Source organism: Lepisma saccharinum, chromosome 11, assembly GCF_977018435.1.
Source record: "Lepisma saccharinum chromosome 11, izLepSacc3.1, whole genome shotgun sequence".
NCBI lineage: Eukaryota > Metazoa > Arthropoda > Insecta > Zygentoma > Lepismatidae > Lepisma > Lepisma saccharinum.
In genome coordinates this window covers 16,616,545-17,104,131 of record NC_139239.1, presented here as the reverse complement: position 1 = coordinate 17,104,131, position 487,587 = coordinate 16,616,545, and the positions used below count along the sequence as shown (strand labels likewise).

Sequence of the window (487,587 nt, the reverse complement as noted above, 5' to 3'; positions counted from 1 at the left end):
AAAATATCTTCTATCGCACGATTACACACACTGTTCAGATAGGATGAATCCGCCACCTCGGAACTCGAAGCAAGCTCCATTAATTAATTGACAATGCCCGAAAACAACATAAAGACGAAAGACACCACTCACAAAACTCGCACTGCACAGTCCCTCCCGCAAACCGTTGTTTACTTTTGTAACACGTGAAGCACCCTTCTTGCCCCTTCCCCTTTTAGCATCGGCGCTTCCCCAATATTTCCTTCGGAACCTGCAAGAAGTGCAGTTCTACTACTGGTGCCATCTTAGTTCATTTGAAACCAGATTTGCCCAAATCGCGAAACTTTTCGTTTCAAATAAGACGTATGTAGAGTGATGTAGTCTTCATCTGTTTCCTAACTACTCCCACTCCCATGTTTCGCTAAATCCACTGAAATCTCATTTCTGACACCACTACTATTTCGTATATTTTACGTCCTTTGCTAACTTTAAGGCTTTCGCTTTATAGGATAATCGTGACGATGAGGATGCATGGTGAATTATTGAAATAAAATTATTATTTATTTGTGTATGTAATTATTATTTTTTATAATTATGTAAGTAAAATAATAACAACGAACATTGAATAACCATTTCTTGCTGAGGATTCGAACCTGGGACACCTGACACTTCAGAGCGTGCTAAGATAACAATCGGGAAATTATGCTTGTAAGTAATGTTTTCACCAAAAAACAGTTCTACCATCTCAAGAACATTGCTTCAATCCGAAATTATTTAATTCCTGCGACAACGTAAGTCAATCTCAATTGGACCTTTCAACAATTATCAGAAATTTCTGTAACCGAAATAATATTATATGTATGAAATATAGAATTTTAGGTTGACATTTTTAGAAGGACAGCGGACCCCTTGATCATACCCATCCCTCTCCTCTCCTTCTCGCCCATGATGTCGAAGAAGGACAAAGAGGACTTTCGTAATTGCTGATATTTAGAGTAAATACAAAATATCACTTGGTAGTTTGCTTTTCCCCCAGTGTGATTTGATTTTTTAAAATTTTGATTTGGCAATTTAAGTCCACTTCATGCACAGTAATGCTAATCGGGACAGTTTAAAATTTGGATCCGAACCACTTGTGCCTCCACCGGGTATCGAACCCGGAATCCCTTGATTATAAGGCTGCAACGCTACCACTGCGCCATCGTTCCCCAGTGTGACTGGACACCTTCAGAGTAAGATAGACCCGATTAGGCGACTTAGCTCTTTTCTGTCAATTGAATATGGCAACACTGATCTGTATCCGGTAAGGATCACCGGCAACTGCGGCGGCTAAACAGTCATGGCAATAACCCGCCTCCTCCTCCCGCCGTAACAGTCTTTGCCGCGACGGAAAGTCTTCCTTGGGTGGGCTCAGGGCCCTTTCCTCATGTTGCCTGTGGAGGGTACCGGATCAGTCCTCCTCTTCGCTTTTGCCGGTGTCAGAACAAATGTCAGTCTGCAATGTTTACTTTACGACAATATTAGCAGTTTATGTACGTAATAATATTTTAAGACAGGTTCTTCAATTCTTTATATTTTGGTGTTACCTGCGGTAACAGCGGCTACATGCACGCCACGCCTCTGCCCCCCGTCTTGTTTTGAAACATCAAATTTCTAGTTATGAGTGACACATCTCAACCTGGGATCATTATTTTCAACCCACTTGTAAACTATATCGTAGTTATGGTTTTCCATTTGGATTCATTTAAGTTTACCACACCATAGCTACATACAAAAAAATCTCGTTTTGCAATTTATGGTGACTGTGTACAGTGACACCAATTTATACGGGTCTGTGGGACCCGAGTCCACCCAATAATTTATGTGATTTGTGAATTCAAATTTTTGAGCCCACCCAGTGTTTTTTTTTTAAAATTGGCACCCCTGACTGTCTCTTTTAAATGCCATGTATTCGGTATTTTTTCAGACTTCTGGTGATTCACAAGTATTCTTGTATCGAACACTAAAACTGGGCGGTGTATCTGACGTATGTTGAGTTGCTTGGTCATTTAATCTTCTTCGAGAGCTTGTTGAGATCTGTAGTATTTTGTTGTGTTTTATAAAAATAAGTCGAGGTGGTCCCCGATCTAGGAAAACCATACGTTTGAAAGCATTGTTTTCAATCTTCGTTGCACAGTATGAATGGCCGCTTTGAAGACAGGTTTATTTTTTAATATAGTCCTATTAAATGCACACACATGGCATTTAGATGATTAAGAACGTGTGTTTTATGGAAACATGTCAGGAAACATGTCATGTCAGCCAAAACACATTTTCACCTCACTCAAGTATTATGTGAATTCAATTGAAATTGTACCAATATCTACAACTGAATGTGAATGCGGGTTCCGTGCCATGAATCTAACCTTTACTGAACAGAGGGAGATTAAATATTTGGTTAAATGATAGAATACATTGCCGTAAATCAATTTCAGTGTTGGTGTTTTATTTTCATTTGGTATGAGCTCAAAATTTTAAACCTTCGTTTTAAAAGTAATTCAAACACAAAAATTGTTATTGGGGGCCATTTTGAGTTTTTTCGACTTTATTACTACCTTCATTTGAATATTTTATTTTCTAAAAATTTCGGGGGGGGGGCTGTAGATCCTTCAGCACCCCCTCTGCGTATGCATGCCAGTGCCCTCTGGATCTCCCTCCCCTAAATAGTCCTCGCCTCAAAAGTGACAGAAAAGCCAAGGTGAATTCCTTTTTCTAATCTCTAATTCTCCGAAACTATTCTTTTTCGAATGAGAAAATAGAGATTAAAGTTGATTTGAAAAAAAGAAAGTATTGAAGGACAATAACAGGGAAGTTTTCCCTTTGTAAAGTCGGCTGGGCGTCTCACTGGCCTGCAGGAGACTAAGATTAGATTCCTGGGCGTGTTTTGTAAGGTCGGATTTTTGCGGCCTTCTCTCTGCATAAAACGGCTCTGGGGTTCACTCATTCTCAAATAAATAGGTACCAGTGGAGGACGACACTTCTAGGGGCGGGGGAAGGCTAAAGCAGGCTGGAGCGTGATGCTTAAAAACCAAAGGATAGAGAATGAAAGTGAAAATAAAGATTGATTGATTGATTTGTGGTTTTATGTCAACTTTATGCACAGAAAGGCTAATCGGGAGTGGACCTACAGTTTAAAGTGGGATCCGAACCACTGTGCCATGTGCCTCCAGTGGAAATAAAGAGGCAAAACAGACTGAAAGAGAAGAAAAGGAAGTGGAAAACCAACCAAAACATACTATAATAACAGAGGGAGGGGTGGATTGAGAGAAATGAAGATAAACATTTCTCACGATGGAGTGAGAATAGGAACAAAGAAAAGAAACAGTACAGAACGATAAAGAGATAAAGGAAGGAAGAGAAACAAAAAGAGAGGCATACAGAGAAATCTATAGAAAGAGAGAATGAGAAACAGAAACAAAAGGTAGAAAACGAAATAGAGAACGAGCAAGTGGAGGGAGAGAGAGAAAGAGAAGGTCAAGAAATGAAGGATGCTCTATATCTGAAGAGCCAGGGAGAGAGAGCAAAGAACGCAGGAGGGAAAATGGAACAAGACCTAATCGTGAAAAAGATACTATGGTTTTACACACAGAGAGAGATAAAAGAGTTATAAATAAAATTGAATTTTCTGTATTACAAGTTCTAGACTCTCCCAAGTCTCATTCCAGCTCAAATGAGGCGAAAAAAAAAGTCGCCCTAGTTTCGAGTGTAAACGAAATTTTAAAATTTTACTCGCTAAACTGCTGGAAAAGGAATACAATTCAATTGTATTCAAATATTATGCACCATTACCAAGGAGGGCCTACTTGTAATCAGAGGGCCCCGGGTTCAATAGCCGTTGAAGGAACGCCGCTCCCGAAGGAGTGGTTTGGATCCCACTTGAAACTAAATATTAAGATTTCACCAGATTTCTGACTGTGATGCACCGCAAAGTCATAAGTCCAATAGGCTCGAATGTCAGTTAATGAATGAATGCTTCCTTAGTTAATGTTACCAATGTCAAGTCACTGTTCAAATTGAAGGGGATTCCAGGAAAGTGTCTCCTGTCTCATTTTCCCCAGCCTCTACATCTTCAAACCAGTAACTTTAATTTTCCCCTTCGTAAATTTTCTGTTATTTTTGTATAATTTGTATTTTAATTTTTAGGTTCATTTAACGCCGACACGTCAGTCAAAATTGTCAATTTTTACATAATATTACATTAATTTTTGTATTAAGTCCTATGTTGTTATGCACAGATAGGCTAATTGGGATTGGACCTACAGTTTAAAGTGGGACCCTAACCTGGGAACTCTTGATTACAAGGTGATGACGTTACCACTATGCGATCGGGGAGCATTAATTTCAGATGAAATTCATGGTTTGGAAATAAATTTATTAAAATGTTGTTACTTCACACCAAACTCAGACAGAGCATTGTCGTCCTATTAAATTTTGCGCTTTATACGTTTCATAATAATAATAATAATAATACGCATGATGATCATAAAAATAATAATATGATGAATGTTAATTTAAATTTTTATTCTATTATTTACTTTGAGCTTCAATAAATTAAAATAAATCAGTTCTTGGGTCTCACCGCGCCGCAAAAGATTTAGTATAAGTAATATAATTGTATTAGGTAAAAAAAAGTCAAAATGCGAAAATGGGAATCTCTGAACCACTCTCTTCCATCCTACATTTTCTTCAATTCCCATTATGATGCATAACCTAGATATGTAAAAAAAATCGGAGAGCATCACAGAGTAAGTCAACGAAGTAACTGGCTTTCTTGTTTTGGATCAGACTTGTAAACCGACGTAATTTGTGTAAACTAAGTGATGGCGATTCACTTCCTCGACTTGCAAGACTGTCTGTCTTGTATTTTGAACGTAGCCACCCACTGAAGGAATGAATGCACTTCCCTGAGTTTCCAAGGTCTTTGCGCGGACAAAACATAAACCAGATGTCAAAGCAAGATAAGTTTGCAAATTGCGGTGTTTAACCCCCCCCCCCCTCCTCCGCTCCGAGCGGCACATGACCGGTGCCGCAGATGGGAGAATACACATTCAGAGGGTTGCTTGCCCATAAGCGACAGCAGCGCCATAAGCGGAAAATCCTCGAACTTCTAGAAGGCGTGGGAACTAAATACTTGTATTTTTTGTAATAAAATTATGTAATTTCTGTTGAAGATATTGTGCAAACGCTTGGAATTATCTATCTAAATTCACGACACTAAGATGCACAATGTTGAACCTAAACCGTAAGATGGTTTAAAATTCTTCAAACGCCCCATTTAAAGCTGCTTTCACATCCAATTAATGCTGCATTTCCAATTTTTTGTACGCTAAACTAGAATCCCAATTCGATTTTTTATTCAATACATCCCTTCGTGTATCCTTCTAGAAGAGCCTTGCAGAGTATCACCGAAATTGGAGGCATATGTTAGGAGATTTTGTCAACAGAACGAGAAGCAGTTTTCAGCTGTTGAGAGAAACATCCAGCCGAGGCTTAACAAACAAGTCGGTCCTCGGGAAAATAATATTTAGGGGCCGATATGTGAAGGGGCTCTGCGATTTATCAAGGAAAAAATAATTTATTTACTACGTGATTACTGATTACTATAGTAATGGAATATGACATTGTTTTGTGGAGAGGGAGAGACTAAGAGATAGAGAGAGAGAGAGAGCTGGTCATCTCAAATGAATCGAAATTCCTAATTTTTGTTTACCACTGATATTATTTTCATTATTTTAATGGTAGTTCAACATATTTTCTTTATTTTTTAGAAGACATTTGGGGTAGCCAGGTATCTTTGGCACCTCCGTGTGCACACCTATGCCTGTAAGAAGTATCTACAGCATTTACAAACTGGCCAAGACATAGAATTGCCAACAGATACGGACTGAAATTCAAGACACTTCATTCTAAAATTTCCCCATCTTGTTTCGAGTGTCATGCAGTACTAATAATCGTGAATAGCGAGATTCACTTACAACATGTTGATGAAATTGACGAACTGAAAAATGCAAACATAGTGTGTTCGCCACCTTGTTTTGTTTCACACGCAGACTGTTATTTATTTATTTCTAAATGGCTGATCGAGTCCCTCACATAATACGGGGGCAAACCCCTTACTAAAAATAATGAATAGTAAAATCTCTTGCAATAAAATGAAAAATATCGTTTAAACATTAATTAATTCGAATATTAAAACTAATACAAAATAACTAAAATCAATCCGATCTGGAGAAGGGTGTCACTACATCACGTGTGCATTCCGAGCGCCCAATACAGCTCAGCGTTTGACATAAGTATGAATGTCTTATTAGCAAAATTTTAAAAAAAAGCAAGAACCTGGGTATAAATCAAATTCTTAGTTCATTCTGCAGAATATTTACCTAAGCTAGAGAAGGACATTTTGGCAAAATATCACCGAAATGTAATAAATAAATAAATAAATAAAATTGTATGTATTACGTTATGAAGCACAAAGTTCTAAAATTTTGTCCCTATTCCATGTTAGTTAACCATAAGAAAAATCTCATGATTACGTAACTGATAGGGAAAATGTATCTGTAAGAAGATTTTTTGCCTCCCTGATGGCATAGTGGTAAAGTCGTCGCCTTGTGATCAAGGAGCCTCGGGTTCAATAACCGGTGGAGGCACATAGTGGTTCGGACCCCACTTTAAACTGTAGGTCCAGTCCCGATTAGCCTATCTGTGCATAAAGTGGGCTTAAAACAACAACTCATGTAAGAATATTTCTAAATACGCTTGCTAACTCATCAAGTCAATAATTCTGCAGCTATTTTTCAAACCTACAGAGCTGTTTTATCAAAATCCATTTTTGTGCTTGCTTCTTATTAGTAGAATCAATATAAAATTATTATTATCTATTTTGGATACGATATCGAAATTAGAAGATTACAGGTATATAAAATCGTGATGATGAAAGGGACATATCAAATTACCTCTGTCTTAGTATTTCAATATACCTAGACAACTTTGTGTGTTGCTGGAGGAAGCAACGAGAAGAAGAGGTTTTTGTTTGTTTAACAGATCACCTTAATCATACCCAGGCCGGAAGCCCGGAGTTGACAACATCAAGCAACTCCACTCCACCCCTTCTACACTCAGTTTCAGTTACAACTTTTTGGCCAAGTTATGGCAGACAGTTAATTATATTTCTATATTTTATGCCACATTTCAAGTGTCTATTTATTTTCATTATGTGGCACATTTTCAAAGCAATTTGATGCATCATCCCTGTGAAACCCAGAAGCTGCAGCCCTCAGGCCCATAATCCTGTTCTAATCTTGATCATATTCTGTACAATTTTGCGCCTCTCATAAAGCCTCCTAAGCCTACTGGCTGCTTAAGCATACAAGTGGGCATTACATCACATTTTTTGTTTCAAAAGATTTGGAAATTCCTTTCGCTTTCCAATGATAAAGTTAAGGAAGTTGAAAGAAAAGCTTAAATTAATCCCATTCAACTTATTATTTACTCTGACTTTTGTAAACCTATTCACGAAATCAGTGTTCCGGCAAAGGACAACAAAGTTTTTTATTGAATGATAATATGTGAACTTGTCTGTAATATAGATAATATTCACAAGTAAAATATACATGAAGTGAACACCATAATAAACATATTTATTGGACCATTCGCATTTTCCCAAGTGTATATATTTATTGAATTTGATTGGGTTGGCAATCGGGTGGGCACAGCAATTTGTGGGTAGGCAATTGCCCACCCGTGCCCGTCCCTGTCGGGGAGGCACAAAAGTTGTAAGAGAGAGAATGCATTGGCGTCCCGTGAAATTGTTTGAGCCCTATTAAATCAATATTGATTTCAGCCTGTTATTAACGAAGCCAAAAGAAGATGCTCAGGTGTCATTGAGAAAGAGAAGAGAGGAGGAAAACTTCAGAGCCTACTGGAAAGGGACAAAATAATAGAGAAAAAGTTAATAGAACTCATAAAGAGATTCCCAAGAGTCGATTGATTGATTGATTGATTTAGTTTATTTTACTTCGCGTTTTGTGCCTCTTAGCTAATTTGCGAAGATAGAGATGAGTGATGAAATGGATAAAATTGATGAATGAACATTCACAAACAACCAAGCCCGAGCGGGATTCGAACCCAGGACCCTTGCCGTCGCAGCGCGATGTGATAACCACTACAGGGAGGTATCCCCCACCATTTACACTTTTTCTCACCTTTACACTTTTCAATTGTTACAGTTTCTCAGTTTCGTATCATCTGGAGAAACAGAATTATCGAGTTCCACGCACATTTTGTCCCCAAAGAAATTATTTTCGGTATTTTGATGCCATTTCTAGAAGATTTCCCTTCCGATAATTAAGTATATCCAGAATTCTTATTTCGCGATCAGTTTAAATTCCTGACCTATCGGAAATCCCGAAAGTAAGGAAAGCATTTCCTGAAGTTTCCCGGGACAGGACTTCTGGATCCCGCAAACTGAAGTCTGCTTTCCGATGCGACTGGTAGTATGTCAGAGGTCCCAGGTTCGAATCCTCGTCATTGTGTTTGTTCAATCACCATGTTCCTGACGTGAAATAACCAGAATACGTAAACTTTAATAAACAAATATCGTATCCGATGCAGAGGCGGGCTGATTAACATCTGTGCATGAATTGGACTTGAATCTAGGGATGTACAATATCGCAATTTTGATATCAAGATATATATATATCGTCAAGAAAATATCGTCGCAGACGATAAGATATTATTTCCGTATCGTTATATGGGTGATATATCGCAAAAATATCTTAACGATATATTGTCTAGTTAATATAGCTTGGACGATAGTTTATCAATATCGCGGTATATCGTCTGGACGATATATCGCCGAACAGTATTTGAATCAATTGAAATGTCGGTTCTGCCAACCGAAGGCTTCGTGTTTTGATGACGTTACTTTGGTCTCAATACGTGTTTCTTGCACCCCTAACACGCGTGGTTTTACCACAGAGCGCAATGTAATAAAAACGGACTCTTTTGAACGTTCGTACCGCCGAAAGGACCCACCGAAGAGAAAAATGACACCTGCAATTAAAAAAAAAATCATTATGACCTGCCTGCTTTACCCACTGGATCATTCACTGTGCCTGCACTTCCTTCTTCTTCTTCCATGATATGTGACGCCGTTCTTTCCCTTCAACATGTTTACAGTTAATCGGATATCATGAGTAAGCAGTTGCAGTGGAAGGAATTTTCCAAAGCAAAAAAAAAAAAAAAACATATTTGTTTCCCCGCCATAATGAATTCACAGTTGCCTCCTCCTTAGATATAACACTGACATAGTGGAATTTTGAAGCCAGAATATATGTGAAAAATTGATTGATTGGTTGATTGAGTTGGTGTTTTAAGTCCACTTTATGCATAGTAAAGCAGATTTGGACTGGACCTACAGTTTAAAGTAGGATCCGAACCACTATGTGCCTCCACCGGGTATCGAACCCAGCACCCCTTGAATACAAGGCGACGACGCTACCACTGCGCCATCGGGGAGGCCTGAGGCATAAGGAAAAGAAACGAAACATTGCTTTCTTCCAGTAAGCATAATTTAGTTTTATCTAACTTGTAGCTTCCTTGACTGAAATATTGATTTTACCTATGCGTTACGTCTCCCCTCCTTCCTTCGAAAATTTTTAAGCCCCCCTATACTTTTTGAGGACATCATACACTTCCTCAACATAAGATAACAACATTGTGAGGACGCTAATCACTTGTGCACCAGACGTAATAAGCCTTGAGAGGACATCATACACTTCTTCAACATAATACAGTAACCTTGTGGGGACACTAATAACTTTGCATCAGAAGTAATAAACCTTGTGAGGACATCATACACTTCTTCAACATAATATAGTAACCTTGTGGGGACACTACTCACTTTGCATCAGAAGTAATAAACCTTATGAGGACATCATACACTTCATCAACAGAATATAGTAACCTTGTGGAGACACTACTCACTTTGCATCAGAAGTAATAAACCTTGTGGGGACATCAAACACTTCTTCAACAGAATATGGTAACATTGTGGGGACACTACTCACTTTGCATCAGAAGTAATAAACCTTGTGGGGACATCATAGACTTCTTCAACAGAAGATAGTAACCTTGTGGGGACACTACTCACTTTGCATCAGAAGTAATAAGCCTTGTGAGGACATCATACACTTCTTCAACAGAAGATAGTAACCTTGTGGGGACACTACTCACTTTTCATCAGAAGTAATAAACCTTGTGAGGACATCATACACTTCTTCAACAGAAGATAGTAACCTTGTGGGGACACTACTCATTTTGCATCAGAAGTAATAAACCTTGTGAGGACATCAAACACTTCTTCAACAGAAGATATCATCCTTGTGGGGACACTACTCGCTTTGGATCGGCAGTAATATACCTTGTGAGCACATAATACACTTCAACAACAAAAAGGTAAGCTTGTTGAGCGAAACGTTTCTTAAACGTATATCGAATTTCTATCGCGAATTGAAGCCATTACTTCCTTATTTCAAAGCATCCGAGCACATAAAGTAAATTGATTAAATTTGTGAGATGTAAATAATGCATAAAAGAATAATATATTATCATAAATTAGAAATGTACATAAATCAATAATAATAGTAACAGTTACTGTTAGTATTTTCATGGCGTGTAAAGTTACATTTTGGCTTCCTTGAAAAATATATTGACTTTGCCCATTATACACTCCTCCCGCTTCTCCTTGAAAAATTTCTAAGCGCTTGCATACCCTTGAGCGCACTATATATTTCTTCAATGGAAGATAACAACGTTGTAGGGACACTACTCGATTTTCCATCAGAAGTTATATCCCTTGTAAAAACACTTTTTAAATTATTGACTAATTTAATTTAGTAACACTGTTGAGTCTTGTTTCATGCCTTGGTCAGCATTGTAATGTTTAATTGAATTTAGATACAAATTAACATTTAACTTAAAGCAAAGCATGATTCGAAATGTATATAAATTAAACACAAATAGTTTGTGAGAAAATGAAAGATACTTTGCATATATCACATTTTGCATCGTTTCTTTCTGGCTTTTTTGGCTAATCGTGACGATTAGATAAAATTGATGAAGGTACACTGGAAGAAAATAATCGAACTCAGAACTTTATTGAATCAATTTCAAGTCCTATATCCCTCTGCAAGATTTCCACATCATATCACATGGTGGAGGTATTATTATTATTATTATTATTATTATTATTATTATTATTATTATCATCATCATTATTTGTAATCCGCGTGCTATGTTGCTTTTTACTTTTTGTCTTGATGTTAAAACACAGAAGTTTGCATTTCTACCCAAAATAGCACAACACTCGTTAGTATAATTATTTTGCTAACTTTATTTGTCAGTCATTTAATTACATCCACCGTCAGATCTCTCCTATTTCATGTAACATCTGTTTCTCTTTTTCAGTGATTTATTCTCTGCAGGACAAGTATTTACGATTTTGTTTATGAAAAATATCATAAACGACAAAAACTGCAAAAATCGACAGAGACTAAAAGTATTTCCTCTCATTTACACATCGGTCCCCACAGCGTCTGTACAGAATCAATCGTGTGTATGGAGTGTATGTGCAAATTTTCATGAATCTAATGGACCTTGTGGGGACCCGAGGCCACCTGATTTCACAGGCCTTGTGGGTACTGGTGTCCCCACAAGGATAGGAAACGTTTTTCTTGTATAATTTGCTCACAATGTAGGTTACTTTTAATTTTCGGGAGTTTATAGTTTTATTGTGTTATTTGTCACATAATTTCAACAAACACATCAGACTACGACTGTGATTTCCCCCGGTCCCCACAGTGTATGTGCACTAACAGAGTCCCCACAAGGTAGCATATGCACGTATGTGTGTGTATAGGTGTGTATGTGGGTGGGTGTGGGTGGGTGTAGGTGTGTATGTGGGTGGGTGTGGGTGGGTGTAGGTGTGTATGTGGGTGGGTGTGGGTGTGTATAGGTGTGTATGTGGGTGGGTGTGGGTGGGTGTAGGTGTGTATGTGGGTGGGTGTGGTCAACGTCAACGTCAACGTCAACGTCAGCGTCAGCGTCAGCGTCAACGTCAACGTCAGCGTCAACGTCAACGTCAACGTCAAGGTCGGGGTCAAGGTCAAGGTCAATAAGGGTATGTGTGTGTGTGTGTGTGTGTGTGTGTGTGTGTGTGTGTGTGTGTGTATGTGTGTATGGGTGTATGTGTGTGTGTGTGTGTGTGTGTGTGTGTGTGTGTGTGTGTGTGTGTGTGTGGGTGGGTGTGGGTGGGTGTGTCGTGGCCTAGTTTTAAGTGTGGCCAAAAAAAATATCAAGAGGGGCATATTTTTGACAAGTTTATGGACAACAATCTCACAGAAGTGCCTTTTATAAGTGTGGGCAAATCAATCTGAGGGGGCTCATCATTTCACAGGAAATTCCCGAGGGCATTTTTACAAAAATCTTGGATTAAACGGGGTTCCACACTTGAGCAAAAAGCTCATATGGGCATGTTGAGCTTGTTTTAAGTGTAGCCAAATCTGCTTGAGGGGGGTTCATCATTTCTCGTGCTGGTTATATAGCCAATCCCACTACTGTATTAGTAGTATTATTAGTATTAATTTAGCTAATTAATTAATTATAAGTATTATTAATTAATTGTGATTATTATTATGTAATTAAAGTATAAAAAAACAACGGTAATGTGAATTTGGAAAAAAGTGTTAGAAATAACACCCCCCTTGATGAAATCCTGCGTACGCTACTGGTCCATTCATCATATTATATCATTTCCCCATCTTCGGAAATTAGCCAAAAGTGGCACAAAGAGCGATGTAAAATAAAGCAAATCAATCAATCTTTCGAAAATGCTGGACACGCCACAGCCTGGGAGAAATTCGTTTTAAGTTCACTTTTAAGATAAGTTAATGGGGATTGGATTATAAAACTCTCATACTTCTCTTAATAGGCACCCTTCCAGGTGCTTCACCGTGGCACGTAATAAACTAAAACTTATATACTGATTTACCATACCGTTATAATCCATCAATGGAATATAATTTAAAACTATTCAGAAATGAAATATGACATTATTACACTATATATATATTTTTTTAATTCAAGATTTAGTGTCACCATACTTATTTGAAATTTTGTACAAATCAGACTAGTTTCCACGTTCTCTCATGCTTTGCTTCCTCTTCTATTCCACTTCCGTGTATTGTGCAGGGTTGTATCTGCCTTTGCTGTAAAGATATTTCATCAACTTCCGTGACTTGGGGACTTGCCGGCGCATCGAACTATCCTGAAAAAAATAATAAAAAAAACACGATAAATATAATGTTGCACAGCAGCGTAACTTGGGGACTAACTTTGGGGAGGGCAGAATGAACTTCATGTTCCAGAAGGGTTAAAAGTACCCCTAACATGCAAATTTTAATAAACCTGGAAGTGAGGGAGAGCTTCCATTGCTCCGCCAAGTTACGCCCACGAGAAAGAGAAAGTCTATGTAGTCACTGGCGTACGCAGGGGAAAGCTGATGAAGCTACAGCCCCTTCCATTTTTTTTAGAAAATAAAATCAATGATAGCAGTAAAGAACTCAGGAAAGAAACAAGTGGTAACTGCTCCCCATTACCATTTCTGTCTTTGAACAACTTTTGAAAAGAAGGTTTGAAATGGTAATCATGTATCCCCCTAGAACGCGGCTATGCAATATTCACCTTTACAATTAGAGCCCTCCCCGAAAAAAAATCCTGTGTACGCCAGTGTACGTAGTTACTATGAAGTCGCGAGTTCAATGACCCATTATCATGAGGAGTGGGAACTACTAGGAGTTATTTTGCAGAAACGTAGGAAAATAGGCATTTTGCTATTTTTGTGAATGATTCGAAAAGAGTGAGGTGTTAATTATTCCCTTCCATAACATATTTAGAAAAACTTGGAAAGCTTACAATTTTTTGTTAATATTTTTGAGGCTGGTTGTGATAAAATAGTATACGTATTTAGGAGCCTCTTTATCAAAAATCTTATGCAGAACTTGTGTTAATATTCGTATTTTTTTTTTTTTTTTTTTAAATTTCGATTTAAAGTAAACATCCAAAATGATATCACAAAACTTTCATCCTGCCGTCTGAAGGGAGGGCCAATACTTTGGAGTGATGCATCATAGAGGATCCAACTAAAACTTTGGGATGTTAAAGAGTTATTGCTTCGTGGAATAGCCTTTTGTTGGAAAACAAATAAGGCATTAACTGTATAAAGTTCAATATAAAAATTGAGTTTATTTGCCGACCTCCGTTTTCGAGTGCTTAGCGCGCTGGACTGGCTACCAATTTGCTAGTTTTCGCCTCACACGATACTTATCAGCGTACTTGTCGATAGACTTTTGTTCCCATACGAGGGAAGTTGTAATGGCGGCCGCGTGAGATGTAAACAATGTATCACTTCACATTTTTAAAAGCCGATAACTATTCAACCGAGAGGAATAACGTTTCGTATAAAACGTTATTAGGTACAAAACAATGGCGCTGCTTAAATACATACTTTACAACGTTTACTGTACACGTATGGAATAATATTTTAGTTGTTTCAAATCTAAACACCGTACACTCAGCATAGATGGTGTAACTCAACGCGCCTTTCATGCAGTATACGTTATACCACAGAGTAAGTAATTTTATAACCAGAGCAATCCCGCTTATGGCCGTCACCCTTCACCACGCTTGACTGAGCACCGGTAGTTTTCTGAGCACTCTTGGTAGTTCTGATACTCCTCGTTAGGGAGAGCGCACAGCGCCTTACCTTCAGTTTCTCTCCAGGAGGTCCGCAAGTCCCCACCAGAAGATGGCGTTGAAAAATTTTAAGTGTTTTCTTCAAATTAACGCGAGCTAAGATCACGGCAGATGGCTAATGTAAAGAAAATTAAAATACAATAACAAAAAATACAAGACAAATGGAGACTCGAGTTTAACTAGAATGTCTAACTTATTTTATGGTTTAATAGGGTTTCGCCGATGGTGCAGTTGTTGCATCGTAACCTTGTAATCAAGGGGTCCCGGATTCGATACCCGGTGGACGCACATAGTGGTTCGGATCCAACTTTAAACTCTAGGTCCAGTCCCGATTAGCCTTACTCTTCATAAAGTGGACTTGAAACACCAAATAAATCAAGCATGATTTATATATAGGCTAGTTGTTGGTTCCATTCACAGGCATCGTTTGCTGTCTAACTCAAAGGAAATAATATCTCAGATAATTTTAGTTAATAATTTTCCTCGACAGATGAGAATAATTTAGCCATCTCGTCAGACTCGAATCAGGATTAGAAGAAAATTCCCGTATCGCTACCGTTATCAATCGGATGAATTATGATGCAGTGACATATAGTAGTAATTGTCTGTGTCCACCCCATTCCGCGCAAGTAAAATATTGTGAAACCCTTAGAGAAATAAAGAAATATATCGAGAATCCCATATTGTACATGTTACTTTTACTGAAGTACACAAATGATATTCATTCATTCTTGAGAAGAGTGTATTTGGAAACACAAATGCATTAAGATCCCGGTAGACTGACTGCCCCTATGGTGAAAAGACGACCAGTTGGGTGTAGTTCGGCATAAGGTGAAAGTCGTTCGGGTCTTATTTTAAACTGTAGGTCCAGTCCCGATTAGCCTTCATTTGCAGAAAGTGGACTTCAAATGTAACTAAACTAAAGCAAGTACTCATTAAGCAAGCAGACTTGAATTGTTATTAATATTGTTGTAATCAGGACGAAGATTGTAAAGATGAAATAAATTAATGGACAAATTATTTGAAATGCACAAAGTGAAAAGTAATATTGCCATACAAACAAGACCAATTGTTGTTTTTTTTTCGAAAAAATTGTGGGTGATATATTGGATACTACTTTGAAACTAATTACATTCGTATTTTGTGATAAATCAAATTAGGAATATTAATTTCTATAGAATAAAAACTGATATAGTTCTGAGGAAACTGCAAACGCGAAGGAGAAACTCTTTGAGAGACTCTCAAAAAGAGTATATATACACCCAGGCAGGGATTCAAACACGGGACCTTTGACGTTGTAGAGCGCTGTGGTAACCACTTAACCACCTGCCACGGAGGCAGGCACGGAGCGCTGTGACTATGTAGGGATGGATAATTAAAAATTGGGGCTAGGATCTGCTCTTACCATTCCTCTTTTCAAAAGAATATAAAGAAGACAGGAAGAAAACTTACGGCAATGTGAAAGCCGAAAATTTATAAATTTACTAGGAGCTAATTCAGGCACGTATTCATAAATTAATTTCGGGGGTCAGAACCAAGTGTCTCAGAAATAATAATAATAATAATGATGATAATAATAATAATATAAACTTATATTAATTGTACCTATGTATTATAATTATATTAAATTAAAATATTATTAATAAATATTTAATTACTATTGTATTGCTATTGATACATTAACAGATAAAAACAGTATAAGAATAAATATAATAAAAGCATGTATTCATTATCTGGCGTATAGTTAAGATCGCTAACATTTGTATGAAAAAATCTGTCCTGGCAAGGAAATCAACACAATCTTTGGCACTTTCACGTCTATTTTTTACCTTACAAAAAAAGTTACAACAGTTGGAACCAATATGTGACGTCATTGCTGTTAATTTATTTTCTATTCCCTTATGATTCGATTACATTGACAGAGTCCTGTCCTTAACTTGACCGGCCACTTTCCAGCCACACACAGTTTAGAGATTCTGAAGATTAGGTCCTTCACGCATCAGCGGGCAGGAAGCATTTGAAAAGCTACCTCTCTCCCTTTCGGTGGTGATCCTGCTTCCACGTTCCAGGGAGTCCATAATTGTCACTGCCGGAGGACGACTACTGTATTCCAAAATTAGCCCCAGCTGCTGTATAGAGGAAGGACCTCTTCTACCAGAGAAACGATTGTTGTGGAAGTACAAGAAACTGAAATGGACTTGTCAAAAACTCAGAACTCCATGTATTGTCTCAGCCAAAGGGGCCCACGCAACTCTCCGAAATGCAGAATTAACTTACTTGCTCGCAGATGACCATCGATTGGAAAATATGCTACCCAGTGTGTCGTAAACGTAGTGTAGTGTGTCAATTGTCTACAGGACTTTAGGTAAAAATGGCAAAGGAAAAAATTGCAACGGTAAAAATGGCAAGAGTAGAAATGGCGAGAATAAAAATGGCAAATACAATATGTTATGATTTTACATGAGAAATTATATGTCTTGCATTTCACAGTTTGAAATTAAAAGTTAATATAATTTTTGTGTCTTTATCACTAATATGTCTTTGAATTGATACATTTTGTTTGATGTTTCCAAAAATAATTATAATTCCGTTCATTCTTTATTCTTGCAAAAGTTACTGACGCTATAGAATCACATGTTAATATAAAGGTAACCTTTGTAAATAATTTAAAGCATGATGCAGCATAGCATCTTGACTGAAAACACGTTTACGCCTTGGGCGCACCTGATGACCAATCACATGTGTTTCTTACGCAGGACTTGAAGCCAACTCTTATCTACCCCCTCGCACTAATTTGTGTCAATGATTCCTCTCAGAGAGACGAACTTGTTACGCGGTGGAGGCACATAGTGGTTCGGATTCCACTTTAAACTGTAGGTTCAGACCCCGATTAGCCTTACTGTGCATAAAGTGGACTTAAAACACCAAATCAATCAATCAACCAATTTGTTACGATTCTGTGATCTACAGTGTTCGATGTGAAAATTCGTAGCTGCGAATTTGCCTGTTCGAGTTTGGGATCAACTTGAAGACATTGCAGTAAGTGGAGGATGATGCTTATGCAAATTATCCTACCTGTGGGGATACTTTATGATTTTTTTCTGATCTTGGGGATAGCATCTCCCTTCGTCCCCCCCTCCTACATGCACACTTCGAGCATTGATGATCTACGTATTAAAAAAAAGGTTCTTGTTCTATGAGAAAGTATTTAAGAAATATATGTTCAGTGGTATATCGAAAAGAAATGGCATCGTTTAAATTATGAATAATGATATTGAGATCCACCATTGCCATTGTCGGTGTGGAAACACCTTTTTGGAGCCACAGTACTTCCAATCGAAATTTCATTGAGTGAAAAAATTTCCGTGAATAGATTCCCATCGCCACTTTATTATCTATCTCTCAAAATTGGAGTCCGCTGCTATTTCTTCGCAGCAGAATGCAATTGACCTTATGATGTTAGGTCACCACTGACAATCTAGAGGTCCAGTTCAACACCCAAAAGTGAAATGATAACTTTGATTGAATATATTACTCAGTATTAGTATTTGGAGGCTAATGTGAGCAACTCTTACGTCGAATCTTGGCCTGGCGCAGCGAGGGGAATGGCTTTGGAGTTGAAGCTGTATCCACTTCCAAATCCCAAAGAGGAGTGTTTACTATCATTTAAACAATTCCCCCAAAACGATTTTTTAATTGAATTGTTGTTTAAGTTTTTAAGTCCACTCTATGTACAGATAGGAACTGGACCTACAGTTTAAAGAGGAATCCGAACCACTATGTGCCTCCACCGGCTTTTGAACCTGAGACGCCTTAGTTACAAGACAACGACTTTACCATTACTCCATCGGGGAAACCCAGCATTTTTTAATAATATCTGTGCAATTACATCTAACCTGATTTCTTTAAATTAAAAAGGATCACGAACAAATTATTTGACTGCGATTCCTCTTCTCCAAACAAGAATCCTGGCGTCAAGTAAGAGAAAAAAAAATCCAATTTCTTCTTCCGTTATTCTCAGAGATTTAGACCATGCTGAATTAGTTTCAAGAAGCTACTAATCTGATATATTCGTATAAGTCGATAATACAAATTGGGAAAGGAGAATATTTGGGTAAAAGTGAATTTCTTGTACAGCTGTGGGCCGGGGAGGAGTGGTGATTAGCTGACTGTCTCAGTCTGGCATCATCTCAATATATTTATATATACATTTGCTAAGAGGGTCCCAGAGAACTGCACTACGCCACTGTGTTCAGCCAACTTCACGCGGCAAAACATGGCTCGCGTGCTCTCAAAACACAGAGCTGCTTGGTTCGGTATTTTTGTAGCTAGTGTCCTTTTGAAAAAAGAAATAAAAACATAGAATCTGGTCCCGGAAATGGTTTTTGCAACGTGGATTAGACAGCTATACGAGGTTGCTTAATGAATTAAGGCTGACTGATACAGAAAATTACAGGAACTATCTCCGCATGGACGAGGCTTGTTACGTCGAATTGTTGGAACAAGTGAGACCTCTACTTCAGAAAAAAAAACACACATTCAGAAAATGTATTAGCGTGCACGAGAAACTCAGTGTCACTTTACGTTTACTTGCGACGGGGAGAAGTTTCGATGATTTAAAATACTTCTGAAATATATATTTTTGTTATTAGCTACTATTATTATTACAATTGTATTAATAGGGTTCCAATAAAGCCATACAATATCTCGTTAATACAAATAATGGGCCTCCCCGATGGCGCATTGGTAGAGCGTTGTCGCCTTAATCAATGGGTCCCAGGTTCGATTCCCGGGGGAGGCGGATAGTGGTTCGGATCCCACTTTAAAACTGTAGGTCCAATCCCGATTAGCCTTACTGTGCATACACTGGACTTAAAACGCCAAATCAATCAATCAATACAAATAATAGGTTGATGCGATATTATAAAGCATTCGAAAGTAATGGAACTAAAAATCAGAAGTCTTGTCATGTGGAAGTAGCGAATAAACGTGTATCTATTTATTTTAATGCAGGGTAGGATTTGAAGGGATGGGGGATGGGAGGGATATCTATTACCCCCTCTGCACTTGCCACTTTGTCATTTGATATTTTATTCTTCTGAAAATTTTCGGGGGGCTGTAGCTCCTAAAGCCCCCTTCTCCGTACGCCAGTATATAACATAATAAGTATATTGCAAAATAATGTAGTAATTTAAGATATTATTGTTAATTTTCATGTCATTATGTAGGTACTGTGTACAGTGCCCCCCCCCCCCCACTTTTCTCCAATGTTGCCCCTGCACTATGCTAAATCTTATCTACAAAGGGAAATATACTGTCTTTGCCCCCGTAGTTTTGACAACTTACCCCCCCCCCCCCCCCGGTTTTAGGACCGAATCGTCGCCTTTGACTCTGTATGTTTTGGCTGAAAAGCAGTTGCTTTTGGCGGTTGACAATTCTGCAAGTCGTCTATCCGCAATATCCGCCGACCGCTATTTTCCCCCGAGGGCGGCAAGCTGGTCAAGGGACTTCAGTCCACCACAGGGCAGCAGATTGTTTTGTATCTTGGGAGTCTAGCCAGTCGGAAGAGGGGAGGGGGGTTTCTCACGACTTTCACGAAGGAGGAAATCCTTCTTTGTTTTGTTTTGGGAGGGTTGATTCATCCAAGAAAACCAGTTTTCTTCACACGCGGGCAGGATTTTCACTATATGTACAGTATGTTAAAGCCTGGGGCGCACAATATCTTGTAGCTACCTTCAAGTACTGAATTTATAAGTTTGTCATTTAGTGTCAATTTCTGCTCATTTTGGCTAATTGTGACGGTGAGGATGTGTGGAGATGAGTTCAGCTAGATGAACCAAAGAAAAACAATTCCCAGATCGGAACTCGAACCCGGGAACATTGGTGAGGAGATCGAAAGTCAACAACTGAATAGCTTGGCCAGCAATCTTGTTCCCTAATTTACAATCTCCGTTGCAACTTTTAAGTTATGTTTGACGATTAGTTACATTTTTTGTATTATCAATAGGGCTCGGGACTTTATGTTATAACATATTTTTCAATTATTCACATATCTGATGAAAATCAGCCGAAATAGACAAACTTGACAAAGCATATTTTGACATATTTCACCAATTTCGTGTTTTTACAACATATTTCTTCAATTTTGTTGTAATTATTTTTTTTCGTAGCTTTAGCACAACGAAGAATACTCTATCGGGTATTGGAGAGTACTGTTGTGTATATTTTTGGCTTTACTGGGAATATATCTACATTTTTCTGACATATTTTCCAATTTATATGACATAATTACATACATATTTTACAGTTTTATAGGACATAAAGTCCCGGGCCCTAATTATCACCATATATTTTATATCATTAATATGTGACTTACTTCTTTTCGTCTGAGGACTAATCATCACATCAGTGGCGTACACAGTGGCATACACAGGATTTTCAAAAGGGAGGTGTTACGTACATTTTCTCTGGTAGTCAGCTCTCATTTTGACATCTTTTCACATTTGACGTTCTTTATTTTAGGAATAATGGGCCAAAGGGGGGTTATAAGTTTATAACCCCCACCAACTCTCCCCCTTGGGAACGCCACTGGGATACAGGATGTCTCCTCAATGCAAGAAGGAAAGGGAGGTAAGGGCTCAACAATGTTCTCTCCGATATCATGAAATTTTGTGTGAAATCAGTATTCATAAATAGCGTTTCTTATACGGATTAAAATTCAACAGATGTGTATCAACATCGACAAAATTCGAACTGGGAATTCTCTGACACGAGCCATGAATTAAGAAAACACTATTGATTTTTTTTTTTTTTTTTTTTTTTTTTTTTACTGTCACTGTCGATGAGCTTTGAATGAATGAATAAACGAGTTTAAATTTTTGGGTGCGTCAGCAACCGTCACACTATTCGGGGTCCAGCGACTTACCATAACTAAAGACATAATTGTAATGTCGACTGGTTGAACAACAAAATCTTTCTACTGGATTCATAACTGTAGACAATTGACGCACTACACTGCGTTTACGACGAACTGGGTAGCGTATTTTCCTATCGATGGTCATATGCACCAGATATAATTTTGGCCTGGATAAACGCGATCATATCCTTTCCATCTTAAACAAACATAATATTTTAACAATGGTCAACAGGAGGCTACTGCACTGTCTAACATTTATTCATATTCTGCAAACTAAATGTAAACCTGCATACTTATTTATAAAATTATGTAATCACAACACAATTCACAGACACGAGACACGTCGTCACAACGAACTTGACATTCCTCACCATTCGATACGCTATATACCTCATCTTTTTCTATATGTGCCCCGAAAGCATGGAATGCACTACTAAGAATATTAAATCCATAAAACTCAATAAGAGATTCAAAATTAAATTTAGAGAAATTCTTCTACAGGAACGGCAGCAGAACAGTAGCACATACTAGAAGTGAACTGGCACTCAACAAACGACAAAACACTCATATTCTATAACTGTAACTATTGGAATTTTAAATACAGGAAAAGCTAAGCATTGTGCAGCAATGAATTTCTTGCGACTATCTTCAAATTATTATTATTATTATTATTATTATTATTATTATTATTATTATTATTATTATTATCATCATCATCATCATTATTTACTTAAAGGCAACCTTATGTTAACATTCACATTTATATTTTTATTTTATTTTATTTTGTTATTTCACATTTATGTTATCTTATGTATGACTAATATTACTGTAATGAGTAGAGCCTGGATTTGTAAGCGAAATGCATATTATTTTCCAGACTTCTAATGGTAAGGAGAAAGGTTATACTTCGTATTACATACCTTGATGAGCTATTTAACTACAGTTGAAAGTGCTTATAAATGGTTATTTCTTCAAGAAACGGTTATGCTTGCTTATTTTATGATTTTGGTTTAAAATAGCATATTTTACCCAAATCTGTCATATTTGAATCCTATTTCAATCACACGACGGCATTAGGATTAGGGATGGCCAAACGGATCCGGATCCGAAAATTCCGGATCTGGATCCGGATCCGAAAGTTCCGGATCTGGATCCGGATCCAAAAGTTACGGATCCGGGTCCGAAAGTTACGGATCCGGATCCGGGTCCGAAAGATTCGGATCTGAATCCGGATCCGAGAGTATCGTATCTCAATCCCATTATAATATTACCACACCTTAAATCTTCGATTACAAAGAAATTTTTCATTAGTTAGTCCCACAATAATTTTTTTCAAGTGTTGTTCCAAAAATACTTTGCTACGCATCGGCTAACACACTCGTGCACACATGTCAGAGGTGATTTTGTAATTGCTATTGAAACGAATATGTATTCATTCGAATGTATTGGAAATGAAAACACACATAAATGTGAGACATTCCATTCCAGGATGAAACCTTTAACACATATAACAAGATAGAAATGTTATACAAAAATTATACAATTGTTCTACAGTTACAGTTTTACAAATTAAAATAAAACATTATAATATATGCAGTGTTAAATAATTACAAAGTGCAAGACTAACAAGGGAGGTTATCTAAGTGTCCCCCTCCGATTTCCATGAAACTTGGCAGTATAGTGAGGCCCAATGGAAGAAATATGTGTTTTTTTGTTTCAGCTAAAAATCGGTTTTAGGGGCAAAACCCCCTCAAATGTCAAGATGAGGACAAATTGAAGTGGGGATCTGATCCCTGTGTTCCCCTCCGATTCTCATGAAATTTGACAGGTGTATAGAGAGGCCCTATGCCCCCTGTTTCTTCCTATGCCATATTTACGTGGTTTCGGGGTCAGATCCCCACTTCAGTTTCTCCTCATCTTGACTTTTGAGGGGGGGGGCCTCTATACACCTGCCAAGTTTCATGGAAATCGGAGGGGGAGACTTAGACCTCCCTTGTAAGTGTATTAATTAATTACAAATCGCGCACGCGCGCACACACACTGTATATATATATATATATATATATATATATATATATATATATATATATATATATATATATATATATGTATGTATGTATATTATATATATATATATATATATGTACAACCTTGGTGACAATGAAGTTCGACCAGAAAGGAATACTTGATTAAATGCACAGAGGCATAGGCGGTGGAATGGGTGACCCGCAGAAGTGACGCATGTGTGTAAGAGGAGGCGTGTGAGGAGGCAAGAATCGTGATCCCAGCATGTTGCACCCAAGGTCACGTAAAGAACGAAAACGGGGAACTATACGCGTGACATTGAACTTCGACCAGGCACCAGACCCATACGGTAAATTCCAGATAGTGGCGCATTCGACGGAAGCATGACGTCACGGACACGATAAGGGAGTCCGCCGTATATAAGCGCGTGCTGTGCACCGAGGAACCGCAGTGCATCATCACCATGGCCAGGGGCAAACCTATTGACAACACCGTGAGGAGAAGAGTGGTGGAGTTGCAACGGGATGGACTGAGTGAACGGAAAATAGGGCGCCAACTGAACTTATCCAAGTCAACCGTTCCCTGCATCATCAAACACCACCAAAATACGGGTACTACAGAGCCAGGTAAGGCCTCCGGTCGAAAACGCCTGCTGAGCGTGCGTGACCTACGGATATTTAGGCACTATATCCAGACCAACAATCATGTTTCTGTGGCCGAATTACGACTGTGGACTCGAGAACGCTTTCACATTGAAGTGTCAACCAGCGATGCGGTTACCGAGTGTACAAGGCGAAACGTAAACCCTTCCTTTCCATGTTGAACAAAGGCAATAGACTACGGTGGGCACGAATGTACCGGGGATGGACATTTCGGCAGTGGAGAAACAGTGCATCCATAATCATTTTTCCAAATTACCTGATATTATAACACAGTTGAAAGCTCGGAATAATCAATTGCAACATTCGCTTTCTGTCATTGATGAAATTTCAGTAACGTTATCTTCACGGTGTTGCTAAAATTGTGTCCGACAAGCTCAGTCAGGTATTACTGAAAAATACCGGTTACAAAACACTTGTGTCAAATTTATAAAAAATATTTCTGGTGAAGAAACAGACATTGAAGAGGAATTCACCGAAGAAGAACTGTGGTGTTTTTCACATGCGCCTGTGATGTCATGCTATGTGGAAAGAACATTTTCACTGTACAAATCATTCTTCACCGACAGACGCAGGAGCTTCACACAAGAAAATCTCAGGATGACCTTCCTCACATACTGTAACAGCTATGAATAAGTTTGAGTTGAGTTGCTGTTTTAAGTCCACTTTATGCACAGTAAGGCTAATCGGGACTGGACCTACAGTTTAAAGTGGAATCCGAACCACTTGTGCCTCCACCGGGTATCGAACCCGGGACCCCTTGATTATAAGGCAAGCTTTGAATAAGGTAGATCTAATAAACAAATATTCTTTCAAGATTTTCCTGTATTTGTTTATGCTTATTTTGGTGCATATTTTTTTCATTTTTTGTGCTTATTAACTTGCTTACTTTACTGTTTGAGTGTGCTTATAAATCCGGGCTCTAGTAATGAGTATATTCGTAATTGTAGGTAATGTGAAATTCTTTATTTCTCTTTAGCTCAAGCTCTCTCAAAAGCTTTTCATCTGTATTCATATATTATCATATTATACTATATACTTATATTTTATTATGTAGCTCATGACAAGAGTTAGGTGGTAGAGCAGCTTACGGCTGAACCTCGCCCGCTAAATAAAGAAATAATAATAATTATTATTATTATTATAATTCGAGCAAGTAAGTTAATTCTGCATTTCGGAGAGTTGCGTGGGCCCCTTTGGCTGAGACAATACATGGAGTTCTGAGTTTTTGACAAGTCCATTTCAGTTTCTTGTACTTCCACAACAATCGTTTCTCTGGTAGAAGAGGTCCTTCCTCTATACAGCAGCTGGGGCTAATTTTGGAATACAGTAGTCGTCCTCCGGCAGTGACAATTATGGACTCCCTGGAACGTGGAAGCAGGATCACCACCGAAAGGGAGAGAGGTAGCTTTTCAAATGCTTCCTGCCCGCTGATGCGTGAAGGACCTAATCTTCAGAATCTCTAAACTGTGTGTGGCTGGAAAGTGGCCGGTCAAGTTAAGGACAGGACTCTGTCAATGTAATCGAATCATAAGGGAATAGAAAATAAATTAACAGCAATGACGTCACATATTGGTTCCAACTGTTGTAACTTTTTTTGTAAGGTAAAAAATAGACGTGAAAGTGCCAAAGATTGTGTTGATTTCCTTGCCAGGACAGATTTTTTCATACAAATGTTAGCGATCTTAACTATACGCCAGATAATGAATACATGCTTTTATTATATTTATTCTTATACTGTTTTTATCTGTTAATGTATCAATAGCAATACAATAGTAATTAAATATTTATTAATAATATTTTAATTTAATATAATTATAATACATAGGTACAATTAATATAAGTTTATATTATTATTATTATCATCATTATTATTATTATTATTTCTGAGACACTTGGTTCTGACCCCCGAAATTAATTTATGAATACGTGCCTGAATTAGCTCCTAGTAAATTTATAAATTTTCGGCTTTCACATTGCCGTAAGTTTTCTTCCTGTCTTCTTTATATTCTTTTGAAAAGAGGAATGGTAAGAGCAGATCCTAGCCCCAATTTTTAATTATCCATCCCTACATAGTCACAGCGCTCCGTGCCTGCCTCCGTGGCAGGTGGTTAAGTGGTTACCACAGCGCTCTACAACGTCAAAGGTCCCGTGTTTGAATCCCTGCCTGGGTGTATATATACTCTTTTTGAGAGTCTCTCAAAGAGTTTCTCCTTCGCGTTTGCAGTTTCCTCAGAACTATATCAGTTTTTATTCTATAGAAATTAATATTCCTAATTTGATTTATCACAAAATACGAATGTAATTAGTTTCAAAGTAGTATCCAATATATCACCCACAATTTTTTCGAAAAAAAAACAACAATTGGTCTTGTTTGTATGGCAATATTACTTTTCACTTTGTGCATTTCAAATAATTTGTCCATTAATTTATTTCATCTTTACAATCTTCGTCCTGATTACAACAATATTAATAACAATTCAAGTCTGCTTGCTTAATGAGTACTTGCTTTAGTTTAGTTACATTTGAAGTCCACTTTCTGCAAATGAAGGCTAATCGGGACTGGACCTACAGTTTAAAATAAGACCCGAACGACTTTCACCTTATGCCGAACTACACCCAACTGGTCGTCTTTTCACCATAGGGGCAGTCAGTCTACCGGGATCTTAATGCATTTGTGTTTCCAAATACACTCTTCTCAAGAATGAATGAATATCATTTGTGTACATCAGTAAAAATGAAGATGCAAACCACTTTTCTGGGACACGTTTTCAAAGGTGACCTCACACCAGGCCGGATCCCAGATTTTTTGAGGGGGTAAGCCCTCATTGTCCTCCTCCGTAGTCGAGCGGGTTAAGGCGTTCACTCGTCTTGAGATCGTTCGCTGCGGGACGGTGTAGGTTCGAATCCGGCTCTGGTCGGAATTTATTCGGCCTACGTATAGGGCCGGTGGCAACCCACCATCGTGAGGAAATTGGGGAGCTCCGAGTGAGTGAGCGTAATCCGGTCGAGACGACCTACTATAACGGCTGGGGATACGTCGGGCTGACCCCCCGACTATTCCAATACTGGTTGAAGATCTCCACGCATAGAGGTGACGAGAGAAAGTGTGGGAGGGAGACCGGCAGTCGGTAGGTATGCCCAGGCCCTTCATGGGCTGTTGCGCAAAGGATTATTATTATTAAGCCCTCATTAATTAATTAATTAATTTTTATATATTTATATTTATAAACAAATTAATTTGATACATTTATATAAAGTAGCAAATTAATTTTTTTAACGAATGGTTCAAAATGTCCAGAAATTAGAAGATAGGTGAAATGTTTTTAATAAGTGTTAGATATATTTAGTTATTGCTTTTTATTAAAAATGATAATTAAATGTTGATACTTTTATTGTGTTATGTTTTTATAATGGTGTAAATCTATTAATGGTCTCCCGAAAGGAAATTTTGCCTTATGAGAGTTGTAGTTAGAAATTTCAGGGCCCAGGTCGAGAATGATTTTCGAACACCCCTATACCTAGATGTAGCTGGCATACTTAGACATTGTAGAAATTTTATGTACTTACTCTTCTCCGCTGAATCCGATGAAAAGAAAACTTAGCATTCAAGAAATGTGGCTAATAAAAGGTGCATTCCACGCCATCTTAATTGAAGCAGTGTGTGTTAGGGTTCACATCTGCAAAATCGATTACAAATTATAGTTAACTAGGTGGAGGGACAAGTTATGAGAAATTTTAAGAAGCCATTTGTTTCCTATTAAATTAACATGTGAGTGTTATGTTTTATTCCAGACTAAAGGAGGTGAGAAATGGAGGGGAAATGACAGATCGGTCTAATTTCTATGTTCCAGAGGCCTAGGGTGATAATGGCAACCACCTTCGCAGCTACGGCTCCATTTGTTACTAGTCCAATTTGATATAATTTTAAAATCTTGTCTATGACTCTAGAAGTACGTTTTTACCCCATGCTAAAGAGAGAGAGAGAGAGAGAGAGAGAGAGAGAGAGAGAGAGAGAGAGAGAGAGAGAGAGAGAAAACAAAAGATGTGTGCAACATTCACACACAGGCAGACATCATTCTTTGTTTTTCCTTCTCTGTATGTGTTTATGATGTTATTCTTTCTTAGTAAAGTATGTTTTAAGTCCAAACTAATTGATTATCTTTGTTGTTATAACACAAACTCGTACCCTCGGAAAATTTTAATGGGGGAAAAATTTTAATAGAACAAGATCGTTGGTGGGAAGGTGAGAGATTCCCCTTTCGCCGTGGGAATTCGTACCCTGAATATAACCACCAACGCTATGGAATTATCCTTATAATGAAGAACATGTCTGAAAGTGAATTAACCACAAAAAGAGGGCATTTTCTCATAAAGACTGCAGTTCGAAAAAAGTCAAAACAGGGAGTAAATATGGTGAACTGTCCTGACCAAATTCGTATTCGAATATTTAGTAGCTTCGCATAAATGGTTATAAAACTAAAATTACTAAATATAGTAGACTGCAGTCTTCTGAAGTCTGTTTCTCTCTACAGACAACCCATTCATTTATACAAGAAGAAAATCTAAATTCTTGCAAAATCTTAAAAATTATCCATGTTATTTTTGTAGGTTTGCATCAAAATAATTCATGGCTCTAGGCGGGGGCATGGCCCCCTTGCCTCCCCCCTGGGTACGGGCATGCCACAAACCGTTGTCCTTGGCGGAATTCCTAAAGTACTTGGCAATTGGGTCCACACAGGCACGGGCAACCTTTCTTTGTAAGCCCTTCACCCTTCAGTCGAAGGTCACACCAGGGGAGATATTTCTGACAACTTTCACTTTTCCCTTCATCAAGGAGCAGGAAATCCTTCTTGTATTCTGTTTTGCAAAGGTCAATGGGCTTCCTTCCCCTACAAAACAGATTTATATTATACGTACATGAAGGGCTAGGGATAACCACAATATCTTGTAACCCCCTTCATATACGTGCATTTATATTTTTGTCACTTACCGTCACTTTTCTGATGCTTTTGGCTAATTGTAACGGTATGGATGAGTGAAGATGGGTTCAAATTGATGAACGAAAGAAGAACAATTCCAGGTCGGGTCTCGAACAGAGGAACGTTAGCAAGGAAATTAAATGTCAACCACTGAATGGCTCAGCCATCGATCGAGTCACCCCTATTTAAAATTTCCTTTGCAACTTTCAGGCTAAGTTAAGTCTGGCGTTATCTCATACATTTGTGACCTACCCACAGCACAAATAATCGGACTGATGAAAGGTAGCCGAAGTGGCACTAGCAACTTGCCAATTGAAAGGAAAGAAAACTCTTGTACAGTCATGGATACTTCTACGTTGTAACAATTCCATGAAAAGTTAATGGGATTGTCACAATCCAGAAGTGTCCCCGTGACTGTACCTTTATACACCGTTTGTTGTAAACTTGTTGAGTGTAAGTTGTCTACAGTTAGGAGTATTTAGTTGTTGAGCCAGTCTGTCTCGTATTGCCACACGATAAACAAACCATATTCAAATAAGAGCCGAGATAAATGGCCAACATTGTGTACATCTGTTATGCGTTTCACGTGATTCTCAACTTTTACCTGTACTGTTTTAAGGTAGCTGATTATTCTTTTAAGTGTTAAATACTTGAAAGGGGCCCCAAAACTCAAGTAGGAGATGAAACCCAATATTAAGTTGCACGCCACCCTTCTGTCTTACAGGTTGGTTGATTTGGTGTTTTAAGTTCAGTTTATGCACAACAAGGCTAATCGGGACTGGACCTACAGTTTAAAGTAGGATCCGAATCACTATGTACCTCCACCAGCTATCGAACGGGGGACCTCTTGATTACAAGGCGATGACGCTACCACTGCGCCATCCGGGAGGACCCTTCTGTCTTACAGGGTGCCATATATGAGTTAAATGTTGCTATTTTATGGATGTTTTTGAAGTTCATTTTTCTTCCGTATTGAAGCTTTCTCAGTGAGTTTTGAGTGTTATGCTAATCTTTTAAAAATAATCTTTGCTTCATGCAAAATTCTTAGAAATGTATGTTCAGTGATATATCTGAAAAAAATATCATAGTTAAAATTATTAAGAGTATCGAGGTGCACCAACATAATTTCGCGCTGGTGGGATAACTTTCGAGGGTCAAGTCTTTCCAATGGTGTCCGGTAAAAATGGCAAGGAAAAAATGGCAACGGAAAAAATGGCCAAGTAAAAATGGCAAACGGAAAAAATGGCAAAGGTAAAAATGGCAAAAGTAAAAATGGCAAACGGAAAAAATGGCCAAAGTGAAAATGGCAATTTTTCTTCTTTGGCAGTTGTCCTCTCTCACGAAATGCAATCTACACGTTCAATCACACTGAATATAGTCTTAATTTCTTCTTCTTCCTTTATTTTTCTCCTTCTTTGTTTAATTTTAGCCTGAAATACAACAAATGTCAAACAAGGATGCATTGTGGCCTGTTGTATTGAAAATCAACCAAATAATGTCATCATAAATAATCACAGAGCACTAGGTTTATTACTACAATGTTACGGCCAGACCCTGTGGCCGAGTGGTTAGCACATCGCGCTGCGAAGCCAAGGGTCCCGGGTTCGAATCCCGGTCGGGCTTGGTTGTTTGTGAATTTCCATTCATCAATTTCATCATTTCATCACTCATCCCCATCTTCGCAAATTAGCCAAGAGGCACAAAACGCGAAGTAAAATAAACTAAATTAAATCAAATCAAAATCAAATCAACTACAATGTTACGGCCATTTGTACGCCATTGTTGTAATCGCCTGTTGCTATCTAGGGCCAGGCTACGAGTATAGTGTAACATTCTGGAGCCAAAACAATATCTTTGATCATGTTAGCAAATGACAAGTGAAACCCATATAGGGGTATCGCGGCCTGAAGCAATTGCTAAGGTGAGACACACAAGTGGGTATCACGGCTTCATGAATGACGATACTTGAGACCCACTTTTGGGTCTCATGGCAGTCAACGTGTTGTGAAGTATGGCCTTAGAAGCTCATTATTTCGGGTGTTATATGTATATTCAATTGAACTTCGTAGCGCAATATTTTTTCTCGCATATAATGACATTTCATATGAAGGGAGGGTTAATATTTTGAATTTCTTAAACCTTCACAGCATCATATTCAGGCGAATGATTATGGTCATAGGAACACACAGGATTTTGTTTCAATAATTTTGTTTTTAGAATTCCTCGACACTTGAAATTGTTCCTCCACCTTATAACATTCTTCAGATCAGACTCTTGTAGAAAGAAGAGCTTATCTCCAGCTTTCCAAGATTTAACAATTTTCTTTTGAAAAAAGTAAACAAGTTCGTCCCTCTTAGTGCGAGGGGGTTAGATAAGGGCTGACTTGAAGTCCTACTACTAACAAACATGTGTGACTGGTCAGCAGGTGCGCGCAAAGCATAAACTTGTTTTCAGTCAAAATGAAAACCCATTAAATGCTGCACTCCCCTTAAGTTACATCAATCACACATGTTTCAAATTATTTACAAAAGTTAACTTTTATTAGTATGTGATTCTATAGCTGCAGTAACTCCTACCAAAAGAAATAAAGAAATAAACGGCATTATTTTTGGAAACATCAAGTAAAATGTTTCCATTCAAAGACAAATTAGTGTTAAAAGACATTAAATTATATTAAATTTTAATTTCAAACTGTGAAATGCAAGGCACAAAATTTCTCTATTTTCACGTAAAATCGTAATAGGTATATTTTTATTGTTGTCATTTTTTTCCTTTGCCATTTTTACCTAAATTCCTTTCCAATAGACTTCCTTGTTGGGTGACATGTGAGCAGCGAATCGAGTCCCGTCGCCGCTCTATTTCCTTCTGTAGATTTTAATTGACGTTGTGATGCCGAGTAAAAGAAAATATTCCGAATGTCCTCATACAGTTATTTCGATAAGTATTTTAATTTTTGTGCAAGTGTCTGCGTGTGTGTTGGGGTGGAGGTCTAACTATTGTGCGTCCGTTTGTTCTCTCTACTATCAACAATGATATGTACAATATGGGATTCTCGATATATTTCTTTATTTCTCTAAGGGTTTCACAATATTTTACTTGCGCGGAATGGGGTGGACACAGACAATTACTATATGTCACTGCATCATAATTCATCCGATTGATAACGGTAGCGATACGGGAATTTTCTTCTAATCCTGATTCGAGTCTGACGAGATGGCTAAATTATTCTCATCTGTCGAGGAAAATTATTAACTAAAATTATCTGAGATATTATTTCCTTTGAGTTAGACAGCAAACGATGCCTGTGAATGGAACCAACAACTAGCCTATATATAAATCATGCTTGATTTATTTGGTGTTTCAAGTCCACTTTATGAAGAGTAAGGCTAATCGGGACTGGACCTAGAGTTTAAAGTTGGATCCGAACCACTATGTGCGTCCACCGGGTATCGAATCCGGGACCCCTTGATTACAAGGTTACGATGCAACAACTGCACCATCGGCGAAACCCTATTAAACCATAAAATAAGTTAGACATTCTAGTTAAACTCGAGTCTCCATTTGTCTTGTATTTTTTGTTATTGTATTTTAATTTTCTTTACATTAGCCATCTGCCGTGATCTTAGCTCGCGTTAATTTGAAGAAAACACTTAAAATTTTTCAACGCCATCTTCTGGTGGGGACTTGCGGACCTCCTGGAGAGAAACTGAAGGTAAGGCGCTGTGCGCTCTCCCTAACGAGGAGTATCAGAACTACCAAGAGTGCTCAGAAAACTACCGGTGCTCAGTCAAGCGTGGTGAAGGGTGACGGCCATAAGCGGGATTGCTCTGGTTATAAAATTACTTACTCTGTGGTTATACATTGCTTGAGTCACACTCGGAAACCACAGACAAAAGCGCTCCTTTGCACACTCACAGATTATCTTCACATGGCGAAACTTTGCTCAGATTGGCTGTTCTACAGAATTACAGCGCCTTGAATAACGTAGTGTGGAAAACGCGCACGGTTCTGCGCTCTCTGGCTGGTTCCACTCGAAAATGATCCGCTTTAGGCGCTGGTGTTGAACCCGGTGCTTGGCATTCGACTGCTTATAATGGAAGTAAATGGAGTTTTCGCTGCAACGTCTGATTCTTTTACATGAAGCATTTCTATGAATGTGATAATTGCTATGATATTTGGTATAGTGGTCGCGAAGATATTAACGAACATTCTAGACAGTCGACCACGTCCTGTTATCGTCATACTTTCGTTAATAATACGGGAGAAAAAATACGCGTGGAATGCTCTTGGCAACTAAATTTTTGGGTATGAATTAGGTTCATTATTATTATTATTATCATCATCATCATTTCTTTTAAAGATATACACACTGAACCATTTGTATTTTTGATATTTACTGTCTCTTTTCTTCCGCTTTAAACTAATCGCGGCGATGATGATAATGATGATTGCATGAAACGACAAGGGGAACCCCACAAAACTTTCTTAGTGCCATCGACATGAGTGTAAGGCAACTTTCAAACCAATGGGACAAGCGACACGGGATGTTCACACGGTCACACTAGTGACACACACTTCCAGACTGTAAAATAGCATTCATTGCACATGAGGGTCCAAACAGCAAACGACACGTTCATATGGCTTATTCGCGTGCTACTTGTTACTTCGGTCGGAAAGCTCCTTAAAGGAAGGGTGTTCAGACCGAAGCGACGCGCTACAGGATGAGTTCCTAACTAAGTGACAAGCGACATGGTGCCTTCAGTCTATTAGCAAGCGTTGCTTGCGAACAACAGATAGGCGACACGATAAACCGCACATTACAACAACAGATCTAGGCGACACGATAAACCGCACATTACAACATCAGATCTAGGCGACACGATAAGCCACACGTGTCGCTTTGTCGCTTCTGCGTCGCTCAAACTGTACAATTTCCTCAATAGTTTGCAACATGTTGCCGTGGTTTGTTGTTCGCGATGCAATGAGTGTCTTGCTTTAGTGAGATTGCGCACCAAAGCGACAAGCGGCACGCGACACTTACCGCTTGAGAATTTCACCAACAGAACGCTGGCCTGTGCTTCCCGTCATGCCGCTACGATGTGAAATGTTGCTCTTGATTGGCTCCTTTCCAAGCAACATGTGTCGCTTCGGTATGAAAGTTGCCTTGGACCGAAGAACCCGTGTCGCTTTGGTGTGAAATCCTCGTATTGTTTGTCGCGTGTCGCTTTGGTCTAAAACTCCTTGAGGAAACGGTGCAGTCAGAGCTTGTGTCCCTACGGTTCGAAAGGCTGCATTGATTTCCGACTGCTCGCTTTCAAGCGACATTTGTGGTTTGTCGCCTCGGTATGAAATATCTCTCAGTATACTATTTATATTCTAATAACATAGAAAAATAAACTCTAATACACAGTCCAAGACCGGACGTCCGGAATCACATTGCGATGTTTCTTCTTGTGTTAAGCATGCTATTTTTTTATTAATTTTATTATACTTTTCTTTCCAAATTAATGCCATTTCGTGACTGCAAATCACTCCACAAATATAACTGTTTCCATCAATTCACGTACCGCCTTTCAAGACAAACAAATCTACATAATATATTCCAAAAACTAACAAAGCCGCATTACTTTCATAAGAAAATTAGCACCGACATTGATCGCACTGCCATCTATGTTTCTCATCCGTCTGGGGAACCAGTTTCTTGGGTCGTTTTCCACACTACGTTATTCAAGGCGCTGTAACAGAATCCAGTCGATAATAAATTACCACCTGAGCGCTAGTGTCGCTTCCAATATGGCCGCTCTAAGTAGGATAAATCTTTGTTCAGTGAATTACAAACGTGAAGCTGTACTGAGAACGAAGCATTTAATTATGATAGGCAAAAATAACATGGAAAATGCGGACGAAACTATGTATTCGCACTGGTTGTCCAAAGCAGTGCTGTATCATCTGCACGTCATGTTGTAACTGGGGTTCTCGGAAATTATTTGAAAATAAAGGAATTGAAATTGACCTATACTTCAAAAGCTGGGACAGTTCTTTCTCGAAAGAGAAAGGTTGGTTTAATAATAATTTTGACGATTTCATGAGCAGGCTATACTCACTGAAAAAGGACATCGTACTGTATGAAACAGTAACATTAGCATGTCCATTTTTTTCTGATTAATTTGATTTTGATTTGCTTTATTTTACTTCCCTTTATGTGCGGCTTTTGGCTAATTTGCAAAGATGGGGATGAGTGATGATATGATGAAATTGATGAATGGACACTCACAAATACCCATGCCCAGGCCAGGATTCGAACCCGGGACCCCTGGTGTCGTAGCGCGATGTGATAACCACTCTTTTTTTTCTTTCTTTTAAAAAGGAAATACCCCCTACACGGAGGTATCCCCCACCATTCACTCTTTTTATCACTTTAACACTTTTCAATTCTAACATTTTTCTTTGTTTCTTATCAACTGGACGAACACAAATACCCATGTCTTACCCGGGATTCGAACCCAGAACCCCTGGCGTTGTAGCGCGCTCTGCTAACCACTTCGCCACGGGGGTCGACCCCACTCCGCCACAGGGGCCGGCTTTTTTTCTTACATTTGACATTAATTCATTCTCAAACTATTTTCATCTTATGTCTTAATCGACTTGCACCTGTTCCAAATTTCACACATACGTAATACCGGTAATGCATGGACGCATTGGGTAAGACGCTTCATGATTTTTCGAAAAAAAAAGCTTTATTTATAAAGTACAATTTAAAACTTTACTTTCATGGTAATATATATTTATCTCTCGAAAAATAAAGTAAGCAGACTCGTGCATTCTTCGTAATTTCCTTGCCGAATTACAGTGTTATATCTTCCATACGCCATACCAATCTTCTGTCAATTACGTTTTCCCTGATTTATTAACAAATTTCATTTTGTTGATTACACGGGGTGGAAACACATGAAAACTTTTAATTTGATCTGACCCATAAAACGATTTAGAGCAAAAAACAAAAAAAAAACCTGAACAGTAGGCCTTACTCTCTCGCATATTCCCCATGCTTTAAACGACTTCAACATAACGTATCGTACTTAGAGTAGCCTACTTCCTGAAAATCCCACCAGATGGCATATCGGTTAATTTTAATCGCGAATTCCTCCAAACCAGTCAAGCAGTCAGCCAGGCGGCCATGATAGCTACCTAGAAAGTTAGTTTAGCGCCAACTAGGGCATTCCTACTAGAAATCCAGTTCCGTGTGATAGGGGCTTTAATTAGTTGTATGAATAGTCGGCCAAAAAGAAAGCAGTTGTGAAAGTTATTGTGAAACAGAGAATTTCCTTAAACGGTCGGCAGCCCATTCAAACCTTTTGTACATTCAGGTTACGTACATTTAAGGGGCAGGAGCTGCAATGAGTGTAATGTATTTTTTTTTTCAAGTCATTGCTATAATTGTATCCAGTTCGTCAAACATAAGTAAAGTTATATTACGAATAATAAATATTCTCTGCTTGCTATGGGTACTTAGCTGGGGGTACTTCCATTGATGGTATCCTGCAAATAATTAATTGTCAAGAATGATGGGACCATCATTGCGTATGACAGAAATATTTGATGATTGCTTGTGAAGCTAACATCATACCTCATAATAGGGTCTCTGGTATGAACAGAGCTGGACCTGTTCAGCCCTGGGACAAACAATATCAATAGGGCCTGAAAGATCTAAGATATGTGTTCCGGACGTCGTTAGGAGGGGCACGGGGGGGGGGGGGCACTGGCCCCGGGAAACTGTTCTGTATTTGCTGGAAATTTTACTTTGTTTGATGACAAATATTGCAAAATAATTCTTCAGTAAATTTTGCTTGCAATTTGAAACATTTCTTCAATTTTCAGTAGCACGAACCCAAGCAAGGCATTTCTTTCTTATTTCCCTGTTTCTTGCTTGTTGAACACACACATATGTATTGGCAGAGGATGCAGTTAATGATTGTATGGTCCGCCCCGGTCAGGCACGTATCCAGAAATTCTTTTCGGGGGGGGGGGCTAAACATCATTTTTTTACAGGGGTATAGATAGAACTTCGCAAGGTTTAAGGTTGATGGTGGCGATTTAGTTCCAAAACGGTGGGGAGGGTGGAGGCGGGGGAGGGGGCAAGAAAAGTTTACTTTCTCCTGGTAGACAAAGGTTAGCATTAAAAAGCCATAGTGCGGGGCCAAAAATGGAGAGCAACTGTCTCCTAAATCTGCCACTGTTTCAGCTGCTGTTTTTTTTCTTTCAGAACGTTATATCGGGACATTTTTTTTATCACTCGACTCCTCTGTTGCAATGTACGAACGTTGTGTTTGTGCCGAAACGATCTCAGTATGTGTATGTGTCCGTTTCACGAAGCTGTTATGCAATGGACAATCCATTCGAATGTTTTGATTTGATTTGATTTATTTTATTTTACTTCGCGTTTTGTGCCTCTTGGCTAATTTGCGAAGATGGGGATGAGTGATGAAATGATGAAATTGATGAATGGACATTCACAAACAACCATGCCCGAGTGGGATTCGAATTCGGGACCCTTGGCGTCGCAGCGCCATGTGCTAACCACTCAGCCACAGGGTCCGGCCCATTTGAATGTGTTCTCCCAGGTTTGGATATGATCCTTTATGGTGTTGTCGCCTGCCTTAGAAACGTAACCGTAACAACAATCCTAAATTTCCATCCTTGTGACTTGGATCTTCAAGATTTAGGAAGAATTCAAACCTAAGGCACACACACGTCGTTTGCAATGAGTGACCCAATCAACAGAAACTTTTCACACCGTAGCGGCACTACAGGCTGCACAAGCCTGTGTTCGATTTGTGAAATCCTCAAGCGACACTTATAGCTGGTAGCTTCGGTGTGAAACCTGGTGGGTCAATCTCATTGTCACCTTGAAACGGCAGCTCGTGTTGACCACAGAAGAAAAATATCTTGTCAACCGGTGGGAATATCCCTTAGTTTTATTCTATCCCCTTTTTATGTGCTTGTTAATTAAACAGGCAACATCTTACGGTTGGGCATATACAAGAGATGTGCCATGCAGAAATTTTAGCGGAAAATGAAGGCTCTACCAGGCATACTGTGCCATTGCTCTACAGCGACAGCAAAAGATCAAGCGAAGCCAAGGGTGACTCGGTAGCTCAATTCGTAGAACAAAGAATGGCACGGTATATGCCAGAGTCAGGCACGTATCCAGAGGGGGGCGTAGGTGGCTCGAGCCCCCCGAAATTTTTAGGTTTACACTAGTTAAAATGAGGTTTTTGGTTTCTTGTGGTGTGAAATAAAATAATGTGACAATATATTAAGGAGAGGCAAGACGGAGAATGTTCCGTAACCCTGTTATTGATAATAGATCCAAGATGGGGGCACAGGGGGCTCGACCCTCTCCCCAGGAAATTTTTCAGTTTACGTTAGATAAAATTAGGTTTTTGGCTTCTTGAATAATGTGAAAATAATGTAAGGAGAGAAATAATTATCGAGACAAGTCGAAGCATGTTTTATACCCCTGTTATTGTTAATAGCATATATCCAAGGTGGGGATGAGGTGACTCGAGCCCCCCCCCCCAGGAAATTTTTCATTTTACACTAGATAAAATTAGATTTTGGCGTCTTGAATAATGTGAAGATAATAAATTCATAAATCTGAGAGATAGAGATATATTTATCGAGACAAGACGGAGAGTGTTCTATAACCTTATTATTGTCAATAGCACGTATCCAAGGTGGTAATCAGGAGGCTCGAGCCCCCTTCAGGAATTTTTTCTGATTACACTAGATAAAATTAGGATTTTGGCTTCTTGAAAAATGTGATTATAATTTGGGAGAAATAATTATCGAGACAAGACTGAGAATGTTCTATAACCCTGTTTTTGGTAATAGCACGTATCCAAGGTGGGGTTGAGGTGGCTCGAGCCCCCCAGGATTTTTTTTATTTTACACTAGATAAAATTAGGTTTTTGGCTTTTTGAATAATGTGACGATGATTTAAGGAGATAGACAATTATCGAGGCAAGACGGAGAAGCATTTGGAAGCTGCACACGTAGGGCGATTCGTTGTAATTTCTAATCTCTGGAGGGGTGTAAGGGGCGGCCTTCTTCTAAGGCGCCCAAAAGTCAACCTCACTTCCACGTAGTGCACCCTGGACTAAAGACTAACGAGGCTCTGGCGACTGGCATTATGACCAGTATAATTTTGTTTGTGTTGTCCTGTTTTTTGTCCTTGTGTGTGCTGAGTGCCCGTTTACAGCCTCAGCTTTTAACAGAAGTCAGAACATTTTAAGATTTTTAGTTATGCAACGTTAGAGTTGTTATTTGTAATGGTAAGGGGCTGGCCCCCGTATAATGTGACGGGAGCAAAATAGCCTAAGTGCTGACGCTCCCAAAATTTTAAATTCAAATTCAAAAAATTCAAATTCTAATCTCTGGACAGTGGGAGAGGGTACGTTCTTGAATGAGAGAAGGAGTCAACTACTGGCAATATTAACAAATTGTTTTATCTGCGGAACGTTCTAGAATATAATGAGGATATAAATACGCGGATTCAATTTTTCGGTTGATCTGTACAAAGAATCGGTTAATGATATTTCAGAGGTAAGTGTGACAATTCATACAGTCGATTGGTGATCAGATCAGTCAGCGTCCTCTGGTTGCTTTATAAGATATAGTGATTCGAAAATTAAGACATTGACGACAGCAGAACTTCCGGGGCCTCAGTGTAGTTCTACTTCTGTTTGAGGGCCGAAGAGATCAAGGTCTCTCTCTCTCTCTCTCTCTCTCTCTCTCTGTCTGTCTCTAAAGTGAATATTTCAGCAGTACCGAACATTGGAGTGGTTTTTTAAAACAGAAATAAGCTGCATAGATCAACTGAATATCAAAGTTTAGAGTGATGATTTAGTTTTGCCAGAACTAAATTTCGTATATGCAGTCCGAGAATTTCATGGTATAAAAAATACTTTTGTTTAAGCCTACTGGGTTCGAAACACATTCAAACACTTAACTACCATAAAGAGACAGCCGAAAATTTTATGAATGTCGAGAAGAGAAAGCAAGATGTTGCATATGTAGACATTTTAGGCGGAAATTGCAGGCGGATTCAAAATCCGGGACCAAAATCAAGGCTCTACCAACTGAGCCACCTAGCCATCCTTGACTTCAACCGATTTTTCGTTAAAATGTCTACATAGTACATGTCCTGTGTATATCAAATCGTAAGGTGTTGCCTGTATAGTGAACAAGCACAGAAAATATAGGAGAGAGAAGAAAACTGAGGCGCATTCCCACCGATTGAGAAGATTTTTTTTTTCTGTGGTCAACAAGAGCTACTACTTCTAGGTGACAATGACAGTGACCTATTAAGGGAGATTTCACACCGTGTCGCCTGAATATTAGGTTTGTGCGGCCTTTTGTGAAACGTTGCTGTTGATTGGCCCGTTCCAATTGACATGTATCGCGTGTCCCTTCGGTCTGAAACCTTGAAAATCCAAGTCACAAGGATGGAAAATTAGGGCCTTGTTAAGGTTAGGTGTGAAGGCAGGCAGACGACAGCACCCTAAAGGATCATATCCAAACCTGCAGGAAGAACGCATGTTACTTCAGTCTCCAATACGGAATGATAAAAACTTCTGGTGAGTTGATTTTAAAAAATGTGTCCGAGATAAAGAGAGGCGTGCCCAGGATTTTCGGAAGGGAGAGGGGTTACGCATACTATTTTTGGTGGTCAGTCCTGATGTTGCCATTTTTCCCTGTCTTTGATGTTCCTCTTTTTTTATATATATATATATATATATATATATATATAAAGGAATACTGAGTCAAATGGGATTATAACCTCACCAACCCTCCCCTGGACACGTCACTGGAGATAAATGAGTAAGCTTTTGATCATACTGGGAGACGAAACATTAGATGTGTTGGGAACGGAAGAGTTTTCACTGTGCATTAATTGTTTCGTGATCCAGCTGTATTCGAGAAGACTTCCTTTGTTTCATGCCGATATATTACAAGACAGCGGAAGCTGTGACTGGCATTTTTGAACACTTGTGAGTGCTAAGGCCTGAATCTGAACAATTTGGTGGGTTTCGGCTTTGATAAGAGCTGCAAACATGGGAGGATAAGACACGTTAGTGGTGTTCAGGCTCGAATCAGAGATAAACATTCGATAGCTGTCTGCTTCCAGTTCGCAGCCCACAATTTGAATCTCGCGTTGTCGAGTGGATTGTCCATCCCGTGCATGTGTTACAGCTAAAAACACTCAAAGACACCATAGATGTTTTTATACCTGATGAGAAGAAATGGACAAACACACATACTGAGATGGTTCCGGCACACAATGTTAATGCATGGAAACAGAGGAGTCGAGTGGAAAAAAATGTTCCGATTTCACGTTCTGATTAAAATGACTGCCTTACAGTGGCGACGATTTAAGGGATAGTTGCTCCCCATTTTTTTGGCTCAACATTATGGCCTCTTAATGTTAAGCCTTGTTACCAAGAGAAAGTAAACTTTCCTTGCAACGCCCCCCCCCCCCTTTTGGAACCCAATTGCCAAATCTGGTCTTGAACATACAGTTGTGAGGTTCTTACTATACCCCTTTAGAAAAATTATGTTGAGCCCCCCCCCCCGAAAGGAATTCCTGGATACGCGCCTGGCCAGAGTCATGGTCGAACTTGCTTTTTCCTCTAAAATTTCCACATATGCAACATCTTCTTGCTTTCTCTTCTCGACATTCATACAATTTTCGGCCTTCATGGCTGCCCCTTTGTGATAGTTAGTGTTTTTCCAAAACAGTTGACTTAAAAGTCCTTTTTTAACCCACGAAACTCTCGGACTGCATACAGGAAACTTGGTCCGGTCACAAATAAACCGTCACTCAAAACTTAGATTTTCAGTCGATCTGTGCAGTTTATTTCCTTTTTTAAAATAATGATGCTCCAATGCCCATTACTGCTGAAATATTTACTTTAGAGACCTTCGATCTCTTCGGCTCATGACCCGAAACTAGCACTACACTGTTGGCAATGTCTTCAGCGTAGGACACGAACTTATAATAGTGGTAGACTTCAGCACTTTCCAGCAAAATGTGTCACTAGTTCTCCCCCACTAATCTCTACATCTTATAAAACAGTCAATGGGCACTGACTGATCACTAATCGACTGTCACACTTACTCCTGAAGTCTTATTGAATGATTCTGTTGTACAGACCAACCGTGAAATTGAATCCGCGTATTTATATCCATATTATATTCTGGAATGTTCCGCACATAAAATGTTTTGTAGTTCGACTCCACCTCCTATTCACTTTTCAGAGAATTATTAATCCAACGAATCGCCCGACTCATGGCGCTGCCTTCAACAGTGCTTTGTTGTGCAACTTCCAAATGCTGACAAATCTTTAAATAATGCTCAAGTTCGTTGCGACAACACCGAAAGAGCAAGAAAAGTTTACATACAATATTATCAACAACAGGGTTATCCCTCAGGTTTCTAGAACTTTCTTCACTTTTCCTCGATAATTATATTTCTCTGTAAATTATAATCACAATATTTTATTTCACACACACAAGCCAAAAACCTCATTTTATCTAGTGTAAATCGAAAAATTTCGGAGGGGGCTCGAGCCCCTTGAGCCCCCCTCTGGATACGTGCCTGGCCCCGGTCAGGGAAGTCGGAGACCTATTGAAAATGCACTTTTCCTTCCTGCTACACAAAAGATCCAGAATCCCCCCAAAACCCGGAATTTCTCTTCATCTGGCCGTGCACTGGCACCATGGGCGCCGAAAGGACGACACAAACAGGAAGATTTAGCTGCGGATGGCTAGAACTTTTTGGGTTAATTATTTTATGGCTCAGAAAAGATATCCCCATGCGTTTCAAAATCCAAGAATAAAATTCTATTGCTTGTTCCTTTTTCGGCGCGGGAATGAATGACATAGCGGTTCTTCTCACATGCACTCAACCCAAACCTCCTTTTAATGATTTGCCCTGCAAAGGAGGGAAAGGCCACTTTTTGAAAATTCGGAGAAACAAGGAAGCGGTCGGTTCATCTGTTGATTTGGTGGTCACTTGATGTCTGTCAGATAGTTTGAAGTAGGGTTTGCGGTCCGAACGGTGGTTAACTTCTGTAAACGCGAGAAGATAGAATCACGAAGTGTTTGTGATCTCGTTTTCCTACATCGCGAGTGAAATGTCGAATGAGAAGCTGTCAGATTTTCTTCCTCTGGAAACAATGGATTGGGATCGACTGATCGAACAAATGTTCAACATATTGACGTTCTAAAAGAGAGTCTGACTACCATACAAGATCCTGAGTTCGGCTCCCAGTGTGGTTAATCTCATGTAAATAAGAATAAACCACGTTTCAATTAAGGAAGAAAACTAGGCATGTAGCATTTTTTTACATCCGTCTGCATGCTCTATAAGTATTATGTTTCAAAACGTGTATATCTTTCTGACTTTCTGTGATTTTTCTTCATTTAGCCTCCACCTGCAAATATAGAAGCTGATGCTGCTTAGGTGGCAAGGTTGACTAGACATACAAATATAATTAATACCTAGCAGCGGCGTATACTCTGGGTCATCTAGGTAATCGGAGATGACCCGGCTATACTTGTAAACCTGGTTCCAGCACTTTATATCTAAAACCACGGAAAAGGGTTTTATCAACTTCTCAATTTTCTTCGAGCAAATTTACAAATGTAAAGACTAATGACATTGTTTTTGGTGTATCAACCATTAAGTTAATGAGTTCATTCTGCATTTAGTTTCCCGAATAATGGCTGTGGATTTCGCGAGTCTATATCCGCAGACTGTTGGGGGCTACAGAAGAAAATCCTGTTCCTTTCCAATTTATTGATTGATTGAGTTGGTGTTTTAAGTCCACTTTATACACAGTAAGACTAATCGGGACTGCTACCATGTGCCACCGAGGAGGTCCTTGCTCCTTTCCAATACTATATATTGTAGAGATATTGTGATTAACAATACGAGAAAACCTCGTCAAGAGAATATTTACGCTTGTTTATTCACTGGAATTGTCCGACCAGCGAGCGATCCCAAGAATGCCCAAACTTGGTAACTTCCGTGAAGCATTGACTGAGAGGCAATGCGTGGATCTAACATGATCCAGCGTGTTCGAAAGGTGTAATAACCTTTCGAAGCCAACGATTATAAAAGCAAGCTCGCTCTCAATTACGCTCATTACTCCTTACATTACTAGTACACTCTACAACTGACTAAACAACGACGACGACGGTGTACGAAGTTTACGGCTGCATAAGCATGCAGCCATTCGCGCGGGATTGCTCGGAACAGTGAGTCAAGGGTCACAGTATCGAACCTTGACGTCAGTCACAATACGGTCTGGAAGAAGCATCTGGACAAGAACATCATTCGCCTACCAGGTATGAACAAGCGTAAATAACCTTTAAATTCAACCTTCCATATCTCATTCCTCTTAGTCGGAGCAGGTTCAACTGACAAGTATATTTAAGCTCTACCTAAATGTATTATTGAAGCATCCCTGTGACCTCAGATCCCAGGTAAGACGGGATTACAACAATATAGATAATGTATGTATACAGTATAGGCCTATATGATGTCATACATTAGTTTGTTAATTTATAATAGTTTGATAGAAAAAAATCTTACGTTTGCCCCCCCCCTCCACTGATCAACCTAGCTGCGTGCCTATCCTCAGCCTAGTCATAATAAACAGAATAATGTTATTAAACCATTATCTTACAGCCTATGTTAGTATTGCTGTGTAACGATACTCAGAAAGTGCTACAGTTACCAGAAACATAAAACTAGAAGAGCCCGACGCTTTGAACATTTTCTAATTACTTAGTTTCTTTCCAACTTTATTACATCAAATAAAATGATTTAATTATAAATATCACACTTAATAATTTACTTATCACCATGGCAATTTTTAATTATATCGTAATTTTCATATGTAGCATACGTGCATTTCTTTTTATCCAAGATGCTGCACTGAATTTTACATGTGAACGAACATTTCCAAATTGTCATGTTATTCTTGGCATTGAAGAATATTGAATCATTTTTAGTGTATTATTTGCTACTAAGGTGGTATTTGAAATGGGGTGAATTAGAGGGGATTCTCTTCTTTGTTTTCTGCTTCTCCCGCCGATGATTCAAGAGTATTTTTTTGCAATTTCCAATCACTGGAAATTTTTGAAATGCCACACGTCTTGCTACGGGATGGCTTCAGCAAACTTTTATAGTTTAAATAACCAGTATGCAACAATAGAATAACGGTATTCTCTAATTTTTCAATTGGCGCTGAACGCTTTCCTCTCTAGTAGGAGCGGTTCTATGTGCTAAGTAATGTCTTTGTATTTACCTCTTGTTGTAGACTTGGGATGACCGAGTTTAGGCTTTTTGGATTTATAGTCGAAAGACATCCTTCGTGTTCTACTCAAATTCTGTTCAAAGAAAAAGAATAGAGCTGTTGGTGTGAATGTGAAATAAAAGCACATTGCATGTTGACGAAGGGGCAGGTCCTACAAGCAAGCCTCGCAGAATGTTCCTCGGTGGAGGATAAAACACCAGGTAGGGTAGGGTGCTATGTACTCTTTTTGCTGATTGACGATTTATCTATTTGGCTTTAGGTGCTTCGAGGAGTAATCGCTGAACTTAGGAGGTGATCTTTTTAGACGTCGAAAGCATCCTTTTTCTTAATTGACGATTTATTGTTAATATTACATGTGGTCTCTTAATTTTATATTTCAAGAAGTATAGCAGCAATCACTATTTACTCATTCGTTTACAAATAATTCAGTGCGAGTTTTAGACGTTCTGGGTGACCTCTCACCCCCCCCCCTTTCAGTGTGTGATTTTATCAGAGATGGGAGGGTGTTTACTATCGTTATAATATTATAGAGCCAATAGCTCTCCATAAAATAGGTTCCCATTCATTTAAATCTTCGTTACATTATGTATGCTTATAGTAGGACGCTAATTGCTCAAAATCTAATTTTGATAGCGAATGGAACACATTTCTACGTTAAATTCTGAAGTCAAACTAAATTAGTTTATTTATTTCTGATTTTTCCGCACGCACCACAATGTTCTATCAACACCCCCTAAATTTTTCACAAAAGCAAAATTTATGATTGGCAGCCTCTGTGGCGGAGTGGTTATCACAGCGCGCTACGACGCCATTGATTCCGGGTTCGAATCTCGAATTGGGCATGGGTGTTCTTTCTGAGTGTCCCTTTATCAATTTCATCATATCATCACTCATCCTTATCTTCGCGATTAGTCAAAATGTGGCAGAAATGCGAAAGTAAAATAAACAAAAAAAAAAAATCAGTCAACCTAATTCATGATCAAGTTTCTGGAGGATGGGCAGAACATGAACTCGGTCCCAGGAGGTTTAGCTAAAATTAATGTAAATTTTAATATACCTACAAATTTTAAGGATAGCAAGGATTCTCAAGTTACGCCTATGACCCCAAATGGCTTCCCCATTGGCGCAGTGGTAGTGTCGTCACCTTGTAATCAAGGGGTCCCAGGTTCGATACCTGGTGGAGGCACATAGTGGTTCGGATCCCACTTTAAACTGTAGGTCCAGTCCCGATTAGCTTTACTGTGCATAAAGTGGACTTATAACATCAAATCAAAAAAAGAAAACACTCGCAAATGGAAATTTCTGGATAAATTCATCACGGGGCAATGATGTTCCCAGCAGGAATTTTCTCAGAAAAGGGGAATTTATGGAGCCGAAGGGACAAATGGAGAAACATCAAAAAATGTGCAGGAAACAAGAAAATTAGAAGTTTAATTAAGATTGAAGACTCAAGGTCAAGGATTTTTGGAAATGTAGTGTCTTAAAAAAGGAAATAAATTAAGTACATAGTAAAAGTACAAAATTGATCCACCTCAATTAACATAGCATTAATTTTTTATGACACGCCCCCATAAAAGTGTTCACAAATGCCTAATTCGAAGCAAATTTGCCTCCACGTCGCATAAAATCGTTTGTACACACTTTTTGATCGGGATAGACCGTAGATAAGGAGGCTTATGTAACGTATGAAAGAGGGAATTTTAAAATCGAAAGGGGAAATTTTTGGAATAAGGCAGGGAAATTTCCCTCTGTGCTAGGAACATCACTGGGCGGGGGAGTAACGCACCACCTTCCGGATGCCCGTTGAAAGATTGAACAATGACGAAGTCTTACCCTCATACTTGCTGTAATTGTTAGCTGGCCTTCCGTGGACATTTCATAAGTCAGCGACTCCGGATCGATCTTATTCGGAAGCACAAACTGGCGCCGGAAGTGCAGAGTGGCGGAGGACTCGGGCCTGAACTCTTCCTTGTGAGCTTCCACGTGGATGATGTTCGCAGAGCTTTGGACGGTGACCTCGCTCGGGTCGAAATCGCTCATATCAAGAGTGACCGAGAACTTGCCAATATCCTGAGTTTCCGGAGGACCATCTTCGATTTTCTGCATGAAGTACCGCCTGGGGATGACCGGCCGCTGCGGAGAGAAGCATCCCTTTTCTACGAGATTGGAACGCACCAACCACCTGCCACTGAGGAGAGTTCGTTTCCATATGCCGTTTGATGCGAGCCTTGCAACTTCACGTATAGGCCTCGATCCTCTCAAAATGAGGGGCAAAGCTGACATCTGAAATTATACCACCACCGAAAAGTAAAGATCTCCCTTGTGAAGATTGAAATACCATATTTAATTCGTTGAACTGGCTTAGATCACGTATTCATGACGCTCTAGTCTAGGCTAAATGCAAACTAAGGGATGGTATCAATAATTAGAATACATTCTGACGTCTCGGTAGGGTCTTGACACCGCATAAAGCGGGTCTGGGGTTCATCCAGCATCAACTAAATGGGTAAATGGGCTAAATGTGATCGGACCGTTGTGCTGATCACATCAACTCCAACATGACCGATATCAATAGAATGTGTGGGGCCCTACTCTCACACACCCCTAGAACTATACTTCATAGAATGGTGCAAAGTACACGGGGAACATTATTTTTATTCTAATTATCTCAGTGCTAGTCAGTCCTGGACGTTTCTCTCTCTCTCCCTCTCACACACATCGACGCCAGGGGTCCCGGGTTCGAATCCTGGCCTGGGCATGGATGTTTGTGAGTGTCCATTCATCAATTTCGTCATGTCATCACTCATCCCCATCTTCGCAAATTAGCCAAAAATGGCACAAAAAGCGAAGTAAAATAAAGCAAATCAATTTATCAATCAACACACACACACACACACATACTCACTCTCTCTCTCTCTCTGCCTTTTTTATCTGGAGCTACGCAACGCACTTTCTTTTGGTATGTGGGAATAAAAGTATGAATTACATTAATGCACCATCATTTACGAACATCAGAGGTAGGGGTGTGCGGGATCCCGAAAAGTCGGGACCGGGATCAGGGAAAAGAATTCCCGTCCCGATCCCGATTTCGGGAAATGACTTCCCAACTTTTTGGGATCCCGAGCAGTCGGGAAATACCGAATGGTCATTTTAAAAAGTCGTTAATTCTCGACGTTTTCTGCATTGTAAGTTTCTGTAACTTATCGGAAATTGTTAGTTTTTATTCCAGAAATGCAAAAACAGTCACTTAAAGTGAAAATGATGTGTAGAATTCGAGATTTGCAGAGCTTCGGGAAATTTCGAAAATTTCACGTCTCGAAAATTTCCCGACTTAGTCGGGAAGTTGCGATTTTTTCCTGTCCCAAATGTCGGGATTTAAAATATTTCCCGTCCCGACCCAAAAATTTTTGTCCCGCACACCCCTAATCAGAGGTGCCAACTTAAGATAAATTTTTTGGGGGGCAAGATCGGCATAAAACAATACGTTATATATGTAAATATACATAAAATGTGTCCAACGTGAATTGGGGAGGGAGAAAGTGCCTTGCCTCCCCCGAAAGTCTATGATGAACATACCACATTTTGAGTAATTCTTACATGGGTGCCAGCAGAAAATTTTCCAGAAAGGGGAAGTGTTATACGTAGAAAAAATAGCGAAGCAAGAAAGGAAGAGAACTGAAGCTACAAAGAGATAAAAGGAAAGGGAAGGAAAACAAGTAACGGACAGAGAAAGAAAGAAAGAGAAATACCGAAGTTAAAGAGAGATGGAAAGATAGAAAAACGAGTGTGAATGAAATCGAGCAGCTAGAGAGAAGAGAGTAAGAAATACGCCAGAGAGAGGGGGAGAGAAAGAAAATGGAAAAGTGAGAGAATAAAAAAAATTTAAAAGAAAACACAGAGAGAAAGAGAGAGAAGGGATAGAAATAGCAGAACATCGATAGAGATAAAATAATAATAAAAAAAACGACAGAAAATGGAATGGAAAACAGAGAAAGAAATGGCCAAGAAGAGAGGAAATAAACACGAACGAAGAGATCTGAACTGAGAAAAAGTAGACAATATTTCCTTATCTCAAATAGAAGAGTACCGGAACCTTTCTTCTCAGAAAAAAAAAACTGTATGTGTATGAATATATGCGCCCGCACACACACACATACATACAGTCAGTAGGGTATGCAGGATTTTAATTCGGAGAGGGGGCTGACATTTTAAGATTGGATGGTGCATAGCTGGGTTCAGTGGCGCAGGAACGTTTTTCATTTGGGGGGTACAAAAATCAATCTCCATACACACACATGTATGCATATGTTGTTGTTGAGTTGGTGCTTTAAGTCCACTTTATGCACAGTAAGGCTAATCGGAACTGGACCTACAGTTTAAAGTGGGATCCGAAGCACTTGTGCCTCGAACCCGGGACCCCTTTATTACAAGGCGACGACGATACCACTGCGCTATCGGGGAGGCCCCCCCATGTACGTATATATATTATAGTGGGAGCATGGGTTCTTTTATTTTAGAACAGCACACACGGATTTTCATGTTTTCTTTAATGGAAAGTTTACGTCAATGAATTTTATAAATTTAATTTCTTTATTTTTTAGAATTTATGGTTACTTTAAATCAAGTAATTTCGAAACATATAAAGCTCTAGACATCTTTCTGGAATCATTTCAAATGAACGAAAAATCAGACGTTTGTTACATAAAATTAGCGAACAAATTTGTATCTATTCATTTTAATGGAGGGTGCTATTTGAAGGGGGGGTATGAGGCATTCCCCCTCCCGCCTCGAACCATCAGACCTTTGGTCGCTTACAAATAACACATCCCAACAAGGGATAATTATTTCGCACTCACTGTATATGTAAACTTTATTATTAAATAGATGGCACTTACTACTTGTAGTATTACAGTTCAAATAAGTTTACAGTTATATGTACAAAAATGCAAGCAGGAGTGGTTAGCACAGCACATTACGATACCAGGGGTCCCGGGTTCGAATCCCAGCTTCGGCACCATCGTCGCGATTAGGCAAATGTCGAATAAAAGCGGAGTAAAATAACTTCTTTCAACATATACTCTGTCAGTGGAATGTCTGGAGCGAACGAACAAAAACAAGTGTCTGCACAAGGCTCGAGAGGGATCGACCAATTGACGCATGAGATGAGAGTGAACGGGATTGAGTGGAGGAGGGGGAAAGGGACTGCAGCTAACATCGGTTTGTTCTGCTTCGCTCCGTCCATCAGATTTCTGCATTCTTACCGTTATGTGCGGCCTTGCTCCAGAGATTCCTGGGATAGAGTATCGGAGTGCGCAGATCCTCTGATTGGGGGGGGGGGGGGGCAAAAGCCATGATGCAAGTTGAGTCCGGGAAAGATAAACCTCATTCCACCTCACGGTTATTGTATTGATGGGTATGAAACCGATTAGTGTACAGAGTTTATTCGGGTCCACCGAAAAATTCCATTACTCATACACCACACAAATATCCAGGAGACATCTTCTGGATATTCATTCATTTGATATCACCTAGATACACATATTTCCGTCCAGGGGACTTGTTTTGGACATTCTGAGGATCATTTATTTATCCACACACCCCGAGAATTTCCTCAACAACCCTCTAACATTTTTCACAAAGGCCTGCCTGATTTATGGTCATTTTGGCTCAAATATATTACCCTTAGACACCCTGCATTTCGACTTACAGCTCTCCCCCTCCAAATGTAAATTCTGCATAAACTCCTGTTGTGGATCATTTTTGGATATGTTCTGGACATTCTGTATATGATTTTTGGACTTTCAAGTGCAACTCGGTCACGCGATAAGGACATTATCTGGTTGTTTTTATTTCATTGTGGATAAGATATATTCTGGACTATATTTTTTCAGATACTAGTTTACATATAAACATGATTTCTTACAGCAGATTCAAAACTGCTACACATAGATTATTCATTTCCAATGTAAAAACAATTTATTCTGCAGCCACATAGGCAACGAAGCTAATGAATAAAGTATTTGATTGAGTTTATAACAAGAAATTTGCTACAGAATGAAGTGGGATAGTCTAATTACATAGCAAAATGTTATTTTCTTTAAGGGTATAATATTATTGAATAACAGCGATAAAATTCCTCTACACTACATTTCTAAGTAGCCTACTAGATTTAGAGGGGAAAACTGCTCATTCCCATACCTATGTCAATCAATCAATGAATATGCTTGTGATTCAAGTGGGATGGCATTTGAAGGAGGGGATGTGTGGGTGCATTCCACACCCACGGTCCCACCCTCTGGTTCCTAATTCTTCACTATTGGGATGAAACAACTATATAAATAATTCATATAATGTCCAGATATGATTCAAGAGTAGATACTAGAAATTTTTGAAACACCACATTAAACACAATAGGCAAGTTTGACAAGAATAGAAAATACACGCTTATAGATGTGTTATTGATTGATATGCTTTATTTTTCTTAGCTTTTTGTGCCACTTTTGGCTAAGTTGCAAAGATGGGGATGAGTGATGAAATTGAAGAATGGACACTTACAAACAAACATGCACGATGTGATAATCACTCCCCGATGGGAAGCCGCTTTATCTGCGTTATCAAAATTAGAGACGATATACCATCTTTCGTGAAAATTTTACTGAGCAAACATAAAATCCACAGTTGATATCCATTTCATATTTTAGCTTTCAAATAAATACTAAAATTTTATTTTAAAAAATGCAATAACATTTAGAAAGGAAAAACAACACACTACGTACATTTGGGTTACAAATTAACATGAGAAGTAAGTTCCAATTTTAATGTTTCAAAGATAATATAGAACTGTCGTGGACCACATGTTATAAAATCACAATAGGGAAATCCCAAGCTTTATTAGTTCTGGTAGGCTCTTTTTTCATAAGGCTCCCCCCACCAAATAAAAACTTCATGCCCTTAAGTTTCCCCACGTTATTCACTTTACAACATGAAAATGGTGACCAAAAGCAGGGGGGGGGTGCTTTATGTTATTTATCAAAATAGGTAAAAAAAAAATTATAAATTCAAACCAGCAAGTAGTTTACCTTTTGGATGCTTCGTTAATCTTCTACACCACTTCCTCCACCACCATTGTAAACAGACTGGAAGCAAAATGTCCTGAAATGAACGAAGAGAATTGAAAGAGTAAATCGTTTAGATAAATCGGACTTGGAGCTAAAACCATTGAGAGGTCATCCTACAAGTAGTTTCATTTTACTTTTAGGGCCAGTAAGATCAAATCGTTAGTATACAACCTTAGTGACAATGAAGTTCGACCAGTCACAAATATAGGAGTGCGTTGTGAAAGAAGGAGAACACATGCATATGCTGAACATATTTTATTCAGCAGGCTACATGGAACAAAGGAAACATAAATTTCCGCTGCAACGCAGCAATGTATGGTGTCCACACAAAATAAAACATTTTCGTCCATCTACACGTGACATTGAAGTTCGACCACTGTTAGAGGGGATCCTGTTTACCATGGTGTGACGCCGCCCCGTCGGCGAATAACGGTGGCAATGCGTCGGGGCATGGTGCGGACGAGTCGTTCAAGGTATTCCACATCGATGCGGTGCCATTCCTCCTGCAGGCAGGCGATAAGAGCAGCCACTGTCGTGGGTCCCCTCTGTTGCACACGTCGCTTAAGAACACGCCACACATTCTCAATGGGTGAGAGGTCGGGACTCGATGGTGGCCATGGCAGAGTTCGCACGTGATGGCGAGTAAACCATTCTCTTGTCAGCCACGCTGTATGAGGCCTGGCATTGTTGTGTTGAAAGATGAGACGCCGCCTGTGGAACTGGTGCCTTCGCACCGTGGGAAGATGCCGCTCCAGTATGCGTGTGCATTCACAATGCCCTCACAGACGTGTAGTGGGCCAACCCCAGATGCCGTCATGCATCCCCATACCATCACTGACGCAGGTTTCTGTACCCGACATGCCATGGCCGTATTTAGAGGGGGGGTTTCTAGGGTTCAAACCCCCCCCGAAACATCTGACATGTTTGATTAATGGAAGTTCAGAAACCAAAATCTGTAACTCTCTTCAAATTTTTTTTTTTTTCGAAGCATCACAAAAATACAAGGAGACAATGTTGAAACGATCGAATTTTCATACATTTGGAATTCTGGAAGTTGAGTGAAACAGGGTTTATTCTCGGAATCGTAGCCCACCCGCGACCCCTCCATTATCACTTCTGGTGTCCTCTTTCCAGTGTTGTTCCTGCGTCACAAGGAATATCGTAGACTGAAAATTCCGTTATGATTGTCCCAAAATTCCCTTTCCAACTTTTAAATTCCCTGTCCGATAAAGTTGAAAATCTCCCTTGATAGGAGTTCAAACCTAGGATCTCCAGTTTCGTAGCGCATTACGTTCGCGATTGAGGTTACAATCCATGCACCAGGATAAGTTTTTAAAGAGAATAACTGGTTCCACACTTTTCAAAATTCCAAATATTAAGTTTTAAGATCAAACAACAAAAACTTTATGACTAAAATTTCCATCTAAATTATAGAGCTTTTTCTTGAAGGTATCTTAAAATTTAATAACAAAGTATAATAATTGTGCATTTCAGTACACACTGTACGAAACGGAAAAACACAACAAAAGAACAACCTTGTGCTGGATATTCACTCATCTGCTGGATTGAGTAAGCCCCCTTAAGGATATAATAATATTAATAATAATTATTATTATTTTGGAATAAAATTGTTTTATTATTATGAAATTTCGATTATTATTGTATAATTATTGTTATTATTTCTATTATTCAAATTTCTGGCGACACCCATGGGAACAATTATGAATGAACCCCCCCCGAAAATTTTTCCTGCCTACGGCCATGCGACATGCATAACATTTTGCTTCATTCTGTTCCTCCTTCCGACAAATGACTGTTTTCCGTATTTTCCCATACACAACATTGAAAATGGATTCGTCCGTCCACAAAACCCTGTTCCACTGCCGAAATGTCCATCCCCGGTACATTCGTGCCCACCGAAGTCGATTGCCTTTGTTCAACATGGAAAGGAAGGGTTTACGTTTCGCCTTGTACAGTCGGTAACCGCATCGCTGTAGGTAACGGCGAATGGTTCTGGTTGACACTTCAATGTGAAAGCGTTCTCGAGTCCACAGAAACATGATTGTTGGTCTGGATATAGCGCCTAAATATCCGTAGGTCACGCACGCTCAGCAGGAGTTTTCGACCGGGGGCTTACCTGGCTCTGTAGTACCTGTATTTTGGTGGTGTTTGATGATGCAGTGGACGGTTGACTTGGGTAAGTTCAGTTGGCGCCCTATTTCCCGTTCACTGAGTCCATCCCGTTGCAACTCCACCACTCTTCTCCTCACGGTGTTGTCAATAGGTTTGCCCCTGGCCATGGTGATGATGCACTGCGGTTCCTCGGTGCACAGCACGCGCTTATATACGGCGGACTCCCTTATCGTGTCCGTGACGTCATGCTTCCGTCGAATGCGCCACTATCTGGAATTTACCGTATGGGTCTGGTGCCTGGTCGAAGTTCAATGTCACGCGTATGTTCCCCATTTTCGTTCTTTACGTGACCTTGGGTGCAACATGCTGGGATCACGATTCTTGCCTGCTCACACGCCTCCTCTTACACACATGCATCACTTCTGCGGGTCACCCATTCCACCGCCTATGCCTCTGTGCATTTAATCACATATTCCTTTCTGGTCGAACTTCATTGTCACCAGGGTTGTAGTTTTACCACATTTCAAATACCCTTTTCAAAGCACTTTCCCCCTAGTGGAGGCATCGGGAAGCATGTAAAACATTGACCACATGTTGAAATATTTAAATGTCTTTAAGATGCCGAGTCACCACAGAAAAAAAATTCTCAGGCCTCCCTGATAAGTCCCCTTGCAATAAAGGGTGCTGGGTTTGATTCTGGGATAAACTATACACATAAGATTCCTAGCATGAAATCCATTAAGCAAAATTTCAAATTTGCACCATTACCATACACCTGATCCATGCAATCCTTTGTACATAAACTCAGTCCATCCAAATCTGAGAGACCAGGCCCGTAGCCGGAGGGGGGCTATGCTCACATTGACATTAGGTAAAACTATTTTGTATGATTTGTTTGCAGTGAAAAGTGAAAATGTAGACAGTTCACAACTTTAAGGATAAATCCACAGAACATGAACAGCAGCTATTACATTTGCTCATTTTGTTTATGAGCTGAAGTCTAAGTAGCTGCAAGTATTTAGGAGATTATCTGAACTTTGTAAGTTCTTTCATAGGAGAGCTTCTTTATCTGCACATTCCATTTAGACAGAAACCTGCGACTTTGACATCATCATCCACATGTACATCAAAGGTCAACAGCTCCCAAGTTTTGGGAACGAAGGGAAGTTTCATTGCTTCGGAATGTACTGTAGGCACTTGAGATTGAATATTGTGCATTTTTTTTTTTGTGTGATATACACAGTGCGGCAATTTGAAATTGAGACTGGTGCTGTAAAAAATGAACAAGTCTTCACAGAAAGTTACTTACCTTGGATCATTCAAAGTAGGACCCTCCTGCATTCACACATCATAGCGCAATGCCTACCAGAGCATGGAAGGATTGCTGGAATTAGTTTTGTGTAACGCTGTTTAAAATCCATGTCGTAGCCTTCTTGATTGTTGGTTCATCATAAAAGTAGGAACCTTTCAGTGCAGATTTTGGTTTAGAAAATAAAAAATAATCACACAGAGCCAGATCCAGTAAGTAGGCAGGGTGTGACAACACACAGTCGATTTAGGGCCAAAACGTTCTTTGCAATCACAGTCTTGTGACTTGGGGCACTGTCATGAAGCAGATGCCAGCTGCCATCATCCCAATACTCAAGCCTCACACGTGTTATTCATTGCATCAAACGTTTCAGTACCTCAAAATAAAATGCAACAGTAACAGTCTGTCTGAAATTTCAGTCTTCAGTAATGATTGTCCTCACTTTCTCAACCAATTTTGTGTTCTCACCGTCCCTGCTACACCAGGATGCTCGTCGTGTTCAATTGGTTCGTCCTTCACTGAAACACGTAAGCCATTCAAATACACGCATACAGGATAAACAATTGTCCCTATAGACTTGCTACAACATGTGAAACGTTTCCGCAGCGGTTTTACCTAAGAGCACACTAAAAGCTGATGTTTGCTCTTTGTTCCATGTTGAAATCACGACACGTGCCCACATTCAACGCCACAAGCGGCAATGAACTCTGCGACGATTGTTCGTGAGATACCAGTTACTTGTTCGCACCACAGAATTCTTGCACAGTGGTGCCACCTATAGAGGAGAAAATCAGTCTCAATTTCAAATTGCCCCAGTGCGTAAATTTCTGCATCATCAAAAGTAGTATGGAGTGTGTAAGGGAAGATTTCAGTATCAGTCAATTAACACTTACAAGAGATGTTTTAAAAGATGTAGAAAAGTGCAGTATTTGTATGATATTTATAAATTTCATATAACGTACTTAGATTCAAGCCAGTAAAACAACTGCATCTTTAATCTCATGACGAAGAATGCCTAATCTGTACAAGATAGAATTTAGCTTGCAAGAATCCCTACAACTGGAATAATCTTATGAAATCACCCCTTTTACCATCATTCTTACTTTTACTGTACAGCATCATACTAGAGAAAAAAAAGAAGTGATCTACACAAAGTGTGTCTATTTTTTAAAAACAAAGAATAAGCAAACCTAACTCACCCAAACATCTTGTAGTCGCTTCTATGATACTTCAGAGGCGCTTTATTGTTGCTTTTTCTTTGTTGGCAATCTTTTGTGATATTTTTTGCATCATTTATTTGAGATATTTAACAGTTAAGAAATACAATTCTCGATTGCTGGTTTTCGCATCTCTTGCTCACATGGAAAACCAACTTTGTTGCCTACATACAAGCCTTCATAGGCTTGAACTTCGATCAATAACAATAAAACATTTTTTATAACTTAAAATTCCATCCATTTGGCTTATATCTCAGAAAAGTTATCTGTAACTTCTTTAAGTCTAACTTCCTAGCCAGAGACTATTTGATGGATAGAAATGTCAAACTTTTCAGTCTTTCTTGTTAATATTTTAACATGGTGGTTAGACCTCTCTGGAGCCCGTTTGAAGAAATGGATTGCGGTGAAACTTGGTATAGAAGCAATACAGACCATGAGAGAGTGAATGTCAATAATAATAAAAAAAAAATAGTTCAAATTTTCACCACCAGGTGGAAATGTGGTGCTGAAATAATGACAACCAGTAGTTGGACAAGCAAAATTTTATTTTCAGTTGATGTCAGTACAGCATTGTTCAACATGCCAGCTGTCAGAATTTCCCGGTGAAAGGTAATCTGGAAAACCTCTGGAGATGACTCAATCATTGCCAAAGTTGGCATGAAGCAGGTCAATCAATTGTCGAACAACATGCGAGGATTCCCCATTTTGCATAAAGATAGAGGCATCTAAAATTCATAATTCTTACAGGCAAGAAAGACATGCTGTGCAAGGAGTTGAGCACAACGTGCAACACCACCTTATGGTGTCAGCTTCTGCAAGCAAATGGGACCCAGAATGAAATCATACAGTTATGAAATTTGAATGCAACGGTTGTTCGAGTAACTAATTTCCATATGGTGGCAATTTTTTAAATTTTTATTATTCACTCCCCCCCCCCCCCTCCACCCATGATCTGCCTGACCTCTATACCAAGTTTTACTGCAAACTGTTGTTTCGAATGGGCCCCAGATGTATCTGATTAAGGGAACTATAATTCTTAACCACCAGGTATTTTCCTTTTATGTCAGCAAATGTAATTAATAATAATAAAACCTGAAATAAGCAGCAACGAAAAAGTAGTAAATAATAGCCATTTTGAAATTAATAAAATAAAAGTAAACAAATTCATTCTGCCTTGAACTTAGATGTAGGATAATTCTATACAATGTGGTGGGTGGCATTCTACCGTTTGCTATTCACAATCAAAATACATTCCTGTTTGGATTGTTCTGGGATATGAGGCTCCTCTGCTATGTTCGTGGAATTTCCTTTTCAAATACATTTTGAATTATGAATATAAAATTATATGTTGCACATTGGAGTATTGCATGGGAACACTTATGCTCCCTTGTACTCCTTCAAGACTCCCACCCTCGATAGTGTAAGTTCGAGCATGCACAATGGAATATCATTTTAATGTGACAATAATCATAGACATGCTTATGTAAATATCGGCCTTGGAAGTTTCAGTTCACAATCATCTATTTTATTTTCAATATCACTGAATTGGTAACTAATCTACATTTTTTTTTTATTTTCAATATCACTGTGTATTGATAACTAATCTACGTTTTTCAAAGGAGATTATGACTATATTAATTTAAGTTTCAATTTCACTGCATCTTTCACTTTAAGATCCATATTTGTGGTCCCACTACCAAAGCCAAATTACGGTGATACATGTACTACCGGGTATGAAGTAAGTTCCAGATGTTTTGAACTTTCCAGCATTATTCGCTTGAGAAGCATCTCACAATTCCGTATGCTATTTAGCATCGATTGTGCTAAAACGATGCTCGAGCGAAATTCTCTCTTTACAGCACTAAGATAAAACTTTATGTTCTTTTACCTCATACACTATGGAATAAGTCGTTTATATAAAAATATTCCTCAAAGAAATAAAATGCCAATTATTCCACATGAAATATTTCCTATTGTTAATAAAGTGCAAGCAAAATAAGCAGATGTGTTCAATTTTAGCAATATTTCAGTAAAATTCCATAGTGCTTGTTTGAAACAGAATATCTTGCAATAGGCTAAATCACAGAGCTCATAAAAATGAATGTGCCTTCTTTTGTGCACATCTATTTATGGTAAAATAAACAATTCTCAAGCACAGTCACACTGCTTGTAGTACTTTCCTTCTGTATTAGAGTCCTACTATTTTGATTTCAAGATCAAATTAATATGTATTGTGTGTGTGTGCACGTGCATGCATGTATGTATGTATGTATGTATGTATGTATATATTTGCCAGAGTTCCTTTGAAGTTGTCCATTGAGATTTTGTTGTTTAGAAGGGAGTGAAATGTAACTAGTGGAAGGATATGCACACAATGAACAAAAACATAGATCATAATTATTTTGATGACAATCGTTTATGTTAAATCTTAGTACTGCATATGCATGGCAATTGACATGCAAAAATAAAATCCGTATCAATCTCTTCATTTTTATACAAGATTTGATCCATATTTATATATATATCTAGTACTTACCTTACAAGTAAATATATACATTTTCAGGAACTTTATATGCAATGTCAAAAAATGTAACTTCTTTTATTTGCAAAATTTTCTCCCACAACAAATTGTATCAAACACAATAATATTCATACAGTACAGTTCACAGTTGTATGATATATTTTGGACTTTGTAATCACTGTTCGTTCATATTTCAATACATTGGCCACATAAAAAAAATGGCACCAGTTGGGTTCACTGTAGGTCAAATAAAACTTTGCAGATAACTCACCATAGAATTCGTTGAATCTGTGGACATGCATCCCTTGAACAACAGTACGATCAAATATAACTTTCATGATTCCAACAATTACGAAATAAGCTTTCAAGTGACAATTAGGTCAACCTGTTCAGCTTATTTCCAATACCATGCTTGCGAATGAACACCGTGATAACAATTATAATGAATCACTCAAATGAGCCATCCAGAATGTAAAAAAAAAAATATATATAAATTGACTTCCATACAGGATTTACAGAAAGACAACTTCAAAGTACAAGGCTACAGTCTGCCAGGTTTTCAAAACACTGAATACAACATTAAAAACACTTTACAGACTTTGTGTAATTAATCATTATTGCCCCCATAAAAAAGATATATGTAGATATATTTATACACAGCACACTTTATATACAAATGCAAACATATACATTTGATTCGCTGTTACAATTATAATATTACAAAAAAAGCACACTTGTTTCATTTTTTATACACTTATTAAACAATTCCATAAAATAGTTAAGTAAATACAAATCCTGTTGGAAGCAATCAACTCACCATCACCACTTGCTCCAACCACAAGGTGTCTTCAATATAGATACTTGTGCACAATTGACAATTCTGCATACAGAAAAATTATAGAAAAGAAAAAAAAATGCTTTCTCATCTTTATCTAAGACCTGGGAATGCTAACTGTGGAATCCATCTTTAGTCTCTCACCTAAACCTTAAAATGTTTTTGTCCCAAACAACGGCAGGAAAAAAAAAAAAGTATTTGACGACCGAGATCCACACATGAAGATGCAATCTCTACGTAGAGTGTGGCTTTTCAAAATAATGTCATCTTCATCCAAGTTCAACTTTTTGATACATTAGAAAAGTATAGGTTTATCTTTACACTGATCAATAACATACTGTGTAAATCGCTTAAGGAACTTTGGATATTCTCGTTTATAAACTGCCCGTAGGACTGAGGCTGGTGCCCATCCACCAGGATTAACTGAAATAAAAGAAAAAAACCAATAAATATATATTCCCAATAAAGCATTTTGCATATAACTTAAGGGCATACTGAAAGTAATTAGCAACAATTATTAAAAAATCAGAATCCATCAAACCATGCAAATGAAGTAAATCATCACAAAATACACTTTACTAAATGCACCGAAGTAGTGTGATATCATTATCTTCGATCACGTGAACGCAGGCAGTTGTTTCAAAATGGCAGACAGTGATGTTTTTTGACTATGTGCTGTGATTTAATTCCTTGTTAAAAAGGGAATTCCTACTGCTGAAATTCAGAATAGGCTTCAGCGTGCACATGGAGATGTATGCATCGGTGCTGGCAGTGTTAGAAGATGGGTAAAACATTTTAAAGACTAAACACAAGTATCAAAGATCAACCTCGGACCAGTCGCCCACGGAATGCAACATGGAAAGAGTTGACAACATCTTAAAGAAGACAGACAGCTCACTGTGGATACAATTGCAGCAATACGTGAGATAGAACACAGTGCAGTGCAGGGAATGATTGCAAGGTTAGGCTATCAAAAAAAATTGTTGTCGCTGGGTCTCACGTTTATGGACGGCAGACCACAAAGTGCAGCGAAAAAAACACCATTCAAGAACTTCTTCCGAGATATTGCAATGAAGGCGATGATTTTCTATTGAGAATTGTAACCGGTGATGAAAGCTAGTTTCATCATTACGAAACAGAAACAAAGTGGCAGAGCATGGAATGGCACCATTCCAAGCAAAGAGAGTGCCGTCTGTTAGCAAAGTTATGGGCATTGTCTTCTGGGATGCAGAGCAGTGCATTCTGGTTGAATTTCTTGAACCTGGGATAACCATAAATGCTCGCCGTTATATCGAAACACTTCACAAGCTTTGTTGTGCATTGCGGGATAAATGTTCTGGAAAGAAAATCATTCATCAACACAATACTGCATGCCCACACTTTGCTCAGTTCACCAGGGATGAAATTTGAAAAATAGGGTGGAAACTTCTGCCTCACCCTCCCTACAGTCCCCTCTGACCATAATCTGTTCGGTTCTGTGAAGGAATAGTTACGAGGCCAACGCTACCTGACAACGCAGTACATACAGAAAACAGTGCATCAGTTTCTGTGAGCAGCTGGAGGGTATTTTTACTGTACGAGTATTTTCAAGCTTCCAGAAAGGTGGGGAAAATGCATGCAAAGAAATGGAGACCTTGTAGAAAAGTCTGTAGATTATGATGTATGTTTTTCTTTAATAAAACCAGAACTCTGTTCATGAAAAATTGGTGCTCATTAGTCATTACTAGAGGCACATATTTTTGGTAAATATAAAAGCAAAATTTCGGTACAAAAACAGAGTCGATTTCAGGTACAAAAGCGGTAAATGAAATAAAATTTCGGTGTTATAGCGGTGAATAATCACATCAAAAGTGTTATATAAAATTACATTTTGGTTTTAAAATTGTGAATGTAATACTAAATTTGATTTAAAAACTGCACTATTACACAAAATAAACATATCCCTTGTAACAGCACATTAAATCATTACCAGAATATTAAGTCTATTCCTGTATAAAGGAATCCATTTTTGCTTCTCAAATATTTACAGGAGAACTAATCAATTTTCCATGAATTGCATAACTCACAGGATACTTCAGACTTCAGAAAGTGTCGTGTCAGTATATAAACGGTAAATTTCGTGTTTAAGAGTATATTTCGCATTTTGCAGTTCATTTCGCATCATTTCGTGACAAAACAAGGTAGGAAAATGCACCTCACACCTTTCAGAAACATGAAAAATTAACATTACAATGTGTTATTTCACATTTCGTGTTTTCGTCAAAAACGAAATATGCATGCCTCTAGTCATTACTTTCATTATGCCCCTCGTATAAAATTACAAACTTTCCTAAATTTCCAGAACTTTGACTTGCATATACACAATGTTACTTCTGTGGTACAACCACTAGCTGGCCCATGAAAAAGTGAAGATATCCAAACAGCTTTGTACAAATTAATTTATGATTAATTTTCAAAGTCACTCCGAGTTACACTGTGAACACTACCATGTACAGTGGGATCCATTAGTATTATCGTGCAAATTGTCCATCACCATGTTCGTGCATTTTATTTGACTCGATAAGAGCTTCAAGAATTAAAAGAAAACTCAAAACAAGCTGTTGACAACTTCTGCACCAGCATACATAAAAATCCATCGCTTAAAAACACATGGGATGTAACAAAAAAGTTAATGAAATAGTCGTGGACAATTTGCATGGTAATACTCATGGATCCCACTGTACATGAACATCCTGGAGCAATTGTCTGAGCAGTTAACAGATCATGAGCAAGAATACACATTCTTTCAGCAGGGTAGACAACTTGTCATACATCACAATTGTCCTTCGCAGAGTTCACGAGGTATTCACAGAAGAACGTACAATGAGCAAGAGATAACCAGACTTAAAGAGTGTATGACTTTTACCTGTGGAGTTATTTCAAGAGCAGGGTATATGAACTAATTCCCGGACTGTGGCCAAACTGAGAACAGCAGATTGAAATTTATTTTCAGAGTACCGACCATGTGGTGTTGCAAAATGTGTTTCACACAATGATTCTACAGGCTTAATGTTGCATAGGGACTGGCAGAAACCACTTCCAGCACCTACTGTAATAGGTAAGTGCTTGCTTTTCCATTCCTATGTTTCAAAACACATGGGAAAGTATACCAGGAGCTGGTTCGGGATTTCATGTTGTCTCCATGACAAATGCTTGTAGTCTATAGCTATTGTTTAAATGTATTGATGTTCCATCTACAACGCAACCCAGAGTTGGGGATAGTAGTTTTTGAACCGGAAGTGGTACACATATAATCCTTATACCAAATTGAAGCCTTGTTCATGCATATATTTTTAAACCGGGGAACAATGTTTGGACTTCATTAGTGTCCACGCAGTGTTGCCAGATGTAACGGGAAGTGTAAATGAATTTTTTTACAAAGCATGAAAAATGGCACATAACACACATGTACGGACATGCCGTCGGTAATTTACAGTTTGGTTAGGTGGATTAGCTCGGCATCTATGGCAATGAAAAAAAAATGTTCATTTCTATCGTTAGCCAATTGGATGAGGCATCTAAGGGGGAACTAGGAAAATCGTTGTTTTTACAAATTAAGACTGTGCATTGGCAACACTGCTGGTGTTTCAGTGCCACAAAGGTGTGTTTCAAAACTGTATACATCATGCAATTACTAAAAACAATAAAAAAGAAACAGAAATTTTCAAGAAAATAGTGTTACTTACATGCACCTGGCAACCATGCGATAAGTTCCTTACTTCATCTGAATATGTAATTGCTGTCAATGTTAATGACAATAGCTCATTGTGATAAATTCCTGATGCATCGCATGGTTGCCAATTGCATGAAAGTAACACTATTTTCATGAAAATTTCCAAGTTTTATTTTTATTGTTTCCGGTAATTGCATGATGTATACAGTTTCAAAACACACCTTTTGTGGCACTGAAACATCAGCAGTGTAGCCAATGCACAGTCTTAATTTCTAAAAACAACGATTTTCCTAGTTCCCCCTTAAAGACGCCTCATCCGATTGGCTATCGGTAGAAATGAACATTTCTTTTTCACTGCCATAGATGGCGAGCTAATCCACCTAACCAAACTGCAAATTACCGACGGCATGTCCGTACGTGTGTGTTATGTGCCATTTTTCATGCTTTGTAAAAAAATTCATTTACACTTCCCATTACATCTGGCAACAATGCGTGGACACTAATGAAATCCAATCATTGTTCCCCGGTTTAAAAATATATGCATGAAAAAGGCTTCAATTTGGTATAAGGATTGTATGTGTACCACTTCCAGTTCAAAAGTTGTACTATCCCCAACTCCGGATTGCGTTGTAAATGGAACACCCAATACAAAAAATGTATATCTTGAAAAAAGGGACATATTTGTGGTGTTGAAATGTTTAGAAAGTATGAACCAAAGGAGAAATACTATTCATGTATATGAATTAAAATTCACAATGTGACCACTCTAGTAACATGAGAAATTGCAAAGAACCATGTTTCCACATTATTACTGTTATTATAAAATATGTCTCGTATGGTGTGGTTTCAATATTTTTATTGATCACTCATGTTATGTGATTTTAATTATTTTATTGATCAACAGTTTCAATAAATATAAAGTCCACTTTTATCAGAAATATTAACGTAAGAAAGTAGAAAATGAAAAAGACCACAAAAATACATGAAGGAAAACAAAATGGAAGGAACAATGGGGTGAATAATGGTTAAATGCAATTACAGAGAGAAACAAGAACTATCATGTTTTCAAACAATAGGAAGACTGACTTTCATGGTAATGACACAAACATAATTTACCACTAATTATTACACAGAATTACTTCTAAACACAAAAAACACGGTGAAAATTAAATAGTGAAGACCCTGTTACATCCCTATGAAGTGCTAATCAGATACTTACCAACAGAACAATATGTTATTTTACAGGTAATATTATCCCTGGTGATAGGTGCACAGTCTTTGGGTGGATCAATAAATGTCTGGCAGACTAGGCAAATTGTCAGGAACACCCGAACACACTTTCCGTTATTGGCCTATAAGAAAGAAATTAATATAATGTCACAATAGCTAATGTAATGAGGTATAATTTTTAAAGTACGCATGAGACATACTTGAAAAAAAAAAATTTCCGTTACAAATTAATATCTGACATTTTGTATAAAATAATATTGCATTTTTCTGCAAAAACATTTTTTTAATTGCCCATAGATTTCATTAATAACTCATTGCCACAATTCACAAAAGGCTATATATTTTAGGCTTAATGTAGGGATCATGATATACAGGGTGTCCAAATTGAAACACCCTAATTTGAATTGTCTGTAACTCCATCTGTATTTGATGCATCCAAATGAATTATACATTACTGAATATACGTAGTCCTAAAGTTTGTCAGCAAGGCAGTAATCAGTACAGTTAATATATTTCTACATGCGCCCCATGCGTCGCACAGAGGATATCCAGCCAACACTAGATTTCCTGCCAGGTTGCCTGTAGCATGTGTGGTGTGGTAGTAATGACAAATGTAATCCTTTCACGAAGCGGTTCCAGAGTTGTCCCTTTAGTTGAATACATCATATCCTTGACATACCCCCACAAGAAAAATATCGAGAGGGGTAATGTCAGGCGCATACAGAAATGTACTAAATGTACTAATTACTACTTTCCTCACAGAAACTTTAGGACTATGTATATTCATTAATGTATAATTCATTTGGGTGCATCAAATACGTGGAGTTACAGACAGTTGAAATTAGGGCATTTCAATTTGGACACCCTGTATCTCAAGTGTATTACATATAAATGTATTGTGAATTAAATCCTAGTTAGTGCAGATCGAGAACAAATACACAAACTTTTTAAATGGTGGCAATGCATCGCCAAAATTAAAAAAAATATTTTCATACAAATACAAGTAACACAGGATCATTATCATTTCATACAGAATTGAATTTTAACTGTGATTTTCGACATGTGCATTTGTGTCTGATGTTTCAATTAGACCAGGCTAGTTGTCTGGAATAATTACATGCAATACCTATGGAAATAATAAATAATGAAATATTTTGTGAAAAAAAAATAAACACAATTGAATTTTTCAATGCCAACCTGGCTGGAAGTGTCTATTGGTTCCAATTGGATAACCAATAAAGGTATTGGAATGAATTGGTTTCTATCGGGATCTCTACTGAAACCAATTGGAAACGCAGGACAATTTCCAATTGGTGAATTGTATCACATTGTAAGTTTGTATATTTTGCAGAATCAATTGGAATTTCATTACAATTGTGTGTACTAGCCCTGCTGGAAATTGTTACTGCTTACATGTACAAATTCTACTCTTTTCAACTATCTTCTACTGTGAACTCAAATGTACTGACACCCAATTGCAGTTCTAGTCTACAGCTACTGTACTTCAAGAGTAGGGATATTACACTGAAAAAAACAATGTGACTAATGGCCAATATGAATTTTTAGATGCTCTATTGGAACAAATAGGTGAATTGCATTCAATTGGAATATCCCTCGAAGTTACTTTTTTACAATATGTTACAAATTAATTTATTGACTCAAAGCATAGGTACTTTAATTCTTGACACCACATTGCCTGTGATTTGGACGTTCATTTGAACTTCATTCATGTTTGAACTTAATTTCTTCTGAATTTTTATGCATACTGCTGAAGTCAGATTTATCTTAATGAATATAAATAAAAATAACTCTTTCTTAACAACTAACTCAACCTTAAAGCAGCTAGTAGTTTAAATAAATGTTCATATTAGTTTGTTTTTCAATACGGAATTTCCATAGTCATTCTTATGTATGTGTAACGCAATTGTAAAAATGAGCAATCTTTTGATCATAATTAGTCGACCTCGGCAGTGTTTTGTTTGTTTATCACGTTTTCAAGTGTAGAGGATCAGCTCTTTCATTAACTTATTTCTATTCTTCTGTTTTTGCATCCAGAAAGTAAGTTTCCCTATTTTTTCCCGTGAAAGTAAACATAATGAGCCGTGTAAATTGCGAATGCGCAGCAGAGCTAAGACGTATCAATCATATGCCAGGCGGACAGATCCCGCCCGGCGCCAGTAGCGAGGCAGCAGTGGTCCGAAGTGGAAGCTCGTATTCCTTCTCCCACCGCATGCCAGTAGCGAGGCAGCAGTGGTCCGAAATGGAAGCTCATATTCCTTCTCCCGCCACATGCGAGGTTCGGTCGGTGATAAAGTTCCTGAATGCACAAAGCATTGCGCCAATTGACATTCATCGTCAGCTCTGTGAGGTCTATGGGCCGAACATTATGAGTAAGCAGATGGTGCGTTGCTGGTGTCGGCAGATTTCGGAAGGTCGTCAAAGTGTCCATGATGAAGAGCACAGTGGGCGTCCGTCCCTCATCACTGATGATCTGGTTGAGCTGGTGCGGCAGCTCATCGTAGAGAACCGTCGCGTCACGATTACGGAGTTGAGAAGCCTTTTTCCGCAGATATCGCGATCCGTGTTGCATGAAATTGTCACGCAGCGCCTGCTGTTCAATAAATTGTGTGCCAGGTGGGTGCCGAAAAACCTGACACCTGAACACAAAATGAAACTTTCAGGATCAGCACTGACATTCCTGCAATGGTACCATGATGACGGCGATGATTTCCTCGACAGGATCGTCACGGGCGATGAGACGTGGATTTCGCACTTCACCCCAGAAACCAAGCAGCAGTCAATGCATTGGCGGCATAGTGGATCTCCGGTCAAGAAGAAATTCAAACGGACGCTGTTGGTACAGAAAGTGATGTGCACCGTGTTTTGGGACAGGAAGGGCATTTTGCTCATTGACTTCCTCCCCAGAGGTGAAACGATGAACGCTGACCATTACTGTGAAACAGTAACGAAATTGCGACGTGCCATTCAAAACAAGAGGCGTGGCATGCTTACTGCAGGTGTTGTGCTCCTCCATGACAATGCTCGTCCACATACGGCTCGGCACACAGCAGCTGTTTTGACGGAATTTGGCTGGGAGTTGTTTGATCATCCACCTTACAGTCCTGATCTGTCTCCCAGCGATTTTCACGTTTTCTTGCACCTCAAGAAATTCCTGTCCTCCGGTGAGCGTTTTGGCAACGACGAAGAGCTGAAGTCGTCTGTCACACGCTGGTTCCATTCACAGGCGGCAGAGTTCTACGACAGTGGGATCCAAAAGTTAATACCACGATACGACAAGTGTGTCAATTCTGGTGGTTGCTATGTTGAAAAATAGCTGAACCTTTGCCAATAAATGGTTTCCTGAAACTGTGTTGTTGTTTTTTTTTAAAAAATAGGGAAACTTACTTTCTGGATGCGCCTCGTATATAGGAAGAATAACATGTCAATTTATGACTGAAATAGTATGTTTTTCGATTTTCAGTAAGAGTGCTCCACACAATGAAGCTACAGACTTAAAAACGTGTTCATATGTCTGAAATCTTTCTTGTGTGTGAAAGTATTACCGACTAGCAAATTTACCAGATATTTCATTTAGTTGCTTTATATAATTTTTCCATTGCATTTACAGTTCTACAGAAGAATTATACATTACTAATAAAAGTAGTGTTCTTATTTAGCAATATACAGAAAACAATAAAATAATTTCCAATAGAACACAGTTCATTCCAATTGACCAATTGGTTCCAATAGAACACAATTCATTCCACTTGACCAATCGGTTCCAATTGAACACAATTCATTACAATAGACCAATCGGTTCCAATTGAACACAATTCATTACAATAGACTAATCGGTTCCGATAATGTATCTAAATACTCATGTTGGCTATCGGAACCAATTGGAAAAATTTCCAGCTGGGAACATATTTATACACATGAAAAAGAACAAAAAGTATCAAAATTTTTATATATTCATGAAATAAAACCAGACTTTTGGCTCATTAAACAGCATTATCAGTATCGGTTAAAATTTCACATTGAAATGCATTAATAACTTACAGGGAACTCTGGATGATCTGTAGAGTGATTGCATACAATCCAGATATCATGTCCGTCGCGGTCTTTATCATCAGGTACCCGACGAAGGTGTGACCAGAAAAGAGCGTCTCTTTGGGAGGCTGGCCAAATTCGTTTGTGTATTTGGAGGAAGACTAACGTGTCCTCTGAGATTGATTCTAACACAGTCATCTGCTCAAGAGTTGCTGAAACAAATATATAGAGAATGTTTACAAATTCCTAAACATACAAAATTAAGACAATGAAAGAAAATAATTCTCTACCAAATTCTATTAGGAATAAAATAAAATGATGTTTTAATAGAATATGACCACGAATTTAGTGTACACATGCATGTAAATTATCTAATCTAAACACTTCATGCATTTTTATGACAAATATGCACTAATGTAACTTCTGCAACTACAGTGGAACTCCCCAGCTTTATACATTCAATCTTCATGGTACCACTAGAGCAAAAAATGGCAATTGGTTTCTCTAGCTTTGAGTTTGGTGCTATTAAGTCCACTTTGTGCACAGTAAGGCTAATTGGGACTGGACCTACAGTTTAAAGTAGAAACCGAACAACTTTGTGCTTCCACCAGCTTTCGGACACGGGGCCCCTTGATTACAAGGTGGCGATGCTACCACTCTAGCTTTGAGAATGAATTCTTTACCACTTGTCAGCAGAACCATTTGTTTCATCTACTATGAATGTCGCAACCAAGTGTTGCTGAATTTCATTCTGTTAGGCTGAGAACAAAGCAAGTAATGTCTCCGAACTCCAATGGATGTGTGCAGGGTGTGGCAGTAGAAGGAATATTCAGTGTGGCAGCAAGTGTTTCAACCTAACTCTCACAGATATTAATTAACAAAATTATATGTGTAAGCAAATCCCAGTTGAGAAGTAATATGGATGGAGGTTAAGTTAGGAAATTAGTTGGCTGTATAATTGTATGATAATTTCTTAGGTTGACACTGTAACTTTCCTTGACTAACACACCAAGATTGGAGTTACTGGAACTTAAGTCAGGAAACACAGGAGAGCAACTACAAATTAAACGTTAAGACAATTTCAACACAACTACACACAGGGTGGCTACAAACAAGCAGAAATAAAATTCCCTGATTTTTCCAGGTTTTCCAGGACAAAATTTACATTTTTCCATGACAATTACAAACTAAACTAAATCGATGTTTTTGCAAATGGAAATAATAAACTCATACATATCCAGGTATGGATTTGTTAAGTACCAATATTTTCTTCTATGAAATTGACTCAATTTCTCTATTCTCTATGATTTGAATTCAAACTTCAAAATAGTGAATTTGGAAAAGTATTACAATTCACAACTAGGGAAGGATTACGGAATTTTGTCATACGCAGTAAGTTGAAAATAAAATATTTGATTATTTTTAAAGTTAAGACTAAATGACATAAGAGTGAAGAGTGATTGATTAAGAAATACAATTTGTAATTTATCAGTCTCCTTATACATTCTCGGTAGGCTATTATATGTTGATATTTCCACTGAGGTTTGGAACCCTCTGCTTGCAAGAACCATGAGTGCGGACTCATTTTTCAATGCATAAAGCTACTTCTCTCTTTTCTGTAAAGCAAACAACTTATCTCTTGAATATAAGTGAAACAATTGAATCGAACAAAATAAAGTGTCATATTTCCTTACATTATCAATGGGATTTCTGTTTCAATACAGTATATCCAAGTGAAGTACTGTAAAACTGACAACATGCAGTTATACCATTATTGCTGACGAAAAGGATATGTAGGTATTAGAAATTTAACGCAAGGAATTTATAGAATTGCATTGTATAGGTACCTGATTTAGCTAACCACACATTAAAACAGGAACACTCTAATAATAAAAGCTTCTGAAAGTTCATATACGAGGGGAATCCTGAAAAAAGCTCCAATGGTGCCTATACGCAGCACTAGTGGTCGGAGAGCGACACACACACATGCAGGCAGGAAGAAGTGACATGTAACTGTAATCTGGTACAGTTGCAATGCAGCCGTTTTAGGAGAGTTCTAGGATTGCAGTTCTCATACAGTCTCCCACCAACTGCGATGTAGCCTACGCTCAGAATTTGGCACAGAGCCACCAGCAATCATGTGAGGTGTGCAGACCGGACGTCGTTAGTGACAGTATGGTCAGACGATGGTGCAGACAATTCACGGAAGGCCAATCGAATGTGCACAACTCCATACAGCTGAGTACACTCGGGCCCTTTGCAGCACTTCAGGTGAGAGATCTTGGACCACTCCCTGTACAGCCCTGGCCTTGAATGTACCGACTTTCATCTCTTTGTTTAACTGAAGAGGTTTCTGGCAGGGCAAGGATTTGACAGCTACACTGCGGTAGAGATAGTTCCAGTCTTTGCTGTCAGACACATATACCATGGGCATAAAAAATTTAGTGCCATGCTACGACACATGCCAGAACAACGGTGGTGATTATGCCGAAAATTAGGTTAGGACTCACTGTTACTAATGTAATAAATTACAACTGATATTCTTGTTTTATTTATGTCTAATCGGTAGGGACCTTGATTTTTTGTTATTTTCTCTTAAATTGGTGTATTTTCTAATTTTTTATTTTTTACTATATAGTGTTATTTTTCCCAAAATTCACATTTTCATTTTAGCGCATTTTCTGGCAAATATCTGAAATTATACCTTCATGGTGTTTTTAAACTACTGTTTCAAATTGTAAGTCACATGGCTTACGCCTCTTCGTGAGAGTTTGATATCTTGAAAGTTATTTTGGGAAAGTTATTTTCCATACCCCTTTTTTAATTTTAAGGTAAGGATTTTAGATAATGGAATTTTCCCCGTATATTCTGAGGGGTGCATAATAACCATAAATGGCGACGCACCCAAAATATTAAAATCAATCAATCTCACGTGACAGATACCGATATATTATGGCACCAAAAATTGGCATTATCTTTTTTGACTTGTTAGTGTTACGTTTTCCAAAATTCGCGTTTTTGTTTTAGAACATTTATCTGCCAAATATATCAAAACTTAATACTCCATTGTGCTTCTAAATATTATTTTAAATTGTAAGTCACATGGTCTACGTATTTTCGTGACAGTTTGATATGTTGGAAAAGATTTTTGAGGAAGTAAAAGTAAAGTGTTCCCCTGCACTTTGCCATGAAGGTGTATAGGGGTGTGGAGTTAGGGTACCACACTTTCTTGATCACGGCTGAAGGTAGGGGTGATGTGATCAGCCCCACGCTCCTGGCTACCTTTATCCCTCAAAGTTTCCTCAAGGTACCAGCTTCATATGATGCTGGGTGGGCGCCGGAGCAGTTTGAATAGGTGGAAAACATCCCAGTAATCCCCGCAGGGGATCGAACCCGGGTCTCTCGCATCGTAGTCAGACGCACTAATGACTGAGTTCCATTATTACTCAATCGACAAATGCCGATGGTGCGCACTTAGATTTGTAATTCAAAACATATCTCGTGCGACAAATTCGAAGATGTGGCTCCCGTGTGACGGTAGATACGCACTCGATCTCCTGTTAGAACCCCGCCACTTTGCTCTGTGATGCAAATGGTTTTGATAGAAGTTGAAAAAATCGTGGGAAATACATGATTTAATGTGGCTGTCGGAATTATTCCATGTACGTATAACTCTACAGTTTACTCTTGAGTCAAATGTTGCACAACTTGCATGTTCTATGTACACAAACATGGCTTAGAAAAGACAAGAATGTTGGATTTCATGGAATTTTTCGTTATTTTAGGGCATTTCTTTTTAAATATCGCTAAAAACGCCAACAATTCGCATTTTATGCCAAAATTCGCATTATTACGATATTTCCAACGGGCGAAAAATGTCTCCAGACATCACTGCACATTCCTAAACATAACTTCGGTTTTTCACGGTTTTCGGGTTTGCGAAAAATCAATGTCCCCACTAATTGGAAATTACTTTCTGGCCACCCCTCGTATAAATCAGTAGATGGAAAGTGAAAATTTAGCAGGGCTGGCAGAGAAAAGTCAATTCTTGAAGAAAGTGATTTGCTTTTATGATTGAATGATTTGAGTAAATATGATATTAAAATATTTACATATTTATTATTAGTATTTTATTTCATAATATTGGACATTAACCTTACTCAGTGAGAGATTAATGACCATCTCTCATGAGTTTAAACAGACAGGACAGAGAGTGGCGTTAATTTCATTGCATACTAGTGTTGCAGTAAATTTGAGGTTGGGAGCATGCACTTGCCAATTTTTATAACGTTCACCAATGCAGATTTATGTTTCACTTTTTCGTGATAGTATTCAATATATATCCCATTTGGTTGGATTCTTCTTGATATCTAAGAATAGTGCAATGTCATTGTAAACGTATGTTAACTTGTTCGAAACCAGTAATACGTCAGGATGATGAAATAAAACCTTCATAAGCACTGCTATATTAAATAAGGTGAAGTGAGCCAGAAGAGTAATAAAATTCCAGCAGCATATTTGCAGTCTGAAGCTCTTCTTGTTTATGCATTCGATATTTGTTGGATGTTGCAGTCCATGCAATTTCTGTGGCACGTTGTAATGAGATACTTTGTCGGGCGGCGATATTCGACAAAAATCGTATGTATCGATGGAACCTATTTGTTTCCATGTTCCTTCAGTTTGCCCAACAAAATGCCTCACTACGACGTCCGACAACTATTAGACGGCGCCACCCGCTCTTATCCCCTCCATCTGTTGACGGTTCTGTCCCCTTACTACTCCCATACGGACAAGAAAAAATGATAATTCAATGCATTTTCCACGTAATATTTAGAGGCTTAACCTTTACTCCCCCGATGATACCGTTATCATCAGAGTAAGGTCGTACTGGCCCCATGATATCATAATGGTATCATGATGCTGATTACGAAATGAATGTGATTTTCGGAACTTCATACTCTTATGTTTGGGTGGAAACTCTGACACAGGTCTGGAGCACGCCTGGGAAATTCATACTGATGACCAACCTCCCCCTCTCCCAGCAACATATCCATGCCACATGTCCGAACAGAGTTTCACATTTTGGCTCATTATTCAACTTGTATGGCACCCAGGAACATGAAACATGTTTCAATCTCTCGAAACGTCCATTCTTTGAAAAGGATACTAAGGTTTGCGCCTTCTCCCCCAAAATAGCGGGAAAAGAGGGGGCAAACTCCAGATTTTTTTTCTTTCATTGAAATTCGGTGGTCGCGCCCCAAACCCCCCTTCCTCGGTTCGGCATTCTGAATTTTACACGGTTGCATGCTATGATGTTTTAGCTGAAAAACAAAACTTATCCGAATTTCTCCCATAGTGCCCGAGTTATAAAAATTTTCCTCCAAAAATGCAAATTACCTATTTTTCGTAAAAAAAAAAATAATAATCACATTTTGGCTTATTGTTCAACTTGTATGGCACCCAAGAACATGAAACATGTTACGTTCTCTTGAGAAATATCCATTCTTTGAAAAGAATACTAAGATTTGCGCCTTCTCTCCAAAATAGCGGGAGAAGCGGGGGCAAACTAGATATTTTAATGTTTTTCCATTGAAATTTGGAGGGTTGTGGCCCCAAATTCCTTTTCCGCGGTTCGGCGTTCTGAATTGTACACGTTTGCATGCTCTGATGTTTTAGCTGCAAAACAAAACTTATCCGAAGTATATTTCTCCCATAGTGCCAGAGTTATAACAATTTTCCTCCAAAAATGCAAATTACCTATTTTTGTAAAAAAAAAAATCACATTTTGGCTTATTATTCAACTTGTATGGCACCCAAGAACATGAAACATGTTTCGTTCTCTTAAGAAATATCCATTGTTTGAAAAGATTACTAAAGTTTGCGGCTTCTCTCCAAAATAGTGGGACAAGATGGGGCAAACTCCAAATGTTTGTTTTTTCCATTGAAATTCGTGGGTCGCGCCCTCCAAACCCCCTTCCCCGGTTCGGCGTTCTGAATTGTACATGGCTGCATGCGCTGATGTTTTAGCTGAAAACTAAAAGTTATCCGAAGTAGATTGCTCCCATAGTGACCGAGTTATAACAATTTTTCGTCCAAAGAGTGTTCGAATTTAAAATTCCCTCCGAGAAGCCCTGGCGAGAGAAATCTCTCAATATATATATATATATATCTATCTATCTATATATCTATCTCTATCTCTATCTCTCTCTCTCTCTCTCTCTCTCTCTCTCTCTCTCTCTCTCTCTCTCTCTCTCTCTCTCTCTCTCTCTCTCTCTCTCCCTCCCTCCCCCCCCTCCTGCCATCACTGGTTTTTGGCACCGTGGTTGTGTTGCGCACAAAAGGGGCCTAAAAGTTGAGGCCGAAACTTGCGAAAGAGATTTCCTGTTCACGTGCAGAGTTCCATAACGAAATCTTTAAATAAATAAATTAAAAAGTCAATGGAGACAAAATTCCCTGACATTTCCCTGACTTTTTTTGACACCTCAAATTCCCTGACTTTTCCCGGTTTTCCAGGTTTTCCAGGTCTGTCGCCACCCTGTACACATTATTTCATTGAAGCACTGCTTCATACGCCATGTCATTGATGCACCAAGAAGTAGTTAAAAAATTATCTTCACTTAATGGTTTGTAACATTTCAAAAACCACATATTTCATTTTTCAAGGTTCACTGAATGTAGTGATCATGTATTAAACAGCTTTAGATGTAGATCTTAGATATTGATAGGGGTATCCTATGGTAAAAACAATTACAATTGCAAACATAGATGTTGCTCGGCTGGAGGTGGGCATTCAACTTACGTGATGCTCCAGTTAAACGTTGACAGTTTTAAGCTTTTCATTATGAACCTCCCATTTTCCCTATTAGCAACATTCAATGTGCACTGAAAATGAAAACCTGTAATTTTCAAAACATTGACAACAATTGAGTGACTAAGTACATTCTTAATTCTTCATATTTATATTCAATTTTACTAGTTTTGTGAAAAAAGAAAAACTTACTTTCCCATTCTAACCGAACATCTGGACTGAAAAAGTAATGGCACATCTCATGACCTGTGACCCCTTTGACAGTATGAACTGCCTTCAGTGGATCTATGACCATTCCATTTACTTCTTCCTCCCGGCGATACATCCTCATTTCCCCTTCCTCAGCAAACAATTGCCAACCTCCTTCACCCACACCAAGTCGCGCATAGTGCAATTGTTCCATCGTAATTCGATCAATCTGAAAAGAATAAGGGAAAAAATAAGTGGCTACATAAGTGTTATTTCATAGGATTTAGTCTTGTATAAAATAAAACTTAATGCACTATTCCATCAACATTTTAAAGGAAAATCTAAGTACATCAATATGTACCCATTTCATGTAGATTCAGTAACTTCTAACCAATTTCTTGGTATCTCTAGTATTTTTGATTATCAGGTACACAGAATAAACAATACCACTGATATTATAGGCCTCCCTGATAGCTTAGTACCCTCTATAAAAGAAGATCCAAAGTTGACTCCTGGTGGAAGCACTTTACGCAATGGTTTGGATCCCATTTTAAACTGTAGGTCCAATCCTGATCTGCCAAACACAGATAATATAATGAGCAATGAAATAAATATACATAAATTAATATTCATTCTGTGAATATTAATTGTTCTTGACATTCCAATGCTACACCATTTTTATGATCTTTGCAAGAGTTGAAAAATTATACATGTTTGTGGACCAGAATGATGAGAAGGCTGATCATATGACAGAACAACAATTACTTGACACATATTTAATTGAAACAATTCTTGAAGTTTTCCTGGCAGCAAATAATGATGAGATTCTCTTGGGATATCAATCAGGTCAGTTCCAGATAGGATTCTGAGGGCTAACATCACTATCTTCTTCAGGGACCTGGTTGATATCCCAAACAAATCTCTGCATATTTCATCCTTTGTAAATTAACTGCTTTTGTAAATAAGGCAACTGAAGAGCATTTTGTCGCAACATATGCAATTCTTTTTTTAGAATTTGATTATTAATAAATTCATTTCTCACCTCAGGCCATAGTCTATGTGCGGTAGACTTTGAGGAGACTTTTCCAAACTGTTGCCTACTTTTAAGTCTTTCCCTGAATTCAACTTCCTCATCAATTTTGTCCAATCCTGTCTCAACAGCATCATAAAACTCTTCCTCATTTATGGCACTGTGTGGTCCTTCCTATAATAAAACACACAAAAAAATGGTCATTAATTTTAGAATTACCTGCCACTGTACGTGCATTTTGCCATGCATGTCACACACATCCAAATAAATAAAGTAACCAACAATTCACTTTGTGAATACACTGCACCACAAACTTTTTGAATCGTGATTCAATTTTCATTTTTGAAATCGATCATTTTAACAGGCGTTTTAAAATTCATAATGAATGGATCAACGGTAAAAAAAGCTGCTAAACTGGCTGGTCTACAATTCCCTCCCACATAAAAAATAAGTCTCAGTCGATACCTGTCTGTAATCATTATTTTTATCAGTATAAATACATATATATGTTACTGATATTCAGATACACAATATCTATCATGAATATTCTTTTAAATATCCCAACTGCTTCCCTAAGTAAGAAGAACTATCCTATGCCCACAATACTATTTTCTTTACAATCTCATCAAGTCGAGTAACTACTTTTCATCTTGTCTGTAATAGATCCAGTGCCTCATTTATCAACTCATTGATGTGACAGTTCAATGAACCAAATGATAACCCACTACTATGGCTGCCACTAATAGGAAAGATTTAAGTCAAAGGCCACTCACATATTGTCATATGTGGGCTGATTTGAGATAGTATGGCAGAAGAAATGTCTGTGTGCAAGTCCTTCAGTCACATGTCTACTGGAACAACAGAATAACAAAAAGAGACAACTCATTGAAATTGCAACCCACAGTGCACGGCTAGATTTGTGCATTTATCAAAACTGTGACAAGCTCATGTATAGGATGTGACACAGGCCCATACCCAGGGGGGGGGGACAAGGGGGCCATGCACCCCCCTCGAGCCATGAAATATTTTTATGCAAACCTACAAAAATAGCAGGGATAATGTTTAAGATTTTACAAGAATTTAGATATTCTTCTTGTATAAATGAATGGGTTGTCTCTGGAGAGAGGCAGACTCCAGAAGTCTGCAGTCTACCATATTTAGTAATTTTAGTTTTATAACCATTTATGCAAAGCTACTAAATGTTCCAATTTTGTCAGGACAGTTCCCCATATTTAGTCCTCGTTTTGACTTTTTTCGAACTGCAGTCTTGATGAGAAAATGTCCTCTTTTTGTGGTTAATTCACATTCAGACATGTTCTTCATTATAAGGATAATTCCATAGCTTTGTTGGTCATATTCAGGGTATGAATTCCCATGGTGGAAGGGGGATCTCCCACCTTCGATCTTGTTCTATTAAAAAACTTTCCCCATTAAAATTTTCCAAGGGTAAGAGTTTGTGTTATAACAACAAAGATAAGCAATTAATTTGGACTTCAAACATACTTTACTAAGAATAACATCATAAACACATACAAAGAAGGAATAACAAAGAATGATGTCAGCCTGTGTGTGAATGTTGCATACATCTCTTGCTCTCTCTCTCTCTCTCAGTCTCATTAGGGCTGGTAACATGATGGGGTAAAAACGTACTTCTACAGTCATAGATAAGATTTTAAAATTATATTAAATTGGACTAGTAAGAAATGGAGCCGTAGCTGCAAAGGTGGTTGTTATTGTCACCCTAGGCCCTTGGAATATAGAAATTAGACCGACCTCTTACTTCTCCTTCATTTCTCACCTCCTTTTGTCGGGAATAAAACATAGCATTTACATGTTAATTTAATAGGAAACTAATGTCTTCTTCAAGTTTCTCATCTTTTTGTCCCTCCATCTAGTTATCTTTAACTTGCAATCGATTTTGCAGATGTGAACAATAACACACACTGCTTCAATGAAGATGGTGTGGGATGCACAACAGACTGTCCTTTTATTAGCCACATTTCTTGAATGCTAAGTTTTCTTTTCATCGGATTCATTGGAAAATAGTAGGTACATAAAATTTCTACAATGTCTAAGTATGGGTAGATGGTAGTATGGTACATCTAGGTAGGGGGGTGCAAAAATCATTCTCGTCCTGGGCGCTGAAATATCTAGCTACAACTCTGATAAGGAAATATTTCCTTTCGAGAGACCATTAATAGATTTACAGCATTATCAAAACATAACACAATAAAAGTATGAAAATTTAATTACCATTTTTAATAAAAAGCAAATTAATATCTAACACTTATTAGAAACATCTCACCTATCTTCTAATTTCCTGACATTTTGAACCAGTCGTTAAAGGAATTAATTTGCTAGTTTATAAATGTAGCAAGTTAATTTGTTTATAAATATAAATATATATAAATTAATTATTTAATAATCGACATATATTTCATGACAATTATATATATATGAGGCGTATTTTTAAAGTAAGTACAGTTTTGAAATTCCGCCGATGCAGCGCTGCGGTCGGTGTCCCATGCATGCGCACTGTGTACCTACATCTGTTGGCAAGCCACAGATGGCATTGAGGCAACAATCGATCGTGTATACATTTGCTTTTACTTACTTACTTACTTAGTCGCGTCCTCTTCTACCTGCCGGTGTCGAGGGGTTACAGAGAGTTCTCCAGACGTTTCTGTCCATCGCCTTTTCCTGTGCCTCTTTCCATCTTATGCTTCGTTTCTTCAAAATCTCTTTGACACTCATATTCCATGTCTTTCTTGGTCTTCCTTTTGGTCTTGTTCCTTGTGGACGTGCTTCCCATATCTGTTTTGGCAGTCTCGTCTCACTCATTCTGCTCAAATGGCCGAACCATCTGAGTTGATTACGTTCAACTGTTTCTTGTAGTGGCTGAGCATTTAAAGATTGCCGGATGGTTTGATTCCTTATCCGATCTTTCCTGGTTCTCCCACTTATTCTTCGAAGGTACCTCATTTCCATTGTTTGTACATTTTGCAGGTGTTTTCCAGTCATTGTCCAATTTTCACTGCTATATGTAAGTGTTGGTATATAAATTGTTTTATATACAGTGAATTTTGTTTTTGCCTATAAATACTCGGTTTATCATTTGATATAGCTTTCCTGTCTTCATGATTCTATCTCTTATTTCTTCCTCTTCTTTTCCTTGACTGTTTATAATTACTCCAAGATACTTGAAATTTGTCACTTGTTCTAAAGGTTTGTTATTCAGTTTTAACTTATGGTTTGTCTTTTCTCTGCTAATTATCATTGTTTTAGTTTTCTTTTGCTTTTGCGTATTTAAAATGCCTCCGCCGATTGAGAATCCCGCCGACTGTGAAATACGCGCTGTTATTCATTTTCTTAGTGCTAAAGGCATGAAAGCAGTTGAAATTCACCGTCAGATTTGTGAAGTGTATGGACAAAACATTATGAGTGTTGGAATGGTACGCAAATGGGTAATAGCTTTCAAAGATGGCCGAAAGGATGTTCATGACGAGGAACAGAGTGGGCGACCCTCAGTGATCACTGTCGATTTGTGCAGAAAGTCGACGAAAGTGAAAGAGAACAGACACTTCACGACTTCTTCGTTATCAGAGGAGTTCCCTGAAGTTTCAGGAAGTGTTATCTACGAAATTGTTACTGAACGCTTAAACTATCGAAAATTGTGCTCACGATGGGTACCAAAAATGTTCACTGAGGTGCACAAAAGCAAACGTTTAGGTAGCACCTTGACTTTTCTTGTGCGTTATGGAGCTGAAGGTGACACGTACTTAAGCCAAATTGTCACAGGTGATGAAACATGGGTGTCCTACGTTACACCCGAAACAAAACAACAATCCATGGAATGGCGGCATTCAACATCGCCCAAGAAAGTGAAGTTTAAGCAGACAATTACAGTCCGGAATATCATGTGTACCGCGTTTTGGGACAGGAAGGGGGTGTTGCTTGTTGATTTTTTGCCTCGTGGTGGCACAATAAATTCCGAAACATATTGTGAGACTTTAAAAAAACTGCGCCGTGCCATTTGAAACAAAAGGCGCGGCATGCTGAGTAAAGGGATCGTTTTGCTGCATGACAATGCCCATCCACATATGGCCAATCGAACTCAAGATCTCATCGTATCAATTTGGCAGGAACAATTTGATTATCCTCCATACAGCCCCGATCTAGCACCCAGTGACTACCAAGTGTTTCTGCAACTGAAGAAGAATCTAGGATGTCAGTGCCACGATGACGACGATAGCCTCAAAACGGCAGTGTTGCAGTGGCTGTCAACTCAGGCGGCAAACTTCTATGACAACGGAATACAAAAGCTTGTTGTTTGATATGATAAGTGCCTTAATATTGGTGGCAATTATGTGGAAAAGTAGATAAAAGTGTGGTCTTTCATGTGACAATAAAATTGTTACAAAAAGTTTACTTGTTTTTTGTACATATCAAAACGGTACTTACTTAAAAAATACGCTTCGTACATATACACACACACACACATATATATAACCAAGATTTCGGGCTTGGCCCTCCCCTCAAAGAAATCCTGGGTACAGGCAGGTGTGACAAAAAGATCTGCCCCAAAAGCCAGAGAGAAACACTGAAGTAGCTATTTGTCAGTATTAGTCCATAAGTACATCATAGGACAGTTTATCCAACAAGAGAAAAATCATGAAATGGCAAGAGGAAAGGATGACATGTGAAGATGTCAATGTAAAGAAAGTTGTGGAAAATACTTTTGGACATTTTGAGAAAACTTTCAATCTGGCTCCACCAGGAAACATTTGTTTGCATTCAAGAATGCTTACATGATGTTCTTCAAGCGGGAACAAGTAAGGTATCATTTTTCCCAGTGGTTGTGATAAGGGTCCTGCAGACAACGTGCTATGCCCTCATGTGCAAACATTAGGTCTTGTAACACAGTCATTAAGAAACCTTCGTTTTCAAAATTATACATTTTGTAAATTTAAAAGATAAGAATTTTTTACACGATGGAGTCGAAGGGCTATGAAACTAAATTTATACCGGGACTCCTTATTCAGTCCTGCTAGGAGAAGGGGGTGGGAAATTGGTGTTCCTCTAAACACTGCTCTGTTTTCACATCACTTTCAATGAATTTTTGAAGTTGAGAAAATCAAAATTTTCAAATGAAAGCAGTAAAGAACTTTGGAAAAACCAAAGTGGTAAATGTAACCCCTCCCGATTACCAACTTTGCTTTTTAAAATGAAGGCCAAATTGATAATTATGAAATATTTTACAGCTTATCCCACCTAACTAGAACACAATGATATAATATCCATATTTGCAATTTCAGCTTCAATTTCAGCCTATGTGTGTACACAGGATTTTTTTTTTCAGAGGCAACTAAAATTGTAAAGGTGGATATTACATAGCTGCGTTCTAGGGGGAGTTGAGATAATAAAATAATTCGCAATTACAATTTTCCTTTTAAAAACTGTTCAAAGATAAAAAAAAAAAAAAAAATAGTAATCGGGAGCCATTTGAACGGCCTAGCCATTACCACTTCGGTTTTTCCCAAGTTCCCGAGTGCTTTCATTTGAAATTTTTAATTTTATCAAAATTTCCTGGGGAGACTGTAGCCCCATCAGCTCCCCCTTGAGTGGCGGAGTGCTTAGCACGACGCCGCCAGGAATCCAGGGTTCGAATCCTGATCTGAGCATGGGAGTTCTTTGTGAACGTCTCTTCATCAATTTCATCACATCATCATCATCGTCGTAATTAACCAAAAGTGGCGGAAAAGTGACAAAAAATCAAAGCAAAGGCTCCCCGTGCGCACGCCAGTGTTCTAGCTCTTCCCCCCAAAATGTTTATTTTAAGGCAATGTGTCTTGGCCTCCCCGCCATACAGGCAACCTGGCTCTGTGATAGAAAAAATAAACATACGGCGCCGCAAAACTATTATAAACATTTGTAGACAACAGCAAGAGCAAACCTCGAAGTTTCACTAGACGGAAATCTAAACAGATACAATTTTTCAGAAGTTGGAATATCACTGGCACAGGCCGAAGATCCAGCAACATCATTACGAAATAATAATTGGATTTACGATCTGAGCACAGAAAACTCCGGGTTCGAGTCCCGGTTTTGAAAAAGGCATTCCTTTGTGACCCTTTCTTTATCAATTCCAACTAATCATGATTAAACTTAATTCTCGCGATTAGCCAAAGTGAAAAAAAGCTGCGCGAAATAGATTAATACAAATAATTACAATGTTGGACAGGAATGTGAGACACGAGCCCCATCTATTCTGCAGAAAAGCATTCACTACGCATGCGCTACCGACAGACGGAGGCGACACGATGCACGCTATTTAAGGAAGAATTCACACGTGTTGCTTGGGAACAGCAGCAACGTTTCACACCATACAGGCATGACAGGCCGCACAAGCCAGCGTTCGATTGGTAAAATCCTGAAGCGACACGTGTCGCCTGTCGCTTGCGTCTCGCTCGGACTGTTAGTGTATGCGCGATGAATGCTTTCTTATAGAATGAAAGGGTCCATGCGCTTCGGTTTAAAAGCTACCTAAGATAACGGCCCAGCCGGAGCGCCACACAAGCAGCTTGTTGTGTTACTCCGGTAAAAGGCTGCATTTATTCCTGAAGGCTCTCCGGCCGGGGCATGGGTGTTGTTAGTGACTGTCCCTTCATCAATTTCAACATATCACCACTCATCCTCGTCGTCGTGATTAGCCAAAAGTGGCAGAAAAGAGACGCTAAATAATAAAAACATCTATCAATTCCTGGATGCTCGTTTCCAAGTCGCGTTTTGACAAACGTGGCAGAAAAGGGGAGTAAAATAAAACAAATCAAGAATCAAAACGAAGAGACACTGGAGTTTCACACCGAAGTGACCAGCCTCCAGTCCGATAAACAAAATTACTGCGCGTGCACGATCACAAGACCACGCTATCGAGAAAACAGCAGCGTGAGTGACATGCAAACAACAATTGCGCCATATAACTTAGAATACGAAAGGCTGCATTTATTTCCGAAGTTTCGTTTCCAAGTGACATGTCGCTTGTCACTTCGATCTGAAAGCTTCCTTAAACTTCCGTGACGAGTGTCAATTGTCGCATGCCTCTTGCATACATAGTAAACACTGAAGTACGATAACAATGTAGACCACCGCAACAGAAACTGGTTCGAAACAAATTCAACAAACCTTAATGATAACAGGCATCTTTCCCGAGTTTTCCGCACACGAAACACAATCTATTCAGTGTTCCAGTTTACAAACAAGTTTGCGAGGCACTTTCTGCTTGCCCTACGACTTCCTATTATTTGCCACTCCCGACGTGCTAACACCGAACTCGAAACGAGTAAACGTCTCTTCACTACATCCACAACACATTGCTTTCTGGTCAAGATTACTTTATTATTCACACAGCACTGACGATGTTGCATTATGTCCCCGATTCTCATGGTTCCTACAAAGGTCTCTTTCATGTGTTGGATCCAAGGGTCGACATCGAACTGTCGGTGCTCCCTTCCTGAATGTAAACAAGCAGATAACTCAATGACCTAGGCTTATATTGTAGAATTTGATAACGCAAATATTCAAACACACTTTCACTAATTCTTGGTCATTCCCACCACTGATTCGCTGAGCGACGGAAGAACTCTTTGAAAGGTTTCAAGGCGTCAGATGAAGAAAATACCTCCTTCGTTTCCCTGGGCCAGTTATTCTCAAAGTGTGTTCCGCAATGTCTCGTGACGTTTTCGAGAAAAATCCAAGACGCATTCATGTTCGACAACGAAAATACTGTAAAAATCCACAAATTTTATCGATTTCCTTATGAAACGAAGAGACAAGCTTGTGAGCACACACACGCAAACACGTTCGCGAGCTTGTACAGCCGTCGACTCGGGGTTTTTCGTTCCCGAAATCTCCCTGGCACTATTCTTTGATGCTCGATTGTTGAAATTTGCGACAAACGACTGCATCATGACATTTACTCCATTTTCTGTTCTCCTTTTCACTTCATTTGGTTACGTTATTCTCTCCAGTCCAGCTAACACGCCTACGAACTATGTAAAGCGTTAGCGATAGGCGCTGGGTCGAGATGACGTCACCGGCGCGATTGCTGATTGGAAGCTTCGGGTGTTATAGCTCGCTCCCAAGTTGCCAATTCATACCAGCGAGAGAAGACCAAAATAATTTCCGGCTCGTGTAAAGTATCGCATGGCAAGTGATATCTGACCCTCCTGAAAGGACAGCGTTTGTGAATGTTGGTGCGGCGTCAAGAAACAGAATCCATGCTAATCACAGGAAGCTGTTAGCACACTTCTTTCTTTTCTCAGTACATATCTGGCTTCTCGACTTACATTCTCGCACAATGGAAGTATCGCAAATGGCTGGATGCAGAGCCGGAAGTGAAAGAACTTTGTAAGAAGAAACAAATGCACTAGTCTCACTGATATCAGTAATTGTTCTTACGAATACTTGGCATGCAGCGGCGGCGATTGGGTTCCAAAACTGAGGTGACAAGGTGCCCTTTTCCACGCACCCTCCCCAAATCGCCGCCACTATTGTCCTCTAATTGTAATATAATTTTTCTTCTTTGATTTCTATTGATTATATTACGAAATAACTTATTAGTTTGTTTACTAGAATATCAGAAACCCAATAGTGTGACGGCACAGAAAAAATGAAGCACCGATGCCTCGTTTTTGGAGGTTTGAGAACGGCTGCTCTAGAAAATACATCGCACTACCAGTTTCCTGATCTCGACTCGAACCAAGAACCTCTGACCTGCCTTTTGCATTTTATTTGACAAATAGTACCGGAATGACAGGATGGTGCATTTAGAGGCACGACGAAAAGAGGGGCGAACGTGTTTTCAGGTGGGAATTTTTCCAGCCATGTCCCTGCATGAACCGCCTCCGATGGATAAAAGCGGACTAAGTGTGATGATGATCACACAACCTCCACATCCTCCGCATATGCCTTCACGCCCGGTTGCAGTGTGTAGGGGAAATATATGGGACGTGATGAACATGCATTATGTGCTTAATGGACTTATCTCTGACCCTAGCTAGATTTACAACACACTGGAAATTCCCGCAAATTGCGATCAAAGTGTACTTCACGTAATTATACAAAAAGGTACAAACACAACATATTAAATGGCTATTATACACCACAGCTATGTTGTATGTTATGTTAATCACCTTCATCTTGTAACGCAGCGCGCTGGCTGACCAACAAAATAAATTGCCCAGCTCCGAGAATAAGAAAGGAAATATCCTACATTGGTCCCAAACATAATATCAGTGTTTATTTCGAATTTGGCTTTGAGGTTTCTCCAGTTCGTAGGCAACAGCAACCTATTGTTGGCAGAATGACCTATAGAAAAAGAGTCTACATGCTCTTCACATTGGAGCTATTCTCCATCCACCACAATAATGAAGTTAATGCAAACAAAACCACGTGACTTCTGAGAAATTGTTCTTTTCGTATGCATTAGTTTTGCCCTTGAATATATTGGTCGTAGTTGTATGGTTCATAATGTAAGGTTCCCCAACTTCAACAGCAATACGTTGAGTGGTACGACATGAACTATTTCTGCGTGCAAGATTCCAGCACATCTTCTGGAACAACCAATAGGATTGTAAAGTTCCCTGTGCATATAGTAGCACCAGTAGCGAAGCGTAGTCTTACGAAGGAGGCAAGCAATGTTTCAGTACAACAAAACATGTAGTACAATGGCACGCCAAGAGGAGGATTAAAGGTTTATAGCCTCATTGGCCCGGTCGCTGGATTTGTCAAAATATCATAATAAAGTGACGGTTCTAAAAATAAACCATATGATCCTCAAACGTCACATTTACTTTCGAAATTCCAGGTAACGTTATTCGTATGGTAGTAAACGTCTTACATATGCGAACTTTCCGCATACGACTAAAGGGGTAAGTATTTTCTTATTTATTTATTAGTACTTTTATTTGTTCATAATTTTTTTAATGTGGACAAACGGTGACCAAACGGATTTAGGTAAAATAACTCATTCATTTAATTTACACGGCGTGATTGTAATTTAGGATTTGTGGGCACCCTAAAAATCGCATTCGGAGTCAAACATTAAAATAAAAAGTTAAACACAAACTTTAAAAATTTCATTTCAAACCAAAGAAACACATGAATAGACGATGTACTCACCACAATAAATTCCAAACTCCTTTGCATATATAGGAAATTTCCCGCTATCGAACAATTCAACAAATCTTAGGGCCTCAAGGTTCTCAAAACGTGAAGACACTCCCATGCTCTTTCCACAACTGGAAAACATCCACGCAAGATCACTTTGGAAATCTCTGAAACGACCGAAAGTGATACCAACCTATTTCCTTAATTTTATCCCTCATCGGAAGGAAAGATATATCAGTATGGAGATAGAAATTAAGCGGTGGAATCAGAATCATGACAGCAGAAAGAGTATATACATAATATTTAAGTAATAAAGTGTCATACAGAGGCAGGGCCGGGGCCGGGGGAGGGTTGCCCCCCCTTTGGCCCAGTATTCCTAAGAAAAGGAAAGTCAAAGGCAGGAAAATATGACAAAATGAGGAGACTACTACAAAAAATCCTGGGAGCACCAATTGTGTCATAATAATAAAACTTAAAACATGTTCTTGTGTTCATAATGTGTACAATGTATACGATTTAATTGTGCTGTGTAAATATCAGTAGAGAGTTCTTTTTAGATAGCTTTATTTTCACCCCAAGTTTTATTCAAAAGCAGTCAATTTATTGAATGTGGTTGTAAAATTTGTGAAACAGCTCACTTGAATTACTGTGTAAATAATTTGGCAGTTGCAAACACTGGTGCGGTCAACACTTTTGACGTAATTTGAGCTGGACCGAGCTGGACACAGGGTGCAGACCAAGGTCCGTCGAATCTTCCCTCTCTCCCTGGGGAAACTCTTCACGGGGGTGCAGACATTTCACTTCCTGGAAACACAAACCCCCGCCCTTTACCATCTCGCCCGAACTCCCAATATCCATTTTTTTACGCGTTTTACATTTCGCGAAATCTAAAATAAATTGTAATATAAAATGATATATACCTAGGTATATGGAATTTTGAACAATGATAATAACTTATTTTAGTTATTTTATGACTAAGAATTATTTTTATATTCGCGATCTTGTTTACGTGTTCATGAAGACAAATATTCTTTACTCGTAGTTTTTTGTGGCAATATATCCTTCTGCTTTCGGTTGAGCTCGGCTATTTTCGGGAATAACGCAAGCTCAGCAAGCAGAGCTTTTGGTATAAGCGTTGTGGACGGGTTCCACTCGAATTTCACGCTTCGCCATGTGACTCCTTCGGGTGCGTTATTTTCCCGCAGAGCAGCCGCAAGCATTGAGGCTGGTGCTTGCGACAGAGCTGCTGAGGGAGTTTACGGCCGTAATTTTTCGCCAAATCGAGTGCGATGGAAACGAAATAAGGCTAAAACATTAAGTACATTAAATGATATTCGAATAATGCAAGCAGTGCTTGCATTGCTTGTACTATATCTTCGCCTCTGAGTTGCACCGTGCCATGAAGGCATATTTAGAGGATATGGGGGTAAGGCTCCACTTTCTCGATCTCGCTAATTTATTTTGGAGCTGATGTGATCAGCACCACGCTCCGGCCGCCTTTACTCCCCCAGGTTTGCCCCAAGGTACCTATCGATTTGAGGCCTGCTCAGCCCCAAAGCCGCTTTATGCGGGGACAAGGCCGGAATCGAACCCGGGTCTCCCGCGTGGTAGACAGACGCTATACCGACTAGGTAGAGAGCAATATTTAAATTGTGCTGCGCGTGCAAATTGTTAAATTACGTGGACTATGGTCAGAAGTAAATAGTGATATACTGTTGGGCGGGAGAAGACGGACTAGCTCGGGTGGACCAATCTAAACGTCGAAGGGAAAGTACCTAGAATCGTGTTCGAAACCACGCTGTGTGAGTCTTTCGCTTGTCTGCATTCGGTTGCTTATTGTATGTATCTGGTGTTATTTTCCCCCAAAATTCGCGCTTTTATTTCAGGACAATTTTCTTACAACACGTATACCTAGAATTAAACCTTTAAAACTAGTAGTTTCATTTGTAGCTCACATGGCTTATGCCTCGTGACAGTTTCACGGGTTGGAAATTGTTTTTGAGGAAGTTACTTTCCATTATTTCTCGCGCGACAAATACCAACGTTGCGGCTCACGTGAGATCTTCGACAAAACCACGTCACATCGCTCAGTAACGCCATAACAGAAAACAGTTTCTCGCACAACAAATAACGATGATCACAGTTCCCGTGTGACGGTAGACGCGCACTGAGATGAGAACTCTGCCAAAACAGCGCCACTTTACTAGGTAATGAAAAACGTTTCACGCGCGACAAATACCGATGACGGTAGGCGTGCACTCGAACTCCGCATAAACCAAGCCACTTAGCTAGGTAATTCAACACATATTATGCCAAATTCGCGTTATTTTGTGATTTGTAATGCGTGTAAAAAGAGTTTAGAACATATCACTGCATGGATACATAAAAAACATTTTATTTGCAACAATTAACATCTTTCAGTATTACTAAGAAAAGTTGTTTCACAAAATTGATAAGAGCCTTTTTTGACCGCTTTAAAAAAATCTAAAAATGAAGAATTGGGTTTAAAACCTTTCTATCTGCACTGTATTTTAAATTTCATCACGATCGGACGACATACACACACACAAAACGACACTTTTGTGTTCTCACGACGATGAAAAATTGAAGGCACACTCGAATAAAAAATGGTTACCATATATTCACGCAGAACTGAATAAGCTAAATTTTGATGTAACTCGATTTTATGTAGGTCTACTGATTAATTTTTAATTGGAGTTCAAACTCGAGGATCCATAATTTTCAATCTGACAGTAGAAAAGCAACAGTATCATGAGATCGAGAGAAGTTTGGGTGGGGAGGTGGTACCTTAACCGGACGTAGGGATGCCTACACGATTTCCGTGACAAAATGGGGACGGCTTGATTGCGTTAGATCCTTTGTAACATTATAAAAAAAGATAACTTCTCAAGTTGATAACCGTTCATCTAATTTCGTCCATTATGAAAGGCGTAGCAGAGAATTTGAGAATGCGAAAAATTGCCACAACTCGACTGTAAATAGTGTCTTATTCTGAAATATACAGATGGTGAGAAGGCCAACTGCGTGCGGTTCTGACATAACATGACAATATATGCAAATGTATCGTACAGGATATTTTGGAGCACCTCGACGGCCGAGTGCGTAAAAACTGTTAAGACTTATGATTTCACCACTGAAAATTTCGGGTTCGGGTCCTGCCGTGAGTATGCGTATTTCTTTCTAATGGTTCCTTCAATGACGTCGTCGCCTTGTAATCAATAGGTCCAGGATGGTTCGGAACCTATTTTTAACTGTAGACCCAGTCCCGATTAACCTATCCGTGCATAAACTCAAAAACATACTTAAATTTCATCTAATTATTCGCCTATTCTTATTGTCGCATTTAGCCCAATGATACAAAAGGTGACTGAAATGAAGAACATTGACTTTTGTGTACTTGGAGAAACTAGTATCGTGCATGTTTAAGCAGTCGCAACAGGGGATCCAGCATGGGTCGCCCAGATGGCAAGTCAACAAGCGTTGCCGCTTTGGTCACCGTGTAATGAAGGCAAAAGGATAAGCCAGGCTTCGATCACTTTTACCTCACCCCTACCAATTTCACTAGGAAAATAACAAGTTGGAAAGAACCAACTTCACTAGGAAAACAACAAGTTGGAAGATACAAGTGAAAGCTTTACGAGAAATATCGTGTCTTAGGTACGGGAAGTTAAACAGGGCCATGCCAATGACCTTCAACCCAGCAATGCAAGTTATCATTCGGAAAGCTTCAAGGAACACCACTGCCGATAGTACAGCAATTAAAGAAAAGCGGATATCTTGCTGAACCAAGGTTTCGCAAGAATTGAAGAAAGCAAGCAACTTCCATTCTCAATGCGGAAGGCCTTTGGAAGAAGGTCTGTAGATACAGTGCCCATTACTTCTTAAGTAAAAATGCCATGTTGAGTACAAAGAATTAGGGTTATTCAACGCCAACTTATAATAACATGTTTAATTCTTCCAAAGTTCCATTTCCAAACACACACACACACACGAGGATTTATTGCGGGGTAAAAACAGTGACGGTGAAAATAATAATGATGGGAAGGACAAAAATGCGTATTTGAACAAACGGAGCATTTACTTGTCTCCAGATTTTCTTGTTTACCAGGGGAGGTGGACTGGTTGACCGGGGGTGTCTGCTGCACCCTTAGTGGCGATGCACTAGATGAACGCACAAATTATTGCAGCTGTTATTTTTCGCTTTTTTACCACTCCAGCCCATTTTGCGGCTCTCAAGCACGCATTAAAAATAATCCCTCTCTCGATTCCTAGGAAACGATCCCCCTCGATTAATTAAATAATTATACGCCTCTGGCGTAGCCGAATGCTTAACGTTTTGGCCTTTGGTGCGCGAGGTCCCGGGTTCGACCAGAAGAAATACGTGTTAACTCATGAGGAGAATTGGGAAGCTACTGAACGAAATGGTAGCAAACTCGAAAGCCAGAAACAGAGGCGACGGGACTCGATGCGCTTGACCACGTGTCACTTAATGAAAAGTCGCTTGGTATGCCCTGGCCCCCAAAGAGCTGTTTCATCACGGAGCTTTTATTTGTAAATAATTTTGTATAGGTGTGTTTCACCTACGTCACAAACTGTTGCATTGTGATCGAGCAGCCATGATCGAGGCCAGTTCTTGTAAACATACGGAATTTAAGCGCGCGGGTGATTGATTTGAACCTTGCTTACGATGGTACATTGTGCAGTATTCGGTTCTTTAAACAGAAACTCAGGTTTATCCTCGAATTATCCGAGAAAGAAGGTGAACTTCACGGCACAGGATGTGCAAGGCCTCGATAATTGTTGATCAGAAGAGACTGTCTCTGGTTGGCGAGAATAAATCGTGACATTATTAATGAACAAAGCAAATATTACAGTGTGTAGAGTGAACATTTCCTCTCGGGTAAGTTCGCATATCACCTTTCTCGGAGAATTTTAGTACAGGACTTTTAGGACCGATGTATTTAATCATACTTGCAAGTAGTGTTTCCTTGTTTTTTTTTGATAGAAAGGTGCTGATACTTCCGATAAGTTTGGCGATAAAAATGTACATGTAAGGTTAAATTCACCTTGATAATTGTACGTTTGTACTTGATTATTTATATTTCGCCCGTTAACAAACTTATTAATTTGTGACGTTCCCTTTGGTGCACGACACTGGATTACCACGTCACGGTAGATACCCAATCTCCCTATGAGGCAGAGTTATGTAACTCCTTTACCTTATTGCTACACTGAGCATTCTCAGGACGTGCAATTAGAAAAATAATTAGCTTCTTGCCATTGTACAATGTTTAATAAAATCATATTACTTTAAACAGTCATTGCAATACAATGGCACTATACTCAATAACACTACACTAAGCTGCAGATTTTATTTTATAACAACGTTTTTAACAAAATTCACATCTCGCGAAACTCAATTTACTTTTCGTCTTTTCACGCACTGTTGTCCTGGCAACGGATTCAATAAAATATTGGACAGTTCTACAAATGTTTATAAACCGGAAATGACTTCCGCTTCCGATGTCACTTTTAATTACACATAAATAAAATAAAACTATACATTTGATAATATTAACACAAACAAATAAAACATATTCATGTTGAAAATAAACAAGTAAAGCATTACATATGGTAAAAATAAACAAGGTGTATCAAATTCTTATCCGATCCATGAGTAAAGGTGCCGGTAGTAGGCTATGCTGTACCGTTGCGTGCTGTCAGAGAAAAGCACTGCTTGGTTATAGAACATATTAATGATATATCCAAGTCTCCCAAATTGATCGACTGACTTGGTTTATTTTACTTCGCTTTTCTGCTACTTTTGGATAATCGCGAAGATGAGGACGACTGATGATATGATGAAATTGATGAAGGAACACTCACAAAGAACATCCATGCCCTTCCCGGGATTCGAACCCGGGACCCTGCTATTCTAACCACTCCACCACGGAGGCAGGCATATCCCAAATTGTTAAAGCAGAGTGAAATTACTGCTTGCGAGCAAATCAACATTCTAATTTACAGAGCTTCAACAAACGTAAAATGGAAACAATGACAATAAGATAATGGCAGAGCCTTGGAATTGACAGTTCATCTGGAAATAAATAATTCAAGCAGAATCCGAACCACTAATAAATACCAACAATTGATTCAAAGTAGCTGGGTCAAGTAAGTAAACGCACGTGAACTACGCCCCTTTTCATTTCGTTATCATCCAGTTCATATGGATGTACACCGGAAAAGAACTTCCTTTTTCTTCATATCTTTTACTGTCGACTGCGCAGAGTTTCAATGAAAAATTACAGATATTTTCAGATGGCACAACATTGTCATTAATTGTATGCAATGTTACAGACATTTTACACAGTACTAATAAACGTACAGTTGGCGCAGATGTAACGAACGCTACGTGGAGAGTATTTCCTTGCAGACGACAAACAAAATTGTCCGTGAAACATGGCGGCGGTGCGAATCCTGACGTCACATAAAATCCACCTATTGAAATTTTGAAAAATTCCAAATTATACACAAGCACAACTGCTTCCACATCGTATATCTCTGCACGTGACGCAAAACTCTCTGATAGGCTACGCTACAGTTAATGCTACGAAAACAGAAGTTTGAGTCGCAAAAATTAAATTAAATGCATTACTGTGGGAACAAACCAGAGCTCAAAGTGGAAATTAATACTGTCGTCAAAAACGGGTCCACTATTCTTTCTCGTCTTCGGATAATTATGTTCATAGAATTTCTTTATGCTGCTCCCTTCTCAAACTTAGAACTTTCTGTAAATAAAAGACGGGGAAGTGTTCAACGTGTTCCCACACCATGTATATAGATCAAAGCTGCTCCACAGATCAACTCTGCGTCAAGAGCTCACGTCAGACAGAATGTCACAACAATGGAAGTATGAACTAAGTCAACATAAGCCAAAATTAGCACACGGAATTTTCCTTTGCTGTTTCATAACAAAGGTCAATTTATTTCTTGACATGATCCTCGTAAGATGAAAATAGGCTCCCTTCCGTCAACTTGAACAGATGAGGTTTGACCGAAACACCAACGCGATTCGTATCACCATGCATTAGACTTTATCGACAACGACACATCAAAGAAGTAAAATTTAAGAACATACGGGGCGGAAAAGTTGTACAATAGTACCGAAACATCTCACAAAAAATTAGCCAATTCTTCTTATACATCAGTTACATGTCTAGCTACGAAGAACATATTCACTGTAAAATTGCGTATTAATATTCTGTCTTACACAAGATCTGTGAAGGCAACAGCGATGGTAGACCTGTGACACCACCGTGGAAGCAAGAGTTGACGAATTCATTTGATTGGTTGATTTAGTTTATTTTATTTCGAGTTTTGTGCCTCTTGGCTAATTTGCGAAGATGGGGATGAGTGATGAAATTGAGGAATGGACATTCACAAACAACCACGCCCGAGCGCGATTCGAATCCGAGACCCTTGACGTCGCAGCGCGATGTGCTAACCACTCGGCCACAGGGTTCGGCACGAATTCATTTGCAAACTGTTTAGAAAGATGGAAGGTTTGTTTTCGGCGACAATAATTTGGAGTTGCTCATTTAATACATTGGAGTTCTGTTCAAATTCTATTCTCTAGCGCTGAATATGCCTAGTTGTATGGAGGAGTAGAGTGCATGTGGAACTATAAAAGATAAGCATATGTCGTTGTTGATATTGTTTATCACAAGAAACTGGATTTTTATGTACTTATTCTAGTGCATTTAGTCACATAAAAACCATCAACTACGAAATACAGCAATAGGGCACTCATATTTATTTTGCAAACTTTTACATATTTCAATCGATTCTACATATTTGTAGTGGTATTATAATCCTCCCAATACATCAGATTTCACAGTTTTCTAATTGGAGTTAAAAAATGCTGCATTAACTGTGACTATGAGATGTAGAAGCTAATACAGTTCCAGCAGACTTTGTTTCAAAAAATTAAAATGCATTACTGTGGGAACAAACCAGTGCTCAAAGTGGAAATTAATAGTTGTGGGATGCTTGAAGAAAATTTTCTAAACTGTGCAATACCACTTGAATAAACAGAATGAAACATTCATGATCCACTCATGATTCAAACCTAGGGCCTCTTGCAGCTAGGTAATCACTTCCTCTCCAATTTATAAGGAACTGCTGACATTGCAATGAGGATTTATCATCTCAGTTCCTGGCCCGGTGGCACTGTAGGATTATCTATAAGAATACAGAAACAGCCTCACCCCCAAAACTGCAATGATGCCCTGAAGAATATGTTTTCTCAGCTTCGTGGGATGGGCAACTTGCAAGTGGATGTAAGTCTATCTGTCTGAAAAGTTTCTTTAAAGTCCACTCTATACACAGATAATAGGGGCTGGACCTACAGATTGTAGTGGGATCTGAATTGCTATGCACCTCCACCGAAAACCAAACCAGCAACCTCTAAATGAGTCCATATGAAGGAATACTTGGTCAAAAATAAGATAATGCCCACTGCAGCAAAACTAATGAAGTTAGTTGTATCAGTAAAGTCAATTCCACTGTTGGTAATTTAGCATTTCCTGCATAGTAGAACCGTGTCGGAACAATGGATTGGCGTAATGACGGGCCACTGTTAGTGATATAATTAAACAAAATGCACAGCAGCCGCCTCCACAGCCAACATCACCAACGAAGTCGCATCCAAAGAGGGTGCTCGCGAAACTAACAAGACAGGTGCTAAAGAAGATCCGGGATATGGCAGCCTGTGTGAATCCACCACCACACCGTGTTACGGCCAAATGGGTCAAAGTAGGCCAAGCAACTGCTTATTACCAAGAACATATCCTATCACCAGTGTACACAAAAGAAATACCGCTCTTGTATGGAGCAGACACCTATCGTGTGGAACTGCACCAGAATAAAGCTTCAAGTCACACGGCCAAAAAATTGCTGGTCTTCTGACGACGCATGGCAGCTATTCCGTTCGAGGACATTTCAGTGAAGAGTCCAGATGCTAGTCCGATAGATTTTTGTGCTTTTGGACTTCTCAAACAGCACCTTTCAACACATCAGTGTCGCACTGTACATGGCCTATGGAAAGCCTGCAAGCAGGAGTGGAACGATTTACCCCTGGTACAGCTGCAACGAAATCTGCTGCAGTGCAAACTGCGATGTCGTGCAATAGTACACACAGGTGGCCATCACATAGAGCATGATTGATGGTGACAGGCTGGAATCTCTTAGGTAAGCAACACTTCCATTTTGTTCGGATGGAGACGGATCAGCCTCTGTATTCTCATATTTATGCAAAATAAGCCAAGCAACACCACGAGACGACTAGAAATACGCAAAGAATTTGCTAAGTTTAGCGCATCGGAATGAGAGCCCCAGTACTATTCCCCGTGGCCAACACTCACGCTACGTTTCCTATTGAAGGCAATGGTGTTCGCTGGCCCAGGTCATCGCAGAAAATGTGTTAATCTCTCTACCTGTTTGGAAGACACCCGATGATCGCTTGAAGGTCTGGTCCTAAAAGGCCTTCTTTCTTCAGCTCCCATGATTACGGCAGGGTTTCTGTGACATCATCAGGATTAACATTTTTCCGAGTGCTATTGCCATCATTGTAAAGCATGCAATGCAATGATCTAATACACACAATTAGTGGTGTCGTGAGTGAATTTTTCTTTAAATAAACTGAAAAATCAGACTTTCTTACAATTATGTTAGACGAACCCTCTAATGTTAACAGTAGGTCTTAATTGTCAACTGTCTTGATATCTGTGCATAAGGAAGAGGGTTTAATCGTTTTATTGATGTGAGTACCAATTGTATATCTGACAGGTTATTTGTTCATGTAAAAATTGTCAATAAGTAGAAACTGGAGGATAAATGTATTATTGCTCAAACTTATGATGGGTCGGCAGTTATGTCAGGGCATTTAGTGGATTTGCAAAAGAAGGTCCAGCACGAGTTAGTTGCGCATTGCTACGCTAAAGTATAGATTTAGTGCTGTCCCAGGGAATGAATATCATGTATTATCCACATTGCGACATAAGAACGTTAAAAGAAAACCATCCCATCCTTTTCACAACCCAGGTGGTGTCATAAATCACGTTTAGTTAACACAGTTGAACTTTTTTTTTCTAATATTTGATGACAAATGAAATGGACGGGGCAGGTGAGCACAGCATATCGATTTGTGCACTTTTTTGCAATATTTTTACTGAAGATATTTTCTCATTTGATGAAAAGTTTCTCGACCAGGTGAGTTGTGGAGAAGATTCCAAGCTTTCGAGAGCTAACGTCACTTTCATCTTCAGAGCTAACGTCACTTTCATCTTCAGGGTAGAAGTGAGAGTGACGTTAGCTATCAAAAGCTTGGAATATTTTTGGCGTTTACTGAGGAGAAATATTGTGCCCTCCACCCCCACCCCCCTCATGAGGTTGGAAAGATCGATGACTACTTAAAAATGTCATGCATCGCCACTGCTAATTGGCTAAGGTTAAAAAACTTAATATAATCTTCTGGCCTGTGGTTGCCTTCAAGGCTCATATAGGAGTCTAGCTACTTTTCATCACTTTCTGTGATGGAGAAACATATGTACGCTATTCAAACTGTGAAGCGTTATGCACAATGTACATCAATCCAAGTTGCATCTGAATAGCCATTCAAGTGCATCATGCAAACTGCTTGGATCAGAAGAACTTTCCCTACAGGCAGGCCCCTACACAAGGAGGTGCCAGGGGAGCCATGGCCCTCCTTGAGCCATGAAAATTTTTAATTTGAACATATAAAAACCTACAAAAATTATGTTGATGGTTTTTGAAATTTTGCAAGAATTTCGATTTTGTCGTTGCACAAATGAATAGGTTGTTTCTGGACACAGACAGGCTCTAGAAGTCTGCAATATTGGGCTATTTTACTTCTATAACCATTGATGCAAGGCTATCAGACGTTCTGATTTAGTTGGGACTCCATTCCTTTTAATCTATGTCCCGACTTTTTTGTCTTGGCTTGGACACTACTTGCTATAAAGGAAGAAAGACTCTTGCGCCACTACAGACATTGTCCTGGTTGTTTGACACTCGACAAATAGGAACCCCTTGATTGTTGAGTGGTTTCTCTCTATTATTATGTCATTAATGTTTCACATAATTAGAATAGAGGGGAATTTTCTATAGGCCTACTCTTTATATTATGGAGGAAAGGTTCCTCAATGACTGCAAAAGAAAACCAACCATATAAGGCACATTTAGTTCTCCACCCAGACCACAAGGTCTGTGATCCCTTTTCAGCCACCACTGAGCAGAAAGATAAAAAAAAATGTTTTCTTTCTCCAACATCAGAGATTTTCTGCAACTGATGTCCATTCTGCCACTCAATAGTTTAGGGTTAATTAATATTATGTAAATAGGAAAATCCACTTCTTGCAGAATTGTTGCTAGATTTTTGGGGCAAAAAATTGCCTGAAATAATTTTAACATGTATTGTTATTTGTGTAAAATACTCAAGAATTAAATACATTACTATTTACAAAATTCTGTCAATCGGAATTTGATTTACTGCAACTTTTCTTCTTTTCTACTTGTAATTGTCTTGAACATAAATACACAGTAACCCTACAACAGACAACTTTCACAGTGTGTAGAGGACATCAAGGCCAAAAAATTCGATCCTACGAACCGTTGAAAATGGCATTTTCTATCCCACATGTATGCAACCCCATTTAATAGCTTCTTGGTTGCCACTGCATTTATTTTTACTGTCGAATAAGATTCTAAAAGCGAAAATACACCATAGAAACAATATTATGCCAGCAGACACACTGCCAGCGTGAAGTCACTTAGCCATTCCCTTCAGATAACTTATTTACAGGGTTTGCAATGACTCCAAAGTTCTGGACAAGTGGAGGAATCAGGAAAACAAGGCTAGGACTAAGGTCATTGGAAACAAATGATTTTTTTTAAAAAATGCTTTCAAAACGTGGAAAAGTCAGGAAAATTAAATGATTTTTGCTTGGCAGAATTTGTATCTGAAAACAAGTTTCGTAATATCTTCCCAACAATCTTCCTTTTTGGGTAATATTGCTTATAAAAAGGTTCTTTATTTGTTTTCAAAAATGTTCAACAAACATGATTCATTTTATTAACTTACAAAGTTGAAGTGTAACTCTTATTTTTTAGCATGTTAAATCATTACACAGTTACGTATGTAAAATACCTGGAAAAGTCAGGGACTTTGAAAAATGGGTGTGAACCGTCATCTATCAACCCCACGCACATATGTTGCTTTTCGTAGGTTATTTGAATTGTTTACATTATGCATACATGTAGTCTACTCGTATCATACAATTTTTCTTTTCGCTCTCTGACAGAAACAAATGTCAGGGTCAACTGCAAATATTTGTCACGTGGTTGCATGCATATAGGTTAGAAAATGCTGTTCTCCAACATTTCGTAGCAAATGAGCAAATTTCTCTAACCACCCTCTCCCATACACTCCCCCCCCCACACACACACACACACACACACATATATATATATATATATATATATATATATATATATATATATATATATATATATATATATATATATATATATATATATATATATATATATATATATATATATATATATATATATCATGGGCTTCACCAGAAATTTTGCAGGGGGGGGGCGGTCAAATGATAAATGTTGAATAGTGGAAAAATAATAACTATTATAAACTAATAAAAAAAATATTTGAAATAATAATATTAATTATTAATTATCATTATTATTATGTAAAAGGGGAAACTCGATCCAACCAACAAGTGAATACCAGCACAACTATTTTCAATAATTTCTTTTGCATTTTATGCAGTTAGTATCTGAAAAGCATTTTGATATTAACTTTTGCACGTTTCGTTCAAGAAAAGGCTTTAAATATTAGGGGGATTTTTTTTTTCATAAAGTTTGTTGTGTGACCTTTCACCTATAACTGTAATTATTAGAATTTTGAAAACTGTGGAACCATTTGTTCTTTGTTTGAAATGGTAAAATATAACTTTGTTCCTGTACTTTTCAGTCAATGTTTTTGATCCAATGCATTTTTACTTTGATTGTTCTGTTCGAACACTAACTAAATGAACTTTATTTCTGTTCATAACAATAAGAATAACAAGCTTTTGGCTTTCTAGTATCTTTAAATGAACGATGTCAATTCCCAGGGGGGTCGACCGACCCGTTCGACCCCCCTCCCGATGCCCATGATATATATACATACATACATACAGTGTACAATATGAGAGAACATTTATGAAAAATCCTGGGTATGGACCTGCCTACAGTAATTCTACAATTCAAATAACTCCTGCTACCTGCTATGAAGGTGGAAGGCAATGGTTCCCCAACAAAATGTTCATTAAGAATGCTGTGGTACCTATGTAGCACAAACATACATACCTTTCACCTGTGCAGTATCAGAGCGGAACTAAGTGAAGAAATAGAATCATGACACGCGATTTCAACATTGATGGTACATACTGATTTTGAAAACTGGTAATACAGTCAAACCTCGATTTTACGTTTTTCAGGGGACCTAGATGAAAAAAACTTTATAGCCAATATAACTGAAGCTATAAAAGATTTAGAATTTGTTCTGAATTTTAGAAAACCTGCAGAAGGAGGTATTATCATAATAGGCATCCAAAAATTTCCTCCTAGCCATCCTAGTTCCAATATTCCTATTTCATATATAGACAAAATCATTTCTAGAATAGCTATAATAAAAGTAAAATGTAAAATTGAGGAAAATTTTATAACATATTGCTATGTTGGGACCATCAAAACTTAATGTATAATGTAGGGAAAAAGTAAAATCCGGGAACGTAAAATCGATGTTCCACTGTATATACTACAAAAAATGCAACACCTACCTCAAAATCTGGTCCCCCATGAACAACAACACTTGGCTTTCGTGTCTCCTCCCTAACTTGCCGATACAAGTCTTCAACTTTTCTTCTACGATCAGTCTCCTTTTCTAAGCGACGCCTCCAGCTATCTTCTCTCTGGGACATAAGTTCCAGGCAATGAGACAATGTTGCCAGAATCCCTGCTGTGGTTGCTTTGAAAGTGATTGCCTCACCTTTGAAATCGACTGCATGCATGCCATGTTGAAGCAGCAGTTCCTTTGTGATGGACGAATGTGGTTCTCCTGTGAAAGACAAAGAAACAATTTAAAGTTGAGATGTTCCACTCTGTACCCAGCTATTATTATAAGACAAATGAAGGAATATAGCTTGCTCAGAAGGCATGTTAAGATTATGGTTGAATCAGTTATCGAGCCTGAGACTTTAGTAGTATGTGTCAATGTTATGTAGCTCCAGTCACCGTTGTTGACCAACAGTTTTCTTAATAATTTTATACTTCGGGTCTTTGCACTTTACCAAAGCCACGAATGAAGTGCAATGAAACAAAATCATGTGAACCAATAAAAAAGGTTCCACTTTTCTACTACTCAATACAAAAATCACTCTTCAAACCACCTTCCAGGTTGATGCTTACTATACCACTGAACTAGTAAATATTTACTGATCGAGGGATTTACTGGTTGGATTGTTGGAGGGATGTACTGCAAAACTGAGTACGAAAAATTATTATAAACAGTCGTTTCTGAAAAATTTAAAGATGTGTGGATAAATTATTGTTACCAAGCCAAACTTTGGTCTTCCTGTTATTTCCACAATTTAGATTCAACATACAATTATGAAGCATTGGCAGAGAATACTATATGTTAATTACAATGATACTAGGTTTGGTTAGTGTGAAATGTTCAGAGTGGGAGATGCAATAATGAGAAAAGCAACTTACTTTTAGAGGCAGGGGAAGATGCGTCAACCTGGTTCAATGTATGGTCCCCTTCTACGATTTCCATTTCATCGTCACCTAGAAAAAGAAACAAAGTACTTAATGATGTACAAATTATGATATCAGAAGTCCACATTATGCACAGAAAGGTTAATCGGGACTTGACCTACAGCTTAAAGTGGGATCCGAACCACTATGAGACTCCACCGGGTATCGAACCCAGGACCCCTTGATTACAAGGCGACCTCTGTTCAGTGGAGTGCACAAGGAGAGACACTTGTGAGAATTATACTCCAAAGCCTACTATATTTTCAGTTTCAAATTTGGATATAACAATGAATTTAAGGTAGATAAGATAGCAAAATGGCCTCTGTTGCAATGTATTCATTATTTCTTTGTCCTTCACTATTGAAAAACTGTTCCAATGAAATATGAAACCTTGACGATTTCAACTGACACTTCACATCCCACTATACTTCACCACTGAAAACTTTCAAATGTTATGAATATTTCATTTAAATTAAAGTTTCTCACATATTTCTAAGCAGAATTGTTTTTTAACAGACACAAGTCCTAAAATAAATACAGTAGAATCTCGATAATTCGAGACAAAAAAAAGTGCTCAGATAAGTAGGTTTGTGAACGGTGCAACGTCCTGAAGTTCTTTAGCACTTATCCAAAATATTTCCTGTTATTCCCTAGAATTCACTTTCTTTGAAGGGGGGGGGGGGGTAATTTGAGGTACATCTCAACTAAGCTGAGAACACCCCTGTGGCGCTGTCGTCGAATTTTCAACTGCAAGTGACTGGAGGGAGCGTGGGCGATGTAACCAGCTGTTTATCAGGTAATCCTGTTCTTGCGTTGCCAAAATGTGCGGCATTTTACGACAGATCGTCGTCATCTTTAGTCAGTGCCAAGTGTTCGTTCATCGAGGGAAAAACCGCACATAGCGAAAATAGAGACGCAATATTTGACGTTGTTGAAGATTTTGGACAACGAAACAAGGGTCGGAAGCTATGTACCGTGCGTCCATTTCGATCTGCAGCCGAGAGATCGGGAGAAGCGTGGCGGGCGGCGCTGGCGGAGATGCCGACATTTGCGGCCTGTAATGCTCGCTTATTTTTACGGACATATCCAGACATTTATATAAATATTGCAAAACGAGCACTAACCTGGGTTATAATTCATCATCTGTAATTCATCCAAGTTCTGCAATTATATACACAAAAAAATACGCTTTAGAAACGATGTTAAGAGCCACAGATAATAAAACATTTTAATCATAGTTTTGACCAGCAACGTCCTGCTTAAGTTTATATCCTTGGAAGAGTTTTGTGTCGATGGGGATCGTTTGGAGGTTTCGAATGTGCAACACTGTATCAAGATTACGCTGCCGACGAAACCATTAAAAGTCGATGGTTTTCGTGAGCTTCCTCGATGAACTCGATGAAATTGAGGCAGCGTTAGAAAGTTATCCAAACAAACCTCTACGCCGTGTTTCACAGGAGATGGGAGTGTCAAAATCATCAGCACATACAGCCACTAAGCTACTAAAATTAAAACCATACTCTTATAACACAGGTTAGTGCTCGTTTTGCAATATTTATATAAATGTCTGCATATGTCCATAAAAATAAGCGGGCATTTCAGGCCGCAAATGTCGGCATCTCATCAGCACATACAGCCACTAAGCTACTAAAATTAAAACCATACTCTTATAACACAGGTTAGTGCTCGTTTTGCAATATTTATATAAATGTCTGCATATGTCCATAAAAATAAGCGGGCATTTCAGGCCGCAAATGTCGGCATCTCCGCCAGCGCCGCCCGCCACGCTTCTCCCGATCTCTCAGCTGCAGATCGAAATGGACGCACTATATATGGCAACACGGAGACAGTCGAAACAGAAGCGAGGGGAGAAAACAAACGAATATCCACTTTAGTTTGCCGCGGTTTTCCCGTCCTGTCCATCTCGAATTACCGGGAATTTACTGTAACTAAAATCTGATGTAACGTAAAGGATGGATTTTGAAAACAATGGAAAATTATTAATCATGAATTATATGAAGTCTTTCCAGTTATCTCATTGGGGGGGGGGGGGGGGGCTATGCAGGTGCCTTCTCTACAGTTCTAAATAGTTTCGAACGGAGGGAAGGCAACTTCTTTCCCTCTGACAATATACATGCTTATCACGGTTATTTTTATCAGTCAATAAAATGCAGTGTTAAAACCTATGTTAGTAAAGGAAAACAGCAACCGTATGAATGGCATGCTAAAAATATTGTGAATAAATGGAAATCATGAAACTGCAAGTCAAACAAAATTTCATCTTTAAAATAAAAATTAACAGCACTTTTATCCTCCACCCCGTTACATTGAATTCATTTTGAACACAGTAACATTACAAGGCATAATCCCTTCCCATTACGAAATTCCGCTGTCGGCGCGCGTACCGAAGTATAAGTTTCCATTTACTCTCTACACGGTCAAACTATTGACATTCAACTTACGACTCAAAACTAATACGATGTCGACTGTTGGCACTAACAATTAGATGTGAGGTTAAGAGATGTCATACACTCCGTACAAGAACTTTCCGCTCATCAGCTAAAATATTTTCTCACGTAGGTTCAGTCACCGCTGATTCATATTTAAGGAACTCAGCATCCTTGTGTGAACTGGCTACAGTGAGTTTCAAAACACGACGAGCACAACTCATAGCAACGCGATACTAACAAATTATAATTAAGCTTTCCGTTGCCAAAGTTTAGGTCCGCTTTATGCTGAGAGACTGGACCTACAGTTTCAAGTGCGAACCGAACTATTGCGCAATGTACTCCCACCGGGGAATAAACCCAGAACCCTTTGCTTATAAAACGACAGCGGAACTATTACGCAATCGGGGAAGCAGGTATTTTCATGAGAAATGTCGAAATGTCGCTGTAAAAAAAATGGTATAGGTATGCAAACTCCTTCGACACTTCCGTGACAAAAACCACAACCACATGCACACACTAATAAACAACACAAGCGATATTTCACCACCATGTCACGTACAAGATCACCCAAGGAAAGAAAGTACTCGCTGGCCGAAGAGCGCTGCTATCGTTACCGACACAATTCTGTCGCAGCGCTCCTACCGTAGTGCGGTGGAATCATCGTCACATGTCGTATGAGCCGATCACAAACGCGTGGGTCGCCTGACAAGATGTTTCACATGCCCTATTGCCTCACAGATGGACAAATAGTGTATTTTTAATTAACAGATCATTTTTAACTATTAGATGCTTTTGCCTCCATAGTATTTTGGTTACTTTACGTCGCTTTTCTCTCTCTCTTGGGTTAATCGCGACGATGCACGAATAATGAAATGGGTGATGGGATCTTTAGCTTCGTATAACGCTAACAACTCCGCCATGGGTAATCCTTGAAATCAAAGGGTACCGGGATCGATTCCAGGTGGATCCCACTTTTAGCCCTTCCAGATGTTCGCAATAGTTTTGTAGATTCTTGAGCCTATATTCCATAACAGATATTAGACAACATTGAAAGCAAGCCACGCGAACATTTACGTGAATGCTCCAAATGGAATGCTAAGCAGATGTAATTTTTCAGAATGTGGAATCGATTTTTCGAAAAGAGAGGAATTGTCGAAAGAGACTTGGTTGGCGCCTACCGAATTCAGTGGAGCTACTAGGACAGTACTTTCGTTGTATACATATAAGTAAAAAGTTACAAGGATGAAAATGGCAAATTGTTCTTTGTTCCACTATTAAATTTAACCGGGGGGGGGATACAAGAGTATTCTCGGAACGAAACAAACGAAAAAACGCAACAAACTAATACCTAATGCAAAGGACAGTGTTTAACCAAGAAAATATACAACCCTGTTCGAATATGAGATCTTAGATTCGAAAAAGAGCTACTTACTTAAGCACCGAGAGAATATTGTGTGTGGACGGCATGTGTGAAGAGAACTTCGTCGACCTTGTTGTAGAACCTCCACTTTCTCTGTGGGCCTCCGTGACGGCTACGTCGTCGCCTCGTAGTCGAGGGCTCCCGGTTTCGACACCCGGTGGAGGCACATTGCACAGTGGTTCAGATCACGCTTTTAAACTGTAGGTCCAGTCCCGATTAGCCTATCTATACATAGAGGGAACTCACAAATTCAAACAATCCAATTCCGGTTTCTCTGTGTCAGGACAAGAGCTCTGATCGCCCCTCGTATTTATGATTTGATCTCGACCTTTTAAAAACTTTCACCACGTCATTCTCACGGCAAATCAATTTACATTGCAGAGGAAGTCTAAGCAAGATAATGACTCTTTGGAAGTAGTTACATATCTTATTCTCCAAACTAGCTGGCTGAGTTCAACTTTTGCCGATGGCTATTTTCCTTCCCCCGACCCAAACAACGGTCTCTATGGATCAGATTACAAGGAACAAACAACTATCCATATAATAGTGTGTCTGCATTTCTTCCTGTCTTGTCTGGACGGGAACAAAAGATCTGACCCATTGCATCAACAAGGTATGACCACAGATAAAGATATATAACTTATATTTACCTGTGGTATGACCACTCTGGTATGACCATGGACGACGTCCGCAGGAATTTTGCTAGGGAGGGGCAAGCAAGGTATTTTTCAGGGGGGAGCAAACTCGACACATTTTCCCCCATAATAGTATTGTCCCTTCAAAAAACATTGCTTCAGTTTAAAGTTATGTTCCTGCAACGCCCTAGCAATAATTAACATCTATTACTGTCAGAGTGGGGTTATAAAATTTGGGCCTCTAGGATACCCTTTGTTTCGGAACCTGCCGACGTTATAATAATAATAATTATCATTGTAAACAGTTCTATCATGGTACTGCACTTCCACAAATGCATCCTCTGTATTAATAGCACCTGTAAACTTTAAAATATACACATATCTAAATAAAAATTATTAATTAAACTTCGTTTTCGTTTGTAAGCTTCATTTCACCACACAACACTAATACCGCACATGCACCAACGGAAAAGAAACCGACGCTACATTACGGTAGCCATTGGGTGTGAACTGAGAAATAAGAATGTTGATTTCAACCGTCAATATACCTCCACTTGACTTTAAATTGTTTGCATTTAAAATGTTAACATTCGTTTTTTCGAGGAATAATTGTTTATATTTGAGCACTGTTACGTGATCTCTGAAAATAGGGTTATGATGTAAAAAGTTATTGAAAACGCTAGGCTTTCTATCTTCTTTCATGAAATAAGCAAGTAAAAGGACTTGACACATTGTTTTATTTTCCATTGAAAAAAAAAAATTAAGGAATTTTAATGGTCCCTCGGTGGTCTTTGTCACTTCTGCCGCTTCAGAATCTCATTTTTGCGCGGTCCCTAGGCTAGACAAGTGCCAAATCCCCCCATGATTACTGTGACTGAAAATAAATTATATAAATATACGAGGCGCATCCAGAAAGTAAGTTTCCCTATTTATTTTTTTAAAAAAATAACAACACAGTTTCAGGAAACCATTTATTGGCAACAGGTACAGCAAAGGTTCAGCTGTTTTTCAACATAGCAACCACCAGAATTGACACACTTGTCGTATCGTGGTATTAACTTTTGGATCCCACTGTCGTAGAACTCTGCCGCCTGTGAATGGAACCAGCGTGTGACAGATGTCTTCAGCTCTTCGTTGTTGCCAAAACGCTCACCGGAGGACAGGAATTTCTTGAGGTGCAAGAAAACGTGAAAATCGCTGGGAGCCAGATCAGGACTGTAAGGTGGATGATCAAACAACTCCCAGCCAAATTCCGTCAAAACAGCTGCTGTGCGCCGAGCCGTATGTGGACGAGTATTGTCATGGAGGAGCACAACACCTGCAGTAAGCATGCCACGCCTCTTGTTTTGAATGGCACGTCGCAATTTCCTAAGTGTTTTTACAGTAATGGTCAGCGTTCACCGTTTCACCTCTGGGGAGGAGGTCAATGAGCAAAATGCCCTTCCTGTCCCAAAACACGGTGCACATCACTTTCTGTACCGACAGCGTCTGTTTGAATTTCTTCTTGACCGGAGATCCACTATGCCGCCAATGCATTGACTGCTGCTTGGTTTCCGAGGTGAAGTGCGAAATCCACGTCTCATCGCCCGTGACGATCCTGTCGAGGAAATCATCGCCGTCATCATGGTACCGTTGCAGGAATGTCAGTGCTGCTCCTGAACGTTTCATTTTGTGTTCGGGTGTCAGGTTTTTCGGCACCCACCTGGCACACAATTTTTTGAACAGCAGGCGCTGCGTGACAATCTCATGCAACACGGATCGCGATATCTGCGGAAAAAGGCTACTCAACTCCATAATCGTGAAGCGACGGTTCTCTACGATGCGCTGCCGCACCAGCTCAACCAGATCATCAGTGATGAGGGACGAACGCCCACTGCGCTCTTCATCATGGACACTTTGACGACCTTCCGAAACCTGCCGACACCAGCGACGCACCATCTGCTTACTCATAATGTTCGGCCCATAGACCTCACAGAGCTGACGATGAATGTCAATTGGCGCAATGCTTTGTGCATTCAGGAACTTTATCACCGACCGAACCTCGCATGCGGCGGGAGAAGGAATACGAGCTTCCATTTCGGACCACTGCTGCCTCGCTACTGGCATGCGGCGGGAGAAGGAATACGAGCTTCCACTTCGGACCACTGCTGCCTCGCTACTGGCGCCGGGCGGGATCTGTCCGCCTGGCATATGATTGATACGTCTTAGCTCTGCTGCGCATGCGCAATTTACACGGCTCATTATGTTTACTTTCACGGGAAAAATAGGGAAACTTACTTTCTGGATGCGCCTCGTACAATTTTTGGATAACTTTCATTTCCCAGCCCCCCCCCCCCCTTTTCAGGACGACATGAGTATGGCACTTTCTGATCCATGAAGACTAGTGTGTCGATATGAGGATATAGAAAGAACGCAGTTTTTCTAGGGGAAGGTAATTTGCATCCTTTTACTGTCACTTTTTGTCCAGACCAGGGTTCAAAACAGGAACCTTTGGTGGAGACCCTCAGTCACAATCCACTAATATGAAAACCGTCGGCACATGTATTTGCAATAAAAATATATTTATATCAACTTGCTTAAAACCAGCGGCGGCGCCCGGATTTATCATCTAGGGGTGCCGGGGGGGGGGGGTGCGGAATAAAATGCAGGGGGCGCGAGTTTGAAAATATGTAAAACATCAAACGTGCATACAAGGGCGCCGGCAGGATTGGAGGGGGGGGGGCAGAGTAAGATATTTTCATATCTTTCCAGGGACTTTTATTTTAACTTTACTATTGTTGCTGTTATATAAATCATAAAATTGAAATTCATTGGTGTTGGTGCCAAGTTCACACATGAGGCCCTATTTAAATAGTGTTTGTATTTTTTCACGATGCATATACAGGGTGTTGCAAAATACCTGTTACAACGCTTGGGAGGTGATTCTACAAGTAAAAACAAGGAAAAAATGTCATGTGAAAAAATGTCGAAATCGGCACCGTTTTCGAGTGACAGGCGTGCGAAAATCGCCTCACACCATGTGTAAAGTACAATAACTCAAGAAGGAAGAAATATAGCAATGTCGGAATAAAATAATACAAACAAAATCGTACCTGGTGAATACAATGGTGCATCAATTGAGGCCCAGTGTAAATTGCGCAAGGGGACTCTCAAAGAAAGTGGGGAATCCCCTGATGGAAAATACAAGAAATTTACTACTATCTTCTACATAATGTTGAGATCGGAATGTAGCCAGTAAAAAATGGCGACGTATGTCCACATGTCCCACTACTGCTGGGACACCGTCCCACACCCGGGAAATAGGAAAATAACTGCAAATCTCCTGTTGTACACGGTTCACATTGCGGTTCGAAGAAAAGAAACCAATTTGTCGCATGTCTCACTACTGCTGGGACACCATCCCAAATGGAAAAAAATACTGGAAAATCATAAAAAAAAGTTTTCAATCCCTTAATGTTGACACACTACTTTGCAGTACGAAAAACAAAAGTTAAACAATGGCCACATGTCGTTAGGCTGTACATATACTACAAGAGAGCTCCCCAAAGAAAGTGGGTAATCCTCGAAGGAATGAAGACGGAGAATGGCGAGAAAACGCACACAATGGCATGTAACATTTCCAGGCACAGCACATCTGGAAGGGATTCCACTGAGAAGCGCACAACCTCCGCACATGCAGATCGACGGTATGAAGTACAGCGATATCCAGCATCTTCACTCGTACCTTTCACTAAAGGACACTATGTGGTGCTGATAGGGGCTCACACAAACACCGGTATACTCAGAGACGTTGTTGAAAATGTCCGCCATTGACTTCAAGACAAAGATGGCATCGGCGAAGCACTGATTGTCTGGTACGTGCAAATACCTCTGGCATGTCACCAATTGTCCCAGCAGCGGCACTAACACGAGCAACGAGATCCTCAGCACTTTCCACAGGGGTTTCATACACGAGCCTTTTCATTTCTCCCCACACAAAGAAATCCAGTGGTGTGAGGTCGGGGGAACGAGGTGGCCACGGTAAAGGTCCACCCCTGCCAATCCAACGATCGCCGAAAATATCGTTGAGTAAGGCTCTGGCTCCCCGGTCGAAATGTGCGGGGGCGCCGTCGTGTTGAAACCAGATACGTTGTCTACCTGCCAGTGGCACGTTTTCCAAAAGTTCAGGTAATACGTCATGTAGAAACACCCGATAATTCCCACCACACAAAGTAGATGGCAAAATGTACGGGCCTATCAAGTGGTCACCTACTACGCCACACCACACATTCACTGCGAACCTATGTTGATGATGGCGCACAATGATTGCATGCGGATTGTCCATATCCCAGACGTGGCTGTTGTGGCTATTGAACATGCCGTCCCTGGTGAACATTGCCTCATCGGTCCACAAAACTATTGTTGGGAACTCTGGAATGGAAAGAGTTTGTTGCACGTACCATTGGCAGAAATCCATGCGTAGGGGAAAGTCCGTGGGCAGTATGTGGTGCACCTTATGCAATTTGTATGGGTGCAATCCCTCCTCTCGAAGAACGCGGAACACATTGCTATGGTGGGTTTGTTGAGTACGAGCAATGACACGTGTGCTGGTGTCAGGACGGTCTCGTATCGCGTCCAACACGTCCTCTTCAAATTGCACAGTGCGCACAGTGCGGGGTCTTCCACAATCCCACCTACGGGGTAGTAGAGATCCAGTTTCACGCAGTCGAGCATCAAGTCTTTGAAAGAGTGCATGTGCTGGTAATCGCCTATTGGGAAAACGTTCGTGATACAAACGACGTGCTTCACGGCTGTTTCGGTTTGCCTCTCCATAAACGAGATGCATATCAGCAAGCTCGTGGGTAGAGTACTCCACCATTGTCTTGTTCGAGAACTGCCCAGAAACAGGGGCACTTTCCCTCCGAGTGACGGATCACAACTACCGTGATTAGCACCCACGTAATGTCACACAGGTGTCCACGCAGTTGTTGCAAACCGAGAAAGAACACGGGAATACGTACTCTACGTACAATATTCCTTAGCGCAATTCAACCATACACACACGCCAGACTAAACTCCACGCTGCGAGACGCAGAACAAGACAGGAAAAACAACGGTCGACTACAGTCTCTACGTAGTATCCACCAACACTAATACGTAACAGGTGACCTACACTCACAGCGCCTCTAGTGGAGCTTTCTGTACCAATTAGCTGAAATCAATCTGAGCGTAATTTGACGGCATAGCGTCATTTTCGAGTGAATTTCCTATTTCCCGAGTGTGGGACGGTGTCCCAGCAGTAGTGGGACATGTGGACATACGTCGTCATTTTTTACTGCCTACATTCCGATCTCAACATTATGTAGAAAATAGTAGTAAATTTCCTATATTTTCCATCGGGATTCCCCACTTTCTTTGAGAGTCACCTTGCGCAATTTACACTGGGCCTCAATTGCTGCACCATTGTATTCGTCAGGCACGATTTTGTTTGTATTCTTTTATTCCGACATTGATATCTTTCTTCCTTCTTGAGTTATTGTACTTTACGCATGGTGTGAGGCGATTTTCGCACGCCTGTCACTCGCAAACGGTGCCGATTTCGACATTTTTTCACATGACATTTTTTCCTCGTTTTTACTTGTCGAACCACCTCCCAAGCGTTGTAACAGGTATTTTGCAACACCCTGTATATCAGAGACCATTGATGAGTGTTCAATTTGTATGCTTTGGGTAAAAAAGGAAATCGCCATGCAACTTGAAGTTCTGCTATTTGTAAATAAAATAACGCGTACAAAATAACGAAATCATGTAGTCAGTTTCATGTAATTATACAGACTGCTTTCCTAACATAGAAGTGTGGATAAACAACAACAACGAAAAATAAAACAACCATCTCGATACAACTCGCATTCAACTATTTCCCGGGCACAACTCGATGATCTACTGAAAGCAACTAAAATTTCTGTTGTAGTGTGATTTTGAGAATACAGGGAAACAAGTAGGCGGAAAATAAGTGCTCTTATCAACAACACCAAAAAATATATATGAAACAGCTCACACTGAGCTGTAGGCAATTATTGAAAACGCCACCGGAAGAAACACAAATACAAACAATTCTTAACCACAGTCATGATGAAAGAAAGACAACAGCCGCTGATATTTGTGTAGAATGCCGCCACTACGAAAGTAAATGCGACTTCTCTCTCAGGACCAATGGATTTCCTGTTGAATACATTAACAGCGGTATCACTTTAACACGTAACATTCTACGCTCAAAGCGAAGATATTGCTTAAATAGCATAACGTAAAATAACATTTAATTAGGTTGAAGATCAGTTTTGAGAAGGGGGTGCAGAAGAAAATTAAGGGTTGCGCAACACTCCTTCGGGGCCCCCTGGCGCCGCCCCTGCTTGAAACTGAGAAATTGGAAACGCTAATACAGTGATTCAGCGTTCCGAGTATAGTCAGTCTTCACGTTGCCATCTTTTCCTGCCTTTGAGTTCTCTTTTTTCTTTACTAGGCCTCCCCTTGGACACGCCACTGAATTCCACTTCCTTCTCTTCATTCTGTCACGGGCGTATCCAGAAATAAAATTTTTGACGGTGGTCCAGCCAGGGCTGCCCATCCTCCAAGGCCAATGGTGTGTCCTCCTGTATAATAATAAGATGATAGTTATCTCGTTTATTATTATTATTGTGTTTTGTTATTCTTCGAATCGACTTTTTAGAAGCAGTAAGAAATATTTCACTGAACTCTTTATCTGAAATCTTCCGAAGTCTCTGAAGCAGTTCTGTGACGTCTCTTGGCTAAGAAAGAGCAGAGGGTAAATTGTGATGATTGCTCTAAATACTTTGGCAACTGTTCAGTAAATCTGAAAAACTGTTCTCAGATAAGGAATACAATTAAGAAAGTTCTCTTTTCAACTGCGGCTAGAAGATCACTTGCTTGCTTTTTCTAGAAATCGAGTTTCACACATTGACAATAGTTTTGGTACATAATGCAATTAGTATTTCAGCTCCGCATGTATTATTAAAAAAATACATCAACTTCAATTACTGTATCAAACAGTTAAAAAAAAACTTAGTGGTTATTTTCAGAATCCACAAAAAATAAAGGAATTCGGGGGGGGGAGGTCCGGATCCCCTGCACTTACCCCCTGGATACGCCCTTGCCTGTGATCTCATCCCTGGCCTGCTCTACACATCCAAAGAATTTGTATCCCAGAGATTTCATTAGAAACGACAACCCAGACCGAGAAAGAAGACATGTCCGTAGTGCTAACGCAGTCGCCCTTCAATCAAGGGGTCCCGGGTTCGCTGGCCGAAGATTGCACAATAGTGGTTCGGGTCCTACTTTAAACTGTAGTCCCAATACCGATTTGCCTATCAGTGTATTTTACGTGAGAAGCTTGGACTCGTCCGCAGTTCCTTGGTGTTATTTACGTCGCTCTTTTTTCTATCTCTTTGGTTATTCGAGTCGGATTAATAACGAATTGATGAAATGGTGATGAGACTAACACAGTGTTGCATCCATGTCATGTGGTATGAACATCGGACCTTTTGCTTCGTATGGCGTTACGTTCTGACCACTCGGCCTCTGATGCCGGTCACTATGACGGCGTACGCACGTGTAGTTTTCCTTATGTTCACGCGTGCAAACATTACATTACAGTTCGAGATTTCAGTTCATTAGAATGTAAGATGTACAAAGTCTCGCGTAAATCAAAACTTCCTTACTATGCGATTTAATCAAACACCAAAGTGTCGTTAATGTGTATAATCTCTTGTCATTTGCTTCGATATTTCGAAGCTTAATAATCATTTCTCCCCATCGCCGCGATTAGCCTACATATGTAGAAAAACGGCGTGAAAGTCGAAACTCAGACAAGACAGCGTGGCAAGGATTTACAACTTCAGACAAGATTTATTCGTCTCGACCAAAGTTTAAATCCAGTTTGTGCTCAGATTGGGTAATCGGGACTGGGTCTAAGCTTTAAACGGGGATCAGAACTGACGACGCTATGCTTACAAGGCGACAATTTAGAAGTTTGTTTTACGAGGGGCGATCAGGTTGCTCTGACCCTAACATAGAAAGCGCGGCAATAGGGTTTCAATTTTGTTTTTATTTTTCAACATACTCCCCTGCAACTCCAATGCACTTTTCCCATCGGTGCTCCAACGCCTGGATACCTTGCAAAAAAAATTCTTCCGACTGGTCCTCCAACCATGAGTCCACAGCCCTTATCACCTCAGAATCATCAGACAATTTTTGCCCACGAATGTCATTCTTCAAATGTTTGAACAAATGGAAATCACTGGGGGCCAAATCTGGGGAATAGGGTGGGTGGGGCAACAATTCGAACGATGCATCTGCAATAGCGGCCCTCGCAATGCGTGAGGTGTGGACAGATGCATTGTCCTGGTGAAGGAGCACACCGCGAGTCAACATCCCACGCCTTTTTTCTTGATGGAATCGCGTAATTTCTTGATTAGGTCACTGTAGTATGTGTCAGTGATGGTTTGGCCTCTTTGTAGATAGTCCACAAGAAGGACACCCTTGCAGTCCCAGAAAATTAAGGCCATCACCTTCTTGGCTGACGTTTGCACCTTGAACTTCTTCGTTGGTGGAGAATGTGGGTGTTTCCACTCCATGCTTTGTGATTTTGTTTCTGGGTTGAAGTGATGGACCCATGTTTCAACAATAGTTACAAATCGGGCAAGGAAATCGTCTATATCAGCACGAATCTTGTCGAGAAGTTCTTGACTGATGAGCACTCGGGTACGCTTCTGATCTGGGGTGAGGTTTCTAGGGACCCATCTTGCAGCATTTTTTTTTATTTGCAATTCCTGGGTAATTATGTTTTTGACAGTGCCATATGACAGGCCACACATCTCAGCAACATGACGACGGACTCGACTTTCCTTCAGCACCATATCGTGGACTTGGTTAATGTTTTCGGTCGCCATGACAGTTTTTGGTGCTCCACCTGCATGTTCATCCTCACACGACTCTCTCCCACAATTAAACTCACGACACCATCTCTTCACCATACTGTATGAAGGAGCAGTGTCCCCTAGTGTATCCACCAAGTCCTCATGAATTTTGGATACCGTCCACTTCTTCTTCTCAAAATATTTGATCACCGCTCTCACCTCAGTTTTCTCCATTCTGGCACATTGACACAACTTCACTCAGTTATATCCCTGTGAAAAGGAAACTGTACGCTGCTCAGACTTGCAATTCAGAATGGAAGCATACTAAGGATCACTAAACAATAACAAAATAAAAAATCAATCATAACGTCATTCCTTCTATGTTAGGGTCGGAGCAACCTGATCGCCCCTCGTACGTCCATTTTATGCACAGACAGGCTAACCAAGACTAGATCTACAGTTTAAAGTGGGACCTGACCGAATCACTATGTATCTCCACTGGGTATCGAACTTGGGACCCCATCATTACAAGCCGACGACGTTAGCAATACGCAAGGCGACAATTTAGGCACAATACTAACGAAGAGGTTCTTTACTCGTCTACGGAATTTTCGCCACAGGTGGACGGAGGGGAGCCTAGCTTCATTTATTACAGAAAATTAAAAAAATAATAATAATAGAAGACTCACCAGCGCGGCCATAGATATATGCAAAACGGATGGGACAGTTTATTGAAGGCTTCTTACACTCGCACATCACTATCCCGACTTGTAATCACTTTGTCGAACTTCACACCACTAACCCTTTATGATAAGGAAAGTAATTATTAAACACTGCATCACCCCGGGAAGTTCTCGCTGAATGCAAATGCTACCTTAGAAAGTTCAAACGGCAGGTGCTATTTTAAGAATGATACGTGAGTGTTTTTGCTGTCTTACCGAGCACACACAATGACAATGCAACATAAATAAATACGTACTTACATGGTTTCGATTTCGGCGCAGCTAAAGAGTTCATTTCCACACACGATTTTAAAGATATTCTTCACTCCAGTGGTACGAAATATACATTTCTGTATCTCGTTCCATAGTGTAACTGTTCACTGCCCATGTATAATATGAAAACGTGCCACATTCATTTTATTTTTAAGAGGGATAACACTAGGGAACAAATTTCACCTTTTTTCCGTATCCTGGATGAAACAGCGGCGTATACTCTGGGTCACCTAAGTAATCTGAGATGACCCGGCTATAATTTTATAAAAAGTTTTTTTTTAATTCTTCGCAATATTCTTCCGAACCAATCTTTGATTCACATATTTCTTTGCTTCCAGCGCGCGAATGTTTTCAACCGTTTGCTGCGGAATGTCCGTCAGGCTTTTTCTCCAGCTGGTGGAATCTGGTGACGTCAGGGTGAGATTCCACCGGCTCCCCTTAAGCCTCGGCTGGATGTTGAAAGAAATCCAAATTTCGCGAGTGTCGTTAGTTCCGTTCTAACAACAGTATCAAGGGAACACGAGGGAGGCGCTGACGTCGCTTTCAAGAAATTCTTCTTTTTCCCAGTCACAAATTTCCCATATTCTTACCATCGTTACCCAGTTTCAGCAACCCGACCTCGCTGCTTTTACGATCTGGCAGGGAGAGGGGGAGAATGAATGGTCGTTCCCACTGGCCATTGACAGATGTGCCGAAACCCTGAAGAATAACTGTTTTCCTTTCCTTAGTTGAAAAAAACCTTACACATCGTCCTTTGAGATTACCAGCCTATGCACTGTGAAGCTGCATGTTTCTTCTTGTTTCCGTCGGTACATTCCTTTTGTTACAGTAAAATGGCCAACTAACATAGATTATGTAGTAAAATACCTAAAATATAAATTCTCAGCTTTGGAATCAGGATTCTGTTGTTACTGTTCTCGTACAAGAAGCTACACACTTTGTGTTATCAGGGCCTCTCCGATGGCGTAGTGGTGACGTCGTCGCCTTGTAATCAAGGGACCCAGGATTCAATACTCGGTGGAGACGTAGTGGCTCCAGTGGCGTAGCAGCCACCCCCGCAATCCCCGCAACGCGCGGGGGGGGGGGGGCGAGGTGTAGGAGCCCCACAATGCGTTCTTGAATTTTTTATATAATCGCAGAAATTCCACATATAGTGTCGCTTATAAAAAAATCGATTTACGAAACAGAAATCTGGTTCCCAGTAACATCATATACGACGTCTGCGATAACAAGCAGTGACGTATTATCTCAGCCAGAGGGGCCCCAGTAACTTGTCATATGGGTCCCCCTCCGAAATGCAGAATTAACTTACTTGCTCGCAGATGTCCATCGATAGGAAAATATCCCTCATCTCATTCCTTTGTATCTACGCAGTTTGTCGTAAACGTAGTGTAGCGTGTCAATTGTCTACAGTTATGAATCCAGTAGAAATATTCAGTTGCTCAACCAGTCTATCCTTATTTTACAATAAACATCAAAATTGTTAATTCGTAACCTTTTAGTTTTACACGTGATATTTAAAATGTAACTTCCCACCTAATATTTTCAAGGGGGGTCCCAATTCTTTTCATATTGAAATAAGAGCTGAAATGAATTTTCCATATTGTCTACACTTGTTACGTTTTACTTCAAAGGGACCGAAAACCTCAGTAAACCCATAGTAAATTATCCCTTTGCTGTAAAGACCATTATCCCATCCTCTGCCACGCAGGGTATACAACGTATGAGTTAAATGTGACCATTATTTTGTGTAATTTTGTAAGTTCATTTTTCTTACAATTTGGCATTTTGTGGACATTTCTGTCGAACTAGTTCTTCTTTTCCAACGTGTTACGATTTTTTGATCTGCAGTGTTCGAAGGGAAAATTCCTCGCTGCAAATTTCCTTGTTCGCGTTGGGGATAGAAAAAAGGAAAATTCGAGCACTGATGGTCTATTAATAAAAAGGTTCTTGTTTCATGAAAAAGTATTTAAGAAAGTATGATCACTGGTCTATCGAAAAAAGAATGGCAGCATTAAAATTATGAATAATGATGTTGAGGTCTACTAACCTGTGGCAACCTTCTTTTATTTTGTTGGGGGGGGGGAGGTTTCAGTCCTTCCAAGCTGCATTTCATGGAGTGACAAATTTTCAGTGAATAGAGTTCCTTCGCAGCTTTATTATCTATCACTCAAGACTAGAGTCTGCAGTTATTTCTTCGTAGCAGATTGAAATTTACCTTGTGATAGGTTACTACCGACAATCTAGATATCCGGTTCAACCCCCTTTACTGAAGGATAAGTTTGTTGCTTGAGTATATTACTCACTCAGTATTAGAAGGCTAATATGAGCGACTCTTACGTTGAATCTTGGCCTGGAGGAACCAGGAGATGGTTTAGGGGCTGAAGGCACGTCCACCTCAAAGTCCAAAAGAGGAGTGTTTACTATCTTTTTACAATTCCACCAAAACAGTATTTTTTAATATCTGTGTAATATATGTAACTTCATTAAAAAAAAATATTTCAAGCAAAAATACAAAGCATCAGGAACAAAATATATGGCAGCGGGAAGCTTCCCCCTCCTCCAAAAGTGATTCCTGGCTGTGTCCCTGCGTTGAATTAGAGAAAATATTTCCAGATTCTTCTTCCAGTTATTTTTCAGAGCTTCAGACCATCCTGATTTAGTTTCAAGAAGGTACTACAGTGATATAAGTCGATAACAAAAAAATGGGAAGGCATAATATTTGAGGCAAAAGTTGATTTCTTGTACAACGAAGGGGGGAGAACAGATAACTATCTAACTATTGTACCTCCGTCCCACTCTGGCATCATATTTTTTTTGTGACACTAAGGGGGCCCCTCAATATTTTACTTGCGGGGGGGGGCAAAGATCTGCGCTACCCCACTGAGTGGATGGGATCCCACTTTAAACTATACGTCCAGTCCCGATTTGCCTTTCTGTGCATAAATTGGTCTTAAAACAAGTTTAACAAACAAACGTTTTGCTATCAGTTCACAATCATAATTGGCTCTGCTCTAATAGTTGGAGATATTGATAGATGCACGTAAAGAGTGAGGTATTTGCAAAATTTCCGGCAACTACTCTTGAAGCATCGATATATTATAAATTGTACATATATAGTCTCCCCACAATAACCAAACATTAGCAAGCAGATGGAGCACTTCCCCTTCACTTTCAAATACCATTCTGTACATAACCGCCGAACTCGGGACCTTTATTACTCAAGATTAGTCTGTCCGATACCCGGTGGAGGCAAATGGCACAGTGGTTCGGATCCCACTTTCAACTGTAGGTCCAGTCCCGATTAGACTTCCTGTGCATAAAGTGGACTTCAAACAACAAATCAATCAATCAATCAAGATTAGTCAAAAGCAGGCACGTATCAAGAAATATATTTCGGGGGGGAGAGTCCGAACCAAGTCTCAGAAATAATAATAATATAAATGATGAAATTAAAGTATTCACATTAGATTAATGACATTAATTAAATATGTAAATTAATTAATAATGTATTATTATTATTACTTGAATAGGCAAAAAGACGGTGTAAGTACAGGGATATAACAACACATATTCTTTATCTAGCTTAGGTGTAGTTAATATCGCAAAAAAATGAAATGAGAAATGAATGTCAAATAGATCAAGGATCGAATATTTATTGAATATGAATATGGTCCTATTAAATACACACACATGGCATTTAGACGATTAAGAACGTGTTATTTATGGAATCATGTCAGCCAAGACACATTTTCACCTCACTCAAGGTCAAGGATTATATGAATTCAATTGAAATTGTACCAATATCTACAATTGAATGTGAATGCGGGTTCCGTGTCATGAATCTAACCTTTACTGAACAGAGGCAGATTAAATATTTGGTTGAATCATAGAATACATTGCCGTAAATCCATTTCAGTGTTGGTGTTTTATTTTCATTTCGTATGAGCTCAAATTACCATTTTAATCCTTCGTTTTAAAAGTAATTCAAACACAAAAATGGTTATTGGGGTTCATTTTGAGTTTTTTCGACTTTATTACTACCTTCATTTGAATTTTTTTATTTTCTAAAAATTTCGGGGGGGGCTGTAGCTCCTTTAGCACCCCCTCTGCGTATGGCAATGCCCTCTGGATCTCCCTCCCCTAAATAGTCCTCGGCTCAAAAGTGACAGAAAAGCCAAGGTGAACTCCATTTTATAATCTCTAATTCTCCGAAATTATTCATTTTGGAATGAAAAAATAGAGATTAAAGTTGATTTCCAAAAAAAAAAAAAGAAGAAGAAGAAGAAGTATTGAAGGACAATAACAGGGAAGTTTTCCCTTTGTAAAGTCGGCTGGGCGTCTCACTGGCCTGCTGGAAACTAAGATTAGGTTCCTGGGCGTGTTTTGTGAGGTCGGATTTTTGCGGCCTTCTCTCTTCATAAAGCGGCTCTGGGGTTCACCCATTCTCAAATAAACAGGTACCATTGAAGGACGACACCCCAAGGGGCGGGGTAGGCTAAAGGAGGCTGGAGCGTGATGCTTAAAAACCAAAGGATAGAGAATGAAAGTGAAAATAAAGATTGATTGATTGATTGATTTGTGGTTTTAAGTCCACTTTATGCACAGAAAGGCTAATCGGGAGTGGACCTACAGTTTAAAGTGGGATCCGAACCACTGTGCCATGTGCCTCCAGTGGGAATAAAGAGGCAAAACAGACTAAAAGAGAGGAAAAGGAAGAGGAAAACCAACCAAAACAGACTATAATAACAGAGGAAGGGGTCGATTGAGAGAAATGAAGATAAACATTTCTCACGGTGGAGTGAGAAAAGGAACAAAGAAAAGAAACAGTACAGAACGACAAAGAGATAAAGGAAGGAAGAGAAACAAAAAGATAGGCATACAGAAAAAACTATAGAATGAGAGAATGAGAAACAGAAGCAAAAGGTAGAAAGCGAAATAGAGAACGAGCAAGTGGACAGAGAAAGAGAAGGGCAAGAAATGAAGGAAGCTCTATATCTGAAGAGACCAAATCGTGAAAAAGATACTATGGTTTTACACACACAGAGATAAAAGAGTTATAAATAAAAGTTAGTTTTCTGTATTACAAGTTCTAGACTCTCCCAAGTATCATTCCAGCTCAAATGAGGCGAAAAAAAAGTCGCCCTAGTTTCGAGTGTAAGTGAAATTTTAAAATTTTACTCGCTAAACTGCTGGAAAAGGAACACAATTCAATTGTATTCAAATATTATGCATTACTAAGGAGGGCTTCCCAGGTAGCTTAAAGGTAACACCTTGTAATCAGAGGGCCCCGGGTTTAATAGCCGGTGAAGACACGTCTCTTCCGAAGGAGTGGTTTGGATCCCACTTGTAACTAAATATTAAGATTTCTCCAGATTTCTGACTGTGATGCACCGTAATGTCATAAGTCCTATAGGCTCGAATGTCAGTTAATGAATGAATGCTTCCTTAGTTAATGTTACCAATGTCAAGTCACTGTTCAAATTAAAGGGGATTCCAGGTAAGTGTCTCCTGTCTCATTTTCCCCAGCCTCTACATCTTCCAACCAGTAACATAAATTTTCCCCTTCGTAATTTTTCTGTTATTTTTGTGTAATTTGTCATTTAATTTTTAGGTTCATTTAACGCCGACACGTCAGTCAAAATTGTCAATTTTTACATAATCTTACATTAATTTTTGTATTAAGTCCTATTTTATGCACAGATAGGCTAATTGGGATTGGACCTACAGTTTAAAGTGGGACCCTAACCCGGGAACCCTTGATTACAAGGTGATAACGTTACCACTATGCGATCAGGGAGATAATTAATTTCAAATGAAATTCATGATTTGGAAATAAATTTATTAAAATTTTGTTACTCCACACCAAACTCACACAGAGCATTGTCGTCCTATTAAATTTTGCGCTTTACGTTTTATAATAATAATAATATGATGATGAACGTTAATTTAAATGTTTATTTTGTTATTTATTTTGAGCCTCAATAAATTAAAATGTCAGTTCTTGGGTCTCAGCGCGGCGCAAATGATTTAGTATAAGTATAATTATTGTATTAGGTAAAAACAAAAGTCAAAATGCGAAAATGGGAATCTCTGAACCACCCTCTTCCATCCTACATTTTCTTCAATTCCCATAATGATGCATATAACCTAGATATGTAAAAAAAATCGGATAGAATCACAGAGTAAGTCAACGAAGTAACTGGCTTTCTTGTTTCGGATCAGACTTGTACGAACCGACGTAATTTGTGTAAACTAAGTGAAGGCGATTCACTTCCTCGACTTCCAAGACTGTCTGTCTTGTATTTTGAAAGTAGCCACCCACTGAAGGAATGAATGCACTTCCCTGAGTTTCCAAGGTCTTTGCGCGGACAAAACATAAACCAGATGTCAAAGCAAGATAAGTTTACAAATTGCGGTGTGAAACCATCCCCCTCCCCCTCCTCCGCTCCGAGCGGCACATGACCGGTGCCGCAGATGGGAGAATACACATTCAGAGGGTTGCTTGCCCAGAAGCGACAGCAGCGACATAAGCGGAAAATCCTCGAACTTGCAGAAGGCGTGGGAACTAAATACTTGTCTTTTTTTTAATAAAATTATGTAATTTCTGTTGAAGATATTGTGCAAACGCTTAGAATTATCTATATAAATTCACGACACTAAGATGCACAATATTGAACTTAAATGCTAAAATGGTTTTAAACTCTTCAAACGCCCCATTTAAAGCTGGTTTCAGATCCAATTAATGCTGAATTTCCAATTTTTTGTACGCTAAACTAGAATCCCAAATTGATTTTTGTATCATTACATCCCTCCGTGTATCCTTCTAGAAAAGCCTTGCAGAGTATCATCGAAATTGGAAGCATATGTTAGAAGATTTTGTCAATAGAAGGAGAAGCAGTTTTCAGCTGTTGAGAGAAACATCCAGCCGAGGCTTAAATCCCTTGACGGGAGGGAGGGGAAGGAAATAGTGTTGCCCACGGGACGAGACGGGACAGGCTTTTAAAAATTCGAGACGAGACGAGATTGATCATGTGTCCCGAGAACAAACGAATATTTTCGAGACGAGACAGCATTTCACAGCATTTCCACGAGACGAGACAGGCCAAAGTCTCGTCTCGTGGGCAACACTAGAAGGAAACACTGCTTCTCAGGCGCGGTGATTCCGTGACAAGGGTAACCTCCTTCTGGAGAGAGTCCATCAGTCGCACTCTCCACCCCAGAGCCTTTGCCGTTCCCTTGGCTGGCACCCTCTTCTGCCATTCTTCCCCGATGGCCTTTGTATCATAGAAGCTGTGTTGTTTACGACAGGGAAATTTCTCAGGAAACAGAATTCTGTGTTCACGAATTACGCACTGAAAGGGGAAGTAGAGAAAATACATCTGAAAATGCGCGAGAAACAGGGAAATCTGCACAACTTTTGGGAACCAATTCTATGCTAAGTCTCATTTTACATTTGCTTCTGTCTTCCTGATCTCTGCTATTTCAACAGATATTGTCAAAGGAAAAAAAAACAACTTTAATATTGAAGATGAAGGTAATTAAATAAATTAAAATTTGAACTAGAAATTCAAGAAATTACACCGACGTCCGTTGCGGAGTGTCCCTTCGACGCCAGAGCTCCAGGGTTCGAATACCAGCCCAGGCATGGTAGTTCTTTGTAAATGTCCCTTCATCAATTTCATATCATCACTCGTAGTGATTAGCCAAAAGTGGCAGAAAAGCGACGTCAAATAACAATTTAATCAATCGATTAATGAAGTAATTAAACTATTTATATGCTTACTTTTTTTTTCATTTTTGTATTTTAAAATGCGTGATTACTTTCTTTGTAGCCTTCAAAACCAGTGAGAGTACTTCTTTCACAGAAATTAATAACTTTTAAAAGCGAAAGCTATCAGAATTAAATTATATATATGCGTACACATATATTAGGTAATATAAGTTGCTTTTCCCCCTCTTTAGATTAATAATGATCATAATGATAAAAGATGTTTATATGTAAAATATATAAACAAAAAATGCAATGATTCCAACTTATAGAACCTTGCGCATCGCAGGGAATATAAAGCTGGGAAAGGGAATTTTTCAGCATCCATAGTGAATTTAATTCTGTGTCAAGCAGGAAGGAACCACAATAGAAGATTGGTGCAGGGAATTGAATGCATGTTGTAGCGATTTGAGAATTTAATATTTGTTTAGCTGTTAGTGGTTTAGTATTCGTACTAGTGCTGTGTTTACTGAAGTTAAAGGCAATGGATATAATACAATATTTGCATGTGAAAATATTTGGAACGGGATCTATTCTGAAGAAATTGGAAATAGTTAATGTAGGTAGGCCAGTAGCATCTCTTGTAGTAAACTTCCGTGTATAAAAACAAAAATCGGGAATGCACGAGTAACTGGGTAGTGGGTACACATCAATTAATATTGAGGGTTTTTATTTCACTACCGCATTCCTTTCATATTCTTTGTTACAGGCTTTTTCTTATAGATTTATTATCTTTTCTTGTTTTATTATTTGAAATTCTAAACGTAGATTAACTGCAAATGCAATCACAACTATTATTAGACAGTGGTCGCAATGATAAGGTAAAATTTTTCACACATATATTCATAAATCCTGTATGGATGTTGAGGTAAATTTGCAGGGAGATTCAGTAGTGGGTGGATGAATCAAGTGTCGGAGATTACCCACTAGTCAAAACCAGAATATGCCACTGGGATGAAATAACGTGTTCTTTACTAATTTCAGTGCGAGGAATTCAGAGAAAGTCTCAAAATTTGTGTATCACGTTACATTTCCGAGATATACAGGGTGTCCCAAAAGTCATGCAATCGAGACTTTGAACGTTCTTAACTTTTGTACAAAAAACAACAGACATGAACCTTGTATTAATTATTTAATGGATATTCTTAAAACATTAAACACAAAAATAATTCTCTACATGAACGTTCAGTACGGAATAAAACTTGTAAGGCGTCAAAAAAGATATTGTACGAAGGAAAGAAAAACCTGGATGAAAGACAGATATGGAGTCGCTTGCAATATTTTTTTTTCTGTGCGCCAATGGTCTCAATGGGTATTTATCGAACAGATACAAGAACGATACATTTTTATGAATTCTATGTATAAAAAGTTAAAGTTCCCCTTGAATATAGCTCTGTCATGAAGGCACATTAGGGGATGTGGGGTAATTGTGTGCATTACAGACTATTTATGCGGTTAATCATGCCATATTCACACAGAAAGTTTTTTCTTTTTTAAATTACGAAGTGTACTGGCAGCATTGGTCGTGTCAGAGTGCAGTACCAGGTGCGCCGACATCTGGCGACGTTAATCCATTAATTTCCAGATGAAATAAAAGATTTGAAATTTATCGCGCAAAAATGTAATGTACCTATCATTTTCTATCTAACACAATCTTTTATACCTATTTGAAACAATGTTCCTGGTCACGAGAAATGTTCAATTCCACTGTGGTGGATAATGATTTAAGGAATTGGAAATCCCTCACTATGTGGTACAGACTTCAATGCGGAGGGTATATCAGCAAATACATATGCTTTTATTCGTCGAGAAATAGCCACGTATTATGGTGCGACAAAAATAACAGTCTGTCACGTGGTCCCTTGGTTCAAGCCATGTCATAGATACATCAAAAGGCATTTAATGAATACCATTCAACTACTCTCTTAGAGTTACAGCACAACTACGACATGTACCATGTGAGGCTCATTCGCAGTCTTCGATCTCCAAGTGACAACCAAAGTACAGTCGGTACACTATCTGTGATGTTTTACATTGCTATTTTGGAGTGCATTGGTCAGAAATGTAATATAATGTGTTAGGCTTGATTCACATCTACGCTCAAGTAATGCTCATGTCACGCTCCGGTCAAGGTTCGCTCTGATCACACTCCGGTCTCGATCAACTTGAAAGAATATTCGGCCTGACCGGGCCGAATCTTGATCGCTGATGTGAACGTGTCCAACGCTCAACCTACGGTCCCGGTTCAGTAGCAGTCTTCAGCCTGTTGCAAAGGACACGTAGCCCAGTTTGGTGCATAGAAAATGAATGGCCAAAAGTCGAAGACCTATTGAAACAGAGAAAAGCGAGTATGGATAAAATTAATTGATGGGGCAATGAGCAAAAAATCCAAAATTATTTTCTTCTCAATAATGTTTGCAGAATAGCGGTCAAAATATGCACTTGCATGAACTCGAGTAAGATCGATTTAAGAAGGGAAAAACTGACGAACAACCACATTACAATTACAGCCAATGAAAAACTCTCAATGAAGTACTAACCACAAAAATGATCCATGAGCAGTGGCATCTCGTGGCCTCAAATTTGGCCGGGGCTTATTTTTTAAAGAATTTAAAATATATAGGCATTTTCTTCTTCTAGACTAGAAAACTGGACTTATTTCTTTGAAAGAATTCAAAATGTAATGACAATTCACATGAATTACAAAAAAAACAGGTATTTATCTTCTTCTAAACTACAAAACTGGACTTATTTTTTTAAAGAATTTAAAATATAATGACAATTCAAATGAGTTACAAAAGAAACAGGTATTGCTGTAAAACTTCGTAGAAGCGCTCTATGTTTGCAATGTATTCTTTCTCTATTGTAAGCACTGCCAAGACATTGAGTCTATCTTGTCCCATTGCATTCCTTAAGCAGGTTTTAATATGCTTCAATGTGCTGAAATATCGTTCAGATTCAGCTGTTGCCACTGGAGGTGTTAAAACTATGTTTGTCATTTTTACTGTTTCTGAAAAGGTATCCTCTAAATTATTTTCAATGAAAGATGAATGCAATTTACTGATAGAGTTTATGTTTCTAAACTCTTCACAACAATAAAGAACATGGAGTTCACTCTTTAGTTTTCCCTCTTCTATGAAGGGATAATATTTGGCACAATTCTTACATGAATCATCGAGAAAACATGACTTCCTCCAGTCATTGAATTTTGCAGGGTCAACTAAATTGAAACACTCCAAATGTTCAGATGCACCAAATCTCTCTTCAGCTTGATGAATAAGTATATTGCAGCACTCAATAGCGCATGCTGTTTTGTTAACACTGCTTTTTCTTTTCTTTGAGATGTTACACAGAACAGAACTATCATCTGAAGAGTTGGCTAGTTCATTCCAAATATCACTGATGTCAGCAACAAATTTACGAAGATGTTCCTTTACGTGTACCATTGTTGTAATTTTTTTCTGCAAAATATTGTAGCATATTTCGTCGAAGGGCATTAACCTGTTAAAGATATCCAAGAAAAAAATGAATTCATCATCTTCAAGGAAATGTATTAATCCAGTTGCTTCCCTAATTGGCACAGAATCCCACAAGCCACCCTGCTGAATAATTTCCCAACACACTATCAGGGCTTCCTTGCACTGGAAAACAGACGACACTACCCTACTCTGGAAATTCCATCTTGTTTGGCATGTTCGTGGTGGCATACCTCCTGCAGTAAATCTGTTCACTTACTAGATGAAGAGAAGAACGGAGAAAAGGCAGATAAATTGGGAAAGAAAATTCTGATAGCTGTGATGGTAGAGCATATTTGTTGCATTATGAGATTGAGTTGGTGTGCATATAATGCACAAAATAAGCACACGGATAAACATCTCTTACAAGTTTCTGGACTCCAAGCTGCACCCCTCAGAATACAGATCCAACATCATAAGTTTGAGACATACTTGTACAGGCAAAAACATCACTTTGTTTACATCCTCCTGGAGGGCCTCGCTATAAACCTGGTACAAACAGTCTAACAACTCATTTTGTATCACTGCTGATGTGTATTTATTTACTTTGGATTCCTCTAAATGTTCATGCAAACTGTTATCTAGCTTAGCAATTTCACATACTAAATCTAGGAAGATGCCTCTGTTTAAAGATTCTTCTCTTTCATTATGTCCTCGTAGAGCAAGTTCATGTCGACCACAGAATTTTAATCTATAAATCTACTTAATATATGCATATTTTTCCAGACTAATTCATTGTGTCTTGTAATTGACAGCCTATATCCTTCATCAATTTGTGTTCGAACATCAACCTTTCCAAACAGACTCAATTTTAACAAGTTTCCAACGTGCCACAAACTAGTTTCATGTGATTTAATTCTTTCAGAAAGATGTATGAGATCACTTATACAACCAAACAAAAGGTAATTAAAACAAGACATTTTTCTTGATTTCGCTAGCTGTCAACCACAGTTTCCTGTTGTACCAGTCTGGATTGAAAGAATGTGATTGTGATTTGTGTTTTTGTATTATTGTAATACTTGGATGTTCACGACCTAATTGTTTAACAACAAGTTTTTCTTGGTCACTCACTGAAATGGCATTGCCAACAAGAAATCGACTTTGTTCATAGCAAATAAAAGCCACCACAACACTACAGTACAACACGCGAGATCGAACGCAACGCTAAGGAACTAGGCCCGAATCAGCACTCAAACCCATTGCACTCTCCCCTTCCCTCTCTACTAGCACGTGACTTTCACTGTAGCGTACGCCATGCCTTCGCATGCCTTTCATCAATACATCCATTTTTCATTAGGGGCTAAGCTCCAAAGGGACGAGATGCCACTGTCCATGACTACTAGTTGTTACGACCTTTTCTTTGGCTTCACTTAAAATCCATAAACCTATTGAGGGTTATAGTTTCCTGGACAACCACTTTGTCATTTTTTGTGTGCGAAGGGGTAGATGTTGGTCAAAATTCTGCCATTCATTCTTGACATCTAGCTCCGAATCAAGATTAACAACCAACTTGTTCTTATTTTATGGAAAACAATGTGTGTAACAATTTGGTCCTTGAAACTAGGCTTACAACCTAATGTATATTTATCATGTGCTGTGTCGTAAACTTTAAAATAAAATAAATGGTGAACAATGTCGATATGAAACGATGAGCCCGAAAATGTTCAAGCCAAACCTAGGCCGACAAAGTAGTGTTTTTCACTGTTCACATTTACAGTTTTGTACATTATAGCTGCAAATAAACATTGGCCGATTTCAAACCGAAAGTATATCAATAAACGGTATTATATTTTAATAGCCGACCTCTATGGCCGAGTGGTCCCGGGTCTGAGTCTAGGCCTGGACATGGGTGTTTGTGAGTATCCATTCATCAATTTTATGATATCATCACTCATCCTCATCTTTGCAAAGTTAGCCAAAAGTGGCACAAAAAGCGAAGTAAAATGAACTAAATCAATCAATCCGTGGCAGAGTGGTTAGCACAACATGCTACGATGCCACGTGCTCAGAATTCGAATAACGGTCTGGGCATGGATGTTTTTGTGATGTCCCTTCGTCATATCCAACACATCCTCATCCTTGTAATTAGACAAAACTGGCAGAAAAGCGACGTAAATCAACCATATCAATCATTTCCCTTTGTCACAATTATCTTTCTTCTTTATTTTATTTCCTTTATTCTAATTAATGCCAGTGCTGCAACAGACAATTTCGTCGTTTAAAATCTCTTGAACATTGTAGTTAGCATAATCGGTAGGCTCTTTATACCGAAAAATCTGTGTACTCTGTAAAGAAACCAACACCAGACTGATGTTGATCGTACCTTGTCTGGAGCGAAGCTTGACCGCTAGTGTGAACGTGAGCGGGCCGTGACCTGAGCGTTGCTTGAGCGTAGATGTGAATCAAGCCTTAGGATGATATACACAGCTAAGGGGTTCTTTCAGCCGACGTAGTTTATCACAGCACAGCCCACTGTGTCACTGCACAAATCAAATGCTGTAAAGTGCATGTTTATATATTGTGATATTCATATTAATATCCTTTATTGAGGCAAACAATGTTTCAATGAACCTCTCATATCAACATATAAGAGACAACTGAAGGTATACATGATGATTTGGCATGCAAACAGTTTGCAGTGTTGCCAGATTACAAGAAAAGTGCAATTGAGTGGTGTATACATTATTCATATTACTATACCATATATGGCGTTGCATATCTCGAAAATGATAAGTGATTGAGAAGAGTGAGTAGCAAATCCAAAATCAGCATGCCGAAATTAGTTAAGAACACATATTCGGTAAGAGGATACAAAATGGCTGTTCCCTAGATAATCTACGAGTACAGAGTTAGCCAAAAATCGTATTTATGACATCATAAATTACTAACTGCACGATAATATTTAACAAGTCAAAGCAGAAAAAATAGGAGAAAATTCTTACTGAAATAGCATACTGAAAACAGCAAAATAGTCAGAACAGATATTTTCGCAAAGGTGCGGAGACTAGTGGTAAAGTAGTCAAAATTACGGATTTAACTGACCAAATTATAAATTAAAAAAATGGCCATATACTGACCTATTTCTTTACAATAAATTGTCATCCTAAAAATAAAGATGGGATTTCATTTGTTAAAAAATATTTTCTGGCTGCCATCAACACAGCCAGACATTTCTTATTTACGATAAGACAGTGTTTTCACTATTGTACAAAATTATGTAAGGCACCTTTCTTAAAAAGAATAGTGTGTAGCAGATATTGAAAAGCAATGTATACGTTTTCATTACTTAAGTTTTGTCTGTTTTTTTCAGAAAAAGTATTATTAATAAACTCTTGTGTCTATAGTTTTCTGCACTTTTCTTCTTCTATTGCTTTTTCCACTTCTTCTAGCATTGACAGTTCCATGCTGATCCCAACCATGTCTTTTCCTCATCAGCCTTCTTCAATTAGCAATATTTGATCATCCTCTTCTCATTCCGTTCTTGTCTCAGCTTCTCCAGTTTTGATTCATTTTCTTGCAAAGTATTATTTTCATTGTGTACCTTCATCGACCTTTTCTAATTTCTCAGCCTTTTCTATTTCATTCAATTCTCTAGCTTTACTCCTAGTTTTCAATAGTCCACTGTAATGAACATTATCTGCTCTTGCCATCTCTGAGAGCTCCTTTGTCATATAAAAAAGGTATGCATTGATCTCACATATACCAGTGTTTCACAACTGCCAGGCTGCAGCTCAGTAGCAGGTGCTGGCGTCAGTTACACAGGAGAGCGAGAGGTTCTCCTGAAGTTCGCAACTTGCAGCACAGGCCAACCAGCTGGAAAAATGGTCTTTCGTTCAGATTTCTACTGTGATAAAACAGAAAATGCTTTTGTGATAGTGGTGGTGATGGGTCAAACGATCTAGACGGACTGACACCACAGTCAATTTACCTTGCGCAGCAATTTTCAAAAACATATATATTGAAGAGGAATATTCTGGTGTCCGAAATGGAACATGCCAATGAAAATCTGAATTTACCAAATTAATTTAATAATATTGGCCAGAGGAAACTAAAAGATTCCATTCCATCTAATCAATAAGCTTAAACATAATCGAACTAATGCTTTCTATTGTTATGCCATAATTTATTTATTAATATTAAACTTCAAGGGTACATATTAATTAATGTACAAAGTTAAAAGAAATCGAAAGCTATTTAAGAGTAAAATTAATGGGATTGGTGCATCAACTTTGAAAATACAAATTTACCGGGCCAAAGGATCACGAAGGTTGAGAACCACCAACATACACGATATACAAGGGTCGTTCAAAGTTGACCAAGACTTTCGTGCATAAAATATTAATGAATCAATGTAGCGCTGCATTACTTCGGCAGGATAGAGACCATGGTTCCTTGCGAGTAACCATGATCCTTTGCGACGCATTTTGCGCATGCGCAGTAATGTAAACAAAGATCGCGGCAAGTAATGTATCTGTTGCTGTTGAACACCGGTGTATAATGAAATTTCTCGTGAAGGAGAAGGTGAAACCTGCTGAAATTTGGCGTAGACTGCAAGCACAATATGTTGAACAAACACTGTCACAGGAAAGAGTGTACGAATGGTGTCACAAGGGTTCCGCTCCACCCAAAATAAGCAAAACACTGACGTCTGCCGGTAAGATTTTGGGAACTGTCTTCTGGGACATGAAAGATGTTATCCATGTGGATTTTTTGGAGAAGGTCGCCACAATTAAAGCCTAGTATTACTCAACACTGCTTCACGATGCTGTACGTGGGGCCCTTCGGAAGAAAAGACCTGGAATGTTGTAGAAACATGTCATTCTTCTCCATGACAATGCCAGGCCACACACAGCCCATTTGACTCAAACAGCACTGGCCAGCTTGCACTGGGAGGTTTTACCACACAGTCCTTACAGTGCAGATTTAGCTCCCAGTGATTTCCACTTGTTTGGGGCTCTTAAAGAGCATTTGGGCAGGACGCACTTCCAGTCAGATAAGGAACTCAAGAACGCTGTCCTGCAGTGGTTACGACAGGAACCTACTTCTTTCTACGCCAAAGGCATCAAGGAACTTCCACAACGATGACAACGGTGTCTGAATGTTCAGGGGGAATACTTTGAAAAACTGACATAGTTTGGTGCTTCTATGTATGGATATTTCCTGTCTAGAAATAAAAGTCTTGGTCAACCTTGAACGACCCTTGTATAATAACATAGCAGGAAATGTGGCCCTCAAGACACAAATAGCACAACTTTCCAGTAATTAAAGAAAGCTAATTCTCAAGAAATGCCCTCATCACTTGTAGGAGAAATGGTAAAAAAAAAAAAAATGCCTTACTTTAGCTGAATTAAAAATATATATGTATATAACCTCACTGTAAAGTTGTAAAGGAGTAACAGCACTTTTAAAAAAAAAATACAAATTGCAGTCATGCAAACAAAAAATCCTGAATTTATTGACCATTTTCCTTAAAATACAGACTTTACTGACCATTAAAAAAAAATATTGACAAATTACAGACTATGATGAAAAAACTGACTTTTACTCATGTTACTGAACATTTTCCACCCCTGGTCGCATGATTTGAGAATGAGTCTCTTACACAGTTGAGAACATGTCAGAGTAATTCAGAGAAATTTGCACACTTTTTTTAAAAAAAAATATTAGATACATTTGCTCAAAAACAAAAGAACAAGGATGTACCATAGATACAACAAATCTTAGTGATAAGTTTAACCAACCAACCACAAAAAAAGTAAATTCCACAGATTGGCCTGAAAGGTAACGGCATCCCAGGAGAGTAATCAGAATTAATTCATTATCCAACCTAGAAAAATATTCTGCAGAAAGAAAACACTAGAATTTAAGGCCAGAAAACCCCCACCCAACACAGTAAAAACTACATGTGCATTATCCAACATGACGAACTGATTGATTTGACTTATTTTACTTCACTTTTCTGCCACTCTTGTCTAATCCTGAAGATGTGGACGAGAGATGATCTGATGAAATTGAACACAAAGAACACACATGCCCAGGCTGGGATTTGAACCTGGGACCCCTGGTATTGTAGAAAACACTGCCACGGAGGTCAGCTTGCGGAGCAGGACCAGAAGATAGCTATCCTGCCATACAATGGAAACCTCTCCAGAATTATAAGCCGTTTTCTCAGAAAACATAAAATAAAATCCATCCACAAACCACTGCTGAAAAGCAGGAGAATTTTACGCAACCCCAAGGACAATTTAGGACTCTAAACACCTGGAGTTTACCGGAGTGTTTGCAATTGTGGTAAATGTGGTAAAGCATATATTGGGCAAACGGGCAGGACATCAGAGTTACATCAAGAATTTCCATCCAGAGAAGTCAGGACTAGGGATGGACGATATCGGAAATTTGATATTGGAATATAGTCAAGAAAATATCATCACAGACAATACCATACAACATTTTTTCCACATCGTGATATCGGTGATATATCGTCTCCACGACATATATCGCCAACTATCTTGATGATATATTGCTGGCACGATACATGTTTCTAAAAATGTCGTGACGATATATCATCTGGATGATATATCACCCAACATTAGTCAGGACTAGCAGAAGATTCAATCAACGAGGGCCATAGAATAGATTTCAGCAACACAGAAATTATTGCTAAATCATCAAAATATTGAGACAGAATTATCCAGAAAGTAATAACCATCCACACGGAAAATTAAAATCTGAATCTCAAAACAGGGTTCGAACTGGATCCAGCCTGGCCAGTGATAGTCAGCCAGCAGAGGGGACACAGCTGACACTGCTCCTGATTGGTCTGCCATCTACAGCAGGAACATCCAGATACACATAAACCGGGTTGACCCCAGCAGTGGACTTCTACCCTGACAGTCCAGCCGATATGTGCTATTTGCTGAATTGTGCATTTTTATGATAAAAGCCTGAAAATTGGTCAATAAATTAGTCACATCAAACGTTTTGAAGATTGAAGGCACTGAAAATACCCCATAATATGGAGAATGAGGGAGTATTTTCGAAATGGCCATCATAGGGATCATCAATAGATCTTATAGGCTATATAGGCATATTTTGATACTATTGTCACGTTTTTATATTGTCATCATGGAAAATAGTGCAGGAGACTCCATAAAAGTAACTATTGTGTTATACCTAGGGCTCGGATAATTATGAATTTTGCATATGCAAATGCATATTTAATGATTTTTTAACTAAAAAAGCATATTTCATATGCAGGTGCATATTTCTATGAAATAGAAGTTGATGTCGTGCATATTTTTGTGCCCACAACCAACACCGAGCATGTCCACCCAGCATCGAATGACATGGGTACCTGGGGGAAACCCAGGGGGGTAAAGGCAGTGAGGGGCATGATGCTGATCACATCAGCCCCACTCACGATTGGATCAAGAAAATGTGGGGCATTACCCCCACACCCCCTATACACCTTCATGGCGTGGTGCTAAGCACAGGGGAGCACTTTACCTTTTATGTTGTTATCAAATGCAATCATGATCTTGATCTGTAATGTATTGTATTTCATCTAACACAGAACCATATTTATAGAAAAAAAAAATCTGTGTAGCGAATGAGCATTCAGAATAATGCATATTCATTGCCTGGCATGTAATCTGTCATAGTTTGTAATATACAGCATTTTTTTAGTGCATAACTATCCGAGCCCTAGTTACAACAGATACACCTGATAACGGGTAAATACTGACTGACTAAATTACAGGGGCAATTCTTGAACATTGATGCCCTATGATTTGTCTGCGTCGTACGGCAGTTACATCTGCATAGTTGAAATTTTAACAATAAATAAAAGGTTTTTCTACGCTACTTCCATTGAGGTTACTTCAGCGATATATAAAAATTATAATGTTGTAATCAAGCAGTTGTATGAAACCTGAAGATTCTTGTCTTGATGCCACCGATAAATAATAACACCTATATAGTATCACGATGAGAATAATAATGGCATCACCTAATCTAACAACTGATGAGCTCTATAGTAAGATAATTAATTACATCTGCTATGAATCAGGTTGAAATCGAAGTCATTATGTTTGTTTGTTTTATTATTGTAACTATCTGGGGGGGGGGGGGGAGGAAATGACTATAAACATAGACAGAACCCACACTTTGTGTACAACTTACACTTTACACAGTTCTAATATGTATATTTTCCATTTTCATGGTTTTTTGTTTAAGGACGAGCCTAATCCATCCACAGACTTGGTAGTCCAACAAACAAACAAACAAATGCAGCATAAGAGGCTGCACCTTGCAGAAAAGCTGTGCAACACTCTTGAAAGCAGAAAGTATTAAAAGTGATGCAGAGTGCAAAAAGCCATCTCTAGCCATCCCCCAAACAAAAAGCTAACGTGTGGTTGAACTTTTATCGAAGAGCCTTCTCCTACTGTTGTAGAAGAGGATCAACGAGAGGAGATAGCCACCATCACTGAAATAGCCCTGAAACATGGCTACACAGAAGCACAACTTTCCACTTGGTGCAGTAAAGTGGAAAATAGGCCAGGCACCCTAACCAGCCAAAATCAACCTCCCAACGGGCAATATAAATGGTTTGCCATCCCATCACATCCACCCGCATATCCAAAGCCCTTCTCCCATATGGCATCAAAGTAGCGCACAAACCCAATGTCAGAATAGCTGATAACAAACAAACACAAACAGTATACATTGGCAAGTCCATCACATCTGTCAATGAAAAAATCCAACAGCACCTAACAGATGCGAAAAATGCCCAACCCACTACTGGTCTTGCTAAACACATCAAATACAATAGCCATAAAATTCAAAAGGTAAAAGTCAAACACACTGCCCACACTCTCGTAGAAACCAAAATCAAGGAAACACATGCCATAATGCACTTCCCACACGAGCTAAACATTGACAGCAGACAGGCACACCACACTTGGATTCCCCTACTACAACAGTCAATGCCGGGAAATAGCAGACGACACGGACACAGACGTACAGTTAACAACAGCGCACCTAGCAGCAACCGGAGAACTACAAACAAAAGACGCATGCCAAGCAACAGAACAGCAAGTTCCAATGAGGATGATGGCAGCGGCCACACACGGAGTGAGTACTAGTTTCTCCGTATTTAAAGTTCATAAGCTGAAAAAAAAAGTAAGGAGGACTCATATCATCTCTTAGATAAAAGCTCCGATAAAAAAAAATTAAAAACTTTGAATCAAAAGCACAGATAAAAAATAATCTTCAAATGGAAAATTATTTAAAATGTGGCATACTGACCACCAACCACAAATTTTGAACACTAGGAAATTTGCGATTCCAAATTGTGGTTGTTTTGCATCACACTATGCTGCATTTCACAGGATGCACTTATAAAACAATGAGTTGCAACAATGATAAAGTTGTAAAAGTGGCTCATTATTCATTGTGTTGTCTTAAAGCACACAGTTTTGCTTTTTTAAGAACACATGAATCTAGCAATTTTTTCACTAGTGATTATTTAAGTGTAAAAACATGACAATCCTTGGAACAGAGTTTGCCATGCGTAACTGAATGGTGATGATCTTCCTGAAAGAACAGCAACATCTCTGCCCCGTTTCCCAAAGTTAAATTGATGCATGCTCAACAAAACCATACCATACATGTGGCATTTTAAATATTTTCAAACTCCATCTAATTTAAGTTTGCATTTCGTGATAATAACTTTGCACAGATGAAGAACCAAGGAACATCCTGACGAATGCTTGAATCTGGAAACTTTGATGTTGCTAGCATGTTCTTGCAACATTGTTCAATTATCTTCTCATTTTGTGCCGCAGGTGCACGTGATATTTTATTCATGAGTATCCTACCTAGCTGCATCTTGTGTCCAAGTCTTGTTTTCAGACTAAATAAATATGCGACATTTGAAAACCAACCTTCAGAAATAAATGTAACCTCTCACACTGGAAGTGACACAACAAGCTGCACATGTCATTTGGACTGGTCCATTTTCTCAATATCGTGCAAAAGGCAGGCAAAACGAACAGTGTAGCCCCAAAACCCAGTTGTACATGTATAACCGTAATTTGTCTGTGGCAGTGCCCTCAAAAATGGATCGTGAGGAGAAAGACATAATGAAATTGAAACTTAAGTAAACATAGTCATTATCTCCATGTTAAAATGTAGTTTGGTCTATCTTACCAACGCAGTGCTATATGAAAATGAAATAGATGACTGGGGGCTGCACAATATTTTACAAATATGTGTCTACGATTATTGCCACATTAAAATGATATTCCACTGTAAACGCGTGAGAGTAGCACGCTCAAACATGGGAGACTTGAACGAGTACGAGCGAGTGAAAATAATTTTCAAACTCTAATTTTCTACAGACTAGAAAGGGTCACTTTGGTCTAAAAGCTCCCTCAGACATCCTAAGATGAGCAGACCCAATGTAGTTCACATGATGTCATACACACCTAAAACGAAGTCTTACCAATGGCCTTGTACGACAGGGTACTTCTAAGTTTGAAGTCAACTTTTAACATTTCTATTTTACCTGCTATTAACCAATGTTGTGAGTCTTTTTAATGTTACAGATTCATTGGAAAGACTGAAGAAGGCCTAGGAAATGCATCCAAAACATTGTGCATTTATTTATTTACATTTTGAAGCCATCTCATATATTTAAAGAGGGCTTTTTAAAGTGGCAATCAACAACAACTTGAAATGCACACATGGGATGGTACATTAGAAATACTCTTATTCAGACCACAGGTACTTACAATCAACAATGAACAACGAACATTTTGTAGGGGTGAAGACATTAAAGAGGGGTATTTAGAACTGACAAGTCTTTCCCTTAAAATATATTTTTCTTTTTTTACAGTATGGGGAGCTATGAAAGAGTAGCATAAACCTGTCATGGAAACCTATACAACAACCGAGGGGTGACGTTGCGCAACGAGTTATTGTCATTGTTACAGTATTACTACTGTAATAACAAGCACAATTGTCAAGACTCCTTTGTTTCTATGAATTTCTGCAACTCTCATATAACAAAATGTGGTCTGTGTGCATGGGAACAAAAAAAAAAAAAATAATTCTGATCACAATACCTTGGCTTTCCTTTGCTGGTTCCTTTATTGATGCTGCAATTTCTGCACATGCATCAAAGTAACTCTGCAGTGTTTCTATCTGGTGACATAAGATATCACGAAATGTTTCCATCTCTGCCATCTTCTCTTTCAAGCCTATTTAAATAAAACAAAAAGCAAACATTAGAAATAAATTTAATTTTTACTGTAACTACAATGAAATATAAGAATGCTGCCTATTAAATAACAAAGAACATAATACTTATTTGTGTATGTTTGGAAAAATTGGCAGTTATACATAAAATGCTTTTAAAAATGAAACTATATTAAAATAATGTTGTTAAAAAAACTGCTTAGTTATCTTTTAAATGCAATTAGGTAAAAGCACACTTGAACACACATCCATATTTATCTATTTCCACATTAAGTCCTTGAGAAAGACTTACACACATGGTATCAAAAATACAGAAAAGACAAAGAACAATTCCCAACTGTCTATTTTATGTAATCGTTGTAAGAAATTGCAACAGCAAATCACAACTTTTGTATTATTCTTGCAAGTATAATATTTTGTAGTTAAGGCTGCAACTGTCCACCCGGTAGGAGTCGGACTGGAATTTGGGATGGCTGGTTTTGATTCCAGGGTTAGGTGATTTCACGTGAGAATTGAATTGTTGTTTTAAGTCCACTTTATGCAAAGATAGGCTAATGGGGACTGGACTTACAGTTTGAAGTGGGATCCAAAAGACTGTGCAATGTGCCTCCACCTGGTATTGTCTCCTTGATTACAAGGCAATTTCAGGTAAGAATTTGTTAGACCATGTCCCTGCATAAGGCAGTTCTAGGATTCACCGAGCCTCTCATAAAATGTGTAACTGCGGGAGGTGTGGCCAGAGCATGGTACTGACCACATCATATTCACAATCAGAGTTTGATGTCTATTCAAGATGGGGTATATTGCACTATGGTTCACATTCTGCTTTATTCTGTACAGCTCTCATTTGCCTATCACAAAGTAGGCTGCATAAATACAACAACATTATTATATTAAATATAACCCCTAAAAAACACACTTCAGAGGAAAAGTAAAGTATATTTTCAGAATAATCCTGGAAAGTAAAAATGTTCCAAGTTTTGGAATGTTTTACAATTTCCTGACTTTTTCAGGGTCTCCAGATGAGTGGAAACCTTGAAGATCAAATAAAATCTGAATCAAACATGTGTCCCTTTGATTACACGGTGTATGTAAATATATCATCAGTAATGGTTGGTTGGTTGATTTGGTGTTTTAAGTCCACTTTATGCACAGTAAGGCTAATCGGGACTGGACCTACAGTTTAAAGTGGAATCCGAACCACTTGTGCCTCCACCAGGTATCGAACCCGGGACCCCTTGATTACAAGGCGACGACGCTACCACTGTGCCATCAGGGAGGCTCTATATCATCAGAATGATCCAAGAATGCATTCTAAGAATTTCCTTTTCCTCTTCTTTAAACAAGAAAAGACAATACTTTCTTAAATATATTTTGTACACAACTATGAAGAGATAATAAAAAAATAAATTTGTATAATTACCTCTGCCTTTCTTGAAACTAGAAGATGAGGCTGCAGAGAGTGTTGCTGATGTCAGAGATATGGCGCTTCCATGCCTTTTAAGGCTGTTTTCACTTCCATAGCCTGATTCAGCCTGTATAGATAAAGGAATAAGTTATTTACCAAACAAGAAATTTTATATTAAATAAAACTTAAAGCATTTTTTTTTTCTGTAATATCAGAAAATCCTTTGCATCACTCTATCTCACAGATTCTCAAAGTGTGCTCAGCAAGGGTTACACGGCACTTTCTGTGAAAAATCCCTCGCCACACCATACATGTAAAGTCACCCACAACTTAGCAGGCACAAGAAAGCATGACCTAAACCCTGTACCACCTAACTGTAGACCAGGCGAACAAGAACTGTGGAAGTAGTGATGCGACGTGACTCCACCAATGAACAGTGAAGAGAAATGGGATTGCGTAATGGACAACTGCAGTTACCCGTTTTTTTCTGCTTCGATCTGTCAGTGTTGCAAACTTTTGAAAATGATAATACTGTACACACGTGGCAATCCGTATGATTGATTTAAGAATTTCTTAGGGAAACAGCTACTGCAATAAGATCGGTTAGCTTTGAAAAACTGATGACTTTGACTGTTCCTAGTACCTAGGAGCTGTTACCTTATAATTTGGTACATACAGGTGACGTACTACTTACAAATTTAAGCAGAAAATGCAACTCGACCAGGTCTCAAACCTGGGTCTCTGGCATACCATGCCATTGCTCAGCCAACCATGGTTTTGTGTGATTTTACACTGCTCCATCTAGATTTGCCAACTTTCAAGAACAAAATTCTGGGAGATTTCTTTTTCAGCCTTCAAACCATTTAGATTAAAATGTTCTGGAACACTAATGTCCTGAATATTACCGGTTTGTAGTCTTGCTACTGTGAATATATACTACGAATTTAAGTCTAAAGAAAAAAAGAAAAATTAGGCTCCCGCGTAGCCAAATGGTTAGTGCTCTCTCCTTTGGTGTAAGCAGTTCCAGGTTAAATTCCCAGTGGATACCCCCAAAATTATGGCATTAACCCAGCATCGTGAGAACAATCGGGGACCTACTTGAAAAGAAGTAGCGAGCTCCGGTCTCAAATGCTAGAAAACAGTGGCAATGGGACTCAATGTGCTGACCACACATCACGTAACGATAAAAGTTGCTCAGGCAGGTCATGGTCCTTAGAGGGCTGTTGAATATTGAGTTTAGCTTTTTAATGAAGAAAACTTGGGTGGAGAGAAATAAAAGTCTCGAGACTTTGATGCAACATTTTCTGCAGCTCTTCAGTAGGCACTTTCACCTTTATATTTCTCTCTCTCTTCCCATTAACTTAAACAATGACTTATTTATTCACAAGTCTTTTCAAGTCTTGAAAATAATATTGTGGAATTTAATTGTTCGGTTTGCAAATACATACCAAAACAAAAGGAAAAGATAATACTAAATCATGTTATGTTCTGTATTTTGGCCGTGGGGTCTTATGCTTCAGGGTTTCAGCTACGGGATGCATGTTGGTTCGAGTTTCCTGAGAGGGATGAGGGGGGCGTGTAACAACTTTTCTCGTGAGATTTTGGCTAGTGAATGAGGAAATTGGGAAGCCAAGAAGCAGTACCGTCACACAGTCATGGAAACCTACAATAATGACTGAGGTTGGGATTCATCGTGTGGACCACATGTTATCCCATAACGTGTTGGATGATCAACCACCCTTACAGAGGCATATGGAAGTGAGGCTGGCAGTCAATAGGTTGTCAAGACCTTTTACCATCCAGCACAGTGACCAACAGTATTATTTAAATTTTTCCTTGGGCAATCCCCATCACTAGCACAGAGCAACTTCAAGTCAGTCACCTGCACACAGCTTATAGGTGGAATGGATACTCAAGGCACAATAAACAAATCACCAGAGAGAGAGATGCATGACAGAACAAACAAATTAAGAAACCTGGACTTCTCACGAAACCAAGACAAGTGGCAGGGGAAAAAGCAATAATCAGACATCTTCTTTCAAAAACACGCCACGTCTATTCACACACCAATATAGAAAATCATAAAACTGATCAACCTGTCACCAAGCACCTCGCCAGGGAGAGGGCTAAGGGGGCTGAATCCCTCCCACCGAAATCCTACAGATATCTAACTTAAATAGTATATAGTGGTAATTAATTTTACTTCCTCAGGGGTTCTAGGGTTTCACCTTTAGATGGTGGCTGCTGATTAAGGGACGAGCACATTCCGAAAAAAAATCATTAGAAATTTTAGTATCCGCAAAACGTCTGAAATTCCTTTATTTTCTTCTTTTTCACATTGGTACTTACGTATTCTGCATTGCTAAGGATTCTTGAAGGTGGCATTTCGATTTCTTCATGAAAATAATTTCAATTTTCCACATATTGAGTAATTATTGTTAGTTCGTTTTTTGATTGAGTTACACACAATTTGGTGGGCAAATCTTGAGTAGTGTTGTCTATGATTAGTGGGTGTGCAGTGTTTCCAACCTTCTTCACCGAAAAATACCTACTTTCGTGTTACTGATTTTGTATTTCTTTCCATGTTCGAAAACCCCACCAACCATGCACAGATAGCCCCACAAACCATTCATAAATAGCCCCACGAACAATTCATGGATAGCCCCACGAACCATGCATGGCAAGGTTAGGTTAGGTTCGGTTAGGCAAACATAGTTAAAATTGTCATGTTCTTGGAAAACAATGGTGTGATTGGAAACACTGACCAGGGGTTACCTCATCGAACGCACGCAACATTTGGTTCACGTAGTAGAAGGACATAGAGGCAACAGCTTTCGTGCATTGGAGAGACATTAATCACCAAAAATGCATGATTTACCAGCGAAATAAATTAAGAGATGGGAAAAAAAACATTTCCACGACCTTTCAAAAGTGTACGGAAAGTCAGTTCGGTATGTACTTTCTCCTGAAAAATTGAAGAAATATGTTTTGCGGATACTAAAATTTTACAAAATTTTACCCTTCCTAACAAATTAGATTAGTTGACCCTTTTCCCCAATGGATGCACTAAATCAACACACTGGTTTTAATTGATGGTCAAAAAAATATAAATGGCACTGTTTTGTTTCAAACCTCCACTTACAAAATGTTTACTGGTATGACTTAAGATGACCGGACCCCTCTCCGATTTTCTTCATATTTGACATACTTACTAATTGAGACCTGCTAATGACGAATCTGAAGTTAAAATTTGTCTGAAACATCTAGAAATTGCAAAATAATTGAGAACCATTGACGCTAGCCCCACAAACCATTGACGTGTGGTTAGGTCAGTTTCGGTTAGGTTAGGCAAACATAGTTAAAATTTGGTGTCGTGGTAGTATATATATATATATTTCCTTGTGAAACAAAAAAAATTGCGAAAATAGATGGTTCCCATTCCGAAAACTAACGCCCTATTTTCGCTTATTTTGTAATTTCTAGACGTTTCCGACAACTTTTAACTTCAGATTCGTGATTAGGAGGCCTCAATTAGTGAGTATGCCAAATATGAAGAAAATCGGAGAGGGGTCCGGTCATCTTAAGTCATTCCTGTTATGAAAAACTAAATATGCTGACCAAGGCAGTAATTTATTTTATAAAAAACAAACTAAAAGTAACGTTTCAACCTTCTAGCAAGGTCTTCTTCAGACTCTGTATCAAGTACAAAAGTAAGAAGATACAAAAACAGGGCATTATATATATACACAAACATTACTCCCTCCAAACTATTAGAAAGTTGTTCTGGAACTTTGTAGCAGGTGGCTTTCCCTTGTCTACTGTACTTTCACCTAAAAGGCTAAACATATTTACTTCCATGTAGAATGTGGTTGGGCTTTATATCTCACGCTCTTTTTCCTTCATTTTTCTTCCTTCTTTCTCTCTTGTCCTTTCCACTCTTTCTAACACCTTCTTCCATTCTTTGTTTAACTTCAGTCCCCCATTCCAGTTCATTGTGTCTTCTTCACCTTTCTTCTCTATTTCCTTGGCTTCCTTCCATTTTCTCACTAGCATTCTCTTCTCCCTTCCTATCTGCTTAGCCTCATCCCACTCCATGTCATGTCCTATTTCTCTCGTGTGTTTAAATATCGCATTTCTCTCTCTCTTAAGTCGTACATCATCCCTATGTTGTTTCAACCTGTCCTTCAGCCTCTTTTTCATTCCTCCTATGTACACACACTGACATTCTTTACATTTTACTTCCTAGATAATCCCTTCCTCTTCTCTGTTTTCCTTTTTCTTGTTTGCTTGTCTTCATAGGGAGTAATGTTTGTGTGTATATATAATGCCCTGTTTTTGTATCTTGTTACTTTTATTTTCCTGTAGTTTACGGTTATTACAAGCATAAGAAAACAGTTTTTTCTTTGTGACGTTTCAGGAGAACACACGCTCCTTTCATCAGACATTTATTTTCATTTTGACTAAAGATACAGTTATAACAATGGTTAGTAATTTTTAAACAAAAAGAATCTGTTATATAATGGATGTTGTCAATGTTACATTGTTGTAATATAGCAACTTAACTGTGAAAAAAGCAGTCTATTTTATTTTTATTTTAGAATTTTTTAAATTATGAATTCCGAATATCATCAGGTAATTCAAATTCATCATTGTTTTCACAAAGTCTCTTGATGTTTTCTGTTACATTAAATTTTAAAGATGGTGGCTTACTCCATTTGTGAAAAAGAAAACTCCACACTGGATCTATGTTACCATTTTCATTATTTAATTTATTCCAGTGTTCTTCTGCAATGAACGAGGCTTCCCAGACATTCAACTCTGTGTTTCCCGTTAATCTTTTTAAAACCCTTCTCTTTTTAATCAAATGCTTCTCTTCGATGATATGAGTTGACAAACCTGTTCTTGGGTTTAGATTTATAATGTCCAAATCATGTTCGTGCCATCTTATTGCCATTTTCCTTGCTGTTTGTCCCACATAATCTTTTGAACATGAACAACTTATATTATATATTCCTGTGGTTTCCACATCTGGTAGCGAGTTTCTCATTTTGAATTCATTAAATGTACATTCCAAACTTCTTGGTGCTTTAAAAACAATTTTGAAATTAAAACTTTTAAAAATTTTTGCAATTTTATGTGAGAATCCCTTGTGGAATGGAATGCACACAAATTTCTTTTCAACAGATTTTTCAAATCAAAAAACAAGTTGCAAGAAAACTAAAGGAAAAGAGAAATACAGACAAAGATGAAAAATCTGTTGAAAAGAAATTTGTGTGCATTCCATTCCACAAGGGATTCTCACATAAAATTGCAAAAATTTTTAAAAGTTTTAATTTCAAAATTGTTTTTAAAGCACCAAGAAGTTTGGAATGTACATTTAATGAATTCAAAATGAGAAACTCGCTACCAGATGTGGAAACCACAGGAATATATAATATAAGTTGTTCATGTTCAAAAGATTATGTGGGACAAACAGCAAGGAAAATGGCAATAAGATGGCACGAACATGATTTGGACATTATAAATCTAAACCCAAGAACAGGTTTGTCAACTCATATCATCGAAGAGAAGCATTTGATTAAAAAGAGAAGGGTTTTAAAAAGATTAACGGGAAACACAGAGTTGAATGTCTGGGAAGCCTCGTTCATTGCAGAAGAACACTGGAATAAATTAAATAATGAAAATGGTAACATAGATCCAGTGTGGAGTTTTCTTTTTCACAAATGGAGTAAGCCACCATCTTTAAAATTTAATGTAACAGAAAACATCAAGAGACTTTGTGAAAACAATGATGAATTTGAATTACCTGATGATATTCGGAATTCATAATTTAAAAAATTCTAAAATAAAAATAAAATAGACTGCTTTTTTCACAGTTAAGTTGCTATATTACAACAATGTAACATTGACAACATCCATTATATAACAGATTCTTTTTGTTTAAAAATTACTAACCATTGTTATAACTGTATCTTTAGTCAAAATGAAAATAAATGTCTGATGAAAGGAGCGTGTGTTCTCCTGAAACGTCACAAAGAAAAAACTGTTTTCTTATGCTTGTAATAACCGTAAACTACAGGAAAATAATTCTATCATGCAAGCAATGCGTACATACAAGAAAAACTATTGTTACTTTTGTACTTCATACAGAGTCTGAAGAAGACCTTGCTAGAAGGTTGAAACATTATGTTTAGTTTATGTTTTTAATAAAATAAATTACTGCCTTGGTCACATATTTAGTTTTTCATAATCATGGAAACAAGGCTTAATCGTTCCTGTTTACTAATATAATGAAAACAAATACAATAACAACTTGCGTATTAAATAAATATGGTAGGTATGTAACATTTTTTGGCTCTTACCTTATACGTTTCCAAAACATCAACCCATCTCTGTTTTTCCTCAGGAGTTTCAGCTCTTAAATACCACACACAATCATTGACAGAAACATCAAAGCGACATTCGTCAAACTCATGAGGCTGTGAAAGAAAAAAATTATCTATCAATTTGAAAGAATAAAAATATCACAAATAAACTAACATTAATAATATAAGTTTCAAGTCTTTTTCACCGCTGTAACAACAAACTATGCCTTCACAATTGACTTATTTCTTAGGTGAAATTAGCTATAATTTACTTCTAATAATAAATTATTTTATAAACAAGCAATATCACACAGGAAAACATAATTTTTGAGTTCTTACTGCAAATGGATTATAGCAAGGACATTCAGTATGTAACATCGTTATTCGTACACAAAGAATTTCAGAGGAAAAAATGTCATATCTACTAGTAAATATAATCATTTGCATATGTACCTGGAAATTAATGTTAATGAAGGTTTCACCAACAAATGTCAATAAAAATGTATGTTCAAAGTGTATAAACAGAGCATATCATTTGTGTGAAAAGAAAAAACACGCTGTTTCATGCAACATTGTTATTCGTACAGGCAAGAGTTTCAATCTTCCTCGCATACAGCGCCACCGCTATTCGGGCGATTTCGTGCAGTTTGCAACTTCGTAACAAGTTTCAACATGCAGGCGCGCTCCCAGTCAAGCGGAATGCTGGCGTAGGTATTGTTGTAGGCCTATCGTCTATCTATCAGCATGTTCGAAATGGGCAAGGTGAAGGAACTTAGTTCCGATCTGAAGGATGTTATTATAAATTTGGCCTTTTGAGGTTATTTGTTAGAAAAATTGGACAAACAGTCAATAAATCACACTCCACAGTTCAATACATAGTAAATAAATTTAGAGAGGAAGGTTCAACACAGAATGTGCCGAGAAAACCAAAAGAGAGACTGTTGAATAAACGTGATGAACGCTTTATTTAAAAAGAGTGAGAGAAAACCCCCCGACTAAGTGTTCCTCATTTACGACCGTTAGTAGAAAATGTATGATTTAACAATATGGGGAGTTCATTCGATTACTTTCAAATTCGAGATTCACTAACTTTGGCCTCCTAATGATAAATCTCAAGTTGAAATTTGGCGCTGGCATATAGAAATTGTGAAATTATGTGCAATTATTAACGGTATGATTGTCGATACACTATTATGGTAGCCATTTTTGATGATGTGAACAATTGAAGATTGGTATTCATTACGCTGTCTACAGCATTGCAACATTGTTAATTTGCCACTTGGAGATCATCGATTGTGGAAGAATGGAGGAGGGAAGGAGTGAAAAGATCATTAATGTGGTGCAATTATTTAGTGACGATGAGGATATGGAGGGAGAAGAGGTTGTGGAATGCGGCTTTGAATAGAGGTAAGTTTGGCAATGGTGCGGTTCCCAGAGTGTTGTGCCGAAAGTTATACCAGTTGCAATGGTGCGGTTCCCAGAGTGTTGTGCCGAAAGTTATACCAGTTGCATGGAGTGTTCATTTGTATGTGAGAAAATGGTGTGTTGCTTAGTGTCGATTGTATGTTTGTTGAACGAATCATTGACGGTAAGGATAGGTTACGTTAATTTTAATAACGGAAATATCTCCAATTTGTTTCAAATTTGGTATACTTACTAATTTTGGTCTTGTAATCATGAATGTGCAGTTGCAATTTGGCGCTTATTTGGGGGCAGGTGACTCTTGGCAATTTCTAACATGCCCTTAAAAAGGGACTCTAATAGTGAAAGCCGGAGCGTAGCGTAGCGGAGGCGGGGCCGCAGTAGGTCAAACATGAATTGGCTAATATGGAATGTGCCCAAACTACTACAAACATCAGCTCAAAATCCAGACTTAAATACCATTGAGCATCTATGGGCAATTTTGAAAAGGAGAGTCTATAAAGCAGGCATCAAGTCCAAACAAGAGTTGAAAACTGTTGTGCAAGCAGAGTGGAATAAAATAAGCTCTGAAACATGTTGGAAACTGGTTAATTCTATGAAGAACAGGTGTCAAGCAGTAATTAAAGCCAAAGGATTGGCATCAAAGTATTAGAACTGTCAGTCAATTTGTTCTGAATATACTTTTTCTCATATATTATTAAGTGTACGAATAGAAAAGTTGTACAAAAAATGGCATGTTTCTCTTTCAGTTTCATTTCATTTATTATTGTCATTGGTTATACATAATTTGGGCAAGATTTTACGTTCCTAATGATATTAGTTATTGAATTGTAAAGAAACAATTTCAAAAGAGTGTATTTCCTTTCAGATATTAAAGCATTTTCTTTGAAAATCCGTGTGTACGAATAAGAATGTTACATACTGTATGACACTGAGTAATGATAATTTAAACTTACCTTTATCGTTGCTTTGAACAAACTAATTGCGCCTCTACATCCAAAGCTGGTATCTTGTTCGGATTTATAATACGATAATGTTCCATCCTTCAAAACGATGAAACGACTTTGCCAACCATGTATATAATTGGTCCACTTACTGAGAACGCCCTGAATCTCGGAACGATAGCCGTTTTCATAGTCTTCATCTTCGTCACTAAAATTTGGGCTATGATCGTTTGACATTTTTTCGCTGCTACAGTCTTGTAAACTTTGTAACCATGTCACCAAATATAAAGGATATATTTACACGACCTTTCAGTAACAAGAAAAATATTGCACAAGTACATTCACAATTGCAATTTCAGCTAGTACCAAAGGGTGCCATATTGACTGTTGATCACGTCCCTGAACATTTGAAGAACGAAAATAATTACTGCCAGAGGCCGCCTTATGCTACGTAGCTGGTACGCCTCCAACAACACCCAATGTTCGGACAGGTTGACCACTACAATAAGCTAGCTAGATGCTGCTGCGCAGTTGCTTTCCCACTGATGCAAAAGAAAATAACACATGACAATCAATCTACTTTCGCACCAGGGACAATGAGTCAGCGGATAAATATAAATAAAGATCAGTGGCGGCGATTAGGAAGTGCAGTTGCCTCTACTTTTGCCCCCGCCCGCACTATGCTAAATTTATCTACCAGGGAAAGTAAGCTGTTCGCAATCATGTTGTCTAATGACTAATAAACTATTCTATTCTATTATATTCTTACCCTCCTGGTTTTGGAACCTAAAAAACGCTACTGAAGAGGATAAAGATTGTATGATTTCGTCGCCAGAACGTTCGTCAGGCGAACTCGGCAGTGTGTACATGCATGGTACATGTTAGGCAGAAACCGGTTGCGCAATCTTAGGTGATAGGAATACGTCCTCCATCAGTCCATCTCCTTTCTTTCTATTTCGAGTAGGGAGTAAGAGAGAATGAACAGAGCATTGCGACTTTCAATTGTTAATATGCTCGTGCTACTTATCAACTCAGCATTCAACACATGCTATGGGCATCTAACGAGTACCTCAAAAATGCCCTAACATTGAGTGCTACTGACTGGAGACAGTAAATTTTACGATTACTAATGAAATTACTGTCGAACCAAGGATAATTCTTGGTCGAACATCGTTATTTTTTTTATTTTTCTGGATCCTGTACATACGTAGACACCAACTCTTTGTAAAAAAAATATTTGCGTTTGAATTTTGATTCTCGCTCATTGCCTCTTATCCATTATTTGATTTTTTAATGGGTTTGGTGGTATTTATTCAGAAATTAATCAATTTGAATAGTAATGTAACCTCTTCGGTGAAGTGAACGGAGATATATGTGGTACTTGTCGAATTAGTTGTTATACACTATTTCACCCCATGTGTTATCTGATAAGAGATAAAGTATCGTTTGGCAGTTGTTTTTTTGAACTCTAAATTCAGAACTGATACGTAATAGCTCAAATAGTTTAAATTTTAAAGGTTTTATCATAGATATGAAGGAAATATATAACGTTTTCTGCCCATATCAAATTACACTTTTCGTTACGTAACCTGCACAAACATATTCCTTTTGCATACCGTTCTTCTCTTGTTAGTAGTCTGACATTAACTACATCCAAAATGTCGGACGTCGAGAATGATTTTATGTGTGATGATGAAGAAGATTATGATTTGGTGAGTGTTTGATATAAAGAAGTGTATTCATTGGTAGTTAATCCAGAGTGTTTGTTAAACATGTACAGTCTTTGTGACAAATTCTAAATTTGGGAAATACATCAAAAAATATTATTGTTTGTGGTTTCATGTTTAGTGCGAATGTAGTTTTCTAACCGTAGTTCGTTATTGAATTTACTAGTTTATATACAACTCGCTGTATATGTATCGTACATGTATAATGTATTTTGAATTACTGAACTGAACATCCAAGGGATACGATAGAACTGCTCTATAATGAGACTTTACACTGTTACTTCTGGATTTCCAGAACCGGCGTTTTATCACGCCTCTGGCGTGTTAATTCCGTTGAGATGAAATGTTTATTTTTTCTATGAATTGTACAATGGGACGGATGATTTCTAATTAGTTTAATGCAGTTTAAACAGTGAATTATCTTCAGGTATTTAATTATAAGTATCGAGTAGCAATGAAAATTGTAAACCGAAATATTCAAGGTCTTACGAGAAGGTATTAGACCTTAGGCTCTCGATCTCTTCCGTTTTGGTATGGGAATGAATCGTGTGCCTGATTTTAGTTTTCATGAAAGAATTAGGTTTGTGTTAACATCTGTCAACTGGCTTCTTTGTATAGAAATAACTTTAATTTACGAAAATCGGTTGAGGAGAACGAGTGAGTTTAAGTACCGGTAAAAGTAACAACTGTTCTTGTGCATGGAATAAATTATATAAGGTAAGCAATATATATACATATACAACTAAAATTATGTACCAAACAGTGTTCAGCTATTTTGAAGGCACTTCCAGGAAGAAAGAGGGATAATAGTTAAGTTCATTAGATAGATGATGAAAATTTAGAGATTCACGAAAAAAGCAGAGAGGATATTTCACTTCAGTAATGCGAGGAGAAAAACAAATGATGACGATAAATCTCTAAGACTTGTCGACACCAATGAATAGCCCCGTCTAGTTGGCTGCACTTTTTGACACTGCAGTGCAGGTGTATATAGTGTCAGGGTGGTGCAAGGAAATGACATTCAACCAACTAGACGAAAAGCGGGAATGACTTGAGATGACCGAACCCCTCTCCGATTTTCTTCATATTTGACATACTCACTAATTGAGGCCTCCTAATCACGAATCTGAAGTTAAAATTTGTTCGTCACGTCTAGAAATGGCGAACCATTGGCGCTAGCCCCACGAACCATTGCCATGTGGTTAGGTTAGTTTCGATTAGGTTAGGCAAACATAGTTAAAATTTAGTGTCGTGGTAGTATCAGGATCTAGAAATTGGAAATAATTGCGAACCATTGACGCTAGCCCCACGAACCATTGGCACGTGGTGAGGTTAGTTCGGTTAGGCAAACATAGTAAAAATTGTGTGTCGTGGTAATATCAGAAATATATATATACCTATATATATTTGGTTGTGAATAAAAAAAAATCGCGAAAATCGACAGTTTCCATTCCGAAAACTAATGCCTCATTTTCGATTATTTTGCAATTTCTAGACGTTTCCAACAAATTTTAACTTCAGATTCGTGATTAGGAGGCCCCAATTAGTGAGTATGCCAAATATGAAGAAAATCGGAGAGGGGTCCGGTCATCTCAAGTCGTTCCGAAAAGCGTTGTTCAAGTTCAGAATATTCAACAAATGCCTCTCTGCTGCTTTAAACGATCACTTGATTAGTTAGCATGCACCACGTGACCATACACCGGTCCGGAAGATAGTGCAGACACCAAATACACTACATGAGTCCAAATCAAGCTTCGGTGCAAAGAGAGTCAAAGAGTGCAGCCAACTAGACGGGGCTAATATGTACACCGTTGGAGTCTAGCATTAAATTTGATTCGGTAACAGTTTGTTATATTGGAGATACATTAAAATTGGATATTTTGTGTTTCTCATGGTTCGTACTTACGAATTGTGTATTGCAGAACATACTTCAAGGTGCCATTATGCTTTTTACATGAAAACAAACACAATTTTTCACATAGAGAGTATTTTTTGTTATTCCTTTTTTCGCTTCCCTAACACACAATATGGTGGGCACACGTTGACTACCGTGTCACCACCTATGCAGTGTTTCCAACCTTATTCACCGAAAAATACCTACAATCGTGTTCGTCACGTGTGCAAATTGCACCTTATTCACGTCTAGTTGGCGGATAGCCCCACAAACCATTTCTGATAATGTTAGGTTTGGTTAGGTTAGGCAAGCATAGTTAAAAAAGGGGGGGGGTTGGAAACACTGACAGGGGGTTACATCATCAAACGTATGGAGCATCCGGTTCACGTAGGAAAGCAATGGCAATTGTGCGTCGGTGAGATATTTCTCTTGCAAAATACATGATTTCCCGGTCAAATAGATTCCACGATGAAAGAAAATAGCTCTACGAATGTTAGAAACCTTAGTCAAACTCATTTCCGTAAGTAGTTTCTTGTGTAAAAATGAAGAAATTAGTCTCCGATATAACGAACTGTTACCGTTGATTCACCACCATGGTGGCAAAATACAAGTTACACCAGGACAGTAACCAAAAGTGGCAAGTAAATCACTCTTGTAATTTTCAATGTTGAGTTTGTTTGGTTGTAATACAGAATCACTCTGACATAAAAAGAAATGCAAAGTTAAAAAGTGAATGAACATCCATTAATTGTCATTTCAGTGGAAGCTCTGTAGGGTACTTTGACTTTCAATCACATGCAAGATATTTGTCGATGGTGTTTTGTTTCCTGCATCATGTTGGACATTGCTAAAATTACGTTTCCAAATAAGGATCCAACAAACTCACTTTTGCATTCCCTCAAATGTAAACCACATTTAGTCAACCCTGTTACCTTTCCCATGCTGGTGATCACATGACAATTCCTCTGCGAATTGTGTTGCTTGCTTGCATTCTCATGTAGCTTATCCATGGCATGACTTCTGCGAAACATGGCGGTGACAGTAGCTAGTGACAGTGCAAGTTTGTTTCTGCTAGAAGGGTCAATGTTTGATAAGTGTGGTAACAGTAACAACTTATGCCAAACATGGCTTATCCACCAAAGTGTCTTACTTTCATTATTGTAAATTATTTGGAGATGGTGTAGTTCACTTCATATAATCTTCTACATCCATTGTATAAGTATTTTAATTCCTCTTTTAGTGTGGGGAAGCACATTTTACATCCTTGTATATTGTCAAAAAAGCAAATAAGAAAGACTCATCAGTACCTTTGAAAAGAGAAAGATTATTCGCATAGCATTTGGAAATTGAGAATTTTAATATTATAATAACAATGGTATAAATAGTTACAGGTTATGGTTATTATTGAACAAAGGAAATCCAAAGTGAAGCAAAAGTCAGGTTTCATAGGAAATTAAATATGTGCCTTGGTGGTGATCCTGTCTTTGAGATGGTAACATAAAACCCATGGCGTAACAGCCCGTGAGGGCCAGGAACGACCTACCGACTTCCGGTCTCACTCCCACCTGCCAAGGCTCAGTTATGGGGTGACGTGTGGTCAACTAAAATAACCCCAAGTCATCGTTTTAGGTTTCAATGACTGGGTTATGCTTCTCAATCATAGCTCCCTAATTTCCTGACGATGGTGGGTGGCCACTAGTCCCATACACAGGCTGAAATCTCAGAGAAAAGTTGTTATGCTTCCCCCAGGAGACTTGAACCTGTGCTCATCGCTCATCTTGTAGCCGGAGCCCAAAGAGTGATGCCTTAGTCTGCAGGGTGCGGGACTTCTTTGAGGTGGTCCAGGCTCTTAATTGTCTTAGTGTATGCAATGACTTTTATGTGTTCTTACAAGTAAAAATGAGGACCATTTACCTAGATAACCTGACTTTTCCCTCACCCTGCATTTAATATATTTTTTCGAGTAATAGTTCTGCCAGGACTGTGTGGCTACTACGTAAACAATCTGCAAACATTTTTAATGTTGATAATGGTGTAACAATCTGGTACAGAAATAAGCTTGTTGGAATGTCATATGCATTAAATTATCACTAGAGGTATGTTGTTACTGTGAATATTATCCATATTATATTTTCAATTTTGAATTTCTCTTTTATAGGAATATTCGGAAGATAGTAACTCGGAACCAGATGTAGATTTAGAGAACCAGTACTACAATTCTAAATCATTAAAGGAGGAAGACCCAAAGGCTGCTTTAACTTCATTCCAAAAAGTCCTAGATTTGGAAGGAGGGGAGAAGGGAGAATGGGGTTTCAAAGCTCTAAAACAAATGATAAAAATCAACTTCAAATTGGTAAATATTCCTTTTATTTTAAATAATTATTAACCAAATTAAGGAAACCCATTTTTCTTTGATGCATATCATCAGCATTTTTGTATCGTCATTATTATTATTATATAATGGGGATGAGATATTAATTGGTCAGATTATAGCATAGTGACCAACCGTACCCCCTTGAAAATTCCAACTTTTTTTTTCTTTCAAAGTGCAGGTTTCGATGTTTTAAAATACTGGAAAGTGATTTTAACATGCAGAAACCACAAATAAGCAAGATTTTTAATCTTCGCAAATTAGCCAAAAGTGGCACAAGAAGCGATGTAAAATAAAGCATTCAATCAATCAATAGCAAAGAGGAAGGAGATCAAAAAGAAAAGGAAAAAGAGAATGAAAAAATCGAAAATGCAAAGGTAAAGTACGTTGGCATCCCTTACTATCAAATCGTATCCGAAAAATTCGGAAAAATAACGAGAGATTTCGGGATCGTGTGCGGGATGAAAGCCCCAAAGAATGTGGAAAAATACTTTACCGATTATAAGAAAGGAAAGACGACAAGGGAAATACCGGAAAAACAGAAGGGAGTTTATCGAATAGAATGTCAATGTGGGAAGGAGTACATAGGACAGACTGGTCGAAATATGGGTAAAAGATGGAGCGAACATGAAAAAGATATGAGAGAAAAAGGTTCTAAAACAGGTCTCTCAGAACACATTTTGGAAAGCGGACATAGAATCACAAAAAAGGAGATAATTAGAAAAGAAAAGAGGTAGTTAGGAAGAAATCTGTATGAAACAGCGAATATTTGTAGAGGGTGGAAGAATAATCTTAATGGGAATGAAGGAAATTTAGAAGAAGGGTGGATCAATTTCCTCAAAAAATGGGACGAAGCCTGGAAGATTGCACCCAATATCGGTTTCCACGTCACTCCGGAAGTTATCCAAGCTGCCCGGGAAGAACGTGAATTTACGTTGGATTTGTGACGTGATAAGGGGAAATGAGAAAATAAAGGGGGGAGGAAAACATTCGTGGAGAACTGACCTTCATGTAGATTAGGAAGCACAGTTGGGCAGGAATGGCCGAACCTGCAAGTTGTATATAGTGATACATGCAGGTTTTTTTAGTATTTTAACATGAGAATACGTTTATTGTGCAAGTTTTTTAGTGAACAACGAGCTTTTTATATACATCTAGGGCAAAGATATAATATTTTAAATGTATCCACACCAACCCTTGTCCACAATCCTTATATTACATTTCGACGTGTTACTATGCTAAGTACCTAGTTTTTTCATATGAACCTGAAGAAGGAGATAGTTAATCTCCGAAACGTAGTTCTACAGAAAGAAAAATAGGAACAACATACTCGCATATGTAAGTACAGTTTTTAACGTATTTTTTATATTCAATCAATCAATCAACAACTCACCATGTAGGTAACGTGGGCTGCGGGTCCCACTCGTCGCACGAAGGTTAAACACCTTCATGTTATGATGTCATCTAGGTTTATTACATTACCATGAAAAATAAATATGCAATGTATTTGTGCTAATGGAACCAAACCTAACTAGCCTAACCTGACAACATAGGCAATCCTCGTCTGACGTCTGAACGAGAGGTTGCCGTAGTGTTGTGTGATGAGAGACCCCTGTTGGAAGACGAAGGTGTTTATCTTTCATGGGATGAGTGGGACCCCCAGCCCACATTATCTACAGGTCACGTGCTCTGTACCCGGTCTCTGATGTCAATCACGCTGTACATGACTTCATATATCATACACATAAAATCGCTAATTAAAGTTAGAAAGAGAAAGGGTATTTTACATATCGTGAATTTATTTGAAATTTCTATTGTGTCCTACCCGTGACACCAAAAACCAATGAATTTCTTCTTTAACTGTTGCATTTCCCCTTCAACTCCACTAGAATATTCCAAGGTCAGTGACCTTCACTTTTTGTCTTAAATGCTTTATTTTTCATCACTTGAAAATTCACAGAAATAAAAATATGTTTTTATCAAGCAAATAGCTAGTGTTTCTTCTGTCCCACCCGTGACACAAAATTATTCACTTATAACTATAAATCTTGAATAGTATTTTAAGGGCAGTTATGTTTAATCAACAGTGTTAGGTTTCACATTTCATTGCACAGAAACTGTAAGAAAAATGTTGCTTAACTATCAGTACAATAGTTACTTTAATATAAAAAATGTAATCCATCTGTCCCACCCGTGACAATGAAATGTCCCTATAAATAACCTGAAATTTAGAGCAAAATTCTGCCATTTTGTTATTTCTAAAGATGCAGATATGTAATTGATATCTTCTGATTTTATAAAGTAATAACCAAATATAAAGAGTTCCTTTTTCAAAGGAAAAAACATTGCAGTATCTACCTATAATAATTAAGGATGTTATAACTATTTATGTTCTTCAAGAGACATTTGCAAATTTATATTTGATCGGTAGAATATTGGTATCACTAAATATTAATTTGGTATATAATCAGTATCGGCAAAAAATTCATGTCTCTTCATATTTTTCCATCTAGTCTCCTCAATGGTGTAGTGATAATGTCATCACCTTGTAATCGAGTAGTCCCAGGTTCGATACTTGGTGGAGATGCATGGTGGTTCGGATTCTACTTTAAACTGTGGATCGAATCCTGATTAGCCTATTGGTGCATAAATTAGTTTATGCTTTTAAATAAGCTTGCGAGTTTATTCAGAACTCTCTTGGGTCATTCTATGTGAAATCAACAAATGAAGAGACACTTTTCAACCTTACATTTTGTTTATTTGTTTGTAATTTGGGATACTGAAAGGGCCACCTGAGGAGGTAGGAGAATATGCAAGATGTCTTGAAGGGCTCTTTCACATGAGATATTATATTCCTGTGTGGGAAGCATATAGTGTAGTGCATGTTTAGCTTTTTCTAGTCTAGTTATTGAGGGGAGGTGTTCATCACATGTGCACTTGTTTACTTTGTCTTTAATCATCATCATCTCATCAATTTTTAATTTACCCAGTACTATATGGTATTGCGATGGCAAACAAGTTTTCCAGGCCAAACATGTGGCATTTTCAGCTACACATGACACTCGCACCATTGTACAGCCTGAACAGTGCAAGCTGAATTGAAAATTCAAGCACTCTAGATTGAAACTTACCTATTCCCAACAACTTTTCCCTATTTTCATTTTTCGCTAGGTGCACTAATAAAGAGTTGCCTATGGGATCAGACTTTTGAATCACCCAGTATTTCTAATATAACTGGGAATGCAAACATTAGCTTTATGTGTGTTAATTCAAACAATATTGTTTTATGTTGTATTTAATTTCTGTTAAACCTTTACTTTTGAATTGGTATCATACGTTGACCTAAATATGTCATAACTCCAGATCCCACTGGTATCCCATTTTAAAATCTTGTACAATCGTTTTTGACAAAATTGCTACCCAAATTTTCATTACACCACCTTCAAATGTGTTTTACCCTTACATAAACATGTAATATCTCGTGTGAAAGAGCTCCTCAAGACCTTTCCAATGCTATCTGAATCTCTTCTATAGATTGACCACAAGGAAAAAAACCTTGGGCGAAAAGTCCCTGCGCAACTTTCCCTTCTTCCCTTCAGATCGGGCCAAAAGGAAGCATGGTCAACTCTCCCCCTCCCCTCCTTGCGAGAGTACGGTGCACAGGAGTCGCGGGTCTGCACAGGTTGTTTTGCTTGTGGTTCCACTATACAAGTGCCCTGATTGTCAGAATATTTCAAGTTAACAAGATTGTTGAAAAAGATTGTCAAAATTGCACATGTTGTACCTTTGTAATTTCGGAAATACAAAAGATGTGGATCTGCAACTTTGCATATTTTCCTACCTCAGGTGGCTCCTTTCAGTATGGCAGGTTTCAAATGAATCAAAAAATGTATTGTTTAAGACTTTGTTGATTTGACCTAGAATGAAGCATTGATAATTCATACTATAATCATGTTAATGTGCCAGTTTATCAGTAAAATTGCCAATAATTATACTGATTTGATTTCTATGAATAGTTTTATTAAGTGTAAAATTCTGCCATTCTGGAATTTATGTACTCTGATATTATAAGTGTCTAAATGTGCAATTTATTTTTGTAAGATAATCTTGATTGCAATCATGCATTTACATACATTAATTAAGGAGGCAAACTACTTAGGTGCTTTGTACAAGAGTTGTAATTATTTATCATGTTGGTATTGGTTGTTGGCGTTAGTAAATTTTATTTTGAAACTTGATGAGCACAGGCAAAAATTTCATATAGATTCATTCTTTGTAGTATATCACACAATAACTTGAGTGTGCACTTATATTTTGAGTGCATTCTTATTTATAGAGACAGATTGTTAAAAGGACGGAAATGCAGTTTTAGAGTTTTCTATCATTTCCTCCATATGTTTTTGGTAGCTAAGTGATGCTCACTCCTATTTTTTCAGGGTAATTACAAGGAGATGATGGAGAGGTATAAGCAGCTTTTAACCTACATCAAAAGTGCAGTGACGAGAAATCATAGTGAAAAATCTATTAATTCAATTCTCGATTACATATCCACATCGAAAAATGTAAGTTTCCGCATTGGTTCATTTGGTTCTTTTCTTCATTGTGAAATACAAAATTGTCTGCCGATATGTAGTAGATGTTTCATCATATGATACTTGGTAGCATCATCTCCTTATTGCTATTTGCGATTTGATATCCATTTCTTTGATTGAGGATTGAAGGGAAATGTTAATTTATTAAATAGCGTATGCAAATAGAAAAATAAAATGTTCAAGTAGTAAAGTTGTGAATGATACCTTTTGACTGTATTCCCTCTTTTTTTTTTTTTAAAGAATACTGCTTCATTGTGATTGTAAAAGCTGCAGCTGAATCATTGGACAATTTTAATGCATGACATCAGCAAAACTGCTGTTTCAAAGAAAGTAATAATGTAGCGTTGATAGTGAATGTAATACATTTTGTAATATTTAAAATTCGTTGTATTCAATAAATTTGAGTATGTATTGCACATAATGGACATGTTCTACACATCCGTTATTACTTTTCTGAATTTGCATGTTTTGTATAATTAAAGTTGGATTTTACTTGTAGGTATAATGGAATTGATATTGACCTGACGTTTAGATTTGCCATCATCTTGCATTACATACTGTTAAACTTTATTGGAATTGACTTTATAGATGTTGTGTGATGTAATATTTACATATGTTTGTTATTTTTCTTTTGAATTTTCTTGGTTTGGCACAAACTCATTGTGCTCATGAGGCAAAACTCTCGTTATACTGTACTAGGCTATTGGATATTATAGAAAAATCTTGCAGAGAGAAAGCAAACACCGTATTTTCTATAGTAGTGTGAATTAGAAAGCAAAAACTGTATTTTCAATTGTAATGTGACTTCTGTTAAGCCTTGGTTGGACTTTTGGCTATAGTCAGATCAGCTGTTTCTGAATTTTTCTTTCCTTTCGAAAAGCGACTTAATATTCCAAACACTGTTTCACATGATATGATGTCCGGTGTCTAGATTTCTAGTTAGACCTGAAGAAGGAGGAAGTATTTCCCTCCAAAACGTCGTCCGAATTAACATATATTCACTCACGTAAGTTTGCGTATTTATTTTGCAAAATTTAATGGCGTATCGTTGCTCAAGTGAATGCTGCATTTTGAGCTTCCAAAAATCTCGACGTTTTTAAACAATGTTCGCGCGATAAGTGACCCTTACTCTACCCGAGCTCGGAAGTGACTGATCGGGGTGGTGTTGGTTAACTAAGACCCCCCACCACCAATCCCGCTCGTGGTGGACACGCTGTTGACAAATGGAGTGCCGTGCGGTGGCCAATCTCATTACTTTCCGGACAAACCCTGTATTTCTTCAATTTTCTCGTAATAAGACATATTTCAGCATAATTTCATAATTGTCTTGCATATAATCAGTTATTTTAAAATTTATTCTTCATACCTTTATTGCAACTGATAGTTTATATTATCAATGGATAAGGAAATTACGGACATAGAAATTAAAAGCGGATGGTGTCTTTTCTTACCAACTAGTACAGAACAATAATATCCCCCCTTTTTATTTATCCCACCAACAATTGATATCCATGCGAACATTATTGATATAAAATGTTCTCAGTTATTGCTGTGCAGACATGAGAATCACCGTAAACAAGTTTAAACTGTTCTCATATCTTTTTATATAATTTTTTACTTCTCTCAACAATCAGTCAATAGTAAATATAACATTCGGTATATTACAAGCCCTACTTTATTGGCAATCGAGTATGGGAGTTTCAAGATGACATGCTGTTTGAGCCATGCACGTATCAGTGTGTTTATGCTTTGTCCGGGTATCTCTAGAGCAGGCAAACGGAATCGAGTGTCTGCGTACATAGTGATGCAAGATGGCTCCACCACAAAGATGTTAATCTGATATAATAGTAAATAAAATTTAGTATAATTGCAGTGAACCTTAAGATATTTTCTGTATTTTTCCACTACATTCTTCAGTTAAAGGGATTCTGACTTCCTGCATAATGAGAAATTCATAGTACTGTTGTGCATATTTTTGGCTTTACTGAAAATATTTTTGCATTTTTCTGACCCTTTTTTTAAATTTTTATTACATGAATACATAGATATTTTACAGTTTTATAGGACATAAAGTCCCAGGTGGGGCCTCCCTGTGCAGTCGTAATCAAGTCGTTGCCTTGTAATCAAGGGGTCCCAGGTTAGATACCAGGTGGACGCACATAGTGGTTCGGATCCCACTTTAAACTGTAGGTCCAGTCCCGATTAGCCTTACTGTGCACAAAGTGGACTTAAAACACCAAATCAATAAAGTCCCGGGCCATAGTCATCACTAATGCTGTTTTTCTTCCATATGTACTTGACTGTTTTTAATGTGAGCATAAATTGCCTAATGTTGTAGTATGTCAATGTATGTTATGTTGTAGATGGAATTACTTCAGGATTTCTACGAGACAACTCTGGAGGCTCTTAAGGATGCAAAAAATGACAGGCTGTGGTTTAAAACAAATACTAAATTAGGGAAACTCTACTTCGATCGTGGAGATTTCAACAAGTTAGCAAAGATTCTTAAGCAGTTGCACCAATCATGTCAGGTAAGATAAGAAGTTGCATGCTTTTCAAAACACTTTGTTTTCCGTGGGCATATAATTTGTATTGGTGGTTGAAGTTCATCTTATTTTATTGTCTTTCTTATCTGTAATGATCTGGTACGCTAGTACAGTACACTATACTGTCTATCAATGAATGAATTAATTAAAATTTTTGAGTTCTTTGCATATATGGCCATTTTACACCCTTTAATATACATGGGGAAATATCCCCTTGTTTAAAATCTTTACCTGAGAGTTAAAAAGTGAGTGTGAAAAACTCCTTGAAAGGTTAAAAGTGCAAGGTTTTAAAGGGGGACAGGATATACCCAAAACATTAAATAGGTAAGGTTACACACAAAACTTCCTCACACACAGTGGAAGAGACCTACTCTTCTCAAAAAGCTGAAAACATTACTTCAAAAACTGTTGTCATCACCCAACAGAGACAGTGATATCAGATTCATGTTTCCCAGTGCCTAAAAATTCCATTTTTCTGCCTTAAATTTCCCTTTTTCTGCCTTAAATTTCTCAATGCTTTTATTTAAGGTGTTCTCCCTTTTTTTTAAATTCTTTACTTCTGAAGTTTATAGGCAATGATATAAAAACATTGACTTTGAAAGAAATGCGCATCTCCCCGATGGCATAGTGGTAAGGTCCCAGGTTTGATACCCAGTGGAGGCACATTGCACAGTGGTTTGGATTCCACTTTAAACTGTAAGATCAGTCCCGATTAGAATATCTGTGCATAAAGTGGACTAAAAGCAACAATTCAAGCAAACACAAGAAATAAAAATTGCTAGTATTTTTACAAATATGTAAATCATTTCATTAAAACTTTGAATGGCCTCCCTGATTGCATAGTGGTAATCCAGTCATCTCCTTGTAATCAAGGGGTCCCCTGGTGACACATTGCACAGTGGTTTAGACTCCAATTTAAACTGCTTTGCGTATCTGCTTGATCTCCAATTTTTAAACTTGAAAACTCTCTATACTTTTGATTGCTGATACATTCATCTAGCATAAATATGGTCTCAAATGATGCTACTACAAAGGACAGAAAATCTTAATATATCATGTATGTAAATACAGAATGCATTTAAAATGCAAGAGTGAAGTAAATGAGAAATAATAATTACAAATAGGCACGTCTGGGTGGTTTTGTACGAAACTAGCTGTTTTGTAAATATGAAAAAAAATGCTCTGCTTTTGAAACGTAGTAATTGTTGAAAGTCTCATTGAGAATTCTGACATGCACTGATTGCATATGTGTTTTTATTACTTTTTTCTATTACTTTTGGCTGATTGTGATGATGAGGATGAGTGGTGATTAAATGAAATCTATGAGACACTCGCAAAGAACACCTACACACTGGGCCAAGTCTTGAACCTGGGAACTTTGATGGTAAGATCAAAAGTCAATCTCCTAACCTAACCACTTGACTAGCTGACTTTGCACCAAGTATTCTGTTGTTTCTGCTAGTGACTACTATTGAACCTTTAACACCTAGTTCAGCATCTTTTACCTGTAGCCTTCAAGTGAATGAAATGATAGGAAAATTCAGTGCAGGAAGAGTTACATGTAACAGTGTTCATTAAAATGTTATGGTGGAAAAACTTGAGCTGACTAACTTATGTGTTTTTCCATTTCTTTTGTGCAGACAGATGATGGAGAAGATGACTTGAAAAAGGGCACTCAGTTGTTAGAAATCTATGCATTAGAAATTCAGATGTACACGGCACAGAAGAACAATAAAAAGCTAAAGACGCTGTATGAACAGTCCCTCCACATAAAGTCTGCTATACCACATCCCTTAATTATGGGAGTTATAAGAGGTAAGTTTCTAGGTATTTTCAACTTACAATGAGAGTGTAACCAAATCATTTATGACAGTAGCCTTTTATTAAGCAGCATTTTTTTTTGTTATAACTTCCTGTGTATTTGCTGACAGTGTTGTTAATTCAGTCCTTTGTTATAGCTCACATGTCTCTTCTGGTTTTGTGTGTCTCATTTAATTAATGTATTTTCTGTTATGCTCAAGTTTTTTTTTACATATAACAATCTTCTTCATTAGGGATGCACTGATATAATAACTTGCATAAAGTAATTAATACACATTTAGAAAAAAATGGGTAAAAAAGTTGTCATGTAATGTCATTGTTTTTTGAGCAGAAGTTTATTAAAAATGAGTGTTTTGTGTTGTAGTAGTAGTAACAGTATATGTAAAGTAGCTTATTTTGTGATTTTTGCTTTTTGGCCACCAGCAGAGAATCTAAATGATGCAATTTTTTTGTCAGGTTTTCTGGAAGAATATCACATCTTGTTAAACCAGCTTCTGTCCCATGAAAATTCAAGCACAGATGACAGATGAAAGAGCAGACTTGTGCTGCTGTTTCATAACATACTTGCTTATTGCTTGGCATTAGTTTCATCCTCGGTGTTCAATAGGGTGTGTCAGAAAAACACTCTCAATAAGAGTTTTGCAATGCCTCTAAGAAGTTGCCTTTGACAGCCCAGATGAAGGATCAAGAAATGCTATTAGTAAAATTGTTTATCTTCATGCTCCTACCCCAGATTAAAGTTTTGAAATTTTGCTAAAATTGCACTCAATTGAGGAATTGTTTACCTGGTCCTCGGTGGCCCATAATAGTATAACTGGTAGTTTCATGTGTAAGTAGACATGTTTTCATCTTGTTTAGACCCATCGTTGTGTTTCATCCCTTGGCAAAATCGGGTATAACTGCTAAAACATGGGAAAATTGACAGAAAAAGAGGAGAAATTTCAGTCTCAGTGAGGCTTGTGAGAGCCCATCTGTGAATCCCATGTCGGGAAGCAGGTGTGGGGGGGTGCTCCAACTCCCATCACACCATGCTGCCTTCGCACATCGGTTGATTCTTGCTTCCTTTAGCTGTTTCTATTCATGCAGATCTCTGTTTAGCATTTTCCTGCTAACCCAACAATGAAGAAATGTGTGCACATGGAACCCCACCCAAGCACTCCACTCTGAGCACTTCATTTTCAAAAGTTTCTGCCAATTCTGATTTTGTTCTAAATTTCAGCATTGTTGGCGTGATGGCTGGTGTGACTTTTAATTTGCCATCTCTGGCTTCTTACCACCAGGGTTGTTACCCTTAGACACTGAGGCCGATTTTCCAGGTATTTGCACCAACGCCGAGGGTGTTTTCAGCGGGATATTTGGAAATTCTGCACGCTTCTAAATTAAATTCTATATTTCCGGTACGAAAAACGTTAGAGGTACAAATGATAACTCGTTTTGTTCAGTATACTTTGGGCTATAATCCTGACGGGGAAAAAAATCTATATTTTTTTACACAAAATTTGAAATTCATCGGGCCCCATGCAGGCTACGCCAGGATGTGAGTTTCAAAAGGTACCCACATAATGCCTCATATGTTATACACCCTTTACTCTTGTTGGAGTAGAGGAAAAGCATCAATGCCACAGTTTGCCGCTGGTCACATGCCACAATTTGGGAAACGCACACTCAACGAAAGTTCAAACTCGAATAATTTCAATTTGTCCAACTCACTTTGTTACTCTGTCATACCATCTGCGGCAACTTACCTAAGTAAACAAGTGACACAAGGGGCTAAAAATAGCTTGACCGACAGAAACTAGGCAAATCGTTTAACAATACTTCCTTTGTATTCTTTCCCTGCTGCCTCCCCCTCCCATCAACTCCACCCCTGCTTTTGGCACCAGGAATGTCGGATGGTTGTACTTCTATTGTCAAAAGTGTGTTTTGAAACACCAAAATTGAGAAAGAAGCGATGTTTTTGAAACCAATGAAAATAAATTGCAAAGAAAAAACACAATTTTTTGGACATCGCCCCCAAATAGTAACAATGAAATTAAACTTTACTAATTGTCAATGACATACCTCTAGACTCATGCAGAGCTCAAAACTTGCATCTCCAATCATTATCCAAGTTACAGTATGTTAAAGAAGTAACATACTACTAGAAGCCGTCCTTAAGGGAAATACCTGCTGTAACTCCCATGTCACGGCCGTCCTTTAAGAGGGAGGTGGAGTTTGGCGAAGGTCGCCGTGGAAAGCGCCAAAATTTAACATGGGCTTTTTTGCATTTTGTTGAATATAACGTTTTAGGACAAAAATTTGCCGGAAAACACTCAGTGGATGTGAACTTAGTTTATGAAACTTTGAGTACATGACACATTCATACAATTTCAGTTCGTTAAATGTGCACAAATTCCATTATTTTTTTTCAATTTCCCATAAGGAAATACGTAAATAAGCACAGAATGGTTATAGGATTTGTGGGTAGCACCAATGAAAATGGCCATTATGATGCATACTAACGTAATGGTCAATCCTTTTATGACTAAGCTAGGGAGGGCTTTTCTTTCAAAAGTCACTTGCACAGCCCAAAATGATTGTTTAAAAATGTCATGTATTATCGACAGCGAAAGATACGGCCGCTTCAGCCGAATTTCATTCGTAATAGTTCGCCACTTGGCCACTAGATGTCTCTGTTTGAAAATTGCCCCAGGGTGACGGGGAGGGCTAGACGCGCGGGTGTTTGAATCCTCTGCACAGCTGGGTTCCGTCCCCTCGTCAGAAGGCCCCGTAGCTGTCACAGCTTGATTTATTGCCTCTTTCCCAGGCAAGAAACCAAGAAAGCAGGAAGGTCACGAGTTTGTGTATGTTTGAGTGTAGAGAAGCAGAGCATATTTACCGTGAATTGGAACCAGTGACACAGTAACTTTATCTCGATCCCTACCGCGAAGGACGTATTCAGGGGGGTCCAGGAGTCCCAACCTCCCCCCGAAAGACTTACCAAGTACAAAAATTATATAATGAGATCATAAAATAACTTCAATTAAGTAATGAAAATAAGGTTGTTGTCTAATCGCAATTTGTTTATTTCCGCAAAAATATTGGAAAGCAATACGACTTTGAATGACAGTACCAAAGAAGATTTATGCAAGAATTATTACTACTTATAATAACATGCAAAATATTACCAGGAATTTTACTTTCGTCAACTGGATCTAACATCATTTTTTCATACTCAATAAATATTATATTCTTTATCTATTTGGCATTAATTTCCTTGCCAGGGCAGTTTCTATTTATTTACAAATTTTGCCGACCTTAACTACACGTAAGCTAGATAATGAATACGTGATGTTATACTGTATCACTGTTGTTATATCGCCTTCTTATCTATTAATGTAATAAACATACGTATATTAATTAATTTAATATAATTATACTTATTTTAATTTAACATTATTATTATTATTATTTTGAGACATTACGTTAAGACGCCCCTCCGAAATATATATCTCGATACCTGCCTGGTGTTCGATTTGAATAAAATGTAGAAAAGGCAGGGAGGGTGGTAGCGCTTCCTCTTTTTACATTTCGATAGTTTTACCTCACATGTAGTACTTTGTGAGTCAACGGTGCAGATAGGAAATGCGTGTACACACACACACATAATTGATGATTAATTCGCAAAGGAACTTCGTTAAATTCCCATGCTTGTTCCGCTCACAAATCATATCCTCTCCAAATTACAATAGCCTACTATCGTTGTTGCTTACATATATGTGTGTGTGGTTCCTAGAACTTCACTATTTCCAAGCATAAACTTGATGTGACTCTTACAAAACATTTGTTTTTGGAGTGGAAGGATCATGAAAAGGTCTACTGTTTCTTTGCAAATCTTCAATTAATCTAAAATTTAGTATAAAAACATAATTTTGGCTGACTTGCTAACTTGAGATTTAAAGACAAATTATTAATTTGAATTCTCCATAACAATAACAAAAGTGACATAAAATGTAGAAGGACAAGACTAGTGTCGGGACAGGCTTTTAAAAATTCGAGACGAGACGAGATTGATCATGTGTCCCGAGACAAACGAATATTTTCGAGACGAGACAGCATTTCACAGCATTTCCACGAGACGAGACAGGCCAAAGTCTCGTCTCGTGGGCAACACTAGACAAGACTCTTGGCTTGGTTGAGAATTACGTTAGACATGTACAGGTTAGGAAAGGGGAGGGAGAATTCCGTCTTCTTCCTCTTCAGCGCGAACCCTGCCTCCTACATTCTACATGTCCATTCAAAATGTCTTCTTAGTTTCAGATATTTTTGCCTCCCCTATAGCGTAATGGTAAAGATGACCCTCGTAATGTCAAAAGGTCCCGAGTTTGGTACCTGGTGGATGCCCAATAGTTCAATCCCACTACAAATGTAGGTCCAGTCCCGATTAGCCTATCTATACATAAAGAAGACTTACAGAAACTCAAACTCAAGATACTCAAACGACCGGCATAGGGTTGACGGCGCTTGGTGCAGTGAGAGAGCTCCCCTTTGCCAAATGAAAATTAGGAAACAAAAACTCATCTTCAGGGGTTCCCTCACTTTTTCGCCCTTAGATGGCAGCTGCTGATAAGGGATGAGCATCCCCCCTCAAAAAAAAATTCTGCCTACGAGCCTGCTGTCCTGCATCGTGACCGTCCGGTCTAAGGCGTTATGCTTTGGGCTCTCCAGCTACGGGACGCGCGCAGGTTCGAGTCTCCTGGAAGAAGCGTAACAACTTTTCTCCTGATATTTCGGCCAGTCAAACTCGCGGCCCGCGGGCCGCATGTAGGCCCCAGCATCCGTTAATGCCTTGGCCCCACTTAACACTTCATGCTTGAAATTATCTATACATTTGTAGTTATCCCGTTTTCTCTTTTCTCGTGATACAAGACCAGACTCATCCAAACTTCAACACATTGACCAATTTTCCCTACACAGGTATACATTCCATTATAGAGTAGGTGTTGTGTCAACTAAGCAAGCTGATGGACATGTTACTTCTGAAGTACGAAAATATCTTGCCAGCTGGGGGAGGGCAGCATGCATACTTTCTGTCGCCTATGAGTTTGTTTCTTGATTTTCAAGGATTTACCTGGAAGAAAATTCAGTTTCTGTAAAAGTTTCAAAGAACCATATGGCTGCCCAAACTTCGTGGGAGTAAGAAAAGGACTATAGAAGAGGAATGCAGATTTTTCAAGTGAAATGCTTACTTTTGTTGTGAAGTGAATACTGAAAAGCGTAGAAATTTTGTACCCTGATAAAGTAAATTCATTCAGAAATATTTCTTTATCACGAAATAAATTTGCCATAATCTGTGGCGGAGTGGTTAGCACAACCCGTCGCGACACCAGAGGTTGCGGGTTCGAATCCTGGCCTGAGCATGGGTTTTCTTTGTATGTGTCCCTTCATCAATTTCATCATATCATTACTCATCCTCATCGTCGCCATTAGCCAAACGTTGCAGAAAAGGAACGCTAATAAAAAAATCAGAGGAGAGGATTTATTACTTAGTCAACGAACAATTGAAAGCGAAAATTGTTCGTGTTGTTGCCTTTTCGCTCACAATATGCGAAATTACGGACGTCTGTGAGCTAGCTCGGTTTGCTCCCTTCACTCGTGGATGCGATTCTTATCTCGATATGACAGTAAAACTACTTGAATGATTCCTCCCCGTGACACAAGAGCTGATATTTTGAAGGAAGTGGAGGCCATTTTGCAAAGTTACAGTCTTCCGTTATATTAAAACTTTTTAATAAAGTTATAATTTGTCCAAAGTAAAAATACTACGTGGTGAAGTTGGAAACAGGTTTCAAGACTTCATAGGGTGCGAAAGGCAATAATCTTGTTCTGCTCTGCTCCCTTTTCTTTAAGATGGTGCGTGTGAAAGTCCTGACTTCGAATGGAACTTATTTAATTGCAGTGCAACTCGTATTGAAAAATAAATATCGCGAGGTGGGCTATCCTTGATTTTTCTTATATCTCCAATAGCAATATCCTCGAATAAGCTATTTTGCTGTAGAAATTTTATTAATTTTGGTTGCACTTGCCTTGGTGAAAAGTTGTTTTCCATAATGAAGATTAATGAAACAGCCGAATGATCAAGAATGACTGACAAAACATTTGTTGTCTGCATTAAGAGTTTCATGCTAACAAAAAACTTATTGCAGACTTATGAGAAGCTTGTTAAAAAAAAAAAAAAACAGTGAAATCTGTGCGAAACGAAACTATAATTGCACACAAACAGTTACAATTGTAACCAATTTATACTCGAAAGTAACATGTAAAATACTATAACCATGAAAAAATATGGGGGGAGGTCTATATAATTTACATATCGATGCTGCAATAATAATCACTGGAATCCCCCCCTCCCTTCGGCCCCATTGGGTCGAACCACTTAGTTCTGGATTTTAAGGTGTTGGGGTTCTAGATATGTGGCCCGGATAGTTTTGACATTATCGTTATGCGGCCATACTCACTAATTGAGTTTGACATTGCTGGTCTATAGGACCTGTTGAGGAGATATATGCGTGTGTGTGTGTGTGTCATAGAACATCACTACTTCCAAACAAACTTGATGTGGCTCTTACAGAAACATCTGTTTTGGAGTGGAACGATGACGAAAAGTTTACACTGGCCTCCCCGATGGTGCAGTGGTAGCGTCGTAGCCTTGTTATCAAGGGGTTCCAGGTTCGATACCCGGTGGAGGCACGTAGTGGTTCGGATTCAACTTTAAACTGTAGGTCCAGTCCCGCTTAGCCTTACTGTGCATAAAGTGGGCTTAAAACACTAAATCAATCAACCAACAAAACGGTTTACCGTTTCTTTGCAAATCTTCAATTAATGTAAAATTTAGTATAAAAACATAATTTTTGCTGACTTTCTAACTTGAGATTTAAAGACAAATTATTACTTCGAATTCTTCATTAAAAATAACAAAAGTGATATAAAATATTGGATAAAATTCTTGCCTTCGCTGAGAATCAAATTAGAGATGTACAGGTTAGGAAAGTGGAGGGAGGATTTCCTGGCGTCTTCCCCTTCAATGTGAACGGTGCCTCCTTCGTTCTACATTGCATTCAAAATTTCTTCTTAGTTTCAGATATATTTTGCATCCCCTATAGCATAATGGTAAAGGTGACCCTTGTAATTTAAAATATCCTGAGTTTGGTATCCGGTGGACGCCTAATAGTTAGTTCAATCCCACTATAAATATAGATCCAGTCCCGATTAGTCTATCTGTATATAAAGTAGACTTAAAACAGAAACTCAAGATACTCAAACGATTATCATAGGGTTGGCGGCGATTGGTGCAGTTAGAGAGCCCCCTCTGCTCAATCAAAATTATGAAACATAAACTTTTCAGTCAGTAAAACCATCGTGGTACGAACATTAAAATTTTTGTTTCAATTACATATTCGACGTTGATCTTGTCCAGCAGATTACCAATTGTGATAACTTTTCTCTTCTTTAAAAACTACACAAGGAAACAAGTTGAAAACGTAAATTGGACAAGGTTTCTTCTCTAGAACTGATTTTTAAAAGACCATGTCTTAGAGAAGCTCTGAAGGATATTCTATTCTTAAAACGCCAATCAGAATAAGGGATCAGCACTTATGTATATTTTCTCCCGCAGGCACGTGACCGGGGGGGGAGGGTGAAGCTGAAGACCGTTCCGAAATCCTACAAATATGTAATTAAAATAGGGTATAGCGGTGATTAATTTTACTTACATTAAACATCCTGTACAATAACTTGTAATATACTGATAAATTCATTTTCAGGGGTTCTATTCCCCACTTTTTCGCCCTTAGATGGCAGCTGCTGATAAGGGATGAGCCTTCCCCCCGAAATAAAATTCTGGCTACGGCCCTGCTGTTCTGCATCGTGACTGTATGGTCCGATGCATCATGGTTTGAGCTCCGTCTACGGGACGCGCGCAGGTTCGAGTCTCTTAGGGGAAACGTATCAACTTTTCTCCTGAGATTTCGGCCTGTGTATAGGGCCGGTTGCCACCCACCATCGTGAGGAGATTGGGAAGCTATGAATGAGTCACGGAAACCTACAACAAAGATTAGGGGTTCGTCGTGCTGACCGCACATAACTGGTTGGACTGGAAGTGACGCCTACAGTCGGTAGGTGGGCTCTGGCCCTCAGGGGCTGTAGCACCACGGGTTTACTTACGTATATTGGCGTAACCAAGTGTGGGTCCACAGAGGCTCGGCCTCTCCTCGAAATTCTGTCACTTTATTTTGGCCAATTCACTGGGATTTTTTTAAGAGTACTTTGTAACACGTATAGTGCTGATCTTGAAGATCATACTATAATTAGTTGGACTAAATTTCACTTGGCAAGCAATCAATTAACATTGGAAAAAATCACAATAGGAGAGAGCAACTAATGTGATGCAGGAACTGGTCATATGTTTCCACAGGGGATTCCCATCACCACTGAGAGTTTGTCCCCACCCTTGGCCGATTAGCCGGCCCCGTGGCGGAGTATTTATCTCATTTCGCTACGACGCCAGTGGTCCCGGGTTCGAATCCGGTCTGGGCATACGTGTCCTTCGTGAGCGTCTCTTCATCGATTACATCATATCATCATTAGCCAAGAGTGGCAGAAAGGCGAAGTAAAATAAACAAAATCAATCAATCTTGGCCGATTAAAGCTGCTGTGAACTCCAACGATGAGAACTGTGCAAAGGGACTTAATTCAGATCATAACAAAGAAAACTACTTCATCAAAGTGTATGTTCAATATTATACTATTGTTTCCTGACATCTTTGTTACTACTGTACATTTTGTTACATTGTTTTGTCCGTCTTTCTCCTTTTCAGTTTTTCCATATGTTATTACGCATGTCCACGTTTCCCATTTTTAAATTCCAGGTAGTTTCGCTCCTGCCCATCTCTAATAGGGACTCGATTCGTTAATAGTTGAAATAATAATTGTTACTAATTCTTGCCTTATTATTATTATTATTATTATATTGATTTTGTATAAAAAAACACCCCCTTCAAAGGAAAATACTTTCTTTCAACAGATATTCTCTACCGCCTTCTTTACTCTCAATTGATAAAATTCCAACCTCAACAAGAAAATTCAACATAATTATAGTAGCCACTGTAATCAACCAAATTTATTCAATCAAAACTTTAGTCATGAATGTTCTGTCTCTGGAGCCTGCCACTCGTCTCGCTCCATGCAAGAATCAGCCAGCAAGCAGAGAAATGCGAATTGCTTTGCCAGTGGAGAAATTTTAGCCTCCGAAACCAGAATGAAAAGAAACAGGTGGGTATCCTTTTCCTGGAAACCTCCCTGCGGGAGTCACGCGGAGGGGAGGGGGTGGTGAAGGAAGGAAGGTTCTCTGGCCTCAGGCTTAGGACAGCCGAAAAGAATTCCTAGTCCTCTGATATGTCGCTAGGTGTCTCTGTATCGCATCGGGGCAGGAAACTACTTTCATGCCAACCTCCAGCCCACTCTTAAGGGTTAAAGGTCCAGGAACCCAGAAATTCTAATGGGTTCCGTAACAGGACCAGAACCTTTTTCTCACACAATTTATATTCGATCCAAGTTGCGTATTCTTTCATTTTAATACGAAACTTTGACCCGATAATAAAATATATAACCAAAAAATATAAAATTCCTTGAATTGCACGACTAACTATTCTATGTAAATGAATATTCTGTCTAATAGAAATATTTCGATATTTAATCAAACCATATTTAAATTGATCTGGAAAAAAATGTCCTTGGACCGTATTTAAATTGATCTGGGAAAAAGGTTCCTGGACTGTGTTTAATTTGATCCAGAAAAAAAGGTTCCTGGACTGTATTTAAATTTATCTAGTTCCTGATTTTCCATCCTGGACCCGAATTGAATTTACTTAAAATTCCTGGACCTCTAGCAACCCTGCTCACCACTACACCTGTATCTACTGCTTGCATATGGCATGGTACTTGTGTGACTTCCATACATTTGCTGGAGCTATAAAATGTTGCAACCTCATCACACAAGCTGGTAAGAAGAAGTGGCAGTGTTGGTTTGCAAATGAGTGTAATCATTTGCTCTGAAATTCGAGGGTAAAATTTTGAACTATCTCAATTCTTGTGATTTTCTTGTCTTCAGTGTATGGCTCAGACCAAGCCCACTGTGCCTGCTCTAACCAACCATCATCACCAGTGTTTATTAGGATCTTAGATACTCTTAACATTTTCAAAGAAAAAGCATGGGAACAAAATGTATGTAATGATGGGGTGAAGCTCATTCGGAAGGAAAATGTAACATGTAAACATACTAAATTTATGCTGCTTTAAAACTAAGTAATTTTTATAGGCAAAAATAGCAAATATTTTGTGTTGAATAATATGCAAAATACTAATCATGTTAAACTGTATATAGTGTCATTATATTTAAGCTCTAAATAAACATGGCAGCTGATAATATTTTGGTATCATTTAAAAAATTGCCAAAATTGAGCTACAAAGACTGCAAAATATATTTGAAGTTACAATTATGTAGTACATCCAAAATATTGTATTTATTATTTTCCTGTAGTTTACGGTTATTACAAGCATAAGAAAACAGTTTTTTCTATTATTCATCTATTACGGGGAGAGAGGTACGTACATTCCAGAAATATCAAATCAAGATTCAAACGACACTTCAGAGAATCAGATTTTTGAGAAGATGCAAGTTAAACAATATAGTGCCAAATTTTTTGAAGTGGAAAGTTCGAACTCGTAATACCTACACCAGTGATTTTAAAGGAAAGCTACAAATGTTAATGATAGGACGCCTAATCAGGGACTCGTACTCAGAATTGGACAGCCTTTCTCGAAAGACATATGATCTCCACATAACATTGTCAAATTCTTTGCACCCACTCATATGGGATAAAGTAAACAGAGCTACAGAACAAGTTGTAGAACACTACAGCAAGCTTTCAGAAAGGAGACTTGATAGGAAATTCTACCAGCTAATTCAAGAAGAACAAGTTATATACAACAACAATGAAAGAAGGGAAGCAGTTAATGTCACTGGTAAAATAGAAACTAAGAACATTGACAACAGATTATTTATAAATCTTACGGATATTGAGGTACCTGATGAGTATATAGAAATTTTTCAATTCGGAATGAAATTTTCAGTTGGTAGTGCTTATATACACAAGGAAGATTTCGTGATTTCAATAGAGAAAGCACTGAATTTCTTAGATGATGAGGAGGAAAAAAGAAAATTACGAAGTCTCACACATGATGCTCTTGATGAACGTTTAAGTTTTGAATACAACAGAAGAACTAACAGAGGTCCAAAATACACAGAACGGGAGAAAGAGCATATAAGGTTGGGAAAAAAAGTTCATGGTTTCAAGATCTGGTTGAAAGAAAACGACATTTTCTTAATAAAATCGGACAAGGAAAATAAACCTGTCCTTATCCGAATTAAGGACTATAAAGAAAAAATGGAAGAATGTTTCAAATTAAACAATTTCACAGAAACCTCTCGAAACCCTATAACTAAAATAATAAATGAGGTAAAGAAAGTAATTGAAAGCAGTATCACGATACCAAGAGAAATGAAGAAAAAACTCATTGTCAAAAATTCAACCCTGCCGATTGCCTTTGGACTACCAAAAACTCACAAACCTGGAACTCCAATACGACCCATCATTGCAACTTTCACACATCCTGCATACAAACTATCCAAATATTTAGTTGAAAGACTTGCTATAATTAAACAACAAACACCATTCAGTGTTAAAAATGCATATGAAGTGAAACAGAAACTAAAAAATATTGTTTGGAATAGCGAGTATCGTATTGCAAGTTTTGATGTAGAAAATTTATATCCTAGTGTCCCAATAGAAGGTGCCACAGATGCATTACACAGATGGCTTATTGAGATGAAGGTTAACCCAGTAGAATCATGGGAAATGGTTCGATGGTTTACTGTATGTGCAAATTACAATTACTTTATATTTGATGGCAAAATCTATCAGCAAAATAATGGTCTATCAATGGGAAACCCAGTATCCGGAATCATCTCCAGCATTTTTCTTCATTACATAGAATCTCCAATTGTTAATGCGATAGGTGCGGATATCAAACTCTACATCAGATATGTAGATGATGTGCTAATTATTGCTAAAAATGAGAACACCATCATGGACGTATTTAAATCATTAAATGAATCACATCGTCGCATAAAATTCACTTGCGAACCCATGAATAACAATGTAATTTCTTTCCTTGATCTGCAAATTAAGACAACTGACTCAATAATTCAAACATCAGTCCATAGAAAAAAATTAGCGGGGGAAAAATACATCCATGCCAAATCAGAACATTCGCGTATAACAATGGATAACATATTTTTAAATTTTTTCCTGAGAGCACAAAGACTATGTTCTAATAATGAGGATATCAAAAATGAAGAAGAAAGGCTCTTTAATATAGCAAAAGAAAATGGCTTTCACACTACCAGAATAAACCAAATCAAAAAACAAGTTGCAAGAAAACTAAAGGAAAAGAGAAATACAGACAAAGATGAAAAATCTGTTGAAAAGAAATTTGTGTGCATTCCATTCCACAAGGGATTCTCACATAAAATTGCAAAAATTTTTAGAAGTTTTAATTTCAAAATTGTTTTTAAATCACCAAGAAGTTTGGAATGTACATTTAATGAATTCAAAATGAGAAACTCGCTACCAGATGTGGAAACCACAGGAATATATAATATAAGTTGTTCATGTTCAAAAGATTATGTGGGACAAACAGCAAGGAAAATGGCAATAAGATGGCATGAACATGATTTGGACATTATAAATCTAAACCCAAGAACAGGTTTGTCAACTCATATCATCGAAGAGAAGCATTTGATTAAAAAGAGAAGGGTTTTAAAAAGATTAACGGGAAACATAGAGTTGAATGTCTGGGAAGCCTCGTTCATTGCAGAAGAACACTGGAATAAATTAAATAATGAAAATGGTAACATAGATCCAGTGTGGAGTTTTCTTTTTCAGAAATGGAGTAAGCCACCATCTTTAAAATTTAATGTAACAGAAAACATCAAGAGACTTTGTGAAAACAATGATGAATTTGAATTACCTGATGATATTTGGGATTCATAATTTAAAAAAATAGACTGCTTTTTTCACAGTTAAGTTGCTATATTACAACAATGTAACATTGACAACATCCATTATATAACAGATTCTTTTTGTTTAAAAATTACTAACCATTGTTATAACTGTATCTTTAGTCAAAAAGGAGCGTGTGTTCTCCTGAAACGTCACAAAGAAAAAACTGTTTTCTTATGCTTGTAATAACCGTAAACTACAGGAAAATAATTCTATCATGCAAGCAATGTGTACATACAAGAAAAACTATTATTGTATTTATTACTGGAAGAAAAGTTACTGAAATTATTATCTAGTTTCATTAATACACATGCCCTAAATCAAGGAAGGAACAAGACTTAACCTTTTGACACAGCCTTAGATCGAGAAAGCCCCTAATTTCTTTGAAACTAAGGCAGTCTTTTTGCCTATCTCCAGTTCCTTTGATATGCAGCATAGCATTCTATCTATAGACTATAGAAAGGAAATCCTGATCAGAAAACATCTTTCACATTAGAAAAATACATGTATGTGTATGTACTGTGCCGAAAATGATACAATCAATTTTATTCATGTTTTTTTTTAAATCACAAACTGTGATTTAAATTTAAAAATCTTAAAATATAATTTTTTAAATGAAAATTATGATTTTTATCCATCCTTGATATATATATATCAAAAGTGTTCCTCTACCATGCTAGTGACACTAGCAGAATACATGATAAGAGTTTATGCTTTCATTTGGTTGAAGATCAGACGTTAACCCTTATCAACAACTGGACCACAGCATGTATTAGAGACAATTTGGCAATCAAGATTTCTACCTAAGAAAGCTGACATCGTGCACCACAGTCTTAACATCAATGTATTCTGAACACATCCTGTTGGCAATAGTGGTGGGTGAGAGGCGACACATCTTTAAGCTTGGTCTGAGGCACATACTGAAGGCCCAAGAGGAGGTAAGAAAATCACAAGAATTGAGGCACTTCACCATCAAGCATTCCAACACATTCGTTGCAGCTTTCCTATCATACGAGCTATTTCCATCTTCTACACTGACTGCATTGTCATAGTACTTAATTTGCAATATTTTCTCGATTCAAAGAATTATTCAATTGGTGAACTTGCATGCCTTTCTTGTTAATAAAAATAAATTTGAACTTTTTCATTTTTATTCTGCAGAATGTGGTGGTAAAATGCATCTACGTGAAGGGGAATTTGAGAAAGCTCACACAGACTTCTTTGAAGCTTTCAAGAACTATGATGAATCTGGTAGTCCTAGAAGAACAACATGCTTAAAGTACCTAGTGTTAGCAAATATGTAAGTGAAATGCATATGTAGAGAATTATCTTTATTTGAAGTGCATGTGATTTGGTGTCCCAGTTATGCATATTGTGGAAACAGAACAGGACATATTCATACAAGGTAACCAAAAAGTTCTTGCCGTTTTTAACGTCCCATTAATCATGCGCTCACAGAGAGGAAACTAAATGACGCAAGTGCCTGCTAAGCGATCGGGAGTTATCGACTGTCAGTAATACAGGCACGTTGCACACACACAGCAGTCATAGCTCGTCCAGTGTCGAAGAGAAATGGAGGTATCGAAGCAGCTTGTTCGTGTGTGTTTGTTGTATGACTTTAAAGTGGGCCTGTCAGGTGCTGCATTTGCCAGGTATTTGGAGAGAATGCCGTGAACGAACGGACTGCTAGGCATTGGTTCCAGAAATTCCGTTCGGGAGATGTGAGCCTTTCAGATGAACCTCGCAGTGGACGACCACATGTGTTGGATGACGAGGCCCTGAAAGCGGCCATCGAGGAGGACAGTGGTCTAATGTGTGATGAACTTTACAGAAAGGTTCCATGTTTCTGCTGAAACAGTCAGACTGCACCGAGATCGGATAGGGAAGTCATACAAGTTAAGCAAGTGGGTACCCCACACATTGTCGGCAGCCAACAAGGAACAACGACTGACAGCCTGTTTGTCCTTGCTCACTCGGCACCTGAACATACCCATATTTGATCGCTTGCTCACTGGTGATGAAAAGTGGGTCCTCTATGACACTCCCAAGCGTACCAGACATTGGTTGTCGCCACGTGACCCTGTTCCTCACACCTCAAGACCACCTCTGCACCCACGAAAGGTGCATTACGAGCTCCTTCCACCTGGTCAGACCATCACTGCTGACCTCTACTCTCAGCAGTTGCAGTTGCAAAGGGTGCACCGTGCATTGTGGCAGAAGGAGCCGGCATTGGTGAATCACAAGGGTGTGCTGTTCCTGCCAAGCCACATGTGGCAAAGAGGACCCGGGAGATCCTTCAGCAACTTGGTTGGGAGACACTGTGCCATCCACCATATTCACCGAACCTTGCACCAACAGATTACCACCTGTTTCATTCCCTCGACAATCACATGTGTGGGAGATCCTTCATAAATGAGGGAGACCTGCGGAACGCATTCACGGTTTTTATGTATCCAAGCCCGCCGAGTTTTATCACCAGGGTATTGTGCAGCTGCAGGAACGTTGGCAAAAGGTGTTTGATGCTGATGGAGATTACTTCGAAGCCTAAAGGTTCGTACCGTCCACTGTATTGCTCTTTGTTTATCACTGCTCTAGAACGGCAAGAACTTTTTTGGTTACCTTGTACTTTCCTGTCACACTTCTCTTCCAACAGAAAACAAAGAGCACATCACGCAAATTAGTCAAAAGTGGCACGAAAAGGAAAGTAAAATAAAGCAAATCAATAAATCTATCAAGCAAAGAGCATTTTTGCTGCATGATTGCCATTTTGAATTATTCATTGAAGTTTGCATTATGTAGTGAGGTGCAGGCTGATGCTGGTAGATCAGGCGTAAGTTCTAGGCTGATCTGTGGTAGTTTAGTTTGATAATGAAATGTTTTTGGGCTCCTACATAGCCAAACTGTGTGATGCGAGCAGTCCTGGTTTGATTCCTGGTGGAAACCCCTAAAATTTCGGTGTTGACCCAGCATTGTGAGAATAATTGGAAAATACTTGAAGAGAAGTAGCAGCTCTAGTCTCTAAAGACCAGAAAACAGTGGCAAGGGAACTCAATGTGCTGACCTCATGTCACCCCACGAGGAGCCCCTGGCCCTTGGAGGACTATTGCACCACGGAGTTTTAATTAAATAAACTCTTGTTTTGTATCTCCAAACACATGAAATATTAGAATAACTTCTTAACCTGTTACTCTATTACAATAATGTGAATAGAGGATAGTAGTTTTGGGGCAGCTATTCAAATGTGACGACACATACTAAATAATATGAGGATAAGTCATTAAATAGCAGGAGTTTTATTCTATAGAGCATGGATAAGTATGCACAATGAAGAATCTTATTTTGAAACACAAAATGGCTCCTTAGGAAAGACCCTGTATGGGGGCTCCTTCTGATCGAGCAGTGTACACATACACAATACCTCATACATCACTGCTCCAGTGTCAGCTTGCACCTTAGAAGAGCAGCGAAGCATTATTATTATTTTTTGTTGTTGTCAGAGGGTGTGGAACCCTCTGAGATACACAGAAGAATGAAGGTTTAGTAGGGAGAGGAGAGAGTGCGAATGGATGGGAAGATTTAAAAACCGAATACAAAATGTCAGTGAACAAAGTGAAGTGGAGACGACAGCATGGCAACTGAGACAGTGAAAGAGCAGATCATGCACTGAATCCATGACTTCAGGTGAGTCACCTTTGATGAATTACTGTAGAATTAAAATGAGTCATGGCTCTATCTACAATATTGTCTATTATGACCTCAGATATAGGAAAGTGTATAGCAGATGGATTCGAAGACAGCTGTCTGATGATAAAGCATGCATGGAAGAAAAGTTGTCAGGAGCATTTGGACCATAATGCTTGTGAAGGAGACTCTTTGCTCGATCGAATTATCACTGGAGGCAAGTCCTGGGTGCACCATTATAAACCAGAGTGCAAGAGACAGTCGATGTGTGGAAGCACCAGTCATTTCTGGCCACAAAAAAAAATCCTCTGGGAAAGTCATGCTGACTTTTGGAATGCCAATGGCCCTACATTTGTACACTTCCAAGGAAAGGGTCAAACTATGTTGAAGCCTTTGTCTAGAGTGCATCCACAACCTTGTAATGCAGGGTGACTATGTCAAAAAAAATTAAAATCCTGGTATTTAATTACTTTTCCTTGTATTTTCTGTAAAAAAAATTACTTGAAATTAAGAGATCTGTCCAAGTCATCACTCAACTCATTTTACAATTTAAAATTTTTGAGATACCTCGTATCAGCATCACATACCTTTTTGAAACTATTAGCATGTTATGATGTAATAATCGTAATAATCAAATTCTGCATATAAATCATAGTTTTTAATTTAATATTCTTTAGGTTGATGAAGTCTGGTATCAATCCATTCGATTCTCAGGAAGCGAAGCCTTACAAAAACGACCCAGAAATATTAGCAATGACAAATTTGGTATCAGCCTACCAAAATAATGACATCAATGAATTTGAGAAGATACTGAAGCAGAACAGGAAAAACATCATGGATGATCTGTTTATTAGGGAACATATAGAAGGTGCGTGTTTCAGAATGTAAATTTTAATTGACATTCAATTAGTTATCATGAATAATGTTTTTCATAGAAGTGTGATGGAATTTTTAGCCAGTACTTGTATCATACACTGGAAAGTAGTAATCACGACTTAGACCAGAATAAAGAATAGAGTGCATATTTTAAATTTGTTGTGTGTTTAAACTCCTTCTCTCCAAGGCTGGTTAGAGATTTTGTAGCTTTTTTTAATGTTGTACAGTGAAATCTCAGTTATACGTTTTATGGGGGGCAGAAGGATAAAAACATATAACTGAGAAAAAAGTATTATTGAAATATAATGAAAATGGTAAAATTAAGTACACAAAGAAAGAAAAAGAGTACTACATATACAACAAAGTTTGCTGTATTGCACTAATCTGTTCTAAATCGTTATTCAAATTTCACAAATACACGAGAAATAGACATTGAAGATGTGGGGGGATGGGGGTGAAAGGAGCACAAGCAATCCATTCAGTCAATTCCCTGCAAAAAAAAACATGTTGAACATTGGGACGTTTATCTCGATGTTATGTTTACTGTAACTTGTTTCCCCGCTTTATTTTCCAAACCCCGCCGATGACAAAATTTGCCAGAAGCCTGTCCCGTATGCCAGTCGACCTCTCCCTCCCCTCTTCCTTGCTTTTGTAGCAGCCTATTCATTCACCATGCAACCTTGAACTCCTACCTTATGATCGGGGAACAAGCAAACTATTGCCAAAACGATAGTCATTAAATGCTGCTTTCTCTAGCATTTTAACACATTCTAAAAGTGTGACTCGGGTGTCTGTTGGGCCTCCCCCAACAAAAACGTATGTGGACAATTGAGAACATGGCTCAGTCACTATTCCCATTTCTTTATCTACGAAATTGTTCCTACTAGAAAGAGGAAGGAGAGAGGGAGTGGGGGACGAACTTGCTTGGAAAACTTTCCTTTCTTGTTTGCCAGGAGAAAAGTTAAAATAATTTGCCAATCCCGGTTATCCAATGTTAATTTAGGAACTAGTGAAAAAGTCACTAATCTCATCTCACAAGAGAAAATTAATCTTCAACTGCTGTGCATTGCCAGTGGTGTGCCCAGGATTTTTGAAAGGGAGGGGTTTAAGTATACTTTTCTTTAGTAGTCAGCCCTAATGTTGCCATTTTTTCCGGCCTACAACATTCTTTTTTTTTTTTTAGGAATATTGGGCCAAGGGGGGGGGAAGGATCCCCACCAACCTCCCCTTGGGCACGTCACTATGCAGGGCTGTTCACGAAAGCAGTCTTCTTTTTAATGCAGCTCTGCATACAAAATATTGCTCCTGTGTCCCTGACAATACAATAATCCTTCCCCCTTTCTTTCTGTAAGGAACAAGCAAGCTTCTTACTAAATAAAAAACATGAACGCGGTAGTCCAGCTTTTCTTGTCTTCAACATGTGCTTTATCTTTAAAATGACCAGAACATACTATTCCGCCACCTGTGCGTTGGTGACAGTCTGTCTGGAGGGAGGCTGCTACCAGGGCCAGTGTTATGTCTAGCTCTTCTTAAGCAGTCCCTTTCTTATATCGTTTCTGACAGCAATGACAAAACCTTAACTCTTATTTTGCGGATAACACAAGATTAATCCCTTTGAACACCTAGTCAGGATTTTTGAGGGAGGGGGGTATGTGGTAACGTCGTTGTTTTTTTATCAAGGGGTTCCGGGTTCGATACCTGGTGTAGGTACATGGTGGTTTGGATCCTGCTTTAAACTGTAGGTGCAGTCCCAATTAGCCTTCTGTGCATTAAGTGGACTTAAAATCTTTAGCAGACGGAGCCTCGCGTGCCTGTATTCCCGTTGAAGCCGGCACCTTTACAAGCGTGCGCTTTTCAAACTTGCTGCCAGTATAATAAAATCATAGAGAGAAGGAAATTGGTTTAGTTTTCTTCTTAAAAACATGGCTTTTAATGGAGGTAAAATTTATACATTGTGCCTCCCAATAATTTGGGTTAACCAAATTTTGAGGGAAGCACGATGAAAGACCACACTCTATGAGGATATGTAATGCTCAAAAAAAAAAAAAAAAAAAAAATATTAGGGCGTTTGGAAATCTTGCATGATTATGCAATTTCGGTTCTAGCGTCGGCCCTATGGACGCTGGATGGACTAAATTTTGACACACACAATAAAATACCACTCTATAAGGATATGAAATGGTCGCAACTTTGAAAAAAAGATGAAAATTACTGCCTTCAGAAATTTTGCGAGATTACGAAAAAATTCGAACTTCGGGATTTTGCCCCCGCTTTCCCCCCTGGACTCTTAATTGTCGGATGTTACTTAAAATGTTGCTTTTTGTTCATTCTTACATTTAGAATTTATTTTTTAAAAGAAGATGCAGTGGTTAAGCAGTTATATATGCCATAGTAACGAAAGGGCAAAAGTGCTTATTTCAAATGGCACTTGCAGAAAGAAAAAGGCACACAGTGTATGATCGTTGCTTTACTTCAAAGACATCCACAAGTTAAAATAAGTCACAGTGTTCAATAATTCATTTATCTGCGGTTTCGTTTTGCATAATAAAAAGTACTGCAACTTCTGTCTTCAACAACTGTATTATCTTTTAATATGACAGTAATAAGACCCAACGGAACTCCCCCTTCCCGCAGGCTGCTGTTGACTCCCCTCCCTTTCTTCAGCTTGTTTGTAATGTTTACGACAGGCTGGGAAGTGTGGCACCAGTGACTTGTCTGACAGCTTGAAAGATATCAATCTCCGAATCTGCTTCAAGCAGATACGACTTGCCGAAGGTAATGCAAAGAACAAAAGCAGGATTATTTAGCACAGGCCAATCTTGTTGAACGGAGCATAGCCCCTCCCCTTCTCTCCGATGCAACCGACAAAAATAGAATTCCAAGTCGAGAGTCTGGTCCCATGGTTGCAGCTGATAAGAAAACCTGTATGAGAACGGATGGCAGATGTTATCATCACAGAAATCTTGAACTCCAAGAGAAGCATTCTATCGAGGAAGTCTAGTTAAAATCATATAACTGAAGTTTTTTCCTTGTTGGGACTTAACTCGTCGAGCGTATAAGTGGAAAAATTGTATATCTGAAAATCGTGTAACTGAAATATAATAGTACGCAGCCTTATGGGAATTGGCAGGGACTGCCAGAAAAAAACATACTAACAAGAAAAACGCACTCGTGAAACGTATAATTGCAATTTCACTGTATGAGTTAAAGTAGGATTGGGAACCAGAAGCACTCACAAGGCAACCATCATTTACATAATGTGTACCAATCTGCAGGGATAATCTATTTTTTTCTTTTTTCAGAAAGTATTTTAATGCTAGTTATGTCTTATTTCATGGTGGTGGTGGGGCACTGGAATGAAAGTGTGATGCAGAATGCTAATAACTCAGGACCTTCTTAAATGGGTATACAAAACTCCAATTAAAAGATTTTCACTTGGTGTATTTTATTTTATTATGAATTGTACATTTTACATATCGTTACAAGTTTGAAAACAAATTTACAGCTGTGGAACCCCTATTTTATGTTCACATTTTCCTTCATTATACATTCAGTCCTCATGGTCCCGATAGAGCATAAATGTAATATTTTCCCACAATTAGAGTTTTACGTCTTTGTTCCCTGAAAAAATGCCAAATTCATTTTGTACTATATATTCACTCTCAATACTGGTACAGTATTCAATATTAACAATTCATCTCTGAAAGTACTGGTTATTGAAACTTTGGGTAAAGATGAGTTTTACATCATTGTTATTCTCCCTAAATTACCTTACTCCTGTAAATGCAGGATAGTCATGTTTTTTTTTAGAAGTAGATCGCCAGTAACAAGAGAACACTGTACAATAAAAAAAATGCTAAAGTGCAACATTTTTGCAAGTTTTGTACAGGTATCGTCAACGAATACAGAAAGATTTAAATAGCTGTAATTTGCTACAAGACCTCATCTTGCTTATGATGATGTGGGCTTGTAGTCATGATAAGAACCAGTAAGAACTTTGATATTGTCAACTGTTAAATGGTGTACTTTGCAAGGATCTATGTAATTATAAGGGCTGAACTGAGACAAATATCAATACAGTTGGCATTGGTATCAGAAAGCATTGGTTCAGATTTAATGACTGATAACTCTCAGAAAATTTTCTGAATAGTTTTTCTTGTATGTACGCATTGCTTGCATTGTAGAATTATTTTCCTGTAGTTTACGGTTATTACAAGCTTAAGAAAACAGTTTTTCTTTGTGACGTTTCAGGAGAACACATGCTCCCTTCATCAGACATTTATTTTCATTTTGACTAAAGATACAGTTATAACAATGGTTAGCAATTTTTTAATATAATGGATTCTTTTTGTTTAAAAAATTGCTAACCATTGTTATAACTGTATCTTTAGTCAAAATGAAAATAAATGTCTGATGAAAGGAGCATGTGTTCTCCTGAAATGTCACAAAGAAAAACTGTTTTCTTATGCTTGTAATAACCGTAAACTACAGGAAAATAAATTTTCTGAAGTTTGGGAATCTCGCGTGTGTGCAAAAAATGCCACACAGCACTTTTTCGATGTCTAAAGATCCTGGAAATTATGGAAATACATAATTTTTCATTATTCTAGAACCAGCATTGCAGGGACAAATGCATTTCACAAATTATTATCTTATGTGAAAGTATGGATAGTTGAAATTGAAGGTAGTAGATTAATATGATATAGTTCCAATAAGAAATTATATTTCAAAATTTTGAACTCTGTATCTGCAAGACTATCGGCCTTATAACCGGTATCAGGCCAAAGTGATATTGGCTCAACCATAATAGCTACGTAACCTCAGTATATCATTCAGTGTACCACTCAGGCTAAAGAAATTTTGCAAAAAGGCCCAATTTTGTTTTAACTATACCCATGTACTAAATCCAAACACACACACAAGACTTGAAGATTACTAATAATTCTCTATAAACAAATAATGCTGACTTGCAATCCATGTCATCTGTCGAATAGTGGTAGCAACGCATGTACTCTATTTGTATCTTTGGACACAGGCCAATCTGTACATAAACTAAAGAACTTGACAACGTACAAATTGATTTTGTTTTAGATATATTCCCTCATAGTTCAATATCACGACTATCATGTATAATCTGGAAGGTTTATCGTAGTACAATACTTTCAACTAGGTGGTCTGTAATCTACTGGAAGACCTTGCCATCTATCACATGCCATCATTCACAGTGGAGAGGGGGATGGGAAGGTAACTGACGCATAAGAAGTAGGTATTTAAGATAGCGAAAGGAAAGGAATTAGCCCTCTAAGGGCTTGGCTGTGCAGCCTAAGTTGTCAGATTTTGGATTTGGGCTGTGGGGTTTGAGTCTCCTGCGGGCAGGGAGGGGGAGCCCAAGAACTTTTCTCCTCAGATTTTGTCCAGTGTATAGAGCCCGTGGCCACCCACCATTTTCAGGTAATTGGGGAGCTACAAGTGAGTAGCATGTAACCCAGTCATGGAAGCCCTACGACAACTGGTGGTTCATCGTGCTGACCAAGTGGTTGGATGATTGCCCACCTCTGCTCAGGCAGTAGGTAGGCCCTGGCCCTTAAGGACTGTTGCACCATGGTTTATTAAGGGCTTGAACAATCGGCCCTTTCGAAGGACTCTTGCAACAACACACTGAGTCACCATGACAGATGTATGTTGGACAACACCAGCCTGCATATGAGACACTTCCCAATGGCCGGATTCATATGAGGATAAAAATTCTGGGTATATCTGTCCATGATCAATCACTTTGTAAGTCCAGTTTATACTTCGTGTAAACCTACCAGCAATTCAAGTGTGTATTCTCCACTCCATATTGTTATCATTAAGATGCAGTGTCCTGGCATTTGACAGCTGTTAACCTTCTTCCACTTATTACTTCATAATATTAGTGCAAAACCAGTGAAATGTTGAAGAGATGTTATGTACTCGATAAGTCCTCTCTTGATCTTGCATGTTTTATTTCTGTATTTTCAGATTTGTTAAGGAATATTAGAACTCAAGTACTTATCAAGCTCATCAAACCATACACTCGGATTCACATCCCATTTATCTCCAAAGAACTGAATATTGATGCAACTGAAGTGGAGAGCCTTTTAGTATCGTGCATATTAGATAAGTGAGTACATGTTTACTTATTCTTATTTTCCCTTTAAACTTGAGATCACTCTTAAGTGTAAGGTTTTTGTGAATACCTTACAGCAGGTGATTTACATTAATTAGGTTAAGTAAGTTTGATAGAATTCAGATAAAAGTAGAGATAAAAGGAATGTCATTATGTTCAGGTTAGTTTTGTTGGAAGATTAGTTTGAAGAAACCTCGAGAAAAGCTTGGTTTTTGAGGTTTAATTTTACAAAACGTAGTTGAATTATTTGAAAATATGTGTTATTCAATACCATTTGTAGCTTTACGATATGAATACATAATATAAGTGGTATACGAGGTGTGGCTAAAAAAAAACTGACTGTTGCTACAAAATCTTTTATTGGTTATTTTGTACAATACGAACATTATTCCCTTCAAAGTACTCCCCTGCACTATTGATGCACCGCTCCATACGAATCTTCCATTACTGGAAGCAGTGCTGGAAATCATTTTCTGAAACCATGTTCATGATCTCTTTTGCTTTTGTTTTCACAGATTCTACGGTCGTAAATCTGGTTCCTTTCAGTGCTGATTTGACCTTTGGGAATAAAAAAAGTCGCACAGAGAAAGATTTGGTGAATAGGGTCGATGTTAGGATAGACTGGGATCCCATGCTTGGCCAAAAAAGCCTTGACTGACAATATCGTGTGGGCAGGAGCATTGTCCTGATGAAGAATCCATGACTTACTTTTCCACAAATCGCTCACGAAGGGTCGTCAGCACCTTAATGTAATAATGTTGGTTGACAGTTTTACCTTCAGGTACCCAATTCGAATCAATTCACAGACATTTGCAATATTTGAATCAGTTTTTGATGTGCTAGGCCATCCACGATGCGAGTCATCCACGATCACTTCTCGTCCCTCTTTAAACCTTTGAAACCACTCAAACACTTGCGTGCATGATAAACACTCATCTCCATACACTTCCTCCAACAAATCATAAGTTTTTGTGGTGGATTTTCCAAGTTTCATAAGAAACTTCACATTGATATGCTGTTCCACTTTCACATTAACAGATGTACGGTTCACTTCGTCCACAAGCTACAGCGGAACTGGGTGCGCAGCACAATCACACAGTCAATAGGCAGGATATCACAATATACACTCGTGCACCTCTTGACCTTTGTCGACAGCAACATCAATCCAGTTTTTTTCTAGCTACACCTCGTATGTAGCACAAATATGGTTTTACCGTACAGGTATGATCGATTTTAAACATACATTTAGAAGTAATGTGTAATATAAAATCTTATTTATTCCGATATGAAATTACACACTGCAACCATATTGACATGAAATGAAACTTCAATTATCCAAGTTTCTTATCTAATCGTTACAAGTGCTCAATGTGGGTGCCATTGGTGACACTGCAGACATCAAGACTGTACTCAAGTTCTCTCCAGACATGTCCCAGCATATCCTTGGAAATCTACTCCAGCGCTTTAGAGATACGCTGCTTTAGTTTGCCAAGGTTTTGTGGCATGCGGTTTCTATGCTGTGCACACTTACTGAATTTCATTCGAGAGTATCACTGTACTGTCATGATAGACCCTGCACGAGCAAATTCTAACATGCAAAATGCTTTCTCTTGCTTCGGTGTTGCCATCTTGAAACACTGCACCACTAGCTCTCCTAACGGCGTTACCTCACACAAACAAAAATTGATGACCTTCTACCTTCATTTTCTTTTGTGATTAGCTACTTACCTTTTTTTTTTTTTAGTACTCTCACCAGAGGGCTTTATTTTGCACCATCACTTCTGAAGCATGGTTTATATTGTGTTTAATGGAATCCAGGTGCAAAAGATTGATATGAATGGAAAGATAAGCTCAAAAAGTTTCTGTTGGTCAAACGTATTATGAACTGTTTGCTACCAGGTACGACATTAGAGAAAATGGCTCCCATCAAAGACAGGATATCTTTTCCCACATTCACAAAACTTATTTGTGTGCAACAACATTTCCATATGAAGTTTGCTGAATATCCATCCAGTGGACATGCAATTCACAAGTGGTAATCCAAAATTAAGTGGCTTCATCTAAGGAAAAGTCGACAGGAACCCCTAGTACGGGCACCGAGATCTCCTCTGTCTTCAGTGGCAGCCATTTTCTCTAGTATCACTCCTGGTGGCAAACAGTGTATACTATGTTGCTGCAAGGTTGACCGACAGAAACTTTTTAAGTTTTTCTTATTCATACGAATTTTGTGCACCTGAATTCCATTAAACACAAGTAATATACAATGTTTCAAATTTATCACATCATTTATGCTAGCCATGTTATCTCTTCAAGTCATAAGGCAGAGATGGCCAAGAGCTAGGGTGGATTTATTTCATATAATTTTGTGGTTCATATAAACTTGAAGATATAATGAAATTATTCTTTTTGATAAATAGACTGATATGGAAAAAAAAATTAATTATGTTGAGTTAAACTTCTATTTGCAAGATCTTCAACTAAAGAAAATATTACATCTTCACATTTACCACTGTCCGAGATATCATCAAATCGCTTTAGATAAATTTTCTTGTCTCTCATCACCAGAGGAGTCAATTAATTTGTTATTTTGATCTATTATGAGGCATGTTCAGAACCTTTTTACTCTGAAAGTGCATGCCTTGAGCTATTTTTATATGGAGTGTTGGAGAAGTCCCTGTATTCCTACTTGCATGTATCATGTTGCAGCTGTGTTGAAAATTGGCCAGTATTCTTTAATTTTCAACTTTACATTCACTTTATACTTGCACGACAACTAGTAGTCAGCTAACAACCTGTTGATTACAGGTCCTAGGACGTTCATGACTTTATGTGTTTAATATTATTGGAAAATTTACGTACATACATACATGGGCTGAATCAGCAACCTAGATTCATAGTTTGTTGTTTTGAAGTACAGGGCTTTTCAGAAAATAATTGAGGGGTTACAAAAATTTATTATGAAACCAGTCCAGAATGAACGGGGAACACACACAGTTTTTTTTTTTACACCTACAAATGTTCAATGTGTGCACTATGGGTGACATCACACACATCAACACGACAGTCTGCAATATCACGTGGCATCGGTGTGACAAATACCCTGTCTTTGATGAAACCTCACAAACAGAAGTCACATGGTGTAAGGTCCGGTGATCTTGGGGACCAAAACATTGCACAAAACACTGTGAGTGATGGTGATTCGAGTGTCGCCTAGCGACAGTGTTGAACTCTCAGCTTAGCAAAACATACATGCATAAACTGTTTGCATTTCTCGATCAGTTTGGACTGGTTTCATTAACGTAAGTACAATTGTTTACTTGCAATAAATTTTTGTAACCCCTAAATTATTTCTGAAACATCTGGTATGTACGGTATTATGATGTAAAGTTTGCAAGTATGTTATAATGTAACTAGATAAATAAATGTGAATATATCTAGAAAGACTCTCAGTGATAAATCATAAGCAACAAAATCTAAAAGTTATAAAATTTGATACAGGAAAGTTTGCTGATGAAAGAATTAAGAAAGATTACCAAATTAAACTGTCAAATAGATTTGAGGTTTTGCAGGATTTAAATGATGATGAAAATATAAATGAAACAGACGTAAATAAGAATTGGGAGCACATACGTAATTCAATAGAATCAGCAGCTAAAGAAACTATAGGTTACCATAAACCGAGAAAAAGTAAGCCATGGTTTGATAATGAATGTCATAATCTAATAGAAATAAGAAATCAGGCTAGACTTAGGTGGTTAAATAACTCGGATGATACAAATCTAAGCAATTATAATACAATAAAGCGAGAAGTTAACCGCACGTTTAGAAGTAAAAAAAGAGATTACTTGAAAAGCAAAATTAACGAAATTGAAACAAACAGCAAAAATAAAAATATCAGAGATTTATATAAAGGTGTAAATGAATTTAGAAAGGGGTGGCAACCTAAAGTAAACTTGATAAAAGATAAAGACGGTGATTTTCTAGCTGACCCAAGCGATATTCTAAATAGATGGAAGAACTACTTTAATGACCTTTTAAATGTCCATGTAGGAGATAAATCAGAAGTAAATGAAGTACACACAGCAGAACCTTTAGTTCCAGAACCTAACTTGACTGAAGTTAAAGATGCTATTAAAAGGCTTAAGAATAACAAAGCACCTGGCATTGATTTAATACCAGCTGAGTTAATTAAATATGGTGGAAATTCATTAATATGTCAAATTCATAAATTAATTTGTTTAATATGGAATAAAGAAGAAATCCCTCAACAGTGGAAAGAATCCATAATTGTTCCTGTGTTTAAAAAAGGTGATAAAATGAAATGCAATAATTACCGTGGAATTTCTCTACTCTCAACAACATACAAAATATTGTCTAACATTCTTTTAACAAGACTAACCCCATATGCTAATGAAATTATAGGTGATTATCAATATGGATTTTAACGTAACAGATCAACTACAGATCAAATTTTTCACATCAGACAGACACTTGAAAAAAAGTGGGAATATAATCAAAATGTCCATCAGGTATTCATTGATTTCAAAAAAGCATATGATTCGGTCAAAAGAGATAAATTATATAATATATTAGTAGAGTTTGGAATACCTAAGAAGCTTGTTAGTATGATAAAAATATGCACCAGTGAAACAGAAAGTAAAATTCGTGTGGGTAATAATATGTCTGACAAATTTATAATTCACGATGGGTTAAAACAAGGAGATGCATTATCTCCATTGCTCTTTAATTTTGCCTTAGAATATGCTGTAAGGAAGGTAATAGAAACTAAAGAAGGACTAAAATTAAATGGTGTGACTCAGTTGTTAGCATATGCAGATGATGTAGACTTACTGGGGGATGATATAAATACGATTAAGAATAATGCTAAAATATTTTTCAAAACTGCTAAAGAGATAGGTTTGGAAGTTAACAAAGAGAAAACTAAATATATGCTTACAGGCCGAAACCAAGTGTTAGGTAATAATCAAAATCTAATTATTGATAACAACTCGTTTGAACCAGTTTCCAAATTCAAATACTTAGGAGTAATATTAACAAATGAAAATTATATTAAAGAGGAAATAAAAAGTAGGCTTAATTCAGGAAATGCATGTTACTTCTCTCTTCATAAACTTTTGTCTTCTCGTTTAATATCTAAGAAACTAAAAGTTAAAATATACAAAACCGTAATTTTGCCTGTAGTATTATATGGATGTGAAACTTGGTCGCTTACATTGAAAGAGGAACATAAATTAAGAGTATTTGAAAATAAGATCCTTAGGAAAATATTTGGACCTAAAAGGGATGAGGAGACAGGTGAGTGGAGAAGGTTACATAATTTAGAACTACATAATTTGTATTCATGTCCAGATATTATTAGAATAATTAAATCAAGAGGACTTAGATGGGCAGGCCATGTGGCACGAATGGGAGAGGAAAGAGGAGTTTACAGGATTCTTGTTGGGAAACCTGATGGTAAGAGACCTGTAGGAAGGCCAAGACGAAGATGGAGGGACAACGTTGAGATGGACCTAAAGGAAATCGGTAGGGATGGAAAAGAGTATATAGATCTTGCTCAAGATAGGGACAGATGGAAGGCCTGTGTTGCTGCAGCCATGAACCTTCGGGTTTAAGAAGGCTAGAGAGTTAGTTAGTTAGTTATATCTAGAGGTAATATGTACTATGTAATGTAATCTAGGGGTACAGGAACTTCGAGAACACTCTGTACACATAGGCACTTACCATACTGAGTGACAAGTTCTGCTGTCAGTCCATTCAAAATGAACAAAATTCAAGGAAAAAACTTATAAAAAAGTGGTAACAACATAAAAACCATTAAGGAGGCATTTTGTCTAACTTCTGGGCTCTAATTATGTTCTAGTCAACCACTACACTTCAGCGCCCATTAAGTCCAATTTTGCATTCATTTCTTCTGTTTCGTTTCAGTACAATACGTGGCCGAATAGATCAAGTCAACCAGGTGTTGGAGTTAGACAAGCAAACCCTTGGAGCAGCTAGGTATAATGCTTTAGATAAGTGGACAAATCAGCTGGCCAGCTTGCATCAGGCTGTTGTCAATAAAATGGCCTAAAGTGTGATATAAACTTGTGAACTTCAGCATTTTTTTTCTTTTTTTTATTTGGAAATGTCATTGTTAAGTGCTCCACCAAAAAGTGCATGGAGAATTTTTCTACTGAAGAAACCAATAAAAAATGAACTTCTAAATGAAAGCTCAAAAAGAACATGGTGTACACTGTGTCTGCCAACAATAAGTGGGTGTGAAGTGTTGAAGAAGAAAGTGACTTTCACAGATTTTCATTTTTTTCTTTCTTACAATCATTGCTACATTCATTTGGCATGTGATTGTAGTGCAAAATCAACATAAATTATTTAATTCTGAATGCTTAATGCATTCGTTTGTAACTAAAGAGAAATCGTGGACAGTTATATAAATAAAAATGCAAAATACTACTAATAATAATATGCTTATGTAGCATTATTTTGTAGAAAGTGACTTTTTATTATTTTAAGAAAATAAGAAAGTCCTTACGTGTCCTGTCTGCAAATTTTTACATCCCTATTTTTCATGGCCTTCCTCAGGAGTTTTCCCAGGCATTTAAAATGTTATACATGGTTCAGCAGGGAATTGAAAATTATGTAAAATGTTTAAAAAGTTAAAATAGGATTGTGAGGGATTGATGGTACATGGAAGAATGCTCCTTAAATAGTCGTTTAATATTTTAAACTCTGGAAGGTCGTGGAAATATGGTTGAAATGTCAAAATTTTGTGGATAAGAACCACACGTAAGTGTCATTTCTTTATTATCTTACTTTGGAATGGTGATTTTGCGAACATTCAAGAAAAGTTGTATTATTTTACTTTGAAGAGAATATCTCAATTAGACTTCAACCCAGATCCCTGGCAATCTATGCCAGCATTCTCCTGACCAAAGCTGTGATGCCAATGTGTGGCTTTGCTGCAATTTCCACTACTTATATCTCTGTGTATGTTTTTGTCTATTCCAGGTGTTTTGCTATTGCTGCCCGTAGCTATGTGAAGACCACAGAGTCAACTTATTTGAATGGAAACATTAACATAATTCTTGATGGATCCAGCAAATGCAGTTTTAGTATTTTATACGAAAAGTTTGGTGTTTCAGTTTGCAAATTGGAACGTTTTCTGATTAATTTTGAAGGTCCACTGCCTTCATCACCTGAGGATGCAGCCTCTCCATCCTAGATGCCACATCCTCAGTTAATGAAGGCAGTGGGCCTTCAAAATTAATCTGAAAACATCCAAATTTGCAACACTGAAACAGCAAACTTTTTGTGTGAAATTGACAGAATTGCCTGAAAAGAAAATAATGAAATTTACCTTTAGAGGTGTCAAATTTCATCTGTACTTTAACGATTTACATTAAGAGGAGAAAGGTAAAATGAAATGAGAATATTGATAAGTAGGAGATTTAGATTAGCATTGGCATGTCGTCAGATAATTTTTCTTATATTTCACAAAAAATGTATCTTCAGGAAAGAGCCGGTAAGTTAGTTACATTTAAAGGATTCAAACAAGTGTAAAATCCACACACACACTAAGAATAGTATCCGTGAATATGTTTGTAAAAAGAACCGGAATATAATGAACTATAGTTGTGATTGGAGAAAGTAATAAAATAACATGTTGCATGTTTTCAATCAACTATCCTATAATACAGTTTTCTTTTCAGTCTTCATTTTTGAACTACTAACTGAAATTTTTCTTTAGGCCCAAGATTAAACACATTGGAGGTGCGTTTACTGTATAATTGTAGTGTGTTCAGGAAAATGCACAATGGCAAAAACTGCAATTTTCTGTTGCTTACATTTCAGTCCCACTGAATCAATTAAAGAATATATTATAAATATAATTTTATATTGTAAAGATTGTAAACAGTTACGATCCAACATGCATAAATAACGGTTTGCTGTAAAATTGCATTTTTTGACGTGTTTTTTCAGAACAGCGTAGAATTTGAATTATGCCATTCATTTCTCAAATATGTGAATACCTTCTTTGAATTGTCCTTAGAAAGCACTAGTTGCAAAAAGGTTCGTGTTCATTTGTGAGGCCTACAGGCAACATTGTATGAAAATTCTCACAGACACAAATCATGGTGTGCTCCAAAGTAGCAGTCCCAAGTTTATGACCATCTTGCCAATGAGCCATCTCTGTCTTCTTTTTATGCTCTGTGTCTAGCCTGTGATGGTTAGGATTTTGGATTTGAGACTCTGCCTTAGTACACGTGTGTAGTTGATGTTCTGTGTATCCATTCTTAATTCCCAATTCTGTGATGATGGCTGTTTCTTCTTGGAGATTTTCTTCCATGGAGCAGTAACAAAAGGCTCTTCTAAAGGAATCAAGAATGGATACACGGAACATCAACTGTAAGAGCCAAGGCTCAAATCAAAAATCTTAATCACCACAGGCTAGACACAGAGGATAAAACGATCGATGTCAGTTACCTTTCCTTACCATCCCTCCACCTCCAAAAACAATTCCAAAATAGCCGGCAGACTCAGCAAGTGCGAATGCTTCCTTGATCCACTGGATAACCCAAGGGTGTACGATGCAGTGTGTCAGTGCAAGGTGCATTATATTGGCAGATCAATCTGATCGATGGATGGAAATGATTCAGCAGCACTTAGCCGATGCCAATAAAACCCATCCACTAGCTTGGCAAAACACATGAAGTATAGCAACCACCAAATGAAGAAACTACCAACAGGAACGTAACATGTACCCTAATATTGACAAGAAAATCAAGGAAACACGTGCCATTATGCATTGATAATGGACAATCTCGCCACATTTGGCTTCTGCTACGTGAGCAAGTTAAACCAAGCAGCAGCAGATGACACAACAGACAATCCAACAACAACAGTGCACCTAGCAGCAATCGGCATAACAGCACAGACCAGAAGCCCACAAAGTGGATTACCAAAAGTTGCAATGTGGATGTTGACAGTGGTCATTGAAATTAATCGAATAAAATAAACAGGTGTGCCATAAGTGTATACAGTGGATTCCCGATTTTACTTTCCCATGTTTTACATTCAATCTTGATGGTCCCAACATAGCAAAATGTTACAAAATTTCCCTCAATTTTACATTTTCCGGTATCTGAAGTTTGTTCATCTTGGTTCTCTGAAAAATTTAAAATAGAGGTTCCACTGTATTACTATGTCTAAAGTCCAGTAACATGAATGAACTTAATTTTAAATATCAAAATAGGAGATTACTATTAGCTCTTTTGTTAATTCATGATCTGTTGTGAAGTTTTAGTAAATAAATTTTCCACTCCTATTTTTCAGTGCTGTGTGTTGTAAAATGGTATTAAATTATGAGGTATAGTCGGGAGAAAAGTTTCCCTACTCTGCTATCTGCAGAGAGTTTTACTCTGTAGAAAGAACTTGACATGAGCAGAAAGAGGCATCATTACACTATTTTTCCACATAGTCCCAAGTGACATTCAGGCACATGTACCGCATCATAAGTTTCAAGAAACCATGTTTGTAAGACTACGTGTCCTGTTTATGGATGAAGTTGCATATGACAGTTTCCACTTCTGCTGTTGTGGTGAAAAGCTTCCATCTCGGTGCCTTCTTCAGAAGAGAGAAAAAGTGGAAGTCATGTCTAGTGACTGTGGGCAGCTGCCCAGGTCTTGCATCATCCATCACACTTTCCCAGTTGTCTCGAAATTGCTGACACTACCATTTGCTTTGGCATTAATGTGAGGCCCATACACTTCCACCAGCTGATTATGAATTTCCGCACTGGAAGTCCCACGTGCCCATTTGTAACGAACAACAGATTGCACTTAATCCTTTGTCTACTATTGCAATACACCTCTGTTCTCCATGCCAGCCAGTTGCACACTTGTCAACTTATCCTGTTTTCAACACAGCAGTATGCTGGCGCCCTCTCCAGGGAAAAGGTCTTGCATCAGACAACAAAACAAGAATGATGCCTGCATAACTACAACATATTACGAACTCAAAATCTGAAAATACACATATAGGAAACCTTTTTTTCCGACTATCCTTCGTAAATTAGTGGTATGTAATAAGGCAGGACAAAGGAAATGAAATAAAACATTAAATACTCACATTAAAAAATAATTTTATTTTTGTCGAAAATAAAGACATGATAAAAATGATTGTTCCTCACAGATGTACAGTACTTATCATTACCACGTAAGTGCAACTGCCTAATTTTCATATATTAAAATTTAAGTTTTTTAAATTCTCCATACTGCCATTATGTACAGGTAAAAACAAATATAAAAATATGTAGGATATGCTGGAATTAATACAATACTACAAGAAAGTGGAAGAATTATAAGTAATTTTTCTTGTTAAAATGAAGTCTTGCACTACATACATCTAGTTCAATTGAAACAGCAAATGTAGTTTCATTTAACAGAATACAAATTATCTATACAAAATAATTAATTGCACAATTTGTCATGAGAAATACCGAACTTGAAATACAATTTGTCACATTTTGTAGAAACGTACAAAGTATTCAACAATTTTAATCATGTTTCTTCCCCCTTCTCAAAGAATGACAAAAATAATTTTATTGTATGAATGTGTAGCACTGAAGCAAAATTTTGATCTTCTCTTCTTACTAAGTGACAAAAGAAGTGTTTACCTGCAACACACACATCTATGAAATACTTTGTGAAAAAAAAAATCCTTTCTTAAAATTAGGTTTCACTTTGTAAATATATAAAATTCAATCCAATAATTGGATTAACAGTTTCTTAATTAGAAAAGTAAAAATCTTTTACACCCTAAGAAAGATCTGTAATGGCACCAATAAAAGAATTTTTTAACCATCTTCCATTCAACATTAATTATTCTTTACTTCTACTTGCATGTATCATCTCAACATTCTTATATCCAGATAATTAATTTCAAAATACACAATGAATGCTCTATTTTTACAAAAAAATCTATTGTGTGTTAAAAAAAAATATTTAGGAGTTGTACTGCAAGATTTATTCCGCCAACGTTCTTGTTAAAACTATCACACAAAATAGCATGGAATATTATAACATTTTTTCTTCTACAGTGGTAAATACATGCCCTCAAATTTGACATCTGGATTTTGGAATGTTCAGATTGCAGCTTGGAAGCTCTCGCTAATTTTGGAATAAATCTATGGTGTTGAAGAGGGTGTGCATTTTCTATGAGGTTACAATTATTTGATTTGTGGTGAAACAGTCTTGTTATTTACAACAGCCATAGATTATAATACACTAACTACAATACAGTGGAATGTATTCTGGTGTAGACATGAATTGTGTGTGCAACATTTTTTCATAGTTATTTTTGTTTAAGTTTGTGTGTGAATAAATATTTTTAGCAGCTGAAAAACGTAAAGTGCAGGACAGTGTAAACTACATGGGAAAATCTCATTATTTTTATTGTATTGGAGCCAAAAGTGTTGTGTATAATGGAAGAATATGCCAAGTTTATGAACATAAAAATGAGATTCCAACTTTTTTTTTTTATACAAGGAGAGTATAAATTTTGTAGCTACAAGAAAATAAAATGTGCCAAGAGAATTTCTGATTTTTCAGATTACACTTTTACACTGAACGTTGCAATTTTGATATTAGTTTTGTCGTTCTCATCAGTTTCTGCCATCAGCAGTGTAACTTCAACAATATCAAACAGATAAATATAGTGGTATGGATATATATATATTGTTGGTACTTTGTTAGTTAATAAGGAACTTTAGTTAGTATGCTTTGAACACTACATAAAAATATTCTTTCTCTGCAACAAATTTTGCATTTTAAAATATCTCTGGGATCTATATTGTAAATGTTGGTGTAATTTAGTAAATTGATTATTCCAATTACCTATGTAAAACCCACATTGATGCCAGGACTACTTTTAGGTTCCGTAAGTTAAGTAACAAGTATTATTTTGTAGAATGGACATCTTCTTTGCACAGTGTAACTGCTAAGACTGCAGGAAGAATATGGTAGAAAGAAAATATTTCTTATTTCTGTGCCAAAATTGAAGAAGTTTGTTTTATGCTAATTTTTCTATTTGCAACATGGACTTTATATATATATATATATATTCATATATGTACATTATTGAAGAAAAATTGACATGTATATCAAATGCTTATGTATTGATATATTGTTAAGATCAATGTAAAACTCCCAGGATGCAAAAGTCCCCATATGTATATAGCTGCCATTTTTTAGCACCGATTCCTGTTTTCATTACCTTCAACCCGTAACATTATGGACAAGGGAAATGAGTTATTGTTTGCAAGACAGTATGTAAAAACAGCACAAAGATATAAGCTTTTAAAATAGGTAATCTAATTGCTTTGGTACATTACATATTTTACATAAATATTTCTGAAACTTCAACATTATTACAACTAATATTGAAACAGCAGCATGTCTTTTTATAGTTTTTCCCCATTGTTTGAGCTTATTCGTCTAGAATAAAGCACCACACCAGTTTAAATTGACGTAACTCTTTAACATTTATAAGTCAATGAAAACGTTATCAGAAGGCTGTGCAATTAAAAATAAAAAAATAGTCTAAGTGCCTGCACTTAAAAGAAATAAATACAAAGGATACACATTTTTTTTACATCTACAAAAATATATTCAAGAAGCTTAAAATTTGTTTCCGTTCTTGCCAGAGATCCATTCACTCCACATAAGAAAACAGATCTAATGATAAATGCTTTAATAACACCGAGATCTTTATACCTTTGTCATAGCACAAAACTTACTTGATTCTCAGCTCTTTTCAGTGATGTAACATTTTAATAAAATATAAAAAGAGATGCAGAAGTATAAAATCCTGCTTAGATAGAGATTCTTATTATTGTACTTCAGGGATTTATCTAGAATGTTCCATTTGAGGAGATGTATGGTTAAATTCAGTGTAAAATGCCTCCGCAATGAAAAATTTTGGGGTGTTATTGTGGAAAATGTGGGGGATAGTGTGTGGGTAAATTATAGTTGTTACTTAAATATCGTATGTTAATAATCATGTTGTGGCTGTGATGAATGAATTATGTAATAAATGAATATGTGTGTGAGAGAGAGAGAGAGGGAGAGAGTGTGTGTGCACATGGAAGCACTTTACACTTGTGTAACTTCACAAAGGGGATTTTCCAATGGTGGATAATGTACAGGAAATACTGGTCATAAGAAGATTAGATTTAGGTAAGTGAAATATATATTATTATACAGGTAAGCTAAGAAAAGGTAAAGTTACACGGTGCCACACAGCACATGAAGGTAGGCCCCATGATCTCTGCCATTTCGAGGTGATGTGATTAGCACCATGCTCCCTGTTACTCATTTATTAGAGTCTGGGTGAACCCCAGTCACTTTATTGAGGGATGATGTCAGAAAAATTCCCATCTAACGAATCAAACCTGGGTCCCCCATGTGGCAGTCAGGCACCCATCTTTATTTTCCTATTTTTTAAATATAGTTTCATCTTAATTGTTGAGTACTTTCATTTGTAGCATGACAAGTACTGTTATGATTTTGTGGGGAAAGTTTTGCCACCTGAAATCTATGCTTAGTTCAAATTCAAGGATAGTACACCTTACAGTTGTTTTTCTTTGGGGGAGAGGGGAGAAGAGAGAACGGAAACTTTAAATTGCAAGATTATTTTAGTTCTGCATCTCATGTGCTATGGTAGCTCATGTGTTACAATTAGAAAAGGTTTGTAAACGATACAGCCGATTTATATACCAGTGTGGAGAGAGCTTTCTAAGATTCCTGATTTGTTCACAGATTAGATGCATCGCTGTCTGGAATGTGATTGAGCTGGGCATCGGTCCAATGGTAAAATGGAGGGCCTGACGAAAAGCAATACTTCTTGTCCAATGGGTCAGTTCCTTCCACCCAGTACATAAGGTAGAAATTGCACATTTCGTCATTGTTGGTTGGTCTGAAATTAAATAGTTGAATTAGGAATGGTTCAATAAATGTCCACATAGTACTGGTTCATAATTTTTCCTCCACAATTGGGACATTTGATCTAAGAGTTAGCTGCTGATAAACATTTTTCGCAAAACCACTGGTAATTTTACCAAAGTGATATTTATATGACCAACCTATAATTTACTTTCACAATTTTGTCATTTAGCCATTGATCTTAGGATTAAAGAAGAAAAGATTGTTTTTTTTTAATACATTACTTATTACTTTTCTACCCCTTTATAACAATGTTCCAGTAATTATTTATTAAAAACATGTTTCTATACTTACCCAATTGAAGTATACGATTTTCTGTGACTGTTCATAGTACATCGAGCAGCCTGAAATTGAAAGAAAGTTGTATTTAATCTTCAAATTTTGATTTATTTTTTTAATTGTCACAGTTGGAAGTAAAGATGTGCACAGAAAATGTATGCCAGATGGAACTTGCACCAAATCTGCAATTCATCAATTTTGAATTCTAAAACATTTCTATTCATGCCTCAATTTTACAAATTCATGCAACCCAAACTTCAACTGCAAGATATATTTACACTAGGTTTTCTGCATCCAGCCAGCCAGCCTCATCCACCGAGATGTTTTTCAATGCTTAAGGCGAAGAGGGACAATTATGCACCAGGCATGCATTTATTCCAATATCGTCGGAATGAGCCATGCTACTAAAAAGATCTCCGCCAGAAATGAAGAGTATGAATTTCTCCCCATGTGGCAAGTGGAAGCGGTTTCCTAAGTTTATTATTAAGCCTTATACGATTTTTGAAAAATATGAGATGAATTAGTATTTACCGAATCCCATGTATTCCTTATGGGACATCAACTTCAAGTTACGGCTCATCAAATGGGAGTTTCGACTTTTCCTACTACTATGACATAGTTCAACGTATCCTTTTTCCGTCCATGTACTTTTCTACGTCATTGGATGTTTGATATTCCCGAGAGAACGAATAAAATAATGGTCCCATAAGCCTAGTGCATTTCTCCTTGCCTCCTACGGCCATCCTGGCAGTGTTGCCAAACCTGATGAGCTCAATTTCACCATTAATATAGCTAAAAAGGACTTTCAAGGAGCTAGATTAACGAAGGCTGCATAAAGTGCCTACTAGGGTAATTTTAGTTGTCAGAGGGATGGGGGTGCTGCTATTACTGTGAGCTTTAAAGTGATGGCAATTTACTCTGTTTTCACCGCCTAGATTTGGCGGCATCACCCATCTCAATAATCCAATGATGTTAATATAAAATCGAAAATAAAGGGTTCTCGGATAACAAAATTGTCATCTTCATCTTAGCCACAGCGCTATATATAAAAATACATGGGGAGGAAAGAAGAGGTGGGTGACGCAGCCTATAGCTATACGAATATCACATCACGTGCAAAATGTACACTCATGGCAAAAGTTGGTATTTATGGGCCGGAGCCAGTGGTGGCATCATAGTGGGGCAGAGGGCAGGTGTCACAGTTCACAGTCAAATGAGTGCACGAAAGAGCCAGATCTGGCTCCAAAAGAGCGAAGTTGGCAACAGTGATCAGCAGCTGCCCCAGCGAGAAAGACCTAGGGAAAATTGTCCCTCCTCGCCTTAACACTATCAGTTTATTCCATACAGGAAATTCTATTATTAATCAATGGTGGAAGTCAGTTTGAAAATTTTTCCAGAATCCCACTTTTGAGTAAGAAACATATGTAAGAAATTATTGAAGTGTCATAATTAGATGTCTTATGACTATACCGCGTTTGTTACAACCTGTCCCGGTTCCCGCGCTAGTTGCTCCCTGTCTTTTCTCGGTGCTGGGGAAAGTGAAAGCCAGGCAGCCAATTAAAATACGCAACGTCGCAACAGCGTCTACGTAAGCGCCTCTCTTCTGGCTTTCATTCGCTCCTCGCTGCCCAGCAGACGATTTTTTCCTCGTTTCTCATTGGCACCGAAACTGTTGAGCGCTCCCTAGCGCGGGAAGCGGGACAGGTTCTACCAAACGTGGTATAGGGCTCTGAAGTTGAAGACCTATAAATTGCCAAAAAAAAGAACCTAAAAATGGAAAAAAGTACGTATAAATGTGATCCAAATTAATTAAATAACTTCAGTTTTAACCTCCCCACCCCCTCCCTCTGCGCCGCACCTTGAGATCCTTGCAGGCAAGTTCTGTCTGGTCGTATACACCGTGCTGAAAGCTTCGAAACAAGAGAAAGTTGCCACTTACAGCGCAACCTTCCAGACAAGTTACGGTTAAAGGATCTTGTACCGTACCTGCTTCAGTCGTCCAAAAATGTTTTTCTCTCATTTCAGGGATCGGTTCAAATATATTTAATTCTCTTTCTTTTTTTCTTTTTTTTTTTTTTTACTACAGAAAGGATGTTTAAGAGGTGATGAACTGATGATGATGATTCGAATTGGGAATGGGCAGTAAAAATGTAGTCGAAAGAAGGTGAAGTTGCAAAAAAAAAAAGCCGTTAAGACCTACAAAAAGGCTAAGAAAGGACCAATAAGCCGGAAAAGGCAAAAGAGGACAAATAAACCCACCTTTTTCTGGCCTACAATGACCCAAAATGAACATATATTATGTTGGGCATCGTCTTCGGACACTAGGAAAAAAAATGATTTTTCCTCAACTTCCGAACCCTACTTATGACTAATGCAATGTTACTCTGCCATTTGCGGCCAATATGGGTCACGTGCATCATTTGATGGGTTTGGAACTGGCCATTATATGGGTCAAGTGAAAAACTGCCATTTTAGAGGCATATCACCTTAGCTCAGGTCGAAATTTCCTTTTTATATTATTTTTCTGCCTCTGTAAGCTAAAGCGAGGATGACAATGAAATTGATGAAGGGGGGCTCGAAACTCAATTCCAGAGTCGCAAGAAAGTGAGTTGGCTTGCTCACATCACACCTCTCATATGATTTATTCGGAAAAGATAGAGCAAAACTTGCGAGACATTTTAACACAAGAACGATTCTGCTTTCTGAAACACTAACCAGCGCCTCCCTGATGGTGGGGGCACATTTCACAGTGGTTCGGATCCCACTTTTAAACTGTGGGTCCAGTCCCTATTAGCTTACATGTGCATAAAGTGGACTTAACTCAACTTAAACTTAACTTAAATTTGGCCACCAAGCCAGAAAATAAAAACCCAAGATACATATGGAAAGTAAGAAACGGACCCTTTAATTCTGGGGTACATGCATTCTCTTGCAGCTGTGGATACAAATATTTTTAGGCATATTTCTAGAAGCATCCAGAATTTTACATTAAACAACAAGAAACAACCAACAACGCTTTTAGCACAAAACAAATTTCAATGAGTTCAGCATATTTAAAAGGATAAAGGACTTGTTCAGCTCAGTTGTGAATTGGGTGGATTAATAACTTTTCAGGGAAGCATGGAGATATCTTTCTCTTCCACTGCCTTTGAATATAACATTCAGAAACGAACTTAATTTTATTCTACATTAAGTTACTTTAAACAACATGCTGATCAAATAAAAAAATTGCAGTTATTTTTTGTAAAGAAAAAGTACAAATGGAAAATAGAATTCAAAACAAGAAAGCGTGCTAATTTCCTTTTGATAAATAAACATCCACCAGAAAGTGCACCATCTTCCTCTTCAGAAATAAATGTCTACCAGCAAGTGCTGCCATCTTGCACTTTTTGTCAAATTTGCAACCATATTGGTTGAAAGTTAGTTGCCATCACAAGAGCCATGGCAGTGTAAACATTGTGGCAGATAAACATCTACGGTTTTTTTTCATAGTGAACTGCTTTTTTAAACACAGTCCTTACCTTCTAGTCTATTTTAAATTGTTTTTCAATGAACTGATTTGTCCAAAATTGAAAGAAGCTACATGTGATGAAAGCTGGAGGAACATTAAAAACAGGTATGTGCCAAAGATGACTGACATTTCTAACAATTATATGAAAGAAATTAAGAAGACAATACATATATACAATAATTATATTAACAGAATTAAGAAGACATACCAAAGTTTCTTGATATCCCACTGTCACATTATTCATAACTGGATAGAACATCTGGGGTGTAAGAGGATCTCTCTTCCCAAGGAGTGTCCAGCGATCATTACCATTTTCATCTCTGTGGACTTTGTAGCCAGATACAACAATCCCTGTGAACATATTTAGAATGACATGAATTATAAATGTGTTATGAAAAATTCAAATGGAATATTGCAGTTTATTTACAGTTAGTGCAAGTGATTCCTGCATGATAACTCATGTTGGTGTTAAGTCCATTTCCAATCTTCCATACATAAATTGAACTTACTATACATGTATTTGTCTATTTTAGTTTTAATGCAGTAACATATAAGCCACAAATTTTCACATTCCTTTAACATTACTGAAACCTTGTCACATACATGACAAATTATAATTGATAAAAAAAATCCACACTTAATGTGTTTTTATATTTGGCATCATTATTTCGAGTTCTTTAGCTTCTCGTAAATACTTTTAATTTGCCACAGTTACGTGTAAGGTGTGCGGGAAAAGGCACATATGTTGCAAACTGTGATTTTCTCTTGCTTTAAGTCTTGCTGAATCTAATAAAATATTATTGTAAGTATATTTTTATGTTGGCAAGTGTAAATATTTTAGAAAGTGATGGTCCAACATGTGTATCATGTCTGTAATGTTTGCTATTAACCCTTAACCTGACAGACCCCTGAAAAATTCGAGTCTGTGTGGCAACGCTGTTGCACTCTCCAACTTGAAACTTCCAGTACCTTTCCCCCACAATGTTTACCTGTGAACGAGACAAATCGTATCAATGGCTTATAGAATACCGATCGGCATGGTAGCTTTATTGTGAGGATACGGGGTTTGTGAGACTGGGTAGTTCGGGTTATGGTGGAAGCGCCCCGGTCCATAATACTGTGCTTTGAATTATGTATATTTATGGAAAGTGTTTGTTTTTGTTTCTCTCGTTCTATTTTTGTGAACAGTGTTTCCATGGCCCAAGAAAGAAAATGACCCATTTTCCGAGACAGATGATGATTTTGAAGAGAGGGAACTATTAGAAAACAAAGAGTCTGAACTCGAGGATAACAGTGTTGAAAGCGCTGATTCTGAGGCAATCAACAACTCTCATGCTGATCCCATTTATTCTTCTGAGACGCAGGATGGTGGAGATTCCGAAACAAGTAGTGACAATGATGACGTTCCTGCTCGTGTAGGCACCTGTTCTCCGCCAGAGCCAACTACACCTGACGTGTCAGATGCCCCTTGGCCAGCCCCGCAGTTTTAGTTTGGCAGCACGAGAGGCAACCCATACACATGGAGAAGTGTTGAACCGGCAAAACTTAGTTGCACTCCTCAAAATAACATCTGATCTTATTGAGCTAAGGGATCTTCTTTTAATTTTCTTTGTACTCCTCAATTTTTAAATCCGCTCATGAAAATATGCTTTCCCTGTTCTCAAAGAAGCTCCAGGTATACCAATTTTTACTGTGTTTTAAATAAACAATAAATATTTCTTCTTATTTATTGAATCTTACATAGATAAAATAATTGAAGTTGATAATATGGCTCACAGAACAAATATTTTGCGTCATCATTAACGAAAAATAAATAAATTGGATGTAAAAAAAGAAAATATGCATGTTGGTCTCACAGACCGGGTAGTTCGGATTACGCACAAAAAACCATGGTTCGGGTTCAGGGTTAAAAGGTAAACATAAATAACTATCTACTGTAAAACTGCATGTTTTGGACCTAAGTGCCTTAAGTGTTTTTTTCCCAAACAGCCTAGATATATTTCTACATTTAGAGTCCTCAAAGGGCCATTGGGTTATGAAGTTTAGTTTTTATGAATGTATAAATATTTTTAAGTAAACTTGGTAATTTGATATGGTACAGTTGATACAGAATAATTATATATTAACATTTTAAACTCTTCTGAATAACTAAATTGTTACAATGTTGAAGTATGTGTATCACTATTGGTTCAAAACTTAAATACCAGGTGGTTATAATTAAAGTGACGGTGTTCAGAGTGGTACAGCACGGGCTGTAATGAGAGTAGCAGTCTGAAACTTCGCAGATATGCTAATGAAGCAATGCGCTTGCGAATTATGCAACAAAAAAATAGTTCCAATTCTCGCCACCAGGGTGAAAAATGGCGCTGTAAGCAGTCAAAACGTGGAATTTTCCGTAACTCTGACGTCAAAGCCGGTGACATTGCCTAACCATTGTGTGAGCTCCCTGGTTGTTGTTGGTGACGCTTGTTGCTTTTTCCTTTAGTAATGTTCATGTAATTCGAATAGTGAAATTGTAGCGATATTTTATTACAAAGAGTATTGTTTTCTGTGATTTATAGTGATTTTCCTGTAACTATACCAAGTTTCGACTGCTTACAGCGCCATTTTTACCCTGGTGGCGAGAATTGGAACTATTTTTTTTGTTGCATAATTCGCAAGCGCATTGCTTCATTAGCATATCTGCGAAGTTTCAGATTGCTTCTCTCATTACAGCCTGTGCTGTACCACTCTGAACACCGTCACTTTTTTACCTAGTTTACAGCAACAATTCTTATTTATTGCATGTATTTATTATATATTTTCAGATATAATAGAAATAAAATACCAATGCAGGCATGTAAGTGAAACAAAAAAAGAAGTCTTGACAACTGCAAATTTTCCAGCAATTTCTATATACACAAAAAAAGTTTGTTTACTGGCAGTATTCCAGATGATATGGGAGAATACACCACTGCTATCCAAGTACAGAGTGAACTTCAAAACATACTTTGAAGTTGGTCTCTGTTCAATGAAACAAACACATATATGAATATAAATTTCTGCTGTCATTGTCATTATTTCCAATGTACAGGAAATGGCCTTACCAAGACTATGCGTGTGTGTTCGGTAAGCAAATGGATGGATTGTTTTCATTTCGTTTATATTGCATGCTGTCTCCATATATTCTTTAGTCATTGGTCGAATGAACCCTCCTGTACCAAGAAGAATCACTCCAGCTAGTTTAGTTTGCCTGAAACAAACAAACAAATAAACATTCAAATGCAACATATTTTTATCCCATTTTATGTTCACAGAGAAACAATTATGCTACCCACCTGAGTGGGAACTAGAAAAAGTACAGTGCAACTACAGTTTTGAGGGAAACAGATGAAATGGCACATTAAGTACCAGCAGAAAGAAATATTACAAAATATGAATATGAAATTACAAAATTATGTGAATTATGATGAAAATTTTGCATTTGTATGTTGCATACAGCGGTGGCACCAGGATTATTCATCTAGGGGTGCAGAAAGGAATTTAGGGGGTGTGATGTTGAAAGTAAGGAAAACATGAAACACACATGCAACTTTCAAAACTGGAGGGGGGGGTCAAGGACAGTTTACTTTCCCTTGGTAGATAAGGTTTAGCACAGTGCGAGGGCAATAATAGCAAAAAGTGGGGGGTAACTGCACCCCTAATCGCCATAAATTACTGACTGAAATTAAATTATATGTGTGAAATATATAACTTTATATTGGCATTCATTTTCCAGGGAGGCTGTGCCCCCCTTGCCCTCCCCCTGGACGTTCATGATGATATGTATTAAGTCTTCTACTCCAAGAAGTCATACAGTGTAAACATTCACATGCACGTTGCAGTCTTACTGAACTATGTAGTGAAATACAAAATTAAATTATCCTTGCCTTTAAAACACAATTTTTGAACCTTTTCAATGTAACTAATGGAGGTACAAAATACATAGTACATTATATCTTCCGTCTGCCACAGGACAAAACGCGAAGTGCACAGCAACTTCGTCTTCGTTAAAATCCCTTCTGCTGGACTATTACCAATAACGAACTGTAAAATTTCTTCGCGAACAATGGGCTTCTTCCTAACAATTTTTGAAAAAGCCTGAAATGGTACGTTTACTAGACATGTTACGTGGAACAAATACATAGAACACATTAACAAGAAAACCATCCTTCACGTTACAACTTGCATTAAATAATTTCCCGAGCACAACTTGGTGATATTGAAAGCAGCTAAAATTTTTGCTCCAGTGCGAGGAAGAACAAGGAGAAGGAAAATAAACCGTTTATCAACAATGCAAGAAAGAAAAAGAAAAAAAAAAGACAACTCACATTAAGCTATAGGCAATTATCGAAAACCACAAACAGACCACTTGAAGAAACGAGAAGAAAAATGCATAACAACAATGCTGACGAAAGAAAAAAAAAACTGCCGCTGATCTTTATAGAGGATGCCGCCAGTACAGAAAAGGCATCTTTCAGTGCTTGCCTGTTGCATACAATAATAACAGTCTTACTTCAGTACCTAACATTCGGCGCTCAATATGACGACATGACATAATATGACATTGTAAGGGTTAGTGTTTTCAGTTGAACATAGGGGGTGCGGAAGAAAGTTAAGGGGTGTGCAAGCACCCCCTCACACCCCCTGGTGCCACCCGTGGTTGCGTAAATGATGCTGCATGTCATTTAAAGTACATGTATGAGCCTAATGTTTATAATAATTTTCATTTATTCAAATCAGTATATACCCCGTAACATACACATACTGATTCATGACATTTATTCAGATAACTTTTAGGAGCATCCAATTTTTTTAAACAAGTGTTTGGTTGGCAAATTTACATTGTTAGAGAAGAGAAAGTGAAGGTAAATAGAAACAGTATACAAATAGAAAGACAATGTATTAAAATATTAGAATGGAAAATTGATTAAGTAAAGAAAATAAGGTCCATAATCTTGTAATACAAAAGTTTTTATCTTAGTAATTGCTAGAGGCACATATTTTTGGTAAATAAAAAAGCAAAATTTCGGTATAAAAACTGAGTCAATTTCGGTTTCAAAAGCGGTAAATAAAATAAAATATCGGTGTTATAGCGGTGAAAAATTGGATCAAAAGTGGTATATAAAAAGACATTTTGGTTTTAAAGTTGTGAATATAATCCTAAATTTGATTTAAAAACTAAACTTATTCCACAGAATTAACATTTCACTTCTAATAGCCCATTTATGTAGTTATCCGAGTATTAAGTTTATTTCTGTGTAAAGGAGTCAATTTTTGTTTCTCCAATATTTAAAGCAGAATTAATCAATTTTCCTGGAATTGCATAACTCTCAGGATAATTCAGACCTCAGAAGGTGCCGCGTCGGTGAATAAACACTAAATTTCGTGTTTAAGAGTTAATTTCGCTTTTTGCAGTTCATTTCGCATTATTTCGTGACAAAACATGGTCACAAAATGCATCTCACACCTTTCAAAAACATGAAAAATTAACACTACAATGTGTTTTTTTCAAATTTCGTTTTTTCGTCAAAAACGAAATATGCATGCCCCTAGTAATTGCATATCTACATAATCATAAGAACTTATTTGTTTAGTTACACAATGCAATAGAAATTGTTACTTACGGTCTTTCGGTGTAATGTAGGAAGATACCAGAATCGTCCGTAGTCCCATCTGGAAAAAAAAAATGCATCACTCGCCTATATGTAAGTTTCTATTGCCATTAATGTCAGATCAGCGAATAATTAATTCAGTCATGACTCTTATGTTTTGATCAAATTTTTATTTTTTTTTAAATGCTACAGTTACAAATTAAATTTACATATGCAATACACATTGGGAAATGTCGTTGCAGATTAATGACACTATAGCAACTGCCACTACATCTGAAATAATAGCCCCCCTCCTGCCTGTTATATCACTATTTGCCTTCATTTCAAGAGCTACAATCAGGAGAGAATTAGTGTTGTTAGGGGCTTATTGAAAAACAATCTAAACTTCCTAAAACAACATTCTATGCACAAAAACAACCTTGCATCATGTTTACTCCTTTAACTGGTTTGACTGTCAATAGGAGTACAAATTCTAGGAATTCTATGGTGTTTTAATGACTCTATAACAATTAGAATTGAATTCTAACAGTGCAATTTAATCTCAGAAACTGAAGTGAAAGTAAAGATACCAAGGAAAAGCTGGAGGGCATTACTTTTCATTCATCTCTTGTACTTATGACATGTAAGGTACAGTGCTTTTCACGGTCCAGTTGGCCGTGGAGCGGCATGCTTGCGCCGGGAAGTAAGAGTGCATCTGCCAGCATTTAGACCCACAGCTGTACGCTGACCTTGGCACTGAACGTGTCAGTGCTTCAGCATCCAGATAGCGGGTTTCCAGTTTGCACATTTTTGTGAAGTGTTAAGGTGTTAACAAGTGTTTTAGATTGTTTTGTTTTAGTTTGCGTATTACTAGTGCTTTTCTGCAGTGTAGTAATGTCACGCTATAAGTACAATGTAAACCGAAAATGTAGGACTCTTACGACATTATGAATTCTTGTAGGGAAGTTAGAATGTGTTTTGGAGCAGAATTCCCAGATGTTCCTGTTTCACACAGAGACAGTATTCGAAAACTTGTGAACAAATTTAGGGAAACAGGGTCTGTTTTTGATAAGAAGCGAAGGGTACAAAGGCATGTGCTTACTGAGGAGAAACTAGATGACGTTGGAGCATGATTGGAAAAAATCCTTTTGATGCCTTGCCTTGTCTGTTTCTTAACATACATTTCCATGCCATCTGTGTGGCGAGTTACCAAGGTTTTAAACCTAAAGCCATACATTAGAAGAATTGAAAGAAAATATCACAAGAGAAACTAAACCAATTTCGGAAGAGGAACCGATACGTGTTAGTGAAAATTTCCTAAAAATGCCGTAAATGTGTGGATGTAGGAGGACATCATTTTCAACACCTCTTGTAGCAAGGTACGTGCTCATTTTAATTGTAACTGTCAATGTAATTGTATGAACTTATTTCATTACATAGCTAGCGGTTCCAGCTACGTGGATGTTGCATCCACTTTGCTGGCAGACATGCTCTTGCTTCCCAGTGTGCTAGCTGTCGCTCCACGGCCAACTCGACCATGAAAAGCACTGTATATATTTAGGGTAAAAGCATGATTAGCCTCTGTAAAATTTCATGATCATTCATAACTGGCTGATTTACTCTATAATTAGTTGATTGGTGTGGCTCTAGATCTAATTGCATGTGTGTGTGAGCTGGTCTCTGTTGTGGGAGTGGTTAGCAAATGTGCTATGAGGCCAGAGTTCTGGAGTATTAACCTTCTTAATTAACTCATAGATGTACCGTGTTCCATCATTCATCCTCAGCATTGAAATTAGCCCAAGAGACAGAAAATAACTGAAGGAAAGAAAATATATCTGTATCTAATAGGAATAATGTGTATCTAATAGAAAGAATGTTTATCTAAGCCGCGTGTCAAGCTAACTTTGCCGCAGGTTTTATGTATCAATCCGAACGAGAACTGAGCTCAGAATCTTCCGTGCCAGTCTTTCCTCAACTGCTGAGCTGCTTACATTGCAGACACTTAGAAAATCCACAGTATTGCCAACTGCACAACACATCAAAACCTGCATGCATGTCAAGCAGAATGTATTTTTGCTTCTCTTTGTCTCCTGGAACATACAATTTTAAAAGTACTTTTTGCACATAGATTACTTAATAAATGAAGGGCCAGGGGGAAAATCGATGAATGTCGATTTTTCGCCCATTTTGAGGTCGCAACGCCATCTGATAGTTCAGAAGCTGTACTATAAGAATGAGAACGGCCTTGGTTGGGAAACGATGAGAAGTGCCTGAAAAACGCATTATTATTTTGGCATATATTAACGTTCTTATGGAAAGAAATACTTTGTTTTTCATTTCCTGGCAAATTGTCTCGAATGAACATTCATCGTTTTTCCCCCTGGCCCTTCAAATGTGTCATTACTTAATATAAGTGCGAAATATCTTCGAAACATGAGAGCATGTGTGTATATTTCAAGCACACAAAAAGAAAAAGAAAAAAGATAAAAGTAAACAACGATAAACCCCTCTTGAATTTATTGACAAATTATTGTTTTTGGTTTAGAAAGAAATACATTTATGAAAAACTTGGTTGCTTTGTTTGCAATACATCCGTTACTGTAAGACACACACACTTCAAGTTATACCACCAAAAAAAAAGCATGATTTGTTATTGGTGATATATACAATCAGGTGCATTGGCTGTTGCTATTACTCTGGTTTCAATTTATGAATCATCACTTCACCAAACCAGGATTCACATCTTGCTCTCTCCATTTCTGGCTGATAATCACCCTTCCCTTTCTTTGCACGGAACAGTAAATATGCACCTTCAACAAAGCTTTCATTGCCGCCAGTGGGTGAAACAATAAGCCTCCCCCTTCCCCTCTCACTTTCTCGTCGGTTTCTTCAGCCCTGCCTGTGGTTTTGCAGGGTGGTATCCTTCAATGTTTGATTCAATGTACGACCCCCTCCCCCCCCACTGAGTTGAAGCACATCTTGTCCAAATAATAAACATGTTTCTTCTCACGGCAATATCTTTTAATACTGCGGAGATTCTTTTGTCGTCAAACAACAAACAATTGTTTCCTCTTGCTAAATTCAAACTGCAAATCATTCAACACCCGTGATACAGTTTGTACGTACATTGACGGCAAATCACCTCATGCCCTGTTTTACTTTGATCTTGTTGCCGCAAGGAGGATTATGCATTTAAAACAACTTGCTTGACTTTGAAGAGCATTTCCCTTCGGATGAAGCCCAAAATAACACTCGGGTAAAACCGCATGCTGAACAGGATATTCTCGCCGGTGTATAGCACGATTATTAATCACAACAAACATAGGGTTGTGGGATGTGCAACACTGGTATCACAGATTCCACGTGCTCTGCAACGTATTCAGTCTTGCTCGACTCGCTCTTGAGCTTCCGTGATTCTTTAGCGCAATAGAGATCCCAGTTGGCGAATCTGCGAATCCAAGTTCGTCTGCACAGTGATTGCAACCGATCAAGTCCATACCTGCTAATGAATGTATTATTTTGTCTGTATTTTACAAATTAAATAACTGTTTTCTTGCAAGTATGCAGTTGTGTCGGAATAGTGGAACTATATTCTGCGTGCACGTTTGGATCTACATATGTGCAAACCTGCTGCAAAGTTAACTTGACGCTTGGCTTACATATATCTTTCTCTCTCTGCATGGATTTGTGTGTGTGTGTAATCTGCTCTATTTGCAAAACCAGTGGTTCAAGATTAACAATTTCGATAGAGATGGGACAGATTGATTGGTAGTCTATAGGTGTATCGGTAAAATTACCAATCTGATATATCTATAAATATCTTATAATTTAGTGCAATATTCTGCCATTTTTGTTACAATTTCTATGGATATTAACATATAATCCCCACACCCTACTTTCTCTTTAAAGTAAATGTCTAAATATGCAGCTTTTTTGCACTGAAGTAATGTTGTAATAAATTCATTCAGCAGGTCAATGAACCATTCAGGTTCTTCAAGGACCATTTGGAATTTTGTATCGGATAGGTAGAATGTTGGTTTTCGGTATTGGCAAATTTTACATTGGTACTTGATTCGTATCGGCAAAAATTACTTATCTGTCCACCCCTAACTTTAGCTATAAAACTCCATCTACAATTTTTACCTTTAAATTTATCCACAGTAGCATAATGGACTTGCAGTACCAAATATTTAATTGGAGAGTCCTTGCCCACCCGGAAACCAACATCCTGAGGCAGTTCAAGAGGTGGTGCATCTCTGGCCCAAGCATAAATTACCTGCAAAGAATAAAATGATAGTTACATTTAATGACAAGAGACCTTAACATAACATTTGGTAGTCAATGACCATAACATTTTATCAATATTGTACTTTCAACCATCTTATTAACTTGACTGAATAATCTGCACTACAAACAAATAGATATCATAACATCACATTATATACAAATGGATATCAGTAATTGATAACAAAGTTCTATTGGAACAATCAATGAAGTTCGAGTTGACTTATCCAATCAAGAATTTACAAAAGCAAATCTTGAAGTGGCGTGCATTATGTGCTGAATTTGATCACTTTTGTAGTTGTGGAATAATTAACAATTTCAAAGCTAACAAATGCATTCTTGGGAATGATTGTAAATATTCGAAGTGGATTAGTATTAAAAATACAAAATATATAACAATAGTGATGTATTTTACCTGGGAGCCCTCTCCACATGGACTAGATGAATCCATTCCTTTAACCTTCTTTGACATTTCCCCACAGTCCCTGAAAGTATATAAAGGAATGATGAAATAAAATAAGTAACTTTTAGTCACTAGAAATCTTTTACACAACTCTCTGAGAATCATTAATTTATTATTTTTAAACAGAATCGTTCATGGTGTAAGTTTTATTTAAGACTTCATACATTCACATTTACCATGCTCTAAATAGGATTTATCACATATTAAGTCTTTCATTTATTGTATGTTATGAAATTAGTTCTTTTTATACTGTGAAATTTTGCCAAGCAACTAAGACACATTCTAAACTTATATTTCCACATTTTTTATTTTCCCACATAAGCGATGATGTGATGAAATTGATGAAAGGACACCCATGCCCAGGCAAGGATTCAAACCTAGAACCTCTGGCATCGTATAAGTTAAGGGAAAGAGGTTGATTATTGGATAGTCCCGTAATATCGGATACCACTCTTTCTCGCCAACTAAGTGTTACATTTGCGTGACAGTAAGTGTCACAATAGCATCATTCTTTGTGTGAGATGACTGGGTGCTTTTGTAGTTTTCTTTTGTGAAAAATATATATAATATCCTAGTGGGGAGTTTTTTGTAATCTTATTTTCACGTGCATTTCTGACTGATAAGAGTAATAAGAGTTTAGTATTTGAAATCCACAATGTAAAGTGGGAAATGTTTACTTTAGGTTTTTATTGGTTTAAGAGTTCTACGAAGCTTTGTATGGCATTACACATATATGTGTAGACGCAGTCCCCTAATATCAGATACATAAGGAGGCCAAATTTCGGATATCAGATATTTGAACACCTGTTTCTTATGCTAGATGCCATGGCAGACATGGAACCCTATATCGAGAAAGAGACCTTGTTGCTTCTATTGCTTGATTGTTCCCTGAATTCTGATATAAAGTGTCAATTTATGAGGACCCAAGTACCGTGCGTTCATTTCGATCTGCAGCCGAGAGATCGGGAGAAGCGTGGCGGGCGGCGCTGACGGAGATGCCGACATTTGCAGCCTGTAATGCCCGCTTATTTTTATAGACATATGCAGACATTTATATAAATATTGCAAAACGATCACTAACCTGTGTTATAACATGCAAAAGTTCTGTAATTCATCCAAGTTCTGCTCTTTTATACACAAAAAAATACGCTTTAGAAACGATGTTAAGAGCCACAGATAATAAAACATTTTAATCATAGTTTTGACCAGTAACGTCCTGCTTAAGTTTATATCCTTGAAAGAGTTTTGTGCCGATGGGGATCGTTTGGAGGTTTTGAATGTGCAACACTGTATCAAGATTACGCTGTAGAAGAAACCGTTAAAAGTCAATAGTGTTCGTGAGCTTCCTTGCAATCCGAAATCTCCGAGCTCGAGTTTTTTGTTCCTTCGCGACTAGATGAAGACAGAGTTGTAAATATAGTGGCGAGCAATGTAAACCAAGAGCGTGTTAATTTCGTACTGTGCGCAAGAGTGTTATTCTTGGTTACTTGCAGTTACTTGTTTGTGTTATTGTAGTGTGTATGTGTGACGTGTCAGTGAGACGATTGGAATGCCAGCCGCAAGATTCACGTTAGAACAAAGATTTTTTTATGTATGACACGTACCTACATGAAAACAAACTTGTGTCGAGACGTGTGTAGGTAATTTGTACAGAAATTCCCATGCGTTTCAACTCCACACAGAGATACGGTTAGACATCTTGTCCTTAAATTACGAGAAACTGTATCGTTAAATTTTAAAACACCTAAGCAAAAACGACGGATTCTAACTGAAGCAAAACTCGATGATATTGGTGCAGCGTTAGAACGTTCTCCAAACAAACCTCTACGCCGTGTTTCACAAGAGGTGGGCGTGTCAAAATCATCGGCACATACAGTCACTAAGCTACTAAAATTAAAACCATACTCTTATAACACAGGTTAGTGCTCGTTTTGCAATATTTATATAAATGTCTGCATATGTCCATAAAAATAAGCGAGCATTTCAGGCCACAAATGTCGGCATCTCCGTCAGTGCCGCCCGCCACGCTTCTCCCGATCTCTCGGCTGCAGATCGAAATGGACGCACGGTATAATCAAATCAATCACACACAAAAAGCAATTATTTTTGCTCTCCTTTCCCTGGTCACATACTATATATCCTTAAACTTCATACATTGTACTGTACAATAAATATAATCTTTCTTTCTTCAGTAATTTATTACTCCCTCTGTCCCATAATTATTATCCGGTACACCTTTGGTTGTTATCTCATAATAATTGCCCGATATTCAAACTGTGACACTGGTGTATACAGAAGGAGACCATGAAACATGGGAATGAGTCATACAACTTTATTACTCAAGGATCAGTACAAATTGTGCTTTCCATCTGCCTCTTCGTCTGTCATTCCTGTACTACTGTACTACCATTTTGGCATCCCGGACTATAATTATGGGACAGAGGGAGTATTTGATTTTCTCTTTACATTTGCCTATCAGATATTAGGTACTCACCCTTTACTGATACATATTAGGGCATATTTTTTTCGATATCAAATTTTTCCACTTTTTCTTCTATTGGACTTTCAATGAAAAATAATAAATTTCTCAATAAAACAATCTTGGTACTTTGTAGTAAAGGAATGAAGGTGTCTGCTGCTAAAAGCACATGGAATTTAGTGGTTATTAATTTCTGTAAACAAAAAGTATCTGATATTTGATGATATTTGAGCACAATCTCTTATGAGATGTATTAATTGTAAATATATATTTAAATAAGTGGACTGGAACTTACCATACAGGATCATTACTTCCAGGTGTTGTGCAGCCATACAGCAGCATGTGATGAGCGGTTTCCATAGTGGCATTGGGCTCAAATCCAACTAAAAAAATAGAAATATATATTATATAAATACTGGTATATTCATTATGATTAAAATGGAAATTAACAACAAAAAAATATAATAAATAAAACTGCAACATCCAAATTCTGTCTTGCTACCATAATTTTACCAGGGATCAATGCATCAAAAAAGTTGATATGAGAATGCAGGCATAGGCATAACTTTGGCAGGGCCCCCCAAAATTTTCAGGTTTGTTAAAATTTACAAGTTAAGGATACTTTTGTTAACATCCTAAGACCTTAGGTAATAAATAATAATATTTATAATTTCGCAGATGTAACAGTTATTTAGCAAGTAATCCTGGACACTATTTTTATGGAATGAAAAACTTTTAGACTCTGCCACCTCCCCAAAAAAATTTAAGCCTCAAGTTCGTACCTGCCCCCTCAGAGTTAAGCCCCAAGTTACGCCCATGAATGCAGGTTTATGCTGACAAATGCAAAAGTTGGACAGACTGATGGGTTGAAGTCTCAATGGTGGTGTTTTTATGCTTGTCATCATCATCCTTCGCCATTTCCGGCCTCTGGCTGGGTCGGCACAGAAGTCAAACCTCTTCATTTTTTCTGATCTTCCACCACTCCTCTCATTCCACTGTGTTCCAATCTTGTCCTCTTCTCCTAAAAACTCTCCACTTTCTGCCCTTTCCTCCGACATCTTGGTCTCCCCTTTGGTCTTATTCCCACACCTTGTGCATTGTAAGCTCATACTGGCGGTCTTTCTGCACCCATCCTCTTCATGTGTCTGAACCATCTCATCTGTGCCTGATGTATCCTGTCCTGAAGCTTCACCAACCCCCACTGTCTGTCGGATCTCGTCATTCCTTACTCTATCCCTTCTAGTCTTCCCCAATATACTCCTTAAAAATTTCATCTCCACTGCCTGCATCTTTCTTTTGTCTCTCTCTGTCACTGTCCATGTTTCTGCTCCATACGTAATTATTGGCACATAGTATGTGTTTTACATTACCTTCTTGCATTTCATAGGTACATCCCTATTCCATATTAATCTTCGAACGCTTGATAGAGTCCAGCACCCCTTTGTTCTCTTCTCTTTACCTCCTCATCTATTCTCCCACTTCTCTCAATTATACTTCCTAGATATTTGAAACTCTCCCCTACCCGCAACTCTTCCGTGTCCATCTTTATCCTTGGTACATTTCTGGCTGTTTCTTGTTGTTATTAACACCTCACTCTTTTCTGCACTGAATTTCATTCTTGCTCTTCTAATTTCCTCATTCCAACTATCAAGCTGTCTCTGTACTTCTTCTTCCCTATTTCCCTATATTACTAAGTCAGCAGCGAACAACAGGGCCTTCATCTCTTTATGCTTGTAACAGCCGTAAATTACAAGATAAATAATTCTACAATGCACGCAATACGTACATACAAAAAAGGTTACTTTTAATATTCAGATTTAATTAGTGTGACCATTGATAACTTTATATGTGCAATGTCCTGAAATTCATCTATGTACTTCTTCACTCTCCTTTCACGGAGAAGTGAAATAAATTGTCAATGTCCTTTAATGACATACCACAATATTCTTTATATTGTAGCATTTTAATTTCGTGGTCCATCCCTTGAACGATATTCAGTAGATCTGGGAAACCAAACTGAAATGTTGTAGCTGTGAAAACCAGACCATTGTTGGTAAGTACATAATACAATTTCAGTATGCGTGGGTGTGTTCATGGGTGATGTGAAAATATCAGGTGCATCTGTGAGCAAACGTGCAGGAATATTTCTGTGTGTGGATGGGACCAACTGAAAATATCCTGGTCGTGGAACCAATTAAGATTTATCAAAACATTCAGGACGAGAATGAGTGTGTGAATACTCTGGACTTGAATTCCCTTATATACAGTATCAAAAACCTTATTTTGGATTGCTAATTACAAATCTTTATAGTTGTGTGTCACATTTGGAAATATGGATATGAAATACTATTAAAGTAAAGATGATAGAATTACTTTCAACAAGGATAAGGTTCTTAAATATCTCAAGACTTTCCATTCAAAAGTGTGAACTGCGAGGCATCTAAATGTCAGTGACATTTGGAAATACTATTCAATTTTAACATATTTCGCACTGCCTATTGAATCCAACTGTAACACTAAACTTCACAAGAGTACTGTAGATAAAATTTACCTTCAGTATTTGGGGTGTAAGGGGTACCTTCCACGTAGGCGCCCAAAAGTCAACCTCACTTCCACGTAGTGCACCCTGGACTAAAGACTAACGAGGCTCTGGCGACTGGCACTATGGCCAGTATAATTTTGTGTGTATTGTCCTGTTTTTTGTCCTTGTGTGTGCTGAGTGCCTGTTGACAGCCTCAGGTTTTAACAGAAGTCAGAACATTTTAAGATTTTTAATTATGCAACGTTAGAGTTGTCATTTGTAATGGTAAGGGGCTGGCCCCCGTATAATGTGACGGGAGCAAAATAGCCTAAGTGCTGACGCTCCCACAATTTTAAAATCAAATTCAAATCCTTCAGTATTTCTCCTGCTTCCAACTTTTTGCACTTGTTAGCAAAGTATATTAGTACTAAAAATCCTTGATGATTGATTATTTTCCTTTTGCTAGTGTAGTTCATTTGATACAACTTAAAGAAATTAGGCAAATTAATCCAGCTTCCTCCATTTTCATGATGAAGATCTCAATTACCTCCCGTGTACAACTTACATGTTTACAGTCTGAAACTTGGTTATGTTAAATCTGTGTAACATAAAACATAAGAGTGTTATTTCAAAAGTATTGCATACTGTGGGTTATAGGTTGGTCCAACCCATCCAAATATTGCTATCACTGTGAGCAATAATTTTTATATTCTGAAAAGTATGGAATGGAAGAACAAATTAGTCAGATCAGATCTCAGCTGGTGCCCTCAATCTAGCAAGACAACACAAAGCTGCATGTTGCCTGTGTGGCAGGGACAATCAGGAAAAGTATGGATTGGGACTATTTCTCCACCCACCATACACTCCTGACATAGCTTGCCAAACTTTCACTTGTTCCCAAAACTGAAGTAATTATCCCATTGGGTGTTTCTGATGAGGTCGCCCAAGTAACCAGATACATGAGCAATGGTGTCCCGAGTCCTGACCAGAATAGAGGACTTGCTTAAACATTGAAGGCCTTTGTGAAATAAACTAGTTTTTTTTAAAAGAAAATCTACAGCATGCAATACTTTTGAAACTATAATTGTACGAGCATATAACATGTTTTATTCTGGATTTATATGAACACAATAGTTAGATAGTAACTTACCTATGTAATATGATTTTTCAGTGTCCACTTTGATGGGCGTGCAAAGATATAATTCAGGCTAAAAGAGAAGACAAAAGAAAATATTAAGAGATATTGTAGAAAATGTAATTATTTACAATTCACAAACTTATGTGTCATCTGCATACAGTGGCGTGCCAGGATTTTTGAAAGAGGAGGGGGATTACACATTCTTTCTTTATTAGTCAGTCCTCATTTTGCCATTTATTCCGCCTTTGATGTTTTTTTTTCGGAATACTAAGCAAAAAATGACGTCTACCAACTCCCATTTGGACACGCCTACCATACCCCTTTCCCCACACAACTTTTATGCGGGCAAACGTAGGGTTATATAAATTCTGATTAACAATATGAATAACTGCTTGTGGCGAACTTATACAGTAGGTCCAAAAGTCCTCTTAATTTGGACCAAACATACTCATAACTGCATTTGGAACGTTATGGTTGGGAATTGGGTGTGCCATCAGTGAAAAAAGTGTATATTTCTGTTGAAAATATAATTACCAAATACACAATTCATTGCAACTGAGATACACAGAAGTATTGCTTGGCAAATTGTCCATAAGTATTTTCATGGATTTTTCTCGTGCATCCTGTTGCAGAGGTCGCAGTGGTTGTCGACTGCTTGTTTGGCTTGTGTTTCAGTTCTTTAAACTCTGATAGCATAAAACAAAGACAATAAACATGCATCCTTCGCTACTATTAATGTCGATGTATCAAATAACATCCATTCTGACTCACAATATTTAGGTTTCATCTTGCCCATTTTATTGGCATCACTGGTAACACTGCTTTCACAAGAAAATAAAAGCTAAAGAACAGTAGCGGCGATTGAGTTCCAAAACAGGGGGGGGGGCAAGGTGCCAAAACTGGGGGGTAAAGACAGTATATTTCCCTTTGTAAATAAGGTTTAGCATTTGCCACCGCCCCCCGCCTAATCGCCACCACTGCTAAAGAACAATCCGTTGAAATTAATTTCGAACATCCGAAATATGTTAAGACTGATACCGTTACTTCTTTACGTTAAGCATGGGAAAGAAAGGGTAAAAAATGGTTCCGCTCCGTTGCAATCTAACTGTTCGCATTTGAAGTCGTTTTATGAGAACTTGCTTGCTACGGCGACCTGGAAAATGCATCAAGTCAACCAGAATTCGAGAAATTACCCAAAAAGAGAAGACCACGAGGTAGGTACGTACAAGAATCATAAGGACAGCCCTTCAATGTGTTTGCCAGGTTAGTTATTGTAGAAAAACTGCTCAGTCGTGGAGTTTGGAGCCACGGAGAAGCGTAGAACAAAACTATCGCCATGGCCCATGAGTATGCGGCGTTTACAGTCGTACGTACCTCGCACTTCCGGTAAATGTGAAACTGAATTCTAAAAGGCTAAAAAGAGGACAGATATGATTCGTTTTTTAAAAGTCAGAAAGGCACTTTCGAAATGTGTTTTACGACCTTCAAATACAGTTCGGAAATATATGAATTGAGCGAAATGGTTAAGTTTAATCCTTTCCGCTTCTCTGCTAGCATGATTCAGTTTCTGTAGAACTGTGCACGACTTCATACAAACATAGGGCTAATACAATGTGTTTCGGGTGAATGTAGCATCCAAGTGTCACGAGAAATTGTTTTCCTTGTTCTCTACATACTGCCAAGTTACGCAATACTACAGTAATAATCATGTTCATTTAAGTGTAGAATTTTTACGAGAAATGGAAGTCTATATTTTTACAGGTTCGCACAGGGCCTCGCGTTTTCTGTCCCATGGGGAGAGTGCATGCCTGATGCATATGCATCTTTCGCACAAAAGAAGTCTATTCTGTGTTGCTACCTTCGGTGCAGACGGTGACTGGCCCTTCCTGCTTCAGAGTTCTACGTACAAGATAACTATTCTCTATCCACTTTAAGAATGAAGTTAATGTAAACAAAACCACACGACTTCTGGGAAAATTGTACTTTTTCAATGTGTTATTTTGCTCATGAATCTTACCGCTAATAAGTTTCCACAATTTCAATATAGCAGTATGGAGTAGTATAAATTTGTCACATGTACCTAGGTAGGTACTATATACACTAAAGTCCAAAATTAAAGCAACAAACGGAAATTCTTTCCCGTGTGTCCATTTGACCACATGATACGATCAGGTGATAGTAATATTTACCTCCCAAAAAAACATGTCATGCGTTTCCCCCAAATCATATCATTCGCGCCCTTAAACCATATCGTAATCCCCACAAAATATTTAATTACGACATCGTGTCTACCGAAAGTAACTTTTTTCTTAGCTTTACTGAACATTATAATTGATCTGCCCCTCCTCCCTAAACAGGGGTGCCATCCCTCAAGACAACCCCAAAAATAGTTCATCATAATCGAGAATATTGCGTGGATCCCACTTTAAACTGTAGGTTCAGTCCCGATTAGCCTTAGAGTGCATAAAGTGGACTTAAAAACCAAACCAATCAATCGAGAATATTGCTCGTCTTGTAATGCAGATTTAGTGTAAAAACTTCATATTCATCTCATTAAAGCGCCAAACACACATCGTAGCAACAAATTATTGCGAGGAAGAAAATTTTTACATCCATTTCTTTGCAGGCTTTGAAGAATATTAATTTAATGGGGTGTCAATACTTTCTTAAGATCCTTTTCCAGCTTTTCCTTTGGCACATTCGGGGTCGAAAACGTGTGGATGCCTTATCGCTAAATACAGTCTCCAAAATGTAATGTTCGAACTCACTCTCCACTACAGAAATCCCTTGACAATCTAAGATTTAACACTTTATCAAGAGCTTTCTATCTCCCCCTTTAAATTTCATACTCAATCCTACCACCAAAATTTCATGCCAATTTTAGACTTACTGTTAATATTGAAGAGTAGATATTGCCTCCTCCAAAAAAATAATTCTCAGTCTTCACACCAGAATTTCCGCAACAGTCTAAGACAATAGGAATACACAAGAATTGGATACCCCCTTCAATTTAATGCTCAATCCCCCTCTAACTAAAGTACTCGCCATTTTCTAAGACCTAGAGTTGTATACTGTCCCCCCAAAGTTTAATTCGGAATCCCCCTCGGAACCCACGTGTCAATTAAGGCCTAATAAATAGGAGTTCGATACCCACTCCCCCCCCCTTTTGATAATACCCTAAACACTTTCATTTCTTCATCTATTGGATTAAATGCTTTTGAATTTTATATTATTTGAACGGAAAAAATACCCCCACCCCCAAATCTCGATGGCGCAACCTGCACCATAAAACCCCCCTGTGGGCACCCCTGCCAGAATTTATCAACAAAAAAATCACGATAGCAACAGGTTAAACTTGACAAATTTATCAACAAAAAAAAATCACACGAGGAAAGGATTTCTGTTTGTTGCTTTAATTTTGGACACTAGTATATTTCTATGGGCCTCCCCGATGAGTTGCGGTAACTTCGTCGTCTTGTAATCAAGGAATCTTGAGTTCGATGTCCGATGAACGCACATAGTGGTTCGGATCCCAATTAGCCTATTCCTGCATAAAGTTGTTTGTGTTTTCATTTGTACAGGATGGTTCATAAATGGTTAAATAAAACTGTGAGGGAGCCAAAAACACTCCCTGAACGTGAGTCCGTAAATAAACTATTTGCGAGATAACCGGGAATGAATGAATAATGTATGTATTGTTAGTATCCGCCACTGCCATGTTTACCCATGATCATCGTGCACTTTTCTCCTTGCACACTTGTCAACTAGGTGTACATTAGGTGCTGTAGTAATACCACTAGTACTAGTGGAGAACCAAATGTCAAAGATAAAACGTACATGATGTAACATGTTATACTGTGTTACAGAAGTTATTCGAAACACTGTCCTTGCATCCGTATGCAACATTGTACTCTTCTCATTAGCACTGAGTTCCGAATTATTTCAAACATACCCCGTTCGTTTCTAAATCGGTGACAGACAACCTCAATCCTGTGCTGTAACTGTCTCAGTGGGAGAGCTGTGCGCGATGCTTTTCAGGTGACCCCAGACACAAAAATCCAAAGGATTCAAGTCAGATGATGTGACCCACTCGGAGCGATCCATTGTCGACCACATCTTCGAGTTAGATGCCGCCGCACAGTTAAAGAAAAATGTTCCGGTGCGTCACCACATCAGCAGAGGATCCTAACAATACATCCATGCATTCCCAATTAACTCGCAAACGGTTTATTTGCGATCCCATTTTTACAGAGACTTTTTGCTTCTACTAGTGCGTACATTTCATCCTCACGGCTTGAATCACCCTGTATATTTTTCGTGTCAACATGCTGTTAACAAATGGGGCACATGCTTGATATTACAGACACTGGATAAAAACTTGATGTGCCCACATTTCTTAGCAACTTCGGGTCTTTAATTAAACAATGCATTTACATGTTAATTACATCTTGATACTTCCATTCCCTTTAGCACTTCGCTCAGTGGCGTACCTAAGAGGGGTAGGCAGGGCCATAACCCTTACTCATTAAACTGGCATTTCTTACGAAAAGAACATCAAATGCAGGAAAACATGGTAAAATATAGGACTGACTACATGACTACGGTCATATTCCACGTTAGGGAAACCCTAGGCACGCCATTGATTTTTCCATTCTCTTACTTATCATGAATCATTACTTCGATTCTTCCGTAATCAGAGAAAAGTAGTTCTAATTCTCTTTGGTATAATGACCAATATTTTCAGCTGTAAGAAGAACGAAACTGTTTTTCTTGCCAGTATGAACAAAGGAAATGGCTACTCCAGGGAAGTAGTCAGTAGTAATTCGATGTTAATGGGTAATATTCTCAAAACAATGGTACCAGTCTGTAACAATTGTGTTACATTCGCTATTGAAGGCTGAGCTGAGCATACTGGATTCAATATCATGCTGCAGAAATCTTTTGTTTTGTAATTTCGTAGAGCATATCAGAGGCGTCTGTAACTTCAAATTCTTGTGGGGACAATCAAAGGTGTCTCTTTTTTTCGATTGTGGCAAAATGGAGGAGAATATTCGTTGAATTAACTTAAATTTTTATTGTCATTATTTTTAGCAGCTACATTTTCATTATTATTAAATATAATAACGATATAGGTATCATTTAATCGATTTTTTCAATTTAACGTCGCTTTGTACGGATGTTTAGTTTTTGTTTTTTCAATTCAGGAATTTAATCTTGCTCAGCTTCTTTGGCGCCTGATATATCCGGCTGAGTATTCTGAATAGTCATTGATTGAAACTACAAGTTCAGTGCACTTCGATACCTTCCAGGTTTCGACAATAGTCTGGTTAAGATTCAGCATGCTCATCTTTTTGTAACAATTTGAAAATAATAAACCCACATATTTTCAAATCGTTAATGCTGTATATTCCTGGTACCTACCTGTTTCCGTGACTACTGTACAGGGATCTACATGTAAGAACTGTTGCTTGTTGGTTTTGATTTATTATTAGACAGGAACATACGTGCCCCTTGTCCCCTGATCTTGAATTATTGAGAAGGACACGTCCCCATTGCCCCCCAGCTAAAGACAACCGAGGAACAGATCGCCTGTTTTGTACAATACAAGTATAGCTCGTGTTCAACAGTGGTTCCTGAACTTTTCCAAGTTCGCCTCCCCACACCAAATTAAGCAAAGTAGTTTCAATTGCTTAATTTAAAGATTTTCACTATTACTCTCATACACGAATTCATAATCAGTCGTTTGTCCAATTCCAAATACAGGGTGTACCAAAAAGAATCATCCGATTTTAAACAATAATATCTTGTCTGTCTTTTCAGATATGTGAGTGAACAACGTACTGTTGGAAAGAAGAATATCTCAAGTTTTACACGGTGAACGCCCACTTCAGTTCTGGTGAAAATGGCATCTGGACAACAGAAAGCGTTTTGTGTACTACGTTTTGCGCAGTGCGAGTCAGTGATAACTGTTCAGCGTGACTTTCGTACTAGGTATGGTGTGGACCCTCCTACTGCACAGAGCATTAGACGATGGCATGCACAATTCCGAGACACAGGCTGTTTGTGTAAGGGAAAATCACCGAGCCGCCCCCGAGTGTCCGACGCAGACGTGGAGCGCGTCCGTCAATGTTTTACACGCAGTCCGCAGAAATCCGTTCGTCGTGCAGGTCGACAGCTCAACATGCCCCCGATGTCCGTCTGGCGTGTGTTGCGTCGTCGTTTACACATGAAACCATACAGAATTCAGCTACTACAAGCTCTTTGTGAAGACGACAAGGAACTACGTATGGAGTTTTGTAATTTCATTCTTGGCAAGATTGAAGACGATGACAGTTTTGTTCAACGCTTAGTGTTTAGTGACGCGGCAACCTTCCATTTGAGTGGAAAGGTCAACCGCCATAATGTGAGAATATGGGGAACGGAACAACCACATGAAGTTGCACAACGTGAGAGGGACTCTCCAAAATTGAATGTGTTTTGTGCAGTTTCCCGAACCAAGGTGTACGGTCCATTTTTCATGGCAGAGAACACTGTGACGGGAATAACCTACCTTGATATGCTTGAGTACTATCTTTTCCCACAGTTGGAGACTGATTCGAATGACTTCATCTACCAACAGGATGGTGCACCGCCACACTGGCATCGGGAAGTGCGGGGATTTTTAAATCGAAAAATTCCACAACGATGGATCGGTCGCACTGGACCAAATGATGCAGCGTTACATTACTGGCCTCCAAGGTCACCTGACTTAACTGTCTGCGATTATTTCTTGTGGGCGTTTCTAAAAGACTCCGTTTATGTGCCTCCGTTACCAAGAAGAATGAATGAACTGAGACATCGCATAACAGCAGCTGTGGAAGCTGTAACTGAAGACATGCTAGCTGCAGTTTGGGAACAATTTGAATACCGTATGGACATATGCCGTGTATCTCACGGGGGGCATATTGAACACCTATGAAGAGGCAACAAAAACTTTTTGAGTTTCACTTTCATGGGCAAAAAAAAAAATATTTGTATATGTTTATTTGTTTCAGATATATAGACTTGCCAAATTGGATGACTCTTTTTGATACACCCTGTATAATGACAAGTCACTGCATAATAATTACAATCATCCTGGCTATGTTTATGAATTATATGTACACCCATGTTCACACAAAGTGACATATTTTTATAAGGTTGGACAGTTGGCGTATGTGCCACTTTATCTGAACAGAGTGTACAATAAGAAGCAAAAATAGGCGTGTCAGTAAATTAAATTATTATCTCATGAGTGTGAAGCTCTCGATTGTTCGATTAAATGAGAAAGTATATTAAGGTTTTATTACAGTTCAAAACTAGCGATCAGAGAAAATCAAATTTGTATGGTACTTTTCCTCGCAACTGTACATTCGTTTCGCAACGTGATTTAAGAATACATTTTCTATTCTTCGCCATTAATGACAAACCAAGGCAAATAAAAACAAAAAGCACACACACTTTTACAGGTTAGTAAACTCTAATACGGGCTTTCTTCAACCTTTTGGTTTTAATACATTATTATTGCAAGGACATTCATTACACTGGAAAAATAATAAACCCAAGGTTTTCACAATTGAATGAGGTTTTTCACGTTGGAAATAAAGAGATAGGAAATGCATGCAAGTCGTTCGTTAATTAACATACTTTACTCAACCCGTTAACCTTGAACACGCACGATGCTTCCACAAGGAATCTACTTACGTGTATGTTTGTTTGCATAATAATTTCATCTCTCCCTTCAAATGCACACGTCTTACCATACTTCATATTTTGGCTTAGACATGACTATTGCATGGTTTGTTGCAATTCTAATTTTTACATAGCAACACGTGTAGCCATGGGCGTCCGGAAGGGGGGGCAAGGGGGGCCGTTGCCCCACCTGGAAAATGATAGTCAACCAAAAATTATATATTTGTCACATATAATTTCATTTCAGCCACAATTATATGTCTTAATTATTGCATGAATATGATAAATTCAAATTTTAAGCAATTTTTTTTGAGGGAACAACACTATTATTGGGAAAATTTACCTTGTTTTTCCCCCCTGGAAAAAATACCTTCCTTGCCCCTCCCTGGAAAAATCCTGCGGACGTCCATGCGTGTAGCTACTTGATTTTCGAAGAGCAAACAAAAAAATCTACAACTTAGTAGGAAATTACTTGCCGCCCTCCTCCCTGTGTCGCAATGGTAACGCCGTACATCAAAGGGTCCCGGGTTCGAATCCTGTAGTCATGGGATCTTACTTTAAACTGTAGGTCCAGTCCTGATTAGTTTATCCATGCATAAAATGGATTTAAAACAAAAACTCGAACTGAAGGAATGGTCTCAATGATGAATTACATTCAATTTTTATTATTTAGCGTTGCTTTTCTGTCACTTTTTGATTAAATTGATGAAGGGACACTCACAAAGAACACCCATGCCCAGGTCGGGATTCGAACTCTGTACTCCTGACATTTCAACTAATTTCGTAGCAATTTACGTAAAACATGAGGGGGGTAAAGGGGTGTAGCATGTCAACCCCTCTTCCACATAGTACACCCTGTACTACGTTTTGCAGATTATAACGAGGCTATGGCGTCTGGAATCACAGCCAGTGTAATCCTCTGTGGGGTCACATTGTTAATGTGTGTTTGTGACTGTCCCTTCTTCCACCCTATCACCATCCATTCTCATCCTCGCGATTAGCCAAAAAGGCAGAAAAGCAAAGTAAAATAAAGCAAATCAATCAATCAACGTAAAATATGAATCGATTAAATTACTCGGCCTATCCGCTTTCAGTGTCCAGATTACATCACCCAAGTATATCTATGGACATGCTCAGGGTAGTGTTTGCAGGGGGATGGGGGGGGGGGGGAATTCCTACCTCTGCTTGTCAATTTTTATCCGCCTAGGAGATATATATATAATCCCTACACTTCGAAATAAGTTCGAAACTGAGATCAGTAAACTGAACCGTATATACCTACACACAAGCCCGAATTTACATATGTGGAGGGTTCGATACCCGGTAAAGACTTGGAGCTAACAACTCCGTGGGTCTCCGCCCCCCCCCCCCCCCCGCTGCCACTCGCATACAATTTTAGTTATAACTTCTAGGTCAAAAGCTTAGTCTATTTTTTTTATATTTGCCACATTTCAAATATCTCGGGTTTTTTTTTCCATCTTGCTTCTTTTAGGCAATTTTCTTTCCACTTCTAGAGCTTTGCACGGCAAGGCCTGGGTCTGTGGCCACCCCTAAGCCAATCCCTAAATTCGAAGCTAGTGTACACAACAAACTATGTCCTTACCAATAATTCAAAACTTGCGACACCTAGGAAAAATCACATTTAAGGATTGGCAAACAGATAGAAAAGACAATCTCAACATTGTCTCCCCTCACAGACACGCCCAAACACAGACAATGACAAGTTCAAAGTTTCGAGGAACTTCGAAAGAAACAGAAGAAAATTGAATGAAGTCGCATGTTCGCTTCCATTCCTAACCGAGCGCATGCTCCCCAAGTCGAGGCTATAAATCGATATATATTACGTCCCCAGGGCCGAGTTCTGACGTCACTCGTTATGTACACAGAGGTAGCAAGGTGTAACGAAGATACAGAACGCGTGTTCGATCGGGAGCAACAGCTTGGCCCAATCTAATTCGTGAATGGGATGTATGACGTTGGACCACTTGTGTACGCAAACGGAGGCCTTTGGAAATGCAAGGTTGCCAATTCACGGAATCGCGAAACAAAATTCAATTCTGTCGTGGGCGGTGGATCTATAATATACAACCCACGGAGGTGGTGCGTGGGTGTCGATTAAGACTGCCTACACTGCGATGAAAAGTGTCAGCAAGGTTGTGTCACAAGACACAGTGCTGTTTCGTTTGTTTTCTCAAATAAAGGACCGGGTTTTCACGAAAATTCCTTATGAGATGCAAGTCCATGCATAAAAGCCAATCGGTGGGGGTAGTTATCCAAAAATACCACAAGTAGCTAGCAACTTGTAGATATACTGTCACCAGCGACTGCTATGACGTCACGTATTTATTATTATTTAATTCTAACAGCATTAAACCACTATTAGAGGCATACGTGGGTAGGTTAGGCAGTTCAGGTTTGGTGCTGTTTGTATATATCTCCAAGATTCTGTAGCTGACGCTAGCCGCTAGTCAAAATACCAATGGCCTGATTCAGTGGCCTTCCTAACGAGGGTTGAGGTTATAATAAACCCCTAAGTCGACTGTCTTCCTAAAACAACTAACGCCAGATACAGGAAAGAACTGAAATGTAGGACTAAATCTAGCTAAAGGAAGCACGTGGCCCCATTTTTTCGAAATTCGGTGGCACGTCACTGACTTGACTGCATACATAACAGACACCCATTCCAGTCCAGTTTTTCATGACATTTTAAACGTTAATTAAAATCTGACCAGTTTCGGAGAGGAGAGTCTCGATTTTGATGAACAGCTTCATATATACACACACCAGCACATGGGGTTCACGGACTACAAATTGGGAACCGCTGTACTAAAGCTTTTAGTGTATTTTGGCCTCTTTCCGGCTTTCAATAGCGTAAGAACGCGTGTACATTTCAAGAACATGCTCGTCTGATTGGCTGTTCCGAGCGCCTGGCATTATTCCAGAGAAAAATAAATATCTGTAGAAACGCGCTGTGAATGCTTGTTGTCCGGTGACACTGTCACGCTATATTTTTTTAAAAAAAATACTCATCCTCTACTTCCATTACTTTTCCATCTTTCTTTGTTTCCCGTGCTCTAGTATGGTATTCACCAAAAGAAGCTATGGAACTTACATGTATTATGTTCTTCTTACTTGGTTGCATTTGTCCATTTTTTCCGTCCTTCATTAAAGTACGACCAGCGCTCTTCCCGGCTTTCAACAGTATAAAAGCGCAGGCAGATTTCAAGAACATGCTCGTCTGGTTGGTTGTTCCGAGTGCCTGGCGTTATTCCAGGCTACCAATAGCATAAGAGCGCGAGCAAATTTCATGAACATGCCCGTCTGATTAGCTGTTTTGAGCGCCCGCTGTGACGCGCAGGAAAGACAAACCCGCGTTCTACCAATCACGTCGCCTGATTTCCCCAATGACTATGGTAACTACGATTCTGGTACAATGTCTTCATTTCTCTGTAGGTTTCGCAATTCACATCTTCAGCGATTTGTCTGATGTAAGCTATCTTGGGTGTGTTTTTCCTTCTAGTCTTCCCTTCATCTTCCACAGGCTACCCACACTTTCGGTTCTTCTTCATTTACAAGCTTCTTCCATTTCCCCTACGAACTTCCACACAGTGTAATGCTCGCAGAAATTTGTTGTCCAAAGAAAACATAGATTTTCTCGGTTTCTGGCAGTTGTATCATTGTGGAAAGAAAATCAAGATAAAATCTTCACATTGAAAACAATACTTGGTGAAACTTCACAAAATCATGTACTTTTATTAACATCTGCGCATACTTTGAAAAGCAGTGCCGGATCTACAAATCTTGGGCCCCCCTGCAAAATATTACCAAAGACCCCCTCTACCTACCTACCTTTACACATACACACACACATATATGTATGTATGTATACACCCCCCCCCCACACACACACACACACATATATATATATATATATATATGAATAAATATATATATTTATATACATACACATATATAAGGTGTGTGTGTGTGTGTGTGTAATTCTTGATCTCATGTTGACAAAGTCATATATAAGGGCCTACAGGGTGATTCAAAAGTCCCTTAACACCTATAAAAGGTAAAGGAATTAGGCTGGGTACAATTGGTCATGATACAAACAGGCTTAGGGGATCCACATTCAGTGGCGTGCCCAAGGTGGGGGGGGGTTTGGAAGGGGTTATAACCACCCCTTTTGGTCCAGTATTTTAAAGAAAACAACGTCAAAGGCAGGAAAATATGGCAAAATGAGGACTGAGTACTTGAAAATGTACACATAATCCCTCCCTTTCAAAAATCCTGGGCACGCTACTGTCCACATTGGTGTGTTCTAAGCGGACGTCCGCCATATTGAATTCAACTCAAAATGTTAAATGCGAAGGGGTTGATGTGATATATATACTGCTGGACAATAAAAAACCGGACACCTTAATATTTAACATCGGAATTGCAATTAATTATGAATTACGCTCTCAGTTTGGTAGTTTTCTGTAACTTTCGTTTATGTTCTAATTTAATTTATAAATGTATGTACAGTTGAGAGCTGAGAAGACTGCGAGTGCGGGGTGAGGTTCGGGGGTGAACGGGGAGGAAGTGTGGGGAGCGAAGCTTCGACTTGGTGTTCAATTTTTCAGTGTTGCCAGACATACAGAAATTCCTGTAGGAAAGGGTGAGAATCTGATAATGGAATCGGGACTCTCCGGTTGCTCACATCTTTCCCGAGGGACGACCGTGTCAGGTGCTCTCGCGAAGAAGCATTAACAAGACGCTAGGAAATACACAAAAAGCACACACCCTTACTTTCTTAGACACGTTGGAAGCAGATTGCTTTAATTTGTGAAGTTTTACTAATTGTTGCCTCAAACGTTTATTGCTAATTTGAACATTCTTCACTTTATATAATAAACGATTGCATTGTTTCTTTACTTGTTCTTCAGCACATTTTAATTTCTTTTTCACAGTTTCAACTCACTATTATTCTTGGAGATTGGGTATATTGAGTATATTTCCAGTACTCAAAGTCTCTGAATTATTGTGTGCCATGCAAATGCTTTTGCAAGAAGATAACTTTTCCACTGCTCGCTTTCGAATCTTGACGTTTATTGGCACGTCCACTTCGATCAATTATGTAATTTGGCTCTTGCACACTACAATTCACCACACAACCAGGTAAATTTAAACTTGATTCAGCGTTTTCATTAAGCTCCGTTCTACAGGCATTGCTCAGCAGTTCTGCTTTTAAGTTTCGTTCGTAATCGGCATCCAGAAAATGCGATGAGCACACTGTGGCTCTTTTGATATTAACAAGATCTAATCTCGTACACTTTGAAACCCACATCTTGCACATAATTGGATCCTTTGGGACATGGCCATACGCAGGAAAAATGTTGGGGAGGGGGTTCACTCTTAATTTTTCCCATGGGCGTCGCATAATCTTTAGTCATAAAAATTATGTTGTTTGACCATTCACATGAAACTTAATTTTTGGAATTTTGAAAACTGTGGAAAGCAGTAATTCTTTTGTTTAAATGGTAAAACATAACCTGGTACCTGCATTGTAACCTCAATTTTTATATCTAACGCTGTTTTTCTTCGGTTATTCTGTTCGAATACTAACTAACTGGACTTTATTTCAGTTATTAACAATGAAACTAACAAACGTTGTGCTATTTTGTAACTTGCAATAAACGATGTCTATTCTATAGACCAGTTCGATCCCACTTTCCGACGCTCATATTGTTCCTATGCTTTCCAAACAGCATTATATACAACCACTATGCACTATACAAGTATGTGCTTTATAGGACCGCATATAGGTTAAATGTACAGTATGTACTACCGTATATCAACTTCTGGGTGAAGGATAGTGAATGTAACACGCTATGAAGCAGGATGTTCTAGGTTTGAACACTTATAAAGGGGCATTTAAACCCTTATCGAACAGGGAATTAAAAGTTGTAACTGGAATTTTGGGACAATCACAAGGGAATTTTAAGTCTGATCCAGGAACAGCACTGGAAAGAGGACAACATAAGTGAAAATGAAGGGGTCGCGGGTGGGCTGTGATTCTGAGAATGAAACCCATTTCGCTCAAATTTCAGAATTCAAAATGTTTGAAAATTTCAACTCGATCATTTCAGAATTGTGTGTCTGTTGTATTTTGTGCAACTGCGAATATTTTTTTAAAAAATATGTTACAAATTTTAGTTTCTGAACTCGCATTAATCCAACATGCCAGAAGTTTCGGTAGGGGGGGCTTCAACCCTAACCCCCCTATGCTTTGGGAGCAAATAGCTTACACCTACTATATTTCTTGCGTTGTTCTGGCACAAAGCAACAGCACAATTGCGCGTCATCTTACTGAAGTGTTACTGTTGTTGCAAAAAAAAAAAGGACATCCCCACTATCACAAAAGCTACAGAAAAGGAAACACAAGGCACTTTCAAGTTCCCTCGCACAAATGCAGATCCTATAACAAGCGGAAAGGTCAGTGACAGCGTCACCCCTGTCCCGTGATTGACGTCAGGGTTGGTTGGTTGTTCATTGGCGTGCCAAATATCTAAGGGCAATTAAAAAATTGAGATCGGAGAATCGTGTGATAGTATATATCGACGAGTCATGGGTCGACAACAATCTCACCTTTGGGAAATGCTGGCAAAGTGATTCAGTACAAGGAGTGTCAACCAACACCAGTTCCTCCAATAGGTTAATTTTAGTTCATGCTGGTTCAAGGCACGGCTTCATAAATGTAGCAAACTTGATTTTTAGGGCAGGAAAGGCAACCGGAGACTATCATGGACAGATGAATTCCATTAACTTTGAGAAATGGGCGAGGGAAAAACTTCTGCCGGCCCTCCCGAGGGCAAGTGTTTGTGTATTGGATAACGCTCCCTACCATAACATACAGGTGAATAAGCCTCCGACTAAATATTCTGTGAAGCAGGAGATGATAGACTGGTTAAGACTAAACGAAGTGCCATTTTCAGAAAGCATGAAAAAATTTGAATTATTCCAATTGATCGAAAAGTACAGGCCGCCAGATAAGATTTTTCGTGTGGACGAACTTTTGAAGACGAATGGCCATTCAGTGCTTCGGTTGCCTCCTTACATGTGCGAATTGAATGCCATTGAACTAGCGTGGGCTAAAATAAAACGACTTGTGAGGGAGAAAAATATAACAGGAGATTTGACGTTCTCAAGGTTGGAGGAAGTGACAAAGAGTGCTGTGGAATCTGTGACGCCAGCTGACTGGGAAGGATATGACAGGCATGTCATCACTGTCGAACAGGACTACTGGCAGAAAGATGGTCTGATGGAGGACACTGTGGATAGAATCGTTATTTCACTAGGTGGTATTGACAGTGATGAAGACGACAACAACAGTGACAGCGATTCATCTTCGGGATCGGAATTGGCACAAACCTTATCAGATAGTGACGATGACTGATGAAAGGTGAGTGGAAAGCATGTTATTGTACAAATACTTTAATCATCAAAATAAAATTCCTCCATTATTAGTATTGCTTTCACTTGTTGCTATGTAATATCTTCCATTCATTTGCAATGCGTTTTCGTACCATGCCTTTTTCATTTATGCCGCTGCCACCCTGAAAGGAAGACTAGCTGGCTGCACACGGCGACAACAGTTTCGCATTCCTCAGCCTTGCAGTCTTCTCAGCTCCCAACTGTAGAACATCCTCAAAGTTTGTTTTCTGTTGAATATATTTCCAATAATTTAATTATCCTTCGAATTAGAATTTATGCGTTATCACAAAAAATGCAAGTGTCCGGTTTTCTTTGTCCAGCAGTGTATATGACACTGTCTTTCCACCCCTGGAAATGATGCATTTGTTACAATCATGCAGTCGTAACCTTTTCCTTATGAAAGTAAAGATAGGTTGAAGAAACCTTCACCACTGTACTTCTCGTGAAATTCTGGCCTGATTTTATTCCAATCTGACTGCCACGCGGGAAACCCGTGGTGGATGATCTAAGGTCTAAATTGTTCCGGCTTTGTCCTCGCATAAATCAGGCTCAAATCAAATAGTACCCGAGGGGGTAAAGACGGCCGCAGCGTGGTGCTGATCACATCACCTTCAAGATGGCCGACATCGAAAATATGTGGGGCCCACATACCCTAAATGTGCCTTTATGGCACGGTGCTATATGCACAGAGAACTTTAACTTTATCTTTACCTATATACAGGGAGGTTATTGCAGCATGCCACCGCTTCAGCATCGGCCGCTTGCCGGCCCAGTCATGCAACAGGTGCCGGCAAATTGCGTAACAGATAGCCCGTAACAGAAACCGCTTGTTTTGTAATGTTTCCACTTTTCACAATTACAGTTACAATTACAATTGAAATAAGCACGTACCTTGTCGCACGGATGCAGGAAAAGGTGTCCTCCCAAATACAAATATTTCCGGCACCTTATTTCTGACATCTAATCTTAGATTAGACATCGCTACTTTATCCTCAGTTGACAGAAAGGGAAGACAGCATCCCGGCGCATAAAGCAAACCGAAAGCGTAAAATGATATTTAAAAGTAATAATAATGATGATCACTAACCTCCTGTGTTATAAGAGATGTTGAAAATGACTTCCTTCAACAGCAATACAACACGTTTCTTAGGTTCAAGAGATCCTGTCTATCGTAATCCCTGACCACTTTTCTGCAAGAATTCGTTTTCACGTAATTATCGTACATAAAAACTCTATGTTCAAGACTATATTTGTTTAACGACATAAGTAATGAATGAATAACAATTAACACACAATAAAGCACTAGCACACCAACTCAATAACACAGTATAAACAAAACGCGTACTGATAAACGCGAACAGAAGTGAACATGAATGAGCGTAGACTCACTGTCTGGTAGCCGACAGTGTTGCTAACCATTTTTCGGCAATGTCCCTACAGACGTAGTCAAAATGTCCCTACAACTGACCAAATGTCCCTACGCCAAGTAAAGTGACTAAAAAAATAACACCTCATGAGCATGCAAACAGAAGATAAAATATACACATTTACTTACCAAATCTTTCTGCTCGGTGCTTCCACAATTAATGAAGGAGCGAATTTACAATACAGGACCTCTCCCCGATTTTTTGTAATATTTCGCATACTCACTAATTGAGGCCTCCTAATCACGAATTTGAAGTTAAAATTTGGGGGGTCACGTGTAGAAATTGCAAAATAAGTGACATTGAGTGGTCCGCGATCGGCACGATTGCTTATTATTTACCGGAAGATTTTGTGTTTCCAATACTTAAAAAACGAAATATACATTCCTGATATTACTACGACCCCAAATTTTAACTATGTTTGCCTATCCTAACCTAACCTAACCGTACCTGAATGGTTCGTGGGGCTATCCGTCAATGGTTTGTTGGGCTACCCGTGCATGTTTTTTTCGAGCCCAAATTTTAACTATGTTTGCCTAACCTAACTTAACCTAAACTTACCGAGAATGGTCAGTGGGGCTATTCCTGAATGGTTTTGCGGTAATTGTGATTACGAACCGATAAAAAATATTATTTTCGTAGCACTTTAACGGCAAACGTTCATCATCGAAGGCCATTTTCGTATCCTGCAATTTTATGATTGATGTACTGTTGCCAAATTTACCTGTAATCAAATCAGTTCTTCTACATCGTGATTGTCGCTGTCACATGTAAGCACGTTCTTTGGGCAATATACTGAAATCCATAAGTTTATTAATTAGCCCACAGCCATCCTCCTGCACACTCCACCTAACAATCTGTACAACATTAACAACTTTTTTACTGTTCTCTTCCGCCATTCTTACACGATCCATGCTCTCCAAGTATGAAATCAACAGTGTGGCAACGCTGTAGACAGCGTAACTAATTTTAATTTGTTCATATCAACAAATATGGCTACCATACTTGTATACGGAGAATCATTGCGAGAATTGAAAAGCTTATTTTACAACTTCTACACGTTAATGAACATTTTTTCCCCCTCACCCCAACATGTTAACTTGAGATAAATCATCACGAATAATTATTTCGTGAGTATAAGACGTAGCATAGAAATTACAGAAGGGTCCGGTATTGTAAATTCTTGCCTTAATGAATAATAGGGGTGTGCTGGACAGAATTTTTTGGGTCGGGACGGGATCGGGACGGTAATTTTTTTAAATCCCGACATTCGGGACTGAAAAATTTGCAATTTCCCGACCAAGTCGGAAATTTCCCGAAGCACTGGAAATCTCGAATTTTACAAGTCATTTTCACTTTAAGTGATTGTTTTTGCATTTCTAGAATAAAAACTTACAACTTTCGATAAGTTCCAGAAACTTACAAGGCAGAAAACGTCGAGAATTAACGACTTTTTAAAGTAAAGAATCCAGCACACCCCTAATGAATAACGTTGAGTCGTTTACTGTTGATTATGTTATTTGAAGTCATACATGCTGCTGCTGTGAAGAGATAGATGTTGGTTGGTGATGCTGTATTTCCTGCATTCTTTAACAATTTTGGTCCCATTTTATTTCCCTTTTTTGTTTTTGTATTACTTAACATTGAAAATATTCTTTCCGTTTCCGCGTTAGAATGCGGCAATGTTAGCACTATTTTCGCGAGAGTGGAAATGTTTTCAAAAAGGAACTTGCCTTGAAAGTTTTTGGTAACCGATAACATGTTCCAAAATTCTGATGGAGATCTGTTAGTTAGTTCTTTTTTCTCCTCCTCGCTAAAGTATCCAGATAAACTAATTCATAAAATGTAATTTACCAAGATTGAAAAAAGTACCTACGTTTTCCCTCATTTGGCAAAATCTGTCCCTACGTTCCTACGCGGGCGAAATTTAGTGAAAAGTCCCTATGCGTAGGGACATGTCCCTACGGTTGGCATCACTGCCGACACGTGCAGTATGAAGCGCCATCTCGCGGCTGACAACTCACCCAACCCCCGATAAGCTGCAGGCGCTGTCGCGACAACTGAGAATAAAGTAGCGATGACTAATCTAAGATTAGACGTCAGAAATAAGGTGCCAGAAATATTTGTATTTGGGAGGACACCTTTTCCTGCATCCGTGCGACAAGGTACGTGCTTATTTCAATTGTAATTGTAACTGTAATTGTGAAAAGTGGAAACATTACAAAACAAGCGGTTTCTGTTACGGGCTATCTGTTACGCAATTTGCCGGCACCTGTTGCATGACTGGGCCGGCAAGCGGCCGATGCTGAAGCGGTGGCATGCTGCAATAACCTCCCTGTACTTATATTGCATTCGTTTCTGTACCCCTGAGTAACTACGTTTATTTTTTACATACGCGAACCCTATACTGTCAATGGCTGAGGGCCCCCTAAAGGTTTACTTGTTTCCGGACCCCCCGCACTGCGGGGTTTTGCGGCTTGTAGATCCGGCACTGTTGAAAAGCATGTACAGTATGTAAAACAACAGCTGGGTACAACACGCGCAAGAAGAATTTCCCCAAAAACCATCAGACAAGAAAAGACACAAAGAACACTTGAAAACAAAGTTGCTTGCAAATTCTCAAGAACCCCCAATCCGAGGCGTGTTTCACTTGCCGTTTCATAAAAGTGAAAACATCCCAGTTCAGAGAAGATATGAAGATTCATTTCCTCTAATCGACGACTGCAAGGAATTAAAATACTGGTGAAACTGTAGCATCACATGTGGAAAGGAGAACGTGTGAAAACAAGACTCAAGCAACTCCAGACGATGTTGTAACTTTCGCTTACCTCAATGTGCTTACGTACCAAATTTCACGGGAAATGGCATCTAGTGCAGTTTTGGGAAAATCCACAAATGAAGAAAGTTTTGTGCATCTGCTGCAGGTTCTTCTTTTTCACTGTGTATCTCAAGTTTGTTATTTTTTCCCGTTGTTTGCCACGCGACAATCAGAAAAGTGCAAGGGTTTTGGGCTCACTTTTCCCATTTTGTGCAAAACGTCAAGCTTGCTTGGCTGAAAACCGTTAAAACAAGAGGGGAAAGTTATTACCGAATGCCACAAGTCAGATATCAGAAACAAACATCTTACCATCCTGTGTCTAGATAAACTTGGAGCTGCATACAGTCACGGGCACTTCTGGCTTGTAAGAACTCGATTGACTTTCTATGAGATCATTACAACCCAGAAGTGTCCGTGACTGTATGTATAGTTCCGGACAAACTTAAAGAAATTGAGACGTTATCTTCCTCACAATCTTGAAGAGGCGTGTGGCATGGCCAACACGTGACCCTTCAATGTTGCCAATTCTTGGAAGGACACACACATGGACACGTAACATTGTCATCAGTGTTGGTAAACCTACTTTTTTAACAGTAACTGAGCTACTGTTACAGTTACTCATGGCCGTGTGCACGAACGAAGATCAAATTTTCAACTCGGATCGGGAAAGGATCACTGGAATATTCCATTGCACGAAGACGGTTCAACACTTGATCGCGATCTAGGAACATCAAAACGAGTTTATCTTCTGATCGGCCATTCGCGACCGTTTTGGTGTCTGATCCTGGTTCACGATACTGACGCTTCGACTGCAGGCAGTTGTTTTTTGAATATAAAAAGAGCGGAAAGTGATATCGAGGACGTGCAAACGTTAGAGATGTTGGATGTACAATGCTGATAATTCGAGAACTATGTAAACTAAAAACTGCCAAAATAATAATAATAATTTGTGGTTCTTTGGTGCAAAGTCGTAATGTTTATAAATACTGTACTTTCTATCCCAGAACACAAAACATATATACATGTCATATATTACGTGCAAGGTAAATTATAACACAGCAATGTTTACGATATTGCTACATGGTGTTGGATTGTATAAATTTACGAAAATACATGTTACTGGCTATTTACACGACACGACAATATAAATACATAAGAATTAAGAAATGAAAAATTCAAATACTTACCACAGTACAGTAATAATAGAAATAATAATAATATATCTTTATTTGAGCGGGCGATGTTCAGCATACGCTGTTCTCTCAAAATCGAATGCATTTGGTAAGGCATTAGTGTCCCGTAGAAGAAGGTTCCATGCTTTCTCCTTCTCCTTTTGTGTTGTGCCGTCAGTTCTTTTTTAATATTATTATTTTTTTACACTCCACTACATCCTTGTATATATTGACTAGGTTGATTAGTACATCTATCAAATTCATAGAAGTTTGCAGCCCGAATTATTTTCTTCTCCTAAATGTTGATACTTTAACACATCACATTACTCTATGGGGTTCTTGATTGTCATTTGTTTTAGCTAACCAATCAGGTATAGCCTTACAAATTAATCTCGGATCAGTTGAACGGAATCTCCTGAACGTCGTTTTTCGTTGGTGCAATGCAAATCTTTAAACCAAGTTCATTTAGAGTGGATTACAATTGATCTCGTTCATCTGAACTTCGAAATAATCGGCGTTGGTGCACGCGGCCATCAGTCATTTTAAAGTAACTCTGTTACAGTTACTGACAGTGTGCGAAATAAGGGGGGATGCTGGGGATTACCCCCCCCCACACACACACAAAACATTTTATCCCGACAAAAAAAAATATCCCTGCCAGTGAGTTAACAAATTTAGCTCTTTCCCCGTGTTACAAATTTTCAAGTTAATTAAAATGTCGTAAAGTAACTGTAAAAGTAAAACGATCCTTCTACTGTAAAAAGTACCAGTTACAGCTACTTTGCTTTCAAAGTAGCTAATTACAGAATTTCTCAAAAAGTAAATTTTACTTGTAAACGAGTAACTAGTTACTTACTTCCGAACACTGATTGCCACAAGAATCGTACAGATTGAGCGGAATAAAAGGTCCGATTTTTGTTAAGTTTCTCCCGTGATATAACCGCAATTCACTAACTGGGTACATACGTACATCAGAACACTGGCACATCCCCGGTTTATTGGTTTTCGGTTCTTAACCAACTTCTGATAAGGGTAATTTATATTTGCTATAATTAATTAGAATTTCAATGCGATGTCATTTCACAATAAAATTATCTTTGTAGCCACTATCGTACGAACAATTTATTTTCGAAGGGGGCTGGGGAATTGTAAAAGTGAATATCCAGGAGATGCGTTCTAAGTAGGGGCGGAATACACTACACATTATTTATACAATTTTTAATCTTAGTTCTAAAAGTTGTTGAAAAACAAAAATAGTAATAGGGGGTCATTTTAAGGAGAGTTTGGTTGATTTGCTTTATTTTACTTCGCTTTTCGTACCACCTTTGGCTAATTTACGAAGATGGGGATGAGCAATGACATGATGAAATTGATGAATGGACACCCACAAACATCCATGCCCTAACCAGGCCGGGATTCGAACCCGGGACCCCTGGCGTCGTAGTGCGATGTGTTAACCACTCCTCCACGGGGGCCGGCAAGAGAGTTTGCATTTACGAGTTTGTTTTTCCCCGAATTCTTTACTGCATTTAGAAAATTTTGATTTCTCAAAATTAACATATTGCATGTAGCCACATCAGCTCCATCTCTTCGTACGCCAGTGTTTGTAGCATTCGAAATTTCCGAAATAGCCAATGGAAATAGGTAGTTTCTAAAATTATCATCTTATCGACTTTATACGCACAAGATATATTTCCGTTTTTAATTGTTTATCGCTATAATGCCTATTGTCGTTGCCAGAACACGTAGACGTCTACTTTCAAAAATAAACGCAAACATGCGTTGGAACCAAGCAATTTGTTGAGGAAGAGCAAAATTTGTCATCTTCTCCGCTTATTTTCCGTGTGTGCATCACGGCAGAAAAATCCCACTTTCTCCGAAGTGCATTCGAGTGTTTTTCTGTGCACGCTTGGGGAAGCGACCCTGATTTCACGTGTCTGTGATTTAGCCTAAACAAAAAGTGCACAACGAAGCGATGAATCAATACGGAAACATGCCTAGCCTAACAGGCCAATTAATGATGCATTGCACATCACGATTTAGAGCGAGAAGACCGCATCCGTTCGAAAAGTGAAACAACTGAACTGTTCGTGGCTACGTGACATCACACATATTTGATTTTTGTGTTTTTGGATGGTTTTGCTCGAATTATTCAAGAGCAGTTTATTTGCAGGAAATAGCGATCAACGTGATTCAAGTATTCATTTAATGTCGCTCGTTTCTTAAGTTAAAGGCGCCAAGGACAATAATGGGTTAAATTTAAATGTATGAAATAACACGTTGACTCGAGAGGGTTCGACCAATGAGTGCGTGAGTGCATGGAGGGGAAACGCAGCTGAAGCTACCAGCTGTTCGCAGCTGCGTACACTGTTTTTTTCCATCCACTTGTTTTCTCCCCATCTCTACGGTTGTGCGTGGCGGTGCTCCAAAGATTCAAGGCACAGAGTGTAACTAGACTACGAAAAAATACTTGAAACAATCATGTGTAGAGTTCAAAAATATGAGAATGACAGACAAGAGTGATGTTTTTCTGAGGTAACCCGGTCACGGATATTTCCTATAACGGCTGGGGGTTCGACGTGATGACCACACGTCACCCCAATACCGGTTGAAGATATACACTTGTTTTTGTTTAGTCTATTTGGCACTCAAAGCTCAAACTAGTAGACTAGTGATAAAAGGATAGAAGGAATGACCTTGTTGTGAATTGCATCGGCCGCTGTTGTAATTATAATCGAAGATACCCAAAATATGGTCCACAGATCTGATAAAAAATCACATCACGGGAATCAATAAGGTGTAAAGGAGATGGACCAGAGCCTGAAACTCTTAAAGTTTTTACAAAGAGAGCAAAGAAGAAAATTGGTTATGACTCTGTGTACATCAATAACTAATGTGATAATTTCAGCTGTTAGGCAATGGCCATTTCAATCACCAATTGAAATTTCACTGACATTACCGTTCCATTGGCTCTATGGATGGTTGGATGACATAGTGGTAACGTTGTCGATTTATTAGCATGAGGTCTAGGGTTTGATACCCGGTGGAGGCACATAGTGGTTCGGATCCTACTTGACACTGTATGTTCAGTACCGAGTAGCCTTTCTGTGTATAAAATGGTCTTAAAACCAAACTCAAACAAACTAAGCACATTATTGATGTTCTGTCATGTTCCAGTTGTCAAAAAGAAACAAAGAAAACAGGACTTAAAAGTGAATGAATGAAGGACTATAGAGATCTTCAGGGCAGCGCTTGAAGTGAAAAACATCTGGGGTGGTGATTGGACGAGCCATGGGGTTAACTGGGGTGGGGGGAGTGCTCCTATGATGTAACACGATAATAACTAGACAGCTGGGAGGATGCTTTGCAAAAATCTTGCTAGCTGTGGGATAACATCTCATCCCATCCGCCCTCACTTCGAACCCTGCTTCAGGGCTCTTTCAGAAACAACATCAATTGTGTCGTCACTATTTTTTATGGCTAAGATGTTTGAAAGAACAACAAGGCTAATGCATACAACAAAGGGAGACTAGCTAATGCTGTTCCTCAGAAATTTGTTTTAGGGATAGTTCTTGAAGAAGCGGTTGCTGATGTTGACATAATGCACGTGGGTTTAGTCAAAAGTTATAATAGTTGGATCAGATGTAGATTTGCTGGTGCTGCAGTTGCACTGACCACGAAGTCCCGTCTCCTATAGTATCCAAAAACTCATTCACCGAGATGACCATAGATACGTTTCCAAGGGGCTTTTTTTTTAGGGAGAGTGGGGTTGGGAAAGACAAAAGCTGAAGAACTTGTTATCATCTGATAAAAAAGATCAGGCCGCCATCTTCAGTCAAGGAGGATGCTCTCAAGAAGAATTGATTACAAAAGGGAAAAAAGTATATTCTTGTCTTGTTTAGATTGAGTAAATACAAACATCTAGATGAAGTTCGTAACTTTAGTTTCGTAACTCAAACAAGCAAATCGTATTAGAAAGCTCATTCTGATTTGGATAAACTCCCTTCAAGTGCCTCAGCAGCATGTCAACATATTTTCAGAGCTCACTTACAAATGAAGACATGGTTTGGAAAAAAAAAACAACTTCAATATATGCTGATAGAAAAAACATAGCCAAGGTTTGAAACTAATGACAACCACCCAATCTGATGCTGCTGACGACGTTCTTCATCTAATATCATGTGGCTGCAGGACAATTTGTGGAGACTTCCGTGGTTGGCGGAGATCAGGATGTGCAAGCACTGCAATAGACTTTCTTGCCACAATTCTTTAGTGTTTTCTCAAGAAAATTAACTACATTTTTTCAACATTAGTTGTAAAATATCATACACCCCTCTAAATAGCGTACATACTATGTGTAGCTACATAAAATCAATAATATTTTCAAAGAGGACCAGATATATTACTCTCTGTCCCGGGAAACTCTGGAGCAAGAAAAACAAAAACAAGTCCTCTAAGCAAGTAGGACTCGAGAGGGTTCGACCAATAAGTGCATGAGTGCATGGAGGGAAAACGCAGCTGAAGCTACCAGCTGTTTGCAGCTGCGTGCATTGTTTTTTCAGTCCACTTGCTTTCTCCCCATCTCTATCGGTGTGTGAAGCGCTGCTCCAAAGATTCAAGGTACAGAGTACGAGGGTCACTGTTTATATTTTGAGCCTTGGCAACACTGATTGAAGTTAGGCGCGATTTGACGTTTGCACGGAATCGTCTGGCATTATTGACCATAACGTACTTCAAATGTTTTGTCAATAGCTTCATTTGTGTTGTTTATGTTGCCTTGGAGATTGCGCGACAACAATAAAATGGAATTAATTCGTGAACATTTTCGTGCGATGATTTTTTACGATTTTCGACGTGGATTATCAAGACAAGAGTGCATCGATCAACTTACTTCCACATTTGGCGATGAAGCCCCATCCTTTGCCACTGTGAAACGCTGGTATAACGAATTTAATCGTGGCCGCCATTCGCTCACCGACGAGATTCGCGAAGGTCGTCCAAAATCAGTTGCTGTTCAAGAAAACATTGATGCTGTGCAAAACCTAATACTGCAAGATCGTCATGTGACATACTGTGAGATTGAGGCAACCATAGGCATTAGTTCCACCAGCATATATAAAATATTACATGATCATTTAGCTGTGAGAAAGGTATGTTCTCGTTGGATCCCACACAATTTGACAAAAACTCAAAAAGACGCTCGCGTCAATTGGTGCAAACAAATGCTCAATAAATACAATCGTGGTGCTTCAAAAGACGTATATAAGATAGTAACAGGTGACGAATCATGGATATATGCATATGAGCTGGAACGTAAACAGCAGTCGACTGTATGGGTGTTTCAAGATGAACCCAATCCAACAAAAGTTGTTCGCGTTCGAAGCACATCGAAACAAATGGTTGCCTGTTTTTTTTTTGGGAAAACTGGTCATGTGGCAACTGTGCCTTTAGAGGAACGTAGAACGGTCAACTCTGAATGGTACACAACAATTTGTTTGCCAGAGGTCTTCGGTCAAATACGGAAAACAAACAAACGCCGTCGGATCATTCTTCATCAAGACAATGCCAGCTGCCACACATCTCGTCTAACAACCGACTTTATGAACAGTCAAAAAATCGAATTGATGGGTCATCCGCCGTACAGTCCTGATTTGGCACCCAATGACTTCTTCTTGTTCCCGAATGTCAAGAATAAATTGCGTGGACAACGATTTTCGTCGGCGGAAGACGCCGTTGATGCGTTCAAAAACCATATTATGGAGTTGTCTCAAGAAGATTGGAAAAACTGCTTTGACAAATAGTTCGAACGAATGCAAAAGTGTATTGACCATAAAGGAGAATACTTCGAAAAACAATAAAGCAATTTTTCAATGCCAAATTCTTGTTTTTTCATTGTTAGGCTCAAAATATAAATAGTGACCCTCGTATAACTAGACTACAAAAAAATACTTGAAACAATCATGTGTAGAGTTCAAAAATATGAGAATAACAGACAAGAGTGATATTTTTCTGAGGTAACGGATATCTCCTATAACGGCTGGGGGTTCGACGTGCTGACCACACGTCACCCCAATACCGGTAGGTCTATCAAGGGCTGTCGAGCCACGGGCTACAGTATTAACTAATGCAAATACTTGCATGCAGGTCATTGTAATATTTTCAAAAAAAGACAATTAAAATTGTATATTCTATCCATCTACAGCACATGTGCTACTTGAAAATGTTACAAAATATTAAAAATATTGTTTCAATGTAGCACATATGAACAAAAAAAAACATTAAAATGTGCGCATTTTTGCAGAACTTAGCGAGAGTAGGGGAGCGCACATAGCGAGTGAAAGCGCGTGCGCGGGTTCAAACTTTACTTGCTACTGGGCAAATTTTATTAGCAAGCTTGTCATCATTGGTATCAAATTTACATTTTTTTTTATTTTGTCTCAAAATTACTCAAAAACCATTGGGAATATTTAAAATGTTGGCACTGAGTTAGTGTTTGGTTTGAGTTAGTGTTTTAAGTCCACTTTATGCACAGTAAGGCTCATCGGGACTAGGGATGGCCAAACGGATCCGGATCCGGATCCAAAAGTTTCGGATCTGGATCCGGATCCGAGAGTTCCGGATCTGAAAGTTTCGGATCCGGAACCGGGTCCGAAAATTCCTAATTTTTTGGATCCGGATCCCAGAGTTTCGTATCTCAATCCCATTATAATATTACCACACCTTAAACGGTATTATGATCTTCGATTACACAGAAATTTTTCATTAGTTAGTCCTACAAGAATTTTTTTCAAGTGTTGTTCCTAAAATACTTTGCTACGCATCGGCTGACACACACGTGCACAAAAATAATCTTACTTGTGTAACATAAAATGTCAGAGGTGATTTTGTAAATGCCATTGAAACGAATATGTATTCATTCGAATGTATTGGAAATGGAAACACGCATAAATGTGAGACATTCCATTCCAGAATGAAACCTTTAACACATATAACAAAATAGAAATGTTCTACAAAAATTATGCAATTGTTCTACACTTACAGTTTTACAAATTAAAATAAAACATTATAATATATGCAGTGTTATATAATTACTAAGTGTAAGAGTAACAAGGGAGGTTATCTAAGTGTCCCCCTCCGATTTCCATGAAACTTGGCAGACGTATAGTGGGGACCAAAGGAAGAAATACGTGTTTCTTTTGTTTCAGCTAAAAAACGGTTTTAGGGGGCAAAACCCCCTCAAATGTCAAGATTAGGACAAATTGAAGTGAGGATATGACCCCTGTGTCCCTCCGATTTCCATGAAACTTGGCAGGTCTATAGTGGGGCGCAATGGAAGAAATACGTTTTTTTTTGTTTCAGCTAAAAAACAGTTTTAGGGGGCAAAACCCTCTCAAATGTCAAGATGAGGACAAATTGAAGTGAGGATCTGACCCCTGTGTCCCTCCGATTTCCATGAAACTTGGCAGGTGCATAGTGGGGCCCAATGGAAGAAATACGTGTATTTTTTGTTTCAACTAAAAAACTGTTTTAGGGGGCAATACCCCTCAAATGTCAAGATGAGGACAAATTGAAGTGAGGATCTGACCCCTGTGTCCCCCTCCGATTTCCATGATACTTGGCAGGTGTATAAACGGGACCAAATGAAGAAATACGTGTTTTTTTTGTTTCGGCTAAAAAACTGTTTTAGGGGGCAACCCCCCTCAAATGTCAATATGAGGACAAATTTAAGTGTGCATTTGACCTATGTGTCCCCCTCCGATTTACATGAAACTTGGCAGGTGTATAGTAGGGCCCATGGAAGAAATACGTGTTTTTTTTGTTTGCTAAAAAACGGTTTTACAGGGCAAAACTCACTCAATTGTCAAGATGAGGACAAATTGAAGTGAGCATCTGACCCCTGTGTCCCCCTCCGATTTCCATGAAACTTGGCAGGTCTATAGTGGGGCCCAATGGAAGAAATACGTTTTTTTTTGTTTCAGCTAAAAAACGGTTTTAGGGGGCAAAACCCCCTGAAATGTCAAGATGAGGAAAAATTGAAGTGGGGATCTGACCCCTGTGTTCCCTTCCGATTTCCATGAAACGTGTTAGGTGTATAGAGGGGCCCAAAGGAAGAAATACGTGTTTTTTTTTGTTTCGGCTAAAAAAACTGTTTTAGGGGGCAAAACCAGTCTCAAATATCAAGATGAGTACAAATTGACGTGTTGATCATCTGACCCCTGTGTCCCCCTCCGATTTCCATGGAATTAGACAGGTGTATAGAGAGGCCCTATGCCCCCTGTTTCTTCCTATGCCATATTTACGTGGTTTCGGGGTCAGATCCCCACTTCAATTTCTCCTCATCTTGACATTTGAAGGGGGGGCTCTATACACCTGCCAAGTTTCATGGAAATGGGAGGGGGAGACTTAGACCTCCCTTGTAAGTGTATTAATTAATTACAAATCGCGCACGCGCGTACAACACTATATATATGTGTGTGTGTATGTATGTATATTATATACATATGTATATTAGCAGGTAACACTATGTTATAAGCACATTCTTACTTTCCAAAGAAGCGCATGTGGGATGGCAAAACGGATCCGGATCCGAAAGTTCTGGATCCGGATCCGAAAGTTCTGGATCCGGATCCGAAAGTACCGGATCCGGATCCGAAAAATTTTAGGATCCGGATCCGGATCTGGCCATCCCTAATTCGGGACTGGACCTACAGTTTAAATTGGGATCCGAAGCACTATGTGGTCCACCGGGTATCGAACCCGGGACCATAAAATGTTGGCACTGAAACTGCAAAACGAACGTCCCGATATGTCCACTAGTTTCAGAGATATGGATGTTTTCCTAAAACACTGCATATTGAATGTTATGGGGGGCGTAGGAGGGGGAGGGGCGGGGACTTTTGGGAAAATACATCTCTTATGACGGTCTAACAATGCACCAAAATTCAGCTTTCCCCTAATTATTTCCGACAAAGATCCTTCGTTTACTGGCCTATATTGTGCATATCCTGTTATTGGAGTAATGGTTTCGAAGAGAGAGAGAGAGAGAGAAACAGAGAGTATGCACAAACACAAAGAGACAGACAATGGCGTACGCAGAGGGGGTTATTGGGGTGCAGCCCCTCCCGAAATATTGAGAAAATCAAATTTTTCAAATGAACGCAGTGAAGAACTCTGGAAAAACCAAAATGATAACTAAAACCCCGCCTTAAAATGACTCCCGATTACAATTTTTTGTCTTTGAACAACCTTTAAGACGAAGGTTAAACATGGTAATTATTAAATATTTTATAGTGTATCCCCTCCACCCAGAATGCAGCTATTTTAATATTTACCTTTACAATTCCAGCCCCCTCCGAAAAATTATCCTGCGTACGCCAGTGGAGATAGACATTATCCTTCGTTCAGTGTGTGTGTTTTCGTTACTATGCTTAGTAAAATATATTTGAAGTCAAAACTAATTGCTTATCTTTATTGTTATAACAAAAACTCGCCCTCTGAAAGTTTTTGGTGGTGGGATTTTTTACTACAAGATTTTTGTGGGAAAAGGTCTCCTATCCACCCCAAGGATTTATCACGCCATCTGCCAGCGGTTCCGGATTTGAGTCTTGGTATTTATTCTAAGAGTGTCCATAAATTTAATTTATTCATCCTTCATTCTCATCGTCGCTATTAGTCAAAAGTAGCAAAAAAAAACGACTGTAGTAAGATATATTCTCAAGTCAATCAGTGTCAAGAGACGCAAATAAATTCTATATCCAATGGCATTGTACAGTGGGATTCATAAGTGTTACCGTGCAAATTATCCACCACCATGTCCGTGCACTTTATTTGACCCAATAAGATCTTCAAGAATTAAAAGAAAACTCAAAACAAGTTGTTCACAACTTCTGCATCAGCATACATAAAAATCCATTGCTTAAAAACACATAGAATATAAGAGAAAACTTAATGAAAATAGTCATGGACAATTTGCACGATAATACTCATGGATCCCACTGTACATGCTAACCTACAAAATGATTTGTAACAATTCTATGCCAGCGAAGAATTAGGATACACTATTTCTCATGCACGCTTCATTTTCAGGACAATAGATCCCGGTATTCCTTGAATTTCCGTCTAGTAACAATAGCCAGAATTAACACAAAAGGCTATATTTCTCCGCTTACGCAATAATCTATTCACGTTTATCACACAGTATATAACGTCACTATGTCATGACACTAACGTGGAATTTATTGCAACCAAGGCAAGTTTCATGCTCACGGAATGCGGAATATGAGAATGCTTCATGCGATATTCTGCTAATCGTTTGCATGCTTTTTCAATCAGACCGCTTCGAAATATCTGCAAATGCAATTCTGCGGCGTTTCAAGATCCCATCAAAATCTGCTAAAGCTATCAACTCTATTTCAAGGTACTTTGAACTGGGAATGATGTGTTTCGCTGATCGTTAAACCGTCGGTTAATGGGATGGAGGGAATACTCCCAGCTTAAGTGTTGTCCACGAGACGAGACGAGTCTTGTCGTCTCGTCTCGAAAACAAAAAAACTTACTTGAAAAATGTAGACGAGACTTGGTAGTCTCGCTCGACTCGTATGTGAGTAAGTCTGCGTTGTTCTCGGTCAGACGGTTAGGTCCTCAGTTCAAAATACATGTCTCCAGTGGCTTGCCCAGGATTTTCGAAAGGGAGGGGTTACGTACACTTCCTCTGGTAGTCACTTCTCATTTTGCCATCTTTTCCTACCTTTGACATTTTTTTTAATACTGGGCGAAAGGGGGTTATGACCCCACCAACCCCCTCCTCTTGGGCACGCTACTGCATGTCTCGATTCGGTCTCGAATTAAGCTACATGTACAGCATGTCACAGATGAACTACAGCAGCGTGTATGGGTGGTTAACAATTTTTCAACATAACGTTTTTTTCTGTCTGACACCTCGTTTCGATGCTAAATACATCTTGAAAAACTTAATTTTATCCAAACATCCACATGCGTCGCATCAACTACATAGTATTAAAAAAATGCGACGTACATGAACAAAAATACAAAAACTTCTGGCCATGCAAAACAAAACAACACCGATCCACAGTTTTGGTAATGTGTTAATTGCAGGAAAAATACAAGTACCTTTTTAGTACCGTATTTATTTGAAATGTTGCAAATACAGAAAAAAAAAACACTTGTTCGCCTTGTGTGTTCGACTTGAGACCTCATCACCAAATGTTTCGGTATAGAATCCCGGCCTGGGCGTATTGTTCCTTGGTTGGTGAGCATCATTTATCTTCATCAAATTGGAAATGCAAACATTAAATCACCTCGCGAACTGCCACTACCAGCTCATAAAACGTGGCTTATTTTATAAAATCATTTTTAACGACTATTTCTTCTGAAGCACGTATAGTCGTGTGCTAATTTATCTTAGCACATTGAGGGAGCATTACACTCGGGCACGATCCAAACCCACAGATCAACAACGTATGCCGGCTGCAATTGTGAAATTTGTCCTATTTTCCTGTGCAATCGTGTATTGAAGAAGACAACAGGCACAAAGAACGGTTTGCTATGGAACTAAAAGAAGAAAAGCAAAGCAGGAAGTATTTTCTTTCCGAGTGAGGAAAATGTAGAACTCCTAAGATGGTATCAAGACGAGATGAAACAAGGGTTAGCAAAATCTCGGTCTCGCGTCGATTTGTAAACATCTGTCTCGTTCTCCTCTCGATCCCCTTCGGAATAAGGAAAAACTGCGTACTTCTTCCCTCTCTCTTTTATTTGTAACTCTTTTGCCTCTTTCTTCCCTTGTATCTTCTTTCTAGTTTTCGACCTTTTCTCTGTTTTAGTACCAATTCATTCCTGTTTACTTCCTCTCTTCTTGCCCATTTCATTTCCTACAGTTTTCCTTTCATTTTCTGTCAGTTTTTCTTTATTTTTGCTATCGATTATCTGTTATGAGCATATTTTTATATAAATTAATAAAATTGCTATTCTCTCTCTCTCTCTTTCTGCCCGTTTCCTTATAAATTTATCTTACATTTGTCTCTCGCTTTTCTATTTTCTCGTCTCCCTCCCCCCTCTCTCTCTCTCTCTCTCTCTCTCTCTCTCGCGTTTCGCTTCTCTTTCTCTCTTCTGAGTCTTCTCTGTCTGTCTTTCACTTCTCTGTTTCTTTCATTCTCTCTCTCGTGTTTTATTTCTACCCTTCTCCTTTTTCTGACTTCACTCTTTCTTTCTCCCTCTTGCTTTCCCATTTCTTTCTCCCTCTTGCTTTCCCATTTCTTTCTCTCTCTCTCTCTCTCTCTCTTTCTCCCCTCTGCGCGCGCGGGTGCGCGAGTGTTGTTTCGCTTCTTTATCTGTCTCTCACTTATGTTTTCCTTCTCTCTCTCTCTCTCTCTCTCTCTCTCTCTCTCTCTCTCTCTCTCTCTCCCTCTCTGTGAATTTTTCTCTTCCTTACTCTCATTCCCTACCGCTTGTTTCATCTATGTTTTTCCTATCTCCCTCAAAACACTTCTTTCTTAGTAAACATAATGCCAATATATCTAAGGATGGAAACTTGGAATATTTTATGCGAGCGCCCATGTAAGAACTACTCAAAATATTGTATTATGTTCATAAATGATGTGCATCCATGTAGTTACACACACACACATTTTTATTGTTAAAACAAAACGTTATTAGTTTTTATTCTCACCTACAAAATGGTGCCGGTACGAAGGAACAGAATATGCTCATATGATGTAACATTGTAATATAAATGTGCCGGTTTTCGACACATTAAAAAGAGCCTAAAATTATATATACAATCCCGGGTTCGATACCCGGTGGAGGCACATTGCACAGTGGTTCGGGTCTCACTTTAAAACTGTAGTTCCAGTCCCGATTAGCCTACATGTGCATAAAGTGGACTTATAACAGCAAATCAAACAATTCACATCAAGACAATTACAAAGGTTAGTTTTAGATCTAATTTGTGGTCAGATCAACTAATTGGGGCCGGTCCTTAAGAGCGAAATCCGAACCAATGTTCTGTGTACCTCCACCAGGAAACGAATTCAGGACTCTTTGATTATAAGGTGATAGTATTAGTAGACGTTCGTGGAGTAGTTCTAAGTTATTTGTATTAACAATGATTATAGAAATTGATAAGCTTGAAAATGTATTTCCTCAAGCGAAACTGTCACTGACATGGGAAATATTTATTCCGGATCCAATTTCCGGTGTCGATTTATTTAAGTATCTAGTAAATCTAGTCCCGTTTAATGTATTTGTGCAAAACTTTGAATTATTATTTCACTATCTGGAAAAGATTGTAATATATGCAATTTTTAGTCATCCCTCAATAACATTACACACCATGCCATCGTAGCTATACAAACATATGGAGGTCACTGAGGAAAATAACTTTACTTCACGTTTATTCTCTTCCTGACATATTGTTTAGATGCTACCAATCCTCAAAATTGGAATCTTATCCTGAAAATATGCAACCACGCGGTACAAGCTCAAAACTGCCACTTACTCATTTGTAAATACTATAAGACATATATATCTGAAAACCTAACATAGGAATGTAAATTGCCGCCCCCTGTGGCGGAGTGGTTAGCACATCGCGCTACGACGCCAGGGGTCCTGGGTTTGAATCCTGGCCTGGCATGGTAGGTAAAATTTTCAAATATTACACCAAAGACTGGAAGTCTCGGTCTCGTCTCGATTTTACAACGGCCTGTCTCGGTCTCGTCTCAGTAGGATCCTTTCTCTTCCTCCCTCATTGTTATTGGAACGTAAATTGCTCGAAGGATAATGCACCACACCACTATCACAAGTGTCATTGAACACAATGATATGTCGTATCACTGACCGTAACGACTTTATTTCTTCACATTACAACATTCTCAAATACGCGGGGTGTGCATAAAGTAACGACATCATTACAAATTGATGTATGCTTGTCGGGTACATGTAATTCGAATTCGATTATATCAGAGGTGGTCAGGATTAGACTAAATTCAAATCAAAAGTCTACTTAAAAAGTAATCGGTTCAGAACTAAGACTGACTGCCAAAAGTGGAGGGAAAACTTCATGAGGGAGTCTTTGCTCCAAGTGACAGGGGAGCTACTTTTGATTTTGATTAAGCGGACACTGCGGAGCTTCTTCTTTTCGTTATTTTATTTTATTTTTTTAATAGTTTTGTTTTGACACAATAATTGATTTGACATATTTTGGTCCGACATTAGTCTGGGAGTTATTAAGAACGAAATACATACTGGAAAGCTAGTACGGAATGAATGGTACCTCTATTCTTCATTCATTGTTGCTGGTTTATCAAGTGTTCCACGCTCAACCTCTAGAGCGCAATACGTGACGAGCCTTACTGGAAAACCCAACGATTCCTCAATTACTTTTTAAAATTTCTGTGTGGTTCTCATGGACAGAGCCTATCGAAGAACAACCTTCACACTCCATCAACGAAATAGACTATTCCCGTGACCTTGAAACGTGAGCGCCAAATAGGCATTTAACACCGTTTAGAGTGATTGCATGTGTCACAAACATTTCCAGGACTAAGGTCTAAGGACCCCTCTGAGGGGTAACGGGGGATAGGTCAAGAAGCAGTAGCGTCATCGTAGAGAAACAAATCTCTGTGGCAGCGATTATCCATACACCCCCAACACCCCCCTTCAAATTCCTCAGCACCCCCTACAATTTTTCACGAAGGCCCAATGTTTGCTAATTTTGGCTCGAAATTTGCTCTTACACCACTCTAAATTCCGACTTACACCCAAATGAAGAATTCTGGATAAACCTCTGGTGCCTGTCCACAGCCACAGAGATTTTAAGTGTAGTTTATGTGGAAATTGCAATTCCGTACAGTAGCAGGTCAGATAAACTGTACACAAAATTATAATTTTCCTTTTCCCTGATTTGTTCTTATGCTGTACGTTTCCATGACAACTACCCAGCCCTCCAGGTCCTCGGTACGCCCCTGTTTGCTTTTCAACATGCAACGGAATCACACGGTGAAGTAATACACAGATTCTTTCTAGTTTTCGACCTTTTCTGTGTTTTAGTACCTATTCATTCGTGTTTACTTTCTCTCTTCTTGCCCATTTCTTTTCCTACAGTTTCCCTTTCATTTTCTGTCAGTTTTTCTTTATTCTTTCTATCGATTATCTGCTATGAGCATATTTTTATATAAATTAATAAAATTACTATTCACTCTCTCTCTCTCTTTCTGCCCGTTTCCTTATAAATTTCTCTTACATTTGTCTCTCGCTTTTCTATTTTCTCGTCCCCCCTCTCTCTGTCGCGTTGGCTGTTTCATGAAGCTATTCCTTCATTCATACATTCGTTTCCATGCTCTAAACGACTTTGAACCTTGAGCATCTTGACTTTGTACTCATTGCGCACAAATTCAACAGACCTTGACATACGTGATAATCCTATTATCCTTAGCACGCAAAAATGCGTACTCACATTTGTATAAGCGTATTTATAGTAAAACCACGAGCAATTGACATATATTATGTTAATCTATCTATCTATATGTATAAAAATGGATGTATGTGTGTGGGCGTGGGTGTGTCTATATGTTTGTTCCGGCATAACTCTCGAACGCCTGGAGCAATTTCAACCAAACTTGGTACACGTATCACTTGCAATCTGGAAAGAATATTTTTTTGGGGTAAGACACCCCTGGCACCCCTAGGGGTGGGATGGGAAGGGGTGACATGTAAAAATAATCGAGATCGAACGATAATGAATTCCGCGCACACAGATATCCGTGACTCTATGCAATCCCGCACAACCATAGTGTTTCTCGGGTTTCTAACATTCAGGCTGTGTTTCAAAAACGACCGATATTAGCGTGGAATCCATAGTTTTCGTGACACTCCCAATGCGGTTCAACTTCAAGTTCTACGGCTATCGGCATGGGGTGAGAGGGGGTGAAAAATAAAATGCCACAAATGACCTAGATTAGTGTCGAATCTATGGTTTTCGGAGTCGCTAAGCTAATTGGTGGCATTGACGATCACATTTAAAATTAGTTACATTTTACACTATAGTTAGAATCCATTATTTTCCTGTCTAATACAAGATTGGGATAAATAAATACCCGAGCAACGCCGGGTAATCAGCTAGTAAGTTATAAATGAACACCGGGTTTTGCTTTTTTTTTGCGCCACTCCTGATGTAAATGGTATTTTTTGTGGCCAGACAACGAATTGATCCAGAGCTCGCACAACACATACTTTTGTTAAACCATTACAAGGAAAACGATCTCTACATAGCAATCTATCAGTCCAGAGCTGATTTCAAAGGACAGCAAGTAGTAGAATATGTTATTGTTCAGAAGTTATTCATTTGCCGTGAGTTTTATTTATAATTCATCTTTAGGCAGAATATTATAAATTAGTGGATGCAACCTCGTTGGTTTTTTTTATTATTTACACTGGAGTTCCGAAAAATCGAGATGGGCGAGAGAGACTATACCCCCCCCCCTCTCCCAAAAACAACCGTCGGACTGTACGAAATATGTTGGAGAAACCGAAAAGGACAAAAAGAAACAATAACAAAAACTACACTCTGTAAGAAATGTATGTTTTGAATATTGTATGTATATTGCTCAGTACAGTTGCTAGGAAAAAATAGTAAATAATATTGAACTTAAAGAAATGGTCAAGTGCAGTGGCGGCGATTGGGTTCCAAAACTAGGGGTGCAAGGCGCCAAAACTGGGGGCGGGGGGGCAAAGACAGTTTCCTTTCCCTCGTATATAAGGTTTAGCACAGTGCAGGGGCAAAAGTACCCCAACCCTTCTCTAATCGCCGCCACTGGTCAAGTGTCTTCCGCTTCATGACGTTGCATCCGTTTCTCTTTTTTTTTTATCTGAGCATATCACAAGAAAACTCGGATATTTTTTGCCTCGGATTATACCTAACAACGGATTATATCGAAACTTGAATGCACAGCTATTTTTTGCATCTGTCACAATACTTTAAGCAACAAACCGCTAAGGTTGAAAACAATTTTAAAATAAAAAAAATATTACTTCAAGCAGAACCTAAATGCATATGACAAGAGAAAAATATTAAGTGTTTCACAGGGATTAAAAATAGGAATATGGATAGAAAGGAGGAGAGAAAGCGAGAAAGACAAGTAGAGAAACAGGGAGGAAGAAATTAATAGAGAAACAGGCAAAGAAAGAGAAAGATAATCCAGGCCAAGAGAGAGAGAGAGAGAAAATGAAATTGGAAAAGAGTAAATTGGTCCTTTGTGAAATTTGGGGGGATGGTTAGGGGGTGTGTATTAATCACTGGGTTATAACGTATGTATACCTGGCCATAATTCAACGTGCAATTACGATTAGTATAAACAAAAAACTGATTAAATACACGAAATAATAATTGCAAGAAAATAGGAACTTCTCGATGGCGTGGTGGTAACGTCGTCGCCTTGTAATCAAAGGGTCCGGGTTCGATATCCAATGGAGGCACAGTGGTTCGGATCCCACTTTAAACTGTAGGTCCAGTCCCGGTTAATTAATTAATCTATCTGTGCACATGGGCGTTTGCAGGATTTTTCCAAGGAGGGGCAAGCTAGGCGATTTTTTCCAGGGAGGTAAAGGAGGAATATCTTTCCCAATAATAATGATGCCCCCTCAAAAACGGTGCTTCAGTCTAAAGTTGTTATATTCCTTCAACACCTTTACACTAATTAACATAAATTACTGTGACAGAAATGAAATTATGTGTGAAATATATACTTTTTAGGTGGACCATCATTTTCCAGGGGGGGAGCCGTACCCCCGTTCCGGACATCCATGTCTGTGCATAAAGTGGAATAAGAACACAGCTTCAAACAAATGCAAGAAAACACATCTTGCCCTATCCAGGATTCGTACCTATGTCCCCAAACCCGTACTATGTTACGTTAACTCTACCACGGAGGTCAACATAAACGACTTCTTAAAAACAGTATGTTTGGGGAAAAGCCTCACCCTATGGTAATTCGAAACTGACGATACTCGTTGAAAGAAAATTCGTGCACAAAGGTATATGTTGCAAGATCAACAAAACAGCAGTTGCAAATTGCCCACAATTGTAGAAATGCAGTAAGCTGACCTTCAGCACATTCATTTTCTCTGTAAGCAGGAAATGTTATCTTGCGAGATTATTAAACCCAGCGTGCGTTTACGTCACATATGAACAACAATTATATGCAACCGCGACATTTTGGGACTAGAACATGGAAATCGGTAACCTATACAACACTCTCACTGACGTCTGTCAAAATCTTACCACTTGCAGGCGGAGTAACAGGTGTTTGGCAGCACATATGTCAACAAGACATACCGACCGCCAGCAGCTGTGCATGTATCGAACAAGACATGTCATAAAATACTTTACAACAATGCACCTAGTAGTAAAGGAGGAGCATGCCTACTTACCGTCGTTGGTCTAACATTGGGCATCAGTAGCGAATACTTCTCCACCTTAAAGCCATACGTGATGTCCACAACGAAAGCAACAGATAGGTACAGAAGCAGACGAAAAGGACCCGCCATGTTGGATCGATAATGGCCAGGGAAAACCTCGCGCTTTCTCCTTTTCGCTGGCTCGAGACCGTCTGGTGCTGGTGATGGAAAATGACCGAGAGAAGCAGAAGTAACGGGCATGTGTGCGCATGCGCCCGGCAGGTTGACGTGCTCTCGCTCCTGACGTAATGGAGGTATACTAATCGAACCAACGGAGCGGCAAAAACTCTCAATTTCACTTTTTTTTTTCACAGTCGGATGTGGTCAGATGATTATTTCCTTCTTGTGTGATGTGAAGTGAATATATGTACAATGACATAAATAAAACACAAACGAACTCATTCTTCAGAGAGTAGACATAAAGTATAGTAAATAAAATCAAATCGGCTGCTAAGATAACAATAGGCAAATTAACCTTCTTTCGTTCGTTTTGATTTTGCATGTCAGTGGCGAAGCGTGACATTTTTACGTAGTCATCGCAAGACTTGCCAAACGTCAAGTTGATTTTTTCCAAGGGGGAAGGGGTGGATCATGCGTTATGTTGTGCGAGTCACATTTTAGTACCTGAAAGATAAAAAATATCTCACGGTGCTGCAGGCGCATGTCCACTCTATCTAAAAAAATCGAAATATTCTGAGTTTGTTACCATACATTTCCGTCCGATGAGAAGTTCCGAAAAATTGGGAGAGCAAATACAAAATTTCAGCTTGCTAACATTTTTTTGCTACAATATTACGAACGTGATTTAAAATCCGAATTATTAGGAATTACACCGAAGAAGGGACTGAAGAAAAGCGCCGTTCCTACATTGATAATGAATGATGATAACAGTGTTCGTAATGACGTGTGATGTGGGAGTGGCCAAATCCGAATTCCCCCCCCCCTCCCTAGGAGTATATTTGGTTTGAGTTGCTGTTTTAAGTCCTCTTTATGCACAGTAAGGCTAATCGGGACTGGACCTACAGTTTAAAGTGGGATCCGAACCACTTGTGCCTCCACCGGGTATCGAACCCGGGACCCCTTGATTACAAGGCAATGACGCTACCACTGCGCCATGGGGGAGGCCCCCCTAGGAGTATATGATCGTAAAATAAGAAAGATAATAAATTCTACCAGAAAAATTGTCAAACCTCTCTCTCCGAAATTCGGATTGCCTGCGAAATCCGGGTAGTAAAATTTCCGAATCGAGATTTTTCAATTTTCCGGAATCCTGATATTTTTGGCCATCCCTAGTGTGAAGGTGGAAAAAAGGTTCTATCTGAGTAAATATGTCTGTCACCTCGAGAACAAAAGTCTTAATCAGTCTTGTCATTTTTAAACATAGTAGACACACACAAACAAGGAAGTACTTTATGTTTGTAAAGCAAGAACGTTCCCCCCTCCCCCCGAAATCGATATTTGAACTGCAGGATTCAAAAAATTAAAAGGAGAAATATTATGAAAGAAATACAATGGTTCCGGAACTGATATTTTTTTTTTCAGTTCTTTCCAGCACTAACGGTGGCTAAATTTATACTTTTGCTTACTTATACTCGTATATTTTTCTAATCACCATTACTTTCATGTATTCTGTGTAAGTTGTGTTGCGATTGCGATGTTCTTCAATATGTGTTTTTCTCTTAAAAACAAGAGCGTTGCATGCTTTACAGTGATGGAAAAAGCAGACACTCGGAGAAGTTTCATCTTGATAACGTCACAGAAACCCTGCCGTGGTTGTAAACATGGGGGCTGAAAGGAAGGTATCTTATTATCAGACCTTCAAGAGCGGGGGATACTAGCGGTCGAAGGACCTTGGATTCACACAATTCTTGTGATGACCTGGGCCGCCTGACACAATTGCACTCAACAGGAAACATAGCGGGACGGTCGGGCCCCGGAGGGGGGTTAGGACTAGGTTCTCCTTTCGATGCGCTAAACTTAGCGCATCTCTTGCGTATGTCTAGCTGTTTATTGTATTTCTGACTAATTTCGCACAAACATGAGAATATTCTGACTTATTTTTTAATTCTTCATTTTTTAAAAGCAATGTTTTTATCAATTTGATTTGTCATCGCCGCATCTCCCGATGACCGGACACCTTGCCACTGTTTGCATCCTATGTTGTTTCAAGAAATGAAATTGTGCTGATGCTGAGATTTTTATCCTCAACTGATTGGCGTTTTTATTTCAACATATGATCCTTACATTGTGGACAACATGTATAGTAATCGTATCTAGAAATTTGAGCGTCCGGGGTGAGAATAGAATTCGGTGTCCCCACCGCTGGGGACATATTGTTATCATTCTAGTTTACATTGCTATTTAATATTCACGAGCAATGAGTGATCCAGTGAGGGATTCATAGAGAAATGATCTGAACAGTGGACTTTCATTTCCAGGAAGAACGTTCCATTAGGCAAAATACAGGGGCAAAATCATATTTTAATTAATCCTTAAAAATTGGTGATTGCTATGAACAACTGTAAATAATATTGATGTAAATATTCGTAACCTTTTCCGTTCGTCGTTTGTGCTTAGTGAAGCACAATGTTCTGAACATGGACGGCGCTACAGGGGGGATAGGGGGCTTAAGCAGGTCTCAGCCCCCCTGTAGCCCCCTAGATTTTTGTAATACGGTAGATTCATGTCGATCAAAAACTTAAAAAGTAGAAGTTTACATTTTCCATTATAAAACTTCCACTGGGGCAAGTACAATGTTCAAATACATTTCCTAGTTCGGTTAGATCGCAAGGTTACCTTATTTATGATGTGCTGTAAAATCAAAAAAGAGGAGCCAGCTTCAGACATGCCAGGATAACAGTGGCTACTGATCATTTATTTGTGGCCAATCGAGTCGCCAAACTTGATACGAAATCTGGTGCCTGTCTGGTAGGTGGACGAATTCAGTGGCTGTGAGATTGTTCTTTGCTTGTTGGCATGTACAGTTTCTGAACAGGTCTAGCAGGTGAGACAAATGAATTTTACATGAATAAGTAGGACGACGTTCAAAATCTAAAGAAGCGTTATGTTTCTTTTCTGTTTGTTTGTTCCTCGTTGGAGTACCGACAATTGCACAAGTGTTAGGGATATTCTCTCATTAGTTTCATAGTTATATCTATTATTATCGCTGCAAATATTCGAGAGGGATAAAGAATCAAAGAGTACACAAACTACCCGATTCTTAAATGCTAACATTAAAATTGGGCTCCCAGCCCCAACGATAAATCTGATATCAAGGGGTCCCGGGTTCCATCCCCGGTGGAGGTAACATTTCATTATGTGGTTCGGATTTAACTAGAAACTAACTCTCGTCCATACTGTAGCTCTCTGTGCATATTGTGGACCTTAATACAAATCTAATCAACTATTCATTACATTAAGGTGCGAAAATCAGCATTTTTGGGCAATTTTATTGCTCGCAGTCTTTGTCCTACATCTTAAGTAGGCTAATTATCATTTGTGAGGTCAGAAAACAATTTCTGTTGTACCGTCTTAGTGGTATTCGTGTAGGAGAATCAATCTTTGATCCACTTTGGATCAGTATTTATGCATAATATATTCTGAAATAAAATTATTATCTTGAGCAGTTATTTTCACTGATCAAAATGCTCAGTGCAAGGGTTACAACTCTATTAATTGCTTTATGTTAATATATTTTTCTCCTACTGGAGGTGAATTTGTAGTGAATATATGTTTGTTCCTTGAGAGTGGCACCTCCTAAGTGATCGGAATTTATCGTATCCTCCCCATTTTTAGCCCCAAGTTGTGAATTCCAGTCCTTGAACAAGAAACCGTAAGATATTTAATCGTGGCAGCAGAGAAAATAGTATCACTAACACATTTTCTATTCAAGGGTGGTGGTGTTTATTTGATGCCTACATGATTAAGTTAGTGCCACTTTTATGAATCACGAAAAGTTGCAATCTATTGCCGCTCCCTGTTGTGATTTGGACAATTTAGAGGTAGAAAGGAACTAAAAATAAAGACCCTTCGGCACCTCCTTGCAATGGTTGAAACATTGAAAACTGCCTTTAAGAAATTTACAAGCTGCTTAGTTATTGAACTGTGCATACCCCCAATGAACGGCTGCTTGCGGCAAATCAAGTATTACCTTCGTAATCGAATTGGTAACGAGAGGTTGAGTGCAACATCTATTCTACCTTTCAGAAAGAGCTTGCAAAATCTTTGGATTTATGCAAGGTTGTAGCTGCTCATAATAACATACGTACCTTATCGACATCGTAGTTTCTTGATGTGGTTCATTTTCTCATTTTAGCAAAAAAAGTACTCAAACTCTTTACATAGAAATACGGAGTGTTATGTGTATATTATATGTTTATCCGTATGAAACGTTCTTGCAATTAGACGCGTCGATTTTATTATACTATTAATATTAACTTAATAATACTCAGCGGTGAACGATGAGACTTGGTGAAGTACACAGACTCCTCTCAGGTACAGGGATAGTGTTAGGCAAAGACAATATTCACAGCACAGAGAAATAAAACCACATTACTGCAGTATGTATAAACTGAAAGATTTTATTCTTTATTTATTGCAATTATAATGCAAATATACTTGAGACGAAGGCGAGGACTTCGCTTTGTCGATGAATTGACTCAACTAAAACGCATAAACTCAATGCGTGGCTATCGGCAAGCCTATGATCACATAGACCTAGCTTGCGCCCCGAACTACCACACCAAGAGATATGCAATGATAACTGAGCCAATATTTGCTCTTTAGCCTTTTATTTCCAAATTAATCCTTAGGCTAGCTTTATTATTTAACGTAGAATGGTTGCAGTATTGTGCATATCATCAATGCATGGCTATCGGCGTACCTATGATCACATAGGCCTAGCTTGCGCCCCGCACTACCATACCAAGATGTATGCACAACACCGAGGAGTTCTTTTTAACTTTAAAAGCTTCGTCCATCCGTGGCGAAAAAGTGTGATGATTCTTACGCGATATCCTCGCTTTTATACTATTTTCGAGAACATAGATTAAAGTACAGATGAATCACTCACTATCTACAAAAGGATGCTATCAACAAAACTGACATCTATACATCTTTAGAAATACAAATTCGTATAGTGCCCTCTTGCAAACATGAAGATACATTAAACTACTCATAACAGAGCATAAAATACAATAAACATTAAACAAAAGAGATATATTACAAACAGGGTGCAATATTACATATAATAACACAACATTTACGTGTCCTTTCACAAAAGTAAATATATTAGTGACATATTTTCTACTGGTGACGTCACATAAAAATATGGATCATATCACGTAGCTTGGCGTATATTGTACTGATGAATAGTAATTAATAAGTCTGTGATATTATTCCACTCAAAAATGGCTTTGGAAGAGAAAACACTATAAATATTGCATTTTACTTGACATGAAAGATCCGTGCCTAATAGTACTTTTGTGTGTAATGGAACAAAATGCAGTGATATATCTTTGAATTTGACTAAATATGTCACTGGTAAAATTATACGATAGAAACGTATTATATATCTTTTAGCCGGTATAAGTTAGTCCCCCGAGAATTTGATTCCGAAATCTTTAGCCCCCACCCCCCACTTATTCCAGGCTGGCGCCGTCACTGGTTCTAAATAAGACGCTATAAAATCCCCTATGGCTTGAATTAATTTTAGATAAATAAACATTAATGCGAGTCCATCAGCACCAATGATCCAATCGTTTACCAAATCGAAATTCCATATTTCTTATATACTTGTAACTTTAATAAGTTAAGCAGAGCAACTTGAGGCCTAACTTACGTTCCAGAAGGTTTTAGAAATACCCCTAACAATATGTGTGGGAAAAAAAATGGAAATTTGGGGGGACGAGTGCCTCCTTGCCCCCGCCAAGTTATGTCTATGAGTGAGCCTATATTGCCTTGCTGAAACTATACGTTTTTTTTATTATTATATCTACATGTAGATAGAGAGAGCTGGGCAGCTGTTAATTTAAGGAGAAGGAACCCAATGGCCAAGTCCCCTAAACAAAATGGTATAAAAAAACAAAAAAAGAAAGAAATGGTATTCTACTTAAAACAGGAATGGTTTCGACCACATTACGTCCATTAATAATCTGAACATTTCGAGTATATGCCTTCAGGAATGTTTTTCGTTCTGATTCCACCAAGTATGCAGAGCGTAGGCCCTATTGTAGATAAAATTTTTTAAAAAATAACTTCCATTGCATATAAGCGACGGGCGATTTCACATAAAGCATTCTTGTAAAGGGAAATTATCTTGCTGGCAGACTTATTGTGAGTGCCGAAGTTGATGGAAAATGGTCTACGATGGTTGTTGAAGAATCAGTCCTTTTTCGTGATTTTTATATTTGACTCGGACAGATGCATAAAGGAATGAGAAAAAATAGGCGTCAAGATATTTCAACTAGCGATCGTATACTATGTTTATGATAAAGAGCTTGCCTACCTACTACGTTTAGTTGTCCTAATTATTTTCTCGTTCCTCGTTGCTATACCGTAGAACTGTATTAATAAAAGCAATGAAGTTAAGAAGTGCATATTTTCTAATCTTATTGTTTACTTTTTGAACATTAACTTGGACCATTATTCGCAGGGACCTTGATTTTTCGCAAAGGCGATAATGACGAAAAAAGTTATTTGCTGCAAGAAAAAAATTATGTTTGTGCAATGACGTATTCTGAACATATTTTTCATCCATTCGAAATCGCAAAATGACGCGAATTTGGCACGAAAATGCGAATTTTAACACATTTTGTGCTTAAAAACGAAAAATACCGCGAATATCCAACATTCTTGTGTTTTAGGCTTACAAAATAAAATTGTACCATATTTGCGCGTGTATAGCGTGCACGTTTTCGAAAGTTTTATCTAATATGAAACTCTGATGAGTTGTTACACATGGAATAACACCCACAGCTACATGAAACCACGTGCAAATGAATGTTTTCACGACTTTTGGAATATTCTGCATCCCCGCGCAAACTAAGTTCTGACGGAGACCAAGGCGCACCTGAATAAAAAAGCCGTCAAATCGGTATATGTCGCTCGAGAAACGTTTTGCGTTACCGAGCGAAGTGACGCCATTTTGGCGGAGATCGAGTGCGCACCTACCGTCACATGGAGCCGTAACAACAGTATGTTTTGCAGGGACGTCGTTAAGGGGGGGCCCGGGGGTGCAATGGCCCCCCGAAACGTTCACGTGGCCCCGACAAACTGTTCTACATTTGCTGAAAATTTTACTTTCATGACAAATATTACAAAATAGTTTTTCAGTAATTTTTTCTTTCAGTTAGAAACACTGTTCTTAATTTGAGTGGCACGAACCCAAAGCCACATTTTTTCTCGTTTTCCTGGTTCTAGCTATAGTGGATCTCAGTGTAGGAACCTAGAACTTCGTTGTTTCTCGGAATTTTGAGGGAGCGGTCTTTCCACCCCTAGCAGTCGCAGGTCAACAACAGGCAGGGTTGGGCGTTGAGTGTTGCCGTTGCATGCAAACAATGTTTTGAGCTTGAGTACATTGAAGAACGACCGCTTGTGCAGCAGTAAACCACATATATTCAAACAGTTACAACTAGTCCCGAATCAGAGCGCAATACACGCTAAATAAGTATAATGGTGTCAGGATGCCTCATATCTTCGGGTAAGTAGTATTATTCGCACCAAATATCTATTCTACTATTGAAACAGTCTAAAACACGCAACGTGTTAAAAGTAATTATCTTCACAAACTGTACGATTTCTCGAGTCGCATATTTTTCTCGATATCGTGAAGACCGATTTTGAGAATCCTCCTTAACAAACGATGCCTCCCCAATTGTGCAGTGATAGCGTTGTTGCCTTGTAATCGAGGGGTCCCGGGTTCGATACATGGGTGGAGGTACACAGTGGTCCGGATCTTACTTTAAACTGTAGGTCCAGTCCCGATTTGCTTTACTGCGCATAAAGTGGACTTAAAACACCAACTCAACTCAACTCCTTAACAAACTTTTCGAAGAATCGAAAATTTAAACCAGAACAAGTAAATACATTTTTGTAATTTTGAAGTAAATTATTATTGTTGTTGGTATTATTTTGGGTACTTTCGGTTCGTATGAATCTGCCTCACACAGTAAGCTTATTTTGTTGAGTCAAGTACAATAACAAACCCTTGCAATAAGTCACTGGAAAGACATGTGAGGTTGCACATATATTTAAGCATCTATAAATAAATAATAACCCGTGGTTCGACAGCCCTGGAAGGGCCTTGGTCTATCTCCCGACTGCAAGTCCCTCCCACAATCCTACCTAGAGGTGTGGAGATCTTTAACCAGTAATGGGGTAACGTGGGGTCAGCACGTCGAACCCCCAACCGTTATAGGGGATATCCGCAAAGAATAATTATATTCTTGTGGTAAGGAGTCGTTGTCATTTAACAAACTTTATTGATTTATTCCATCAGCATTATTTAAAATGTAGTGCCATACTGAACTTACCAACTTAACAAAGGTACATTGATTGCTAAATGAGACATTTTCCTTGTGTTGCAGAGCAGGTTCAGTTTTTGGAGTATTGCAATGTTTTACACAGTCCGTTCGAAGAATTTTTAGAATATTGATGTTTTGTCAAAGGGACCACCCCCGAATAAATATCCGTGGATGTTTTACAGGTTTCATCGTATTTAAGAAGGTAATTTTTGCGGTGCAACTTTCCTCCGTACAACATGTCTTTTGCCACTCAAGCTGAAGAGGAGCATAGGTGCAACGACTTTGGCAGAAAGAAACTCTGATTGGCACCATGTTGACAAAAGACTCAAGAAGTCCCGCAACCGACAGAACTCGAAGAGCTCGGATCCTACGGTGACATACACTTTGGTTGAACACAACCGGATGCATTGGTAGGAAATGCAGTGATTTTATGGGCCGTCCCTTTCTGGGAAGTCGGGGACCTTTTGAAAACACACTCTCCCTTCATGCAAACTAGGGGGCCTAAGCCAGATCACACCTTCCCACAAAATCTTCTCTTCATCTGGCTCTGGTTATCGGCTGCGCCGAAACACACTGCAGGTAGCTAGGACTTTCTGGGTTAATTACTTTATGGTTCAGGATGGACATAGGCTTTTCAAATTGCAAGAGACAAAATTCTACTGTTTGTCCCTTTTCTGGCGGGAGATGAATGACAAAGATGTCGCGGTTCCTTCAGGTTCCCACACTCAACCCTTGTGCTCATAACCTGCAATGACAGGAAAGGCCATAACAAGCCTTTGTAATGTACCGACTTTATATCCTCCTGCTTCTTTTTGCCCTACTGTGTTGATTGGTCGACAATTGATGACTGTCAGCTAGTTCTAAGAAGAGTTTGATCCGAGAAGTGGTTTCATAGTTAGCTTCTGTAAATGTGAGATTCCTGTAGGATCACGGAGTGCTTGAGATCTCATTTTCATGCATTGCGAGTAAAATTTCGATTGATTCTTTGCTCTTCTGCCACATTTGGCTAATTGCGAACATGGGGATGAGTGATGATATGATTAAATTGATCAATGGACACTCACAAACACCCATGCTCAGTCCGGAATTCGAACCCGGTACACCTGGCATCGTAGCACGATGTGCTAACCACTCCGCCACGGGGGTAGGCGAAGTGAAATTTAGAGTGTGAAGCTGCCAGCTCGTTTTCCTCTCGAAAAAATTGAAGTAGGATCGACCGATCGAACAAATGTCCAACACATTGACTTTCTAAATTGGTGTCCGACTACCACACAGGAGACCGGGTTTGACTCCCAGGGCGGTTGATCTCACATGTGATGAAGAATAAGTCACATTTCAATTAAGGAAGGAAACGAGGTATGTAGTCAACTTTATATAGTAGTGTGCATGCTCTAGAAATAATATGTTTCAAAATTCTGCATATTTTGTGATTTTTCTTCATTTAGCCTTCACCAGGGTTGTCAAAGGTCCATCTACCCACAACTTCTATGGGTTTTATTGAGTTCCGTTGCAGGACCGGAACCTTTCTTCTCGCACAATTTAAATTCGGTCCTAGTAGTGTATTGTTCCATTAAAAGAAGGTTACGGGATCGTATTTAAATTGATCCGGAAAATATTCCTGCATCGAATTTTAATTGATCCTGGAAAAAAAGGTTCTTGGACAGTGTTTAAATTCAGACGCAAAACAAGGTTCCTGGACCGTATTTAAATTTTATCGAAAAAATAGTTCCTGCACCATATTTAAATTTATACGGAAAAAAGGTTCCTGGACCGAATTGAGGCCTAGAACCCATTTACACTTGCTGATTTTCTCTCCCGGATGTGAAATGAATTTATTTACAATACCTGGACCATTAATAACCCTGGGATTGTTAAAGATTAGGGAACGCATACATTCTAATTTGGTCTATAGGATTCCGTTATAGGACCGGAACCTTTTCTCTCGCACAATCTAATCGTACCAAGTTGCGAATTGTTTCATTTCAATACGGAACTTTGACCCTATTTAAACTGATCCGGAAAAAAATGTTTGTTGACCGTATTTAAATTCTTCAGGTAATAAGGTTCCTGGACCGAAATTAAATTCATGTGGAATAAAATTCATGGACAGAATTGAAACCGTTACAGATGAAGAGGTTCCTTAGGGTCCAGAACCCATTTATGCTTGCTAATTTTCTCTCCTGGATGGGAATTGAATTTATTTAATATTCCTGGACCTTTAACAACTCTGGCCTCCACCCGCAAATGCAGACGCTGTGGCTGCTGCTTAGGCGGGAAAGTTGACTACACGTACAAATAAAATTAATCCAAAGTTTTATAGCGAATAATAGTTACTTCCATAATAGTATCATGAAATATGGAGAGCCAAATTACTAATCAAGCATTTCCTGTTATTTGTCTATCCTAGTGGGAGCGAAAATCTTTTGCCCTTGCTGGTGAACTCGGTTCCTGCAAATTCAAGACGGCATTTTCTAATTTTCATTTCTATTTGGGCCGACAACTCCGTGGTGGAGTGATTAGCAGGCTACGCTACGAAGCAGAATGTCCCGTGTTCGAATTCCGGCTGAGAATGTGTCTTCTTTGTGATGGTCCTTTCATCAAGTTAATCTTAACTCATTCTCATCTTCACGATTAGCCAAAAAGTGTCAGAAAGGTGAAGTAAAATGAACCAAGTCAATCAATAATTTCTATTTCGTTATTTTACGCCGCTTTTCTACCTCTTGCGTTAAATGCGACGATGAGATTGAATGATGGTACGAAGGAATAGCGATGCGAGACATGATGCAACCACACCTGTCCAAGGTCCGAACCTTGGACCTCTGGTTTCGTACTGCGTCATGCTCATGTTTCGGGAGTGGAATCCTTTGAATGAAAAACTATAAAAGTAGGGTGAAAGAAAACAACATTGTACTGTGCAAAAAAGCCATATTTAGGTCCTCTAAAGAAAACTACAGTTATTCAGTAAAATTAATTTTTGAAGGACAAAGCCTCCGAAGTGTTTTTCCATTCGGTGACGCGTGGTCATCACATCGAGTGCCATCTAGTTTTGAGAGTGGAATTCGCTTACATATTGATTTGAAGTAGCTTCCCAATTGTCCTCACGATGTTAGGCCATCACATAAATTTTGGAGTTCCTACCAGGGATCGAACATTGAAAGACTAGAGCGCAATAATTTGAGCACTTTCAGTTTTGCACGCGCAAAGATTACTTTTAAGACATTAGATGTGTGCAGGCACGTATCCAGGAATTCCTTTCGGGGGGGGCTGAACACAATTTTTTTAAGGGGTATAGTTAGAATCTCACAATTATATGTTTAAGATCAGTGGTGGCAATTTTGGTTCCAAAACCGGGGGGGGGGGGGGGTTGCACGGAAAGTTTACTTTCTCTTGTTGGACAAGGCTTAGGATTAAGAGGCAAAAAATGGAGAGCAACTATCCCCTAAATCGTCACCACTGTTTAAGCCTGTGATTTTTGTGTGCCGGAACCATCTTAGTATGTATGTTCGTCCATTTCTTCTCATCAAGCATCAAAACATCTGTGTACCAGGTAACCAAAAGTGCTTTTACGAAGCTGTTACACATGCACGGAATGGACAATCAATCCACTCGACAACACGAGATTCAAACTGTGTGCTGCGAACTGGACGCAGACAGTTTTCGAATATTTCTCTGATTCGAGCCTGAACACCACTAATGGGAGGACATCCCATGTTTGCAGCTCTTTTAAAAACCGAAACCCACCAAATTGTTCATATTCAGGCCTAAGCACTCGCCAGTGTTCAAAATTGTCTGTCACAGCTTCCGCAGTCTTGTCATATATCGGCACGAAACAAAGGAAGTATTCTATAGAATACAGCTGGATCGCGAAACAATTATTGCACAGTGAAAACCCTTCCGTTCTCAACACATGTAATGTTTCTTCTCCCAATATGATCAAATGCTTACTCATTTAGGTATCTTCAGTAACGTGCCCAAGGGAGGGTTGGTGGGGTCATAACCCCATTTGACACAGTCCTTAAAAAAAGAAGTCAAAAACAGGAAAATATGGCAAAATGAGGACTGACCACCAAAAATAGTATGCGTAACCGCTCTCCCTGCCGAAAATCGTTGACACGCCACCATTCATCTCGGACACATTTTTAAAAATCAACTCACCAGAAGTTTATATAATTTCGTATTAGAGACTGAAGTAAAGCACCTTTAACACAATCAAATAAATCAAACAAGTCCTTGAATTGAACGCTTGAAAGAAAATGATGTCATAGACAACGCCATTTTTCTCATTGGATCCAAAGTTTGGTAAAGAATTTCTATTTAGGAATGGTTCTAATTAACGCGTATTTATATCCTCAGTATATTCTAGAACGTTGTTCAGATAAACGATTTATAAATATTGCCAGTAGTTCGACTCCACTTATTCAAGAACATTTCCTCTCGCGCCTTCCAGAGATTAAAAATTACAACGAATCGCTCTACGTGTGGCGATACCTATGATGTGCAGCTTCCAAATGCTGACAAGTCTCTAAATAGTGCTCAAGTTTGCTGCGACAATACTGAAAGTTCAAGAAAAGGTTATTATCTAATATTATCAACAACAGGGTTATAGAACATTCTCCGTCTTGCCTTGATAAGTACTTCTCCCCTTAAATTATCGTCACATTATTCAAAAAGCAAAAATTCTAATTTAATCTAATGTAAACAGAAATATTTCCTGAAGGTGTGTGTGGTGGGGGGGGGGGGGTCTCGAGCCCCGGTTTCCCACCTTGAATACGCGCTATTAACAATAACAGGGTTATAGAACATTCTTCGTCTTGCCTCGATAATTGTATCTCCTTAAATTATCGTCACATTATTCAAGAACACAAGAACCTAATTTTATCTAGTGTAAACTGAAAAATTTCATTTTCTGGGGAGGGGGCTCGAGCCATCTGATCCCCACCTTGGATACGCGCTAGTAACAATAACAGGGTTATAGAACATTCTCCGCCTTTTCTCCATAATTATTTCTCTCAAATTATTATCACATTATTGAAGAAGTCAAAATCCTAATTTTATTTAATGTAAACAGAAAAAAATCCTGTAGGTGGGGGGGGGGGGGGGGCTCGAGCTCCCTGATTCCTACCTTGGATAAGCGCTATTAATAATAAGAGGGTTATTTTTCCTCTTGCCTCGACAATAATTTCTCCTTAAATTATTGTCATATTATTCAAAAAGACAAATATCTAATTTTATCTAGTGTAAACTGAAACATTTCCTGGGGGGGGGTCGAGCCACCTGATCCCCACCTTGGATACGCGCTAGTAACAATAACAGGGTTATAGAACATTCTCCGCCTTTTCTCCATAATTATTTCTCTCAAATTATTATCACATTATTCAAGAAGCCTAAATCCTCATTTTATGTAGTGTAAACAGAATCGCTAAGATCAAAGGGAAGGGGGAGGCTCGAGCCCTCAGATTTCCACCTGGGATACGCACTATTAACAATAACAAGGATACAGAACATTCTCCGTATTGCCTCGATAATTGTTTCTCTCCTTAAATTATCGTCACATTATCTTATTTCACACCACAAGAAACCAAAAACCTCATTTTATCTAGTGTAAACCGAAAACTTTCGGGGGGGGCTCGAGCCCCCTAAGCCCCCTCCTTGGATACGTGCTTGGATGTGTGCATAAAATTTCATATATATAGTCATCATTCTCCAATGTGTACAGTACGACGCCACAAAAGACTCGTGCTTGTCCCATAGAATAGTGGTTAAGGGTGTCGCCTTGCACTAAAGGCCGCCGGATTCGATTCTGGTATAAACAATATACATGGGATGCCTATCTTGAACTCATTACACAAACATTTCATTTTCGCACCGTTGTCATACTTGTGCACCTGATTCCAGCACCTTTTTATGTCTAAACTGACGGAAGAGGGTTTTCTCTACTTCTCAATTTTCTTCGAGCAAATTTACAAATCTAAGGAGTAAAGACTAATGACATTGTTCTTGGTGTCTCAAAAAATACATGGATTTTTAAAGACTGTCTAGATGCCATTAAGTTAATAAGTTCATTCTGCATTTAGATTCCCGAATAATGGCCGTGGATTTCGCCTATATCTGTAAATGTTTGGGGGCTACAGGAGAAAATAATGTTCTTTTCCAATAAGATTTTATATATATATATATACTGTACATAATATACTTATGTAGGCCTATATGGTATATTAATAGTTTGTTAGTTTTTAATGGTTTGATAGAAAAAAACTTTGGGCCCCCCGAACTGATCAACCTAGCTACGTCCCTGATGATTTGCACTACCGAGGAAAGTAGCGCGACTTTCGTGGAGATCAAGTTCGCACTATAATCACACAGGAGCCATAACGTGGTTATATCGTGCAAGAAATAATGAAAAAAAAAATACTTCCTCAAAATTTGTTTCCAGTTTATGAACTGTCACGAACAATTTAAAATACAACTTCGAAACCATATTGAGGATATCATTTTATCTGCATTTGGCAGAAAAGTGTGCTGAAATAAAAACGTAAATTTTTGGGAAAATAACACCGAAAAGTAAGAAAAATAACAGATTTCAGAAAAAAAAATAACACCGAAAAATCTAGGTCCCTACCTATAATATTAATATATAATATATAACCTACGATATCACTATGCTTTAATAATAATTTCTTGTCGAATCAGTGTCGAGGGACTGTTTAATGATCGGCCCAGAGTGCAATCCGTCTGATCTGTAGACCTAGTATAGGCGTAACTTGGCGAAGGCCATCCCACACCCTAAATTTTCAGATTTTATAACCTGAGGTTCATATCGCCCCCCAATATTACACTTCAAGTTACGCTGCATCGTCGACATTCGACATCGTTTTCATATTCTAAAATTTAATCCAAAGCATGAATGTTTCCACCATTTTCAAAATTCCAAAAATTAAAATGTTGTGTAAGAACTCGCAAAAGATAAACTTTATGAATAGCTTTTCCTTGAGCAATTCAGTTCTCGAAGTGAAGAGAAATGGTATCTGGCACTCAGCCAGCACAATTTCCACAAAGCATCCTAATTGTCTAATTAAACCATTAACAAAATAGAATAACTATGCATTTCAATATACTGTGTGAAATGTAAAAAAGATAGATGAAAATTAGTTGTAATAGTACTAAAAAACTTGGAATAAAATTGATTTATTTTTATTTTTTTTACTAGTTATTATTGTAAAAATCATAATCATGATAATAATGATTATTATTGTTATTATTCCTACTATTCACATTTTATAAATGAGCTGACTCCCCTACAAAAATATTTGGCGACATCCATTCTCCATTGAAGGTTCTGGGTTCAAATTCATGAGTATTATTTGTGAGTCTACCTTTCTCAATTTCGTCTGTTTAATCTCTTGCCCCGGTGGACTAGCTGTCAGGGCGTCTGATTGCCATGCAGGAGAACCAGGTTCGATTCCTGGAGTGTGTGATCTAAGGAATTTTTCCGGTCTTGTCTTCAGCAGCTCTGGAGCTCGCCCAGCCTCAAATCAACGGGTACCTAGGAGGGCCGGAGCTTGATGTTGATCACATCAACTCCAAAATGGCCGACATCCCCTAAATGCTCCTTCACGGTGCTATATGCACTTTACATACCATCCTCTTTGTCACAATTAACATAATGAAGAAGAAAAACAATGCAGGCTTGCAGGATTAGAAAATTACAATTTCAAATAAACAGTTTCTTTAATTTTGACATTGAATTTCTCGAGACAAGAACGAGACCAGGATATGCAAGTTTAGGCGAGACCAACAATGGGGGGAGGGGTGGGGAGGTTGGAACTTGCAATGTTCTCTATGTGCTCTTGAAATTTTGTATAATCCCAAAAGTTCAACAGATAGTGTTGCTTATGTGGGAAAAATCGATTTACGAAATAGATGTGTATCATCAATGACAATTCGAACTGGAAATTCTTTGAATAGAAATACCTGATCTTGTTTCTTTTACTGTTGGTGGTCTTAAAATAAGCATTAGCTATATTGTACAGTCACAGACACTTCTGGGTTGTAATGATCACATGACTTCAATGTAATCACAACAATCCAGAAGGTTCCAGGACTGTATGAGTGAACTGGCACCACAAGTATTAACTTCATAGCTTATGGGGGACTGAAGTTAAACAAAGAATGGAAGAAAATGTTAGAAAGAGTGGAAAGGACAAGAGAGAAAGAGGAGAGGAGAAGGAAGAAAATGAAGGAAAAAGAGCGTGATATATAAAGCCCAATCCACATTCTATATGAAAGTATATATTTTTCGCCTTTTAGGTGAAAGTATAGTGAAAGCCACCTGCTAGAAAGTTCCAAAACAACTTTCTATTAGTCTGGAGGGAGTAATGTTTTGTGTATATAATGCCCTGTTTTTGGTATCTTGTTACTTTTGTACTTGATACAGAGTCTGATGAAGACCTTGCTAGAAGGTTGAAACGTTACGTTTAGTTTATGTTTTTAATAAAATAAATTACTGCCTTGGTCAGCATATTTATATTTTTTCATAGCTTAGTGTTTAATATGTTGGACAAGCGATTGACTGTTTTCCCGGTAACATACAAATATGACGATGGCTCCGATAATAAGCAGGGGCATACTGACTCAGAGGGGCCCAGAGAACTTGACATGGGGGTCAAATCCAAATTAACTTACTTGGTCAGAGATAGTTATCAAAAAGGGAAAAAACTCCTCATACCTTTATATAGCATTTTTTACCATGTGTAAATTATCTACAATTATGAATTCAGTAAGTAGATTATGTTGCTCAGCCAGCCTGTTTTTTGTTGCCACATAATAGGCAATCAAACTTAGTAATTCATGAACTTTTACCACTAATATTCATTTTAGGTGATATTTAATATCTTCAAAAGGGTCCCAAGCCTCTTTCATAATCAAATAAGAACAAAGATAAATTTTCCACGTTGTCCATACCTGTTATGTGTTACACCTTAATCTCAATTTTTAGCTAGTGTGACAAGGTAATTGATTTTTCTTTTAACTGTTGCACACTTCAAAGAGACCCCAAAACTCAGATGGGACCTAGGGGACAATTGTTCCGTGCACCAAGGGCCAGTACCCTCTGATAATAAATGGTGTAATCAACATCCAGCTTGTGCCCCACCAGGTACCCTACATGAGTTAAATGTCATCATTATATTTGGGGATTGTGGACATTTCCATCAAATAATTATTTTCCATTAATTTACAAGTGTTTTGATTATGATCAGCCCTTGACATGGAAAATGTTTGTTAGAACAACATTCTCTTCATGGTTGGCATGAACATTTTTCTTAATAGGCAGAGACATCGAGTGACTAATGTCTGAACTTCTGTTCAAATAGCTAAGGCTTCACTTCGATATGAAACGTTTCATGTACGTATTTCCAAAGGTTGGTTTACAAGTGAGGCATGTCACATGTCACTTAGGTTTATGGTACTAGGCTTGCCAACTTTAAGGAGATTTCTTTCCAACCTTTAAATTAAAATGTTGTAGAAGAGCTGCTTGTTTGTGGTCTTGCTACTGTGAATACAAGATCTACATAATGAAGCAAAATTGTGTTGAGCGAAATAAAGAAGTCTCGAGACTTTGATGCAACAATGCCTTGCAATGTGGAACAACAATGTGTTTAAACTTTGTGTTTCTCCCTCTTCTCATTTACTTAACCCTTAGGTACTATGGACGGTCTGTCAGACCACTGTGTTATTTTGTTTCCATTATTCTACCTTACCCCTTCGAATGAAAAGTTGAGACACAATCTACACCAGTTCAAAGTATTGCATTGTCGTCTTTGATTTCTGAATACTTATTCAGTTTTGTTCCGGTGAGCAGTTTGTAAGACGTGCCATAGTACTTAAGTGAGTTTTTTACCTCGTATACTCGTATATATTGTACTGACAAGAAGAAGAATATATATATGTTACTCTCGATTTGTAATATTATGAGAAAATAAAAGCAATAGTAATGGTATTTCAAAGGTAATGGAATTGAGTATGAATAAGTTTTAGTATTTTCTTATAATTTACGATCTTGTTATTAAGTTGTCTGTATTGTTTATACTATTATTATTTTTTTAAATTTTATATATACCATAATAAACCAACTGCACTTAACATGACTTAACCCCTAAAATAAATAAAATTTTATTTCTGTGACGTAAGTGTCCTAAAACATAGAAAATGACGCAGAGGTCTCGTAGACCGCTCCATAGTAGTTGCGTAACTATTCACATCCATAGTACCTAAGGGTTAAACAATGACTTATTTTTCATGTTTGTTTGCAATAACAATTTCTTCGTTCAGCAAATGCACACCAAAAGAAAGTAGAAAAGATACTAATAAAACATGTAATAATACTAAATCTCTAATTTCCAGAGGGTTGGCAAGCCTATTTGGTACACAATGGATGGAATGAATACTGGGAAATTTAATAATAGTGGCAAACCTTGAGAACCTATTGCATTTGCACACACAGCACCTCACAACTTAAGAGTTGCTATGAATTAAGGAAAGAAGTGACTTAACAGGAATTTGAAGCCAACAGTGTATCATGTGCTTGATTGAAAAGGATGAATGATGATATGATGAAGACACACTCACCAAGAATACCCAGGCTGGGATTCAAACCCGGGACCCCTGACGTATTAACATCTTGTGCTAACCACTTCACCATTGAGGTCGGCTGTTGTGATATTCCAAATTATGCATTCTATGAAGGCAATATATAAAACTTTTTTTTTAAATAAAATTTTATTTTCAACAAGAACATTAGCAGAAGTATAAATTACATTGGCCATCATGCCCTTTGTATTTACAGCAATTAAAAATGAACACAGAATATGTAATAACCAAGCACGTACTCAAGACATACAAGCAGTGGGTAAAATTGACAAAAGAAAAGTTGATAAATTCTCCATAAAATCAATACTGAACATCCTGTTCGAGCTTACCAAACCTGTGAAAAAATTTCAAGATACATACATGCACATATAGCCTTTATGTAAGACCAAAAATCATAAGCAAAGATCATGTATTCTTATTAATTTACAAAAATATACAAATAGGTTTAGATATTCCCTTGTATGAAATGAAATTGTACTTGATATCATTTATCAGAATGTTGGTGATTACCACCCCATACGCCGCAAGAACTTCTTATAGTTCTTTTGGAAAATTTGGCTGTTGGAAATTCCCACGGCAGCTAGCAGGCAAACATATGCGAGAATGGCAGTAAGGAATTTGTGGCGCTTTATCCATCCAAACCGTTCACTGCTTGGGGTAGACCTGGAATACAAAACCATTGGCTATTAATGTAAAACAAGTTGTTTTTTCCTAAAAAAAAAAATACATTTCCCATGTTATTTATTGCTTTGGAACACAGCCTAAAGCCAAAAAATTACAAATATACAAGGGACAAGGGAGATATTTCATATTCACCAAGGATAAAATAACTAGGAGTGGTGATGATGTTCTAAGGAAAAATACAATATATATGGTGGCCCATAAATCAGTGGACACTGTATATTTTGAAAATTTCACCTGGTTTACCACAACAATTCTTATTTATTATATGTATTTATTATGTATTCGATATAATAGAAATATAACATCAATACAGGCATGCAAGTAAAGCAAAAACAGAAGTCCAGAGAATTCAACACTGCCATCCTTTTGTAAACAATTTTGTCCATTTGTGTTATTTAAAAAAAAAAAAGCTTACATCAACAATGGACTTATCAGCTGACTTACACTCCCTTATAATATACGCAGGATTAATCTCAACAGTATGACATTTAGGATTACATCACTGCTCACCAGATTCTGACCAATAAGTCATGAACTTGGTTTGTCAAATTACGGGAAGAACAACTCGAGAATAATCAGCTAGGCACCTTTCCTAAAATATTGTTGTAAAAATTCACTGTTTTAGTGGAACGAACACCCAAAACAGTATTACATTTGATTAACAATTAAAGGAATGATTAGTTTTAAGGCTTTTATATTAAAATATATTAAACAATTCAACTTGTAATAAAATACTCAAATCTGATATTAGGACATGGAGTGTCCAACTTATGTATAAAATTTCTGAAGTTCAAGTCTTGATTTTGGTAGAATCCTTCCAATTTCATTTCACCTATTTCATATAATCATTATTATAATCTCAATTAACCTCTTATTGAACATTTGCTTTCCATAAATGTTTTAAAAAAATGTTTCAGCCTTATGTTTTCTTCTTTGCTTCCTACTGTGTTTTTCACAATGTTATGATACCAAGTTATATTTGTTTACAGCAAATTAATCTTGATATTTTTACTACAAAATGAAAACAAATTGCACAATAATGAAAACACTGTGTTCATTAAAATGTTGGATTTGGGTTTAATAAAAAGATTTGTCACAACTTCCTACACGGATGTTTGTTGCCAGATAACAATGGTTTAAAATGAAATTGGAATTTCACTTTTAAAATGCTAATTTATCAATTAGCTTGTAATTAAATTAATACGAGGCATATTTTTAAAGTAAGTTCCGTTTTGATATTACATAAACACAAGGACACATGTTCTAATAATTTTATTTTTACATGAAAGCTTGGGCCTACATCTACTTTTCAACATAATTGCCACCTACATTAAGGCTCTTATCATATCGTACGACCAGCTTCTGAATGCCATCTTCTTAGAAATCAGCCGCCTGATGTGATAACCACTTCTGCATGGCAATTTTCACGTCATCATCTACGTTAAAGCGCTGACCAGCAAGGTGCTTCTTTAAGTGCAGGAACAAGTGATAGTCATTGGGTGCTCAGTCAGGTCTATAGGGAGGATGATCAATTTGTTCCCAACCAAATGATGTGATGTGATCTTGGGTTCAATGTGCCACGTGTGGATGAGCATTGTCGTGAAGCAATATGATCCCTTTACTGAGCATGCTGTATCTTTTGTTTTGGATTGCACGACACAGTTTATTCAGGGTCTCACAATATGTCGCAGCATTTACTGTGTCACCCCGAAGCAAAAAATGCACAAGCAACAACCCCCCAGCTATTCCAAAACACCGTGCACATGATTTTTCGGGCTGAAATTGTTTGCTTGAAATTCACTTTCTTGGGTGATGTTGAATGCCTCCATTCCATGGACTGTTGTTTTGATTCTGGTGTAACATGATACACCCATGTCTCGACACCAGTGACAATTTGGCTCAACAACTGTTCGCCTTCGGCACTGTACCTCTCGAGAAAAATCAAAGCAGTTGCTAACTGTTTGGTTTTGTGTAACTCAGACAGCATTTTTGGTACCCACCGTGAGCACAACTTCCGGTAATTTAAGCGTACTGTCACAATTTCAGAACACTGTGTGACACTTCCGGAAACTCCGTAGATAAAGATGAAATCGTAAAGCATCTGTTTTCGTGTACTTTTTCATCAACTTGCTGCACCAGGTCATCATTAATGACGGACGGTCGCCCACTTCGTCCCTCGTCGTGCACGTTTGTACGGCCATCTTTAAATGCCCTCACCCATCTTCTTACCATGCTATCGCTCATAGCGTTGTCTCCATACACTTCTGCAATCTGCTGATGGATTTCGGCAACTTTCACGTCTCTTGCACTTAGAAAACAAATGACAGCACGTAGTTCACACTACGTGGGGCTTTCAATCGTCTGAGGCATTGCAACCATACCTGAACAACTATCTACTCGGGCGAACAGTTGCGTACTGCCGTCTGTGGTCCTCAGCATGCATGTGCGAAACAGTGAGTGCAGCTCTACAGCGGCCTAATTGCAAAACGGAACTTACTTTTAAAATATGCCTCGTATATAGTCAGGTCTTTACTGGTTTCCACCCCTGTAATCCATAAAATAAGTAACCGATGTCCCTTACCTGACTAGTGGACTGCTCTTTCCATAGACTAGAAGATATCTCACTCTGACTAAGTCATTGTTTACTACGACATAATACTTCAAAGGAACATCACCTCCTATGCTGTCACTTGTTGCACATCGAACAGGATCCACATCTATGTTAAGGGGAAAAATGTTTCTTTTTTTAATATATTGTGCTAATTTGTTGATAGTCATCTATCGTAAGAAGTACAGTGAAATTAAATCTGTTTAAGCTTGGTTATCTGGCCGCTAATAAAAGGATGTACCAATAAGTCCCTATTTTAGCACCTTCTGCATGATCACACGCTCCAATATTAATCTGTTCTTAAGTTAAACTGTTTTTTGCATTCTCCCATTTGAATTATATTTTGCTGATTTGCATCTTAATTTTTCCTCACATTCTTGTCAATCTCCACTACTTTCCTCTTCCTATATTTTCTTGTCCATTTGACATTTATATCTTTACTATTTGCTACCCATACTTTTATATTGCAATCTAGGTTATCATAATTATTGAAGGAATGTTTTTGCAATCCCATGACAATAACACTATGTAGATATGTAAATGCAAAAATTATGGCTTCCAATGTAACCCCACTACAAGTATTAATAATAGTTTTTCTTGTATGTACGCATTGCTTGCATGATAGAATTATTTTCCTGTAGTTTACGGTTATTACAAGCATAAATGGAATAGTGAGTATCGTATTGCAAGTTTTGATGTTGAAAATTTATATCCTAGTGTCCCAATAGAAGGTGCCACAGATGCATTACACAGATGGCTTATTGAGATGAAGGTTAACCCAGTAGAATCATGGGAAATGGTTCGATGGTTTACTGTATGTGCAAATTACAATTACTTTATATTTGATGGCAAAATCTATCAGCAAAATAATGGTCTATCAATGGGAAACCCAGTATCCGGAATCATCTCCAGCATTTTCCTTCATTACATAGAATCTCCAATTGTTAATGCGATAGGTGCGGATATCAAACTCTACATCAGATATGTAGATGATGTGCTAATTATTGCTAAAAATGAGAACACCATCATGGACGTATTTAAATCGTTAAATGAATCACATCGTCGCATAAAATTCACTTGCGAACCCATGAATAACAATGTAATTTCTTTCCTTGATCTGCAAATTAAGACAACTGACTCAACAATTCAAACATCAGTCCATAGAAAAAAATTAGCGGGGGAAAAATACATCCATGCCAAATCAGAACATTCGCGTATAACAATGGATAACATATTTTTAAATTTTTTCCTGAGAGCACAAAGATTATGTTCTAATAATGAGGATATCAAAAATGAAGAAGAAAGGCTCTTTAATATAGCAAAAGAAAATGGCTTTCACACTAACAGAATAAACCAAATCAAAAAACAAGTTGCAAGAAAACTAAAGGAAAAGAGAAATACAGACAAAGATGAAAAATCTGTTGAAAAGAAATTTGTGTGCATTCCATTCCACAAGGGATTCTCACATAAAATTGCAAAAATTTTTAAAAGTTTTAATTTCAAAATTGTTTTTAAAGCACCAAGAAGTTTGGAATGTACATTTAATGAATTCAAAATGAGAAACTCGCTACCAGATGTGGAAACCACAGGAATATATAATATAAGTTGTTCATGTTCAAAAGATTATGTGGGACAAACAGCAAGGAAAATGGCAATAAGATGGCACGAACATGATTTGGACATTATAAATCTAAACCCAAGAACAGGTTTGTCAACTCATATCATCGAAGAGAAGCATTTGATTAAAAAGAGAAGGGTTTTAAAAAGATTAACGGGAAACACAGAGTTGAATGTCTGGGAAGCCTCGTTCATTGCAGAAGAACACTGGAATAAATTAAATAATGAAAATGGTAACATAGATCCAGTGTGGAGTTTTCTTTTTCACAAATGGAGTAAGCCACCATCTTTAAAATTTAATGTAACAGAAAACATCAAGAGACTTTGTGAAAACAATGATGAATTTGAATTACCTGATGATATTTGGGATTCATAATTTAAAAAATTCTAAAATAAAAATAAAATAGACTGCTTTTTTCACAGTTAAGTTGCTATATTACAACAATGTAACATTGACAACATCCATTATATAACAGATTCTTTTTGTTTAAAAATTACTAACCATTGTTATAACTGTATCTTTAGTCAAAATGAAAATAAATGTCTGATGAAAGGAGCGTGTGTTCTCCTGAAACGTCACAAAGAAAAAACTGTTTTCTTATGCTTGTAATAACCGTAAACTACAGGAAAATAAGTATTAATAAAATAATAATAAATTAAATTAATAATAAAATACAATAAAGTGGACATAATTACAAAGCCACTTTAATCCTTGTAAAACCAGATGAGCCAATTAGTGTGCATATTTCTAAAGGTACGATGAGAGGTTGAAGGATACCTACAATGGACACAACATACAGAGATCTAAGTTGTGGTGGGAAATAAACATGCATGTACGTATTTCCCAGTTTTGTAAAAGTAAACATTTAAATACTCCATTTACAATTTAAACTTTTGATTGAATCAATAGAATATATGTAAATTTTATATCAATACTTAATTTTTATCAGCAAAACAATCCACATGGGCGAACCTTAATATTTCCAAACATGTCACCCAATTATAAAAATAACTTTGGTGGTGGAAAGATAATGCTACTTACCACTTCTATCGCTCTTGCACTTCACATCTGGATGGTCAACTAACTCACACAGAGCTACACAGCTGAGGTCACTCCCTAGCAAACTTCCACCCCATCCATAGCCTGTGGGACTGTACGGTAGGCTGACAGTAAGTTCACTTGACAAGTAGATGCCCTGACCAAACAAAGAGTTCTGAAATAAAACAGAAATTAGTATTATGTTTACTTACAGGTAATTAGCATGTAATCATTAAATATTCTTTTAAAATTAGCACATATGCATATTTGTCTGAATATTAGTGTCAATAGCATGTGACCTTAATTGCCTATTTTATCTCTATTCTAACACAAATTTCAAGAGGGCACCTCTCATTCTTTTCTTCAGGACACTGGATCAGTAATTGATCACATGTCCGTTGTAGGCTCATTCATCAGCATAGCAAGCAAAATGTTCACCTGAAGATGCTACTTCAAATTGAAGTGTTAGACTTGGTAAAGACACAAGTTCCTTTTAAATCAACTTTATGCTCAAATAGGCTAATTGGGACTGATTCTACAGTTGAACATGATATCCGAACCACTATACTATGTGCCTCCATGGGAGATTGAAACTGCAACCCTTTGATTACAGGGTAACAGTATTAGCCTGTCTGGCTTCAGAGAGGTCCTGACGACATCAAAGGTAAACTAGACAATGGACAACTCTCCATTAGGATTACATACTAATGCTGAAACGTAAATGCATACTTCAGATTTATCCTGCAACATTGCGACAGTGGTTTGTCCTCTGCAGACGAGGGTATATTTCGTTAAAGGTAAAGTGCTTCCCTGTGCTTTGCACGATGCCATGACATGTTGGGGGTGTGGAGTTAGGGTCCCACACTTTCTTGATCACAGCCGAAGGTGGGGGTGATGTGATCAGCCCCACGCCCCTGGCCACCTTTACCCCCCAGAGTTTCCTCCAGGTACCCACTTTATATGACGTTGGGTGGGTGCCGGAGCTGCTTGAATAGGTGCAAAAAATCCCAGTTCTCCCCCACTGGGGATCGAACCTGGGTCTCTCGCATGGTAGTCAGACACCCTAACGACTGAGTCATTTTTATTTTTCTCCATAATTTTCTGGTGGTGCCGTAACTAAAACATCGGAGGCCCAGTTGCAAGTTATGATCCCCCAATCAAGTCGTTACTCCAGCCATAGTAATTTTTTGCACTACAAGGATAGTATTACAATTATGCATTCAATACAAGTGCTTTAATGTTTCTAAGTCCTTGTTTAGATTAAGAAAGCAGACTAAAACTAAAAAAATCTGTATTATTGGCTATGTTTATTGAAAAAAACCGCACGTTTAGAAGTAAAAAAAGAGATTACTTGAAAAGCAAAATTAACGAAATTGAAATAAACAGCAAAAATAAAAATTTCAGAGATTTATATAAAGGTGTAAATGAATTTAGAAAGGGGTGGCAACCTAAAGTAAACTTGATAAAAGATAAATACGGTGATTTTCTAGCTGACCCAAGCAATATTCTAAATAGATGGAAGAACTACTTTAATGACCTTTTAAATGTCCATGTAGGAGATAAATCAGAAGTAAATGAAGTACACACAGCAGAACCTTTAGTTCCAGAACCTAACTTGACTGAAGTTAAAGATGCTATTAAAAGGCTAAAGAATAACAAAGCACCTGGCATTGATTTAATACCAGCTGAGTTAATTAAATATGGTGGAAATTCATTAATATGTCAAATTCATAAATTAATCTGTTTAATATGGAATAAAGAAGAAATCCCTCAACAGTGGAAAGAATCCATAATTGTTCCTGTGTTTAAAAAAGGTGATAAAATGAACTGCAGTAATTACCGTGGAATTTCTCTACTCTCAACAAAAATATTGTCTAACATTCTTTTAACAAGACTAACCCCATATGCTAATGAAATTATAGGTGATTATCAATGTGGATTTAAACGTAACAGATCAACTACAGATCAAATTTTTCACATCAGACAGACACTTGAAAAAAAGTGGGAATATAATCAAAATGTCCATCAGCTATTCATTGATTTCAAAAAAGCATATGATTCGGTCAAAAGAGATAAATTATATAATATATTAGTAGAGTTTGGAATACCTAAGAAGCTTGTTAGCATGATAAAAATATGCACCAGTGAAACAGAAAGTAAAATTCGTGTGGGTAATAATGTGTCTGACAAATTTACAATTCATGATGGGTTAAAACAAGGAGATGCATTATCTCCATTGCTCTTTAATTTTGCCTTAGAATATGCTGTAAGGAAGGTAAGAGAAACTAAAGAAGGACTAAAATTAAATGGTGTGACTCAGTTGTTAGCATATGCAGATGATGTAGACTTACTGGGGGATGATGTGAATACAATTAAGAATAATGCTAAAATATTTTTCAAAACTGCTAAAGAGATAGGTTTTGAAGTTAACAAAGAGAAAACTAAATATATGCTTACAGGGCGAAACCAAGTGTTAGGTAATAATCAAAATCTAATTATTGATAACAACTCGTTTGAACCAGTTTCCAAATTCAAATACTTAGGAGTAATATTAACAAATGAAAATTCTATTAAAGAGGAAATAAAAAGTAGGCTCAATTCAGGAAATGCATGTTACTTCTCTCTTCATAAACTTTTATGTTCTCGTTTAATATCTAAGAAACTAAAAGTTAAAATATACAAAACAGTAATTTTGCCTGTAGTATTATATGGGTGTGAAACTTGGTCCCTTACATTGAAAGAGGAACATAAATTGAGAGTATTTGAAAATAAGATCCTTAGGAAAATCTTTGGACCTAAAAGGGATGAGGAGACAGGTGAGTGGAGAAGGTTACATAATTTAGAACTACATAATTTGTACTCATGTCCAGATATTATTAGAATAATTAAATCAAGAAGACTTAGGTGGGCAGGCCATGTGGCACGAATGGGAGAGGAAAGAGGAGTTTACAGGATTCTTGTTGGGAAACCAGATGGTAAGAGACCTGTAGGAAGGCCAAGACGAAGATGGAGGGACAACGTTGAGATGGACCTAAAGGAAATCGGTAGGGATGGGAAAGAGTATATAGATCTTGCTCAAGATAGGGACAGATGGAAGGCCTGTGTTGCTGCAGCCATGAACCTTCGGGTTTAAGAAGGCTAGAGAGTTAGTTAGTTATTGAAAAAAGTATGCATTTTACATAAAAACATCTAATGAATGCACATTTAACACATATCAAGAAATAAGTAATGACAGTAAACTAAAGCACAAAATAAATATTTGCAAAAACTAAAACTTTCGGTTGCATGCTTTAGCATCAGCAAATTGCTTCACAATGTTTCCAATGTTTAGCCATTGCATTTGCCTGTGCTCATTGTTCAAAACGGATATGTTTGTTCTCCTTGCTGAGAAGTACTATTCCACAGCTATTTTTTTTATTAACTCTACTTTCGAAAATGTTCATTCTGCATAGGCCACAGTCATGGGTAAAGTGAGAAGATCAAACAAGCAGTAAATAAATCTGGAAAAGAAGGGTAATACCAGTTGTCATGGGGGATAAGAGGAGGATCTCATTTTAATAGTGGCACATGGTCTTTATTCTTCTGGTATGTTCTGTTTAGTAAACATTACTTATGAGCAGTTAGGTAGTCGTAGTTTATTAATTAACAAATTAATAGTGGTACTTGTATTGGATTAAATGGTGACATTCAATTTGGCACTCATATTATTTCTAATTATTGGAGTTGATGTACTGACTTATTCTTTAATTTTGCTTAGTATTTGAATTATTTTCTTTAACAATGGTGAGAGACAGTGTTATGTTTAATTATTTTTACCCTTGTCGATTTATATTTTTATTAAATATTTTATTAAATGATTTTAAATTCAATAAAATACAGAACTAAAAACAATCAAAAAATTTAACGGGAGTAAATGACAAAATAAGAAATATTCAGGAACTCATAACGGAAAAAATCATCAACTGTCTCCAGTTGTGTGATATCTACCTTTGTGTAGTGTCTGCTCTGAGTTGTAAGTAAATATGCATTCTTAGGCATACAAGATCGGAATTAATGTCGCTTGAGTTTTTCACATTTTTGAGGTTTGTTTTCTGATAAAACAAAAAGCACTGGAGGTAACAGGACCGAAAAACACTCAGCAACTTCATTCAAGCCTTGAAAACAGTAGTTTAACTTTAAAATAATGCAGTCATTTTTAAATGATTTTTGTTAAAGGCCTGTAAAGCAGAAATTCTATCTTGGGGGTCTCCTGCTGCACATATGTGTTTAGTAAAAAGCCTGTTTTACTTAACAGACGATAAATTGATATTTCTCTAATTTCATCTTTATTTAACTATAGTACAAAAATAGAAGAGTGTGTTATTTTCAAGTTTAAAAAAAAAGGGAATGATGGATGATGCTCCACTTGTGCCACCAATTTTTACAGCACTGCTTTCTTGTCACTTCTGCCTAATCAAAGAGGATAAATGATGATGAAGGGACATGCACAAAGGTTGAGGGCGAATGATCGGAGAAACACCCATCAGGGCTTGTATCCAAAACCTTCAACAAAGAGACCAGCAATCTAGCACTCAATGTGTTTGGCCACTCAGGGTGACAAATGTACATCTCTTGATTAGAAGTAGCAACAGTTCGAATATACTGATTGTTTCATGACTGAATCGATGAATATTAACATTTATAATAATTCAGAAGAATTTTAAATCACTGCCATGTTCAAAAATTGGTACAGGGTTTTCATATAATTCCACTACAGCAGCATTACAGCACTATAGCAGCATATAAGTATGGCCAAGGCAATAACAGTAAGAGGTTTTATCAGTGGTGCTAACATTGGTAAATATCTCTTGGAAATTAATTCCCAACAGCAGTCATTACTTGTCTGAAGTTGGGGTATTCTGCAACTTATAATACGTAAAGTAATAGTAATCAAGAGAAATCTGATCTTACTTTATTCATATGTTGCTGAAGTCCATAGTGCAGAATGGAATGAAAGTTCTCCAGCCGACTCCCATGATATGCATACATTGTTTTGTAGTCCTGGCATAAAGCTTTCCATTTCTGTTCACTGGGACTCTCAGGGTCCCAGAGTGTTTGGAAGATAAAGTTTGGCTCTTGTGCAGATATTTCAGAAGGTACCAGGTGAAGGATTGACTGAAACTGACATCATTGTAAATTACAGCATGAGTATGTACAAAAACAAATAGTCATGTGACAACAAGACAGACGAAACTCCAATGTATCAAATTTACAGGAGAGAGAGGAAAATGTATTCTTAGGAATATGCCTAACTCTACAGAAAAATCAGTAAATTGGAGATAGGTGACTCTACTGCTAATGAGAATAGATGGAGGTACTTCGATCTGACTCCAAATACAATAAAACTGAAAATTGCATTTTTGGCATTATGTTCCTCTGGTTCTCTTACAACGAAATACAAGTATTCACTAAATCTAATGTACATGTACAAAGGGTATAGTAAAATTTCTTACCAAAATACAAGTAATCTTTTATCAATAGAATTTTCATGCTTTTTTGCAGAAAGCATGGTAAGAATTACACAAAAGCTACTGTACCCATGTTGCTAATTTCACTCAGTTAGAACCTTATAATTTTATTTAATTAAACTCTACCTTTAACAAAATATTGGTTAATATTCTGCAAATATGTGATTCAATACCACTATAATTAACGTAAGTGTTGTATTGTTAAATGCAATGGTTTCCAGGTCTTTATTGCAACAATATTGTAATATTTTATATAAGCATACAACTTACATGATATTCTAGATATTTTCAGAGCACTGATCAATGATTATTGCAGTAAGTGTGTATGGCTCACTTTTTTTTACCACTTCAAATATTCACTCACAGGATCACCATTGAAAAGATTCTCTCAGGCTATTGGCAGGCGAGTTGAAGTAAAGATTCCAAGCTTTCAAGAGCTAATGTCACTCTCATCTTCAGGGTAAAAGTGACTCACCTGATCGATAGCCTGAGAGAATCTTTTCAACATTCCTTGCAAGGAAAGCTTCAGGACCTAGAATCATTGTTACTTTCATTATGTATAAAATTGCAAAGTTCGCACTTTTTTGTCTCGTAATGGTAATATTGCCTTCCTATATCTCAGCTCACCAATGTAACTGAAACTTTGATTATTATTGAATACTGTCATATATGAACAGAATAAAAATGTTCTGTTTCTTGGATTTGGGGATAATTTATTTAAAAAGTTACTGAAAATTCAACATGTTATCTGGGCTATGTAGCAATTACTTATAAAATGCCTTGCACAATGTAATGAAAATGTAATTTTTAATTTAAATGTTTGGCCTCTTTTCTCAATCAAAACCAGGGTGCACGTTATACACACCTGTGTATATGTAAAATGGTATTTGTGTTATATCATTCTTGGTCAGCACTGTTATGTGTTTGCATATTTATATCAAAACATACAGTTTTATTAATATTACAATTATTCATTCTCTGAACATGGCCATAAAAAAGTAATTAGAAAGACATTAATGTAGAAATTTCTGAAGTGATAAAAAGCAAAAAATCTTACCTCTGTCTTTGGCACAATTTTAAGTTTGGGCTCCCGCATTGTGACTAACACCCAGTGCATCAAATCTGCAGCATTCATCTCAGTTTGATAGCTGATGGGATCACCGAGGTAGTCCACAAAGAGTGATAAAGTTGGTGTCTTATCTACCACTTCCCTCTGTTAGAATAACAACAATAACAGATATATTTCATGTCACTCAATTTACATGAGAATTTATGAAACCTGAGATATAATTATGGACAAAACACATCATGACAAAATATTGCAATGGAAGGAAAAAAATAAGTTTTGCCAATGAAATTGAGAGCCGCAGTGGTCCAGTAAGTAGGGCATGTGGGAGACCCAGATTCGATTCCTGGAGTGGGTGATCTAAGGTTGTAATTTTTCCGGCTCTGTCCCCCTATAAAGTGGCTCTGGGTCTTAAAATGGCCGAGATCGAGAATGTGTTGATTCCTAATCCCTCCCACATCCCCTAAATGTGCTTTCATGGCACGGTGCTACATGCGCAGGGAACTTTATCGTACCTTTCTTACATTTGCCAATGAAATTGAGTGAATGCACATGTAAATTATTTCTGTCACGATTTAACTGTATTTTAGAAACATTTGCCCACAATCAACACTTACTGATAAACAGGGTGGATAAAACTCATAACTTTTATTATTTTTAAAAATAATTGTTGATTTTTTAAATTTTTTAAAAAAATGTGCTTAGAATTGCTTGTATGCACCATATATATAGATATATGTTTTTTATAGAAAGGCCTTTTCTAGTAAACGGCCCTGTAAATATTTGAACACTTTCATTAAACCAAATAAAAAATAAACTTAAATCTACATTTTTCTGTTTCTGATACTGTACCTATTGTGGAAATGTTTGTTGAATGTGTCAATGAAACTATAATAATTTCAGTAACTTTTCTTCCAGTGTAAATAAAACATGCTGGATGTACTCCATAATAACAACTTAAAATATTAACTTAAATATTTTTATAGTCTTTGTAGATGAATTTTGGAGATTCTTTTGATGATAGTTTGAAAAATATTAGCTACCATGTTTATTTACAGTTTAATGATAATGACACTATTTATGGTTTAACATGATTAGTATTTTGTATATTTTTTTACACAAAATGTTTGCTATTCTTGCCTATAAAAATTATTTAATTTTAAATAAAGAGTAATGTGTGTTTAGTTTTCCTTTCGTATGAGCTTTATTGAGAATTCACAAAGAGACACACGACAAGCGACACGAGAGTTTCACACCTAAGAGACCAAGATGCATGCGACACTGGTTTCTTTGCTCAGTTTGCATGATGCTACCGATATAATTGCATTAATCAGTTTATTACTTACCCGAAAAAAAAAAATGTAACAAGGGACATTGTTACATGTAAATTGCGTTGTAAAATTTGTGCAATTTATTGAAACTTGGGAGAGGCATGTTGTGCATGAGAAAAGTTAGAAATAATATGCACTGACCTCAAATATACCTCAAACTGCATATGCTAGACTTTTCAGCCTGAATAAAGCAAATACCTAAACACTAGAGAAATGGTTCTCCACCTTCGTGAAACCATGTCACGATATTTTTTTTAAGTCAATGCCCTTAGCCAAAGAATTTTCCTCATAAATCTTTACAGTATTTAAGATTTTATGCATGAATTAACATTTACCTATGAAACTAAATATTGATAAATAAATTCTAGCATAATCATAAAGAGTAATGATAGTTTGATTACGTGTTTAGGATTGTTGACAAATATAAAAATATGGAAGACAAAGTGGTAACATCGTCTCCTTGTACTTAAGTGATCCCAGGTTCGATAACCGGTGGAGGCACCAGGCAGATCCAGTTCTGATTAGTCTATTTGTGCATAAAATGAACTTAAAAAACGAAAACTCACAACTCAAATATGATATTGGTATTGTGATAGTTGTCAACCACATTCAGCAGAACCTTCTGCTGCTCAGTACAGTTGATACGAGGCACGGTATCGGGTCGCGGCTTGGCAGTTGAGAAACAATGCACTAGAGTACTTTACCATGTTGACTAATATATTTTGGATTAAAGTGCCTCCAGATGCTGGCTTTTTCAAATAAAAGCATTCAGGTAAATGGCCAAAACACCGCCTCTTTACACGATGTTGAAGGCAAATTGCAGCCAATAACTGCATCAAAAACCTTGATAAAGTGAAAACAATGTGTTTAAATCTTAAAACATTGTGCATATTGATACTTTATAATATCAGCAAATTGGAAGTGGCCGCGGTGGCTCAGTCGGTAACGCGTCTGACTACCATGCTCAAGGTCCCGGGTTCGATCCCCAGCCGGTTCAAATCCAGGAACTTTTCTAACGGTGAAAGCGGCCCCGGTGCCCACCCAGTGTCGAATAACATGGGTACCTGGGGGAAACCCTGGGGGGTAAAGGCAGTCAGGGGCATGATGCTGATCACATCACCCCCACTCACGACCGGATCAAGAAAGTGTGGGGCGTTACCCCCACACCCCCTATACGCCTTCATGGCATGGTGCTATGCACAGGGGAACACTTTACCTTTTTTTTATCAGCAAATTGGAGGTTCAAGTATGATCCCGGCTGGGCTATCTTCCAGAGTCTAAATATAGCTCGTTGCAATGAAGCATTCACTGCGCATACGCGAATAACAAACTGAAGCGACACGCTGCACGGTATTGAGAAAACGGCACAGTCCGAGAGACACGTGCATCTCACCGTGTCTCTTCGGTTCGAAAGGTTGCATAGTACATACTAGAAAGTAAAATATAATACCTGTGTGAGAAAACAATTTCATTTATCATCATTAGACTTACCAATTCATCAATCACCTTAAGGCCTTCACCATTAATATATGCAGGTGGATATGGCCTTAGGCATGAATCAAATCTGTAGCTTTGGCATGCAGCAACAAATAAGCTCCATTTTAAATCTGAAGCAAAAATGTCAGATTGTAGAGTTGTTCTCAAAGCCTTTATCCTTCTGTGCAGCTTGGTAGAATGTTTTTTATTAACAGAAACAACATCCAGTGCATCTGGAGCCCTTCTACTTTGGATTATGGATGAATCTGTTAATGGTTCGTCTCGGTCACCTTCCATTGTTCACACTTCTGTGCATGATCTGCAGTTTAAAAGAAAATATATATCTACAAGAGTATGTTAACGCAATTATGAGTTCATACACTATGATGTCACACCAAAATATATTATGAGTTCATACACTATCATGCCACACCAAAATATATTTCTTTTTAAATTTCAAATCTTAGATATTTTACTGTTGCAAGACAAAGTTATTTTTAACTCTGTTATTTATTCAGACAAAAATGTTCATAAAGGTGTAATTTTTTCCTGTGTTATTTATATATGAGCCGAATTCAATTGTATGTAACTTCTTGTAAACCAGTTGTAAAAATATGAATTCTTTTGGTGATTGAAGCTTGTTTATGTGAAAATATGAGCCACATATAATGTTGCTACCATTTGTAGATTGGCCACAATTAATGCTTAATTACATGTTGCAATGGTCAGTCCAGTGAGAATGCAATGCATATCAAAATGAGGGTCACGAAATAAACATCAAATTTCCATATCTCATGTTTGCATATTGTAGGAATTAAAAAAAGTAGACAGAATTGTTTATCTTGGCAACTAGCTCCCTGTTTTTCACCTTGTCGCTACGAACGTGAATTGCGCAAGTGCACGTTGTTGCCAAAATCACCTGCCCACTCTTTAAAGTCTGCCAGTAGCTAGAGATGGAAAGTGAGGCGAAAGGTTTTGTTACTAAGTGAAGTGTCACATCCAGTGAAGCATTCTAGATATGCTGCAACCTTGATTATTACAAGGGTTGCAGCTGTGAAATAGACCAAGGTATAAAAGCAGGGATGTAGCTACATGTTAAATGTTCAAACTGCCACTGCTACTCGATATTATGATTAATTGAATTTTGTGAAATAACACAAAATGTATGTGGTAAAACAGGTGTGGCTTTGTTCGAGATTCATAAACAAATGTTACTTGGCCTAGAGGCATAGGCGTAGCTACGGGGTGTGCTGGGTGTGCCTAGGCACACCCAAATGGGCTGCTTTATCAAAGAGAATTAAAGACAGATATTTCAATAAGAGAGAAAATAAGCGACAGTTTGTAAGAAGTTGAAAATGTCATTACTTGGCACAAACGTGTGCATTATCGCTGAACAGCCAATCAGAGCAAATTTTCGCCATGTGAAGATAATCTGTGAGTGTGCAAAGGAGCACTTTTGTCTGTGTTTCCGAGTGTTACTCCAGCAATGTATAACGTATACAGCATGAAAGGCGCGTTGAGTTACACCATCTATGCTGAGTGCACAGTGTTTACATTTGAAACAACTAAAATATTCTTCCATACGTGTACAGTAAACGTTGTAAAGTATGTATTTAAGCAGCACCATTGTTTTGTATCTAATAACGTTTTATACGAAATGTTATTCCTCTCGGTTGAATAGTTATCGGCTTTTAAAAATGTGAAGTGATACATTGTTTACATCTCACGCAGCCGCCATTACAACTTCCCTCTTACGGGAACAAAAGTCTATCGACAAGTACGTTGATAAGTATCGTGTGAGATGAAAACTAGCAAATTGGTAATCAAGTCCAGCGCCAACTAGGGCATACCTACTGGAAATCCAGTTCCGTGTGATGCAGGCTTTACCCAAATTAAAACTAAATTAAGAGCAACTCAGAAGCAGGATAGATTGGAAACCCTGCTCTTGCTATTTGTGGAACAGGAAAAAGCTTAGTCTATTGATGTAAATGAAGTTATTGATGAGTTTAAGAACATTGTAGCTTTTGACAGACGTCTCTTGTTATAGATGACGTGTATTTTGATGTATTTGTTTGTAACATTTATGAACATTTGTGTGTGTGTAATTTCTATGCAATTTGATTTTCTACTACACCATTGAGTTACACCATCTATGCTGAGTGCACAGTGTTTACATTTGAAACAACTAAAATATTCTTCCATACGTGTACAGTAAACGTTGTAAAGTATGTATTTAAGCAGCACCATTGTTTTGTATCTAATAACGTTTTATACGAAATGTTATTCCTCTCGGTTGAATAGTTATCGGCTTTTAAAAATGTGAAGTGATACATTGTTTACATCTCACGCAGCCGCCATTACAACTTCCCTCTTACGGGAACAAAAGTCTATCGACAAGTACGTTGATAAGTATCGTGTGAGATGAAAACTAGCAAATTGGTAATCAAGTCCAGCGCCAACTAGGGCATACCTACTGGAAATCCAGTTCCGTGTGATGCAGGCTTTACCCAAATTAAAACTAAATTAAGAGCAACTCAGAAGCAGGATAGATTGGAAACCCTGCTCTTGCTATTTGTGGAACAGGAAAAAGCTTAGTCTATTGATGTAAATGAAGTTATTGATGAGTTTAAGAACATTGTAGCTTTTGACAGACGTCTCTTGTTATAGATGACGTGTATTTTGATGTATTTGTTTGTAACATTTATGAACATTTGTGTGTGTGTAATTTCTATGCAATTTGATTTTCTACTACATATTTTCAGAAATTTTCAACACTGTCATTTAGTGAATTTATATTCCTTTACAAACATCAGTGTAGTTAAAGAGCCAAGTGATTGTGTTGCAAAATATGCTATTAAAAAGGTACAAGACCTATTTTTTTTTTACTTTGTGCACACCCAAATATAAAGTTCTAGCTACGCCTATGCCTAGAGGCTTGTCATGTACAATTTTTGGGCGATTATTATACATTTTATAAAAATGTACTATTTCACTTGCTGGTTTTGAGGTTCGATCTACGCTATTTTCAACAATTGAATAGAGCTACAGCTAAAATGTATTTCAAACATATAGTGGCACTGTAGTTTACATGACGAAAAGGAGGGAACTCCCAGAAGATGCCAACCTCCATTCAAGGCTACGCACTTATGTTCTGGTACCTAAAAAGCCAGAACATCTTCTCCACGGAATATCAGTTCCCCCGTTTTCATTTAGTGCCTTTATTTGGTTCAGAGACTACATACAGATACATTCCTGCAAGTTAAAATGTAATCTGCAGGATCTGGTACTGAGGTTGTTCGGTAATCTAGAACAAACAAGGTTTACAAAGATTGTTAATATGATACTTGTTTTGTGGTCATTATCTTAGGTATGTAGTGTGTGTTTGAGTATGTCTGTCTGACTGAGATAGTGTTAGGAGTTTAGTGGGTAGTGTTTTCATGTTGTATTATCGTTTGGTGAGTTTGTGTTTTTTTATGTGTAAGTGTGTGAAGGGAGATTGAAGATTATATGATTAAAGGTAATGAAGGCAGGGAGAAGTTAATCTGTAGTTTACTAGTTTACATAAGGTTTCTAAACATTGTCAATAGAGCATATTGACCTGTGTCAAAATGACTGTAACAGTTCCGTATATCGGAGACACATTTCTTCATTTTTACAGAAGAAACTACTTACGGAAATTAGTTTCTCTAAGGTTTCCAAAGTTCGTCGAGGTATTTTCTTTCATCGTGGAATCTATTTGACCGGGCAATCATGTATTTTTCAAGAGAAATATCTCACCGCCGCACATTTGTCATTGCTTTCATTTGCTAACCGGATGCTGCGTACGTTTGATGACGTAACCCCCTGTCATAGTGTTTCCAACCCCTTTTTTTTTAAACTATGCTTGCCTAACCTAACCTTATCAGAAATGGTTCGTGGGGCTATCCGTCAGCTACCCATGCATAATGTACAATTTGCACACATGACAAACACGATAGTAGGTATTTTTCGGTGAAGAAGATTGGAAACACTGATATTCAAAAACAAAAGAAGCGATATCATTCGCAAAGTAAGCGATATCGCACTGTTACGTGTGTTCGGTAGCACTTAGAAAAATGTGTTATTTTAGTAGAAAAAATGTTTCTTTACGTGTAAAAAGCATAATGGCACCTTGAACTATGTTCCGCAATACACAATTGGTAAGTACGAACCATGCAAAACACAAAATATCCGATTTTACTGTGTCTCCGATATACGGAACTGTTACCAAAATGACTCTTTTTTTAATAAACCCGTTCCTTGCAGGTAGCACCAGGGCAAATGAAAATAATACTTTACTGTAAAGGCGGAATCACAAAGGATCCTTAGAAAAATAAATGGCTAGACTCTACTTTACGTCCTTATTGCCTTTTGGTGTTAACCGATGGGAGTTAACAACACTGCAGGCTCGCCTTTGTGTCTGTGTTGTGAATGCATGTGCTTTGATCATTTGCATTCTGCGTGGTGTACTTACGGAATTGAGTTCCTGTGGACTTTTGGATGCTGGGAATAGTGTTTGTGCAACTTATCGGCCAGTAAATAATGTAATTTTCGACATTCATGTATCTCTGTTGCACGATAGCTCGTGCCACCATTACCGTCGACTACGTGAATCAAATGTTCCATGCGTTTGATTATGTAACTCCTTGTCAGTGTAGCAACCATGCTGTAGTTTTAAAAGATGACGTGTGAGTGTTTTTTTTTCCAATTTAATTTTCTGTTTGCCTAACCTAACTGATAAAAGGTAAAGTGCTCCCCTGTGCATAGCACCACCCCATGAAGGCGTATAGGGGGTGTGGGGATAACGCCCCACACTTTCTTGATCCGGTCGTGAGTGGGGGTGATGTGATCAGCATCACGCCCCTGACTGCCTTTACCCCCCAGGGTTTCCCCCAGGTACCCATGTTATTCGACGCTGGGTGGGTGCCTAACCTAACTGAACCTAACCTAACCTTCCGTGAATGGTATGTGGATTAAAAACCATCATTTTTCGGTTAATAAGTGTTAGTGTAGCAATCACGCGGTAGTTTTACAAGATCACATGAGCGTTTTTTTTTCCAATTCAATTTTCTGTTTGCCTAACCTAACCTTCCGTGAATGGTTTGTGGATCAATTTTCACTTAAAAACCTTTTGTGAATAGTTTGTGCAGCGTTTATCGGTTAATAAGTTTGAAAACACTGCATATCAGCTGACGATAGACAACGTGAGTCAAGATTTGGCCGCCAATTAGCAACGACCAATAAATACTTAGGTAACTGTCTATTATCGCCCGAACGGATTTCTTCAAATTTACAGGAGAAACTACTTACTGAAATCACTTTCTGTATCATTGTCGAGGTTCTTCGAGGTATCTTCTTCCACGGAAACTAAAAACTTCACCATAGAATGCTTCAGATCAATAAATAAGCAGTTGTTACGTAAGAAACTTGCATCTTCTGTAACATTAGGCCGTTGTTTCCTATATGTACGTGCAGATGGCGCGAGCGTGGTAAAAGTCTAGTTTACGTCCTTTTCATAAGGAATATGTGTCATATATCGTTGGAAAGGTTATTGTATAAGGAATTCAACAAACTAAATCTCAAGGGGAGGGAAAATTTCCTGGAGGAGAAAATCGAGAAAAACCGATGTTGTCCATACATGCGTGATTGAACGTACTGAGGACATTTTTCGATGATGAAGCACATATTTAGGGGTGAAATGAGCGCTAATGGAACCTAACCTTACAGGCCTAACCTAACCTCGTTCCCATGAATGGTTAGTGACAGAAAGTGTAAAAAGAAAAACTTACTTACCCTACGGATGCCGGAATGCCGGCTGTCTGCTAGCATGGTTTTGTAAACGGGCAAGAAGGAGTGCGCAAGAAGGACGTAAATGGGCAAGAAGAAGTGGGCAAGAAGGACGTAAACTAGACTCTTGCCTTTTTTTTTTAACTATACTTACCTAACCTAACCTTGCCGGAAATGGTCCATGGGGCTGTCGTGAATGGTTTTTGGGGCTATCCGTCAATGGTTCGTGGAGCTATCGTGGATGGTTTTTGGGGCTATCGTGAATGGTTTTTGGGGCTGTCCGTCAATGGTTTATGATGACATAATAAACACGAAAGTAGGTATTTTTCGGTTAAGAAGGTTGAAACACTGCACACCCACTCCAAATCAACAAAACACAAGCACGACTGCACGCCATATTGTCTGTTACCTAAGCATAACAAGGAAGACAAACAATGAATGTAATATGAAAAGTTGACACTATATTTTGGAAAAAGGCATAACTTCACCTTAAAGAATCTTCCGCAATGCAGAATATGTAAGTATCAATGCTAAAAGTAAGGAAATAAACGAGCGAGAGGTGTTCGGGCCTTATCAGACAAGTACCAATACTTATGTTAAAATTAACGCTTTTTTCATTGAAAAAAAAGTAATCCCAAGTTGAAAAATGTTCCGCTATGCATATGAGGTAAGTACAAATGAAATTAATTTGAAAATAAACGAGTTAAATGTGTTTTCGCTATATCTAACTAGTACCCCATTCACGATAGCCCCACGAAGCATTCATGGGGACAAGGTATGCCTAGGAGGTTAGGTTCTATTAGCACTCGTTTTACCCCTAAATATGTGGTTCATCATCGAAAAAATTCCTCAGTACGTACAATTACGCATATCCGGACAACATCGGTTTTTATCGATTTCCTCCTCTAGGTAATTTTTCCTAGCTTTGGGATTTACGTTGTTTAATTCCTTATACGATAAGCTTTCCAACGATATATGACACGTATTCCTTAGGAAAAGGTCTTGCCAAATAAATACAGCATATTATGAACATTAACCTACACCTTAGGAGTTTCCACACTTTTTTATTAACAAGTAAAATATCGTGTAAATAACGGGGTTAAAATACAAATAGGATGTGAATGCTTCCTACGTAAATTTTCAAAATCGGTCCGTAGAAAAAGTAAAGGATGTAAACAACCAACTTTGACATCCATCGTGCATAAGATTGTTAGTTTGAAATTATCACTGACAGCGGATTGTAAAAAAAACAAAAAACAACAACATATAACCAAATTGTCTATAAGTACACATAACATCTTATGAGTAAAATTAGGAAGTGATCTGGAACCACTGTAAAATTGTATCTATCACCATAAAAATTTCAAAGCTTATAATGTTTTCAATGTATTTAGCTCTTGTCAATTACATTTGCCTGTTTCAGATACTTACAAATAAACTATTAATTTTGCAATAATCACTGCCCCATCACTACAAATTTCTTTTTACTTCCTCTAAAAATGAAATGTTATAAGATTATCTCTACATCTTAACAAATGACGTGCTTCAAGAGAGATGACATATAACAATTGACATACGAATACGATAGCCGCTATAAGCAGCGGAGAAAAAGGGGTTTCTCTTATCACAGAACACTACGGCTTGTCTATGTTGTTAGGTTACTAGGAGTTAGGTTTGGCTTTATTAGCATAAATTCATTGCAAATTTATTATTCATGCTAATAAAATTAAAACTAGCTAGCCTAATATAACAACTTCATCGTCTGAACTCAAAGTTGCCGTAGTGTTGTGCGATAAGGGAGGTCCAATGAAGCAGAAGGGACGTTTGGAATTTGCATGCAGAATGTTATGGTTATACTGTGGAATTTTAGCGATTACTTAACATTTTGTTTCGTGGTTAGGTTAGGCAGATCAGGTTTAGTTCTCTTGGCATTAAAATGAAGTCCTTAAATGCATTCTACTAAGGTTCCGATTTACTTCTACATTCATTCCCATTGAACATGCAATAATAATAATGGAGTTCCACAAGGTTCTGTCCTCGGCCCATTGTTGTTCAATATTTATATAAATGACTTACCTAATATTATTCCTCATAAGACTGTTTTATATGCAGATGATACCACATTCCTTACGGTGGGCAGTGACAAATTTACATTTGAGAAGCTTGATAAGGAAATAGAGGAAAGGTCCACTTTTTGGTTTGAAACAAATCAACTTACAATTAATGAAAATAAAACAGAGAAAATATTTTTTACATTAGGAAATGGCCATGAATGGACTTCTGTAAAACTTCTTGGTTTACACTTAGACTCCAAATTATCTTGGGAGTCGCAAACAAATCACCTATGTTCCAAACTTGCCAGGGTGGTATTTCTACTTAAAAAGCTTAGAACATGCATTAGCAAGGACTTGTTGCTGCAATCATATTATGCATATTTTCATAGCCTTCTGACTTATGGAATTCTCTTGTGGGGAAACTCATCTGGTGCTGGGGATGTATTTATCTGGCAAAAAAAAGCTTTACGAAGCATGGCAGGAGTCTTTGATCAGTCTGTTTCCTGCCTGTAAAAATCTCTTTAAAGAACTAAAGATAATGACTGTGCCAAGCTCATATATATTTACCTGTCTAGTGTATACAAAAGAAAATGTACATAATTATAACGCAAGACACACTGTGCACAGACACAATACAAGATTCTGTTACAAGCTCGACACACCATCAATCAGATTAAGTAAAACACAAAATAGTTACAAGTATTTAGGAATTAAGTTATACAACATGTTACCAGAAGCTGCTCACAGTGTCTCTCTTAAAAAATTTAAAAGTGTACTTCAACCCTGGTTAAAAGAAAAGGTCTTCTACAATCTAGAAGAATTCGAAATCCATCCCAAAAATGATTTAATATTCTAGAATGTATTGTATTGTTTATTTCCTGTTTTATGATTTATTGTTATGTATATTGCCACTGCCATATTTATATTATTTCATCGTCACTAATATTATAATTGTCTTATGTCTATGTACTCTTACTTTATATATGCATATACTCTCATATTAGTATCTATAACATATTGGAGTTCCATGTAATCCCTCTCTCTATATATAATTATATACTTACATATATACAATAATAAATATGTAACCAATAACTGACGACATCTATTGCATTGTACAATGTCTAACGATGAATAAATATATTGTATTGTATTGTATTGTATTGATGAGAGTTGAAAATTTCTGTAGTAAACACTCAATCTTAACCTTCAAACGGTAAGGTGCGGGTCGGATCAAGACCATCTTGAGGTTCAGGCCACAGCTTTCAGTCAAGACGTCATCATCTGGAGGCGATCGTCTTAACTCTGTAAACTCCTTGTCGTAATTTTACCGTAGATAATGAAGGTATATTTATTTCTCTTATGAAGTTAAATTTTGACATTTACCCTCCCGACGAATATAGTTAGAAATTTATAATATTGAATATTTACACCAAAATGTTTATTCAGGAAGTCACTATGGCCACCACAAAAATTCCTACCATAGCACAAAGAAAGAGTCGAAAACCGTTAGAAACTTCCTGGCGGAAAAATTAAAACATTGTATATATTTGAAAAATATTATCGGGAATATTGGTCAGCTACAATAAAACTCGTAACCGCTTTTGTATGAACTTTTGTTTGTAAAATCAATTGATTAAATAAAACAAAAGACATGTTAGGTTGACCGTAAACTTTCCAAGTTACCTAATCAATTAAATTGTCTTTAAGTTTACCCAAAATTAATCAACCAATTAATGCAGATATTCTGTGTAGCTATACAATCTCAATACAAATCCTTAATTTCTATATTCTTGCAGCAAAAGCGAAAGAAATAGGTACAAGGGCAATGTTACATTTCTGTGATAAAGTCTAAACCTAAATCATTTGTCACATTGTAATTTCGATCCTAGGGACTTCATTGAACGAAAGATAATAAACAAATTGAATCTTTTCATTGCCGTTAGTAAGATCTGTGACAATAACTTAAGAGTTTCATTGAAGAAAAAAGCAGATTAATATTTCCATTTTAACGTTCAATTGGGAAATAAACAGTTGGAATATTTCCTTACACTGTTTTTTACATTTGTTAAAAAAATCGTGAAGAATGTTAATAAATTATGAAACAATAAACATTATCACTGATTTAATAATCAAAGTTACGAACATTGAAGCTTCATTTCATTGAAGTTCTTGTTACACATCAAAACTTTGTATTTGAATGTACAACATATCTTCCATTAGCCTCTGATTAGCATAAGGAACCATAAAGCGGGATAAAATAAGAATAAACGTACACATGTATCAACTTTGCCCCGTTGTATAGCTTTCTTTCATTAAGCACATTTTGAAACTGAAAATTTGTGTAAATAATATGAATAATTTATCGAATGCTTGCATAAAATTTACACTAACAAATTGCTTTGGTAGACGTAATATTAACCAACGTTTGTTATTCAGGGTAAATTATTTGATATTTCTAAAAAAATGTTGACATGTTGTCCACATTTACGAGTATATTTCATGCCTATTCCGGACAGATGAAATGTTTACATCATGAACTATTACTCTTATTTATATTTTAGTATAAAACATTTGTTACTTAACTTGTATCTTTTCGTAGTGACTGAATCACATGGAATTGCCCTAAAAAATTCTCATTTTTAACATCTTGAAGAAATGTGAACGTTACTTTTACCTTCTTCATTGTAATTGCCTCTGCAATTTAGTACACAAGACTTATACACCATACCTATTCCACATTTAAGCATATTTACACGTCATGTAAACTCGATTACAGTTCTTAAATTTGCATTACAATTCCATATTCACTAAAAAGGTCCAACATTGATTCCGAAGAAGCAAATCAAACATGGCGGCTATCTCGCCTCCAGTTGATGACGCTTAGTCACATGACCGGAGCAAGCCATGAGGCTTTCATATTGAGAAGATAATGGTCATATTGAGAAGGTAATGGTCGGATCCGACCCAAGCGGAAGTTGCTTGGTCACTATTTCCCCCTCCCGTATTTGCTGGTGACATAGCTTCAGGTAACCTTCATCTTACTCATGAGGAAGGCATCTGAGCGACTGCATGTCCTAGGTACGTCACTGTCCGGTTTTATTCTTATTTATATTAGCCCTTGTCACTGTCTGGGTCGGATCCGACCCCACCTTACCATTCACGCTAGACATTATCCCTGTAATTTCTCTTCTTTTTTGCCAGTTTGTCCCAATTGTGCACCATGGCATTCAGGAAGTTTATCTGCACTGCAGATGAGATAGAGCTGAGTTGCAAAGACAAGAAGAGGACTCCGAAGGAGACGGAAGATGAAATAAGTGAAGACATCTCGCGAGTCAGAAGATGAAACATTAGCGAACAGTGACGATTGTGAAGATATGTTTGATTGTGTTGATGGGGACGTTTCAGACTGAGAGGATCGTCATTCTCAAGTTGCAGTTGTAGAAAATAATGATAGACAATTTGAACTAGGTAAAGATGGCGAAACAGTTTGGACCGACAAGCCACTGTGTTCAAAATTTTCAAAGACGCCACCTTCGAATGTCATCACTCATTTGCCTGGACCCAAAGGAAATGCATGTGGAATTACTGATGAATTCAAATTATTTTCCTTATTTATTAGTGATGAAATCATTGAAACAATTGTATGCCATACTAATGAAGAAATAGAAATGTCCAAACTCAAGTACAATTCAAGTCAGTGGTTTATATCTCCTACTTGACACTGAACCAAGTGTCAAGAGTGATGATAAAAAAACAAAAGGGAAAGGTACTCATGTTAAAAAAGTAAATGCAAAAGAAAACACATTAAATATATTTCATCAAAACGTACAAGGCCTTCCCACAGCAAAAACGCTTAATTTAGAAAACACAAACCAAACACACACTCCTTATAGACACATAAACAAAAATGAACAACTTCGTATCTCTGAAAACAAAAATATTTTTAGGTTAATGAGTCAAAATTTTCAGTCATTAAGGAACAAGGTCCATGAGCTGGATGTGATTCTTGGATCCCTCAAAGAAGTCCCACATATAATTTGTGCCACTGAACATTGGTTGCGAGAAGAAGAGTTTTCTTCCACACAAATCCCAAATTTTAATTTAGCCAGCGCATATTGCCGTAAACAACACAAACGAGGTGGTGCTGCCATACTAGTTAAAAGCAATATACCATATGAAAACGTAACAAAAACGAATTATTTAAATGAAGAATTCAATTTTGAACATGCAGTAGTGAATTTAAAATTACAACAAAACGAAGCAACAGTAGTTTGCTTATACCGAACACCAGATGGACATTTAGGCACATTTTTTGAAAAATTAGAAGCAATGTTGTCCATTTTACTACATAAGAAACGACCCATTATAGTGATGCGCGATATAAACATAGATTTTTTAAAAAACAGTCTGGAAAAAAATGAACTAAATACAATTCTAACCTCCCATAATTTGATTGCAACAATAAATTCACCAACAAGGATAACACCAACAAGTAAATCATGTATTGATCAAATAATAATTAACCAAGATTTTTTTTAATACACCACATCTATTTTACCTTTAGCCTTGTCCGATCATGAAGCAGTTTTCATAAGTGTCCGTATACCAGAGAATATAAAAGAAAAAACTGCAAAACATATCACTACTGTAGAAAAAAGTAAATTCACCAAGGAAAATATAGGAAACTTTGTATATTCATTAAAGAAAGAAAACTGGACTGATGTGCTCATGGAGGAAAATTTAAATACAAAAGTAAGCTTATTCACAAAGACAGTAAAATATCATTTTAAAGTAGCATTTTCATACAGAACATACAGACAACCCCTAAATCAAACAAAATCAATTTCCTGGATAACTAAAGGGATAAAAAAGTCCTGTGAAACAAAAAGAAAATTATATAAAGAAATCCAGAAAAACAAGAATCCCATACTTAAAGGCCACTACAAAAAATATGTAATTATTCTCAGGAAGGTAATAAACAATGCTAAGAAATTGGCCATTGCAGATAAAATACGCAAATCTGCTAATAAATCAAAGAAACTATGGGAAATTGTTAATGATGAAACTGGTAAGAAAACAAAGAACGTGAATGAAAAGATAGATATTATGGCTGATGGAGAGAAAATAAGCAATCCCCTTGATGTAGCACAAATTTTTAATACATACTTTGTGAACATTTCCAATACCGTAAATAAAAATGCAGTAATCTCTACACCTAGATTAAGAACATATTTCAACAGTCCCAGAAACACAAACACTATGTTTCTCACACCAGTAACTGAGGGAGAAGTCGAGAAGGTAATTATAAATTTAAAAAATAAGTATTCATCAGGGCCAGATGAATTTTCAAGTTCTCTACTAAAAAAATGTGCGAATAGTATTTTACAACCATTAGAAAGTATTTGCAACACATCTTTAGAAACAGGTATTTTTCCTAGTGAGTACAAAATAGCAAAAGTGAGACCCATTATTCAAGAAAGGCAACAAAGAAGAATGCTCAAGTATAGGCCAATTTCTCTTTTATCGGTCTTCTCTAAAGTAATAGAGAAAATTATGCTAAATAGATTAATAACTTTCTTAGAAAAATACGACATCTTATCCAAACATCAATTTGGATACCAAAAAAGTAAGTCAATATCAGAAGCTATTTTTGAATTTACAAATAACATACTAAATCGAGAGACAAAAAAATGCATGTGCATGGATTATTCTTAGATTTCACCAAAGCATTTGATTTGGTTGAGCATGACATTTTACTAGATAAAATGGACCATTATGGTATCAGAGGTTTAGCAAAAAAATGGTTCACCTCTTATTTAAAAGACAGATGTCAGTATGTAGATATTAACAAAATCAAATCAGACCAACTGTTCCTCAATACAGGTATACCGCAAGGCTCAATTCTAGGACCAGTTTTATTTTTACTCTACATAAATGATCTTCCAGAAACCTTATCAAGAGTCTCAAACAATACTTTTTGCGGATAATACAAATATCATAGTAAAAAGCCTGGAATATGAGCAACTTGAAAATAATTCCATTTCAACAACAACACAACTAAACACCTGGCTAAACAACAACAAGCTTTCCCTGAATGTTAATAAAACATTTCTAATAAATTTTAATCCAGCAAAACAAATAAAAAAACTTAAATGTGATTATTAACAATGAAGTTGTCAAAGAATGCAATGCAATAAAATTCTTAGGAGTATGGATAGACACAAACCTGTCTTGGGACATGCATATTACTAATTTAACTCAAAAGTTAAGCAGGCTCTGCTACATGATGAGAATTTTGAGAAATGTTTTAACTTTGAATGATTTAAGGACAGTATATTTTGGACAGATTCAACCTGTACTCACATATGGTATCTCTTTCTGGGGCAGTGCACCCAAAATGCAGAAAATTTTTATTTGGCAAAAACGCATATTAAAAATTATGAAGAATGTATCCCTCTCAAACCCAACAAAACAAATTTTCAATGAATTTCGAATACAGCGTGTCCACAATGAGACTCCAACATTTTGAAAGTCTATAACTTTTTCATTTCAGATTGTACAGCTGTGATTCTGGAAAAAGCAGAAGCAGAAACTCAAAAAGTTTATGTGGTAATGTTTTAGTGCGCGCAATAGCCGTAGTGGCGCTGCAACAATCTATTGTATAAATATGGAGATTGAAAACGAGCATCCACAGGTTCATTCGAAAGGAGTCCACAGAAGTCAGTAAGACAGGCAGTGAAGAACTGTGTGAACTGTCGACCGTTTCATACCAAGTTCTCTCGCTGCTTGTCTTACTGACATCTGTGGAGACTCCTTTCGAATGACCTCTGCACATTTTCTACAACCTGTTCCTGGATTCTGGGTTTACCACCACCGTGTCCTTTCAAAACATTGCCAGTCGCCAAAAACTGATCACACCACTTCTTTATAGTTGTGAATGTCGGAGGATCCTTATTGTACAAACGACGAAAGTTTCGTTGCACTTGAAAAAGTGATTTCGTTTCTGCAAACCACCACACAGCCTGTGCATGCTCGTTTGGAATCTCCATTTTCAAACAATCGATTGTTGCAGTGCCACTACGGCTATTGCGAGCACTAAAACGTTACCACATAAACTTTTTGAGTTTCTGCTTCTGTTTCTTCCGGAATCACGGCTGTACAATCTGAAATGAAAAAGTTATAGACTTTCAAAATGTTGGAGTCTCATTGTGGACACGCTTTATTACCTCTTCCATGTTTGTACATATTAGAAACGTTGTACTTTATTCATACAAATTCTAAAATCTTCTCAAAAAATCTGGACATACACAAGTACAGCACTCGTATGCATAACTCCCTCCACCTTTCTACTGTCCGCACATCCAAAACACATAGTGGTCTAGGATTTCAAGGTGTAAAACTCTATAACAAGCTGCCAGAGGAATTCAAGAATCATAATCCAACCAAATTTAAAATAACAGTAAAAAGCTTGCTTATGAAGTATTTGTTTTATAGCACAGAGGAGTACTTAGATCATATTTTTCATTAATAGACATAACCTTTGACTTTTCTTGTATTTTTATGTTCACTAATAGTCATAATCTTTGATTTTTCTTCTATTTTCTATGTTATTCCATACTGTCTTATACTTTTTAATATGCATAAGTATGTGTTAATTCCTTTGTACTCAAAATCATACATGTAATTTTATTTTATACTCTTTATACTTTTTAATATGCTTAAGTATGTGTTAATTCCTTTGTACTCAAAATTATACATGTAATTGACCTATCTCATATCATAGTGCTATTTGTGGATGGAAATAAATTTTATCTTATCTTATGGAAATCAGAGCTCTGATCGGACTGTTGTACATGAGTGCTCTACTAAAAAATTCTGGTTTGAGACTTAGTGACATGTTTTCTCCCATATATGGCCATTCCGTATAACACTGCACAATGTCCCAAAAGAGATTTGCCTTCCTTCTGCAAAATTTATGATTTGATAACAAGGCCTCCAGGAAAACACAAAAATCTACGGACAAATTTGCTGCGTTCAGAGAAGTGTGGAATGCTTTTGAAAATAATTGTGGAAAGTATTACAGTCCTTCTGAGTACGTCACAGTGGATGAGACTTTGCTAAGTTTCCGGGGCAGATGTCCTTTCAGGATGTATATTCCATCGAAGCATGATAAATATGGCCTGAAAATTATCTCCCTCTGTGATGCGAGAACCTTTTATTTTCTTGGAGGCATTCCATAAATCGGTAAAGAGCAAGCAAAGAAGAAGAGGGATTTGCCTCTGCCAGCACAGTATGTTCTACGACTAACAGAATCACTGAAAGGGAGCAACAGAAATGTGACTACTGACAACTGGTTTTCCTCATATGACCTGACTGAAGCACTTCTTGAAAGGCAACTAACCTTTGTGGGCACTTTGCGTAAAAATAAACTGCAGCTCCAGTTGGGTCTTCTCGGTTCATATATCAAGATAACAAAACGTTGGTTTCTTACACTCCAAAGAAGAACAAAAGTGTGCTACTAATTTCTTCAATGCACTTCGCTGGAACCATAAATAATGAATCGAAGAAATCAGAAGTAACGGAATTCTACAACATGACTAAGGGGGGTGTTTACGTCTTAGACAAGCTGTGCCATGACAAAGCACTGAGAGAAGATGGCCAATGAGGTACTTTTATGGAATTGTAGATATTGCAGCAGTAAACAGTTTTGTGCTTTACAAATGCAATGTAAACAAGGATTCTCACCCTAATGATGCACGCTCCACCTTCCTAAAGCGACTTGCATTTGCCTTGACTACACCTCTGATGAAGAAAAGAAAGGAAAACCAACATCTTCCGAAGGAGCTTCGCAGAACAATCGTTCAGTTGATGGGCAAAGAACATGAAAGCGACACGGAAGCAAGAAAATCAAAAGTACCAGAAGCCCAATTCCCAAAGAAAAGAAGAAGGCGTGAATTCTGCAATTCTTCAAAAGACAGAAAAGGAAACGAATTCTGTAGGATGTGCGATCGTTGCTTGTGTGGTGAGCATAAAGTAGTACTGTGCCCTTCTTGTGCTAATGACTGTAGTGATGAAGAAACCAAAATGTGTTAAGTTTGTTTTACAAACTGTGTTAATGACTACTTTTCCACCACTAATGTATTCATTCGTAGTGATAATTGTTTGTAGTTTGAAAACAAAGAAATCTAGACTACACTACACTTTATTTGTTCAAATGCTGAAACTACAATTTCGTGTTCTGTTTATATGGATGTAGTTTTACTAATTTTGCATTTAGTTTTTCAAGATTTTTATATGCATTTGTAATTTATTTTTTTAGACATTCTCGTTTCACTTTACAGTTGTTTTGAATCCGTCCATTCTGTAAATGAGATAAAGAAAAGTTGCTAGTTTTGGAAATCAGTGGGAATTAGTGGACGCGGAAAGGCAAATACTTTTCTTTTTTAGAAAATTTTGTAATCAAATAGTATTAAAGGTCTTATGACTAAAGTAATTTTAAATCTAAACAAGTTATCATGCTTTACCTTCCTTTTTTTGAACATCAAATTGACAAAATTTCAGATGGGTCGGATGCAACCCAACCTTACCGTTTATGTTCTGAGAATTCACCTTACCGACGAAGGGTTAAGCTTGTCGCAGCATGGTTTTAGGTCTGAACGAAGCACGAAAACAGCATTAGCAGACTTAATAGAATGTGTCACACAATTGCTGAATAATTGTAATCACATGCTAGGAGTCTTTTGTGACCTATCAAAAGCTTTTGATTCTGTAAATCACGAGATATTGCTGTGGAAACTTTAAAAACTTGGTATTCGTGGACTACCACAAAAGTGGTTTCAATCTTACCTTACCAAATAGAAAGCAAATTGTAGAAATCGCTCACACCACAGCAAAAGGATATGTAACACATCAACACTCCACCATGAAAAGTGTAATATGTGGGGTGCGTCAGGGAAGTATTCTTCGCCCTCTTTTGTTTCTTATGTACATAAATGATTTACCAAATGTTATCCCGAGGCAAACGCAATATTATATGCTGATGATACAAATATTATAGTAACAGACACTTCCCAAGATGCTCTACAATCTAAGGCTAATAACGTATTAAATAAATTAGATGACTGGTTTTTAAATAATAATCTACTACTCAACAGCAAAAAAACAAATTACGTTACATTTTCTACAATCCAAACCAGAAACCAAATAAGCCTCAATCTAATATCTGGGAATACACAACTAGAGCCTAAAAAAAATTGAAAATTTCTGAGTATCATTCTGGATGAACACCTTAGCTATACAGAACACACAAACATGCTACAATTAAAATTAAGTAGTGTGTGCTATGCCCTTCGAGAAATGGTAGATATCTCAACTGTAAAGTGCCTTTATATGGCAAACTTTGATGCTTTACTAAGATACGGTATTATGGTTTGGGGTAACAAGGGCCAGTCCAATGTCCTTTTTATGCTTCAAAAAAGAGCTATAAGAATCATAGCTGGAGTAAAGAAAACTTATTCATGCAGAACTCTTTTCCGTAAACTTAATGTGTTAACTCTCCCCTGCATATGCATTTATGAATGCTTAATTTATGTTAAGCAAAATATTTCCAACTTTGCCATAAATGAGGAAATACATGGCCTAAACACAAGAAATAAAGACAAACTTCACATAAAACACTGCCGCCTTAACTTATGTAAGAAAGGTCCCTTAAACTCTTCCATAGATCTCTACAATAAACTACCACAAGATGTGAGGAAAGAACCAAAATTGATGATATTCAAGCGCAAGATAAAATCAATGCTTCTGAAGCATGTTTTTTATTCTATAGCTGAATACATGGAGGCGACTTTTACATAAGACAAATGTACATAATGTAGTATAATCACATATTATTCTTGTAAAATTAAATGTCAAATGAAAGTGGATAATTAGTGTCACCTAGAAGTAGGCTGCAATGTTCTATATCTTCTCATGTTATATTTTTTTGTGATTTTGATATAATACCAGAGTAAGACCCAATGTTTTACAATTTTTGGGTACATATTTTGTATTTGTAAAATCTATTAATGTAATATTGTATTGTAATGTAAGTATTGACATGTCCTATATTACCATGTACTGTAATTTGTACACACCGGTAGTCCTTGGACACAAATAAACTAAACTAAACTAGTCTGTGATACTGTCACTTCTCAACGGAGAATACCTTGTCCATTGGAAGCGCACATGCTTGCATAAGGTTATTTTTAAGTATTTTTTTTTCAACATAAATAACTTCTTTTTTCGAATCCAAACAGTGCTCATTACTTTAAGGAAGGTTTAACATATCGTGTGACAATGATTTTTAACATTCTACAATAATTAGTCTTTCTGTTAGGATAATTTGAAAAAAATCATAAAACAATCGAAACCTCTACCGAGAGGTCATACAACATAAACTTTATGAGTAAAATTTATTTTAACTTTTAAAGATTTATCTTGACCAAGACCCGTAAAAGTCAATAACAAAATACAGTACAATAACTGTCAATTTCAGTACACTAACTGTGTGAAATTGATAATAATAATTGGAAACAGTTGTGCTGGTTATATGTACAAAATCTCCCCATTAAATAATAATAATATATTTTGAATAATATTAGCTTATATTGATTTGTTTATAATATTTATTATTGTATAACAACATTTATAACTGGTAATAATTAATATTGGTTATTGTTTTTACTGCCGTATTCAACTTTTATCAATGGCCTAGCCCCCTATCCCTGCAAAAATTTCTGCCAACACCCATGAGTCTTGTGAATACTATGGGTTCATTAAATTCCATGTCAGAACAGAATGCCGCAAAACAGCCACTAATGAAGCCACATTAACATTCGTTCTGGCACTGTTGAACATGAACCAGGCACGTATATTCTAGACTATCTAGGCTATCTCTGAAGCCCAGGGGGGGGGGGACAATAGTTTAGGGGCACCTTTACTTTAGACAATCACTAGTCTTCATCCGACCTCCGCAACAGGGCTTGCTTCGTTCTTCCCAGTGGTATAGCCTCACAGCAATGCCAATTGTACAAAACTCGCTAACCAACATGGGATATTTGCCAGGAAAGGGAAATTTTGAAACGAAAAATATATTACAGGAATAGGAAAAGAGTGGCTGGCATGTGATAAAGAATTTATCCTCTAGTCCAAATCAATACTGTCCCATTGAACACATGCAGAAGCGAGAGGCTGCTGACCTTCAACCAACCACGCCTTACAATGGTGACAATATTTTGAACCCCTCGGCTGCTTTGTTTATGACTGGGGTAGACTGACTGGCTAGGATAACAAAGGTCAGGTCATTTTGCGAGTGGAAATCGCATTGAAGGAAGTTTAGAAAATTAGATGTAATGAACGAAAATGAGAGACATAATTAACAAACTATTGACAAAACTATTTACACAGCTTTTGCATGAGGATATGTATATAATTGTGAAGATATGCAGGTCTCTGGTATCCCAAAGAAGAGAAGAATAGATTTCATATGTTATTGAGCATTGCTTTCCTGCCACTTTAGCTAATCACAATTAGGATGAGTGACGATACGATGAAATTAATGAAGGGACATTCACAAAGAATACCCATGTCGATGCCTGGATTTGAACCTGGGACCCCTGGCATCATAGTACACTGTGCTAATAACCATTTTACCACAGAGGTCAGCAAGATAAGAATGGGGTTCCTGTTCAAATGAAATATTTAAGGTATGAAATTTATTACATATTTTATTCTTGCATGTAGGCGTACATAAATACATATTTCACAATATGAGCCTCTATATTTTATAAATATCCATGAAATATTTGAAATCCTTTTCCTTACTGTTTCTATATTAATGAAACAGTGACATTTTTATAATTATTTGTAAATTGTAATGTATGTATTTTTAATCACAATGTCACATCACTTCAATATCCAAGGAACTGAATGAAAGAGAGCCTCCCATTTGATGAAGAGATAGCCCAGGTTTTGAACCCAGCATACTGACATGAACCCTGTTAAGGGTATAAGATGACTGTCATAGGAGATAGATATCTGTTGCACCAGTAACCAAGGAATACTGAAGTCAAAACAAATGTCACCTCTATAAACTACAATTGAACCAAAATGATTCCCGTTCACTAATGTGCTTCTCCAAGTGGGCAACACAGTGCAGTACAGAACACAACATTCGCAGCAAGCGTCTTGTTCTCACTTAAGGTGAGTGAATCGCCATACTAGTTTTATTGGAGTTAGAGTAACCCATATTGGTTCAGTGATAGCAAACAGCAAAAGTGAAGGGAGTTAAGTGTGTGGTATCTGGAACACATGGATCATTTGTCTTGATCAATGGCAATCTCACTGCTGACACATACCTGGGAATGCTACAAGACCTTGTCAACTCGGTAGTAAATGAGGAGGGAGAGTTTTTGAGGCATTTTCAGCCTGATGGAATACTCTCATGTTTCATTTCGCTACCCAGGTGTAACACTGGAGAAATTTATAATTTGCAGGGTCATGGATTGGATGACAGGGTCCCGTGTAGCAGCCACCATGATCCCCTGACCTGTTGTGTGTGGACTTCTATCTGTGTGTCCATGTGAAGGCATGAGTGTACAAGGTGAAGATTGTCAGCATGACATGTCTCAATCAAAGAATCAAGGAGGCTTGTACATCCATAATGCAGGATACTGCAGGCTGTTCAATGTGATTGGTTGGAAGACCTACACGTGTGTATCCAGAACAATGCCAGTCATGTTGAGAGCCTATGTGTGGAGACTTTATCCCACCCTGAGTGTGTGTATATATGTCTCCCAGCCTGCCTTCTGTGAGACCTGTTTTCATAGTTATTCTTATCTACATTTACATCTGAAGGACTTATTCTGGAGTATTACTACCATGATTAACGCATTTACATTTATTCCTACTCCTTATTTTTTAAATAGTTTTGTTGATTTGCATTTGTATCGATGTGGACTTAGGCTTTCACACCATTCTCAAATGTCAACATCACTTCCACATAGTATGCCATGTATTTAATTTTGCAGACTAACAAGGCTCTGGCATCTGAACCAATATAATCTGTGGCGCTCATGGTGTATCCTATCCATGTGTGTTTCTGATTGTCCCTTCATCTACTTCATCTTATCATTCGTCCTCATCTTTGCAATTAGCCAAAAGTAGCAGAAACTTGAAGTAAAATTAATTAAATCCATCAGTCAAGCAAAAGCTTTTGTACTTAAAAAAAAGAAATGCAATTAATCCTTTCACACTCACTCCTATATTCATGTTAATTTCCTGTGGGCTTATTCCAAAGTTTGATATTCTTTATGGCATTATGTATGTTCTGTGCTTATTCCTGCATTCATTCCTTTTCTGATCATTTCTTTGTATTTTCTTTGAAGGCCTTCCCAGTGGCATAGTAGTCAAGAGTTCCTGTGATTTTCCGCTTTTCAATTCGAACATTGCTGTTTCCAGTGTTACACACACATAACCACAAGTAAGAAACAGTATTCTATTGAACTATAGAGACAAAAAATCTCATCCATAGTTACTTTACAAGGTTAGAAAATGATGTACCTTCATTAAAGAGCAATCTCTAAGTAAATTTTGGTAAAATGAAAATAAATAAAACTATGATCACATAAAAGAACAATATTTTATTACAAAGCAATGTAAAATTTTCACATCCATGTTATTTAAAACAATAACAAGCTTAACATCATGTGATATGAGTAAATTATTAGAAAACTATCTAATTTTTCAAAGAAATTTGGTAACAGTTTCATACATCGGAGAAACATTTCTTCATTTTTACAGAAGAAACTACTTACGGAAATGAATTTCTCTAAGGTTTCCAACGTTACTCGAGGTATTTTCTTTCATCGTGGTATCTATTTGACCGGGAAATCATATCAGTGTTTCCAACCTCCTTTTTTTTAACTTTGCTTGCCTAACCAAACCTAACCTAACCTTATCGGAATGGTTCGTGGAGCTATCCGTCAGCTACCCGTGCATAATGTACAATTTGCACACGTGACGAACACGATAGTAGGTATTTTTCGGTGAAGAAAGTTAGAAACACTGATATTCGAAAACAAAAGAGGAGATATAATTCGTAAAGTAAGCGATATCGCACCGATACGTGCGTTCGGTAGTACTTAGAAAAATGCATTATTTTAGTAGAAAAAGTGTTTGTTTTCGTGTAAAAAGCATAATGGCACCTTGAACTATGTTCCGCAATGCACAGTGGGTAAGTACGAACCATGCGAAACACAAAATATCCGATTTCAATGTGTCTCCGATCTATGAAACTGGTACCAGATATTCTACTCATTCTAATTTATCAAATAATGGCACCAACTTGGAAATTAATCATATGAATTACATATTCAAATACAGTCTTTTAATTTATAAGGCTCAACTATTTATATTGATATTGACATTAGTATCAAAATAAATAGTTCATTCAGTATTGATCAAAATTTATTATATTTGGGCAACTAGATATGAACTGCTCTGCAATTTAATCCATTCATAAAAAGATCAAATTTATGTCTTAACTGCAAGTGTTTTATGTAAACAGCAAGAAAGCTGGTTAACTTTCCTGATGATCATGGATAATGAAGAAATTTTCTCACATTCTCAACAACAAGAGTTCAGGAAACATTTTGGAGCTTTTGAGAGCTAACGTCACTGTTATCGTCAGGATTTGAAAACTATGATTAAAAGAAACAAAGAAGCTCAGAACAGTTTCATTTGGTACGTGTCAGAAAAAATGAAAAGTATCATATAATCTTACAGGATTTATTCCTCAGTCAAAAGGAAAAAAAAATATGTAATGAAATGAAAGAAGAGAATGTCAATCTTTACAATCAATTTTCCACTGTGTAAGATACTATGCACCTTGCATTTAATTTGTCTATTCTAGTTTGTCATATCACACATGGCAATGTTAGCTGAAAAAGAAAAAAAACTTTTCATAATTCACCAGGTCAATAACCAGAAACAGTTGTAACATTGTAACATTCAAAAGACAATTAAAATCATACATGCTAAACAATTGGACCTAGATTAAATTCCCAGAAAGCAATGCGTTATACATTAGCTCACGAAATCTGCTTTCTATGTAGGTATTTGCATGTGAATATGTGTGTGTGTCCATATAGAAACTGTAGTGCTTTTATTTGTAATTTTAGTTTTCAGTTATATTTTTCATTGTGTTAGTAAAAATAATGAGCAATGTAATTAATGGTTAATTCACGGCTTGACTGCTTGTATTCAAACTGTATTGCTTTCATTTTATTTTTATTCTACTTTCATTACTTTATTTTTCTTTTATTACTTTATTTTTCATTTTTGAATTGTATACAATTAACTGTAAAGAAAACATTTGACACCTGTAATTAATGGTTAAGTGGAAGAGAAGGCATTAGTGCCTTAACTTTGCCATGTAAACAAAGTCGTTAATAAATAAAATACATAAATAAATGGCTATTTTATTCATTCTAGAGTGTTCATGTGATAGAAAGTATTGGAAATATTCTATTAATGAATAAAGATTATTAACTTTACATGGATTTCTAGTATTGCCCCTTTACATTGTTTTTGTGGTGCTTGTCATAAGAGGATAATGAGTGTAATATTTTCAGCTTCTTGTCTGAAAAATATTTACACTGAAATAGGATAAAAATAGAGATTCCAAAATGCATAGAATATGGCAGTGGAAAGTCTTGAAATGTACTTAAATGTAAAATCTGGGTTGGTACTGTACACACTATCCATTGCAATCAGTCACTTTTGGTTTGTGTGGGATAAAATTACACTGAATATGGCAAAATAGGTACCTTTCTGTTTTGTTAATGTTGGCTTCATTTCTGAATAACACAACTGTGTAGAACAAATTGAGCAAACATGCTAATGGTCATTTTGGGATCACATCTTTGTAGGAGACCACACAATAGGTGAGGTCTAGTGTTCAAAAGTTGGTCAGATTTTCTAACTTCACACTTGGTGAATTTTATTGCAGATGTATAAATAGAAAATAGAACAACATTTGTAACACTTGCACACACTGTTTTTGATGTTATTTTACATTGCATTTCTCACAATCCTAGCCAACTGCAACAATGAGAATGAGTGATGATTAAATTTAATTGATGAAGGGACACTCACAAAATATTCCATTCGCAGGATGGGACTGAAATCTAGAATCTTTTTCTAGTGCCATCGAAAGTTGACCACGTAATGTGCTCTGCTTGGCCACTGAGCTGGCTATAGATATATTGACAAAGTAGAAAATAAATATTTCAAATAAACAGACAAAACTTGAGAGCGTTCTGTTCTTCATAATTTTTCCGTGATTTATGTAACTTTACATTATACAGAGGTTGTTCACTTTATATCCGACCATTTTTGATTCGGTGCTGCCACCTGGCATATCCTATGGGTCTGCTGGAACTATGGGTCTGCTGGCGGGAGCAGTGTTGTGTCTGACCTTGTACGTGCGTGACTGTTGGTAGTGAATGTTATCAAATGGCACCGAAAATCAACCGGTATTGGGAGGGTTACGTAATGGCCCTTTTCCATGCTAAGTTTTCATACGTACACATTGTGAAACAGTGTCGGGAGAATGTGTTAACACTAGGGGTGACTACTGCAAAAGCTAATGTGGCCCGTTACACACAACAGGCTCTCCTTGCGAAACATTCACCCACGAAAACCACCAGGAGAAGGGCTGCAAGCAAAGTGTCACCCGTAGTGCGAAGGGGGGATCCGTCGATTGGCGTGCCAAGAAAATCCCCCGACTCAACGTGATATGGCCCACAGATTTCACCTCGCACCGTCAACTGTGAACAAAACAATTCGCAAGCGCCTCAGGTTGAAGTGTGTGCGGAAGACCCATGTACAGTCATGGAAAAAAGTTCTTCCCCATAAGGCTTTAATAGGAGCAAGTAATGCAGGAGGGTAGGCAACACATATTGCACCCTTCGATGATCGGGTGATTTTGCCTGTCTTAACACCGAGAAATGTGTTCCACGCGAAGGTCAACATGACAGGAAAGCAAAGAGGGTCACGTGACTATTGGTTACGTGGAGTGTTGTGCTTCTCCACGTCCCCAGTTCTTGATCCACATTGCAGAAAAAGTAGAGCTGCATGCAATATATGAAAATAGGTTGTTTTCAACTACACGCTTAATTATGATTTTCCCAATTGTAAATCTATCAGACGTGTCTCCCGATTTAGTCGGGACAGTCTTTTACTTTGAATTCCTGTTTGTCATAGGCATAACTTGACGGGAGCAGAAAGGGCATTTGTAACCCCCCCCCCCCCAAATCAGGTTTCTTAAAGCTGCTAAAACAGGAATTAAATACTATGATTTGACGCGTCCAAAAAAAGTATTATGTTGAAAGATTTTTCCCAAATACGTAGATAGCAATTTAATAATTTGAAAGTGTCTCAGATTTGTTTATTGTCACAACTTAGTGTGGCACAGGTCTACTACAAAAGTGGAATTTCGTAACAGAAATATGAACCCACTCCTTTTATTTCGTAGCCGATTTCATCTTGAAACTGAAATTAAGAATATTAGTTAACAATGTCATTGGTAAACAATAAAAAAATGTGTTAGACCCAATTCTTTAATACCTTATCATAATCTTTATCGCAAGTTTAAATTTTGTTGTAAGTCCACTTTATGCAAAAAAAAAAAAAAAAAAAAGGTAAAGTTCTCACCTGTGCTTGCCGCTACGCCATGAAGGCGTATAGGGGGTGTGGGGGTAACGCCCCACACTTTCTTGATTCGTTCGTGAGTGGGGGTGATGTGATCAGCATCACGCCCCTGACCGCCTTTACCCCCAGGGTTTCCCCCAGGTACCCATGTCATTCGACGCTGGGTGGGCGCTGGGGCCGCTTCCAACGTTAGAAAAGTTCCCAGGATTGAACCGGCCGGGAATCGAACCCAGGGCCTATAGCATGGTAGTCAGACGCGTTACCGACTGAGTCACCGGCACAGATAGACTAATCTGAAATGCATACAGTTTAAAGTGGGATCCGAACCACTATGTGCGATCACCTGGTATCGTACCCCAGACCCCTTGATTACAAGGCCTTACCACTACGCCATCAGTGAGGCGCACACAATCTTTGTATTTCGACCTTTTTAAACCTATATGTATCATATAAGAGGTTGTTTAACGTTGCTATGCCTCTATGGATTATATTTAGCCAGTATTCGAGCACATAGCGTCAGGTTTCATAGAATATAAGCTTCTCTTCCATGTTTATGGTTTCCTGTCTGCAGTAGAAAAACTGGCAGGTTCCTATAGCTTTTCTTTCAATAGTCTTCCAATGGTTGCATATCATATCACTTAAATTTGATTCATTCGTTTCGAACACAATCCCCGATGGCGCAGTGGGATCATGGGCACCTTGTAATTAAGGGATCCCGGGTTCGATACTCGGTGGAGGAACATAGTGGTTCGGATCCCCCTTTAAACTATAGGTCCATTCACGATTAGCCTAACAGGACATAAAGTGGACTTAAGACACCAATCAACCAACCAACACAATCCCGTTATTGTCCAGATTATCGAATCCAGAACCTTCGTCGCGAATAACATAAGCAGGAAGACAACGTGAAATAACCGAACAGAAACAGAACCTAAAACCTACATCGGATAGATTGAATTAAGTCGACGATACAGCACGGGTTCTGAAATGAAAAAGAATACGAAAGTTGAAGGACCTCTATATGCACCCACTTTTCCTCCACTCAATGGGGAAGATAGAAGCCTTTACGTAGGAGTGCCCTGAGGGAACTTCAAGGCCACGACGATAAAGTGTTCTACGTGCAATGACGGGACCAAAACATACGTCAGATAGCTGTGTTCCTCCTTATTTCGTACGCCATTGATAACTGGAACACGTGACCTCGTCTTTGGTAGAGCAGAAGCCTGCTTGCTTGCCACCACCCTTTAGTTCAGTGACCTTCGCCCGTAGTCAGCAAGAGTGAATGACTCACCATATACTTGTTGTCTGTGAGGCTACACAAGAATAGATATTTCGTTAGTGGCTGTAAGTATTGTTTCATCTGCAGTTATATCAGTTAACATTTCAATAGTTTCCTTCCTAATGGTTACGTTAGTGATAAACATGTAAATTAGTTCTCGAGAGTGAACGTTTTATCTATTTGAACGGGGGATTTTTATACAGCCTGCATGTATTATTTTTTTCTGAAACAAGAAGAAATTCGAAGACGCAAAAAGAGTTGTATAAGAGTAGTTAACAAAAGGAAAAAAGAAGAAGAAAACGAAAATGTAAATGCTGAAATAAATTATGGTAGAGATCGAGTGAATAACATTTTCTCATGGGGCCTCCTCGATGGCGTAGTGATAACGTCGTCGCCTTGTAATCAGTGGATCCCGGGTTTGATACACGGTGGATGCACATAGTGGTTAGTATCCCACTTTAAACTGAAGGTCGAGTCCAGATTAGCATATCTGTGCACCAAACCAAAACTAAGAAAGAAATTGTCACAGTGTAAGAAAATTTCATGTTCAACCAGATACGAAACAAAAGGGAATAATATATTGCAGGTTGGAGTTCACATCTGTAGCATCTAACCAGCACAATTATGAATCGCAACATATCGTATCAGATCCATTTTTATTATACATGTATGATAATATAAGAGAAGTAGAGGAAAGAGAAAACCAAGCGAAACACGGACGCCTTCTCCAGAATTTCAAATCTCGTTACATAAGGTTCTGGGTTGGAGTCCCGAACAGGCATGACTTTCTTGTTTTGCCCTTTTATCTGCTTCATTTCATCATAATTCATCGTTATGGTTTACCTGCAGGGGAAGAATAATGACAATAATTGCCAATACAAAGCCAATGACAAACAGAACAACTCGATTACGGAGGTGCCAAGAAGAAACGAGACTTGACAGTTTCTCCGTCTCTCGGTTTGTCGAATTGAAAATTGCTCTCCCGTTCTCGGTCTCGATTAGTTAAATATAGAAATCGAAAATGTATGTGAATGAATATACATGTATTTTATATATTCCGGTTTTGTAGGAGATTTCGTGAGAGATGAAATAAGTACTCTTCCATCGTATTTATTAGGGCCTCCCCGATGGCGCAGTGGTAGCGTCGTCGCCTTGTAATCAAGGGGTCCCGGGTTCGATACCTGGTGGAGGCACAAGTGGTTCGGATCCCACTTGAAACTGTAGGTCCAGTCCCGATTAGCCTTACTGTGCATAAAGTTGACTTAAAAAACACCAACTCAACAACCATCGTATTTATTTTTATAATTTTTATTCCCTGTTCGATGATCGCGACGATAAGGACGAGTGACCATTACATGAAATTGATGACGAAATAGTCAAACACCCCCGACAAGGATGGTACTCAAACCCGGGAACTTTGGCGACGATATCGAATGTCAATCACTTAAGGGGTAAGTTGATGATACACAAGGTGGACAAAAACGTGAAGGTGAATGCCAGATACTTCCAAGACTCCATTCTGACACCTATCTATCGGAGAGACGCGAACCAGGTGATGATCCATATGGACAAGGCTTCGAGTCATACCACCAGAACATCACTACGTTTTTATCAGGAAATGGCAGAAGAATTAGGAATTCGTGTCATTCCGTTTGAAGACATTCCTGTGAAAAGCCCAGATGCCAGTCCAATGATTTTTGCGCATTTGGACTGTTGAAACAACGTCTTCAACATCGCTGCCCGTGCACCCTGGATGGTCTAGGAAATCTTGCAGGGAGGAGTGGGACAGAATTCCCATGCCTGTCCTGCGCCGAAGCTTGCTGCAATGGAAACTGCGATGCCGGGCGATAGTCCACAATGCTTAGGGGCAAATAGAACATGATCGGTGGTGGCGGCGCGGTAACTCTTAAGGTGAGTTCCCGTCAAAAATTGTCGGATATAAAGCGAACAACCTTCTGTACAGTTTGGAATTCTTCTTTTAAAAAGGCACATTTATATTAGAGTATTCTGTTCATGTACTAATGCAGTATTTCGATTCCGGGTTTCATTCTCTGAAATATGGGCTCACATTTAGAAATACTAGTGTATTCAAAAGTACCCGTTTATGCTTAAAGTGAACTTTCAACCAATTTTGAAAGTTGAGAAGATAGAGCTTACTTTCCAGGAAATCATATTTTGAATATCCAGTTGAGATTGTAACGAATGTATTTGATAATATGCTAGAGCTAAACTTACTTTTTTTCTTTCTTTCTTTAGATTCTGACCATGAGTTTCAAGCCACTTTGTACTTCGTTTTATTTATTCCTCTATAAGTACTTTCATCTTTACCCCACTCCTTCTGATTTTCAACAACTTAGTCACCAAAGCCTATTATTTCTAAAATTTGATTTCTTATTGAAGCTCAACTGAGTGGACCTCAAGTTAGATTTAGTTTATGCATCTAAAGTGGACTTTTAAGTTGTAAATGTTCTTGTCCATCAACTTTTGTGTCAGTTTCGCACCTAAGATACTGATATGTGGTGTGAGTAGTCTTCAATGCAAACAAGTATATGGGATCACCTTTACTCTTTCAAATGATAAATTTGACTACACTAAATTATACTAGAATACATCAAATTATGGAAATTCATTGAACAGAATATACACAGTATACCCAAAGTTAGCTGATTATGTTTAGAATTGAAACTTATTTTAAAAATAGGATTGTTTTGTATAAATTAAGAAATAAATAAACAGGTAATATCATTAGCTTTATTTTTACAATAAGTTGTCGTTAACCTATTTGTAAAATTCCCCATTGCATTCCCCAAAGGAGTGAAACTTATTAAATTCATCATTAAAAGTCTGTCACTGACTGAGGCATTGGTGAATTAGGATGAAGAAAGATGTATTTATCTTGTACTGCAGTATCTGATACAGCTTCTCCCTGTGAATATAATTCAGGTTTCTCTTGTGAAATCCCTTGTTGCGTTGTTGCTGAAATATAAGTCAAACATTATTCACCCTTGCAATTATAACATATTTCTTATAATTTTGTAAAAATACAATTATAAATTCATGATTTCAATTCTCTCATTTTTTTATTTTAATTTTAAAGTGGAAACTATGAAAAACTCTAAAGAGAGTTCACATGTTTTTGGACCACAAAACTGATGGAAAAACAAAAACAAAACATGTAGTTTCACAGTGTGAAATGATTACTTTTGCTGGGGACTTATTCTACCCTAAACAAAATAAACAAAAATCATATTAGGCTCAGTCAATAAATAACGAGGAAGAGGATATTACACCAAAACTATGGTACTTAGAAATGGGTCGAAATGGAGGTGCAGGTGTGACGAAACTGATTCGTGCGCACTTTCCTGCTATATGGCATTACGTGTCTGGCAAGGTATGCACAAAGGCTGCTAACCGAGCAGCGGTCATGTCCAGTCATTCTGTAAAATGTGTGCTCAATGGGTCCTGCATCAGTTGACATTGGAACAAGAGGCCTGTTGCATGAACATTTCTCTTCAATCGCTGCAGCGTTACAACGACAGTGGGGTGATTTCCACTCAGCAATTGTTACCGGCGAACAAAGTTGGTGCCACCACTTTAAGCCCGAGTCGAAACGGCAAAGTCATGAGTGGAAGCAAGCAGATTCCCCTCCACCAAAAAAAGTTCAAGACCCTCCACACTAGTGCCGGCAAGGTACATGCTTTCGTTCTTCTTCGATTGCAAGGGACTGCTCCTTGTTGACTTCCTGGAGCATGGAGCTATGGTCAATGCCCATGCCCAGCAGTATTGTGAAACGTTAACGAAGCTCAGGAAGGCAATCAAATCGAAATGTCCCGGTCACGTTTCTCGTGATGTCGTCCTATTGCACGACAATGCTAAACCACACACAGCCAACGCAACAATGGATTGTGAATAAAATCAAGTGAGAATTCCTGCAACCCCCCCCCCCCCCCACCACCTTATAGTCCAGATGTGTCCCCGTGTGACTTCCACATCTTCGGTGAGCCGAAAAAAGTACTGTGGGGACAACGGTTTCAATCAGACGATGACGTCAAGGAGTATGTGCACAATTTGTTCCAACAGCAGCCAAAGGAGTTTATAACGATAAATGGAACGTAATGAAAAGAGAAGAAAGTGTGACTAAATATCAAGAAGACAATTCAGTCCAATCTATCTCTCAACTAATCATTCACTTTGATAAATGTCCTCGGTTAAATATGAAGTCTTGATTCGCACATCATTTTATGTATATAACTGTCAAAAATTCAAATCAATGTTATAGCTCAGTAGGTAGCTATGGATATATGTTGAAAAGGAATACCAGCTTACATATGAAGAATAGTGCTTATATAATATAAAATAAATATTTTTATAATTATTACTTTGATAAAATAACTAGAAATAACAAAAGTTACAAGAGCATCAAATTATGCAATTATTTGAAAGAACATTTATAACATATAATGTTATTTATATGAAGAAAACACTTCTTTACTGTCTCCTTGCGAGGCAGAGCAAGTCCTTCTCTAAATATTTTGGCATCTATCAGTTCTACATCTGAGCACACTCAACATGTCAAATTCCTCAATCAGGTCTACAAGATGACTTCCTTCAATTTTCAAAACTTCACATTTGGCTTATTCACATCCAAAATGCAGAAAATATTTCACTCACTTAGTCTTATTTCTCATAACATTTCATTTTAGATAATGAAATATTCATTTACTAGCTAGTTAATGCAGATGCCAGCAGATAATAATTTCCTGCTTCCAATTTTCAAACTAGGCACTTTTCACCAGTTCCAAATCTTTCCTTTTTCTTTTCAAAGACTATTCCATTATAAAAGCATTTTCAAGCTTCTGTTATCAACAAAATGTCTCCATATAGTTTAAACAAACTATTAAAGATTAACTTATCAAGTATAATCTCTCAAAATATCCAGATTTATACCAATATCAAACCTTCCACAATAGCCACATTTTTACTTATCTCCCATCCATCATGAGATTTTTTAAAATCACAGACAACTAGTATTAGAGCAACTAGTTCAAGCTAGATTTTTTAGTATGTGTTATCTTCAATTGTTTTTGTTTTATATTTTTGTCCATATGTTTGTGTTGTAAATGTACATATTTGCTCTGTTACAGCTATTTTACTATGTATATCGCAATATACTTATCTAATGATTACAATTACCATTTTTTGAATGTTGATACAAAATACCAAATATGACATCATATTATACATTGAACAATTTTAAAGAGTTGACCTTTGTATATAAACCAGTGGCGGTCCCTCCATGGAACAGAGGGAACAGGCTGTTCCCTCCTACTTACTGCGCTTTTGGGCTATTTAAATTATTTATATTAACATAATAAGAACACTTTTCTCTCGAAATCAACGTTTCCAAAAGTAACACTGAAGAAAATCTTTCACCGTGGTTGGACGTTTGTTGACGTCATCTACCCCCAACGCATCATGGTTCTCACCCCATGCTCTACCATGGTCTCTTAGTATCATGCCCTCTACTGTCTGAAGCCGAGTATTTCCGACCAGGCGCGAAGATAAACGATCCCCACGGCACCACGGAAGCTGAACACTCTAGCTGTTCCCTCAGAGAGATATTGCGGATTCGCTTTTCTTCCAGTTTTTGCTATGTGCTGAAGTTTAATCGCGTCACAAGTGATACATTTGAGTGTAGAAAGTCTATAACTTCCTAATCTCGTTGAGAACTTGCGTCTGACATTCATAACGAACTGGAAAAATCTTCTACAGTGTAAGCGTCTGCTAAATGCCTTGGCTAAACGCTGGGAAATAGCTTCCGAGGGAACAGCTCACATCCACCTGTTCCACCAACCCCAAGACCAAAGTTTCAAGGCATGCAGTGGCAGGACAAGAAGCAAATGTTGCGAGTGTTGTATGATCGACCGGCTGAGGACGAAAGCCTTTAGTTCATTCAACTTTGCAGAAAATACAACAAACCAACACATATTCTAATTGAATTAAAAACTAAAACGAAATCATACACAGAGCATTTTCAAACGAGTTACTACAACTCTGTAAATTATTAACTGAATATTCTTCCAGTGGCAAATTATATTATTGTCCTTGTTTAATCCTGAGAAGGGAGTCTGGAACAGGTCGGGTTTTGTCACATTAACAACTTCTACTAACAGGGTGGCTACTCACCGGGAATTTCTTGAATTCCGGGAATTATGCGTGAATTATTGGCTCCGGGAATTGTGCGTGAATTCTGCTTGAAATTTTTTCTGTAGACATGACAAATTGCAACTTTTTAAAATCCCAATTCCATTGAATTTATACATATTTATGAATGACCTGAAACAAGTTTTTCACAGTTTAGGTTTTATTTTTATTGAGGAAGGTAAATAAAGCTGCGTGGAAAATAAAACAGAATTCTCTCAATCCATTTGCTTTGTTAGTGTTCTTTGAAGAACAATCCATCTGATAGACTGAAGATTATTGCAAGATAAAATATCTTGAAGTTGATTAGGTAAATTTAAAATTCTTATAGAATTAACAATTTTTCGTAGATTACTATTTCCCGTAACATATGTGACTTGTGTTTGTAGATGTATTTATAGTCCCGAGTAGCAGTGGCGTGCCCAGGATTTTTGTAAGGGAGGGGTTACCTATACTTTTTCTCGGTAGTCCACCCTCATTTTGTCATATTTTCCTACCATTGACATTCTTTTTTTAGGAATATTGGGCCAAAGGGGGGATATAACCCCTACCAACCCCCCTTGGGCATGCCACTGCCGAGTAGCTATGTGAAATGACAAATGTAAACTCCGCACCTTAAATTATATATAGTATGTACCGTCCAAGTGAATTAGAATTATTGGATTCATTGGAATCGCACAAACCATATATTGTTAATATAAGTATTTGTTTGTGTGTATGTGTGTGGGTGGTGAGAGACTGTAAAACCTTAGTTTGAAATAGAGAAAACATCTGCTTGAATTTTTGTAAAGTTCGCTTTGAAAACCGGGAATTATACTTGAATTTTACTATGGTCCTACAGTAGCCACCCTGACTAATCTAGCGAACGTTATGAAAAACGCAACCATCTGTGTGCCATTATTGGATTGAGAAAGTTTGAATTACAAGAATACTCAACTCTATGAAAAAACGTCAACTTAATCTACGAATAAAGAGATGAAACAGGTCACGACAAAATATTATTTTCTTTCTCTGATGACTCATAAATTTATATTATCAAATTTTTCTTTGTTGCGCATGAACAATTTTATTTTTAATGTTTTCTTTATATTATATCACATTTGCTTTAAAATTATTATTGTCATATAATTTTAACGTGCCCCATGTTTGTCACTTCTGACATTTCAATAAGGGTTGAATTTTACTTGATCTATTGTATTATATTAAGACACCCATGCGATGGGGAGCAAGTGCAGGTGACCTGTTCCCCTGCCTGATTTATCACCGCACGCCACTGATATAAACCTTGATGCCAATGCAAATGTAGACAATTTCAATAAATTTAATTATAAATTTGAATGTAACTTATCTTGCTTGCCTGAAAGAACACATATGATTGAAGATATTTGTTTTTTCATATTGTCAGTCAAAAATAACTGTTATGAATATGAATTCAGAATATTGCACAATTTGATAAGTTTGTCATTATATACAAATTGGCTTTTTTAAACATCATATTTAATAAAATTAGTTTAAATAGTAATTTCGGACATTTAATTGCATTATATGAAATTTTGAGTAATCATATGACTAAATTATTATAGATATTGCACAAATGTGGAACTTTGAACTTAGCCTAACCATTTTCAAATATTGTTATGACAATGTATTATTTTTATTGTCATAAGTTCTACGAGCATGCCATTTTGCGATTGGTGTCAGAAAGGGATAAATGTCTAAACAATGGCAGACAATATGTCTGAGGTTCGTTACGTAAGTACTGTGAAATATCCTCTGCCTCGTTATTTATTGACAGCCTCATTCAATGCTTTCCATGGAATAATATTTGTTTTTTTATCAGAAAAACACATCCTCCCTCAAATGATTCAGAAAAACATGACACACAGATAAGTCGGATTTTACCAAGATGACATATTTTTACTAGTATTCAAAAAATTCCATTGTTTCTAAGTTTGTGAAAGCATTAGAATATATTTTAAAATTGAGTAACGAGACTTTAAATGTTAATAAAACAAAGTTGTTGTATGTTAAAATACCCACGTGAATCCATATCAGGTACTGGTGTAATTGGTGGAGCAGATGGAATCAGATCTTCTTGTACAGCATGCATAGTATTTGGAAGTGCAAGTACTTCAGGTTCAGATATATTATCAAAATTTGCATCTAGTAAGTTTCCGATGATTATAGGTATCGATATTACTAGTGCCTTAAGATTAAATCCCAAAATTGAAGGTTGAGCTGTCACCTGAAAATGTACAAGAGTATATGCATGTAAATTAATTTTTGCAAGGAATGGACTGTAACAAGAAATCTTATTGCCCTCCTCCGTTGGGACCTCAATGTCCATTCCCAAAACTCTGCCTTCCATGTGGCTCTTCCCTGGCCCTGCTTGACTGACTGGCCCTTTTTTAATTCAACTGCTCATTCCAAATTCCTTATCTTCACCAAGAATTGTCACAGTCTTAAGCATGGCCTCAGGAGACTTCCTCGAAATGAGGTTAGTTCCTTACACTCACATTTTAATTTAATTCCAACTGAATCCACCTGCTTGCTAAGTGTTTACACATTTCTTTCGTGGTTGCCACAATGTGTGCTTTGAAAACTTTGTAGATGCAATGTAAGGTTGTTTTTTATTATTATTATTATTAAGTGAATTTCCCTGAAAACAGTTTGCTTTTAAATATATTTTATGGAGCCAAAATAGTTTGTTTTCTATTTATTTTGTACTCCCTCTGTCCCATAATTATAGTCCGGTATGCCAAAATGGTAGTACAGGAATGACAGACGAAGAGGCATATGGAAAGCCCAATTTGTACTGATCCTTGAGTAGTCAAGTTGTATGACTCATTCCTTTGTTTTATGTTCTTCTTCTGTATACACCAATGTCACAGTTTGAATATTGGGCAATTATTATGAGACAACAACCAAAGGTGTACCGGACAATAATTATGGGACAGAGGGAGTATTTATTATGTTCCCTTCAGATGAAAATGAGTACTTACTTTAGTACTTCATAAGATATTACTGGAGTTACAGGATATTAAATCACAGCAACAATGTTACCATATTTTGGTATAGTTAGTTTACAGTAGTCTCGATAATCCAATGTTCCATATAATCTGAGGCAAAAAAAAAAAAATCTTAAAAAAAACTAAAAAAAATAAATAAAAAACCATATTGAAGGTGGCAATGTTCTACGTAGAATATCAAACAGAGGCAACCCCTATCAAAAATCTGCTATTCAGATGATGGTGTGACATTGATGCCTGGAAATGATGCAACATTCTGAAGCAGAAGACACTTGACCATTTGTTCTGTAAATACAGGGTGTGGCTACTGAACCTTACGGTTTTTAATTGCAAATAAAAACAAAACTCTTTCATGCAATGAAGCCAATTTAATACATGTTTTACTACATCTCAAGGCATTTTAGAAAATAGCATGAGTGGCAGTTTCATGCAGTTTCTTGACGAATACAGTTCATTTTTTGAATGACTCCTCAAAACAGAAACCCGAACTCGTTTGATGTTCTCAGTAGTGCAAACCTTGCGATTTCCACCAGGTGTTATTTTCAATGCCTTGAAGTTCCTTACCCATAGTAAAATGGTATTCTGACTGGGAACATTTAGGTTATGCTGAATGTTGAAGTGCCGACGGAAGGCGCCGGTGAGCTCAAAAAAGCACTGTGGGGACAACAGTTTCAATCAGACGATGACCTCAAGGAGTACGTGCACAATTGGTTCCAACAGCAGCCAAAGGAGTTGTCAGAACCACAAAAGCATGGTGTTGTGCTAACCACTGTTCCAGTGGTACAGGAACGGGGGGGGGGGGGAGTACAGGGGTACATTGTACCCCCTACATTTGTGAAGGGGGTACTGTACCCCCTAAATCCATAAATCGAGTTGTACCCCCTGTATCTCCCCCCCTTGGTAATTTGACAGCAGACGCAAGGTGCTACTGTTAAAATCCTATTTTCAGTTCGCCCAATAAAAAAGTGTATATTGTTTATAACTTATAAACATTATCTTCCTTACCACAGAAATTCAAACCATTTCAAACTTATTCTACTATTGAGCGCCCACAAGGAAAATACCTTGGACGAAAAGTCCCGACGCAGCTTTCCATTCTCCCGTTCAGCTCGGGCCATAAGGAAGCATGGTCCACTCTGCCCCTCCCCTCCTCGCAGGAGTACGGTGCACAGGAGTCGCGGGTGTGCGCAGGTTGTTTTGCTTGTGGTTCCACTATACATTGTGGTTGCTACTAGTTAGTTCATTGATCTAAGTTCTTGGAAACCTCTTTAAGGAGATGAAAATTGTTTAAAATGTGTGTGGAATGATGGAATCAGATTTGCTCTCAGAAAATCACGCTGCAGACGAATGCTCCTTTGCATAAGGGGGTGGGGGGGTACACTTTTCTAAAGAAATGGTCGCGTCGATTCTAAGATAAGATACAAATATTCATCAGAAGGGTATATGACTGATCCCATTTTCTTTTGAATATTTAAACTGGGATTTTCTAAAACTAAATACTTACACGAACGAGACGAGATACTACAGATCAACTTGGGGGGGGGGGGTACAATGTACTGCTGTACCTCACCCATATTTTTCATAACTTAAACCTAAATATTAAGATATTTTGAAAATAGAGTCCTGATTAGCCTATCTGAGCATGAAGTGAATCTAGAATAAATTTAATAACTTCAGAGTGGAAACCGAAACAAAAATAAACACAAACAAGAACGAGAAGGACCTTGCCACACAGGAAACGAGATGAGGCTCTGACAATTTTTGGACTCATTGTATCGCGATATCATTCCTAGGTGACATGAAATGTTTCTTAGACATTTAAACAAGGTGCAATTTGCGATATTATCAGAGGCGGGGGGAATTATTTTTACCTATGTATTAGATATACTTATAATTGGACATTAATTGCTTAAAATCTAATTTTGGTATCGAATGCAACACAAACACAACGCCATTTTAAGTTAAACCCTAAAGTCAATCTGTAAGAAAATTACATTAGTCAGGCTGCGGTGGCTCAGTCGGTAACGCGTCTGACTACCATGCTAAAGGTCCCGGGTTCGATCCCCAGCCGGTTCAAATCCGGGAACTTTTTTAACGGTGGAAGCGGCTCCAGTGCCTACCCAGCGTCGAATAACATGGGTACCTGGGGGAAACCCTGGGGGGTAAAGGCGGTCAGGGGCGTGATGCTGATCACATCACCCCCACTCACAACCAGATCAAGAAAGTGTGGGGCGTTACCCCCACACCCCCCTATACGCCTTCATGGCGTGGTGCTATGCACAGGGGAACACTTTACCTTTTTTTTTTAGATGAATACACGAGATAAATTAAACTCATTGCAGGTTCTATTGGTAGATTTTGGATTGGATTCGCAAGGTCTTTGAATGAGATGAGAATGTTTGATTGATTTTTTGGTTTATTTTACTTCACATTTTCTGCCACTTTTGGCTAATCGCAAAGATGAGGATGGGCGATGATATCATGAAATTGATGAACACTCATATGCCCAACCTGGGACCTCTGGCATCAAAGTGCGCTAAACTAATCCCTCCTCCACGGAGGGCCGCGAGGTGGGAATCTGTTTTGGATTTTCTTTGTAATGCGGAATCTTTAACTGTGACTCGCACATGCTTTTGCTTACATTAATGTTTACCTTTTCACATAAACGAGAAATTGACATGTCACCCTAAAACACACACATGTATCTGCATTTAATACCACTACATACGAAAGGAAACCTTGGGCAGTTCTTCATATTGTCAACAAAAAAATCAAACATTTTGAGCGTATGCCTTTCCTTGCTTCCTCTGACATCTGAAGGATTTCAGTTTTGTATATGTAATGTTAGTACTTTCAGTGCTTGAAGAGTGTCATTAGGTACAGCTAATTATATAAGAAATAAATGCTTTGTCAAATGTTTCACAAATATTTCAAAATTAGACTTCTTACGAGTTGGTCCGGAACCATCTCAACTGTTTTTTTTCTTTTTTTTAATATAACACCCTACAGATATCTGAGTAAATACCAAATACATGGCTTCTAAAAGACATTAGATGTGGTACACATCCATCTGCCATAAATTGTTTAAAGATATTTTTATGCGTAGCTATGGGAATTTAAAATTAGAATGAACTGAACTGAAGTGAAACTCTATAAGTATGATATAATGTGGTTTCTATATTTAGTAGGTGGGAGATGATTATTCCTGGTTGGGGTGGCTCAAGATCCTCCTCACCCCCTTTAATCTCAACCTGCATTAAAATAAATAGATATATCTTTGTTTGCAATTTTCACATTTCGAACTCCTGATTTTCCGTTCCGTTAAATTCAAATAAGGCCAGAACGAAGTCCAGAGCTTTATATGTTTCAGAATTGTTATCTGGTTTTAAAATCTGTTTAAAAAAACATAAATTCTAAGAAAAACAAAGAAAAAATAGTTATGCAAATTTTGCATTAAATAACAGGACATTCGTGTGTGCTGTTCTAAAATAGAATATTTCCCATGCCTTCGCATTATACCTAAGTATCAAGGACGTATTTAGGAGGGGGTCCGGACTCTCCCCCAAAAGTCTTACCAAGAAGTAAAAGTAAATAATCAAAATATAATTGTTTAGCATTTGTTATATAATTGATGGTTATTTCTGCTGAACTTATTATAAGGCACGTAATTTGGCTCATACGGCTTTGAAGGTTTCCAAAAGATTTATGCACACAACTAATGACAATATCCATAAAACATTAATCAGAAACTTTACTTTTCGTTAATGGGATCTAACTCCTTGTTTGTTATTCAATAAATATTCAATTATTTTTCTATTTGACATTAAATTCCTTGCCAGGGCAGTTATGCAAATCTTGGCGATCTTAACTACACATAAGCTAGATAATGACTATATGCTTTTATATATCTATTCTTTTACTATCTTTTACCTATTCATGTAATAACAACAATACAATATTAATTAACTTACATATTTAATTAATGTTTTAATTTAATTAAATATAATTATTATTATTGGAACACTTGGTTGGACCCTCGAATTGTAGTTCTGGTGCAGTAGTATGTGTGTTTATATATATATGGGAAGCTGAATTTTGTACCCCCCAAATGAAAACGTTCCTGCGCCACTGCACTGCTCCATGCTGACTAGCATGCTTTGAGATAAACAGCTGAAAGTTGTTACTTCATGCAACTTCCATTCAGTGTTAAAAACCATCAGATTCAGTTGCCGCACCTCACATGTGTGTGTGTGTGTGCTATTCAAAAAATGAACTGTCCTTGTCAAGGAACTGCATGAAACCAACTCGTGCTATTTTTCTAAAATGCTTTGAGATGTAGTACAATATGTAATAAATTGACTTTGTTGCATGAAAAAAATGTTTTTATTTGTAATTAAAAACTGATTCAGATGCTGCACCCTGTATATATATTGTTGCTAATATTATTGGAATTGTGTTTATTATTAATATTTCAAAGTTCATTATTGTGTAACTTTTTTTCTAACCTCATGATTACTACTGTACTCATTCATAACAATACTGTATAAGTATAACCCATTTTTTCACATACTGTAGTTTTTTGTTATATTGTTGTTATCTTTTGGCCCTACATTATTTCATATATTCTGATTTTTTGTGTAATTCAAGGTAGTCTCAGTCCCATTCATCTTGAATTATCAGGACTCTACTGTATTTAGTAAACATTATATTTTAATACAATGTGTGTATTTAGTATTAAGAGTAATAACTTATTTAACATACCATCAAGCTATATCTATGTGAAATTAGATGATTCAGATTGTTATTCGTGGGCAATAAGAATGTTGGTAGTATCAGTGGTTCATTTACCCATAAACTTCTATCGTGGGAGGGTACACTACCCAGTTGTATTTGAAGGAGAAGGTTGTTCTCCACTCTCAGTTCTCCAGAGGACCTGTAGATATTTTTCTGGAAAATTAAGTTGTAATATTAAATACTATATGGAAAGCAAGCATTTGAAAATTCCACATTTTAAAATATACAACCATGCATGCACATACACATTGATTTGTTGTATAATTAGAAGTTATGCTTTAATAATTGAACACAAATTCACTAAAAACTGTTACACAGGGTAGCCTGGATAAATACAGGGCTCCCAGTTGCCATGGTGCCTGAAAATTTTCATCTGACACCTGAATTTTCAAATCCAGTTCCAAATTTTATATATATATATATAATATGTGCATTTGTTTTCAATAATTCGAGTTCACTTGTGAATTTTCCATTATCTAGTTTTAAATAACGAGTACATGTATATATTTGTCATGGGTATGATTAAATCCGAATAATAAACATGCCATTATAAATTTTTACACAGTTGCTAGCTAAATTTTAAAATTGCAGTGATATGCGACCATATTTTAGAATGTACTGCATGTGGTGTTACCGGTTGAGCCTACTTCAGGAAAGTCACTCCAGAGCAAGACTTAATTACTTTTAATCTAATCTTCTATTAATTAATAAATTAGATGTTTTAAGGTCACATTTCAAAATTGTAGCTTTATCGTAGTTGGATTCATGGCCTTCTTAGCCTGCATTTGCACCATTTGCTGACTCCCGAGAAAAGGGAACTAGCAAAAAAAAAAAAAAAAAATGTTCCCCTGTGCTTAGCACCACGCCATGAAGGCGTATAGGGGGTGTGGGGGTAACGCCCCACACTTTCTTGATCCGGTCGTGAGTGGGGGTGATGTGATCAGCACCACGCCCCTGACCGTGCCCCTGATCGCCTTTACCCCCCAGGTTTCCCCAGGTACCCATGTTATTCGACGCTGGGTGGGCGCCGGGGCCGCTTCCAACGTTAGACAATTTCCCGGATTTGAACCGGCCAGAGATCGAACCTGGAACCTTTAGCGTTACCGACTGAGCCACCGCGGCCACTGGCTCCTGAATTATTTTTATTTTTTTCTGCCCCTGATAGTAACCACTCTAAGAATGTGCAGAAAATATATCTGTATGAATGTAGTGAAATAAAACTATTGTATAACCTAAATGTGTACATTGAATATCAATTATATTTTTAGAGAATGTGTTAATATATATATATAAATGTGGTAAGCCTACCTGTTTCAATTCTACTTTAACCATCGATACATCTATCATTGTTCCATTTGCAACTAGGACAGTCAATGGAATTACATCTCCTGCTAGGAACCCTGTACTAGGTAGCTTAAGTTCTAGCAACAAAGGATTGGAGAAACATGAACAACAGCTCCAGCTACCTTGAACTGATAATGGAGACTAGGAGAATGAGAAAAGATATTTGAAAGAAGTCTACCTTCACAAGACAAACATAACAAAATAAAAAGGTGAGGATACACTAAGAATTTCGTCAGACACATTGGAAGAGGGCTGCTCCTCTTAGAAAGCTAAAAACATTAGTTAAAACACTGTGATAATTTGTCAACGTGTGGGCCTCCCCAATGGCATAGTGCTATCGCCGTCGCCTTGTAGTTAAGGGGTCCTGGGTTCCATATTCGAAGGAGGCACACAATGGTTCTGATCCCACTTTATAATATGTAAATGTGGATATAATTGGAAAGTTCACAGCCAACGTAATTTTTTACCCTTTTGTGAAAATTAATTTGTGTCTTACTATTTGCTATATAGACATGAAATTTTGCACACTGATTCATAATACTAAGGGATAGAAGTTATCGTACAGCAACGTTATGTATATTTCATCAAACGTCAGTGTTGCCATCCCAAAATATATGTTTTTTCTTACATATATCTTTACTTTTTTAAGTATTCAGTGGATTATGGATATTCAATACAGTAAGGTAATTTTTTATTTACTATTTATCAATTACTATTTATTATTAAGTACGATTACATTCACATCGGACACATAAAGCGGTTTCAACATCACGAGAAATACTAAATTTACCATTGATCTGAGAAAACCATGACGACATGAAGCATACCAGAAATAAAGTTGACATTGGCATACAAACATCTTCAGACCCTCAATTTTGTGTTTGAATACAAAATACTAAAGTTTAAAAAATAATTTACAAAAGTTTATGAAATTTTCTTCAAGCATCAGTGTTGCCATCTCATGATAATAGAAATTTCTAAAAATTTTCATTATTTATTTTTTAAAAATATGATACATATTCATCCAAAGAAAGTATTTTTTTAATATTTTTATGTGGTATAATTTTATAATTTCGTCAGTGTTACAAACCAAGAACAAATACAATATGAGTAAGAAATGTAAAAATCAGCTCCTCATAAAAACAAATAAGTGGAATGAAAAAATGAGAAGTTCAGTTTACTATGCCATCCAAACATATGCTACATTATAGTTTTTGGATTCTTGATAACGTGAAATATCAACAGAAGTTCACTTTCGTGTGATAGTCTTCAAAGCATCCTATGAGCCACAAAGGAACTAGTACCTAGGAAACTGATATGTGAAATTTCAGGAGGAGAGATGTAAATAGTGTAAATTGTCAAAATATTATGTTTGTAAATAGAAGTACCATAGTGTATGAAGTTTGTGATGTCTAATGTAAGTGTCTAGATGTTCGATGTATATTGTGAAAGGTGGTGTATACAGTATGTAACATTGTTTTTCGTACACATAGAATTTCCGATGAAAAAATGGCATATCTACTAGTAAATATAATCATTTTCATATGTACCTGGAAATTAATGTTAATGAAGGTTTCACAAACAAATGTCAATAAAAATGTATGTTCAAAATGTATAAACAGAGCATATAATTTGTGTGAAAAGAGAAAAACACGCTGTTTCATGCAACATTGTTATCCATACAGGCAAGAGTTTCAATCTTTCTCGCATACAGCGCCACCGCTATTCAGGTGATTCCGTGCAGTTTGCAACTTCGTAACAAGTTTGAACATGCAGGCACGCTCCCCGTCAAGCAGAATGCTGGCGTAGGTATTGTTGTAGGCCTATCATCTATCTATCAGCGTTTTCGAAATGGGTAAGGTGAAGGAACTTAGTTCCGATCTGAAGGATGTTATTATAAATTTGTCCCTTAGAGGTTATTCGTTAAGAAAAATTGGACAAACAGTCAATAAATCACACTTGACAGTTCAAAACATAGTAAATAAATTTAGAGAGGAAGGTTCAACACAGAATGTGCCGAGAAAACCAAAAGAGAGATGGTTGAATAAATGTGATGAACGCTTTATTTTAAAAAGAGTGCGAGAAAACCCTTGAGTAAGTGTTCCTCAGTTACGACCGTTAGCAGAAAATGTTGCTTGCAAGATGATGTCCGATCAAACTGTCTGACGTGCCTTGTGGAATCATGGATATGATGACAGAATACCACGAAAGAGGCCGTATGTAAATAAGGTGACTAGCAGGAATAGACTTTCATTCGTGAAAGAGCACAAGGACCAGGAATTTTGGGATAATGTCATATGGTCAGACGAGTCCAAGATTAATATATACGGGTCAGATGGGATAAATAGGGTCTGGAGAAAATCAAATAAAGACAATGATCACTTAACACAGTTCCAACAGTTAAACACGGTGGTGGGTCATTAATGATTTGGGGCTGTATGTCATCCAAAGGTGTTGGTACCATCCGGTTTATTGATGGTATCATGGATGCATATGTCTATTTGGACATATTGAAGAACAATGTAAAGCAGTGCGCCCAAAAAATGGACATGCCACCTATCTACAGATTCCAACAAGACAATGACAGTAAGCATAAGGTGCGAGTTAACATGAATTGGCTAATATGGAATGTGCCCAAACTACTACAAACACCAGCTCAAAGTCCAGACTTAAATCCTATTGAGCATTTATGGGCAATTTTGAAGAGGCGAGCCCATAGAGCAGGCGTCAAGTCGAAACAAGAGTTGAAAACTTGTGCAAGGTGAGTGGAATAAAATAAGCTCTGAAACATGTCGAAAACTGGTTAATTCTATGAAGAACAGGTGTCAAGCAGTAATTAAAGCCAAAGCATACGCATCAAAGTATTAGAACTGTCAGTCAATTTGCTCTGAATATACTTTTTTCTTTTATATTATTAAGTGTACAAATAGAAAAGTTGTACAAAAATGCTATGTTTCTCTTTCAGTTTCATTTAATTTATTATTGTCATTGGTTATACAGAATTTGGGTAAGATTTTATGTTCCTAATGATATTAGTTATTGAATTATAAAGAAACCATTTCAAAAGAGTGTATTTCCTTTCAGATATTAAAGCATTTTCTTTGAAAATCCGTGTGTATGAATAAGAATGTTACATATTGTATGTGAATGGGTTCAGCCCTTGTTGGGTGCATACAGTTTTAGCTGATTTTTCTTAACCTTTAGACGACCGAGCAGGTTTATGGAAGTAACCCTGTTCTGGACCAGACTTTTCCGGTGGGAATTTTAAATTCGAACACTCTTTGCAGGAAAATTGTTATAACTCTGGCACTATGGGAGCAATCTTCTTCGGATAACTTTTGTTTTGCAGTTAAAATCCCCGCTTGCAACCGTGTACAATTCAGAATGCCGGATTGAGGAAGGGGGGCAGCACGACCCCCGAATTTCAATGGGAAAAAAATCTGGAGTTTGCCCTCTTTTCTCCTGCTATTTTGGGGAGATGGGCTCGAACTTTAGTATTCTTTTCAAAGAATGGACGTTTCCAAAGAGAATGAAACATGTTTCATGTTCCTGGGTGCCATACAAGTTGAATAATGAGCCAAAATGTGAAACTGTTGTACGAAAAATGGGTAATTTGCATATTGCTCAGAAAATTGTTATAACTCGGGCACTATGGGAGCAATCTACTTCGGATAAGTTTCGTTTTGCAGCTAAAACATCAGAACATGCAACCGTGTACAATTTAGAACGACGAACCAAGGAAGGGGGTTTGGGGGGCATGACCCCTGAATTTCAATGGAAAAAACAAAAATCTCTAGTTTGCCCCCTCGTCCCCCGCTATTTTGGAGAGAAGACGCAAATCTTAGTATTCTTTTCAAAGAATAGACGTTTCTCAAGAGAATGAAAGATGTTTCATGTTCCTGGGTGCCATACAAGTTGAAAAATGAGCCAAAATGTGAAACACTGTTCGGAAATGTGGCATGGATATGTTGCGGAGAGGGGGGAGAGGGGGGGGGAAGTTGGTCATCAATGTGAATTTTCCAGGCTTGCTCCAGGCGTGTGTCAGAGTTTCCACCCAAACATAAGAGTATGAAGGTCCAAAAAGCACATTAATTTCGTAATGAGCACCATGATACCATATGGTATCATCATGCCAGTACGACCTTACGCCAGTAAAGGTTAATGAAATTCACGCTAGATGTCTCTTTTGCAGAATACATTTGGATATTCACGTGATGGATAAAGTAGAGGAGAAAAACACCTTTGCTTTGTATCGATCAAATCACATTTTTTGCACAAATATCCGCCGGGAACAACCTGGGACAGCATTGTCGGCCATTGTGCGAACTCAACAAAATGAGATTCTGAAGACCTTGCTAGAAGGTAGTTTATGTTTTATAATAAAATAAATTTCTGCCTTGGTCAGCATATTGAGTTTTTCATATCATGGAAACAAGGCTTAATGGTGTTATAACTCAACAAAATGCACAGAACAGGCGTCACTCGTAAACATGTAAGAAAAACAAAGAAACCACACTTGTGCTGCACCTACCGATCAAGTTATGTACTAAAATATTCAGCCTTTTCAGTGAAACAATCGCCGAACCACATAGAAACAAGCAAGAATTTTCATAAGCACTCAAAAACTAAGAACGTATATATACATTATCTGCAATTTGAGCACAAGAGGGGAAAACTTATAGATACGTTCTTCGTACCGAAAGGGTTAAACTGTAGATCCAGTCCCAGTTAGCCTATCTGTGGATATAAGTGGACCTAAAACTCTCAACATGTTGGGAAGTTTAAAATGTGTCTGAGGAAGTTAATATGAGCACATTCGAGAAGAATATATGCCGAATGCTTAAAACAATGTTACAGGAGGATCCAGCCCTTGCAGCAAATAACGATGTGTGCGATGGCTGTGTTCAATGCGAAGTTGAGTTATAACGACCTCTTGTCAATAGGAGGAACACCATGTACCAATGGTGAGCTTGATAATGCGAAGCTTCAGAACTGTTCGGCTGCTTAGACATACAAATTCCAGTACCGGTCAATTCAGATCCAGCTGTCCAGGCTGGTACCGTTCCCCCAGATGAGGCAAGTAATTGAATTCGTAAGGTGTGCATTCCAAACATCCTGCCTCTACTCTACGGCATATCTTATTATAACATTTACTAATCATTCAACACTATATACCAGGTGCATCAAAAAAATGTATACACACTTTGAACTGTCACAAGAAAATTTATTTTCCTACCTACAAGGTTAAATTTTGGGGAAAAAGTAATGTTATGTTTCCTCAACAGGTGGCACCAGAATCGTCGACCTAGCTGCGCAACCCAGTTAGTGACAAGAGAGTAAAATCACATGGCAGACGTACATTTGAGCTTTGAAGAGCAGAAGCAGGTTATTAAGTGGTATTGGAAGTTTGAGAATGTTGCTGCGTTTCAGAAACAGTGGAAAAGTGAGTATGGGACTGATCCACCTTCAAGGTTAACAATTGCACGTCTACGAGACAAATTCGAGGTTCATGGAATAGTGTGTGATGTGCAGAAAGGCCAATCAGGGCGACCTCGCATGGCTACAAGTGATGGATCCTCAGGTGCGGTGCTGGAACTGTTTCAGCGTTCACCACAAAAATCTTCAAGGCAAGGGTCATGTGAGAGTGGTGTAAGTGCTAGTAGTGTGCTACGCATTCTGAAGAAAGGCAAGTTGCGTGTGTACATTCCAAGGCTGGTGCAACAGCTAAGTGACGACGACCCAGATCGCAGGGTACAATTTTGTGAATGGGTTGAGAAGATGGTTACACGTGAACTGGGATTTATGGGTAGCATTGTTTGGTCAGATGAAGCACAATTCAAACTTAATGGAACTGTCAATAGGCATAATTGTGTGTACTGGGCTGAAGATAATCCCTACATTACTGTTGAAATGGCTGTGAATTTGCCTTGTGTAAATGTGTGGTGTGGTTTGTCTCCTAGGGGACTAATTGGTCCTTTCAGTTTTGAAGGTACTGTAACTGGAGGAAAGTACGTAACAATGCTTGCTAATTCCATTTTCTCTGCCATTTGTGCAATGTACAGTAATGACAGACAGGTTTTATTACCAACAAGATGGCACCACGCCACACTATCATATGGATGTGCGAGCATACCTGGATCAAAATGTACCAGGCCAGTGGATAGGATGCAGGGGACCAATCGAGTTTCCTGTACGTTATCCAGACCTTACGCCGCTCGATTTTTTCTTATGGAGCACAGTAAAAGATGAGGTGTACCGTCGTAAACCACGTAACCTGGACACACTTTGGGATGAGATTCAAGCAGTGTGTGCAGAAATCCCGTTGTACACTTTGGTGCGAAGTGTGGAATCAGTCGTGACTCGTACTCAGAAATGTACAGAAGCTAAAGGCCATCATTTTGAACATTTACTTTAACCACCATTTGGAACATACAGTTTGACCAGAAAGTACACTTATTTTTCAAATTGGACTGTAGCCTTTCTTTTCCCAGAAATTTAACCTCTTAGGTTGGAAAATAAATTTTATATGACAGTTCAAAGTGTGTGTACATTTTTTTGATGCACCCGGTAAATCTTTCCTTTATTTCCCATTACCTCCCTTCTCATAAACATTTTTATGTTACGATTAGCTCTAAGCATCGCTTTGTGATTGATTTGGTTTATTTTACTTCACTTTTCTGCCACTTTTGGCTAATCTGAAAGATTAGGATGAGTGATGATGTTATGAATTTGATGAAGGAACACTTACAAATATCCATGCCCAGGTAGGCTCTCAGCATCTCGCCATATGATTTTCAATAGTAGTACAGAAATTTCCATGGGCTCCAAGTTCTAATCTCGGCCTGGGGATGAGTGTTTTCATCATATCATCCTCATCATCGCAATTAGCCAAAAGTGGAAGAAAAGCGATGCAAATAAATGTCATCAAAATGTAGTTCAGAAATAAAATTTTGTAAAAAAAATATTTTGACTCCCCTTAGAAACTTTTCTGTGGATGTCTAAGCCCCCGTCACCCTATAGTGTTTGTTGTAAGCATTTTACTTCATACTTTACTTACTTAATCTGTCCTCTTCTACCGTGCTGTGTAGAGGTTTTCCAAAAGGAAAACCATCTGTCCCTGTCCTGTACTAGATCTTGCACTTCTTTCCAGTCACTGCCCCTTACTTCCACAGCTCTCTCTACATCGTCTTCTCACATTTTTCTAGGTTTTCCTTCGATCTTGTCCTCTGCATTTTCACTTCATAGACCACTTTGACTACGTGCATTCCAGCCATTCTCTTCACATGGCCAAATCATCTTAATTGGCTCTGACCTACTTTGTCTAGTAAGGAAGAAACTCGCAAACAATGTCTTATGGTTTGATTTCTCACTCGATCTCTGCTTGTTTTTCCTTCTATCTTACGCAAGCTTCTCATTTCCATTGTCTGCAGTTTACTTTGGTGTTTTGATCTCAATGTCCAGGACTCGCAACTGTGCAGAATCATGGTTTTATACACTGCTAGTTTTGTTGACTTTGTTATTTCCTTCAAGGCATTAAATAAGTGTCATGCTACTTGTATTCTTCTGTTAATTTCATTGTCTATTTTACCATCTTGCTGTAGTGTTGCTCCCAAATATTTTAATCTATTATCCTGTTTAATTATTGATTTTTAAGGTATATTTTATGCTCTACCTCTTCTCTTGCTATATCATGTTCATCGTTTTATTCTCATCCCATATCTTAGGAGTTTTTTATTCCAGATTTTTATTGTAGATTTTTCTCAGAGCTCCCTAAAATTAGTATATCGTCTGTGTACGCAAAATGTGACAGTTGTACTGACCTCATGTTATTATATCCTTGCTGTAACTTTTTTACTTTTTTGTTACATTCTTTTATGACTTCATCCATCAGTATGATGAAAAGGAGGGGGACTGAGTATGCATCCTTGTTTCAAGCCACTTGTTGTTTCACATTCTTCTGATTTAGCATTTCCAGTTCTACCATAGATGCCTTGTAGCAGATCTTCCTCTACTCATCTTTGCTTTATAATTGCCCATATCTTTGCCCTAGGTATGGTGTCAAAGGCGTTTTTTAGATCTATGAAGACCATGTGTACTGTTTTTCCAAATTCCATAGTTTCTCGTTAATTTGGCATATGCTGAAAATGAAATCTTGTGTGCTTCTCCCAGGACTGAATCCATGTTGAGCCTCGTCTAGATGGGGTTCAATTAATTATAGTTCTTAAACGTGATTCCAGTATTCGAGCATAAATTTTTCCTGGGACACTGAGTAAGGAAATATCTCTGTGGTTTTCACATTTTCTATTATCTCCTTTTTAATATATTTGTATTATGATACTGACTTGCCAATCCTCTGGTATTCTACTCTTTTTCCATGCCAGGTTGATTACTTGGAGCAGCATTTGTTTACCTTCTATTTCCATGTATCTCAACATCTCTGGTGTTATCTCATCATGGCCTGATGACTTTCCTAGCGTCATCTTTTTTGATAGCTTCATCCAGTTCGCCTATGGTAACCACATTTTGATCCTCTTCCTCTTTTCTGTTTCCATCATTCCTCAAGTTCTCCTCTTGCTCACACTGTTCTCTTTCCCTTTCCCCATTTTGATCTTCCTATGTGGTCAACAGTTCCTCAAAATGTCATTTCCATCTTCTCATTATATTTTCTTCGTCAGTTAATAGGATGTCATTCTTACTCTTTATAAATTTCAGTGGGCCTTTTTTATCTCTTCTTCCTTATAGCCTTTAGTATTCTATTAAACAGTTTTTGGTTTTCATTAAATTTTGTCTCTAATTTCTTGCCAACATTTTCCCAAGATTTTTGTTTTTCCAACTTTACCATTTCTTTAACAGCAGTTCTTTGTTTCTTATATTCATCATATGCGTTAGCTGTATCTTATTCAAGGATTTCTTCCAGAGTTCTTTTCTCCTTTTGACTTGTTCCTCGATTTCTTCTGTCCACCACCATTTTCTCTTTTGTTGTCTTCCTACTTTCATTTTTCCACATGCTTTTGTTGCTGCTTCAAGAATAATTAGTTTAAAATTTTGCCACTTATCCTCTAGGGTATTTGAAGTGCCATTTATTTCCTGTATTTTCTGTTGGATTTCTTCTTGGTTTATTTACCTTGTATTTATATCCTAGAGTTTGTGGTTCATTATTTTCACCCTTATGTTCTTTGTGTTTGATTCTTTCCTAAATGTTGATGTTATAGCTGTTTTCATTACTAATAGTTGGTGGTCACCTTTTCATCATATCATCACTTATCCCCATCTTTCCAATTATCCAGGAGTGAGCACAAAAGCGAAGTAAAATAAACCAAATCAATCAATATTTCAAAACCTCTATACACTCTAGCATTGAGTACGTTCCTAAATTCTGCTTTCTGCACCAAGATGTATTCAATGATGGACTTCTCCATGCAACTAGGTTCCTCTCTTGTGTACTTATGAATGTCTTTATGTTGAAATTTGGTGTTGACTATTATTATCTCATTGCTGACACTGACAAACAGATCAGTTATCCTTCTTCCATTGTCATTTTGATGTGCCTCACCATATTTACCCATCACTTCTTCAATATTCTTTATTTCTTTACCAACTCTTCCATTTAAGTCTCCTAGTACATTTATTTTTCCTTCACTGTCATCTATTACTTTCTGTAGTTCTTCGTAGAAAGCATCCTTCTTTTGCTCTGTCTCATCCTCGTTTGGTCCATATGCAGCAATATAGGTAATACTCTCATAGTCTTTACTATTGGTATCTACAGTTAGTTTCATTAGTCTCTCGTTTATATACTGCCAGTCTTTTACATAATATCGATATCTTTCTGGTATGATTATGCCTACTCCTGCTTTAGCTCTTTGATTAAAGTCTTAATGTCCACTCCTGAGTAGAATAAAATACATCTATTCCCACTCTCTGGTTCTATCACCTATTCACATCCTCTCCCCTTGTTTTTAGTTTTGGTTATTCCTAGTACATGCAGTTTTGCTTTATTTATTTCTGTCATAAGTTCTATCTCTTTACCATGCACATTCCAAGTTCCAATTTTCAAAATCTTGTTTCCTCTCCTGGTCGCCAACATTGTCATCCATCCGGCATCCTTCTGTTTGCTTGTAACAAGAGATTTTTGGACTAGTGGATTGTTATCCCCCCCGAGTCCAAAGCCATTGGAGATGCCTCCCCTCTGAGCCCTTGGCCTGCTAGTTTTTTTGTCAGGGTGTACTCCCTTAGCCTTTGAAGATCCCTCTTCTACACAAGGCAGTGGTTCCCTCTTCATTATCCCAAGAGAGCAGGCTGTATGTTCCGTCATCTGCACTGTACCGAAGGACTCCTTATCCGCCGCACGTGCTGTTGAGGACTTCACCGTAACCCTGGCAAGGGACCCTTACATGGTACTATCAGCCGGAGCCAGCTGAACCACAGTTTTTTAAAGAGGTGTTACTCCTCTGGTTCATCCGCCATTTCTGCCGTTGAGATGACCATCCATCTTCTTCTGCCATTGGAGCCGTTGACCAGTAGGTTGTTTTTTAGTCTGGCTCCTTCTCACTATCCTGCCCAGCATGGGAGACCCTACGGGTAGGTATGCTACTGCTGGTATAGCCTAGCGAATCATCAGAGCTTGCAAGCCCCACCACCAACTACAAGATCATGCAACCACTAGGTGTGTTTTTTCTTCTTTCTACACAAGTAAGGTACCTGAACCCAATATGGCCTACTTGTTTGAAAGTAGTTACAAGGTTAATTCAACCATATGTCATTTAGACTGTCTGAATGACATGATTGAACACGTTAGCTCTACCTATAGTACAGTAACTTAAAGACAAAGAACTGAAATAGCTGGACCTCGTGATTGTGTTCTACATGATCTAATATTGCATATATAAGTTATTACTTACTACATCTTCCAAGTGATAGATGTTTATATTCTCTAGTACTTATTATGATAGTTCATAATTTGTACTTTACAACAGTGTATTTAGTTTAGACTTTAATATAAAGTCCCGTTTATAATGAAGGAGAAAATAACACTATGTAAGGTAGACTCAATATGGCCCACATAGGAATATATCACGAAGAGCATGCACAAATGTAACATTTGTTACTTTTATGTTCACGTAGAGTCATTGACGCCTGCAGGATTTTTTCAGAGAGGATCAAGGAAGGTATTTTTTCCAGGGGGCAAACAAGGGACATTTTCCCCAATAAAAATGTTGTTTTCTCTAAAAAAGAGTCACTAAGGATGATTAGGGACCTTTCATTTGACCAGACTGTGATGTGTAATCCGCGATGTTCTGGTGACAAATTATGATACATCACTCACTTGTTTATTGGTTTCAAACTATGTTCTTTCTTTGTGTAATCTCATAATGTCATTAAAACGTAAGTGTATCAATATACTTATCTGCCAATAAAAATAACATTGTTGTACTTTCTTTACAATTTGTTGCGTTATTTTTTTATGTGAAATAAAAAATATATGATTAGGCCATATTGGGTACATATACCCAATATGTCTAAACGCTACTTTTTAACAAAATCTTCCCTGCACCCATGTTATTGTTTGGAACTGACTCAAATTCTCAGTAAACGTCCAGAAATGTTCCCTCTTTCGAATCTTGCGATTAGTTTTATCTTTCTGACTTTGTACATGATTACATATTGGGTTCAGGTACCTTATGTCAATTGCCAGGGGAGGTCAGACGCTCTGATAAAGGGCAGCAAATATATTATTGAGTGAATTAGGTTATTTTTACGTCGCTTTTCTTCCATTTTTGGATAATCGTAACGATAACAAAATACTGTTTTTCACATGATTTGTATAGTACGCTATTATTAAAAGTAGTCAGTCTGCTTGCATATGACTGCAAAATAGAGGAACACACATGCCAAGGAAAGAATAGGTACCTCACCTGAGCACATGGGTCCGAATTTAAATCCACTAAAGTGTGGACTATAATAGGACTTGTAACAGAATACACTCCGCCATACACTCGATCCACAAAGGCGTTGACTTCGTAACTAACGTAACCATACTCTCCTTGGTAAGAGGATGGCAAGTTCAAGGGTAGAGTGTGAGAAAAATAGTGGACGTGTTTTCCTGCACTTAAGTCAATTTCTTCACCTGTTGAAAGAAAAAGATGCAAAAAGATTGTGGCACACATAGGGAGAAGGGATCATAGGTGGAAATTCTGATATCTTCCCTGGCAGAAGGATATATAAATTAATTAATATTTTCGTCAGTATAGCTTCCATGGTTATTAATAGAATAATAACAATAATAGGGGAAAGGCAGGTAATCACGGTCAGTTGGGAACCACAGTCACCCTGTTTTCTCAGCTGGAAAGGACTGGAGACTCCCAACTGGTAATGCTATCTGCTCAAGGGATTGGAGAAACACCCTCGCCATTGGTTCAGTTGTATGCGAATGCTCGATGCAGTTAGAGGGGATTTTCGTTTTCGAGTGTTTTTCTTGTAAACTTTGGACATCACATTGACAACAGTAAGTATACCTTATTATTATTACTTTGTTCTAATTATTTTAGGTGTCAATACCTACTAAGTGCTCTATGATGTGGAGGTATTAGTTTGAGAAAATATTAATAGTTGTCATGACCTCGATTTTTGTTTTGTAATGGCGTCAGTGCAGGGAATCCCAGTCACACTGACAGGCATTCCCTGCATGTGACCGTAATTCCCTGCAACAACCAGAAAGTGTAATATTTGGTGTGATGGCTGTAGGCTAGTGTCTACTGTTTCTAAGCTGGTTTGACCAAATATTTAGGAATCATGTAAAACATGTAAATCATGTTTTGTGTAACAAAACATAGCCAGAAAATTCATGAAGAATCACTTGTGTCATCGTTGGATGAAGATCTGGGAGTAGCAGCACTTTGTGATGACGACATCGATGATGATTTGCCTGCCGACGGTTCAGATGGTGAGCATGTGAAGTGTTTCTATTGTGAAGATTTCGGAAGGAATAATGAAATGTGGTATCAGTGCATGGGGGTGTGTCATATGGGCTCATTCAGAGTGTTGTGGCTATGAAGATCCTGCAGATTTTGTTTGTGATTCTTGTATGAAAAAGTGTCATTAAATGTTGTCAGTAAACTTATTTTTATTTCTGTCTCTTCTATGTAGGTTAATTTTTACTTATTTTTTTTTCAAAACTTATTTTATATTATTTGAAAACTTCCGAAAGGACATTACATTTTTCTTTAGAAGACATAATTTTAATTGTTGCCTATCAGTTTTGATAGAGAGACGAAGTTTTTATTATTTTTATATCTATAAATTCAAGTAATTTCTTATATAGATCATAATTGTAATGAGTAAAATTGAAATACATGTTTTGAAACTTGAAAAACAAAATGTTTTCTAACTGTATATACCAGGAACCTAGTGATCGTTATTACCTGCATGTGTTGGGAATTGCGATCAAAGCAGTTGGTTAAGATTTTTATTTTTGATAAAAAAAAGTAAGAAAGAATTCGATGAATTTGACTAGGTAGTTTCCTAGTACAAAGAATGCAGTATGGGGTGCGATTTTTGTGCAGACATTTAGTGGCTTTTCTTGGATGAAGTAAAAGGTTTCCCTTAGGTGACCGCCATTACCTGCATCTCCCCTAATAATAGTATCCTATATTTTAAAGTTTTTGTTATTTAACGCCGTTTTTCTCACTTTTAGTTTAATCGCGAGTAATATATAAAAATGCCTGCCAATAACGCAGTTGTTTGTTATAAAAGTTTCCTCTTCATTGTTGTCGCTTTCAAATAAATTTGTTTAATTCCCTTCACTGATTGAGTTGGTGTTTTAAGTCCACTGTATGCACAGTAAGGCTATTTGGGACTGGACTTACAGTTTAAAGTGGGTTCTGAACTACTAAGTGCCTCCACCGGGAATCAAACCCGGGACCCCTGATTACAAGGCGACGAGGCTACCACTACGCCACCGGGAAGGCCTATTCCCTTCACCGAAAACGACAAAAATCTGTCATATTTTCTTTGATTTTGTGTAGCCCGGTTGATTTCCAGTGCATATTTTTTAAACATCTTAAAAACGATAAACTGAAATAGTTACTATTGGTAATACTATGCTTGCTCTATAAAAATAGTCGACCTCCGTGGCGGAGTGGTTAGCATAGCGCGCTACGCCGCCAGGGGCCCTGGGTTCGAACGTGCTTGTTCTTTGTGAGTGTCCTTTCGTCAATTTCATTATATCATTCCTCATCCGCATCGTCGCAATTAGCCGATAGTGGCAAAGCGACGCTAAATAACAAAAATCAAATCAAATCTATCGAAAACAGTCGGTACTAAAATTTGGATTGATCTACATGTTGTTGCCCAACAGCAAGTGGGCGTAGGTGGTCCGTTTTAATTTATGTGTTGATTTGAACAGGAACATTACTTCCCCACTTTGAATTATTAAGGAACGACCGTATGGTGTCAAATATAACTTGGGCTCTGCCTGAGTATGGTCAAATATATTAGGATTGCAAATCAAGAAGGAAATTATTAGAAAATATGAACATTTTCATAAAGCAATATGTCAGTTTTACTCACTCAGACCAAACTTTCCTTCACATAAATGTAAAAATGTCCGTTTCGCATGGTTGTTAAACAAGTTTATATTGACGAAAGCATTGAGAGTAAAAATGAAATTTGTCACCGAAAATTTTATTTGGTTTACTCGTAACTTTTCTAAATGACGCAAAAGTTTGTTCCTTTCTGGCATCAGTGTAATTATTCCATCGTAAAAGAATAATAGCTGGAAGCAGCGAAAAATTTATCTTCCTTTTCTTACCATCGCAAATGTCCACGTAGGCTTTTCAGACACCCTGTGTCCGTGTGTGTGTGTGTGTGTGTGTCTCTCTCTCTCTCTCTCTCTCTCTCTGTTATAACACCATTAAGCCTTGTTTCCATGATTATGAAAAACTAAATATGCTGACCAAGGCAGAAATTTATTTTATTAAAAACATAAACTAACGTAACGTTTCAACCTTCTAGCAAGGTCTTCTTCAGACCAGGGACCTGTAACGTAACGCAATTCATTGGTATTTGTCACCGTTCCGCGTTATTTCCGTACCGGGTACCGCGTACCGGCCCAAGTGCTGTGGACCGTTCCAAGGAAAATACCAGAACCTCTTGGTAAGGCGAACAGTAACGCTTCTGCTATACCGTTCCGTTCGTACCCGAGAGTGCTTCGGGGATGACAGCTTTGGGTACACAGAGTGGAACGGTAAAATACCCGTACCAGAAAGCATGGAACTTGTTCCTTATCTGAATGCCGGTTCCGTTACGGTACGTACCTCTCCTTAGAATCATACCGGTACAAATTCATGATGGGTATATCTGAACTTTAGGATCGGGTACAATTGTAACAAAACCTATTTTCAGAAAATCAAATGGGTATTGAATGGATCAGAAAATATATGTCACGTAACTCTTCATTTTAAAACTTTCATTGTTGAATTCTTGAAAAATCGATAAGAACTAATATTAATTGAGGTTGTAGGCAATAAAATATAAATTGTATATATATAAATAAATATGGAATCGTGAGATTTGTTATTAATAATGTTACTTTTATATAACCAATACACGTAATATTGGGTGCAAGGTGAACATATTTAAAAAAAATATTTTCAAGCAAGATATTGAAAGTTCGACATGATGATAGTTTATGTAATTAGAATATTACCAACTAATAATACATGTGGAAAAAAGGGAAAGTTAATGTACGCCATATTGAGTAATGTTACCATCTAAGTTACAGATCTGAAATTCGGGTTGACCTGCCATTGCCAATCAAAATTATTTTGGTAAAACTGGAAATTAGACGCCATATTGAAAAATGTCACTTCTTAAGATAGAGAAGTGAAATTCGGTTTGGTGGTAGATCTTGCTAATTAGTGCATGTTAAATCAACATGATTGTTGAAAACCGGAAGTTGATGGACGCCATATTGAAAAATGTTACTTCTTAAGATATAGAAGTGAAATTCGGTTTGACGGTAGCTTATCTGAATTAGAGCATGGAAAATAGACATGATTGTGGAAAACCGGAAGTTCATGGACGCCATATTGAAAAATGTTACTTCTTAAGATATAGAAGTGAAATTCGATTTGGTGGTAGATCTTGCTAATTAGTGCATGTTAAATCAACATGATTGTTGAAAACCGGAAGTTGATGGACGCCATATTGAAAAATGTTACTTCTTAAGATATAGAAGTGAAATTCGGTTTGACGGTAGCTTATCTGAATTAGAGCATGGAAAATAGACATGATTGTGGAAAACCGGAAGTTGATGGACGCCATATTGAAAAATGTTACTTCTTATGATAGAGAAGTGAAATTCGGTTTGGTGGTAGATCTTGCTAATTAGTGCATGTTAAATCAACATGATTGTGGAAAACCGGAAGTTGATGGACGCCATATTGAAAAATGTTACTTCTTAAGATAGAGAAGTGAAATTCGGTTTGACGGTAGCTTATGTGAATTAGAGCATGGCAAATTGACATGATTGTGAACAACCGGAAGTTCATGGACGCCATATTGAAAAACGTTACTTCTTAAGATAGAGAAGAGAAATTCGATTTGGTGGTAGATCTTGCTAATTAGTGCATGTTAAATCAACATGATTGTGGAAAACCGGAAGTTGATGGACGCCATATGGAAAAATGCTATTCCTTAAGATATACAAGTGAAATTCGACTTAATGGTAACTTATGGTAATTAGTACATGGCAAATAAACATGATTGTGGAAAACCGGAAGTTGGTGGACGCCATATTGAAAAATGTGAAATTTGGTTTGATGGTAGATTATGGAAATTACAGCATGGAAAATCAACATGATTGTGGAAAACCGGAATTTGGTGGACGCCATATTGAAAAACGTTACTTCTTAAGACAGAGGAGTGAAATTTGGTTTGATGGTAGCTTATGGGAATTAGAGCTTGACAAATGAACATGATTCTGGAAAACCTGAGTTTGATGGAATTTGTATTTAATTTTTAATAAATAAAAACTGAATCGACACTCAAATGTATTTCTTTTTCAACATGGCGTCTATCAACTTCCAGTTTTACAGACAGCATATGCATTGTCCATGTTCGAATTAGTAAGCGCAATAATCTAATCGAATTTCACTTCTTCATCTTAATAAATTGCATTTTTCATTATGCCGTCCATCGACTTTCGGTTTTATAATATCATATAAATTGACCATGTTCTAATTAACATAAGCAATCACCAAAGGAAAGAGGAATATTAAAGTAAATTTTTCCGTTAACGTCCGGTTTTCCCTAATCATGTTGATTTCCAATGCAGTAATATCCATAATATCATAAAACCGAATTTCACTCCTCTATCTTAAGAATTAACGTATTTCAATATGGCGTCCACCAACTTCCGGTTTTCCGGAATCACGTTGATTTGCCATGCTCTAATTCCCATAAGCTACCTTCAAGCCGAATTTCACTTCTCTATCTTAAGAAGTAACATTTTTCAATATGGCGTCCATCAACTTCCGGTTTTCTACAATCATGTTGATTTGCCATGCTCTAATTCCCATAAGCTACCTTCAAGCCGAATTTCACTTCTCTATCTTAAGAAGTAACATTTTTCAATATGGCGTCCATCAACTTCCGGTTTTCCACAATCATGTTGATTTAGCCGTGCTCTAATTAGCATAATCTACCTTCAAACTCAATTTCACTTCTCTACCTATTTTAAAAGTAATGGGGCCTACTGCACATGCCTCCTAGTAACAGGTTGCCTGAATGACGAATATCGACCTTCTGCGCAGGTCGTTGTAATTAGTATAATATACATGAGCTTGTTGAAACTAATTGTTTCTATTGTTAAAAGTTTGCCAGAGTGACGGTCTTCAAAATTTTTGCATAGCTGATACCATTATTAACAAATTAATGAAAGATAAACTAGATAGCATTTATACATATTTTTCGGATAAATAAAATCCAGAAAGATCACGAATTACTTTTTTCTAAAGTTATTATAATTAGTTTTAAACAAAGAATTGTATATTTATCGGTATTCCATTTGCTGCTGTGGAATGTTGATTGACAGTAAACTGTTATGATACGTACTGTAAGTTCCTGTTACAAATGTTACCCGCTTCATCCATTTCTATCCACGTACCGGTATTTTAATAACAAGCGCTGGTCATTGTGCTTCAGTACCGGTTACCAACTTGTGGTTCCATTTCGTACCCGGTAGCCACCGTTCAGGTACAGTATGTACGGGTACGATCGTACCCGTTCCATCCGAGACCCGTTCCACTCAGTACCTGAAGCGAATGGGTCGTTGAGTAACGGTACGCCTAATTTACCCAGGTTGTAGGTAGGTCCAATCTGTCCGGTACTGTGTGGAACGCCAATGCCATTGTAACGCATATCGATAGTTCCGTTCGTAACTTGACAGCGTTACAAGTTGGGTTACGTTACAGGTCCCTGCTTCAGACTCAGAGAGAGAGAAATGCAATATTTAAACACACGAGAGAAACAGGACATGGCATAGAGTGGGATGAGGCTAAGCAGATAGGAAGGGAGAAGAGAATGCTAGTGAGAAAATGGAAGGAAGCCAAGGAAATAGAGAAGAAAGGTGAAGAAGACACAATGAACTGGAATGGGGGACTGAAGTTAAACAAAGAATGGAAGAAGATGTTGGAAAGAGTGGAATGGACAAGAGAGAAAGAGGAGAGGAGAAGGAAGAAAAATGAAGGGGAAAGAGCGTGAGATTAAAAGCCCAACCACATTCTATATGGAAGTAATTGTGTTTAGCCTTTTAGGTGAAAGTAAAGTTGGCAAGTGAAAGTCATCTGCTAGAAAGTTCCAAACAACTTTCTAAATAGTCTGGAGGGAGTAATGTTTGTGTATATATAATGCCCTTTTGTTGTATCTGGTTACTTTTGTACTTGATACAGAGTCTGAAGAAGACCTTGCTAGAAGGTTGAAACGTTACGTTAGTTTATGTTTTTAATAAAATAAATTACTGCCTTGGTCAGCATATTTAGTTTTTCTCTCTCTGTCTATGTGTCGGCGTGTACAACCAAAAGCAAAGATAATAGTAGGCAAATTGTTCATCCCTATTTCCATTCCTTATTATTCTACACCCTGTGTTATTTTAAGCAGTGAAATTCTTTTGATGCAAAGCAGATGATGTTTTATTTTGTCAGTATATATCATCATATTGTGGAAAATAGACTGAATGAAAATGGTTACGTACAGTTAGTCTATTATTTCTTTTGCCGTGGGGTGTACGTGTTATAATTTTAAGTTCAAAAGATTTCAGTTTATGGTGCGCTACAAAATAAATTGAGGTATTTTTTGACAAGTAAACTGTGAACCTAATTTTTCGATTAATCCAGATGAAATGGAGAGGGGCTGAATTGCAAAGGTGGAAATTACATTGTTCTCGGGAGAGCGGGTGGGGAATGCACAATAAAATATTTCGTAACTACCATTTTTAACTTCGTTTTAAAAAATGTCGGGGGGCCATTTTAAGGGTGTTTGCATTTCACACTTTGATTTTCCCACATTCTTTACAGCTCTCATCTGAAAATGTTGATTTCCTCAAAATTTCGGGAAAATGCTTCAGCTCCCCCCCCCTGCATACGCCAGTGACTGTTAGCTATTGGAAAGTTGAGATGTAGGAATAAATGATTGCGTGTTTGTGATAACGTTCTATTCAGATGTTCAAGATCGATGTCCCGTGATGTGCATCAGCTGTTTTTCTAATAAAAAAACACTGTATTACACAGAATTTCAAATCATACTATCCGAAGATTAGTGTTTATTCACTACCATTTACTGCATTACTGTGTGGAACATTTAAAGAGACTGGAAATTTTTACGAGTTTCTTATCTACAAGAAGTCTTTGCAACACCTTACCTGTACCGAATACGTAGCTTCTACTGTCGACATAAATTTGTTCGGTTCCCAGCATTGAGACGTCGGAAAATAAATCCATTGATCCGATTCTGTTATGTCTTTGTAAAATTCTATTTCCAATGCCTGACCCTTTGACTACGAAAGCCTTTCCCAGGAAACAGATTTGAATACCTGAAGAAAAGAAAACAATATGCCGTGAGATGCTTTGAATTCTTGGTTCGCCAGATTTTCTAAGAGTAAAAATGCAAGTGGGAAAGTGAAAATGGAATGTACAGAGAAATATGGGCGTCACCAGAAATTTTTGTAGGCATCGTCAGGCCGTTCATATAAAATTGATTAGTAGAACAATAATATAAAACAAAAATAATAAAGTAATATTTTTATTACAATTTATTATTATTATATCTGTGGAGAGTCTATACTTGATACCCGGGAGTGTTTTTCTTTATTTTTCATATTTTATACTATTAATCACTGAAGGACATAGTTTTTCTATTTTCTTATTAATTGTGTTCAAGAGAAATCCTGGAAAATTAAAGGAAAATTTCAGTCACGAAGATTTATAAAAAATGCTTATGGAATTATAACAGTTTATTCTTTGGATTAAATGGTAGAATATGCGTATAGAATATGAGAGTTTTGACCTGCATTTTAAACTATTTTTTCCCTTTATTTATCCTGTTGGAATACGAATCACATAAGCTTTTTTATTCTTTCATTTTAAGTTATCCAGGTGGGGTGTACCCCCCCCCCCCCCAATGCCCATGCAGAGAGAATCATTAAATGTAATGAAAAAAACAACTAATGTCCATCCTTCCTCTCTTCTATAGCTGCTCTCCAAGACATCAATGTGTGAAATCGTTGAAGACTGGTAAGGGGAAGAAGATCTTAATCTACCCACAGACACACATATTGTGCATATACAGGGTGATTGGTAATTCGACCTATTCCTGGAAAGGGGTAATACTAGAGCACATTTGCAACAAATTTGACCCTATGCACCGGGGGTCGGAAATCAATGGGTTTCGAGTTATTGCAGTTTGTAGATTTTCGTGACATATTCCGACTTGCGACCAAAAAACTACTAATTGCGAAAAAACTACTACACCCTGGACACTTAATCGACACGTTGCTAACAGCTGACGAATGAGTGACTGCTGGGGAAAAAATTCATGCCCAAAATTCCCATACACACAGAAAGAAACAGTCATTGGTGCACACGTCATGAAGAAATTTGGAAATTATCGTTTAAATCGAAGAGGGTTACTCAAAAAAATGGTAACACACTTAGCGTAAAAATTACGGGAAAAACTTCCTCGTTTCATAAGATCTCCAAAACGATACAAATGTTATCAACTGGCACACGGGTTGGGGGAAAAATATTGTATCTGAAGTACGACGCAGGCTGCGTGCTTGCATACGTAACCGGGGGAGGCAATTTTAACAGGATTTGTAGTTTTTGTAACTCTGACAACCTGGAATCATGAGAATGGTAAATAACATTATTACTTCACTCATTTTCGTTCCTTTATTTCTCACAACCGACAACTTCTTTTCACTTTTCAAAGAGGTCTACAACGCGCTTTCTCCGCTTTTTATTCAGATTTTTCCCCCAACCCGTGTGCCAGTTGACAACATTTGTATCGTTTTGGAGATCTTATGAAACGAGGAAGTTTTTCCCGTAATTTTTACGCTAAGTGTGTTACCATTTTTTTGAGTAACCCTCTTCGATTTAAACGATAATTTCCAAATTTCTTCATGACGTGTGCACCAATGACTGTTTCTTTCTGTGTGTATGGGAATTTTGGGCATGAATTTTTTCCCCAGCAGTCACTCATTCGTCAGCTGTTAGCAACGTGTCGATTAAGTGTCCAGGGTGTAGTAGTTTTTTCGCAATTAGTAGTTTTTTGGTCGCAAGTCGGAATATGTCACGAAAATCTACAAACTGCAATAACTCGAAACCCATTGATTTCCGACCCCCGGTGCATAGGGTCAAATTTGTTGCAAATGTGCTCTAGTATTACCCTTTCCAGGAATAGGTCGAATTACCAATCACCCTGTATACATATTTGAAGTGTTATTAAATATAAAAGTAAATTGCTAATATTTAAAAATACACTATTATTTAGTACATATAAAGGAATTAATTTGTTACTTTTATTCATATCATATATTTATAAAGTAGCAAGCTAATTCCTTTAGTAACTCATTAAAGATGTCTATATAAACTACAAAATGATTGAAATTGTTTAATTATGTATAAGTTTTTGTTTAGTTTTTGCTTTCCATTAATATAAATCAATTAGATTTCATAGTTATACCTTTCTTGCATTCTTGTTTTATTGTTCCTATATTCTTATTGGTGCAGATCTGAGAGAGAGAGCCTTGGTGCTTTAGCAAAGTATATTTTAAGTCGATGGTGGTTGATGGAATTGGTGTTTTAAGTCGACTTTATGCACAATTAGACTAATCGGAACTGGACCTACAGTTTAAAGCGGGATCCGAACCACTATGTGCCTCCACCGGGTATCGAACCCGGGACCCCTTGACAAGGCGACGACGCTACCACTGCGCCATCGGGGAGGCCCTATTTTAAGTCGAAACTAATTGCTTATCTTTTGTTTTTATAACAAAAACTCTCCCCCCTCGGACATTTTTGAGGATAAGATTGTTGATGTGGGGAAATCCCCCCCTGTCCCTCTAGAATTTAGCACCCTGCAAGACGCTCAATATATTGAAGGGTACAGTGGGCTTCAAATTCTATTCCAACCCGTGGAGGTCTACAACAAGGCTCTGGATACAACTATGTGTACATGATTTTGGCATATTGGCAATTGGCACTTAACGACTTTTCTTATGTCCTCTCTCTCTCTCTGCGTGTGAATAGATCAAATAGACGCTCAAACAACTCACATCGAGGTCATCTCCACCTTCCACTTCGTCACATGCAGGCGGAAAGAGAAAGAAACTGCCCACGCACAGAAATATTAACCTTGCATGCATATTGATTTGTGCTCACATGGAAATAGTTTGATGTAAAAGGCCTGCTTTTATTACTCTCGCCTTTCCTGCCTATTTTGTTCACTACCCCAGGTATCCAGCGGCGTGTCCAAGGAGGATAATGGGGTTATACCTCTTTCCCCTTTGTACTGTTCTTAATTTAGAAAAAATGGAAAGCGTGAAAAAATGACAAAATACATGGCTGTGCTAAAAAAATATATATGTAGCATACCCCCTCATCATTTATTTTCTTGCGATGTGCGATCGCGTTGATGAAAAGACGTTGAAATTCAATGTTAAATAACCAGATATAGACATGTGTCGCACATGCATATGAAAATTTATATTCATAATAGGAAGTTTCACCACGCATTGAGGTTTTCAAACTTGTGATAATACATCCAACGGTCCCCATTAGCAAATGTGTAATGCATGGAATTTATTTCTGGTAAGTCAGTGCTCGAAGTGAGGGTGATGCGGGGGTATGATGTTCCTCCAGCCAGCAAAAAAATCTCGAAACATACTCCCCCCATTTGTTTAATTGTCACCATACCAAAAATCAATATTGCTTTGGTTTATTAGTTTCATTATTATTATTATTATTATCATTATTATAAGGTACTATATTAGTATAATTATTCGAACTATATTAAGTTTGTTGATGCTTTTATTATTCTAATTACTCCTTTCTAATGAAATTTTTGAGGTTTTTGTTTAAGTTTACTTTATGAACAGACAGGCTAACCGGAACTGGATCTACAGTTTAAAGTGATATCCGAATAGCTATGTGCCTCCACTAGGAATCGAACCCGGAGCCCCTTGATTACAGGACGACTATGTTACTATTACGTCATCTGAAGGCCAGCTTTCTAATGAGCATAATTTAATTTTCTGATGTATGTTTTCTGAAAAACTTTTTATGGAAAATGCAGGATTTGTTTGTACACATATATTTGATGTTGTATCTCCTAGATTAATCGCAACTGTGACAATGAATAGCGACTTTATGATATTGACAATAGAACAGATGCAATGGTTCGCCAATGTCATGTCCGGGACCTTAACCCAAGACCATCGGCACCTAGATCTTGAGTCGTGATCTCAATAGCTCGACCACCAACATGACGTTCATCATCTCTTTCTTACATACAACTATAACAATGCTATTAAAAGGCGAGGTTACCCCTCTTGCCGTGAAGGAATGGGGTGGTGATGCGATCAGCACCACGCACCGGCCACCTGTCTCCCTCTCACGGGTATCTATTTATTGGAGATTGGGTGAACCCCAGGCTCCTTCCATTAATGGATATTGCTGGAAAAATTCCCATATGAAATAATCCACCCCGGGAATCGATTTTATTTATGTCATTTTTGTTATTTAGCGTCGCTTTCTTCCACTTTTCACTAATCGCGACGATGAGGATAAGTGATGACATGATGAAATTGATGTACGGACACTCACAAAGAACGTCCATAGCCTGACCAGGACTCGAACAGAGGACCCCTGGCGCCGTAGCGCGCTCTGCCAACCACTCCGTCACGTAGGCCCGCACCCTGGAAAGCGAACCCGGGTCTGACTGAACCAGCGAGGCCGTCACTATTAAGCTAATTACTGAGGCTAAATATAAACTTTTCAAGTTTCCCAGGCTCGATTTTCGATGGCTTTTCTGTTCTTATCCAACTTTAAATCTTGCACCCCTATTGTGGAAAAAGTGAACTTAAAATAAATTTAGACCATCTTTGAAATACATAACCTTTTTACAAATGTAAAGTATAGTGTACGTACGCACCTCGGACTTTCTCAATGTCTTCAATCCCAGTTATTATCCTTCCGGTAACACTCTGACCAGCATAATATAGAGTAAACGGATTGTCGAACTCTATCTCAAGGCTTTCTATGCCCATATTGTTCCATGCACATTTGACACTCTTGAAGATAACGCCAATCCCACCACTCGCTGGCAATCGTTCGTTGTGTCTAAGCCTGTTGTTTCTGCTTACGAAGTGACGTTACTCATGGAGACCGGAGTTCGATAAGTTTTGCCCATTAGCGGCGCCGCGAGCAAGGTTACAATAGTGTGTATGCACATGTCTATTATTTGGATCAATTCTTCCTTGTACCAGGTGGTTATAAATAAAGTGACGGTGTCCAGAGTGGTACAGCACGGGCTGTAATGAGAGTAGCAGTCTGAAACTTTGTAGATATGCTAATGAAGCAATGCGCTCGCGAATTATGCAAAAAAAGGAAAAGTTCCAATTCTCGCCACCAGGGTAAAAAATGGCGCTGTAAGCAGTCAAAACTTGGTATAGTTACAGGAAAAACACTATAAATCGCAGAAAACAATACTCTTTGTAATAAAATATCGCTACAATTTCACTATTCAAATTACATGAACACTACTAAAGGAAAAAGCAACAAGCATCACCAAGAACAACCAGGGAGCTCACACAATGGTTAGGCAATGTCACCGACTTTGACGTCAGAGTTACGGAAAATTCCACGTTTTGACTGCTTACAGCGCCATTTTTTACCCTGGTGGCGAGAATTGGAACTATTTTTTTCTTGCATAATTCGCGACCGCATTGCTTCATTAGCATATCTACGAAGTTTCAGACTGCTACTCTCATTACAGCCCGTGCTGTACCACTCTGAACACCTTCACTTTAATTATAACCACCTGGTATAAGTTGTGACTGTAGAGCGCACATGTCTTGCGCTGCTTTTCCACGTAATCATCTACACTTGCGTGCAAAGAAATAGACCCCACCTCACACTTTTGACATAAAAGCGGTTGCTTTAATCCAGTCAGAGAGATGTGGCGCGACAGTTGGATATGACCAGGGGCGTGCCGTGACCTTTCGTGATAGGCAAGCGATGGGTTAATTTTTCGTTTCGGTTAATTATAACAATTTAAAATATAATATAGGCCTACACACATCCCTACTTACAATAATATGCATAATGGTGCAGTATCGGGCTTCAGTGTGTGAAGTGCATACATACCGTAAAATCAAATCTTCGCTGCACGGTTTATAAAGAAGAAAAACAGCCTCTCGATATAAACTTGTAAATTTCAACCATGAAGAAAATAATGATTTACTTGATATTTGAGGGCAACTGTAAATTAAATTACGTTCTTTTTTAACCCTGAAAATAATAAACATCCAATTACCATAAAGTTTCGATCTCAAATAAACGGACGGGTTTCGGTTTCTTACTTATTTCTTATAAATAGCAAACGACTGGTGATCATTGGCTAACTTCATAATGTAATTTATTGATTACTATAGAGTTTCAAACATGAAATCGTACCGCGTTAGGTGGTGCTACGGATACACAGCAAATTCTAGAAGTTAGCAACACTTGTAGCCTGTGTGGACGAATTCTTTCCAACACCCTTGCCAAAGACAGATGCGGTCTTGGTGTTGCTTACCCTCGGCCTTTTTTCTTCGTAAACGGGGATGGACAGTGTCCATGCAAGAAATGCATAAGTCACTCGAAAAGCGGGGAGAAAGGCGAGCAGTCCTCTTCTTCTAACGCGGTCAGTCTTGCCGCATCGCCCAGCGTCGTCAAGAGTGTAGCCGGTTTATGTTTCAAGCCAAAAGAACAGGAAATAGGGGAAATGAAAATTCTGCAATGTAAATATCTTATAGTAAATAAATTCCATTCTAATGTGTATAAAGGCATTGAAAAACACGAACTTAAGATATGAAAAGTGTTTTAATAAACGCAAGTGGCGCTTGCCCCGCCCTTCCTTACCGCACGCTTCTGGATATGACTCGTTCAGCAGTTCGAAGGGTATGCCAACGTTATGAAGAGACTGATTCCTTTCGTCGGCGGCCAGGAACAGGGGGAAGGCGTTCTACAACTGTGAGAGGTGACCGCTTTATTGTGTCAACAATGCTAAGAAACCGTCGATTTAATGCAGTTCAAGTGCAACAACAGCTCCGTGAGGTTAGAGGTGTAGTTATTAGTCAGTGGACAGTAAGGAAACCTGACCCCTCGAAGAGCTGCAACTGGTCCAAAACTAACGCCGGCTCATGTTTAATATCGATAAATACCACGATTACATTTTGAAAATTTTCACTTATCAGAATAAAGCAATGTTAATAAATTTAGGTTCATTTTAAGCGTTATTAAATGATCTTTCAAACAACATACTTCATACTTCTTTTATTCTTATTTTCTTCTTATTTTTTTCTGAAAAACATTTTGCCAAAAGTGTGAGGTGGGTCTATTTCTTTGCACGGAAGTATAGTTGAAAATGTTTGTGGGAAGTCCGGGTTCGATACCCGGTGGAGGCACATAGTGGTTCGGCGGATCCCACTTGATACTGTAGGTCCAGTTCCGATTAGCGTTACTGTGTATAAAGTGGACTTACATCACCAATTCAATCAATCAATGTTTGTGGGAACGCACGACTAAACGAAACGTTCAATTACTTGGCGATATACATTTTCTCCCTGGTCGAGATCTCATCATAGAACTGTTGTTTTCACCTCATCATTGGCAAATCATTTTTTTGCCGATTTTTTTTAAGCTTGCCGAAAACGTGAAAATCGCACGGCGCAAGATATAACTGTAACTCTCACCTCATCCAAAACTCTGTACTGTGTGTGGCGCAAAGATCTTAATGAACAATTTGGACGTTTCGCCCACAGAAATCGTAGTTCTTGCCTCGAACTTGGAGCACGTTTTAATCTGACGAGCCATTAGGATTGTCGCTACGATGAAACTGCTAGCACGACGCCAACGAAACTGACTCTACCTGTATAGAAAAACATGGGTCCCACTTACTCAACCAACCTCCCCGCCTTTCGCCTTCTCTGCAGTTTTTCAAGACTTGACCAACAAGTCAATTTATGCTGAACTATACCTACGGTTACGTGGTCGCCTTGTAATCAAGGGGTCCGGGCTCGATACCCGGTGGAGGCACATAGTGTCTGTACATCCAGTTCCGATTAGCCTTACTGTGCATAAAGTGGACTTAAAACCACCAACTCGGTCGGTGAACTATACTTAACAAGCACAACCTAACAACGAAGGCATTTAACCTAACAATAAATGCATTTCGTCAAACGTCAGAAGGCAAGAGCGACGCATGATAAAAATTTCTCCCGGGCAAGGTTGAGTTTAGGTGCCCCCTACTGTTCATCCTGTCCCCCCCCAACATTCTACCCCATTCCCCTATTTTCCACTTTCCTCCAATAAAAACATGACCATTTTATATATTTACGGTTTTAGTGACGAAAAATTAATAGGCTTAATTAAAAAGATAACATCTTTAAGTTATACTATACTATACTTACATAATGACATTAAAAATAACAGTAATCTCTTGGCATAATTCCTACATGCTTTTTGGAATATACTTATTATGCAGCAGTAACTTCAATTAATTATTGTCTACACAAATCTAATTCTTCTTAACCAAATAGCCACGCTTATGTGATCAGAAATAAGGTTTTGCCGCTAACTCAAGGAGGACGCCCTATCTGGCAGTCGCCCGGTCTTTAATCCGCCACTGTCAAAAGGTGAAGGCGGGAGGTTCGTATACATATTAATAGAAACACGTGTCAAACAATTACTCAACGTTAGGTGCACAAATTTGCATGTAAATTCTTAACTAGAAGAGGCTGAATCTTCCTTTAACTGTTATCACACAAGATAAGATAAAAAGATCCACATGAAATTTCTTTGAACTTACTTCATTTCCGGAATTCGTCCGACTTCACTTCCTGTCAACCTTTTCTGATAAGAAACCAAGCCCTGTGTTACTTTGGAATCCAGAAACTCTGACGTATACGAGTTCAACTCGTGGATACGCATTTCTAACGTTCAATCTCATTTTCTTTCAAGGCGAAACAAATTGCCACCTGGGTAGTTTTCTTCAACCAATTAGAGAAAATACGCGTGAAGTGGGGGTGTCCAAGACAATTGATTGATTGAGTTGGTGTTTTAAGTCCACTTTATGCACAGTAAAGCTAATCGGGAGTGGACCTACAGTTTAAAGTGCGATCCGAACCACTATGTGCCTCCACCGGATATCGAACTCGGCACCCCTTGATTACAAGGCAACGACGCTACCACTGCGCCATTGGAAAGGCCTATTCCCTTCACTGAAAACGACAAAAATCTATTGGGGTGGACTCTATGTCCAAGACAATGTAGGGGAAAATGTTCATAAAACATCTCCCAATCTGGAATAATTTTCATAAGCATTCCCCGACCTTCTGCATCAAAGCATTACCCCTACTCCACACTCGATCAAACGCCACCCAGCTACGAATTTCCACTTCGAGAACTGGTCCAAGACAAGACCATAGAATCTGTATCCTCCTCCTCTTTCTGGTCTCGTACGCGCCCACAGAAAAGTTTCTATGGTAAGCGATGCGCGTATGCAGCAGAGGGGAAAAGGGGGCATTTTCCTCATCATGGAAAATTAGTTGTAATTTTATGTAACGGCAAAAGATTTAGTACCGCTTCAATGTTTTTGACTGCTCATTTCAGTGCCCATTTTTACTCAAACATTAAAATTGTAGTTGTATTTCTGCTCTGGAATACAAAAATAGATATTTTCAACTATCTCCCCCTGGGAAAAGTCTAGGTATGCCACCCCTGATGGCGTAGTACTAACGTCGTCCCCTTGTAATCAAGGGGTCCCGGGTACAATACCTGGTGTAGGCACATTGCACAGTGGTTCGGATCCCACTTTAAACTGTAGGTTCAGTCCTGATTAGCCTATCTGTGCATGAAGTGGCCTTAAAACATCAATTCAAAGGTTCAAAAGCAAGAAGCTGCAATTTTGAATGGAATATAAAATCGTGTGAGGAAATAAAAGAACAAGAGAGAGAGAAAGAAAGATTAATTGATTGATTGATTGATTTGCATTCTTTACTTCGCCTTGTGTGGGGATGGGGATGAAATTGATGAAAGGACACTCACAAACATCCATGCCCAGGCCAGGATTCGAACCGGGGACCTCTGGCGTCGTAGAGCAGAGAAAGAATGAGAAAAAGAGAATAAAAGAGGAAAAGAGACAGAAAATTATAGAATGAATAGTAAAAGAAATAATGAACAAGACAAGGAATAAGCTCTAAACAGAAGAAATAGTAAGGGAGAGAAAATGTAGCGAGAGAGAAGGACAAAGGAAAAGGAATATTGTATAATAAAGCAATTCATAATCGGCTAATTCAATTTATCCACATTTCACGGGGTTCAAGTCCTCTCCACAATTACTTCCCCCCCCCATGTTTTGCCCGTCCATAAAAGCTCTACAGTAATAGTATTAATACAATAATAATATGATTAATAAAAGGCTCCCACGTAAACAAAAGGCTAATGCCATGGCCTTCGTTGCGAGAGATCCCACTGATTTTAGTTGTCCCCCTTCCTACAGTAATCCTGACGTTCTGATCTTCATCTTCCCATACGGAATTCAATCTATATATATATATATATATATATATATATATATATATATATATATATATATATATATATATATATATATATATATATATATATATATATATATATAGTAGCGTACGCAGGATTTCATCAAGGGGGGTGTTATCTCGAAAACTTTCTACAAATTCACATTACCATTGTTTTATTATACTTTAATTAATTAATAATAATAATTAATTAATTAATAATTCTTATAATTGATTAATTAGTTTAATTACTACTAATGCAGCTGCTATTTATGAAAGAAATAGAACAAAATTACAATTCTTTTGTTTCAAAATAATTGTCTAGTCAACGGTTATTTGTATATGATAAGTGAGACATTTTAAGTGTGAAGAAAATCCATAAAAACAAGCAAATATATTAAATTTATTGAAATAATCGAAATATGAAACTCATTCAAGGAGCCGCGCTGGTCTAGTCTGACAACTTCGTGGGATATCCGGGTTCGATTCCCGGAATTGGTTGGAATTTATCCAGCCTTGTCTCCGCACCCAGCCTATGGGTATCTGAGAGCAACCTTGGGGGATGAAGGCTGCCGGAGCATGGTGCTGATCACATCACCTGCAAAATAGTTCGAGATCAAGAATCTTTGGGGCCCACCACACCACTATGTGTGACTTCATGGCACGGTGCTATATACACGGGGGAATTTACATTACCTTTACCTATGGAACTCACCCAGGGTGATGATGAAGCGCGAGAATACATGTTGCTAAATTCCACTGAGTCTATGTTTTCGTTGTAAAGTAAGTTTATAGACATTCCAACACATTTATCCCTTCTAGGTGATTCACAAAAGACTTCTTCGACATTATTTAATGATGTGGATGTAGACTCAGCATCACTTGAGAGTTCACAAGGGGATGTGAAATCAGTACCGGGAAGAACGTTTGCAATAAGGACGAAGCAAGGAATTTTCACAATTCTCGCAAGAGTCACTGCGCGACTTTTTGCAAAAGAAAATTGCAAAATTGAACTTTGCGGCCGCTTAGATTGTGTTTGGAATGTTGTGTTTTTCTTCATGCTGCATGGGAATAATAATCCAAATTATTATTATTATTATTATTATTATTATTATTATTATTATTACTGTCGCAGATCTTTGACTGTGATAAATTAGCCACTTTTAATTTTTTCTACAGCATTTTCCATAATATTTCAAGAGCTCAAGGGGGGGGGTTTTAAACCCGGTAACCCCCCCCCTTGCGTACGCCACTGTATATATATATATCTGTGTGTGTGTGTGTGCAAAACTCTCTGTAATGTTCTTTACGTGAAAAAAAATACACATATACCTATTGCTTATTTTTGCTATCGGAACAATTTTATAATGATACAAGTTCTATTTATCTTTTCGTTCCAATCTAAATTCGGTCTCTTATCACAAAGCTTTCAGAGCGATGTCATACTAGCTGTTATGATTATTTATGTCTATTAAAGATTACATTTCATTGCGGTGATGCACATACGAAGATTTGCTAGTGTCTTCCTTCTATTTGATATCTTTCGAATTCACTTCAGTTAGTTTAGGAGCTGTGGTTTCGGACCCGATAATGCTGGAGTGGCGCTCCGTCTCTCGTAGGGTCGGATGATCTTTTCTTAGCTATTGCTCGCTAGGTTCATTAAAGATTTATTGTTAATTTAGAAAAAGAGTCTGTGGGGTGATTGCTTAATTTTAGACGTCAAGGAGAGTTGTCACCAGGGGCGCCGACTTGTCAAAATTATTGGGGGGCTCTGATCACTGAAATAAATTAATGAATGACTCACTCCCTCCCTTTTTTAAGTTTTGGCCTCAGTGTTCAGAATCTCGTAAAAGTCCATGAATTCCTCAAAAATATTAAAATGCAAAATGTCAATTGTTCACTGATGGATATGTCACAAGTTTCGTCAACCATAATAGCAAAATATTCCCTACTTTTAATATATGCTACCACTGAGCGCAAAACAGATCTCCCGTATATCAATGATCTCGTTCTGAATGTCATGTGAGAGCCATTTGTATCCCGAACGTCCCATCCACTCTCCTAGTTCATGCACATTTATCTTCTTTTGAAACTCTTTTTAGATAAAATGTTAACAATACTCATAATTATAGAGGAAAGGAGCCAAATATGGCATACCATTTACATTTTGGTTCATACGTCAGTCAGATTTATTTCCAAGTGTGTGCAATGTACATAAATAGTTATAGTATTGAATGTTGTGTAATTATTGATAATAGTAGTCACATCGGACAACACAATTAGTCATGATATACGAAAAATACAAACACTGCACAATTTCAGACATGGCAAGTAGGGTTACTAATATGGCATACCTCAGAGGCGAAGATATAGTACAAGCAATGCAAGCACTGCTTGCATTATTCGAATATCATTTAATGTACTTAATGTTTTAGCCTTATTTCGTTTCCATCGCACTCGATTTCGCGAAAAATTACGGCCGCAAACTCCCTCAGCAGCTCTGTAGCAAGCACCAGCCTCAATGCTTGCGGCTGCTCTGCGGGAAAATAACGCACCCGAAGGAGTCACATGGCGAAGCATGAAATTCGAGTGGAACCCGTCCACAACGCTTACACCAAAAGCTCTGCTTGCTGAGCTTGCGTTATTCCCGAAAATAGCCGAGCTCAACCGAAAGCAGAAGGATATATTGCCACCAAAAACTACGAGTAAAGAATATTTGTCTTCATGAACACGTAAACAAGATCGCGAATATAAAAATAATTCTTAGTCATAAAATAACTAAAATAAGTTATTATCATTGTTCTAAATTCCATATATATATATATATATATATATATATATATATATATATATATATATATATATATATATATATATATATATATATATATCATTTTATATTACAATTTATTTTAGATTTCGCGAATTGTAAAACGCGTAAAAAAATGGATATTGGGAGTTCGGGCGAGATGGTAAAGGGCGGGGGTTTGTGTTTCCAGTAAGTGAAATGTCTGCACCCCCGTGAAGAGTTTCCCCAGGGAGGGAGGGAAGATTCGACGGACCTTGGTCTACACCCTGTGTCCAGCTCGGTCCAGCTCAAATTACGTCAAAAGTATTGACCGCACCAGTGTTTGCAACTGCCAAATTATTTACACAGTAATTCAAGTGAGCTGTTTCACAAATTTTACAACCACATTCAATAAATTGACTGCTTTTGAATAAAACTTGGGGTGAAAATAAAGCTATCTAAAAAGAACTCTCTACTGATATTTACACAGCACAATTAAATCGTATGCATTGTACATACAGGGTGGCGCGGAGCCGACTGACACATTTGAAAGTTGAATATATTACGCATGCGCGATAGTTTGAAGTAGATTGCGGGGGGGATGAGAAGAGGATAGGACGCCGTTTCATAAAAACACAGCAACAGTCATGATGGAAAGTTGGAGCGTTGAATATCGCGTTTTCTGTGTTCGTAGTTATTACGAAACGAAGTCAGTGGTTAAAGTGCAGCGATTGTTCAGAAAACAATTCATTTTTAGCCGACATGGTAACGTACCGTCTCGGAATACCATATTGGTTTGGGTGAAGAAATTTGAAGAAACTTGCAGTGTATTGGATGTGAAACTTGGAGCTCCAACAACAGTGCGTTCGCCCGAGAACTTGCAGAAAGTGAGGGAAGCATTTGAACGTAGTCCACAACGGTGTGTTATCTCTCGAAGTGGAGAGATTGCATGGCCAGCTCGGTCACCCGATCTTTTTGTCAGACTTTTTTTCTCAGGGGATTCTTGAAAAACCGTGTGTTCAGAAGGCATATCACGACTCTTCAACAACTGAAAGAAGCCATTGTTGAGGAAGTAATGGCTATTGATGAGGAACTACGGAGACGTGTGTACGTCTCGTCTGCAACAATGCATTGATGCCGAAGGAGGCCACCTGTCTGATGTAATTTTCAAAAAATGAACTTGTAAGTTGTTAGTAATAAAATTGCATACTTCAATGCACCATTACATACTGGTTTCCTTATTCTCCTTCTTCTTTTCCATCATCTATGAGCATATCAAATGTGTCAGTCGGCTCCGCGCCACCCTGTATTATGAACACAAGAACATGTTTTAAGTTTTATTATTATGACACAAGTGGTGCTCCCAGGATTTTTTGTAGTAGTCTCCTCATTTTGTCATCTTTTCCTGCCTTTGACTTTCCTTTCCATAGGAATACTGGGCCAAAGGGGGGGCCAACCCTCCCCCGGCCCCGGACACGCCTCTGTATTTCACTTTATTACTTAAATATTATGTATATACTCTTTCTGCTGTAATGATTCTGATTCCATCGCTTAATTTCTATCTCCCAACTGATATATCTTTCCTTCCCATGATGAATAAAATTAAGGAAATAGGTTGGTATCACTTTCGGTCGTTTCAGAGATTTCCAAAGTGATCTTGCGTGGATGCTTTCCAGTTGTGGAAAGAGCGTGGGAGTGTCTTCACGTTTTGAGAACCTTGAGGACCTAAGATTTGTTGAATTGTTCGATAGCGGGAAATTTCCTATATATGTAAAGGAGTTTGGAATTTATTGTGGTGAGTACATCGTCTATGCATGTGTTTCTTTGGTTTGAAATGAAATTTTTAAAGTTTGTGTTTAACTTTTTATTTTAATGTTTGACTCCGAATGCGATTTTTAGGGTGCCCACAAATCCTAAATTACAATCACGCAGTGTAAATTAAATAAATGAGTTATTTTATCTAAATCCGTTTGGTCACCGTTTGCCCACATTAAAAAATAATGAACAAATAAAAGTACTAATAAATAAATAAGAAATTACGTACCCCTTTAGTCGTATGCGGACATATGTAAGACGTTTTCTACCATATGAATAACGTTACCTGGAATTTCGAAAGTAAATGTGACGTTTGAGGATCATATGGTTTATTTTTAGAACCGTCATTTTATTATGATATTTTGACAAATCCAGCGACCGGGCCAATGAGGCTCTAAACCTTTAATCCCCCTCTTGGCGTGCCATTGTACTACATGTTTTGTTGTACTGAAACATTGCTTGCCTCCTTCGTAAGACTACGCTTCGCTACTGGCATACCTGTAACTTCTGTGAACAAAACAGTTTTAGAACCTGAAAAACATAACCACACTGCGTTACATAATATTAGAAAACAGTACGGTCTATGTCAATGTTTTGAAGTTATGATAGTCTCTGCCATAGACCTAATAGAACTCATTCTTAGTCTATTGACAAAAGTCACACACATAGCATTCTTTCTCTGATCCAGCACACTCCACGTGGGCCCACAAACGACACAACATACACATAATCTACTGTTCACCATGAACATCGTTTGAAAATTTCCCATCACAGAACATACAGATGGCATCAGAGTCCTGTGGTTCGTGATCGCCATTAATGCTGAAATTAGAGCTAGATGAATCATCCCTAATGCTCATAACGTCTTCTTCCTCCTCGGAATCTGTTGACTGCTGATCGACGTACTTCATTTTCTTTTTCTTGTTTTTTGCTGCCGAAGAGTAGTCTACACAGATTTCTCTACTTCCGTAGGACTAATAATTTGCGCCAATTGAAGTTTCTTCTTTGTTGACTTAGCAGGTTCCTTATTTAGTGAAATTTCCAATGTGTTTTTGTATGGGGAAGATGTAAGAACAGCTGAGGAACCAGCCTTCCTTCCACGACTTCCAGCACTTTTCACAATTTTGGGAATGGGAGAGATGTTCCATTGTGTTACCCTCGAAGTTGAAAGTCCTGCCTCATCCGTTGCTTTCTGGGATGAAGCGTTGATGTCTGCAGTCAAATCTTCAGCAGAAGCCTCCATCTCGGCATTTATGAATTCTTCATCGGCAAAAATGTTGGGGTTGAGAGGATAAATCCCCGTTACCTTAAATCCATTCACAGCAATTGCCCCTGTTTGAACTTTTAAGTACGCATTCCCAAATAGTTCAGCAATATCAAAGTTGTTTAGGGGGCGTGAATTGATTCTCATCCAGAGGCGGATTTCTTCACTGTATCTTGCTTTCAGTGGACTCATAAAACTCCTATCTAAAGGTTGAAGTTTATGCGACGCATGTGGAGGAAGGCATACAATGCAAACATGATTCTCTCTTGCCAATAGCAACACCTCAAGATTTCTAGAATGGCTGTAATGGCCATCTAATATTAACAGTACAGGAGATTGCGCAGAGGGCTTCGTGTATTGGAGGAAATGCCTGAACCAATCCGTGAAAATATGTGCCTGAATCCATCCAGATGGGTGACATGCAGCAATGGTTCCTGGGGGTGCACCTCTCAATAGTTGAGAATTCATGTTTTTCCTAGGAAAGATCGTCATGGGTGGTACATAAATGCCACTGGGACTCATACATGTGACTACCGTCACAAGTGCTCCCCTTTCAGCTGAACTAAACGATGCCACTTGCCGTTTACCTTTACGGGCCAACACCCGGGGAACTCTCGACTGCACTATGCTTAACCCAGTTTCATCAACGTTAAATATTCTGTCTGGTCCATAGTTTTTCTTTTCCATCTCTTTTCCTAACATGTTGAAAAATTTGTTCACATTTTCTCTATTGAATCCTAGGGTTCGGTGATATGATGTTGCTGTAGGTTTTCGGAAAGACAATATTCCTTTGTGCCTCCTTAGAAATAGTTTCAACCAACCTTTCCCTGCACAGTGCTTTAAAAATGGGTGTTTCAGTAAATTTTGTACAGCCAGTGGTATGCAATCTGCCGCACATCTCTTCTCGTGAGACCGAAAAATTGTTTCTCCATGTTCAACAGGTAGCTAACTAACTCTTCTTCAAGTCTTGCGCCTAGCACAACTTTCATACCAAGCTTCTGCGTAACACCATCTGTAATCGGCAAATCAGAATGAACTAACCTGCGTAATGTTGTGTGTGGTACACTGTACAGCTTGAACGCTTTCAGGAAGCCCATTACTTTATTCCTGCAATCAGCTATTGCTCGACTCATGTTGTCACGGTCCCACTGCTTCCTTTTGGGTGGCATGTCTGAAAGAAGAATACAGACCCTATAGAACCTCCTCTAGCTGTTATCGTTCCATTATAGAGGTTAACGTTCGGTTTTCTTTCATATTCCTTCGTAGGCAGAGTGTGGCGGTTCCCTATTAATGTGGCTGCCTGCATCAATTAGGCCCACGGGTCGTTCTCTAGTTTCACTGTAGCATTTTTCTACATAAGACTGCGCAATACTCTCTCTCTCCTTCTCTTGCGATTGAACAACGGGCAACAACAGTTCTTTCATATGCCGACGTTAACCTTTACAGTGGGACGAGTATAACTTGTTTTGTATCTGGTATGGTCTGTTACAGGAAATTATTTATTTTTAAACAAAACACGTAGTTGATATTTATTACCTAGACTAATGGATACATTTATTCATTATTATTTTATACTTATTGTCACTTTTCTTAGTGTTTGTCATGAAAATAATTAATGTATTCCTACAAATGAACATTGAATAGTAGAGTACAAATATGGCATGGTGTGGGTACAAATATGGCATACTACTATGCCATATTTGTAGCCTCGCCATCTTTGATTTCATGATCGAAATTTTACTGAACCCTGGCAGCACACATAAAAAACAACTATGCTCATTTGTGCTTCAAACAATAGCCTTTTAAGTGCACACACGGTTATTGTCACTTTGTTGCAACCAAATAAACTGCCGATTGAAATACAACTTACCTTAAAACTTCTGAAATCTTCGAAAAACAAAAAAGGTTCTCCTGTCTCACAATACACGTGCGGTGCTCAACGCAATAACACTCACAATGGAAAGACCTTCCAAGGGTTCGTTCCAGGAAACACCAACAGAGGGTAGTAGTTACCAGCAGAGATAATGCACCATGCCAAATTAGTACCCCTATGCCATATATCTCTCCTTTCCTCTATACTTAGTATATAGTAATAAGTCATGTGTTTTGCTGTCTCTGGTCATAGCCCCCAAAGTTGATGTTTATCGGTCTCAGCCCCCAAAGTTGATGTTTATCGGTCTCAGCCCCCAAAGTTGATGGTCTATAACATTTCAAATGTGTATTTAAAGTTAAGTTCATGTGGCACAATTCAGAGTAAACTTTACAAGAGAAGCAAAATAATACATTAGATCCTCTTAAGCAAAATTATTTGGGGGCTCTGCACCCACATCGTTAACATTGGGGGGGGGGTCGAGCCGCCCCCCCCCCAAGCCCCATGGAGTCGGCGCCTATGGTCGTCACTGCTGTATGATGATAATTTATTAGTTGGCTTTCCTGTTATTTTGTCCGAGGAACTCAGGGGAGTAATTGCAATATTAACATCACAAATTTTAAACGTTATATTTATGTATAATACACACACTCAAATGACTTACGAAATGTGAATGTACAGTCACTGGCAATAAAAGTAGGGCACCTATAACCTGAAATACTCACTTCCCTGCAAGGCGGTATGTGTGTTGCCTAACTCTACGGCCGTGAAAGAAGTTGCCATTGAACACTTATCGCCGTAGAGTTAGACAACACACATAACGCCTTGCAGGTAAGGGAGTATTTCAGGATGTGTCCCATTTTTTATTACCGGTGACTGTACGTACCTCTTTGTGTGCGGACAAATTACAATGAGTGTGGGAAAGGTGTATTATATTTTCTCTGTTGTTCTAGCGAAAAACTGCACAAGATATAAATTACACAAATATCAGTTTTACCAATTCGCATCACTTTTCTGGTTCTCGAACTTTAATCGAAGGCTAACGAACTCAAGGCCTTTCAAAGAGCACATTCTAAAAATTTATTGTATTACGTGCGTATGTTGGTGTTCTTATTGAAACAACACTGCAATCTATGCATTTGTGTGTATGTGTGTGTGTGTGCGGGAGGGAGGGGGTGCGATTCTTTAAAGATTTATCGCAAGTTTCGAGGTCACCGCAAGTCACTGTACTGAGCTTCTGCATAGATTGTCAACAGCTTGGTTGACTTTTGATTATAATTCTTGATCCTTGTATTGCGTAAAAAACAAAGCGAACAAACATTGCGAAGGATAATTGGCATGGTATCACTATCACCTTATGATAATATTTATATATTCCCTCTACCAAGAACATTGAAACTGTAGGAAATATTTTCTATTCTTAAAACAGTACTTTATTATGAAGTCCATTAATTAAAGATACATAAATTAAAACTTTATGATCTATTAAAGAGAGACAGCCACGTTTATTGTTCAGCAGCATGCCACAGAATAAACAAATTCACAGTATTATCATTTAAAGGAAAACAACGAAACCAAGGGCGATGTACTATTTGTGAGTCATCCACTCAGTGTTGCCAGGTCTACTGAATTTACAGAAGATCTCTTTAATTTTCAGCACGATCTCCCGATGCGCTGTGTTTCAAGAAAATATGAAAATCTGATTGTTTTGTTCTTTAAATATTTAAAAGGAATAATTATTTTAAATTTGGTTTGATTTTGATATTTGTTATTTAGCGTCGATTTTCTGACACTTTTGGCTAATCGCGACGATGAGGATGAGTGATGTCACGATGAAATTGATGAAGGACACTCAGAAAGAACACTCAGGCCGAGATGTAAACTCGGAACCCCTGACGCAATTATTTTAAATCTTCCTAAATTTCGACATTTAGAAGCACATCGGTCTGCGACGCCAAGGGTCCCGGGTTCGAAACCCGCTCGGGCTTGGTTGTTTGTGAATGTCCATTCATCAATTTCATCATTTCATCACTCATCCCCATCTTCGCAAATTAGCCAAGAGGCACAAAACGCAAAGTAAAATAAACTTAATCAATCAATCAATCGACATTTAAAATAATAGAAAATTGATTAAAATTTTACATGTTGAATTGGTCAAATGCAAATGGATCTAGAAAGGTCGTTTGTTTATTTTATACCAGGTAACCATCAAATATAATAAGCGCCAAGCAGTTCAAATTAACGACGCAGAGAGAGAGAGAGGGAGGGAGAGAGAGAGCGAATGGGGTGTCACGCGACATCTTTTCTTTATCCCTTTGGTCATGTACTCATACAATCGGGAACCATAGACTCGGGAACTGAAGATCAGGTGACCTAGCTTTATCCGTTGGGTGTGTTTTTTTTTGTTTTTTTTTTTCAATGCAGAGTTAACTGGTTGTGACGAAAAACCAACGTTGCTACTTATACCTACGAGCAATTGTTGTATAAGTTTTATGTGAAACGTTTAGTTTTGCAAATGTTAGATACGAGTTCAAGTTTATAACTCGAAAAAACCTTGCCAACACAGATAAAGGTTTTGGTTACAGTACAAGATCTTCGCAAACTGTTGCTGCAGACTTATATATGTTGCAGTTTTTCCTCGGTCATCTCACAACTTAGAAAAAAGAGTTCATCAGTTTTTCTAAAAAGGTCGTTTGTCTATTTTACGCCCTTAATTATTGAATGTAAGAAACGGATTTAATTAACGACTCTTCTTTGCCTGGAGTAGTAGGAAAAATTGCACGAAAATCAGACACAAATAGGGAGGGGCCCATGTATTTAAATTTGTGACTTGCCATGCCATATACAGGTTGGTTACCTTATGTTATTTCTAGGCAAATAAAGAAATAGAAGAAAAAAAAGAAAGAAAAAATATGTCACAAATGTTAATACAATTCAATGTTCATACACATTTCATGTAAATGATAACAATATGCTTCTAAGATATAGAAGAAATGTACAATTACTTTTATTGCACCTCGTGAATGCGAAAACCATCACATAAACACGAGACAGGTACCTCTGGTTCAATATTGGGTTACATTTGTTCACATACGCCTTTGTTGCTGTGGTGGCACATAGAGGACGCAAAGGCATATGGCTCTACCTACATTTTCCACATCGACCACAGGAAAGGTGCAGTGATTATCATTAGGTTCTAGTTCGCTTTACCCATGTTTTCAGATCCTCTTTTGCAGGACCATAAACCGAGGAATCCACACGTGAGATCACCCTCCTTTAAGGTGAGCAGATGTTTAAAACAACATAACGAAAGAAAGAAAAATGGGACAAAACGGGACAGCAAAATGTACATATTTTATTATAAAAACTGCAATATATTAAGAAAATTGAAATAGAGCATATTATAAAAATCGAAATGTGAAATTAATTACTACCCAACAATGCCATAGTTCATAGTAGTAGTAGAGAAGATGTATTGCTGCAGTAATTCTATGCCGGTAAGTTATTGTCACAAAAAAGGGTCATTTTGGCGTCTTGTTTTACGTTTAAAAAATCGGGACAGAAACTCAAATGAAAGGACGGTCCCTGGTAAAACTTATCTGGTCACCTTACCCTCCCTGGAAATTTATTCTCAATATCCGCGTAGCAGTCAGGCGTCCTATTGACTATAAAACACCGCATCATTCTAAAATTTATTGGCGTTACTAGTTGGTATTTGTAGATCCCTATTTTACGTCACTTTTCTGTCTCTTTAGGTTCATCGTGACGATGAGATTGAATGGTGATGATTTGAAATGGATGAAGCGCTACTCGCAAATGCAGACGCCAGGACTCGAATCTGTGACCCTGTCAGTATCCAGATCCAGGCCCGTAGCCAGAATTTTATTTCGGGGGGGGGGGCTCATCCCTTATCAGCCAATGATAAAATTTGATTAGTAGAAATAATAATGATAATAATAATTATTACCATGGTTATAATTGCCATTTTACATTAATAACTATTATAAGTTATTAAAAATAAACCAATTTTAATCCAAATTTATTGTTATTGTTATTATTATTATTATATAAATGGAGAAACTTTGCTACTCGATCTACCGTACGATATACAACACAAATGTTGTCCATTGTTTTTCTTACATTTTCTACAGTTAGTATACTGAAATTCATAGTTATTGAATTTTGTTATTAAATTTTAAACATTCCATTGAAAAAAGGCTTTAAAAGTTAGGACCAAATTTTACTAGTAAAGTTTATATTGTGTGACCTCTCACAAAGAAAACTATACATTTTGAGAGCTGTGGATCCATTTATTCTTTGGATTAAATAGTAGAATATAAAAATATAACTTGGTTCCAAACTTTTTTCGATCTAATGTTTAATCCTACTAAGGAAGTAAAATTAATTACCACTATACACTATTTAAATTAGATAATTGTAGGATTTCTTGGGGGCTTCCACCACCTTAGCCCCCCCTGGCTACGTGCTTGTCCAGATCTGAACATACTAGGAAACCGGAACGACGTGATAACAAGAAATATACTCGGTTACAAACATTGTTTTCGAAGGATGGGGGTCATCCGAAATAAGCTTTCGTTGCTGACGCCGCAAGAGAGTATAGATCAACCAAATTGTTATGATTTTATGAAGGATGGCAAGATGTTCGAGCTGACAGTACCAGGCTGGGGTAAATAAGTGAAACGAAAGGACTCTTTGGATCAGAAATTTTCCGTAGCAGCATGATGGTAGCTCGATTTCATTTGATACGATTTTTGCCCTTTAGTGTCGCTTCTCTGCCAACTTGGACTAATCACGGCTATGAGTGATGATATGATGAAATTGATGAAGGGACACTAACAAAGAACACTCATTTCCATACCGGGATTCGAACCTGGGTCCCCTGGCGTCGTAGCGCGCTGTGCTAACCACTCTCCACGGATGTCGATGGAATTAAAAACAAAATTATGACCAAGGATAAAGGGGGGCGGGATGTATAAACTTTCTGGCCTCCGTCGTGCTAGATTGCTCTCTGTTTTCTTGGCATGGGCGTCGCGATGGACGAGGGGGTGGTCAAATTGATCGGTCGAACCCACTAGGAAATTTGTCATCGCTTATTTCAAATTAGAAAAAACCTTGTTATTTTGATAGTCGATAACATAAATAAAATTCACTTAATGAGTATTCAAGCAGAACAACAAAGGAAAAACAATGAGCTCGCTATTTATTTAACAACTCAGTATTTAGAATTTTTTTGAGAGATCGGGAAAAAAATTGAGGTGGAATTTTTTTCAGTAATGTCGCGGTATGTAGGGGTGATCGTATCTCTCTTAAGGTGCAATATTATAATAAAAAAATATTGACGTAAGAGTAATTATGTTATTTTTGACAACTAAAAGCAATAATAAATCTTCAATAAAGACAGGAGGACAGCTTTGGAAAGCGCTTCTCACTAAAACTATCCCCCCTCGAGATCGTCGTAAATGCGCTAATATTAGATCTTTGGACTTTTTTTTTAATAGCGTGGGCACAAAGCGTGATCGCCCAAATATAGCGTTGCTCGGCGAGCGCTGCTCACTTGCTCGGCACAGATTCACAGGATATATAATTTTTGTGTTTCTCAATCTTGTGAGGTAAGGAGTAAGAAGAGGAAAATTGTGTAAAGATTGAGGCTAATGAACAACTATTGATTAACGGCTTGGTATAAAGCAAAGGCATTGATATTTTCATCAATCAGCACACACAAGTAAACAATCCTACTCAATGAGCGAAAATCTTGCTGAGTGAGCATCGCGCAGATACTTCGACGCGTCCCTGATCTCCTGGTCTTCCAGGGAACAATTTCTCGAAAAAAAAAAAAAAAAACTGACCTGGCAACTCTGCATCCACTCTACAGCCACAACGAAAGGGAGATCTCACTTATCGCACGCTTTACAAACACCTTTCTTGGTCAAGTTCCGCCCTTCCTCTTCTGACGTACAATAGATTCATTACATTGTTAGGTTCGGTATGTTAGGTTTAGGTCTCGAAGCATAAATACACTGCAGTTTTTGTGAAAAGTATATTTATGCTAACATACTTAAATCCAATATACCCAACCTAACAAGAAAAATAATTTATCTGTAGGTCAGAAGACGAAGCGTGGGGCTTGACCAAGAAAGGTGTTTCGTAACTGTGCGATAATTGAAACTCGAAAGGGAAAGGAAACAAGTGAAGGAGTGTTGGCTTCTGGTACTGTATTATTAACTTTTCTGAAAGAACTTGATGTTCCTGTCAGAGAACAGCTGTTACGTTATGCTTAAATGACGAATCAAGTGAATCACGCACCAAAAAGTGTTGGCGGTCGAAAGGAGAAGTGATTTAGAAGTTCTGTTCCAAAATGGTAAGCATACGTTAATATACATGCGTGAATGTTGATTTTTTTAAATAAAATAAAGTGTATGAGTAATGTCATTTCACTGTCATCTGTACAATATAACAATTTTGAATCGTGTTTTATAAATTATTATTGAATTCTCTAACTCCAAGCGAAATTACACCCTGGTGATATACCCCCCACTGAGAACTAAAGAGTCGGTTATGAACTGTATTTATTTATTTTTTCAACGTAATATTTGAGGTAGAAGATAATACAAGAACTGAATGATATACAAAACTTTGCCTATATGTTTCCATTTACTTATATTGTAACCTAGTTCATATATTTTCCCGTTCTGCGATAATATGGCATAATCATGTTGCACACACACATTTTGACTTGTTACAAGTAGATAGATAGTAGAAAAATGTAAGATAAACGAGAAAGTAAAAATGAGAGCAATATAGGCTAGGAACATTACACATACAGGATCTTGTACAATATGAAAATATTTTGTTATATCTAATGTCGGTGTTAACATATCCATGTCCCTTCTATTTTCATTTGCCTTTTTACATATTCGAACAAGTGTTCTCGGGTTACCAGCCAGGTTAAATCTGCGTTAGCTTCCAACATTTCGAGCACATACATTGCTCTCATCTTCCCAGGAACATAAAGGGCTGTTAAGGCTTCTTTTAAACAATCATATTTTACCAAAAAACAACTTATTAAAAAAGAAATTTTACACATGTTCTTGTGTATTGCCAAGAATGGTAAATTTCTCGTATCGGACAAACGGATTTCTTCAAATTTACAGGAGAAATTACTTACCGAATGCAGTTTCTTTATACTTGTGGAAGTTCGGGGAAGTGTTTTCTCGCATCGTTCATTGAATTTTGCCGGTAAATAATCTATTTTTCTATATAAATGTGTGACCGATGCACGAAAGCTCTTGCATCCATTTACTTCCAGGTGGATGTAGCCTGTGTGTGATGGCGTAATCCCGGTCAGTGTTTCCAAACACATGTTTTTTGTAACTGAAGAAGGTACGTTTCCGCAATGGTTTGTGGGACTATGTGTCAATGGTTTGTGGGGCTATGTGTCAATGGTTCGTGGGGCTATGTGTCAATGGTTCGTGGGGCTATGCAAGAATGGTGTGTGGGGCTACGCATATTTTTTTCAAAACCAATTTTTAACTATTGTAACCTATACGTGACCTACCTAACCTAACCTTACCGGAAATGGTTCGTGGGGCTATGCGTCAATGGTTTGTGGGGCTACATAGGTATTTTTGGGTGCAGTGGGGTGGAAACACTGCATGCCGAGTATGGTAGTGAAACTGTGACCGCCATATTGCGTGTTACCAAAGGCAAAAATAAACGAAGAAAACTTACTCGATATGTCGCAAATAGAGCTTATTTCCGTGAAATAAGCGAAATTCCACCTTAAGTAATTTTCTCAATGCAGAATACGTAAGTACAAATATTTAAATTAAATGAACTAGCAAATTTCAGCCATTTGTTCGATACGAGAAATTTACCGCCAAGAATAAGGGAGAGCCTCCCCGATGGCGCAGTGGTAGCGTCATCGCTTTGTAATCAATGAGTCCCAGGTTCGATACCTGGTGGAGGCATATAGTGGTTCGTATCCCACTTTAAACTGTAGGTTAACACAAAATGTAGACACGTAGCCATAATTCCTTTTTGGATTTTTTTCCATTCATTTTGGTTTAATCTGGGCAAAAAGGGATTTCTTGAGTAAATTACCCTTTTCTTCTTCTAATTATGTATGAATTGAGATGGGGTGTTAACATAACATTGTCCTTCCAATGGAAGTCCTAGCCATTCTACTTAAATTAAAACAAACTTCAGACTTCTACGACAAATAGTTCTCATCTTAGTTATCATTTACGTCATATCAGTGCACTAGATACTGTCATTATATTGGTAAAAAAAATATATCATATTGGTACATCGTTAATAATTATAGCACCACTGATGGCTAGTAAATTAAAGTTTGTCTCTGTGATGCAACATTCAGTGAATTCATTCTTCTGCATTAAGTTACGATATTTTTTCTTTGTAGGTGTACCACTGGCAGTCACACAATGTTAAGCTCTCTGGAGTTGATGATATGGTTCTCCTCTCAAAAATTACGGAAGATGCTATTGTTGATAATCTGAGGAAACGTTACGAAGATGACTGGATTTTTGTATCCTTTTGTTTTGTGCTTGTGCTTGCTCTAATGTTCAGTTGTAAGTGTTGGGTGCTGGCTGACAAGTACAAAGTTGAAATATTTATTGATGATGACGTATGTTTGGCCGAGATCCCATTTAAAACTATAGGTGATGTGTTTTTGTACATACTCAACAAATTTATTTATAAGGGAGGTAACAGTTCTAAATGTTTAATGATTTTTTGCAAGTTTTATAGAAGTACTAGAAAGTGCTTTAGAAAACTTGAAACAATTGTGCCTTGGAGAAACTAACTAACACAGTTAAAAAGTTGACTAAGTATATTATTATCAGATAAATTATGATTTGAAATGTAGCTTATGTGAGCAGGCATTGTTGTTTTCCTATCAACTTGGACATCAGTTTTTGTGGATTTCATGCAAGGCTCGAGGGGAGTTTTCTGCTCAGTACCATATAATACGTAAACAGGTGTTGAAAACATTTAGGGATGCTATTGTAATACTAAGAGCCCTAATCCTGACCTGCCTAACCTAACAACAAAAGCATGTAGTGACAAAATACCCTTCTGCATTCCACATCTGAAGTAGATGGCAGTTTTAGTCCATATCCAAGATGACAGTAAATGAATGGCTTCTTGCAAGCAAAGAATCATCTAGGAGTACATGGAAAGGAAAAATAGTTCTTCAGAAAACACTTAGTACTAATCACTAAGACACTGAAGTATGTGTTATCAGGCATAATTATAAATTGAACCATGTAAAAAATTCTTGTGCAGCATGATAAATTCATTTCCCCTTAATTCTCAACTTAATACTCCAATATTGCAAGTGCTCAACATTGGAGCATTGCGAGGTTGCAATTGCAATTTCAGCCAGCAAGAATTTTACACACTGCCTGCATTCAATACAGTTATCTTCCAGTGGTAAGATGATGGCAGTCATGGGGTACGTGCATCATCGTTTTAAGGGTAATTCATTCAAAAGCATACCTTCTGTTTAAAGTTTTCAAAGTTTGCATAATTGAAAATTGGCTACTAGAGTTGGAAGTGGTCAGAAAAAAAATATTTTTATTAAAAAGAAATTGAGTTTTTTCCCCAGGTATTTTGGTGGGGCTTTTTTCCCCCCAATGAGTTTCAAATCAATGAAAATACATTACTTGGGCTGCATTTTTCTTGTTCCTCAGCTTTCATATATATCTCTACTGTAAAAAGACACTAATATCTGAAAAGGTTTATTTTGTGTATTTATGCCATTTACACCTTTCACCTACAACATACACTTCCATACTTCAACATACACTCCTGTACATTTTATAACTTTGTCCCTAGGTTCAACAAATATATAGTATCTGAAGTTCTGTGGAAATATAGCAATAACTATTGTCAATAGACAGGTATTTCTTCAAATCATCATAACGCCCATTTCCCTTTAGTTATAGTGAGATTTATTCATTATAAATTATTAACAGGAGTAGTTAAAACTTGGCTGTTATTCACAAAATCCCCATCTTGGTGTACCCTGTTCCTCCATTCTGAAGGAGTGTAGCCACTGGCATCACAAGTAAAATAAAATAACCCTTCAGTACCAAAAAAAGGTGGCGGAAGGTATGTGTGTGTGTGTACCTGGTTTCCCACATGAAATGAACTATTGAAATAATGTGAAGACAGCAAGTGTGTGTATTACAAGAAAGAAAGTAAGTTAAGAGTCCCCACCGGTTCATAGTAACTAGAAAGTTCTCCCATCCGTCCCTTAGAGAAACACACCTCTTCACCTCACCGTACTATGCCAAACATCTGAGACCCACTGCTCAGTTCCATCCCTATTTATTTTTATGGGCCTCCCCGATAGCGCAGTGTTAGCATTGTTGCCTTGTAATCAAGGGGTCCCAGGTTCGATACCCGGTGGAGGCACATGGCACAGTGGTTCGGATTTCACTTTAAACTGTAGGTCCAGTCCCGATTAGCCTTTCTGTGCATAAAGTGGACTTAAAACAACAATTCAACAAATTCCATCCCTATTTATAGTACCCGCTAATGACCTAACCTGTTACTAGAAAAGGTCGGCTGTCCAGCGACACACCCACCTACCCCAAAGACCAAGAATTAAAAAAAAGCCAGTACAGAAGTACACATGCACATACAATTTATAAATGCCACTAACATCACCAAAACACACGAAACTAAATACTGGCCAGTCTAATTAAGTTAATTAATAAATGGATATAACATTAACAAGGATCCAATACTGATCACATCATTACATATCTAAGTTATCTGGACACTGATTGAATAACATAACCAGATGTTTTGTGCACACCTGGTCTGCCCTCTGACACAACCAATGTTGCTGATACACCTCGTGATTGAAAAAAAGAACATCCTTTATCACCACTATTCCATATTTAAACCCATAAATCGTCTGTAATGTGTAAAATGCTTAAAAATGTATCATACTTTTATCAATTTGGTAAATATCCACAGAGACCATCGATACACATCGAAAATTTTTGCAAGCAACTCCACAGTTGTCTTTTATTTATATTTGTTTTCACTTTGTACAAAAACCTTTTTACACCTTAGTAACTTTTCCCCTATACTGAATGTTCATGTAAAACACAATTTTCTGGTTTAATGTTTAAAAAATATCCACATGGACAAAGTTAATACCCAATGTGAGATTCATGCATCTATCGCTACTTTTTGTACAATTGTTACATACGTTTAAAGTCTTGGTTGGGTGACTTTTCTACAGAAGTCACCCAACGGAGGGCACATAATATTTTTTGTAGTTATTAATGTAAATATATCCCCTTGTTAACTTGTGTAGTCCTCCAGCCAAGTTTGAGGTGCAGTGTGAAAAGCATGAATTGCAATACAGGGTCTGTATAAAAAGTAATGAGACCAAATTCAGGAAAAAAAATGTATTGAAGATATCGCTACAAATCATTAAAATGCTTCAAAATAGGACCCTTGGGCATCGATACACTTCTGCCAACGAGTTTTCCACGCTTGGAAGGCACCCTGGAAGTCCTTTTCTGGAATGTCTTTCAAGCAGCGCGTTAAAGCTGCTTTCACCTCTGCTACGGTCCCATGGCGGTGTCCTTTGGGGGCTGTCTTCACTCGGGGTAACAGGAAAAGTCCGCTGGGGCCAGATTGGTACTGTAGGGAGCTGGGGAAGCGTTGTGATGCCGTTCCGGGCCAGGTAGTCATGGACCACGAAACAGGTGTGACTTGGTGCATTGTCATGATGCAGCCTCCAATTGGCACAAATTTTTCTCATCTGCAAATCCTCGGTAATGATGGTGTGCACAGTCATTTTATCAATTCCTACGCGGTCTGCAATCATACGAACAATTAACTGCTAGTCTGAGCTCAACACATCACGCACACGTTGCAAATTGTCCTCGGTTCTGCTCGTGGACGGGCATCCTGCGTGGGGTTAGTCTTCCACACTCTCTCGACCGTCTTTGAAGCACTTGTGCCATCTCAAAACAGCAGCTTTTGATAGGCTTTCACTCCCGAACACTTGCTGGATCATGGCCAACGTGTCCATAGCCGATTTTCCGAGTCTCACACAGAATTTAATGGCATAGTGCTGTTTGATGCATTTTTAAGCTTCAACCGAGCCTATAGACAGGGGCCCACTTAAACCAAGATACGAACCGCATGGAAGCTCGTAGGCGACAGATGCTAGGTGCATTTTGATGCTTACTTCCCCTCCATCGAACCCACCTGAAGCGAGTCACGTCAAAAAAAATTTGGTCTATTACTTTTTATACAGACCCTGTATGATTGTCAATTGTTATCTAGTTCCTTACTACTCAATTCTGCAGCCACGAACACCATAAAACTCCACTTTCTACAGAGTTTGCTTCCTTTGCTATATCATCAGGATAATGGGTTGGTCCTCATTGGAAAATTTTGAATGGACTTGATCGATCGACCCAGTTAACACTGACAAACACTTCTCACTGTAATAAACAGGGAGCATTTCTTTATGAATATCCTCAGCAGGAAGTGCTTATTCCCTTGAAACTGAAAAACAGCACATAGATCTTCAGTTGTACTATTCTTAAGTACTTTTTCATTGTCAATTCTAAGCTGCACATGCATAGGAAATATCTCACCTGCTGCCTAGCCTGTAATCCTGGAGTGTACTGCCATCTACTGGTAACTTACGACACTACAGACTACTGGCACCAGCTATCCCAGAACTGTGACTTATTTACTGATTTTCCCCTGTAATTTTCTTCAGCAAAACTTGAGCTCTTGTAGATTACTCTTGAACTAGACTGAATTGTGCGATGCTGCCTTAAATTGTAAAACATTTTGATAAAAATACAATAAATTGGATATTATAAGAAAGTACTCGTACATTGGAGGGTTTAAATGGTATTTTCCAGTACTTTTGCAGCCACTTCCTTGACTCAACTGTAGACATGCATTGGGCCCGTGTTGGTATCAATCAATCCATTTAAGCAAATGCCTTATTTCAGTGAGAAGGAGATCGAGATTTACCAAGGAGCTGTGAGTAAATGTAGATAAGTTTGTTATTGAACATTAGGGGAGACTGGGGTAATTAGAACATGGGGTTATTGGAACATGTTAATGTAGAATAATTTAAAACTAAAAGACTGGTGTAATAACATTTCATATCTATGTACCTACACTAAACCTACATGCAGAAAATTTGTTATTGGAATAACTACACAAAAGTAAGTTTTATTTGACTTTTATTATACACCTGCAAAAAATGATGTGACGCATGCTTGGTGTTTCTCTGCTTCTGCATATACTGGATGTGAATGAAAGAAACCTTGCAAAATTTTCTTCATCCCTATAATAAAACATAAGGGCACACATCTTTTCATGTGAGTTTGGTTGTCTATGGGCAATTTGCCTGGTTTTTATAAGCAAAGTTCTTATTACCCCAAAAATTTCTGCAAAGGGGTTATTAGAACATTGCGTAATTTGCTTCATTTCGCTTGGGTATACTAGATTGTACATGTAACTATTAGAAGTTTTTTCTTTACTACATTGTAGAATGGCCTGTAACATTTCAAATAAATCATAGAACACTGATTTTCATTCACACATGTTTGCTTCACAGCTGGGAAATTGAACTTTATGAAAAAAGACGTTAACTTGGGATTTTATTTAAACAAGCATTGATAACTCCAGAAGAAGTAGAGCTATTGTGTTCAAATTTGCAGGGTAAATGGGACATTTATATATGATGTTCTTATTGCCCAACAGCAATCTAAAGCTATTCAGTTGAAATTTCTAACTTATGTTCCATTAACCCCAAATGGGGTAATTGGAACAATTTTATGGTGTCATGACAATTTTTTTTTTGGACGAGTATTTGCAATGCAGGTATGGTCATTATTTTTTTCAAAAATATACAAAAGATGTCCTTTTAAATGGTAGAAATTTTTAAAAAAATCCATCAGTAACTTTCTGAGAAATTTACAGTGGAACTTCTACATGCTGTTTCCTGTTCTAATTACCCCGGTCTCCCCTATATGAGAACTTTCCCCTGTATTTCACAACATTGTGGAGATGAGAAGACAAGTGAAGAAATTGTGAACATTGTATATACTTGTAAATTGAACCAAAGTACAAACTGCTTAACAAATTTCCTCATTTATAAAAACATTCCAAGTGTTTGACAGATTTTTTTTTGTACACTTTCAGTGCTTTGAATCCTTTCTTATTGTACAAGAGTCGTTCAAGGTTGACCGGGACTTTTATTTCTAGACAGGAAATATCCATACATAGAAGCACCAAACTATGTCAGTTTTTCAAAGTATTCCCCCTGAACATCCAGACACCGTTGCCGTCGTTGTAGAAGTTCCTTGATGCCTTTGGCATAGAAAAAAGTAGGTTGGTGTCGTAACCACTGCAGGACAGCGTTCTTGAGTTCCTCATCTGTCTGGAAGTGCGTCTCGCCCAAATGCTCTTTAAGTGCCCCAAACAAGTGGAAATCACTGAGGCATCAATCTGGACTGTAAGGACTGTGTGGTAAAACCTCCCAGTGCACGCTGGCCAGTGTTGTTTGAGTCAAATGGACCGTGTGGGGCCTGGCATTGTCATGGAGAAGAATGACGTGTTTCAACAACATTCCAGGTCTTTTCTTCCGAACAGCCCCACGTACAGCACCGTGAAGCAGTGTTGAGTAATACTTGGCATTAATTGTAGCACCTTTCTCCACAAAATCCACATGGATAACACCTTTCATGTTCCAGAAGACTGTTCCCAAAATCTTACCGGCAGCGCTTTGCTTTTCTTGGGTGGAGGGGAACTTTTATGACACCATTCGTACACTCTTGCCCGTGACAGTGTTTGTTCACCATACTGTGCTTGCAGTCTACACCAAATTTGAGCAGGTTTCACCTTCACCTTCTCCTTCACGAGAAATTTCATTATACACCGCTGTTCCACAGCAACAGATACACTACTTGCCGCCATCTTTGTTTACACTACTGCGCATGCGCCAAATGTGTCGCAAAGGATCATGGTTACTCGCAAGGAATCATGGTCTGTCCTGCCCTAGTAATGCAGCGCTACATTGATTCATTAATATTTTACGCACGAAAGTCCTGGTCAACCTTGAACGACCCTTGTATTCTAAATACTAGTCACTGGGGCTACTGCTACTGGCTTTATTTCCTACACTATATTTTTCTTATATCTAACTGCTCAGCAGCTTTAATTTGTAAACCATATATGGGGTCTGTCCTGAAAATAATGACCTAATGTTAATATTATGACCACAACTTGCATGGCAGCCGATGAGAGTGGACTGTAAGGCTCATGTGTAAATGAGGACGACGTCACTGGCCATGTCAGTTAGGAGTTAAATTAGTGAGTGAGCACATGTAGTGTGTGATCATCACATTTGCAATACTGAGGGAGTAGAGCAGTGAATTTGCGTCAAATTTTGGGCAAAGCTGGAGTATTCTTCCGCAGAAACTATTTGGATGATTCAGATGTTCTTCGCTGGTTGTGAGATGCAATATGACGAAAAGCTGCAGCTCTGAGTAGCTTCGTCATGGCGACACTCCACCCATTTACATCTTGTGCAGCATTTTTTGGTGCACCATCACATCATGCAGGTGACTCAGCCACCCTACATCCCAGATGTTCCATAAACTTAAATCACATTTTATTTCTTTTGTAATCGTAATTGTAATTTTTGTATCATATGTCTCAATACTTTCAGGACAGACCACATACATATTTTTATAAGTTTTAAGATCCTCTTCTGTCATCTATTAAATCTGTGTGATCATAAGGAGAAACAGAGTTCCTCAGGTAGAAGGGTTCGTTTGAACATTTTACCACCACAGTACATTTTGAATTATATTTTTCTTTCCTTCTATTTTAGTTACTTTATATCACATTTCTAGAGCCTCAGTGGCCTAGTCGTTAGGACCTCTGACTGTCACGTGGGAGATCCAGGCTGGATTCCCAGGGTGGCTGATCTAAGGTCGGAATTTTTCTGGCATTGTCCCTGCATAAAGCGGCTCTGGGCTCACCCAGCTTCATATATAAAATTTGAACTCAAACTTGAGTCTTATTTTTGTACCAAAATATGTGTGTCTAACAATAGGAAGAAATTATGACAGTGCCTCTCAAAACCACACTCAGAAAATGGACTGTAAATTTCAAATATAACTAGCTCATGTCTTGAAGATTAGAGGGCATGTAGCATCTGAGATGTTCCATTAAATTGTACTAAAATCTCTCCCTCTCTAGACACATGCATGCATTCACGTAAGGAAAGAACAATTTGTGTTTAGTGACAACATGCATGTGTGATTGTATGGCAGGTAGGGTTAAATATTCCATATGCAATCCCAATATTATCAATAATGACATTGCAATCGCTTATGAACAGCCCATACAGCATCAGAGGAAGACAAAAGAAATATTTTTGACATGTTAAGGAGTAAAGAATCCTTGGGGATATTACAATTGACAAGGACTATTTTACAGGCTGATTTGGAATGGATATCAGGTGTCAAAGAAAGAAAGTTATGGAATTAATATTTTTCATTGTATCATTTGATTGATTGATGGAGTTGGTGTTTTTAGTTCACTTGACATTGTACAAGTATATCACTGTTGAAAAAGCAAAATAGATGAATATGTGGTGGGGAAATGACATAGTCAGAATATCCAAAACAAATTTCTTCAGTTGCCATGCTAATAGATTTTTTATGTTAGCATCTTTCTTTTTCTATCTTGCTTTTCTGCCTCTTTAGGCTAATTGTGATGAAGATGAATGATGGTGAGATGAAATTCATACATGGGCACACTTTCAAAGGAACGTCAATGCTCAGTATAACACTTTAACCCAGAACCTGTGGTGGGGAGGCTGTGAGTAAACCAGTTGATACACTCTGCCACTGAGGAAGCTAGTTTTCATTATTGAATACTGTTACGCATTGTAAGAAATGTATAGATAATATTGTCTCTGTACTTATGTGAGTGTGCACATTTATTTGTGTTTTTGTTATTTATTTCAGGCTCCATATGAAAATCCTCCACATATTTATGCAGTAGCTGATAATATGTATAGAAATATGCTGATTGACAAGGAGAGTCAGTGTGTCATAATCAGGTAATTATTACTGTTTACTAACTTATTTGGGAAACTTGTCTGTGTAAAAAAAAAAAAAAGCAGTGCAACAGAGTTTGTTTGAAGTAATATGCATAGATAGGCTAATCGGGACTCGATCTACAGTTAATGTGATCTACCAAGCCCGGGCCACCTTACACAATAACCATTTACCAACATGAAGTCGTGATTTAAATTGGCACAGTACTTCATGTACTGTGCGCATCCCACTTTGTTTTTGTTGTGCCTAATTTCATTACTGTGATGCGTAAACAGTGTAATAGCCTATCAACACAGGGCCCTTCGAACTGATGGCCGGCCTCACTTCCACATGCCTCAGCAGAGGTGGGTAATCTAACCAGTTACGGGGTGACACGTGATCAGCACAACAAATCCTCGGTCATTGTTGAATGCTTTCATGACCAGGTTATGCTACACATATATAGCTCCCCAATTACCTCACGATGGCAGGTGGCCGCAGGTTCCAGACTCAGCTGAAATCTCAGGAGAATACTTATTTCGCTTTCCCCAGGAGACATGAACTAGCATGAAGCACAAGTCCAAAGTCTTGACGCCTTAGACCGCAGAGGAAGATTGACATTGTACACGGTGTCCCAAAATTCTATAAACGTGGCAAGTTTTATAGAAATTGTTCGAAACGACACCCCATTATTTGTAATCCACAGATTCAGTTGTTGCTGTTATTCTATGTTAATAGAATATAACTGTTAATGCTTCTCAACATGGCTTTTAAGTACTCTCAAAGATAAAAGTTGAGTGGTGTCAGTCTGGGCTTTGCAAGGGTCACTCAACACTTCCTCAGCAACTTATCCAACCATGTATGATTTCAGGATTTTGGGAGTTTGAAGTTTTTCTTGTAAGTCTACTTTATGCTCATGTAGACTGTGTAGGTGTACAGCATGTTGGAGTACCACACGCAAAATCCTTGCTGCTCCCAGTTCCTGGGTGCATGGTTTCACGTATTTCAGATTCACTCTGGTACAAATGAAACTTATATGGAGACTTACACTTTAATAACACGAAGAATATAAAATACACTAAATATACTGAAACGTTCCAAATAAATACACAGGTAAATGACAAGGCGTACAACTCCTGCATGTCGCCTCTCTACTCGACTCGCACAGATACCGCACATGCGCAAACTGCATAGCAACAACATTAATATGAATGACAATTTGTCCGAACATCACGTCCCCTCTTGGAAGATCTAGCTTCCAAAATGACAGTACTCAATAATTATTACCTTCTTACAATACAACATATTACACTTAACCTTTTAGAGACCAAGGCCATTTTCACATGTAACCCCCTTGATGCCCAAGCCGATTTTGAGCAAAATGCAGAGTTTCAATTAAATGAGGGTAGATCGGAGGCTAATTGCCCTAGAGAGATGAGTGATATACCGTTGTACGCGGAATGAACCAGAGATTCAGACTATATAAAATTTATGTAAGTTCGGTGTATATGTGGCGGGGGAGGACTCACTCAATTCCAAAATTTCGGGGAAAAAATGGGAATTTCCCCCCCTCCCCCCAAGAAAAAAGTACATGACAGTGTCGACATGCACATGGAAATTATCACTGACATGTAAGGAACACAAAAATATTTGCATTACTATCGTATGATCAATGTGATGAGAGTTGTACCCCCAAAAGGAATGGTCAGCACGCCACTGATTCAAGCTTCAAAATGCAGTGGTACCTTGAAATGACTGTAGCTCATAGGCTAATTGCCCTAGAGAGATGTATGATATACTGTTGTACGCGGAATGAATCACAGATTCAGACAATATTAAATTTTTGCACATTCGGTGTATATATGGAGGAAGGAAGGGGGAATCCCCCAAAAATATTTTTTTTTTACATTGTTACGACGCAGTTTCAACAACCCCTCTTCCAACTCCCAACCCCCGCTTGCTACCACACAGAAAACATTCCTTTTGTCCTCGGTTACCGATATACAAACTTCCTTCCAATGCAGTTTCCAGGGGGTGAGGAAAACGCATTGCTTTAGAACAACAAAGCCGACCTTCCTTTGTCGGCAAAATTTTTTCCTTGAAAAAAAAGATGCAAAAAAGAAGTTGCCTTTTTCCTGCCATTTTCATGAAAATAAAAAATGTGCAACAATAATTTCTGTTAAATACATGTGTTAACAACAATATGAAAAAAGAAAATCGAAGTTCTAGCCAAAAATAGCAAAGTTATAACGTAAAAACTAAGACCTTGACAGAGCATCTCGATCGAGACGATCGGGCTCCTAAAGGTTAAATACACATGCATTACAATAAACACAAATTTCTTTCAGTTTCCAATGTTTACACATTTTCAATTGGCAGAGGTGCAAGTTTCATAATAGGCCTCTTTAGTTTTAACAGTTGCAACTTGTACCAAACCATCTTGTACTGTGTGAGTTTCAATAACTCTACGGGCCTCCCCGAAGGCGCAGTGGTAGCGTCTTCGCCTTGTAATCAAGAGGTCTCGGGTTCGATACCCGGTGGAGGTACAAGTGGTTCGGATCCCACTTTAAACTGTAGGCCCAGTCCCGATTAGCCTTACTGTGCATAAAGTGGACTTAAAACACCAAATCAACAATCAATAACTCTACCTAATTTCCACTTCAATGTGGGTACGTTATCTTCCTTTATCAACACTAAATCATTGACTTGAAGGTTAGGCAATCTCTTCTGTCAGTCACTTCAGTCTACGTTGAAGTCCAGATATGTATTCCAAATGCATCTTCTCCAAAAATGCTACACGATCTGTTGACATCTTTTCCAACGCATCAGACGGTTGGTTAATCTTGCTCTTGGTGAACTCCTCTTCTTTGATGTTAAATAAGTTGTCACCAATTAAGAAATAATAATAATAATTCCTTTATTTAGCAGGCGAGGTTCAGCCATAGCATCAGTGCTGTCAGGTCATTGGGGTCACTTGACATGGCTGTGATTTGACGAGAGTTCAAACAATCTTCTATTTGCACTAATACTGTGTAAAGCTCTACAAATGTTAACTCAACATTGCCCACAACACGTTTCAAATGATATTTAATGTATTTTATGTAACTTTCCCAAATTCCGCCAAACCAAGGTGAGGAAGGGGGATTAAAATTCCACTTGTTTCCTTCATTTGTCAGAATGTAATGCAGAGTTTCTCTAGGGTTCGGTTCTCTTAATACAACATTTTATGCAACAGTTTGTCAGCTCCTACATACTGAGTACCACAACCAGGATACAGGTTAGCAGGTTTTCCTCTATGAAATATAAAATGTCTCGGACATGCAATAAAAGTATTAGTAGTTGCTGAAGATGTAATTTCAATGTGAACACACTTAGTACAAAGACATATGAAAAGAACAATGTAACCTTTGATTGTTTTATGTGATTTCAAAAATCAAGATTTAATTGTGATTGGACCTGCTAAATCAGTGTCTGTGTTAACAAAAGGTCTCGCTTCGATTACTCTAGGAGGCAGTAAACTTCCCATCCATTGTTTAGCTGTAATAGCCTTCAGACGTCTACAAATAACACATTTATTCACTACGCTCTCGAAGCACTCGAAGCCTAACTGCCCAATATGTTTGTGTCACAATAGCTTATAAAAGTTTCGGATTTGCATGGAGATTCTTCACATGTTCATGTTTCAATAACAGGTCTTATCTGAAGACACATGAGCGTAACTGCCTGCCTACTGGTAACAGAATTTTTACCAATGAATGGACTCAAAGAAAGCAGTTTACTGGATGATGGGAGCTCTTGTTCTGTTTGTAAACAGTTAATCTCATGCTTATATGCATCACCTTGACCCAAAACCCAGTCTTGGCTGATAACTCTTGGGTTGTGGTTGTCAACGTCTGCTCCTTTGGGTGCATGGAAGGTGCTCTACAGTTATTTATGAATCTTAACATCCAAGCAGTAACACATACTAATCTCAAGAATGATGAGTATCTGCAATAACTCCTTACAGTCAGAGGTTGTAGCTATCAGCACATGAATCCTTGTTTTTCTTTCCTCCTTTTTCACTTCTTCGCTTTCTACTGCAGATGATTCTTTCATACACAACTCAAATGAGTGAAGAAATGATGGACCATTCCACCATAAATGAGATTCACACAACTGTGTAGGGAAAGCACCACGAGAACCAATGTGTGCAGGGTTATGTTTCGAACGCACGTGAAACCACTGTTGAGGATTCGTCAGTTCATGAAATGGGTGCAAGCTTTGTTTTAGAAACTAATAATCTAACTGTAACAGTGTTGTCCATCATATACTGTTCGTAGATACACAATAGCACATGTACCTTTCTCACTGGCATCACAAACACCAATCAGTTGACACCAAATTGGTTCCTTACATTATAAGCATTGCGGTAACTGTATGCTTTGTAACACATGTAATTCAGCACAATGTCTTTCCCATATCTCTCTTACATCATTAGGAATCGGTTCATCCCAATTTAACTGTTTCCTTCCACAGTGACTGAATTAGTATTTTAGCTAACATAGTGACTGGGGCTAGAAATCCGAGTGGATCAAATGTACAAGCTACAATAACCTTTTGGTTAATACAGGTGCACTAAATTGCTTGTAAAAAAAACCCAACAACAACCAGAACACTGTCTCTTGAAGCTGAAACACAGAGCCGTTAAAGAGGCAAATTTTTTCAGAAGGAACGCAATGGAATGACCAGGCTGTCCAAAATCAATTTAACTGGCAAGCGACAACAAGTATATAATCTCTGTTCAAGCAATTTAGATATTTACTCACACAATTGTTCTAGCACTTAATGTTGCTCGTGGACACTAAACAACATTCTCATCACTTTAGATAACGTATTTTTCCGGCTGCAAGAGGATCATGTGTAGGTGTGCAGCATGTCTGAGTCCTGCATGCAGACTCCTTGCTGCTCCTATTTTCCAGGTGCATGGTGTTGCATATTTCAGTTTCACTCTGGTACAAATGAAACATATATGGAGACTCACTTACACTTGGACGACACAAAGAATATAAAATACACTAAATATACCGAAATGTTCCACATAAATAAACAGGTAAATGATGAGGCATACAACTCCTGCACATCGTCTCTCGACTCGACTCGCACAGACAGTGCACATGCGCAAACTGCATAGCAACAAGATTAATACGAATGACAATTTGTCCGAACATAGAGTAATTGGAATGGGACGTACAGTTTACAGTGGGATCCGAACCACTGTGCAAGTTTCCTCCAGCTGTGATCAAACCTGGGACCCCTTCATGACAAGGTGACACTATGCCATCAGAGAGGCTCGTCAATTCTTCGAGACACACTGTATATGTGTGTGAATATTCCTTTCTAGAGTAAAGTCCATCAGAGTCATGGTCATGCACATAATGCACTCTCACTTTTTGACTTCTTGTATGGTGTGCTTCAAAAATCACGCAACTCAAATTTTGATGGCTTATAACATGAAAACCGTAGGAGATATTTTTTAATCCTTAACATTATCAGTTTACTGTGTATAGAAAATTTTGACGTGCTAGTGTTTACAGCTAAGGTGATATGCCCCTAAATTGGTACTTTTTCACTTAACCCATGTAATCACCCAATCCCAAGTCCATCAAATGTTATACATTTGGTCACAAATGACAGATTAACATGGCATCAGACATCTAATCATGACCTTTAGATAATTTCTTACGTATTCTTCTCATTCAAATGAGACATTCTGGAAAAATTGTAATGCTGTCTTCCTCCGTGTATAGAATTTATAGAATTTTCTGTTTGGAGTAAACTGATAATGTTAAGCATTGAAAAATATCTCAATGGATGAGGCTTTATAATGCTGAAAATCTGGTGTAAATATCTCTTATGATTTTCATGTTATAAGCAATCAAAATTTGGATTGCATGACTTTTGAAACACACTGTAGAAACATTCAGAATTATTTGTGCATATAACTTCATAGAATCAGAAAATTCATCTTGTTAAATTCACAAGTTGAGTAATTGCAGAATAATTGCATTCTATTTCTATTAAAAATAGAGTCTAGACAATCTTAGAGATTTTCCATTTTTTGTTAACTTGCTTGCATTTTTAATGTATGCGTATTTGTCTTGTTTCCAGTGGTGAATCAGGTGCTGGCAAAACAGTTGCTGCAAAGTACATAATGTCATACATTGCTAGAGTGTCTGGAGGTGGATCCAGGGTACAACACATTAAGGATATAATATTGGAGTCCAATCCTTTACTAGAAGCCTTTGGAAATGCCAAAACAGTACGGAACAACAATTCTAGTCGCTTTGTAAGTATTCTGGATCGTATGAAATAATATTAATATTATAGTATTAAGTTGTGGTAATGTAATTTGCAATTCGTGTTCTTGACTCCTCTTTAAAGATGACTTGGCTATAGTTTAAGTGTTAAACTAAATTAACAATAAACATTGAAGTGTTCAATTTTTATTATTGATTATTAATTTAGTTTGAAAATCTGTAACCTTTCATGATGCTTATGAAATGAAAGCCATATTTCCTTTTTATGTAAGGTGATAGGAATCTACATGGTGTCGCCATACAACACTAACAAACTGAACAAAATGTAGAGGACATCAAGATAGTCTTAAGGCCAAATCACAGAACTGAATTTCAAGTAGGAATGTCCAGTTGGTGCTGGGTCCCATGGTCCATGACCATAAGCAGATAATTTTTAGCTCCAAATGTGGTAAATAAAAGAGAGAAAAAAATTCAGGTAATTTTTATCTTGGTATGTTCTATCATGTGCGAGATTATTTCAGTTCTTAATGAAAATACCTGCTGTTTAGTGATATGTGTGTGCAACATTGAATATTGTGCATTTTTGCTAGGTTTTATAACTAAACAAATCCAATTTTTATTGCAGGGAAAGTATGTGGAAATACAGTTTGGCAGTGGAGGACAGCCTGAAGGGGGTCGCATTTCTAATTTCCTTTTAGAAAAATCAAGAGTTGTCTTTCAGAATCCAGGGGAGAGAAATTTCCATGTATTTTATCAACTGTGCACTGGAGCAAGTACAGAGATGAAAAGTAAGTTGGCAGGGTTAAGTTAACAAATATGTTATTTTGGAAACCAACCGAACAATACTTTCTTCATGGCTACTCGGTGGCTGACCATGTTGACGTACAATCTTTCACCAGGTTTGAGTCCCAGACTGAGCTGAGTGTTATTTATGAGTGTTCCTTTATCAATTTCCTCCAATTACCACTCATTCTCATCATTGCAATTAGCCAAGAGTGGCAGGAAATCAACATAAATGAACAAAAATACAAAATACAAATATAATACCTAATCCATGTACACTAGATGAACTTCTGTTTTGTGAATTGGAGCATTTGACCATAGCCCTCTATGATCCTTCCAGTCTTGGCACTCTACCAGTTCACATGTTATCGCAAGAACTTATAATTTCTGCCACTACTCATCAAATAGCACTGATGTCCGACTGGTCTGCAAGATGCTTATAAAGCAGGTGAACTTTATGATTGAGAGGCTTGTGATTTAAGTATTTAGGTCTTCAAAGATTTCTGTCATTGAGGAAGCAATGCATTTCAACACCACTGGAATGAATAATCTGCAGGTAAGTTCACTTGCATCTTCAGAATGATCATTACCGTATTTACGTGTGTATAATGCACGTACGTGTATAATGTGCACCCTGGTTTTTGATAGGGAAAAGTGAACAATTATATCCTCTATATAATGCGCAGTATAATTCAGATGCGAGAAATGGCTTTCTTAGTTGTACGAGGCGCATGCATGAATTCTGCCAAAACTGACTGCTTTTGTTAGTGTAGCAGAACATTACATTACAAAGTGAAAAATTGTGAGACATGACCTTTAGACTCTTATATGCAGTTTTGCTCATTTCCTCTTTACTTTTTCTAAAAAAAATTCAAAATATATACTTTTTCCATGACTAACGTAACATTTATAGGACACACATTCAGGAACTTCAAATTAGCAGTTAGCAGCAAAAGATTTCTTCCATTAAGGCATTCACACACTCCAAATATGTCATATTATTTTTTCTTTTCTTTTCTTTCAGAAAAAAATATTTCTTCCATTAAGGCATTTACATACTCCAAATATATCATATTATTTGGCCAGTAGTACATTTTAATTATTATTTCCTTTTTGTTTTCTTTTCTTTCATCCAAAGTACCATAAAAATCAGAATGTTCCTTCATTTTGTGATGAGTACATTTCAACCTCATTGCATATCAGTGTTGCCATCTTGAGTGGAATACTGTTGCCATATTCAGAAAGTACAGAATTTAAGTTTTACAACGATATATAACATGATAGGGTTCCGTAAACACACAAAATCAATGCAGGTGTCACAAAATCATGGAATGACCATGTACGGTTTCATGTTGGCTGTTATTCCATCCATAATATGCACCACAGTTTTTGGGAACACAAATTTTGGAAAAAATTGCATTATACATAGTAGATACGGTATTTGTGTAACAGAAGAACATATTGCACTGTTTCAAAGACCCAGGACTTTTCTTAGGTACCCACTGATGTGAACCTGGGTGAGACCTAGACCCTCTTATGCAAGAATACCAATGGAATACCCAAAATGACGACACAGGGAATCCAACCGGGTACTCCACGTGGTAGTCTGAAACCCTAACGACTAGACCACCGCAGTTCCTTCTTCCTTTATTAACGTATTTGAAATTCACAGCAAGGCAAAATAATTATCTTACTATTAAAAGAATACACAATAATAGCAGAATGTGAGCAGCAAAAACTTTTCAAGTTTTTTTCAGCATGCTATGAAAATTATTTTCCTGTAGTTTACGGTTATTACAAGCATAAGAAAACAGTTTTTCTTTGTGACGTTTCAGGAGAACACACGCTCCTTTCATCAGACATTTATTTTCATTTTGACTAAAGATACAGTTATAACAATGGTTAGTAATTTTTAAACAAAAAGAATCTGTTATATAATGGATGTTGTCAATGTTACATTGTTGTAATATAGCAACTTAACTGTGAAAAAAGCAGTCTATTTTATTTTTATTTTAGATTTTTTTTTTTTTTTTTTTTTTTTTTTTAAATTATGAATCCCAAATATCATCAGGTAATTCAAATTCATCATTGTTTTCTTATGCTTGTAATAACCGTAAACTACAGGAAAATAATTCTATCATGCAAGCAATGCGTACATACAAGAAAAACTATGCTATGAAAACACTGGTAATTGTTGCCTAGCCAATTTCCAGCTGTCAAGTTGGATATAAATATTCAAAGTTTCTGTTGGAACAAAACCCAGCTTAACAAAACTATTGATTCATGATAGGAGAATGTACTTTGCAGCGTTTCCCTGCTACTTTTGAAGTTAAACTACTGTTTCTAAATAGCTTATATTTATGGCTGTTCTTAATTTAACTTGTATTAATGGAGGTTCGACTTTGTCCATTTTGAACAAAAGTAAGCATAACTTCGAATATACACAAAATAACAATTAAGCATGTACTCAATAACAGCGTAAATGCACGCAGGTGCACATCCTTTCAGCACCAGTTGAGGCCGAGAACCTCTAGTGGAAAAATGTGGAGTTGCAGCCAGCACAGAAAATTGTATTTGTGAGGGTGAAAGTGCAGAGGCTGGAAGGATCATAGCGGGCTATAATTTGACAAAATAGTGTATCATGCTTATATTTTCAAGGAAATTAATAACTAAAAAGGATTGAAAAGTAACTTCTTTCTCAAGTGGTTGCCAATGTTTCAACATTTTGAATGATTGATAGCGGATCACACATTGAAAACCTTCATGAGAAGCTGATCTCCGTGGAAGAGTGGATAGCACAGTGCACTACTACATGAGGGGTTGTGAGTTTGAATTCCAGCCTGGGCATGAGTGTTCTTGTGAGCATCCCTTCGTGAATTTCATCACAGCATCACTCATCCTCATCTTCACGATTAACTAAAAGTGGCAGAAAAGCAAAGTAAAATAAACCAAATCAATCAATCTTAGAAGACCTTCTTAAAGACATGTATCAAAATATATGATCTGTGAACATCACTTTTTTATATTTTCACTTCAACTGCTATCTTCACTATTGAGTAACCACAATCAAAAGCAGCTTTGGCCAAAATCCTTCACGCATTGTTCTCTCCATATATTCAACTCTGGCCACAAGGAAACATAGTCCACTCTTTCCCTTCCCCCCACAAGTTCACAGGTCATGTGGTTCCGTGCAGGTTCTTTTGCTGTGGTTCCACTGTATCGGAGGGGTCTCACAGGGAAATCCCAAGTATGCTTCGTTATACTTTCCCAAGTGTACTCTGGCAAGATATTTTTTATCACCTCAAATGCAGTTATAATTTCTGTGCAATGGAATACAGTTAATATATGTGAGATAGAACTTCAGTACCAGTGCCACAAGAATATGCAGTGAATACTGCCCATTTCCCACATTCCAATGTTGGATAGCTAGAGGGACTGACACCTACATAGGCAATCAGCAGAAAGGTTCTTGACTAGCACGTAAAAAACCAATTGATAGCTGTTGAACCCTATTGTCAGTTCTTTATTCCTGTTTATTAAGGGATAGGAAGCAAAGAAGATGTTTGGGTCAGTTTGCCATTTCTGCATTGTGAGATATTGTCCAAGCTACAGCTGCCTATTCCTCGAATTTTGAGTTCTTGTTTTAAGTCCACTTATGCACAGATAGGCTAATCGGGACTGGACCTTCAGTTTAAAGTGGGACCTGAACCATCATGTGCCACCATGATTTCAAGGGAACAACATTACCACTACATCACTGGGAAGGGCTATTCCCAAATTCAGCTTGGCTGGTGAAATTCAGAACTTCCCATGGCATTCAGTGTGGTGACAGGGTGCTCGTTTATCAACAATATTGCAATATCACTCAACTGCCTTCCTACTTGTTATTCTGTACATGTGCTTCAAAGTCTGTGATACTGTGTATAATATTTATGGTTTTAGTTTTAATTAGTTTAGTTTAGAATTGTAGTTTTAAAAATGAATTAAAAATTATATATAAGCAATATTTCTTGGCAGCATTGCCTTAAAATGTATATATTTCCATTAATTATTTTGGTAAAAATATGTATTTTTTTATTTATCTTAATTTATCCTGAGTTAACTTAGGATAATAAAATCAGTGTTCTTTATACCTTTACCTTCTATCTTATATATCCAATATATTTTAGTGGAAGAACTGAAGTCCTTGAAACTTTATGACATCTAGTATTGTTCCTGTATTTCCAATTATTGATAATATTAAATGTCCAACCATTATGTTTTGTGCTAATCATAAGAAAATAAATCCTAGGGTTCATAATATGGATGCTGAGTAGTTAATTTGTACAATATGTCGAGCCAAAATCATAGAACCACTTACTGGGGCCTCAACATGGGCCTTAGGCAAAATTAGCAATGAAATATCTAAATCTTTGATATAGTTCTATGTAACTTGGGATACGAATATAATCATGGTTCTTTGTGCATATTTTTTTCAGTCCTTATAACAAAGATTTAACATTAAATATATATAATTTACAGGGTTGCTACGCATCTGGAAAACAGGGAAATGTCTGGAATTTACATGCATTTTGGAATCTGCAAGACAAAAAGTTGCAAAATGAAGAAGCAGTTAACTTCTACTTCTGGATTCGGTTCTTGTAATTCCACTCCCAAAAAAGATTCAGTTTAGAAACTTGTTTCTTTCGTTCTTATGATTCTGTCTTGGTCAAAATTATAGTTCCTTCGAATTTCTGTAATAAATTTTCACTTTTATATCTGGTTGATAACTAAAGTACATTGAAAATATGATCATAATTATTGGAAAGTTTGGTGAAAATGAGGTTATCGTCTATTATTTTATAGATTTTAGTCTTGTTGCCATTTCCTATAGAATTCCTACATGCAACAAAAATTTCTCTATATGCTGTGTACTTATAAATGTATGCAAAAAAGGAGCATTTTTTACGATACTCTAAATCTGCCAGAAAATGAAAAATTGTGCATGGTTTATGAACTGTTTGTTGTTTTTATATTGTGGAGATCTGTTATGGGTGGCTCAGTCGGTAACGCGTCTGACTACCATGCTAAAGGTCCCGGGTTCAATCCCCGGCCGGTTCAAATCCGGGAACTTTTCTAACGGTAAAAGCGGCCCCGGCGCCCACCCAGCATCGAATAACATGGGTACCTGGGGGAAACCCTGGGGGGTAAAGGCGGTCAGGGGCATGATGCTGACCACATCATCCCCACTCACGACCGGATCAAGAAAGTGTGGGGCGTTACCCCCACACCCCCTATACGCCTTCATGGCGTGGTGCTATGCACAGGGGAGCACTTTACCTTTACTTTACCTTATGTACTTCTGTTACCTTAGCCTGAAGGCTAGATGCACGTGATTGTAGCACCTAATACATTTGATGCTGATTGTAATTTTACATTTTATTCTTCGAATTTTTACGTGTTCTTGTGTGTGTAGAATGAAATTTGCTAAAAGAAAGTTGTGAAAGTGAATATTCATAATAATTAACAGGTTATATATTTAATTGAAAAACACAAGGTACAAAAGCAAAAATCATGATTATAAACATGTCGGGAAAAATTTCATTTTTGGACTGGAAAACCTGGAAATGTCAGGGAATTTCATAATCAGAAAATCATACCAACCCTGATCTAGTAACCAAATAACTTATGTCACCAAGGTAAGACTAGCTTCTCAAACTTAATGTGTAAGGCAAGTGGTTAAGATGACCAGTTCCAAAAATTTTTTTTTTTCTCCTTTTGTTGTGAATTCTTCATTCGTTTATGATGTAAACAAGAAGTGGGCGAAATATGAACATTTTGTTACGATTTATGTGCTATGTGTATTAAGATTATAGTGAATACCGTTATTTTTTGTTACAATAACCACTTTTTATTTTTTTTTTTATTTTCAGATGAGTTTGGTTTGACAAATTTGGATTATTATTATTATTTGAGTCAAGGTGGTAGTCACAAGGTAGAAGGAACAAATGATGCCCATGATTTCCAAGAAACACTGAAAGGTAATTTTATCATGTTATCTTCTTAATGTCTGCAAAATAATGTTTTCAATATGGCGTCACGCTTCTTTGTTACCTGCACAAGGTCTGAGAAGTTCAAAACACGACTTTCTTCACTTGACACAGCACACACAAAGCTAGCTATTAACGAAGGACTGTCTACAGTAGTACTACTGAGGTTTTGCTATGAAATATCTCTCGAGAGCACTTAGGAAACAAAAGGCTTTGTACTTACAATCTCGTGGTGGGGGTCAACAACAAGGCCATGTCGGAAGGGGGGCACTTTTTTCCTCTCAGACTAAGCATTTCGAATGGAAAGCATACCAGAATACAATCTCCGGTATCTTTAGTCGATCTTGGAGTAACTACGAACCTGTAGCCACATGTAAGATATATACACATCACATCCTTTCCTTTCGCTTCATTAATCTACTGCATCCATGTTCATCCGTCTTTCTCATACCTAGCCACTTCCGCTTCCTTCAATCACCTTTTAACAAAACTTCCCACATTCCATCACTAGTCCAACTGTTGCAAAAATGCGTGAATAATACGTTCTTGTATTTAAAAATGGCTGTTAAGAATCTATTGTTGACTCATGAAGCCAAAAGAACATGTGTCTAACATTCACAGCTAATATTTAAAACAAAATAATATTTTCACGCTTTTGTCTCACCCGTAAACTTTTGAACAACACAAAGCAATTATTTTTCCCCAATTTATGCCTGACGGCGGACAAACGTGTAGCATTCAGCAATAGGAACATCTAACGTGATTTTTCTCAAAAAATGCAGCTGAAACTGTAGTCAACCGCAAATGGATGACACCTGTCATGAATCTTTGCAATTATCTGGACGAACCAGAGAACTAACTCATGGCGATTATTGTCATATCACCCTTCACCATTTTGTTGAGGTAATTATGATTATTTTAGTAACCCATCACAATAATTACATGGATTTTATCTTAAGTATAAATTTAACTTGTGAACGTAAAATTTTCCTGTGACAAGAAGTTAAAAATGTGAATTCGATATATTTGTTCCAAATGATGCACTTGCTTTAAATTAAGCAGCATACCAATACTAAGCATTATATTTTAAGAAGTGATGTTATTAATGAATATCAAGAATATTGCTTATGTCTTGTAATGCACCTGTAGTACAAAACTTCACATTCAACTCAGAAAAGTGCCAAACATACAATCTTACAATATATCATTGCGAGCGAAGGTTTGAAGGCATTCAAGAATATTAATTTAATGGGGTGTCAATACTTTCTTAGGATCCCGAGATATTTAGTCTTTTGCAGCTTCTCTTTTGGCATGTTCGGGGTCAAAATGTTGCTAAATACAGACTCCAAAATTCAATGTTCGAACTCTCTCTCCACTACAGAAATCTCTTGACAATCTAAGATTTAACACTTCATCTATAGCTTCCTATCTCCCCCTTTAAATTAAATACTCAATGCTACCACCAAAATTTCCATGCCAATTTTAGACTTACTGTTAATATTGAAGAGTAGATATTGCCTCCTCCAAAAAATTAATTCTCAAGTCTTCACACCAGAATTTCCATAACAGTCTAAGACAATAGTAATACACAAGAATTGGATACCTCCCTCAATTTAATGCTCAATCCCCCTCTAACTAAAATACCCACCATAATCTAAGACCTAGAGTTGGCTACTGCCCCACCCCCCAATGTTTAATTCAGACCCCCCCCCCCAGAACCCGCATGTGTCAATTAAAGTCTAATATGTAAGAGTTGGATATTTCTCCCCCCCCCCCTCTATCAATAACACCCTTAAATAATATTTCTACTGTTTCAAACATTGTTGAGTAATATCAAGGATGCTAGACACATCTTTGTTTCTTCAAATTGATACACTTCATGTAATAATTATGGCTGCAATTTGATTCAAGATATCTTGCCCATATTATATAAATAAGCACTTGATTTCTGAAATTGGTGATGATTCAGTAGTCTCACAAAATTTTTTTGAAGACATGTAGCTGATATTGCTAAAAGTAACAATCTTTTACCACTGTTAACAGTACAATAAAAACAGGTGTCAAATAAAATAACCTAACAAAAGAAACTGTTTATGGCATACCATGCCATTGCTCTACTAATTAAGCCATCAAGTTAAACCTGGTTACGCCTGATTTTTCAATTTGAAGTTGTGGTCGTGCCTGGATTTTTCGCTGAAATTTAAGTAGTGCATTACTCTTGTCTGCCTAATTATAAGGTAAAAAATACTGTATTTTTGAATGTGAATATATGAAAGAAAAAAGAATGTTAATTTAAGATATATGGTCTATTGTATTAGCTTATATGACCCTAGTAAAAAATTACAATACTTTTCAAATGTGCTGTGGAAGTATTCAGCCATTGCCAATTTAAGAAACATAGTGCTGATTTATTATTTTAAAACATAAATGCAAGCAATGTGCATCATTATGATGAATCATAGCTTGCACCATGTATGTACATGATTTATAATAAATAATCCTTGTTATTACTCATCTGATGAAGGAAGTTTGAATATTGTGCAAAAGCAAAGTACTGTGTGTACCAGAAATAAGATCATTGGAAGTATTATGTGGCTCAATCTGTAAGCTGTGCTCTAATAATACAGCATGTCCAGATGATATTCACCCCATAAATGTCCATAAGAAATGTTCTATACAAGTGGAATGGAGGTCGTTAGTATTAACATGAAGAATATTTCAAAAAACATCTTCCATGTACTTGGCAACACTCTGTACCATCATGCATTGTGGAAAAACAGTGAAAATGGCGACTGCAGGAGAAGCAAGAAGGATCCCCCTATGAAACAATTGTAGCTTTCCTGAGGGGGGCAGGGTTTTATTTGCTGACATCAAAATAATAGCCAAATGTGCCAGTTACTGGGACCAACGAGTAAAAGAAGCCATAGCCATATCACGGGAAAGTACCAATCTCAACAGTGACGTGGGACTCCAGCTCAGTCAATCCTGGAACTTGCTCCTCTGTAAAAACAAATCTGCAGCCAATAAGAACAACAGGATCCAGAGCGAACCAATAAGAAGACAGAATCCAAATTCCGCACCATAATTGTCATATATTTAACCCTACACTGGTCTCCATTTCTATATTCCCTAATGATGAGATCAATCTATGGGCTTCAAACGTTGGAAGCCAACATAGACTTAACCTGGCTGGTAACCCGAGAACACTTGTTTGAATCACTGGAGCATTGCTTAAAACAGTTCCAGGAAACTGGCAGCATGTTACACCAAAAGTGGGCAGGTAGGCCAAGTGTTTCAGATGTAACCGTTGAAACAATACAGGAGTCATTTTCACAGAGCCCTGTAAAATCTATCTGGCGTGCTGGTCTGGAACGGACAATTCCAAAATCGAAAGTGCATAGTGTACTGAAGAAATTGTTGAAATTATATGTACACAAAATTCAAATAACACAAGAAATAAAAACAAATGATGAACCAAAGTGCATGGAATTTGCTACAAACATTCTTGCGATAATCGCTGAAGATGAAAATTTTACTGAACGTTTTGTGTGTAGTGATGAGGCTACTTTCTTTGTGCCAGGTTTGGTTAATACACACAACTGCAGATATGGGGTTCGCAGAATCCTAATGTTGTTCGGAATCATGTGCGTGGCAGCCCAAAGGTAAATGTGTGCCACTGTGTGATTAGCCTGTTTTTCTTCAGCATACAATTACCTTGATATACTTGAACAGTATGCTTTTCCTCAATTACAACAAATTCAGCCAAATGTGATTTTGCAATTGTACACTTGGGGCTTACTGTGAGAGGGTGTCTTACCGTGGAATTCCCAAGTAGGTGTATTGGTTACTATGGCCGCCCTCATTTCCTGAACCTGACACCCCTAGATTTCTTTATGTGGAGTTACATGAAGGACATTGTCTACAGCAAGAAAGTTACGGACTTGGTGGAATTGGAAGTCCAGGATTGAGGAGGCTGTGGCATCAATCACCGTGGATATGATCTGCAACATGTGGAGTGAATTCATCAATAGACTTGATATTGTGAAAGCCACTCAGGGTGCCCACGTAGAGAAGTAGAGGTTTATTAATAATGAGAAATATGATCACTAAAGATTCTTTGAGTCATTTAATGTAATTTCATGCCTGTAGTTTCTGAGAAACTTTTTACAGTAAATATATTTTGATCTGTTATGGGGTGAATAATTTATGCTCACCCTGTACATTATGATTATAAGAAATTATTAAAAAAAAATTTATTTTGAATTTCATAACCATTGAATAGAAAGTTGTATTTTTAAACATGTTGAACCCATCTATTATTTGTATGTAGTACATCTAATTGGGATACAAGAAAGTATTCACATGATGATTAATTTTTGTTTCTTTATTTTTAGCAATGAGTGTGATGGGTATGACAGAACTGGAGCAGAGTAATGTCCTGCGTGTCGTTGCTGGTGTGCTTCATCTTGGAAATGTAATGTTCAGAGAGCATGGCAATTATTCAGATATTCAGGATGAAAATAGTGAGTAGCACATTTTAAAATTGAGACTGTGTGGGTGTTTGTTTGGTGTGGTATTTACTTTTCAGTATTAAAATTAATGTTATTAAGACCTTTCATTTCTTCAGTGGTTGAATTCTTTAAATTGCTCAATGTTTTGACTTCTTAATCTTACTGATAATAATTGAATCAGTGTAGTATTATTTGTTATAGTTGCTTGGTATTAATATTTAATGTTTTAGTATTATACAATAGTTAATAATTATGAATAATAAGTAGGTTTATTCAGGCCCGTAGCCAGGCAGGGGCCAGGGGGGGGGGCTGAGCCCCCCCTGGAACTATCGTCAGCACCCCCTGGCACTGAGGTCAGCCCCCTTGACATTAGGTAAAACTATTTTGTGTAATTTGTTTGCAGTGAAGAGTGAATATGTAGACAGCCGATATTAATTTGCTCACAACTTTGGTGAAGGATAAATTCAGGGAGCATGAACAGCAGCTATTACATTCGTTCATCTTATTTATAAGTAGTCTAGTAGCGGCAAGTATTTAGGAGATTCTCCTCTCTAGATTTCAGAAAGTTCCTTTACAGGGGAGCTTCTTTATCTGTACCTTCTTTTCCCCAGTTGCAACCTCCCATTTATACAGAAATCTGTGACTTTGATGTCATTATGCAAATTCCCTCCGCATCTTCGTCAAAGGCTAACAGCTCCCAAGTTTTGGAAACGAAGGGGAGTTTTATTGTTTCTGCAGGGAGTGGAATGTACGCTAGGCACTATGATTGAATATTGCCCCTTTTTTGTTGTGTGATATCTGTATCATCAAACATAGTATGGAGTGTGTAGTAAGGGATGATTTCAGTAGCAGCCAATTAACACTTCAAGTGATATTTTAAAAGATATAGAAAAAATGTAGTATTTGTGTGATATTTCTAAACTTTATGTAACTTAATGACCCCCCACATACATAATTTACCTTAATTTAACACTGTTAAACTTTTGAAAAATGGAGTTGATTTACAAAGCCCCCTCATTACCCGTGAGCCCCCCCTGGAGATCAATTCTGGCTACGGGCCTGGGTTTATTATGAAAGTTGTGAATAGTATCATCCAGTTTAGTGGATATATTTGTGGAATTAAAAAGTATCTTTAAAGATAATGTAGGTTTGACATTCCTGATCTGTTATGTGATATTTTTAGTATATACAAAAGAAAACATATTACATTAAGTTTGTTGCTATGCCATATTAACTAAACAAACTTCTTTCCACTAATAAAGGGGGTATTTGAATTTTTCATATATTGTGTTGCTTTTCTGCTACTTTGGATGATTCTATATCGGTGAGGATGAATGATGATCAGATGAAAATGATGAAGTGAAGCAAAGAAACAAAGATGAAGATTTTTGTAAAATCAGAGGGAGCCTCTTCAAGCATGTAAAAATTAATAGTTTTAAGAAAGTTTGTAATGTAGTGTGAGCTCCTATGTTGCCAAATGTTGCCTTTGGTGCATGCAATATTGAGTTCAATCCCTAGTTAGAGCTCCAAAATTTTAGTGAGGACATCAATTGGGAAGCTACTTCAAAGAAAAGGCAGTAAATTCTGGTCTAGAAAGTATGAAAATGACAACTATGTGACTTGATGCACTGCCTTTACATGCCTCCATGAAATTCCTCTTGGTAGCCCTTTGGCTTTGAAGAATTGTTGCACCAGAGATTTTAATGCTGTAGTATAACCAATTTATTTTTATGAAATATTTACGGTCTTTTTTTATAAAAAAAAAAGTAATGTATTGTGTATTTTTGTTGCTTGCAGCCCTTGCATATCCTGCGTACCTTTTTGAAATTGATCAAAATTACCTGAAGACCAAATTGACAAGCCGTGTGTTTGATAGCAAATGGGGTTCTCAGTCAGACAAAATAGATGTTACGTTGAATGTGGAACAAGCTCTCTACACAAGAAATGCACTAGCTAAAGGAATTTATGCCAGACTTTTTGATTACCTTGTTCAGGTGAGTGTAATATATGTCTAGTAATACATGCTTCTTACTAGGGATGGCCAGAAATTTTTAGACGTGGTTATCTGGTTCCCGAAATATCCAGATGATCTGGAACAAAAATTTGTATAGCTAGGCAAAGAAGTGAAAAATGAGGCACCCATATTTCAGATACCCAGAAATCTGGGACGTGAGATGTATCAGGTTCCAGATCCTGCCATCCCTACTGCCTACTTACTTTACTGTTTGTCCCCACAGAGTGGCAGGTGGAAATATGCAAATAACACAAGTGTTGTTGCTCATGTACTTACTTTAACAATCAATGCCATTCCCTTGTTGAACTTTTAGAATGAATGTAAAAAAATAGCAGTCAAATTGGGATTGAACATTGTTAACTGAAAGAGGCTGTGATTTTAACAAAAGAAACTTGCTCTGGATTCAGAGGGAATGCCTCTGGATAGGTTTTCATAGCAAAAAATGGAGATCTCCATGATAGCATAATGACTAATGACTGTGGAGGTGAACAGAGTACAAAGGCCCATTTTTGAAATCTGGGAACTGCAAGTCATAGAACCCATCACAGAGTCGTAACAGAAACAACTGTACTCATATATAATCATATATGACCAACACGTACATTAAAATGAAATGAAATGTTCCTGTTTCAGTAACTTCTTGTTTACATCATAGGGAATGAAGAATTCATATCAGAACTGGTCATCTTAACCACTCGCCTTGCACATCTAAGATTTTATTCATTTTGCACCAGTATTATGTAAAAATCTGTATTTTGTGATTACATAACATGCATTAAAATATTCTGATGTAATTCTTCATTATTTTGAAGTAAGAAACTGGTAAATTGAAGCTTATAGTTGGACTGGAATACTCACCCAGTAGTTTCAATAACTTTTAAGCTTTTCAAGCTTCGGTATGGGTGGGAATCTGTGAGATTATCGACTTCAGTGTGGTTTTTGGGTGGACATGGGAGAGACTAAAGCAAGTTTGCTTCTTGGCACGTTCCAGTAACAAAGATTGTAAATTAAAATGTTACAATACCCAGAATGCAACATGTACAGTATGCGCCAAAATATACAGTACTGAACGCGTTCGAGGTGCGCGAGTTTCAGTACTGTATATTTTGGTGCATACGTTACTTGTCTCAAACAGTCTTCCAGTTAAACAGTCTTCCAGTTAGACTTAAATTGACTAATTTCTGGTTGAAGTGGGCTCCTTACCTGAAAACCAAGGGGTCTGCTGTGGTGAGTTGACTCATTTTAAGGAGGTCTGTCTAAAAGAAACTTATCTTTAAAAATAGCACATTAATGTATTGATACTCACTGTTTGCTACTGGTGCTGCATCATGGGATTCTTTAGAAATAATATTCCGTTTGTCACTTCCTTATTTCATTTCCAGTCAAGCGAGGTAGTGTTCTGTGCTTTCATCATTTTTCTGATTGAAGAACAAAGCTCCATATTTAAAAGTTTCTGGTGAAGCATAACACAACTGTTGTACCTCAGCTTCCCTATTCTGATCTGGCACACATAGGCTGCTTTCTGTTTCCTTAGAATGAAAAGTTTGTTTTCTCTTTGGATAGACCTTGTTTTGTTTTCTTTCACTTGCCAGAAGTTCGATGTGTATGTATATGTTTCCAGTTAAAATGTTTGAATTTATATGCAAATTTGATGCAAAAGTCTAGACTGGAAATATTCACCCAGTCAAAAACAACTAAACTGTAGCATATTGAACACCAATCAGAATTTTTAAGCACCAAGATATTTTTTTAATTAATTTTTTTTTGTTTTTGCACCACAATAACTAGCATTGCTCTACACTTATATTGATGAATGAATGTACTGTTTTTGCTAAGCTATTTGTTATATATTGTAATGTTGTTCGTGCAACCAAGTTTAATTGATGACAGTACTGAACTGTTACATATTCCTGACTGCAACACTGCATTGTATTAAATATTTACTAGGGCTGAGTCACTACCACTTTGAACCGATACCCGTATCAATACCAATACATCAGCATTGGTATCGGCTCAGCCTGTGCTTCTGTAGCATGGCCTGTTGAGTAGTTAACAAACGATGTAGCTACCAGAGGTTGTGGGTTTGAACCCAAACTAGGGAATGGGAATGAGTGTTCGTGAATCCTTCATGTCTTCTAATATCATCCTGTTCATCACAGTTATCCTCAAGTTGAAAAAAATCAGCATTAATTAGCCAAAATAAAAGCACATGTATCAACCAATGTTTGGGAATATAGGTATATTTCCTGAAAAAATGAGAAATTAAGCACAAAAACTCAACATTGTGAATAACTTTATTAAATATTGAAGGCTCTTAATCATACATTAAAAGGTTTTTGTACAGTCTTTGGCTTATTACATTATATACAAGTTTGAAATATAAAATTAGAAAGTGTGGAAACAAGTTGATTCAATTTTTGAATGCGTGGAGTTATTATTACTGGCCAGGAATTTTTCTAAATCTCTGGAAATTTTCTTTAGTATAAAAATAGAAACATGCTACCATCACATAATTTTTACAACTTGTATTTCTTTTCTAAACTAATGTGCAAGTAATAGTAAATATTTTTTTCTATAGATAAATTTTTCCAGCATATATGAGATTTCTGCTGAAATTTCCTAATAATGAATATTTTACTATAAATAAAATTGGGAACAAATGTTACACCATGTATGTGTGATAATTACACAACTCTCTTCAATCATACCACATTTCAAAGAGGTAACAATACCTAGTTAACACACTCATACACACACACCCATATACATATCATTCTACAAAATGAGTAAATGGGGTAATTTTCACTTATACCTTAGCATTTGTTGTGCTTTGTCAACAGAAATCTGAGGCACTATTAGTTACTTCTTAAATGCAACATAATATTTGTAAGCAAATTACTATGCTACAACATGTAAGTTAATTAATCCTTTGAAATTGGAAAAAAAATTGTGAATAAAAAATTACTTGTTTAGATTCTCATTTGTTGGAATGAGTTGATATGAAATTTTAACATCTACCGATAAAGTACAGTTATAAAATTTACCCACACTGATAACTTAATAGTTTTGTATTAAGTGCACTCCATTCTCAGATAAACTGGTTGGATCAGTCACAATGTGCTTCCACGGGAACCTTTTAACTACAAGGCAGCAGTTTAACTACTAGGCTATAGATGAGTCTCAACTTATTCATAATATACTGATTCAGTATTATATAAGATATGTTCTGTAAAGAATCTAATAATACATTTACCTCCTCAATTCATGTATATAAGTAGGTGAATGCAGTGGGTTTTGTCTTGGAGAAAGAGACTGTGTATGTAGAAATTTAGTCATAAAACCAAAAGTATTTGTAGAGATATCAGATCAGTATAATTGTCAGAAATTTTACTCTGATACGCCTATATTGGGTGATACTGATAGAGTACCGACTAATCTGTCCCACCTGTAATATGTATGTGTAGTTATGAGATAATTAATTTGTTACTTCTACAGAATTTAATGCTGAAAATATTTTAGGTGTTAACGATTGTGCTGAGAATGAAACTTGTGTAATTTCTTTTGAACAGAGAGTGAACAGTGCAATGGAAACTAACGTAAAGGAACACGATATTGGAATATTGGACATCTATGGATTTGAAATCTTTGTGAAGAATGGGTTTGAACAGTTTTGTATCAACTTTGTAAATGAGAAACTTCAGCAGATCTTCATCGAGCTGACTTTGAAAGCAGAGCAGGTGAGTACCATTTCATTTTGTTGGACAAAATGTCTAATGTCTATGGCTGAGCAGATACCACTTTGACCCAATACCAATATTAATGCTGGTACTCATACAGATTTCGCTAATATTGATGTCGATACTTGGAAATTAAGACTATTTAAAGCAGTTCAAAATATTTATAAATTTGAACCAATCCATATCAGTTTTTCTTTAAAATATTAACAGTTTCACATATGATAATTATTTAATCATAAAATCAATTTCTCTCTAAATTACTATTTACAAAAGAATGAAAATTATGCATTTTGTATAATGTCCAGGATATTGTGTGGCACATTTACGGGAACAATAAGAGCCATGTACTACGGAAACATGTTGGCCAGTATCAGTGATTGAATTTGAACCCATGTTTTCAGGTACTGGTGCCATAGTATCAGCCGATACCGATACACCGGCAGCAGTATCAGCTCAGCTCTAATAATATCCATATATGACTGCTCTTGTTTCATTGAATCATATCTGCAACAATAATAAAATATTTCATCTTTATTTACGGGATATCTTCGCATATTTCAATTCCATGTGGTGCTTACACTGCTGGTTTAACATACACCGGATTCCTCCGATAATATTTTTACATGACTTGATCAGCTTCAAACAGAAGTTTGGTTTCAGAGTTGTACCCTAGTGATGACATATACAGACAAGAGTCAGATTCAGTCCTTGCTAATGACTTAATATAAAGGAACATGTTTCAACTAAGAGGCAAGGTTGTGCTTGCACTACAATTTGTTTGTCATGTCATCATTTATATTTGTTGTAGTGATAGACCCTCAACTAATATTTTTCAATGCATTACAGTAGAACTGTTAGAGAAATTTTATTAGAATTTTAAATACACTTCACCTCTTTGAGTACTAAATAGCAGATTACTGAGTACAGTGTATTTAGCATTGTATATTTTTGTCAGATATAATATTTTTACAACCTATTGTATCTTCATTCACTCGAGAAGTGAATGCCATCTACACAATCTCCAATAGATTGATTCACATTCATTGATGATGCAGACCGAGATAGTTATTTCTATTTAGTGAACATCAAGAATTTGTGCATTCATGTAATGCTAACAATAAACTGAAACATATGAAAATAAAAATATGACTTAATATCTATCCTAGCACTATTTATGTAATAGTTTCTTTCATAATTCGAATATAAACATTATTGAAGGTAATAACATATTGAGAAGTTTGTGAAGACTCTGACTCAACCAGGCATCGAACATAGGTTTATGGTATTCTGTGTCAATGTTCTGCCAACTAAGCTACCAAGGCAATCCACTGGTTTTACCAAAGCCTCTATAATTTAAATATCAGTCTGTTTCTATGTGTAGCGTCAGTTATAACTTTAGCACAGAATACCAAGAGTGCAGGTACCATTTGAATCGGACTTTCCACTAACTTTTCAATAATTTATTATATATCCTAGCTATTTTTAATACCTACTGCAGTTTGAATTATGTTTTTTGGAAGACTAGATTAAAAACACTTTGTTCCGTGCCGTTGAATTTACATCTCAGGGTGCTAGGATTTATTTCCCCCACATAAATAGTAAAAGTGCGTCCTGCTGAAAGTACGTGTGAATATATATCTAATACCCTGATCAGTTAAATTGTTCATTACTGCTGTGTTTGAGCAGTGAATCGTTGCATCAAAAATATATTAAATTCTGCAAAAAGTGTGCTTTTTTGCTGTGTTTCGTCGAGGCAATGGAATGTGGGGTGTGGGAGGGTACAGTCGTGCTTGTTTGTGAACGTACTGGAAGTAAACTTTCCGTTGCCCACAGTAGCCGGAACTGGGATAACCCCGGAACTTGGTTTTCGTACTCTGGTGTTGAACTTGCTGGGTAAGGTGGTGGGGGTATTTGCTTTGGCTGCTCGCTTGATGTCGATATTGTCTGAGCTGGAGCAGATAAGGACACGCCGTGGTGATTTGTGGAGTATCCTTCAAGCTCAGGTGGACGAGGTAGAACTGCTGTCTGTGAGGTGTAGAAACTTATCACTTGAAATAAGGCAACCAGCACCAATGGGATGTGCATCATTCTGTCTTTATATGTCCTTGGAACGTGTGGTAAATTGTTTGACATTCTGAAAAGAAGAGAAAGAATGCTTAAATTATTGCCGCTGCATTTGGAGAGAAATGTTTAAATGTACAAATTTTTTCCACAAGTTCATTCTAAGAATTAAGCTGATTTTTTTAGTCATGTATTCTGTATGAGTAGTCACGGTAATTTTCCAAAGCCTGCTAGAAGCACATAGTTTGACCCTGTTGCTGAAGTTGGTTAAATTTGCACATAGACCTGTTACATGAAATGTATACAATGGGACCTGATTTTCTGTTCCAAGATTTGACATTTTTCCAGACTATAAGTTCTTTAGTCTCAGTCCCGTGAAAAACGTAGAATTGAGGTTTTACCAGTGGCGGTCCCTCTATTTAACATATGGAGCAGGCTGTTCCCTCCTACTGATCGCCCTTTTGAGCTATATTAACACAATAAGAACCCTTCTTTCTCCCGAAATCAACATTTCCAAAAGTAACACTTAAGATAATCGTTCACCATGGCAGGACGTTTGTTTACTTCACGTACACTCGTCGCATAGACAGTGTACAGCCTCATCTTTCCACCCTGAACTTCCTAGCTGTTCCTTCCAAGAGAGATAGCGGATTTGCTTTTCTTAGAGTTTTTTATTTTTCTGTAGTTTACAGTTATTACAAGCATAAGCAAACAGTTTTTCATTGTGACGTTTCAGGAGAACACATGCTTCCTTCATCAGACATTTATTATTATTTTGACTAAAGATACAGTTATAACAATGGTTAGCAATTTTTTAAACAAAAAGGGAGCGTGTGTTCTCCTGAAACGTCACAACAAAAAACTATTTTCTTATGCTTGTAATAACCGTAAACTATAGGAAAATAATTCTACAATGCAAGCAATGCGTACATACAAGAAAAACTACAGGGTGTCCCACGAATGGCGCAACTTGGAATTAAGAGTGGCGTTACTTTGTAACCGAAACCTGTACATACATAAGTCATACACCAAATGTTAGCCCTGTCCAAGTAGATATTTTTAAACATAGAAACAACAAACGGAGTGCAGTGTTGTTCATGTAGTGTTGCCAAATGTAAGTGAAAGTGTAAATTTATTTTTCCACAAAGCATGGAAAATTGCATGTCAAACATTCGTACGGAAATTTGGACGTCAATTTCCACCTTGGGTAGGTGGACTATTTCGCCATCTATAGTTCAGAGAAGAAAACCGATTGTTTTCGCGTATAGCCAATCCTGAAATGCCTCGTAAAGGCGTACCGGTCCAAATGGGTGTTTTAAAAAAAAATATGAGGTACAGTGGCAACACTGTTGATGTTTGAAGGCAACAAAAGGTGTGTTTAGTGATGGTCTATGACATGGAAATACTGGAAACAGGAAAAAAAGAAAATGAAAATTGTGGTGAAAAAAGTGTTACTTACCTACTCCTGGCAACCATGCAATGCATGTAACAGACAGTGTAGCTTTACAAAAGATGTTGAAAATGACAACCATTTTCCCTGAGGCATTCATCAACACATTTTATCATGTTGGAAGCAACTTTATGCAAGGTTGATTGGTTTATATTGTTAATGGCTGTGCAAATGTTTATTTTTAGATCATCAAGTGTTCTTGGGTTATTAATGTAAACTGTTTGTTTCAAATAACCACACAGAAAAAATCTGGAAACATCAGATCCGGGGAGCGACTGGGCCATAAGTTTTTGCTTATAATGTGATCGCCAAAAAACTCTGCCAACATGTCTAAAGATTCATTAGACGTGTGACATGTTGCGGAGTCTTGTTGAAACAAACAATCACGTTCATCACGTTCCAACAGAGAAATAAACTGTGTGATAAGATCATGATAAACTATTCCGTCAACTGTTGCGTTGAAAAAGAATGGACCGATTATTTTTCTCCGCCAAATCGCGCACCACACACCGATCTTTTGTGGATGAAGTGATTGTTCATGTAACAAATGGGGATTGTTACTTGACCAGTGTCGAGAATTTTGACTGTTGACATATCCATTTAAGTGGAACCATGCTTCATCCGTGAAAAAAACCTTATCCAAAATATTCACACCATTGTCTCTAATAAATAATAAAATTTCTAAACCACTGGCAGTATCTTACACGTGCACCTTTGTCTGCTTCCTTCAGTTCTTGCACAGCCTGTACCTTATATGCACGTAGGTGCAATTGTTTTAACGCTCGGTGAGTTGTTGTTTTTGATACACCTGACTGTGCAGCAAGTTTACGAACAGATTTCCTAGGAGATTGTGATATTCTCTGCTCCACATCCTGCAGCACACCTTGTGTCAAAACTGGTGGTTGTCTGTGGTAGGGTTTGTCATTAACTGATCCTGTTTCATGAAATCTGGAAACAAGTTGATATTTCGTCGAATTTTCTGGAACACTGTTATTCGGATATTTCTCGCGAAACACAGTTTTTACACTAGCGTACGATTTTGAACAAAAATAATGTTCCACAATGAACACCCTCTCTTCCAAAGAGTACTTCATTTCACAGAACAATTCTAATCTTCCCCTACGAACAATGCAAAATGCACGGCTCAAACAGTTCTGAGTACACAACTAACTGATTCTTTTGTTCTCGTTCGGTGGGCGCTCTTATCGCATTGCATGGTTGCCAGGAGTAGGTAAGTAACACTTTTTTCACCATAATTTTCATTTTCTTTTTTTCCTGTTTCCAGTATTTCCATGTCATAGACCATCACTAAACACACCTTTTGTTGCCTTCAAAGATCAACAGTGTTGCCACTGTACCTCATAATTTTTTTAAAACACCCATTTGGACCGGTACGCCTTTACGAGGCATTTCAGGATTGGCTCTACTCGAAAACAATCGGTTTTCTTCTCCGAACTATAGATGGCGAAATAGTCCACCTACCCAAGGTGGAAATTGACGTCCAAATTTCTGTACGAATGTTTGACATGCAATTTTCCATGCTTTGTGGAAAAATAAATTTACACTTTCACTTACATTTGGCAACACTGCATGAACAACACTGCACCGCGTTTGTTGTTTCTATGTTTAAAAATATCTACTTGGACAGGGCTAACATTTGGTGTATGACTTATATATGTACAGGTTTCGGTTACAAAGTAACTCCACTCTTAATTCCCAGTTGCGCCATTCGTGGGACACCCTGTATTATTCGAGTTTTTTTATATGTGCTGAAGTTTAATTGCATCATGGTGATACTTTTGAGTGTAGTAAGTCCATAATTTTCTATAGTGCAGGAGGCCTTAGAAAGAGCGTTTCGCAGGCTAACAGCAGACGTCGCTTGCACACTATTGCCGATACTCTCGTGTCGTCTGTTCCTCAGCCGAACATATAGGCCGAGGTAGCAAGAGGCAGAAGTCATTCACCCTTCCAGAAGGGTGCAGCAAGCTAGCTGTGGCAACCGGGCTCGCTCATTCGCGGACCTGATTGGTTCTCACAGACACACCCCCATATTGTCGTCTGCTGTAAGCCCGCGAAATGATCTTTCTAAGGCATCATGCAGTATAATCTCGTTACGAACTAGCATCTGACATTCATAACGAACTGGAAAAATTTTCTACAGTTTAAGCGTCTGCTAAATGCCTTAAGTTACCTTGGCTAAATGCTACAAAATAACTTCCGAGGGAACAGCTCCATTTCACCTGCTCCACCTGCACCCAAGACCAAAGTTTCAAAGCATGCAGCGGCAGGACAAGAAAGCAAATGTAGCAAGTGTTGTATGGTCGATTGGCTGAAGATGAGAGCTTTTAGTTCATTGAACTTTGCAGAAAAGACAGCAAACCAACACCTATTCTAACTGAATTAAAAATTAAAACTAAATTGTACATAAGGCATTTTCAAACGAGTTACTACAACTCTCTAAAATGATTAACTGGATATTCTTCCAGTGGCAAATTGTATTGTTGTTCTTGTTTGTTCCGGAGAAGGGAATTTGAAACAGTTCGGGTTTTGTCACATTAGCAACTTCTACAAATCTAGTGGACGTCATGAAAAAACTCCTTCATCTGTATGCCATTATTGCATTGAGAACGTTTGAATTACAAGAATACTCAAGTAAAATTTCCTCCTATTAAAATCTATTAAAACCCCACTGTTACACGTATTAAAGAAGAATCCCTCCGGCATTTTGCCGATCACATGTTAACAGTCAATGTCTTCCTTTAGAATTCTATTTCATGAAGTGGCTATTAGAATTTCCCCACTTTTTTGCAATTTTTGGGCTGTGTGTAGTACATTTTAGGGTTAATACAGATACTATTAATAAATTGTACTGTAATTATGTATTATGCTATAACTCTGGTGATATTTCATAGAAAAAAATTGTTAACCATAAGTCAGTACGTGCCAAGTATTACATAAAAGCTCACCCCTGATATCCTTTACAACAGGCAATTTCTATTCAGTTTCCCTTCTTATCACTTTTACATGTGAAGTGAATATTCAAAAAAATTTGGCATCCCCGATGGCGCAGTAGTAGCATTGTCACCTTGCAATGTGAGGGGTCCCAGGTTCAATACCTGGTAGAGGCACATAGTGGTTCGGATTACACTTTAACTGTAGGTCTAGACCTGATTAGCCTTTCTGTGCATAAAGTGGACTTAAAACATCAGAAACCTCTTGTAAGTGGGATTCTAAGTTTGGTGTTAGCTCAAATATAGTGACCTTCTTACACACATGTTTAAATACTTGAATTGTCATAATGGCTTTAGTACAGCGCCTTGAATAACGTAGTGTGGAAAACGACCCAAGAAACTGGTTCCCCGAGACGATGACAAGTAGATGGCAGTGCGATCGGCACACGTGCTAATTTTGTTATGAAAGTAATGCGGCTTAGTTAGTTTTTGGAATATATTGTGTAGATTTGTTTCTCTAGAAAGGCGGTAAGTGAATTGATGGAAACAGTTATATTTGTGGAGTGATTTGCAGTCAAGAAATGGCATTAATTTGGAAAGAAAAGTAAAATAAAATTAATAAATAAATAGCATGCGTGCGTAACACAAGAAGAAAGAAACATCGCAATGTGATTCCGCACGTCAGGTCTTGGACTGTGTATTAGAGTTTATTTTTCTATGTTATTAGAATATAAATAGTATCCTGAGAGATATTTCATACCGAGGCGACAAACCACAAATGTCGCTTGAAAGCGAGCAGTCGGAAATCAATACAGCCTTTCGAACCGTAGGGACAAAAGCTCTGACTCCACCGTTTCCTCAAGGAGATTTTACACCAAAGCGACAAACGATACGAGGATTTCACACCAAAGCGACACGGGTCATTCGGTCCAAGGCAACTTTCATACCGAAGTGACACATGTTGCTTGGGAAGGAGCCAATCAAGAGCAACATTTCACATCGTAGCGGCATGACGGGAAGCACAGGCCAGCATTCTGTTGGTGAAAACCTCAAGCGATAAGTGTCGCGTGCCGCTTGTCGCTTTGGTGCGCAATCTCACTAAAGCAAGACACTCATTGCATCGCGTATGCGCGAACAACAAACCACGGCAACATGTTGCAAGCTATTGAGGAAATGGCCCAGTTTGAGCGACGCAGAAGCGACAAAGCGACACGTGTGGCTTATCGTGTCGCCTAGATCTGTTGTTGTAATGTGCGATTTATCGTGTCGCCTATCTGTTGTTCGCAAGCAACGCTTGCTAATAGACTGAAGGCACCATGTCGCTTGTAACTTAGTTGGGACCCTCATGTGCAATGAATGCTATTTTACAACCTGGAAGTGTGTGTCACTAGTGTGACAGTGTGAACATCCCGTGTCGCTTGTCCCATTGGTTTGAAAGTTGTCTTACACTCATGTCGATGGCACTAAGAAAGTTTTGTGGGGTTCCCCTTGTCGTTTCATGCAATCATCATTATCATCATCGCCGCGATTAGTTTAAAGCAGAAGAAAAGAGACAGTAAATATCAAAAATACAAATGCTTCAGTGTGTATATCTTTAAAAGAAATGATGATGATGATAATAATAATGAACCTAATTCATACACAAACATTAGTTGCCAAGAGCATTCCACGTGTATTTTTTCTCCCGTATTATTAACGAAAGTATGACGATAACAGGACGTGGTCGACTGTCTAGAATGTTCGTTAATATCTTCGCGACCACTGTACCAAATATCATAGCAATTATCACATTCATAGAAATGCTTCATGTAAAAGAATCAGACGTTGCAGCGAAAACTCCATTTACTTCCATTATAAGCAGACGAATGCCTAGCACGTGTACCGACACCAGCGCCTCTAGCGGTATCATTTTCGGGTGGAACCAGCCTGAGAGCGCAGAAGCATGCCGTTTTCCACACTACGTTATTCTAGGCGCTGTAGCTTTAGTCTGGAAAATTTTGGTTCTTGATCTGGAAAACCTGGAAGAGTCAAGGAATTTTGTTTTTATGAAATTGTGGACACCCTGTTGTGTGGTATATTTACTTGTATAGCATCATGTAATTCTACCACCATATGTTGGAGCAGTACAGAAAGCTATGTGCTGGAGAGAGTTCAATAAAATTACCCTTTTTATGGGGGAGGAGAACAAAATATAACACTGAAGGTTGAGTGTCTTCCCTTTAGAATAGTGTCTTAGGAAAAATGAAATATCAGTACACTTGGCTAACCTTGTTCGTATTATGGAGGATAATGCTATCGCAGGTCAACAAACCCAGAAAGAAATAATTACCGATTTTAACAAATTATTGTTTCCTATGATGTGACATTTTTCTCTTGACGTACAATCCTAAATTTCTGAGTTGTAACTGTCCTGTGAAATTTTAAGTGGGCGGTTACAGCCAAGAAGTGCCTGTAACTGTATATTCCATACAAAAGTTTAAAGTGACTGAGAAAATATATATATTACGTATGGGAAATTTCTTGTTTCCATGTTGGACAATTGGAAATAACTATCCCGAAGGGAATACTTAAACTGCATTTACTGCATCATGAAAATATACATAGGTTCCTTCAGTATATTCTCGACATTTACTGCTAGTCTTTTATTTTTATTGTGCGCTCCTGCCAACAGATTAAGCGAAATGAAAAGGGAGCTAGTGGGTTTGCTATAAATTAACACACAGATTCATGTCTTACTGGTCAATCTTGTTTGGTAGAGTGTTCATTGAGTTTTTGTTTAAAGCCCACCTCATGTACAGAGGCTCATTGGACTGGACTGTAGTTTAAATTGGGACTCAAATCACCATGTGCCTCCACCGGGTGTTGAACCTGGAAACTCTTGAATAAAAGGTGACAAGTAGAGTGCTATAGAGAGAGCTTTTTGCTCAAGTGCCTAATAGTTCACACGGATGACACTAGATAGTGTATGCCGGCCCCCATGGCATAGTGGTTAGCACATCGTGCTATGACGCCAGGGGTCCCAGGTTCGAATCCTGACCTGGGCATGGATGTTTGTGCGTGTTCATTCATCAATTTCATCATGTCATCACTCATCTCCATCTTACCAAATTAGCCAAAAGTGGCACAAAAGGCGAAGTAAAATAAATCAAATAAAAAAAAAGAATTAGATAGTGTACGGAATTGAGAGCTCTTCTCTCATCATGTCGTCACAAGCAAATAACACTTGACCAGGAAGAGCAGCAGTAGTACATGTATAACCGTCATTTGTCTCTGGTGGTGGCCCCTCAAATTTGGATTGTGAAGTGAAAGATGCAGTGGAAGTGAATCTTAAGTGAACATAGTCATCATCTCCATGTTAAAATGTAGTTTAGTCTATTTTAGCAATACACAGTGATGCATTAAATTGAAATAGGTGATTGTGGGCTGAAACTACTATGATTGTGGCTACGATTATTGTTACATTAAAATGATATTCGATTGCATACGCTCAAGCATAACACACTCGAGACTCGAATGAGTATGAGCGAGCACAAGTGATCCCATGCAGCACTCTAACGTTACCACTATGCCACCAGGGATCTCCCGGTAGAGGGTTCATGTAACATGATATGTTTCAAGAGACCCTAAGCTCGAATCTTGGGTAAAGTATGGATATTTTAATTGTGTTTGTTTCCATGTTTATCCATAATGTTTCATTGTCATCATCACAATTAGCCTAGACTGGTTACTGGGACCGACGGGTAAAGGAAACCATAGCCATTTCACGGGAAAGCACTCAGTCACTCCTAGAACCCACTCCTCCGTAAAACCAAGACACCAGCCAATGAGAACTCCAGGCTCCAGAGCGAGCCAATAGGAGGACAGAGTCCAAACTCCGCCACATTATAGTAATGTATATTAACCTACACTGGCCTCCATTTCTACATTCCCTGAAGATGAGAGCAATGTATGCCCTCGAAACGTTGGAAGCTAACTCCAATCTAACCTGGCTGGTGACCCGAGAACACTTGTTCAAATCAGGTCGCCAGGAAAGCTACAATTCCTAATTAGCCTAGAGTTGTAGAAAATAAAAATAACTAAAATACAAATGTCTTACCGAAAACGTGAACCCTGAACTTCAGTCTTTGAAGCACTGCAATATAAGTTCTATGTTGCACAGGACAGATGTGTGGTTACAACTGCATTGGTTGGAAAATGGAAGCGAACTAACTGATTGGCTGATAGTTACAGAAGAGAAGCCTGAAGAAGCTGAACTAGAAACGGTTAATAAGGCATGAACTATTTAACTGTTGACATTTTTTAGATTGCAGTCAGCCTGGTTGTCGATCATGATTATGCATTGTTCTACAGTGCTGACTCAACTGCATTCTCTTTTATTAATGTTTATTTTCTTCTGCAATGCTTAGCCTTGCTTAGCTATTGTGCCTCTCTCATGCCCTGTGTAAGATTAACAATGTGGAAGACTTAGTCACTAAAAACAAATGAAGAATAGAACTGTATTGCTTAAATTATAATCTGGTATTGTGAATCGTATCAACCTTCAATGCTTATTGTCATTGACGTTGTGATTTGTATGTCCTTGAGACACACATGATGAGAATTTGGATACTAAAATGGGTCGTCTGGGTGTGGAACAATCAAGAGAAAAAGGGTTTACTATTTGGGAGTAGAAGGGAGTGTCTGATGTCAGAACGAAGCGACAGGCGGGTTTCACACCGAAGTGACAAGCAGCAAGGGCCCTATCCAGTCTGTAGAAAAGCATTCGCTGCTAATGCGCTGCCAACGATGCACAATATTGAGAAAGTGGCCAATCCGAGCGACACGCAAGTAACACACGACTGGCGACTCATTCCACTCGAAAACGAGCCTTCAGTAATAAATGCAATCTTTCCTATTGAAGAGACATGAGACACTGCACATGTTACTTCTCGCTTGCGTGATTGATTTGGTTTACTTTACTTCGCTTTTCTGCCACTTTTGGCTAGTCGCGAAGACGAGGATGAGTGATGTGATGATACAAAGAAAATGATGAAAGGGCACTCACAAAGAACACTCATGCCCAGGCGGATTCGAACCCAGTACCCCTGTCATCGTAGTGTGCAGTTTACCAATCTGCTGAGGAGGTAGGGCTTTCTTGCTTGCGTGTCACGCTTGCTGGGCCGTATTATCAATGGCGTGCTTCGTGGCACTTTGGTGGGAATACCTGTGTCGCTCCGTAAAAGTAGCAATGAGGCTTCAAAGAACATTCGGCTTCGTCTGCACCCTTTCCTAATTAGTGGACGTAGGCACTGCAAGACATGAAGCAAAGAGAAGGAGGACATTTGCAAATATGTGGGGAATACTATTTTGGAGGTCGTTCTCTATCAGTGAATGAATCTTGAAGCAGAGACGCTAGTCGAATTTCTCATTAAAGAGAAAAAAAAGGTTCCTTTTTACACGAACGTTTTGTAGCAGAGAAGCTGCGATAGCCGTGAGAAACTTTAAATTGTTTCCCTAGTTTATTCCCCGCTCGTGTGCCTCTTCTTTTCTCTGGCGGATGGATATTCGGAAGTTAAACGTCGTAAAGTAGGTCGACCATCAGACAAGAGTGATGGATCGGCGTTGTTTGGTCAGCCGGGTCATGAGAACTTTTCAATGCACGAGGAAGTGGTTTTTGTTTTGGCCTGTCTTAAAAGTTTGGGAACTTTGCTTTTAATTCGCCCCAAAACGGCTCTTGTGAGATCTGTGGCACGAGGATTTCGGGTCAAATGGCAGATCGCCTTTGTTGCTGTTTCTTAACGGCGAGAGTTGCTATCGAACCAGTGTACACAATTTTTCACTATTGTCTCACTTAGTAGGCCTCCCGATGGTGTAGAGGCAACGTCGTTAACTTGAAATCAAGGAGTTCCATGTTCGATACCCAGTGGAGGCACATTGTGGTTCGGATTCCACTTTAAACTGTAGACCCAGTCTTGATTAGTCTTTCTGTGCATAAAGTGATCTTAAAAAAACAGTCTCACTTAGTAGTGTCGTATTCCGCTTCTTTATACAGCCTTTTTTTTTTGTCAAAGACGCAGTCCGACCGACGTTATTCGACTGTTTAAATAGAATTTTCTACAGGGTGATTCAAAAGTTCCGTAACACCCCTATAGGGTTAAAATGTAAAAGAGTTTTATTAGCAGTTTGTATCGAAACGAACACAATGGACCTGAAGGTACTACTTTTGTTAATTTGCATCAGCGACGACACTATAAAAAATGAGTGGACAGTCGAATTTAATATTTCCATAAATGTCATACAGAAAAACACACTGTTTGCTGGGGACTTGGGGGGGGGGGGGTGAGTACGTCCCTCCTACCATTGAATTCGGCAGGAGCACTTATTTTCTGAACCACTCTTTGTTAGATCTCAATACAAATTGCGTTTCGACCCACAAACTGGAGGCTTAACCAATGCGCAACAGGTCAGAAGCAGTGAACTCGACGACTTAAAATGTTATTTGGTTGCTTGTTCCTATTGCTGGTTTGCCAACAATGGTGATGCTGCTGACGACGAAAATCGTCGGAAAGAGGACCCTTATCTGAAATATGAATCAATAATCTCTAGACAATGGTGTCCGGTATCTCGAAGGATTCACGGTCAGATACCATCAACACCCATTGATTCAGAGCAACGGAAGATCTATTTTTTTAACTTGGTTCAGACTCCAGATTTAATATCGCTTAACTTATAGCACTGGCTCCAGTGTACCGTCAAGGCGAGGAGGATGATTGAGAATGAAACTTAGTTGATGAAATGGCACAAACGACCTCAGTTTATAAGAGATGATTTTAAAGAAAAACAAATCCGGAATTGTGCTAGTGTAATTGAGTAGCTAAAAGGGATTAGGAATCTCATGTCTCATTGAGTGGCACTCAACAGTTTTGTTTTCTAACACTATTGCCAATCAGTAGAGAGACAATGTTCAGCTAGGCCTTTCTAAGGCTGCAGAATAACAAGCAATGAGAAGTTTCGAGTGCTAATCGCAGGTGACTTGTTTCAGCAGTGATGGATTTGGACAAGGCTCTGACTGGTAATAGAAGGTGAGTGTTTCCTTTCGTCCAAGAAACAAAGTGATGTCCTCCAGAATGACGCACCGTATGATCTCCACAACCTAAATCCTAATATCCTCTTTGACCTAAAGAGTCAATTCTCCCCACGCCCTCGACGAAATCTTGACTCGGTAGCGTGTCTACAGATTGAGCGAAAATAACAAGCTACCATTAATGCCGCATATCGCCATTTCAACTACGAGGGCGCAAGTTTCGAGACTTTTACAAACCACATCGTTTCTAGCAGAACAAAAATAATTTACAGAGCAGACTCTTACGATTATTTATATATATATATATATATATATATATATATATATATATATATATATATATATATATCAGGACGTCCTTACTCATAAACATCTTTCGTTAATGAATCCTTCCACTTAGGCAGTTTCCTTCAACTTGTGAGAAAAGGGTTATTTTCCAGACTGTGACCTCCTGAGAGAAGTAACAGTAGGAGTTGATGGTTTGGCAAGCTCAGGCAAAATCATGGTAGTACTGACTGCACACGGATAGTGTTTGATCTATGAAGTTCTATGAATTTTACTAAAAATGACGTTGGTTTACATATATATTTTCTCCATTTTAACTAACTGAAGATGTGATAAGTACATACTCTTCCACACATGCGTATACTGCATACCGAGAACTCCTAATTGCGCAGACCCGAGTCTTCTGTGTACAGTCATGGACACTTCTGTGTTGTAACGATTCTATTGACTTTCAATGAGCATGTTACAACCCACAAGTGTTCGTGACTGTACCATACTCCGGCGTGGAGGGGAGGAGCAGAGTGGAGCATGCTTCATATGGCCCATGTTTAACGGATGAAGGGGAAGATGCGCGAATGATTTTGGCCACACGTTATTTTGTTTGTGGTCGCTCTGTAACTTATGCACCGCAGTTCAACAATCTTCACAACACTGTTCTAGGCCTCCTCGACGGCGAAGTCGCAAGGTCGTAATCAAGGGGTACCGGGTTCGATACCCGCTGGAGTCATATTGCTGTTAGGATCCCACTTTAAACTTAGGTCCCAATTAGCCTATCTGAGTATGTGTAGAACAAAACTTAAACTAAAAGCCATTGATTAAACTGATGTTTTCCATAGGCACTATTTATAACCATGGCAGGGTCTTGATCCTTACATGGTTTTGATTGATTGATTGAATTGTTGTTTTAAGTCCACTTTATGCACAGTAAGGCTAATCGGGACTGGACCTACAGTTTAAAGTGGGATCCGAACCACTTGTGCCTCCACCGGGTATCGAACCCGGGACCTCTTGATTACAAGTCGGCGACGCTACCACTGCGCCATCGGGGAGGCCCGATCCTTACATGGTACCTACACAAGACCTCCAATTTGAGGTGCAATTTGGTTTACCCTTTATAATGGTGTTTAACAAAGAGCATTTTCGAGGCACGTATCTGTATTGCATTGCCGGTGAGTGGTTTGCTGGCAGGTTCCGTTGCCAGCATTTGTTGGTTCCTTTGCCTTTTTTAAAACAAAAAAGGTTATTTTTTTATGCTCGCTTGAGCAACTTTGATTGTGGACGTAAGGTGAGGTCGTCTCATCGCTACCTGAGGCAGCCATTCGCGCAAATCAAGTTCGAGCGGAAAAACGTGGATTTGGCTCAGGGGTTATCAATGTCATGACTTTCTCACAGCTTTCTTGCCTGGTACGAATACTGAATGAGAGTTTATTCTCAAGAAAGGTTGTAGCGAGAATCTTTCATCATTGGAGGTCGTTAAGTGACTTTCTGTAATTAGCATAAAATCTGCGAAGTGTACGTTATTGTTAATCCCATGCTAATGTGTGAAAAAGGGAGTTTGATCCTTATCACGGCACTTTATTATTAGAACTTTTCATGGCCAGTAGTCACAGAGCCTTGGTATTTGACTTGAACTTTTGTAATATTGCATTACCAGCATTTAAGTAACATTAGAAAATAAGCATTCGAGATAGTAATGCATTCAAGGCCTTATCCTAGTAGCTTCAAGGTTCGACCTATACATGGACATTAGGAAGCTTTCAGACACTCGAGAGAGGGTTTCACACCGAAGTTACAAGCGACACGGGCACCTTCAGTCTGCAAGCGACATCATAAATAAATGCAACCTTTCGGACCCAAGTGTCAAACTGTACGTGTCACTTGTCGCTTGCGTGTCGCTCCGGCTGGGCCGTTTTCTCATTAGCATGCATCGTGTCGTTCCGACTGGGCTGTTTTCGTACTGGCGTGCATTTTGTCGCCTCGGTCTGTTGTTCGTGCATATGCGGTTAATCCTTTCTTACAGTCTGTACGGGGTGTGTCGCTTGCTGCTTGTCACTTCTGCGTAAAACCCCCGTGTCGCTCTTCACTTCAGTCTGAAACCATTTACGAACCACAGACCGAAGCGACACGATGCACACCATTGTGAAAACTGCCCAGTCCGAGCGACACACAAGCGACACGTGTCGTTTCGGTCTATAGCTGGGCTAACGTAAACTGAATAGGTCCAACTAACTAACTCTCTAGCCTTCTTAAACCCGAAGGTTCATAGCTGCAGCAACACAGGTCTTCCATCTGTCCCTATCTTGAGCAAGGTCTATATACTCTTTTCCATCCCTACCGATTTCCTTTAGGTCCATCTCAACGTTGTCCCTCCATCTTCGTCTTGGCTTTCCTACAGAACTGCAAACCAACTTTTCAACGATTCCATTGCCTTGTTCATCTTGACGCCAACGCTCCATCAGAACTGACGCACTTTAGGCGCCTGTATGGATCAGTCTTTAAGTTTTGCTTCCAGTATCATCACGGTTAACATCAGTGAATAGCATCTTTCTCATTGGGCAAGTAGCGTTGAAGAAATGGGAACCCCTACAGCTAGTAAGGGTGAAATGGGGTATAAGCGGTCATTCTTTCTGAAGAAACCAAAATCTAAACCTATGTTCCACGCGGTGCACCCTGTACTGAATTTTGCAGACTAACGAGTCTCTGGCGTCTGACACTCAGCCTTATAATTCTCTTTGGGGGGTCGTAATGTACCCTATCTATGTGCGTTTGTGACCTTTTACCAATTTCATTTTATCACTTTTCATCCGCATTTTCGCAATAAAGCAAATATATATATGTGCCGAATCCTAGACAAAAAAGATTGAATCTTTGTTGCCAGATACTTAGGCCTAAAGAGAGTGGATTCGCATCTTTTCTACACTGAGTAAAGTCGGATCAAACAGCTGACCTATGATTTCGCAACTTTTGGACAGCTGCAGTTAATTTGTATTGAAAGCCTGTCTTGCGTAATGCTATTATCGTGGTCTGCGAGGTCTCTTTTGCGTGTTCCCAGCAAATAACATCGTTCACTCAACGTCAGCGTCGGGACCCAGAGCTTCAGCGAGCTGGAACCGGTGAACGATGGTCGTCACAACCCTTGAAGAAAAGAAGAGTGGAGAGCGCCTCTTATGTAACGAGGGAAAGCGGCTTAATCTTGGAAGTTGTAGGCTTATAATTTCATAGTCTTGCTCACATTAGGCAGCGATTTTAGTGTTCTAATAGGGGTAGGAAGATGAAATGTTGAGTGTGTGTAAAGTAACTCCGAAACGCCAATTAGTGATTTTCTAAATTCGCGCCAGTCATCATAGAATATAGATATCGCAAGAGTTTTTATTATTAGGTACGAATCCGGATCTCCCGCGTGTAGTGCTGCCCACGAGACGAGACTTTGGCCTGGAAATGCTGTCTCGTCCCGTCTCGTCTCGAAAATATTCGTTTGTCTCGTCCCGTGTCTCGTCTCGAATAGCTTTGTCCCGTCTCGTAAAATTAATGTAGGATATCATGCTAACAAAAGTTAAGAGTGGGAAAAACATTATTCCCTAAAGTGGGTAAAACCTTTAAAACATTTTGTTCACTGTACAGTCAGAAAAAATAAGGTTTGTTAACTACAAGGACATTAATATTTAGTCTAAAATAAAGTTTGTTGATTACTAATATCTAGATAGTTTATGGAATCTGCCTTGTATTTCTGACGGCCATCCACTCTTTATCCATCGTACACTAAGGTAGTTTTCACACCGAAGAAACACGCGACAGGAGACAATTCGCACGGTGGGATTGTAATCTTACAAAGTTACAAGCGACACGAACGAACCCCTTCCGTCTAGGCAAGTATTCACCACATATGCACAAGCAACAGACCGAGGCGGCACACCGCACGATGTTAAGAAAACGACCGAGTTTCAGCTACACGTTCAGCTTGTCGTATTGCTTCGGTTTGGAAGGTTACATTTACTGAAGTTTCGTTTACAATAGCATGTTACTTTGGTCTGCAAGCTCCCTTAAAGTAAGCTTTCAGAGCAAAGTGACAAGCGACACGGTAGTTTCCACTGAAGCGACAAGCGACACGGGCCTCTTCAGTTTATAAGCAACTTTCACCGCGCATGCACAAACAACAGTCCAACAGAACACGATACACGGTATTCATAAAACTGCCTAATCCGTACAACATGCAAGTAACAATCGACACGAGAAGTTTGTTGAGTCGCTTCGGTTTGAAAGATCATGTAAGGGAGATTTGACATCGAAACGACACATGCTGCTTGGGAACGAGCCCCTCAACAGCAACATTGCACACCGTAGTAGGCACGAGAAGTTTCACAAGCCTTCGTTCAATTGGTGGAATCCCCAAGCGACAGTATCGTATCGAAGTGACAACCGACACAATCTCATTTAGCGGGCATTCCCCGCGCATGCGCTACCAATTGACAGAGGCGACACGATACGCTATAACTATTAGAAAACGGCCAAGTCTGAGCGACACGTGCCGCTCGTCGTGTCGCTCCGCTACGGAATGTTGCATTTATTACTGAGTGTTCATTTCCAAGCCGCAGATGCCGCTTGTAGCCTGTCACATGATTCTTCTTACTCCTTTGACTTCAGGCAAGATATGTTATTCACGTCAACGCACAGTATCTAAAGCCCGAATCACACTGAACTGGATTTCCAGTAGGAATGCCATAGTTGGCTCTGGATTGGCTACCCATTTGCTTGTTTTAGTCTCACACGATACTTGTTAGTTGTTTTGTTACCGTACTTGTCAATAGACTTTTGTTCCCATAATTCATTGCGCAATGTGGAATCCGAACCACTATGCTATGTGACTCCACCAGGTATCGAAACCGGGACCCCTTGGTTACAAGGCGAAGACGTTACCACTACGCCCTCGAGGAGGCCCAGTTTTTTTTTTTCGATGTAATACACGCTGATTTGGGTTTCAAACAAAAATACTTTATTCCGAGTAAAGAATTATTTGCAACTGATTAATTATTTTGTTTGAATTTTTTCGAGACTTTCGAGACGGGACGAGACTTTTCATGACCCGTCTAGTCTCGAAAACGAGACGGGACAGATGGTCAGTCTCGTCTCGATTTTTTTAAAGCCCGTCCCGTGGGCAACACTACCCGCGTGGTAGTCAGACGCCCTACCGACCACACCACTGTAACTCTAATTAATATTATTACTAATTATGTCAAAGTGCCGCTGAATCTCAATTTTTAAAGTTAAATGAAGTGCTGTAACTTTATTCTGTCTTGTGAGTCAACAATCTGAAATTTGACATTTGGATAAAAATTCAAATATTATACATAATTAAGTTAGAAGGAAGATGGTATTTTAGATACTGTTTGTTTATTTTAAATTTCTTATTTACTTTGGTTTTGTATTGAGTCCCACCCGTGACACAAAAAAACAATTAATTTATCTTTTAACTATTGCATTTCCCCTTCAATTCCACTCGAATATTCAAAGATCAGTTATCTTCTTTCTTTGTCTCAAATAATTTTTAAATAATAACTAACTAACTAACTCTCTAGCCTTCTTAAACCCGAAGGTTCATGGCTGCAGCAACACAGGCCTTCCAACTGTTCCTATCTTGAGCAAGTTCTATATACTCTTTTCCATCCCTACCGATTTCCTTTAGGTCCATCTCAACGTTGTCCCTCCATCTTCGTCTTGGCCTTCCTACAGGTCTCTTACCATCTGGTTTCCCAACAAGAATTCTGTAAACTCCTCTTTCCTCTCCTATTCGTGCCACATGTCCTGCCCACCTAAGTCTTCTTGATTTAATTATTCTAATAATATCTGGACATGAGTACAAATTATGTAGTTCTAAATTATGTAACCTTCTCCACTCACCTGTCTCCTCATCCCTTTTAGGTCCAAATATTTTCCTAAGGATCTTATTTTCAAATACTCTCAATTTGTGTTCCTCTTTCAATGTAAGGGACCAAGTTTCACACCCACATTATACTACAGGCAAAATTACTGTTTTGTATATTTTAACTTTTAGTTTCTTAGATATTAAATGAGAAGACAAAAGTTTATGAAGAGAGATGTAACATGCATTTCCTGAATTAAGTCGACTTTTTATTTCCTCTTTAATATAATTTTCATTTGTTAATATTATCCTTGAATTTGGAAACTGGTTCAAACGAGATGTTATCAATAATTAGATTTTGATTATTACCTTAACACTTGGTTTCTGCCTGTAAGCATATATAATTAGTTTTCTCTTTGTTAACTTCCAATCCTATCTCTTTACCAGTTTTGAAAAATATTTTAGCATTATTCTTAATTGTATTTATATCATCGCTTAATAAGTCTACATCATCTGCATATGGGAACAACTGAGTCATGTAATTTAATTTTAGTCCTTCGTTAGTTTCTTTTACCTTCCTAACAGCATATTCTAAGGCAAAATTAAAGAGCAATGGAGATAATGCATCTGCTTGTTTTAACCCATCATGAATTGTAAATTTGTCAGACACATTAATACCCACACGAATTTTACTTTCTGTTTCACTGGCGCATACTTTTATCATACTAACAAGCTTCTTAGGTATTCCAAACTCGACTAATATATTATATAATTTATCTCTTTTGACCGAATCATATGCTTCTTTGAAATCAGTGAATAGGTGATGGACATTTTGGAACTTTTTTTCAAGTGCGTGTCTGATGTGAAAAATTTGATCTGTAGTTGATCTGTTACGTTTAAATCCACATTGATAATCACCTATAATTTCATTAGCATATGGGGTTAGTCTTGTTAAAATAATGTTAGATAATATTTTATATGTTGTTGAGAGTAGAGAAATTCCACGGTAATTACATCATTTTTTCCCCCATGACGTCAGGATTTTTCACAATTTCACAATCAAAATTCTCCATAACATCACATTTATTGCACAACGCAACAAAATAAATTTATACAAAGGAAATTTCGGTTGTTTCCAAATCAATACTTAATTTTACAATAAAATGTGTAGTTCCATTTTTTCCCCAATAGATGGCTCTGTTTAAATGGTGGTAAAATTCTCTACAATACAAATCCTTCGATTTTGAACTATAAATGCATGTAGAATTGTATGCATTTAATCCACCTTCACATGACAGATTGGCATGAATATTGTATGTACTTTGATTACATAGTTTTATTTTCGAAATCCCTCATGAAAATGTGTAATACTCAATGTTATAATATTGAACTTAGTGACTTGGAGAAACATCCAGACCTAGGGAAAATTACTGACGTGATGAGAAGAAATTGATGTCATTTCCGTGATCAGCATTCAAAATACTTCCAGAATCACCTATTGGTTTGTAAACAACCGAAATTTCCCTTGCATACATTTATTTTGTTGCGTTCTGTAATAGGTGTAATGGAATAGCGAATATGAGAATTTTGATTGTGAAATTGTGAAAAATTCTGACGTGATGGGGAACAATGGATGTAATTTCCGTGATCAGCATTCAAAATACTTCCAAAATCACCTGTTGGTGGGTGAAATAACCGATATTTCCCGTATATGCGAGTAAATTTATTTTAATGCGTTGTGTAATAAATGTGATGTAATGGCGAATATGAGAATTTTGATTGTGAAGTTATGATAAATCCTGACGTCATGGGGAAAAATGGATGTCATTTTCGTAATCAGCATTGAAAGTACTTCCAGAGTCACTTATTGATTTGAAAACAACCGAAATTTCCTTTGTATAAATTTATTTTGTTGCGTTCTGCAATAAATGTGATGTTATGGAAAATTTTGATTGTGAAATTGTGAAAATCCTGGCATGATGAGGGAAAAATGGACGTAATTTCCGTGATCAGCATTGAAAATGCAGGCAGAATCACCTATTGATTTGGAAACAACCGAAATTTCCCTTTTGTTGTGTTATGTAACAAATGTGATGTATTGGCGAATAAGAGAATTTTGATTGTGTAATTTTTAAAAAAAATTGACGTGATGGTGAAAAATGGATGTAAATTCCGTGATTCAAAATACTTCCAGAAACACCTATTGATTTGAAAATATCCGAACTTACTTGGCAAAGCAATTCCTTTCTTCCAAACACTTATGATTTTTATAATGATAAATAATTGTTACTTTGCAACAATGATTAAGATTCGAAGCACGTCCTGTGACTGTGACATTGAGCCTTTGAAAGGTCGAGCGGAATCTCCCTGTGGCATTCGTTGATTCCCTTCTTGTCCTTGGTTCCATCTCGGCGGTTCCCACCGGGATGCGCTCTTCACAATCCTCGACCCTGACGTATTTCTCAGAAACAATGAGGGAAGCCCCATCTGAAACTACAGAAACACTTATGCATTCCTGATTGTAATCTTCAAATTAGGAATAAATCGTTCCCTTCCCTTTTAAGCAAAAAGTTCGTTTTTGGTTTTCGGAACGAAGCTAATTCAAGCATTAATGACATTTTGAAATTGTAATGAATTTGGAATATTTTGGGAGCAGTGACAGTTACTGATGAAACACTTGGTAGGTAGGAAGTGAATATGGATAGTATCGAGACGAGACTTGGAAGGGTCTCGGCCTCGTCTCGAGTCTCGAAATAAGTAACATAAGTAATCACGTATAACGCGTGTCACCATACAAACTCGCAGCGTGTAGAGATCAACCACTTTTCCTTAACGTTTTACTCTTTGACGCTTCGTTTCGACGCCACGAGCCCTCGAAAAACAGAAATTCATGTACAGTTGAGAGCCATAGTTGCCATTAATGGACCTACACTGTAAATAATATAAACAAACTATGTGACTTATCTATAAATAATGAGGTTGATACTCATGGTATGTTTGAAGAAGTCTCATAGTAAAGCAAATTGAGTTCAGGTAAACTTTTCAAAGTCTCGAACGAGACCGAGGGTCCCGGACACTGAGTCTCGGTTTGCTCTCGATTTTACCGAGGTTTGTCTCGTTCTCGGTCTCGTCTCGATTTCTGTATCGTGCCTGGAAAAGGTTCTTGCGTGATCAAAGGAGATGTATCGTGATTTGAAATAGAAACTGAAAAATACTTCATTTTTCGAGACCTGGCTTTGTGGTTTCTTATACATTACCATGAAGGCACGTAAGGTACGGCACCATATATTGTCGTCTTCCGCCGTGGTGGAAGGGGTATGACTCATCGTACCGAACTGAAAAGCCCTATTGGCCAAGCGCCACATTTCGTCCTCTGACACAAGCGCGGAATGCTTTCGTAATTAGGTTGTTTAAATCTCTTAGCACAAATACATATAGCGTAACTACGAAAGTATTTAGCCTGACGTCAGAAGACGAACTACGACGCTTGACCAAGAGGGCTTTTGAGCTGGAGGCGATAAGTGATCCGGGTGAAATTGGTGTGATAAGCTGATACGCCATCACCCCCCCCCCCCTTTTCAAGCATCCATTGACGAGAGTTTGAGTCAAATGGCTCTGCCGACTGGACCACTGTCTTTATTATTATATCTTCCAAGTTGAATTAAGTAAATAAAGTTCTTCTTGGTTTGTTTGTGTTACCACAGCCACTGCATGTGGAAATAAATGCTTATGTACTTATACAGTGAGATCATGAACATTTCTGTTCATATAAATAGGAGGTGTGCAGACTGCAGAGGAACAGTTTCATGACTTATACAGGATTTTTTTTATGGTTTAAAAAGTTTACTTCATACTGAGGGGATTCGTGATTCTATGGAGAATCGAACCTACGTCAGCTTAACTACAAGACTGTGATTTTGTACAGTCACGAGAAAATTACCTTTTATATGATATCTAGAAAACACAAACATATACTCCCTCTGGCCCATAATTATAGTCCGGTATGTCAAAATGGTAACTTTTTATTTATGTTCTTTTGGATACTTGATCGGCCAATTTGTGCTGATCCTTGAGTAATAACGTTGTATGACTCATTCCCGTGTTTCATTTTCTTCTTCTGTATACACAAATGTCACAGTTTGAATATTGGAGAAGTATTTTGGGACAACAAACAAAAGTGTACCGGACAATAATTATGGGACAGAGGGAATAATTTTAAAAAAATATTTATTTTTTTATTTTTTTTATTTTTTATTTTTTTTATTTTTGTAGACAAGCCAAGTAATGATAAGAAATTAGTCAACACACGGCGTGGCTTAGAGATCTTGTAATCACGGGGTCCCGGGTTCGATATGTGGAGGCACATAGTGGTTCGGATCCCACTTTAAACAGTAGGTTCAGTATTGATTAGCCTATCTGTGCATAAAGTGGACCTAAACTTTACAAACTCAATACACGACGGAAGGTTAGTTTTCAGGATGGAGTACAAGTTGTAGAAATTTCAGCTTGTTTTTCAATAACTTTCTAACAAAGGCAATTTTCTACGTTTTCGGGTAGGCTGTTGATGTCAGATTCAGACTCTTGAAGATCATAGCTACTTGACCGTGACAGCTTCCTATCTTCCGAGACATAGTGACAAGAAACCATGCACAAACTTTCTCTTTGTCTTAAAATGTTTCCGCATTTATTACTTTCGAAATTAAAATGGACGAATGTTTAATTATGCCTGCACTTCCTTGTTGATCTAGAACGGAAACTCTTAGGATGCAAATGTACATCAAAATATCTAAGGGAGAGATGTAATTAGGTGAATGGGTACAAATATATATGAGGAATTTCCTGTTGCACATCAATTGAAGAATTAAACGAGTGATATCAACTCGTTTTCCGCAAAATTATTGGAGAACCAGTTGATTTTTTTAAAAAGCTTGATAGGACATTGTTGTGGGAATAAAGTCAAGAACTGTGATTAGACATTATGCATCCTTTCTCATTGTTGAGCCACTTATTGCGTGGAAGTGAACGTAAAAAGAAAATAGTTTTTTTGTGGTAAGATGCATGATGAAGGTAGTGAAAGGCGACTAATGTTTGATTGCGGAGAACATTGAAACAGTGGTTTGGGTTTGCGTGAGTTTTAAGTCCACGTTGTGCACAGATAGTCTAATCGGGACTAGACCTATAGTTTAAAGTAGGATTCGAACCACTATACGCCTCCACTCGAACCCTGGGGGTGAAAGGGGTGCATCTTGCAGACTAACGAGGCTCTGGCGCTTAGATCTGCAGCCAGGATAATCCTCCGTAGGAATTGTGTTGTGTCCTTCATGTGTGTTTGGGATTGTCTATTCATCCTACTCGTATCATCATTCATCCCCGCGATTAGCCAAAGTGGCAGAAAAGCAAAGCTTAATTAAATGAAATCAATTCACTCGAACCTGAGATCTCTTGATTACAAAGCGACTGCTTAGTATTCGTGAATACCTGTAGCAGTGGATTGGGGTCAAGTTACACATTTTTCTGATTAAGTTTTGCAAACAGAATAAAGTACCTCACAGACAGCGAAATGATATAAAGTTTTGCCGGCTCTGTTGCATTGCGCTGTCCTTCAATTTCATCATATCACCCATTGTCATCGTCGCGATTGGAGAAAACTGGCAGAAATAAACATCATCTATTATGAGGGCTCTTCCACGAAAGCATGAAGAGGGTGTGGAGATAGGGTTCGACGCATTCTCAATCTCTGCCAGAAGGTGACGTGATCAGCACCACGTTCCAGTCGCATTTATCCTGGGTAAGTCCTAGAGCCACTTGTCGGGAAAATAATCACGAGATCACCCATTCCAATAATCGAACCCAGTTCTTCCGCGTGGCTGTCAGACGCCCTTCTGACTGGACCGCTGCGGCTCACACTCACACGTTAAATTTTTATTTTAAGAGAAAGATGCACTGAAACCGAAATGAAAAATATTAGATAACTCTTCACCCTGAACCGCCTTTGTCGAAGCCACTTACGTGAACACCTTGGAACTTTCTATGCTCCCACCGCTAACGCTTCGTGTGTTTATTAGGGCAACATTTACTTCCTTAATTTGACTATCTCGGAAACTCCCTTAATTACAAGGCCACAGCCGATGAAAACACACTCACGAGGGTTAAGTAGATAATGAGGCGCACATCTCCATAATCTGATGTCCCTGCACGCTCAAAATTGTAAAGAGTTTTTATTCCTTTACAGCAGGAAAGGTTGGTTTTGCCTCAACGGCAATGGAAGAGTACATTCTGGGTAAGTAAGAATGTCGCACAGGTCTGTATACAAGCATGAGAGGAAAGGGGTCGAATTTAGGCACAGCTCAGGCCGTTTTCCTTCCTTATTTTTTATTTTAGTTTTCTCATTCTGATGCTTAAGAAAGGCAAGGTCAAAAAGGAAAGAATGTTCTGGAATATGAAGTTGTAAATCTTCTATGCATATAAAAATGTATGTATGTATGTATGTGTGTTTGTTCCAGCATAACTCTCGAACGCCTGGAGCGATTTCAACCAAACTTGGTACACGTATCACTTGCAATCTGGAAAGAGATACTGTGGGGGTAAGACACCCCTGGCAACCCTAGGGGTGGGGGTGGGAAGGAGATGACATGAAAAAATAATCGAAAACGACCGATATTAGTGTGGTATTATTGTCGGGGTCGCTAAGATGAATAGTGACTCTCCCAATGCCGTTCAACTCAGACACCCTTGGCACCCCTAGGGGTGGGGTGGGAAGGGGGGTGACATGTAAAACGATCGATATTAGTGTGGAATCCATAGTTTTCGGGGTCGCTAAGATGAATAGTGACACTCCCAATGCCGTTCAACTCCATGTTCATTTTACACTATAGTTAGAATTCATTATATTCCTGTCTAATAGCCCAACCCTGTGGCCGAGTGGTTAGCACATCGCGCTGCGACACCAAGGGTCCCGGGTTCGAATCCCGGTCGGGCTTGGTTGTTTGTGAATGTCCATTCATCAATTTCATCACTCATCCCCATCTTCGCAAATTAGCCAAGAGGCACAAAACGCGAAGTAAAATAAACTAAATCACTCACTCCTGTCTAATAGAAGATTGTGATAAATAAATACCCGGGCAACGCCGGGCAATCAGCTAGTTAGGTGTACACTTCAGGCACCTCATATATTTTACGGATACTCGAATTTGGCACATACTGCATATTTGTAATTATTTTGTACAGTATGATTGATTGCTTGATCGATGGTTTTGGCTAATCGCTTAGATGAGGATGGGATTGATTAAGGGACATTCACAAAGAACACCCATGCCCAGGCTGGGATTCGAACCTGGGACTCCTGCGCGCTGTGCTAACCACTCCGCCACTTGTACTATATTGTTTGGACGCAATACTAAATTAATTTTACGTATGCATTTTAAAATTCAACAATATAGCTGACTATATTAAAACCTCCTTCATGTGCACATCGCAACATGTCGTAAAGCTTTATGGAGCTAGAGCCCCATACATTCAGAATGTCGGTCGTTTATGGACACGACGATGATGATTAGATGAAAGCCATGAAAGGGATACTCAGAAAGGACACCCAGGCCTAGGGTGGGATCGAACCCGAGAACGTCGATGGCGAGATCGAGAATCGACTACTTAACATGCTCGGCCACCGAACCTGAATATGAACCCAGAATGTTCAGTAAGGAAACCACGAGTCACGTCGAGATGGCATGCATTTATATTATTTATTTATGCTAGTATTATCCTGCTGAAAAACAGCTGGCTGGCCTTAGTACAGCAGTACGTATACATGTAAATACAAAAAAGTCATAAATTTATAATACAAGATTGAATGATAAAGAAGTGACTGTACAAAAGAAATACTAAATACAATAAGAGGTAAAATAAAATATAAGTGGAATATATATTAAAGTATACATGATAAGTTATTAAAATAGGCCTGATGAATGATTAAAATACAATTGATCTTTAGGCTCGTTGGAAATCATTATAACTACTGACTATGGAGTTTAAAAACTCATTATATTTATAATCTGTAGATGTTGTCAATAACGAACCTTTAGTACGTACTCGATACGGCGTAGCTATTCTCGATAAAAGCGTAGGGACAGAGTAGTAACCTTCTAAAATTTTCTCAACGAATTTTATATCATTTCTGTTTCTTCTAGCTGAAAGGTATTCAACTTTTAACTTGTTCAATAGGTTGTCATAACTATAAAATAATTTAAACAGTTTAAATCTAAAATATAAATAGGAAAGGAATTTCTATATTCTCGATGATGTCACATTTTCCAACACCACAGAAAAAATCCATGTCACAGAACTGAATTCCAGAATGGGTCTGACAAATGCCATGTACATAACTAAGAGAAGGTGGAGGTAGTTCAGACCTTATATTTTCCCTAAAGTCTGAAGAAGTAAATTTCATAACTTTGGAGACTGCAATTGTGAAAGCAATGCGTTTTGTTACGTTTGTATCATTTGCAGTTGTTACATGCTTTAAAATATGCATTTTAATTTTTTTATGAAAACTATGTCGTTCCTTCAGTCGTTCTAATTTCTTCCTGCAGTCGCTTTGATTTCTTCATGAAAACGACTTGACTTCTGCAGTCGCTTTGGTGGAGATACATCAAACTGTTCTGCATATTATATCAGTGAAACGTTCAGCGTTGGTGAACCTCTTTACTTTAGTCTCCGATGTACCCGATCCACGTCAGTCTTAATATCATGCAATAATCACGTCACGCTTCATGCTTAAACTGCATGTTTTATTAGTAAGAAACTAATGACCGCCGAGCAAGAACGAAGGAAGGGAAAAAGAACCTCGGCACGAACAGAATGCAATAATCCGCAGTTGGCAATCTGGATCGAGCGTGTATGTAATGGGATGTAGGCAGATCCATAGTATTGTTTTCCGCTTCGTGTTAGCAGTTTTTGTACTCGCATCAGGATACGCGCGTGGGCAGTTCTGATGCTTGTAAGTTAACCAACCATTTTACTCATCTGCTTAGAAGACTACTTATGCACATAATTTAATCGTGTTTTCGTATTATCTTTTGTGAGTTGGTTCGGTCCGTTAACCGAAAAAACACGGTTTGTGATGAACTGATGTAAGGCATTACAGAGGCAGACCCTCCTAAAAAAAGTAGCCATTTGAATTGAATATGGCGGCTATTTTTCCAAAAGAGATATTCATGTTTTTTAATATTCTAATAGCCTTTATGAGTATGCAAGGTGTCGTTTCCCATATTCTAGAGGGCGCTGTATTCAGTAGAACTAGTTAAAATGCCATAAATTGAAAATTATCCAAAACATTTTAAAATATAGAAATGAACATACTTAATGTATCAGTGCACTACTATAGGCATCGACTTAATAAAATACACATGGCGTGCATCGTGTCGCCTCGGTCTGTTGTTCGCGTATGGGCGGCGAATTCATGCTTATACACTGAAGGGTCCTGTGTCGCTTGTCACTTCGGTTTTGTGTGAACCGTCGCAGTCGCTTGAGAATTTCACCAATCGAACGCAGTTTTGTGCATCCTGTCATGCTGCTGATTGGCTCGTTCCCAAGCGGCACATGTCGCGTGGCGCTTGTCGCTTCTGTGTCAAATCACTTAAAATGTGGCCGAAACCGGATCCAATCTGACCACAAGGTAATACGGACATTGCATTACGGTCAGCATTACTTCACCATGTAATGAGGAAAAAAATCACTTGATTGTGGACAAATGATTGTTAACGCATTTCTTCATTCGCTTACATGACTTGCCGAAGAAAACTGATAGCCTCTCTCGGGAAACAGGCGGGGAATGTGTTTGGTGGCCTGAATTTTCATGACCATCACGCTATCGGCGCCAACTTGGTCGAAATCGAAAGGTTTTCAGTCCTAACGACGACTTCATTATGCACTGGCACCTACGGCCACGAACTCGAAGGCATTGAGTGTTCGAATCCACAGCTTGTTACGACGTGCCAGCAGCTGTAACAATACATGTCGTGTCAGCGTTTCACGAAATGTCATCATTGGCTCAACACCTTCGAGCATTTTATGGTCCCGTAGCACACATTGCATGCCAGGCCGTGAGAAATCGTCATCAATGTATCACAGCTTATAAAGCAATAAAAAATATGTATAATAGTGTATATACCAAAACAGTCTTGAAGGTATTAATATAGGTCATTGAGCATGTTGAATAAACACAAGCCAATTGAAATTGAAATGAATAACCAAGGCGTTAGTACAGTTGTGATCAAAATGGAATCTCATATGTTAAGCTTAGACACTCGTAATGAGACAAGCCGACATTTGCTGCTGCCTGTACAATATTTTCCACCAATCACGCTGTGCTAATTTTCGATAAGTAGACTACTTTTTTTATTTTTTAGTTCGTGACCTGCAGACGATTGATCACTTTTTAAACCACTACCTCTTTCGTGCTCCTATATCACGTCTCCAAGTTCGTTTCAGTACAATGAGTACCAGGAGACTGGCGCTTCACACTCGACTTAAGTCAAATGTCAGCCCCTGTTTTCTTTTTAAAACTGCACGCTTCATTCTCCTCCAGGTGCTTGCATTTTTCTCTTTGGAAAAAGAGGTAAATGTTTTGAGTCACTTTTTTTTGTATGTTGTGGAAGGGTAGTTACGTTTCCCAGCCTAAAGAGCTGTTACCTGGTCTGTGAATCGATATGAGGAAGGACCTTCCAGATGGAATAGTGTGTCTGTCGCTTTGTAATCAAGGGGTCCCGAGTTCAATCACCGGTGGTTGTACTTGCACAGTGGTTCGGATCCCACTTTAAACTGTAGATTCAGTCATGGGCGTAACTTGGGGCCACACTTTGGGGGGGCTGAATCGAACTTGGGCTTAAGTTGGGGGGACAGAATTGAAAAGTTTTCCATAGAAATAACGTCCAGAATTAGTTGCTAAATAACGGTTACATTTGAAAAATCACAAATATTAATGCTTTATTAGTTTGCTCCCTCTTAACTTGTATTTTTTTTTAAAAAAAGTGAAAATTTAGGGGGCAAGTGCCCCTTGCCTCCGTCAAGTTACGTCTATGGGTTCAGTTCTCTGAATATAAATGGACTTGCTTACTTCTTGCTTACATCATATTATGCAGAGCCAAATTATTTTTGGAACATCTCCATCTGAGTGCTCCAGTCGGACTAGCGAACCTACGAACTAGAACGTGAGCAAGAGGGTTAGCAATGGGTGGTGGGTGTAGATGACGCCAGCGGCTCGCTTGTTGATTGGAGGCTTCTGGAGTTATGACTCGCTTCCAAGCTGTAAATGCATAACTGCAAGATAGAGTACGAAAATAATCTATTTTTTAAAGTGTAATCCCAAATGCGCCACTGCATAAGGGCAACAGGCTTGCTTCAGAGAAACAATGCTGTAACTCAATGATGCAAACGTTCCCCCGTTCCAACCAGAAGGCGTTTACGGTCGTTGCCGTTGCACTGCGCGTACGCCCTGTATTTATATGTAAAGTTGTGAATGCAGTCACAGTGACCAGATGATTTTTCTTTCCGGAAAGGCGGTAAATTTATCGGCGCACTCTTCGTTTTGTTTGGCTGGCAGAGTTGTCATGTAAATATATGTGATGTGTCCTGTTTCCGGTCGGCTTGAAACATCAATACTATAGAAACGCTTATACGAATGATGCTGTCGTCTGTGCGGAAAAATACCTTGTGCTCGACGTGTATTTGGGCTCGTTCTCATCTCGATTGCTCAAAATGCTGTATCGGTCTGAACTCTCGGTGGTATGCCCTAGGGAAGTTGGTGGGGAAATGTATCCTCTGCCTTGGAAAGCTTCGATGCTGACTTTAGAAAAAGAACGGTAACGTCGCCGCCTTGTAATCAAGAGGTCCCGATTTAATTTACCGGTGGAGGCACACAGTGGTTCGCACCCCACTTTAATGCCTCCCCAAATAGCGTAGTGGTAACGTAGTCGTCTTGTAATCAATGGATCATGGGTTCGAGACCCGATGAAAGCACACAGAAGTTCTCATTTTACCTTATACTGTAAGTCCAGTCTGTGCATTAAGTGTACCTAATGTAAAACACAAACTGTAGGCCCAGTCCTGGTTAGCTTATCTGAGTATAAAGTGGACAAAACTCTGACTTTGTTTATCTCCTATCCCCTGAAATACCAGGGCGACCTGTTTCAGGTTCGCCTACCTCCGTGGCGGAATGGTTAGCACAACGTGCTACAACGCCAGTTGTGTCTGGTTCGAATCCTATTCTGTTCTTTGCGAATGTCCCTTCATCACTTTCATACATAATCACTCATCCTCGGCTTCGTGATAGCCAAAAGTGGCTGAAGAACGAACTTAAAATAAACTAAATCAATCAATCAAACCTTTTCAGGTTCTTAACACCATCATTCTCTACCGACGAGAAGTTGTTACTAAAAACCACAAAGCGCTGAGAAATCGGAGCAAGAAGCAACAGAGGAATAAAAAAGGAACGAGGAACTTGCTCGTGGGCGGCGAAGGAGTTTGGCCGGGGGCAACAGCGGTCACTTTCCCTTCTCATTGACCGCCTGCCCTGACGGATAGGACCGTGTGAGGTTTTCGCAGACTTGCTCCAGATTCATCATTGATGTAGCGGAAAGGGCTACACGCGGAGAAGTGAAAGTGGACCTGCTTTAGCAGAAGGCTTGTTTTCTGACAAAGCCTGTGTTTGATGCTTTGTCTATCGCGTCTTAACGCACTAGAAAGTCGGGCACTTTGTCGGTTTTTCCTTGTTGTAGGAAGCGGACAGCGCAACGCACGGTACTTGTCTTGTTTAGATGTGGTGACGTGTTGTGCCGCCTAGTTCTCATTGCTTTGATTCTATTTCTGTTCTTTACGTCACACCCTCTCAAAGCGGCGGTAGTTTTCAAGGATGAACTTGCAGAACACAGCTCTATCAAGATAGAGTTGGTGTTTTAAGTCCACTTTATGCACAGTAAGACTAATCGGGACTGGACCTACAGTTTAAAGTGGGATCCGAACAATTGTGCCTCCACCGGGCATCTAACCCGGGACCTCTTGATTACAAGGCGACGACACTACTACTGTGCCATCGGGGAGGCCATCAAGATAGAGTTGCTAAATTTATCCTTTGCCAATACAGGACACACACTGAACGGGAATGTGAAATATCACCTTTACGCACTAATACCCAACTATAATATACGTATGTATGTATGTGTATATATATTGCACCGTGCCACGAAGGCACATATGTGGGGTGGATATGGAGGTGATGTGATCAGCACTATGCTCCGGCCGATTTACCCTCTATGGTTGACCCCAGGTGCCCATTTATTCCAGGCTGGGTTAACCTCAGAGCCCCGAAAGAATTCCGACCGTAGTTCACCGACCCGGGAATCAAACCATGGTCTCCCGCGTCGTAGTCAGATGCCCTACTACCGAGTATGTATGTGTATATATATATATATATATATGAAACCCCCTGAGCGGTAGTTTCCCCCGTCCTTTTTCTCTGTTGTTTCACATATATCAGTTTTTTTACTCAATTGTCTACTTTTTTCATTCAGGACAGACAAACATCCTTGTCTTAACCCGGGTTCGAACTCGGGATCCCTGGCGGTGTAGCGTGCAGCACTGACCACTCCATCACTACTAGGTCAACTACTAAACCACTGTGCCTCCACAGAGAAGGTAACACAAATGTATTACCCTTTCCAAGGTGCATAACAGTTTAGTCTCGTAGGGTGGAGAGTGACAGTCGCCCCCTCCACCCCCTCAATTCCCCAATGATGAGCGAAAGTTCCCAAAATGGAAACAGATTTTCCGCATGTTACATCACCGATCTGCTTCGCCCTGTTTAGCAGAAGCATTAAAAGAGGAGCAGCATTATGGAACAAACGCTCGTCCCTTTTCACACAACAGACAAAGCCTTTGTGAAAACGATCTCACGTTCGCGAGTTATAAAATTTAACGCCGCCGCTTCAAGCTTTCATTCGGGACAATGGGATATGGGGGAAAACAGAGAGAGAACATACCTTGCATTGACCTTCTGTAAAGGAAAAAAGAGCTTGTCCTGATGAATTCCATCTCATGATGTGCATCGTAAAGTGTCATGCATCGTTTAATCACGTTCATGGTTTATTCTCTTTTCTAATGTTTAATTTTCGAATAAATTATGTTGTGTCACTTTACGGTTTGAGGATGGAGCATAATGCGTGATGTATTAAACCAGTGAATGGTTGTTGTAAATTAAAGGGAAATGTACTCTTCGTAAAGCTGATTTTGATTACAGAGCAACCTACGGTATTCATTAAAAATGCTTCATCTGTTGGCATATTGTTTTATTGTGGTGTTCTTACAAGCACTAATGATAGAATACAAAATACACTATTTAAAATATGCCAACCTCACTTCCACGTAGTACACCCCTGTAACTGCAGTGTTGCAGGCCAACGAGGCTCTGGCGTCTGGATCTACGAACAATATATATAATCCTCTGTAGGGCAATGTGTTGTCGCTTATGAGCAGGCCTCATCTCCAGGAAGATATCATCTCGGGTCAAGCCCCGGCACCTATCGACCTGTTGGGTGAGATGAGTCAAGGCAAGAGCTTATAAACCCTTTTCCTGCTCCCCCCAAAATAGGCTGGAGAGTTCATGTGAACTAACCGATCACTAGATCTTCTTGGCAGTGTGTTGTCCCGTGTTTTGTTCTTATATGTACTGGGTGCCCTTTTGCAGCCTCAGCTTTTAAGTAGGTAAGGATATTTTAGTCCTTAGAGACATGTGTTGATTTTAGTTCTGGTAAGGGCCTGGGCCGCTTATAGTGTGACAAGCGCAAATAGCCTAAGTGCTGTTTGAAATTTAAGATATATATTTCTCAAGGAGCCAGCTTTTATGTATACTCCTGGTAACGATGCACTGGTGCTTGGACTCCAATATCCCATGGGGTTTGACGTGTACCTATACAACGTCAGATTTTATTAAAGGAGTGTGGGAATTTTAGCCTGTCGATTTATTATAGTAAAAATCCTTTATTTCCATTTGTCAATCAAATTATATTATGTTACTAGCTGATTGCCCGGTGTTGCCCGGATATTTATTTATCCCAATCTTCTATTATACAGGAAAATAATGATTCTAACTATAGTGTAAAATGAACTTGGAGTTGAACGGCATTGGGAGTGTCACTATTCATCTTAGCGACCCCGTAAACTATGGATTCCATACTAATATCGGTCGTTTTACATGTCACACTCTTCCCACCGCCACCCCTAGGGGTGCCAAGGGTGTCTTGGAGTTGAACGGCATTGAGAGAGTCACTATTCATCAATTTCATCATATCATCACTCATCCTCGTCTTCGCGATTAGCCAAAAGTTGCAGAAAAGCGAGGTGAGATAAACCAAATCAATCAATGAAGGATGCAAATAACATTAATCGAATCAAATAAAGACAGATGAAGTGTTACACTTAATGGAGCTGAAGTGATCATTATTGTGGCTATTGGAACATGCTGGAAATCAAAATGTAAATGTAGACTACAAATTGTTTTTGATTTGATGTTTGTTATTTAGCGTTGGTGGTGGTGGCTGAAATTTGTGAAGGGCAATTCACAAAGAACACCTACGTCCAGACTGGGATTCAAACCCAGGCGTCGTAGCTCGCTGTTGATAACGACTCCGCCACGGAGGTCGGCAACGTATTTTCGGACATAAAAATTCGACATTCATGCATTCTTGAAATACAATTTAAAAATAGATTGTCGATCTGAGAAGAACCTGAATAGTTATAACATTATTGATGATTTTTTTATGTAACAAAAAGGTAGGCAGGCCTATGTGGGCTTATTCCTTAGGGAAATCAATGGTCTCTTCCTTCTGTCATTTTTTCATTACAAATGGGTATCAGTTTCATCGCGTTTTTCTCTTAATATGTTATAGTCTCAGGAGCTATAACACCTACTGTAACTTCTTTGTGTAATACTTTAGATTTCGTACACACGCGAAGCTAACGAGCATAACGCATGCCCTTAAGAGTGGTGTATTTTTGTAAAGTAACGTTGATAGCTTCATTATGGGAATAACTTGTTGATGCGAAGAAGAATACACAAAATGTGTCTCGTTCGTTCTTCTTTACTTGTTAGCTATGCACTGTTGACAGTGTGCAACATAATACCGTGGTGAAAGAAGTCCTGTACATATTTGGGTTTTTGTAACAACTATAAAGTGGTGGAGCATATAAATGGTAATTTGTGGGTATATTTCGGTATATATTTGCACAAAATTTTCTATAGTGATTGAAAATAACTTTTCCATCACTATAAAATGTTCCAAGATCTTTCTACAGCAGATGGCAGATGTGGATCTGGGGTAAATTCAAGCTACAAGAATTATAAGACAATTCCATAAGAAACACATGAAACTAAACCACATTCCGTTCCTCTGTACAAACAAATGAGATAATTCTAAGCGGTTAGGAAGTGCACCCTAGTTTGGTAACTCCACACCAAATAATACATGGAATGGGTGTGTAATCCAAAGATCTTGGGCTCGAAATGCCTCGATTCGAAGAAAATAGTTCCCACGAAACGTGTAGTGCATGGATGAGAGTTTGTATATTGTCCAATTACCATCTTCACTAACATAAACTAGAAGATTTTGTAGGAACAAATGAATAGATTTTGGGTTGAAGCAGCAACGAACCCAAAGGTCTGAGGATTCCAAACACATCTGTTGTGAATGGCCGGGTTTCATTGTCAATGCATATACGTATTCATAGAAACTTTGTTTTGGGAGAAACATTAGCAAATCTCCTGTTGTTTAAAGTGGGATCGAATCCAATGAAATGTGACATCAACGGAAACAACTCGGGACAACAGCGTCAGTGGCAGAGTGCTTAGTGAGATGGGTCCTAGGTTTGAATCCTGTTTTTGTTTGTCCTGAACATCGCTATAAACGTAGAGGGGTAGAAAATAAAGCTGAGCCGATACCGATGCCGATACTCTAACGGTATCCGCCGATACCAGTATATGTTGAAATTTAATCACCGATCAGATACTCGCCGATACTTTTCCGGGGTCGTGCGTCTCGCAGTTTTTAAGTATCCAGGAAATTATGCAGTATGCATGATTTTCATTAGCCTTGTAATCAAGGGGTCCCGTGTTCGATACCCGGTGGAGGCACATAGTGGTCCGGATCCCACTTTTAACTGTAGGTCCAGTCCCAATTAGCCTTACTGTGCACAAAGTGGACTTAAAACACCAAATCATTCAATGATTTTCATTATTTTTTGCAATATGAACGATTTTCATTATGTTTTGTAATACAATTGTGGAGAGAAATAGATTTTGTGGTTAATTGATTATATTATATTAAATTATAAATATTTTAAAGCAAAACCGTGGGAGCTTGATATGGTGTAGTTCCAATAGAAAATACATATGTTAAGATTTATAAATATAAGAACTACTTAAAGTTATTCCAGTTTCAAAGTATTGGTATCGGGTCAGCCCTGGTAGAAAAGCAATGCTAAACGAGACTGCATTAATATAAGATAAACCTCCAATGTAAATATAAAGCTTTACTGTTGTACAATATGGGGAAAATTTTCTTACCTTCTTGTCTTGATGAAACCAAACGCTTACTTTCTGTTGAGAGGTTCTCCCTGTTTCACTCGCCACAACACGATCACTCGCGCACCTTTACAAGAACTCCCCGGCGCGCAAGAGCTGTCGACGGTTGCCTAACGAGTAATGTCCTGCCTGCCGCTTCCTCCAGCCATCCTCTGCCTTCTGCTTACGGAGCGGAAAAACTAGGTGAACGCTGCTTGGGTCCAGCTGGAAGATGTTACAGGAAGGTTTCCGGTTTCGGCACGATGGGAACAAGGATACTCTTCCACGCTATCGTCACTGCTGACTGTGGATGTTGTTGTCCGCGGAGCACGTTGTCTGGCTGCGGCGTCTTCCCCTGACGAAGCACCAATGATGAAGGTCTGTGTGGTTGCTCGGCGAGCACGTGGCGGGGAATCGGTTACGCCTCCCCCTGTCAGCTGAAACTTCGTAAATATGCTTGGACGAGTCGCCGGCACGCAACGGTATCTTGAGTACTACGGCTGGTTCTCAAGACGTGCTTTACCAGAATTTCCAACATATGAGGCGACAAGTGGTCGACTTACGTCACGCGGGCCTCTTCGACGTCGTATCGACAATGTTGTCGCCTTGTAATCCACGAGTTCCTGTCCAATTCCCAGTTTTCAACCATAGGTCCCTGAGTCCCGAGAGAGATCCTAATTTTTATCCTAAACATTCAATAGAAGAGGCTCCTCAAGAATATAATAGTAATGATACAATAATAATAACAACCTAGCGCGTTAAAGTGTGTCGAATTTCGATCTCCCGGGATCACCCGGGATCGAGTCCTGGCATGGGTGTTCTTTGTGTTTCTGTCAACAATTTCATCTTGACTTACTTAGTTCCTGTTGCTCCTCTTGGAGCATAGGTCATCCGTGAAACTTTTCCATATGGTCCGGTTGACAGCCATCTTCTTCATTTCATTCCATGATTTTCCCATTTCCAAGGCTTCTTCTTCGATTGATTTTTTCCAGGTCTTACTAGGTCGGCCACGTCTTCGGTTTCCCTGAGGATGCCAGTCTAATGCACATTTCTCTATGGATTCAGCAAGTTTTCGAAGAATATATCCAATTCATTTCCACTTCCTGTTCTTTTATCTGGATATCAATTGGTTGTTGACTTCCTATAGGTATTCGTTTGTTATTATATCAGGCCATTTTATATTTTATTATTCGCCGTAGGCATCTATTAACAAAAGTTTGCAGCTTATGTATAATCTGCTGGGTCACTCTCCATGCCTTGCATGAATAAAGCAGGACTGACTTAACATTTGTATTAAAGTACAGGGTATAGTTGTAAAAAGGCTCCATTTGCTTTTTTAATTCGACTTTGGTCATCTTTATCTGCTCCACCATATAAGCAGGTACACTTCCCAGGTATACAAATGAGTCGACCTGTTCTATCTCAATGTTGTCGTTTTTTTTAGCCTTTCTTATTTTGTTATTTCCCTCATCTCCTTTGTTTTATTTACATTCAAGTGTAATCCAGCTCTTCTTGCTTCCTCTTCAAGTTGTTTTAATTTTTCATCCATGCCTTTGAATTTTTGACCTAGGAGGCAAATATCGTCAGCAAATTCCAAGTCCTCTAACTTATCAACTATACCCCATTGAATAGCTCTTCTTCTTCCTTCTATAACCCTTCTCATCACTCTATCCAAAACCAATAAAAGTATGGTTGGCGACAATGCAACCTTGTCGTACTCCAGAATTCACTTCCACATGCTCTGTAAGTTTGCTTTCATGTATAACCCTACATTTGAAGACATCGTACATGTCTTTGATAAGTGCCAGAATCTTCCTCGGGATACCATATTGTTCTAGTGATTTCCACAATTTCATCTAATTATCACTTATCCTAATCGTCGCGATTAGCCAAACGTGGCAGAATAACTAGGCTAAATAAAAAATACAAATGATGATAATGACACTGATGATAAGAACGCAATTAGTAATAAAATATTTTATTAGCATTGGTTTGAAATATTCTTTTACTGTTATTATTGCTGGTATTCAGTTTTATATCAGAGGCATGATCTTACCTACATAAAGTTGCCCGACCCTGTGGCCGAGTGGTTAGCACATCGCGCTGCGACGCCAAGGGTCCCGGGTTCAAATCCCGGTCGGGCTTGGTTGTTTGTGAATGTCCATTCATCAATTTCATCATTTCATCATTCATCCCCATCTTCGCAAATTAGCCAAGCGGCACAAAACGCGAAGTAAAATAAACTAAATCAATCAATCAATCAATCAACCTACATAAAGTTCTAGCCATGCTAATGGGTCTGTCTTGAAGCACATGCAGCTGCTAACACGTCGCGAAAATCGGTTTCTATAAGAGCCCTAAACCTGGCCTCCTAACCTAACAACTAAGGCATTATTACAATTGTAATTGTGAAAATAATGCATGCCAGTTCTTTAGGATGGTTAAGTTTGGTGCTATGAACGAGTTTTAGCATCCGGTTTTCGTGACGTGTTAGAAGCTGGTTGTGCCTTCAGTCATACCCCAATGCTTATGCCGAGGCGCAGCCTAATTGTGAAGGGTTTGGCACCGTCGGATTCCCATGAAAGGAGGAAGAGGAATACCACTCCAGAAATCATAAAGATCTTCGAAAGCGATTCGTTTGTTTTTTTCGATGACATCGAGACAGTCACGTACGTTGGGAGAAAACCGCTCTTGGCATGGTACAATTTGGACCACCGCATTGGGTTGCGTGCATTTCGATCGTGCCCCACCTCTCCGTGGTCTGGTGTGAAAGGTTCTCGACCTTCCTTCCACGAAGTAAAAGGAATGTGTTTACCTCTTGTGCCAGAGTTCGTGACCATAGAGTGCAATCGATGTGAAACGTAAAATACTTAAATTCGCATTGAACCGATCGTAACAGCGATGCTTGGCAAGTTTTTTGGTGTCTAAAACTAGCACTGCATAACACGCACTTTCTACAAACACGCAGAATGTACTCGATTTTTCTTGTGAGCTTAAAATCTCGAAATGAGAGACCTTACTGAAACAATAGATATCGTTTCCGCATTGTTAAGTGCTCTTGTCTTTAATTCCTATTCACTTCCAGTGAGGACATGTTGATTTCTCCATTTGCTCCTTGAGAATTCTCAGTGCATTTCGGGCCTATCTACATTGGCTAAGGTTACTGCTAATCTCTGGTTCTTAGTGGTACGCCTTCCATCAAAACTACGGATGAGCCACTTGCATAATTTGTATCTATTCTTTTCCAATTATATGCATCAATTCACCAAGAAATTTGCTTTAGAATATTCAAGAATGACAGAATATTAAAATAGATGTCATGTGGTAAAAAAAATACAGCTTTTCGTGCAAAATTTGTGAAAAGTAACAAGGAAGTTTGAATTTTGCATAATTTCCAGGACAATTAAACTGGGAAAATGCCACGCGGTATTTTTGCGGAGTCTCTGAAAAATCAATATGCCGGAAAAGTATCGGCTGGTATCGGTGGAAGAATTCCAACCGATATTTTTTGATACCTATACATCGGCATCGGTATCGGCTCAGCCCTAATCTTTATTGATGTACGAGTAATACGAGTACGTAAGTACAGTGCACTTAAATTACAGCACTTATAGTTTCTTTCATCAGCTTCTACCGACAACAATGCCTCTTCCTGCGCAAAGAATGAATGTATGATTATATTTGGCCCATTGTCCAATCCATCATCATCTTCATGTGATTAACCAGAGAGATAGGAAAGCGACGTTAAATAACCTAAGTAGAAAGAGCCTCTGTGACCGAGTGTAACCCACAACCTCACCAGGGGTTCCGGGTTCGAATATCCCGGTCTGAGCATGGGTGTTCTTTGTGAGTATCCCTTCATCAATTCCATCACTTCATCAGTCATGCTAATCTCCGTGATTAGCCAAAAATGGCAGAAAAGCGAAGTAAAATAAACCAAATCAATCATTCACAACCTCACCACAGAAGTTCCCGGCTTCGAGTTCCAAGCTGTCTTCTTTATCAGTGTCCCTTCATCAGTCTCGTCTAATTATCACTCATCCTCATCGTCGCGATTAGTCAGATGTGGCAGAAAATGGGCACTGAATATAAAAAATACGACGCAAATAGAATACTCGTTTGCTTTTTGCTTAACTGTCAAGTTGTAATTTGGATAATAGCTAATACCTACTATAGTTTCTAGCCTATCGTAGCTACGATTCCATTTTACAACAATTTAGGTTTGAAACTGCCCGAGTTGCTCGTAAAAGAAATGTCACCGCTTAAGCTGCTGCTTATCAAATTGTAGTTACCAATTACAATTCCGGATAACGAAGTTTTTGCTGGTTCGTCTCACATGTTCATTCATGATCGATTGAAAATCTTCCTTATTTGAAAGGAACTTGCATTTTACGCTTGCCATTTGAATAGCTACTTAGACGCATTGAATCTCGATTGCCAATTCCATGCCTTAATTCACCTTTGTTTTTAAGCTAATTTGAATTTTAGCTTATTGTACGTAGTTTTCCACCTCTTTTTCAACAAACTGTGATAAAGGTAGATAAGTTCATCGCGTTCGTTGCATCGTATATGGGAGGATTTTATTGGAGGTGATGTGATCATCACCACGTTCCGGCCGCCTTTACCCCAGACCTGTCCCTAGGTACCTACTCGTATTTATTAGAGGTTGGGTAAACCCCAGAGCCACTTTATGCAGGGGCAAGGCTGGAAAAATTCCGACCTTGGATCGAACCCGGATCTCCCGCGTAACAGTCAGCCGCCCTATCGACTGGACCACCGTGGCTTGGACGCATACGAAAATCAGACGACATAGTTGCAGCCATGCACGGACCGGGACCCGACCTAAGAACCTTCAGCTAGTAGAAACCAGAATGATTGAAGTCAATAGGTCAGCAAGCTCAGAGAGTAAGGAAGGACTCCCAATTATTTCTGCTTCAAGACCAACATGCATGCCATGTTTTCCAGACCTCTGGACACAAGTACCGTCAACAGCGTTGCGGCTGTGACCGGATAGATTGTCTGCATCCACAACTGATCCAGATCCACACGTTCTAAATCCTACCCCACGGCCGAACACTACATGAGCTTTTAATGAAATAATTGTTCTGCGGACACACACATGGAACAATGGGTCGCCAGGATGTGCAGGCGGCTGCGACAGTGTCATTCCGCGGCGGTCACACTTCACGCACTGTTTGTTTACACGTTCGGCATGAGCACCTCCAACGAGTGACCCACTGTTCATTCTCTGAAGCACAAGTCATTGGCCTTAGTCATATCGGGCTCGTTATTAAGAACCTCCAATGAAGCGCTGATTGATGACAATGCGACGACAGTATGGAATGTTTCCGTATTATTGAGGTAGCGGTATGTACTTTAGTGCGTGTTCAGCTTCCATATCCAGATCAAAGAGCTGATACGATTGTCTCGCTTATTTTATTCGTTCGCCCCTTTCGACGAGCCAGTATGTGACATGGAACATTATACGTTTCAGCATCGATTAATGTAACAAGTTGATGGTAGTACGCAGAGCACATCCTTCCGCCAAGAGGTAGGCCAAACTGTTTATGTGTTTCATTGCGCCGTGCCACACGCAAGACCTCCACACGTTCTCGATCTCCCACATAGTGACAGTGATGTGAACATCACCACGCTCCGATTGATCTTTACTCTGCAGTGTCGCTCCGAAAACTCACTGAAGAGAGCCTGGATGCTTCCTAGAGCCGGGTTCGAACCTCAGTCTCGTAATGAGTTTTCATGAGCATCTCTGCCGACCTTCGTGGCGGAGTGGTTAGTACGGGAGTACAGGGTTCAAATCCCGGCCTGGCCATGAGTATTCTCTGTAAGCGTTCCTTAATCAATTTCATGACATAATCAATCATCCTCATCGGCGCGATTAGTCAAAAGTGGAAGAAAAGCGGAGCTAAATAAAAATCAAAAGAAATCATGAGCGTCTGTTCATCTAATCATCGTTTATCCTCATGATCGCGATTTGCCAAAAGTGACACATAGCGACGCAAATAAGAAAGATACCAATCACCCATCCTGGATTTCGAACCTGAGCTTCCCCCATAGCATCAACGTCGTTTATTTTTCATCGCTAGGTTAATCGTGACTGAGCGGTAAGAGAGCGACGAGAGAAAAGGGACAAGGAACAGGAAGTAGACCAAAGATCCGTGACCTTCCTTAAATGTAACGTCTCAGAATTTTGCTGGAATTACTGAGGAGTGCACGGAAGGTAGTCGATTGGTTAGGATGACAATTTCATGTATCTATTATAATTTTTGCAGTTCTCGAGTCTAAAAGTCAAATTCCTCCGAACTTGAAAAACTTACCATATGTTCCCATGGGAAATCCTATGAAGAGGAAGCCTGACCTTCAAAATCGAATTCCGCTTACACCGTGCCCGAGACAAGATGTCTGTATTTGAATATGTATCTAAGACACTGCTCTAGTTTCTTTGTTTCATAGGTTAACCCGTTTGTTCCCATGCATCGTTGACATTGGATACTGCACGCGTTCATGCGACTGTATGCTAAGATGACAGACACCAGGTCACGATACATTAAAAGCGCAAATCTGGAAAATGAATGGAAATATTTGGAGCAATGCCACATTGTGCGGGCCTGAAACATGGTGCGAAATCCAGATCCTGCGGAAACAAGGACGCTTGTGTATCGTGCCTCGTAGCGTATTTGTCCCAGTTCAACGCACACGAAAGGTTATTGCGTGCGAAGATTCGGTCTAATATGAGAATGATACGTATTACAGTAGTCTTTACGGACAAGCATGATTTTCTTTCGGGGTCGGTCTTGAAAGAAACAATTCGCTTACGTGGCGGGAAGAAGGCCCTGCACGATACAGGTTGTCGAATAATTTTATTTCATATTTCTATTTAGCAAATCAAGAATTAAAGGGACTCCATTATAGAGTTATATGAAGCAATTCAAGAGTTAAGAGGACTCGATTTTAGATTTACGTGAAGCATATAAAGAGTTAGAAGCCTCAATTTCAGATTTAAATTAAGCAAATAAAGTTAGAGGACTCAATTTCAGATTTATATGAAGCAAACGATGAGTTAGATAACTCAATTTCAGATTTATATGAAGCGAATGGAGAGTTGGAAGACTCAATTTCAGATCCATATGAAGCAAATGAAGAGTTACAGCCTTACAGGAGTATATTTAAGATTTATTTAAAGCAAACGAAGAGTTAGAGGACTCAATTTCAGATCTATATGAAGCAAACGAAGAGTTACAGGACTCAATTTCAAAATTATATGAAACAAATGAAGAGTTGGAGGACTTACTGTCGGATTAAATATTATAGATACTTGAGTTTGGACTTCAATTAAAAATTATCCAGTAGACCTACATAATAAAAGGGTTACATCAACATTTAGATTATTCAATTCTGCGTTAATCTATGCTAACCATTTTTTTTCCGAGTAGGCCTTATATTTTTTTATCGTCATGAGAACAAATAAAGAGCCGATTTTTGGAGTTTTGCAAACGATCGCTCTCTTTGAAAGTCTGTAAATCAAAAACGGTTTGTCCGACCGTTGTGAAATTTTAGTACAGTGGAGGCAGAAAGGTTTTAAACACAATTCTTAATTTTCAAGTTTTCAAAATTTATCAAAGAACAGTTTTCTTCAATTTTGCGAAACAACTTTTTCTTAGTATTGGGTAGCCCTATAAATACAATATTGGTCTTGCTTTGAAGCTCTTTGCATCTGTTTTTAAACTGCATTACCATTTTCAATTCACATTGCGAATCCGATTTTATACAGATTTTTATTCAGCGGAGTAAAGCTGTACGTGAAACGTGGCAACACCTCAAGCATTCGCAGCGCGAGCCCCTAGTTTTCACGGTTCAACGAACATCGCTGTGCGCCGTGTTGTCACGTTCCGCGTACATTTTTACTCCGCTGAATAAAAATCTATATAAAATCGGATTCGCAATGTGAATTGAAAATGGTAATGCAGTTTAAAAACAGATGCAAAGAGCTTCAAAGCAAGACCAATATTGTATTTATAGGGCTACCCAATACTAAGAAAAAGTTGTTTCGCAAAATTGAAGAAAACTGTTCTTTGACAAATTTTGAAAACTTGAAAATTAAGAATTATGTTTAAAACCTTTCTGCCTCCACTGTACTAAAATTTCACAACGGTCGGACAAACCGTTTTTGATTTACAGAATTTCAAAGAGAGCGATCGTTTGCAAAACTCCAAAAAATCGGCCCTTTTTTGTTCTCATGACGATAAAAAATATAAGGCCTACTCGAAAAAGAAACAGTTATTATAGATTAACGCAGAATTGAATAAGCTAATTTTGATGTAACTCTTTTTTTATGTAGGTCTATTGGTTAATTTTTAATTGCAGTCTAAACTCAAGCATCTATAATTTTAAATCCGATAGTAATTCCAGATGTTCATGAAACAAATGAAGGGTTGGGAGACACTATTTCGGACTTAGATGAAGCACTTAGATGAAGCAAATGAAGTGCAGATGACTATATTTCAGATATGTAGTGTAGCACTTAATTTGCACTACTGTTGCAATCTCTAACGTTGTAACCATAACGAATCCCTTTCGGTGTGGCTCTGTAGCAATGCATAATTGAATTCAAAGCTTGCATGGGTGTTCCTCGTGCATGTTGCAAAATACCGTCATAAATCCCTTCTGGAGCGAAGGTTTCTTCAATACGTCGTCATGCCCCGAGGTCAAAGTGCGTGCGATTATTGAGGTAAAGGTTTTCGATGGATAACCAGTCAGGAAGCGTCCAACATTTCCTCCCATTGTATTCAGAATATTCAGAGAGGAAGGGAAGGGGGTGGAAAGTCGCTGCTGGGCCCATGTACTTTAGCGGTTTTACTCTTGACGAGGCCATTGGGGAACTAGAGCGCAACACTACATCTGCAAATAGAATCCATTCGGGAGACTGGCCTTAGCTACATTGTCACTTGTCAAAGAAATCTTTATTTTTTGTTGATGTATTGCTGCGTAAGAACCCTTACAACGCTTGTGAACCTTATGTTGTAATAAGTGCAATGAAGAGCTGTTCATATCACCCAATACGCGTCACCGTACAACTCCCCCCCCCCCTTTTGGTTATGTTCAAGTTCGTTATTGCGTTAAGTGTCAACTTTCAAGAGTTCAGTCCATGAAAGTATATGAAAGTGTTTTTCATTAGCGCTATTGGCTTTTGTTTGTATAAATCGCCGGTTCTGAGTATTTGGCTCAGGGCATACTTGCGGAAGTGAAAGGCACTTACACACATTACTTTATGCTACAGTGTGGTGGAGAGGGGTATATCCAAACTGTACTCGAAAATACCCAAACAGCTTTTAGATTTTGTTGCTACTTAAGATAAAGCACCTTTTAAGATGCCAGTTTTAGGCATCCAGTTTAGTCACCTTGTAATCAAGGGGCCTTGGGCTCGATACTCGGTGAGGGTAAATGGTTGTTCAGATCCCGCTTTAAACTGTAGGCGTAGTACGTATAAGTTTTTTTTTTTTACAAAACAACCTGAAGACTGCAACACTGATGAAGTGAACTTCAAAACAACACTTTTTCTGATTTTTGTGATGTCCCCCAAAGACTTGCACCAGTGGAAATCAGTGGTATATTCCCCTCTGGGAGCCTTAAGCAGTATAGAAATTCTCCGGCAACTGAAATTATCTATGCATGTTCACCACATCCGTAGGTTTACAAACGGAGGAGGAAGTTAGACAATGGCCTCAGTTCAAAGGCAGATCGGTGGAAAGACCTTTGCAGTGGCAAGTGTGTTTCAAAGATTCTTCTTGAGGTACACAGGCACTAACTTAAACTTGAAAATGTATGTAATTCAGCAGTGAGTCTGTGCTAAAATGCAGCAAATTTGTGCAGCCGTACAGAGACCCACATAAATCTGCTAGATAAAAAACAAATGAAGATTTTCATTTGACTCTGGCTCGTAATTGCAGAACTGAAATTCAGGCCCAACTTAACAGGATTATACATAGTAGCATTTAGTATTAAAATTCCCCTGATATTAAAAGAACTAGCACAACATTTGAAACTGAAATAAATTTGGCTCACCGACCTATTTGCTATTGTGTACGACTGATTGATCACAATAGAGGAATTTTAGGAATTACCCGGGAAAAAAGTGGGGCAACACGTTTACCGTGTGTACGTTGATAAAATATAAGTAGATCGTGTGTTACTTGTGGGCAGTCCTTTGTCTCAGATAACTGTCAAGATCTTCTGCTCTGTTTTTGCTCAGGTGAAAGCCGGCCTCTGTTTACTTTTGAAAATGCCAGCCACACTTCCTTTCTCCTTCCCCTAAAAAGAAGTGAACTTAAAAAGCGTCTTCTCAGGGACGTCAAGCTAATGGTTAGCGGGGCAGTTTAATGGGTGAAGTTCTCCGTGTAATGTGGATGTTGTGTCGCCACGTGGGAAAGTTAGGACTTGATGAGATAAGTGTTTTCAGTGTGATGTTGCGAGTCTGCTACAGGCTGGCCAACCTTCTCGGATTTCTTTGGAAATTCCCTGAATTACGCAAATGCATTATTTTGGCTCCCGGAAAATCCGTAATGGTGTAATAAATATGGACAGAGTAAAATATCGGGAGGCGTTCAGATACCTTTTAAACGCGTTGTGTAAAAATAATCAAGGCAATGTAAATATGTATTTGCCTGATGGTTACGTTTCAGATATACTACCATGTACAGTGTGTCTCAAAAGTCTCGACGTATTTTGAACAAAATAATTGGAATTATGAAAAACAGGTTTAAGAAATTTTTATTTCAAAGTATATGCCGCAAGGAATTAGTGCTCCACATGGCGACTACCTGAATCACCCCCCCCCCCCCATAAATTCGTCCTTGGGCACGAGTTCAGTATTGGTACCAATGGATTGACTATGCTACAAACAAAATATTTGACTCATCTATAAATGATAATAGGGTAGCTATCCACTTGATACGGCTGAAGACGTCACATAGTAAAGTAAATTCGGTTTAGGTAATATTTTCAATTTCGTTCCAGAGTGTCGAACGAGACAGACTTCGTCACCATGTCTCGATTTGTGCGGAGTGTTTATCACAGCGCGCTACGACACCAGGGGTCCCGGGTTCGAATCCCGGGGATGTGTGTTCTTTGTGAGTGTCTCTTCATCAATTTCGTCACTCATCCTCATCGTCGCGATTAGCCAAAGTGTCAGAAAAACGACGATAAAGAACGAAACTCAAATCAAACCAATCGATCTCGTCTCGATTTAACAGAAGGGGGGAGGGGGCAGACCTGGATCGATCTCGTCTCTACCAAGCCTCAAATGGTCTGATCTCGTTCTCGTATCAGTACTCGAATGCTTTTCTGTGCATTTATTTACAGTGACGCTTGCTAACTTAAAATGAATAAAGAGTTTCTTACACTTTCTATTAGAATTGGGACGCTGTTACAAAGATACACTAGGTCGAGTACTCTCTGACAGTTCTTTTTAGTTAAACTCAGCACAACCTTGCTGCTGTTCTCCTATGTTAAAACTGCTGCCACACCTTTGTGAGAACCTCGCGGAAGCTCCTTCTGTTTTCCTTTGTTTTCTTTCCCATTCTTTCGAGTACCCTTTTTGTTTTCTGCCTTTCGTAAGGAAAATGAGTTGAAAGGAGGTCACCGGATCACTTAGCATGCGTTTCGTCCTTCCCTCTTGAGGCATTGCCGAGCACGTATGTTCTTGGTCGCATCTGCTTTCTATAATGCCACCTCCGCAGCAGAATAGTGATACAGAAGTGAAACTTGACTCGTCTGCTATTGTTTCGTAAGGTCAAGAGCAAGATTGTCGGTAGACCTGCGGCAAGGGACAACAGTGGCACGGGAACGTCAGCCTCCACCCTCCACACCCCATGTAATGTAGACCCAGTCCCGATTAGTCTCTTTTAGTACAATATAATCTTTCGTTGGTTTTTTATTTTTATTATTTAGCGTCGCTTTTCGTCCACTTTTTGGCTAATCCCGACGATGGGGATGATTGGTGAGGTCGGAATTCGAACCCGAGACCCTGATGTCGTAGCGTGCTGTGCTAATCACTACGACACGGAAGTCGCCAAAACCATCTTTTAAACGCACATGATGTAAAAGAAGAGTTAATAGGAAATAGTGGATATTTTGTGTCGACGTATTTTTGAACTTAACCGAATCTCTTGCAGTGACGGCGCCAGCCTAGAATAAGTGGGGGGGGGGGGCGCTACAGATTTGTGAGTCGAATTCTTGGGGCTAACTAATACCGGCTAAAAGGTATTTACTTAATACTTTACTACGGTATAATTTTACCAGTAACATATTTTACAATCAGATCCAAAGATAAATCACTGCATTTTGTTCCAGGCTTATTTAAAATAAAATGGAGTGATTATATAGTTTTCTTTTCCTACGCCATTATTGAGTGGGATAATATCACAGACTTACTATTCATATGAACAATACAAAATACGCCATAAAAACTACGATTATTAACTCGCTGGATATACTAATAAATACTACGCGTAACACTAATTCTATGTAAAGAGATTGAGTACTTTTTGCTAAAATGAGAAAATGAATCACAGCAAGAAACTCTGTTTTCATGAGCATATACAACCTTGTTTAAATAAATCAAAAGGTTTTGCAAGCGCTTTCTCTAAGACAGAATACGTAGATAGAGCCTCTCGTTACCAATTCAATTACAAAGGTAACATTTGATTTGCCGTAAGCAGCCGTTAATGGGGTACGCACATTTCAATAACACTAAGCTTATAAAGTTCGTAAAATGCAATTTTGAATTTTTCAACTATTGCAAGAAGGGTCTTTATTTTGAGTTCCTTTCTGCCTCATAGTGTGCCATAGCTCTAAACTGTCCAAATCACAACAGTCGGGAGCTCCTAAAGATTGTAGCTTTTCGTGCTTCAGAAGAGCTGCACTAACTTAATAAAGTAGGCATCAAATAAATAATACCACCCTTCAATAGAAAGTGTGTTAATGATACCATTTTCTCTGCCATGATGAATATCTTACGTTTTCTTGTTCAACGACTGGAATTCATAACTTAGGGCTAAAAATGAAGAGGATACTAGAAAATCCGTCCACTTGGGAGGTGCCTCTCTCAAGGATCTAACAATATATTTTCTATAAATTCACCTCCACTAGGAGACAGATACATTGACATAAAAGTTGCAACTCTTGCACTGTGCATTTTGATTAAAATAACTGCTGAAGATTATAATTTTATTTCAGAATATATTATGCATAAATACTGATCAGAATTGGATCAAAAGTTTTAGATGTGCTTCAAAGATTGATTCTCCAAGGAATCATATTTGGCCACTATGACGGTAGTTAACAGCCGAAATTATTTTCTAACCTCATAAATGATATAATCAATTAACATGTAGGACTATGACTACGAGCAATAAAATTCCCCAATCATGATGATTTTGGCATCGTATTGCAATGATTAGTTGACTGGAATTTGTATTAAGGTCCACTATATGCTCAGAGGCTAATCGGGACGAGAGCTAAAGATTCTAGTGGAATTCGAACCACTTAATGAAATGTTACCTCCACCGGAGATCGAACCGGGGATCCCTTGATATCAAGGCGGCAGTTTTATCGGGAGTCCAATTTTAATATTTCCAATTCTTATCATTTAAGGATGAGGTAGTTTGTGTACTCCTTAATTCTTTAACATCGCATTTCTCCCTCTCGAATACTTACAGCGATAAGGATAGATGAAAGAAACCAATGTCTCTCATCGCTAACACTCTAGCAATTGTCGGTATTAGAATGAGGAACTAATAAACAGAAAAGGAACATAACGTTCCTTAGGTTTTGAATGTCGTCCTACTTAGCAGATTTCATGATAGGCCAATTACTTAGTATCAAATGATCAGTGGCCACTGTTATCCTGACATATCTGCAGCTGCCCCATCCCATTAATTTTACAACACATCGTAATGAAGTAACCTTGCGATCTAACCAAAGTAGAAAATGTATTTGAACATTGTACTTGCCCCAATGGAAGTTTCATAATGGAAAATGTAAACTTCAACTTTTTAAGTTTTCAGTCGAAATGCATCTACTGTACTGCAAAACAATCTAGGGCTACAGGGGGGGGGGGCTGAGACCTATGGGGGGGGTTCAGGCCCTTCCTAGCTCCCCCGTTGCGCCGTCTCTGAACTCTTGATCGTCTGGTGAGCGAAATGTGGAAATTCCTTTCTCATAGTTGATTGTCCCAGTAGAAAACCCCCTTTTTTCTGCAATCCTCTACGTTACGACTCTTATCCCGAGCAATTAATATATTCTGCAGTAGCGAGTGCGGCCACTTCCCAGAATTGTTCTAAACGCTATACGCTGGATGTCGGTGCATATGTGTGAAAACATGGTTCGCTTTCACTACTTTTTCTCCATCCCAATTAATGCCTCGAAGGAGGGTCAAAAATTATCGTGGCTCTTTAGCGAAGGTTCGTTCGTTAATGGGCTGTTTTGTGCGTTGCTGGTTTCACACGCCCTGGTATTGTCTTCTCTTCTCATCTGCAGTTTCACACTTTACGAGTCGGAATCTATTCTTCTCTGCCGACTGATGAGTTACCGTGCATGACCTCATCGTGAACATATTGCACATGGCCTCTGCTTTCTACGGCCTGGTATGTGATTATGTCTTATCTTTAAGGTACTCAAAGTAATGACTCCCAGCTTCTGTACTATTTTGGTGTTTGTACTTGGGATTGGTTTGCCGAAATTCCCGATTGACCCATGGCTTGGGCTAATTCCCTGGCTTTTACTAGCAATGCAAGTCAACAACAATGTAATTTTCGAATTTATCACCCCAAAATCTACAAAAATCTACAAAACTGTGTACATTTGTTTCTGTTGCAGTGTAATTTGACAATATTTGTGGAGGGTTCATATCCAGTAAGCCCAAGTCTAGCTATACGCGAGTGTTTCCACATTATTCTTTCTCCATTTAGTTCCTTCCGTTACCCCTTTTCATTTGTTACCTTACCCAGTCTTTCTCTGCTGTATTTAAAACTTTTCTAGTCTTCTTTTCAATTTCAATGCTCATAATAAGCAACACAGTATTACCACAGACAAATGTATGTAGTACTGAATAGGATTTAAAGGAGCGGAAACTTTGCACCGCGCTCGAATATTTCCGACAACTTCGTAACCGTCACAGTGTACAAACGAGGTAGAAAAACAATATATTTACGCCAATGTAATATTTGAAATTCTATTTAGATATTATAAAACAGCAGAAATAAACTTTTGACTCTGCGTTGTTCATCAAAATTACACTATTTTGTTTGTTAGGATTTCCTCCGCAAATTGCACGCGATCGTTTGAGCCTTTGGTTGTTTTGTTGCAAACTTATTCGGTCGCTCTAGTGATATGCCCTTCGGTATGAATCCATAAAGTGTAACAATCCAAACTTATTCTCAGTTTCATTGCTTATACTCTTAGATGTCATGAGCTTGCTTTGGCTCTGATGTTAAAATGTAGTTTGTTATGACTGTAAATTTGTTTCAAATTATGCAACCAGAAATCTAGATTTTACCGCTAACATTGCCGGCAGAGCAGTAGTCAATACAAACGAGGAAGAATCCAATAGCTGGAGAACTTTTCACTCTTAAACGATATTACAACACTGAATCGTGGATTAGTGAACTTGTGCATTTGTAGCAGCAAGGATTGCTTTCTTAGACCTCTTTCAATAATTTTAACAGCAACAAGAGGTTTGTTCTAAAGCATTCAGATTGATGAAATCTTTTGTTTGACATCAATCACTGGGCATACGGCTCAGAGGAAGTCAATTGAAGAAATATGCCGGAAAACAATCCTTCAATTCTACCTTTAGCCAACCAAGGATTATGTTTGACCCTTGTATAGCAAGTACAAGACTTTTCGGACAACTTGTACGAATCAGAATTCCAAAGATCTTCAATGGTAGCTTTTAAATTGTGGATGCATGCAGGAAATCCACATAGTCGAAAATGCAATTAATTCAGCTTAGGTGTCATTAGAAGTTAACGGGAAGTACTACGAAAGCACGTTTGTAATATCACCCGTGATATTTATGCACTCTTTTCATTTCAAGCGGAAAATCTTATGCAAGATGATTTCTTTAATTTTCACATTTCTTGAATATATTCGTGGCGTCAAACATTTCACTTGTGGCCCAGTGTTGCAGAAACACAATAATGGAACTTAACATTTTTAGCAGTTTTCAAAGAATGATATAGAAATGCACTTGGAAAACTGAGGTTGTAATTAAACTCGTAACGCAGCAGTTGTTGTTGTGTCAGCGCATCGAATTACATCGCCCTTGTTATCTGGCGTAGACTGGACCCCGCTGCTACTATATCTTTCAAGTAGCTACCACTGGAATATTGGGGCTACCAGGACACTTCCACCAAAGGCGAGAGCGCTCAGCATTATATATACGATAATATGCACATACATACATGCGGTCAATATCTACGTCCTTGAAGGAGTGGTTAGTGCAGAGCGCTACTACGCAAGAGTTCGATTCCCGATGTGGCTAATCTAAGAAGGAAAATTTTCCAACAGTGTCCTCTGCATGGAGCGGCTCTGGGGTTCACTCAGCCTCTACTAAATGGGTGTCTGGGGGGGGGGTAATCATGGGTGGTAAAGGCGACCGGAGCGTGGTGCTGATCACATCATTTTCACTATGGCCGAGATCGAGCATGTGTGTGGCTTCCACATCCATGTGTGCCTTCATGGCTCTGTGTAATGTACAGGATAATAGCTTTAGAACAGTGTAATGTTTATGTCATGTTGATTTATCCGACCGAGCTTCACAATAATGCTTTTCTTATGCTGCATGGAACGTATAGAGTATGTACTTGTTCAGTTGGAAGCAACTGCTATCCATCGACGATATCATGAATGTGGTCGATGGGTAACAGTAAAGTGTTTGGAACCCTGTGTAAATGTTTTGATTGATTTGCTTGGTTTTACTTCGCGTTTCTGCCACTTTTGGCTAATCGCGAAGATGAGGATGAGTGATATGATGAAATTGATGAAGTGACACTCACAGAGAACACCCATGTCCATTCCGGAATTCGAACCCGAGGCCCCTGGAGTCGTTGCGCGCTGCGATAAGCACTCCGCCCCGAAGGTTGACAAATGTATAAATGTGTGAAAGTTAATCATCTTGGTCGTAGGAAAATAACCCAAGGTATTGAGTCTCCCAGTTAGTACGGGACTAATGTTATCGCCTTGTAATCAGGGGGCCCGGGGTTCGATGCTCGGTGAAGCTAAGTTGCACATTGGTACGGATCCGACATCAAACCGCAGGCCAAGTCTCGATTACTAACTGGAGCATAAAGTGAAGTTAAACTTTGCCATTAACCCAACCTGACCGAACAAATGTTTATCGACGAAGGAAGGCCGTGCAATGCTGATTACCTAAAGAAATCGAGCGTCGAAAAGTCAACAAAAGGAACCAAGCAATTAGGTGTAATAGACTTCACGGAGGGTACGCCCAAAAGAGAAGTCTTACTGGTCCAGTTGGCCCCGGACCTCATAATCTTAATAGCGTGCAATTACCCCTTCAAGGATAAGATTTTATAGGTCATCTGCTCTGTGGATGACATGGAGAAGATGCCTTGTTGTGCCGTGAGAGTTGAAAATGGAGAAGAATCATCTCAGGTGTGGAGGAAAGAAGAAAAAAGGGGAGTAACATTTCCGCTGTCGGTCTTCGCTGAGCAAAGAGAGCAGAACCATTACAATGGGAAGCTCCTGCTAAAGAACGTGTGCATGACTACATGCATGGTATTGAGTACGTGACCATAAGCACACAAAAGGCGATCGTTTCGAGTAGTAATTGTTAAGCCTGAGAAGCAGCTAACGATTAAATAATGGTTCTCGAGGACTTCCTAAAGCATTTTAATTGTAAACTTATGTAAACTGCTGTGTCCGTTTGCTGCTTTACTTGTTCCAGTACCATGTGGATGGACCAGGGTTCGTGCTGTTTTTTGCACATCCATGCTAGAGGTGTCGCTTTCTCAGTTAGTCTTGCCTGATAATCGTCGGGTTTTAGCACAAGACATCGACTTCCTGTCCACGTAATCCACCCTGAAAACTGCAAGCCTGCTTGTGGGTAAACTTGGCTCAGGTGGGTGGATCCACAGTCAATGAAATTCTCAGCTTTGTTCATGCCATAGCGACTTCAATTATTGGTATGTCGCGAATTGTTCTTGATAAGAACTCCACTTCCATAATACATGTTCCACTATTTACGGATTCAGATTAGTTCTGTTTTTGCTAAAGGGCTTAAATTCCCCTATTAGTGTAAGGAATGGACATTTTTAGAGGGTTCTCAAGGGTTAACCAAGTTTGTGTGTGTGTGTGTGTGTGAGAGAGAGAGAGAGAGAGAGAGATTGTACTTTCATCAATTTCATTATATCTCATCAATTTCATCATATCACCATTCATCCTCATAAACCATATCAATCCAAGTTCCCAATTAGGAGACGAGTGTAAATAGTCTCTGTGCTGACGCGCCCATTATAATTTTTAATGACCAGTCAATCAAACTGGTTTCAAAAGTGTGTGTGTCAGAGGTGAGAAACTATTCGTAAAATGGTTTAGAATATATCAAAAATATTTCTGTGAGCCAAATATGCATGGCCATCTTTCTTAATCATCTTGCTTTTTTACGAATATCGTGGGAGTGCGAGGTTCATTTAAATAAACAGCCCGCAAGGCGTTTGGTTGGCTATGGGTTAGCCTGGTAAACACCTCATTATTTCAGATTTCTAATGTTAAATTGAATGAAAAATGGAACGATTCATTCTTGCTTATTGTGTCTTATCGTGCAGTTCCAAGCGAAATCGCTGTAAGGTTGTTGATGCGGAGAATCAATGCGTTTTTAATCTTTAAAACAAAGAGCTGTAAAAGTTGCGGCATCGGCTTGCGTTCCGTTATTGCGCAAACAAAGCCCTAACCGATGGTTATTTCCATTTAGACTTAGTAATGAATAGACATATTGCGTTTCTTCTCGTCTCTAAAGTAATTACTTGAACTCATCCCAAGATGCGCCCTTCCATTCCGGTTGTCTACTTTTACATTTTTAGTATGCATTGTTCCTACAGCACCACATTTCTGTGACAAGTTTACTGCCTGTTTACACCTTGTAAAATGTTTTATTATTTTTTAAATACTTCTAGGAGGACCATCTGGAGAAACTGCCGGACCGTCAATGCTTTTATCTCAGTGTGTTCATCATGCAAAAGAATAAACTCATGACGCGTAAGCTTTGAATAGGAGATTTATGTTACGAGAGAAATGCTGGGTGTAACTATAGAATTTTATTAGGTAAGGTATTGTCTCATTGGAAATTACTATATTTTTCCAGCAAAGCTGATGTACTTGATGAGCTTAGTAGAGAGTAAACTCCGTTTGGATGCACGGTACAAACTCTGGAGTGGTGATCCTATGCTACAGGTTTTGACACCTATTGCGACAAACAAAATCACCAACAATATCTTGCTCTATACTTGCCTTATCCAAAGTCCTTTGCCTCACCCACTAAGGACTGCCAGACGGATCTGTACCTTGTTTTCCTCCGCACTTCAAACTTCCTTGCCATCATCCTCCAGCTATTGCTTCTACCACCCTTCTTCCTAGCGTAACTTTTTGTACGATAAATTTCTATGGAATAACATAGCCAAATGTCAGACATACCTGGTACTGTCATCTGATACGACCAATGTTGCCAGTGCCCCTGGTATTTAAAAAAAAGAAGAAAGAATACTTTTTTTTGAATGTCATAATTAACCCCATAAACCGACTGTAAGGAATAAAATACGTAAAAATTGAACGTTCTTTTATCACACAGAGATCATCAATATACATCAAAAATTTTGGCAAGCGACTCCACAGCTGTCATCCATCCATGTTTGTTTTTACTTGCTTACTTTTTAACATAGTAGCTTTTTCTGATTTCTGAACATTCATGTAGAGCAGATTTTCGTGCTTAATGTTTAAAAAATATCCACAGAGACAAGTTAATGCCCATGCCTCTATCGCTTTTATTACAGAAGTTACGTGCGTTTAAAGTCTCGGTTGCGTGACTTTTTGGACACTTTGTATACGAGAGTCAGAGTTACTTCTAAGCAAGGGAAGCTGATTTCGATTGTCTGTGGAGGAATATTGCACAGTATAGTTCGAATTACACTTTAGGCTGTAGGCCCAGTCCCGAGAAAGGGAACTTAAGTAAGCTTTGCTAAACTGTTCGTCTTGTTTAAAGTGTTATAGTTGAAGGGCTGGATGAAAAAGGAAATATCCACGTACGATTACTTTTGGCTGTGGTTTCATTCACCTGAATCTCATTTCCCTGTATAATGATCGCCGACGTTCCCATGTCTTCTTATAGGAGGTGCTCTCACTGAGGACGACGGGCTCATCCCAGATGTCGTTGTAGTCTTCCCGAGATATCCTTTCCCCTTCCTCTTGCTCTTCCTTGCAATTTAATATCCCAGCAAGGTCGCGGCACGTATGATCATGTGTGTGACATTCTTAGTATGTAATCTACCGACGCCTTGAAAGGTGTTGAAGGGGTTTCCGCAAAGGAAGCGTGCCCGCCCCAACAGGCAGTGCAACTTGAAACCAGCTTTCAAGGGCGTAACCCTCGTAGCGCTCCTCGGTGCATGGCATGCGCACGCCCAGTCTATGAGTACACTACTCATCAATATCACTTGACACTTCAGTCTGAGTTAGAGCTGATGTTTCGGAGAGTTGTCAACGTTTTGGCAGGTTGATTGAATAGTTGAGATCTTCCTGCTCCTTTTTTATAATAAGCCATCCATTTTCTTTGTTACGAACGAATCCATATGACGAAGCTAGTCTTTCATGCCCTCAGATGTGTGAATAATCTTACTTGTATGTGTGGGGTCTCCTCGATGGCGTAGTGCTATAGTCACCTACTTGTAATCAAAGGCGTCCCACTTCGATACCCGGTGGAAGCACACAGTGGTTTGGATCCCACAGCTATGTTCCATTCCATATTAGCCTATATGTGCATAAATTGGACTCAAACAAAATTCAAACTCGGATTTACCCCTACCTCCTTCCAAAATATGTTCCAAGGCAAAGCAGTGCATGAATGAGGAGTTGCCGACCTCTGTGGCGGACTGGTTAGCACATCGCGCTACGACGCCAGGGGTCCCGGGTTCGAATCCTGGCCTGGGCATGGATGTTTGTGAGTGTCCATTCGTCAATTCCATCATGTCATCACTCATCTCCAAATTAGTCAAAAGTGGCACAATAGGCGAAGTAAAATAAATCAATTAAATAAAAACATCGCTCTACCACCCAGGTCCCACGGATTCGAATTCCGGCTGGGCATTAGTGTTCTTTGCGAGCGTCCCTGCATCAACTTAACCATATCATCATTCATTCTAATCGTCGCCATTAACCACAAGTGACAGAAAAGCGACTTAAAATATCTATATAAGAGATTCGTTGAGTATACCGGTATTTCCCATTTTCTTGCATGGAGATGATTTTGTTTTCATTTGCATCCACATGTGCAGACTCAATCTCGCAAGTATTCTGTGTGTTTGCAACAAGATCACCTCATTATCTGCGTTTCACATCGACATAAAACAGCTTGCTCTGCATAAAATGAGTTTCGAATAAAGGACACTTTAATTTTGTAATATTTTCCCGTCTTACAGCAAATATGCACGCGGAATTAGTTTCTCCGATCATTAAAGTTACATTACGAAGCACCAGCATTCTTCCGAGACTCTGTGCATGTCGTGATCTTTAGCATTTTTGTATCCGAATCATTTTTTTTTTAACTCAAGTCGTGATTCTCGTGACCTCATACGTGAAAACAACGCCTTCCCAGAATAGCAGGGCATGGCTGCATCCTTTTTAGAATAAGAGTAATCGAAAGTTGGCATTTGTTGTAGGGATTGCCGTGATGCAGACGAAGACGCGTGCATTGTTCAACCAGCTAATGATAGTCTGGTTAATTGGCAATACTTTAATGTCATTGCGATTCGCCAGCTCCTAAGTACCCTCTTCCGTACCGAAGATGTTTTACCAGGATGTGCTTTCAGTTCGAAATTACAGTTATTTTGCCTGACTGGAGTGAGAGCACGAACGGATTATGTAACGATTCCTTAAATTCTCTCTGCAAATTGTAAATGGAAAATGGAGGCTATCTTGCAGTCCGTATTGTCTACATAATACCATGTTTTTCCAGTTCGGATTTGACGAGCAAAGGTTGAAAAATCAAAGGCTTTGGGAAATCCTAAAGGCTAGTAGAGGTAAGCCCGAATGTGTACATCGGTGTGGGATGTCTAGAGGTTAATTGGTTAACTTAAGTGTTATGAAAATTAAGCTGTGCACCACGCCCGTCTGCATTAGATGAAAAAAAAAAGAATGAATTTAAATTGAATTTAAAATGTAGAAATCAGGTCTGAAGTTCCGGTTTTCATATTTTGTCCTTAGTTTTGTGTGTTTTTAAATTCCAGAAATAAGATTTTGAAATGTCACACAATGTATAATTTCCTAACTTGTGTGGCGAAGTGGTTAGCTTAGCGCGCTACGATGCCAGGAGTCTCGGGTTCGAATCCCGGCCTGGGCATAGGTATCCTCTGTGAGTTTCCCGTCATCAATTTCATCATATCATCACTCATTCTCATCGTCGCGATTAGCCAAAGTGGCACAAAAGCGACCTCCCTAAAATAAATCAAACCTCGTAATATTTTCTTGAACGATGTATACAAAAGTTTTTTTCTTTTAAAAAAATAGGCAAGTTTGCATTTCAGTATATTCATGGTTTTAAATGTAAAAAATAAACAGTTGTGCTATATAATCACGTATCTGATGAATCGAATATGATGATAATAAATTGACAATAAGTGTAATGGTTTGTTATTAGTTTTTAATAACTATTATTATTTCGATTATTTATTTTTATGTCAATGGTCTGACCCCGTACAAAAAATTCCTGGCGACACCCATGCTATTTGTCATTGAAGTCACGTCTTGTACAGAAATTCATTCAGTCCCTCCAAAGGCGTGGAACCAGATGCTATATCTTAAGATGACCTTGTGTCGAGACATCATCATCCACCGCCGCTCCTACAAGAGTTCTGCCTTCTTGCTCCTCTTCTCCTACATTTCGTCGTCTCGTCTTCTTTAGGCAGTGCTCAGAATCATGTCATAACGAGTGTTGTCGAGATTTGACATGACTTTTTCTGACTAAGTGATCTTTCCACCATAATGACGGTCCATTGTAATGACTGAGGCACATCATATCGCAACTAGAACAGAACAGCCACGCTTCGGGGGGGAAAAAATCAGGCTGGATATTCGTGTAGCATGTGTGTATAAACGAGCGGAAGTCTCCCGGAATTTTAGATGCTAGTATTTGATAACTTTAAGACAGTCCCCACTTTGCTTGTCAGTTAGTCTTGATAATTAATGACTTTAGATTTTAGCGAGGATATCATCACTGGAAGTGGAACTTCCTTCTTTTTTTTTCTTTCTTTATTTTTCTCTAAGGGATGTACGCGTGAGGGATTTCTTTCTGTTCCGGCTCCAAACCGCGAGGAACTCATACAGCAAATGGCATTATGAGGTGCATGCTCAGTAAAAACTGGAGGATTTTGCCAGGGTCATAGTTGTCATATATGTTGCCGGTGCCTAGATACACATGTGTGTCATTATATCATTTTATGTCCTTTATATTCATATACAAGTATGGGATGGAGAATTTTTTTACTTTTTACAAATTATTTTTGTGCATTTAAGAACTGATGGGTTTTTTAATAATACTTTTGTTGAAAAAATGATGGTCCGAATTGTACTATTGGAGATAGTTCTTAATTATGATAACTTGATAACTTTTAACTACCCAATACCTGTATATATAATACACTATTTACAGCAATCATGCTCCTGTCACCCCTATTTTATTTATATATTTTTTACTTTTCTTACAATGTATGTGCATTTTTCTGGTTTTTATTTGTATTTTAATGTTTTAAGTTTTTATATATTTCGCAAACAGTTAGCTATTATAATCAATTATAAGATGTAAAGTACAGCTGGTTAAGTGGAAGAAAAGGCTCGTGCCTTAACTTCGTCATCCAAAACCAGAAGTAAATAAATAAATACATATGCGGCAGACGAAAGTAATTTTAATATTTTTTTATTAGTAGAAGTATTATTTCAAAAGTATTTCGAAGGGCATTTGAATCCCCAGCCCACCCACACTTTCTGAGCACGCCCTTGTTTTATCCATGAGTTTGAATTGCAAGACATATTTGACCTCATGTTGAAAGAACTCACAAGTGACAAATTAGAATAAACCTCAAAATATTTTTAAAAAGTAATTATTTAAATTTCAGAATGGTTGATACAATTTTCTGTATTAAAAAAAGAAAGAAGCGCCATTCCTAGTTTTTCTCTTGTATTGGAATAACCTATAACAGTTATACATCAATGCCGAACTTTTGCTGTTAAGATTGAAAGGCAGGCAAAGTAGTTCAGAGCCTAGAGCCAGTCTGGGCTCTGCTCTCTATTTGGCTAGGCTGAAATACTACTCGTATTTGAATTTGAAGATAGACTCCACATATCTTTCTAGAGCCCAACTTCATACAAAAGTAGTTGCTGCATCCCATATAACATCGTGCATGTAAGGAAATATTCTGGTTACTGTAGACCGACTTATAGATATCTCTCAAGAAACGTATCAAACTTTTAAAATGAGAAATACTTTTGGCAAAAATTAAACAAGACAATCGCTTATATTAAAGGTGTGGCCGAATCTTCATGATCATTGTCATATCAGCTTAAGAATATTGAGGTCAAGCATTTTTGGTGGTAGTGATGAGTTGATATACTCACTGTGATTGGGGTTATTTGTGACATGTCCCAGACAGTCCGTTACTAAAAATACACGTATTTTCAATATTTCCAGACACACTCACAAGGGTTCTTTCATCAAGAATGCAAATGTTTTCCTACACTGTTGCACACTTGATACAGTGTCGCCTGTTGGAAAAAGATAAGCTTGTTGTTCTTGCCTTTGAGATATTCCCATGAGTTGAACTAGATTATCTGAACAGTCTGGAAACTTTTTTTTTCATTGCCTCTTTTGAGGAAGTTCTCACGATCTTTCGACTGCTCAGATTCCCATGATGGCGCATGGTTCTTAGATAATCCTTCGGTAACTGTCAATTCATGGTCCACATGTGGGGTGAGTGATCTGGAGGACCTCTGGACCGGAAACACCCTGGTTCAGATGGAAAAGATGACTCCATAAGCCTTGTCCGTGACTCTTGCACGGCCGGCAACAACTTGAGAAAGGGAACGTCAACCGCAAAAGAGTGGCAGAAGTTACGGTTCCTGAGCGGTAAAAGGACGGTCAATCAAGCCTGCGGCCGGGAATTATATCTTTACTCTTGATGATGAGCGCTCATATTAGATCATTAGAGTTTTTAAGTCCACTTTGTGCACAGATAGGCTAATTGGGACTGGACCTACTTTTTAAATTTGGATCCGAACCCGGAACCCCTTCATTACAAGACGACGACTTGGTTCTCCCTTTTACAGTGCGAGTCATACATGTTTGAGCCTTAAAGAAACACATTGGAGCTGTTCCCCATGAAATATTTAATATGCTTTTTATGTGTAAGTTATGGTCAGATAGTCTAATCGAGACTGCACCCACATTTTAATGTGGGATCCGATTCACCATGTAGTGAATGTCTGTCTCTTTTCGAAAATATTAATTTGTTTCGTCTCGTGAGCAACACTATCACTATGTAATATGCTTCACCCGGGAATCGACGTCTTGATTACAACACCGTTACCATTGTGCTATTGGGGAGACACGCTAATCGGGATTGAAACTACAGTTCAAAGTGGAATCCGAACCATTGTGCAATGTGCCTCCACCGGAGATAGAACCCGGGACCCCTTGATTACAAGGCGATGACACCTTTACCATTACGCCATCGGAGAAACAGGCTAATCGGAATTGTGCCTACAGTTTAAAGTGAATTCCGAACCACTGTGCAGTGTGACTTTACCTGGGATCGAACCCGGAACCTCTTGATTACAATGTGACTTCTTACTACTACGTCATCCAGGGTTTGCAGTTTCATTAAACTAAACTGGCAACTAGGCCATCAGCATTGCTTCTGCAGATAGGAATTTCAGGTGTTTACCTTTTCGTGTCGTCTGCGCTCATTGTCTGTTAACATTGCAAATTTCACTCGGAATGACTTTTCAAATAATTTTTGCCGACGTGTCGCGAATTGTGTATTGTTCAACGATGAGGCATGGAGTAAAAAAGAATTTGCACATTTAGTGAATCGCCATGTCGCACGAACTTGCAAACTTTCAGCAAGCAAATTCAACGTCGCACGTTCTTTAGAAATTGCACTTCACTGCAAATATCCAAACGTGCATTTCTGGGACAGAACTTCTTGCTGCGTGTGGGTTTTGTTCGTTAGATTCAAGTCGTGGTTTCGAACCCTTAGCAAGGTGTCGACCTGGAAAAGGCGGTTTTATGTAAAATTACTCTTCGGTTAGTCTTCGATATGTAGCCTAGTATTATATTACAACTTCGCAGTGTTTCTTGCTTTTAAGTATGGTTTCTATAATCAATAACTAGAACAGTTGTAAGATTTCACCTGTTTTTCAAGTATAATTAATAGTAATAATAATGGGTGACCACGTAGTACATACAGATTAATGAGGCTGTGGCGCCTCACCACAGCCAGTATAATCCTTTCCGGGACTTGTATGTTCATGATTTTCTATTAATCTATTTCATCTTATCACCACCATTCATTTCATGTTCTACCACTTCCACAAGTGGTAGAACAGCAATGTAAAATAAAACAAATCAGATGAAATCAAGGTAGTAACTCTAGTCATTCGTCTAATTAATAATTATTTTACTTTAATTTGTGTAAATATTGTTTCTATACCCTAAACGAGGCGACATCGAGGCATTTCTTTCGAGACCTTCATTTATGAGACGATATTATACCGTATGAAGTCTCGTCTCGTACTATCCATTTAGTCCTTTTCCGTACGCTCAAAGTTTGACAAAACATCAAGATAAGCCAAGACTTGGCAAAGTCTTGTCTCGAATTGTACTTGCCTGTCTCGTCCCCGGTCTCGTTTCTAATCTCGAAATATATGGTACAAACATTTATAGCATGGCACCAACAAACTGCACAGCGGATAGAGATCTTTAAGTCAAACGATTTTTCTTCTGTTCGACGCTTCGATTCGATGCTACGAACTCTTAAAGTATTAAATTTTTATCCTAAATCATCCACGCAAACAAAATATGCATGAGTCGCACATTGAAGAAAATTTAGTAGTAATATTTTTTTCAATTTCCGTACCAAAGTCTCGGACACAAATTCTCTATCTCTATTGTCGAAGGTGTCTGTCGTTCTTGGTCTTGTTTCCGCACCATCCCTAATTTAATCTTTTATAGTAGAAACAACATAGAACATTTGTTCTGACAGGTTCAAATAAACACCTTAATTTCGCCTTTAGTAATTCGATATCTTCCTGTGTTTCATTTTTCAATAAAGTCTAAAGTAAAACATCTGAAACCAGAAGCAGGAAAATGTTCATTGGGGTGCCTTACACAAAGAAAAGTAAACGCATGAGTTAACGCAAAAAATGCCCAAAAGAAACAAATGCGTCACATATACACTAAAATGCATATGATTTTTATAAATAGTAATATTGTATTACTGGTGTCGCTAAAATTCATACGATGCCATAAATTTTCGTCCAAAAATAATTTTCATTTCTAAAATATAGTCTATCATGGTGTTTATACGAAGGTTTCCTTTGTTTAAAATCCAGCAAATGTATGTTAAAGTGTTGAAAATGGTTGAACTGTGTTACATCATAATTGCTTACCAACATTCATTTGTTTGTAAAGTTGCTTGCTAAATGGAAATTCAGACATCTTCAAATAAGTATGTAAGTTATGTATTAAATCTTGGTTACGGTGAATCCTCGTAATGATCTTTATTCCAAGAAGAACCTACGTGTCGGTATGTAGACACGAGAATATATTGAATAACATTTAAATGTTAGTCATTTTCGGTTTGCTGTTTGAGAGATCTTTTGTTTAGATCTTTAGCAAATAGGTATCAGCATAACAGAAACAAATATCACAGGAAAGACATACACCCATAGTTTGAACTGATGGAATAAAATCCCCTAAAAAAAACATTACATTTTGGATTCAAGTTGTACAGAAAAGCATTCCATCATGATTCTTGATTCATCTTAACACTTCCTATTGATGTATTAAAAACGTATAAGATTAAAAGTTTCGATCAACAATGAAATCAAGAAACCAACAATTGTAGACACTGTTGTATCAGTTGATGGATTTGAAGTGCATGAAATAATTTTTTTGCTTTTTATTTTCTGTTTAGGTTCGAGCCTAACATGGCTGAAATGAGATTGGAGATAATTTTCCGTGTGAATTTGCCGAAAATCATTGGTTTAATGTGACTTCCTTCCCGTCGGAAGTTGAGCTCCTAGCACCGAATTACATGCTCCTGAATACACGTGATACCCGTGAATGTTTTCGTGATTTGTAATTTGAGAATTAACTTTCACTGGTTCCAGTGCTGGGGACGTAACATTGACTCTGATTCGGTATGCTCAATAACTCTGGATTCGATTGGGAAGTTATTGATTGGTAAGCAGGTACGTGATCGCTCTCAAAGCTGAGGAGAACCTTCAAGGTTTAACAGACAAAACGGAAGTAATTCGATTCTTCTTTGTACCAGTGCTTTGCATCCAGCGAAGTTTGAAAGTGTGTTATTATGCTGTTGAACCATGAATTTCGTTAATCCTAGTTTCAACTGTAAAAACTAGTTTCATAAAACTAGTGTTATTTCTTCAGGTTACTATATTCTTTAGTGAATACTAAATTCGAAAACTGTGGGCTTGATCCCAAAAGGCACACTATAGTTTTTTTGTTTTTTTGAAACAGTATGATGAATGAAAATGCTGATATGGAAGGCATGAATAAATTTCTTTATAGGAAAACACACAAATTAATGGGATTAACGATGAAATTGTAACAAATTTCATGAGATAATTTTTATCTTTAAACAAATGTTATACTCGGCACTCCAGTGAAATATAAAAAATGAGGAATTTATTTCTATATTACTTTTATACTTACTGTCATATATACACAACAAACAGGTATAAACTTGTCAAATAAATATATTTTCTATAAACACTAATACTGAGTGGGATGTAATGTACGTATTTTAGGAGAACTGGGGAGAGATCATTGCTATAAAACTCTTGTCTAATATCTGTAGTAATGATAATAAGGATTCGCAACGTTTCTGTTACGATCAGGCTGTCCGTAGTTTGGTGGTGGTGCTTTTGGATTGGGCTGTGCGGGTGTACTTGGATATTCGGTGTATACTCTGGGATTTACGATTTCAGGTCTGTCCGTGGTTGGATAGTTTTCTCCGTGGTATACACCGTTATAGAGACCATCGTTACCGGTGTGAAGGGGAAGTAACTGTGCTCCTCCGTAAGGAACATTAGCATTGTATTGACGATTGTTTTCTCTACCCTGAGTGGGATTTTGGTAGTACTGTCCATTTGCTCCTAATGGGACGCCGTTAGTGTAGTAGGGTTGGCTTTCCTGTGGTTGAGTCGGATTTCCATAAGGCCCGTTACCATCTTGCCTTCCAATTGGATTTGCGTAGTAGATTCCGTTTTCCCTTGACGGAGCTCCGTTATCGGTATGGTGAGGTGAATTGGGGTAATAGGGCCCGTTTCCTGGTTGAATTTGACTGAGATATTGAGGCGCATTGTCCCGTGGACTACCGCGGTGTAAACCAACACTGACATCTTCGGCAGGCTGACGCGTGTTTTGAATATATGCTACCCTGTTGTTGTCCACATTACGATCAGAATTGCCATCGTATCTTGTGTAATCATGACGACTTGGGTTGTTGACATAGTACGGATTTTGAGTGCCTCTCTCAAACTGCTCAGGCTGTCTGTATTGACCGTTGTTTGCGTACTGTGGATTCTGAGCGGGTTCGTTATACTGATCGTTGCGTATGTATTGGGGGTTGTGAATAGCTTCATTATCGTGAGCATTGTTTGCGTTTTGCGGATTCTGAACTGGTTCATTGTACTGATCATAATTAATGTACTGATTTCGAGCAGGCTCATTGTATTCATCGTTGTTTATGTGTTGTTGGTGTTGAACAGGTTCGTTATACTGACCGTTGTTTGTATATTGTGGAACGTGTTCGTTGTACTGACTGTTGTCTGTGTATTGATGGTTTTGTTGGTTCTGTATTGGCTCACGGAATTGCCTACTACTTCCGCTAAACCCTCTTTGTTGACCAGGATCTTCATATTCAGAATTTCCATTCTCTCTGTGTAAGACATCTCCTTGAACAGCGTCTTCAGAGTCATCTATGTTACTGTAATTCGGGTGAGGAGGTGGATGATCACTTCTGTCGTCGTTGTCGTAATACGGTGGCCTGCCGTCAGCGTTTGGAGACTGCTGGTTGTACTGAGCGGCATCAAAGTTTGGCCTATCTGTGCTGTATCCTCGGATGGGAACATAGGGTCGATTTCCGACTTCTCGGTCTTCGTTGTAAGTTGCGGGTCCATTGATCTCACCCTGGTAGCTCGGTTGGTAATTTGATCTGGTTGCCGGTGTCGGGTGAGTTTCTTCTCCGTAGTCTTTAAATGTGCCTCCTCCACCGTCATCATAGTAATACGTTCCTGGATGATCATCATTCTCCTCCGCGTTTTTTGCATCACGTTCCTTGTCGGCGTTGCTGCTTACCTTCCTCTGAAAGTTGTATTGATCTTTAGGGTCATGGTACTTTGTTCGTGAAGTTCGTTGGTGTTGTACTTGGTGAGGAGGTGCAGGATCATTTTTGACATAACCGTCTACATTGTTGTAACTTCTGTTCCCATTTATGTCTTGGTAACCGACATGTGTTTCTGGCACGTACTCTCTTTGGCCGTCATCTTTCCGATTCTGATCATTAAGCGGATGCACGCTGGTTGTCCTTACGTTCTTGTACTTTTCAGACTGGGGGTCAACATATGCTGTATCCTGTCTGGTGTTACGTCCGTCGTTTCTTCTGGAGAGCGGCTGATTTTCCCCACTGGCGTCGCGATCATTGTGGTTGTAGGATCCCCGGTTGCCGTTTGCATCATCTGTAGGAGAAACACGACCGTGGTTTGCGGGAGAATTTCTATTTCTGGCTGCTGCATTTTGCAGATAGAAATCGTCCGCGGTTGCTTCGTGGTTACTTCCATCTTGGGTTACATTGCTGTCGCTGTTTGGTTTGATTGCGCGAATTCTGTTGTTCGGGTGGTCGTCGTTCTTGCTGTGACTGGTTAAACCATGCTCCTTCTGCCTCCCTCGTAGTCCATAATAACCAACCTCTTGCGGCATGGAACTTCCAGGACACACGCTTATGGCGGCAACCATGAGCGCAGTTATCTGTAACGATACAATAATATGGTTTTAAAATATTTTTCGTGTG

At 38.1% G+C, this 487,587-nt stretch overlaps 7 protein-coding genes across 11 annotated transcripts in view; 2 read left to right on the top strand and 5 right to left on the bottom strand.

Moving 5' to 3' along the window:
• Positions 1–13,155: 13,155 nt before the first annotated feature.
• LOC145995151 (protein lethal(2)essential for life-like) lies at positions 13,156–57,599 on the bottom strand. Of its 3 annotated transcripts, XM_083131702.1 has the most exons (5): positions 57,559–57,599; positions 52,879–52,951; positions 47,633–48,082; positions 45,791–45,872; positions 13,212–13,342 (listed from the first exon to the last, which is right to left on the bottom strand). In XM_083131702.1, exons 3-5 carry the CDS (start codon positions 48,080–48,082, stop codon positions 13,338–13,340), a joined length of 537 nt encoding a protein of 178 aa, XP_082987828.1. In that variant the 5' UTR covers positions 52,879–52,951; positions 57,559–57,599; the 3' UTR covers positions 13,212–13,337. The 3 variants fall into 3 exon arrangements, with proteins under 3 accessions (XP_082987826.1, XP_082987827.1, XP_082987828.1); XM_083131700.1 differs by lacking the exon at positions 45,791–45,872 and having other exon boundaries at positions 13,156–13,342; XM_083131701.1 differs by lacking the exons at positions 45,791–45,872; positions 57,559–57,599 and adding an exon at positions 57,322–57,431 and having other exon boundaries at positions 13,156–13,342.
• Positions 57,600–60,156: 2,557 nt separating this feature from the next.
• On the bottom strand, positions 60,157–150,613 carry cert (ceramide transfer protein). Of its 2 annotated transcripts, XM_083130755.1 has the most exons (11): positions 150,152–150,613; positions 147,771–147,887; positions 141,424–141,535; positions 139,868–140,002; positions 102,999–103,073; positions 102,065–102,342; positions 77,964–78,125; positions 76,925–77,150; positions 69,934–70,136; positions 65,864–65,996; positions 60,157–61,355 (listed from the first exon to the last, which is right to left on the bottom strand). In XM_083130755.1, exons 1-11 carry the CDS (start codon positions 150,374–150,376, stop codon positions 61,228–61,230), a joined length of 1,794 nt encoding a protein of 597 aa, XP_082986881.1. In that variant the 5' UTR covers positions 150,377–150,613; the 3' UTR covers positions 60,157–61,227. The 2 variants fall into 2 exon arrangements, with proteins under 2 accessions (XP_082986881.1, XP_082986882.1); XM_083130756.1 differs by lacking the exons at positions 139,868–140,002; positions 141,424–141,535; positions 147,771–147,887; positions 150,152–150,613 and adding an exon at positions 106,053–106,103.
• An 899-nt stretch (positions 150,614–151,512) lies between these two features.
• alien (COP9 signalosome complex subunit 2 alien) lies at positions 151,513–195,433 on the top strand. The gene is made up of 9 exons (XM_083130757.1): positions 151,513–151,851; positions 155,919–156,113; positions 160,568–160,693; positions 163,087–163,254; positions 164,910–165,084; positions 179,412–179,550; positions 182,609–182,799; positions 188,811–188,952; positions 194,905–195,433. Exons 1-9 carry the CDS (start codon positions 151,798–151,800, stop codon positions 195,047–195,049), a joined length of 1,335 nt encoding a protein of 444 aa, XP_082986883.1. The 5' UTR covers positions 151,513–151,797; the 3' UTR covers positions 195,050–195,433.
• A 3,667-nt stretch (positions 195,434–199,100) lies between these two features.
• Phm (Peptidylglycine-alpha-hydroxylating monooxygenase) lies at positions 199,101–262,490 on the bottom strand. The gene is made up of 10 exons (XM_083130754.1): positions 262,308–262,490; positions 223,276–223,333; positions 219,900–219,987; positions 217,078–217,147; positions 216,522–216,654; positions 212,412–212,460; positions 209,853–209,998; positions 206,975–207,117; positions 203,271–203,320; positions 199,101–202,950 (listed from the first exon to the last, which is right to left on the bottom strand). Exons 1-10 carry the CDS (start codon positions 262,422–262,424, stop codon positions 202,788–202,790), a joined length of 1,017 nt encoding a protein of 338 aa, XP_082986880.1. The 5' UTR covers positions 262,425–262,490; the 3' UTR covers positions 199,101–202,787.
• Positions 262,491–281,622: 19,132 nt separating this feature from the next.
• LOC145995150 (protein mono-ADP-ribosyltransferase PARP16-like) lies at positions 281,623–304,367 on the bottom strand. Its single transcript, XM_083131698.1, has 7 exons — positions 304,068–304,367; positions 296,847–297,150; positions 294,016–294,171; positions 292,402–292,611; positions 287,455–287,626; positions 284,769–284,904; positions 281,623–282,166 (listed from the first exon to the last, which is right to left on the bottom strand). Exons 2-7 carry the CDS (start codon positions 297,126–297,128, stop codon positions 282,010–282,012), a joined length of 1,113 nt encoding a protein of 370 aa, XP_082987824.1. The 5' UTR covers positions 297,129–297,150; positions 304,068–304,367; the 3' UTR covers positions 281,623–282,009.
• A 15,129-nt stretch (positions 304,368–319,496) lies between these two features.
• On the bottom strand, positions 319,497–365,040 carry LOC145995149 (arrestin domain-containing protein 17-like). 2 transcript variants are annotated; one of them, XM_083131697.1, is made up of 7 exons: positions 364,799–365,040; positions 360,009–360,179; positions 352,006–352,217; positions 340,058–340,234; positions 338,717–338,902; positions 332,967–333,171; positions 319,497–320,673 (listed from the first exon to the last, which is right to left on the bottom strand). In XM_083131697.1, the coding sequence occupies exons 1-7, from the start codon at positions 364,911–364,913 to the stop codon at positions 320,642–320,644; spliced, it is 1,098 nt and encodes a 365-aa protein (XP_082987823.1). In that variant the 5' UTR covers positions 364,914–365,040; the 3' UTR covers positions 319,497–320,641. The 2 variants fall into 2 exon arrangements, with proteins under 2 accessions (XP_082987823.1, XP_082987822.1); XM_083131696.1 differs by lacking the exon at positions 319,497–320,673 and adding an exon at positions 327,273–327,701.
• Positions 365,041–384,389: 19,349 nt separating this feature from the next.
• The window catches only part of LOC145994648 (unconventional myosin-Ie-like), a 164,340-nt gene continuing 61,142 nt past the window's right edge, over positions 384,390–487,587 (top strand). Inside the window, exons 1-10 of the mRNA XM_083130752.1 lie at positions 384,390–384,561; positions 386,623–386,748; positions 391,167–391,256; positions 395,264–395,358; positions 401,483–401,660; positions 402,257–402,419; positions 408,327–408,434; positions 412,838–412,966; positions 414,752–414,948; positions 418,538–418,705. Coding sequence (XP_082986878.1) covers positions 384,559–384,561; positions 386,623–386,748; positions 391,167–391,256; positions 395,264–395,358; positions 401,483–401,660; positions 402,257–402,419; positions 408,327–408,434; positions 412,838–412,966; positions 414,752–414,948; positions 418,538–418,705 — 1,257 coding nt within the window. The 5' untranslated portion in view covers positions 384,390–384,558. The remainder of the gene's footprint in view (positions 384,562–386,622; positions 386,749–391,166; positions 391,257–395,263; positions 395,359–401,482; positions 401,661–402,256; positions 402,420–408,326; positions 408,435–412,837; positions 412,967–414,751; positions 414,949–418,537; positions 418,706–487,587) is intronic.

Bases quoted from the DNA above. Each gene is read 5' to 3' on its own strand.
- LOC145995151 (XM_083131700.1), bottom strand. From the start codon at position 48,082: ATGTCAGCTTTGCCCCTCATTTTGAGAGGATCGAGGCCTATACGTGAA. The intron at 13,343-47,632 runs GTAAGACTTCGT...TATTTTTTTCAG, and splicing joins CAATTACAGCAAGTATGAGG to GATAGTTCGATGCGCCGGCA.
- cert (XM_083130755.1), bottom strand. From the start codon at position 150,376: ATGTCAAACGATCATAGCCCAAATTTTAGTGACGAAGATGAAGACTAT. The intron at 141,536-147,770 runs GTAAGAGCCAAA...TTATCTATACAG, and splicing joins ATGTTTTGGAAACGTATAAG to GCTGAATCAGGCTATGGAAG. The intron at 61,356-65,863 runs GTAAGTATCTGA...CTTTTATTTCAG, and splicing joins AATAACATATTGTTCTGTTG to TTAATCCTGGTGGATGGGCA.
- alien (XM_083130757.1), top strand. From the start codon at position 151,798: ATGTCGGACGTCGAGAATGATTTTATGTGTGATGATGAAGAAGATTAT. The intron at 163,255-164,909 runs GTAAGATAAGAA...TCTTTTGTGCAG, and splicing joins AGTTGCACCAATCATGTCAG to ACAGATGATGGAGAAGATGA. The intron at 182,800-188,810 runs GTGCGTGTTTCA...CTGTATTTTCAG, and splicing joins TATTAGGGAACATATAGAAG to ATTTGTTAAGGAATATTAGA.
- Phm (XM_083130754.1), bottom strand. From the start codon at position 262,424: ATGGCGGGTCCTTTTCGTCTGCTTCTGTACCTATCTGTTGCTTTCGTT. The intron at 219,988-223,275 runs GTAAGTTACTAT...CTATTTTTTTAG, and splicing joins TGAAAAATCATATTACATAG to TTGGATTTGAGCCCAATGCC. The intron at 216,655-217,077 runs GTAAAATACATC...TATTCTTTGCAG, and splicing joins CATGTGGAGAGGGCTCCCAG to GTAATTTATGCTTGGGCCAG.
- LOC145995150 (XM_083131698.1), bottom strand. From the start codon at position 297,128: ATGGAAGGTGACCGAGACGAACCATTAACAGATTCATCCATAATCCAA. The intron at 294,172-296,846 runs GTAAGTCTAATG...TTATTCTAACAG, and splicing joins TTAAGGTGATTGATGAATTG to AGGGAAGTGGTAGATAAGAC. The intron at 284,905-287,454 runs GTAAGTAGCATT...CCCTTAACATAG, and splicing joins GTGCAAGAGCGATAGAAGTG to ATGTGGATCCTGTTCGATGT.
- LOC145995149 (XM_083131696.1), bottom strand. From the start codon at position 364,913: ATGGGCATAGAAAGCCTTGAGATAGAGTTCGACAATCCGTTTACTCTA. The intron at 360,180-364,798 runs GTGCGTACGTAC...TCTTTTCTTCAG, and splicing joins AGACATTGAGAAAGTCCGAG to GTATTCAAATCTGTTTCCTG. The intron at 327,702-332,966 runs GTGGGTATTTTA...CTTATATTTCAG, and splicing joins AGTACCTGATATGGATTCAC to CAACAACGCAACAAGGGATT.